This window comes from Armigeres subalbatus, chromosome 3, assembly GCF_024139115.2.
Source record: "Armigeres subalbatus isolate Guangzhou_Male chromosome 3, GZ_Asu_2, whole genome shotgun sequence".
Lineage (NCBI taxonomy): Eukaryota > Metazoa > Arthropoda > Insecta > Diptera > Culicidae > Armigeres > Armigeres subalbatus.
Genome location: NC_085141.1, coordinates 104,881,617 through 105,458,332, shown reverse-complemented (window position 1 = coordinate 105,458,332; position 576,716 = coordinate 104,881,617). Strand labels below are relative to the sequence as shown.

Sequence of the window (576,716 nt, the reverse complement as noted above, 5' to 3'; positions counted from 1 at the left end):
TAGTTTTCAAATTTCACTTTTACAGTAAATTGCCTACATTTCAGCTATATCCATCCGAAATGAACATACGTTAAATATTTGAATTTTGTATACGAAATTCTACGTTCAACTTGCGGTCGTGTCGTTAATACAACCTTATACTTTTTCTTCAAATATTCAATTTGTTTCTGCTGCTTCTTCAATTCTAAATATTTCCTGATCTCCAATTTTTGCAATTCCGTTTCTGCCTGAATTCTGTCTGTCTCTAAGGATGTCCTAAGCTACTAATCTTTTAACTGCTGACTTAATTCTAAGCCCCTCTAAGGCCTTCTAAGGCTCGGAGACCCATAGTGTTATATAACAATCGACTCATTATCCTAAATTGCTTCCTAAACAAATTTTTATACGTCCAAAATGTGTCGTTGGTTGATGATAGGTTGCTGAGCCTATATTTGGTGCTGTAGGCACTAAACACGTTGATAAATTTTCACTCAATATGGACATGAAAAAAGTTTTTATTAGAAAAACTTTTTTTTCCTCAAATATGTCACAGGAACATTATTTCCAGAAAAGTTAGATAATTAAAATACCTATCTACAGAAAAAATTTCATTGGTTTCTGAGATAAGGTGTTTTTGTAATATCGATTTAAATTTTTAAAACTATTTTTTTTTCAGTGTAGAAATCGGTTTTTTATTTTTTGGATATTTTTCCAAAAAAACTTCAGGGAATTTCACGACAGTCCGCCATACAACACTTTTTTGTAGGTCTCGTAATTTTAGAGTCAAATCGATTTTAAAAAAATCCATGAAAACAAATAGGCCCTCATCAAATGTTACTCTTGACAATTTTTGAAAAACTAAGTATACCACTCTGGCTTATAAATACCATATCTTTATGCCCTCCAAGTTTCATTCGATTCTGAGATGGTGCTGCCAGCCCCATAGAAGGGTTGGCGCGAAAATCGTCTTTAGCATTTCCTCAGTTATTAATTGAAAGCTTTTCTATGCTCGCCATTACATGGGTATGCATCTTGTGTGGCAAGTTCAATGGATACACTACGCCCAGGGGAGTCGATAATGTGTCCCACTCGAAAACATCATAGACCGAACCGAGAATCGAGCTCGTTATCTCCGGATTGGCAACCCTATGCCTTTTCTCGGAAGGATAACTGGAGTCATGTTCACATGCTTTCTTTGAAAAAATGTAGGCTGATTTTTTAGAAGTTGATGGTTAGATAAATAGGTAACATCTAGTTTTTGGCCAGACTACGCAGAGATTTGAGCAAAAGCCATGTTTTTAGACGGTAAGTCCAAATTGGTAACCGGATGTGTACATAGTTTAAATATAATAAATTTTTTTCTGAGATGAGTTGTTAGTAAACTATTTTCAAATACATACAGTTAATACAGTACATAAGTTTGATACCCATATTGATATAATTGGAAATGGTATAACTATGGCCATGGGGTACCACTTGGCGCAAGGACGCTGTCTACAAGAACAATAGCGTGCGAGCGACGAATGGTGGAACCGGTTTCATAGATTTCATTGAGGCGGCCATATCTCAGGTGTTTTATACGATCTGTGACATCAACATATAAATCAACTCAGGAAAAGCTCTAGTTTCTGTAAAACCCTGATTAATCCACCTAGCAGTGATAGTGCCTTTCTCGTACATTATAAAAATAGTATTTTGGCCATTACTCTTGACCGATCTGACCAATTTTCAATAGGAAACAATGGTAGAGTATCTTGCGTCGAATGCAACTTGTTGCGAGTAAATCGGTTGAGGATAAGTGCCTGAAAAATGAGTGACATTTTTTTTGGGCCGGTGCGCACAGACACACACACTTTGTTTTTGGAGCGATCATATAGCCTTTACCGTATACTTAGTATACGAGAAAGGCAAAAAGGGTCAACATTTCACCCAAGTAAAAAATACAAGCGCTCAAAAAATAGTATTTTTGACATGCTTTCAAATAATCTGGATTATCTTCGGTATCCAGCGGTCTGACCATGGATTTTAACTAGTTTTCCAAAACTTGATTTATTTTCCCGCCGAACGCTGTCAGAACCAAAGAAATCGGTTGATATTTCACGGAGTTATAGTCATTTGAATTTTGATAAAATTTCGCCTGTCCCGATCATTCTGTCCTACCCCTGAATGTTATTAATATAGCACTAATCAAAACATTGGAAACAGCATAAATTTAAATTTAAACGTTTAACTTATTTTTCTAGTCAACGTTGACCAACTGAGACTGCCTTCTTTGTTTACATATATGTTTCTTCCCTAAAACGTCTCATAATTATCATTATCTTTATCGGACCTCAGCTGGTTTCCTCTTTGGAAACATTTTTTCGATTCCTGTTTTGTAGCATTCCTGCTTCTTTTGCGTCTTACTTTTCTTCGATCATTGACTGGGCTTCGATATACACAGAGTTCATGAGCTATGTATTAAAAAGGCATACATTGGATTGTTATGTTGGAAGAGAAAGGTGAGCAAAACTCGGAAAACATGTAAACATTAATGATCATAAAATCCCCTTTCAAATCTCTCGGTCGCTTCTGGGGCACCGAAAGCAGCGGTTCCAATGCTATACTGCTGGCTGTTTGTTGACTCTATCCAGTCCATTTTTCTACGACGTCATCATCATCATCGGAATCATATGTTTTCCCTGCCCTGTACCAACCATGGGCGCACCCTTCAAAACAAAACTGTTCAAACCGGTTTTTAGCACACCAACCGCATGTGCTTCGGTGTTGTGACGAAGTTGGCCTTACCCAGTTTTTCCACTCCGCGTTTATTGTTGTTAAAGCTACTGATTGATGGTCTCCTTTTGTGCATACCAGCATAGATGCGTTGTTGGATCTATGTTGGTGTACGCCTCGAGTAGATGATGGCGATGATGGCTCATACATAGCAATTTAGAGGCCTCCAGCATGAGCTGCTGAAGTGTTGAATGTCTTGATAGCCTGGGGTATGGTTTGTTTTGCTTTTTTATTACTCAAATGTTCCATTTCTTCTCCAAGTAGTTATAGAGAAATGTTTACAAATAGATAGCACAGCTGGAAAATCCGGTACATAGAGGATAATGATGGTCTTCCATTACCTGGATGAACAGTAAGTCTAATTGCTATCGTACATGAACTGAATTGTAGATGTTTAATTTATGCTTGAACATGTTCGGATTGATTATCTTCTACTTGATTCGTTCCAATCATAGATTTTATGCACATGAGCGATTCCAAGCAACAGCATCAAAATTTAAGAAAATTTTTAATTCATGATTTTCTATTGAGTTGAAACTTTGCACAGTTTTTCAATTTCATCTAAATCGTCATTTTTCGATATCAAATCTTCATATTGAGTCACGACTAACTTTTCAAAAGGGTGTATGTGAAAATGGTTTAAAAATATTTAAAAGCTGCACAGCAAAAACGGAATGTTCGATTGTTATGATTTTTTCAGCAAAGTTAGACAACTAAATGGTGATTCTTAAGAAAATGTGCACAGTAAAAAAAAAATTTTTGCCTTTAAAAATATCATTTTGTCACAAAAACTCAAATATCTCAAAACCCTATCTTTTCGAACGTAATTTTTTTAGGGAAAACGGTCCATTATATTAGCTATCTACCATAAAAATTTGGTGATGGTAAACTAATAAACAAAAAAGTTATTACATTTCAAACATTTCACAATTTTCACATATAGTAAACAAAAAAAAATTTCCGTGTATTTTTTTTTTTCAAGAATCGCAGTTTGATGCTGATTTTATTGTTAAGGGCCTTGCGTGAGTTAAACAAGTTGTTTGTATGATATTCCATATTTATGTATTCATCGATATTATGTATATTATATGTATAAATAAAATAAAAATGAATTAATATTATCCTAAGTATTAAATTAAATGTGGCAGTTACACAATGTTGTTATAGAAACTCTAAGAGTTTTGGGTTTGAATTTTGGTATAGGTTATGATATCATGAAAACAGTTTATTAATACTTATTTTTTATTTATTTTTATTCAAATTTTTACAATATCGAACACTTTTGAATTATTATCAGCACAGTTTGAGTATAGTTTTGCTTTAATTTTATTTTCCGACAATGGAATGAAACAGTGAAATTTTTGGGTTCCTTGGATCGTTTTCGCGTTATTAAATTGCTCGCTGAGCTCTGAAGCCTTTATTTCGTACTCTTCAGTAGTAGTAAAACAAAATGATAATTTGGTTAAATCTTTTTCTTTTCTACGATTTGCCCAATCAAAAAGTTCTTTCGCAGTTTTAATTGGATGCTCACGTTCTTTGGCTAAACTTGCTCTTGTGGCCATGCGCTTTATTGTTCCTCCAATAGCATCACAAGGACCTTTGCCATGTGATGTAGCACAAAAATGCCATTCTGCATCAATTCCGTACATTGATTTAAATTGACATAGGCTCGAAAAATTCTTACGATTTTTGTACTGCGACGCTGCTCCATCAGACATGAAATATATCTTTTTGACTTCTTTATGCTTATCAACGCGTAAAAAGTTAATCATTTTTTCAATGAACAAGTTTACGGATACTGAATCGTGTCTTAAATCTTCGGAAATTATAATAAAACTTAAGTGTTCAATTTGCGTACTTCCATTAAAATAAATAACGAATGGATGAATTGTAGCTTGTTGTACGTTCCAGTGATGGGACTGCACTTCATCTTGCAATACAAAGCTGTAATTTTCAGAAAAATCACAAATGACTAAAAATTCACCATTTTGTAATGTATTTTTCGTATTTTTTAAAAAGCTGGATTGTTCTGTTTTAATGAAATCGTGAGGGATTAAACTTTCTAATTTCAAGCAAAAGTATGACACAAACTCATCTACAGGTTTTACAATAGTTTCTATGTCACACCTATCCGTGGTCACCCATTGCTCAAATGATAACTGATCAATATATTTTTCTTCAAACTCAGCGAATAAAGTATTTTCCAATGATGAAGAATCTGGACAATCCGAACAAGATCGTAGATAGCAATTTGATCTTGTATTTTCACACAAAAGACTACGAGTTAACATTTTAATATCCTTTGTTAAATTGATTCTTTTCAAACTATGTAAAATAAGATTAATATTCTCATGGGTTGTGCACACACACACATTATGTGTTCCTGAATTGGAAAGAAGCTTACATTGCCTTGGCCGAAGGCTTGCAAATGAGGAAAAACCTATTTTAATATTATCGTGAATTTCCTTGAAGCGTGTGTACGCTTCTTTCAAAGTCGTCATCATTAATCGTTTTTGGATTGCTTGACGCTTTCCATCTTTTATACATAATCTTTTTGACCAGGCATAGCTCGACTTACTTCATCATCTTCAAAATATTGAACTACTATTTCTTTTGTCTCATCTGTTAATGCAGTACTAGACCTAGTATTTTTGGTTGAAAGACAGTTATTCTTCAATTGTTTTGCCTCTTTTACTGTATTTCTATTGGTTTTGAACTCATCAATGGCATCCTGAATAGACCACGAACTTGGCAGCATCGACAAAATCAATAATTTTTCTTTCCTTGTCGTGGCTGCATTCGAGAACCTTTCCTTCATATTTATAATTACCTCATCGTAGTCTGTATTTTCCATCAGGTCCTAATTTGAAGAGGTTTTTTCGTACAGCTTCGTTTATTTCACGGTATTTTTCTCCGGGTAATAAACGTAGTCCATCTTACTCCATTTAATCGGAGTCACTTTATCCCAGCTATGCCCTCGTTAAAGCGTTCGATGTTGACCTTTTGGATACAATCATCTTCCGATTGATTTGTTGAAACAGATTTCGCTGATGGTACGGTGGCAAGGCTCTCAGCACTTAATACTTCTGGTAATTCCTCAGTTGTTGTCGATACATCTGGCAATTCCTCAGTTGCTGTCGTTTTCGAACTTCCTGCGCTCTGCTTAACCGATGATATACAGATTGCTCTTTTGTCAACGTTTAGACGGCAGGACGTGCAAATGCGTAAATTTGTATTCAATGTGGACATTGGAGCATAACCAGTCGCTTTCAGTTTATCTATGGTGCTTTCGGTGAGATTTCGTAACTCTTTTGAACACTTTTTCCATCAAACGGCCTACAACAGTTGAGAAAGCGGCTACTCATGTTGTTCGTAATATTTCAATAAACAAAATCACTTTTAAGTTTTACTGACTAGTTTGGTGTCATTTGCTTGACTGAAGAAAAAAATTACTATAAGATCTTTTAACAACCTTAGTAGTAGTAATTTTTTGCTTTTTCGTGAGCATTGTCATGGTATGTACCTATCATGCATTTGTTGTTGTTGAAGATACCCGTTTCCTCCCGATCATAAAGTCTATTCTCTAAGAGGTATATTTTTGCAGGTAAACTATAGACGTACACGTGTATATAAATCTTTGATTTTGCAGCTTTTGTCTTAAAAATAACATTTCTGATATGTTTCTATCAACGTTATTATCAACAGGTTTCAACACTATTAAAAGAATTTTTCGCCAGTCACGTGCAATGAAAATTATGACACTATCAATACTTTTGATCACAACACTGGATCGTGTCTAAGTTTCTTATAGATGCTATGAATAATTAAATCAAAATATCATGAAAACAACTTGTTTAAATCACGTCCCTTAACAATAAAATCTGCATCAAACTGCAATTCTCGAAATAACTTACACAGAAAAAAAAAATTTTTACTAAATGTGAAAATTGTGAAATGTTTGAAATGTCATAACTTTTTTGTTTATTAGTTTACCATCACCAAATTTTTATGGTAGATAGCTAATATAATGGACCGTTTTCCCTAAAAAAATTACGTTCGAAAAAAGATAGGGTTTTGAGATATTTGAGTTTTTGTGACAAAAATGATATTTTTAACCTTTTGTCTGTGCTCTGGGGTCAATATGACCCCAGGCCACTTTGAGTGGCTGCCATTTTTTTAGTTTTCAACCGATTCTCCTAATTTTTGGTAGTTTACTAAAACTCGCCGAGATCTGTCTCCTAGGTGCAAATTCGCTCGAAAAATCTTAAAAATATGCGCTACAGTGTACTTTTTTCAAAAAACTTACGTTGTCTGTGCTCTGGGGTCAAATTGACCCCAAATTAAAATTTCTATAACTTTATTAATCTTTGGCCAATTTTGAATTTTTGGGGCTATTTCGAAAGATAATTTAATCATCTTTCAGCTCGTTACCAGAAATTGACTATAGGTGAGCGGGTACATCGCGGGGAGGGGTTTTCGTAAAAAAGGGTACAAACACAGTGATTTTTTATGCTTATTTTACTTATATCTGAATATCCTACCCATTTTGAACTGCACCTTTTCAAAAAGGTTATGCAGGAAGGCGTGGGCTTTGACATGAGGCATTGATTAGTTTAGAGCTTGATCACTAGGTGGTGGTATATTTGAATTCATTATTTTAGACTACTCAAGTAATTCCGATATATGGAATTTTCCTCATTGTAAATATTCTTATCGCACAATTTTGAAATTTTCAAAGATGACGTCCTTAACAAAGTACGTCTGGTAGGAATGGACTGTCATGGGACGGAATAAATAATTAGGAAATTTTACAAATAGGCGGCGCTAGTGTACTTGCAATATTCTTGCATGTTTGAAATATTGCTTTAGCTTGAGATCCCTCATACCTACACCCAAGTTGTATTCGGCAACATTGTTCAGGATGTCCAGGACTACAAAGCGGTGCTCAATATAATGAACACTTCTTCTAAAATGCGGCACTAGTGAGCTGTTATATTTGAGTATATTGTTCCATGTGAGATCTGATGTATTTTGGTTTGTAGCATTTTTGACAAACATAAATGTTGTGGTAGAGTTAATCAAAACTTTTCTTTGTATTCAACCTGCTCCAGCGATGCTGCAAGTAATAGAATGTGTTCACATAATTTGTTTTAAGTCATCCAAGAAAACGCTGGAATTAAGGACTTTGGGTCTACATGCGTAACCAAAGATCAGCCAATTTTCCGCCTATTAGTAAAATTCTCAATTATTACTTCCGTCACAAGACAGTCCGTTCCCACTAGACGACCTTTGATCAAGACGCCATTTTAACAAATTTTAAATTTGTGCGATAAGAATATTTGCACTGAGGAGAATTCTATATATCGGAATTACTTGAGTAGTCTAAAATAATGAATTCAAATATACCACCACCTGGCGGCCAAGTTCTAAACTTATCAACGCCTCATGTCAAAGCACACGCCTTCCTGCATAACCTTTTTTAAAAAGGTGCAGTTCAAAGTGGGTAGGATTTTCGGATATAACTAAAATATCACTGTTTTTGTACCATTGTTCACTAAAACCCCTCCCCGCGATGTACCCGCCCACCAATTGTCAATCTTTGGTAACGACCTGAAAGATGATTAAATTATCTTTCGAAACAGCCCCATAAATCCAAAATCGGCCAAACATTAAAAAAGTTATAGCAATTTCAATTTGGGGTCAATTTGACCCCAGAGCACAGACAACGTAAGTTTTTTTGAGCACAGACAGAAGGTTAAAGGCAAAAAAAAATTTTTTTTTTACTGTGCACATTTTCTTAAGAATCACCATTTAGTTGTCTAACTTTGCTGAAACAATCATAACAATCGAACATTCCGTTTTTGCTGTGCAGCTTTTTAAATATTTTTGAACCATTTTCACATACACCCTTTTGAAAAGTTAGTCGTGACTCAATATGAAGATTTGATATCGAAAAATGACGATTTAGATGAAATTGAAAAACTGTGCAGAGTTTCAAATATTTTCGAAATGGTCGCTCAGGATCGACTGACATGCCCCCGTGGAATGCCTCACATGTCCTTATAATTGAGCACGTCCTGAATGTTCATGTCGGACACTTGCAGTGCGCATGACAATATTTAACACATTGTAAATTGCGTATCGGTGCAAAAAAACAAAGGTGGAATTGAATTTCTTTGCGGGAAACGCTTTTTTTGTAATTAAGCATTACCCGATTTACTCGCAACAAGTTGCATTCGACGGGAAATGCGATCCCATTGTTTGCTATTGAGAATTAGCTCAATCGGACATTGCATTTCGGAATTATTGAAAAATCATTGTTTTTTCCCAAGGGTCGCCCCCCCTTGGAAAATAAATTTCAAAATCGAAAAAAAATATTCCGAAACTTTTGGCAATGCATATTAATTAATGCAAAAACATTTTTTTTTGAGTCTTTATTAAGGAGACTTTCAGCCCGAGGCTGGCTCGTCTCCGTAGGAATGCAAAAACATGAAAATGTACACAAACATGAAACATTGTAGAAAAAATTCGATCTAGACCGCTCAAATGGTTTTTTGACCTATCTAATATGAATACATTTTATGATGCACGAGAAAGGCATCATCGCCACTAGGTAGATTAATCTGTTTTTTTACGTTTTAATAGGACAGGGCCAAAGGTGCTGGTTGAAAGAGATGGCGCCACAACATTTGTAGTAAAATGAATTTTCTTGTATGGACAAATCACCCGTTCTCACTAACTACACATCACAGCGATATGTGACGTAGGTAGAAAAGCTTCAAATTTTTTTCTGATTTTTTATATCCCTATTGCATTTTGCAACTTTAAATAATAAATGAGATCTGATTACTGCTCCATACTAAAATCAAGCGGTTTACTACAAATTTCTTTATGACTGCTCTCCACCTAGAGTGTACAAAAGTAACATTCAAAACTTACGCTATTCAACGACAGTTGTCACTGCTGTATATGTAAAATTACATTGATATAAAAACAAAGCATCGCCACCTCTCGCTTGGTAGTGTCAATATCGCAATTTATACCAGCAGGTGTACAAGTGTTGTTGAAATGATTTGAAAGGGCCTCAAGCGGAATTTTAGCTAGAATGCCACTGGTCTCGTCCTATTGATATCCTACATTTTTAGCTAATTTGGATATAATTTGATTGTGCACGCGTCATTCGAAGATTGTATGGAAATTGTTATGGAAATCGCCACTTATGCGTTGAATATAATCAATACGCCAGTTTTGAATGCTAACTTATTAATTTATAGAATGCTGAAAGTCAGTTGTTGTTGCGAAGTGATCTAGCTGTTGTAAGCAAAGTTATAATGAAAACAAAAATGATTATTATTCATATTATGTATTGATGTTATTCTTTTACGTGATAAATTGAATCTCCCACAATTCAGTATTTCCATAATAACTTTTCAAGCCAGCATCAAATCCTTTCGCAACAAAGACGATCTGTTTCCTTGCTAAATTTTCTATGTAATGTGTTCACGTATTTTGGTGCTTACTGAACAACGCTGCGGAACGGTTTTCCACAAAAGTTATTGTTTACAAAGTAATTTTCATCCAAACTTCAAACAGCAGCATAGGGCAGCGAAACATTCAAAATTTTATTCACTCTAATTTTCCTTACATCAGTTCATTTCAACTGAATTCAAAAGTATTCAACTGACGTTTTGTAACATCGGCGGTGTTCGTAGAGCCATTTGTACGTGAATTCCAGAAAGAATGACCAATGACATGAAAATGGTTTTAGAACTGAAATGTCAAGTCTAGAAGTCTGCTAGGAAGTGATGATGGATAGCAATATGCCACCTACGCTTCAGAAGGTTTCTGAGACCATGAAAATCTCTGAGAAAAAGCTACGTAGGGTAAGACGGTATAATGCGCCCCACCTGGCCAAAACGCCCCTCTTTGATTTCTAGAAAACTATAACTAACTAAGGGTCAAAATCAGTTGGTACCTATAAATATTTGTAAAACCATCGTACTATGTGAATGTGGAAGTAATTTTGTATTACATAATGAAACTTAATAACAAAATACAAAAAGTGACAGTTTTGATGTCGGTTAACATGTTTGTTATGTTGACTGGTAATTTAACCAAAATGATAACAATTCTAGTTATCAATATAACTGGATAATAAAGTTTGTTATCAATAAGTTATTCTGTTTTGCACTCTGTCCAGCCGACATTTATTTACATATCACGGTCATGGCATCGTGATTTAATTATAAATAGTCTTCAGTAAATGCAATATTGTAGAAAGCGTAGTGCTCTTCTCTTTTGCTTCTCAAGAAAGTGTAATTGGATGAGTGCTAAGAGACGATGCCGTACAATCACTCGATTCGAGTTCGAATCTCAATGAATGCCAATATTTTTTCCAATGCGTAATGAAGTCGGCAAAGAAGATTCAACTATTTTGGTCGATAAAACAGTGATGGCTGATAACTAAATGATAACTAAATAAGTTATTTTGAGTAAATAGCATGCATAACAAAATGTGTTATCAACTTGGTATCAGTGATAACTTAATTTGTTTTCATTTTAATATTTCACTCACAAAATTCTGGTATCATTTTTGTTATGTTGGCTGTTAATTCAGCCAAAATGATAACAAGTTCAGTTATCAAAATGTCCGATAACCGGATAATAGAATTTATTATCAATTAGTTATTCATCTTTGCTCGGGCAGCTAATCCAGTGAACGTAATTTTCACTCATTCTCACAAGAAGAAAATGCTCTTTCACGCAGATTTTTGCATAGAAATCATTTTTCGGAAAAGAAAAACGAATCTTATGAGTGATAACTATATTTCGCTCACTTCCAGTAGCGTAACAATTTGATGTGCTCGCAAGACTACTTATAGTTTCGAATAGTCCTGCTTTTGATAGATATTTAGTAAAATTTTCGTGGAATTAAAACAGAGGGCAATACAATTTTACTTAGTCACTGAGTAGATAAAAGTTTACGATTTACGTGTACGAGTTCGTTCTAAAGCAGACCCCAGACGACGGAAAATGTTTGACAATTGTTATTGATTCTTGAAGTAAAAGATTGATGGTGTGAGTGCCATGCCGGCTAATCAGTGAAAATATTGAAGAAAAGTTTGATGGTAAAAGTAGTTTTAATACATCTCTCGTCTGGGGTCTGCTTAAAAGAAAAGAGTGGTGAGTGAAAGATGTTTTCCGCCACAAATTACGAAAAAAAGATTCTCATTCGACCCAAAAACGCTTGATTTCGTCTCATCGAACTTGCAACTGAAACTGAAAGTCACTATTTCTCGGGTACTTATTCAAAAGGACGTATGTGATTTTGTAAACAAAGATTCATACGTCGATTTGTCCAATCTGATGGAGCTCCCACACAAACCAACACCATGAACAGGTAGCCGAAGCCTCGCCCTATCTGTTTGTGTCAATGGTTTGCGTGAGAGTGCTATCATATTGGAGAAATCAACGTTTGAATCTTTGTTTACAAAATCACTTACGTCCTTTTGAATAAGTACCCGAGATTTGGTCACTTTTTCTGCAACTGAAAGTCACTATTTGGTCCCTTTTTTCGTCAGCTTTGGTCACTAAAGTCACTATTTTGACCTGCATGGGTCGCTACCAGCCCTGACTGGTACTGCCCCACGAGCTCCCTTGCAATTGGTGCTAGTCGACGGCATAAAATTTGGGAGAGTACCTTGTAGGCGGCGTTCAGCAATGTGATTGCGCGGTAGTTGCTACAATCAAGCTTATCGTCACTATTTTGTAGATGGGACACACGGCACCTTCCATCCACTCCTCCGGCAAAACTTTCTCCTCCCAAATCTTGGTAATGACCCTGTGCAGCGCTCTAGCCAGTGCCTCATCATCATGTTTAAATAGCTCTCCTGGTAGTTGGTCAACCCCAGGGGCTTTGTCGTTCTTCAGACGACCTATCTCCTCCTTGATTTCCTGGAGATCTGGAGCCGGTAAAATTATGTCCTGCGCGCGTTCTCCCAGGTCCATCACCATACCACCATCTTCGTCTGCCACATCGCCATTCAGGTGCTCTTCGTAGTGCTGCCGCCACCTTTGGATCACCTCACGCTCGTTCGTAAGAAGGTTCCCGTTTATGTACTTACACATATCAGGCTGTGGCACGTGGCCCTTACGTGAACGGTTCAACTTCTCATAGAACTTTCGTGTGTTATTAGCGCGGTACAGTTGTTCCGTCTTTTCACGGTCGCGATCTTCCTGCTGGCGCTTTTCCCTCCGGAAAATCGAGTTTTGTCTGTTCCGCGCCCGTTTATATCGTGCCTCGATCGCCCTCGTGCGGTGTTGCAGTATGACTCAAGTATCCCAAAATAAAATATGTTTTCAGGGGATGTTGGAATGCGATTTTAGGTGAACAATAGAATACTTTCAATGCAGAATCAAGACCCATATGGGCGCCGGCAATGCGAAGCCGTACTCGCGGATGCACAACATGTTAGCTTTGGGGGAGTTGATAGTAACTATCAGCGCTCAACTGCGACTCATGGGGGGGCCGGCAGTGCGAAGCCGTACTCGCGGATGCACAACATGTTAGCTTTGGGGGAGTTGATAGTAACTATCAGCGCTCAACTGCGACTCATGGGGGCGCCAGCAGTGCGAAGCCGTACTCGTGGATGCACAACATGTAAACCGATTGGTTTACTATTTTTTGTACACACAGTTGATAGTAACTATCATACTGAGACCCATATAGGCGACTCTGAGTTTTAATGAGCTAAAATAGACCAACACAAATTTTTGCTTTAGGGGAAAGCTTCTTAGTTGTCGACTAAGCGTGGCTAAACAGGACGGCAGGGCTGATGACTCAAGTATCCCAAAATAAAATATGTTTTCATGGGATGTTGGAATGCGATTTTAGGTGAACAATAGAATACTTTCAATGCAGAATCAAGACCCATATGGGCGCCGGCAATGCGAAGCCGTACTCGCGGATGCACAACATGTTAGCCTTGGGGGAGTTGATAGTAACTATCAGCGGCCAAATGCGGCTCATGGGGGGGGCCGGCAGTGCGAAGCCGTACTCGCGGATGCACAACATGTTAGCTTTGGGGGAATTGATAGTAACTATCAGCGCTCAACTGCGACTCATGGGGGGGCCGGCAGTGCGAAGCCGTACTCGCGGATGCACAACATGTTAGCTTTGGGGGAGTTGATAGTAACTATCAGCGCTCAACTGCGACTCATGGGGGCGCCGGCAGTGCGAAGCCGTACTCGCGGATGCACAACATGTTAGCTTTGGGGGAGTTGATAGTAAATATTAGCGCTCAACTGCGACTCATAATGACTCAAGTATCCCAAAATAAAATATGTTTTCAGGGGATGTTGGAATGCGATTTTAGGTGAACAATAGAATACTTTCAATGCAGAATCAAGACCCATATGGGCGCCGGCAATGCGAAGCCATACTGCGGATGCACAACATGTTAGCTTTGGGGAGTTGATAGTAACTATCAGCGCTCAACTGCGACTCATGGGGGGCGGCAGTGCGAAGCCGTACTGCGGATGCACAACATGTTAGCTTTGGGGAGTTGATAGTAACTATCAGCGCTCAACTGCGACTCATGGGGGCGCCGGCAGTGCGAAGCCGTACTCGCGGATGCACAACATGTTAGCTTTGGGGGAGTTGATAGTAACTATCAGCGCTCAACTGCGACTCATGGGGGCGCCAGCAGTGCGAAGCCGTACTCGCGGATGCACAACATGTTAGCTTTGGGGGAGTTGATAGTAAATATTAGCGCTCAACTGCGACTCATGGGGGCGCCGGCAGTGCGAAGCCGTACTCGCGGATGCACAACATGTTAGCTTTGGGGGAGTTGATAGTAAATATTAGCGCTCAACTGCGACTCATGGGGGCGCCGGCAGTGCGAAGCCGTACTCGCGGATGCACAACATGTAAACCGATTGGTTTACTATTTTTTGTACACACAGTTGATAGTAACTATCATACTGAGACCCATATAGGCGACTCTGAGTTTTAATGAGCTAAAATAGACCAACACAAATTTTTGCTTTAGGGGAAAGCTTCTTAGTTGTCGACTAAGCGTGACTAAACAGGACGGCAGGGCTGTGTTGCACCATTCTGCTCACATTCGCCGTCATACCAGTCGTTTCTCTGATCCGGGGGCACCGTGCCAAGTGCAGCGGTTGCGGTGCTACCAATAATGACGGATCGAATATCTCTCCAGCCATCTTCGAGAGACGCTGCGCCTAGTTGTTCTTCCGTTGGGAGTGTCACTTTCAGCTGCTGCGCGTATCCTTGGGCTAGTCTACCGTCTTGTAGCCGTCAAATGTTAAGCCGCGGCGTCCAACTTCGATGCGTGTTGTACACCGTTGAGAATTTTGAGCGCAGCCATACTGCAACGAGGTAGTGATCGGATTCAACATTCGCACTGCGGTAAGTGCGGACGTTCGTGATGTCGGAGAAGAATTTACCGTCGATTAGAACGTGGTCGATTTGGTTTTCCGTTTCTTAGTGATCTCCATGTGGCCTTGTGGATATTTTTGCGGGGAAAGAAGGTGCTTCGGACTACCATTCCTCGGGAGGCTGCGAAGTTTATGCATCGTTGGCCGTTGTCGTTCGATACGGTGTGCAGACTATCCGGTCCGATGACCGGTCTATACATTTCCTCCCTTCCTACCTGTGCGTTCATGTCACCGACGACGATTTTGGCGTCCCGCAGTGGGCATCCGCCGTATGTCTGCTCCAACTGTGCGTAGAACGCTTCTTTCTCGTCGTCGGGTCTCCCTTCGTGTGGGCAGTGCACGTTGATGATGTTATAGTTGAAGAAACGGCCTTTAATCCTCAGCTTGCACATCCTTGCGTTGATTGGCTGCCACCCAATCACACGATGGCGCATTTTACCCAGTACTATGAAGCTGGTTCCCAGCTCGTTGGTGGTGTCACAGCTTTGGTAGAAGGTAGCCGCCCGATGCCCGCTTTTCCACACTTTCTGTCCTGTCCAGAAAATCTCCTGCAGCGCCACGACGTCGAAGTTGCGGGGATGTAATTCATCGTAGATCATCCTGTCGCAACCTGCGAAACCTAGCGACTTGCAGTTCCATGTTCCAAGCTTCCAATCGTGATCCTTTATTCGTCGCGTAGGTCTTTGCCGATTATATCGAGTCGCATTATCTCTTATATTGTTCGTAATCATTGGTTTTCCAGGCGGCTTATAGGATCTGCGCAAACCTCCTGTCTTGTCGGAGGCCTGTTTAGCGTCCCACCTAACACCAGGACTTGGGCTTGTGCGCTTTGAGCGGCACACGGTCGCTTTGGTGGGACCTACTTGCGGATGCATGCAGCTTTTTATAGAGGTTTAACAGGGCCCACTGTCAAACCCCACCACATCCTAGACAAGCCCCACAACTCGCTTGGGGAGGGATCGTAAAGACCTTGAACATAGTCCTTGTTGCCCGTCCGGGTCACCTTATGCATTATATATTTTGAAAGCGTATCAAATCGTCAATGAGATTTTTTATTTTTGAAAAATCACTTTAATAAAGCTTAAAAAAAAAAAAAAAAAAAAAAATGAGATTTTTCTCCTACCAACCTACAACATCCAGTATGATGCTAATCGCTTGATTTCATAGAAACAAATTCCCTAAAATCTTTGCGTTTTTTTTTTTTTTCAAATATATTTGAAATAAAAATTGATTTATTGTCTTCGCATGTTTCAAGCATAATGCTGTGTATTCGTGCATCTCACAATAATATCTAGTGTGAAAGTTGATTACATCTCTACGTTATACACTTGCAAGTGGCAATGCGCAGAATTGATAATTTCTGGTCGTGTTGCAACATGAGCTGTATGCTCAATCAAGCTATGCTACGAGTACAAGTGAACTCAGGAACAGGTAATGTAAGGTGTATACTTTCTTCTAATTGCTAGCTAATTTTGAACAGCCCGAAGAAAGGTGGAAAGAAAGCCAACTAATGATCGTGATAATGCAGAAGAAAAATAAAAACTCTACGAAACCTGAACCTGACTAGCGTGGAATGTTTGTCGATTGTGTTATCGACTTTGAAGCACAACATGTGAGTCAAACCACATACATATAGGCCAGGAACCAGTCCCCTGAGTCAGCATCAGAGAGGTTTCCTCCGCTCTATTGGGCACATAAGTTTCGAGACGAAGAAAACGCTACAATAATAATGGACCGTAGTGAATTGGGATGGAAAATGCGAGGCTGCGAGGAGGGAAGCAAACTTGTAGCGAGCGAGGCTGGTTTGAACCATCATCGGATACGATCATCGTCATTCCTATGTAATAATGCAGCCCATCATCAACGATGGTGGATGACTGCTGGGAAGATGATTTTCTAGGTTTTGTGTTTTGATTCGGTGTTTCATTGGTATCATCGCGTGCTGCTAGCTCGTCGATGACGCAGAATAGGAAGAGAATGGGGAGGGTATGCGTGTCACATCGGCAACAGTGCAGAGCGGAAATTTTCTATAAGGCTCAAGGCTCCATAACTCTGTTTTGAAAATTAATGACGTTATTGCTTGTTAGTATTGGTGAGGCAACTAGTACGAAAAAGTGACGAAAATTTGAGGTGGGTGGAAATGGGGTGGTAAAAGCTTGTCAGCTGCTACATAATGCTGCCAGATGCAACAAAATGTTTACTTTTGAGCATTTATGAAATATTTATTATATGGAAACTTATTTTAAAATTCTTCATACACCACTGGGCTTTCAACATACAGTGTTGGGGAAAGTACAGTAAAACACTTTGATTCTCCGAATATTTGCATTTTATCCGGTAAAATTTCGTGCACCGAGCACACTAAGACAGTTTCCCAAATTAATGTATGACGAAGTTATGTCTTTTTTATTCTTCATCCGCAGACTGTTTGTTTGCTGCTGCGTGAGTCTCGTGCCATCCATCCACACTTTCTTGTGCGCAGTCCAAATAGAACAGAATCGAGTTGAATTAGGCTGTGGCACACAGCCTTGAAAGAGTGCTAGCCACAGATAGCATAGCATAGCATAGCATATCTGACCGCACACTATCCTGGGTTGGCTGTCGATAGGGACGTTAGATGCGCCAGAAAAACAGCCTGGGGCTTGGCATGTTTTTCATTCAACGATCCCTTTGTTCAACACCTGGCCAGGTCCTTACGATCAGTGGGGATTTGGGTGGGAAGTGTTGATTAGATACCTACTTAAGAAGATGCGGAGAACTCGCGCGACCTTCATAGGTATCTGGAATTGGAATTTGGATGGGTTATTGAGGGGTGCTTTTCTTGGCGAAAAAGCTTGAATATTATATTTTTATTGGTATTGATATTGTAAAAAGTGATGTTTTGTTCTTGAATGTAATGAATGGATTTTGGCAAAACAATTCCATTGATTTTGCATTCTGCAGCATATTTCTGAAATAATAAATTGTAGTAATATTAGAGTGTGATGTAGTGTGATGCGTCTTCACAATCTACGTCAGCACCCAATGTTTCTGAAAGTGAAGATTATTGTCATTTGGTTAGGTAAATCGTTTATGACAAGATGATTGTTTATAAATGTTTATGCGAGATTAGTTAAAATATATGGAGCTCCATGGTAATTTGAGAAAATGTATGGGAATATTAAGAATAAGTGTATAAAAAACGTTAAAATTTATGAAAATCAGAGAAGAGCAAATTGATCCTTGGTGTGAAACAAACTTCACCAGCAACACTTGTTTCAGCTGAAAAGGAAATACAAATATTTAGATCGGGATTATTTGAAAAATAGTTTACAGTGTCCCTGACCGAAGGACCTCAGCTTCAAGAAATCAGCGTCACTAGATCGCCGTGTGTCAAAAATTATAAAAATACAAATGGTAGAAATTATTAAAATAAATATGTTTCTTCTGATAAGAAAATTATTTTGAGCTTTTTAGTGGAATGTCTTCACTTGTCATAAGACGAGTTAATACAATCCCACTGAATTCCACCACCCAACTGTATCCTGACAGATACGCACTTCGACCTCAAAAGCAAGGCCGTCTTCAGTGTCTCGTACTTGACTCGACAAGTCAAGTCGAGTCAAGTACAAGACACTGAAGACGGCCCCACCTTTGAGGTCGAAACACGTATCTGTCAAGATACAATTAAGTGGTGGAACTCAATGGGAATGTATTAACCCGTCTTATGACAAGTGATGTTTCTTCTATTGTATGGAAAATGTTACCTTTCCTTTGTATCTTGTCAGCTCCTCCCGTTTTTCTAAAGTTTGATCATCGAACGTATTAAAATTTTGTCAGATAATAACGTCTTAGGCAAATGATGCCCTCTCGATCTTCCCGTATTTTTAGTAAATTTTAATAAATATTTTAATGAAAATGTGGAAAAATAGATATTAGAAAATATGACAATATGAAGGGATTAAAATATGTATATATGAAAATATGAGAATATGAAAATATTAAAAAATAAATATGAACATTTGAAAATATAAATAATAATGAATATGATAGTAAATAAAAATATCAAAATATAACAATATGGATATATGAAAATATAAATCATGAATATATGGAAATATGTTATATAACTGAAATATGAAATATAAGAAGTAAACATTGAAACAAGCAAAATTATGAGAATATAACACGTGAAAGAGTGCTAGCCACAGATACTGATTTATTAGTTCTAATCTGTAAAATGAGTAAGAAATAAGTAATAAGTAAGGAATAATGAAATGTATATTTGCCACCAAAACCGATTATACGTTGAGGAATTATTCTACGAAAACATTGTGGGGGGAGAAAATAGTAAAAGTATGCGCTGTCGTCTTCTTGGTCGAGGCTGCTGCTGCGGCTGCCGTGGTTTTGTTTTTTTTTGACTGCAAGGTAGGATGAAAGGTACGGTTAAATTAAATGTCAACCATTCTCCACCCTGCCAACAGAAGCTTGCAGAATCTTTTCTTTTTTTCTGGTTGATTCGATTAATTCCACAAACCGCAATAATTATTTGATTAAATAAATCTGGCAACGATGAAATGATGATTCTTTTCTTGTATATGCATAAAGTTGTTTGCGTGTCGACTAGTATATTCGATGTATTGTTTTGATATTTCTAAGTTGCTTTGCCGAGATTTTGAGCGCACTATTTCACCTAATGCGGTAGTGAATTTGGGTGTTCCGAATTTTGCAACATTCACAATACGGCCTTCAAATTTGTCTCTCACTTCAAATTTTTTAAAGCAGTTTTTGTTGGTTTTTCGACATGAAGTGAAGAAATTGGTGTTCAACATCAAAGACAAAAGTGAAAGTTAGGTAGTGAATTATGTTTAGTTGTGATAAAATCAAGAAAACGGCGAGAAAAGAACAAGTGAAAAACTGAGTGCATGTTCAAAACAAGTGTATGGGTGTGTTTCGATCGTTCGGAGTTGGTGTGTGTACAATTAGTATACGAAAATTTGTCTAGGAAAAAAGCAGTTTTAAGCGCTTTTCAGTCAAATAATTTATAATTAATTAGCTAGGTGAGTGAAAAATTAATATAAAAATACCATGAATATACGTTGACAGAGGTAAGTTGGTGAATAGCAGTGAAATATTGAATTTTGGCTAAAATTGTATTAGTATTAGTGCGAATGAGAACAAAATCATCTTCATCATCAAATTGATTACGGTTTATAGAGCCATAAACAAAGTAAATGAAATTATCTATGCAGAAAGAAAAAAAAAGACGTACTTTCTAGACTTTGCAAAGTAGAAAACCGACAGGTATTCCTGGGCCCGGTCTATTGCTCTTAGGCACATCCGCCTAAAACGGCAACCCCATCATCCCCATATATTTACACATATTCCTAATGTCTAAGAAAGTGAGTTTAAGATCTAAAAATTATTCTTATTATTCTATACATGATAATTTATGCCCCCTAATCAGTGTGAATGATGTTAAAAATTGAAGAGAATGCTAACAAATATTGACCTTCATTTAATTTGCACCATTCATGGCCAGTTTTGCTAATTCTATTCGAGAAAACAAGCATCATGTGAAAAGTAATTTAGCTAATCTACTATTAGTATCTAATATACAATATAATAGAATTATAGAATAAAACTGACGGCATAAATTCTCACAATTTTTAAAAGTTTTTGAATCATAATCTAAATTTAGATCTTTATTTTAAAATTCATTATGGTTTGTTTTCATTAGTTTTATAAACATTACTCAATCTAAAACGGCATGACATTTTCGTTCAATCTAAAAAGGAAAACGATGCGCATTTAGATATGCAAATTTTTGTCGTGGTGCTATATCAGGCCTTGTTTGTCTAACATGCGAAAAAAAAAAAAAACAAATGCCAAATGCAAATATGTACGTAAAATTTTGTATTTTAATTCAACAATATTTAGAGCCATCTAAAAATACAAAAAGTAGCTCCGACCGACCAGCTGTAAAATATAAACATAAACACTGCTCGGAGCAGACGAGAGTAGCGGATTCTTCTTCTAATCGTAGCGCAAGTTTATCGCCGTCATAATCATCATCATCCTATACATGTTTCGTCCACCCTCTCGCCCATCGATTCGCCCCGAGAGGAAGGTGACTTGCTTTGTTTTCTCTGCCTCTCGCTCGGTCGCCTGTGATCACAGTGCAAGTGGAATCCGATTGGTAACCAGTGGATAGAGCGAGGCGGCACGAAAACAACACTGATGTAAATGCCCAGTAAATAAGGGGGGGTTCATCAGCGCTGCTGGCCTGGCTCAACTGCGGATGTATATAATGGTTTCTGATGGGGTGGTGTGGGGTGGTATGTTGGCAGTCGCCTGCGTAGAGGGTGGTGAACGAAGGTCGAGATATTGGCTGAATTCGATCTTTAGGGAGGAAGGTAAAATTTTTGCGTAGAATTTTGAATGCCTATTTAAATCATGGTTCAACACGCATAAAATCAGAAATGCAAGACATTTTGATTGTGTGGTTAATTAAGCTCTCGGGTGCACCTACACAGCAAAAGTAGTTCAGGTTTACAAACACAGATGATTCAGCGAGATCGAAAGAACAAGATTGTTATCGGAGAAGAGAGGTGCATATAATATAAACAAAGTTCGCTCTCAGGCGCATTCGTTTGTTGTGTATGATGGAGAATCGTAGCACAGTGGTTTGGTCTAAGTTGCGAATGAAGAAAAACTACTGACTAAACCTGAAAGTATGAACTGAAACTGCAACTGAAGTCTTTGTAGGGATTAAGACCGAAATGGTACAGGCCAACCTGAAACTACCCAGAATTATGTCAAAGTGACCCAGATACATCAAAACCGTGGTCACCATCATCATGACAATGGGTCTGGGGGTATCGGACATGGGATAGCAAAATCGTTCAAAACGGTCTTTTATAATTTAGTTTTCTTGCCCTCAGATACATATATACATTCAATCTATTCTACAATGATTCTAAGTAGTTTAAACAGTGACCCATTTTCACCCATATTTGACCCATTGTCACCCCCGCCGACGGTACTTTAATATGGGCAAGAGTACCTTTAATCAAATCTGACCCAGCTCTTTTCGCTTCAGAATATTGTTATTGTGTACAAAATGTTAAGTAAAAGAGTATTTGAAATGCATATCATTTAACGGCCTCCCGCGGAATGGTAGTCCGAAGCACCTTCTTCCCCCGCAAAAATATCCACAAGGCCACATGGAGATCACCTAACCAAGAAACGGAAAACCAAATCGACCACGTTCTAATCGACGGTAAATTCTTCTCCGACATCACGAACGTCCGCACTTACCGCAGTGCGAATATTGAATCCGACCACTACCTCGTTGCAGTATGCCTGCACTCAAAACTCTCGATGGTGTACAATACGCGTCGAAGTCGAACGCCGCGGCTTAACACTGGACGGCTACAAGACGGTAGACTAGCCCAAGAATACGCGCAGCGGCTGGAAGTGGCACTCCCAACGGAAGAGCAGCTAAGCGCAGCGTCTCTTGAAGATGGCTGGAGAGATATTCGATCCGCTATTGGTAGCACCGCTACCGCTGCACTTGGCACGATGCCCCCGGATGAGAGAAATGACTGGTATGACGGCGAATGTGAGCAGTTAGTGGAAGAGAAGAATGCAGCATGGGCGGGATTGCTGCAACACCTACGAGGGCGAATGAGGCACGATATAAACGGGCGCGGAACAGACAAAACTTGATCTTTCGGAGGAAAAAGTGCCAAAAAAGTGCCGAAACCGTAAAGAGACGGAGCAACTGTACCGCGCTAATAACACACGAAAGTTCTTTGAGAAGTTGAACCGTTCACGTAAGGGCCACTTCTTCCGGGAACCTTCTTACGAACAAGCGTGAGGTAATCCAAAGGTGGCGGCAGCACTACGAAGAACACCTGAATGGCGATGTGGCAGACGAAGATGGCGGTATGGTGATGGACATGGGAGAACGCACACAGGACATAATTTTACCGGCTTCGGATCTTCAGGAAATCTAGGAGGAGATTGGCCGGCTGAACAACAAAGCCCCTGAGGTTGACCAACTACCAGAAGAGCTATTTAAACACGGTGGTGAGGCACTGGCTAGAGCGCTGCATTGGGTCATTACCAAGGTTTGGGAGGAGGAAGTTTTGCCGCAGGAGTAGATGAAAGGTGTCGTGTGTCCCATCTACATAAAGGGCGATAAGCTGGATTGTAGCAACTACCGCGCAATCACACTGCTGAACAGCGGCTCTAAGGTACTCTCCCAAATTTTATGCCGTCGACTAGCACCAATTGCACGGGAGTTCGTGGGGCTGTACCAGGCGGGTTTTATGGGTGAACACTCCACCACGGACCAGGTGTTCGCCATTCGCCAAGTACTGCAGACATGCCGCGAATACAACGTGCTCACACATCATCTGTTTATCGACTTTAAATCCGCATATGATACAATCGATCGAGACCAGCTATGGCAACTAATGCATGAAAACGGATTTCCGGATAAACTGATACGGTTGATCAAGGCGACAATGGATCGGTGATGTGCATAGTTCGAGTTTCAGGGGAATTCTCGAGTCCCTTCGAAACGCGCAGAGGGCTACGGCATGGTGATGGTCTTTCGTGTCTGCTATTCAACATCGCTTTGGAGGGAAAGAAGGGCAGGGACTGACACGAGTGGTACGTCCAGTTATTTGGTTTCGCCGACGACATAGATATTATGGCACGTAACTTTGAGAAGATGGAGGAAGCCTACATCAGACTGAAAAGCGTTTTTTTTAAATGGTGACAATGCTCAGTACTTAATGCAAGAACATGCAAAATGATAGAAAAAATGCGATCTATTCCCCTAAAGTGCTTTTTTGATCTTTCTTATATGACTTTTTCAATACATTTTACGATGCACGAGAGAGGCATCATCGCACGCTAGGTGGTTGTATCTGGGTTTATTAAATGCTCCTTCTACCTGTAGCCTACTTCTTATATTTTTCAACTTAATCCCTTTTGCATTTTTCCTTCCTTCGAGTCGATCCATGCGGTTCACTTTCAATAAACTATTCATTTTTCGAAAAAAACACCCTCTTCGTTTTTCCAATGAAATTCTCGTTCCCTATAATCCTCTTCTTAGGATAGAGAACATATCTTTCAAATTCGGTTGAAATAGTTCAGGAAGTGTTGAGAAATGTACAGTAAAACACTTTGATTATGCGATTGTTTACATTTAAGTAAAGTTGGAGTCTTGTACTGTCGGTGTTGTCAGCATTTTTGTGAACTTTCTTGTCTCGGCTCGTGCGCATCGCAAACAGAACAGAATCGAGTTTAATTACCTGTGGCGCACAGTCTGGAAAGAGTACTAGCCATGGGCACTGATGTATTAGTTCTAATTTATAAACTGAGAAAGGAGAAACGGTTATACGTTGAGAAATTATTGTACGAAAACATTGATTGTGCGGAGAGAAAATAGTAAAAGCATGGGCTGACTGTCGTCTGCTTAGCGTGGCTGCTGCGGCTGCCGTGGTTTCGTTTTTCTGTGATTGCATGGTCGAATTAATGGTAAAAAGAAACTGAGAAACTGTCAACCATTCTCCTCCCTGTTCAGAAGTTACATTAAACTGTTCGTTATCTAAGCAATACCCTTTTCAACACACCCACCCGGTTTTCATAATGACTATTCCATTCTACCCCCTCTATAAACATCGCCATAGGATAGAGTGTACTAAATTTAGTTGAAATCGGTTTAAGGGCTTAGAAGTTACACTGAATTTTTCGTTTTCAAAAGAATATCCCTCTGTCTTGTCCGTCTTCCAACCTAGGAGCTCGAGTTCTTGATCGCTTTCGACAATATTGAACACCTCTTTCGCTTCTGATGATTATCTTCCCTCCTTCTTTTGATAGAACCGTATAATGATCTTTTGAAAACGTAGGATCCGTTTTAGTTTTCTTTGGAATTGCCATAACAACTTTAGCTCCAGGAACAATATTTGAACACTTTGCTCCTCTACGACTTTCCGCAAATTGATTACTTGATAATTTTGACAAAGCATCTTTCTCGCGTATATCTGATCGATCAACTTATTTTCTTGATTGCCAAAGACAAGGAAATGTGCCTCTATATTTCCACCCAACAAGAAGCTCAAACAGTGTAATTTCAAGTCTCGAATGCGGTTTTTCAGTGTTGTGCACATGAACATATGTGTGCAGTGCATCTTTCCAGTTTTCACCGTCTTGCTTAGCTGCAGAAATTGCCTTGATCAAACCTTGATTTTGACGTTCAACTCCGCCATTTGATTGCGGGCAGAACGGAATTGATTTTCTAATATTAACACCTTTGTCAAGCCAGAATTGAATGAATTCACTACTCTGGAAAGTTATCACTTTGTATTACGAGCGGTAAACCCCAAGTCATGAATATTTTTGATAAAGCTGAATTTGTAGTTTTGGCATCTTTAATTCTGATTTCAACAACGGACAAGTAACGGGAATAAACATCGACCGTTATTAAAAATTCTCTAGCGCCACACCCAGAAACAGAAAGAAAATCAATTTGAAGTACTTCCCACGGCCCGTCTGGGAGCTGACGACTTGATAAATGTATTGGTGGATTTTTTCTTGAAATTGTCAAACAAGTTTTACAGCTTTTAACAAATAACTCCACATCATTACTCAAACCTGGCCACCAGGAAAATTCTCGCCACACCCAATGTGGCCTCGATGAGCGGTCAACAAAACCTTCTGTCTTAATATTTTTGGTAGAATAATCCTTTCCTCTTTCAAAATTCTTGGTCCCATTATACGAAGCTCTTTTCGATGTGCTTCAAAACGATTGAGATATTTTGGCCATTTTCCTTGCTGCTTGAATTTCAATTAATTCTTCATCCTTTACCGCAGCTAGATCAATGCCTTTCCATGTAATGTCCATTGTCCCTGCGTCCAAAGCATACAACATATGTTTATCGTTATCTTCGTCGAAAGGTTCGTCTATTTGAGTATGTTTAATTAATCGTGAAAGAACGTCAGAAACATTCAAATGACCTATAATAGTTTGATTGGATCATGTTAATCTTATATATAAAAATGAAATGGTCTGTGTTCGTATCCGCATAACTCAAAAACGGCTGGATGGATTTTTTTCATTTCTTCTGCAGAAACATTCGTTATAGTTTCCGACGGGTTTATAGGGTATTCTCCCATGTGGAAACCAAGACTAAAGCTAAGAAAATTGTGAAAAACTAAAACTTGAGTTTCACATTTCACATGAGCACATTTCCGCCTACTATGCAGGACAACGTCTGCCGGGTCGACTAGTACACAGGATTTTGTTTTTACACGATTTTTTTTCGCTCGTATTTTTGATCGTGTGACTTCAATTTGCCACCAAACTCTTCGCAACATGTTTAAAAAAATCCAGAATAAATCAAAGAAAAATCACATGGTAATTAATATACGTTAAACATTTAGGATGAGTGGAAAATTGAGAAAATGTAAATCGCGTAAAAACAAAATCCAGTGTATAGAGTAGAGTGGGGCAAGAGTGCGCGTGGGGTAAGAGTACGTTTTCGATTTTTTGAAGTAATAAAAAAAGATAAACTAGCAGCACTGCATCAGTTTGACAGGTATTCTGGCCAACTATTATTATGTGTAATTGTAAACGATTTGAATAAACAACAAGGGAGATATGGAGTTAGATAACTTTTTGGTCATATTGCTAAAAATAATTTGGTTTCCGCAACTAGTATTTCATTACCATATATACGTTCAATCAGGTGAACACCATACCATTTCGATAACCTATTGTATAGGGTACTTTATGGTACAGAACACCAATCCGGTTGGTTTTCCAAGAAGTCAAAACCATTACTTGAATAATTTTTGGGGCTGTGGGGTAAAAGTACGCAGGAACGGGTGAGGCAAGAGTACGCATATGAATCTTCAAATTATGATGTCAAACCCGTATCTCCAGCCGAAATAAGACTTTTTCCAAAGCGTAAAGATCCACAACTAAGAAAAAAGGGACAGAATTCGAAATTATCACAAGTTTTTAGGATAAGATGAAGTAATCCGGTGTTAGAAAGGACTTAGCGAACAAAGCACTGAAGCGAAATAATGAAATTGTATTAGGACTTGATGTACACCTAAACATAGTTACGAAAACACAATTTCATCTAAATGATGATTTCATTTAATCAAAAGAAACATTCATAAATTACGCAACGTTTAGCTGGGAGGAGTTGCGTGATGTGTGGAGATTCATATCATTTATACAAACAGGATTTATACAAACAGTGTAAGATAGGGGGGAGGGGTGATGAAATAGCCAAATTTTACGTTACGTGATTGGTGGACTTTCTTTAAGGAAAATGCCTTTGTAACCTGATATATATTTTTACCTCTGTAGTTTTTTGTATATATAAAAACCAATGGTTTTTCGTATGAAAGTGCACATGTTTAGGACCCCTTTTCCTTTTGAGAGTTACGTAATCTTTAAACATTCCCTAATATATGCTCATTAAACATCAATTAAATGTTGTTAACTCTTATTCGTGTTAAAATATACTTAAAGCACATGATTGGATAAATGCGTACTCTTACCCCACCCGATGCGCACTTTTACCCCACCGGTGGGGTAAGAGTGCGTTTTTCACTTGTCTTGCAATAAGGGTTCTACTAAAACGAATCTCAATAATTTCAATATTTTTTCTACTGGGTAACATAAAGGAAGAGTATATGAATCATCGACACTGATTTGATATGCAGAAGCTTGCTTCATAAGGGCCACATGATCGATTGAAAACTAAGTGCGTACTCTTGCCCCACTCTACTCTAGTATAAAAATAAATGTAAAAAGAAATAAAACAACGTCGTCACCTGGAACACATTTAACAGCAAAATCAAAATTCAATGGATATAGCACGCGTTCCAATTTTAAAACCATCTCCGAAAATAACCTTATTTGCTTCGGAATCAGTAATGATGGTGAATGACTTGTTCAAAGGATATAAAAAAAAAGTTCTATGCCCCATACCATAGCTAATGCTTCGCGTTGGGTTTGTGGATATTTTCTTTCTATTTCAGAAAGAGCTTTTGAAGCACAAATTATTATGCGTGGAATATGTTTTTCGTTATACACTGGATTTTGTTTTTACACGATTAACATTTTCTCAATTTTCCACTCATCCTAAATGTTTAACGTATATTAATTGTCATGTGATTTTTCTTTGATTTATTCTGGATTTTTTGAAACATGTTGCGAAGAGATTGGTGGCAAATTGAAGTCACACAATTAAAAATACGAGCGAAAAAAAAATCCTGTGTATTGAATTAGTGCTGCCCTAATCCAATCGGAGAAGCATCAACATACAGCTCTGTTTCATCTTTGTATCTAAAGAATCCTAGTATCTTAATCATTTTCAACGCTTCTGTCTTCAAAAACATAAATTCTCTTTCTTCATTATGACTCCAATAAAATGTTTCAGCCTTTGCCAGATTTCTTAGGTAATTTGTTTTCTCGGCTCGGTGGTAAATAAAACGTTCTGTAAAGTTCATCAGACCAAGGAAACTTTTAACCTCCGATTGTGTTTCAGGTCTTCTAAAATCCTTGATTGCTTTCATTTTATCATCCTCAATCCTTAATCCATCTTTTGAAAAATTGAATCCCACAAATTTAACAGCTTGTTTCCCAATAACGCATTTCTTTTTATTCAAACTGACACCATGCTCATGTAATCGATTTAGAACTACCTTCAAGTTAGCATCATGCTCTTCTTTAGTTCTTCCACGAACCATTACATCATCCAAATAGTTCACTACTCCTACACATCCGGCTAACATGTGGAATCTCTAGAAAAATATCTGGTGCATTGCATAATCCAAAAGGCAATCTTTTGAATCTGTATGTAGCATTGCCAGCGAAAAAATCGTCAAATGTCTTGAATTTTCATGAAGAACAACATGAAAGAAAGCACTGGTAAGATCGATTTTGGAAAACCATGCTGCTCCATCTAAGTCAGCTACTTAGTATTGCTTCCAATGTTGGCATCAGAAAAGGTGGCCTGATTTTGCTTTTATTCGCTCCCCTCAAATCAACTACTAGACGAATATCATCTTTTCCTTTCGGAACGACTAATAAGGACGAACAGAAAGATTTATCCATTTCTTTTGTGACTTCTTCAATTATACCAGTTCTCAATAACTCCTTGATTCTCCGTTCAGTTTCATCTTTTAAAGCCGGTGGAATATTTGTGAACACGTTACGAGAAGGTGGTAAACTTCTATCATAAGCACGTTCAACGAGTGGTACATGAAATTTAGAAAATTCGTCAGAACTGATTGCAAAAATTTCACCAGGAAAATGTTTTATATCTGACTTGGAGTGGCATGGGTTGATTGCAACATTAAGACCAACTTGTAAAGCACTCTATCGAATGGCAGTACTTCTTCCCAACCATATCGTCCTATCTTCCCCAATGACCCTCGCAGCCACTATATGATCTTCCCCTTGGAATAAAGAATTTGTGTATCAAATTTGGGGGCCCTCCTTAGCCGTGCGGTAAGACGCGCGGCTACAAAGCAAGACCATGCTGAGGGTGGCTGGGTTCGATTCCCGGTGCCGGTCGGCTTGGAAATTGTCTCGACTTCCCTGGGCATAAAAGTATCATCGTGCTAGCCTCATGATATACGAATGCAAAAATGGTAACCTGGCTTAGAAACCTCGCAGTTAATAACTGTGGAAGTGCTTAATCAACACTAAGCTGCGAGGCGGCTCTGTCCCAGTGTGGGGATGTAATGCCAATAAGAAGAAGAAGTATCAAATTTGGTTGAAATCGTTCCTGAGGGTTGACAGTTACACTAAACTGCTTCTTTTATAAAGAGTGCTCTCCCCCGTACCCTCCCTCTTTTTCCAACGATACTTCCACTCCCTCAAGCAAGGATCTCAGTTGGAAAAATTCATGTACCCACGACCCCGTCTATTGGTAGCCGGTAGGTACAATATGCTTCCTAGACGGATTCTGTCGCACTCGGTCCACCAGCAACTTTTGTTGCCTAACGTTTCAGACGAAATAGATCTGCCAACCTTTTCAAATCTATGTATATAAAAATGAAATGGTCTGTGTTCGTATCCACATAACTCGAAAACGACTGGATGGATTGTCTTCATTCCTTCAGCAAATATGTTCGTTATCGTTTCCGACGGGTTTATATGATATTTCCTCATGTAAAAACTACGAGTAAGGTTGAGTAAATAGTGGAAAACTAAAATTAAGAATCGTAAGGAAATTTCGCATGGACAACAACACTTTCGCCTACTACGCAGGACAACGTCTGCCGGGTCGACTAGTGTTCTATAAATGTTTCATTCTCAGTTGAGTCAAGCTTATTAAACGGCATTCTATAGAATATATTCTCGAATGGAATACACTCTGCAGTTCAAAGCTAGAGAGGATTCAGCATGTCGGCTGTTGAACCACTGTGCGCGGATGAGGAAAACAGGTTCCTCTCTCGCTCGCAGAAGAATCGCCAGCCCATCAGCTCCCAACAACATCAGCGAAAGCCCTGGCACAGGCAGGCGGCCGCAGGAGAACAAAGAAAAATCATATTATTGAAATTTCGTGTGTCTGCATTATATAACACACATAAAACATATTGGAGCTAAGCGCATTGCGTAGTTACAAATTGTCACTTCGAAGATCAAGACGTGTTTTGTAGTTTGCTCCTGGCCCGTTTGGAGAGCTTTGGGGGTTTTGAGGAGAACAGCACTTTCATGGGTTGCTTTTGTTTGCTTTGGTGTGAGGATTAATCAACAGTCTGAGTAGGTCAGCTCGAATTTTTGTGAAAATCGAACAAAAATAAAGAAAGCAGATTGTGTGCAATAGTTTTTGTGGCTGGTGATAAAATAGAAGAAACAGTGCGTGAAATATCTATTTTTGGGGTGGTTTTGGAGTGAAAAAGTTGGAAGAATTTTCTTTGTTCTGACGGTTCGTTGAAATCTAGAAGCACAGCAATCGTTGAAAATAGAGAATCGGCAGTGTTCCGACGAGTGAGAAAGCTGGCTGACATTTTGAATTTTTATTAACTTCGTGCCAGTGACACTTTTATTTATTAGACTTTTGCGCACTGGTAGTGCTTGTGTTCTTATTCTAAGAAATCATATTAAAAGAGAAAAGCCCATTGGTGTGATTTGAAAATGGCAGATAGTTTAGTGGAAGCGCCAGCTCCCAGTTCAAGCCATTTGATGAATTTGGGGGCTCTAATTTCGGCAGATTTACAGCCGGGCTCTTCGTCCGGTCCTTCATCGATTCCCTCTTCCTCGGCTGCTTCGGTGGTCGCGTCCTCGTCCTCGTCGTCCTCTTCCGGTGGACAGCCCTCGACATTATTGATTTCTGTGGCCACCCAACCTGCACACGGTGGTCTAAATTTATCCGAGCAAATCATGACCAGTAGCCAAGAGTTGAATCTCAGTTTGGGCAACAGCAGTAGTAGCAATAGTAGCAGTGCGGTCAATCAACAGCAGGTTGGGGAATCGCAAAAGGTCACACGCCCATCCGAGCACACGGATGAGGATGAGCCGGAAACAAAACGAAAGAAAATCGATAAACCTGTGACCAAAATGATTGAAAAGCTGGAAGCCCGTCTCGGTGGCATTCTGTGTTGTGCTGTCTGTCTGGATCTGCCAAGGACTGCAATGTATCAGGTAAATTTATCGATCCCTCCCTTCGAGCTTTCCCTACAACAATTTTGCTCGTATTGTTGAAAATTAAAACAAAAAAAAACAAGTAGAGAGAACAAGGTACTTGAGGGAGTAAAATGGGTTCTCTAATGGCTCCTACTAGCTGTGGCGACCCCTCCCAACTCCTGCGAAATGGGTTTCAACGAGTAGAATGTTGAAGATTTGGGTCGTCGTAACACTTTTCTTTTGCTTTGCTCATTCGCCCAGGGAAGTGATGGGCCACGGTGGGCAACCTGTCCGTGTATGAGTGTTTTGCAAATTACTCTATCCATTGATGGGCTATTCAGTCTGGTGGGGGGACGTATGATTCGTTTCAAAGGTATTTGTGCATGTCTCCAGATTTTCTTAGGTCTTATGCAATTCGAGATTGTACTCTTTTTATCGTACGACGACAAGTGCCACGTGTACAACTACAACAAATCGCGTTTGATTAGGTCTGCCACTTGATCTAACGCCAGCCTTAGAACTGGTAGCTGTCTATGTAAAATGTTGGCCTTGGAATTTGCAACTTGCCGCTCGAACGAGTTTCCACTTCCAGTTAGGAATTGCGCGTAAACTAGACGTGCGCGCGGAGGAATTCGAATGGGCTAAATTTAAATTTTCAATTATGTGTCCCCGTCAGCTAGCATGTCAGGGTCGGAGCATCGTCAATACCCCACAACAATAGCAGCAAGTAAATCAGACGTACATTTTTGTACTCCCAGCAGCAACAATAACAACGAACGTTACACTCGTCGATACGGCCCGTCTACATTATGTTGTGAGTGAGGTAGAAAAAAAGAGAAATCCCTGTTTGCGACGGATCAAAATAATACACTGCGCAGAAGACACTGGTCCCCGCGGTAACTTGCCCCGCGCGAGAGGGAGAATAATGTAAACAAAATAAGAACAAACTCGCACACAAACACGTGCCACAGGCCCAGGGGTTTCTGACGAAAGCATGGCTGGAAGAGGATTCCCTTTTTCGTGAAGTCATGTTTAAGTTTACGTGATTAAAACAAATTTTGTTTATTGCTGAAATCGTTATAGCGGAATATTCTCTAATAGAATTATTTTCGTTATATGCTCAATCTTTAGTTTTTATATTTATCCAGACAATGTTTTCAAGAACATTGAAACATATGAATTAGCTTCTAACAATTTTCTGGCAACTTTTGAAAGAAAAGTCAAATAATAGAATTGTAATGCTATATTTAAATACACAAAACGTTCTTCTGCGTTTGTGATTTGCGGTTAAACAGATAGCAGCTTCCGGAGGAGTATTTTTTCGGAATCTTTGATCGCTACCAGCCCTGTGAACGGAACTATTGCGTTACATACCTACTTCATGTAAAAAAGTAAATGTCGACCACCATTTTGAATTAAATATCCTCCTGTTAGGCTGCCCGTGGTTTGACATCACCAGAATTGCGTTTATTTTCAAAGCAATATTGCAAAATAATTCATACATAACTGTTGAGAATTTTGAATTTTTCTAAAAGTACATCGATGCAATTTATAATGAACAATTGCATTACTTCTAATTTCATAAAATATGTGTCTTAAAGCGATTAAACATCAGCGGAAACGATTACGTCACCCGCGACTGTCACCAACATCGCATGTCTCCCACTCAGCTGATCTCAGCTGCGATGGTGCCCCATTCGTTTCATTGTCGCCTTGCCTTGGTCAATCATTACCAAACTTTGCGAGAACGATATTAGTGCGAAAAAAAATTCCACGACTAATCACCTTGCTTAGTATGAGAACGGGTTTTCGATTGGTTTGTGAAATGCAAGTAATGCAAGCCCAGTCACGTTGGCTGACGATGTGCATTCGAATGGAGGACAGTCGAGTGTAGTCAGCAGTTTGGCTTTGCATACATCTACCGAGCGAACCAATGAAAGCAATACAGTCAAAAGCAGAAAATGTAAGCAGAGAACTTTGCCCCCTGCTTTGCCATCATGATCAATAATAATCAAGTCACACGGAGGAAAACAACAACAAACCTCTCTCTCTTTCCCGTTGAGTTTTGTCCTCCTCCCCCCTTTGACCAGCACCCACTGAATACCCTCGAATGGGTTTGCGAATTTCAAGAGAACGAGAGTGGAAACTCGACTCGCTGCCTGCTGATGATGACTGATGGTCGATGGATAGTTCGCTCCCTCGGAACAGCTGACACGGATGTATGTTGATAGCTGGTGTGTGTGTATATGCGATTGAGAATGTAATCACTGTGAGACCAGAGTTTGCGTATGTTGATATGAGGTTGAGAAACATCGGAATTATTTTAGCCATGGACGCCACGGTCAGATTTAGTTTTTCTTAGAGCCTCGAAATGATTGCAAAATGATACGCCATTCCCATCAGTGTGTTTCAGATTAACTTATGGTTTCATTCAATATTCAATGCCCAGATCAAATAGGAGCCTAGCTAAACAATTGAAAAAATTGGACCAATAATAAATTATTTAGGTATTTATTCGACTACACCCCGGAAATAATTATAAGACATTCGCTGATTTTGATACAAAATGGTCCTGTTTGTGGACCAAAATCTCGATTTCTAGCTATTAGATTGAAGACATATTTGGCATCCCAGCCTAAAAAGACTTAAATTTTCAATTAATAATGGTTTTTAGTATGCATGTTTACTGAGGCACGTTTCAGTTGGAAATAATTATAAAGCTACTCCACTTATATGGAGCTTCATATAAAAGTGGTGGTTTTATAATTATTTCCAACTAAAACATGCCTTTTCGGTAATCGAGATTTTGGTCCTTAAACATGATCATTTTGTAGGAAAATTAGCAAATGTCTTTTGATTATTTCCGGGGGTGTATGAAATATTTCAAAAATTTTGGGCATTTTATGATTACTCATCAATCTTGATGTTGGATTTTATTTTACAACTTTCATAGTTTTCTTAATTAAAATACCTACTTATAGTAACAGAATGTTATCATGTAAGAATAAATAGACGCAGCGAATTGAAGAACAACGTTCTGCGCTGACTTGCCATTGAGCAACCATCTGACTGGAACGATTTCGATCGAGTTCGCCAATAATTGAGACGTAATAACAGCAACAAACTGAACCGAATCCAAGGCTGCTTCACGTGCTATGCCTTTTGGTTTTTGTTGGAGAATCTATGGATGGGTTATTTCAACTCCGCAGTGTGACGAAGGGCATATGCTGAGTGAGAGAACAAAATAATATGGCTGCGAAGAATTGATTTTTTTTTACAGTTGACTTTCCATGTGTCAATGCTCTCAATGAATTCATGGAAGCAATCGTTTCAATGGTCGATAATTCAGACGTTGCAGTTCGGTTCGAAATATCTTTGGATTCATAAAAAGTTGAGTGATTATCATTATTTATTATTATTCAGATATTTTTATCAAGAGATCATTTGAGCAATCGCCCCTAGGAATCTATCAAAAGATTGTTTCTGCAATTTGTTCGCGGGCGAGATTAATGTAATGGATGTCTACAAATACATCAGGAGTTTTGCCAGCAATTTCTCAGCAGTTAAGGCAGAAATTCCTTCAAGGACTATCGCGATATATTGTTTCTATATATTCCGTTAGAGATCTATTCCGAAACTCCTTCTCGATTTCGTCAGAAATATTGTCATGCATTGTTCAAGAACTCCTTCTTCAATGTCTACATTATGTTTTCTCATAACTTTCTCACGTCAGAAAATAGTTCTGAGAATCTGCCAGGATTCTCTTACAACAAGTATTTTGGAAATTCACGGATTGCATAAGGAATTCATCCGTTAATTCCTATATGGGTCCTCTAGAATCTCAAAATAAGTTAACCTTTTAAGAATTCCTTGTTGTAAGATGGCTAGTTCGATCTGTCTTGTATGTTTTCGGATGAGAAACATTCTCGACTCCCTAGCATCTCGACTGCAATGGCATTAAGAAAACCTTTCACTTGATTACTATGGAAATGCCACCAAGTACTTGAGATGAAGGCCATGTTCCAGAATGGAATGTAGAACCATAGAAGGATAAGAAAATTTCTCCAAGTATTTCTTCAAAAATTTCCTCAGGGGTCGGGGTCCTTGAGAAATCTAATAACTAAATACATTTATCTTTGAAATTAATTGAAGGAATGCTTTGAAGGCTTAAGAATTTTCTAACATATTCTATAAGGAAATTCACCAAACATTGCCCAAATAATTCTTAACATAATTTCTTCAGAAATACTTCACAATTTTCTCCAGAAATTCTCAATGAAGTTGATTCTGAGAGGAGGCATCGACATTTTCATATCAAACGGTATTTCAATTGGTGACTTTTTCTTAGTGTATTTATAATTGTCGGAACGGTCTATAGTGATCAATAATCAAGTGATATTTCTCAAAGGGTACCGAAGGAGAGCTCTCTCACTCCCCCCCCTCTCTCTCTTTCTATCTCTCTCTCTTTCTATCTCTTTCTCTCTCTCTCTCTCTCTCTCTCTCTCTCTCTCACTCGCTCTCTATCCTCCCTCTCTCCCCCCCTGTCTCTCTCTGTCTCACTCTCTCCCCCCTCGCTCGCTCACTCTCTCTCCCCCTCTCTCTCACTTTCTCACTCCCCTCTCGCTCACTCCCCCCTCTCTCTCTCTCGCTCTCTTTTCGACTTTTGAGTCCATTGGGACCATTACATTCAAGTATTGACTGAGTTAGAGTGAATGCTCGGAATAGCTTAAGAACCTACTCGGAGCACGAAAGCACCTTTTGTGGTGTGGGTTGATTCATAGCCGGACTGCCATCAGTACTTCCCAATAAAACCCTGATTAATCCACCTAGCGGTGATGGTGCCTTTCTCGTGCATTATAAAAATAGTATTTTGGCCATTACTCTTAAGCCCATAGGCCAATCCCGATCTGGCCAATTTCCAATAGGAAAAAATGGGAGAGTATTCTGCGTCGAATGCAACGAGTAAATCGGTTAAGGATAAGTACTTGAAAAATGATTGACGCTTTTTTTTGTTGGGTGCGCACAGACACACACACATACACACAGACATCACCTCAATTCGTCGAGCTGAGTTGATCGGTATATAACACTATGGGTCTCTTAGTATACGAGAATGGCAAAAAACAACTCTTTTGGTAATTATTAGACACTTCTAGACATCGCCAGGGGGGGGGGGGGGAAACCTTATTATGGGCCAATCTGCGTTTGAATATTATTTTGAGAATAGAAGAAAAATGTGTACTAAATACTGAAGACATTCTTAATGAACTTAATCTGTGAATTAAAAAACTCGTAAATGCTTCTAAAATGTAGGAATCGGAAATGTGGCGACCAAAGTGCTCTTTATGGATCACATGGAGTTTTTTTTGACTAAAACAGCCAAAATTATCTCAAATCTACACAAAATCCATACCACTACTTCCCGGAATCAATCATTGAACAAAAAGGGTTGTTGGGTTGGTAAACCGGATTGTAGTTCTTGAGGGATCCAAAGGGAAAAACTGAATAGTTTTATAGCAATAAATTTGAGAGCAAATTGTCCTCACTGCTGTAAAGCATTGTGGTTCAGCAAGCCCCGCGATTACCATAATAGTGGCTAATAATTAAGTAAGCTTATCCAGCTTCATGATTTTCAAATATTTTTTAAAACATGATACCGGATATCCCTCAGAAACCAGCGCATACGACAGGTTCAAGGGGAAATACAGACATATTCTTTGTTTGCTCTTGATAGCTAAAAGCATTTCTTAATAGACCTTTGGATTTTGCAGTCGGTTTGTTTTTTTAATTGGCATCTTAAGTAATCAAAATGTTGTATTTATCGTTGCTTAATTCTTGATTTTGGCGCCCTCCTAAGGCTGGCGCTCTTGGCGAGGGCCATCCCGTCAAACCGCACGTTACGGCGCAGCTCTCAATCAATCCTCAAAAACTTTTCTGCGACAAGTGCGCTACTCGGCAATCTCGGGACCATGGGGAAAAGTCAATGCACTCATTGGAAAGAGAGTGTCCTTCACCATCTATCTTTACATTCGATCCTCCCGATGCCCTTGGGAAATATTTTGCAACGTTAGTCTCTACGAACGGTAAGGTCGATTGCTTAAAGAAACCCAGCCATGGAGCACCTCCAGTTTCAATCGGATCGTCAAAACACTCATCAACTAACATTTTTCGTTTGCAGAGCTTTTGTTTGCTCTCTCTAGGAGCAATCGAAAATCCTCAGGGCCTGATGAGGTGGGTTACTCCGTGTTAAATCGTCGTCGTCTCACGTGTAGTGTAAAGTGATTTCGATCCCGAAAAATCAGGTCACAGGTTGAGATCCCTCCTACTTCAGACCCTTACCTCCTGCCCCCTAGTAGTCGAACAACTTGTCATCTGACATATTTAGAAGAAGTTGGAGGTTGATGGAAGATTCGATTTCTAACCACATGCGTTCCGTCTTGGCTATGGAACCAGCACTAACATTTTGCCGGTTTAAGGGACGTACTTCAGAACGCCCTTGATAAAGGCCGACTTGGCACTGGCACACTATGGGGGATCCCCATACAAGCGAGCGGTCAAAAATAAAATTGGACTTTTAAAGTGATTTTCCACTTAGTTTTAGCTGTGTATGGTCGAAATAGCATGAATATACAATTTCCAACCCCCTTTGGGATCGTCTATGAATTACGTAATTATTTTTTCATAGGTTCGATTAACGTGACAAAGCAAACCTATTTGGGAAGTTGAAATTTCGTGCGTTTTCTTAAGGAGAAGGAAGGGGCCTGTACAAAACTAAGTTCAGCAATTTATGGACATTATGGCGGCGATCATGTTAAATGACATTAATTTCATGACATTCCGTGATATTTTTTGTTCTCACTCTCATGCCTCACAATTTGTATTTAGAACAATTTGTTTGACAAAGTACTAGGATCTGAAGGATCATAAAGCATTAAATGTTAATCAAATAATCAGAATTGAAAATAACTTTTGAAAAAGAGTATTAACAAATTAGAAATCGCAATCCCATGACATTTTTACGTACAAGTTATTCAAAAATGAGATTAATATATTCTCAAAAATGTGGACATTCATTGTGGAATGTAAGAATGCTCCATTCTTCCGAAAAGCAAAATTCTTTTAATTTAAATAACAACACTATTTGAATTACTTTTGATTTGTTTTCATGATTTCTACAAGTTATATACAGCATCATTCTTTTTCTGAGTCAAGGTTTAAGTCTTCAATGATATTTTCTTCAATTCCATCAACGATGGAAGATGAGATAAATTCATCTAAAGTATTAGAAGATAAAGAACTTTGAAAATCTTCAAATATTACAAAATTACGTATGGCATAAGAATAACTAAGTGAAAATTTTTTTCCAACGTCTCCTCGTTATCCAAATCTTAAAATGGATCTGATTCATGTAAGGCACGAAGGAAAAATGTCAACATTGCCTCTCTTGATCATTTCTTGCATTATGAGTTCTAAATTTCTTCAACTGTTTATATTGACTTTCCGCTGGTTGTTCAGCCAGTGAACCTCAAAGTGTAGATGAGTGAATAAATATTTCCTACCATTAGCCAGACATTCATGAACACTAGCAGGAATTTCATACTTTGCTCCGTTCTAACTAAGATATTGTTCGTCTTTACTTTTGCAATAAACATGTCGGGAATTATTGATTCCAGGAGATTTATAAATATTTTACATATTATGAAATCTCATATTTAGTTCTCCATCAGTAGCTAATGAATAGCTCAGAAAATTAGGTTTAGAGAATGACTCAAAACCACTCAAGCCCCAAAACGCATTTCAGCGGAATGGCGACGGAAACGGTAAAATTTGACAGGAAATATGCGAGCGAACTGTTAAATCCTTCCGTTACCGTTGTGCTGCATTGCATTGGGGTTTTATTCATTTACTCCTTTGAAAAGTTAATTAAATGAGCTCAAATGGTTATAAATAAAGTCGAAGTTATTACCAATAAATGTATTTTGACCATACCCTTTGAGCGCATGGTTCAGTCTGACCCATTTTCAATAGGAGACGTTGGGACTAGATTTCCCGTCGAATAGAGCATGTTGCGAGAAAATCGGACACAAATAAGGTCTAAATGGCGATTGCGTTCTTTTGCGCTTTTATACATACAGACGCGCATGCACACACATACAGACATCACCTCAATTCTTCGCGCTGAGTTAGTTGATATATACCACTAGGGTCTCCGGCCTTCTATCAAACATTCGTTTTGGAATGAGCATTAACCTTGGAGTACAGAGAGAGGCAAAACACGGTAAAAAACAAATGAAAAAAATCAGAGTGACTTAACTCTGTTAATTGCAAATACTGGCAAGAAATTCTTTCAGGACATTTAGTCGAAGCTTTGTCCTTGATGTGTATCATAAAAGAACCTGGGGATTCCTGAGGAAAAAAAAGTTCTTCACTATCAAAGTTGAAAATAGCGTCGTTTTGGAAAAATATTGCTTCCTGCATTTTTCAATTTTTTTTTTTCACAGTGTAACCATTAGTTTTGCACACCATTTAAAAAGCTTATACAATAACCTTTGTAATGATGTATTAACATTGAAGAAAAACATTTAAAAATATTTCAATAAATAGTTGAAAATAAAATATTTTTTCAGAAAATTTGCTAACTTTTTTACCCATTTCTGACTTTGCCACCTTATATCTTTGGAACTAGTGCACCTAGAGACTTCAAATTCAGAATTTCTCTTAATTAGAGTATTGACAATGGAGAGAAAATATTTTAAAATAATTCGGAAGACATGACATTTTCGATTAATGACCGCCCGAAATCCTATAGTGTGGCAATATCATGGCAAATGAAGAACTGAAGTCATTTCAAAATTCAAGAAAAAAAAAACGCCAGCATAGTCCCATTGGATATTTCGCACACATTTCAATATACTTGGATCCCCTTAAAGGCTCCCCCAAACCTAAGCGATTTCATCGCCGCGACGGCGACAACTAGTCGCCGCGATTCTATCGTTGGGTCGCTGCAGGCAATACTCTATTTACGCTTCCATACCAACGGTGACAGAATCGCTGTCGCCAAGCGATAGAATCGCGTCGCGACTGTCGTATCGCGTGTGTTTGGGGGAACCTTAAGACTCAAATATTTGGGGGACTGGGGCTTCTTTGGGATTATTCTAGCATTCATCCACAAATTTCTCTCCCGCCGTTCATCCTAATAGGCAACTCTGCTTCCAGAACCTACCTGCAGTAAACTGAAGTCCCACAAGGTTTTCTTTCCCCCAAAGGTATTTATATCATTGTTTACGCTGACGATATCCTGCTTGGGGTCGTTGGAGATTCTCCCGGCAGAACGCGAATCTGAACCCAAGCAGCGGTTTGCTGCTATGACGGCTCCAACCGATTAAACTCATACCCAACCGGGGAATTCATTGATCGAGGACTCACCATCCTTCCTCATTTTAGAGCAGTGAAAACGGGTTGCTCTATGGTCTGGTCAACACCCTTTCAAAATCGCATGAACCACCAACAACAGGGCCAACCGAAACCGAGTCGGAGCGGCGCTGATCGATAGCAGACTGCTATACGGGTTAGAATCGACATTCCCAGCACATCGAAAGCTCACCAACATCCTCTCCACTATATTCAATCAGTACCTTCAAGTAGCATCCGGACCTTCAAGTAGCATCCGGACCTTCAAGTTCAAGACCTTCAACTTCCCTTCTACACCTGCTGAGGCCGCCTGCCATGAAGTAGACGTCACCCTTTTTTATACAAGTAAGACGATCGGATTTTGTGTCCAGTGTCCGGCGCCGGTCTCCCCCCCCCCACTGGTGAGCACGCAGCCGCCACGTCTAGGGAGGTAGAATGCAAAGGTTCTTCGAAGGCCTGTTCCGAAACCGCTTAATACCATCTTTGCCCGATTCGGGAACGTTATTACGTCGCAGCGAGGTATCGGTATAGGTCAAGAGTATCCAGGAACCGTGTATTTTCCGCTGAGGCCGCTGCTGTTTTCAATGCCGCCAGCCTCCCTTCAGATAAGCCTGTACTTATTCTGTCGGACTCTGCACACTGTCTGGGTCTGTAATGCGACCACCACCCCAAACACCTTTACATCCAAAGTATTCTCCAAAACAGATTCCCCAGCGCTGGACACCTCCCAATACCGGACACTTCTAAAAACGGCACTTGCAGAGATCCCTCCATCATCTTATGTAGTACAAAAGAAAGCTACTGTCCTTTACCTAAATGGAATATCAGATCCCCATGTTGTAAGCTTTGTACAAAATTTGAAATTAAACAAAAATATCAAAAATTTCCATGTTTCGTCTTATTTTAGAAGGTTTGAATCAACAATATTAAAACCCATCGAATGCATTCTGATTATGTAGAGATGGTCAATATTAGTCATATTTCAAATAGCGACCATGATTTGCTAGATATATAATGTATCTATGGTGCAAAATCAATTTCTGTATCCGGTAGCTGTCCCCCGGGTCCGGACAGTTTGTTTTTTCATGTGATCAAATAGCCATCCTTTACACCTGTTATGTTAAACTTACTTCAATTCAGATATTTTTTCTTCCTGAGGTATCAAAATTGAAGATGTCATTGAAAATGGAGGGAATTTTGAGTAGGATGTAAGAAATTGAGCTGGAGAGTCAAAAAAGCTCTACTAACATGTGTTAATATCTACAACGTGAAGCAAGTGAAAAATATTACTATTCTAAATTATTTCTATACTCATGTAATAGGAACTTAACAAGTATAATTACAGTCAAACCTCCATGAGTCGATATTGAAGGGACCATCGACTCATGGAAATATCGACATGTGGAATAGGAAATCTTTGGCAATCTGTTTGAAGGGACCATCACAGTAACCCAGAAAATATTTTTTAATATGGGATAATTTGCTTCCATGAGTCGATATCGAGTCATAGAACATCGACTCATGGAGGTTTGACTGTAATAGGAACTTGGTCATATTTGAACATGATGCAAAAGTGTCCAGTACTCGGGGACACTTTTCTGAACCGTGAAAATTTTCACTAAAATTCATCATCAAAATACATCGTCCAAAAACGTGTCCAAATCATCAAATATAGTTTGTATGAATCATCAATGATAATATATTGTGTACATATATGGTATACAAGTAAGCATAATCCGGATAATTAGAGAGTTTTTCGTTGAATGGCTTATGTGTCCGGCACTGGGGGATCTCCCCCTATCAAGAAAGTCATTCGTCGAATTTGGCAATCTCAGTGGTCCAGTTCGTCCTCAACTTAGAATAGGAAAGCTAAGGGCACCACACCGGCCTCTGATCAAAGTTGAACCGTAAGGAACAACAAGTGATCTCCAGGCTTTGGGTGGTGTTGCAGCAATCTCGTTCATGCTGCATGTTTCTCCTGCACTAAATGCTCACATTTGCCGTCATACCAGTCGTTATTTTGTGTTTTGGACCGCACAGCTGTGTAGAACAAGCTGAAATGCATCATCAGAACCAGTGCTCCCTGCATGTGGAGGTTTTTAAAAAAGTTTATCATGAGGTATAGCCTCCCGAATTAGTTCTTTATCATGATAGTGTACGAAAAAAGTCTCTCACGGTATACTAAATATCGTATACGTATACATACAGAGATGATAAGTCAGAGACTTTCTCATTCGCTTTTGGATTCAGTCCCTGCTTAAGAGATTGCTTCAGGAATTTAATCGATGATTGCTTTGTAAAATTGTTTTAAATTTAACAAAAAAAAATCAGAAGGGTTGAGTACAAGACACGACCGCAAGGTAGACGTTGGACTACGTAAGTATATTATTGTAACACAATACGCATTGGACATGATTATGGTTCTGATATTAGTGTTAGCTAAAGTATTAGAAATACAATCAAATACGCAGAGTTTCAATTTCGATTGAATTGCCCAGAGTAGTTCACAAAATGTGTGCAAAATTAAGCAAAACCCTTCGAATATGTGCATGGTTTTGCACAAATTTTGTGGACTTCACATACTCAACACAAAACAGCTTATCATAAACTCAGGGACGCCACATTCTCTCTTTCGTTTATATTTCTGGTGGCCCTGAAAAGGGCCGTTTGTTTGTGTTGGTGATTCTGCTGCCGAAGTCAATTTCCGCTGTGGCCAAGCGATGATGATTTGTCCTTGATGAAAATGTACTCTGCTCAACCTTTTCTTTTGGAAAATTGAGTTTCTGAAAAGAACCGATTGATTTACAATAATGAGCTCTCCCAACAAACTAAAACAAATCCAGATCCAGATGCTAGGACCGCTTGCCCATTTCCACGACATATCGAACGAAATGGCTCTCGCGCGCGGGAAAGCAACTTTCTTGTAATCAAGTAAGACGGCGCATTAGTCCCGCCTCTTTGTTAATCGGGATGAGCGTGAACACTCACCAAAGGGGCGGAGCTAGAGGGTTTACGTTATTGACTACAAGAAGGCTGCTTCTCCGCGCGCGAGACATTTCGTTCGTTCAGTATCTTGAAATAAAATTACACATTACTGATACTGAAGTCATCCATGCGGCAGCATCTTCCTCCGACGCGTGCTACGGACGGAAACTTTTTGCGATTGCCGAGCAAATCATTTTCACTTTGAACCAAATTCTTCCTTAACCTTCCCTTTTATAGAATGTTGGTTACTGAGAAGAACCGAATAACATAAATAATGCGCCTTCCGAATCACTAACAGCAACCACTCAACTGTCCGACGCGCGCTTGTGATTCTGATGCCGAAGTCAATTTCCGCTGTGGCCAAGCGATGATGATTTGTCCTTGATGAAAATGTATTCTGCTCAACCTTTTCTTTTGGGAAATTGAGGTTCTGACAAGAATCGATTAATTTCGAATAATGCGCCTTCCAAATTAACTGCAACAAATCCAGATTCCAAACCATGCGAGAAATTTTCACTGGAGTGCCGATGACGCCGACGATAGTCTGTTTGCCGCAGAGCCGTTACAGATGCAGCAAACACCGCCGTCACTGCCATCGTTCTGTCCGCTCTCTGTGGATCCTCGAACCGAAATGACGCGCGGGTGCGAAACACAGGTGACTTATATCATTATGATGTCCTTGTTGGGAATGCATGAACGGGATTGGTTGATTCTGATATTTTTACTGGGTAGGACAAGAATTGAAATTTCTAATAGCTAATCGTGAATAATCAAAAGTTTCAAAGAAATTGACAAATTGCTGGAGAGTTTCCGCGTCGATTGATATATAAATCTCAAAATCCATCGAAAGATAAAGGCTGTATCATCGTTCAAAATCTTACATGATTTCGTGACGGTCTCCAATTTTAGATTCTGATTTGACACCCAGTACCTTCGGGTAAGACGTTGTCCAACGTCAAAAAATGTTTCTAGAAGTTTTTTGGGGTTTTCCTCACGAATGCCTCAAGGTTGTTTCAAAGAAAAATCTTGCGAGTTTGTACGAGAATCGAGAGAAACTCTCTCTGTGAATTCTTCCAGAGATCGCTTCACAGTTTTATTTTGAGTTTCGCTGGACATTCCTCGAAAAATGTCTTGAGGATTCCTTCATCTTATCAGGAGTTTCAACATGGATTTTTACTAGACTTATTTCAAGGATTGTTTTAGATATTCTTCTAGGGATTTCAGAAAAGTCATTGAAACACCTTTTAGGTGTTAGATGAAGTGGGTTCTCCCTTGATTATAGTTAGCTACATTATCTCGAATATTTTGTAGACATTGGACATTTTCATCAATTTTTACTATGGATGAATTTCAGCACTTCTGTAATGGTAAGAAGTAGGCACACTTGGGCTCTTCCTGGTTTGTGTGTCGGTTTTGACTCGATGGCACTAGTCTATGGGTGTGACCGATCTGCACTGTAATGAATCCAAAAGACATTAGAATTCTCGTTACCTTCAAAAATATTTATATCTGCTACAACACCGGTTGAAAATTCAAGGTCCACAGTTTTCGTAAGTACATGCCAAATGATACATGATACTGGTCGGGATCATTGGCATTTGCTTCAAATTTGCTGTCGCTGTAACAGTGGATTTGCATCAAACCCTTGACATTCTTGAGGATTACTAAAAGTTTATTAAACCTCAAGGATTCTGTAAATATTCTAATAAGCTAATGAGGTGAAATATGTCGAGCTTTGAATTGTATTTTCAAAATTTATTTATCGACCGACTAACAGATTCCTTCTCCTCCCGTTACAAATGCCTGAACGGGTAAACCTTTCCATGTAACAGCATTTGCGTCACCGTGTGCTAAAAATATTTGTACGTCTGGTATTTATTGCGAGAAAAGAGAAAAATTCTAATTTTGCGGAGCAAAGAAGAAGAAGCAGACTGAGTGTCGGAAACTTCAAAATGACATGCACTGTACAAAAAGTGTTGATATTTCTTAATATCAGGAATATTCGAGAAATTTAAAATGTTTCAAAATCACATAAATATATGAGAAAATGCCTTCAAAGTATCATAAAACTTGTTTAAAAAAATAGCGGCATGTAACACTCGTTTAAAGTTGCATATTCCCGCTGATTTTAAAAATCAGCATTCACACCGGAAAAATAAACTAAAAATTTTTACCGTGCAACAAGTGATTTGACGTTTGCGGAACAGCTTTCCGAAAGTCGACCGTCGGACCCTGGTTCGAATTTTTCAATCTTCTCGCAATATGTACCAATAAAATGTGATAGACAACCACCATCTGTCAGCGGAGAACTCGCTCAGGGCTCTTTACTTTCCCTAGTCACACCCGACACAAAAACTCAAAATAGACGAAAATAAAAGCCATAAATAAAATCCGTTAATCGAACATGATGGTCCACTGAACTAGATACTGTTTCAACTAATCCATTGTCCGCCGTACACATCAGCTTGCACTGTAGCACAAAGTCTGCAATTATCGGCTGATTCAGATCGAAGCAGTTTTAACATGGCGGTTCGGTTCCATCATCAATCGCAGCCAATAATTGTGTATTCCGGGGCCCGGATTCGAACTCGAATTGAACGGAATCATTGATGGAAATAATTACGCCGACGATATTTATGGGTGTGATACAACTCGCTTTCTGTTGTTTGTTTGTACATATGTTGGATTGATGCGTGTGCGATTCGCTAGGGTAGATCATCATCAGAAGACAACGAACAACTGGCTCCACGCGCAAGGCCTTGGCGTGGCAGCATGGTATTTGGTTATTTACAGCGCCTTTGGTTGTGTCGTTCAACTGGCGAGAAGCAGAAGCACTCGGTACTTAGGTGGAACATTTTTGCTTCCCTTAGAGTCTGATAAATTTTCTAAAATTAGATCGTGTATTCGAGAACCAGCAGTTTGGTCCATGTTTCTTTACGGATGCTTAGGTTTAATGACCTTCTCTAAACTTATGGGCGAGTCTCGCTACCAAGAACATTAAACAACAACACAAAGTCGAAAGTAGGTAATTCATTCCATGCGATGTACTCATATGCAGTGAGGAAAAATGCGGGTGACGTAATTTGTCGTTCCGATACTATTCCACAAAACGTCAATCCGTTCATCATGAATTGTTCCCAAGAAAAAGAAAACATAATTATCATCGCAAGAATCGCACCGAAACTGCCACATGGCACTTGGAATTTGTGAAAATACTCTCCTATACGGTCAATAGCAACAGCTCGTTTTCCGTCGCCAGCGACGACGCCATCCATTCGTCTGCTTTCGATGCCTAGTGGATATTTTGTGAAAATAATGTTCGCCACACTGTCTACCGAATCGGCGCCAAGTGTGGGGGCTATCGAATATCTCTTGACTGTCTCGAGTTGGGTCACTTGAAATGCGAGAAATAAACCATTCGACTGGCGAGCGAAAATGCTGTTCGATAATTAGACAATATTGAATGTGAGGTTTGACGATAGGGATTGCATCTGGCGAGCAAATCACCCTCTCTGGGGACAGGTTTTCCCTTTTCGAGAGACTCTGGGGACGCCTTCACGTTCGTCGGCTGTTCTTGTGTAGGTTGTTTTAGAAACGTGTTTCCACATCTTTCAAGGACAGCCAGTTTTACGAGAAAATGTGACTTCTATTTCAATAATCATGTGCATTTTTAACTTTTTTTAGTGTGGCGATTGCATCATAGTTATTTTGCGAGATGTTGACGTGTTTTTGTATCATATACTGTCGAAAATCGGAGAATGACTTAAACACGTAAATTTTTGTATATTGCAGATCCTTCTGCTAATGAATAATTTACAAAGAAGTGGGGAATGTCTGGAAAGATAAAAAACACTGCCTTGAACAAAATCTTGTCTTACGACATTCACGATAAAAAGGTTTAATTATTTTGAATACACGTGCCTTTTATTAGCACTGCTATCGAATGCCGCATTTTGTCATTGAAGTTTCGTACTCGCTCATATCCTAGTCGGTTTATTCAAAGGGAACATGGTGTAACATGTATGCTTGTATAATATTCAATATTTTAACTTTTTCAATGTTACTTTTATTCCTCATCCTGATATCATGATTGTCTTATAAAAATAGAGTAATTTTGTAAGAGTTGTTTGCATCTAATTTGTGTTATTTAAGGCAATCTTATTGAAATATTGAACGGCTTATTAGAAAATGAAAAAATCTATCACATTCGTTTTACCTATCTACACTAACCAAAGCTAATTATTCCGGTCAGTTTAAATCAGTAGATTGAAACGTTTTAATCACAGTGACAAAACGTTGTAAAATTTAACAACAGATGCATTTTGCACCATTTTCCCCAGCGGCATGCGTGTGCTTGGTCTCGATATCGCCGTCATATGTTTACAGTAAGCTAACACGTGACAGCCATGTTATACGCTTGGTTCTACTGAATCTTGTTGTTTGGGTTAGAGCAGAGTTATGTGGCAGAGTCTTTGAAACTTTGGCTATGAGTATGAATGACTAAGTAGGGGGTGTAATTTAGTGGGGGTCAAATCCTTAAGAAAGTCTATTTAGAAGCAATCTAATCGAGCTCATTTGAATTTTCGGTCATTGCATTTATTACTATCAGATACTATTGTATGGAAATAAAAATTCCTATTGGGAAAATATCAATGAATGCATCCGATCAATGCGTATCGGTTCTAGCTTCTTCGGATTCGGATGGTGCTGATAAATCCAGAAAATAAGCCTGCTCAGTGTTCATAAAGCACCTTTGCAGTTTTTAAGTTTCATAAATATATCGAATAGAGAAATAAATAAATAACTGCGAGGTTTCTAAGACAAGTTACCATTTTTGGTTTGGTGTATCATGGCGTTAACACGATGATACTGTCATGCCCAGGGAAGTCGGGAATCAAACCCAGCCACTCTGAGCACGGTCTTACTTTGTAGATGCGCTCTAACCGCTAGGCTGAGGGGGCCTCAATTCGTCTATCAGAGCTGGCCTACATTATTAAAAAAAAAAGTTTGCTCTTTGTGTACCATTTCGATCTGTTAAAATACCACACAGGCTCGCGCTGATAATTTAGATTTTCTTTGCACAGTGTGTAGAACAACAGTCCTTATGGCATAGTATTGCGTGTTTCTCTGATTCTGCCCGGAAGAGTGTGTAATTGAGTGTCTGAAAAAGTGAATATAATCTAAATAATTTGAAATGTGTTAAATAAACGCATCGCGTTGGAATGTGTGGAAAAAACTTTTGATCGTTGCTTGACATGGGTAGGTGTGATGTGTGTGTTCTGTGTACCGCTCTGCTGCCATTCATTGTGGAACGTAAAAGGAAAATGGATGCTCGTTTATGGATGCAAGGAAGAATGTTTCTCCGGCGCTGGCTTTAATTGACTCACAGGCTTTGCATTCTACTCTCAGCACTTGTCTACACAGTCTATTAGCAGCCATTGTCAGTAGGAACTAGCAGACTGCAAATCCCGTGAATTGAAAGCCAGCGTCCATTTATATCAATTAGAAGACTTTTCATATTTCTGTCTTTGTTAGAAATGATCATTATTTGTCGTAGATTGACGCAAGAAAGATTGTAAAATATTTTCAACTGACATAGTTCCAGTATTATGTAAATTGGAAGATTTCAGCATTCAATATTGCTGTTTATGGAAGATATTATTTGTAGGATCAATTGAAAATATTTAAATAGAAAATACAATGTGAGATCATTATTCATTAGTCTTAAAGTTTCATAGGATCTAAAAAGTTAAAAAAAATACGCTCAGCAATAATAGTTATTCAACGCCAAAGTTTTAATGTTATTTAAATTGTACATCGCAATTTGTTTCATATCAGTGTGATCATGATTAATACAATTTTAAAAGGAATAAGAAGATTTACCTTAAAAAAAGTGTACAACGGAATAAAGCAAAGAAATAAACGTTCGAGGTAAATTGAAAACCGCTATCTTTTCATTTTCGTTCACTAATTACTAGTTAAGACAAGTTGAATTGTTCCTCCGCTTCGTTTCACCCCAGCATGTTAACTCAGTTAACACAGCAAGTCCTCCACCCTTCGTTCGTTGAAAGCCAGGAAGCCAGATATCACAACAAACAATGGGCAGAGCGCCAGGAAAGAAAAGAAAGATGAATCCACCCAGAAGAATCTGACGTGTTTTAATCGAAGCTATTTTTCCTTTTTCTTTCTTTTTCTTTCCCCTACAGGTTGGGTTGTTTTAGTAAGTTTTTCCCGAACTCACAATCTTCGTACTATGTTTGTTGTTTATGAGCAAAATTTTAAAAATTTGCCCTTTTTCGATAGAAAATATTTTTTTAATTTTTTGTACACTTTTCGGAATCGCTTTCAATATTGTACATACAAATTATGTATGCAAAGGACGTCACTGAACAGCAGGACTGAAAACTTCCCCAATCGTAACTAACCAATTGCGTTTCTTTCTTTTCTTCTCGCTTGTCCGACCAATAACGTCCCTCCCACTAGTGTACCATGGGACATCTGATGTGTGCCGGATGTTTCACTCACCTGCTGGCGGATGGCAGGTAAGTATCCGCCCGAGCCCGCAACGCTACCCGGCACCCAGCGTTCGCCACTATCCATCCTTGAATGTCTGGTTTTTCTTTTCTCCCTCTTGAAAAATAATCGACGCAGACTGCGTGATCAGAACGCGACCTGCCCGAATTGTCGCACCGAGATCAGCAAGAACACTTCTTCGCGCAACCTGGCCGTGGAGAAGGCAGTCTCCGAGCTGCCCAGTGAGTGCCAGTACTGTGGCAACGAGTTCCCCAATAAGTCGATCGAGTACCACGAGAGCAACGAGTGCGAAGAACGACCGACCGAGTGCAAGTTTGCCCGCATCGGATGCCAATGGCGCGGTCCGACGCACGAGGTCCCTTCCCACGAAGCCAACTGCACCCATCCGAAGAAATCGGGAGCTGAGGTTATGGTTGCCCTGCAAGCCCACGACGCCCGGGCGGCCGAGGAGAAAAAGCTCTTCCTCACGCTGATTGATCTCTTGAGCTACGAGAAAATTATCTTCAATGGTAGACCCCAGAGCGTCATTTTGATAATTTTTCGATTTGATCTAACTTGATGTTTGCTTTCTTGTTCTTTTTTGTGCGCATTTCATCATTACAGACCTCCAGATGAAGCCATACCGTACCGATGAGTACGTACACCGTCTGTACTACGAGACTTCCCGATTCTCCGCGTTCAACCACCAGTGGGTGGTCAAGTCGATCATCAACAAAAGCCAGCGTGACCCGCACCAGTCGTGTGAGCGGGATATCACCTATCAGGTAGGATACACAATTTCATGAAAGATTAAGAAAATTTGGCCAATGAACTAACGTATTTTTCAACGTTTTTAGCTCATTCTGAAGTCGAAAACCACCAGCCCCCTGCCGATGCACTTCTTTGTGCTGCGGGGTCCATTCTCGGACATCAAAGCGAACACGCAAATCTACAAGCATGACTTCACCGAAACTGAAACGGAGAGTCCGTTCAAGCTGCTGCCGTTGCCGGATACGGCCGAGTGCAATCGATTGTTGGCGGCGAAGGCGATCAATTTCAGGTACGTTCATTGTTCTTAGGGAAGATCCATAAAGTACGCCACGCAAAAATTGGCGATTTTCAAACCCCTCTCGTCAAGCTTTTTGTTACAAACCTCTAAAATTTTGGTATGGATTGTCACGGTGTCCTGAGCCCCTCTCCCTCCTAGAGGCGTGACGGACTTTGTGGATGGCTCCTTATTGCTTAGTTGTAATGATCTTCAAAGTGTATGTTTAATAATTTGACAGGTGTTCACATATTCAAGGTGAACCCTGATTAGGAAATTGTGGGAGTAGTGGGAATTCTAAATAAGAACGCAAATTTTTTTTAAATATAATTAGGGGGAATGACGGCTTTGGCAGGTTTTGTTCTATTATTGGCAGGGGGTTTTTTATGACTGAGTATGCTCAAATTCGGCCTAAACATTCTTTGCATATCAAAGTATATTGTGGCCAAATTTCATAAAGTTTGGTCGACAAAAACCCCCCTGCCAATAATAGAACAAAACCTGCCAAAGCCGTCTTTCCCCCTATATTAGAAAACACTTTCTTGAGCACTCTATCATAGACAGTGCGCAAATATTTTATAATGATACTGAAGGTACTCGTCAACCTTGTGTGAAGATCATCTCTATTCGATTCGTTTGAATTTCAGAGAAACCCCAAGAAAATGTGTTCTCCGAATTTCGCAGATCGCGTCGTTGTAGCAATGAACCATGTTCATGAACTCAAAAGTAAAAACAAAAACAGGGCTGCTAGCATGTCACTTTTTAGTGAGTTACTATTTTGAGTATAGTCACTAAAAAGTTACTATTCACATCCAAAAGTCACTAAAATTAGTATTTTTCGAAAAATGGTCACTAAAGTCACTATTTTCGCATCGCCGATTGTAACAAGTTAAAACAAATCACCTGTAGTTTTATCCAACATGTTTACACCACTCTACATTGAAAGCCTGAAAATTTCTCTCGTTTTGATTCGAAACTCACATTTTTCGCTTATTTTTATCAACTTATAAACAAACTCTACTAAATACAAATCATAAACTATATATTTTTTAGTTTGACGGTTTATTAGTGTTTTTGCGGTTCGAAAATATTGAGCAGAGTTTTCACGCATTCAGTGCTGTTATATGCACTGATAATCGGAAATCTTTTCTGGAAGAATAAGTTCAGTATGCAACATTTTATAAGCACTATTAATCACTGGAGGAGTTAAGCTGGGGCACGTGACCCACCAAATCGAATATTTTACTGAAATTTAATTACATACGTCAAAATTGTTTTGAGAAAAAAACTGATTTTCCGCCATTTTTTTAATATGGCCGTCTCGGCAGTTGAGCGCAGTCAAAAAGCGTAATATGTAATATAATAATTTTTCACTACTGCTACTACTTTTGTAAATTTTGTGTGCCTTTTGCTTGCGATTTCTTGAGTTCTTAATTTCTCGCTTATACCAAATCAGGTCTTCATTTTTGCTATGACGTCATTTTCGCTTTAATGGAGTTTTTTTTTTAATGTCAGATAATTATCTGTAAAAAGTGGAGATATATCAGCATCCACACTGATATTCTTCCCACTTCATACGGGAGTTTGGCAGAAGAAAGGTCGTGCGATATGTGCCATCACAAATATTGCCCTCCGCTCGCTTTCAAATCGACTTCTATAAAAACATTTTTCATGTCTGCCGTAACCTAACGGAACTATCAATTCTATACTTTCGCCTCTAATTCTATCATGAACATGTACGTCTGAGTTTAGAAGATGATATTCAAGACCAACATTTGAAACGGGCGTAACAGCCAAAAATTATTCCTTCTGATTCTTTGTCCACATATATATCTATATATGTAGACGAGGAATCAGCAGTAATAAATTAATAAGCATTTCCATATCACTGTAAAAAGTGTTAACAGCTGTTTCGACATTATCTTCTATTCACAATATATTAATATTAAGCGAATTTCCAAATTTGAAAACTAATTTGTTTGTATTAACACATGCACAAAAATATAGAAGTTTCTTTTTTGAGTCAAAAATTCAAATCGTTGTTCCTGAAAATATAAAATTTTGACTTTGATTTGTCAGTATTGCACGAATCCGTCGATAAAGTAGTATAATTAAACTTTAAAGATATGACAAATATTGCTTTTGGTTGTTGAAACATTTTGGTAAAAAAAGGCATAAAATATTTAGGTTAATTTTGGACAAAAAGGTTAATTTTGGATCAAAAATGGACAAATTTAGCCAACATTCCGAAGAGCATATGTTTTATCAAAAATTTCAAGATTTATTCATTATTATGAATGAAGTTATTATTATTATGAAGAAATTTTTGTTTTTCATTTGTATGGGAGCCCCCTTTCTAAAGGAGGGAAGGGGCTCGACCCATCTTAAGAACCTTCCCCGGCCTTATACAAATTTCACGCTAATCGGTTCAGTAGTTTCCGAGTACATAAGGATCAGACAAACAGAAATACATTTTTATGTAGGGTAGGATGGGACAAGATGGGTCGTCTAAGGCGAACCCTAAATGCCTCAAAACAGAAACATTTTTATACAACTTTTCAACGTGGATCTGTAAAAATAGCTTGTAATCTGTAAGCCAGGGCACTATGGGGAATTCTCATACAAATGGGTGGCCAAAATTGAATTTTCAATGAAAACTGTTTCTATACAACATATATTATGTGAATGGAAGGCCACCGTTAACCCTTCAAAAAATGTCACCAGCGAAAAAACAAAATTCGGTTTTTATAAAGTATATTCCCAATACAGCATGCATAAAATAGCATATTTCTAGTAATAATGTTGTTCATTTTCAAATTATTACGAGGTATAGAGAATAAAAACCACAATTTTCAAGAAAACGTTGATAGCAGCGTTCTCGTAAAAGCGCAAATATGTGCAAGCAAATCACTCACTAAAAGGTGGTACTAGGGTTATATTTCAATCCCTCATTTACAGATATGGGGAAATTTGGGGACATTAGGTTTGCGGGACCAACTTTATGATATTAATCTTCGCGTGCAAAACAAACCAAACTATCGGAAAGCTAAAGTTTTAAGCTTTAAAATGGTATATAAAACCTTATATTTGAAGAAAAATTGACTTCATAACTAGACCAACATTTGAAAAGGGCGTAACAGCCAAAATTTATTCCTTCTGATTCTTCGTCTACATATAAAGCTATATATGTGGACGAAGAATCAGATGGAATAAATTTTGGCTGTTACGCCCTTTTCAAATGTTGGTCTACATAACATCTAGACAAACATTTAAAAAGGGCGTAACAGCCAAAATTTATTCCTTCTGATTCTTCGTCTACATATAAAGCTAACAATCTAACAAGAGGCTGACTGCTGGACGTAACAACAGCGCTTCAATATTTTCCTATTCTCTTATCAAGTGTATATACTTTCATATGATATATAAATTGGACAAATTGGAGATAGTAAATTTTCCGATCAATGGCCACCCTTTCTCCCATAGTGCAGGGGTGTGAAATAACAAAAAAATAATGAGTTTCATTTTGAGCATGAGCATGAGATGACCGTACAATTCGTAGTTGCTACTCCGTGATTAACCAGAACTAGCGGAATTGCACAGGGAACCATCAGATGGGACTTGGGATTAGAACTCCATCCTCAATGTGCACGTTCCGAAAGCTCAACTTTTAATGGGTTAATAACGGCGCCGGCCACGTCCTTACGATCATCTAGGGAAGGGAAGGAATGTTAGTAAAACAACCGTTGTTTTAGAGACCGACGAATCGTCTGCATCTCTACGGTTATTACAGGAAGGAGTATTGTAAGTAGGGAAAAGAAGTGTCATTACTTAGATCAGGATTCTCCTTGGTAAGTGATGTAATCCAAGTAACTAGCATGTTAATGTTGACGCGAGAACAAAGCATAGATCTGTTACAACGTATTTTGTTGTGTTCTTGTTCACCCAACGTAAGGGCAGACAATCAATCGCTCCGGTAGCGCTATTGCTAATTAATCTTTTAACTGTCCGCGATAATCAGTTATCGTGATGGTTTTATATTCATCTAACGCGAGGAAAAATTATCAATATCTTAGCGATAATTAAATCTATACTAGAACAATCATTTTACGAAACTCGAACAATGTTTTATTTCGAGCGTCAAAAAATTTGCCTTTCGAGCCTCGGACGGTTTTTACATATTAACACGAACCATTTGCATTTCAGTACTTGAATATATTGATCTCGGAGTACGATCGAAACGCGGTCTTCTCGAAACGCGGAGAACACTTATAGGAACTTAGATAATTTGTACCTCGCAACTCGGATTGCAGTCTTTCAATTCTACAAAAATAAAAATAAATAATTACACGAAATCCAATAGACAAGATCATCTCGAAGAATGAAAGGGAAATTCTGATAAGATATTAAATGTATCCAGCTTTCCACGCTAGCCATAATGGCGACTGCTATAAATAATTCTGACAGTAACTGCTTCCGACGCCTAATTAATTTCGACGCTGAACGGTATCCCAGTAACCATTTGACTTTGTTTATTTACTTCGGGTAGAAAAAACGATCAGCAATTGGTGTAGGTGCCGTTCTATTTTATTAATTGCAAAATTTTATAATTTTAGGTCCCAGCGTTTAAACATTGAATATTTCAAGTACGGCAAGGAGTCACAGAGGGTTCACACAAAAAAGTTAAAAATACACCAATCTCGATTCTCAGCCATTGAATAGTTTACTGTGGAGTGTTTCTGAAGCACGGAACCATTTCGACTTGCAATTCGAATAGAATCATGAAAGTTTCTAAAGCCGAAAAGTCCCTACAAAGACGACACATTCTGTCAAAAATACGACAAAACCGCACAAGATCGGCTTGAAAAAACTTGTGCTAGTCCCCTTGTTGCGATCCAATTTCGAATCAATTAAAATGTCTCTAAGGCCGGATTTTAACGTTCGGTGCTTCTCCTGGTGTTGAAACCAATCTTTTACTGAAACTGCTGTAGTTTTCCAATATTCCCTGCTATTGAAACAAGGAAAAAAAAACCATTCCCTCAAGATCGCACCGTCAAGTCGAGATTTAGAGTAAACTGTCACTGCACAGGAAAATGGTTACGAGAATGAGAAAAAATGGGAATATTAATATAAGATCGATAACATAATAGAAAAAAATTAATTGCTATGACGAAACAATGAAATTTTTGAAGGTTGGGCTAAATAATGAAACAAAAAAAATAGAGCGATTATACCTCTTTAGTACACAGACTAGTTTCAATTAATAGAATAATTCAATATCGGAACAAATATTTTAATCAGATACACATTGCCTATTGAAATTTATTGAACTTGCTTATTTCTAATTTGATTTCTAATATAATTTCTTATACAAAGCTTTGAAGCATCTTCTCGGAGTTGTAAATGTTAAATTTATTTAAAGCAAGACTAATTAAAAATATGTGCATTTGTACACATGCAAAACAAATGTGCGAAGGTTGTGTAACAAACATACCAAGCCGTCCATGTTTATTACTACATTTATGTGAATAATGCGCTCATCCGGTCCACGTGGTACATCCGGAAAGTAATCGGCCGATCACAAAAACATCAATAGATCCCTCTGCGTTACAAGTTGCAGAATACTCAGGAATCTAGTGGGTGGGCCCTCCTTAGCCGTGCGGTAAGACGCGCGGCTACAAAGCAAGACCATGCTGAGGGTGGGTGGGTTCGATTCCCGGTGCCGGTCTAGGCAATTTTCGGATTGGAAATTGTCTCGACTGGGCATAAAAGTATCATCGTGTTAGCCTCATGATATACGAATGCAAAAATGGTAACTTGGCTTAGAAACCTCGCAGTTAATAACTGTGGAAGTGCTTAATGAACACTAAGCTGCGAGGCGGCTCTGTCCCCCAGTGTGGGGATGTAATGCCAATAAGAAGAAGAAGAAGAAGTGAGGCTGATTGCGAGAAAATCTTCAACTCGGTGTTAATATTCACGACAATCAGAACCAGCGACACACCTGGAATGTAATAGTCCTACAAATGAAGCCATTGTTGCTTTGACAAAATACGATGAGACCTAGTGGCGGTGACAGGCAGCACTGGGTCTTTCGGACTACCGTTAATTTCGATGTGGATCGTGTAACGCAAGCAAAATTATTCCGAAAATGAGGGCGCAATAAAGATCTTAACAAAATCCTTGTTATTTCCGCAACATGTATTAGCATCTTGATCTTGCACATTCGTCAAATGAAAATTTTCATGCATCCGTCCTAAAATATACGAATTTTCCTATTAGACAATAACCATTTTTTACCGTTTCAAATGCAAATTGTTGTTTCTGCTTTCATCAAATAAACAACGTGAAATTGTTGCTGTGATACCACTAAGCGTCGGTATCAATTCAGCGTCGGAAGCAGTAAACGTCAAAATGATTTATAGCAGCCGCCATTATGGCGAGCGTGGAAAGCTGGATAATACCAAACAAAGTAAAAAACGTGTACTCATGGCTTATGATCCTGCAGAAAAAAACAGAATCGGCAGTCATATAAATATCAAACTCATCAAAAAATATATGTATGAATTATAGAGATCTCAACATTTTCGCGTTCGTTCCTCGTTAGACAATCGGAAACAGTTGCAACACCGTACGATATCAGGGATGCCAGGTGATATTTTCGAATGTCTTCACAGTCGAGTAAAGCGAAAAATAGAACGAAATTTTCTTTGAGCCAAGATTTTCCAAAAATGCTATATAGCCATAATCGTTACACATAGATAAGCAGGGTGAATTATTCCGATGCCCAACACTGCAATAAAAAAGGTTTCACACAGAAGACAGTAAAGTATTCTCCTTTGACTAAAAACTACTCAATTATGACTCCAAAATACAGCCTTATGTGAAATAACGGCTTCACGCACAAAAAGGTACAAATATTATGTGCAAACATTATTCACAAATGATTAATTTATATGAATAGCAACGAGAAAAATGTGTAAAAAATTTTCTTTTATGCATCTAATTCTACTAGCCCTGTGTGCAGTCCCACACCCCCGCAAAAAACACATATGTCCCGGAAAGAGCACACTTTCAGTCTTCCGTCCATAATAATTGTGTTGGGAGAGGGCTTAAAAATGGGCCATTTCCAGTATTCTATAAGAAAATCAACTATAAAACAAATCAAATAAAAGTAATCACTTAGCTGGTAAATGCCAGTTCCCGGAGAGCAGTGGGTAGAACTTGTGGATCCGTTGTTGATTATAATGGAGATCCAACGTCGTACTTTGTCATGCTCCATCCTTTTCTTCATGATATTCTTCGTTTTTGTAGGTTTTCGTTATCTAGGATGTAGCATGAATCTCTTATTCTTGATCCACATCGTCGTCGGGTCTCTTGATAATAAAGGTCACACCAATCCATTGCTTCATTGCATTTCACCTGAAATCTACGATACTTGACATCGAATGTCAAAACTTTTGCTCCTTTAAAATTTAATGAAAAAACCCAGATTAATCCACCTACAGTGAGATTTTGACCCTTCCTTAGTTATAAGGATTTTTTTTCCAGACTCCAGTATTTAAACCGAGATAAAACTACTCAGCTTCCCACGGTGATTTACCGTGAAAATGACAAAATAATTGCCTACCCAAAGGCGGATGTCATGTGTTGAGTGACAACTCAACGAATGATAACGTACTGTACTTCATGCTGCCTATCTATAAGGCGCTCGTCGAATTGAATAACTATTGTGACATGGTTAGTAACTATCGTAACGCTGGTTGCATATATTGTACTCGTAATTTCCAGAGACCTCGATATTAATTAATCCAGAACTAACTAAATCAGTCATTAACATATATTTCGCCTTATGGATGCCTAATTTGGTAAAACTAAACTTGTTCAATACCTTAAAAATGAGCGAGATTTTTATGGTAGTAAATTTCAGAATTTGCTCACATACGCACACATACATGCATACAAGTGATCTATTAGTGTCTCAAAATATGCTCACATTTGCTATCTAGCTTCCACTGAAGAAATTTTTGAAATCCCTTTCAATTTTTACGTTTTTTGCTTTTCTGAGAAGATTTTTTTGTACATGCTTCTATATGTTCCTCAATTAAAATCATTTGTTTCTTTGAAACAAATCGGAAAAATAGGCATAATTCCATGTCATATCATTTGTTATAATTATATTTTCAATGTCAAAATGAATTTGTTTAAAATACCATACATTTTATTTAATAATTCACTATATTTATGGATAGATCAATACGTAACACACCTGCGTAACGCATACAAAGTGAAATTATATACACTTCCGAAGGAAGGGTCAAAACGACAGCACAACAAAAAAACACATCCAATGCTACCGACTACTATGTTCAAACTCCAAAAAAATGAGTTTCATTTTGAGTCATTAGTAGAAGTCTATGGGTCATCTTTAAATTCTGCAATTAATATTGTTTTTATTCCCAATATTAAATTTTACAAAGATAGATAGCTTTATTGTCAATGATTTTATTGAATAAAAAAGAATTTTCAAGCTTTGGATGATGAAATGGCTCTACATTTAAAAATGTCTGAAATTTCTTATGAAAACCAGGCGTTCGTGTATTGCTTTCTTATAATACATTATATTATACATGTATAATAAACAAATTATACCATTATGCTTAAAAGAAACCTTAAAATGCTTAAATCAGCAATGGAAAATATGTTTTGATTTCGATCTATGCCCTTCAGTATGTGCTTACCCATCTTGCCCATTTGCAAGTTCATGTTAGAATGGCTAATTTTTGATCAAATTTATTTATTTCAACGCAGTTAGAACAACATCACCTACATTACTTATGATACTTTCACTATATTACTAAAAATGCCGAAGTGTACTTCGCATAAGAAGCAATGTGGAAAAATATTTTACCTTGCCATACTCTACCGAAATGAAATTTTATCATCAAATCGAGTGACAATAAAGTAGAACCTTCTAGAATTCCTCCTACAAAGCCGTAATCTTCACATTTAAATGTATACGATGCACAAAAACGGCCCAGACCCATCTTACTCCGTGATCCATCTTGTCCCGCCTTACTCTATATAGATCTTCCGAATGAGCCGAAACGATCGCATATCGGACAGACTACAGAAATATAAGGGGGGAGATCCCCTAGCACCGTACACCTCCCAATGGTGGACACTTCCTAACTTTTAGAAGTCCACTACACTTTCGCTTTATAAACGGATGGTCATTCCCAGCCCCTCCATCAACCCCTTGTCAATTGCCAGAAGTGTAGGAGTAGTATAGCGGCGTAATGGGGAACGCATCTGACCGTGTTGACTACCTGACGGCAACTGACTCTGAACTGAACTCTGAACTGATCCTCTTATAGGAGGCATGCTTCCAACGGACTGGATTCATGGCAAACGATGCTCATCATGGATTCACGATATGGACAAACGATAAATAGATAATAAGTAATCTAAAAATAGATTCTGTGTGGATTCTATGAGACGAGAATACCACCACAGTAGATATCGGTACAGTAGCATTCGTCATTAATTGTCTATTTTTCGGGTATTGCACCACCCAACATGGACATTAATTTACAGTGTTCTTAAAACTCAGATGTAAAAATGTAAACTAAGTTGGTTAAAAGCACCAGTCTACCACTAATACACATCATTTAAAATTAATGTCCATGGACCATCAATACCCGAAAAATAGACAATTAACTTTGATTGAACTAACCCATATAGTTTAAGAATCATGCGTTAAATAGTTTAAGTCTTCTATGCAAAAAACTTTGTCATGTTTTTAGAGGGTTTTGTCTTGTCTTGTCTTGTCTTGCCTTAGGACATGTATAGCCAGTATTGAAAAGCATCCTGGAAATGTCGGTTGAATATCCGAGTATTTTCTTGTCAGTTATAACTTATAATATATGTAACATTTCATAAATATGACAAAATATTTATGCAGCCAGGCCCATCGTGCAGGCTTGAAATGGGGAGATAATTTTTAACTTACCGGCAATCAGATTATTCAGTATGTAATGAATAACATGATCAACAAAAAGTTTTAAATTTACGAAAGGAAGAAAGAAGGACAGCCGTGACCATCGTTTCACATTCAGGGGGTATACTGCTTGTAATCGCATAACTGTCCAATATGAATAGGAAACCCAGAAACCCAGATGGGACAATTATGTAGTTATAGGCAGTATATGGAGGGTGACGTTGAGAGTTACATTGGCAAGAAGATTAACGTCCCCCTTCTGAATTGATACCACAGGCGTTATGGTAGAAAATCATCAGATCATCTGTACCGAGATCGATCAATTGGATTGATGCAGTTGGCTAATAAAGGCCGTATCATGCAACGAATGTTGCAATGGTACTTGGGAGATTCCCAATCTACATCTAAACTCAAACTGTAATAGCGGTGAATAGTAGTTTCAAAGCTCAACAAGTAATTTGTTTCCTTCTTTCTTTTCTTTGATTACAGGTTGATCATGTTCTTGGCGTCCAAGTAATTCCCCGTTAAGAGAAATTATTCGTGATTCGTGATGGTAACAATATGTGTTGCATCAACATTTGCTACTATAATTAGTGTTATGGATTCTCTTACCTAGCAAACACACGCCGTATCAGCAGGCAGACGAAGAAAATAGGATGAGTGCTGGTATGGTTTCTCTTTTACAAGGTAACCTAATGTTTAAGGTGATTTTTCTCTAGTTTTTCCGTCGATTTTATTTACTCTAGTAGTCTTTGTCAGGCTCATGATGATACCTTCACAAATATCAGGAAACCAAATTTGTCAGTTAAGTGCTTATAATGTACACGCGATTACGATATTTTTTAACTCATTTAGATGTCAGTCACAGCAGAGCTGTGTACGGTCGACATAGATTTGTTTTTTTTTGTGGTTAATGTATCGCACAAAATTTTTATTTTTTACATGAAATCATGCATTTGGAATACGAATTACTGCTCATCGGAAACAGTTTTTTAACGAATAAAAATAGTAAGTAATATGCTAATCAAATGATCAACAGTTTTGGTTTTTACCGCTAAACATTCATACATACAGACACATACACACATACCACATTTCAAGTATCTCATTAATTTCTTAGATAAAGAAATGGCAGACACTAAGTTGATTGAATCGTTTATTCTCTGGAATGATTCCAGTTCTGAGGACGGTAAATCATTGTACAACAATAGAATCGATTTAGCTGAATTTTGTTTTACCACATATCATAATATTCTACATCATCCGTTGCCGAGGGGGCATCAATCTCAGTTGGAATAGGTACTTGCATCCCTTATCGATAAAAACCAAACCAAATGCCATTTTGTAAAAAAAGAGAATATTGCATGCAACCAAGAGCGCCATATGTATTATCCTTGTTTAATTTTACCTGCGTTGAGTAATAACTTTATTATGCAATCACTCTAACCACGTCTCCGCAATTGTACGCTAACCAAAATGTGTGATAATTCGAACGAAAAATTGGACTCGGAGTTTTCCATCGAATATAAAATGAAGCTCTTGTGGCATAATCGGAAAAATTGAGATATTCGAATCGTAAGGCGACGACTCAGTGTAGCAGAAATTCCGATTTTGTTTCCATTGTAGACTTAGCGAAGCGCGATGAAAAGTTCAATAAAACTCGTAAAAATATATTTATATTTAAATTTATTTTATAAGGTCTCACCATCGTGTAGTGATAATAACTTTAATACATAACAGATTGTGTATAAAAGATACAATGAATCGAATGTAAGTACCTACGTAGGGTAAGTCCTTTCTTTCCTTACCATTCGTGTACTGTTGATGGCGATCGGTCGTGTACCAGCAGCAGCGATAGCCAATGAGCACTATTATGCAATATCTACGTTTCATTTCAGATTGGCTAATCATTTATTTAAAAAAAAAAGCGAAGCTATGTTGTAAGAAATGCTTTCACCGTATATCTATTCTATGATTCGCCATTTCGAAGAGTGGCATATGCAACAGCTATAATATTACTAATAAATGAAAGGCAACATTTATACATTTTTGCTTCAGAGATATACATAATTATATTTATATAGATTGCTGTAATACTAGTGATAAGGACACACATGTCGTTTGTAAGATGTTTTCCCTGATTTTTATCCTTTTACCATCATCCTACCTACCGATAAGCTCGTTTTGTTTGTCTTCTGTAATAAACTTATCCCTTATTCTAGTTATTTGAAGACTTTTTCTTCTGTCGCTGGAGACAGAACACGGTATCCGAAATATCCTTGTTTGAAATCATAGGCTTTCAAACTCACTCGTATACAGATTTCATATTGTATATCATATTGCATATAACAAGGTCTATAACATTCAACGATTCGACCGTACGAACAATCAAGTTAATTTAAGTTAAGTTAATTTTTTAAACTAAACTTAACCTAAGAAGTCCTGAATATTTAGCTTTGCTAGACCAATTAATTGGAACCCCATTCATAGTAACAATATGTCTGCTAGAAGGTTTCGTCTTATGTGGGAAAATTATAAGCTGAGTTTTAGAAACATTCAGGGAAATTTTCCATTTTGGCAAGTAACTGGAGAAAATATCCAAACTCTTTTGCCATCTACTACAAATGACACGAAGGCTTCGCCCTTCGGCTGAAAGGCCCTTGTCATCTGCAAACAAAGATTGCTGACACCCTGAAGGTAAGTCAGGTAACACAGAAGTAAAAATATTATTAAATATGGGCTCCAGTATGCTGCCTTTGGGAACACCAGCTCTTACAGGTAATCTATCAGATTTAGAATTCTGATAGTTTACCTGAAGTGAGCGATCTGAAAATAATTTTGGATCAGTTTAATAATGTACAGAGGAAAACTGAAATTCTTCAATTTTACAATCAAACCTTCATGCCAAACACTGCCAAATGCTTTCTCTATATCAAGAAGAGCAACTCCAGTCGTTTATCCTTCAGATTTGTTAGATCGAATTAAATTCGTAACCCTTAACAACTGATGAGTGGTTGAATGTCTATGGCGAAAATCAAATTGCTCATCAGCAAAAGTGGAATTGTCATTAATATGAACAGGGCCGGATTGAGCCGGAAGGGGGCCCCAAAATGTACAAAAAAGATTTTTTTTCCTTGTTGGGTACATTTTCCACTGCGACCAGTTGGTTGATCACAAAAGATTGGTTTTGGTACATAAAATTTCCGCTAAATTCGGCCCTGAATATGAACCATCAATCTATTAAAAATAATCTTTTCAAGCAGTTTACTTATTGAAAAAAGCAAGCGTATTGGGCGATAACTACAAGTCTCACAAGACACCATGGTATCGTGCCAGCGCATTGCCGGCTTTCCAGGTGGCCTTACAACGCCCTATGTCGTCGGAAGATGGGAAGGGTCGACTTCGCGCCTGCTTCCCTCTGCACGACAGGTATCAAGAATGATGATGCCGCGTGTACCCCAAATTGACCTCTCTGCGATAGGGTCTATTCGCCAACACACAGAGGCGCGGTGCCTACGCCTGCCCCAGCCTTGACGAGGACCCCTTTCCGTCCTCGGGCTCGGAACCCGCCTGGTTGACCGACGTAGCGAAAGCGACGATACCATGTTGTTCTTCGCGCGGCCACTTGTTCGATAAAAGGATCGAGTTCGTCCACAGGGCACCGGTATGACCCATGAAGCCGACTCCGAACCCTTGGACCACCTCTCATTTGCGCCTGAACTAGCCCTCCTTGAGTACACGCGCCACCTTCTATGTAGCTTCGAGACGATTTGGACGATAGCCGATAAAACGGCGTTCCAGCCAACTTAATCTTTACACATCCTCCGGACTAGGTTGTCCGGGGTAGTGTCCAGACCACATGTGGCAAGCATGTGGTCACGCATTGCGCGAAAACGCGGGTACACGAACAACACGTGTTCCGCCGTTTCCTCTAAACCTACGCACACCAAACTGCAGATAGCCGAACCAATGCTTCCTGCGTCCCTGCCGGACCTTTCCGTAGCCGAACGGTTGCGGTGGGCGTCTCCACTTCACACTGTCGTCGCAGTGCGGTGGCGAGATCTTCAACTTCGGTGATCTCGTCCAGGTCTTTAACCCTTAGATTTACCTCCGTCGTGAGTGCCCTCACCTTGACCGTCTCGCCTAGGACTTCCTCCGCCAACTTCTTGTAGGCGGCGCCCTTTTGCGAGACGCCTCGCTTCAGCTCGAGGATCATCTCGCCCATCCGGGTACGTCTTATTCGACGTACGACGGCGCCGAGTTCGCCGAGCTTGACGTCACTCCTCATCGCCTTCAAGACGTCCGAGTACTTAGCTTCGTCCGTCTTAGCCGTGATGACTAGGGCATCGCGATTGGCGCCTACCCTAGACTTCTTGCTACCCTCATTCGCCTGGGCCTTCTTTTCGGCCCTTGACGTCTTCGGTTTCCTCTTGTTCTTGACCAGGGTCCAGGAGGCGTCATCCCCCTCTATTTCCCTGGTCTGGTGCGGCTGAGAGCTCTCAACTTGCCGTAACCCCTTATATTTATTTAATCAGACTAAGGCCGAAGTGGCCTGTGCGTCATAAGAGTCTTCTCCATTCGGCTCGGTCCATGGCTACACGTCGCCAACCACGCAGTCTACGGAGGGTCCGCAAGTCATCTTCCACCTGATCGATCCACCTTGCCCGCTGCGCACCTCGCCTTCTTGTGCCCGTCGGATCATTGTCGAGAACCATTTTCACCGGGTTACTGTCCGACATTCTGGCTACGTGCCCGGCCCATCGCAGTCGTCCGATTTTCGCGGTGTGAACGATGGATGGTTCTCCCAACAGCTGATGCAATTCGTGGTTCATTCGCCTCCTCCACGTACCGGCCGCCATCTGCACCCCACCATAGATGGTACGCAGCACTTTCCTTTCGAAAACTCCAAGTGCGCGTTGGTCCTCCACGAGCATCGTCCAGGTCTCGTGTCCGTAGAGGACTACCGGTCTAATTAGCGTTTTGTAGATTGTCAGTTTGGTACGGCGGCGAACTCTATTCGATCGGAGCGTCTTGCGGAGTCCAAAGTACGTACGATTTCCAGCCACTATGCGTCTCCGAATTTCTCTGCTGGTGTCATTTTCGGTAGTCACCAGTGAGCCCAAGTACACAAATTCTTCTACCACCTCGATTTCGTCACCACCGATGCAAACTCGCGGTGGGTGGCTCACATTGTCTTCTCTTGAACCTCTTCCTATCATGTACTTCGTCTTCGACGTGTTGATGTCTAGTCCGATCCGCTTAGCTTCCCTCTTCAGTCTGATGTAGACTTCCTCCATCTTCTCAAAGTTACGTGCCATAATATCTATGTCGTCGGCGAAACCAAATAGCTGAACGGACTTATTGAAAATTGTACCACTCGTGTTAATCCCTGCTCTTCGTATTACCCCTTCCAAAGCGATGCTGAATAGCAAACACGAAAGACCATCACCTTGCCGTAACCCTCTGCGGGTTTCGAAGGGACTCGAGAATGCCCCTGAAACTCGAACTACGCACATCACCCGATCCATCGTCGCTTTGATCAACCGTGTCAGTTTATCCGGAAAACCGTGTTCGTGCATTAGCAAGCCGTAACCCCTTACCACCGTTTTTCCTGGGTGGACGGACCTTTACACGTCCTTCCTCCCCCGGTTTTGGAGGTACCTGGCCGGGGTTCAGCTTCCCAGCCCCACTACCCTTGTTCGGGGTAGTAACCCTCCGCGTTTTGGAGCGGCCCCCAGGGAGCTCATCCCCTGGAGATTGTCTCCCCCGTTTTTGTGTCTGCTTCGTTTGGAGCAGTCACCCCCGACGTGCCCGCGAATACTTGAGCCTCAGTCTGGGTAGACTTTGGCACCACCGTCTTCGCTGGCACGCCCTCGGTCGATTCGACCTTGCCCGAGTCCGCGAATCCTTGCGCCTTAGTCTGGGTAGACCTCGACTCCACGGATTTCACGGGTTTACACTTGGCCGTCCCGATAGCTCTCTCCAGCTTGGCGTCCAACATCGACTTTCGAAGTTTCAGCAAGCTCATCTTGAGGTCCTTACTGATATTATGCTTCGATGACGCAAAGTCGATGATGGCGTCCAGCTGTTCCGTCGCCACCTCGAAGGCCGAAATCCCATCGCGTTTGCGGTTCATCGCCCCCACAAACCATGGGCCGTCCATAACCCCTACCGGCGTAGCCGAGGAGTAAGTTAAGTGACCCACGCTAGCGCTGCGCACCGATTAATTTGAATCTCTTTTGATGAAGATTCCAGGTTTTAAATACATTTCAGTTATAATGGCAATATGCACATTATTGACTGTTAGGAAGTTGAATAATTGCTCTTCCTTACTCTTTAAAGAGCGGGTACACCAATTTAAAATTTCCAAAAAATGTTTGGATTCATTAAAACGAAGTCCAATAACAATTGTTTAAGTAAATTTGATACCAACCTGAACAGCTTCTATTTTGGTGTTTGCTTTGAACATTGCACCAATCATGTGATGCAATTGTTCAGTTAGAAAATCAAAATCGGAGGCAGATATGCTACCTGAATCGTCAGTACGACCGTTATTTTCCATTGAAAAATGGGTATGAAAATCATCGTCGGTAAATTTTCAGAAACGAAATTTTGCCTGCCGATGCTTGTGTAGGTAGGTACGTTTGAAAAATTAGAATTGATTGTGGTGGTATGAATATTGCTCGACCGATTGCGGATTTAGATTATTTATTTATCATCAGACTAAGGCCGGAGTGGCCTGTGCTGCACATAAAAGACTTCTCCATTCAGCTCGGTTCAAGGCTGCACTTCGCCAACCACGCAGTCTGCGGAGGGTCCGCAAGTCGTCCTCCACCTGATCGATCCACCTTGCCCGCTGTGCACCTCGCCTTCTTGTTCCCGTCGGATCGTTGTCGAGAACCATTTTCACCGGATTACTGTCCGACATTCTGGCTACGTGCCCGGCCCACCGCAGTCTTCCGATTTTCGCGGTGTGAACGATGGATGGTTCTCCCAACAGCTGATGCAACTCGTGGTTCATTCGCCTCCTCCACGTACCGTCCGCCATCTGCACCCACCATAGATGGTACGCAACACTTTCCTTTCGAAAACTCCCAGTGCGCGTTGGTCCTCCACGAGCATCGTCCAGGTCTCGTGTCCGTAGAGAACTACCGGTCTTATAAGCGTTTTGTAGATAGTCAGTTTGGTACGGCGGCGAACTCTATTCGATCGGAGCGTCTTGCGGAGTCCAAAGTACGTACGATTTCCAGCCACTATGCGTCTCCGAATTTCTCTGCTGGTATCGTTATCGGCGGTCACCAGTGAGCCCAAGTACACGAATTCTTCAACCACCTAGATTTCGTCACCACGAAAAGAAACTCGTGGTGACCTCTGTTGACCTCTCTTGAGCCTCTTCCTATCATGCACTTTGTCTTCGACGTATTGATGACAAGTCCAATATGTTTAGCTTCGCTTTTCAGTCTGATGTAGGCTTCCTCCATCCTCTCAAAGTTACGTGCCATGATATCAATGTCGTCGGCGAAGCCAAATAACTGGACGGACTTCGTGAAAATCATACCACACGTGTCAATCCCTCCCCTTCGTATTACTCCCACCAAAGCGATGTTGAATAGCAGACACGAAAGACCATCACCTTGCCGTAACCCTCTACGGATTTCGAAGGGACTCGAGAATGCCCCTGAAACTCGAACTACGCACATCACCCGATCCATCGTCGCCTTGATCAACCGTATCAGTTTATCCGGAAATCCGTTTTCGTGCATTAGCTGCCATAGCTGGTCCCGATCGATTGTATCATATGCGGCTTTGAAGTCGATAAATAGATGATGTGTGGGCACGTTGTATTCGCGGCATTTCTGCAATACCTGACGTATGGCGAACACCTGGTCTGTGGTAGAGCATTCACCCATAAATCCCGCCTGGTACTGCCCCACGAACTCTCTTGCAATTGGTGTTAGTCGACGGCATAAAATTTGGGAGAGTACCTTGTAGGCGGCGTTCAGCAATGTGATTGCGCGGTAGTTGCTACAATCCAGCTTATCGCCCTTTTTGTAGATGGGACACACGACACCATCCATCCACTCCTTCGGCAGAACCTCATCCTCCCAAACCTTGGTAATCACCCAGTGCAGCGCTCTAGCCAGTGCTTCACCACCGCATTTAAACAGCTCTCCTGGAAGTTGGTCAACTCGAGGGGATTTGTTGTTTTCAGCCGGCTGATCTTCTCCTGGATTTCTTAGAGGTTCAAAGCTGGAAGTCGCATGTCCTGCGCGCGTGCTCCTAGGTTCATTACCATACCGCCACCGTTGTCTGCCATATCGCCATTCAGGTGCTCTTCGTAGTGCTGCCGCCACCTTTGGATCACCTCACGCTCGTTCGTAAGAAGGTTCCCGTTTATGTCCTTACACATATCGGGCTGCGGCACGTGGCCCTTACGTGAACGATTCAACTTCTCATAGAACTTTCGTGCGTTATTAGCGCGGTACAGTTCCTCCGTCTCTTCACGGTCTCGATCTTCCTGCTGGCGCTTTTTCCTCCGGAAAATCGAGTTTTGTCTGTTCCGCGCCCGTTTGTATCGTGCCTCGTTCGCCCTCGTGCGGTGTTGCAGCAATCTCGCCCATGCTGCATTCTTCTCCTCAACTAACTGCTCACATTCGCCGTCATACCAGTCGTTTCTCTGATCCGGAGCCACCGTGCCTAGTGCAGCGGTTGCGGTGCTTCCAATGGCGGATCGAATATCTCTCCAGCCATCTTCAAGAGATGCTGCGCCTAGCTGCTCTTCCGTTGGGAGTGCCACTTCCAGCTGCTGCGCGTAGTCTTGGGCTAGTCTACCGTCTTGTAGCCGCCCAATGTTAAGCCGCGGCGGACGACTCCGACGCGTGTTGATCACCGTCGAGAGTTTTGAGCGCAGACATACTGCGACGAGGTAGTGGTCGGATTCAATATTCGCACTGCGGTAAGTGCGTACGTTCGTGATGTCGGAAAAGAATTTACCGTCGATTAGAACGTGGTCGATTTGGTTTTCCGTTACTTGATTAGGTGATTTCCATGTGGCCTTGTGGATATTCTTACGGGGAAGAAAGTGCTTCGGACTACCATTCCGCGGGAGGCTGCAAAGTTTATGCATCGTTGGCCGTTGTCGTTCGATACGGTATGCAGACTATCCGGTCCGATGACCGGTCTATACATTTCCTCCCTTCCTACCTGAGCGTTCATGTCACCGATAACGATTTTGACGTCCCGCAGTGGGCATCCATCGTATGTCTGCTCCAGCTGCGCATAGAACGCTTCTTTCTCGTCGTCGGATCTCCCTTCGTGTGGGCAGTGCACGTTGATGATGCTATAGTTGAAGAAACGGCCTTTAATCCTCAGCTTGCACATCCTTGCGTTGATTGGCTGCCAACCAATCACGCGTTGGCGCATCTTTCCCAGCACTATGAAGCCGGTTCCCAGCTCGTTGGTGGTGCCACAGCTTTGGTAGAAGGTAGCCGCTCGATGCCCGCTTTTCCACACTTTCTGTCCTGTCCAGCAGATTTCCTGCAGCGCTACGACATCGAAGTTGCGGGGATGTAATTCATCGTAGATTATCCTGTCGCAACCTGCGAAGCCTAGCGACTTGCAGTTCCATGTTCCAAGCTTCCAATCGTGATCCTTTATTCGTCGCCTAGGTCGTTGCCGATTGTATCGAGTCGTATTATCTTCTATGTTGTTCGTAATGGTTGTTTTTATAGGCGGCTTATTGGGCCTGCGCAAACCTCCTGTCTCGTCGGAGGGCCGTCGTGTCAGGTCTGTTTAGCGTCCCACCTAACACCAGGACTTGGGCTTGTGCGCTTTGAGCGGCACACGGTCGCTTTGGCGGAGCCTACTTGCGGATTCATGCAGCTTTTTATAGAGGTTTAACAGGGCCCACTGTCAAACCCCACCACATCCTAGGCAGGCGCCACAACTCGCAGATGGCCTGGGGAGGGATCGTCAAGCCCTTGGACATAGTCCCTGCTGCCCTGGAATGCGGATTTAGAGCGTTTGTAATATTTTTACCCGGCGAATCTTGGATCCTATTAGAATTTCCCGTCATCAACTTTGCGCGGGAATTCAATACTTTTTTGCATGAAGGGCATTCCCAGAAATTGGATTTGTGATTGCCCCCACAATTGTCACATCGAAATTTATTGGAATCTTCTCTCACACGACAAGCGTCCTTGGCGTGAGAAGTTCCACCATAAATCATGCATTTAGCATCCATGTGGCACTTTTGGCATTGAGTGGGGTTTTGGAAATTTCCCCCAGGCCTGCGGAAATGTTCCCATGTAACACGGACATGGGACATAATGCAGGTCTTTTTCAAACTTTTCATATTATTTAGTTCACTTTTGTGAAAGTGAACTAAATAAATTTTTTGAGAACTATTCCTCTGGAAGTACCAGAGCGAGATTTCTTTTTCATCTTAATTATTTGGACTGGTAGAAATCCAAGTAATTGAGGAATTTCAATTTTAAACTCATCCAGTGATTTATCATCACTGGGGAGACCTTTCAAGACGACTTTGAAAAATCGCTCAGTTTTGTCGTCGTACGTGAAGAATTTTTGCCGCTTCTCAGTTAAATACTGAAGAAGACGTTTGCGATCGTCGTTACCCTACCCGGCAATCTGAAATGAAACTTTTATTCCCTGAAGGTTACCCAAAATCTCATTCCGAAAGCCAGAAAAATCAATAAAATCGCATGAATCGAATCACCTAGGCTAGAGGTAGATTCGATTTGCTCAGTTTCGTCATGAATCAAATCGAACGGATTGCTCAGTTCGATAAGAGAAAAATTATTTCCAATGTTAGAGTTAGAAGGAACATCTGAAGTCTCCAGCTTCCTTCTATTTTTCCGCGCTCTGGCAGGACGGTCTTGAAACCTTGCTTCTTAGAAGGAAGTGGAGAATTCAGAAACTCACCCTTCCTCTTGTTTTCATTAATGCTCATTTCTGAGCGTGGAGAATAATTGAATTTACTTACTTATGGATCCTGTACACCTACGGTGGGGCAAAAGGCCGACTTGAAAGATCTCCATCCTGAGCGTTGCCCGGCTATCGCTTTAACCTGTTGCCAGGTTAGATTTCGGTAGATTTCTTTTATTTCTTTATTGAGGCTTCGCCGCCATGAGCCTCTGAGTCTGCCTCTGCTGCGATGTCCCGCTGGGTTCCAATTTAATGCTTGTTTACAGATTTCGTTTCCACCCCTACGTAGAGTGTGGCCGACCCAGCCCCACTTCCGATCCCGAATTTCTGTTGCTATCGGCCTCTGGTGACAACGACGATGGAGCTCGTTGTTTGAGATCCAGTTGTGAGGCCACCAGGCCCGAATTATATACCGCAGGCATCCGTTAATGAACACCTGCAGCCGTTGAGTGTTCTCCACTGATACACACCATGTTTCGCTAGCGTATAACAGCACAGATTTCACGTTAGAGTTGAAAATTCGTATTTTGGTGCGTTCACTTATCTGCCTGTTTTTCCAGATATTCCTTAAACTCGCAAAGGCACCCCTTGCTTTCTTGATCCGTGCGCCTATGTCGATCTTGGTACCGCCGTCTGACGCTATTTGGCTACCAAGATATTGGAAGCTTTCAACATTCTCCACTGGTTGCCCGGCTACTGTGAAACTGGAAGGAGTCATCGTGTTTACATCCAACGATTTGGTTTTGTTGACGTTGATGACTAAACCTGCCGAGGAGGAGCTGCATATCAGAGCGCCGTTGCGCGAGGAGTGCAACGTCATCAGTCAATTCGAAGTCGTTTAAGTGCTCCATGGTTATAGGGTGCCATAACAGCCCGCGGTTTGGTTCATGGTCAATCGCATCTACCAGAATCTCATCGATTACGATGAGGAACAGTAACGGTGATAGAATACATCCTTGCCTCACACCAGCTACGACCCGGAAAGGGTCGGACAAAACCCCATTGTGCAGCACTCTACACGAAAAGGCCTCGTACTGTGCTTCGATGAGGTCGATGATTTTCTCAGGAACCCTCTTGCGTCTCAGGGCGCCCCGCATATTCTCGTGATTGAGACGGTCGAAAGCTTTTTCGTAGTCAATGAATACCAAGTAAAGGGACTCTTGGAATTCGTCGACCTGCTCCAGAATGATGCGGAGCGTGACAATATGGTCCACACAGGATCTTCCAGCACGGAATCCGGCTTGCTGCCGCCGGAGAGTCGCATCGATCTTCTCCTGAATCCGGGCTAGGATAATTTTGCACAGAACTTTGCGAACGGTACACAGCAACATAATGTCTCGCCAGTTATCGCATACAGTCAGGTCACCCTTTTTGGGCACCTTCACTAAGATACCTTGCATCCAGTCGACCGGGAAAGTTGCGGTGTCCCAGATATTACGAAATAAACGATGCAGTAGTTGAGCGGATGTCATGGGGTCAGCTTTGAGCATCTCAGCTGATATGCGGTCGACCCCTGGGGCTTTATTCGATTTCATGCTTTGGATGGCTGTTTGAATCTCTAGCAGTGACGGAGCTTCGGTATTGACGCGTGTTATACGTCGGATCCTAGGTAGATCATGCCGAGGTGGCGATGGCCTGGCTGGCACTTGAAAAAGTTGTTCGAAGTGCTCGAACCAGCGTTTCAGCTGGTCAGTTGGGTCGGTCAATAACTGATCATTCGCGTCTTTCACAGGCATCGTTGCATTCATCTCCCAAGTAACATTTTAAGATTTATCATGCTCTATAAGAGGTTTTCATAACCAGTTGCTAATAAAACTTATTACTCCACCAAAACCTCTTCATAACATCATTAAGATAGCCTTCCGGCCTAATGGACCAATCTAGAAGAAGTTATTAAAACCGTATTAAGAGTAGTAATAAAATTGCAATAAAACATTGTATTGAATTTGTTGATACTCTATAAGAGGTTGTCGTGACCATCATAAGAGTAACGATAAAACTGTTTAATTTTCATATTATAGGTTATATTTATTGTCATTCCATTGCTTTTGTTTTTATTTTCACTAGATAACAATGTCCCCTATGTAAAGCTGATGTTTGGAAAATAATGTTTCTGATTTGATGTTAAAAAAGGAGAATTATTTAAGTAGTTCTTACAACAGAATGACATGCGCAACCAAATTTATCGTGAATATTGAGTTTGTAGAAGCTTAAAATCAACGCGCCTTGAAATTATCGAATAATCACATGAAAACAGGAAATTAAATAATTTTCCAAAATGCTCAAAATATTTCAATTTCAATTAGTTTGTGATAAAGTAATCCTGCTTCTATCAAAAAACCTCAGAAATAATAGAATTCCACTATTGAATAGTTTATTTGATCGTAATTGATGTATTTTTTTCAATCACGACTATGACGTTGATCATTATTTCAACATGGCGACATTCCTTTTTATGAAAACAAAAATCTGGCGATAAATAGCTCAATGGCTTTTGTGATAACCTCAATAATTCTCCTTGGTTACTTCATGACCGTTTTAAACTTGCTATAAAACTTTGTCATGATTACACTTCCCTACAACAGATGGCCTTCGGATCGATAACATGCAACCTAGTGGCTGAGGCGGGAAGTACTTTTTCATCGTATGGGCAACGATGCCAAATCTGTGGAAATAAAAGCTCTCGGTGGATTTGCGGATCTGTATAAGAAATCCACGAATGCTAGTAATTTCCTGAAATTAGTGAATCTACGAATATATGGAATATTACCCATTCGTATTTTTGGTGTAATTTGCAGGAATTAAATATGTGTATGTTACAATGGCAAATTCTTTAACCAGGAGGACATGTGCTTAAGGAAAAATGCAAACATTATTTCCTCCTTCACTTTTTTAGAAACCGGAAACTCGAAACCATCGTGAATTAAAATGATATTTAACAGCATTTCATATTTATGTGTCTCATTTCTCAAATCAATATCAAAACATAAGAGTTACAGTTGAATAATTTTCAAATAACCCAGCCCATAGAACATAATTAATATTGACAGAAATCAAATTGTTTTTGACAAACCTTCATTGGTATTATTGAATTACACCGGAGATTCTTAAGACCAGGGGATTTTTTACCTGTCCCTTTTTAGTTACTTTTTTAATTTGGAAAATGAGAAGCATCTTAAGTTTATCAGAAACACATGTCACTAACACTATGTCGGTAAAAATATGCTAACCTCATTATGCGTCTTACTGCATTATTCACGTATAAGTTATACAGCAACACTGCTTTCCAAATTCAACATGGCGAATAGATCGAGTTACGTTGAGTTGTTTTAAAGCAGTGACCCAAACTGGTTTTATGACGCATTTGAAAGCAATAATAAAACTATTATTAAAACTTCAAAGCTAGCAAAAAGTTTAGTTTTAAAACATGGTTTATAAGAGTTTTATGGATATCTCAAGAGTGATATAAAACCTTTGTTCGTTAGCATTGTTTATGACCACCATAAAACAATAGGCTTTAATTATTCCCACAATAAAACCTTTTTAAAATTCATATAAAACCCAACAGTTACAGAATTGTTACTTGGGCTTCGCCCCGCTTAAGCGTCGCGAGATATCGTAGAGGAGGCGAATGTCCCCGGTTGCGACGGCTCTCTCTTCTTCGTTGGCCAAAGAGTCGGCCCACGTTCGCTTGTCCCGTTGACATGAGCGTTTTACTTCCTTCTCAAGAGCCGCGTATCGTTGACGGGCTAAGACTTTGGCTCCTCTGGTTTTCGATCGCTCTATCGCGGCTTTGGCTTTTCTTCGCTCCTCTATCTTCCTCCAGATTTCATCGGTGATAATTGAATAATTGAATCATATAATAGAATTGATTGCCTATTATTCGACAACTCGGCCGTACGAAAACCATTTTTTTGTCAAATATCTTGGAAGTGCATATGCACAACACATGTTTCGAAATGGACAAATTGATATGAAATTTGCGAAAAAGAATCCACGTGTCTTGGAGGGACTCGAACCCTCAACCTGCTACTCTCTAGATAGGCGTGATAACCCCTACACAACAAGACCACTTAAAGGTCACGTTTGCGGAAAAGCCATCAGAATCCGAGTGCCAACCTCCACCGCGGTTAGCTCTTTTGCAAATTGAATATCTTTCGGATGCTTGATTTGTCCAATCTTCACATGTGCTTTACTGTTATATACCCACAGTCAAGCGAGTGCACATTGTTTAGTAAACGAGAGGATCGCACTCTATGCCCCCCAACAACGGGTTGGGGGGATTTGTATAGAGTGCGAATCAATCACACTCTGCTGCGCCAAAGGCTTGCTTGGCTAAAGCATTTGATGAGTTTGATTGCCTTACGCATGCGGTCGCGTGTACTCAGACGACTAATGACGGTGGAAGACGGACACTTGAGTACGGGAGAGATTGCTCGGTCCCAGAAGGGAGCCCCAAGCCCCAAGCAGCTGGTCTTGAGCCAACGGCCGCTTCCGGGGTGGGTACCAAAGACCTCCTTTTGTCTCCCGGGTCCCAGGGCGATATTAAGTAGGGGAGAGTTTCGGATGTGGAGTCCTAGAACAAATAAGAGAAAATTTGAATTACTGTTTTATTGTAACGGCAATGGTTGGTGGACGGCAGGGCGGTTATCGTTGGAGTCGAAGCGTGGTGCGGTGGCGAAAAAGGCTTCAGACGGATATCTTCCTAGGATCTCGTTGAAGGTGACGAGGATCGGGTTTCTTGAAAGCGGCACCACCGACAGGTACAGCTGAGTGGCCGTTTATATCGGCCGGCAAGATGGCGGTAGTCGGCGTGCTTGCGAAGCAGGTGGCCCGGACCGGGTTTCTTGTAGTACGGACGCTCCGAACGAAAAGATAGCGTTTTACGCCGACGATGACGACGATTCTTGAAGACTGCACCGCCGACCGGGTGGGCAGCTATGTGGGCCAATTACGTCGACCGAAAAGATGGCGGGTGGTCGAGACAAGCTCGGCGTGTTAAACGACAAAGGCGATATGGAACGGATAGGCTTGTCCGAGCGCTCCGGAATAGAAAATCGCGGTTTAGGCCGATGATGTCTGGATCTCCCGATAACGGCCCCAACGACCGCGTCGGCTACCGGGTTTCACGTGGTACTGACGCTCCGGACGAAAAAATGGCGGGTTTTCACTTCTAGCTGAACAGTTCACCAAAATCGTACATCTGCCTGACTCGAGTCTCACGCCTACTCTCCATCGTTTGCCAAAATCCCCACCAACCGAACTCTTTTGGCACTCAATTTTTCATTCCGCATCTATCCGTATACGCGCATACGCCTTATCAGATCAGGTGTATGTACACCAGCCCCAACGCTAATATATGCGTTTGATGCGCCGCCCACGCCCCGAGAAGATGAATAGTAAAACAAATTCGCTTTTCTATAGATTTCCTCAGCGTTTCATGCCTGTGATTAGTATTATATTTAGGAGCAGCTGGCTGCTGCAATAGTTCAAACCATGGTACGAATTTAGTTCAAACCATGAACAGTGTAGTTCAAACCATGGTACGAATCAAGGTTGTGTAATTATTAAGTTTTTTCAATGAAACTTAGCATAAATATGTGCACCCAGACTGTTTTTAGAAAGATAATGAACTAAGCTTCCATACAAACTAGAAATCGCAGTTCTAACATGTCCCTTTAATGAAATAAATCAACTTTATTTTGACGGCTCATCTGAAACCCGCCATTTGGTTCAAACCATGATTGGATACCCTATATCACATTGATGACCTTGATGATATAGGTACATGTTGATATTTTTACAGCGATTATTATTCTCACAATTTCGAAAGCCAATTTATGTGCTACTAATTGTGGTTATTGTCGTATCAACTACCCACAGTCTGCCTAATTTAAAAGACAGGCTGTCAGTTAAGGTGCATGTGTTGTTTCCACGATGATTTTTGCAACGTACCTTGCAGCTGTTGATGAAGGCCACCGTACTCAAAAGACGGTTACAGGACTGCTCACGCACACAAGGCAACACACGCGGGTCTCCAGCTAGCCTTGCGAGCAAAGGCGTGGGATTGCCAATCCGGAGATGGCGAGTTCGATTTTCGGTCCGGTCTAGGACCGGTTTCGGGTGGGAAACATTCTCGACTCCCTGCGCATAGTGTATCCATTGTACTTGCCACACAAGTTACATACTCATGTAATGGCGGCGGGCATAGAAAAGCTTCCAATAAATAACCGAGGAAATGCTAATAGAACACTAAGTTGAAAAGCAAGCCAAGTTTCAGTTGGAATGTAGAGTTATAGAAGAAGAAAGGAACACAGGCAAAATCCATTTGTTTTCCTCCGCGCTTTTCTTTCTTGGTTCGCTATACAATCGGGAAGTACAATCACTCTTACCAAGTGAACTACCACTACTTCATTTAGAAATATCCTTACGAGGCGCCGCGTTGCTATACGAATACAAGGAAATCACGTCCACGGGCACCGCGACCGCCACGCCATCCGCCGAGCTGAATCAACGTCGCCACTGCGTCAGTTCGGAAGGTAAAGTTGTCAAAATTCGTCGCGTATTCGTGACTGCTTCGTCGTTTCTTGTGTTTGGTTTTCGCAGCTGACGGTGCGGTCGCGGGCTGAGCGCATCATCGATCAGAAAAGTGACTTTCTTCGTGAATAAAAGCGAGATTATTCGTTCCATGTTTGCTCCAAAACGGTTGTTTCTTTGTTGACTGTGAAGTGCATTTTTGCTTTCAAGTGGCACAAGGTCGAACTTTTCGGATAGTGATTTCTAGTTGGAATTCGTGCGTGTTTCACTGACTTGGTGAGAAGAAAAAGGCGAGGTATTTGGTGAAAATTGGTTATAGTGCGAAATTGAAACTGCGTGTGGTGGACAAACTGATTGTCAAGTGAATCTCATTGTCGTCGTATTAACATACTACTCAATCACAGGTACGTTGATAAATTGCTAAGGTTAAAGTTGATCGAATATTGTTTTTCCTTTATTGCTGTAGCTCGTTATGGAACATTGCTCACTGAGAAAAATCAAATTCGTTCACCTTATAAAATATGACGTAATTACAAAAATGACGATGAAAAGTTGCCAGAAATGTGTATACCTACTATTGTGCCCCGTTGTGGAATTTTCGTTTCACGTCACGGGAAAGCAGTCATTCGAATGTATGGAAATAAGGTCATCTGCTCTCTCCTGTCCTGATCGAAAGCCTATAACATTACAGCAGTCACATAAGACGAGTCATGATTTTTGTTCCGCTGTGGCGATGCATTCAACTGAATATTGGCAGAGATAGTGACTATGAGTCATTTTGCCCAATCCTTGAAAAGAACTATCGTTGTACAATCGCGCCACCCAATTGCTGGAAGACTGTTGGTGATGTAACAACTAATTTATTTAATTTATTGTATATAATACGGAAAAGAAGAAGGGTGGAATACTTCAAATAGCAAGCAATCTTTTATTTATATGTGCACATTGTTTACGGTGCATTGCATGCAGCCTCATATAAATGTATGTAGATCAGCATCACACAGATAGATATTTGTGCCATATAATTCGCCAAAATTTTGATTTTTCTAGACTTAATTAAAAACAATATTAGAAATGACAAGAATACTGACACAGTTTCACACTTCATTTTTATCAGTCAAAATTCGCAGATTGACAAATCGGAAAAATTAAAATATGAGAATATCTTTTGTCAGCCTAATTGAAGGAATATAACACTGTGCGATGCATTGCAGCAGTGCCATTGGTGGTGCCCTGTTTTTGCGTTTTCCTTTTTTGCTTCTGCGCTCGGGGTTGAAACGCATTTTTTCCGAAATCATGTGCAGCATTTTTCATAAAGGAATATACAAGAATGGCAAAAAAATGGGCAAACAATATTCAAACGCGTAAAAGTACACCGAAGAGAGTTCGGAAATGGCAGGATGCTATTCTTCTATAATAGCATATTGCGCAATGTCGTCGATCTGACGTAAACATTGAATTTCAGAATATACAGTCTTCAGTCAGCTTCCGTTTGTGTATATGTGTTATCATCAATACGCCTACAATTGACCGCGACGCGACTGCAATCGCAAGTCGATGGAGATGTCTCACGCACGTGATTTAAAGGAACGGCACTGAATAGAGCAACTTGAGCAACGTCTTTTTTGCCATTGGTGGAACGCCGACCTTGCTGGCACAGGTGAAACAGCGTGTCATTAGAATCATACGATTTGCTATTCGAATATGAAAACATTATGACGTAAAAGATTGATGTTGCGTGTGCGTGATATATATATATATATATATATATATGTGTTTACCATCGTAGCGTTCGAGATTTTTTGCAAAATTATTATTACAAAGTTGATTATTCCCGCAGTACGTCGTGAGAGTGGCGTCCAATAAGCTGGACAAGACCGATGTTCATGAAAATGGCCCACCAAGTGCTTCCTACGTAATTATTCGCCGAAACTACAGAGCATCCATTCGTGACTTAACCTTACATACCCCGGATACTAAGCGGCAGAAAACAGAAAGTGCGCATACTCGCCTGGAATGCCTCAGCTAACCAACAGCAAACATTCCACCAACTCAAAACGAATTTAGCATTTTGGATGTTAACATCGAAGTCATGTCGCCTGAGTTGCAAAGTAACACAGATAAATGTTGTTCACCCCAAGCAAAGAAGAGACTTCCCTCTTATTTCGATAGTAACCAAAGGCACAGATAACATATATTTAGGCTAGAAAATTTTTTATTGAAAATCCTGTGTAAACTTTTGAATTGATATACATTGGCCCACTACTGCCATCTACTCAACTGATTGCGGCAGTACACACGGATGCAGCTGATTAGCAACCGTCGAACGCAGCCGCTGCATTTGACAGCCGCATTCGGGCTGCGTTTTCAATAACAATGATCCTTGCGCCATCTCCAATCGGTTGCCAAACGCGGTCCCAATTTGAAATACATTTGAATTAACGGTTGCGGATCTTTACACACGTATCGGATGCCAGCCTCAATATCTGTTATCTGTGGTGGTAGTAAAATCGAAATTCCATCACTATAGAACTACTAATCAGTGCAAACTAAGTGCAGAAGATCATCTTTTCACCTCATACTTCATTTCTTATCATTACCACAGATAACAGATATTGAGGCTGGCATCCGATACGTGTGTAAACATCCGCAACCGTTAATTCAAATGTATTTCAACTTGGGACCGCGTTTGGCAATCGATTGGAGATGGCGCAAGGATCATTTTCATTGAAAACGCAGCCCGAATGCGGCTGTCAAATACATTGGCTGCGTTCGACGGTTGCTTATCAGCTGCGTTCGTATGTACTGCCGCAATCAGTTGAGTAGATGGCAGTAGTGGGCCAACGTATATCAATTCAAAAATTTACACAGGATTTTCAATAAAATTTGTTCTAGCCTAAATATCTGTTATCTGTGTCATTACTTTCTTCTAAAACACCACTATTTCCCATAAATTTGCGAAATACAACGTTTTCCCATACATTTTATCGATTTCCAACCACCATTCTTCCATGAGCTCATGGTGAAAATTTCAAAACTTAGGGTAGCAGGTTCAACAAAACAGATAGGAATGCCGATATCGCCACTCAGTGACGAGTGGCGTAAACATGGTGCACGGAAGGTTGTTGTTTACACTTGTAATGCTGCTGCCAGCTGGGAGTAAATTTCATCGAAGTAAATAGTCGGTCCCTCATTCGCAATGGAAAAACTAAGATCATGGGGAATATAAATCAATGGCATCGCTTCTCAAGGTGCTTATTGATCTTTCTACAGTATAGTGTTCTAGTCGTTGCAGTGTGCTTTAATAGCTGCGTGATTCCGGCAGCCCGTTCCAGTGGTAAAAGTCCGCCATACAGGTGACCCCTAATTTTCGGTGTAATGCGGTTTTATGTTCACCGTGCTTATGAATGAATGGTTAGGGGGTCTAATAAGAGCCTAACCGTTAAAGGAGCCTCTGAAGCACCAGAGTGCCCCTTACAATATTTAGCCTTTTACTGCATTAACCGGAGCTATGTCGTTGTTAATTTTTTGCTTTTCCGAGATAATCGGTTATCCTTATTCAATCTCAACTTAAGGTTAAATAAGGGTGAGATTATGAGTATGATATTATTTAGTTTATTAATTGTGTCCGCATTAGGCATGTACTTTCGTTTCGTCTTATTATATAACATGGATTTACACAACGGTTGTTCGACCAATTTTGGCCTCTGAGTATCTTGTCTTGTCTTGTATGGTAGCAAGATTGTAAAGTGAGGACTAGTCAGTCTACATTAGGCCATCTTCAAAGGAAGTACCTAGTAGCAATGGCTGATGCGGTCTTTTCGACTCATACGGCAGCTCTCGAAGTTCTCTTCGATGTTGCCCCAGTTCAAACACATATTAACAAGAATTTCTTATAGTTCTTCTTCTATAGCTCTCCATTTCACCTGGAACTTGGCCTGCCTTTCACCTTAGTATTCTATTCGCTTTTTATGTCCCTCATTGCATGAGTATGTATCTTGTGTGGCAATTACAATGGATACACTATGCCCTTGGAATCAAGAATATTTCCCACCGAAATCATCCTACACCGAACCAAGAATCGAACTCGTCATCTCTGGAATGGTAATCCTACGCCTTTGCTCTCTAGGCTAACTGGATGGATACCCCACATGGAGATTTCTTGTGCCTACCGAGGCAAAACTGCCCTTGTTTCAAGTAATCCCACACTTGTTTCCTTATCTATCTATCTATATAATAAAAATGAAATGGTCTGTGTTCGTATCCGCATAACTCGAAAACGGCTGGATGGATTTTCTCTATTTCTTCAGCAAATATGACCGTTGTTGTTTCCGACGGGTTTATATGATATTTCCTAATGCAAAAATTACGAGTAGAGTTGAGCAAATCGTGAAAAACTAAAATTGTGATTCCTATGCGAACTTTGTATGGGCAGTTCGGAACGCACATTCTCGCCTACTATGCAGGACAACGTCTGCCGGGTCAACTTCTTCTTCTTCTTATTGGCATTACATCCCCACACTGGGACAGAGCCGCCTCGCAGCTTAGTGTTCATTAAGCACTTCCACAGTTATTAACTGCGAGGTTTCTAAGCCAGGTTACCATTTTCGCATTCGTATATCATGAGGTTAGCACGATGATACTTTTATGCCCAGGGAAGTAGAGACAATTTCCAATCCGAAAATTGCCTAGACCGGCACCGGGAATCGAACCCAGCCACCCTCAGCATGGTCTTGCTTTGTAGCCGCGCGTCTTACCGCACGGCTAAGGAGGGCCCCGGGGCCCGGGTCAACTAGTTACTTATATATGGCGATTTCAACACGTTTCCCCTTGTCGAAATGTCGGCAGTATTGTGTATTACACTGACGGCTCTCTCTTCGAAGATAGACCATCTGGTGCAGGTGTATATTCACGTGAGCCGAGATTGGAAGCGAAAATAGTTGCTATAGTATCTATTGAGTCAAGATCGAAGTTAGTAATCGCATGTCGAACTCAAATTGAAGCACCTTAGCGTACACGTAACCATTTAAGCTTATGTAAGTCTCTGGAAAATACATATTGAATGCAAACAAAATGTGTTGATACATATGCACAATGGTTTCTATTTTAGAAGTGTCTCATACGCATTTCCGCATTATTCGTTAAAAACTACGAAAACCATGATAAAATATCACAAAGGCAATACATGCAGAATCGAAAACCGTCCACCATGAATTGATTTCGAATCAAAGGATCAAAATTCGTACAAAATTGACAAAATATTTTAATTAAGGTTGTTCGTGGAGAGCAGTTGACACTGACTTCACGTCAACTCTCAATGCAATGTGGCCAAACCGCAAAAAAAAAACAAGATTAGTAGTTTACATGTCATACAATTTATAGTTTTTGCCTTTCTCGTATAATACCAAGTATACGTAAAGGCTATATGATCACTCCAAAACTGAACTTTCAATAAAAGGCTCGGAGATCCATAGTGTTATATACCAATCGACTTGGCTCGACGAATTGAGGTGATGTCTGTATGTGTGTGTGTACAAAAACAAATGTGAAACACACGTTTTGGTGCCTTATCCGATTTGCTTGCAACAGTTTGCATATGACGCAGAATCCTATTGAAAATTGGCCATTGTTAATAATTCAGATTTCAATGTCAATCAAAAATGTCGCATGAAATAATTAAATCCACAGTGACACACTGGCTGCTCATATTGAAGGAGAAAGCCCAGATCTCCCTGCAGTGGGTTTGTCGATGTAGATTGACTGAGGCAAAAAAAACAACACACCCATCCATGACATGATCGGAAACACAGTCACACATGTTTGGTGATTCATCCAAGATTATAACTACATCTGATGATCCGATGCACGCGCTTTCAAAAATCATTGCAGTGCTTGACTCATCGCTGTAGCAAAACATGCTATCATCGGAACGATTTTAAACAAATAAGAAGCAGTACCATCTTTTTGGCATCAATGGATGACGTCATCGCGTATCGCAGAGCTTATCAACGACTGCTTACCAGAGTCCACGTTTTTAAAATTGATATACCTTCTGTTTAACGATTCGCATTTCATGATTGTGAGTTTTGATAACTACCTATTTATTGCATTTCCACATACCGAAATGGAACCATTCTGCCCATTGACGCCAATCGATGGAGACGATTGATTGGGCCAGGTGCACGAATGTGTGCAAGACGTTTTATTCACACCTTCTAGCAATTATTGCTACGCTAATATCAACGGCACCTGATGTAGCCTTATCTATAGAGGACTGTTGTTTATTCTGATAAATACTTAACTGTATTTAATTGCAGTCACGCTTTAACTGAACGTAAATTTTGAAACAAACGCGTCATACAGCGCCAGTGCTTTGCCGGTGCTACTGTCTGCCTCGTGGAAGGAAAAAAAAAAACTGGTTCCTCGATAACCACCATGGTGCCGTAATAATCCTGTTCTCGTGCTTATTACGGTCGTGTGACATTGACTGTGCGGCGACCACGTTGGCGTTAACCCGTTCAATCGGATATTTCTCTTGTAATTAATTACACTGTGTTGCAAATTGAGAAAAAAAAAATAACTACAAACAAATCTCTGAAGTGAATAAATAAAAAAAGCCTGATCAATTACTCCACAGACCCCATTTGATCTTGGCAACATTTATTTTTTTAGAATAATGCTTAGATTTCAAAATTCGCGTAAAAAAGTGTCACTGTCACAGTGTGTCCAGTACGGTGACTCAAAAAATACTTGGGTCGCCCTCTGATTCTTTTCTATTTGATGCCCTGCTGCTCTGGACAAAATTTCAGAAAAATCGGCCAAGATTAGAGTTTATTAGTCAAAGTTATTGGAATTTAACTGAAGTGTTGTATGGGCAGTAGGGTGTCCCAAAAAAATCGATGTTTGAAAAGTCAGGGTGTAGAACAAACCGTCTTTCTAAAAAATCGTTAAGAGGTCGCGCCAGATCGATTTTTGAAAAATGAGCATGCATTTTGTAGGTGAAAAATCAAATATTGGGTACTTTCACAATTTTGTTTAGGGGTCACCCATTCGTTTTATATTTTTTTTATTTTTCTGTGGATCTTTGCCTTTATTCTCCATGAATTAGTTTTTGGTATTATGCGTTTTTACAATCTGCAGAATTTTTTAAATAAAATAAATTTTATTAAATACTAATTTTCGAAGTTACTTGAACCTCATACAAAAAATATTTTTTCTCGTTCAGAACAACTTACGTACTACATTTGATCTCGTAGTTCAGAGCTCTTCTCGCTGTCTGGAACACCCGGCGTCTCTCGACCTTTTCAGCGTCTGTTCTGGCACGTCGCAGCCTTCTCTTTGCTCGAAAACAAGTTCTACGAAGGTCTGCAATTGTGTCAGTCCACCAGTACGCAGGGTGCCGATTTCCGGGAGGTTTGGTCTTCCTAGGCATCGTCACATCTCATGCACGAATTAGTACATCGATTAACTCATCGCCACTTAATCCCGTTGTTCGCCTCTCCCATCGTAATGATTCCTCCAAGAGTTCTGGGTTGAACTGCGAGGTGCGCCATCCTAGATCGGTCTTGCCGATCCGCCTTGTGGTTGCGACGGGGGTATACCGGATCATAAAACGAATTTCCTGATGATCGCTCCTCCCATTCTGGCTCCACCGTCCATCCCGCGCTGCAGAAGGTCACATCGATGCAAGAATCACCGCTCGGTCCCTTGAACATTGGCACTTGGCCTTCATTCAGCAGGACTACGTTCAATACCGCTAACGACTCTAGCAGGGTATGACCTCTAGCGTTTGTTGACCGGGATCCCCAGTCCACTGCCCACGCATTGAAGTCGCCTACTACAACTAATGGTTTTAAGCCAGTTAGTTTCGCTGCAAGAATGTCCACTACCCTAGTAAACTGCACTATACTCCACCTGGCAGGACATTAGCAGTTACAAAAGTAAACATCGTATACCTTTGCTATGACGAAACCCTCGTCATCAGGTGATGATAATATCTCCAGGATGGGGTATCGCCCGCAAGTCCAGGTGGCCACCATCTGAGACTTATCCGCAATCCAACTGCCGTTTCCAGCAGGGATGAGGTATGGATCGGATAGGTGCGAGCTTGGTGGCTTTCAGCCCTACACCTACGACATAGCTTACTGCGATCAGGTCCTTTACAGTCATAGGACTTATGACCGTTGCCAAGACACCTGAAGCAGGACTGAAGCGGTTGGCTTATACTTAGCGGACATACCGACCAACCCACTTTCAGTTTAGCCCTATCCATTACCTTTTTGGCCTCAGCCTGAGGTACTTGGAATGAGGCAACATGCATTCCCGCGTAGCTTTTGCGTAACCGAACCGCAGATTCCTGGATCTCGACATTGCACTGATCTCTCAGTGCGTCGACCAGGTCTCTGGCCTCGGTTACATCATCCAGGCCCCTGCGCTGGATGTTCGAAACTGGGCATAAGGCTCTTACTTGAACCCCATCACCCAGGACCTCCTCCGTCAACTTTTTGTACTCAGAACTTCGTCTCCGTTTCGCCTTTTTTTGGGCTCACGACCTCGGTCCACGGCAGGTTCTCCTCTCAGCAACCCACTGGTATCCTCTTTGGTGGAGGTACCGTTTTCCTCTCGGTCCTCTCCACTCGGGCCCTCTCGACTGTCCTCTCGGCCTTCTCCCGACGAGTAACCGTATCTTTGCTAGTAAGAGGTACCGCGTCTTTTTTAGCGTGACCTTACTAAGCTTAGGAGTTGCTCCTTTGCAGTTGCAGTTGCAGGAGTTGCAGCCTTTGTAGCTCTGCAGTCTGGCTCTCCGCCAGCTGCATCCCTTCTGTGAGGACGCGAATACTCGATTCGGCCTTCTTCGAGGTCTTCACCGCCAAATCCTTTTTTTAAGTAAGAAGGGGGATCTTGTGCTCCTCCTTCTTACTGGCCTCCAGCAGGGTCTTGCACTCCGACTTCGCCTTCACGACTAGAGCGCAGAGGGTCAGTACGGCCTGTTTCAGATCCTTGCAGTTTGACGCAGTTATCCAGAAAGGACATGATTACGTCCGATACGTCCGTAATCGCCTCCGCTGTCGTCGTGGTTGTTCATCACCGTGTTTATGACCTTGGTCAGAGTGGGGCCGTCCATGTTTACGTCGACCGGTACCTCTTCTGACACTCCACGACCTTCACCATCGCCTCCCTCCGGCGACCTTTGGGGTGACCGATTAAGGCCACTTCGTCTAGCAAAAGGGTCCTCCTTACCGCTAGACACCGCTCCACCGTCATTTTTTTTTTTGTTTATTCGAAGAGATCATTGCTGTTGGGTCCCCCTTGCGACTGCTGTCGAATCCTGCTGGTGTAGTCGCCTTATTGATCCCATGGTTATCTATGCTTACCTTGCGGCATGCAGGGAGGCCATGCGAGGGTTGACAGCCAGATCAGCGCTAGTCAGGAAGGAGCATCTGAGCCTACCCCACCATTAGCCTGACCATTAGCCCATTCGCCGTTTCAGGTCGGTGCCACACGGCCTTACTAAGAGAATAGAATGTCCAGACTACCAGCACTCGCTTCTCAGTGTGACAATATTCAAAACTTTTTCCAGTAAATTGCAGCAAGTATGCCATAATCAGGATCTTACTGGAATCGATCCTAATGTACCGATTGGCACTCCCTGGGCTTGTGTTTTTGAAGCGGCACACGGTCGCTTTGATAGAGTCTGCTTACGGACACTTGTGGTTTTTTGGGAGGGATTTAGCAGAGCCCACTGCTAAACCCCACCACACCCTAGGCAGTTCTCCTTGACTCGCAGACAGCTGGGGAGGGGTCGTCAAGCCCTTGGACATAATCCCTGCTGCCCCTAGGGATATGTAGCAAGTTAAGGTTAAGGATAAGTGCCTGAAAAATGAGTGACATTTTTTACGATTTTTTTTCTATAAAAAATGGCATTTTGACCATAACTTCCGGGCCCATAGTCCGATATGACCAATTTTTAAGGTCACTCCTAGCTGAATCCAAATTTCAAAGTGCTCGCGTTTTCGGGGGCACACAACTCGATACGGAAGCAACGCACAACTGTCATTTTTATTTTTTCACGCGTGCTTCGACGCAGCAAAGCTAAATCAACAAAAATGAGAGTTGTGCACCGCCTCCGTATCGAGTGGTGTGCCCCCGAAAACGCGAGCACTTTGAAACTTGGATTCAGTCAGTGACCTTAATAGAAAACAATGGGACAGGATTTCTAGTCGAATGCCGAATGCCAAAAAAGAGCTAGACTTTTCACGCCTTTGTTGTATGGAAAAAAACATGTATTTTGACCATAACTTCTGAGCCCATAATTCGATCTGGTCAATTTTCAATAGGAAACAATGGAACAAGATTGTCGAATGCAACCTGCTGCGAGTAGATCAGTTGAGAGTAAGTGCCAAAAAGTGAGCTAGAGTTTTTGTGCACAGACACACACACACACACATACACACACACAGACATCATTTGATTGATTCTCAGGAAATATATCCGAGCGCTCCACATACCATTCCTTGACTTAGAAGTTGAACCTCTGCTGTTCAGTACTCCATAGGAACGAACATCTGGGACCATCGCAATCGACTTATTCCTGCCAGCAACCGTTCCAGATTTAAGGCCTCAAACATGACAAGACCATCTTATATGAACATAATGCTTTTATTATATAGAATTGTTTAAGTCTGTGTCTCTTCAATGCCATTCTGTGTGACTGCAGATCATAAAACTTTCAGTTGAGATGTGTCAATGGATCTCAGTAGCTGGTTGATAATCCTCCTAAAATCTGGTGAAGGGTGTATTTCCACTGGCCAATAGTACCGAAAATCACCCTTCGCCCCAGCTTACTGAAATCTCCTCACACAATCTCGATCGTGCACGACCACCACACTCGAAGCGAGCAACCACATTGGTTGGGTATCAATACCGAATGCAATCGTCGTAACCGATAGCAATGCCACCGGCGGGATTCCGCTGGGCGTTCGTCTGTAATCTGTCGAACGGCTGTGCGCAGTCGTTGTTTCATATGTGCCTTTGAACGGACGTTGTTTCGTACAAAGTCGCGACGCGCGCGTTTGACTAATCATCATCTCTCGGGAGAATAACGATCTAAGCCATTATTTTGCTAGACGTGGCCTCGAGATCAATCGATTCACGTTCAGTCGGAGTGCTGTTGTGCAGTTCAGTGTTCCGCATCGCAGTCGTCGTTCCAAAGGCGATGCCTCCAGTTGTCGACTGACACAGACACGTCAATTGCCATTGCACGAGGCAGGCCGACTCCCCTGTAAGTGGAACGAAGTTCCGTGCCTAGATTTTAGAGAGTTGACATTCAACGAGAAGCTTGAACTCAATCAACCTCCGTTCAGACGGGGGAGCGAATTGCATGTCTTTAGGGAAACTTTCCCAATCGCCTTGGGAAGTACCTAAGTGGGCACGTGGAATCACCGTCCGCGGTCATGTGACAAACGGGGAACTACTTGCGCAAAATAACCTACAACGTAGTGCCCAATTACTCAATCAATTGTCGTTGATCAGTGCACGGTCTGTTTGTGCTTTCATTGTGGTGATTAGGAATGGTGCTACGACTACGACGGCCGACGGGTGCTTCTAGAACAGGAGATCTAGGAAGGCAGCTAGCAAACAAGTGATGCTGATGTGACGCTTCATTGCGGCAGTGGCGAACAATCAAACGCGTCAGGTTCTAAATGAGCTCTAATTGTATCATGCCACATGAATTCGTATATACCGATGTAGTGCTTTTTAAGTGACAAGTGGTCAGATGCATGGAAACAGAGCACGCTGATTCAATCGACATTGATTGGATTGTGCACTGACGAACGTCATTTTCACAACACAGCAGGAGCGGTGAGACGGGGATGTGAACAAATTTACAGCGCGCAGTGATAAGATAAATTTTGCACTTTGCAATTCGGTAGTAATACAACTCGTGTGGAAATGTTAAGACATTGAGGTATGGAAGCAAGCTTATCATGCCGTGGAATTCAAGTTCAATCAGCGTTAAGACTATTTACGACAGTGCGAGGCTAGGAGGACTCACTCAGTTGAGGAGCTGATCTGAGTATTTCTGTAATATGATAGTAATTCGATATCCAAGACAAATTATTATAGAACCCAACATCAACAAACCGAATAATTCTACATATCCTATAGAAGTACCCAAGAGGTACTACATTATATTCGGTTTGTAGTGCGCGAGGGAATGCATAATCACTTTCTTACGTTTCTCCATATTGACTGTATTTATGATGTGGCAGACACATGGGGATTGAGTTCACCAGTAGGGGAGAGCGGTCCAAATGTACCCTATAGGCTTTTTCGATGTTTACACCAATATAAACGAGAATACCGAACCATTTCAACGAGTAGATGCAAAGTTTTCAAAATCAGCTACATTTTAGAATGATCTCCTATTCAAAGCAATAAGGTTTTTTATGTCTTAATAACGTATTTAAAAAAAAAAAACGTTTTAAAAATAGGCCTAGGGCGATACGCCCTGGTGGTGTAAAATTACTCAACTGCATGTAAAATAATGGTGAACGCATGGTTGTTTGTTTTTTCATAATGGCTTTAACTAAAATCTTACGGATGAGGTGGAAGAATCGCAAATAGTTAAATTTGAGTGAATAAGAAGTGGTTTTGCTCATTTTTGCTCATTTTTTTCCAATGGAGTTCAATAATGGATAACTAATTATGAATTGTAAAGGTAATATTCGTGCATAAATGTCCTACAAAAGATTATATGAGTGAGGCCATTCTGCCCCGGGGGTGCGTTGTGCACTGTTCTCTCCTACTAGTGAATTGCAGATGTGGGCTAATTCAACGCAAGTAGATTCAGAGGGTTCTCAGTGAAGAAAAGGTGATCCGCACGTGATACTATTTATAGGGTTGTTTTCTCTGACATATTAGATTTATCAACATCCATGATTTTTTTACAATGTTATGGAAACTCATATGTGAATATGTACGTTATGTGGAAGATATTGATTTGAAAAATGTATTGGAGGTAACCACTTTCCCTTCGATGGGACTCGCACCCATGCCCCTACAGTACATCGAAGGAAAGTGGTTACCTCAACCATTTTTCAAATCAATATCTTCCTATTCACATATGAGTTCCATAACATTGTAAATTAACGTCCAAGTCGGGTGGTTTAATACCCGGAAATAGGCAATTTACTTTGATTGAACTGATCCATGATTTTGTTTTAACATCATGATTAACGAATGAAAAAATAGTTATTTAGAATCGCTTACACTGAGCTGTGAGGCTCTGAGTTCCAGAGGAAGATGTAAAGCCAACAAAGAATAAAGAAGAAGATTTTTTTGATCGCCATGATACACGGGCAATTGGTCTTTATTTTGGTTCTTTTGAAAGTCAACGGTTGACCTTAGCTTAAACCAGTGATTCAGTAAATTCCCATTAGTTCCGGTCCAATTAAAAGCTTAATTATGAATTCACTGTAGAATGTGATCACAACTGCGTAGAATACAAGTTTATACAATTGTATTGTAAAAGTCTTAGTCGAATCAATTGTGAGCTGCTGCACTGGGTACTAATTTGAAGCACGAATGCATCAAAATATTAGACACTGCACATACTTAACACGAGAACTCTTATGCTGTAAAAAGAGTAACAGTGCGGTTATTGAAATGAAATAATGAGACATTAAAAACTTCGCGAAAATAATTATAGGCTAAATATATACATGAGGGACATTATTTACTTGATTTTTGAGGGGCGTACACCTCATATTTGTGGGATTTTGTTGGGTTACCACCGAGTATTGTCTGAAGCACCTTGCGCTCAAATCGCTGAAAGCATGGTGGCGCTGGTGTATGGAACCAGCATGAAACTACCAGATGGGGGCTAAAGTGGGTGTGGTACAAAATGTCGACACTGTCAGAATTGGAACAAGATTTATCTGTCATTCCCATACAAAATCGTATTCCAAACGATAGGGAGACCTGGAATATGTGGCGCATGCCGGTACTTTTATTCACAGGACTCTAATGGGTGTAATCTGAGACGAGACTTGCGAAGTTTTCTGTCGTAATCTGAAAAAGTGACGTATACGCCATTTTCCGAAAATGGTGTTAACGAGTACTACTCATCGAGCTCTTTAACAGAAAATGGAAAACATGCATGTTGTAAAATGGCTGTTACGTCACTTTACCAGATTACGGCAGTTTGCCGTTTCTTCTTATTTACATCACAGTTGACCATCAATTTCAACGATTTCTCAATTTTAGACCAGTGTACTCTTCTTAGCACAATAAAATTATTTTAAATTGACCTTTCCTGCCAAAAAATGTATCTCGTTTTATTGTCTCAGTCGATTCTTTGGCTTATTTAAGGTCAACTTTTCAGAAGAACCCATATTTTTTGAAGCCTCTAACTGTTCTAAAAATTTAAAACAAAAACATAAAATTTAAAACAAAAACCGTAATGATTTTTTGCTTGTTTTGTTTGAATTTTTGACGGGAAATGTCAATTCGGAAATTTGTGAACATAGTTTCTTAATGATTTTTATATTGACAATAACACACATATTCATTGTTTAACATTGAGCCACCCGGCTATTTTAGATATTAGTCAATTCAAAATAGCCGGGTAGCTCAATCTATATATATATAAACATGAAATGGTCTGTGTTCGTATCAACATAACTCGAAAACGGCTGGATGGATTTTCTTCATCCCTTCAGCAAATATATTTGTTATTTTTTCCGACGGGTGTATATAATATTTGCCCAGGCGATAATCACAAGCAAGGTTGAGTAAATTGTGAAAAACTAAAATTTGATTGAAAATCATACGTCCATTTTCCTCAGTGCATAACCACAGAGAACAGACATGGAGGCTCGAACAAAATTTCTTGCAAAACATGTGTAAACGAACATACCGAACCTCAACGCCATCGACGTCGACTTTGCAACTCACAATTTCATTTTGACAACACGACGGCGCTGGTATGCTCTTGCGTGCATAACGACACTAGCGCACAGTGGCATTTTTTGATGACGCTAGCGCTGATTATGCACGGGATAACGGCGACATTCCAAAGTTATTCAAAATGAACAGTAAAAAGTTATCACAACATGACGAGTGCAGCTTCAACGTCTGTTCTCTGTGGCAAGGATGTTAACGATCATTCAGTAATTTGCGTTCGATCATTTAGTAGTTTGTCAATAACACATTCCAGAAGCTGAATTTCAAATTATATTGTATGGTGGACTTCAAGTGCGAAGGGTTTTCTATAAATCTTCCTAATGGTTCGTTGTTTGAATTCCACTAGTAACGGAGCTATAACTTTAGTTTCAGTAATTTAAACTAAATGATAACAAAATTCCAACCATTTAGCTTAAGTTACTTCAACTAGCGCTATAACTCCGTTACTAGTGGAATTCAAACAACGAACCATAAGGCAAAGTTGTAGAAAAACCTTCGCACTAGAAGTCCACCATACAACATATTTTGAAATTCAGCTTCTGGAATGTGTTATTGACAAACTACTAAATGATCGAACGAAAATTACTGAATGATCGTTAACATCCTTGCTCTGTGGTATAACATTTCGCCGAAAACCATTTCGCGGAATTCATTTTCGCGGTTAAACATTTCACGGTAGTATGTAACTTTTCGCGGTACGACATTTGGCGGATTGTACCTTTTCGCTGAATGATTTTTGGCGGATTGTACCATTTCGCGGAATATAATGACAATAGTTTAGTCTTCATTAAGCACTTATACAATTATTACCTGCGAGGTTTCTCAGCCAAGTACCAGGAAAACGCATCTATTTATAGAAAGCATTACCCTTCTTTTCGCCTTCTCCCGAGCAGACGCATCCATTTATAGAAGGCATTTTTTAAAAGAAGGCGTTATCATCTCCTTTCGCCTTATATCGTGCAGACGCATCTATTTAAAGAAGGCGTTATCCTTACTTTCGCCTTATACCGCGCAGAGGCGTTCTTTTAAGAAAGGCATTATCAACACCTTTCGCCTTATACCGGGCAGACGCATCCAGTCAAAGAAGGCATTTTCTTCCCCTTTTGCTTTTGCTTTATCACGGGCAGATGTATTAATTCATAGAAGGGATTACCTACTTTATTTTGTTTATACCGAGCAAACGTGTCTATATCAAAAAGGCATTCTTTTCTCACTTTGCCTCATACCGACCGGATGCGGTCATTTTAAGAAAGCATTACCTTCTTTCATTGTTTTAAATCGCAATCAAAAAAAATTAGTCAGGATTGCATGTAATTAGGCAGAATTTAGTAAATATTTCAATGATAATTATTCCAACTGAATTCCGCTGACTTTCGGTGAAAAGAAACACTCCGCGAAGTGTCTTTCGAAAAAAAGATGCATTCCGCGAAATGTGTTTCGGAGATTTGGTACATTTTTTTCATTTTCTGACCTTCAGTGGGCCTGACCGCTTGATGCTCGCGACCAATATGCTCTCCACCTTTTATCAATCTATTTATATTAGGGCGCCAATGAAAATCGACTTTTCGAATTTCTAAAACAGGTAGTGCTAGTTAGTTTCATCTCCTTGAAAAAAGTCCCTATGCAAAATTTCAGCTTAATCGGACTTCGTTAAGTGTTTTACCAAAGCGGTTAAAGTTTGACTGTTTTGAAACACGAAAAATTTCCCATAAGGGGGGCGGGGCGAGAGGTCGTAACGAATAATTTTGAAATCGATTTTTTTTCCGATGCCGAACGTATTAGAACTGCATGAAACGTCGAGATCTCGAAAATTTCTCTAGAAAACATCGTTCTCGTCATCCATGGTAACGAGACGGACTCATTTAACGAAAACTGAAGAGTCATACCGCACAAGGCTTATATATAAGAGAGCGTGAGAGTAAATCGTGGATTTCCCTTCTTGAGAAAAAATGTTGCAAAAGGCAGTTTTTTTTGAAAACTTAAGCGAAATACAACCAAATGAAGCATCCACCGGATATAATTATGTCTTCGCTATTGGATGATGTAGTTTTGAATCAAAAATACTTCCCCCATCCAGCTGGAGACTGCTTTTTCTCCTCGGTGGGTGGTTTTATTACTAGGGGTGGTACGAGCACGTGGCTGTCTTTCTCGTCAATGACTGGATGACGGTAATTTGAGCCTTAAAGGGACTATCGAGATATGGAAGAATTTGAAGAATGGAATCATTGAAATGGCTACTAGATCGAAAAAGGCTTGTTGCTACAAGAAAAAACCCAACAGAACAAATGTTATTTCTCGTTTTTGAATGCTTTGTTATTGGCCAAAGATGGATTATTAGCCTAAAAAGTTGAATATATCGACATAGGGAGAGTGATTTCCTAACAAATTTCTGACCAGAACACATCGAGATAGAGGGATAGCGAAATACGAAGGTTATCGAGACGCAGAAAGCAAACATGTGCGTGGATAGAAGGGACCGTGAATACTTTCGACATAGGGAGAGATATCGAGATATAGAACATCGAGTTTGCTGATTTGTTTGTGCTGTTAATCCTGCAAAAAAAAATGCTGATCAACCAGCAAATCTTTTATCCCAAAAATGACAGAAGGCTTCAAGAACGTTACCGCAAATGTCATTTGGCTGATAGACATACGGTATAAAAGGACATACGGCCGAAAGTGTGGTTCGGCCGAACTGGTAATATGGCTAAAAAAGTCGTTTGGTCGATCAGGTCATTTGGCCAAAAATGTCATCTGGCTGAACGGGTCATGCGACCGTAAATGTCGTTTGCCGAACAATAGTGGATATGAAAAAAGTTAAAAATGAAAAGCGAGATGTAAGACTTCTCACATATTACTTTTTTCAACCGAATGATGTGGCCCAATCATTGATCTTTTTCGACATATTATTTATTTTTTTGCCTATTTGTTCTCGCATTTCACTTCAAGCTTCTTTTTTTCACATCGTATTTCTCACTTTTCGCTTTTCATTTTTGTCGTTTGTCGCTTCTAACTTCTTGCATCTTATTTATCAAATCTTTATTTTCAATTTTCACTTAACATTTCTCAGTGATAAACTTAATATTTATAAAAAAATCACTCTAATAAAGATCTAAAAAAACTTGGCACTGCTACCCCTTATTTTAACTTTCCACTTACCTATCACTTCTCTTCAATCTTATATTACTTATCACTTGTCATTTCATATTTCTTACTTGTAATTTCTCACTTCTCATTTCTCATTTTAAATTTCTATATAATTACTCATCATTCTTTTCCCACTACAGATTTCTTACCACTTTTAAAATAAATCTCATTATTTTTTAAATATTTGACTTCCATTTCTCATTTCTCAATTCTCATTTCTTATTTAACTTTTGCCACTTAATAATACTATGTCCTCAACTTGGGGAATTGACTGATATCCCATCGTTATTAGCTGCTTATGGAACAACTTCTCGCAAGGGAAGCTGTTGTATAATTGGTAAAATACGTCCGTGTAGTAATGGAATAGTGTGGGTTCAAGTCCGGCAGCCGAATCTTTTTGGCAATATCTCATAAAAAACATCTTAAAATGGCAAACTGAACTATGTGTATCAAAATTAAACATCTTTTCCCAAAAAAAGTAAAAATCTGACTTCCTTCACAAGTCGTCAATCAAGCTAAAGGTGTAACGTTTACATTGACAGAAGTTTATCACAATCTGTTATGTGGTTATTCACGGTGTGTTTGTCCGAAGAGGCTTATTTTCAAAAAATCAGTATCTCTAAAACACCCACTACACGAAAGTATAGGTTTTCCTCTTTCACGTAGGTGCATTTTTAAAATGTTCTATCAGGGGTCATTTTTCATACATTTTTGGGGGTTAAATAGGCTATCATTTGAGATTCCTATGGTTTTGCACCAAAATAGTGAAAAAAAAAAAATTGTTCTAGATCCTCCGATAGAACATTTTAGTTTACCATTATATGAAAGAGGAGAGCCTATACTTTCGCGTGGTGGGTGTTTCAGAGATACTGATTTTTGAAAAATAATATCTCCCCATAGAGACACCGTGTATTGAGATGGCATCGAAACTAGAGCCACCCACCGCGAGTTTCAATCGGTGGTGACGAAATCGAGGTGGTTGAAGAATTCGTGTACTTGAGCTCACTGGTGACCGCCGAAAACGATACCAGCAGAGACATTCGGAGACGCATCATGGCAGGAAATCGTACGTACTTTGGACTTTGCAAAACGCTCCGATCGAATAGAGTTCGCCGCCGTACCAAACTGACAATCTACAAAACGCTTATTAGACCGGTAGTTCTCTACGGACACGAGACCTGATCGATGCTCGTGGAGGACCAACGCGCACTGGGAATTTTCGAAAGGAAAGTGCTGCATACCATCTATGGTGGGGTGCTTATGGCGGACGGTAGGTGGAGGAGGCGAATGAACCACGAGTTGCATCAGCTGTTGGAAGAACCATCCATCGTTCATACCGCGAAAATCGGAAGACTGCGGTGGGCGGGGCACATAGCCAGAATGTCGGACAGTAATCCGGTGAAAATGGTTCTCGATAACGATCCGACGGGAACAAGAAGGCGAGGTGCACAGCGGGCAAGGTGGATCGATCAGGTGGAGGACGATTTGCGGACCCTCCGTAGACTGCGTGGTTGGCGAAATGAAGCCATGGACCGGGTTGAATGGAGATGACTTTTATGTATTGCACAGGCCACTCTGGCGTTAGTCTGGTAATAATAATAATAGAAACTAGAGCAGATCCGTCTAAAACAGTAGTGCGCCGTCGTGGAAAGCCCGATAACGTCCCACAGATGGATCGGGAAACACCGTCTGGAAATCCATCATTCGTCGGTTTCACTGGTGGTGAAATCATTCAAGGAGACCCAAACGATCCAACGTCGGCCAGGCAGCGGAAACGAAGACAACTAATATGGAAATGCCAAGAAAGGTATCGAACCTGTTCAAGCGTTGACATAATGTTTCGTTCCGCGATGTGGCGAAGAAAGCGGAGGCTTCCATCTGGTGGTTTGTCGAAAAAACCATGAAACGTGCCGATTTCCACGTCTGCAAGGTCAGGAAAGCATCAAACCGGAACAATAAACAAAATACGGTAGCCAAAACCCGTGCCGGGAAGCTGGATCGAGAGTAGCTGACGAAACAGAAGTGCAGCGTGATGAAGACGAGACTTGCATCAAGGCGGACACAAAGCAATTACCGGGGCAATCACGGTTGGCCGTTCCTGAGGATGTAAGGAAGAAGAAAGCGGACAAATTCGCAGGCCATATGTGGGTGTGGCAAGATGAGCCAGCCGTACATCATACTGGCACGGCACCTGCTGCCTCTCCTGCGGTCTAGACTGGCACATAGATAACAATGTTGTTTTTGTACCAAAATACCTTAAGGTGACACGGGAAGCACAAACAATCATCAAATCGTCATCATTTCATCATTGAATGCTTAATTTTTTTCTACAACAAATATGATTTTGAAAAAGTATCACCAGCGCGTGCTTACTCGCAATCTACATGCTGATACTTTTACAGTTACATCAAACAACTGAAAACTGAAATACGCCGCTCCAAAATTACGAGGTGGCAATGCTAGAAAGAGACAAAAGATAGGAAAAATTACACGATGTATAGTGCCTCCCCGAGTCACCTTAACCCACCGAACTCTTCGGAGCTTCGTATAGTTGAAAATTTTTGAGCAATTATGAAAACCAAACTTCGTAAAACACCTAAGGTATTCGAGAACGAGCTGGATTTGCAGAAATAGTCGGTAAAAATATGAAAAGAAGTCGGCCCCAGCATCGCACAAAACCTCCTTTTCGAGACTTGGTCGCCACGAGCCCCGGTTTACAGATTTCGACTCCGCTGTTTCGTAATGTGCGGCCGAACTACCTCCTTTTACGTTCTGTTGTTATTTATGTTATTATAGGGCACTGCACGGACTGCTTTGTCTCTTTTACGCTGCAAAGAAATTAGAAAACAACAAGGCCAGTAAACGTCAAATTTCATGAAGAACGAAAGAGATTCGTCCGTGCAGTGCCCTATTGGTTTTCAATGACTTTGACGATGGAGCATGGCTTGCTGTGTGACAGTGAAATAGCACTTGCATTGCAGTTTGCTATATAAGCAAATACAGTCGCCTCAGAACACATCGAGATAGAGAGATATCGAGATAGAGAGGTTATCGAGATGTAGAATGCTCAAATGTATATAGATTGAAAGTACTGAGGAAACCATCGAGATAGGGAGTGATTTCGAGATATAGAACATCAAGATGTAAAGAGTCGACTGTATTTATTTAATATCTTTGACTGATAGTCAAAATCACGGTATACAGTCAACAAGGTAGGCTCGTAAGAAAAATGACATTTCAAAGGTGACGCATATTTTATCGCCACATGTTAGAGTACAAAAGTAAGCATGCTGAGACCGTAGAGCATCTTCTCAGTTCAACTTGTGTGAAGATAATAGTGACGACAAATCGACACTGTTGTTTCATAAGAGCCAATGTCGCAAACGTAAACAATGCCTTTTCCTGCAAATTCCTCAACAACTTGGACCGCTCCCAGCTAACCACCACATGGAACTGGTGGCGCTCCGCGCCCTCTATAGAACGGATGTAGAAAATACCGCCAGAAGTCTCTAATCTTCCTGAAATCAAAAGAAAAAGTCAATGTTTAGGTTTGCGACTTGCGCCCTTTTGACACAACAATGTCGACATGTTTACATTCAAACTGAATGTTTACATACGTGCTGAGCCTGCCTTGTTTTTTGCCTTTTTCGTACAACTAAGTTGTACCGAAAGGCTATCATTTCACTCCGAAAACTTTTATAGAAGCTTCTGAGACCCATAGTATTATATACCAATCGCCTCAGCTCGATGAGCTGAGCACATGTCTGTCTTTCCGTGTGTATGTATGTGTGTATGTGTGTGTGTATGTGTGTGCACAAAAGCTATAAAAAACATTAGACAACTTTTCGTATAGTAATCCTTAATCGATTTTCTCGCAGCAAGTTTCATTCGACAGGGGACAAAGCCTTGTTGATCACTATTGAATTTTATAACGATGGATCATTGCGTTCAAAAGTTATGAAGGAAATGGTACATCGGACCATGTAAGCCCCATATAAGGTTGGTGTCTTAACTAAATGCGAGAAAGGCACCACCAACGCCAGGTGGATTAATCTGGGTTTTTTGTATGCCGTGGTCAAAATAATAATAATTAAAGTAGCCTGGGTAATAGGTTGCCAATCACATGGGGCCATCAAAGGCGAAAGGTTTTCCTGTAGATTCCCGCTTGCCTATCAACAGAATAAGCTCCGCACATGTGATATCCGATTGTAAAGACAGGATCACCGTCTTTGACCAGAGAGAGGGCACACAGACATCATATTTAACATTTAGCAGCCTTAGCCTTTTTAATTCTTGCTCCTATGTTGATCTTAACACTAACCGATGCTATCAGGTTGTCAAGATATTGAAATTTTTGACCTTCTCCTCTACCGTTAAGTGGGAGGGTGTTCTTTTTGACACCCATCGATTAGGTCTTGGTGATGTCGATGGCAAGACCCATCAGGTCATTAAGCTCACTGCACGGCAGAGCTCCGTTGCTCTAATATAGCATATCATCATCATCATCAGCCAAATCGAAATCGTTTATCCATAGTAAATAATGAATTGTTTACGATTACAATGAGAAGCAGTAGTATATATTAGAATACATATACAATAGCATTTCCGAGGTAAATTTTCAGAAGCTTCGAGAAAAATTCTTCTGAACAACCAAAAATATTGTTTCTGGATTTCAGTCGAAAATTCGTATTTCTAAAGCAAATTATTCCGAATTTCTTAAAGATTTTCCTTTGAATTTTCAAGAGAATTCGAGTTTCCGTAATCCTTCTGAACTCCAAAGGCAATTCTCGCTTAACTTTTCAAAAGGACCTAAGTAACATTTTTTTCATGAATTAATTTGAATACTGCAATCAATAGCTTTCGTGTTGTTCTGTTTGTTGCGCGAGTTAAGCGAGATTATTCTCCGAAGTTTCAAGGAAAATTCTTCTGGCTTGCCAATTGTTTCAACAAGCCAAAGCAATATTTTGCACATGTTTATATTTTCATTAGTCTGTTTATATAATCAATTTTGTGTAAACAATGTAAAACTATTGAAGACAATCAAGTAACTATTAAATAACAATCCAAATATTTTTTTTATTTTCACTAATTTTTGCTATGACAAATAACTTTTGTTCTGGCATTTTTCTCAAAGGTGATTCTTTCCTATTGAAAACTTTGGAAAAAGTTGTGGGAAAGAAAGGGTTTTCTAACCATTTCTCGCTTAACTTTTTAAAAGGACCTAAGTAACATTTTTTCATGAAATAATTTGAATAGCGCAATCAACAGAACAACATGAAATCTATTGATTGCAGTATTCAAATTAATTCATGAAAAAAAATGTTACTTAGGTCCTTTTGAAAAGTTAAGCGAGATTTCTTACTGTTATATTGATTGTTGTACGAAAAAATAAGATACCTCCGATAATAAATTTCTTTGCAAGATAATAAATTATGATTATTAAACTGTCTGTTATAGAACGATTATTACAAAACTAGTAACATGGCACCAGTAGAACTCGAATTACAAAATAGACCTCTTTAACATTCCAACCAATTTGTCCTTATTATGCCCAACATTGACCGAAATTACCCTTTTCTCTTCCAATAAACAACCCACAGGTCACCGCGCGGCTCCAACCTCGAGTAAACGAATGATTTGTGGTGCATTCTGAATTGCGTCGTAGTTTTGTACTCGTTATCACACAATCGCCATCGTGATATCGCATTATCCAGAGGGGGAGCAAAACCTTCCTCTCAGTCAACAAGCAGTCCCAAATCAAACAATCAAGCTGGCTTCTGTATCGCTGCCAATGGAGGAACAGGATCAGCAAACCGCCACGAACGGCACCGGTAGTGGAAGAGTATCTCGAAAAAGGCCGCGCGAGGCGACAATCGTTCCCATCGAACGTCCCACTGAATCCATCTCGATCGATATTCCGTCGGATGAGCCACTAACGAATGGAACCGATAATGGTGATATTGCACCCACCGCTAGCACCAGCACCAGCAACAGCAACGGCGTGACACAGAAGCGTTTCAGCAGCATCCGCATCGACGACGATGGGATGGAGACGGGCAGCGGTGATAATTGTTGGCCACCCAATCAGGACAGCGTCCGGAATGGGCACGTGAACTTTGGTAAGTGTTACGGATTGCTCGATTCGTGAGCTTTTGGACACAGTCCAGTGATGTTTGTTTAGATAAATTGGGGCTAATTTTAAGAACGTGTTTTCTATGTTTATCTTCTCTAACAGACATAGCGTCTTCTTCGTCATCAGCGGAATTGAAACCATTGAATGGGCCCGCCGTGTCGCTATCTAACTATTCCAAACAGTTGGGAAGTGGAGTTGAACATAGTCCACCAGTTGTAAGTACTCATTTTTGTGCATTTGCTTAATCTTTATAAACTATATAAATCTATATAAAGAATGAAAAACCTATTTGAAAAATTAATATCAATTTAGAACCTTTCTACATGAGTTCCAAATAACATTCTATTTGACCCAACTATAGTATGAACAACCTCTAAAAAGCATGAACTGATTAAATCATAAACGGATCGTGTCCGGGAGAAGATAGAACTCACATGATTTGAAATATCGCACCATTTCTTTATTCCTAGAGTTCACCAATTTCATTCGCTTACGTCTAGCACATGTGATTTGGCGTCTCATTTGCGTGTTCTTCCATTGCCCAAGGGCTGCTCCAACAGGTTGTCACTCAACGATGATTAGAGTTAATTCGAGTATGGCTGATGGTTCTCCTCGCTACAAATTAGACAGTGCTGTCCTCTCGTACGATGAAGCCACGTCCACGTGTCTCACATGTCGGCGCTAAGAATAGCCCGCGCCGCGATGATGCTATTTCCCAAGAAATCCCAGTGAGTAGCGTCAGTCCAGTGACCATCCGGCTTATCGCATTCGTTTGCGGCGACTTATTTACGATGAATGTTGATAACAACATCACTTTTGACCTTGGCTGCCTCGGTCCAAAATATTTTTTTCCTAACAATCCACAAAATTCATTCTCAATTGAAACTTCCCGTCCGGTCCATCACGCCACCCCGTCCGGGTGTGACGTAATTCGTCGCAGGGTTGGCGCACAGTTTTTTTTTCTACGTTTTCAATTGTAATTCCTGAGTTTCTATTTGTTGAGCTGTGCGATAAGATTGTTTCACATTTCTCCGTTCCATGATTGTGTAGTATTCTGATTCACGCGTTTTGGAAGGATTAAAACGAATATTATTTCATCACAAAAAAATGTGCGTCCATGGAGAGATTATGGTTCAGATTATTTGTTGTCTTTGCAATATGTTTTAATGACACAAAATCAATCTTATGAATTAGTAAGTTGGAATTCGTTGCATCATTTCGTCAATCAATTTACTGTACCGATGCAAGCCGGAACAAATGCTACCGACATGGCTTGCGAATGCCTATTTTTAAAAACGTTATCGTCACCAAATGTCGCCTCGGTGAATGTTTCATCTTGAAACGAAAATAACCGGCCGCGCGTCTATTATTATTATTACCCGCGGTCAGTCCTGTGCAATATTCGATGCCGCTTCTGATGAAAGCACCGGCCGGCGGCTGGTCTTCGACGGAATAATTAGAGCAGTGTGTTACCAGAGTACCCACCATTACAGTTCGCCGGGGTTGAGCCTGTGTGTCACTTATTGTTACACGATAATTGTGAATAATTAGCACTAGTAACTGGTCGTTTAGAAACAACGCGGTTGGCGTTGCCGTTGGAATAACTCGTTGGCTTGAACTCGATTTCACTCGCTTCTGGCGAGTCTGCGTGGATTTGTGTCCACATCAGTTCGACATCGTTGGTGTAATTGAAGGTCAGGGGTTCAAAGACTTGGTTTAGACTTAAGATGTTGATCAACTCAGATGGTTAACATTTCAATGAAGTTTTTACCTTAACTTCAAGTTTACCCTGAATAGCTTTTAGTTAGAAGCAGGTTAGAAGTACATATGTGCGACCGTCGCCACACCCCAGCACTGTTAGTTTTTGGCCTGTCGCCACCGCTGACATTTATGCTGCTCAGTTAGTTTATTTGTCACGCTGCTGATCTATAATTTCATTTTCCTTATGATTAATCCACATTAGTGATCGTGTATTTCTGAGCAGTTAGTTGTAGTATCATTCTATTGGAAAACAAAAGTAATGATAGGGTGAGGTAATTTTCATTAAAAGAAATTTTTATCAGTTTCGAAGTATTTTCTTATGCATTAAGGCTGTTACAAATATTTAATTAAAATTATGTCTTACTGGTCTCGGAAAGGTCAAGGTCCTAGAAAAGAGCAACTTTTTCAAATCTTGCTCTAATCGTACTCTGAAGAAGACATGAAAAATGGAATCTACATTCTAATCTTATATCAGCCACCAATCACGAGTCATTATTTTTCATGAATCGAGTGCTTTATGAATGTTCCCCATGTTCTTTTATTTTAAATCTAATTTCAAAGGCTCAGATGCGGAGAAACAAAACGGAGCCGAAATTGTTAAATTCAACATTTGGCTAGCAAACATTACGCTCCGCAAGGGTTAAACACACTGGTATTTTTTAACAGCAACCTCTGATCAATTGACTTTAATTTTTTGATACACTTTTTGGATTTAAATGTAAATTAGCAAACAATCGTAGTGATTAATCCAGAGAAAAGGGAATTCACAAATTGTTTGTTTGAACTCGAATAACGATGGGATTCTGACATTCAAGACATAAATATTTCGGAAAACCTAACGATATTTTGTTGCATTTCCAATGATATTATTATCTAACCATTTTACATACCTACCAATTGGTGGTGGGGATTCTCATCGATTTGTTTTCGGCGAAAAATGACAAAACAAAACTTTGCCAGACTATCCGGACGTTTCGGTCGAATTACTAGCCTTCGATCATCTTCTGCGGACACTAAAAATCACATATATTGTTTAAAAGCACATTAAATTTTACAAAATAAAAACATACAATCTTCCAGTCACTTATTTTCTAACAGACAGCCATTACTATTAACTATTGACACACACAAACAAAAGTACAATCTTTACATTCTAACTGCTATTGGTATTAATTCTAAGTTTGCTAATAATAAAGTTGTACGCATTTTTAAAATTTGCTGAGTCTTTTGCTTATTTACTACATTTTCGTCTCCTTTAATCTTAATGTAAATGTTTCTGCAGTCAGTCTTGTGTTGTTTTTGCTTATTTTGTCAAGTATTCTGGTTTTTCAAAGTCAAAAATGTGTCCCTCTTCTATAGTGTGCTGTGATAAACCTGTACCGGAAATGTTTTTGTTTTCACATTGTATTTATGCTGGTCCAGACGTTTATATAAAACTGGCTTGTTTCACCGATGTACGATTTTGCACATGCACCGCACGGTATATCATACATTAAATTTGTATTTTTCTTCTTTTTGGGAATAACGTCTTTTGTTTTCGAAAATAGAGAATCTTTGATTTGGTCAACTGGTTTGTAAGTTACTTTAAAGCCATGGTGTCTTAAATACCTCGATAGATTCTCTCCTAGTCATTTATGTAATATAGTTGTTTATTGTATTCTCTCCGTTACGTTTTTATAATGAATTAAACATATTGTGTAACCTTTCCTAATTACTTTTCCACGAGAAAACACGGGTAGTTATGTTTTCTCGGTACTTAGCGTGTGTCAATTTTAATGCTCTATCAACTAAAGCTACACCGATGCGTAATCCAAATATCTACCATTCACATCTTTTGGGAACCACTCTGTTGTTATTACATTATTCTCTCGTCGCAAAACCATATCAAGGAATTTCAGTTTGCCATCGCATTCATTTTCTACCGTAAACTGAAATCTCTGATTAAAACTATGAATTCATTCAAGACCGTTTCCACGTTCTCCGCTTTCGCTCCTAGCAGGCAGTCATCCACATATCGTTTGAAAAACAAAGGAACGATTCCCCGGTCGTGTAGTTTTTCTAGAGCTGCTCTCTCGATTCTCTCCAATACAATGTTTGCTACAACAGGGGAAAGGGGAGAGCCCATCGGGATGCCAAATTTTTGTTTGTAAAATTTCCCATTGTACTGAAAGAAAGTCGATTCCAGTACAATCTGCAGAATCTAAATAATAATGAATGTCGAGTGAAAATAATCGTTTCTGTATAGCGATCAGTAAATTAAAGCCAATTGAATCCTGCCTTCTAAAACCAGCACGTGAAGGGCTGCGGGACAAAAGGTCAACAGGATAAAATGTCGAATGAACAATTCTAAATAATCTACTACTTGATCGAAAAATATGCTTCTGAACTAAAATCTAGAGTTCAAAGGTTCTGAAGCCACCATTTGAGAGGCATGAAGGCTTTTTTTCAGTTGCTTTATTATTTATTGAGGATTGTTAGCCTCCTTCTAAGCTTCTAGGAAGCCTCCATGCAAGCGGCTTGAAAGCCTCCTTTTCAAATACTTCCTTTCAAAAGGCTCAGAAGCCTCCCTTCAAGAGGCTCGGAAGCCTCCCTTCAAGAGGCTCGGAAGCCTCCCTTCAAGAGGCTCGGAAGCCTCCCTTCAAGAGGCTCAGGAAGCCTCCCTTCAAGAGGCTCAGAGCCTCCTTCAAGGAGGGCTCAGAGCCTCCCTTCAAGAGGCTCAGGCCTCCCTTCAAGAGGCTCAGGCCTCCTTCAAGAGGCTCAGAGCCTCCTTTCAAGAGGCTCAGAAGCCTCCTTTCAAGAGGCTCAGAAGCCTCCTTTCAAGAGGCTCAGGCCTCCTTTCAAGAGGCTCAGGCTTCCTTTCAAGAGGCTCAGCCTCCTTTCAAGAGGCTCAAGCCTCCTTTCAAGAGGCTCAAGGCCTCCTTTCAAGAGGCACAGCCTCCTTTCAAGAGGCACAGAAGCCTCCTTTCAAGAGCACGAGAGCCTCCTTTCAGAGGCTCAGAAGCCTTCTTTCAAGAGGCTCAGGCCTCCTTTCAAGAGGCCTCAAGCCTCCTTTCAAGAGGCTCAGGCCTCCTTTCAAGAGGCTCAGAAGCCTCCTTTCCAAGAGCTCAGAAGCCTCCTTTCAAGAGGCTCGGAAGCCTCCTTTCAAGAGGCTCGGAAGCCTCCCAAGCAGCACGCGCAACATCTTTCAAATGGGTGTTTGTTCCTAATAAATTGCATTGAAGACACTGGCAATACATCGAGTCACATTAAAGCCACTTCCCAGTTTCAGAAAAACACAATGTTTCATTTCCGTTTAAGTGGGGTCGCTATATTCTACCCATCTGACTTCTTGGGTGGTTTAAAATTCGACGTGTTTCATATCAGAAACAAAACAGATAAGTTGCAGAGTTAATAACACTTCGGTTCATTGATGTTACGACAATGTTTCTGATATGTTGCAAAACACTTTGAGCTCAGCTGAGCAGTATTTTATTTTTGACAGTTCCCTGCATGTTCCGTATAAGGTACAATAAAGTTACAAATGACTTTGTTGTTTATGTAGTGCACTTGTAGCAGAATCTCCAAATGGAATTGATGGTGTGATGGTTATAGTAGAAGGTTGCAAATCTCAAGGTCCATGGTTCCATTCCCGGTTGGTTTTTGTGTTTTTATTTTCATTGTAGCCGCAAGATGTTGCAAATAGGCTCCACCTCTTGCGCTTTTTGTGTCACAAAGGAGTTCCAAATACGACGCATTGTGCATAAGTCAGACCTTTAGTAAGTCACACCACAGTTGTTGTTACTCACTGAGAAACAAGAGGTGTTGCTTGGGCTCCTTTCAAGAGGCTCGGAAGCCTCCTTTCAAGAGGCTCAGGAAGCCTCCTTTCAAAGAAGGCTCAAAGCCTCCTTTCAAGAGGCTCAGAAGCCTCCTTTCAAGAAAGGCTCAGAAGCCTCCTTTCAAGAGGCTCAGAAGCCTCCTTTCAAGAGGCTCAAGCTTCCTTTCAAGAGGCTCAGAGCCTCCTTTCAAGAGGCTCAAGCCTCCTTTCAAGAAGGCTCAGAGCCTCCTTTCAAAGAGGCTCAGGCCTCCTTTCAAGAGGCTCAGAAGCCTCCTTTCAAGAGGCACAGAAGCCTCCTTTCAAGAGGCTCAGAAGCCTCCTTTCAAGAGCTCAAAGCCTCCTTTCACAGAGAGCTCAGAAGCCTCCTTTCAAGGCTCAGAGCCTCCTTTCAAGAGGCTCAGGAAGCCTCCTTTCAAGAAACTCAGAAGCCTCCCTTTCAAAACTCAGAAGCCTCCTTTCCAAGGCTCAGAAGCCTCCTTTCAAGAGCTCAGAGCCTCCTTTCAAGAGAGCTCAAGCCTCCTTTCAAGAGGCTCAAGCCTCCTTTCAAGAGGCTCAAGCCTCCTTTCAAGAGGCTCAGAAGCCTCCTTTCAAGAGGCTCAGAAGCCTCCTTTCAAGAAACTCAAGCCTCCTTTCAAGAGGCTCAGAGCCTCCTTTCAAGAGGCTCTCAGGAAGCCTCCTTTCAAGAGGCTCAGGCCTCCTTTCAAGAGAGCTCAGGCCTCCTTTCAAAGAGGCTCAGGCCTCCTTTCAAGAGGCTCAGAAGCTTCCTTTCAAGAGGCTCAGAGCTTCCTTTCAAGAGGCTCAGGCCTCCTTTCCAAGAGGCTCAGAGCCTCCTTTCAAGAGGCTCAGAGCCTCCTTTCAAGAGGCTCAGGAAGCCTCCTTTCAAGAGGCACAGAAGCCTCCTTTCAAGAGGCACAGAAGCCTCCTTTCAAGAGGCACAGAGCCTCCTTTCAAGAGGCACAGGCCTCCTTTCAAGAGGCACAGAGCCTCCTTTCAAGAGGCACAGAGCCTCCTTTCAAGAGGCTCAGAAGCCTCCTTTCAAGAGGCTCAGAGCCTCCTTTCAAGAGGCTCAGAAGCCTCCTTTCAAGAGGCTCAGAGCCTCCTTTCAAGAGGCTCAGAAGCCTCCTTTCAAGAGGCTCAGAGCCTCCTTTCAAGAGGCTCAGGAAGCCTCCTTTCAAGAGGCTCAAGCCTCCTTTCAAGAGGCTCAGAAGCCTCCTTTCAAGAGCTCAGAAGCCTCCTTTCAAGAGGCTCAGAGCCTCCTTTCAAGAGGCTCAGAGCCTCCTTTCAAGGCTCAGGCCTCCTTTCAAGAGGCTCAGAGCCTCCTTTCAAGAGGCTCAGGCCTCCTTTCAAGAGGCTCAGGCCTCCTTTCAAGAGGCTCAGGAAGCCTCCTTTCAAGAGAGCTCAGGAAGCCTCCTTTCAAGAGGCTCAGGAAGCCTCCTTTCAAGAGGCTCAGGAAGCCTCCTTTCAAGAGGCTCAAGCCTCCTTTCAAGAGGCTCAGAGCCTCCTTTCAAGAGGCTCAGAGCCTCCTTTCAAGAGGCTCAGAAGCCTCCTTTCAAGAGGCTCAGAAGCCTCCTTTCAAGAGGCTCAGAGCCTCCTTTCAAGAGGCTCAAGCCTCCTTTCAGAGGCTCAGAGCCTCCTTTCAAGAGGCTCAGAGCCTCCTTTCAAGAGGCTCAGAAGCCTCCTTTCAAGAGGCTCAGAAGCCTCCTTCAAGAGGCTCAGAAGCCTCCTTTCAAGAGGCTCAGGCCTCCTTTCAAGAGGCTCAGAGCCTCCTTTCAAGAGGCTCAGGCCTCCTTTCAAGAGGCTCAGGAAGCCTCCTTTCAAGAGGCTCAGGCCTCCTTTCAAGAGGCTCAGAAGCCTCCTTTCAAGAGGCTCAGGCCTCCCCTTTCAAGAGCTCAGGCCTCCTTTCAAGAGGCTCAGAAGCCTCCTTTCAAGAGGCTCAGAGCCTCCTTTCAAGAGGCCTCAGAGCCTCCTTTCAAGAGGCTCAGGAAGCCTCCTTTCAAGAGGCTCAGGAAGCCTCCTTTCAAGAGGCTCAGAGCCTCCTTTCAAGAGGCTCAGAAGCCTCCTTTCAAGAGGCTCAGGCCTCCTTTCAAGAGGCTCAGGAAGCCTCCTTTCAAGAGGCTCAGAGCCTCCTTTCAAGAGAGGCTCAGAGCCTCCTTTCAGAGGCTCAGAGCCTCCTTTCAAGAGGCTCAGAGCCTCCTTTCAAGAGGCTCAGAAGCCTCCTTTCAAGAGGCTCAGGCCTCCTTTCAAGAGGCTCAGAGCCTCCTTTCAAGAGGCTCAGAAGCCTCCTTTCAAGAGGCTCAGGCCTCCTTTCAAGAGGCTCAGGCCTCCTTTCAAGAGGCTCAGAAGCCTCCTTTCAAGAGGCTCAGGAAGCCTCCTTTCAAGAGGCTCAGAGCCTCCTTTCAAGAGGCTCAGAGCCTCCCTTTCAAGAGGCTCAGAGCCTCCTTTCAAGAGGCTCAGCCTCCTTTCAAGAGGCTCGGAAGCCTCCTTTCAAGAGCTCAGGCCTCCTTTCAAGAGGCTCAGGAAGCCTCCTTTCAAGAGGCTCAGGCCTCCTTTCAAGAGGCCTCAGAAGCCTCCTTTCAAGAGGCTCAGGCCTCCTTTCAGAGGCTCAGAAGCCTCCTTTCAAGAGCTCAGAAGCCTCCTTTCAAGAGGCCCGGCTCAGAAGCCTCCTTTCAAGAGGCTCAGGCCTCCTTTCAAGAGGCTCAGGCCTCCTTTCAAGAGGCTCAGGCCTCCTTTCAAGAGGCTCAGGCCTCCTTTCAAGAGGCTCAGAAGCCTCCTTTCAAGAGGCTCAGGCCTCCTTTCAAGAGGCCTCAGAGCCTCCTTTCAAGAGGCTCAAGCCTCCTTTCAAGAGGCTCAGAAGCCTCCTTTCAAGAGGCTCAAGCCTCCTTTCAAGAGGCTCAGGAAGCCTCCTTTCAAGAGGCTCAGAAGCCTCCTTTCAAGAGGCCTCAGGCCTCCTTTCAAGAGGCTCAGAAGCCTCCTTCAAGAGGCTCAGGAAGCCTCCTTTCAAGAGCTCCAGGAAGCCTCCTTTCAAGAGGCTCAGAGCCTCCTTTCAAGAGGCTCCAGAAGCCTCCTTTCAAGAGGCTCAGAGCCTCCTTTCAAGAGAGCTCAGAAGCCTCCTTTCAAGAGGCTCAGAGCCTCCTTTCAAGAGGCTCAGGCCTCCTTTCAGAGGCTCAGAAGCCTCCTTCAAGAGGCTCAGAAGCCTCCTTTCAAGAGGCTCAGGCCTCCTTTCAAGAGGCTCAGGAAGCCTCCTTTCAAGAGGCTCAAGCCTCCTTTCAAGAGGCTCAGAGCCTCCTTTCAAGAGGCTCAGAAGCCTCCTTTCAAGAGGCTCAGGAAGCCTCCTTTCAAGAGGCTCAGAGCCTCCTTTCAAGAGGCCTCAGAAGCCTCCTTTCAAGGCTCAGAGCCTCCTTTCAAGAGGCTCAGGAAGCCTCCTTTCAAGAGGCTCAGGCCTCCTTTCAAGAGGCTCAGAAGCCTCCTTTCAAGAGGCTCAGAGCCTCCTTTCAAGAGGCTCAGAAGCCTCCTTTCAGAGGCTCAGAGCCTCCTTTCAAGAGGCTCAGAGCCTCCTTTCAAGAGGCTCAGAAGCCTCCTTTCAAGAGGCTCAGAGCCTCCTTTCAAGAGGCTCAGGAAGCCTCCTTTCAAGAGGCTCAGAAGCCTCCTTTCAAGAGGCTCAGGAAGCCTCCTTTCAAGAAAGCTCAGAAGCCTCCTTTCAAGAGGCTCAGAAGCCTCCTTTCAAGAGGCTCAGAAGCCTCCTTTCAAGAGGCTCAGAAGCCTCCTTTCAAGAGGCTCAGAAGCCTCCTTTCAAGAGGCTCAGAGCCTCCTTTCAAGAGGCTCAGAAGCCTCCTTTCAAGAGGCTCAGAAGCCTCCTTTCAAGAGGCCTCAAGCCTCCTTTCAAGAGCTCAGGAAGCCTCCTTTCAAAGAGCTCAAGCCTCCTTTCAAGAGGCTCAGAAGCCTCCTTTCAAGAGGCTCAGCCTCCTTTCAAGAGGCTCCAGAAGCCTCCTTTCAAGAGGCTCAGAAGCCTCCTTTCAAGAGGCCTCAGAAGCCTCCTTTCAAGAGGCCTCGGAAGCCTCCTTTCAAGAGGCTCAGGAAGCCTCCTTTCAAGAGCTCAGAGCCTCCTTTCAAGAGGCTCAGGCCTCCTTTCAAGAGGCTCAGAAGCCTCCTTTCAAGAGGCTCAGGCCTCCTTTCCAAGAGAGCTCCAGGCCTCCTTTCAAGAGCTCAGAAGCCTCCTTTCAAGAGGCTCAGAGCCTCCTTTCAAGAGGCTCAGGAAGCCTCCTTTCAAGAGGCTCAGAGCCTCCTTTCAAGAGGCTCAGGCCTCCTTTCAAGAGGCTCAGGCCTCCTTTCAAGAGCTCAGAAGCCTCCTTTCAAGAGGCTCAGGCCTCCTTCAAGAGGCCTGGCCTCCTTTCAAGAGGCCCAGCCTCCTCAAGAGGGAAGCCTCCCTTTCAAGAGGCCCAGCCTCCTTTCAAGAGGCTCTGAAGCCTCCTTCAAGAGGCTCAGAAGCCTCCTTTCAAGAGGCTCAGAAGCCTCCTTTCAAGAGGCTCAGGAAGCCTCCTTTCAAGAGGCTCAGAAGCCTCCTTTCAAGAGGCTCAGGCCTCCTTTCAAGAGGCCTCAGAAGCCTCCTTTCAAGAGGCTCAAGCCTCCTTTCAAGAGGCCTCAGCCTCCTTTCAAGAGGCTCAGAAGCCTCCTTTCAAGAGGCTCAGGAAGCCTCCTTTCAAGAGGCTCAGGCCTCCTTTCAAGAGAGCTCAGAGGCCTCCTTTCAAAAGGGCTCAGGAAGCATCATTTTCAAGAGGGTAGGAAGCCTCCTTTCCAAGAGGCTCAAAGCCTCCTTTCAGAGGCTCAGAAGCCTCCTTTCAAGAGGTTCAGTAGCCTTCTTTCAAGATGTTCAGTAGCCTTCTTTCAAGAGGCTCAGAAGCCTCCTTTCAAGAGGCCCGAAGCCTCCTTTCAAGAGGCTCAGAAGCCTCCTTTCAATAGGCTCCAGCCTCCTTTCAATAGGCTTGGAAGCCTCCTTTCAAGAGGCCTGGAAGCCTTCTTTCAAGAGGCTCAGAAGCCTTCTTTCAAGAGGCTCGGCCTCCTTTCAAGAGGCTCAGAAGCATCATTTCAAAGGGTAGGAAGCCTCCTTTCAAGAGGCTCCAGAAGCCTCCTTCCAGAGGCCTCAGGAAGCCTCCTTTCAAGAGGTTCTGCAGCCTTCTTTCAAGAGGTTCAGTAGCCTTCTTTCAAGAGGCTCAGAGCCTTATTTCAAGAGGCCCGAAGCCTCCTTTCAAGAGGCCTCGAAGCCTCCTTTCAAGAGGCTCGAAGCCTCCTTTCAAGAGGCTCAGAAGCCTCCTTTCAAGAGGCTCAGAAGCCTCATTTCAAGAGGCTCAGGAAGCCTCATTTCAAGAAGGCCGGAAGCCTCATTTCAAGAGGGCCAGGCCTCATTTCAAGAGGGCCGGAAGCCTCCTTTCAAGAGGCTCAGGAAGCCTCCTTTCAAGAGGCTCAGAAGCCTCCTTCAAGAGGCTCGGAAGCCTCCTTTCAAGAGGCCTCAAGCCTCCTTTCAAGAGGCTCAGAAGCCTCCTTTCAAGAGGCTCAGGCCTCCTTTCAAAGGCTCAGAAGCCTCCTTTCAAGAGGGCTCGGAAGCCTCCTTTCAAGAGGCTCAGAAGCCTCCTTTCAAGAGGCTCAGAAGCCTCCTTTCAAGAGGCTCAGGCCTCCTTCAAGAGGCTCAGGCCTCCTTTCAAGAGGCTCGGAAGCCTCCTTTCAAGAGGCTCGGAGCCCTCCTTTCAAGAGGCTCGGAAGCCTCCTTTCAAGAGGCTCGGAAGCCTCCTTTCAAGAGGCTCGGAAGCCTCCTTTCAAGAGGCTCGGAAGCCTCCTTTCAAGAGGCTCGGAAGCCTCCTTTCGAGAGGCTCGGAAGCCGTCAATAATCATGAACGTCTTGTAGGAAGCTGTTAGCCTTCTTCTACGTTTCTCTTTTGTGTTTCGGTACCCTCCTTTTAAGAGGCTTGCAATCCTCCTTTGAAGTGGCTCGGAACCCTCCTTTCAAGAGGCTCAGAGGACTCCTTCCAGAGGGTCGTAAGCATCTTTTGATTAGTTTCGGAAGCCTTCTTTCAAAAGGCTCGGAAGCCTCCTTTCGAGAAGTTAGAAAGCCTTCTTCATCATGTACTGGTCTATTGAATGGTTTGGTTTGAATGGAAAGGTCAGCTCAGTATATTCTACATGGTAGTCATTTCTTGATTATTGCTTTGAACGGCGTTCAAAACCTGGGCGTAATTTCTTAGAAAACAGACTTTTATGTAACTACTAGTCGGTACCAAGAGCCAGTGCTCGTTCAAGTTATATTTTGAACGGATTTGCATTCTGTCTCGTCGCAGCCGCCGCCCGCTTGAGCAGTTTCTGTCATCCAAGGACGATCCTAAATTTAAACGTACCACGAACGGTTTTTCTTCTGATGTCATGCGGAGTGAACGAAAAAAAAAGTAGCCGAGTCAAACTACGATAAAACCGGATTACGTAAACCCATTCGCATTCCGTCGTCATCTGTTGGGTGGATAATGAACAGCACGTTATTGTGTCTGTTGTGTGTTCTAGCAACACGTGACAAATGGGTACCAAAATGTCTAGAACTTCACACGCACATTTACGAAACACGATTGGCACACTTCTCCGCAACACATCTTTAGTAAGCAGCATATGAGCAGCATATCATTTTTGCCAGTGATCGTGATCGTGACGCATTGCGCCTCAACTTCGAACCGGATTCATTCTGTTGTGATGGCAGACCAACAACACTGATGTTATTTCACTTACGATAGTGTGGTGTGGTGATTGTACTTTGAACCCGCTTACTAAGTCCGTGCCAACTGCGTTGATGTTGATCGAAATTATGGTTTGTTTACCATTTTGGTTCCGCTGAGTAGCAACTTGAATCAAGCAAACATGCACCACACCGTGTTTATCTTTTGGAGGGGAAATCACCTGATCGCTACCAGCAGACGTTTGTTTACTTGCCTAGAAATGCGCGCTGCTGAGTCTTGCATTCGTTGGTTGGTTTATCTTCCCGAGAAATGATAAAGATGCAGTGTTTGCCAAGCTGTGGATCAAGGTCCACCGGAAGAGAATTGTTTGGTTGGTGATAATTACGATCACTTCTTCACTGCAAGCTTTTATTCTGATGATGTCAGATGAGGTTATTTCTTCTTCTTCTTATTGGCATTACATTCCCCACTGGGACATTGCCGCCTCGCTGCTTAGTGTTCAACACTTTGACAGTTATTGACCGCGAGGTTTCCTAAGCCTTGTTACCATTTTTGCATTCGTATATCATGAGGCTAACATGATGATACTTGTATGCCCAGGGAAGTCTAGACCAGCGGTTCTCAACCTTTTTCTTGAGAGGTACCCCTTCGAACTTTTGCATTAATGGAGGTACCCCCTTTCAAAATTAGGCTTCCAATCCTCTTGAAAGAATAACTCCGAGCCCTTTGAAAAGAAGCTCCTTTCAGCTTTTGAATCCCTTTAAAGTAGGTTTCCGCGCCTCTTGATTCTGTAGAGAGGTTTCCGATCCTCTTAAAAGGAGTCTTCCTTTGCATCTTAAAAGGGCGCTTCCAAGCCTCTTGAAAGAAGAATTTCGAGCCTCTTGAAAGTAGACTTCCGAGCCTCTTGAAAGGAAGCTTCCGAGCCTCTTAAAAGGAGGCTTACGAGCCTCTTGAAAGAAGGCAACCTAACCACTTGAAAGGAGGCTTCAGAACCTCTTGAAAAGAGGCTTCCGAGACTCACAAAAGAAGCCTCCCTAACCTATTTCCGGGGATTAAACCACCCGACTTGGACGTTAATTTACAATGTTATGAAAACTCATATGTGAATATGTACGTTATGTGGAAGCTATTGATTTGGAAAATGTATTGGAGGTAACCACTTTCCCTTCGATGGGACTCGAACCCATGACCCTACAGTACGCTAGTCTGGTGCTTTAACCAACTAAGCTACGAAGGACCTCCGTCGGCCTTCGCAACCTAGCGGCTACTGAACGAGCTCGAGATTCCCAAATTGGACGCATAGTCAAATCACTCGCAATCCATTTATCAAGCCAATACTTCCACATGTGTATTGTACACGTCCACATTAGAGGAGCGTGAGTATTTAGAATGTCTGGCGGCTATACACATTCTTCATCAGCAACGGTACTGATCAAGTGAGGTTGTGTAAGCTATATGCCAGTCGGTCGTCAAGCTCAGACCCGACCGCATTGCGTAGGCAAGAGCACGCAACTCAAGTTCAGTTCAATCAAAGGTAATTGCCTATTTCCGGGGATTAAACCACCCGACTTGGACGTTAATTTACAATGTTATGAAAACTCATATGTGAATATGTACGTTATGTGGAAGCTATTGATTTGGAAAATGTATTGGGTAACCACTTTCCCTTCGATGGGACTCGAACCCATGACCCTACAGTACGCTAGACTGGTGCTTTAACCAACTAAGCTACGAAGGACCTCCGTCGGCCTTCGCAACCTAGCGGCTACTGAACGAGCTCGAGATTCCCAAATTGGACGCATAGTCAAATCACTCGCAATCCATTTATCAAGCCAATACTTCCACATGTGTATTGTACACGTCCACATTAGAGGAGCGTGAGTATTTAGAATGTCTGGCGGCTTACACAACCTCACTTGATCAGTACCGTTGCTGATGAAGAATGTGTATAGCCGCCAGACATTCTAAATACTCACGCTCCTCTAATGTGGACGTGTACAATACACATGTGGAAGTATTGGCTTGATAAATGGATTGCGAGTGATTTGACTATGCGTCCAATTTGGGAATCTCGAGCTCGTTCAGTAGCCGCTAGGTTGCGAAGGCCGACGGAGGTCCTTCGTAGCTTAGTTGGTTAAAGCACCAGTCTAGCGTACTGTAGGGTCATGGGTTCGAGTCCCATCGAAGGGAAAGTGGTTACCTCCAATACATTTTCCAAATCAATAGCTTCCACATAACGTACATATTCACATATGAGTTTTCATAACATTGTAAATTAACGTCCAAGTCGGGTGGTTTAATCCTCGGAAATAGGCAATTACCTTTGATTGAACTGAACTTGAGTTGCGTGCTCTGTCACGCAATGCGGTCGGGTCTGAGCTTGACGACCGACTGGCATACAGCTCACACAACCTCACTTGATCAGTACCGTTGCTGATGAAGAATGTATAGCCGCCAGACATTCTAAATACCACGCCTCTAATGTGGACGTGTACAATACACATGTGGAAGTATTGGCTTGATAAATGGATTGCGAGTGATTTGACTATGCGTCCAATTTGGGAATCTTGAGCTCGTTCAGTAGCCGCTAGGTTGCGAAGGCCGACGGAGGTCCTTCGTAGCTTAGTTGGTTAAAGCACCAGTCTAGCGTACTGTAGGGTCATGGGTTCGAGTCCCATCGAAGGGAAAGTGGTTACCTCCAATACATTTTCCAAATCAATAGCTTCCACATAACGTACATATTCACATATGAGTTTTCATAACATTGTAAACTCCCTAACCTATTGAAAGGAGGCTTCTGAGCCTTTTGAAAGGGGGCTTCCGAGCCTTTAGAAGGAGGCTTTTGAGCCTCTTGAAAGGATGCTTTTGAGTCTCTTGAAAGGAGGTTTCCGAGCCTCTTGAAAGGAGCCTTCCGAATCTCTTGAAAGGAGGCTTTTGAGCCTCTTGAAAAGAGGCTTCTGAGCCTGGGAGGAGATTTTTGAGCCAATTAAAAGGAGTCTTCCTTTGCATCTTAAAAGGAGGCTTTTGAGTCTCTAGAAGAGAAGGCTTTCGAGCTACTTGCAAGGAGGCTTCCGAGCCTCTTGAAAGGAGGCTTCCGTGCCTCTTGAAAGAAGGCTTTCGAGCCTTTTAGAAGGAGGCTTTTGAGCCTCTTGAAAGGATGTTTCAAATATCTTGAAAGGAGGCTTCCGAGCCTCTTGAAAGGGGTTTTCCGAGCCTCTTAAAAGCAGGCTTTTGATCCTCTTGAAAAGAGGCTTCTGAGCCTGGGAGGACGTTTTTGAGCCACTTAAAAGGAGTCTTCCTTTGCATTTTAAAAGGAGGCTTTTGAGCCTCTATATTTGAAAGCTTTAGAGCTCCTTGAATGGAGGCTTCCGAGCTTCTTGAAAGGAGGCTTCCGAGCCTCTTGAAAGGACGCTTTTGAGCCTTCTAGAAGGTTTTTGAGTCACTTAAAAAGAGTCTTCCTTTGCATCTTAAAAGGAAGCTTCCAAGCCTCTTGAAAGAAAACTCCCAGCCGCTTGAAAGGAGGCTTCCGAACCTCTTGAAAGGGGGCTTTCGAGCCTTTTCAAAGAAGGCTTTCCGAGCCTATCGGAAAGAGGCTTTTCAGCCTCTTAAAAGGAGGCTTCTGAGCCTCTTGAAAAGTGGCTTCCGAACCTCTTGAAAGGATCTTGAAAGGAGGCTTCCGAGCATCTTAAAAGGAGGCTTCCGAGCCTCTTAAAAGGAGGCTTCCGAGCCTCTTAAAAGGAGACTTCCGAGCTTCTTGAAAGAAGGCTTACGAGCCTCTTGAAAGGAGGTTTACGAGCCTCTTGAAAGGAGGCTTACGAGCCTCTTGAAAGGAGGCTACGAGCCTCTTGAAAGGAGGCTACGAGCCTCTTGAAAGGAGGCTACGAGCCTCTTGAAAGGAGGCTACGAGCCTCTTGAAAGGAGGCTACGAGCCTCTTGAAAGGAGGCTACGAGCCTCTTGAAAGGAGGCTACGAGCCTCTTGAAAGGAGGCTACGAGCCTCTTGAAAGGAGGCTACGAGCCTCTTGAAAGGAGGCTTACGAGCCTCTTGGAAGGAGGCTTATGAAGTGCCCATGAGGCTTCCGAGCCTCTTGAAAGAAGGCCTTTGAGCTGCTTGGAAGAAGGCTTCCGAGATGCGTAGAAGGATGCCTAATCCTCTTGTAACGAAGCAACCGAGCATTAGTAAAAAAAAATCATTTTGTTCATTCGACATTTTGCACGTTCGATCTTGTTTGAAATGTTTGATCATTGTGTTTGTAAGCCCAATGTACATATTCTGTATTAGTATTTGTGTCAGCGTTAGCGGTATATATACGCTATCGGATGTGTGTAGTGTTGACATTCTGTCACTTGTTGTTTGTTTATTACGCGCGTTGAAAATGGATTGGGGCATCATAAATAGCCGTTTTTGAAGATCAAAATCACTGCGGCGCACTTCAAAACTAAGGTTTTGGGGACGATTGATGCCCCCAGTGGCCCGGTGATAAGACGAAGGTCAGCCATACGTGTTACCCTTTATACACGGAAAATGCGATTTAAGCCTTATATGGGGACAATTTCATCGACTTTTTGGACAAAACTTGGCGACCTCCCAGCTTCCCGGATTAGAACCCTCTTAATTTACTTGTTTGGTCCTTTATTATATTAAAGCTGTACGAATACAAGGTTAGTAACTTGGACCAGTTCAAGAAGTAATTCTCAAAATCTGGAACGAAATGCCCATGCAGACCGTGCGTTCCGCTCACGATGGGTTTTAGAAACGTTTGAAGCTCGTGAAGAAGTATAAAATAGAGGTCATTCCAAAAGAAATGTTACTAACGTTCCTTATAAACAATACTTTCAATGAAATGCAACCGGGAGAAGAAGTACAATATAAATTAAAAAAAAAAAAGTACACTGCTATCAAAACTGTATCAATGAGTTTTGATTGGAATTGTAATACGTCCGCCATTACGCATTTTTGTCCGAGGTACCCCCTAGGGCCAGCGAAGGTACCCCCAGGGGTACATGTACCCCAGGTTGAGAACCGCTGGTCTAGACAATTTCCAAACCGGAAAATGCCTAGACCGCCACCGGGAATCGAACCCAGCCACCCTCAGCATTGTCTTGCTTTGTAGCCGCGCATCTTACCGCTAGGCTAAGGAGGGCCCCTAGGTTATTTAGCAATGCTAAATATGCAGCAGACACGAATGCTCATCGTCCTCTGATGCGTCCCTGAAACCTGAGCTCAACAGCACGAACATTTCGTCCTATTCTGTCGTCGTTTTCATTTAACGTATCAGTGTGTCCGGAAGTATTCGTGCATAATTTTCCATAACTGGTCTTGATCTTGATTTACCGTATAATCGATTGTTGAACTATGCTATATAAACTAAAGATTAATCAAACTTTTATGACGTTGCCTTGTTCGTGACTAATAAACGGCAAAAAAATACGACATTACATAAATTTATTTATTAATTTAGTTTAGGATAAGAACAAAAGATATTTTTTGCAATGTTTCTACTTTTGGATGATAAAGTCCGTCGAAGCTACATTCGTAGAATAGTACAATTTCGTATTTCGAATGTCAAACGACACATTGCATCACCATCACCGTTAGTTTAGGAACGACTGTCCTTAGGACTACAGATTTCACCGTTCCCGCCACATGCCATTATCAGTTCATTCAAAACTTCAAAAGTGTATTTTCCAATCGAAATCATTATGCTACTTTGTACTGCACACAAATACGACGCTCTAGTGAACGACCACATGGCTTGCGAACGTGTGTATTGGTGGTACTCATTAGCCTATCTATCAGCATGTGCCTGCCGTACACGAAGACTTCCACGTAGCGGCCGTCGCCAGCGTCGACCGACGTCGCGACGGAATTCCACGAAAGCGCGAGTCTGACGTCACTGAATGCCATGTGCGCGCGCTGCGTCTGCCCAGAACCGGTTGTGCCACATTCTCCGGTAATTCCTTGTCGTTCGTTACAGATAGACCGAGGAGTCGCCATATGTGTGTCTTCGAACCAGTCAGAGTGAGTGGGTGTGTGATCTGACTTGAAGGTGATGGTCATCGATTATCTAGCGTTGCGCAGTCCGCATCGCTCAGCCAGCCGCCGCCCGCCCGTTCTCTCGTGTGGTGACGTCAAGCAGCTCTAGTTGCGAACACCGTGCGCGCGATTATGAAATTCGGCATGCGCGATGCACTTTTCTCCTTCAGCTAGTTCGACTTCGACCACAGGCAGCGGCAGCAGCGGTGGCAACGCTGGAGGTTCAGCAGTGTGTTTATTTCGCCAAAATCGTACGATGTTGCCCGCTGCGCTGTCACGCGGAGCAAAACGAGTGCAATTGCGTTGAGCAAGCGCTTTCAGCAATGCGGCCCTCGAGCAGCACTCGGTGGATGGACGGCGATCAGGCGGGGTTTGGCTGACTGGGTGGGTCAAATATCAAATGAAAAAACATCGGGCTTAATTACTGAGTCGTTGACGTCGTCATCATGCCGTGCCTGTAGATTCGCTTCGGAGTGAGCTGGCAGGGAAAGCGCAAAAAATTGCGATAACTCAACGATGCTGCTGCCACCACGGCCACGGGGCGGTGGACGACGACGTTAAATACGCTGACGTATGATGTACGATGTACAGCGTGGAGGTTTTGATTTGTCTTTTACTCAGTTCGTTTGAGAGATAGTGAAAGGTTATATGTTCCACCATGTTGAGTGCAGCTTTAAACAATTTAACATTGGTACAACCGTTCTTCAGTTGAATAGAAAATTATTTTTAGAGCTTTTTCAGTGTTTTATCTTGAAAAGATCCTCGGTAAAACATGGGCATTTTACCACGTTGATTTAAATACAATCTTCATTTTTCTAATAGTTTAACAAATATTATTACTATAGAAAATTCGAATAACTCAATTCATTTCACTTTATTCTACACAATGTTCCGAGTATTGATAAAAATTTTCCAGAATAGGTAGAAAAGACGCAATCACCGCTAGGTGGATTGTTTTTTTATTTTTTTTTGCTACATTGTTGATTTCTTCGAATTTTTCGGCATTTCAGTAAACGTAAACGCGCTACCTTATCTGGGAGAAGCCTACCACCAGTAAAATGAGACAGCGAATGTCATCACGTACGATAAATGTTTGTTGAGTAATTCTGTTGAATGATGACAATATGACTTGACAATTTAGTGAATGTGCTTTTTCCGGCTATCTTGGGCATTTGATCTGGCAGTTTTATTTCCTACTGCCAACATTTGTATTGATGTTACATCAGCTGTTACATAGGCTTACAATGTGTCAATTACACACTCTTTACGAAGTTGTAGTGAAACGTTTATTAGTGTCCCCTAGTACCGGTGTATAGCGCACTTTTACTTCACTGTTCAGTGAAAAATTACCTTCCTTAATGATGCTTTTTCAAGGCAAATAGAGACCTCAATTCATGAGTAAGCGAAACTCATTGCTGTTCGTGACAACCTGCACAAGGCTGCAATTTTATTGCTCAGACTAAAAAGGCATTACAAGGCGTCAACTCGAATTAAAAAAAATACAAATTTCGGAACAAACAAGTTCTTTGAAAAAGCTTGAATTAGCTTCAGAATCAACTTGTCATAAGACGAGTTTGTACAATCCCAAATAATTCCACCACTTAATTGTACCTTGACAGATACGTATTTCGACCTCAACAGTAGGGTCGTCTTCAGTGGCTTTCGAGCCTTTTGAAAGGAAGCATCCGAGCCTATTGAAAGGAGGCTTCCGAGCCTTTTGAAAGGTGGCTTTCGAGCCTTTTGAAAGGAGACTTCCGAGCCTCTTGAAAGGAGGCTTTCGAGCCTTTTGCAAGGAGGCTTCCGAGCCTCTTGCAAAAAGGCTTCCGAGCCTCTTGCAAGAGGGCTTCCGACCCTATTGAAAGGAGGCTTCCGATTCTATTGAAAGGAGGCTTTCGAGCCTCTTAAAAGGACGCTTAAGAACCTTTTCAAAGGAGGCTGCAAAGCCTCTTGAAAGGAGGCTTCCGAGCCTCTTGAAAGGAGGCTTCCGAGCCTCTTGAAAGGAGGCTTCCGAGCCTCTTGAAAGGCGGCTTCCGAGCCTCTTGAAAGGAGGCTTCCGAGCCGCTTGAACGGAGGCTTCCGAGCCTCTTGAAAGGAGGCTCTGAGCCTCTTGAAAGGAGGCTTCCTGAGCCTCTTGAAAGGACGCTTCCTGAGCCTCTTGAATGGACGCTTCCTGAGCCTCTGGGAGGGGGGCTTGTGAGCCTCTTGGAAGAGGGCTTCTGACCCTATTGAAAGGAGGCTTCCGATTCTATTGAAAGGAGGCTTTGAGCCTCTTAAAAGGACGCTTAAGAACCTTTTCAAAGGAGGCTGCAAAGCCTCTTGAAAGGAGGCTTCCTGAGCCTCTTGAAAGGAGGCTTCCAGCCTCTTGAAAGGAGACTTCGAGCCTCTTGAAAGGAGGCTTCTGAGCCTCTTGAAAGGAGGCTTCTGAGCCTCTTGAAAGGAGGCTTCCAGGCCTCTTGAAAGGAGGCTTCCAGGCCTCTTGAAAGGACGCTTCCAGAGCCTCTTGAAAGGACGCTTCCTGAGCCTCTTGAATGGACGCTTCCAGGCCTCTCGGAAGGAGGCTTCTGAGCCTCTTGAAAGGAGGCTTCCGAGCCTCTTGAAAGGAGGCTTCCGAGCCTCTTGAAAGGAGGCTTCCGAGCCTCTTGAAAGGAGGCTTCCGAGCCTCTTGAAAGGAGGCTTCCGAGCCTCTTGAAAGGAGGCTTCCGAGCCTCTTGAAAGGAGGCTTCCGAGCCTCTTGAAAGGAGACTTTCGAGCCTCTTGAAAGGAGACTTTCGAGCCTCTTGAAAGGAGACTTTCGAGCCTCTTGAAAGGAGGCTTCCGAGCCTCTTGAAAGGAGGCTTCCGAGCCTCTTGAAAGGAGGCTTCCGAGCCTCTTGAAAGGAGGCTTTCGAGCCTCTTGAAAGGAGGCTTCCAAGCCTCTTGAAAGGAGGCTTCCAAGCCTCTTGAAAGGAGGCTTCCGAGCCTCTTGAAAGGAAGCTTCCGAGCCTCTTGAAAGGAGGCTTCCGAGCCTCGTGAAAGGAGAATTCCGAGCCTCTTGAAAGAAGGCTTTCGAGCCTCTTGAAAGAAGGCTTTCGAGCCTCTTGAAGAAAGGCTTCCGAGTCTATTGGAAGGAGGCTTCCGAGTCTATTGAAAGGAGGCTTCCGAGCATTTTTAAAAGGAGGCTTTCGAGCCTCTTGAAGGAAGGCTTTCGAGCCTTTTGAAAGGAAGCATCCGAGCCTATTGAAAGGAGGCTTCCGAGCCTTTTGAAAGGAGACTTCCGAGCCTCTTGAAAGGAGGCTTTCGAGCCTTTTCCAAGGAGGCTTCCGAGCTTCTTGCAAAAAGGCTTCCGACCCTATTGAAAGGAGGCTTCCGATTCTATTGAAAGGAGGCTTTCGAGCCTCTTAAAAGGACGCTTAGGAACCTTTTCAAAGGATGCTGCAAAGCCTTTTGAAATGAGGCTGCAGAGCCTTTTGAAAGGAGGCTTCCGAGCCTTCTGAAAGGAGGCTTGCGAGCCTCGTGGAAGGAGGCTTGCGAGCCTCTTGGAAGGAGGCTTCCTAGCCTCTTGAAAGGAGGCTTCCAAGCCTCTTGAAAGGAATCTTCCGAGCCTCTTGAAAGGAGGCTTCCGAGCCTCTTGAAAGGAGGCTTCCGAGCCTCTTGAAAGGAGGCTTCCGAGCCTCTTGAAAGGAGACTTCCGAGCCTCTTGAAAGGAGACTTTCGAGCCTCTTGAAAGGAGGCTTCCGAGCCTCTTGAAAGGAGGTTTTCGAGCCTCTTGAAAGGAGGCTTTCGAGCGTCTTGAAGAAAGGCTTCCGAGTCTATTGAAAGGAGGCAATGCTAAGAAGCCTTGTGGAAGGAGGCTCGCGAGCCTATTGAAAGGAGGCTTCCGAGCCTTTTGAAAGGAGGCTTCCGAGCCTCTTGAAAGGAAGCTTCCGAGCCTCTTGAAAGGAGGCCTCCGAGTCTATTGAAGAAAGGCTTCCGAGTCTTTTGAAAGGAGGCTTCCGAGCCTCTTGAAAGGAGGCTTCCGAGCCTCTTGAAAGGAGGCTTTCGAGCCTCTTGAAAGGAGGATTTCGAGCCTCTTGAAAGGAGGCTTTCGAGCGTCTTGAAGAAAGGCTTCCGAGTCTATTGAAAGGAGGCTTGCAAAGAAGCTTCCGAGCTTCTTGCAAGGAGTCTTCCGAGTCTTTTGCAAGGAGGCTTCCGAGCCTCTTGCAAAAAGGCTTCCGAGCCTCTTGCAAGTAGACTTCCGAGCCTATTGAAAGGAGGCTTCCGAATCTATTGAATGGAGGCTTTCGAGCCTCTTGAAAGGACGCTTAAGAAACTTTTCAAAGGAGGCTGCAGGGCTTTTTGAAATGAGGCTGCAGAGCCTTTTGAAATGAGGCTGCAGAGCCTTTTTAAAGGAGGCTTGCGAGCCTTTTGAAAGAAGGCTACCGAGCCTCTTGAAAGAAGGCTTCCGAGCTTCTTGGAAGGAGGCTTCCTAGCCTCTTGAAAAGAGGCTTCCAAGCCTCTTGAAAGGAGACTTCCAAGCCTCTTGAAAGGAGGCTTCCAAGCCTCTTAAAAGAAGGCTTCCTAGCCTCTTGGAAGGAGGCTTCCTAGCCTCTTGAAAGAAGGCTTTCAAGCCTCTTGAAAGGAGGCTTCCGAGCCTCTTGAAAGGAGGCTTCCAAGCCTCTTGAAAAGAGGCTTCCAAGCCTCTTGAAAGCAGGCTTCCAAGCCTCTTGAAAGGAGGCTTCCAAGCCTCTTGAAAGGAGGCTTCCGAGCCTCTTGAAGGAAGACTTTCGGGTCTTTTGAAAGGAGGCTTTCGAGCCTCTTGAAAAGAAGGCTTTCGAGCCTCTTGAAAGGAGGCTTTCGAGCCTCTTGAAAGGAGGCTTTCGAACCTCTTGAAAGGAAGCTTTCAAGCCTCTTGAAAGGAAGCTTTCAAGCCTCTTGAAAGGAAGCTTTCAAGCCTCTTGAAAGGAAGCTTTCAAGCCTCTTGAAAGGACGCTTTCAAGCCTCTTGTAAGGAAGCTTTCAATCCTCTTGAAAGCAAGTTTTCTATCCTCTTGAAAGGAGGCTTTCAAGCCTCTTGAAAGGAGGCTTTCAAGCCTCTTGGAAGGAAGCTTTCAAGCCTCTTGAAAGGAAGCTTTCATGCCTCTTGAAAGGAAGCTTTCAAGCCTCTTGAAAGGAGGTTTTCGAGCCTCTTGAAAGGAGGCTTTCGAGCCTCTTGAAAGAGGCTTTCGAGCCTCTTGAAAGCAGGCTTTCGAGCCTCTTGAAAGCAGGCTTTCGAGCCTCTTGAAAGCAGGCTTTCGAGCCTCTTGAAAGCAGGCTTTCGAGCCTCTTGAAAGCAGGCTTTCGAGCCTCTTGAAAGCAGGCTTTCGGGCCTCTTGAAATCAGGCTTTGAGCCTCTTGAAAGCAGGCTTTGAGCCTCTTGAAAGTAGGCTTTCGAGCCTCTTGAAAGCAGGTTTTCAGGCCTTTTTAAAGCAGGCTTTCGAGCCTCTTGCAAAAAGGCTTCCGAGCCTCTTGCAAGGAGGCTTCCGATTGAAAGGAGGCTTCCGAATCTATTGAAAGCAGGCTTTCGAGCCTCTTGAAAGGACCTTTTGAAATGAGGCTGCAGAGCCTTTTGAAATGAGGCTGCAGAGCTTTTTTAAAGGAGGCTTCCGAGCCTTCCGAGAGGAGGCTTCCAAGCCTTTTGAAAGAAGGCTACCGAGCCTCTTGAAAGAAGGCTTCCGAGCCTCTTGGAAGGAGGCTTCCTAGCCTCTTGAAAGGAGGCTTCCTAGCCTCGTGAAAGGAGGCTTCCAAGCCTCTTGAAAGGAGGCTTCCAAGCCTCTTGAAAGCAGGCTTCCAAGCCTCTTGAAAGGAGGCTTTCGAGCCTCTTGAAGGAAGACTTTCGGGCCTTTTGAAAGGAGGCTTTCGAGCCTCTTTAAAGCAGGCTTTCGAGCCTCTTGAAAGGAGGCTTTCGAGGCTCTTGAAAGGAGGCTTTCGAGCCTCTTGAAAGGAGGCTTTCGAGCCTCTTGAAAGAAGGCTTTCAAGCCTCTTGAAAGGAGGCTTTCGAGCCTCTTGAAAGGAGGCTTTCGAGCCTCTTGAAAGGAGGCTTTCGAGCCTCTTGAAAGGAGGCTTCCGAGCCTCTTGAAAGGAGGCTTTCGAGCCTCTTGAAAGGGGGCTTGCGAGCGTCTTGGAAGGAGGCTTCCGGGCCTCTTGAAAGGAGGCTTTCGAGCCTCTTGAAAGAAGGCTTTCGAGCCTCTTGAAAGAAGGCTTTCGAGCCTCTTGAAAGGAGGCTTCCAAGCCTCTTGTAAGGAGGCTTCCGAGCCTCTTGTAAGGAGGCTTCCGAGCCTCGTGAAAGGAAGCTTCTTAGCCTCTTGAAAGGAGGCTTTCGAGCCTTTTGAAAAGAGGCTTTTGAAGCTCTTAAAGGATGCTTCCGGTCTTCTTGAAATGAGGCTTCCGAGCCTCTTGAAATGAGGCATCCAAGGTTCTTGAAATGAGGCATCCAAGGCTCATGAAATGAGGCTTACGAGCCTTTTGAAATGAGGCTTCCAAGCCTTTTGAAAGGAGGCTTCCGAGCATCTTGGAAGAAGGCTTACGAGCCTCTTGAAAGAAGGCTTTCTAGCCTTTTGAAAGAAGGCTTTTGAGCCCTTTGAAAGGAGGCTTCCGAGCCTCTTGAAAGGAGGCTTCCGAGCCTCTTGGAAGGAGGCTTCCGAGCCTCTTGAAAGGAGGTTTTCGAGCCTCTTGCAACGAAGCTACTGAGTTTTTCGGAAACAGACTTCATGTTTCTGAAATGGAAGTTTCCGAACCTTTAGATTCTAGATTTTAGTCACTCGACGTTTTGTCCTTTAGATATTTTGTCCCACAGAGCACATAACTCCGAAAGCAAACGACAGGCAAGAACGAGAAGCAGATTTCAGATGTGCTAGTTGCCTACAATTTGACATTTGTGCGAGCAAAATCGCCAAGTGAGAGCTAGGACGGCCATTGTGGCAGACATTTTTGAACTCACATAGCTGCGACAATCCTTAATACCCATTTTGTCTTGAAGGTTTTTTCTCCGTTCTTATTCGAAGCGAAAAGCTTCAAAGACCTTTTCGTCTTCAAGTGCCTTTCGCAAATAAAAATCTTTTCATTTTACAGGCTATCTGTTATAAAGTTTAATCTAAATTCAGCGCAGTATGTCACTCAAAAAGTCTCTTGTTCTAAAGGCCTTTCGTTTTCGTTTGTCTTTCAATTTTAAGTGCAAAACGATTTTCAGTACGCAAAAGATAAAAAGTCGTTCAAGACATTTTGCTATTTTCGATCTCCTAGAATTAATGTTTGTGCGGTTTCGACCTAACATTTTTCCCCATATAGACCTATTCAATCATACGCTATTAACGCCGTAAATTCGAGAAACCCTAAATCCTATATTTTCTAACGTAAAATCATTTACATTTATTTACATTCAATATTCTCAGTTATATGGATTTCCGATATACCGACAACTGATATAATCCACTGTGAATAATGTTGTGTTCACTTTCCTCTAAAGGTACCATTATCGATTATCCTAATCGCAAAAGGGGTTTCTCAGTTGTAGCTTTCTGCTATCAGAATAGCCCTACTTCGTGGTAAATTGATAATGGATGGCGTCAGTCGTATCAGTGCTCATTCTGATTGCATAAGATATCTACATAATATGTATATCGAAATATGATAACTTTTACTGCTAATTGCATATTATTCGGCAACTCGGCCGTACGAAAATCATTGTTTTTGTTGAATATTACTGATAAAAATCAATGGATTAGCCACATATGATTTCCCAGTCGATCGAATACTCAAAATAAATTCTTTTAAATCACGTTTGCTTTATTTGAAGCAGTGAAAAACCCCTAAGGAATTGCAACTTTCAATGTATTACATCCAAATTTTTAATGTTATGTAGATGAGATTTATTTTCTTTGAAGGAAACTCACATATTCTATCACTTTGCTTTTGTGCTATTTGGTCTAAACATCCTTATTGAATCTAAGAATTTATCATTTTTGCTTTCGTATATCATGAGTCCAGAAAATGCCCAGTTCGAGAGTTTCCTAGACCGGACCAGAAATCAAACCCAGCCACATTCCACGTGGTCTTGTTTTGTAGCTGCGTATTTTACCGCTAGGCTAATAAAGCCCCTTTTCTTTGCTTTACGGATACTAATAAATCTGTTAAAGTGAAACTATTTGGTATTACTAAATGTAAAGTCGGAAATTGATCAAGTTCAAGTATTGATCGCCAACTAAAAATTTCAAGATCAATTACTAAGCAAGAATTTCTCGACGCCAGCTATTTTTCGGTTCTAAAAAATGTGTGTCCTTAAATGTGCCTTTCATGCACCATTCCAAAGCTTTCCCCCGAAAACACCGAGTTGATCGATTTGTGATCACGCCACTTTCTGGCACATACACTTAAAGTTTATGTGTAGGTAATGGGAAGTCGGTGAGAGGAAAGAACAAAACCGGACTTCTGCTGGCGAAGATTCGATGCATTCGATAAGTCAAGCTCTATCTGGAATAAGGGCGAATGTCGCAAGAGAGAATTCTCTTCACCGACTTCCCCTCTTTTAAATAGAAGTGACAAGCAGCTATTTTCATCACGATTTATTACCTCAGAACGAAAGAAAACAATGAAAACTTGCATTCTGAGGTGTTAAACCGAGAAGAAATCCTCTGCTTGTCACTTTTATTTAAAAGAGGGGAAGTCGACGAAGAGAATCCTCTCTTGCGACATTCGCCCTTTTACCAGATAGAGCTTGAAGTACCGAATATTGCGAAGAAATTTTGCCGAGTCAGTTGACGACTCAGGGAGGCAAGCAGTACCTTCTAATTATACATATTCAGCTGCATACAATGCACATTTGGTCGCCAGCATAACTACCGGTAATTGATCTCGTGGTATGAGGTTTGATGTAGGTAATTACTTGTTGTTGACTGACTTTCCAAGAAAAGGGTCGACATATGTAAGTGCATACCTCTTTTGGAAGTCTGAAGTGGCCATATACCATAATTATGTTCGCGCTAAAACGGCCAACCAAGGTCTGGGTCTTCGCATTGACCATTGACCACTTCCCTATTCTACTTTGCACTTCTTCTGTACCTGTTTGCTGTCGTCGCGAAATGGGAACCAGTCGGTGCATTAAACTTGTTTGCCAAACTGGAAATACGACAACGTGTGGTCTACAGAAGGAGGTACGACTGGCACAAAAATATACAAACTCCGCTGGAATGCATGAATAATGGACACGGTGTCGATGCCGGTCGCTGTCTGCTGGTGATCCTCAAAATTTTGTCGGATTCCATTCACTTTTGCATAAAAAATTGCTTAGTGGTTGTCTATAATATTATTACAGCAGCTATAGAATAACAAATTACCGAACAAATTTGTTGTTTAATAGTAAACAAATTTGCTTACTTTTGGGATAAATGGTAGAAAAAAAAAAATGCGCAAGAAAGAAACAGCTGAATTGACTATTATTGTGAGTCGGATTTCTTTAAAATGAAAATCGTTTATTGAAGTATTTGAAAAATATCTTCTGATGGGTTGTCGAGTGGAGTTCCAATTTGAGAAGAAGACTGTCTTATGACATATTTCAAGCACATTTCGTCATCATGACTCTCCAATTAAGGAAATTCAATAATGCTTGAGGCGTTCCATCGTTTGAGTTCATCAATCGAAGACGACTAGTGAAAACAGGATTAGGTCTGATTGGTTCTGTAGACTGTAGCTACAAAATTGGAGACGGAATTGATTCCCGACTGGATATAGAACTTTCTTGACTTCTCATGCTCTTTATGTACAATAATAAATTTTAAGTACAGGATGGAATTGAGCTCTCAATTATTAAATGGGAAAGTGTGGGTAACACACTTAGTTGAGAATAAGCTCATTTCCATAGCTAGTAATAAGTCTTTATCAAGAAGTTTATTTATTTTAAAATGGGCTCCACCCCACTATCCCGAATGCCATTACCCCAAAGGCCACTACCCCTAATGAGACAGTACCCCGAAAACAATTACCTCGAATGGGACACTACTCAGAAACCCATTACTTTTCGAAACTTCACCAACATATATCGATGAATCGCAAAATGAAAATATTTTGTTAAAGAAACGCACTAAAGATTCTGATTTTTTGATTGTTGGTCTAATTAACTTAAACTGTCATTCTACCCCATTGAAAAGTACTATTCTATGGAATGGAGTAAGAGAGCCTTCTTTAAATGAATGCGTCTGCTCGGTAGAAGGCAGACAGAGGAAACAATGCCTTTTTAAAAGTTTAAAAGCGTCGACCCGATATAAGGCGAACAGAGATGTCGCTTTCTTTAAGCGACTTCTCGAAGACAAGAGATCTCCCTCCCTCTTTCTCTCTCATACACACCACCTTACTCACTCACTTCCTCTGTCTCCCTTATTATTACTCACTCACCCACTCTTATTCATTCATCCACTCTTACTCATTCTCCCACTCTTACTCACTGATCCACTTTCACTCACTCATTTATTCTCAATCACTCTTTCTCGCTCACTCACTCACTCTTTCTCGCTCATTTACTCATTCATTCAGTCACTTTTACTCATGCACTCCCTGTTACTCCTTTACTCACTTTTACTAACTCATTTACTCTTACTCACTCACTTCCTATTTCTCACTCGCTTACTCTTGCTTACTCTTGCTCAGTGACAATTTAGGCCGATTTCGTTGCAGCAATATATATGACTGGTTTAGGTCACAGTAAATCTTGTGCTGCTAGGGCACTCGCTTATTCATACCACTCACTTACTTTTACTCGCTCATTCTTACTCGTACTCACACACTCACTCTTGCTCATTCTTGCGGAGGGACTTACTCCTAATTACTCGCTCATTCGTACCACTCACTCACTTTTACTCGCTCACATACTCTCACTCGCTTATTATATCTTACTCGAATTTTCTCATGCACTCACTTTTACTTACTTTTACAAGAGGGAGCTTATTCACGCACTCACTCAATTTTACTACCTCATTCACTCTAGCTCACTCACTCATTTTTGCTCACTCACTCACTCTTGCTCACTCACTCACTCTTACTCACTCACTCACTCTTACTCACCTTTACTCATTCGCTCATTCACTTTTACTCACTCATGCATTCTCCATTACTCTATTACGCTCATTCTCATTCAACAACTCTTACTCACCCACCCGTCGTTGATTCAGAGACTTAGATCCCGTTTCATTTAGAATCGGTTGCTTTTACTACAGCGACCAAAGAACAACTTGGACTTTTGGTCGTTCTTAGAAGACATCTCAACAAAAACGCATAACTTTGCCCTCAATGGAAGTTCTTTCGAATGTCCAGCCTCCCGTATATCAATCAACACTAGATATAACTTAATGTTACTGTGCTTCAATTTGGTCTCTGCAAAATAAAATTGGTCAATTAATGTTAAGGGTGTAACATGACTGCTTACTTACATGGAGAACTTATTGACCAGGGCTGGGATACAACTTACAGAAAACGGAAATATATATCACACTCTGGTTATGCAAAATTACTTATATTCTTTACGGACGACCAAAACTATACATTAGGGTGCTAATGAAAATGTCATTTTCGAATTTCAAAAAAAAACGACACAAGCTCACAAGTTTCATTACCCTAAAATAATATCCCATGCAAAATTTGAGCTCAATCGGACATCATTTAGGGTTGCCTAAAATTGATCAAGGTTTTGAAATTCTTACCCCAAAGGAATTCTTATCCCAAAGGAATAGTCGAAAATCTAATTTTTGTTTTTGATGCCAAATGACTTAAAAATGCATGAAACGTCGAGATCTGATGCCATTAAAAAAATGAAAAGAATCGATTTTTTCTCTTAGAACATTTTTGTAATTTTTTTCAGATGATGAAAATTTTAACTCCGGACGATACGCAAACGTTTTCGTAGCCAAAAATATCCCCCTATGCAAAATTTGAGCTGAATCGGACATGATTTAGAGGTGCTCAAAATTATTCAAAAGTCAAAACTTTTTTTTTTTTTCTCACGAGGGGGAAAATATTTTTTTTGTTTATTGATGCCAAAGGACTCAAAATGCATGAAACTTTGAGAACTTTTTTTTTTGAAAAAAAAAAACTCAGCTGTTTTGTGACTTCGAAAAAATTACTTATGGCGAAAACAATTTTTCATCGAATTTAAAAACCGGACGTTACGCAAACATTTCCTTATCCCTAAAATATGCCCCTATGCTAAATTTGAGCTCCATCGGACTTGATTTAGGGGTGCTCAAAATCTTGTTATCGAACTTTTGAAATCAGATTTACGGAGAAAATTATCAGATTGCTAGGCAATGTTTATTACACTGAGGTTTTTTTTACGCGGTACCGCATGAATTCAAAACACAACGTGTAAAGATCAATAAAACTGATAATGTAAATACACGATTCATGTCATTGCGGAACTTTTTTTTAACGGATTTTTTTATTCGGATTTTTGAAATAGGACGATTTTTCACGTCGGTTTTTTAACAACGCCCTGAGAAAAATCTAATTAGAAACTAAAAAGCGATTACGAAAACAATATTATGTTCTATCTATGACGTTTGCATGAAATCAATATTGTTTACAATATAGCAAAGCATACTTTGTCTCATTCACAAATAAAATCTAGACCAACATTTGAAAAGGGCGTAACAGCCAAAGTTTATTCCTTTACATATAAAGCTATATATGTGGATAAAGAATCAGAAAGAATAAATTTTGACTGTTACGCCCTTTTCAAATGTTGGTCTAGAAATAATAGTGGACACCTTGACTGTTTCACATAAGCCCCGGGTGGACTCTTCTGAGCACAATGAAATCCAATTCACGAATAAGTAAATTCATTTTCATAAGGATTTTTCTACCAGGAACAAAATACACGTTTATGGCTGATTATTAATAAGCTAAACGGATGATTTAGAATACTCGGTAAAGTGAAAAAGTCTTCGTAAATCAAAAATCATGCGGAAAAATTATTTGGGATACCAATACTTTCACACAAAAAGCTGCTGGCTGCATTTGACAGTTCGTGACGAGTCCCGTCCCAGGTCAAGAGGGGTGATCCAAATTTTATGACCAGCGTAAAAAGGGGTAGGGACTCTAATATTAATATTTATTTATTTCACTTTGTGACTGTGACTGTACCGATTGAATAAAACATACATATCTAGTTGTTCTAATATCAAACATTTAAAAGAAACTCTACTCACATTGCAACCAAAGCCTTCAACGCCGTTCAGAAGCGCGAAACATCTCTCAAGCGGGTTGTAATGGCGTGCAGTCCAAAACAGCTCATTCGGGATAGCGTTCGGGATAGTGGCATTCGGGGTTATGGCATTATGGGTAATGGAATTATGGGTAGTGTCGTCACTGAGGATAATCCGCACATATTTATCGGCGAAAAATTTTAATTTTAAGATTTATAAGTGCGCACATAACCATCGCACTTAAAACATATTAGTGTAATATATATCATTAGCAGCTGCACATATATTTCATTAGCGCAAAATGACAGGGTTGTTACGACTACGCGGATTTCGCGATTTTCGCGGATTTGGCGCGGATTTACATAACGATTTTAGGGCTTCGCGCGGATTTGGCGCGGATTCAGTTTTAGGTAAAAATTTAACAAATATAATGCTAGATCTAAGGATGTTTATTCAAAAATTAGTTCTATGTCTATATCAGAGTTTTAAATATTCGAATATTTTTTATGAAGCCCATCGGCCTTCTTTGTCACAATTAATTTTCGGAATGAATATGGGTCAGTGAGTATTTATTTGAATTTCACAAATTATCAAATTATCGCAAAACTGAGCACATGTTTGATAATTTAAATAAATACATGCATAGATCTAATCCTGATGTTCGATTGAGGGGCATTTTTAGCGACAAATCTCAGTACAATCAAGGCTAATTATGTTTTTTTGCGCGCAGTTACCATATTCAGTGATAATCAATTGAATGAATCTATATAGAAGTAAACTGAATAATCAAAACACGATTGTCAAAAGTCGGAACGAATATGCTTCATGAAAGTGAATATTTCATGATCTGGTCTATATATCTAGATGGGCTTTATTCTCGTTAGAAAATGTCGTTGAGGACAAAATTTACGTTTAAAGCCAATTACTCACATCATATTGCGCTCATCTAAAACGAATAAGGGTTTATATAACAATTGAAAAAACAAAAATGTTCCTGAATTTGATGTAGATGCCTCATTAAAATAAGTACTGCAACAGAAATTCGTTCTAACATTGGAATGTAATTTTCAAAAGGTATTTCTGAAAAAACGCGATGATTCTAAAAGTGTTTTTTGCGATTTTTTCGCACGAATACTCATCGAAAAATTACGGAACCTCCTGAAGAATTTTCAAGGAATTCTATGAGGAATTTAATAAATATATTTACGCAGCCTGAAGAGGATTTCTGCATCATTTTAAAACTAAAAATTATAAAGAAACTTGTGGAGGAGTTTCCGCGGAAATTATTGGAGCACTGACCACAGCAATTATTGTAAAAAATTCCGCTGCAATGCCACCTTGAATTTTCAAAGCAATTCTCGGAAGATTATTCACAGGAATTCACCAAAGAATGTCTGCAGAAATTTCCAACGCGATTTCCACAGGATTTCATGAATGGAATTCCGAATGTATTTTCGGAAGAATTTTTACAGATTCCGAGAGAAATTTCCGCACGTTGCGATTTTCTCAGAAATTCCTGTAGCGGTGATTACAGGAATTTCTTTAAACAATCCTCAAATATTGCGTCTTCTAGATTTCAACGAAAGATTTTCCGGGAGTTTTTCCGCAGGAAGTCACCAATCAATTTCTGCATGAATGACCAAAGCGACTTCCACATGAATTAATGGAGGAATTTTGTTGTCTTTGAAAATGTTCCAAAAGTTTTTTTACGAGTTCTCTTGAATTTATGACAATATTCCCGAATGAATCGCCTCTCGGGGGAACTTTTGCAAGAATATCCGAGGAATTTCCACGATGTTCTCAGAAAAATTTCCTGGACAATTTTGGAACGACTTCTGCAGAAGAGCAGATGGGTTTCTGCAAAAAAAATTAGGATAATTTCCGCGAAAAATCCCAGAGTAGTCATCGTAGAAATTTTCGGAATAATGTGTGCACGAATGATGAAATTCTGCAGATATACTCGTATATTTTAGTTGAAATTCTAGTTAAAAACGACGCAGGAATTCTTGCTGGAAAATTACGAAAAAATGATCGTTAAAAATGTATATTGGTGGAATTTCCTGCATGAAATCCTAGATAAACTTGTCACAAGAATTGACTTACCGCACAAATTCCGGAGTAATGTTTGCTGGAGTTTGCGTTATTTATTCTACAAAATTCCCAAAGAAATTTCTGTTGATTTTTTTTACTATTTGATTCCCGATACGAATATAAAAAAATGAGAATATGTTCAATTAGTAACCTAAATTGTTATAACGGGCTTGGTGGTCATATGGCTACCGCTTCTGCCTCATACGCAGGAGGTCGTGGGTTCAATCCCAGGCCCGTTTCATTCCTCCTACTTTGTATCTTTTCATATATTTCTCATGTTCTAGCAATCGCTAGAACTGGAAATGGGCTTTCATACCGTTTCCATCTTCTATCCCTATACCTACAACTTGATTAGTTCTATCAGGTTACTGTTAGAATTCGAAATGAGCGAAAAAGTTCGTTTCGGCATCCAATTAGAATACTACACCACCCTTTCATAACTATCACATTGTGGCAACCCGTTAACCAAGACGAACGTCTGCCAATGAAACCTTAACCCCAAGATCCCAATAAAATTCCGCAGGAGCTCGTGGCGAGTGCAGAGGTGTTCTCGGCTTGCAGTGGGCGAGTGACTGCATCATCAATTCCTTCCCATCCCCGATGACCGTGAGGACGTGGCCAGCGCCGTTATCGACTATCCAAAATACCAGAGCTCTCGGACTGTGCACATTGAGGTTGGAGAGCAAATCCCATGCTTCCATCCATTGGTTCCCTGTGCAATTGCGATTGTTCTGGTCGATCACGGAGTTGCAACTACGAAATGCACGGTCATCATGCTCATGCTCATGCTCAATTAGTAACCTAAATTGATATTTCACGTATACACTGGATTCTGTTTTCAAACGATTTACATTTTCTTAATTTTGCGCTCTTCCAAAATGTTTAACGCATATCAATTACCATGTGATTTTTCTTTGAATTATTTAGGATTGTTTGAAACATGTTGCAAAGACTTTGGTGGCAAATTGAAGTCACACGAATTGTGAATCAAAAAATTGTGTTAAAACAGAATCCTGTGTATTTGAAAAGTCAGTTCTGGGTCGCGCGGATTTGGCGCGGAATAGATTTCATATCGCGCGGAAATGGTGCGGATTTGATTTTAGTCGGCGCGGATTTGGCGCGGAAAATATTTCAGGATCTCTGCAACAACCCTGCATGAATGGTATTAGTCGAACAAATGAAACACAAGTGTGTAGTTAGCTGATCACAATATCACATATATATTACGTGCAGATTATTCTGGGTGTAGAGTCTTTAAAATGCGCTTTGTTTCTAATACACCTTTGAGATAAGCGGACCAAGCTACATTGTATAGTAATTGTCCAGCTGGGCAGATCAATTCTATTCTATATTTTAAGAAAATTGTAGGATCAAATATTTATTAATATAAATCACAATTATACCGTTTTCTGGATATACAAAAAACTTGCAATCAGTGCTGGTAAATCGTTCACAAATCTCAATTATCGAGCTCTCTCACGTGAGCGAACTTGTCTGCAAATATGTAGGAATGCATCACGCCTGTGTTTTTCATGCCAAACGCATCATTTAACTCATATGCCAAAATCATTTTGCTCCAAAAAGCGTTTCATATCAATTTGGGGGCAATTTATTGTTTACACACGCAAGAGTATCCAATGTTCTATGCGACGAACGTTTTTAACGAAGGAGAACAGAACCTACGATGATTCAACTCAGCCATGAGTGTTTAGTTACTGAGTTGGGTGCGATTGATTCGAATCGTTCATGAGTTTTGAGATTTTGAGTAGTTCCCAACACCACAGTGGCAACTATATGTAGCAAACACAATATTTATAGAGATTCGAATGTTTTTCTGGTAATTCTCGTTCTGATTGTTTTATTTTTTATTAACTGTTTCTTGTTATAATTTATTTCTAAATTATTGTCTGTATTCGTGAAAATTAACGTGGATCGCAAGATTGATATGGAACCAGAATTTCTGACAATAATGCCATCGTTCTATGCACCGTTGCATAATCTCTAAGTAGCTTGCACGTTCCATCCCACAACAATCATAACGGCGCGTCCTTCCGTCGGTCGTTGGTTATCAATCAAAACATTTCCCCTATCTTATCAGCCCGTGCTTCGAAATTTCTAATAGTTCGCAATTCCTTAGGAATCTCACTCGAAACAACATCCGCTTTGCACAAAATTCTCTGATGCTTCAATCGAATTCAGTTTCGGACCGCGTCTGTTCCTTTTTCAGCTACCCGAACACATGCAATGCTCTTGTATGCACGGTGGTGTGGTATGTACATTGGCCTCGGTCTGGCTTGCATTTTTTTTCTCGTTCAGTGGAAATGCCGCTATCGAAAACATCTTTTCCCATTAAATATAATATGACTGAAGTCTCAAACTGCGAAAAAAAAAGGCAAGTCGATGATTTACAATTTCGCTGTCCGAACCGGAGCGCACTGACGATGACGAATATCATTCGACCAGTGTTGTCGCTCTCAAACTTCAAAACTCTCATTTGAACTTGAAATTCGCGCGCGCGGGAGAAAGAGAGCGCCGAAACTATACGCGCGTGTCGCGTGACTTGGACTTGGACTCGCATAGCGGATCCTTCTGCTCGGTTTGCATTTTCCTCGGCATTAGAAGCGAAGAGTGCGCACCTTTGGCATCGTTGGCCACCGCATCATCAGGCGGCTCCGGTTCTCTTGCAGAAGCAGAGCAGAGCTCTTTTCAGTTCTTGCCTCGCAGTGGCCCGGTTCGGTTGTGAAAACTAATCCTCAGGACAAGCCAGCAGTAGTTGGTGTTGGCAGTTTTATTTTTTTGGGGTTGAATTCAGGCCGTTGTCCGTTCCGTTTCTTCCGATCGGGGGTGGTTGGAAGTTGATTGGAGTGTGAGCTAGTGAAGTTACGTGAACGTGTCGGGTGGCACAACTATTCCACGAGCGACACGTGGCGGACACGAAGGGACAATTTGAGGATCAATTTCGAAGAATCGAAACACTGAATAACTCATGATCTGAGTGTGCCGTGGCGATACTTAGCTTAGCGGCTGACATTGATTCGGGGTGTCATTTTCGTGCCGAACCAATTAGTGCAACTGGATCGAAAACAATCGCTTCAAAACGGTCGAACGATCTACTCGTTTTAGAGGAATTTCCTGGTTATATTTTCATAACGGTTCGTGGCTGCGCTCTGTTGACGTGAGAGTGAGAAGTACCAGCGTTTGCAAAAATTCGAAATACAGGTGAAGCCGCAGCGAAGCAGAAAAGTATGGCTCCAAACATTGTTGAAACCAGCCAGTTGATTCCGGCTCCACTTGGCGATATGGATGTAAGTAGTTTCACTTTAGGATAAGTTTCGTTAAAATCACATTTTGACCCAATTGTACTATGGGTTGTTTTTTCTTGGAACGGGTCCAATCTGGCGGAATGGATCGTCCTATTGTGGATCGATATTTTCGCGCCATGGCGCCACGGTAATTGGCAATTCAATTATGCATCACATCAACATCAGTAAGGATTCGGACTAACGTGCCTTGCGTTTGCTATTTCATGGCGAAAAGTGAAAACACTGTGTCCCCTAAAAGTTTGAATTATTCATCGGTGGTGTGTTCTGATCTTTCTCACATACCGTCACTACTAAGCTTGGCTTGGACCGACTTTCTGACTGTTCGCTATTTACTCCGTGATTCAACCGCTCACTAGGATTAGTCAATTGTTCACGTTGCAGTAACGCAATGATTCTTCTTTTTCTTATTGGCATTACATCGCCACACTGGTACAGAGCCGCCTCGCAGCTTAGTGTTCATTAAGCAATTCCACAGTTATTAACTGCGAGGCTTTTTAGCCAAGCTACCATTTCTGCATTCGTATATCATGAGGCTAACACGATGATTCTTTTATGCCCAGGGAAGTCGAGACAATTTCCAAATCGAAAATTACCTAGACCGGCACCGGGAATCGAACCCAGCCACCCTCAGCATGGTTTTGGAGTGATTACAAAGTTCAATAACGGTGCCCGAAACGTCATAATAGTCAGTAAGAATGCAGAAGAGACCATGTGAAGCTCTGTCTCTCCACGTAGGTCACATGAGGAGACATTTTTAACAGCGAATGCAAAACTGAAACAATGTCAATGACGATAATATTGTCCTCTCTTGTTAATCTCAGCGCATAAACTCATAAGCATAAGCAAGGCATAAATATAGCCATCTGTTGATATGGTTTGAATTGTGTTGAAAGTGTTGAAGAGATTTCAATAAAGTATACTGAGACATCGGTAATCATTACCTAGAACACGGTAATGAAATCCTTATGCCGAAATTCGTTTCAATAATAACGAAGCTTTGGCAAAACAATGACTCGGTCATTTTTACTCATATCTCAGCTGTTCGATTCTATGTGAAAATTTAACAAAATATGGTCTAAATTTAACCAGTTACATTACTTTTTTTCAATATTTGAAAAAAAAAAACTTCGAGCTAGTCTCATTTTCCATTTACATAGAACTCTCCTTTACTCGATAGTGAATGAATCATCGAGTAATGGATGATCTCATGCGAGGTAACATTTTCAACTGAGTATGGAGAAACAGATCAGAAAATTCGGATTTACATCGAGTTACAGAGCAGCGAATAAAGGGTGTACCGTTTCAAATCCGCACACACAGAATTCATTCTCAGGCAAAAGGTTCTGCACGAGGCACGCGCACGACCTCAGAATCGAAAGTTTTTATTCGCAGATTACCCCTGCTTTTTTAAATTTCTACATTCTTCACCACTCATAATGGCAGAGTATTTTTCTATTGGGCGCAGGTCCGAAGTGTTTAGGCGCAGTTCTGGAGGTTTAGGGGTAGTTGCATGATGCCAAATTCGGCCAGAAGATCGTCGTGGTGAGGAAGAAGCTGCTTTTAGGGATACTGTTCAAATATACCTGTCCGGTACTTGCGATAACGAAAGGGTACTCCGCTTTCCGCAAGTACAAATTGCTTTCCAAATTGAGAACTTCTTTGCGAACTTCGACATCTTCTGTGTCCGGAGGTTCTCGGCAGTCACATACAGGTTTTCATGAATCTGGTTGAAGACCGCATTCACAAATGTCTTGTCATCCATTGTGCAGCAGTGCGGTTTCGTTAAGTTGTGGTCGTACAACTTCCGGACACGGCCTTTTGCGAGAGTTTTCTGTTTCTCGTCGTGGTTTGGAGACTTCTGAACCTTAAACGTACGTAGTCCAGCTCAATTTTCGGTATTCTGTACGAAAGTCTTGCTGGCATGCAACTTTTTCACCACATCGCTAACTGAGGCGTTCAGTTTTCGTTTAAAGACCCCAACCACGCGTTTATGATTGTTTATGTTGACCTGACGCTTTTCTTAGATCAACAGTCCAAGATTCTATCACGAACTGGCTGTGTATGTGTAGACTAGCCTAGACTAGACCAGAGACCGTGGAATTGGCCATACTCAACTTTTTGCGTTTATTTTCATGTTCCAAATATGTGCATCAAAATAAAAGGCATTTACAAAATATTTCTGGCTGTGTACGTGTGAGTTGGAAAATTGGATCTTCCGAATTCTCGCTACAAGCAAGTATCATATTTTTCCGACCACTTTGTCTCCCCATCCATTCGTCGTACAAAGGCTCCAAATCTTGACGAACGGTAAAATACGGTGGGAAAGTCACGGACCCGGAACCAGACCCGGTCTTATCATGGATGATTAGACTTATGGCAATGCGCACCTCCGGCAGCTCCTGGGGCTGGTGTGCTTCACCGCCCAGCACAAGTTTGATGTTCTGGAGGAAGTAAGGAAGCAGAAACTTTCAAAGTTTGCCAAGAAATTGGGGCCCTACGATCTTCTTGCAGGATCTAGCTTCGTGTTCAAATGTTGTCCTGGAGAGCTACGAAGCCAACGGGGTCACTTTAGTACCCCAGGACATGAAAACCTCAGCCACAGGACGGAACTGGCCGGATAGAAGAAAATAGCAAAATAATAATGCCTTTTACCAATAATATAGGAATAACAAAACAGCAGAATCTGATCAGATATAGTTGCTAAAATACCAAAAAATAATAACAGACATTGTTCGAGCAAATAGCTCAACCATTATAAGAGCAAACCATTAGCAAATATTATTGCAAAATGTTTGATTTGTTGTTCTGCTCTTCCTTACAATAACATAAACTACTAATTAAACTAGTATAACAAAAGTTGTTGCTGGGATGCTATTTCATGTTATTCTTTAATACGATAAGCATAACAAAATTTGTTAATATTATGTTATTTGTTGGTTATTTCCCTCTACTCGGGTAAGGCCATCGTCAAATAATGGACTATTATGAAGTAGGCACTACGGAAGTATCTCAACGAGGTCAAATCTCATGAAGACATAAAGAAAAAGTGGGTAAGAAGCTGCAGCCAGATGTTGTACAAAATCTTAAGTTAGTTAAGTGTAGAGTGCGAGCGTACGGTTATGGTATTCAAGTCGAATGAAATAAAAGTGCCAAAAGCATACTAATGGGTTATATTTTATTGTCTGAAAGTTTGGAAAGGTTCGGGCAACTAGGTAAATTTCTACAGGGTTTTTTTGTGATGCAATTTTACATGGGACTGGCACACCCTTTATTGGGAATATTCTTATGTCAAGCAAGTTGAGTATGAATTATAGCAAATGTGTATCGGTAGAAGACGATACGTCCAGTCGGTAGAAGATGCGGAACTATATCAGTTCCTGGTAGTAGTTGAGTGGTTTTGAGTATTGGAAAATTTGCGGAAAAGCCATTGTCGATGACAATGCCGATAGAATTTTCAAAATATATTGTTGAAGCATTGCATCCATCAGTGGTGGACTGTGAGTTTAATTCCTACTCCAGTGAAGGGGCAATATTAGAAGTGTGCGCCGGCCCAAATCAGCGTGGGGATTTTTATACTACGTTTGTTTTGCCTTTCTTGTATATTTTTTATAGAAGGCCTGGTAGCCCTATAGTGTTGTATTCCATTTGACTCAGCTCGAAAAACTGAGTTGCTGTCTTGCAAAAAGTCCCAAAAAGTATTGCTCATTTTTATGGTACTTCGTAAATTGTTTGTATTGTCCATAAGAAATTCCTTGAATATTCTACGAAAAAATTTTCAAGGGGGAGGGGGTCATTTGACTGAAAATCATTCGGCGGAAAACAACTTGGATAACTTTTTTAGCTTTATTTGAGTGATTTTTCAATTGGCCGAATGCCACTTGGCCGAATATGACATTGAGGCGAATTTCATTTGGCCGAACTGAACGTTCGGCTGAAATTCTCATTAGGTTGGAAATGGTTAATGTTACTTCAGTCGGTCGGGCACTCAGGATGGCTCCGAGCTTGAACAGGGATACTGCCGGGGGAGAAGGGCCAATGTTACTTCTGTCGGTCGGGCACTCAGGATGGCTCCGAGCTTGAATAGGGTCACTGCCGGGGGAGAAGGGTCGGGGGTTACTTCAGTCGGTCGGGCACTCATGATGGCTCCGAGCTTGAACAGGGACACTGCCGGGGGAGAAGGAACAATTTATTAAGTCCAATCAGGGAACTCAGGATGGCGGCTTGACGCAACACTGCCTTGTTTCTTCACTACACAAAAACCGTAGAACTTTGGAAACCACTATCTGATAATTCAGTTCGCAACTGGATGTGTTCGTATTAGGACGCGAAATCTGGGTTTGTGCCGTGTGTGGTCGGTGAGTAAATAAATCAGTGCGTGTGGGTTCAATCCCAGGTTCGCGCTTATTCAAAAACAAAAATGTTGCATGGACTATATCACCTCTCTTGGTGAATCCTCGATCTATACTTCAGTTTATCGATCCTACCCAATTAACAAATATTATGGCAACAATAACTACACACTAACATTCCCCTCCTTTCCCAACTGACTGTAAGGACTTGGCCGGCGCCGTCATTTATCTAGATTTGTGAGCTGCTCGAACGTGTACTTCAAGAATGGGTGGTAAATCTCAACCTATTCACTTGGATCGTAGTGCAATTCACACCAGTTCTGATCAATCACGGAGTAACCACCATTGACATGTAATTTCAGTCTAAGCTAAGCGAGCTAAGCTAAATGACCAGGCCTTGGAAAATTCGTTCAAAAACGAATAAATGCTTCGTTTTTAGCCCACAGCGAGGTTTTAATTTCGGTGCACCGATTGAAGTTTGCTCGATGACGTGCTGCTTTCGGTACGAACAAGGGAAGAGGCAAATACAAAGCATTCGTTTCGGAATTTTGAACGTGGCATCTTCACAAGCCGGCTAGTGCCGAGGATGCATCGTTCGTAGGGCAGCGTGAATTGAGGATGCTTCCTTCGTTCATCGGCAGTGTTTCAGATGCGAGTGAGTGTTGTGTAAATACAAAACCGTATTAGCGAGAAAGAGAGAGCCTGCATTATATACCTCTCTTTCACACATTCATTCCAACAGATATGCGCAACTCAGTATAAATGACGCAAGAGAGTTAAATATTCTCTGCACTAGCGGGTGCTTGATTTCACTCTCCAACTGTTTCATACAACAGTGTCATATGGAGCGAGGAAGCATTCTTCACTTTGAAACTGTTCTCTAATGAAGCTACCTTCCTCGGGAGTATATCTGGTGCTGAAGCATTGGTCATCATCTTCATTGCTTCATTCATCCAAGCCCTAATGACCTATTTGGCCTAACGACTTTTTTGGCCAAATGACCTTTTCGGCCAGATAAATTTAGGCTTAATGATTAGTTTGGCCAAATGGCATATTTGGTCAAATGGTTTTCTGCCGAAGACTTCCTGTCGTTTAGCCGAAAGGCAGACAGTCATTTATTCGAAGCCGTTATGCCGAAAGTCATTTAACCGAAAATGTCCTTTGGTTGTAAGCGACATTCGGCCGAAATGGCAGAAATATGCAGTTTGGTCGTTTGGCCGAACAGGCCATTTGACTGAAAAAGACGTTTGGCAGAAAGTCATTTGGTCGGAGCCGTTCGGCCGAATGGAGTTTCAACGGAATAGTTTAGAACAGCCAAGTGCTGCAAGACATATAAAAATGTTTTAGAAATATCAATCGCAATATATATGGAAATTTCACTGGTTCTTTAGAATTTTCACGAAAAATGTTGTGGTCTTCTCCAAACTCGAATCGGAGTGGGAAATTGTAGATCAGCGGCGTGACAGTTTTTAAACAGCGGACTAAAATAGTGCCCGGTCTATCGAGATTTCTCTCGTTAATCCGACTGTTAAATCCATACAAATTAATCAAAACAAAATCACAGCACAAATTTGAAAACTGACAGCATAGTGTGTTTAAAAGGATGTTGATACTTTTCAATCCGGAAAATTCTGAATTCGCTGGATCCGGACTAACAAGTCGTCGAATTGGCGAGATCCGGATGAGCTGTCTATCTTAGTTCCATCATTATTTGGTTTTTTGAACTTAAAATATACTGCACTAAAGTTCAAAATCCTATGAATAAATTATGTTATGTGCCTATGCATATTTATAACACAGTTCCTCATTGTAAGAACAGTAAACCATAGACTAGACAGTTTCAAAAACCCCATTCGGTGGAGTCCATCAAATTCACACAAACATGATGATTCATGCCCAACTGTCGATGGTCGCCCATCCGTCTATAGTCCGTACGTACAGGGTAGGTATGTCATCAATATTCTGGTGAAACCATGAACTAATAGTCGGGGTGGCCTGACGGGCTGTTGTTGGTATGTCGTCCGAAACACTTTTATTAGTTGTTATAAAGCTCGTAGGGTAGTGCGTTAATCGCCTGTTGTCAGGTGTTTTGTCTGGCAAACGTTCTTCGGTTTGTTTTCTCTTCTGAACCCCAACGAAGTGCCACGATTTCATCATCCAATTCGCCGAACGGCTCGATAGTTGGTACTGTTAAGTTGCGAAAAAAAACTCGCGTATGCTCCAGTTTGTGTTGTAGGTGCCCGATACCGAGCAGATGGGTTGAAGCAAACAACGACCAAGCAACTATCTGTTTAGAAACCAGAGCTTTGCGTTTACATAACGGCAATGAGTGTGTGTGGTATGATCAAAAATGGTGTGACTATCAGGCGAGCTTTGACGTCGTATCCGCTTAGATAGTGAAATTCCCCTCTATGGGAAAAAGAAAAGGGATGGGAAAAATCGATTTTAATCTCGGATGTTTTTCTCCCGCCCGTCCGCTGGAGGGAGAGAACGTCTTTGGTCGTTATTCGTTCGTTTGGAATGTAGGTCGATGCTCTTGCTCGGAAAAGCCCTTGCTTTCTTGGTGTTTTGACCGGTGAGGAATGACGTTGCAGATTCAAACCGTTTAGCTTTAAGGTGCAAATTTATAGTTGATGAATGAACTACCGTAACTTATATTCATCAAGATGTAGATCGTGTTCTCGTGATCACGACCGATCTGATAATACTTGGTTTGCAAAATAGAACGATTTTAATTGGCTTATGCTTAAGCAATTTAGGATGTAGGAAATACAATACAGAGTAGAGTAGTGCTATTAAGAAGACTCGTTATATCGTTCTATAGCAATTATTCTACGCCGCAATGCATGTCGATAATGATTTGGTATTGAGTTCCTTGATACTCGATAATCATGACTAGATCCATCAACCGCAACTTGGCGCATCCGTTCGGATCGCTGCTCCACTGTTAAAGTTTAATGACTTCGTCATACCAATCTTCTAAACCATCGCGATGCTAATGAAGTCGTTCCACCCAATGCCCGCGGTACCTTATTTCCCAGAACAACTTAGATAGAGGATGACTGGCGGGGCAACGAATTTGCGAAATAAAAGACGAAACCTTCTCGAAATCTCCATGAGTCAGCGATCTCTTGCATTAGGAACTATATTCGCCCGGTAACAAGGTTTAACAAACAGCATTCGAGATCCTCATCCGATGACTTCCCGTGTACGTCATACCACGGCTGGCTGACGGAGAACGCACACGAGATGGTGTTTTTTTGTGGCATCCAATTCGATGGTTTGTTCCAAACCGTTCGCGCTACACCGCCTCATCTGAAACCATTGACTACGACGCGGCGGGCGGAGGTGCGAATTTTGGGCAGAAAATTCGCTCACGTTGGCACTGTTTCGTCATCCTTGCGCTCATCGAAGTTGATTTCTGTTCGCGTGTTGATGGTCAAGGACACTTGTCATTCAAAGAATTATATTTGTTAAAAAAACGACATTGAAAACGACAGTCTACGACTTTCACTTTTTCTGACGTAATTTCACGCGCAATTTGTCATTAGATAGAATAATAAATATGTACCTAGGTGTATGTACCTGAATCGACTTCCTTACTCGAGTTTCGCGGTTGATTACCAACAGTCAGCCGATCTTTCGATTCGGTAGGTGAGCACCTAAGCAGTCAGAGTAGGTTGCAAATGGCACCGACAGATATTTATACTTGTCCGTAATTGCGATTGTCTCGCATACCAACTTGCCGAAAAATCAGCAGATCGTAACGGACGTGATCGATTCGATGTTCGGCAGCAGATGCACTATTTTTAAATTCGATCGATGCAGTCACTTCTGGCGGGTTGATGCGTTAATTAGAATTTAAAGGGCGTTTCCGATTGGTGGTGCTTCGAAGAACCATAGATTTGCACGTGGCTTGTGATAAAAGTGAAAATGGACAATTTGGTAAGAGCAGTTCTTATCGTACTATTCTATGAAAAATATGGCTTCAGAATTGAAACAAATGTATTAACTCAACGATAAAAATAGTAAATGTAAAAGAACCTGTACACATAGCACCTAGCATCTTATTTGGTAGGCTTTCGTCAGTTTTATGATTCATGCAAAGATGGGCTGTCAGCCTCGTTTCATCAGCGCAATTTCTTATCAGTGTTTACGGTTCAAACATCACGAGGCAAAAATCATGCTTAAGAGATTAGTTCTGTTCAGCGTTTCTCAAACTTCCATTTGTCATGAGATTTGGTGAAACTGCATGCACGATGTTGATGCATTACAATAATGTGTCATCTATCAGACTCAAGAGGGTTTCCTCAGAGGGTTCGCACTACCAGTAAGTTATAGTCCTATGTGCGAACGTTCTATAGAAGGTTCTATAAATTCCCCAAGATTTTCTCAAGCGATTTTATTAAGTAGTATCAGAACGTATCTATCGTTCCTCGGGTTTGTTGTTAAATTCCGATTTTATTAAGTAGTATCAGAACGTATCTATCGTTCCTCGGGTTTGTTGTTAAATTCCAGATCCAGGATATTATTTTATGTGTTTTTTGCGACGCCGCACTCAATTTTCGTGAGGTCGCATAACTCAACGTATTATTGCATTTTAATGATTTTGCAACTTCCCGTCTCGTCTTCTCGTCTAAATTGGCAAACTCTTTGTATATATCAACATAGCTGATCTTAAAACGAATCGATGAGTGAGAAATTTTTGCTAATCGTTTCATCCGTTCATGAGTAATGAGGACGTGCACCGAATGAACACAATGACGTATCAGCGGTGCGCTGTTTACTAAAAATGAACACTTTTTCATACATCGAGTTCATACCAAATGAATTTCGGCACCGCTCAAACGTCACATAATGAACCTATGCACTGTCCCAAGGAAAGGAAATGCAAATCCTTTTTCATATAGATCAACGCAAAATTAACTCCCCGAAGAAATAATGACGTTGGAGAGGGTCGTATAATGAACGCAGAATGAACTTTCGTGCGAGTGAATACCCCGCTCAAATGTCAAAATCCGTTGGCTGAGTGAATTATATGAACCCTCTACAGACAATGGTCCAATGCACCGAGTTCATCATTGACGTTTGAGCGGTGTGCTGTTTACATAGAATGAATACTTTTTCATTCATCGAGTTCATGCAAGTGTTCATTTTTAGTAAACAGCGCCCGGCTCAAACGTCATTGTGTTTATTCGGTGCATTGGACCATGGGGGGCAGTGCATACAGGGAACATCCATAAATTACGTAACGCTTAGAGCAGCTGTTCTCAATCTTTTCTTAAGAGGTACTTCTTCGCACCTTTGCATTAATTGAGGTACCCCCTATATTTTTTTACTGTAAATGTAAATTACTGTAAAATAACTCATAAGATATATGAAAAATGGAACTCAAAATTTACAGGATATATGGCTCTGAATAAAGTTGGCTGAAATTTTCATTATTCCGAGCTCTTGAAAGGGGATTCCGAGCCTCTTTGTCGCCTTTCGAACCACTTAAAGGAAGGCTTCTAAGTATCTTGAAAGGAGGCTTTTTTTTGTTGGGGCGTAGAACCACTGCGTCCATTGAGTTGAACTTTTGTGGTATTAAGGAGGCTTCCATGCCTCTAGAAAGAGAAATTTGGAGCCCCTTGAAGAGAGGCTTCCAGGCCTCTTGAAAGGAGGCTTCTGCGCATTTTGTAAGGAGGTCTACGGGCCTATCAAAAGAAAGCTTCCGGGCTTCTCAAAAGAAGGCTTCTGTGCCTCTTGAAACGAGGCTTCCGGGCTTCTTAAAAAAGGCTTCCGGGCCTTTTAAAAAAGGCTTCCGGGCCTTTTGAAAGAGGCTTCCTGGCCTCTTGAAACGAGGCTTCCGGGCTTCTTGAAACGAAGTTTACGAGCCTCTTGAAACGAGACTTCCGAGCCTTTTGCAATGAGGCTTCCGAGCCTCTTGAAAGTAGGTTTCTCGACATTTTGAAAGGAGGTCTCCGGGCCTCTCAAAAGAAAGCTTCCGGGCCTCTCCAAAGAAGGCTTCCGGACCTCGTGAAAGGAGGCTTCCGGGCCTCTTAAAATTAGGCTGCCGGGCCTCTTAAAAGTAGGCTTCCGAGCTTCTTGAAACGAGGCTTCCCGGCCTATTGAAAGGAGGCTTCCGGGCCTCTTGAAAGGAGGCTTCCGGGTCTCTTGAAAGGAGGCTTTCGAGCATTTTGAAAGGAGGCTTCCGGGCATTTTGAAAGGAGGTCTCCGGGCCTCTCAAAAGAAAGCTTTCGGGCCTCTCCAAATCAGGCTTCCGGGCCTCTTAAAAGTAGGTTTCCGGGCCTCTTAAAAGTAGGCTTCCGGGCCTCTTAAAAGTAGACTTCCGGGCTTCTTGAAACGAGTCTTCCGGGCCTCTTGAAAGGAGGCTTCTGGGCCTCTTGAAATGAGGCTTCCGGGCATCTTGAATGGAGGCCTTTTAACCCCTTAAAAGTAGGTTTCCGAACATTTTGAAAGAAGGTTTCCAAACCTCTTGAAAGGAGTCCTCCGAGCTGCTTGGAAAGGGGCTTCCGAGAAGCGTAGAATCCAACGAATTCGGAAGGCAACAGAGCTTTCCATGTCTCTCAAATGGAGTCGAAAGCCTGTAGACTTTAAATTTTAGTTCAGAAGTATATTCTCAGCATGTCATTCAACACATTGTTTCGATCAGGTAGTTTGCATAGAAGATTCAAGGTACCCCCTGGCTCCGACGAAGGAACCCCCAGGGGTACACGTACCCCAGGTTGAGAATCGCTGGCTTAGTGGAAAGAGGAGGAGGGGTTGAGTGCTACATTCAAAAAGCGTGTCATAGAGGGGGAGGGGGGTTGAAAATAGTCGATTTTTGCGTTACGTCTTTAATGGATGTTCCCATAGGTTCATTATTTGACGTTTGAGCGGTGCCGAAATTCATTCTGATTGAATTCGATGTATAAACATGTGTTCATTTTTAGTAAACAGCGCGACCGCTCAAACGTAATTAGGTTCTGCAGCATGACGTCACGAATGAATTCGGTCCTCGTCGAATGAACTTTTTTGACAGTTCAGTAGTACTTTCCACTGACTCCGACAAGGATCGAGTTCGCGATTGGTTGGCTGCCCCCGAATCCAACGCGAAGTACTACTAATCAGTCATCAGTTTGAGGTTAGATACAGACGCTGCAGAACCTAATTATGTTCATTCCATGCACGTCCCCATATGGGACAGTGCATCAAATAAATTGAACGAAGGTTTTGACGTTTGAATGGTTTTTTGACTCTGGCGCAAGCGTATACATGATGCTGAATCAAAACTTTCTGGAGAGCATCAAGCCTTCTTGCGGCCCAGTTGTAGCAGCAAATGGAGGAAACATGACGGTGAAAGCAAAAGGTTTAACGATGCTCAAACCAGAGTATCAGAGCGAAGCAATCTCGGTGAGGGAGGTTCAACTGTAACTTGAGCTCAGTGTAAATTTTTAGTCTGTTAGTTAGTCTGTGATTTTCACGAACAACAGATTCTAAGTGATGTGAATGACGATCGCGATCGATTTCTGCAAGTAGGGGAAACTGGGGTAATATGCACCCCCGGGGCAAAACGACGTTTTTGAGGGCATTTTCAGCAATTTTTCGAGCATATTTGCTACAGCGCATGTAGTTCGGATCTCGAACTACCAGTCCAGCAGTAAACATTCCTGAAAATATGTCTGAAACACCGCCAAAAATGCCAAAAGGCCATTTTGCCCTGGGGTGCGTTTACCCCAGTTTACCCTAATAATATCCATGTTAACAATCGTTTCGCACTGGAACAGCATCAACAGGGTTCGAAAAGCGTGTTAGCTTTTTCGACATTTGGATTCGAAGAGTGGGTCACTTCATTCTTATGAAAACGTATGGTTTAAAGGCCGCCGGCTACGTAAACAGTTGGAAGCAGACGGAAGAAATGGAATGCGTCTTACGTGCTTAGTATGGGAAAGGTTCATATTTCCCCGGGCTAGGGGACGTTTTCCATGACCCCTTCGACTATGGTAAGAACGATAAGCTGCACCGAACCAGCGGATGGCAGATTTTAATACAGTTCTGCATAAGAACCTTGCAGAAACTGTATAATAATTGGGCATATACAAAATCTGTATTATTTCAATACAATTATTGTATTGAAATAATACAGATTTGTGATTATTTTGATACAATATTTGTATAAAAAGCTTACAGAATTGTATTTGCCCAGATTTTATACAATAATTGTCAGATTTGTTTTTTGGGTGTGGTCTCCCTAGAAATCTCCAAGGCACTCAACCGCACTTGGACACCCTCAGTGCTACAGCAGCGATTCGCCGGGAACCTACCCGCCTTCGTCCAGAATTTCTTCGTCGGTCGTCTTCATATACACCAACGACATTCTGTTCGTTATTGTTGGTGACACGCCAGGGCGTACGCAAATCTGGACCCAAGCTGCTGTTAACGCAGTCCTTCGCTGGCTACATCTGTAAGAGTTACCTTGACAGCGAGCAAATGTGTTCGTGGGCACGTATGCCAACGGAAGCACCAGCTGACAGGTCCCCGAATCAGGCTACGTGAGTAAATAATTCCCAACCGGAAGATCGTCGAGGTTCTTGGGTTATCGATCTATCTACCGGGATCTGACGTTCCTGTCCCATTTTCGGTCCGTGAAGGTTGACAGCCATGCAAGGGTCCTTTTGGTCCAGACACTCTCCTGGCCCCACAGGGCCCTGCATTGGCATTGGAGCAGCGACCAGGAGACAAGCTGAAGATTCAACTCGTCAAGTTAAAGTTGTTGTTGGAAGCAGAAAAATGTCAAGAGCGCATTGGATGCATTACACCGAAGAGCGGACATACGTTGTGGGTAGATCACCGTCGTCGTTGCGGTGGAGGAAAAGTCGCCAGTGGTGGAAGTAAACAATCGAAGACGCGTGCTTGCTTCCAATGTAAACAACCGGGACACCTGAAGAAAGATTGCCCAATTGCTGCAGCTGACAAATCAACAATGAAGCCGAACAGTGTTGTCCTACACTTATTTAGTTAAGTCATTTAGATGAAGTAAAATCAAAGAGCAGAATTGTTTGCAATGGGTGTAGGACAACACTGCTCGGCAGCAAACAGGAGAATGACCGGACCTGGCGACGTCGCATGAATAACGACTTGTACCAGGTTTATAAAGGGCTGGATATTGTTAAATTTATACATCAAGACAGACTCCGGTGGACTGGATACGTTGTTCGTATGTCGGAAGAGTGCTAAGCGAAGATAATATTATTAGTACCGTCGCGCGGGGCTTCTTTTGACTCCGGGGGCTACTTTGGATTTTTGATTTTTTGAAAAAATTAAACGGGAAAAATATCAAATTTGAAACATCCAACTATCAACAAGACACCCGATTGGTGATAATGGCAATTTTATGGTAATTTTCGTTGTAATTCTTGTTTTAAAATGTCCAAAGTAGCCATTGATTTGTCAAAAGAAGCCTCGCCCGACGGTATTAGCTTTTCGGCATTCGGAAGCTTTGAGGATTGCATTTCATTTGCTCCAGATTTTTCTCATTTTTTTTTAAATTAGTCTGGTTCCGTCCGTGGATTGTCCACCCATAGGTTATGGGCCCTAGCTATTTCGGGATGGTAAACGGATGGAAATGGTAAACGGCGCAGACTCATGAACCACGAGTCGTACCAAGTTTACAAAAATGCAAACATTAGCAGGATGATAAAATATCTGAAAGAGGACGCGGCTCCGGGGTAGACTCCACCCCAGCTGGCTGCGTGTAATCGAAGAAGATGCGCGTGCGACCGGTGTGTAGGACGATTGATCAGAGAACGAGCGACGATATTGCATTACATTCGGTTTTGCGCCGGACAACACGGAGTGTACGATTGATCCGAGAGGAGACTTCCAGTCTCCAGTGAACCCAGTAAGAGATGAGTAAAAGAAAGCAAATGCCAAAGCTCGACGATAATCGGGCTGTGCATTGAAGACGACCAAACAAACTTGGAGCGCAATTGTGCGATAGCGAAGGCAGTTCGGGATGCCTTAAAAAATATAACGGAGTTGGAGCAAGGCAACGATATGAAACATCATTTGCAAACGTTTTCGGATGTGATGCAGCGCATAGCGGATGTCGGCGATCCAAACCCGGAGAAGCTACAAGTAGTGATGTTGTTGTGTAGCTTGCCGGAATCGCATGACTATGACCTAGCGTATGATTTAGTGATAGCATCGGAACGATAGCATTGGAACTGGTCAAGTCAAAGTTGTTGCCGTATGCAGAAAAACGTCGGGAGCGTAACATCGAACAGCTGACACACATTGCGGGTGGACTATCGTTGTCGTCGCGGTGGAGGAAAAGCCGTCTGTGGTAAACAATCGAAGACGCGTTCTTGCTTCCAATGTGAACAACCTGGACAACTGAACTAAGATTGTCCGATTTGAAAAGCTTCAGGTAACAAATCAATAATGAAGCCGAAGATGAAAAGGATGGATGAACTGAAAGCCAAGTAACAGCAAGATAAGCAGTCTCAGAGAGACCGTTTGCATGAGGATGGTGGGACATGTTGAGCCATAATCGAGTTTGTTTGTCGACAGTGGGGCTTCTCGCAAGGTACATTCCTTGATACATTTTGAAGATAAAGTCGAGGGAGATAAGTGAAATTGCGCTCTACCATGAGAGAGCATTCCTTAAACCTTAATTATTCAAGTAGTACATCCGCTCGAACCCCTTTCAAAAAATTCCAATGGCAACCTCAGCAACAACGAATCTCACCAAACTGTTCCAGTTTACTGTGTTACGACCATTCCAGTTACTTACGATTTATTACTACAGAATGAAATTTCTACAGAAGGAACATCATCTGCTTTATTCTGCCATAAATCTGCCGACAGCTTAATCTGCTGTGCGTTATCGTTGTCATCGCAAATTGCCCGCAAACATCTTGATTGAGATAAATTACTTTGGGACAGATTTCATCTCACTTTGTTGTTCAACTATGCACACCCGGTAGCGCACAGAACACCCCGGATACTCATATCCTTTTTTCTTTTCTCTTGAACTTTTTCAGACAATCTGCAAACCGGCCCCCTTCTCCGACGAACTGGATGCCGTGGCCGAGCGGGACCGATGCGACTACACCCAGAAAGTTACCTACCAGATGGCCAGATCCGATACCGCACCGCGGAGGATTCGTGTCTACGCCGACGGTATCTACGATCTGTTCCACCAGGGCCACGCCCGGCAGTTGATGCAGGTGAGTCGTCCACTACCACGCACCGTCCACCCCTTCCATTAATTACCGCACAACCTCTCACATAACCGAGCTCGGGCTTATAAATATTGATTCTCGTTCTGTGTGGTTTTTTTTTTCAGGCCAAGAATGTGTTTCGCAACGTGTATCTAATTGTTGGCGTGTGCAGCGATGAGCTAACCCACAGCCGGAAGGGCCGCACCGTCATGAACGACGACGAACGCTACGAAGCGGTCCGGCACTGTCGCTACGTGGATGAGGTGAGTTTCCGTGTTGCGTCTCGCGGCTCGCCTTGTAACTTGTTGCGTGGCGTTTGGTTTATCTTCTGCTACGTGTTGTAGACATTTTGCAGTTTCTACTGTGCAAGTAAGATTGGTTATTGCGGAGTTGGAATGTAAATGGGTAACATTGCCAAGAAAATGGATTAGTTCGGAAATAATCCGGATTCAAGTACCGAAGAAGCTTTCATGTACCATAGTGACTCGATCGGTAACTGATTATTTTTAAATGGAATGTTTTTATTGCCATGGATGAAAACTGTTAGTGCAATTTATTTTCATGATTGCATAAAGTTGGAGACCATCGTGTACTTGGTTATAAAGCACGTTGTTTCCGTGCTGTCATATTTATGTCAGCGGATTATGTTTTCCTCTTTTGTTTCTCATATTTTAATGAACAGCGTTTCTTCGGAAAATATGTTGAACGTTCATTTTTTACTGTTGCATTTTTCAAATGTTACGCATTACTAAAATGTTGCATTCTTTATTCTGAGTTAGTTGCTATGCTATTGGAAAGCTTATTAGATAAATACAAATAGAGGGGAAAACAACCACAACAACTGTGATATTGTTCTTTCAATAAAGTCTCTTATCGCTACTAAAGGATTAACCAACAGTCTCTCGGCTTTGTAACCTTCCACTTAATAATAAATAAATAGGCAAACTTGATCCTTACTAGTCACATTAAAAATAATGGAAGGTCATTTAAAATTCGGCGTAAAGGTCAGGCTAAGCATGCATTAACACAAATCCTAACCCATTCCAAATGCAAATCCAATACTTATCCAATTTAAATCCAATCCAATCAAAGTCCTTCAAATCCAATCAAAGTCCTTCAAATCCAACCAAAATCCTTCAAATCCAACCAAAATCGAACCTAAATCCAATTCAAATCCAATCCAAATCCAATCCAAATCCAATCAAATCCAATCCAAATCCAATCCAAATCCAATCCAAACCAACCAAACCAACCAATCCAAACCAATCCAAACCAATCCAAACCAATCCAAACCAATCCAAACCAATCCAAACCAATCCAAACCAATCCAAACCAATCCAAATCCAATCCAAACCAATCCAAACCAATCCAAACCAACCAAACCAATCCAAACCAATCCAAACCAATCCAAACCAACCAAACCAATCCAAACCAATCCAAACCAATCCAAACCAATCCAAACCAATCCAAACCAATCCAAACCAACCAAACCAATCCAAACCAATCCAAACCAATCCAAACCAATCCAAATCCAATCCAAACCAATCCAAACCAATCAAATCAACCAAATCAATCCAAACCAATCCAAACCAATCCAAACCAACCAATCAATCCAACCAATCCAATCCAATCCAAACCAATCCAAACCAATCCAAACCAATCCAAACCAACCAAACCAATCCAAACCAACCAAATCCAAACCAATCCAACCAAACCAATCCAAACCAATCCAAACCAATCCAAACCAATCCAAACCAATCCAAACCAACCAAACCAATCCAAACCAATCCAAACCAACCAAACCAATCCAAACCAATCCAAACCAATCCAAACCAATCCAACCAACCAAACCAATCCAAACCAATCCAAACCAATCCAAACCAATCCAAACCAATCCAAACCAACCAAACCAATCCAAACCAATCCAAACCAACCAAACCAATCCAAACCAACCAAACCAATCCAAACCAATCCAAACCAATCCAAACCAATCCAAACCAATCCAAACCAATCCAAACCAACCAAACCAATCCAAACCAATCCAAACCAACCAAACCAATCCAAACCAATCCAAACCAATCCAAACCAATCCAAACCAACCAAACCAATCCAAACCAACCAAACCAATCCAACCAATCCAAACCAATCCAAACCAATCCAACCAATCCAAACCAATCCAAACCAATCCAAACCAATCCAAACCAAACCAAATCCAATCCAAACCAATCCAAACCAATCCAAACCAATCCAAACCAATCCAACCAAATCCAAACCAATTCAAATCCAATCCAAATCCAATCCAAATCCAATCCAAATCCAATTCAAATCCAATCCAAATCCAATCCAAATCCAATCCAATCCAAATCCAATCCAAATCTAGTCCAATCCACACTAAATTCAATCCAAATCCAATCCAAATCAAATCGAAATCCAATCCAATCCAAATCCAATCCAAATCTAATCCAATCCACACTAAATTCAATCCATATCCAATCGAAAGTTTAAAATAAGTTAGTCAAAAAGTTCTTTAGACTTGCTGATTTTCAAAACTAAACTAACAAATATGTTTTATCTATATTTGCAGATTGTTCGCGACGCGCCCTGGGAGCTAGACGACGAGTTCCTCGAGAAGCACAAAATCGATTTCGTGGCCCACGACGAGATCCCGTACAGCTCGGACGATTGCAACGATGTGTACGCCAACATCAAAGCTCGCGGAATGTTCGTGGCGACCGAGCGAACGGAAGGCGTCAGCACATCGGACATTGTGGCCCGGATCGTTAAGGACTACGATATGTACGTGCGCCGGAACCTGGCCCGCGGGTACACCGCCAAAGAGCTGAACGTGTCGTTCCTGTCCGAGAAGAAGTTCCGTTTCCAGAACAAAATGGACGAACTGAAGGACAAGGTCAAGAAGGGCAAAGGTGACATCATCAGCAAGTGGGAGGAAAAATCAACGGACATCATCCGGACGTTCCTGCTGATGTTCGGTAAGGACAGTCGAATCTCAACCTTCTTGTCCGATTCGCGGAAGAAGCTCACATCGGCATTGAGCCCGCCCGGAAGTCCGCACGGTGGCAGCACATGCAGTTTAAACGAGTACGGAGATGAGGACGGCGATAGTCCTGACTCAGTGCTCGATTCGCCACCTATGAAGCGCTCGAACCTGCTGAGATCTGGATTCAACTTGGAGAGGAATGCCCTCTCGGAGACCGAGGACGATGAGGAAGAGGAGGACGAGTTTGTGGATTCACGTTCGCGACCCGCATCCAACTACAGCTTGGCGGCGATAGCTAACGGTCAGCACTAGAGGCATTAAGGGTGTGTGCAAATGACTGAGACGAGACTTTTTTGGGCTGTTTGGGACGTTCGCTTTTGGCCTCAGCGCAAATCTCAGTGTTGGCGTTGCTTTATGTGAGTGAAACCAGACTCGATATGTAACCGATTAGGTAAAGAATGCAGACGTGGAAGTTTTAGCAGGAACGACTGTACTGCAGAAGGCTTGTGTGAATGGGTGCAAGTATGCGTAGCTAAATTTCCTGCATATTTTATTACATATTTATTTAGTTATAATCGATAAATTAGAGAAGGTTTTGTTTCTCCTATTCAATAGTATGTGCAGATTTTCTTAAGTTGCAATCATTTACTGTTACACCATTTTTATTTTCCCTCAATCATTGATTCATCCGAGCTTCTAGAGTTAAATTATTTAAAAGTAAACGAATATTTGGCTTACTTTTCGGAGAGTGGTCTATTTATCACAGTGTCAGAGAGTGATTAATTTATCACAGTAAGGCTACTGAATGGTTTGAATGACTCCTTTTCTACGTTAGCTAGCTCAGAAACGTTACAGTGCCGATTTGATTCCGACGAAAGGCTGTTTTGTCTGATGAGTATATTACACGAAAAATTGTTTGCCGAACAAGAAATGGTATGCGACTTGGTGGCAACGGAACAACAGCAGGCGAATATTTTCCAAAACGACTTTGAGCATTACATTCCAGTGAAGTTTTGATCGTGAATCTGTAATCCTAGAACAAAATGACATTCAAATTAAACTTTCTTCTCGTAAGCAATCTAATGTTATTAAAACTCAAAGAACAATGCCTAGAAACTAGCCTTTTCTCTATCTACAGCATTGCAAATACATATTTCATTCATCTACTGATGCTTATCAATGTACATTTTCCAATTTTCCGGTTGATAGCTTTTTGTGAGAGTTGCCTTTTGAACTATTAGGACGAGTACCATTACCTACAATCTAGTTTAGAGCATATGGACAATACTGCTTCGAGCATCCAACCGGATTTCCAAAGATCGTCAAAGATTTTCATGAAAAGAAAGCGTAGTTTGGGCACAGACAACAGAGCGCAATATATTGCATACCTACTAATAGTTAACGCGCACTTAGTGCTATTTATTGGAATGGTCAATACTTTTTCGGTAGTGCTGCTGGGGAATGCTTGTCGGCTATCTGAGGATATGATTTGTAATAGTTATCTAAAGTTAGTATGTAAGTGAGCTTGCGTTTGGATGTTCCAGCCGACGGGACAAATGAGAGACAGATTTACCTAAATGCGTATGATGGAACCTACCTAATTGTATTGTATTGGCGCAACATGATTCGCCGGTGTTTAGACGCTACCAGTAGACAGTAGTGGATTGTTTGCATTGGAACCATTTATTAACGAATTCACCAAATTAAAACAGAAGAAAACAAAAATGCAAAGATAACCTTTGAATAAATCATTGATAGTAAACATGTTATACACAGTTGCCGTTGGTTTGTTGTCCGTGAAAATGGTTTTGAAGAATACATCCATGATATCAATAAATGTGTTAGTTCGTAAGATACCGCTCTCCAACGATAAGTAATAATGCTAGTCTACAAAGAACGGAATAATTTCACTTTTTTTTACTGATAACGAAAACAAGCTTATCGAAATCTGAGTATAATGAGAGATACTTTTCCAGGTGATTTAGCATCGCTGTTACTTTTGTTAGCAAATGCTTCCACCACTTGCCGAAGCGCAAAATGTTGAAGCTTGTACATATATGACTTTGCATTTGATAACAATTTGGAATACGTTTGTCTGTCCACTAACAGTGCTTAAATAAGCATTGTCACTAAAATAAAAGTGCAATACAAATAAGCAAAACACATAAACTAGATTACTTCTACTCGCGAAAGTAAAACAAATAGTTTATTCGATGAAACTTTTCTTAAAATCTATTTGATATCAATCTCAATACCTCTCAATCTGCAACAATAACAACGTTCATTTGGCTCACGTTTTGACAGTTCTCAATGCTCGATTGGCTCACAATGGCCGGTTCCGCATATCTCTTATTATAGGATCCCTAATCAGTACATTGACCTGATTGTGGATCACTTCACGTTTTACTTTGAGAACTGTACTGCCGGTACTCGCATATCAGTCCCATTCCGAAAATGAAGGCATTAGGAAAACTAAGTTTGTATTTAATCATATAATATGTTTGATTATCGCTTCAAACAGCAGTAAAAATCGACGATATCCTTCAGAAACTTTCCTTTACAATATATATTTATCGTCTAAAATTAAAATATTAATAGATAACTTGTTTTTCAATTACCAAAATGAGATAAAACTAAATGGGACTGCTTATTCGGGTACTTTATTTAAATGTACCAAAAGTACTCGCATACTAGTCCTATTATTCGCTTACTTTGATTTTCCACCATGATGACACATTGTATTTTGAAAGCACAAGGTTGACATTCATTACATATCGTGAAAAATGTCTGCTCTCGATGCAATTAAACTCTACGGTAGTGAACTGAGTAGTGATAGTGATAGTTCGGAAGGTGATTTTTATGGGTTCGATTCAAATAATCAGAACGGAAAGTACCTGGAAGTGTCTCGCACGTGGGCGTTATATCTCGATTCTTCATACACGGAGATAGAATCTTTTAGTCGGATTGATGACTTGAATATGACTGATAACCAGTCCGTGGAGAATGTAAGCATGTAATACCCACTATCGGCGGGAACATGCACCAAACAGACGTTACTTACCATCAGATATTACGCAGAGGAAAATGTATGAGCAGTATCAGGAGACGCATCCTGATTTGAAAGTCAGCTATACCTTTTTCTGTAGAGTTGTAAAAAAGCTCAATATATCTATCGTCAAGCTCGGTCATGAGCAATGCGAAACGTGTGTTGCTGCTGAAGAACATCAAAATTCTTTGGGACATAAAGATGAAGAATCTGAGTATGGATGCTCTATTTGTGATAGGTACAATGACCACAAGCTTCTACAAAATGAATCTCGCGAAGAGTATAGGAAAGATGGTGATCTTGCTGAGACAAACGAAATAGTTCTAGCTGTTGATTTACAAAAGGTAAACATTTCTTCAAATTACCTAAAAGCTAGAACAAAAAACTCTTTCTTCCTTTAGGTGATTCAGCTACCTCGTTTGGATGGTTTCAAGACGATCATGTTTCTGCAACGTCTTCTGGCTTTTAATGAGACTTTTGCGCCAGTTGGGGACTACGCCAAATCCAACTCAGTTATAGCTTGCCTATGGAATGAAGCTGTCGCAGGCAGGTCAGCAAGCGACATTATTAGCTGCTTCCATCGGGTTATTAAACACGTAGGAAACGATCGCATACTAACGTTCTGGCTAGATAATTGTGCCGCCCAAAATAAAAATTGGGCGCTTTTCCTTCACTTGATATTGTTGGTTAATTCTCCAGGTGATGCAGGTGAAGGAAATCACCCTTAAATTTTTTGAATCAGGGCACACCTTTATGGCTGCGGATTCATTTCACGCTCCCGTTGAAAAATCCATACGTCAAAAGCTACCAGTTACATTCCCGGAGTTCACTGATGCTGTATTGCGAGAAAAAAGAATGTTGTTGTGTTGAACATGGAACCTTCTAAATTTATTCAAACTGCCTTCAGCGTTAGCCAGTACACTCTCAATAAGTTACAGAATTAAAAGAATTGTTGTGGAGAAAGGAAGTTTCGAACTGAAGTACAGTCGCTCTGTACTTTGTGACCAACCAATCCATCGTTGCACATTGTTTTCCTGGATTCGATTTGGCAAGCACTTTGAAAATACAAGAACACCCTGTTGGATTGGAGATCAATCGCAAAAACACGCTACTGAAAGCTATTTTTCCGCTTATCGGAGAGGATCAAAAGTTATTTTGGCAAAGCTTACCGATCAACCAAGAGTGTTCTTAATTCTATTGAATTTTTAGGTTAGTTTTTGTATATAATGAAATATACGTTATTTAACAGAGGTGCTTGGTGGCCTTGTGTCACTGCTTCTGCCTCATAAGCAGGAGATTAAGGGTTTGATCCCTGGCCCTTTCTAATTTCCTATTAGATAATTTCATTAATCATATAACTCAATCTCTTTGCAAATCAAATTCTCATTGCTAGCAAGTATGATTCTAAATATAGAATTGTTATAAAAAGCATCCTGTTACTTAGTAGCAGTAAATAAAATGTAGAAACGCTCGTGCAGGCCTCATACAAGTAAGAATGTGTGAGGTTGATGTGCGGGTAGCGATGGTGTGGTAGACGTGTGCGTGGTATTAGAATCCAATAGCATTCAAATTCTAATTGTAAAAAATGAATCCCATTAGAATTCACTTTAATACTTTCTCATTACTCTAGTACTTCTAATTCTCATTCATATATTCCTACCCCATAGATCGCATCACTTACCAAAGTGAATCCAGATAATATATCCCTTCATACTAACACAATATCCTATCCTAAGACTATCGTGGAGATGCAGAGGTATACTCGGTCTCTAGTAGCAACGAGAGTTGAACTAATAATCCTTCCTTCCCTTGATGACCGTAAGGACGAGGCCGGCGCCGTAATTGACTTAGTAAAATGCATTGAATTTCCGAAATTTGCACATTGAGAATGATAGCTAAACCCAAGCTCCATTCAATTGGTTCCCTGTGCAATTTCGCAAGTTCTAGTCAATCGCGGAGTAGCAACTACGAATTGTACGGTTATCCTGCTCATGCTCATGCTCATAATGAAATATACGTTATTTAACAATTCTCGGCTGTAATTATTTTTCTATATTGTACTGCCATGATTACATTTTAATACCAGTGCAATGGGACTGATATGCGAGTACTTTTAATATGGGACACGCACTGTTTGATTTTTTTTTTGCACTTCGTCAGAACAAAGTATCAATTTTACAACTTTTTTCGTAAGTGTTTAAGGAGTCGACTGTGATTGAGGTTATGTAGACAGTTCTTGGCTTTCAGTCTGAATAGGGATCATAGGTTTAGAACGGATATCCGTTTATGATCCTTTTTTTGTAAGTACATGTTAAATATGCACTAATCCTGAGGTCAGTGGCGTAGCCAGAAAATTGGTTGGGGGGGGGTCGGATTTCTGAACATTTTTTTTAATCGAGGTGGTTCAAAAATTTTTTTTTTCTAGAAATTTTGTCTCTGGGTGGGGGGGTTTATGCCCAAAACCACTCCCGTGGCTACGATGCCTGAGGTTAACACAAAAGTGATAAAAAATGAAATGGGACTGATATGCGAGTACCGGCAGTGTACACAGAAACATAAAGTCTCGACCGTTAACGTATATAGTCAGGTCACCCTTTTTAGGCACATTCACTTACTTAGCTATTAAAGTCAAACCTCCATGAGTCGATGTTCTATGACTAGATATCGACTCATGGAAGCAAATTATTCCATACTAAAAAATATTTTCTGGGTTACTGTGATGGTCCCTCCAAAGAGCTTTCCAAGGATTTTCTATTCTACATCTCGATATTTCTATGAGTCGATGGTCCCTTCCATATCGACTCATGGAGGTTTGACTGTATAATATAAATGATGCGGAACGTGGTGGGGTGTTCTATAGAGAACGAAAATTCTATCTGTTTTAGAGTACGGTTCTTTCTGCTTCTTTTCAGCAGCCGATTTCCACCTTATAAAATTGGGACGAATTCAATGTCGTTGTTTGCATATATTGCCCTTGCTTGCCTGCATTCAACGCATGACATGAGGCTGAAGGTTCTTGCCTAAGTCACTTGTCGTATCCAAACTCCTTTCACCAGCCAAAACACTTTTCTTCCAACCGATGCCACTCGAACAGATGTCTGTCCGTCAGAAAATTCGCCAAAAGACTGAAGCAGCAAAACGTTTCAACCGTTTCAACACCCTCTATGGCAATCTCTCTCTTTCGTACATAGAGTAGAGTGGGGCAAGAGTGCGCGTGGGGTAAGAGTACGTTTTCGATTTTTTGAAGTAATAAAAAAAGATAAACTAGCAGCACTGCATCAGTTTGACAGGTATTCTGGCCAACTATTATCATGTGTAATTGTAAACGATTTGAATAAACAACAAGGAGATATGGAGTTAGATAACTTTTGGTCATTTTGCTAAAATAATTTGATTTCCGCAATTAGTATTTCATTACCATATATACGTTCAATCAGGTGAACATTATACCATTTCAATAACCTATTGTATAGAGTACTTTATGGTACAAAACACCAATCCGATTAGTTTTCCAAGAAGTCAAAACCATTACTTGAATAATTTTTGGGACTGTGGGGTAAAAGTACGCAGGAACCGGTGGGGCAAGAGTATGCATATGAATCTTCAAGTTATGATGTCAAACCCGTATCTCCGGCTAAAATAAGACTTCTTCCAAAGCGTAAAGATCCACAACTAAGAAAAAAGGGACAGAATTCGAATTTATCACAAGTTTTTAGGATAAGTTGAAGTAATTCGGTGTTAGAAAGGAATTAGCGAACAAAGCACTGAAGCGAAATAATGAAATTTTATTAGGACTTGTTGTACACCTAAACATAGTACGAAAACACAATTTCATCTAAATGATAATTTCATTTAATCAAAAGAAACATTCATAAATTACGCAACGTTTAGCTGGGAGGGGTTGCGAGATATGTGATGATCCATATAATTTTTAGAGGATTCATACAACTAGTGTAAGATAGGGGGGGGGGGGATGAAATAGCCATATTTTACGTTACGTGATTGGTGGACTTTCTTTAAGGAAAATGCCTTTGTATACGCCACGCGAAACCTGATAAATATTTTTACCTCTGTAGTTTTTTGTATATATAAAAAACAATGGTTGTTCGAATGAAAGTGCACATTTTTAGGACCCCCTCCCCCTTTAAGAGTTACGTAATCTTTAAACATTCCGTAATATATGCTCATTAAACATCAATTAAATGTTATTAACTTTTATTTGTGTTAATATATACTTAAATCACATGATTGGATAAATGCGTACTCTTACCCCATCCGATGCGCACTTTTACCCCACCGGTGGGGTAAGAGTGCGTTTTTCACTTGTCTTACAATAAGGGTTCTACTAAAGCGAATCTCAATAATTTCAATATTTTTTCCACTGGGTAACATAAAGGAAGAGTATATGCATCATCGACACTGATTTGATATGCAGAAGCTTGCTTCATAAGGGCCACATGATCGATTGAAAACTAAGTGCGTACTCTTGCCCCACTCTACTCTACAGTTCATGCGTAAAGTCAAAGTTCGGACAAATTCCCGTCTGAAGTCTGATGTGTTCGCGTTGCTCAGATGAGAGCCGAATTAAATATCGCCTTCTCTTTTCTTCTCACTGAGTATGTACCGTATTTTCGTGCCATTATTTCAGCACGTAACGCAATCTCACACACACATATCATTCGATGAGACTTCATACTCATGAACGTACCTTTTGTTATCTCTTTTGCATATCCGTTCGTGTAATGCGAAAACATTTGCTATTTTCATTTTTTTTTTCTTCTTCAACCTTGTGGGTTGATTTCGCAAGCAGGGCTGATCTGCTTTCGCACACCAATTCAATGCAATGATGTTTTATATTTCATACGTGCAGAAACATTTATAATTACTAGAACCAGTCATATCTACCACATTCGTCTCCTTCTCTACTATTGAATAGGAAAGCACAATTACGACAACAAACCTGATTTAAAACTACAACAAGTCAAATAATATTAAAAAAAATTAAAAAAACGAACATTTCAAAATATTATGATTATTTAATTAACAGTTTATCTCAACTCTATCCAAATTTAACCAATCAAATTGAACCTAGATCCAATTGAAATCAAAGACATATCAAATACAAATGCTTCTCAATCCAATTCAAATAAAACTTATTGCGAATCAAATTCTAATCCATATCTAATTTAAATAATTATGTACAGAAAAGCCCATGCCAAGCCTGAAAAAAAATTCCAATCCAAATCAAATTCTGTTTTTACATTTGGATAAAATCCAATCCATATCTTGTTCCACTCCACATCCTATTAAAATCCAAATCCAATAGAATCCAAGATCAGTTATAATCCATTCAAAATCCCAACTAAATCCAATCTAAGTCCAATCCGACTCACATCCAATCTAAATCCAATCCAAACATAATCCAAATCCATCCGAATTGAAATCCATTCCAAATTCTTATCCAAATACAACACAAGTCCAGTCTAAATGCAATTCACATGTAATCCAATTCCTATCAAAATGAAATATAAGTATGTATAAACCAAATATAAATCAAAACCAAATCATATCCAAATACAAATAAATCTAATCCAAATCCTATTGAAATCCAATCAAAATCTAACCCAAAAAAATCAAAATCCAATCAGAATCAAATAATAAATATATAAAGTCCAAATACAATGAACATCAAATTTAAATCCAATCCAAATCTAATCACAATCCGATCGAAATCGAATTCAAATCCAGCCAATTATAGTTCAAATCGTATCAAATTCAGACTCAATCCAAATCCAAATTCAATCCATATCCAATCAATGTCCAATCCATATTCTTGTCAATTTCCAATTGAAATCCAATCCAAATCTTTCCATAATCCAAAATCTATGAAAATCGAATCCATATCAATCCCTAATTCAATCAAAATCAAATCCTATATAAATTAAATCCAAATCCAATTGAAATCAAGTCTGAATCATATCAAACTCGAATCAAATCCCTCACAATCCAAATGCAATCGAATTCTCATCCTAACCCAATCAAAATACGTCCAATACGAATCCTACTGAAATACCAAATCTAATTCAAATCCAACAAGAATCTCATTCAAATTCATAAAAAATCCAAATCCAATATATTCGAAATTCAAACCCAAATGCATTCTATATCCAACCAGTCCAATCCTATTTTAATTAATATTCAATCTAAATCCAAATCCTATCAATATAAATCAAATTCAAATTCAAACAAAAACTAATCCAAATTCAATTCAAATTAAATCCACATCAATTCCCAATCCAATTGAAATCAAATAATATATACATGAAATATGAATAAAATCAACATCAAAAATAAATCTAATCTAAATATATTGCCAGTCCAATCATAATTTAATTGAAATCTAATCCAATCCAACCGATATAAATTCAAATCTAATCAAATCCAATTCAAGAAAATCGAAATTTAATACAATCCTAATTCAATCCATATCCAATCAATATTCAATTCAATTGAACTGAATCCTATACAATCCAAATTCAATCAAAATACCTTTCAATTCCAATCCAAATTTAATCTAAAACTAATTTAAATCCAATCTAAACGAATTCAAATACGGATCGAATACTAGACCAACACAAATGCAATTCAGAATCATTCCAACTGAAATCCAATCCGAATCCTATCGAAATCTGATCCAAATCTAATTCAAATCCAATCCATGTTCAAACTAAATTCAAATTCGATAAAATTCGAAATCAAATCCAATTCACATTAGAGCCAAATTAAAACTTTATTTAAGACCAATCCAAATCTAACCCATACTCAATCAAAATCAAATCCAAATCCGATCCCAATTGAAATCCAATCATATCGAAATCCAATCTAAGTCTAACATGAATCCATTTGCAATTCAAATTCGAATCAAATACAATAGAAATCCATTCCAAGTTCAATCTAATTCCAATCCATATATAATCTAAAATGCAATCCAAATTTAAATCCAAAAGAATCCAAATTCAGTCCAAATCTAATCTATACAAATCCAGATCCTATCCAAACTCCTATCAAATCAAAATACAATTAAAATCAAATTCAATCAAATTCCCATCGAAATCGAATCAAAATTCAAACCTTATAAAAATCAAATCTAAATTCAATGCCAAATCCAAATCCAAACCACATCTAACAAAAGTCGAATCATTTAAAAAGTCAAAATAAAAATAAACCTAAATAGAATCAACATTAAATATAAATCCAATCCAAGTTTTAATTCCAATCCTATCGAAATCTGATCCAAATCCAACCTATTAAAACTCAAAGCCAATCAAATCCAATTCAATCAGATCGAAATTCAATACAATCTTAATTCAATCTAAATCCAAACTCGATCCATATCTAATCAATATCCAATCCAAGTTCATATCAAAATCCTAATGAAATTCAGTCTGAATCACATTAAAATCCAGTCTTAGTTTAATCTAATAAAACTCTTATCAGTCCAAATCCATTTTAAAACAAATCCAATCAATTTCTAATTGAAATACAATTAAAATCTTTTAAATTTCACACCGAATTAAAATCAAATACAAATTTAATGCAAATCCAAACCACATCAATCGCCAATCTAATCAATATCGAATCTTATATCAATGAAACCCAAATCAAATTGAATCTGAATAAGATCAACATCAAATACAAATCTACTCCCAATCTATTCATAATCCAATAGAAATCTAATTAAAATCCAACCAATTGAAATTCAAATCTAATCAAATCCTATTCAATCAAATCGAAGTTCAATACAATCCTTATTCAATCGAAATCCAATCCACATCCAAATTTAAATTCAGTCTAAAGCACATCAAAATTCAATCTAAGTCTAATATGAATTCAAATTCGAATCGAAAGCAAAACAAACCAGATCCATTCCAAATACAATTAAAATTTAATCTAATTTCAATCCAATGACAATTTACAATACAATTCGAATCGAAATCCAATAAAATCAAAATTCAAACCAGATCCAATCTATACCCAATTTAAATCCATTTCAAATTTGATCCAAATTCCTATCACATGCAAATCCATTTAAAACCACATTTAATCCAATTCCGATCAAAATCCAATCCCAATCCTTTCAAAATTCGATCCTGATTAATCAAATCCAATCCCCAATCCAATCAAAATCAAATCTCTCATAAATTAAGTTCATATCCAATCTGAATAATCAAATCCAATCCAAGTCTATCTGAATTCAATCACAATACAGTCCAAATTTAATCCCAATCCATAGCAAATCTAATCCAAAAGCAATCCAAATCCAATTCACATTAAAATTTAAAACCCTCATCAAATCCAAATCCAATATACATCAATACCAATCTAAATACCTACTATGCAATTTCGCTTCAAATCTTTTCTATATCAATCCAATCCAAATCGGATCCAAATAAATTTCAGCTTCCAAACAGTATCCAAACCCATTCAAAATGCCACAAAATATAATCCAAATCCGACTCTGATGTTATTCAAATCAAAACAAATGCCATGTCCAATCAAAAGCTAGTCAATACCATCCAAATGCAGACTAGACTTGTAGTCCAAATCATTTTTTTTTAGAAATCATCTAAATTTGTTTTACAATGTTATCATCACAAATATTGAATGATTTTTTTTTAAATGTTGACACTCGTGCTGAATTCCGTTTTACCATACAAAATGTTCAGTTTTGTACAAATAAATCGAAAAACAGTGAATAGGTTGTCTCCAATTTCAACAAATTCAAATAAAATCACAATCCAAGTTAATATAAAAAAGACGTAAGTAAAGTCTAACTTTAATGCAATACATTTCCAATTTAAATTCACTCGTATATAATTGAATCCATTGAATAAAATCTATTTCCATTCCAAATACTGTCGAAGCCAAAATACATTTCGAATCCAAACCAAATGCAATTTAAATCCAATTCAAATTTAAATGAAATTTATTTTAGAATTTAGTGTCATCTGAATCAGCTTTATGCAGAGAATTGATTAATTTTTATGATATTTTATTGCAAATCCATGTTTCATTACCGTTTTACTTTTTTTTTACTCATCAGTTACTATAATAATTTGCCAGATTACATCAACGTCACAAATATGTTTCTTTACTTCAAACTGTTCTGAATTTAGATTTGTCATGCAAAATGTTCAGTTTTGCATTATTGAATCTAACTCAGAAATAAATGAAAATTTGATAATCTCAGCCAATTCTCAAAATTCGATTCAACCTAAGCAAACTTCAAAATATTCGAATCTATCAGTGCCGGGACCCACTCGTCCGCACGCTATTTTTTTATCTTCATTTTGATTCCGTTCTACTCGTTTCAGGTACCCACTCGTCCTGAATCATTGGTTTCATTTTTTCATTCAGGTACCCACGCGTCCTGAACCATACTTTTAGTTTTAATATGATTACTTTTTTTTTGTTCAGGTACCCACTCGTCCTGAATTTGTTTGTGCGTGTCGGAACCTACTCGTCCGCACGTCTGATATAAACCACCTTCTTTTTTGTATTTTTTTTGTTGCAACATTAATCCATCTCGTTCGCGTTTTAATCGAGGTTTCAATATATATCCCATTCAAATCCAAATAACCTACCGCCTGCACCATGTCGTATCCAAACTCCTTTCACCAGCCAAAACACTTTTCTTCCAACCGATGCCACTCGAACAGATGTCTGTCCGTCAGAAAATTCGCCAAAAGACTGAAGCAGCAAAACGTTTCAACCGTTTCAACCAGGGGGAGAAGGTGGAGCACTGAATCCCTACCCCAACATGTGCGACATCTGGATTTGGTTCTAAACTGTAAACAACAGTGTTAATTCTCTACCACCTTTTTGTTATGGCGAGGCAATTTTTATGCACACTTTTGTTTTCGATATTTTATCAAAATTAAACACTGAATCATGCAGCAATATAACGATGTGGTATGCTTGAGATACCTGCTTGATTATAGGGACTCGAAAAAGAATTTATTTGCTGTAACTAACCGAATATAAAAATGTTCACATTAACGATTGCGCCCTAACACCGGTTCTAAGCTTCGATGCAGAGTACACGAGCTTTGTTCGCCAGTGACAGGCGTATGAGGCCCTTGGTTTCAACACCCTCTATGGCAATCTCTCTCTTTCGTACATACAGTTCATCCGTAAAGTCAAAGTTCGGACAAATTCCCGTCTGAAGTCTGATGTGTTCGCGTTGCTCAGATGAGAGCCGAATTAAATATCGCCTTCTCTTTTCTTCTCACTGAGTATGTACCGTATTTTCGTGCCATTATTTCAGCACGTAACGCAATCTCACACACACATATCATTCGATGAGACTTCATAATCATGAACGTACCATTTGTTATCTCTTTTGCATATCCGTTCGTGTAATGCGAAAACATTTGCTATTTTCATTTTTTTTTCTTCTTCAACCTTGTGGGTTGATTTCGCAAGCAGGGCTGATCTGCTTTCGCACACCAATTCAATGCAATGATGTTTTATATTTCATACGTGCAGACACATTTATAATTACTAGAACCAGTCATATCTACCACATCACTCATCTGAGGAACCGTTTCTGAAAGCTGTCACTTAGAATACTGATGAAATGTGGAACAAGTAACACACTTGTTTTAGAAAACTTCGATAAAAAGCTTGAACTGTAGTACCTGTAACGCTGGGTAGACACCTTTACGTGGTGTGTTACGGGATAAGATCTACCACGGATACATTGCCAGCTAAGGGCAAATCTTGACCAAACGAATACCTTTCTCATTATCCAACTCCGTGGTTTGGGGGTGTCGCTAAGTCGGTGGCCTCTCGCTAAGTAAGTACCACATTAAGGTCACTCCTGACGGAATCCAAGATTAAAAGTGCTCGCGTTTTCGGGGGCACACCATTCGATTCAGAGGAGGCGCACAACTGTCATTTTTGTTGATTTAGCTTTGCTGCGTCGCAGCATGCGTAAAATAATTAAAATGACAGTTGTGCGTTGTTGCTTCCGTATCGAGTGGTGTGCCCCCGAAAACGCGAGCACTTTTAATCTTGGATTCCGTCAGGAGTGACCTTAACACTTTCTTGTTCCCCCTAGTTATGGTGAAGATGGGCGTGGCGAGGAGTAGTAATCCTCGTGCTTTTTTTTATTTTTGTCTAAGACTAGAATCAAGGACCACTCCCTTTTCTTGATTTCTGATAGCATTCTAGATAAGTGTAGGAGATTGCGACTGGTAGAATGGATATTTTGACGTTGGCTTTCTCAGTCTAATTTAATTAAGACGGCTAGTTTGGCATAGCCCGACGTTTCGGTCCCGTGTATTGGACCGTTTAGTACCGTCAAGTTGTGTATGCGTTGTGTCTATGTGCAGTGAATATTGTCTTTTAATTAATTTTTAATATCAAATGTGTAATGCAACTACAAGAAGCTCCAACTACCCAGTTAAGACATTCATTCCGTATGTAACGAGAGTCGGCCGACAGCTTATCCCTTGAAAAAGGTCCAATACACGGGACCGAAACGTCGGGCTATGCCAAACTAGCCGTCTTAATTAAATTAGAGTGAGAAAGCCAACGTCAAAATATTCTAGATAAGAATCTCAAAAGTAAAACATGAGTAGTTCTAGTGTCCGAATTATACCGTAACAATGCTAATGCTACTTCGATAAAATGCTTGAACTAATTCGTTGGTCCTGATTTCTGAGAGTCTGTCTCAACTACATATCTTTTGATCTTTGTCTTTCATGTATAATTCATCCCGAGTCAAATTCATCAACGACGGTTTCTCCATTTGATAGGATCAGTCCATGAGTACGTTATGCAGTTTAGCTCACATCTTACTTTTATGCAATAATAAGAGAGCAGATGCGTTTTTGATTCATTCAAGATTACCTTTGTATGGGCTCCTACTCAATCTGCTGTAGTAGCTCTCCTAATATTGGGTTATAGTAAGGTTTCGAATATTTGCTTTGAATTTGGCAACTAAAAAGCAATTCTTATTCAACTACCGAATGCCAGACGATGTTTGAGTCGCACTTTTTTGGTGAACATACGCTTAATCATTCGTGTCAGGAGTATTTTGGATTCCATCCCATCCCACAGATGATTGGGCTAGTGCGCTTTGAACGGCATCACGTCGTAGATACACGCACAAAACCACTGAGATATAGCCATTTGAAAATTTAGTTGCAACGATTTTTTGAACGAATGAATCCTAGTGTTAATCATATAGGTTGATCTGCGTTCTTGGTACAAATGTGAGATTCACGGGTGTTCCTACTAGTAATCTATCAAGATGTGCAATTTTACTGACATTTTGTCTTGTCTTAGCACATGCACAGCCAGTACTAAAAAGCATCCTGGAAGTGTTGGTTGTGTTTCCGAGCATTCGCTTGCCAGCATTAATATTTGCATCATATCATAAATATGACACAAGTATTAAAACGGCCAGGCCCACCGTACAGGCTTGAAGTTGGGAGATAATTCATAAGTCCCCTATAATCATATTAATCGGTAATGAATAACATGATCAACGAAGAGTTTTGAATTCACAAAAGGAAGAAACGGAAACAACCGTACCAACCGTTCCACATTCAGGGGGTATATGCAAAGATAACGCTGGGAGTGACGTTGCTGAGAAGATTAGTGCCGCTCCTTGCTGATCCAATTATTGTCAGGGATGGGACACAGACATTTTACTCTGCCCTGGCTTTTCCCAAGCAACCAAAAGTGCAGATTTTACTTAAATTTGTTCCTAACCGAACCACCTCAACCTTACACAACCTCACTTGATCAGTACAGTACAGTACAGTTGAAGAATGTGTATAGCCGCCAGACATTCTAAATACTCACGCTCCTCTAATGTGGACGTGTACTATACACATGTGGAAGTATTGGCTTGAGAAATGGATTGCGAGTGATTTGACTATGCGTCCAATTTGGGAATCTCGAGCTCGTTCAGTAGCCTCTAGGTTGCGAAGGCCAACGGAGGTCCTTCGTAGCTTAGTTGGTTAAAGCACCAGTCTAGCGTACTGTAGGGTCATGGGTTCGAGTCCCATCGAAGGGAAAGTGGTTACCTCCAATACATTTTCCAAATCAATATCTTCCACATAACGTACATATTCACATATGAGTTTTCAAGACATTATGAAAATTATTTTCGGCGCAAAAAATCAGATGTCAAGAAAAAAACACGTCTGTTCGTGGAGAAACTCGGAGACTTTTTATGGTAAGAAACTGTGTTTACTTTGCACTCTGCAAGGCACTTCTACTTGCTTGTGCTTGTTCCGGACTTTACAGGGTGCGGCAGAAAATAATGCGAAAATGTTTAAGCTTGAATATTGGGTTAATTTGAGTAGCTAGTGACTAATTTCTGTTGAAAGTATATTTATTTATGTTTACTTTCAAATGCTGCACCGAGAAATTGTAATTGTTTTATGACAAATTTCTAAAAATGTACGCAAAAGAATTGGTTACTAGTTTGTTGCTCGAGCAGAAGACGCCGAATGAGATTATGTACTATGGTGGTAGGATGTCTTTTGACCACAGTTTATCCCCTTAAAACGTCTCTGCAGGATGAGTTTAAGCAGCGGAAGCGGGATGTGGACGTCCATGCTTCGAACGCATGCCAAACGTGATCAAATCGGCTAGTGGAAAGATTGCTCGCAACCTGGTGCGTTCCATAAAAAAAATTGCCAAGGAAGTCTAAATTTCTGAGAAATCCATGCGAGATCCATCAAAGAAGACTTGCATGTACCTTCTAGAGCTTGAGTGAAACGCCACTTGTTCACGGACCGGGTATAGGAACTACGAGTGACTCATTCAAAAAGATTTTTTTCTTTGTTGAAGAAGGAAACAAATATATTCCTGTTCTCCGACGCGAAAAGCTTTTCAGCATCGATGCTGACGCCAACGGCCGCACGGACCGGTTCATTTCACCGAAGAAAATTGTGGATGTTCTGGAGAAAATGAAGTTTATTTTCCAAACCAATACGGCTGATGTCATGATTTTTGGCTTGGTGGCCACAAGGATTTGAAACTGCCTCCTGTTTTCATTTATGTTGGGTTTAAAATCAATACCGAATTATTTATCGGTATTTTAAAGGACCGAGTGCTTCCCTGGGTGAAGGCCAAATTCTCCAATGATCATAACGTTGTCCTACGGCATGATGGAGCGCCATGTCACACGTCGTCACAATCGACCCAACAATGGCAGAAGAACAAAAGTAAATTTTGGTCGATAGATTTGCGGCCTCCTAGCAGTCCGTATCTTAATCCGTTGGGTTATACGATTGGGGCGTATGTTGAAGTTCGAGCCTGCAAATCATCGCACCCTTGTGTGAAGACCCTAACGTTAACCCTAACATGCACATGGCAGTTGATGTCGGAGGACTAGGTTCGAAAGGGGTGTTTTAGCTCCGGCGTCGTCTGGAAGATATTATTAATAAAAATAGAGCACACATTCAGTAAATTTGTTTGAAAGGGCTTTATAATGATAACTGAACTCGAAAATCTTGATATTTTTGCTTGGATCAGTTCAAATGGGTTCAGACGGTTGAATACATTCCACTAAAAGAGCTTTATATATTTTTCCGCCAAATTATTGACAAACTACTAAATGGTCAAACCCAGATTACTAAATAATCAAAAATATCCTTGGCCTTAAAGTTTTCCAGAGGTAAAAACAGTTGTTGAAATCAGCAAATGCGAATAATTAAAAAAAATCAAGATTAAGCTAAATAAAGTATGTTTAATTGGATTATTAGAAGCCAACGGAAAAAAGTTTCCTACAAACCTCGAAAGATTAAATAAAATCTTAAAAACCACAAACATCTTAAAGCCCGCTCCAAAACAGATTCTTTGACAATCATACGATATCTTGGAAGTTCGCTTTAAATCGGTAGATCCATAATTATTTCTGAACGTTAATATAAAACAAATCATAGCAGTTTGCAATAATTGATTGAAACCATTGGGGCCGTACACTAATTACGTGAGCATTTTTTCTGGGTTTTTAAATATTTGTATCAGTCTAAATTAAAAAAAAAAACTGCATTTGGTAACTTGTCAGAACACGAGTTTGTACAATTCCATTTAATTCCACTACTTTATTGTACCTTTGACAAATACGTATTTCGACCTCAACAGTAAGGTCGATATACGTATCTATCGAAGCTACAATAAAGTTGTGGAATTAAATGGGAATTGTACAAACTCGTCTTATGACAAGTAAATATATTCCACTAAAAGCTTAAAATAATTTTCGTATGTATTTGGTAAAATAAGTGTAGCAATGTTTGATTGAAATCCAATCAACGTTTTCATACAGTCTATCGATGGACTCAAAAAAAGTTTACAATATTGCATGCTTCATCTTGAACACAATATCTTCTATTGAAGTCACACAACCACTTTTATACAATTTCATTCGCAACTGAGATAGCTTGTGCTATTTGTGATCAGCATACAGCGGGCATGATTTTTATATATTTCCTTGTGACCGTTATTGCACTTTTTTATCTGATGTGTTGGATAACTGGGATCAATTAACCTATAATATTGCTCCTCTTCGCATGTCCGTTCCATGTAGATTTTTAATGTTTTTTCTCTTATTTACTTATAAAAACTAGATTTTGTTCCTGCAATATAGTACACAGGATTTTGTTTTTACACGATTTTTTTCGCTCGTATTTTTTATCGTGTGACTTCAATTTACCTCCAAAATCTTCGCAACATGTTTCATAAAATCCAGAATAAATCAAAGAAAAATTACACGATTATTAATATGCGTTAAACATTTAGGATGAGTAGAAAATTGAGAAAATGTAAATCGTGTAAAAACAGAATCCAGTGTAAATCAGAACTCGTTTGTTTTGTCTGCAATTGGGCCATTCGGCATGAAGACGTTTGGCATAAGGACATTTGGCTTAATAATTTGTTGTTTTGTTGTTGTTTTTCATAATTTGTTTTTTTGTTCTTTCATTTGGAAGTATTTACGCTGTATGGTGGATATATCACCTGTCGGTAAAAGAATAATAAAGTCTCATGATCCTTTCAAGGAAAGCTGGAATGATATTTTGAGCCTGGAAAACTCAACCCAAGAAGGCATAACCAAGATCAGCGATTGCTAATTGGGTCGAGAAAATCCAACTCTGGAGGAATCGCCTTCGGACCTATTCGGGTCGAGGAAATCCAACTCTGGAGTGGGCTGGAATTGCCGTCGCAAAAATTGAAAAAAAATCCAACTCTGGAGTGAGTTGGTTGATTGCCGGAATCGCCTTCGGACCTAGTACCAAGTCAACACAAACTCGTATATAATGCCACATAATATGCTAAAGTGGAGGCAATATACGTAAGTTGTATAGAGAAGTACGTATCGCCTCCACTTCAACATCTTATACGAGGTAATTTACGATCCTGTGTTGACTGGGTAGGGTCGAAGAAATGGGAGTGGGTTGGTTGATGACCGGAATTGCGTTCGGACCTAGCCGGGTCGAAGAAATCCAAATTTGGAGCGGGTTGGTTGATGACCGGAATCGCCGTCGAATACAGTTATGTTGGAAAAAATCCAACTCTGAAGTAGGTTGGTCTATGACCGGAATCGCATTCGGACCTAGTCGGGTCGAAGAAATCCAAATCTGGAGTGAGTTGGTCGATGGCCGGAAGCGCCGTCAGATCTAGTCGGGTCGAAAAAAATTCAACTCTGGAGTGGACAGGTCGATGGCCGCAATCGCCTTTGAACCTAGTCTGGTCGAGGAAATCCAACTCTGGAGAAGGTTGGTCAATGGCTGGAATCGCTTTCAGACCTAGGCGGGTCGAGAAAATCCAACTCTGGAGGAATCGCCTTTTGGACCTAGTCGGGTCGAGGAAATCCAAATCCGGAGTGAGTTGGATCTAGTTGGGTCGGAGAAAAATCCAACTCTGGAGTGAGTTAGTCGATGGCCGGAATCGCCTTCGGACCAAGTAAGGTCGAGAAAGGCCAACTCTGGTCAGACCTAGTCGGGTCGAGAAAATCCAATTCTGGAGGAATCGCATTCGGACCTAGTCCGGTCGATGAATTCCAACTCTGCAATAAGTTTTTCGATGGCCGGAATTGCAGTCGGATCCAGTAGAGTCGGAAAAAAACCAATTCTGGAGTGAGTTGGTAGAAGGCCGGGATCGCCTTCGGACCTAGTCGGGTTGAAGAAATCTAACTCTGGAGTGGGTTGGTTGATGACCGGAATCACCTTCGGACCTAGTCGGGTCCAGTTTGGTTGAAAAAAAAAATCCAACTCTGGAGTAGGTAGGGATACAATATCTTACCACTACCGTCATCGGGGGTGACAATGGGTCAAATGGGGGTGAGAATGGGTCACTGTTTCAACTACATAGAATGCATGTAGAATAGATTTAATGTAACTGAGGGCAAAAATACTAAATTATAAGAGACCTTTTTGAACGATTTTGTTATCCGACCTCCACACTGTTGATGAGGGCGATGACCCATTCTCACCCCCTAGACCCATTGTCAACTCCGATGACGGTACTACAAAACATTATAGGGTAAATCACTACTTGGGCCTATGGACCCCATTCCCGGCTCACTGCACAGAAAGCTAATGATTTATACTGTTTAGTAGCCGTAGGTTTATGATTGATCATTTTAAAAAAATCTCCTATTTATCTCGCACAATACTCAATATTTTTCAACCATTTATTTCACTCCTAATCGATCCAATTATAGAAAATAAAATGTAGATTTCAAACTTTTGCTCTTCGTTGCAACACCACTGAGCCGGAGTGATTCTTTCCACTTTTACAAAACGGTATCATCAAATAAACACCTACCTGAAAATCGTCACAGTGCTCGATACAACCATTGCTTCAGGCTGTTTATCACCACACAATAATGCTAAACTCACGCACTTCAATCTTTTGTAATTGTTCGTATCACTAGATTTTATATAAACATATTGGAATACATTTAAAATGTATCCTCAAACCGAACAAAAATCACCTCGGCCCAAGAACTTCTAGCTGTACAGTGCTGCCAAAAGGCCATAAGACTTATTTTAGTATGAAGATAATCCTTCATCGTTAATAGGAAAACTGTCTAATACGTTGACGCTATCATGTTATTTATAATTCTCTTGATTTCAAAAGGTGGAAAAGATATTGTTTTTAAGTGTTTGGAAGAAATTTGGATGAGTAAATATATCTTCTCAACCAAATAAAAATGATTATGAATAATACCATCTGGCATCTTGTTGTCGTGGAACGTGCATATTTTTGTTCACGTCGCATTTTCTACCGTCCCGAGAGAGAGAATGAGAGTAGGATGTTGAGAGATTGAGTAAAATATTGCGTATGCCGAGGAGATTTGGGGTATGCCGGATAAGCAATCGCCTATGACTGAAATGAGTGCTGCACCATGTTAATTTAAATCAAATAAAAGCTTTTTCAAGCGGTGTTTAGCAAGAATAATTATTTTTGAAGCAGAGGTGAACCCCATCGCAATATTACACGGCCCACAAAATTCAGAAAAGTTGTCCCTAGTCATAAATCAAGCTCTATCTGGAATAAGGGCGAATGTCGCAAGAGAGAATTCTCTTCGCCGACTTCCCCTCTTTTAAATTAAAGTGACAAGCAGATGATTACGTTGCGGTTTTTCCCCTCAGAACGAAAGAAAACAATAAAAACTTGCATTATGAGGTGATAAACCGCGATGAAATCCTCTGCTTGTCACTTTTATTTAAAAGAGGGGAAGTCGACGAAGAGAATCCTCTCTTGCGACATTCGCCCTTTTACCAGATAGAGCTTGAAATATCAATTAAATAATGCAGTCGTGCGCATGTTAGGCCGGGAATGGGGTGAGAAACCCTATGTTCTGACGTGTCATGATCCATGTTACAGAACGATTAGGATATTAATTTACAAATAAAACATTACTCTAAATAAATAGTAATATGATAATAAATAAATGATATTAAAAACATGTAATAAATACAATTAAATGGAAGTAATTTCAAGCATTGTTAGCATTTTAGTTGTGTAGCTTGAATTCATCGTGTGCCGTATTGCAGCTTGAGAGATAATTAACCGGGAGAGAGCCCGTCGTCCTCTCACGCACGTGTTCTGTTCGAGAGACGCCAGCTGATTTTTCGCATTTTCCTCTCCCACTTACTTCGCCGTATGGTGATGCATGGAAAATGTGTTGTCGTTTTTCCGGAAACTGGCGGTTTGTTGTTGCCGGCATAGTTCGCTCTCATTCCGGTCGGCGGTGGGTGCACGTTTTGGCTGGGAGAATCTTTTGTATAGAACCGCGCGCGTGATGGGAATCGCCAAAACTGAGCTGGAGAGAAAGTGCACATGTTTGGTTGTTCCGAGGGAGCTGCTCCGAATCACGGCGCGGCGGTCTGGATGGCTACCTACTTATCGGGAACCGCACCGGGAAGCACTGCAGCAGTTCGCAGTTGTCGATAGTCTTCAGCGATTGTTGCTACCGGTGAGCTTTCCGTGGCTGTCGGTTGGCCGGCTGGTTCGCTTAAGCAAAAAAAAAAACTTTCCATCGAGCTCGCGTTGACTTGATACATACCAGTGCAGAGGTTCTGCCAGTAGGACTTTGTCATCGGCTTCGGCGGCGATGCTTGGAAGAATTTTGAATCAGTTTGTTGGAGGCGCGTGTGGAGTTCGGACGTGACTTGCTTGGTTCTGGTGTGTTTTGGGTTTTTTGGTGCCACTGAGTACCAGTTGGTGATGGTTTCAACAAGCTCAAGTGGTTGGCGATAAAGAGAACAGTGTGGTTGTGCGGTTTGCGTTTGGATAGTGCTTTGGCCGCGTTCTTCCGTCACCGGTACCGCAACGGCTGGTGTCCTCTGCCACGGCCCGCTGAGCAAAGTGATCAATTTGCGTTTCCACACTTTGGCCGACGGCGGCGGTAGGCTATTGTAATCGTAGACGGCTGTTGTTGTGCTATTTTGACCGGTCCGGTGGCAGGACCATTATTTCTCGGTGGGTTTGGCAGAAACACAGCTGGAAATCGAAAGTGCTCGAGCGAAAGGATTTTGCCGCAGAGATAAAACGTTGGAAAAGCCGTTTGGTGTTTGCACGAATATCCAGTTGGTGTGCATCTGCAATATTTGTACGTTTATTGCAACTACAGTGGTTTTTGTGTTCTTGCTCATATTTGTTTAATTTCTAAACGGTTAAAAACACAATGATAATGAAATGTGAATTTCGTCAACACTCAACGCACATAAGTTAAACATTGAAATTTGGCTAATAAACGATCAGTGCCGTTTTGAAAGTGTTTAATACATATTAAAAGCATCATTAGTATTAGAAAGTGAACTGTGTATTAGACCAAATTAAAAATAAGGTTTGTAAATAAATCTGTGTTGTTTGTTCACAATAGGGATTTGATAATGACGTTAAACCAGTTTAATAGTTTATTATAGCAGCTACCGTGGGGAACCGAAATCCGTCCACATTATGAGATATCATTAAATTAAAGGGAATTAAAGGAAATTCATTTACACATAATTTATCTTATCCTGTTCATATACTTGACAGTAAGCTTTTAGGCCGTTGAGGCGAAAAGTAGGCTTTGAAATTAAAACAATACAAATCAAGTATCATCAAACTGCTACCCACAAAAAATGCGGAGTTTCTGGCGCCATTTGTTTGCGTATAGAACATAATTGCACCTAAATTAACTGTGTTTTAGTTGCAAATTGCGATTAATAAATCAAGTTAAGCAGAATACAAATAAAAAGGGATCGCTTTTCAAGGTGCGTATTTAACTATATTTAGTGGTGGTTTAGTAATTTGATCTGCTTGAATTTAAATATTTAGCTGTGCGGATTTTGATATTTCGATTCGAAATCCGTCCACGGTGGACGGATTCTGGTCTTACAAGAGGTGTTGATTTAGAATTTAGAAAATCAAAAGGTCGAAGGTCAAAAGAATTCCAAAAGAATTTAACACCGAAGGAATTCTTGGAGTAATGTACAGAGAAATTAAATAAATTCAGAAATCCCTTCATAAGTTCCTTTGGAAATTCCTTAAGAAATTCGTTCGGAAATTCCTGAAAGAAGTTCCTGTAGAATTACAGGAGACGAGGGAATGGAGCACTTCCAAGAATTTTTGGAAATTTGCCAAAGAAATTGCTGAAGGAGTTTATCCGAAGGAGGAATCCGAAGGAGTTTAAAAATAAATGACTCAATTTCTTAAATAAATTTTCAAAAGAATTCCTAAAGGAATTTCTAGAGGTATTTCTAGATTTATTTGCGGAGGATCTTTGAAGAAATTCCCTGAGCAATTTAGTAATGAATCACTGGTGTAATTTCCGTTATATTACTTGGAGGAATTTACTATGAAATTTCTGTAGGGTCTTTTAAAGGTACGCTTGAAAGAACTTCTGGATGACTAACCGAATTATTTCATGGGGGTATTTCTTAGGAAAAAATGTGTGAAGGTCTTTCCGAACGAACTTTTGGATAAATTCATGATATATCACCTGGATGAATATTGGAGAAATTTCCGGAGCAACTCCTGAAGTAAATTCCTAAGAAATTCTTGAGAATATTCGTAGAAGTATGGTGGTGGATCGACTGCAATCCCGGTATTTTTGGTCCTAATTCCTAATTCAAAACAGTGTTTTGTCTTACTACTAAAACTTTCAAAGGAATTCCTGGATAAATTCCTAGAAGACTTCCCAAAGGGATTCCTTCAGATATTACCGAAGGATTGCTTACAGGAGTTTCTGAAGTAATATCCAAATGAATTCCTGTAGAAATTTAAAAAATTATATGAAAATTCCAATAGGTATTTGCTTGAAAATTTCATTTGATTTTTTTGTGGAGTTCTTTAATCGTTATTCAGGAAATTTATTCAATAATTCATTCAGAAATTTGTGAATAAATTATTTTCGAAAACCTATTCAGATTGTTCTTTGGAAATTCCTTTGAGAATTAATTCGGAAATTCCTCCTGAAATACATTTTGAAATTACTCCAAGAATTTCTTCTAACATTTCTCCAGGAAATCCTCCAATTATTTTTTCGAGAACTCCTCCAGGGATAATTTATGACATCTCCCGATTGTTTCGTAGATCATCCCAAAAGGTATTTGTAAATTTCTTCCAAAAATCCTTTAGTAAAACAATGTAATAACCCTTTCAAAATTCCTGCAGAAAATATTCCAGAAATAAGGAATAGGAAATTCTAAAGGAATTTCCGGAGGAGTTTCTAAGGCATTAACTCTGCCAGTATTTATAAAAATTGGTGGAACATCAGTTATCTTCCACAGGACAATTTTGGCGTATGTAAATAAATTTTAGAGTAATATCGTGCCCACCCAAGTAACAATTTCCATGCTTGTTGTATTCATTTAATTCTTATAGTGGTTTTATGACAGCAACCGCCATGGCTAGTTTCTCAGTTTTATTGGCGCTCTTATTACTATCATTTAACCATTCATAAATCTGCTGGAAAAGCTTCAAACGTCAAATTCCGATTGATCTTATGAGCAACTCTACGGTTGTGCTCAAGAGCTTAAAAGCCATATTTTAAAAGCTCGATCAATGCCACAATATTTAGTCGTAATGTGGTCAAATGAATAACCCCAATAAGAATATTTACATTGCAAAGAGTTTATAACTGTGTAAAATAAGAGCAACATTTTTCTGCTCGGAATGCATGATGGCCATATTGGAAAAGGAGAAGTATTTTCAGGTCGGTGAAATTTATCGCAGAAATTCATAAATAAATTATATGTTCATCGCGTAGAACACTTTTCTTGCTAAATGATTGCAATTGGGTGAAACATCAACAGATTAGGTGGATATTTACGATGTTGATGTTCTAGTTATTATCAATTTAAAGCGCTAAACTACATTATTTTGCCGGCGTGTGGTATGCAGTCTTATTTTTTACCTAGCTTTCACCATAAAATCTAAAGCGCAGCTTATTTCAAATAAAGTATATTGAAAAACAAACCTGATAAATATTATTTTATTGACATCCTCATCATGAATTTCATCATCAGTCCATTTTGTTATTATTTCCCGCAATATTTTTTCCCCTTTTTAAAGCCGCAGCCAAATTCCCTTTTTTTGCGGGTTGTTCAATAGGGTTTTTCAAATACTCTTATAAGAGGTTCATAGTGGTTATCTAGAGAGGGCCACTTGGCCATATTTTACTCTTATAGTGGTCATCAGAAGGTTGTCGTGTAGTTATGATTTTTATTGTTAGTTCTTATGATTTGATCTTGAAAACCATTCCAAGAGTGAAATAAAACTTAAAATGTTACTTGGGGCATGCTTCACTCCGACAGTGATAAAGATGCCTTCATTGAGGTCCCTGCGTAGCAAAGCGGTCTTGACATCCATTTGATGATAATTAAGCATTCGATATGGACTTTAGCCGCAAGATTTGTTCTTATTATCGGATGTTTGGTAACAGGAACATCTTCTTCTTCTTCTTAAATAGCTCTACATTCCAACTGAAGCTTGCCCTGCTTTAACGTTTCCATTGCATGAGTATGCATCTTTTGTGGCAAGTACAATAGATACACTATGCCTAGGGTGTCGAGAAAGTTTCCATCCCGAAAACATCCTAGACCGGACCGAGAATTGAACTCGCCATCTTCAGATTGGCAATCCTACGCCTTTGCACGCAAGGTTAACTGGAGACTGGAGTTGAAAAGCAGGCCAAATTCCAGTTGGAATGTAGAGCCATTGAAGAAGAAGAAAAAGAAGAACCAAGAAAAATTAGTTATTAGTTTCATTTTTCTCTTAATATAATTGACCATACAAGTGTGCAATTGTTAATTTATTTAATATATGAAATTTGCGTAAAAAGGTTAGTCGCAAGTTCATTGCCCAAAAGTACCATGCGTCTACATATGTGTTTATGCTCATATGCTGCTGAACTGTTTGTAAAATCCCTACCTATCGTTTTCAGAGTTTTCGCCCTTAGTGATGGGTAATACCTGATTCTAATGAACGAAAATAAAAAAAAACTTTAGCAATCACTTTCACTTCAATTTACTTCTTAGATACAATATATTTAAGAACTTTTAGGCTAAGATATATTTTAAATGTCACCTTGAATTATAACTTTATAAAAACTGAGATCACCGGACTAACTTCTACTCTACGACCGACTTAGATTGGAAATGACGGCAATTTCAGAAGTCCTTAAATCCTTCGTCATCGTTTTGGCGGTTACTAATATATTTTTACATGTTTTAGACGACTTGAACAGTTGACTTCTATTATACATTTTGTTGGCCATCTATCAATAATCCGTGAATTATTTTAGTACATCTAGCTTAATTACAAATGGTTCTTAAAACAATTATATATATATATATATATATATATATATATATATATATATATATATATATATATATATATATATATATATATTTTTTCAAATTTACTCGTTTGCGACTAAATATAGTAATTGTATTTTTATTATTATTATATTTTACTTTGAAGCATGAAATTGAGCGGAAAATAGCAGACAGTTACAAAGTCTCATGCAAATGGGCGGCCAAAAATATTTTTTCAGTGAAAACTGAATCTATGCAACACATATTATGTGAAGGAATATTTAGGAACCCTTTTTAACCCTTTCAGGATTATCGTTAACCCTTTAACCGCGAAAAAAAAAATCGGATTTCTTTAGGAATTTGTTTTGCTTTCAATACAGCATGCATAAAATAATAAACAACCATATTTCTAGTAATAATGTTGTTCATTTTCTAATCATTACAAGGTATAGAGGATAAAAACCAAAATTTTCAAGAGAACTTTGATTGCAGCGTTCCGTAAAAGCGCAAATATGTGCAAGCAAATCATTCACTTAAAGGCGGTACTAGGGTTATATTTCATTCCCCCATTTGCAGATGAGGGGACATTTGAGGACATTAGGTTTGCGGGACCATTTTACTGCGAAGCAATATTATAATGAAAGTTTTTCTTCAACTTTTCTATATTAATCTTCGCGTGCAAAACAAACCAAACTATTGAAAAGCTAAGGTTTAAAGCTTTGAAATGGCATATAAAAACCTTATGTTTGTAGAAAAATTGACTTCATAACATTCATTTATTTAGTTTACATCTAAACAAATAACACTGAATCAACAATTTGACGCCACAATACAGGTTTGAGGCCGTATCTCTCCATCCTGGCCTGCCCATCTCGCTCGCTGCGCGCCACGCCGTCTCGTACCTGCCGGATCGGAAGCGAACACCATATTTGCAGGGTTGCTGTCCGGCATTCTTGCAACATGCCCTGCCCATCGTACCCTTCCGGCTTTAGCTACCTTCTGGATACTGGGTTCACCGTAGAGTTGGGCGAGCTCATGGTTCATTCTTCGCCGCCACACACCGTCTTCTTGCACACCGCCAAAGATGGTCCTAAGCACCCGTCTCTCGAATACTCCGAGTGCTTGCAAGTCCTCCTCGAGCATTGACCATGTTTCGTGTCCGTAGAGAACTACCGGTCTTATCAGCGTCTTGTACATGACACATTTGGTGCGGAGGTGAATCTTTTTTGACCGCAGTTTCTTCTGGAGCCCGTATTTCATGACTAACATTGTTATCAGCCGTTAGCAAGGATCCAAGGTAGATGAATTCCTCGATCACCTTGAAGGTATCCTCATCTATCGTAACACTGCTTCCCAGGCGGGCCCTGTTGCGCTCGATTCCGCCCACAAGCATGTACTTTGTCTTAGACGCATTCACCACCAGTCCAAATTTTGTTGCTTCACGTTTCAGGCAGGTGTACAGTACTGCCACCTTTGCAAATGTTCAGCCGACAATGTCCATGTCATCCGCGAAACAGATAAATTGACTGGATCTGTTGAAAATTGTACCCCGGCTGTTACACCCGGCTCTCCGCATGACACCTTCTAGCGCAATGTTGAACAACAGGCACGAAAGTCCATCACCTTGTCTTAGTCCCCGGCACGATTCAAACGAACTGGAGTGTTCGCCCGAAATCTTCACACAGTTTTGCACACCATCTACCGTTGCTTTGATCAGTCTGGTAGGCTTCCCAAGGAAGCTATTCTCGTCCATAAGTTTTCATAGCTTTACGCGGTCTATAGTGTCGGATGCCGCATTGAAATCAATGAACAGATGGTGTGTTGGAACCTGGTATTCACGACATTTTCCGTACAGTGAAGATCTGATCCTTTCCACGAACTCATCCACTAATGGTGACAGACGACGGAAGATGATCTGGGATATCATTTTGTAGGGGGCATTAAGGATGGTGATCGCTTGAAAGTTTTCACACTCCAGCTTCTCGCCTTTCTTGTAGATGGGGCATATAACCCCTTCCTTCCACTCCTCCGGTGTTCAGTTTCCCAGATTCTGACTATCAGTTTGCGCAGGCAAGTGGCTAGCTTTTCCGGGCTCATCTTGATGAGCTTAGCTCAGATACCATCCTTACCAGTTGCTAATTGGTCTTTAGCTGTTGGATCGCATCCTTATCTTCCCTCAAGGTGGGGGCTGGTTGTCTTCCACCGTCCGCTGAATTGACGTAGTAATTTCCTCAGCTGCCTTGACTTTCACTGCCTGGATTCTCAGCGCCATTTAAATGTTGCTTCCACCTTTCGATCACCACACGTTCGTCCGTCAAGATGCTCCCATCCTTATCCCGGCACATTTCGGCTCGCAGCACGAAGCCTTTGCGGGATGCGTTGAGCTTCTGATAGAACTTGCGTGTTTCTTGAGAACGGCACCGCTGTCCCATCTCCTCGCACTCCGCTTCTTCCAGGCGGCGTTTCTTCTCCTGGAAAAGGTGGATCTGTTCTCTCCGCTTCCGTCTATAACGTTCCACGTTCTGCCGGGGACCTTGCTGCAGCGCAACCGCCCGCGTCCTCCTCCTCCAGAATCTGTCTGCACTCTTCGTCGAACCAATCGTTCCGTCGACTTCGACCCATATACCCGACGTTGTTCTCCGCTGCGTCGTTAATGGCTGCTTTAACTGTACTCCAGCAGTCCTCAAGAGGGGCCCCATCGAGCTCACCCTCTTCCGGCAACGCTGCCTCGAGATGCTGCGCGTATGCAGTGGCGACATCAGGTTGCTTCAGTCGCTCTAGGTCGTACCGCGGCGGTCGTCGGTACCGAACATTGTTGATGACGGATAGTTTTGGGCGCAGTTTAACCATCACCAGATAGTGGTCACAGTCGATTTTTGCGCCACGATATGTCCTAACGTCAATTTGTGATTCTGTCTGCAGTGGTGATCTCCAGGCATACCGATACGAAAGGCTGTGTTGGAAGCAGGTGCTGCGAATGGCCATATTCTTCGAGGCGGCGAAATCAATTAGTTGTAGGCCGTTTTCGTTCGTCAGCCGGTGAGCGCTGAACTTCCCAATAGTCGGTCTAAACTCCCCCTCTTGGCCAACCTGAGCGTTCAAATCTCCTATGATGATTTTGACGTCGTGGCTTGGACAGCTGTCGTACTCACGTTTCAGCTGCGCGTAGAATGCGTCCTTATCATCATCAGTGCTTCCGGAGTGTGGGTTATGGACGTTGATTATGCTGAAGTTGAAGAACCGGCCTTTGATCCTCAACCTGCACATTCTCTCATTGATAGGCCACCACCCGATCACGCGCCTTTGCATATCGCCCACCACTATGAAAGCTGTTCCCAGCTCGTGTGTGTTGCCGCAGCTCTGGTAGATAGAATGATTACCTCTAAACGTTCGCACCATTGATCCCTTCCAACAAACCTCCTGCAGCGCTACGATGCCGAATCCACGGTGCTTGAGCACATCGGCGAGTATGCGTGTGCTCCCGATGAAGTTGAGAGATTTTCAGTTCCACGAACCGAGATTCCAATCGCTAGTCCCTTTTCGTCACAGTGGTCTTCGCCGATGGTTCCGGTTCGTACTCTCTTGTTGATTATTCGTTGCGTGAGTTTTTTTTTGGCTGGTTTGCAGGGCCTGACACCAAACCCCTCAAATTTCCGGAAGACCATGGTGCACAGTTTCACAAAGAGTCCCTCGCTGACGCTCGGACGATAATCAGCCGCCCCTAACATGGAGAACAGGCGCTCAGTAAGATTTGCACCTCCGGAGAGCAGAGAACAATATAGTTATATTTGTAATTTCGTGTAAACACAAGCTTCAACCGCAAGATAAGAGTAAACATACAGCAGTTTCAGTGTACTAAAAAGTTGTGTGCGACATTTTTTCAAATAACTTTTCAGTTTTAAGAGATAGAGCTTCGCAATGTTCTACAAAAACGTGTATTTTCTGTAAGCCAAACAACATTTTAGAAGGTTGTAAAAATGCCTGAAACGTAGAAAAAATTTATGTTAAAAAAACTGATATCAGGAACCTTCTACAGAAAATGTCACTATCTCGTACTACATATATAACCCAAGTAACATTTTAAGTTTTATATCACGTTTGTAGTCCATAATTTACTCTTCAAGAGTGTTATAAAACCAGCATAAAACCAAAATGTTACTAGGGAAGTCATAGGTATGGCTTGTCTTTAGCAAAGTGGCTTGAAATACCATCCGCATTAACTTTCCTGAAGACACTAGGCTAATATCTGGTTTCGATGGTCAAGCAAAATGTTTATCTCACTTTTAGGTAAATTAACCATTTTACAGATTTTCTCAAAAAAGCCCTTTTCATGTCTAATGTCTTCTCCAAACAAACTACAGCGAAAAACGTTGCTATTAAAAAAGCGCACGAAATCGGCAAAAAGCTACACTGTGGAATGGTACGCTTTACCCTACATTTGCCGTGCCAACATGATTCATAACATACAAATCAAAGTAAATAATGATTTTTTACATTCATCAGCTTTTTTTAACTTCGCCAGTCCATATCTTTTGACTGAATAAACATAGCGCTTCAATATTTTCCGATTCCCTTATATAGGGTATATACTTTCGTATGATATTTAAATTAGACAAATTGAAGATAGTAAATTTTTCGATTAATGGCCACCCTTTTCCCCATAGCGCAATGGTTGTTCGTCAACTATGAAATCATGGGCAGTTCAGGTATAGCAATAACTTTAATTATCGTAATAACTTAGTATTTTAACTTATATGAGCATGTAATAATATAAACATGCAAATAACTTCAACGCCGTTAAAGCGATGAACGTTCCCCTGATAATCTCGTATTTTTTGCAATCAATCAACTAACGCCAGTAATTAGTCAATCTTAAAGGTCGAGAACTACAAATGCAACACATGAGCATACCGAATATAAACTTTTTTTTTCTGGTTTTGTCGTCTAGTGTTATCTTAACTTTTTTGATTATTTCGATTCCTGTGGTAATTCTGCACCTCTGGACCAATTTTTAAAAAAATCCCTAGGAGGAATCTTGAGAAATCTTGATTTGAAGCTTTTAATTAAGAAATTTGAAAAGAATCTATATTTTAATTCAATAATATCCCCAAAATACCTTCAAAGCCGTCCAAAGTGGTCCAAGTTGTTTTCAACCAGTTTGCATTTGTTGCCTTTATTACAATTATAAATTTTTACAACTGATTAAGCTCACCAAACTGACTTAGGTATGTTTTTTGTATGGCTTGAAGCCGTCTATCTTCAAGAATGCTACCTCTCGTTCAGAACCATTCATGAATTCACGTGCAGGCTGCAGATTCTTTGTTGAATGCCATTCTTCATACGCAAGATACAGCTCTTTGAAACTCGAGCATAGTTTTGAGGAAGCAATTGATGCCTTTGCTAGCAGCTGGAAAAAGCCGCAGCTTCCATTCACGTCAAAGTACCATATCTTGAATTATCATGTTTCCGAGTTCTGTAGAGGTACCGGAACATGCTTTTTCTAGTCCGTTGATTATAACTTTAACGAGATTTGGCAGCAAAGATCGGTTAATAAGTGCTGTGGTCGAGTATAACAGCTTCTAACTACTGTAATTCTACACGAACTCTGGGTTTACTTCTATCCATTATGAACATAAACACTAAATTAAAATTAATTTTTACCTTTCATTCTATTAAACATTTAAAGCAACACTTATACTAAACTCGAGCAAGTTAGCCATACAAAAACATACTTAAGTTTGGTAAGATAAATCAGTTGTAAATATTTATAGTTCTAATAACGGCAACGCGTGCTTAGGGCCATCTTTGGCTTTGTGCAAGAGAATGGAGTGTGGCGGCGAAGGTTGAAACAAGAGCTCGCCCAGCTCTACGGCGAACCCAGTACCCAGTAGGCAGCTAAAGCTGGAAGGGTACGATGGGCAGGGCATATTTCAAGAATGCTGGACAGCAACCTTGCAAAGCTGGGGGTTACTTCCGACTGGCAGGTTCAAAAAGAATTGAAGGACATCTATCTTGGATTGATTAATCAGGGTTTTTGGTGATATTTTTGGATTCTTATATGGATTCTTTTGAAATTTCTTAACTAAAAACTTCAAATCAAGATTTCTCGAGATTCCTCCTAAAAAAATTAAAAATTGGTCCAGAGGTGCAGAATTACCACAGGAATCGAGCCCTGTACTTGGTTTTGATAAACATTTTTATTTTATAATAACGGTCTATCGGGGCACCGTGGAATCATCATCATTAGGACCTTTGCATCTGTTGATATCAAACAATAAACAATATATAGTATGCGGTTCCACAGCTTGTCTATCACCGCTCATGTTTATTCTGTTAACTTACTTATGCCATTCTCTAAGTGTTCCTTTCTCTATGGCAACCAGTTTTGTTTTATTTTGAAGCAAAATCGATACTTCTCGGGTACTTATTCAAAAGGACGTATGTGAATTTGTAAACAAAGATTAAAACGTCGATTTGTCCAATCTGATGGCACTCCCACGCAAACCAACACCACCAACAGGTAGCCAAAGGCTTCTCATACCTGTCTGTGGTAATGGTTTGCAAGGGAGTGCTATCAGATTGGTTCACTCGACGTTTGAATCTTTGTTTACAAAATCACATACATCCTTTTGAATAAGTACCCGAGACTTGATTGTTGCTCATGACGGGTGATGACGCTGCTTTTCTCCGCACGCCATTAATAGTCTCTTAAATCCTCCGCATATCGTTCGAGTTGCGTTTCTGTAATCCCTCGTTCTTCGTACTATCACGTTGATGTCACTAATCCGTTCTTTGAGGCTTGGCGGTAGTCAGTTGACGATCACTTAAAAGCATTGCACAATGGGGAAATCCGATTTCAAAGGTGGAAGAAATTGATAACTTTCTTCACGAACAACTTACAGAAAAGATCAAGAGCTTATTCGAAAGGGAATTTTGCAAAGAATTCAGTCAGTGCTGTTTCATGGACATGGAACGCTTCTGTATATAGTTATTGAGCTCGTTTTGCCCTAATGCCCCATATATCGCGAGTTTCCAAACTATTTGTCATTTTATCTTTATGACATTGTTCTAAAATTGTGTTTATCTCTTCACTGTGGATCCACAGAAGGGCACATAATATATTTTGTTGGTAAAAGTTGGTAATTTAAGGGATTTTGGGGTCAAATAAGCATCAAAGTGCATTTTATGTGCAATTTTCATGTATTCTGTAAAAAATAGTAATATTTACAGATTAGTGTTAATATTATTGTCTCAAAGTGTTAAACAGATATTGACAAATGTTTGCCGAACAAAAATTAATGAAATAAATCGTTTCACAAATGTTTTATTTGGTTATTTATTGAGTAAAAAACGATTTTTGAAAACTATTGAATAGCACCAATGCCAAACATTTCCAAACCATACCCGATAGCACAACTAGACAAAAATAGTCATATGTTATGAGTCTTGATGTGGTCATAGATAGGAGGTGATGGGAGATACTCTTTTTTCTTACATTTTTGCCCAAGTTCCCCTATGGAATAATATAGTTCAATGATTCTGAGCAAGGAAATGATGTAGTAATGTTATTTTAATTGATATTTTCTAATGATGTAATGAAAATAACATATAATCATTTAATTTATGAAAAATATTGAGTTATAGGGGATTTAGGGGTATTGAATGTAACTTTTTATACAAAATGGGATAACTTTTCTCACGAGCGACTCACAGATAAGGTTAAGGGCTTATTCGAAAGCGAATTGTCCAAGAAATTCAGTGAGTGACGTTTTATAGACATGAGACACTTCTATATGTAGTTATTGAGCTGGTTTTGCCCCAATGTCCCATACATCATAGTTTATCATATTTTTCGTGCTTTTATCTTCCAAGTATTGTACTAAAGATGTGTTCTCCTCTTCATTATAGATCCATAGAAAAGCACTATACATGCTTTGTTGGTAAAAGTTGGAAATTTAAGGGATTTTGGGGTCAAATAAGTATTACATTGCACTTCACGTGAATTTTTCATACATTCTGTAAAAATCAATAAAAATATTTTTATTCTCCCAGAATGTAATGTTTGCGAAACAATTACTAATAAAGTAAATCATTTCGCAATTGTTTTGTTTTGTGATTTATTGGACAAAACCCGATTTTTTAAATGCTTCTGAAAAGTGCCGATGCCAATCATTCCCAAACCATACCTGTTTGCACAACTAGGTAAGAGTAAATATATTAGTCGATGTGATAATAGATAGGAATAGATAGGAAATATTCTTTTCAAAATTAATGATTTTTTTCACTTATCCATTTTTAATGTAATATATGGATATTTGTTTTTTTTTATGGTAAGAATTTCTGTTAAAAAAAAATATGACAATAATATCAACTATTATCTGTAAATATCTGAATAATCAATAGACTGTAGATTTCGCCAAAATTGACCATATGCAGAGCTACATCAATGCTTACAAGTTTTTAAATCACTATATATTTTTATTGATTTTTACAGAATACATGAAAAATTCACGTGAAATGCAATTTAATACTTATTTGACCCCAAAATCCCTTAAATTTCCAACTTTTACCAACAAAGCATGTATAGTGCTTTTTTATGAATCTATAATGAAGAGGAGAACACATCTTTAGTACAATACTTGGAAGATAAAAGTACCAAAATATGAAAATTTTTGATGTATGGGACATTGGGGCAAAACCAGCTCAATAACTACATATAGAAGTGTCTCATGTCTATAAAACGTCACTCACTGAATTTCTTGGACAATTCGCTTTCGAATAAGCCCTTAACCTTATCTGTGAGTCGCTCGTGAGAAAAGTTATCCTATTTTGTATAAAAAGTTACATTAAATGAGCTGTATGACCCCTAAATCCCCTATAATTCAATATTTTTCATAAATCATATGATTATTTGTTATTTTCATTATATCATTAGAAAATGTCAATTAAATTAACAATACTACATCATTTCCTTGCTCAGAATCATTGAACTATATTATTCTATAGGGGAACTTTGGCAAAAAGGTAAGAAAAAAGAGTATCTCCCATCACCTCCTATCTATGATCACATCAAGACTCATAACATATGACTATTCTTGTCTAGTTGTGCTATCGGGTATGGTTTGGAAATGTTTGGCATCGGTGCTATTCAAAAGTTTTTAAAAATCATTTTTTACTCAATAAATAAACAAATAAAACATTTGTGAAACGATTTATTTCATTAATTTTTGTTCGGCAAACATTTGCCAATATCTATTCAACACTTTGAGACAATAATATCAACACATATCTGTAAATATTACTATTTTTTACACAATACATGAAAATTGCACATAAAATACCCTTTGATGCTTATTTGACCCCAAAATCCCTTAAATTCCCAACTTTCGCGAACAAAATATATTTAGTGCCCTTCTGTGGATTCACAGTGAAGAGATAAATGCAATTTTAGAACAATATCTTAAAGATAAAATGAAAAATAGTTTGGAAACTCGCGATATATGGGGCATTAGGGCAAAACGAGCTCAATAACTACATACAGAAGCGTTCCACGTCCATGAAACAGCACTCACCGAATTTTTTGCAAAATTCCCTTTTCTAATGAGCTCTTGATCTCTTCTGTAAGTTGTTCGTGAAGAAAGTTATCAATTTTTTCCACCTTTGAAATCGGATTTCCCCATTGTGCATTGTTTGTGCTGATCTATTATTCGATACAGTTGCTCAAATTGTATTGACAACGAGGTCGAAGTCAATGTTTGGACCTCTGAATGTGCGCACATCGATAATATCCAATAAATGCTGCCTATCTATCTCGTTGTAAGTCTCATACTTTTGGTGTCCCCAGATGTGCTTGCGAATATTTATGCATGCACAGTAGGGTGCTAATGAAAATGACATTTTAGAATTTCAAAAAACGACATTGCTCACAAGTTTCATTACCCCAAAATATGACCCCATGCAAAATTTGAGCTGAATTGGACATGATTTAGGAATGCCTAAAATTCATAAAAGTTTTGAAATTTTTACCCATGAAAATTTTCCCGAAGAAAAGTCGAAAATCGAATCTTTTTACTTTTATTTTTTTATTTTTTTTTATTAGCGAGTCTGCCCAAGGCTGACTCGTCTCGTCTTAATCGAATTTTTGTTTTTGATGCCAACTTAGAAATGCATGAAACGGCGAGATCTGATGTTATTTCAGAGAGATTTTTTTTTGAAAAAAATCGTTTTTTTTTCTTAGAACATTTTTGGAACATTTTTTTTCAGATGATGAAAAATCTATTCATCGAATTTTAACACCGGTCGATACGCAAACTTTGAGCTAAATCAGACATGGTTTAGGGGTGTTGAAAATCAATCAAAACTTTATTTTTTCCCCACAAGGGGAAATAGTTTTTTTGTTTTTTGATCCCAAAAGACTCAAAATGCATGAAACTTTGAGAATTATTTTTTTTGAAAAAAAATTACTGTTTTGGGACTCAAATTTTGCATAGGGGAACATTTTTGACTACGAAAACGTTCGCGTGTCGTCCGGTGTTAAAATTCTATGAAAAATTTTTTCATCATCTGAAAAAAATGTTCTAAGAGAAAAAAAACGAGTTTTGCCAAGTCCCAAAAATGTTCTAAGAGAAAAAATCGAATTTTTTCAATTTTTTTTTAATAACGTCAGACTCCGACGTTTCATGCATTTTTAAGTCATTTGGCATCAAAACCAAAAATTCGATTTTCAACTTTTTCGGAAAATTTTCATGTGTAAAAAATTCAAAACTTTGATGAATTTTAGGCACCCCTAAATCATGTCCGATTGAGCTCAAATTTTGCATGGGGTCATATTTTGGGGGAATGAATCTTGTGAGCAATGTCGTTTTTTGAAATTCGATGACAATTTTTTCCCATATATTCCATTGGCACCCTTGCACAGTTGATGATGGCTATCTCTCTGGTAGCAATAAAATTTAATAGCCGAAGTTCGTTGCTATTGGTAGCGGTGTGAAGGCTCCCCCTGCCACTTTCCAGAAATGTTTTTTGGCATCATGGGACTAATTCACTCATAAGTTATAATGTTTAAAACTAATAATCCAGCAAATTAAATTTCTAGTTCATGAAGCAAAAAATTTCAATCAAAGATCGGATTTGTAAACTTCATAACCTGACGATTATTTTAACAACTTAAACATTTGACTGAGATGAGGTTGAGTCAAGACCCGACAACATTAATGAAAAATCTTTAATGAGATATTTTTTGTACACTGTAGACTGTAGGGTGATTGAACGATCTTTATTTTACTAGTGAAACCTATTGAACCAAAACATCACACCAAACGGCAAACCAGTTCCGCGTTATATTTAGCTCATGCTACATTATTGTATCTTTGTCAGGTTGAAGTGATTAAATTTAGTTATTATTATTATTAGGGAATAAATAACCACGATACAGAAGAGTGCTATTCGACGAAATTGAATATTATCCATGAAGAATAAAGAAGATAGATTCCAAAACCAGCAATTAAGCCAACCGACTGTGTGTTTAGTGCAAAGAGTGAAACAAATCGGGGTCCCGTATTAGCAAATGTTGTGCCACAAAGTGAGGAGGCCGGATTTTGAGTAATGATTCCACTGTTTGTCGTCATCGCCGTTGAACATATGAATGGACTGATGGACATATGTACTGTTCGTACATACATCTCCAGCGCGCTTTTCGGATGGTGGTCGCAGTATCGTTCGGTTTGATAAGTGCAAATAGCCAACAAACAGAAAAAGACGTCCGGGTGCGAATGCGAAGTTAAACTAATACTGGATGAATGTAGTTGGTGCCGCAGCAGCAGGTGAATGAGATTTTAGTTTGATTTTTTTTGTGCTATCTCACGACGACGTTGCGACGGAAAGGCAGTTTGTTGCCAGTTAATTGCGACTTTGAACAAAAAACGTGTAGCTGAGCGGAACATTGATATAGAAGGTAAGTAAGGCTACATAAAGTTGTTAATGACCATTTATATGTGAATAGGTTTTTGGTCGATTCACATAAAAGTCCCATCCGCCAAATCGGTCAAACAGCACGAATGAGCCGGCATGCGTGACTCAGGAGTCATGACCGCGCGCGTTCTGAAAGGGTAATAAACTTTAAGAGAAACTGGCAGATAAGTTAACACACTGAAATCCGAATTTTAAATACGAATGTGAAATCTGTGCTGCTATACGTTCGATTGCTATAGGTGTTCATCAACAGCTGCTTGCGATACATAATTCTTGCCTGGTGTCCTCAATCTTGGATTTCAAACACCGAATTGCACAGTTGGTGACACCAACCGAAATTCGGGAAATAAAGTGCGGCTGGACCTTGTATTGAAAAACATTAGAACGTCGCAGCAGAGGCAGACCCATAGGCTCATGGTAGCGTAGCCTTCACAAAGAAATAAAATATGTTGACAGGTTACGGCGACAGCGGGCTATTGCCCAGTATAGTATAGTCGGCCCTTTACACCACCCTGAGTGGGCAGTACCCAGTTTTACTCCTAGATGAAACTACATATGTACATTTTGTCGACTTCTTATGATATTATAAATAATTTGAGAAGTCGGACTTATGCCATTTGAGATTGTCAAAGCTTGTCTCTTCAGGTTTTAGGTTAGAAAGTTTCGTTCCATCGAAATAATTGAAAAAGTCGTGGGCGGGAAGGAGTTATTAATGAATCTATTCCATTGATTTGAAAGGTCTAGTCATTCAAAAGTATAACAATTTCATATTATAATTAACAGTCAGTAAGAATGGGTCAAGGTCCAAGAGATTCGTGGTGGCTCAATATAATAAATTTACCTAATTTTAAAGATGGACGGGTATTGCAATTGCTCAACCGGGCGTTTGACGTCAAAAACGGTATCCTGCAGCGTCATGTTCCAGTTGTGGTTTGGCGTGGTTCGGCATTATTCGGATTTTCACTTACCGAAATTTATTCTAGTTCATTGAAGGTGTACATTACTTACTTATGAAAGGCCGAAAGAATGAATGATATAATCGACGTCTGATAAATCAGAAATTGTGTCTCCAATGGAGAAATGTCTGTTAACGTGCTTTTTAAACATTGACGGTATGACTCGAATCAATTAAGTAGGTACCTAGACGCTCTTGGTAATTAGCTAACAAGTTTTTACCCCCACTTCAATATTAAAATTCTTCAAACAAATTTTTTTCCTGTAACTGAGTGATTGAATTCCATGTTTTTTCCGCTCTCTACGGAATAGAGTTCTTTGCAAATTCGTATACGAACACAGCCAGCCACAACCAACCCAGAGCGACGGCGACGAGTGCGCCGTCGAAGAGTTCCTAATTAAAATTCTTTCCACAAACTCTTATTTAATGGACTTTGGAACGTTACTTTCTGTTTCGTGCGCTATTTGTGATGACTCTCTTCTGCTGGCGTTGTTGTTTTGCCGGGTGGCCACCGTATGATGGAGAAAAACAACTCGTCGGCAACCCCTTTGCTTCTTGCATCGTATGCACGGATTGGGGTTGACTTCATATTTTCCTCCGGCCTGCCGGTAGGGTACACCTACACCGGTTGGCACGAGTTTTACGTACGCGAAAGGGAATCTGGAAAATTATTGAACCTGGCAAACCACCCGGAACGGGGTAACAAGGGGTCCAGAGTGGACGATGTTGTGTTTTCTGTTTTCGAGTCATCAGAATAGTGCCGATCCGAGAATAATAACCTCTTGAGGTTTTTTTTTATGATTCTGCGTTGTTTGATATTCTTGATCATTAAATATCTAATAAGGATTGATTGGTATGACATAATTTGTGTTATTGGTGATTCAGTTTTCTGGATGAACAACAAAATAACCTTCGGTGCCTCAATACATTTTTTTTTCAATGGACAGGCATCGTTGTGATTTACAAGCCTGGATACTTCTTCAAAGGAAGGAGGATCAACATTTATCACACTCCGAGCCCACATAATGTGTTCTATATTGCTCAACATGTTGAATAAGGTCGTCTTTCATCGTGCTTCCAATAATTGGATCAAAATTATGCATGAATGGTTTTGATACTGTTTTTTGTGACCTTTTCATCTAGGGGACACGAAATGAATTCTCCTCGAATGTCCCTTTATGTGGCAATGGCTACCCTAAACACTGCATCGTTATTCTACGTGTCGAGTTATCTGAAACCGATGTAACATGATTAGTAACATTTCGTGAGAAAGGTGTTACTTGTTTCAATTTGATGATTTGACGGTGGAGGACCCTCCTTAGCCTAGTGGTTAGATACGCGGCAACAATGCAGACCATGCTGAGTTCGATTATCGGTCCGGTCCAGACAGTTTTGGGGTTGGAAATTGTCTCGACTTCCCTGGTGAAGAAATTATCATCGTGTTAGCCTCATTATATAAGCATACAAAAATGGTAAATTGAGTTAGAAACCTCGCAGGAAATAACTGCGGGAGTGCTAAGTGAACAGAAGCTGTTCCAGTGAGGGATGTTATGACTGATATGACAGCAATGAAGATTAGACGATTAGACGGCTCATTGAAATCATCCTTTTATTTATTCGAGATATTACAAAAAGCGACCCGAAAAATAGCGAATTCAACGAATTCGACGAGACACAGAAGACGGCCTTACGGCCTTACGGCCTTAAATACGTATCTGTCAATGTACAATCAAGTACGAACGTCTTATGACAAGTGAAGACATTCCACTAAAAAGCTCAACATAATTTTCTTAATACATCTCGGGTACTCATTAGGGCAGTTCAAATTTCAAAAATGTTCGAAAATTCCAACTCCCATGTGTCTATTAGCATCATTTTGATAATATAGGAGCCCTGGCAAAATTTCAGGCAATTCGGTGACCATTTAGGGGTGGCGCGAAGTCAATTTATGTTTATATGGAAATTTGTATGGGAAAAACTTTAAATTTATTCAAGTCTCCCTACAACTATCTAATTGTGATGAATTTAAATAAACATCCCCAACCTCCCTTTTTGGAAACTTTATAAATGAGACCTCCGGATAACACATTAGTTATGAGTGGATTGAACGGTTCTATTGACAGTGTGAATATGAGATAAATGGCTAAAATGGTGTAATTAGCCTCAACGCAGGAGTGGAAATATAAATCAAAATTTATGAGTTGGATGTTGAGCTCAAATAGATTCCAAAAATGGAGGTTGGGATGTTTATTTGAATTCATCACGATTTAAGAGTTGTAGGGGGATTAAATTTTTTTTTCAGTTTTTCCCATACAAATTTCCATATAAACATAAATTGACTTCGCGCCACCCCTAAATGGCCACCGAATTGCCCGAAATTTTGCTAGGACTTCTATATCATCAAAATGATGCTAATAGACATATGGGAGTTGGAATTTTCGAACATTTTTGAAATGTGAACTGCCCTAGTACTCATTCAAAAGGAAGTATGTGATTTTGTAAACAAAGATTCAAACGTGGATTTGTCCAATCTGATAGCACTCTCACGCAAACTATCACACACACACACACTGGTTACACACACTGTGAGGATGAGATTATAGATAGTGGAATATATAGATGAGCGAAGATAAATCCTCTGTCTCCGAACAAACTGTCAAACGTGTCTCCAAACGAGCATGACGTCACGATTTCAATGGAAATGTTAAGGACTGTGACGTCATATGCGCGCGTGCACGGTCAAAAAAATCGACTCAGCCATGCTTTCGCTCATCTATAGATTCTACTATCTATAGATGAGATATATTAAGAGTTGGGCAATCTACTTTTAGAGTGCATTTATGACAAATATGCAAATATCATATCACGGTTTGGTTGCCAACCGATGTGCTTTACTACAAGTGTGGTCCAAACCCTAAAGTAGTATTTGTTCAACGAAAATTCGCTCTTTTGAGAGAGAAACTCTCAGCTGGGTTGCCGAAGATGGCCGAAGGCGACCGAATGTGACGTCACGTCTGGCATACTCAGTACAATTCGGTTTGACGAAGCCGCGCTGGTGCCATCTAGTGGAGACGGACGTGTGCGTGAAATCACTGTATTTCAACATGGTGAAGATAGGAAATATATTTTAAAATGCTTATAAAATGTTTTAAAAACTGATTTACTAAAAGATTTTAAATACGTAGCATTAGAATTTTGGAAAACTACATGTTTGGCTACTTATCAATACATGTTTTTTTAATCAAAATAATTCAGCTTTAGTATTGCTAATCTGAAAGTAAATGAAATTTCTAACTCGAAAAATCTAACTATTTCCGGATAAAACGCGTTTCAACGGTTTAACAAGAATTTTAAAATTCACGTCCTATATGCCTTGCCGGGTGAAATAAAAAAGCATCACCCAACCCCCATTTTGTTTTCTCACTGCCGTCAAGGCGAATTTTTATAACAGACGTGACGTTTCACTCCGTCCACCCACTGTGGGTGGCGACATTTTTTTTCGAATAATACAGATTTAGAGGACTTTGGTCCACACCTTTACTGAAGCACATCGGTTGCCAACACTAACTAGTAAATAGCAGGCCATGACTTTGTCTCTTTCCTCGTGGGACAACGAACGGAGTCGCACGCGCGATTAGACAGCACACCCCGTGATAGCTCGTTCGACAGAACTAGGCCGCTCACACACACACACACTACCCAGTGCATACTTCGCCGGCGAGTGCGTCGATCTGACCATCTAACAGAGAAGTAAGAAGTAAGGAGTGAGATGTGAGATTTGAGAAGTGAAAAGTGGGAAGCGAGATGTGAGAAGTGAGAAATTTGAAGTTAGATATGAGAAGTAAAAAAGAATAAATGAGAAATGAGTGTGAAGTGAGAAAAGAGAAATAAAACGTGAAAAGCGAAAAGTGAGATATAAATAGTGAGAAAAGAGATATGAGATATGAGAAGTGAGGAGTAAGAGTGAGTAGTGAGAAGCGATAAAATTGAAAAGAGAAATGAGATATGAGACATGAAAAGTGAGTAGAAAGTAAGTGAGGAATGTCAAGGAAAGAATGAGAAGAATGTCGAGTGAAGTAGGAAGGAAGAAGGAAGATGAAAAAAGAACAAAGAAGGAAGAATGAAGGAAAAAGAAAGAAAGAAGCAAGTAGGAAGGCGAAAGAAGCAAGAAGGCAGGAGAAAGAGGGAAGAAGAGATATAGAAGAAGGAAGATGGAAGAAGGAAGAAGGAAGAAGAAAGAAGGAAGTAGGAAGCAGGAAGAGGGAAGAAGGAAGGAGGGAAAAAGGAAAAAGAAAGAAGGAAGAAGAAAAAGGGAGAATGATGGAGAAGAATGAAGGAGGAGCATGAGCATGAGCATGAGCATGATTGACCGCCCACGGTTGCTACTCCGTTATTGCCAGGTCAGCTGTAATTACACAGAGAACCAACAGATGAAGTTTGGGACTAACATCATCTTCAATGTGTAAGAACTGGTGACCCAAAAATTAGCAATACCAGCGCCGGCCGTGTCCGAATGCAGGTCAATTAAGGAATGGGTAGGAAAATGTTGACGTGATACTCGCTTTGATAGAAGCCGACGAGTCATCTGCACTTCCACGAGAAATCACTGGGATGTTGGATATATGGGGTAGGTATTGTGGCAGGGTTCGTTTTGGTAAACGGTATGCCGTGTATAGCGTGTAGTTTGAAGAATTCAAAACATAATCGAACGAACACTAATTATTTTAATTACCGACCGCACTAAGCAGAACAAAATTGTCGATGACCAGCCGATCTCTCTGCTAACCGCACAAAGCAGAACAACTTTTTCGATGACCGACCGATCGTTCTGCTTACTGTCGCGAACTGAATCTTCACTTTCTAATTAATTAACTCACCCGCACAAAGCAGAACAACATTTCGATGATCGGGCGATCGTTCTGCTAACCGTACAAAGCAGAACAAATTATGTGATGACCGGCCGACTGTTCTGCCTACTAAATAAATCACGACTGTACGTGACCTATCAATGCTGTACATTTGTCTTTCAAGCAACAAACAAACATGATTTCCTTTTTTTCTCCCAATTCCTACAGAAAATTTGATACTCCTAAATAAACGTCTCTGAGGCATGTTTTCAAATACAGCATTGCGATTAATTAAATCTATTCACATATCGACCGCACAAGCAGATCAAAAGCTTCTGATTCTCGCGAATAATCTGCATATCTAATAAAAACGCACTCTGATCTATTTTCTTACCAACCTAATAAGTACTAGCATTTCTACCACTCTTCAATGAATCAGCTATGTTTTAGGCTTTAATGTATTTTCTACTAACAAAATGGAAAGCGAGGTAGATAGTTGACAAAAGAGATATATTTGAAATAGGCATTGAGAAGAAAGATTTGAATATAGTCAAAATAGAATGCAAGCAAAGGCCAGAATAAACACATATGTATTGTGAAATTTACCTTCGTAAATCGGATTTGTCTTACTCCAATTCACCTTCAATAATCCACTACATTCCGGCACTATATTTTTCTCGAATTGGGAAATATCATGTGAAGGTAACTGTTTGCAGAGTGCAAAAACAGAATACACAACTTGGGTAAAAATGGATTTAAAATTACTACCAGGCCAATCGTTTTATATTAGTTTTAAATTGCGGTAATTACTTATAGTTTAAGTTCGCTTTTTGTGCAGAAGGTTATTTAGCAATGGATATTAAGTTTTGAAGGGAACTGACAGTGACACAGAAGTTGTACATGGATGGAACGCTTAAAGATACGAGTTTTGATAAATATTCATTGGAACAGGAGTAAGGTTTTGTTAGGACTTGATTTAGTTAACCGTCACTACTCGATATTTGTGCTAGAGTGTTAAGCCTTCATATTAGACCTACATTAGGAAAAAGACAAGCCTTGGATTCAACCCAAGATTTGTTGTAGCTCATTAACCGTCTGGAGCTTTTTACTAAGGAAACAGACGACTGAAAGCAATAGATACACTTAGATAGTGATGAATTTTAAGTTATTTTAAAAACGCATTAATAGAGATAAAAACACGTAATAGATAGAAAAATATTAAAGAACTGGTTTGACCTCACCGAAATCGTTCCGTGATGCGATGATAATCGTTGATTTATGAGTTTTCCAAGAATCGATAAAGGTACTCCATTTGTGATCGTTGTTACATCTAAACGACCCAGGCGCAAATTTAAAAAACCACCATGGCACCAAGGACACCATCGAAGTCTTGAATCCATCAGCGGAAACGAAAATTCCGAACCTAATTCCCGATATCTGGTTTCCGGGTAGAAGCATGTTTGGACACAGCGCGATTCAATGCAGTATTCAGTTTTGAATTGAACCATCACAATCACTTTCCAATCCTCGTATAATATAACTATTATTTTACAATGATGAATAAGATGGAAACGACAAAATTGACAGCACAAATTTTTCACGTCCGATTCTTGGATCAGCACACTACGATCTCAGATGGAGGAAGAATGAAGGAGGAAGAAAGAAAAACGGAGGAAGAAAGAAGAAGGAGGTAAATGAGAAATGGGAAGGCAAAAGTGAGAAGAAAGTCGAGTGAAGTAAGCCGGAAGGAGGAAGATGGAAAAGTAAGAATGTAGGAAGGAAGAAGAAAGAAGAAAGGAAGAAGAAGAAACAAAGAAGAAGGAAGGAAGACAGAAGAAGGGAAATTAAAAAAAATGTGGAATGAAAGAAGAACGAAGAAGGGAAAAGGAACAAAGAAGAAGGAAAAAAATAAGTTTGAAGGAAGAAGAAAGGATAAAAAATAAAGAAGAAGGAAGAAACAAGAATGATGCAGGTAGAAGGGAGAAGGGAGAAGGAAAAAGAGGGAAAAGGTGAGTGAGAAATGGGAAGAAAAAAGTGAGAAGAAAGTCTAGTGAAGTAAGGAGGAAGAATAAGGAAAAGGAAGAAATAAGGAAGAAAGAAAGATAAAGGCAAAAAGAAGAAGAAAGAAAGAAGTAGAAAAAAGGAAAAAGTAGGAAAGAAGAAGGAAGAAGAAAGAAGGAAGAAGGAAGAAAGAAGAAGAAATGAGGAAGAAGGAAGAGGAAAAAAGAAGAAGGAAGAGGGAAGAAGGAATATGGAAGGAGAATGAATGAAGAAGAAAAAAAGCCGGAAGATGAAGGAAGAAAACTAAAAAAAGAAAGAGTAGAGGAAAAAGTAAAGAAAAAGTAAGAAAAAATGCAGAAGGAATTCAGGAAAAATTAATCGTGAACAAGAAAGAGTAAGTAAAAGTTAAGAAGAAGAAGGAAAAATTAAATATGAAAAAGGAAGAAAGAAGAAGAAAAAAGTAGAAGGATAATGAAAATTGAAAAAGGATGGAGTCAAAACAAGATCTAATTACCTTCGGCCTAATGACTTGATACCACATTAAGCACCATAAGGCTGTTACATATATGAATTTAGTAAAAAATATGCCCTACTGGTCTCCAAACGGTCAAGAGAGAGAGGGTAATAAAAAGTAATATTAAAATAAAAAAAATCTTCGGATTTGTTAAAGAATCCTCAACATTTTTTTTTGTACCGGGAAAAATGTAAGTTAAATCCAAAATTCTTCCAAGCTTTTAATGAACTTGATATAAAGAAAAGATTAACTCTTTAATGTGTATTACTCTGTCGCATTCTAATTGAATTATTTGATTTTAGTACATGGTATGTGTGAGGTATCTACTTATCTTTTTTTCGTAATTTTTGCGGTAAATCCGATTTGTATTGTCCCTAGATCGTGCTAGAACATTTTGATATCAATTTCGAGTGGTGACGTATATAATAAATATTGTGTTATGAGGCAAGCATAGAATCGAATATCGGAATATTCAATCTTCTGAATGAATGTATTCAAGGAATATGTCCACCACTTGATTGTACCTTAGACAGCTACCTACGGAGATTGTGAGTTCGATTCTCGGTCCGACCTTCGGTAGAAAACATTCTCGGCTTTTTGAGCATAGCGAATCCATTGTACTTACGACATAAGATATATGGGTTAGGGACAAAACGCCGAGAGACAAAAGGTCGAAAGTCGAAAGGTCGAAGGGACAAATGGTCGAAAAGGACAAAAGTTCGAAAAAAAAAACAAAAAATCTATATAGACAAGAAACTAAAACGGAGAGAATCAATCTCGCTCACTACAAGTTTTATTAATTTCTTAAACCACCATTATTTTTATCTCTAACAGAACTATTTAGATCAGTGGTGTTCAACATTTGAGGCTTTTTTCCTTTAATTTATTTGTCACACTGATCAAGTTTTCAAATATATCTATCAGCTGAGGATATTAAAACGAATATTGGTGTTAAAATCACTCCGTACACTTGATCAAAGTAAAATTACAGTGCGGCCCGCGGGCCGCAGTTTTGTTTGCTTCGATCGTTTCGTACTGAGCAAATGTAGAATCAATATCCGTTTAATTACCCACAGCAGATAGATACTTTTAAAAGCTTTCGACTAAGTGCTAAATTGCATGGCCAAAGCTCATTTTTATTGTGTGAGAAACAAATTAAGGAAAAGTGCTGAGTACCACTGATCTAGATATTCATAATATTGTTTCATAGTAATTACTCCTTCTTTGAAAATTGCTCATTCTTCGGTTTTGCTTGATGAGATGAGATGAAGCTTAATGCATTTTATAAATTCCTTTGGAATACACCCAAGTTATTATCAACTTGTTCTTTTGTCGACCTCGAAAGTCGAAAGGGACCTTTTATTTCTTTCGACTTTTTGTCCCATTTGACCTTTGTCCCTTTCGACTTTTTGTCCTTTCGAGATTTTGTCATAGATGCATGCAACTGGCGAACATAGGGAAGCCTTCAATGAATAACTGTGGAAATGCTGATAAAACATTAAGGTAAAAAGCAGACCAAGTTCTAGTTGGCATGTAGAGCCATTGAAGATGAATAATGCGAAGCGATGGAAGAAGGCAATGCTTTCTTTGAATGAACGCATCTGGCTGGTATCCCGAGTAGGCGAAAATAGCTCAAAAACATCAAATGTTGATAAGATAGTAAAATGAGATATGGACATGATTGATATAAGAGATAGAAGATCAGACGACAATAACAATATTTTGCACTAAAATATCGTGAGGAAATCAAGTTAAGCTATTTGTAAGAAGTGATCAATAGCATGTGCCATTAGTTTTTTCTTATCCATAGCATATTTTGATATTTAAATAATATTTCGGTGCAAATTTTTGATATTGTTGCCTGTTCTTTTATCTCATATATCAATCCAGTCCATATCATGTTTTGTTGTTCTGTTTATGGCTTCTGCCCGGGATATGGCAAAGTGAGGAGATATTGCTTTCTTTGGATGATAGTATCGCCCGGTATTAGGTGATAATGCATTTTTCAAATGAAAATATTTGCCCGGTATAAAACAAAGAGGGTAGATAGTCCCTTATTTGAATGAACTTGTTTACCTGGAATAAAGCAAAAGAAGGAGACAATGCCTTCTTAAATGATCGCGTCTATCCGGTGCAATGCGAAAGGAAGAGATAATAGATTATTTAAAAAAAAGCCTTTCCGTAATAAGGGAAGAAGAAGATAATCCCTTCACTAAAGGAGCGCGTTTGCCAGGTATAATAAAGGGTTGATAAGGGGCATTTTTTCTTCCAAACCGCTGCTATTGTACACTACACTTATCTGAGAGAATTTCCAATTTGCCAAACGAAATGTTCTGCTAAACGGCATTTCGCCAAACAGCATTTTGAAAAAGGTATAGGTAATTTGTTTAAAAAGGATTCACGTTTTACGAGACGAGCCAGCCAAGGGATCTTAGGGATCTTCAGCTAATAATATCCAAAAAGACATACAGTCGATCCCAAAGATGTGTTTGCAGGAGACACTACATTTTAGGGGAATTGTTCCATTCGGGGAAATGTCATTCAGGAAAATTGCATTAGGAGAATTGTTTTTCGGAGAATTATCGTATAATCCATGGTCACGAAGTACACACTTCCAGTGTGCCTGTTGATTAAAGCATTCCACATAATAGGTTGTTGGTAATTTAATGTATCCATTTCAAAGGTTCGTTACAAATTATCAGTTGCTTCGAAATAAAACTGACGTAATCCGGTTTGATCAAAAAATAAAAAATCTATAATTAAAGTACAACAATTCTTACTCTGATTTTTTTCAAGTTGAACGAATACCGGGAAAAGTTAACAAAATGTATCGGGAATAGCGGGAAAACCGAGAATTTGAAAATTGATTTTTTTAAATTTTTGTATCGGCCTAAATAAATCATGACTTCTTCGGAACCGGTAATCCTTACAATACGGTTTACGCCCATGAAAGCTTTCATTCGTTCATTTCAGCGATTTATTTTCCGTTCCGCTTCCCCTAGAAACGATAGTATTTTGGACTTTATTTTGTTTATTTTGTTACATAAATATAGCTCGACATGTGATTATGAATGAGGCTAAAAACAGTTATTTATTGTATCCAAAACTGTATTGATTAAAATTATAATTCACTGAATTAAGATTGCAATTCACTTAAATTCAATCTTATTTGTTAGTGAATTGAGAGGGGTGATTAGTACGATTTTGTATAACCTTGGTTTTATCACTATTTCGATACGATTTTATTACGTTTTTGATTGGATATAGTCAACCCGAAAAATTTTTAAATTTTAGTCGTTGTTTCTATTTTCGTAAATGATACCGCTAACAACAATGATTTTCATTAAATAACTTTTACTAACTATGTGTTTGTCATGTTTGTAAACGACTGAATTTCAATGAACTGGAAGGGTTTATTTTCGGCTTGCAGTCTTTATGATGAGCTGAATGATTTTTATGTTATCATCGCCGACGTTTCGGTGTTTGGTTCACACCTTCTTCAGGGCCTATTTATTTAGAGGAAATGCATAGGTTACGTAATTTAAATTGAAGTCTAACTACAGACTCACTTGACTAAAATCTTCGTTGTCGGAAATCGTCGATCTGACGGTAATTGTCGGTAAATGATGTATGCACTTGTGTAACACGTACTATAAATTAAATGGGTGGAACATTAACACAAATTCAAAAAAGATGCTAATTATGTATGTCTTACGGTTTAACATTAAGTATGTGAGAAAAACGTTGATTGAAAATTCCCTCAAAATGTTAAACCGGGTGGATTTTTGTATGGCACATCTTAGAGATGTGTCACATCACAACCACTCCAGATACTGTCAATAGACGTACTGATACCGACGGACTAAGCCGTGCATACGCACATCTACTTCTGTGTGTATCGGATACTAAAATCACAACAGCCGCCACCACCCAACAATATTTCAACACCACTGACCACCGCATCAACCCACCGTCTTCGCAACCACCAGCTCCACCCCACCCACCATCAAGGCCTCCACTCGACCAGCTGAACCCACCACCACGATAGTCAACCCATTAGCAATTAACCCAACTGTAGTGAACACACTCAATAGTGACCTGTGCCATACAAAAATCCACCCGGTTTAACATTTTGAGGGAATTTTCAATCAACGTTTTTCTCACATACTTAATGTTAAACCGTAAGACATACATAATTAGCATCTTTTTTGAATTTGTGTTAATGTTCCACCCATTTAATTTATAGTACGTGTTACACAAGTGCATACATCATTTACCGACAATTACCGTCAGATCGACGATTTCCGACAACGAAGATTTTAGTCAAGTGAGTCTGTAGTTAGACTTCAATTTAAATTACGTAACCTATGCATTTCCTCTAAATAAATAGGCCCTGAAGAAGGTGTGAACCAAACACCGAAACGTCGGCGATGATAACATAAAAATCATTCAGCTCATCATAAAGACTGCAAGCCGAAAATAAACCCTTCCAGTTCCGAGTCCAGTTCTATGTGTTTGTTAATTCTTTTGTGAGTGACGCATTTTGCCATTTCAAGGCATACACAGATTCATATTTGTGAAATTAATTCAAAAATTGAAAATAAAAACAAACCGGTTTTGCCGCATCCTCTTCTTTTTCTTCTTCTTCTTCTTCTTCTTCTATGGCTCTACATTCCAACTGTAACTTGGCCTGCTTTTCAACTTAGTATTCTATGGCCATTTCCTCAGTTATTAATTGAAAGCTTTTCTATGCCCGCCATTGCATGAGTATGTATCTTGAGTGGCAAGTACAATGGATACACTGCTGTCGAGAAAGGTTCCAACCCGAAAACATCATATACCGGACCGAGAGTCGAACTCGCCATCTCCGGATTGGCGATCCTACGCTTTTGCTCGCAAGGCTATTGGAGACCGCCGCATTCCCTATTTCATCAACTCAACTCAACATTTAAGTTCTACAGTGATACAAGATGGAAAATAACAGGATATCTTTTTATATAACTGTGAAAATGTGAAGTGAAAATTATGTTGAGTGTTGTCAATCTTTGATATTTTTCCCACCAACATGAATAACACGGGAAATATAGTCAATATACGCCCCCTAATAAAACCTCTTAATTTAATGGTGATCCTTTTCAGAAATAAATATTTTTTTTCGCAGTGTATCAATAATCCTACATATTAGTCATTATATGGTTAAACAATGTTCATGAAAAACCAAAAATTATTGCAAGAAAACGATTTTATCCTAAAATCTTGTATTTCCATCTGAAATGAACGTTGCTGAGTAATGTGTGGCACCAAGAGTTGATAATCAAAATACGCCAATATATTTCACCAACATTTTCACATTCTTCTGCACAAAAAGAGTCAATTTTCCAAATTGATCTAATAAGGAGGATTTGTGTATATTTAACCCTCTAAGACCCGGGACGAACGGATTTTTTTCAAATGGCTCGCATTCAGCACCTGATCGTCGGAATTCCTCGCGGTTTCGTTTGTGCTCAATGGGAATAGCTATATTTTTGCTCTGATACATTTTCAAATAAAAATTTTTGTTCAGGTCCGAATTATTGCTAAAAATAAGTGTGCGCGGGGGTGTTTTTTCTATAATTCAAACATCTTTTCAATATTCTGGACGTGTTCATGCCCAAAATTTATCAAATCACCCATCAAACCAACCCAAAAAGATATTTGTAAAGATTTTTAGTCGATTCCGATGTTTTCACCATTTGAGTAGGGCAGGATTGACTGAATTCAGGGCCGCATTCAGGGGTTACAATGGTAGAGTATGAGCTAAAAATTCAATTACAATAAAATTTGCATGAGCATGCGGCTGCACAAATTTAAAAATCAGGAGTTTTGAATATTTAATTTTCAATTGAAAATGAGATTCTGAAATTCTTATCAGGGCCGGATTTAGGGGTCGAAATGGGGGTGACCAGGGGCCATATCATCAATTGCAATGAAACTGGGCATGCGACTGCTCAAACTTCATGAAAACACATCAGGAGGTCAAAGAACTCTGTTTGAATTCGAAATTGACCTTCTGTACTTTTGACCAGGGCCGGCTTCAGGGGTCCAAATGGGGAGGGCAAGGGCCATATCAACAAAAGCAATGAAACTGGGCATGCGACTGCTCAAACACCATGGAAACACATCAGGAGCTCAAAGAAATCTGTTTCAAATGGAAGTTGATCTTCTCAAATTTCAACCAGGGCCGGATTTAGGAGTGAAAATGGGGAGGGCAGGAGTCATATCACCAATTGCAATGAAACAGGGCATGCGACTGCTCAAACTTCATGAAAACACATCAGGTGCTCAAAGAACTCTGTTTGAATTTGAAATTGACCTTCTGAAATTTTGACCAGGGCCGGATTCAGGGGTCTAAATGGGGAGAGCAAGGGCCATATCACCAATTGCAATGAAACTGGGCATGCGACTGCTCAAACTTCTTGAAAACACATCAGGAGCACAAAGAACTCTGTTTGAATTTGAAATTGACCTTCTGTAATTTTGACCAGGGCCGGCTTCATGGGTCCAAATGGGGAGGGCAAGGGCCATATCACCAAAAGCAATGAAACAGGGCATGCGACTGCTCAAACTTCATGAAAACACATCAGGTGCTCAAAGAACTCTGTTTGAATTATAAATTGACCTTCTGAAATTTTGACCAGGGCCGGATTCAGGGGTCTAAATGGGGAGAGCAAGGGCCATATCACCAATTGCAATGAAACTGGGCATGCGACTGCTCAAACTTCTTGAAAACACATCAGGAGCACAAAGAACTCTGTTTGAATTTGAAATTGACCTTCTGTAATTTTGACCAGGGCCGGCTTCATGGGTCCAAATGGGGAGGGCAAGGGCCATATCACCAAAAGCAATAAAACTGGGCATGCGACTGCTCAAACACCATGGAAACACATCAGGAGCTCAAAGAAATCTGTTCAAATGGAAATTGATCTTCTGAAATTTCAACCAGGGCCGGATTTAGGAGTGAAAATGGGGAGGGCAGGGGCCATATCACCAATTGCAATGAAACAGGGCATGTGACTGCTCAAACTTCATGAAAACACATCAGGAGCTCAAAGAACTCTGTTTGAATTTGAAATTGACCTTCTGAAATTTTGACCCGGGCCGGATTCGGGGTCTCAATGGGGGTGACCATAGGGCCATATCACCAATTGTAATGAAACTGGGCATGCGACTGCTCAAACTTCTTGAAAACACATCAGGAGCACAAAGAACTCTGTTTGAATTTGAAATTGACCTTCTGTAATTTTGACCAGGGCCGGCTTCATGGGTCCAAATGGGGAGGGCAAGGGCCATATCACCAAAAGCAATAAAACTGGGCATGCAACTGCTCAAACACCATGAAAACACATCAGGAGCTCAAAGAAATCTGTTTCAAATGGAAATTGATCTTCTGAAATTTCAACCAGGGTCGGATTTAGGAGTGAAAATGGGGAAGGCAGTGCCATATCACTAATTGCAATGAAACAGGGCATGCGACTGCTCAAACTTCATGAAAACACATCAGGAGCTCAAAGAATTCTGCTCGAACTTCAAATTGTCTTTCCGAAATTTTGACCAGGACCGGCTTCAGGGGTCCAAATGGGAGAGCAAAGGCCATATCACCAATAGAAATAAAACTGGGCAGTGGGCATGCGACTGCTCAAACTTCATGAAAACACATCAGGATCTCAAAGAACTATGTTTGAATTTGAAATTGACCTTCTGAAATTTGAACCAGGGCCGGATTCAGGGGTGAAAATATGGAGAGCGGGCTGCTCAAACATCATGAAAACACATCAGGAGCTCAAAGTATTCTGATTGAACTTGAAACTGCTCTGATACAAATTTCAGGAATTTCTCCGGAAAATACTCCAGGAATTCCTCTAGAAGTTCCTCCAGGAATTCCTCTAGAAGTTCCTCCGGGAATCCCTCCAAAAGTTCCTCCAGGAATTTCTCCGGAAGTTCCTCCAGTAATTCCTCCGGAAGTTCCTCCAGGAATTCCTCCGGAAGTTCCTCCAGGAATTCCTCCGGAAGCTCCTCCAGGAATTCCTCCGGAAGTTCCTCCGGGAATTCCTCCGGAAGTTCCTCCAGGAATTCCTCCGGAAGTTCCTCCAGGAATTCCTCCGGAAGTTCCTCCAGCAACTCCTCCGGAAGTTCTTTCAGGAATTCCTCCGGAAAATCCTCCAAGAATTTCTGCCGAAGTTCCTCCGGAAGTTCCTTCAGAAATTCCTTCGGAAATCCCTCCAGGAATTCATTCGGAAATTCCTCCAGGAATTCATTCGGAAGTTCCTCCAGGAAATCTTATAGAAGTTCCTCCGGGAATTCCTCCGGAAGTTCCTCCAGGAATTCCTCCGGAAGATCTTTCAGGAAATCCTCCGGAAAATCCTCCAAGAATTTCTGCCGAAGTTCCTCCGGGAATTCCTCCGGAAGTTCTTTCAGGAATTCATTCGGAAATTCCTCCAGCAATTCTTTCGGAAATTCCTCCAGGAATTCATTCGGAAGTTCCTCCAGGAAATACTATAGAAATTCCTCCAGGAATTCATCTGGAAGTTTTTCCGGGAAACCCTATGGAAGTTCCTCCAGGAATTCCTCCATGAATTCCTCCATGAATTCCTCCGGAAGTTCTTCCATGAATTCCTCCAGAAGTTCTTCCATGAATTCCTCCGGAAGTTCCTTCATAAATCCCTCGGGAAGTTCCGCCATGAATTCTTCCGGAAGTTCCTCCAGGAATTCATCCAGATGTTCCCACAAGAATTTCCCTCAAAGTTCCTTCAGGAATTTCCCGGAAGTTCCTTCAGGAATTCCTTCGGATGTTTCTCCAGGAATTCCTCCGGTAGTTCCTCCATAAATACTTTCGAAAGTACCTCCAGGAATTCCCTGGAAGTTCCCCCAGGAATTCATCCGGATGTTCCTAAAAGAATTTCCCTCGAAGTTCCTCCAGGAATTTCCCAGAAGTTCCTTCAGGAATTCCTTCGGAAGTTTCTCCAGGAATTCCTCCGGAAGTTCCTCCATAAATACTTCCGAAAGTTCCTCCAGGAATTCGCCGGAAGTTCCTCCAGGAAGTTCCTCCATGAATTCCTCCGGAAGTTCCTCCTGGAAGTTCCTCCAGGAATTCCTCCGGAAGTTCCTCCAGGAATTCCTCCGGAAGTTCCTCCAGGAATTCCTCCGGAAGTTCCTCCAGGAATTCCTCCGGAAGTTCCTCCAGGAATTCCTCCGGAAGTTCCTCCAGGAATTCCTCCGGAAGTTCCTCCAGGAATTCCTCCGGAAGTTCCTCCAGGAATTCCTCCGGAAGTTCCTCCAGGCACTCCTCCCTAAGCTCCTCCACGAATTCCTGCGGAAGTTCCTCCTGAAATTCCTCCAGGAATTCCTCCGGAAGTTCCTCCAGGAATTCCTCCGAAGTTCCTCCAGGAATTCCTCCGAAGTTCCTCCAGGAATTCCTCCGGAAGTTCCTCCAGGAATTCCTCCGGAAGTTCCTCCAGGAATTCCTCCGAAGTTCCTCCAGGAATTCCTCCGGAAGTTCCTCCAACAATTTCTCCGGAAGTTCCTCCAGGAATTCCTCCGGAAGTTCCTCCAGGAATTCCTCCGAAGTTCCTCCAGGAATTCCTCCGGAAGTTCCTCCAGGAATTCCTCCGAAGTTCCTCCAGGAATTCCTCCGGAAGTTCCTCCAGGAATTCCTCCGGAAGTTCCTCCAGGAATTCCTCCGGAAGTTCCTCCAGGAATTCCTCCGGAAGTTCCTCCAGGAATTCCTCCGAAGTTCCTCCAGGAATTCCTCCGAAGTTCCTCCAGGAATTCCTCCGAAGTTCCTCCAGGAATTCCTCCGGAAGTTCCTCCAGGAATTCCTCCGGAAGTTCCTCCAGGAATTCCTCCGGAAGTTCCTCCAGGAATTCCTCCGAAGTTCCTCCAGGAATTCCTCCGGAAGTTCCTCCAGGAATTCCTCCGGAAGTTCCTCCAGGAATTCCTCCGGAAGTTCCTCCAGGAATTCCTCCGGAAGTTCCTCCAGGAAGTTCCTCCAGGAATTCCTCCGGAAGTTCCTCCAGGAATTCCTCCGGAAGTTCCTTCAGAAATTCCTCCGGAAGTTCCTCCAGGAATTTCTTCGAAAGTTCCTCCAGGAATTTCTCCGGAGCCTCCAGGAATTCCTCCGGAAGTTCCTCCAGGAATTCCTCCGAAAATTCCTCCAGGAATTTCTCCAGAAGTTCCTCCAGGAATTGCTCCGGAAGTTCCTCCAGGAATTGCTCCGGAAGCTCCTCCAGGAATTCCTCCGGAAGTTCCTCCAGAAACTCCTCCGGAATTTCCTCCAGGATTTCCTCCGGAAGTTCCTCCAGGAATTCCTCCGAAGTTCCTCCAGGAATTCCTCCAGAAGTTCCTCCAGGAATTCCTCCGGAAGTTCCTCCGGGAATTCCTCCGGAAGTTCCTCCGGGAATTCCTCCGGAAGTTCCTCCGGGAATTCCTCCGGAAGTTCCTCCAGGAATTCCTCCGAAAGTTCCTCCAGGAATTCCTCCGGAAGTTCCTCCAGGAATTCCTCCGAAGTTCCTCCAGGAATTCCTCCGGAAGTTCCTCCAGGAATTCCTCCGGAAGTTCCTCCAGGAATTCCTCCGAAGTTCCTCCAGGAATTCCTCCGGAAGTTCCTCCAGGAATTCCTCCGAAGTTCCTCCAGGAATTCCTCCGGAAGTTCCTCCAGGAATTCCTCCGAAGTTCCTCCAGGAATTCCTCCGGAAGTTCCTCCAGGAATTCCTCCGGAAGTTCCTCCAGGAATTCCTCCGAAGTTCCTCCAGGAATTCCTCCGAAGTTCCTCCAGGAATTCCTCCGAAGTTCCTCCAGGAATTCCTCCGGAAGTTCCTCCAGGAATTCCTCCGGAAGTTCCTCCAGGAATTCCTCCGGAAGTTCCTCCAGGAATTCCTCCGAAGTTCCTCCAGGAATTCCTCCGGAAGTTCCTCCAGGAATTCCTCCGGAAGTTCCTCCAGGAATTCCTCCGGAAGTTCCTCCAGGAATTCCTCCGGAAGTTCCTCCAGGAATTCCTCCGAAGTTCCTCCAGGAATTCCTCCGAAGTTCCTCCAGGAATTCCTCCGAAGTTCCTCCAGGAATTCCTCCGGAAGTTCCTCCAGGAATTCCTCCGGAAGTTCCTCCAGGAATTCCTCCGAAGTTCCTCCAGGAATTCCTCCGGAAGTTCCTCCAGGAATTCCTCCGGAAGTTCCTCCAGGAATTCCTCCGGAAGTTCCTCCCGGAATTCCTCCGGAAGTTCCTCCAGGAATACCTCCGGAAGATCCCCCAGGAATTCCCCCGAAGTTCCTCTAGGAATTCCCCCGAAGTTCCTCTAGGAATTCCCCCGAAGTTCCTCCAGGAATTCCTCCGGAAGTTCCTCCAAGAATTCCTCCGGAAGTTCCTCCAGGAATTCCTCCGGAAGTTCCTCCAGGAATTCCTCCGGAAGTTCCTCCAGGCATTCCTCCGGAAGTTCCTCCAGGAATTCCTCCGGAAGTTCCTCCAGGAATTCCTCCGGAAGTTCCACCAGGAATTTCTCCGGGAGTTCCTCCAGGAATTCCATTGGAAGTTCCTCCAGGAATTCCATCGGAAGTTCCTTCAGGAATTCCTTCGGAAGTTCCTTCAGGAATTCCTTCGGAAGTTCCTTCAGGAATTCTCTCGGAAATTCCTTCAGGTATTCTCTCGGAAATTCCTCCAGGAATTTCTTCGGAAGTTCTTTCAAGAATTTTTCCAGAAGGTGCTCAAGGAAGTTCCACCAGGAATTCCTTCCTAAGTTCCACCAGGAATTCCTTCGGAAGTTTCTCCTGGAATTCCTCCAGAAGTTCATGCAGGAATTCCTGCAGAAGTTACTTCACGAATTCAGGAATTCTTTCGGAACTTTCAGAGATCCTCCAGGAATTTTTGACTTCCGGAGGAATTCCTGGAGGAACTTCCGGAGGAATTCCTGAAGGAACTTCCGGAGGAATTCCTGGAGGAACTTCCGGAGGAATTCCTGGAGGAACTTCCGTAGGAATTCCTGGATGAACTTCCGGAGGAATTCCTGGAGGAACTTCCGGAGGAATTCCTGGAGGAACTTCCGGAGGAATTCCTGGAGGAACTTCCGGAGGAATTCCTGGAGGAACTTCCGGAGGAATTCCTGGAGGAACTTCCGGAGGAATTCCTGGAGGAACTTCCGGAGGAATTCCTGAGGAACTTCCGGAGGAATTCCTGGAGGAACTTCCGGAGGAATTCCTGGAGGAACTTCTGGAGGAATTCCTGGAGGAACTTCCGGAGGAATTCCTGAGGAACTTCCGAGGAATTCCTGGAGGAACTTCCGAGGAATTCCTGAGGAACTTCCGGAGGAACTTCCGAGGAACTTCCGGAGGAATTCCTGGAGGAACTTCCGAGGAATTCCTGGAGGAACTTCCGGAGGAATTCCTGGAGGAACTTGGAGGAATTCCTGGAGGAACTTCCGGAGGAATTCCTGGAGGAACTTCCGGAGGAATTCCTGGAGGAACTTCCGGAGGAATTCCTGGAGGAACTTCCGGAGGAATTCCTGGAGGAACTTCCGGAGGAATTCCTGGAGGAACTTCCGGAGGAATTCCTGGAGGAACTTCCGGAGGAATTCCTGGAGGAACTTCCAGAGGAATACCTGGAGGAACTTCCGGAGGAATTCCTGAAGGAACTTCCGGAGGAATTCCTGAAGGAACTTCCGGAGGAATTCCTGAAGGAACTTCCGGAGGAATTCCTGGAGGAACTTCTATAAGATTTCCTGGAGGAACTTCCGGATGAATCCCTGGAGGAATTTCCGAATGAATTCCTGGAGGGATTTCCGAAGGAACTTCTGAAGGAACTTCCGGAGGAACTTCGGCAGAAATTCTTGGAGGATTTTCCAGAGGATTTCCTCAAAGAACTTCCGGAGGAATTGCTGGAGGAACTTCCGGAGGAATTCCTGGAGGAACTTCCGGAGGAATTCCAGGAGGAACTTCCGAGGAATTCAAGAGGAACTTCATGAGGAATTCCCGGAGGAACTTCCGGAGGAATTCCTGGAGGAACTTCCGGATGAATTCCTGGAGGAATTTCCGAGGATTTCCTGGAGGAACTTCCGAGAAATTCCTGGAGGAACTTCCGGGAAATTCCTGGAGGAACTTCCGGAGAAATTCCTGGAGGAACTTTTGGAGGATTTCCTGGAGGAACTTCTGGACGAATTCCGGGAGTATTTTCCGGAGAAATTCTGAAATTTGTATCAGAGCAGTTTCAAGTTCAATCAGAATACTTTGAGCTCCTGATGTTTTCATGATGTTTAAGCAGTCCGCTCTTTATATTTTCACCCCTGAATCCGGCCCTGGTTGAAATTTCAGAAGGTCAATTTCAAATTCAAACAGAGTTCTTTGAGATCCTGATGTGTTTTCATGAAGTTTGAGCAGTCGCATGCCCACTGCCCAGTTTTATTTCTATTGGTGATATGGCCTTTGTTTCCCCAGTTGGACCCCTGAAGCTGGTCCTGGTCAAAATTTCGGAAAGACAATTTGAAGTTCGAGCAGAATTCTTTGAGCTCCTGATGTGTTTTCATGAAGTTTGAGCAGTCGCATGCACTGTTTCATTGCAATTGGTGATATGGCCCCTGCCCTCCCCATTTTCACTCCTAAATCCGGCCCTGGTTGAAATTTCAGAAGATCAATTTCCATTTGAAACAGATTTCTTTTAGCTCCTGATGTGTTTCCATGGTGTTTGAGCAGTCGCATGCCCAGTTCCATTGCTTTTGATGATATGGCCCTTCCTCTTTGGACCCCTCAAGCCGGCCCTGGTCAAAATTACAGAAGGTCAATTTCAAATTCAAACAGAATTCTTTGAGCTCCTGATGTGTTTTCATGAAGTTTGAACAGTCGCATGCCCTGTTTCATTGCAATTGGTGATATGGCTCCTGGTCACCCCCATTTCGACCCCTAAATCCGGCCCTGATAAGAATTTCAGAATCTCATTTTCAATTGAAAATTAAATATTTAAAACTCCTGATTTTTAAATTTGTGCAGCCGCATGCTCATGCAAATTTCATTGTAATTGAATTTTTAGCCCATACTCTACCATTGTAACCCCTGAATGCGGCCCTGAATTCAGTCAATCCTGCCCTACTCAAATGGTGAAAACATCGGAATCGACTAAAAATCTTTACAAATATCTTTTTGGGTTGGTTTGATGGGTGATTTGATAAATTTTGGGCATGAACACGTCCAGAATATTGAAGAGATGTTTGAATTATAGAAAAAACACCCCCGCGCACACTTATTTTTAGCAATAACTCGGACCTAAACAAAAAATTTTATTTGAAAATGTATCAGAGCAAAAATATAGCTATTCCCATTGAGCACAAACGAAACCGCGAGGAATTCCGACGATCAGGTGCTGAATGCGAGCCATTTGAAAAAAATCCGTTCGTCCCGGGTCTTAGAGGGTTAAAAAAGCATTGAGAAGGTAGGTAAGAGGTGGTGAAATTAAACGCTATTCATGAATTCCGAGAATTTCCACTTCAATTGTAATTTGCGGAAAACAGAACATCGATTGCTACTATATAAGTACTCGCCACTAATTGCCTTGGTCTATAACCCATCTTGAAAGTATGTTTATCACCTGGATGCGAGAACTGCAAATAGATATTATAAAAGTTTCTCTTGGTAATATCGTTTACGTTGCCATAAATTATCTACCCTTTATGATGCCATAGTACCGGCCAACTGTCTGCTACTTGGTGGCAATTTCACACCTCTGACATTAAAGTTCCCACTTATAGCTATTTATCAAACATTGTATGCACTAAAGCAGGTCTGAGCCAGAGCTTTCCCGCATTTATTTGAAATGAAGTGGTCCAATATTTAAAGTATTCAACTATTTGGCATGGCTTATGTTCATCATACTCATTATACCCGCATTGATCGCCTATGAACCTGCAAAACTATAACTTCCGGTATAGAACATCAACAATTTCGACACGCTTGGTACGTACATATTAGGTCCGCCACCTTAGATGCACTTTATCGCACCGCCGAGAGGAACACGTTTCATTACTCTTCTGACAAGACAAATAAGTCCAACCACGCCGTTTGTAGTCAGACATCGTTATTGCCATATGCACTTGACTTCAGCAATCCATCGATGTGGATCATAGCTGGTGGCAGACTCCGTCCATTTACTCGACTCCGTCCAACCATATGCCCTCCGTCGCAATGCAGTGTGTGCTAGGAAAATGCGAAAATATGCTGTTTGGGGAATATCTTGTTTTGTTCAATCCCGGATCATAACAACTGTTGACTTATTGACCAGCGAGTTCGCTGGTTAGTGTCAATAACAGGAATGTTTGTTGCTGACCAGATGTTTTGACATCCTTATTTATGATCTCTGCTCATTTTTATCTACGGGTACAGAAAGTCGAATTCTGTTATTTAATTCCTTTTATTCATAGATGGTTAATATTTAGGAATAGAGGGCAATAAACCATAGAGGAAGGTTGTCGCTGCGGTTCCCTTTGTTCTCGTTCCCAAACATGTTGGGTACACAACTGTCAAAACGTACTGATTTTACCTTCGTTGACATTTGGCGCCCAATCCTCACCATCAAAAGATGTTCCGCCAGTGCCAACAGCGAAAATCTTACTCTATAGTTTCTTACCCTTATTTAGGCTTTAAATAGAAGATTTTATTTTTTTATTGTCTTTATTAATGAGGTTTTCGGCCCTTGACCGGTTCACCTCATATAAGTGAAAAACTTGAATTTAATGATTTATAAGGTACACTCATTACTAAGAATGTTAATTTTGATTTTTTAATTTAATTTTTTAAAATGTGACCTCTGACTCCATGCAATGTGACATGTCAGTTCTTCATCCTCCCATGTTTTCTGGATAATGTGGTGGATCGATTGATGCAGCTGCTCACTTCCCTGTTTGAGAAGCTCGACCGGGATCTTGGTGGTTCTGTGGAGCGTTGGTGGTTCCACAGCTTGACCGTCGCCGATTATGTCCATCCTGCTCCTTAATACACCTTCATTTTCACCGTTCAACAAATCTTCGAAGTGCTCCTTCCACCTGACTGCCACCATAGTCTTGTCTGTTAGCAAAATCCCCTCTCGGTCATTCCACATGGCGGGCACTGGCGCAGTCTTATGCCGCACGCCATTGACAGTTGCGTAAAACCTCCGCATATCGTTTCTATCCATGTTCACCTGCACTTCAGCTATCACACTTTCTTCGTGTTGCCTTTTTCTTCTGCGGTGGATTTATTTTTCTTCTGCTATTGCTACACTGTACCGCTCTCTGTTGGAGCGAGTACGAGCCAATAGCATTCGAATCCTAGAAGCATTTTTCTCGTCCGTCACTCGCTGGCACTCCTCATCAAACCAACCATTTCGTTTGCGTCGCTGTGCAGTGCCCAATACTTCCTACGCTGTTGTAGTCACAGTTTTGTGGATATTTTCCCACAACCTGTTGACGTCGCCAGATCCGGTGGCATCTCCTATACGCTCGTCCAGCTTCTGGTGATTCTGTTCAGCAACTGCTTCAACTAACAAGCGTTGGATATTGAAATGCAACGTTCTGTTGTTTGGTGAATTCGTGACGCTGAAAAGTCGCGCCCGAATTTTTGCAACTACAAGGTAGTGATGCGAGTCAATGTTCGGACCTCTGAAGGACCTTACATCTATAACATCCGAGAAATGTCGTCCGTTGATCAGCACGTGGGCTATCTGCGAGCAAGTGCCTCCACTCGGATGTTGCCAGGCGTCTTTGCGGATATTCTTACGTGCGAAGTAGTTACTGCTGATTGCCATCCCTCTAGCAGCAGTAAAGGTTACAAGACGCAGACTATTATCGTTGATATAGCGGAATGAAGGCTTTCTGTACCAATAACAGGGCGAAAGAAACTTTCTCTTCCGATCTGGGCATTTGCATCCCCGATGACAATCTTTACATTGTGTGTTGGACACTCTCCGTAGGCCTTATCAAGGCTCTCATAGAACTCATCCTTAACGTCATCAGGCTTATCGTTCGTTGGGGCACAAATGCTAATCAGGCTATAGTTGAAGAATTTGCCCTTTATTCTCAACACGCAAATGCGGTCGCTTATCGGCTTTCACTGGATAACACGCTTCATTTGCTTTCCGATCACCATGAAGCCAACTCCTCGTTCTGCTCTGTCTCCGCCGCTATATTAGATGTGGTACTTGAATGAAGTGTTCGCTATGGGATCCACCGCCCGGAATTCACGTTCTCCAGTTCCAGGCCACCGTATTTCCAGAATTGCTGCCACACTCACGCCGACCTTCTGCAGGTCACGAGCCAGGAGCTAAACACGTGCGAGCTCATTCAAAGTTTTTACGTTCCAAGATGCGACTTTCCAATCGTTGCCGGGTCTGTTGCCGTTGAATCAATCCGTTTGCTCTACTTTTGCCTTGGTAACTGTAGAATCTTCGGTAGGCTACCTTACCAGGGTTCCGCTACCTATATTACGTTGAAGGGGCTGCCTTATCGATGCTGACACGATGCAGCATGATGTGTACTGTTTTACTTAGAGTCCCTCGCTGGCATTCGGACGATAATCAGCCGCCCCTAACATGGGGAACAGACGCTCGATCAGATTTGCACCTCCCAAGAGGAGTAAATCTCCCCTTCCCTGACAGCATACGACCATAGTTCCCATCGGGGTTGTTTACCCGATCTTCCCTAAAGCTGCTCGTATCCCGGCCAGCGCTACAAGGAGGTAGGGATAGGAGTTGTTGGGTAAGAAGCTAAGGACCGCGAAAAGGGGTCTATTTGATTCCTTCAGGTACGCATTACCCAGCATTTGCCATGCCATGTTGTACGAGAAAGGCAAAAAATGAGAAGTGGAAAATTAGAAATAAAGTGTACGAAGTGGAAAGTGAGTAATGGATATTCAGAAATGAGCAATGGGAGACCCATTCGGCCGAAAGCCATTTGGCCGAATGCTACTAGGCCGAAAGTTGTTTGGCCGAATATACCATTTGGCCGAACACACCATTAGGCCGAAAGTCATTTGGCCGAATAGATCATTTGGCCGAAAGGGTCATTCGGCCGAAAGGGTCATTTGGCCGAAAGGGTCATTAGACCAAAAGGGTCGTTTGGCCGAAAGGGTCATTTGGCCGAGGGGGTCATTTGGCCGAAAGGATCGTTTGGTCGAAAGGGTCATTTTGCCGAAAGGGTCATTAGGCCAAACTTTTTTTTTGTGTCTTTATTATCGAGACTTTCAGCCCAAGGCTGGCTCGTCTCGATTAGGCCAAAAGTGTCGTTTGTCCGAAAGGGTCATTTGGCCGAAAGCGTCATTTGGCAGGATAGGACATTTGGCCGAAAAGGTCATTTGGCCGAATAGGACATTTTGCCGAATGGGTCATTTGGCCGAATAGTTTATTTGAAAAGTAAGAAATTAGGAATGAGAAGAGAGACGTTTCACTTCTCACTCTTCATTTTTCTCTTCTGACTGTAAAAAAGTGAGAAGCGTGAAATGAATAGTGAGACGTCTCACTACCCATTTCACACTACTCACTTTTCCCAGTGAGAAGTGAGAAATGAGGAGTGAGAAGTGAGACGTCACCCTTCTCACTCCTTATTTCTCACTTCTCGCTGTAAAAAGTGAGAAGCGCAAAGTAAGTAGTGAGATGTCTCACTACTCACTTTCTGCTTCTCTTTTTTACAGTAAGAAGGAGAAGTGAGAAATTAGGAATGAGAAGAGATTCGTCTCACTTCTCACTCATCATTAATCACTTTTCACTGTAAAAGGTGAGAAGCGCGAAGTGAGTAGTGAGACGTCTCACAACTCACTTCGCACTCAAATGTCTCACTTCTCACTCTTCATTTTTCTCTTCTCCCTGTGAAAAGTGAGTCGTGCGAAGGGGTTGTGAGACGTCTCACTAATTTCGCGCTTCTCACTTTTTACAGAGAGAAGAGAAAAATGAAGAGTGAGAAGTGATACGTCTCTCTTCTCATTCCTAATTTCTCACTTTTCAAATGAGCTTTTCGGCTAATTGACCTATTCGACCAAATGTCCTATTCGGCCAAATGACCCTTTCGGCTAAATGATCCTTTTGGCCTAATGACCCTTTTGGCCAAATGGCCCTGAAATGGTAATGAAACAAAACATGCACTACAACATTATGCATAACAAACCGACAAGTTAGGCTTGTGGAAGCATATTTTGGCAAAATACTTTTAATGACTACAGCGCCACTAGCGTTCTAATACTTATGCTTCTACTACTCACCCTCACACTACATTCCTGGTTCGACCTCTGATGAAGACAATGCTCCTACAGTGATAATATCATCACCACTATCCGCCCAACAACAATCGATCTGCTGCCGGTCCACGAATGTTCTACGAATCACCATCCGTAGAACATCATCTCCATCCATGTATGCATTGCATAGGCACCGGCAACTAGATAGATAGGTAACCGAACTAATGTCGGAGATAAGAGAGTGAGTCCCTTGCTCTTTTGTAAGCATTTCGCGGCTCTTCACAAGCCGAATCTTGACCTCGACTCTGAAGGATGCGAGATCGAGTTAGTGGGATCTGGATTACCGGGCTCATTTGTGCAATTAAAATTTGTTCAGCTCGTAAGCAGTGTTGGTAGAATCATACTCTAATCTCGACCATCCACGAGCTAACTCGCTTGCGATTCTGTAGGAAGAGCATCGCGCTTGAGTTTCTCCGACAGAATCGCATCGCTTCGCTCACTCGCCGAAAAATGATTTCGCTCTAAAAAGCGTCAAAACGCAATCGAGGCGTGTGTTTTGTTTACATATAGATTTTTTAGCTAATGTTTTGAGCAAAACAAGTGTATTCAATGCGTTCAACAATGAAGAACAGATCTAAATCATGCAATGATGCAAATCGCGATTCGAACCATTAGCGATGCTCTAGGCCATGGTTCGGATGGGGTTTGACTCACGCATGATTTGAATCGCTGATGAGATTTGAGAATTTGAGATTTTACCAACACTGCTCGTAAGATCAAATTATGTATAAGTATATGTATAAAATTGCTCATTGGAAATTTGGATATTACTGCACCTATAAAGGAGCTGAAATCCGTAGATTACTTGATCTTAGCATTAATTTCGTCTGAATACTCAACTTCACTCTTACATAATCGGTCGATGTTGCCCTGAGTACCCACTGACTGCTTCTCGCTATCGGAATTTGAAGTTAGAAGCCAGATTCCTTCAATCACTTACTTCTCACCTCTCGCTTCTTGTTTCTCACTTCTCATTTCTCATTGCTCAAAACTATTTGAGATGGACATAAATTCCTTTTTATTCCTATTTTCGCCTTTCTCGGACAGCAACAAACTACACATATCTATGATGATTGATAAACTACACATATCTATGGTGAATTGCACAATGAATGGCTGGTCAAACACTCTAAGTGCAAATTTCAGTCACTCAAAAGTTCTAATGATCAATATCGGCACCGGATATGTCCTTGTAGTCAGTTAGAAAGATGGAAAGAATATTAGTAGGTGACTTTTGCTGTTTACCTCTGCGTCTCCACAAAAATCACAGGAAGGATTAAAACTTAGTTGATATTTATTGTTTCACTCTGACAAGTGAACGAACAACGTTGAATCCGTGTCGGAAAATTATATTATGATTTGCCAGATAACGATTGCAAAAAGGGGAGGATCGCGTTTCTAAATACCAGAGCGACGCACAATACAAATTCTCGATCCTTCCAGCACAAATTCATTATCTTCATGATCCTATTGAGTAAAAACTCTCATCATGCATATCTGATGGCATTTGTACTGGAGGACTATAACTTCCTTCGAAAACGAACTTTTTTCGATCGTATTTTAAAGGCATAAATGATTGATTTCAAGGATCGGTAATGCATTTTGAAGTTATAGCGGAATAAATGGATTGTTCCTTTAATAAATAAATGAATAATCCAATAAAAACGAAAAAGGAAGCATTTTTGCCTTTTTTACAAAAAAAAACGCATGATAATGAAAATAATTCTTAAGCTGTTGGAGGCTTAATGGAATTTATCATCTTCTGGTAGAATGGATCAACAAATAATTAAAACCTTATACACAATTTTTTTTTCATATTTAAATTCACGTATTTTTCAAGACGATCGTGGGTTATTATTTGATTAGCCATGTTGTTGAATCATTATCATTTTGTTTAAATATTTGAAAACTCTTTCCAATAAATATTCATTATGTTCCTAAATGTGGAACTTGTGGAAGATAATCATCGATTCTGGTTGCACTTTTCGTAGAAATTTTGACCAGAAACTCGCACGTTTTGTCCGAAGAAAGTATTGAATGTTCTGCGTTCAAATCACAGACATTAGGAAAACATGAATATCGAATGGTAAGTCAAAACTACCGAATGAGTTTGCAAAATTAGTTGTTCTTTATGCATCCGAATACCAAATGCAAGTGCAAGTCATCCCATTAAATCATCCAAAATAGTGCGAAAGTGTGGTGGCTTTTACATCATTTGTGTAATCTTATCATGGGCAGAACATTCATAACATTGGAAGAATGAAGCCACTCTAAACGATTCGCCATGGTTTCGATGCATGTGGACTTAAGCCCGAAAATAATCAGGATGTAACTCATCCCACGAACAAATGTGAATGGATGGATGGAGCATACCTCAAGTGTGTAAACTATGGAAAACAATATCGAGTCACCCCCAGGAAGGAACTGAGCTCAACACCCACCCCAGGAAGTGTCTAAACTAACCTGAAGTCACGAAGATTCGAAGAAGAGCATCCAGTTGAAGTCAGTCAAAACCAGTGCCATATATCCTCAGCTTCCACTGAGCGGAGCTTTACCTTCATCTTAAACAACTCAACTCAAATTAGAATTTGAACACATAAAAGTTAATTTGTTTGGTTTTTGAAACATATATAGCATCGTCCTAGAATCTAAAATTTATTTCGTTTTGTTCGACACATCCTGTTCATAAATTGACTGCTCTGCCCAATCGTTATTGGTTTAGTTGTGCGACTGCACAGCAGAACAAAAACTAACAAATTCCTACCACCACCCTTTCGCTGACTGTGGCTCTGCTGTCGAGGACGTTCGATCGGGTTTTGGGACGTTGTTGTAAATAAATAAACGTGGCAGCAAAATATAGTTGTTATAAACAGCTCACTATTTTTAGCGAGTGCGTTGTTTGAAATCCGTCAAAATCGACAGGTTTGAACTATCGAGGCAAGAGCACCCCGCAGATTTGGAATGGTACGAATTGCACATTTATTTTTAATGATATTACGAACTAATGCCACTTTACACGGTGCAGCTGTTGCCGGTTGGTAGAAGGAACTCTGGATTTGCTGTGCGGATGGGGCTTTGGTATGACAAAGCTGGATTATATCGAAACTGTTGAGTAGAGTTGATGGATAAAATATGAGTATTATATGCGCTACCAATATGACATATGTTTCAATTCGGACATCAGGTCCTGAGACATAGATGGATAGAATAATGACATGTTAATTCTGTTTAAAATTGATTCCTTTCTTCCTTTCTTTGCTAGTTTTGTCCCGATGTTGACGGGAAGTCCATCAAACTTTATGAAACTAGGTCGCTAATCGTTTTAGTTGACATATAAATTGTTGATCTTGTCTTGCCATTTGTGTCTATAAAATAGGGAGTGAGTGTTAGTGATGGACTCCGAGCGTATAATGCAATATGGTGTATATATAGCATATTGGCTGGAATCAACGTTTTCTTGCAAACTTCCGTCGGATGATGGTGCTTCATATATCAGGACAGCAGTTCCATACAATTGTTATGGACTGGGAAACAGGAATTCAGTTATAATGAACATTGTCACGAAAATAAAAGTGCAATATTAAAAATCGAAATACGGTGCATAAACCAGATTACTTCTACTCGCGAAGGTAAAACAAATATGTTTCTGCTCACGACTGGTTAAAGTGTTAAAGTATGAGATGCGTACGCCACATGACCATTATCCTGCAGGAATACACTAATAAATTTTCTAGATGTGCAGATTTATCTATGTTCATCCAACCCTAATCTGGACAGTATAGCTGAGCTGATTAATTCTGATCTAAGTAAAGTACATCGATGATATTTTGACAATTTGCTTCTAATTATATGGTGGCCTTCGGCTGTGACTTTATGTGAATGAAACCTTAGACGATCTCGGTGGTCTAGTGGCTACCGCTTCTGCCTTATAAGCAGGAGGTCGTGGGTTCAATTCCAGGCTCGTCCCTTTCCTACTTTGTATTTCTATCATAAACCGTGACACCTATGAGAGGTCGTAGAGTTCTCTGCATCTTTCTTAAGTAGGTGTACGACTAACCTTACTTCCCCTTCCCCAGCATTCGCAAGGACGTGGCCAGGACAGATCTGGACTATTGGAGAGTGCATTGTTTCCATCTAAGAGATAGTGATTAGTCCCAAATCAATATCTGTGGTAACGGATGAATGTGATGCTACTCTCATACAATAGTCCAGGCTTGTACCTCCTACGAATTTGTGCAAATTGCTCAATGCTAATGCTAATGCTAATGAATCCTTAGAATTGTCGCATACACACTTTCACTCCAACATTGCTTATAAAATGCCGTCGAAGCAGGAAGTTTTGCTACGCGTATTGTAATTTTTTTCAAGCAAACAAAGATCATGGGAAATGGACATACACGGTCAAACATTTTAAGCGTGAAAATATTTCGAAAAGTGTTTTTTTGGTCTACTGAGCTCCATTGTATACAAAGGTGTCTGTAAGGCTAAAGACACGGAGCATCTCATAACCAGGATCAGAAGTAGCATACCGAAAACCGATGTGGCAGAACCGTACAGCGGTCACGTCATACCAGCAGGACTAAGCTGCACCGCACGGCGAACCACGAATCATATGCTAATATCCATTAGTCTAAGTTTGAAGGCTGAGGACAACTGTTTGTATAACATATATCAGGTTGAACTGTACTTCTTTGTAGTTTTTTCCCCCGAGCCATTCTTTTCATTCCAGTTTTTTAGTTGCTACCCGTTAGTATTAAATGCAACCGTCATGATCGTTTAAGGATTGCCTTAAATTATGGCTGCCAAATGTGGCCCATGGAATGGGGAAAATACTTCTTAATCGGTCCGAAAGCTTTTCTATCTGACCGAGAAGTTCCTTCCTATTATGTATACAATTTTTTTTTTTAGTTTTATTTACGTGGCTTTAAAAGCTAAGCCACATCAATATGTATTGAATAATAATTACTGTAGGTTATTGCTGATAATAAAATCAAAACTGGGCAAGCACGGAGTTGAATAGTGCAGACGTTTTGCTGTTAATGAGATTTTGACAATACGGATAAAACCTTTCTATGACGGAGAATTTGTTAAGGATTGCATATTTGCTAATGGTAATATCGTGTGCTCTAAACAAAGCCTCCTTGAGTAGTATTAGTTTGTCGTACAGCACGTTGCAGAGTTAAAGTTGTCACAGAAGATTTAAAAAACTACGTTACGTGAAAAAGTCGTTTACTTCTTATTCTGCTGCTCGCATGAAAATACTGAATGTAAAACTGATTTATTAGGAGCTGAATTGTGAATTTTTGGATTTATTGATCGAATCGTATCGGCCGAAACCTACATAAAAGTTCATTTAATCATCATACAATGTTCTTTGAAATTGTTCTGTAGCATATCAACTGCCGTTTTTGCAATTCTGAGGTCAATCGAGCAATCAGAACCAATTTCCAGATCGAATGTGTGACGTAGGTGTACTTTCCTATATATTTTGGCTGAAATCCCCATACAAACTTTAAATCAAATGCGCCAGCTTATGCAACAAGCGATTGAGCTAAAATTTTCAGAGATTGATTTTCTCCCCCAAAGACACAATCCTGGGGGGTGCTCCGTGGAATTCGACAACTTTTTGTTTCCTGCGCCAGTCTAATGCGGCCCTCAGCTTATTTTTTGTGGCACATGAAATGGGGGAAAAAACTTCATAATCGGCCCGAAAGCTTTTCTATCTGGCTGGGAAGCTCATTCTTATTGTGTATTTATTAATTATTACTGTTGTAGGTTATTACTGATAATAAAATTAAAACTACTGGGCAAGGACAAAGTTGAATAATGCAGTACGGGAAAGTTTTGCTGTTAACGAGATTTGAACAACACGGATAACACCTTTCCATGACGGAGAACTTGTTAAGGAATGCATTTTGGCTAATGGAGTTATCGTGTGCTTTAAAAAAGAAGCCTCCTTCAGTAGTATTAGTAGTATTAGTCGTAAAGTAAAGTTGTCACAGAAGATTTGAAAACTACGTTACGTGAAAAAGCCGTTTACTTCTTATTCTACCTGCTCGCAATCGATGAAAATACTGAATGTAAAAAACAAGGTGGGTAGCTGTCTTCATAAGGGAAGCTACCCCTCCACTAGCGGTGATCAGAGCCTAAAATATTCATCTTCATGAAGCAACTTCAGTCCGAATTTTGACAAATATCGCATGATTATTCAAAACATAGAATGAAATAGTCAAATCTCGCTTAACTTTTCAAAAGGACCTAAGTAACATTTTTTTCATGAATTAATTTGAATACTGCAATCAAAAGCTTTCATGTTGTTCTGTTGATTGCGCTATTCAAATTAATTCATGAAAAAAATGTTACTTAGGTCCTTTTGAAAAGTTAAGCGAGAAATGCCTACCCCACGAACTCATTCATTCGACTGTCACTGAGTGTGCTTGTATGTGCAGAAAAAAACATAATTAGCATTGTTTATATTGATGTTTGCCACGGATGCAAATCGGATTCAGTTCTATGTGATAAATTACTTCACTCATTTAAATCGTGTTTAGATTTCTGATAATTTATCAATTATTAGAATGTGCATAAATATTCAATGACTAATATTCAATCGAATATTGACAGTCCAGAGCCGACTATGAATGCGTCTGAAAGTTAGCTGACAAGTGAAAAGAGGTGGACTTCGCCAAAAAATTTCGATTATTTTACACTCTGGCGGTGATGATGTCTTTCTCGAAACAATCGATGCACATCGCTTCAGCGGAAGAGATCCCAACTAGAATTGTCTACCTTGGCGTTTGCATACGCTTTCTCTATAGATAAATGATTGATCAAAGTTACCCCAAATTGCAAAATAAAAAAACTCGACGAAAAACATTTTTAAAACAAGTTTAAAATTATCAAATAATTAAGAACAGCAGCCTTATACGTTCTACATGTGGCAGTACTCGTTTTAAAAATATGAAAAAAAAGTACTTTCCACTTATGGGGGAAATATTTAAAAAACAATTAAAAAATGATCAATGTTCCCCCGGATTATGGTACCAAAATGTTGACTAGGACTCCCCCTAAGTGCTTTTTTGACCTTTCTAATGATTTTTTAAAAATACATTTTATGATGCACGAGAAAGGCATCATCGCCACTAGGTGGATTAATCTGGGTTTTTTTTTATTTCATTTGGCAAATCTTGCCAAATAACTATCAACGCGGGATCGCGAGTTCTTTGGTATTGCCTTCGCGTCACATTTTTAAGACGATTCAGTAGCTGAAAAGAAACGATAATTCTTTTGTAAACTTTTCCAAAACAGAAATTAGAGATTAGAATCAATTGGATATTATTCAAGTATGTCACAAAACTTTTGATTAAATTCTTATAGAGGTTTTGAGCAATTCTCTGTGAAATCGAAGGTCGATTTTTTTTTGTATTTTTTTATTTTTTCTGAAATTGTGTATATATGTACATTCTTTATGATCAAAAACTATAATTTGCATCATTGGTTTGCCACTTTGACTCTAGCCTAACTTTTGACAAGGGCCTAAGCAAAAACACCTTGAACACTTTAAAAAAAAATAACTTGAAAACGGCTTGTCCGATCGTTTTGATGTCTTCGGCAAAGTTTTAGGTAATCATTGGGGCTATGTGAAAAAAAAATACACCGCGAAAAAAAATTGTTCAAACATTGAAAATAAAACTTTGAAATCGATTTTCCCAAAAACGAATTTTTCAATATTTTTATTTTTTGATATGTTGTAGCAGATAATATATGTATTTTTTGCACTATTAGTCATAATGGAGAAACTATGGACAAAAAAGTTATAATTTTTTTTAAATTAGTTGGTTTTTCAAAAATGGTCGAAATACTTTTTTTACGTTTTTATCGACCCAATTTTATGAAAGTGCGTTAAATTTTCAATGGAAAAGTTATACAGTATTTTTTTCTAAGTGCTATCGTTTCTGAGATACAGCAATTATAAGATAAAATATACCGATTTTTTTAAATTTTCGGTCATCTAAGATTTATTTTCGATTCTATTCAACCTAGAATCAAATTTTACTGAACCGTTGAAATTTATTGACAAATGCTAGTAATGGAGTAGTGGTATGACCATTTGGAGAAACAATTCTTAACTTAGAATAAATCAATTCCGAATCTTTCAACCTTACTAATGTTTGGTATATCATTTAGCCAAAGATTTCTATTCAATATTGAATAATCAGTGTAGGGTACAGGATAAGCGTATAGAGAATATTATTAATTATTGGTTTAATACACAAAGGAAAATATTATAGATAACACGTCGTAGCATCCGTGATGCAAATAGTAATTAATTTATATTGAAAGTGTTTGCCAATTCATCAGCGTGTTGAGCGCCGAGAGGCATCATGTGAGAAAAAAAAACATTGGATACGAGAGCGGAGACTGGTTGAGAGGCAGAAGAAGGAAGTTAGTTTTGTGACAGATGTGGTAGAATGTGGATCGTTTGAAAATGTGTAAAAAAAAAAAGAAAATAGTTTGAAAAAAATATAAGCAATATTGATTTTGATGTTAATTTGTGCTTTAGTGACTTTATTGATAACTGGAGAAAACCCGACAATCAGGATGGACAAGTGATAGACAAATCTTCTTCTTCTTATTGGCATTTCATTCCCATACTGGGACAGAGTCGCCTCGGAGCTTAGTGTTATTTGTTATTTGTTTGTTTATTATCCAACTGACAATGATTGTCTCAATGAATATGACTTATTCTATTCTAAATCTATTTGGTAACGTCCGGTGATACGAAAAACTTCTAGTAGTCTTTGTCGAAACACGTCAGCAGAAACATTGTATTCAAAGTATGAAAAAAAAATGATTCAATTTGATGGCAGATTGCACGGACGGGCTCGTTCAAAGCATAAATGCTTTTCCTCGACTCCAGAAAAAGAATGTTACGATGACGAAGCGGTCTTTCTGGTGCGTATATTTGAATTTGGGCCAGCAATGCTGGACAAGCAATTTTCCTGCAAACGTTGCTTGAGCGAATCTTCTTCTCACGTCAAGTGGTTCGATTCTCAAAAGACGACAGCGCTCCTCGTACGGTGGCAAATTCCATTGGTCACGCCAACCAATAAAGCGTAGTGCATACAGCACAATATTTTTTTTGAACGGCTTCTATTCGAGCAATCCAATTGGCTTGAAAAGGACACCACACAACAGCATTCGATTCCAATAAAGATCTCACAATGGAGCAATAGAGAGACCTGAGGCACATCGGATCCCTGAACTCATCAGCGATTTTGAACATAAAGCCAAGTTGACGATTAGCTCTGGTCACGATATCGTTATAGTGGACACGGAATGTGAGGGCACTGTCCAGGATAACACCAAGGTCCTTAACTTGCTGAACCCGAAGAAGAGTCTGTCCGTTGAGGACGTAGTCGAATGTGAATGGCTGATTTTTTCCGATGAAACGAGATAATGTTGCATTTTTCGATACTTAGTCTTAGCAAGTTTCTTGAGCACCACTCAGCAAAGATGTTTATCATGTTTTGTAAATAATAGCAGTCGGAGTAACATTTTACTATTTTGACTATTTTTGTGTCGTCTGCGAATAAGTAGCGGCATTCAGGAGGTAGCAACAGCGAGGCGTCATTTATGAAAATAGAAAATAGAAGTGGCCCAAGATTGCTGGCTTGCGGGACTCCAGAATTTTTGACAAATGGTTGGGATTCCAAACGATCTATTTTTACGCTGACTGAACGGTTTCGCAAGTAGGATCTAAACCAGTCTACGCTCCCTGAGGATGCTGCGAGTCTCTCCAGTTTGGCAGGCAGAATTCCATGGTCAACTGTGTCGAACGCCGCCTTCAAATCCATGTATGCAGCATCAACCTGCCAACCTAAGTTCATGCTCCGTAAGCAGGAGGAAGTAAACTGTATCAAATTCGTGGATACAGAACGCTTCGGGTAGAATCCGTGCTGATCTTTGTCGATGTAGTTTTTGCATTACCTAAACAGACAATCATCCACTATTACTTCAAAAAAAAAAAGCTTGGAGCAAGAGCACAAGGAAGTAATTCCCCGATAGTTTGCAATATCGCGTTTGTCTCCTTTTTTGTGAATCGGAAACATGAAGAAAAATTTCCAGTGTGTCGGGAACTCACTACGCTGAACTGACAGGTTAAATAGCATTGCTAATGGTTGGCTCAAAACGTCTTTGCATAGCTTTAGCACGGATGCGGGTATTCAAAAGATATTTTAGTTACTAGATAAAGATTGTCGCTTCGGTTCCCTTTGTTCTGCTGTCCGAAACATGTGTGGTACATACCTGTCAAATCGTATGGATTTTCCTGCTTTGACATTTAGCTCCCCTATCCTCGCCAGCAAAAGATGTTCCGGACAGCGACGACAGCGACAATCTTTATCTAGTAACTAAAATATCTTTTGGGTATTCCGTCGGGACCTGGAGCGAACGATAGCTTCAATTTCTGCGTTGCTATCACCATGTCAGCTGTAATGCGGGGAAGTTCGAAGTTGAAGACATCGCCTGGCATATCAACGATTGCATCGTCCACTTGCACTTCAGATGCGGAAAATGCGTTGAAAACGCGTTGGAAATGACGTGCAAATAGATTGCATTTCTCGCGTTCATTGTTGGCCGTCGTGTCTCCTAGAAATATTGAGCATGGCAGTCCTGATTCTTTTCTCTTCTCGTTCACGAATGACCAGAATCTCTTGGGATTAGCACGAAGACTAGCTTTCGTACGCTTCACGTACCGATTGTACAGGGAGTGGTTATAGTTACGGTAGCACTGGCTAGCAACATTGAATAGTCGTTTGTAATAAGTTGATCGTGAATTACTGTATTTTCGGAGAGCAGCTGATCGTTCTCACTTTAGTGTCCGTAAACGGGAGTTAGACCATGGCGGTGGGGAGGTCTGCGAGCTGGTGCAACAAGGAAAATTGCCTCTTCTACCTTGTTACAGAAGTAATCCACAGCGTCGTTGATATGACTGGATGTTTCAATAATTTGCCAATCGATTTCAGAAAGCGCGATGCTCAGTGCACTGTAGTCGGTCCGCCGAAAATCCAATGAATAGTTTTCGGGAGACTGTTCAAACACTATAGGCGAAGGCAAATTTAATGACGAAGTAAGGGCGGGGTGGTCAGCGTCAAGATCAACCAACGACTCAAGTGGCAAGGAAACAGTTGAGCTCGGCAAAGCGTAGTCGTTCACTAAGACGAGATCCAGTAAGCGATCGTTGCGATTCAAGTTGATATTGATTTGGAAGAACCCGTGCAAGTTGAATCCGTCAAGAAGTGCACAGCAGGCTGTGGGCATGTGCGATAGCATTGGGTCGATGAAAGGTGTACCATTGCCTAGACCGACACTGGGAATCGAACTCAGCCACTCTCAGCATGGTCTTGCTTTGTAGCCGCGCATCTTGCCGCACGGCTAAGGAGGGCCCCACTTCCACATGTGTATAGTACACGTTCACATTAGTACTGTACTATACACATGTGGAAGTGTTGGCTTGACACATGGATTGCGAGTGATTTGACTATGCGTCCAATTTGGGAATCTCGAGCTCATTCAGTAGCCGCTAGGTTGCGAAGGCCGACGGAGGTCCTTCGTAGCTTAGTTGGTTAAAGCACCTGTCTAGCGTACTGAGGGTCGTGGGTTCGAGTCCCATCGAAGGGAAAGTGGTTACCTCCAATACATTTTTCAAATCATTATCTTCCACATAATGTACATATTCACATATGAGTTTTTAGAACATTGTAAATTATTTGTTATTTTTTTCTACGTAAGGTATTTTTTCCACAACCTCATACCATGAAAATAACCAACCACTGCTCCAATACTAGCATTTTTCAATAAATATTAATGAATCCGTAAAAATTGTTTCTAGGTATAGGAAAAGAAACGAAAAATATTCGAAAACGACTGACAATTTAAAAAATCGGTATATTTTATCTTATAACCGCTGTATCTCAGAAACGGTAGCACTTAGAAAGAAAAAAAATTTAACGCACTTTCATAAAATCGGGTCGATAAAAACGTAAAAAAATATTTCCACCATTTTTGAAAAACCAACTAGTTTTAAAAAATTATAACTTTTTTGTTCATTATTTCTCCATTATGACTTATAGTGCAAAAAAATACATATCTGCTACAACATATAAAAAAAATAATGAAAAATTCGTTTTTGAGAAAATCGACTTTTAAGTTTCATTTTCAATGTTTGAACAATTTTTTTTCACGGTGTATATTGTCAAAATGGCAAACCAATGATGCAAAATATTTCTTTTTATCACAAAGAATGTATATTCAAAACTTCAGTGAAATTAAAATATACAAAATTGAAATCTTAAAAAAAATCATGATTTCACAGAGAATTGCTCTTTTAAGTATAATATCTTACAAGTCCAGATGTCTAGATTTCACTGCTCTCACTACTCACTGCTCAACTCCGCATCTTGAAATTTAACAGATATGCCTTTTCCAGTCTTACTGTGGAGATATGCAGAACGTAGAATAAGGAAAACTAATTGTTTCTATAGACTAGTGGAATGAATAGTAACAAACTTATAAAATAACAAAAAAACTAAAATTCAAAAAATAGTTGAATGATTCCCACTAGCTATGCGTAATTACATAAATTTAAAATTGTGACGAAAAAATTACAAGAATTTCTCACGTAATATCGTAGTTCCTGTTGAAAACCGAAGTGAGCTCGTGCGTCCTTCAATCAATATTTCAATAACACCTTCCAGATCTCAATGAATTTTACAAAAATCCTTAAAATATTTCCAGAATTATAAAATCAATTGACAAAAAAATCACACAGTCTCAAAAATTAGAACGAACATTAGGATTTTTCTACTAGTTTTTTTCAATTGGTAGGCTCCATCGTGTACGACGCTTTGCGGAGCCGCAATTCTTTAGTATGAAAATATTACGATTATTAAACTCTCACAATGATTGAGATTGCATTAAATTGTTTATGTTCCCAACGATATCAACAAATCATCTTTGTTTCCACCTTCATTAAGTGAGGGATTTTCATGGTTCACCACGTATTTTTTTTTCTTTCAAAATATGTTCTTTTATTTATATGAAGCAGGACGAGACGAGTCAGCCTCTGGCTGAAAGTCTCGGTAATCTTCTTATATACATAAAAATGAATTTCTGTCTGTCGTTATAATTTGTATGCAGAGGTTTCTGGGCCTGGGAAAGGTTTTGAAGATGGTTCGAGATCCCTCCCCGCTTTGGAAAGGGGGGGCTCACATACAAATGAAACTGAAGTTTCTGCATAACTCGAGAACTAATCAGAGAATAAATTAATTTTAGGCGAAACGAAGTTCGTCGAGTCTGCTAGTAAAGGTTAAAAAAAAAACCCAGATTAATCCACCTAGCGGTGATGGTGCCTTTCTCGTTTCTTTCGAGTGAGTAATTTCTACGCACTGTTGGTGAAAAAAAAGTATTTTGACCATAACTTCTGAGCCTATAGTCCGATCCGGCCAATTTTCAACAGGAAACAATGGGACCGGATTCTGCATCGAATGCAACTTCTTGCGAGCAAATCGGCTGAGGGCACATATGTGACTAAAATGAGTGAGATTTTGAAAAATGTATTTTGGCCATAACTCCATAGTCCGATTCCGCCAATTTTCAATACGAAACAATGGGACAAGATTCCGCGTCGAATGCAACTTGTTGCGAGAAAATCCGTTAAAGATAAGTACCTGAAAAATGAGTGAGAATTTTGTACGTGTTCTTATGTAAAAAAATGGATTTTGGCCATAACTTCGAAACCCATAGTCCGATTGGGCCAATTTTCAATACGAAACAATTGGGCAAGATTCTACGTCGAATGAAACTTGTTGCGAGTAAATCAGCTAAGAGTAAGTGCCTAAAAAGTGAGTGAGAATTTTTCTTATACATAAATATATTTTGGCCATAATTCCGAAGCCCATAGTCCGATTGGGCCAATTTTCAATACGAAACAATGGGACAAGATTCTACGTCGAATGAAACTTGTTGCAAGCAAATCGGTTAAGGATAAGTGCCTGAAAAATGAGTGAGATTATTTTGCGCACACGCATACACACACACATACACACACACATACACACACACATACACACACACATACACACACACGCACACACAGACATCACTTCAATTCGTCGAGCTGAGTCGATCGGTATATAACACTATGGGTCTCCGGGACTACTATCAAAAGTTCGTTTTTGGAGCGAACATATAGCCTTTACGTATACTTTGTATACGAGAAAGGCAAAAAGGCAAAAAAATAAACTTTGGCCATATCTGTTTAATACCGATCTGTTTAATTTTCAATACGAAACAATGGAACAAGATTCTGCGTCGAATGCAACTTGTTGCAGGCGAATCGGCTAAAAGTAAGTGCCTAAAAAATGAGTGAGCATTTTTCTTGTCAACAAATGTATTTTGGCCATTACTTCGAATCCCTATAGTTCGATTCGACCAATTTTCAATACGAAACAATGGGACAGGATTTCGCGTCGAACGAAACTTATTTGCGAGCAAATCGGTTAAGGATAAGTGCCCGAAAAATGAATGACATTTTTTACGTGTTTATCATGTGAAAAAGTGGATTTTGGCCATAACTTCGAAACCCATAGTCCAATCTGTCCAATTTTCAACACGAAACAATGGGACAAGATTCTGCGTTGAATGAAACTTGTTGCGAGTAAATCAGCTAAGAGTAAAAGTATAAAAGTGAGTGAGATTTTTTGTTGTAAAAAAATATATTTTGGCCATAACTCCGAAGCCCATAGTCCGATTCGGCCAATTTTCAATACGAAACAATGGGACAAGATTCCGCGTCGAATGCAACTTGTTGCGAGCAAATCGGTTAATGATAAGTGCCTGAAAAATGAGTGAGATTATTTTGCGCACACACATACACACACACATACACACACACATACACACACATACACACACACATACACACACACATACACACAGACATCACTTCAATTCGTCGAGCTGAGTCGATCGGTATATAACACTATGGGTCTCCGGGACTCCTATAAAAAGTTCGTTTTTGGAGCGAACATATAGCCTTTACGTATACTTTGTATACGAGAAAGGCAAAATATACATGAAGAGATCTAAAAACTTCAAAGCTGATTTAGAAAATTGGAAATGAAAATTAGACACGTATTGACTGTATCACACCATTACTAGAAATCAGTTTAATTTTTCGCATATTGAGTCAAGTTAACAAGACAAATGGGCAGCAAAGCCATGCCAAGCGTGCACTGCTCTATATTGCCTTAGAATATTATCTCTCACCAGCTAGGGCCATGCCCCCCCTAGACCGGGACTCTAGTTAGACTATGGGTGCGCATCCGCGGGCCGGCAATTCAGTGGTAGCAGAATATTTGAAAAATAATCGAGCTGATGATGGATCGATCGCTCTTTCTAACATAGGAGGACGACCTTCACTATATGGACATGTGGATCTGCAGGGTCATCCACAAAGAAATGTCTATCCATAGACGATATGATGCTCATCAAAGACATATGTGATTTGGGCACCAGGAAAAGTTTGAGACTTAGCAAGAAATTCAGGAGAATGGACATTGAAGAGCCATTGCATTTACCCCAAAAGCTAACAGACGCCAATCAAAAGTTCAAAGATTTTTCTCTTTGGAGCACATATCTTTTAATGTTGAAAAGGAATCTGAATTACGAGTGGTGATGAAAATGAAACCCGTCGTATATTGTACTGATGTGAAAGGCCTTATCGAGTTTGTGCTAAAGGATAGGCAGATTTCGAAGGCTAACGTTTTCTACAAGATTGTTGCTGATGGGAGAGGAGGATCATTCAAAGTAACCTTATCTATTGTCGAAAAGCTGCGGAGCATTTGTAAAGGTGAAAAGGATATGGGAGCTAGGAAACTATTTCTGCTTGCAGCTGTTTCCAACATTCCGGAAAAGTATATAAATATTGCGAAATTTGTCAAATCTGTTGAAGTTAAACAACTCGGAACTGCGGCGAGCGATCTCAAAATAATTAATCTTTTACTCGGATAGATGGGTCATAGTGCAACATTTCCTTGCGCATATTGTCACACTAGTAAGCCTCTGCTTTCTCAATCATGCAAGGAACCACAAACGTTGGGTTTCATCAACGATAACTGCGACAAGTGGAAAGAGGATGGTTCTGACGACAAACGAGCGAAATATTTTTACAATTATGTACAAAATCCCTTATTATATGGCGTCCACAGTCATAAAACTCCGGTGTTGAGCTTAATTTAAAACTAAAAAACACCTTAATAAAGTTAAAAACAAAAGTCGGAAAACTGTTTTAATTTGCCCACCTCCCGTTCTCCATTTCGAACTCGGCATTGTAAACACCATCTACAAAGGAGTTAATCCCAATCAACCAAAAGTTCGGGTAACAGTACATTTCTGGCTTAATCAGCTCCAAGAGGGACCCTGAATAGAATTCTATTCAGCTTACTTTTTAAGTAGTTAACCGAACCATCAAGATCACATTACGCAGTTTTCAAGCTTCTAAAGTGGGCAAGAGTTCACAAAAAGGTCGGTGAGAGTCCTGTATAACATGCTATTCAGCTAGACAATGAACTTGAAGTGTACTTTACAAAATAAAATAAAAACCACAAGGTGATGTGCTGTAAGACCAAATTCAATTTTTCTCAATGATTGTTCGCTAGAACGTAGATACTATTTTTATTTAGGATGCAAGACTCCACGTGACGATGCGCCTACCACAAGTATTGAACTCCAGTCCTCCTCTTATAATCCGGGATGCGTACCACTGCTCCATACGACCGACATGTAAAGTGGCAAAATTTTACTTCATGAGTTGATTTCATATATGACACTTGTGTCAAAGTTCATCGTAAGTTCAATCAGGATAAAATATGAACTAGAAAGTTCGTATAATGGCACTGAATGTGTCACAAAAAGTTCATACCGAACTGATTCTGAATTTGGGAGCGGGCCATTTGGCATAAAGTCATTTGGCATAACGCCATTTGGCATAACGCCATTTGGCATAAAGGCCATTTGGCATAACGGTCATTCGGCATAACGGTCATTTGGCATAACGGACATTTGGCATAATTGTGACCAGCGTCAAAAGTGAGGGTCTTTTGGCATAACGGACATTTGGCATAATTTCGTTAAATGGTGACTAAGTGGATTCGAAATAGTAAATATAACACCCGTCGATAATAATATTGAAAAGACATTATCCTCTCGTGGAAAGAATGCATTTGCAGCATGCCCGGATTAGAGCAATGGTGGATGTAATCCCTTCTTTAAAAGTAGGCGTGTGGCCGTATTATGACAATGAAGGATGTGAAGCCCTTCTTTAAAAGTAGGCGCTTGCCCGGAGTATGACTATGGTGGATGTGATCCCTTCTTTAAAAGTAGGCGCATGCCCGGATTAAGGCCACGGTGGATGCAATCCCTTCTTTAAATGTAGACGCTTGCATGGATTATGGCAATGGAGGATGTGATCCCTTCTTTAAAAGTAGGCGCTTGCCCGGATTATGACAATGAATGGTGGATATGATTCCTTCTTTAAACGAAGTTCTTTAAAAGAAGGCGCTTGCCCGGATTAAGGTCATGGTGGATGCGATCCCTTCTTTAAAAGTAGGCGCTTGCCCGGAGTATGACAATGGTGGATGTGATTCCTTCTTTAAAAGAAGGCGCTTGCTCGGATTGAGGCAAAGCTGGATGTGATCCCTTCTTTAGAAGTAGACGCATGCCCGGATTAAGACCATGGTGGATGCGATCCCTTTTTTAAATGTAGACACTTGCATGGATTATGGAAATAGTGGATGTGATTCCTTCTTTAAAAGTACGCGCTTGCCCGGATTATGGCAATGGTGAAGCGATCCCTTCTTTAAAAATAGTCACTTGCATGGATTATGGCAATATGATCCCTTCTTTAAAAGTAGGCGCTTGCCCGGAGTATGACGATGGTGGATGTGATTCCTTCTATAAAAGAAGGCGCTTGCTCGGATTGAGGCAATGGTGGATGTGATCCCTTTTTTAATGTAGACGTTCGTTCTTTAAAAGTAGGCGCTTCCCGTATTAGAGCGATGATGGATGTTATCCCTTCTTTAAAAGTAGGTGTGTGGCCCGAATTGTGGCAAAGGTGGATGTGATCCCTTCTTTAAAAGTATGCCCTGCCCGGATTATTGCAATGGTAAATGTGCCTCCTTCTTTATAAGTAGGTGCTTGCCGGGAATAAAACAATGGTAGATGTGAGTTCTTCCCCGAGTAGCACAATTCAGATTGATTTGGTTGCAGTAACTCATATGTGACTTGATTGGTTTTAATAACTCGTCTACGACAAGTGTATTGCTTGAGTTTTTAAAGTTAGGCGCTTGCAGGGTTTTGCACATGCCCGGATTGAAACAATGCAATGGTGGAAGTAATCCCTATTTTAAAAGTAGGCATGTCTCCGGAATAAGTCAATGACAGATGTGATCCCTCCCTCGGAAGTAATTCTACCGTTTTGTTATTTCGTTCTTCCGGAAAATATCTACCATCAGTCTAAATTTATCAGAAAACAGCCTCGACCTACTTTTTCTACGCTAAGCAATACATGAAATATCTCTTTCTCTTTTACAGTTCGGAATTATGCCAAATGTCCGTTATGCCAAATGACCCACTCTTTTCTTGCAGTTCAAAATTATGCCAAATGTCCGTTATGCCAAATGACCATTATACCAAATGGCCTTTATGCCAAATGATCTTATGCCAAACGTCGTTATGCCAAATGACTTTATGCCAAATGACCCAGATCCTCTGAATTTAAAAGTTCACAAAAAGCTCGTATGGAGCTTGATGCTAAACTTTAAAGTTTATCAAAAGCTAATGTGGACCCGATTGGCAGTTTTGAACAGTTTGACGTTTTACTTTGTTTTGTTTTTGTAGCAGTGTGCCTATATGCTCAAGTTCGTACAAAGTATTATTCACAACTTTTTTGTACTTGTGAAGTGAAAAAAATATTTTGTGAACTTTTGTGTTGACAACAAGTTCGGTTTGTGCTATCGTGGAACTTGATATTAGAAGTTCGGAACAAGTTCCAAGGTAGCGTGGTGTGAGTTCGGAATAATATTGATTCTTCAAGCTGATTAGAAGTTCGGTTAGTACTTGTACCGAACTTTTTGTTAGAAGTTCGGAACAATAATTTAAGTAGCATGACGTGAACTTCAAAGTTCAGATGAAGAGGAAAAGCCGGACAGACTCTTCGATGGTTCTGACTAAATTGCCTTCCACAGCTGCAGCAACGATAGCGTGTCACTGCGACGGCAGTTTTTACTTCCGAAACGACGTTTTCCTTCTTCGAAACCAGCTGCACTTAACTTCTGCACTTGCTTCTGAGATGGCAGGGGGATCATCTCGACCGTCCAATAGTTTCAATTGTAGCTTTTTATCCTGGATTCCAATTATAAACCTATTACGCAGCATACGTTCACTATACGGCGTCTGACAGGTAGCACAACTAAACTCGCAGTACTGAACTTGCGTTCTCAGTTCAGTCTCGAATTCGGCAAACGTTTGCTTCTCTTTCTGCGAAATGTAATTAAATTTGAAGGCCTCCATAGCGATATATGTCGCTATTTTTACGAGGAAGACAATAGTCATCGAAGGCCGTGACAACCTGTACCAGAGTACGTGTAGCGGTTCCATCCTGTGCGTCTTCATCATATCTTTTTCTTCGTCTCCTGCTTCTTCTTCCTGTTCCGGATCGCCGAACTTACCCTCCAAGGTACTATTGCTCGGGAATAGAGAGTGGAAAATTTCTATTCAACGCGGCCCAATCAACCACAAGAAAGTGGCGATTTCGTTCATCTATCTTTTTAAGGATCCCGCTTCAAGCACTAGAGATCTAAATAGTTGCTGCGGTGTTTCATCTTTCGAATTGTTTTTATCCCTAATAGCTTTTTAGTACGAATACATCTTCATTAGGCTTTTTCACCGTTGACCTCAATGACAGAAAACAAAAATACTTTATCAACCTCAGGATTCAAACATTCACAAATGTCGGAGGAAGGAAATAGAAAGCAAAACAGAAACCTAGAAGTCGTTCATTCTTCCTTTCAATCCATCTCAAGTTAACTGCGGACTGCTCCTGATAAAGCGTAGCTCGGCGAATGTCTCCATCAATTGTAACGAAACACTGCTCCACATATATCTTGGTGGCGTCTTGTTGAATTTGATGACGAGTGAAACACCAACCAGGCCATTATTTGGCACAGGATCTGGAAATATGTAGGGCACCGAATTGAATGAGACCGAGACGACATTAAAGAAAGGCAAAGAAAATTTCCTTTCCATCGGGTACTTCCGTGACGATCGCATTGGGTACGAGAGAATGGGGAAATACATGCTGCCCCATCAATAAGTAATGGATTCACATTGCAATTCGTGTATAACGCCGTGCAGTCAAAAGCACGGCACAAGTTGTTACAAGCTAAGGATTTTTGAGAACTATTTCAAACGATGTTCTATCAGTAAAAAAATATTGAGTAGTAATTACACGTAATTACGACAAGAAACGACAAAACGCCAAGATACACTTGTGCTTCAATCCAAGGCATCAGATTTGTAGTTTGAAATTTCAATTCGTAACAGCTTTGCTCGTCGCTCGGATGTTTTCAACAATTTGCGGCATGAATTAAATTCCTCTTGTCAAAGTCGTTGTAACTTGAATGGTAAGTTAGGTCGTATCACCCTATCATTCCCTCGCATCCGGTTCCCGCAGAGTTCTTTCGGAGGAAATGCGTTTGCTTTTTCTTTTCTGTCGCATATTGCTGGGTGGGCCGGAACAAACGATGGGCTGTACAATCAATGACGAGAAGCTTTGCTATCGGCTGGGAGTGTATTTTAGGATGTCTGTTCTGCTCGTGTAGTTACATTCGCTATCGGTTTGCATTCGAACTGCGAAAAATACCATTTGGTTGACACTGTAACATTAAATTTTTTGATTAATTTTCGCTAAGTCTGTGAGTTTTGTTTATGTCGTTTATGTTTATGTACACCAAGGCGTGTCGGAAAGTTACGTCTAGAAATATAATGAATAAATAAATTATAAAAAAACATAAACGACGATCTTCCGGTATTAGTAAAAATAACGTGTGACATTGATTTTCATATAAAAAGGGCTTGAGGATCAACTCTCAATACATAGCTATTAGACTTAGTTAAAATTTTGCCTCCGGATTTTGGTTGGAAATTAATAAAACACAATCTAATAATTCTAAATAGCAGGCAGGCACCAATATGAAATGCAAGTGAACATGAAGTATCTGCTTTCATTTTCATTTCTCAAGGTGAAATGTCGATAGAAAAAAATGTAACGTTTGCCCTAACTATTATTAGATCAGACCCTTGACGTGACCGCTTCAGTTTCGTTTCGGGTTGCAAATTAGGCAAGGCGACTCGCGCCAGCACGCAAGACTCCAACTTCCGGATGCTCGTAAACGAAAGCATGCTGTCGTCATCAGATCGTCATGCTTTAATGTGATTAGAACCCGTGTTTGTGGTTAACTAAAGTCAGGGCCGGAAGGATTTTTCCTAAATTTATGTTGTCCCCAATAAAGTTTTCATCACACCACCACTAACGTAAGTCTTTCTCTGAGAACCCCAAACTTTAGTGGGGAATCATTTTCCATATCCTTTGTTTCACAGTTGCTGCAATAATCCCTTTTACGCCATCATATTTTGTCCTTCGCACTACAATACATTTGGGTGATAGACTTATATGACAATCCAATTTGACACCTCGGAATTATCGTATTTCCAGCGCAGTATACGTTCGCATATCGTCGTTCCTCAGCCGGTTACGGCGGAGGAAGGCAGATATCCATCGTGTTGGACAACAGTTTCCAGCTTGGCTATAATTACAAGGTTCTCGATTGCCTGCTAACGGATGCTGAAATTCGTTCGTTCCTTTATTGCGTGACGGGCATATTTATACCGACCTAATAGTTTTATTACAGGCAGGGATCCGGGCTGGTGGCGTGTGGCGTCAATAAATTTAATACCGTTTAAGCTTGCGTTGTTGCTGCGTTGAACGGCCTGCCGGCATACGCAAACAAAATATACAGATAGTTGATCTCGCTGCTGTGTTATAAAATGTCAGCCAAACTAAGTGTCCATAATAAATAATAATTAATTTTAAATTGATTATTAGAAAATGCACATAAAATAAATAGGGGATAGAAATTACTGGTTATAAGACTTCAATAAACTATCTTAAAATTTTCAGCAAGCATCGATACTTTTCTCTAAAATAAAAAAAAAGATTGTAGACAAGGGGCAATTAACTCTAAACTTTCGAAAGTATCCAAAAATACTAACAAATTCTTGAGCTTGAGCTTGAGCTTGAGCTTGATTGACTGCTCGTAGTTGCTACTCCATTATGACCAGATCAGCTGTTCTTGCACAGGGAACCAACAGATGTTTGCTTGGGACTAACACACATCTTCAATGTACAAGTACTGGTGATCTCATTTGCTAGGCCATACTGGCGCCTGCCACGTCAGAATGCAAGTCAATGTAGGGAAGGGGGAGGAAATGATGATGCAATCACTCGCCCACTACAAGCCGAATATACCTCTGCACTTGCCACGAGTTCATGCGGAATTTGTTGGAATTTTTGGGTTAGGTTCGAGAGGCAGAGGTCCGTCTTGGTTGACGAGCTTCCAATGTGATAGATAGGAGAAAGCATCTGATAGAATTTCTAATTGGATGTAGGAAACGAGCTTTATAGCTCATTTCCAATTCTAGCAGAGTACTGCTAGAATATTCAAGTTGAAGGTATAGGAATAGAAATGGAAACGGTATGGAAGTCCATTTCCAGTTCTAGCGATTGCTAGAACATGTGAAATATAGAGAAAGATACACAGTAGGAGAATGGAACGGACCTGGGATTGAACCCACGACCTCCTGCGTATGAGGCAGAAGCAGTAGCCATATGACTACCAAGCCCGCTATATCCAAAAATACTAACAAATTCTAGCGAAAAACTTCGTCGTATCTACGGTAAATTGATCGAAAAGCCCTGGTTGGGAAGGCATGAAACACAACGCCACCCAGTCGATACAGTCCACCCAGTTTTAGGCAACACACGATTTCAGTCTCCTTTAAATTCTTAAAAAATCACTGAAAAACTATTTCTACTACTACAGTCGACTCTCTACATCTCGATGTTCTATATCTCGATATCTCTCCCCATGTCGATGATTTTCTCAGTCCCTTCAATCTACATACACTTGGGCTCTCTACATCTCGATAACCTCCCTATCTGGATATCTCTCTATCTCGATGGGTTCTGATCATATTTTGTTCAGAATTCACTCTCCCTATGTCCACGGTATACAGAAAACAAGGTAGGCTCGTTAGAAAAATGACACTTCGAATGTGACGCATGTTTTATCGCCACATGTTGGAGTACAAAAGTAAGCATGCTGCGACCGTAGAGCATCGTCTCGGTCCAGCTTGTGCGAAGATAGCAGTGACGTCACATGTTTATATTCAAACTGATTGTTTACATACGTGATGAGCCTGCCTTGTTTTTTTGTATGCCATGCCTATGTCGATATGTTCAAAATTTTAGGCTACTAGACCATCTTTGGACAATAACAAACACATCAACAACAGGAAACGATATTTGTTTTGTTGTCGTTTTTCATAGCAACGAGCATTTTCGAATCTAGTACCAATTTCAATTTTCCTTCCATTCCTCGATCTCTCCCTATCTCGTCCCTTCAATATCGAGATGTAGAGAGGCGACTGTATTACGGAGAAAAAGAAAAATTTGGATAGCTCCGCGGAAATAACGCGCAGAGGGAAATCCCCGCACAGAACAAATCATGCATAGTATGCGTTGCATTAAGCTTAATCAGCTAACATGGAGAGTTTTAATAATTATTGAAAATCATTTTACCACAATTGTGTCGAATGCAGCAGTACTGCTTTATTGTCCTGTAAAAACCTCATATCTCATCGAGGGATGAGGGCGTCGTATCATGTCTAATCGTACTTCCTCCATGGTCGATTTGGTAGGACTGCTTGCGGATACATGCAGCTTTTAAAGAAGTTTAATGAAGCCCACCACATCCTTGACAAGCCCCACATTCACGGGGGCCAGGGGAGAGGTCACTAATTCCTTGAACATTATTATTATTTGTCTTTATTAACGAGATTTTCGGCCCTACATCCTTGAACATAGTCTACCCCATGAACTTCCAAACTAAGTTTAATAAAAAATTTCCGGTCGGTAAGGCTTTTTTTCTTTTGTGCTTTAATTTTACGATTATTCATTCCCCGCCGAGAGTTCGTATATAATTTTCAACTTATGTTGCCTCTTATTTGGAAAACGGTGAGCAAGTTTGATTAATAGCAAAAGAAGTAGGTATTTTTTTAATTAGCAGAGATTTGCCAAATGATGTGAGTATTGATTCTCAATTTATTAATTTATGTTTTGTTTCCTACCTCCTTCATCACTCAAAGCTCAGGCCTAAATTCCATAAAATACCCCAACTAATTCTATCATTCTTCAGGTGGATTTGAATATAGAAATGCCATAAATATAAATATAAACAATACATAACATTAGGTTCCTTTGATCAATGGCTTGGAAAATATTCATTAGAGACGCTTTGAATTTTCCAGGATTCCAAATTTTTCTTGCAATGCGTAATATTACTTTTTGAGCAACCTTTGGGGTCCACGTTTTGGTTTGATGGTACCGTGCGGGACCGAAATCCGTACAGCACCGAAATCCGTCCACCTCATTAATTAATGTAGAAATAATTGATCTTATCCTGTTCAGGTACTTGGCAGTGAGCTTTTAGGGCATAAAAATGGAAAGAAGGCTTTAAAATTAAAACAACAAAAATGAAAAACGAATCCCCATCCACAAAACGCGGTGGTTTTGCCGTCATTTTGTTTTTGAGTAGAGCATAATTGCTCCAAAAGTAACTGTGTTTTAATTGCTAATTGCAAATCATTACATAAGATAAGCGGAATACAAATCGAAGGGATCGTTTCTCAAGGTGCGTATCGAACTATTTACAGTGGATAGTTTCGTCAAACTGACTGCTTCAATTTAAATATTTAGTTAAAAAATAGCTGTACGGATTTTGATCCTTTGATTCGAAATCCGTTCACGGTGGACGGATTTTGAGTCAGGAGTAGTTGATTTTATTCATTATTTTATCATGTTTTTCGTAGTTTTTAATAAGTAAATGTGAAACACTTGAAAAAAAAATGTAAAAAACTTCAAACTCATGAGTCAATGACAAACGTTTTATTTACATTCGATTCCTATTTTCTAATGATTTCCTCATCTCATATTCTAAGGTGCTTAAGTGTACGGATTTCGATGTTTGAAAGTTTGAAAGTTTTCTAGTATCTGTGGAAGGTATAAATCAGGTGTTTCTATACGGGGGAGCACTGTGTTTCATCAAGTAACTGACAAACGCCATAACAACCGAATTAACAACCGTTTCATTGTTTGACGAAAATCGTGAATACTAGAAATATCACAAAATACTATTGCGAGACAATGAGTGATATTATTGCAAAGTTTAGAGTTACTTGCCCCTTGATTATGGATAATGTCAATATTCGAATTTTTTTTTTTATAACGCAAAACACAACTAAAACTCATTTTGTTATTTGCAGTTCAACCCCAACGATGGCATCGAAAGCGGTGCCACCCAGCAGTTTTTGTCAGTGCCAACAAACACATTTCAAAATTAAATATTTTACACTTTACATACGCAATCCTATATCCAAATTGCGGTCGTGTCTCTGATGCAATCTTTACTTTTCCTTTTTGACGAAAATTTGTCTCGAATTATCTTTTTATGTTTAGTGTATATGGTGGTGGTACTAAAAAGGTACGATTTATTTTCAATAATATGCCTATCCAATCAATAACAGCAGCCTAATATTAATCAGAATGCGAGAAATTTATGATCACTCGATGATATTCCACTGATTCTGATGACCCTGATGCCACCGATGCGAATTGAAGATCGATTATTTCATGCATTGGAAAAGAAGCCTTGACTATTGCTAGATTGAATCCCAAGTAACATTTTAGGTTTTATAACGCTCTTGAAGACCATAATTTACTCTTCAAGTGTGTTCTAAAACCATCATAAAACCAAAATGTTACTAGGGAATGGTCCATTCCATTAATCGAGAATCGGTTGAGATATAAACGTTCGTATATTGTATTTTAGCGACGGTTGTCGATTTTTCCGCAATCGCAAAGTGTACCCAGGTATAGATAACAAAGACTAGAGTCCTATACGTAAGAGTACCGACATGTGTTTCGCATTTGACACGTCTCCTGCTCGTTTAGATCACGGTTTTGTATGGGAATAACAGATGAATATTGCTCCAATTTTGACTGTGTCGACACTATGTATTACACACACATTAACATAGACCTAGTGCTGTGCCAAAAGGCCACAGATTTTTTCTTCATCTGTTTGTGGACTTTAACTTTTCCGTCCCAGACGTCTGTTTTTAAGGGCTTTCAAAAATTAAAACTGTTTTAAAAACACTTTTTGACCGATTCCTTAGCAACAAGTAGCATTTAATCCAGATGGATCCCAATTCGATTTCAATCCGGGTCGAAGCTCATTATGGTTGCAGAATTATTCCAGAATCCGTTGGGGTCAGTTGGCCCCGGAAATAGTGGCCATTTACAAATTCAAATCAAGATATTGCGATCCGTGAAACTCAAGGAAAACTTGTTCAATTGAATCAAAAGAGGTTATCAAAATCAAGCCTTAGTTTAGTCGGATTGAACCCAAGTCGCCAAGGAATCCTGAAAATATCATTCCCATAGTTGCTTTGTAAATTCATGAAGTGGTGTCTCAAGCACTGTATTGACTCAATTTAGAACCATTCCGTAGCTTCTTCAGATTGAAGCAGATGTGACCGGAATGACCCCAAGAGGCCCAGGAATGCTGGAAATTTTAATCCCATCGTTGCATTGTGAAATCATGAAGTTTGAGGTGTTACCCGACGTCTTCTTCTTCTTCTTCTTCTTATTGGCATTGCATCCCCACACTGGGATAGAGCCGCCTCGCAGCTTTGTGTTCATTAAGCACTTCCACAGTTATTAACTGCGAGGTTTCCAAGCCAAATTACCATTTTTGCATTCGTATATCATGAGGGCCCTCCTTAGCCGTGCGGTAAGACGCGCGGCTACAAAGCAAGACCATGCTGAGGGTGGCTGGGTTCGATTCCCGGTGCCGGTTTAGACAATTTTCGGATTGGAAATTGTCTCGACTTCCCTGGGCATAAAAGTATCATCGTGTTAGCCTCATGATATATGTACGAATGCAAAAATGGTAACTTGGCTTAGAAACCTCGCAGTTAATAACTGTGGAAGTGCTCAATGAACACTAAGCTGCGAGGCGGCTCTGTCCCAGTGTGGGGATGTAATGCCAATAAGAAGAAGAAGAAGATATCATGAGGCTAACACGATGATACTTTTATGCCCAGGGAAGTCGAGACAATTTCCAATCCGAAAATTGCCTAGACCGGCACCGGGAATCGAGCCCAGCCACACTCAGCATGGGTTTGCTTTGTAGCCGCGCGTCTTACCGCACGGCTAAGGAGGGCCCGTCACACAAAGTACTTTGACTCAATTTAGAAAATGGCCATTCCACAGATTCTTCGGAATGTGGCCGATGTAATTGGATTTAACACAAATTGCTCAAGAGACCTAAAATGTAATTTCCAGCATTGGTTTGTAAAATCATGTCTGATTGAGCTGGAAAATAGCCATTCCGTAGGTGAGCCTTCTTCGATGCGGCAGGATTGGATCCAAAAGGCCCAGGGACCCTAAGAGTCTTATTGCCAAAAAAAATTCTAATGAAACTATAAAGTGTGAAGTATCAAACGACATATTTTGTTTCAATTTTAATTTTTCCGTCACTGACGTCTGTTTTTAAGGGCTTTCAAAAATTAAAACTGCAGTCGAAATCCGAAGATCTGGGTTGTGGCCGATGTTACCGGGTTGAACCCAAGTTGCCAAGACACCCTTAGAATATTTTTTTCTGTAACATCATAATGTGTGACATGATCTGGTTTGACTCAATTGATGAAATGGTTATTCTGTGAGTACTTTGGTTTGTGCCACTTTTGTTCCGGATGGAACACAAGGAAGCCAGGAACCCCTTAACATATCTTTCTCATCATTGCATTGTGAAATCATGATATTTAAGGTGTTACACGACCTATTTTGGTTCAATTTAGGAAATGTTCATTCCAGAGGTCCTCCGGATTGTAGCCGGATTGAACCCGAGTGGCCTAAGAACCCCAACAATATCATTCCCATCATTGCTTAGTGAAATCAAGAAGTTTGAGGTGTCGCACGACCTATTTTGATTCAATTTAGAAAATGATTATTCGGAGGTCCCCCGAATTGTAGTCGGATTGAACCCGAGTGGCTCAGCAGCCCTGATAATATCATTCCCATTATTATTTTGTGAAATCATGATGTTTAAGGTGTCTTACTATTTATATCGACTCAATTTGGGAAATGGCCACTCCAAAGGTTTTGGGATTATGGCCGATGTGGACAGATTGAACCCATTTTAGTGGAATGTATTCAACCGTCTAAGAAGAGTTTAGTTCGTTTTATTTAATTCCCCTACGTTTTGTTATCTTTACAGATACGTATTTCGACCTCAACTGTGAGGCCGTCATCAGTGTTCCGAGCCTATTGAAGTTGCTTCCGAGCCTATTGAAAGGTGGCTCCCGAGGCTCTTGGAAGGACGCTTTCGAGAATCTTGAAAAAAGGCTTCCGAGTTTCTTAAAAACAGGCCTTCAAGCCTCTTGAATGGATGTTTCCGAGCCTCTTGGAAAACGGCTTACGAGCAGCTTGAAGGGGGCTTCCAAGCCTATTGAAAGGAAGTTTTCGAGCCTCTTGAAGGGTGGCCTTCGAGCCTTTTAAAAAAATGCATCCGAGCCTTTTGAAAGAGGCTTCCGAGCGTCTTAAAAGGAGGCTTCCGAGCATCTTGAAAGGAGACTTTCGATCCTCTTGAAAGGACGCTTCCGAGCATCATGAAAGAAGGCTTCCAAGCCTCTTATAAGGAGGTTTCCGAGCCTCTTGAAAGGTGGTTTCCGAGCCTTCTGCAAGGAGGCTTCCGAGCCATTTGAAAGGAGGCTTCCGAACCTCTTGAAAAGAGACTTCCGACCCTCATGAAAGGAGGCTTCCGCCGAGCCTCACGCTTCCGAGCCTCTTGAAAGAAGGCTTCCAAGCCTCTTATAAAGAGGTTTCCGAGCCTCTTAACAGGACGCTTTCGAGCCTCTTGAAAGGAGGCTTCCGAGCTTCTTGAAAAGTGGCTTCCGAGCCTCTTGAAAGGAGGCTTCTGAGCCTCGTGAAAGAAAACTTTCGAGCCTCTTGAGAGAAGTCTTGCAAGCCTCTTGAAAGGAGGCTCCCGAGCCTTTTGGAAGGAGGCTTCCGAACCTCATGAAATGAGACTTTCGAGCTCCTTAAAAATAGGCTTCCGAGCTTCTTAACAGGACGCTTTCGAGCCTCTTGAAAGGAGCCTTCCGAGCCTCTTGAAAAGTGGCTTCCGAGCCTCTTGAAAGGAAGCTTCCGAGCCACTTGAAAGGAGGCTTCTGAGCCTCGTGAAAAATAAACTTTCGAGCCTCTTGAGAGAAGTTTTCCAAGCCTCTTGAAAGGAGACTTCCCAGCCCCTTGAAAAGACGCTTCCGAGTTGCTTGAAACAAGGCTTCCAAGCCTCATGAAAGGAGACTTCCGAGCTTCCTGAAAGGAAGAAGCCTTGAAAGGAGGCTTCCGTGCCTCTTGTTACAAAGCTACTGAGCATCCGAGCCTCTTGAAAGGACGCCTCCGAGCCTCTTGAAAGGACGCTTTTATGCCTCTTGAAAGGACGCTTTCAAGCCTCTTGAAAGGAGGCTTCCGAGATTTTTGAAAGAAGGCTTCCGAGCTTCTTAAAATGAGGCTTCCAAGCTTTTTGAAGAGAAGTTTTCGAGTCTCTTGAAAGGTGGTTTCGAGTCTTTTGGAAAGATGTATCCGAGCTTCTTGAAAGTAGGCTCCCGAGCCTCTTAAAATGAGGCTTCCGAGCCTCTTGGAAGGACGCTTCTTTGCCTCTTGAAACGACGCTTCCAAGCCTCTTGAAAGAAGGCTTCTAAGCCTCTTGAAAGGAGTCTTCTAAAGCAGACTTCCAAGCCTCTTGAAAGGACGCTTCCGAACCTCTTGAAATGACGCTTCCGAGCCTCTTGAAAAGTGACTTCCGAGCCTCTTGAAAAGTAGCTTCCGAGCCTCTTTAAAGGAGGCTTCTGAGCCTCTTCAAAGGAAACTTTCGAGCCTTCTGAGAGAAGTCTTCCGCCTTTTGAAGGAGATTTCCGAGCCCCTTGAGAAGACGCTTCCGAGCGGCTTGAAACAAGGCTTCCATTCTTCATGAAAGGAGACTTCCGAGCTTCGTGAAAGGAAGCTTCCGAGTGCCTTGAAAGGAGGCCTCCGTGCCTCTTGTTACAAAGCTACTGAGCATCCAAGCCTCTTGAAGGGAATGCTTCTGAGCCTTTTGAAGGGAAGTTTTCGAGCGTCTTGAAAGGTGGCTTGCGAGTCTTTTGGAAAGATGTATCCTAGCTTCTTGAAAGGAGGCTTCCGAGCCTCTTGAAAGGAGGCTTCCGAGCCTCTTGAAAGGATGTTTCCGAGCCCCTTAAATATAGTCTTCCGTGCCTCTTGTTACAAAGCTACTGAGCTTTTCGGGAAAATTCGTCATGCCTATGTTCTGGCCTCTTAAATGGGTTCTTCTGAACTAGGGATGTTAAAAAAAATCAAATTAGGGAGTATCCACAAATTACTTAACGCTTAGAGGGGGAGGGGAGTTGCCAGGAGTGTGACATTCCATACAAATTTGTTTAATAATTCATACAAAAAGTGTGACATAGGGGGAGGGGGTCGACGATTTCCCATTTTTGAGTTACGTAATCTTCCCTTATCAAACAATCTGATTTGATCCATACTCACACGCGTGTTTTTAATTTTCCATTGACAAAAATTCGCCAGCGAGTAAGATACGTTAAAAATTGTATCTTGATTTGAAGCATGGACCTTTACTTTTTGAACTCCTATTCCTCCATACCACGAAAGCATAACGCTTAATAGAAGATTTGACGGAGCTGTTGACATGTAGCTGATATTCTTCAGATCTGGGCCATCGGACTTCTTGAATAGCGGTCATGTTCACTTCAACCTTCTACAGTTCACGAGCCAGGCTCATTTAGGGTCCTGACATTAGGTACCGAATTCCCAATCGTAGTCCTTATTTCGTTGCCAAAAATAACGTTCTCTTTTTATTATATCGCCATTGTTCGTGGTATTTGACGGAGTAGCAATCATTGATATGTGGCAGCAAAATAAAATTTCCATTGAAAATAAGAAATTTTTCCATAAACTATTAGGAAATTACCAATAAAGAAATCAGGGTATGAGCAATGAATAAATATGAAATTTCCACAAATAAAACAAAATTTCTAAAAACAATTAAAAATTTTCCACAAAACAAAAATAAATAAGCACTTTTTAAAGCAAAAATAGCAATTATAAAAGAAGAATTCATAAAGAAATTAAAATGTTCGACGGAAAAGTACAAAATTTCCATAAATAAATCAATATAACAATTACAAAATTTTCCACAAAATAAATATTTTTTTTCCATAAAAAATTGAAAATTTTCCACAAAATAATCAATAAAGAGCAATAAAAAAATAAGAATATTTCCGTAAAAAAATACAAGAAAGCAATAAAGCTGATGAAATTTTACATAAACTTTAAACGCTTTTAAAGAAGGGGTCATCTATGGGAAAAGCTCAGTTTGATTGCTTTTTTATATTTCTTAATGGAAATTCTCTTATTTTTGATTGCTCTTTATTTATCGTTTTGTGGAAAATTCTTATTTTTTTATGGAAAAATATATTTATTTTGTGGAAAATTTTGTAATGTTCTATTGTAATTATTGATTTATTTATGGAAATTTTGTATTTTTTTTCGTGGAACATTTTATTTTTTTTTATAAAAAATTCTTATTTTATAATTGCAAATTTTGCTTTTAAAAGTGCTTATTTATTTTTGTTTTGTGGAAACATTTTAAGGTCACTCCTGACGGAATCCAAGATTAAAAGTGCTCGCGTTTTCGGGGGCACATCACTCGATACGGAAGCAACGCACAACTGTCATTTTTATTATTTCTCGCATGCTGCGACGCAGCAAAACTAATTCAACAAAAATGACAGTTGTGCGCCGCCTCTGAATCGAGTGGTGTGCCTCCGAAAACGCGAGCACTTTTAATCTTGGATTCCGTAAGGAGTGACTTTAAATGTTTATGGAAATTTTGTTTTATTTGTGGAAATTTTATATTTATTTATTGCTCATACCCTGATTTCTTTATTGTCAATTTTCAATTTTTTTACGGGAATTTTCTAATCGTTTAGGGGGAGTATTTATTTTAGTCATTGATATGTACAGTCAGTTTAAGTTAAGTCTAAGCTAAGCTCCTAAGAGGCCCTCCTTAGGATATTGTTGCCTGTTCTTTTATCTCTTATATCAATATAAGTCCATATCATGTTTTGTTATTCTGTTCATGGCTTCTGCCAGGGATAGGAACTTGTGGCGCTCCTCCTTGATGTCAACCCACCATTTTGCAGCACTGGTATTAGTAAAGTTTATATTTAAATGATTATTCTATGTTTATTATCGTTTAAGTCCAAAACTTGAGAAGTTATCGCCAGCGACAACACGGCACCTGTTCTCTTTTAAAAATTGCTTAAATGGAAAACGGAAACCATATCAATTTATAAGTACATTTGTTGTACGATAACCCTAGCTATGGGGTTGAGAGATATCCGATACGAGTTTGTTTATCTATCAAATCTGCTAAATGAAAGTTTGGGAAGAAAAACGGGTAATTTTTTGTTGGTGCTTTGTGCGATTTGGCAGCACTCCGGCCAAATGAAAATTGCAATCAATATCGACTGAGAATGATTAAGCACAACACTGTTCCGAACTTTTAGATTCAAGATTATAGTCACTCGACGTTTTGTCCTTTTGATCTTTTGTCCCACAGCCCTTCATACACTGCACTGTACTGATTGTTGTGGGCAGGATTCAATAGGTTTTGATTTACTGATCGCCATGCGTATTATGTACAATACAATGTTTTGAAATAATAAATTACACAATTATCAAAACTGAATAAATAAGCTTTTTATTGAAATTGTAATACATCAGCCATTACCCATTTTTGTCAGCGGTACCCCCGCGGTATATGTACCCCAGGCTGAGAACCACTGGTATAGGACATGGAATCGAAGTCCGAGTTATTTTTTACTGTGTTTGGTAAGCAGAATGTGCGATTGGACAGTATTGCTTTACAAATGAGATCATTTTTGTACATACATTGAGAATGAATTTTAATTCCAAGTAATCATCTGTTGGCTGTACAAAGTTGGCAATAACGGAGTAGCAACTACGGGCGATAAACCAAGCTCAAGATCATATATTTGTAGACTTTAAAATATGCTTGAACATGGTTTTCCGACAAAGTTGAATAGGTTGATTTGCGCGACGTTGGATAGGTCCAAATCGAGCGTCCGAATACCCGGTGAGAAATCCGATACATTCGTGACGTTAGAAGGATTGAAGCAAGGCGATGCGCTATTCAATATAGAAAATCATCCACCAGTTTGTCAGACCGCATCGTGCTTTCGTGCTGTGCGGTTCTTTCTCTCTTTGCGGAAGGAAGTTTTTAATACTACCCGAAGCTATTTTAATTTCAACGGTGCTTCTTAGCGCTATTTGTACCCACTGATCCCGTTACGATCTTTGCAAGGACCCGTGCCTTCGTTTTACGTTGGACCCGTTTGCGGAAGTAAAATTCCGACAAGCGGTGGTAATCCTGCAGGGACACCGTTCTGGGAAAAAACCTCTTAGAAGGTCACGTCTCCACGCTCAGCAATGAGTATTAACAAAACAAGAGGAAGGAGTCTCTGAATTCTCCACTTCCTTCAAAGAAACAAGGTTTCAAGACCGTCCTGCCCAAGCGCGAAAAATAGAAGGAAGCTGGAGAATTCAGATATTCCTTCTAACTCTAATATCGGAAATAATTTTCTCCTATCGAACGGAGCAATCAGTTCGATTTGATTAATGACGAAATTGAGCAAATCGAATCTATTTCTAGCCCAGGTGATTCGATTCATGCGAAAAAGCAAAGGCTTCCGCCAATTGTGGTATCTGTTGTCGAGTTTTCTGGCTTCCGGAATGAGATTTTGAGTAACCTTCAGGGATCAAGGTTTCATTTCAGATTGCTAGGAAGGGCGACTGCCGCGTTTTGCCGGGATCCTTTGACGATCGCAAACGTCTTCTTCACTATTTAACTGAGAAGCGCCATAAATTCTTCACATACGACGACAAAACTGAGCGATTGTTCAAAGTCGTCTTGAAAGGTCTCCCCAGTGATGACAAATCACTGGATGAGATTAAAATTGAAATTTCTCAATTACTTGGATTTTCACCAGTCCAAGTAATTAAGATGAAAAAGAAATCCCATTCTGGTACTTCCCAGAGGGGCATTTCTCAAGAATTTTATTTAGTTCATTTTAACAAAAGTGAACTAAATAATATGAAAAGTTTGGAAAAGGCCTGTATTATGTCTCATGTCCGTGTTACATGGGAACATTTCCGCAGGCCTGGGGAAATTTCCAAAACCCTACCCAGTGCCGTAAGTGCCAAAAGTGGGGTCATGGAACCAAACATTGTCACATGGATGCTAAATGCATGATTTGTGGTGGAACCTCTCACGCCAAGGACGCATGTCCTGTGAGAGAAGATTCCAATAAATTTAAGTGCGCAAACTGTGGGGGCAATCATAAATCCAATTTCTGGGAATGTCCTTCACGCAAAAAGGTTTTGAATTCCCGTGCAAAATTGATGACGGGAAATTCCAATCGGATCCCAGATTCGACGGGTAGAAATTTTTCAAACGCTCAAATTTCGAAACCGGTTACCGGTCGAGCAATTCATACCCACCACAATTCACAAACAAATTTTGCCGCTCGTCAACGGGTAGCAAGCACTTCAGTAAATTCCAATTTTTCCAATGTACCTACGTATGCAAATATCGCTGCTGGTAGACAAAATTTCTTCTCAAAATGAGGTTTATACCCATGTCCTGACGGAAAATAACGGTCATGTTGTTGATTTAGGTAGCATGACTGCTTCCGATTTTGATTTTTAACTGAACAATTGCATCACATGATTGATGCAATGTTCAAAGCAAATACCATTCCTGAAGCTGTTCAGGTTGGTATAAAGTACACACAAAAATTGTTATCGGACTCCGTTTCAATGGATCCAAATAATTGTGTGAAAGTTCTAAATTGGAATGCCTGCTCTCTAAAGGGTAAGGAAGATGAATTATTCAACTTCCTTTCAGTTAATAATGTGCATATTGCCATTATAACTGAAACGTATTTAAACCCAGGACTCTCCATTAAAAGAGATCCAAACTATTTCATCTACAGAAATGATCGTCTTGACAGCGCCTGTGGTGGGGTCGCCATTGTCATTAATAGACGTACACTGGTAGGCAAAATAAAGTGCCCACTTGCTCATTTTATGGATTTTTCTTATTTATTTGGTTCAAATTAATATAAACACACTGATTTATTTTCTAATAAGTTATTTTTTATATTCTTTTTAAGTTTCACTTACAGAATTCTGGTAAAACGAGTTTTTCTGAACAAAAAACAAAAACAATTCAAATTGATTAGAAAAACAGTGACAAAAAAAGTGCCCACTTCATATTGGCCCCAGAAAAAAAGGTTAAAGTAAAATAAATGCACTTTAATAATTAATGTGTCCTCCTTAGGCCTTCAGGACCTGCTGCAGGCGCTTCAGCATGCTCTCCACCAGGTTCTTTAGGTGCTGTGGATTCAGCTCCTTCCAGGCACCCTCCAGGGCTTGGAAATAATTATCTTTATTGGTAACACCAGTTTTGTCAACCTTACTATCGAGAATCGCCCACAAATTCTCGATAGGGTTAAGGTCCGCTTTGTGGTGGCCATTCCAATGGTTTGATCCTACAAGACCGGAAGTAAGACTTGCTCTTCTTAGCAGTATGCTTCGGGTCATTGTCCTGTTGAAATGTAAATTTTCTTTCAAGGCCCATTTGAATCAGGGAAACCTTTGAATTTTCTCGCAGGATGTTGATGTAGGAATCAGCTGTCATTATGCCGTCGATTTTTACGAGGCGTCCCACTCCACTCCACGAAAAACACCCCCACACCATAATATTTCCTCCTCCATGCTTCACCGTTCCTTGGATGTGGCGCTCCTGAAGCTCCTCTCCCGGCCTGCACCACACACGAACTCGCCGCTTTCGGTTAAACAGCTCGAATTTTGATTCGTCTGTCCATAGAACAGTTTTCCAGAACTCTAGTGGCTTATCAGCATGCTCCTTAGCAAATTTAAGCCGCTTAGCTTTGTTTGCCTTGCTGATAAATGGGCGCTTCCGGGCAATTTTGTTTTTCAACCCCTGTGCCACGAGACGGCGACGAACAGTTCGACTTGAAACTGGTAGTTGAAGGGATTCCTGGATCTCGCGGACAGTTATCTTCGGGTTCTTCTTTACTTCACGCATGATCTTGGCGTCCGTTCTTGCATCCGTTTTGCACTTTCTGCCTCTACCAGGACGATCCACCACTGATCCGAAAGTTTTTTGCTTCTCTAGAACTTTTCCAACCGCTGCTTTGCTTATATTGTGCTTCTTAGCGACAAAACGGTGAGAATGACCATTTTGCACATCACAAACCACCAATTTTCGGATGTACAATGGAATTGCTTTCGAAAACACTCTGTTCTCCATTTTTTCAACTTAATCACAATCGATCACGGTAACAAATGCACCAAGTCAAGCCTTTTGCTTCAAATCATGTCAAAATATTAAACCATAAACAATCGAGGGGTTCTCCGATGTAAACTTAACGAAAACATATCGATTTTTGAAGTGGGCACTTTTTTTTGTCACTGTTTTTTTTAACCAATTCAAATTGTATTTGCTTTTTGTTTAGAAAAACTCATTTTTAATAATATTCTGTGAATGAAACTCAAAAAGCATATACAAAACAAGATATTAAAAAAGACCGCAGTGTGTTTACTTCAATTTGATCCAAATAATGGAGGGAGATTTAAAAAAATATGAAGTGGGCACTTTATTTTGCCTACCAGTGTATCAAACATAAATTATTTTCTTCGTTTGAAACCAAAGTTTTTGAAACCTTGGGAGTTTCTGTTGAAACAAATTTTGGACAATTTTCCTTCATTGCAGCCTACTTGCCTTTTCAATGCAATGGGCAGCAAAAGAATTTGTTGAAAGCTGATCTTCAAATTCTGACTCGCAACAAATCAAAATTCTTCGTAATTGGTGACTTCAATGCCAAACACCGTTCATGGAATAATGCTCAAAGCAATTCCAATGGTAAAATTTTATTTGAAGATTGTTCTGCGGATATTATACTAATCAATATCCCAAAGGACCAACTTGTTTTTCTTCCAGTCGAAATCCTTTTACAATTGATTTAGTTTTAACGGATTCAAGTCAGCTGTGTGGCCAATTGGTAACTCATGCTGACTTTGACTCTGATCACCTTCCTGCAACATTTGAAATCTCACAAGAAGCTGATTTATAATCCAATCAGCTCTACTTTTAATTATCATAGAGCTGATTGGGATTTGTATAAAACGTATATCGATAGGAATTTTGATGTTGATATTCCTTTCGATACCAAAAGTGATATTGATAATGCTCTCGTATCTTTGACAAATTTAATTGTCGAAGCCAGAGGCATTGCAATTCCGAAATGTGAAGTTAAATTCAACTCCATTATTATTGACGACGATCTTCAGCTACTGATCCGTCTTAAAAATGTGAGAAGAAGGCAATACCAAAGAACTCGCGATCCCGCGTTGAAAGTTATTTGGCGAGATTTGCAAATGAAATTAAAAAACGTTTCGCTATTCTGAGAAATACCAACTTTGAGAATAATGTCTCGAAGTTGGATCCCAGTTCGAAACCCTTTTGGAAATTAACAAAATTCTTAAAAACCTCAAAAGCCAATTCCAGCGCTTAAAGAGGGAAATAAAATTTTATTAACATATGGCGAAAAGGCTCAAAAACTTGCTCAGCAGTTCGAGAGTGCCCATAATTTTAGTCTAGGTCTCACTAGTCCAATTGAGGATCAGGTTACACGGAGCTTCGAAGACATTCTCAACCAAGAGAATGTTTTTGACCCTTCATTGGGAACTAATTTGGATGAAGTGAGATCTATTACTAGAAAATTTAAAAATATGAAAGCACCGGGTGATGATGGTATTTTCTACATACTTATCAAAAAACTTCCTGAGAGCTCTTTATCCTTTTTGGTTAATTTATTTAACAAATGTTTTCAATTGGCATACTTTCCAGATAAATAAAAAAAAACGACAAAGTTGTTCCAATTTTTAAGCCGGGCAAAAATCCAGCTGAGGCTTCTAGTTATTGCCCAATCAGTTTGCTTCCTTTAATAAGCAAACTGTTTGAAAAGATTATTTTCAATAGAATAATGGTTCATATTAATGACAATTCTATTTTTGCTGATGAGCAATTTGGTTTTCGCCATGGGCATTCAACCACTCATCAGTTATTAAGAGTTACGAACTTAATTCCGCTCAACAAATCTGAAGGATATTCGACTGGAGTTGCTCTTCTTGATATAGAGAAAGCATTTGACAGTGTTTGGCATGAAGGTTTGATTGTAAAATTGATGAATTTTAATTTTCCTCTGTACATCATTAAACTGATCCAAAATTATTTATCAGATCGTTTCACTGCAGGTAAACTATCAGAATACTAAATCTGATAGATTACCTGTAAGAGCTGGTATTCCCCAAGGCAGCATACTGGGGCCTATATTGTATAACATTTTTATTTCTGATTTACCTGATTTACCACCAGGGTGTCAACAATCTTTGTTTGCAGATGACTCGGGCCTTTCAGCCAAAGCATCAAGCATTCGTCTCATTTGTAGTAGATTGCAAAACACTTTGGACCTCTTCTCCACTTCCTTGACCAAATGGAAAATTTCCCCGAACGCTTCCAAAACTCAGCTTATAATTTTCCCACATAAGCCGAGAGCTTCTTATTTGAAACCTTCTAGCAGACATATTGTCACTATGAATGGGGTTCCATTAATTGGTCTAGCGAAGCTAAATATTTAGGACTTCTGCTAGATCAAAATTAACTTTTAAAAATCACATTGAAGGCCTTCAAGCCAAATGTAACAAATATATTAAGTGCCTATATCCACTTATAAACAGAAAATCAAAACTTTGTCTTAAGAACAAACTTTTGATTTACAAACAAATTCTTTTAGACCTGCCATGTTGTATGCTGTGCCAATATGGGCTAGTTGCTGCAATACCAGAAAGAAGGCACTCCAGAGGATTCAAAATAAAATTTTGAAAATGATTCTGAAGTTGCCTCCGTGGTATAGTACCAATGAACTTCATAGAATTTCTAATATTGAGACATTGCAACAAATGTCCATTAAAATAATTTCAATTTTAGATAAAAATCGTTGCAATCTTCTATTGCAACGATTAACTCCTTGTACCCTTAGTATAAAATAGGTTAAGTTTAGTTTAAGTAGAAAACATTGTAATTCCTACATGGTTCAATTCAACCAGAGGAAAAAATTCTAACTGCTAGAGGCAATTGAAATGTATTAATAATAACTTAAAGCGTAACATAGCAAATAAGGATGATAGTGTTAAGAAAACACGGAATACCTAGTCTAAGAGATGAATGCATGTATTAGATAATTAGCAAATAAAATTAGTTAAAAAAAAAGAAAAAAAAAAAAAAAAAATCCACCAGTTTGTCATACTATTTACCTTTGCGGATGGCTTCAACAACATTGATGTAGATTACGGAGCAGTTGAAGAGGATTTCGTGTTTTTAAAAGTGCCAAAAATGTTTTTGATTTTTTTCTATTGGATTTTCATGTATGGAATATCTCTTGTTTTTCAAGGAGCTTTTTAATTTTAGTCATAGTGCGGTTGTGGCCATTTTAATCGTTTTACGGTTTCGCAATGATCGGTTGTCCAAGATTGCAGCTTGTCATTGAATCAAAACATTTATTCTCAGTTATTATAATGCAGGCAGGGATGTTCAAAGGATTTCCAATGCAAACGTCCATTACCAGATGACGTTTTTCCTACATTATCTCAAGCAGTGAAGTATTTCAAATTTTAATTGCGCGGAAGGGTAACGAAAAAAGGTTTGGTCGGTTATAATCGGCAATTTTAATAAATTCATTTAGAAATCACTGCTTGATGATTAACACAATCGTATTAACTTTCCCATATATGCATGGCGAAACGTGGCACGCATTTAATTACGCTCTAATAGCTTTGATTATAATTCCTCACACCCATCCAAATGCAAATAAGAAGCAAATTCTCACTCCTCCGAGCGTAATGAATCCCAATGATTAGAGACGTGTCTAATACAGCATTGAGGTTACGAAAGAATCCACTTTTCCGGGGAAATCCCAAATCAAGCTCGTCCGTTTCTGCGGAAAGCCGACTTCTTAGATGAAGCCATTACTGAAGCTGATGCACGGGGAAAAGGAAACCATCGAACTGGCACGAGCTGCCGGATCCCCAACCGTAGTTGAAGACCTTCAAGAGCTGATCAAAAGGTAGAATTCAAAGTATGATTAAATAATTAGGTTGATAAGCGTGGTGTGAATGGGAAGGCGAACCATCCCCCCAGTTGATGGTTTGATTTGAAGGGTTTTGTGTGGTACAATTTCCGGCGATGAAGGACCGAAAGCAAATGAATGGCGCGGATTTGTGGCATGGGCGGTCTTTATGTTTTATGGTTGATGATGAGAGGATCATCGACGAATAGGCGGAATTCTTTTATGGCCTATTATTGTTGTAGAATAGAAGTGGTAATAAATTAAATAGATTGATTTATATGCCTCCTGTTCAGACTTCAGATGTTCACTATTGTATAATATGAAGCGTGCTTTGTGAAAACGCAACTTAACTGTTGATTAATAAATGACCATTTCATTTTAGCTCACGATTCTTTAAAATTTAATTTGATAATCTGATTTTAGTTATGACTACTTGTCAGTCTTTTACAATTGACATCTATTGACTGCCGTTAAAATTTGTGTTCAACAGGCATCCCCCATCGTATCAATTCTAGATAAACACGACATCCACGTTCGCAATATCATTACCGATTTTCCATGCGCCGCTGGCAATGAGCTTCCTAACAACCCACTTCAAACATTGAACTGAAGCGCTCCAGCGCAATATGTTTCTCACTCGTGTGCGTCGTTGTCAATTGTTGATTGCTGGAGCTGGACAGCAGAATTCGAGCTGCACTGTAGTTAGGACAACTCGAGCTTCACTACGCAGCAGCAGAGCCTCAATACTGTGTTGGGTTCCCGGTACGATGCCGGCTTGTGTCATTAAGTGCTTACGATTGAGCACCGAAATAATAACATAGGGTAACCGGCGGTAATGTTGGCCCTGGATGTAACATTGGCTCTTCACGCAAATTAATCAATATTTCAGCGATAATACGTCGATTTGTAGGGAGATATTAATCACTGCTTCTATAGAAAAGTGTATCAAACATATATTTGCTTCATAACTCTAGATTTATACACTTCTTAAACTATTACAAGCATTTATCTTGCGTGAAAATCACTCGACTCGGTTTTTAGCAGCCATGTTTCGTTGACTTATGTAGGCTGGCTGTACTAGAGTTTTTCTTTTGCCCAATAAAAAGTTTTATGAATGAACATACCTGCTTTCGCACATCAGATGAATGGATAACAACCACACTATGTCAGATATCATTTTTATTTCACAATTTCCATTAGTGTAGCGACATAATTAACCAAAACGTTTTTGGACAATACTGGGGGCACCCGTAGCCAAATGGTGGCATGCGCTTTCGATTTGTAGCACTACGTTAGTATAGGTGAAACTCTAAAGTCAAAACATCCTCACCAATAACCCGTACTGGAGAAAATAACCAAAAGCTGCAGATAGAATATCCGATGCTTGCGATTAGGTTGCTAAGAATTTTTGTTAAAACAGGTTAATTCACTCAGCGGTTAAGTTTCATTCGCAAATTACATAACGCTAAACTCAACCCACACCAAGCCTCTAGTAATGCTTCATATGAATGGTAGGATTCTGAAATTTATAAAGTCCTTAACGCTCAGACAAGTACCCTCCCACAGCCTGAAACATCATGTAGTTTGTAAATGGGCCCTCATGATGCTTTTCTCGAATCACGATATAATCGCTTTCATTCGCAGAAGATACCAAAAATAATTGCCTACCTTACGGCTTCCAAACACGATTCAATCAAAAGCGATTCAAGCATCAACCTTTCGTGGTTCGACACAACATTTTCTTCATAATTTGATTGAATAAATAAAATGATTGAATTAGTGTAAGAATATTTAGTTTTATCATCTTTCGCACGAATCCTACAAACATTTTCTCAAATCATAATGGAAAGATACAATGGATCGTATGTTTCATTAGATAAACTTTCAACGTCATTTCATGTGACTAATTTCAAGTCAAATTACTTGACAAATACCTTCATCATAATTTAGATTTATTATTGCTTGCAAAAAGTATTTTGATCTGTAAAATGATACCGAAAAGTATTCTTTCAACTCGGGAAGTTGAAACACGAGAGAGTTTTGAGAGGATTCACAACAGCTGATCGATATAGAGAGGAGTGGAATCAAACGCACGTACCAATCATAAAACTTCAATGCATGCAGAGTTAAAAACAAGCATCCAATAATTTTATTTATGAATAATTGTGTAATAATATCAGGTAGTTGGCACAGTTATAACTGTTTATGCACAGTACAAAGCAAGGAATTGCCTAGAATAAGTTTTACAATTGGCTTTCTTTAGTAGTGCGTTATGCACCATCCCCACCTAAAGCGTTGTTTACGTTTTGGAAAAAAAAATTCTTGGAGAGTATCGCAAGAGCGAGAGCAACACAACTGCCATGGTTTCAACTAGCAGTAAATCTCAAAATTATGCGGCAGTCAATAATTAACGTATGCAATTTGTTTGAAGGTAAAACATGAGGGCTAGAACATGTAGCCTTTTTGAAAATGCAGTTTTTAATACAGTTTTCATTTTTTTAACTTCTACACTTGCAAATATGGTAAATATTTGGGAAATAAACGATTCATATAATAGTATTTTCGTTAGCATGTCCTTGGTAAGCGTGCTATTGGGGGAATCTGAAACCTCTGAAACGCGCTCTACAGTCAGTGTGGTAGTATTTTACATGCAACCAATTAGAATTGACGCTCAATAAGATGATTTGATTTTCTCTATTTGTTTGCATGCTGCCTTTATTTAACGCAAGCAAAATGACTGGTACTATAAACATCTTCCATCTTTATCTCTCGTATGTTCGAAATCAACACTCACTCGTCCCAAGTGGGCTGAAAAATTATCCACATGATAGGGACAAGGATGCCGACCTTTTGTCCATTTCTCTCGAGACTTTCGCTGGTTTAAATGAGATATAGCGGACATTTATCGTCGTCTTTTGCTATTTGGTATCAAAACCAAATGTAAGCAAGCTGGCTGGTGGAATAATTCTGGTTGGAAATGCAATATATGAAAATTTATAACGATAAATGTGCTCAACCGTAGCATAATGGGCCAAGGTTTGAGCCGTTACCCCTAGTTACGGAAAAAAAACAACACTCACAGCCCATATTGGGTGCCTCTGGTGCACAAAACTGTTGACGTTGAGTTGGTTGTCCGTTATGTATGACATTTGATCTAAAGGGATTGCTGCTCATTTTGCGAGTTGCTGCTCCTGATGAAGGGAAGCTGTGCTCTGCAGTAGTCATTTATTTTGTGTCGAGGATGGTGGTTTTAATAATGAAATATTCAGCACTTGCACATGTCGAGAGCTTTTTCGAAATTTGGAAAATACGTTGGTGGACAGGGTGCAATTGAATCTTATATTTTGTGGATTTATCAAACTGAATGCAAATGGTTCGATACTAAAGTAATCTTCTCTTACATTATATATTATTTTTGTTACACGTACGTCCTATTGGGTTGTCCTAATTAGAATGGAAATAGCACTGCTTTCATGCCTGAAGTTTCAATATTAAAAAAAAATTTTGGCACTCTATAAAATAGTATTATTGGGGAAAATACCAATTGTTGGCAACCTAAGCCTTTTGCTAAATTGAAAGATAAAAGTAATGAATATCTACTCTATGACACAGATATAGCCTAACTGGTATACTTTTGTTTGCTCTTCCTTGATGATTGGTCTAACAGGTATTACCACAAACTCAGTAAATTTTATATTGAAGTAACTGGTGAACCTTTCTTTTATTAGCATAGCAATTTCTATTATTAGCAATGAATTTGTTTCATTTGCGGACCAGACATCGCAGGATACCTACCTGGATACCTGGTTGGCTACAGCGTCGATAAACCTATGCCTGGCGTATTGTAGTGCTCTTGGGCGATGTTCCTACAGTTTCCCCGAACTTTCAGGGTCCCTAGGTCCGATTCCACCGCGTGCAGCCAGCTTCCACGGAGTCGCCGGCCCCTATCTGGTTCTCTGTTGAATATTGTTTTTGCTATTCTTTCTTCCGACATTCGCACTAAGTGACCAGCCCACTGAAGTCTGCCGTATTTTATACGGTTCACAATATTTTCTTCTTTGTAGCACCAACACCACTAGGTCTTCCTCTATCTCTAGCTGGCACCATGTACTTTGTTTTGGTAAAGTTAATGGGTAAACCTATCCTCGCTGTCTCCCTCTTCAGTAGGATAAAAGCCTCCACTACTGCTCTGCGGTCAATTCTAATGAGGTCGATGGCGTCCGCAAAGCCCGGGAGCATATGCGACCGTGTGATGATAGTGCCGTTCCTCTGCACGTCAGATCTCCTAATAGCGCCTTCGAGTGCAATGTTGAATTATAAATTCGAAAGTGCATCACCCAGCTTCAATCCATCTAAGGTCACAAACGAGGTTGATACTTCGTCTGCAATCCGAATACTTGATTTCAAGCCATCCAGCGTTGCATGTATCAGTGTAATCAGTTTCGCCGGAAAACCATGTTCGGACATTAATTTCTTCCACAGCTCATTTATTTTCAATGAATCGTACGCTGCTTTGAAAAAAATGAACAGAAGTTGAGTCTGCAAGTTGTACTCCCGGAATTTATCAAGAATCATCCGCAGGCTAAACATCTGATCCATTGTTGATCGGCCCTCACGAAAACCTGCCTGGTATTCGCCGACGAAGGACTCCTCAAGCGGTCTCGTCGCCAACTATGTCCATCCTGCTCCTTAATACACCTTTGTTTTCACCGTTCTACAAATCATCGAAATTTGAAGTGCTCCTGCCACCTGGCTGCCACCATAGGCTTGTCTGTCAGCAAACTTCCCTCTCGGTCATTGCACATGGCGGGCACTAGCGCATTCTTATGCCGCGCGCCATTGACAGTTGCGTAAAACCTTCGCATATCGTTTCTATCCATGTTCTCCTGCGCTTCAGCTATCACACTCTTTTCGTGTTGTCTTTTTTTTCTGCGGTGGATTCGTTTATCTTCTGACCTTGCTACACTGTACCGCTCTCTGTTGGAACGGGTACGAGCCACTAGCATTCGACTCCTAGTAACATTTTTCTTGTCCGTCACTCGCTAGCACTCCTCATCAAACCAACCATTTCATTGGCGTCGTTGTGCAGTGCCTAACACTTCTTGCGCTGTTGTAGTCACAGCTTCGTGGATATGTTCCCACAATCTGTTGACGTCACCAGATCTGGTGGCATCTCCTATCCGCTCGTCTAGCTTCTGGTGGTACTGTTCAACAACTCCTTCAACTGACAAGCGTTGGCTATTGAAATGCATCGTTCTGTTGTTTCGTGAATTCGTGACGCAGGAAAGTCGCGCCTGAATTTTTGCAACTACAAGGTAGTGATACGAGTCAATGTTCGGACCTCTGAAGGACCTTACATCTATAACATGTCGTCCGTCGACCCCCGATGACAATCTTTTCATCGTGTGTTGGGCACTCTCCGTAGGCCTTATCAAGGCTCTCATAGAACTCATCCTTCACGTTATCAGGCTATCAGGCTCGTTCGTTGGGGCATAGAAGCTGTTTAGGCTATAGTTGAGGAATTTGCCCTTCATTCTCAACACGCAAATACGGTCGCTTATCGGCTTCCACTATACGCTTCATCTGCTTCCCGATCACCATGAAGCCAACTCCTTGTTCTGCTCTGCACCGCCGCTATAGTAGATATGGTACTTGAATGAAGTGTTCGCTATGGGATCCACCGCCCGGAATTCAAGTTCTCCAGTTCTGGGCCACCGTATTTCCTAGATTGCTGCCACACTCACGCCGACCTTCTGCAGCTCACGAGCCAGGAGTCCAACACGTGCGGGTTAATTTAAAGTTTTCACGTTCCAAGATCCGACTTTCCAACCGTTGTCCTTTATTCGTTGCCGTGTCTGTTGCCGTTGAATCAATCCGTTTGCAAAAGTATGCCTTTCTTGGTAACTCTTGGTAGAAGGCTTCCGTGCCTCTTGAAAGGAGGCTTCCGAGCCTCTTGAAAGGAGGCTTCCGAGCCTCTTGAAAGGAGGCTTCCGAGCCTCTTGAAAGGAGGCTTCCGAGCCTCTTGAAAGGAGGCTTCCGAGCCTCTTGAAAGGAGGCTTCCGAGCCTCTTGAAAGGAGGCTTCCGAGCCTCTTGAAAGGAGGCTTTTGACCCTCCTGAAAGGAGGCTTTTGACCCTCCTGAAAGGAGGCTTCTGAGCCTCTTGAAAGGAGGCTTCCGAGCCTTTTGAAATAAGGCTTCCAAGCCTCTTAAAAGGAGGCTTCCGGGCCCGGAGACGAGCCAGCCTCGGGCTGAAAGTCTCCTTAATAAAGACACAAAAAAAAAAAAAAGGCTTCCGAGCCTCTTGAAAGGAGGCTTCCGAGCCTCTTGAAAGGAGGCTTCCGAGCCTCTTGAAAGGAGACTTCCAAGCCTCTTGAAAGGAGACTTCCGAGCCTCTTGAAAGGAGACTTCCGAGCCTCTTGAAAGGAGGCTTCCGAGCCTCTTGTAAGGAGGCTTCCGAGCCTCTTGAAAGGAGGCTTCCTGAGCCTCTTGAAAGGAGGCCTGAGCCTCTTGAAAGGAGGCCTGAGCCTCTTGAAAGGAGGCCTGATCCTCTTGGAAGGAGGCTTCCGAGGCTCTTGAAAGGAGGCTTCCGAGCCTCTTAAAAGGAGGCTTCCGAGGCTCTTGAAAGGAGATTTCCGAGCCTCTTGAAAGGAGGCTTCCTGAGCCTCTTGTAAGGAGGCTCCTGAGCCTCTTGAAAGGAGGCCTGAGCCTCTTGAAAGGAGGCTTCTGAGCCTCTTGAAAGGAGGCCTGAGCCTCTTGAAAGGAGGCTTCCGAGCCTCTTGAAAGGAGGCTTCCGAGCCTCTTGAAAGGAGGCTTCCGAGCCTCTTGAAAGGAGGCTTCCGAGCCTCTTGAAAGGAGGCTTCCAAGCCTCTTGAAAGGAGGCTTCCAAGCCTCTTGAAAGGAGGCTTCAAAGCCTCTTGAAAGGAGGCTTCCAAGCCTCTTGAAAGGAGGCATCCGAGCCCCTTGAAAGGAGGCATTCGAGCCTCTTGAAAGGAGGCATTCGAGCCTCTTGAAAGGAGGCTTCCGAGCCTCTTGAAAGGAGGCTTCCGAGCCTCTTGAAAGGAGGCTTCCGAGCCTTTTGAAAGGAGGCTTCCGAGCCTCTTAAAAGGAGGCTTCCGAGCCTCTTGAAAGGAGGATTCTGATCCTCCTAAAAGGAGACTTCCGAGCCTCTTGAAAGGAGACTTCCAGGCCTCTTGAAAGGAGGCTTCTGAGTCTCTTGAAAGGAGGCTTCCGAGCCTCTTGAAAGGGGCCTTCGAGCTGTTCGGCAGAAGGCTTCCGAGCGGCGTAGAAGGATGCTTCTAATCCTCTTGCAGCTCTCCCAGGCCGGTATGCAATATTCGATCACAGGGAAGATGATTTGCTTGTAGACAGCAATCTTATCAAAGATCGATTGGCGGTTGCATGTGATCTTTCAGATTGGCCGAAAAACAACAAATATGCACATCTCAGGGGCTGTCCATATACCACGTGGACAGGTTTTGGTCTGTTTAAAATACTCCCCTCCCCCAGCGTGGACAACTGCTCATATACATTTTCATAAACTTGTATGAGCCGTGGATTTTTGCCATACACCCCTCCCCCCTGAACTATCCACGTGATATCGATATTTATGCTTTCGATATCGATATACTGAATCAGAACAAAGTAGCACAAACATAACAATTTCATTGTATTTTTTGAAAGAAAATACTTCTAAATGGATCTGAAAGGCCGTATTTTTAATGGTAAAGATGATTTTTCTCGGTAGCGCGGAGGTGTGGTGTGGGCTGCCATCACAAATAGTTTTGGCAACTCGACACTTAGCATCGACACGCTATTGTACAACATGGTCCTTGAATCCTTACACAAATGCAATTCTATACCTATCGTGTTCATATGGTAAATAAGATAAATTAACTTTAGAAATTAGGGAGAGATTTGAGGAAATAAGGATTTTGAAGAATTGGAAAAAATATAAAAAATGTCCTTCCGAAATTAAAAATAATTTCGTTAAAACAATTTCTAGGGGTTTTCTAATAAAAATTGTGAACTTTTGTTTTAAGAATTCCCGTGAAAATCGAAGAGAATTTCCTGCCGAAAATCCAGGGAATTCCATGCGAGACAAAATGAAAAAAATTCTCGTGAAAATTTAAGAGAATTTCCTTTTTTAGAACATTCCAATGGGTTTTTTTTTCACGCCGCCGCCAATGACTGTTGGACTGGTAGAGTGTGAAGCAGATTGGATTAAGTAATAGAAAAAAAACCCAGATTAATCCACCTACAGTGAGATTTTGACCCTTCCTTAAGCCCCAAAACGCAATACAACGGAACGGCGACGGAAACGGCAAATTTGACAGAAAATATATGGGCTAACTGTCAAATTTTCCGTTTCCGTCGCCGTTCCGTTGTATTACGTTTGGGGCTTTAGTTATAAGGATTTTTTCCAGACTCCAGTATTTAAACCGAGATAAAAATACTCAGCTTCCCACGGTGATTTACCGTGAAGCTGAAAAAATAATTGCCTACCCAAAGGCTGTCATGGGTTGAATGACAACTTAACGAATGATAACGTACTGTGCTTCATGCTGCCTATCTATAAGGCGCAATAACTATTGTGACATGGTTAGTGACTATCGTAACGGAGGTTTAATATTGTACTCGTAATTTCCAGAGACCTCGATATTAATTAATCCAGAACTAACTAAATCAGTCATTGATCTGAGCGAAACTCAATAGCGTTCAATAATAACATATATTTCGCCTTATGGATGCCTAATTTGGTAAAACTAAACTTGTTCAATACCTAAAAATGAGCGAGATTTTTATGGTAGTAAATTTCAGAATTTGCACACATACGCACACATACATGCATACAAATGATCTATTAGTGTCTAAAAACATGCTCACATTTGCTATCTAGCTTCCACTGAAGAAATTTTTGAAATCCCTTTCAATTTTTACGTTTTTTGCTTTTCTGAGAAGATTTTCTTATACATGCTTCTATATGTTCCTAAATTAAAATCATTTGTTTCTTTGAAACAAATCAGAAAAATAGGCATAATTCCATGTCATATTATTTGTTATAATTATATTTTCAATGTCAAAGTGTATTTGTTTAAAATACCATACATTTTATTTAATAATTCACGAGATTTCTTGATAGATCAATACGTTAACACACCTGCGTAACGCATACAAAGTGAAATTATAGACACTTCCGAAGGAAGGGTCAAAAAGTAATTTCCAATCATTATTGTAGAGGGGTAATACGGTAATACGATAGTAATTGAATAATTACAACAAATATATTCTAAACATTATCATTTCTGAAATATCATATGATTTTCCGATATGTCGATATTTTTATTCCAATATATCGGTGATATCGATACTTGGATTCGATTATCGTATCGAATCAAATATCGATATTTTGAAGTATGGGAACGTCCCTATTCAAGACCAATAACGATGCCGGCCACGTCCTCACAGTCAATTAGGATAAGGGGAGGAAAATTAGTTCGATATTCATTGCTACAACAGTACGAGGAATCCTCTGCATCTCCATGAGCACACTGGAAAGGAAAGTATGTTAGTTAGGAAGGAAATCTATTGGAAATCGCCTTGGTAAGCGACTACTATATTCATGAAGACGCGTGTCTAACGTGTTTTCCCGAAGACTGATTCGATATCTTAACTACTTCGCGACGACTAAAGCACGCACTGTACTTACTTGCTCGATGGCTACTGCAAGCTCAATAGCCAAGATAGTCAGCCTCACTGACCCATTTCACTGCTGTGTCATTGAGGGTGATTTTTCAGTCCTCAGGCGAAATAAGTTTAACAATCCTTTGAGTCATTGTTGTCTATAGCAGAGATTCCCAAACTTTTTGAATATGCGAACACCCTAGCAGAATCCCATGTTGCTTGCGACCCACCAGGTATAAAATGCATTGATTTTTAGAAATTGGATAAAAATGAATTCGCGTTTGATTAAATAAATCATAAGAAATTGCTTCATACCTCACCATTGTATTTACTAAAATCACATCATTTTTTTATTTTATTTGGATTGGATTTGGAGGATTTGGATTGGATTCGGATTGATTTTAGATTAGATTTGGATTGGAATAGAATTTGGATTGCATTTGGATTAGTTCTAGATTAGATTTGAATTGGATTTGGATGGGATTTTTATAAAATTTGGATTGGATTTGGATTGCATTTCGATTGGGTGTGGATTAGATTTGATCGAATTTGGATTAGATTTGGATTGGATCTGAATTAGATTTTTTATTTGATTTTTTATTGAATTTTGATTGGATTTGGATTAGATTGAATTGGATTTTAGTTTGAATTGAAATTTTAATTGGAATTGATTTGGATTAAGATTAGGATTTGGATCAGACTTAAATCGTATTGTACTTCATTGTATTTGCAAGAATCTCGGATAACAGCTTCGTTAAATTTGTTGTTATCTAATGGATCACTCATTACTTAGATCCTTACAGCTGGTAAAAAATTGTGGAACAAAATATAGACAAAAGTATGAATTAAGGTTTGTCATTCGTGACCCACTTTGCGTCTGCCCACGACTCCCCTGGGGATCGCGAGCCACAGTTTGGGAAACCAAGGTCTAAAGGAATGAAAGGTTGAATGGGACGAGACGTGGATTTTGGAATTTTGGTCAATTTCCAGAATGGCCTTAATGATTTTTGTCAATCGATTGCAACGTGTCTTGTCGGACCCGAAGTGAGCATGGAGCCAACAAAAGATTAACATTGATATCTATATACATCTATATATAAAAAACCAATCTATGTAAAGCCTGTCCACGTTAAATTTCGGACACTGAGACAATGTCCAATTGTTTTTTTTTTGTTATTTTATCTCTCTCGACAGAAATGAAAACCCGCTGAAAGAATAACATAAAGTGGAGAGATTCAACTGTCATGTAAATTGATCTCCTCAGTGGTTTGTGAAAATTAAAAAAACGCAAAGGATGATGGGTGTCCGAAATTTAACGAGGACAGACTTTATGTATGTTTGTATGTACATTTGTATCTATGTTAGTATGTATGTTCCAGCATAACTTCTAAACCCCCTGACCGATTTCAACAAAAATTAGGACACACATTCTTTACCTTAAAGAGACGACGATAGAGGGGGTGGGGTGCACTGTGGAAAAGGAAGAAACGAGCAATTTAGTTTGACTTTAGAACCCTTTGACCGATTTCCACTAAATTCGGTACACATAATCTTTGTTTTAAGGAGACGACGATAGGGAGTACGGGATGCTCTTTTGAAAAGTGGGAGGGTGTGGGGGAGGAGTATTGTTTAGGAATCGATCAACTCAGTGTAACTTCTGAACCCCTTGACCGATTTCAATAAAATTTGGAACACACATTCTTTTTCTTAAGAAGACGACGATAGGAGGGGGCTAGGGATGATATTTGGAAAACGGGGAAGGTTGTGGAGGGACTGGTATTGTTCAGCTATCAATCACCTCAGTGTAACTTCTGATCTCCCCTTAGCCGATTTCAGCCAAATTTGGAACACACATTCTTTATATTAAGGAGACGACGATAGTGGGTTAGGTATGGAAAAGGGGAGAGTGTAGGAGAGAAGTATTGTTTTTTTATCGATCAACTCAACCCTTTATCGAAGTCATGGTGTGCCCAGTGAAAGCAATGATTAATGTGTTTCTTTTCGGATGGTGAATGAGATCCCTTTTTTTTTAATAGACGGTTGCCCGGAATAAATAGACGGTTGCCCGGAATAAGGCAATTATGGGTTTGATTCCTTCTTCAAAATCAGTCAATGTTTTCAAATAAAATCTGCCTTCTTTCAATCAAATAATGAAGTATCAATAAGAAATCACACATATCCTGTTGACCAATTAGTTTATTCATTTTCCGATTGTAAAAACAGCTAGTTATGCATAGAAGGGGTGGAACTTCGGAAGGAGTTGCTCCGTGGTAATAACAATGCGCAAGTCCAGTTACTATCTGAAATTAGTGTCGACTGGCCGGCATATGATCAACAACGAACGATCATCCAGCGACAGCACCGTAGCGTGGACCTAGCGCCCTTGGCGAAATCTTTCGGTGCCTCTTAGTTATAAGTAAAATTAAATGTACTATAATTTATATTTCTTCTTCTTCTTATTGGCATTACATCCCCACACTGGGACAGAGTCGCCTCGCAGCTTAGTGTTCATTAAGCACTTTCACAGTTATTAACTGCGAGGTTTTTAAGCCAGATTACCATTTGTGCATTCGTATATCATGAGGCTAACATGATGTTACTTTTATGCCCAGGGAAGTCAAGACAATTTCCAATCCGAAAATTGCCGAAAAAAACCGGCGCCGGGCATCGGAGCCCAGCCACCCTCAGCATGGTCTTACCGCACGGCTATTTAAAACAATTTAAATCCTACTTAAAAGAAGGTAGATTAAATGTTGAAGACTGTGGTTGAAACACAGGAAAAATATTTCCACAAGAACTTGGAACCTGAAAAGCTATGTAGGTTATAGAGAATACCCTTTATTAAAGGAATTTTGTGATATTTTTTTGTTACCGTCGTGCGGGGCTTCTTTTGAAAAATCAGGGGCTACTTTGGACATTTTAAAACAAGAATTATAACGAAAATTACTATAAAATTGTCATTATCACCAATCGTGTGTCTTGTTGATAGTTGGATGGCAACTTTCTGTTTCAAATTTGGTATTTTTTCCGTTTATTTTTTTCAAAAAATCAAAAATCCAAAGTAGCCCCCGGAATCAAAAGAAGCCCCGCACGACGGTATTTGCAAAATTTGTAAGGAACCTCACAACTGGACTGAAAGCTGGTCTGAAAGTGATTGATTGTCGCTTGAAATACATCAGTAAAGTACGCTTAAGAAATGACAAATAAAAAAAATAGAAGAAGCGTGCCAGCAGTAAGAGTTGCTAAATATCCATAAAATACCTAGGAAAATTTTGAATTTTTTAAGCAATTTCTTAAAAAAATCATAAAATTTACGCAAATATAAAAACGTTTCTTTTTTACATGGACACATGCACACTATATCTATTTTGGTTAATAAAATCCAACTTTTAAACATGTTGATCTACTACTAGATTTAGTTGGGTCAATAAAATCCAATTCTCGAGTAAGATGATTGACGGTTAGAAACGATATCAGACATAGTCAAATCAAGGAAAACTCTAGTTTGGAGTGGGTAGATTGATGGCCGAAATCGTCAATATCAAGATAAAACAAAATCCAAAGCTGGTGTAGCTTGGTCGGTGGTTTGAAGTAACTTCTGGACTTTGTTGGTTCAATAAAATCCAACCCGAAAGGAATTAACCTTTCCCATCAAACATTTTTATTCGCTCAAGCGATTCTTTTTCTTATTTAAGGTCAACTTTCCCAAACAACCCATATTTTTAAAAAAATTAAACAAAAAATCGAAAAAGTGCAGTTTTTCAAGATTGGCCTAACATTTGCCCGATTTTAAACGAACATCGGATGAATTTTTCAGACCGGTCCACACGTGCAGCACTTTTTCAGGTTTTGTTTTCGATTTTTAAATAGTTAAAGGCTTTAAAAAATATGGGTTAAATAAGCAAAAGAATCGACTGAGACAATAAAACGATATTCAATTTTTTGACGGGAAAGGCCAATTGGTCGATTGTCGAAATCGCTATAGGGCCTAGTCAGAGCAAGCGAAGCCCAGCACTAAAGTGAGTTTGTTGGTGACCGAAATCGCTATCGGACCTTTTTACTGCCCCTATTCGTACTGCGGCCCGCTTCAACAGCTCAAAACTTCTATGCGGCCCTCGATAGTAAGCATGTTGGCTAAACGTCACTCTCCCAAAATTCAAAGAATTCACCTGCTTAGTTCAATATGACCAAGCTTTCTATGAATGTCATATTATTGAACTACCAAACATTGGGCACAGCTTTGCACAGATAAAAATATGAAAATGATAAAAATGTAAAGTCATGTAAGCGCTCAGATCCAAATTATTTAATTTCTATTTAATAACCGTTATTCAACCGTAAATTCATTACCGGTACAAAGCACGTAATTCGTTTAAATACAGCCCCTTCGGAATCCGCAACCTTCCCCGGTTCTCCGTCCATCCTACCCCATTTTTCATTTGCTTATCGCTGCAACATTAAATCAAATTATCCTGAATACTTTCGTACACGACGACGAAGCTCGTGCGTCAATTCATTGAACCCCATGTTCGCAGTGACGAGGATGACGACGGAAGAGACGACGCCGACGACAACGACGTCACGCCTTTTGAAAAGGACTCAATGGACCCACAATTCGCCACATTTCCTATAGCCGTTGATGCTTGGGTTCACCTGAATGGTTCAAGGGGTTCCCGGTGGTATTTATTGTTTAATCTCGGTTTGGTCTTTTTCTGGAGTGGAGCAGAGAATACGTGCCGCAAAGGTACAATGCAAAAGGAAGGTTGTTTTTGTCAATTTTCGTAATGTGATGCCTAATCGTTTCCATTCAACACTAATGTAGCTCAATCTTTCTGACAAGAGAGTCTTGGAAATTTGACCTGCATGCGTGTGATGGAATGGAATTTTAAATAGAAATCTATCATTTGCTTCTTTGAAAGTTTTTCGATTGGTTAGGTCTTTTTCTATTTCAATGGCTTTACATTCCAATTAGAACTTGCTTTTCAACTATGAGTATTCTATTAGCATTTCCTAAGCTGAGGAAGTCCTATAACCAGCGAGTTAAGACTAAAGTCACTAGATATAAAGTCTGGCGGAGTGAAAACAGTGAGATTTTCCAATCAGAAAAAATCTTGTTAGATTTTGGCATCCCTTAAAAAAGTTCAAGCTCTCGCACGATTATTAGCTTTTATAAGTTGCTTCCACAAAGCAAAAACACTTTTTCCACATTTTATTCGTGAAAAATCAAATAAAATGTTGCTCAACTAGGAAATCTCAGAGCAAATTCCTTTATCTTTTTCTTTGAACTTAAGCATTTTATATTTTTGGTATAGTTTTTCAATATATTTATCAGCACTATCTCAATACTCTTCATTGATTCAAGCCCATTTGAAGCGTCATGTTCGATTGGATCCCGCCAATGACAGTTCGATTGGTGACCTGTCAGTGTCTTCGCCAAACTTTATATCTAGTGACTTTAGTTCAGACTAGAAATACTAGAATAAGAGATCGGCGAAGACGCCATCTTGTTTCCAATCGAACCGTCAAAAGCGGTTCCATTTCGACTTGTTTACTTTTTGCATCCATAAGAACCAAGCAAAAAGTTCAAGTGCTGCCAGTATCATTTTCACGATTTCATGCATTTTCATACGTTGCCATTTCGACAGTTTTTCACTCCGCCGGTCTCTGGTTATAGGGTTGCTAGTTCAGACCGATTTCTTTTCTACTTAGTATTAGAATTTTTCACAGTTATTAATTGAAAGCATTCTCATGTCTGTCATTGCATTACACTAGCAACCCTATAACCAGAGACCGGCGGAGTGAAAAACTGTCGAAATGGCAACGTATGAAAATGCATGAAATCTTGAAAATAATACTGGCAGCACTTGAACTTTTTGCTTGCTTCTTATGGATGCAAAAAGTAAACAAGTCGAAATGGAACCGCTTTTGACGGTTCGATTGGAAACAAGATGGCGTCTTCGCCGATCTCTTATTCTAGTATTTCTACATTACACAAAAAAAAATTGAATAGTACAGGTGGCGTAATTGAAATATTTGATCAAAATTTCATTAACGATATTTTGGTATCGACGTAGGTAGTATGAATTAAGATGTATTTTTCAGTCAACTTGGATGCACACGAAAGTTTCAGTCCAATCATCACCGTTTTAATGAAAAAGAACTTAATTTTACATTGCTCGAAGGTAAAACACAGCAAGCAGTGCGCTGAGCGATCTCTTAGAAAAAAGGCACCGTTGTATATCCTGGCCACATTCATAATTTGGGATTTATGCGAAAGTGGTCCACCGGAGACGGATTCCGGATGCTCTAGGACCATGCCAATGTGGTCAGGTGAAAACTGGCCATGGGAAAACCGTCATAACGCACGCAAACGTATTCATTGTTGCTTGGCCCATTACCCGAGCAGAAGCTATGAACAGAATAACAAAACATGATGTGGATTTGATGGATATCTATATTAATAAAAATGAAATGGTCTGTGTTCGTATCCGCATAACTCGAAAACGGCTGGATGGATTTTCTTCATCCCTTCAGCAAATATGTTCGTTATCGTTTCCGACGGGTTTATATGATATTTCCTCATGCAAAAGTCACGAGTAAGGTTGAAGAGATCGTGAAAAACTAAAATTAAGAATCGTATGGAAACTTTGTTGCCAGAAGTTTAATTAATAACATAGCCAACTATCGTGCGCTCCTAGAAAAATCTGAACTTGGTGTTTTTGCTGTCGTTGAATCGTGGCTTAAATCAACTCATACAAACAAAATTGTTGAGATAAGTGGATATAACATCATCAGATCTGATCGACACACGAAGAAAAAAGTTCGAGGAGGGGGAATTGCCCTTTATTTGAAGAAGAATTTAAAGTTTACTGTCATCTCTAAATCAGGAAACGAGAGCGATATCGATTACCTTTTCGTTAAACTTAAACAAGCCAATCTAGTCTGTGGAATAATATATAAGCCACCCGACATAAACCTATCTAAATTACATGTCGTATTCGATCTTATTTCTGAAATCTCTGCTACTGAACCTAATATCTTGGTTGCAGGAGATTTAAATGTTAACATGATGCTAGAAAGCAATTTGAAAACAAGAAACATGTGTGATCAACTTTCCCTACCTGCCACAAGGTTGGCTGCACATCCTCTACAATCGATCTATTTACAGGAAACTGCACCAGTTTTATCAATAATGTATATCAATCATCTATTGGAGGTATTAGTGACCACGACTTCGTGTGTATTGATTTCAAATTCAGGCATCCTAAAACATGCTCTGAGGTGTATTGGGCTCGCGATTACCATGAAATTGATAGTGAATCATTCATCTCAAGCTTACGCAATTCTAATTTTGACATGATGTACCAACACAATGATGTTAATGAGAAACTTAATTATTTTAACAAGCTGTTTGTATCGATAATCAATCAACATGCTCCTTTGAAAAAGAAAGTTGGAAAATACCCTAATTACCCTTGGTTGAATAATCATATTAAAAAAGTTTTTAAGAACCGTTCTGAGGCCTATGAGTGCTGGAAACGAGATAAAAATGATGATCGCAGGTGGAATAACTTTAAACGATTAAGAAATCTTGCAAACCGAGAAGTCATACGTGCGAAAAGAGAGTATTTTACAATCAATCTCAGTGCGGACCTTCCAGCCAAACAACTCTGGCGTAACATAAAAAGACTTGGACTGAAAAATTCCAATTCTAAAATGGGTGGCGGCGATGTTACTGCTGAAACCCTTAATAACTATTTCATTTCACATGCTTTGCCGTTTCCATTCAATGAACATATCAATGATTCAGCATCTCAAAACAATTTTTCATTTAAAGGAGTCACTAATGATGAAGTTCTGTGTCAGTTTGTCGCAGCTTCAAGTGGTTCTATAGGTGTCGACCAAATTCCATTAAAAATGTTAAAAATGTCGTTAAATGTTATTTTGCCTCATCTAACAGATCTGTTTAATTCATGCATCACTTTATCTGTGTTTCCGAACACTGGAAAACAGCAAAAGTTATTCCTATTGAAAAAAGTGATAGTCCTTCTACTGAGAAAGATTATCGACCCATCAGTATACTTTGCGCATTGTCCAAAATTTTTGAATCAATTCTTTCCAAACAGCTGAACGAACACCTCAATCAACATGATCTTATTTGTGAATCACAATCAGGGTATCGTAAAAAATGTAGTACGATAACAGCTTTGATTAAAATCGAAAATGATATTAGAGAAGCTATGGACAAAAAACTAATTACTTTGATGTCATTGTTGGATTTTAGTAAGGCATTTGACTCCATCGATCATAAACTGCTCTACAATAAACTTTCAAGTAATTTTCTTCTTGATTCACCTTCAGTTAAGCTGGTGTTTTCTTATTTGTCAAACAGATTTCAATATGTTGAATTTGACAATAAACAATCAAATAAAAAGAGTCTCTCGTGTGGTGTACCTCAAGGTTCAATACTAGGTCCATTGCTTTTCTCAAACAATTTACCACTTGTATGTATTGTCTTTTTGCAAATTTCATTTATATGCCGATGATTGTCAATTGTACCTTTCCGCGCCACCAAGTTGTGTGTCAGATATGGTTAGAAAAATGAACGAGGATATTTGCAATATTGTTAGGTGGTGTGAGCTAAATGGTCTTGTACTAAATACAAGAAAAACTCAAACAATTATCTTTAGAACAAAGCGTATGTCTAAAATGAATGCACCGTTAGTGAAAGTTGGGGACGATTTTATACAATATTCTGAAACAGTTAAAAATCTTGGTATTGTTATGGACTATTCTTTGGATTGGAATGCCCAAGTTAATTTAGTAAGTAGGAAAATTCATAATGCTCTACATTCACTATTTACTTTAAGGCAATGTACACCACAACGTATGAAAAAAAATTGGCCATATCGCAACTGATACCTATTTTCGACTACGATGATGTTCTTTTTGGACTTTTTTCACAGAGGAACTTAAAAAAACTGAAAAAGCATGATCATATATCGAATTATGTAGACTTGCTGTAAGGTTGTACGTATAATCTTCACCTTAAGCTGCGTACCTGTACCCAAACTTACAAAATTCCAAATAATCCCCTAAAATACCTTGAGAACTTTTTTACGTATGGGCGATCAACAAGAGCACCCATACTGATTGTTTCACGATGCATGACTAATTATTTGAAAGATTCTTATCGTCATAGAGCCGTCAACATTTGGAATAATTTGCCAACTAATTGCCGACTTCAGCGCAGTCTTCATCTGTTCACAGAGAGTGTGTCTAATTTTATAAGAAATAGGTAGAATACATTGGCACTTGTGAAATAGTTATAGTTCCATATACTTTGAAAACCAATAGAGGTTACTTATGTGGCTATGTAGATTATTAATAAATAAATAAAATAAATAAATCTATATATATAAAAACCAATCTATGTATGTATGTTCGCTAACTACTTCTGAACCACTTGGCCGATTTCAACCAAATTTGGTACACACATTCTATATCCTCAGGGGAAGTTAACAAAGGGGTGGGATGGTCATTTAGAAAAGGGGGAGGGGTGGTGAGACGGGTTTCGTTCAGAAAACGAACAATTCTGTGTAACTTTCAACTCCCAGAACCGATTTCAACCAAATTTTGTACACATATTCACTACGAGGAGGCGATCATATGGGATTTGGGAAAGGGGGAGGGGTCTGGAGGGAGGGGTTTTGTTCAAAAAACGGGCAATTCAAAGTAAATTATGAACCCCTGGACCAATTTGAACCAAATTTGGTACACACATTCTCTATTCTAAGGAAAAAATAACAAAGATGGTGGGATGGTCATTGGAAAAAGGGGAGGGTATGAAGGGAGGCGTTGTCTTTGGAAATCGAGCAATTAAGTGCAACATCCAACCCCCAGGACCGATTTCAACCAAATTTTGTACACATAATTTTCAGGATTTTCAGCTTTCAGTCACATGAAAATGTTGATAATTTCAAATCATTGCCAACGTTTCGGTCCGGGGGTTTGGATCTTCATCAACGTTGGCAATGATTTGAAATTATCAACATTTTCATGTGACTGAAAGCTGAAAATCCTGAAAATTTGTACACATATTCACTACGAGGAGATACACATATTCACTACGATCACTACGAGGAGACGATCATATGGGAGGGTAAATTGGGAAAGGGGAGGGTCTGGAGGTGGGGTATGGTTCAGAAACCGGGCAATTCATTGTAACTTCTAAACCCCTGTACCGAGTTCAACCAAATTTGGTACACCCATTCTCTATCCTAAGGAGAAGAAGACAAAGGGGTGGAATGGTCATTGGGGAAAGAAGGAGAGTAAGGGGAAGGGTTATCTTTAAAAACGAGCAATTCAGTGTAACTCCCAACCTCCAAGACCAATTCCAACCTGATTTGGTATACATATTCTCTATTTTTGAAAGATGTTTATTGAAAAGGTAGAAGGGCCAAGGTGACAATGGGTCAAATGGGGGTGAGAATGGGTCACTGTTTCAACTACTTAGAATGATTGTAGAATGGATTCAATGTATCTAAGGGCAAGAAGACTAAAATATAGAAAACCTTTTTGAACGATTTTGCTATCCGACCTCCAGGCTGCCGGTGAGAGCGATGACCCATTGTCACCCCCCAGACCCATTGTCACCCCCGATGGCGGTAATATATGGTTATATTTTATATAACTCAATGTTTGTATGCATGTGTGTATATTCCAGCATAACTTCTGAACCTCTTAGCCGATTTCAGCCAAATTTGGAACACACATTTTTCAAATTAATGAGACGACGATAGAAGTTTTGGGAATGCTCTTTAGAAAAGAGGGAGGATGTGTGGGAAGGAGTATTGTTCAGTTATCGATCAACTCAGTGTAACTTCTGTACCCATTGGCCGATTTCAACCAAATTTGGAACACACATTCTTTTTCTCGAGAAGACGAAGATATGGGTTAGGGATGGTATTTAGAAAACAAGCAGGTTGTGGAGGGACAAAAGTTCAGCTCTCAATAACCTCAGTGTAACTTCTGGTCTTAGCCGATTTCAGCCAAATTTGGAACACACATTCTTCATATTAAGGAAACGACGATAGTGGGTCAAAGAGGGAAAAGGGGAGGGTGTGGGGGAGTGGTATTGTTTAGTTATCGATCAACTTAACCCTTCATCGAAATCATGGTTTGCCCAGTGAAAAGCAATGATTAATGTGTTTCCTTCTGGATGGTGAATGTGATCCCTTCTTTAAAAATATACGTTTGCCCGGAATAAAACACCGGTGGTTGTTTTTCCTTCTTTAGAAATAGACGTTTATCCGGAATAAGACGAGTTTGAGTTTAAACCCCCTTTTTCAAAATCAGTCAATGTTTTCACATAAAATCTGCCTTCTTTTAAAAATGATGAAGTATCAATAAAAAAACACAGTTCTCCTGTTGACCAATTGGTTTATTCATTTTCCGATTGTGAAAAAACTGCGAATCAAACTGGCAACTCCGAGCAAGGCCGGGTACATACTGCTAGTAAATAAATAAAATAAAGGTTAAGCATGGCTATACAGACCCCATTCGATTTTGGCAACACGTTCAGAACATTTATGTTGCCAAAATCGAATGTTGCCAACATGCCACCGCCGACGATTTTCAAACTGGCGCACACTTCTAACCATGAGATTTACGAGATTTATGAGCAATATGAACTATTCCGCCTGTAACTGACGACGATAGCGGCTAAACTGAATTAATTGATTTCATGACAAGCACAAATCAATACCAAATTTTGGTTGTAGGACAAAAGGTCGAAGGTCAATAGGTCGAAGGATAAAAGGTCGAAGGGTCAGAAGGTCGAAGGGACAAAAGGTCGAAACAAAAAAACTGCGTCAAAAGGTCGAAGGACAAAAGGTCGGAAAGACGAAAGGTCTTTCTTTTTTCTTCCTTCTTTCTTATTTCTTCTTCCTTTTTCATTCTATTCTCTTCCTTCTTACTTGATATGTTTCCTTCCTTCAATTCTTTTTCCTCCTTTCTTATTTCTTACTTCTTTCTGCCCTCTTCCTTTCATATTTCATCTTCTTTGTTTTTAACTTCTTTCTATTTTTCGTTTTTTCTTTCTTCCTCCTCTCCAGCTTTTTTCTACCTTATTTCTTCCTTCTTTTTTCCTTCTTTCTTCCTACATTGTTTCTATTTTCTTTCTTCTTTTTGTTCTTATTTTTTCCTCATTTCTTCCTAATTTCTTCTCTCTTTCTTCTTTCTCTTTCTCCCTTTTTTCTTCCTTTTTGTTTCCTGTTTTTTTCCTTCTTTCTTTTTACTTTCTTACTTTTTTCCTTCTTTTTTGCTTCTCTCTTATTTTTTTCTTTTTTCTTCCTTCTTTCATCCTCCTTTCTTCCTTTCGTCTTCCTTGCTTCTTCCTTCCCTACGTTTTTCTTCTTTCTATTTTCCCATTTTATTTTTTCCTACTTTCTTTTCTCCTTCTTTCTTTGTTTCTTTTTTTCTTTTTTCTCCCTTCATTCCTTCTTTCTTTCTTCTTTTTTTATTCTTACGTTTTTCTTGTTTCTCTCTTTCGTCTTTAATCCTTTTAACCACCTTCTTTCTTCCTCCTTTTTTCGTTCTTTTTTCCTTTTTTCTTCCTACTTTCTTTCTTCTTTTTTCCCCCTTTTTTTCCTTCTTTCTTCTGTCTTCCTTCTCTCTTTCTCCCTTCTTTCCTCCTTCTTCCTTCTTGTTTCCTGTTTTTCTTCCTACTTTCTTTTTTTTTCTTCTTTCTTCTTTATTTCGCTCTCATTTGTTCCTTATTTCTTCCATCTTTCGTCTTTGTTTCTTCTTTCTTCCTTCTTTCTCCTTTCTTTCTTCCTTCTTTCTTTCTTCTTTCTTCCTTCTTTATTTCTTCTTTCTTTCTTCTTTCTTTCTTCTTTCTTACTTATTTCTCTATTCTTTGTTCCTCATTTATTCCATCTTTCTTCACTTTTCCTGTAACTTGCTTCCTCCTTCTTTCTTTTGTTTTGCTTCATTGTGTCTTCTCTCCTTCTTCTTCCTTTCTTCTTCTTCCTTCCTTCTTTCTTCCTTCTTCTGTTTTCCTTTTTTCTTCCTATTTTCTTTGGATGATCTTTCTTTTTTCCTTCTTCCATCTTCCTTCTTCCATCCTCCTTCTTCTTTATTTCTTTATTCTTGTTTCCTCTTCTATTATTTTCTTTTTTTACTATATATGTTTCCTCCTTTCCTCTTTCTTCCTTTTCACTTCTTATTTACATTTCACTTCTTACTTCTCCATTCCATACTCACATCACATTTCTCACTTGTCACTTTTACTTCTTATTTCTTCCTTTCCACTTCTTACTTCTTTTCACTTTTCACTTCTCACTTCTTATGAATCCATGCTCACAACTCCCATCTCATTTCTCGACTTTTTGTTCTTCGACCTTTTGCCCTTCGACCATTTGACCTTCGACGTTATGACCTTCGACCTTTTGACACAGATTCCCAAATTTTCAATACAACTTGTCTGCTTTTGTTGAGAGATGGGTGAAGGACGAGCTCGCCCAGCTCTACTGCGAACCCAGCATCCAGAAGGAACCTGTGTCAAAAGGTCGAAGGTCAAAAGGTCGAAGGACAAAAGGTCGAAAGGACAAAAGGTTGAAATGACAAAAATGACGAGAGGACAAAAGGTCGAAAGGACAAAAGGTCGAAAGGATAAAAGTTCGAAAGGACAAAAGGTCGAAAGGACAAAAGGTCGAAAGGATAAAAAGCCGAAAGGATAAAACGTCGAAAGGACAAAAGGTCGAAAGTCAAAAAATTGAAAGGATAAAAGGTCGAAGGAAAATATGGACGAAAAAATAACAGAAGGTTTAATGAAAAACAGTTTGAAAAAAACAATTTTGAAATCTGAACAATTAAAAATCACTAAAAAAATATTAAAGTTTAAAGGCGGTCTTAGGCGTTAGAGGGTTACTAGGTGACTTCAAAATAAAATATAAACGTTTACAAATCACGTAAGGGAGCGTCCATAACGCTTAGAGGGGAAAGTGGGGGTGAGTGAAGTGTGACGATCCATACAATTTTTTTAATGTTTCTTACAAAAAGTGTGATATAGGGGAGAGGGTTGAAAATTCCCAATTTTTGCGTTACGTAATTAATGGATCTTCCCTAGCGCAAGTTTTAGCCATGCCACACCCCTCCCTACTTTACAGCTTAACGTAAAGGTTTCTAATAATAAAAATAAATGTATTATATTCGTTTATAGTTACCTAAAAACAAATTTTGTGAACAAAAATGTATCATCTTTTGAGCACATAAAAATAAAGTTACTGTCATTAGGAGATGGTACGTTAAGCTAGAATGAGTGAAGAATTATTTTCAGGAATTACAATTAAAGTAATAAAGCCTAGCAATACTTTGATGAAAATATTGATTTGACAATATACCTCTGAAGACTACCCTATGTTTTAACAAAAAAAATGCTAGAATGAAAAGATATCATGTATTCAGAGCCGTAGCGTGGACTCTCAGCGCCCTTGGCGAAACCTTTTTGGGCGCCCCTTTCTTACTAAGTGAAATAAGAGATTTATAATTCCCAATGTTTAAGTAAACGAAAAGCTCTTGGAGCTCACTAAAAGAGCTTATTGCATATTTACTTGCCTTACAGCCGGATACTGGCCGAGTAGATATCATTTGAAAAATATTGGCCAGGTTCAGAATGATATATTTCGTTTCTGTAACATGGGACGTGGAGCCTCCGAACATCTGTTCTGCTAAATTTCTAAAAAAAATGGCTTCATGCAATCAGGAGAAATTTCGACTGATAACCCTGAAGGCAGGGGGTTTTATTATTTCAATTTTGCCGGACTGGCATAACACGGATCTTAGGTTGTTTACAAGATGCGAAGTCATTGGCGTAAATAAGAGAAGGCTAAGGGGGGGGGGGGGTTTAGCAACCCTAGAAAAAAATAGCCCCCCTGGGATTAGTTAGCAGTGATATCAATTTTAAAGATATAGCATAATAAATTACTGAAAAAAATTGAAGACAAAAGAGTTATCTCCCATATTCACCCTATCATAATGAAATGAGTGGAAACAAATAAGCTTGTTTCTCATTTCTAAGAAAGATTCCTGTGTGGCAGTGAATTTGCACTTGGCGTAATTATTAAAAGTCAATATCTAATTGATTTGATAGCATCAAAGCAAGCTTGATATGAACAACAACGGAGAGCCACCAACATATCAATCAAACAATCATGGTACTTTGCCAGCAGTCAAAGACATGTGGTCAACCATCACGGACTGGAGGGGCAGTTTTACAGCAGACTTCCGCTTGCCTAGCAGATTGTTAATCTCCACAATTGCCATCAGCATCCGAGAATATTTCTCATTGGAATCTCTAAAGTATTCTTTTCAGATTCATCGAAGTATTCCAACCGGAATCTAGATGAATTCACATTGGATTTCTTTCGGTATAGTTGAGGGATACCCTTGAGAATTTGTGGGGGTTACCCTCCATAATCCATGGAGGATTTGTCTCAGAATCTCTCGTAAATTTGCTTCGAAATTCCTCCGGAGTCGTTCGAAAATTTATTCCGAAATCGTTGAGAGATTTGCTTCGGAATTCCTTGACGATTTGTTTCAGAGTAGTTCGACGATTTGGTTCAGAACCCTTGAATATTTATTTCGGAGTCTCACGACGTTTTGCCTCAGAGTCCCTCAATGATTTTCTTCGAAATCACTCGACGAATTGCTTCGAAATCATTCGACAATTCGCTCCGGAGATACATCGACGGTTTGCTTCGGAATTCCTCGAAGATTAAGTTCGGACCCCCTCGACGATTTACTTCGGAATCCCTTGATGAATTGCTTTTGAATCATTCGATGATTTGCTTCGAAATCCTTCAATGATTTGCTTCGGGATCCCTCGAAGATTTGCTTCAACATCCCCTGAGGATTTCCTTCGGAATGGCTGGATGATTCTTCAAGGAATACCTGAAGGATTGGATTATCTGGTACATTCCCAACGGAATCCCTGGTGGATTGCATTCAGAATTCCTGGAGACAAGCCAATTGAATTCAACTAAGTTGTTCAACTCAATTGCTCTGTCAAAGCGCAGCATTTGACGCAATAGCTAGACGCTATTAATTTGAGTCGTAATGGCAATCATCGGCTGGTAAACAAACACACTTCGATACTGTGGGCTACGCCAGAAATCACGTGCTTGAGAAAATAGAATGTGATTGATCCGCAATCGCTTTAGGTGGTTAGACCATATTTGACACATTACCACTTAGACAGCTAAATTAGGTGGTAAAATGTTCGAGATTTTGTTTTAAATAAGCTCAAAATAGAGAAAATAGATAAAGGAGCGATATGAGCTATTGATAGAACATGAGAAATATATAGAAAAAAATAAAGTAGAAACGGACCTGTGATTGAACCCACGACCTCCTGCGTATGAGGCAGAAGTGGTAGCCGTATGACCACCAAGCCCGTTTGGGATATGTCAAATTATTACTATTCACCAAATATTCAACGACTTCGTTTTGTTTATTCACATATATGAACTCGTATAAGTTTTTGGTCTATTTGAATCCGAAATGCAATTGGATTAAATTCGGCCATAATGGCCATTTTTCTAAACTCAAATAAATAGTTTGTCTGAATAAAATGCCTTCCGGGATTATTATGGCTGTAGCCTCTGAGGGAATCGCTTGAATCTAAATAACTTTAAACTAGTAAACGGAGGACTCTCAGTGACCGGAAAAGCCATTTGACATGTTGATGTATAAAATATTTTCTATTTAATATCTTTACCACTTTAGGTTTTGTAGTCGGTTTGTTATTGATTGCCTCTTAACTTATAAATCTGATCTCGGCACCCCTGAGGCCTGGCGCCCTTGGCGGGGGGCAACCTAACCTCACGCTACGGCGCTGCATGTATTATTGATACTTCATATGCGGTATAAAAATGCGAAACAAGAAAAAAGGTTATGAATAGAAGAAAGAAAAAAATCAACAATGAAAATAAGGTTAAACACAAATAAATATAAATGTGCGAAACCCGAAAGACGAAGCTTTGATTAAAAGAAGGAAAAATTGGACAATAAAATATAGGGGAAAAAAATTGAATTTGGTTGAATAAAATATAGTCATGTGAAACACAAATAAATATAAATATGCGAATCTCGAAAGAACGGCCTATGACTAAAAGAAGGAAAAATTCAACAATGAAATATTATCAGGTAAAACATAAATATACATAAATCACCGACGAACCGACGTGTCACTGGCGCTCTCTGATTGTCTCACACTTTTCAACCCTTTATAAGGCAGACGATTCTAAACAATAAATTAACAAAAACAACAATAGAACACAATGTTGACATGGTATTAAACTCAAATGTATGTTTGTTATACATTAAACAGTTCAGAAACATTGAAAAATTGGTGGCAATATAGTTGCCACTGCCCGGCAAGCGGGAAAACAGGCAACAACAAAAATAAATAAAAGATTTTTAAAAATTTGGTTTTACGTAAAATCAGTCAAATCAAGGCACGTTTAATTTGTTTTTGAAAAGTCCTAGTCGGAAAACGCATTATAAGAGAAAAAAAAATTTTTTTGCCCTTTTGTTCCCAAGGGGGGACCCTTGGGAAAAAATACAATTTCGTCCACAAATCCTAAAGCCAAATATACAGAAAAGCAAAGAATTTTTCACGCTAATCACGCTATCTAACAAAGGAGATTAAAAATAATTAATACCAACGGGAAAAAATATATCTTTGTCGTTTTTTGACGAATCATAACTGAAAATCCTTGTTCCACTAGAAACTTACGATCTGTTCGTAAAAAAATTGTTCTGGAATTGACATTTCAATTTTTCATATGGCTTAAGTTCATCTGGGGTGTTGCTATAGGTAGCAAATATAGACACTACATGGGAAATAATAAGTAGAGCTCTTGTTAATAAATAGAAAAACATATATTTTGTTGGTGGCAATATAGTTGCCACTGCCTTATAAAGGGTTAACGGTCATTCGCTTTTGCGGGCGATCGCTCGCGAGCCATTATGGGGGTGGCGGTGGTGTTCGATGATTTGGCGTCGTGGGCAGCACATTTGAATTATTTTCTATGGGGTGACACGTCGGTTCGTCGGTGCATAAATGTGCAAAATAATGGTTGATTAACACTCGGCGTTTTGCCTAATTTTTTGACCTTTGACCTTTTGACTTTCCAGTTTTTGATCTTCGACTTTTTGTCCAACAACCGTAATTTCTATCTTTTGTTCTTTCGACCTTTTGTCTTTTGACCTTTTGCCCTTTGACCTTTTTACTTTCGACCTTTTGTTCTTCAACGTTTTTACTTTCGACCTTTTGACCTTCGACCTTTTGACTCAGATTTTTTGTTTCGACCTTTTGTCCCTTCGACCTTTTGTCCTTTAGACCTTTTGACCTTCGACCTTTTGTCCTACAACCATCCAGAAGATATTGTCGCGCTTATCTTTTTTTAGAATGCTGCGGCGGTCTTACACTCGCAGGCTCGACTGCGAAGGTAAACGTCAAGATAGTCGCTGTGTTAAAAGATAGGCACAATTTTCCCGCTCAAAACAAAACCACGTGCCTTTCGCGAAATTACAGCAGTGTTCGATTGTGGAGATTGTTTATCATGGCAAGTGCATACGGTAGGTGAGATTTTCATTGACACTGTTGTGTTTAGTGGCCGTTGCGATTACCTGAGAAGCAACCAGCAGGAAGCCGCAGTATTCTATTTTATCTCGAGGTGCATAATAGCTAAGGCCGGAGAGGTACGATGGGCAGAACATGTTGCAAGAATGCCGGACAGCAACCCTGCCAAAATTGTTCTCACTTCCCATCCGGCAGGTACGAGACGGCGTAACGCGCAGCGAGCGAGGTGGGCTGACCAGGTACAGAACGACTATGCGAGCGTGGGGTGCATTCCATGATGGAGAGATGTTGCCTCGAACCGTGTATTATGGCGTCAAATTGTTATTTCAGTGATATCTGTTTAGATGTAATAATAAATGAATGAAATGTCTGCTTTTGTAAACAAAGATTCCAACGTCGATTTGACGAATCTCATAGCACTCAAAAGCAAACCAACATCATCAATGCGTAGGCAAATGCTTCTGCTACATGTTAAGCATATAAGTAATTTTTAAAATTTGGTATTGCAGTGATATACTTTGCGAAGGGAATCAAAAATCTTTACCGAATTCTCCGGTAGGTAAGGTACTCCTTGCTCACAGAGCTAATCGGAGACACTTATATCGTGAAGCATAAACTGCTTAATTTGAAAAGTTTTAAATTGAAAACATATGCAGACAACCGCTCTGACAACCACACCATGGCAACAGATTGTCGGTGTTTGGAGCTCATTTCCACTAATAGTCTAAAAGTGACTCTAAACTGCTTGGGCAATTAGCAGTATGGATATCGTCTTACTGGCAACGTAATGGGAAAGTTTATGTATGACAACGTTGCACTTATTTGCGCAGATCGTTGGTTGCATTACTGATGCACTTTTGATTCTTTCCAACGTATGCTTTGACTATGCACTCGTCCTCAAACTAGAACCTAGTTACTAGGTAATGCCTGTTGTTAATCATTCGAAGAGCACAAGGACATTTTTTAAAAATACTTGAAAAGTCCCTATTGCTCTTCTTGGGTCTCTAGTTAGACTAAGTTGAAAAGATATCGACTTTAACTCGGTGGTTATAGGATTTCCTGAGTTATTATTGCAAAGTTTTTTTTTATGTGTCATTGTCTAATTGTAGAACAATTTCTTAGAAGTACTGCTTTGATTTGACAAAAGAAAAACTTATTTTTTGTTCATTAAATGTCAGACAAATTAGGATGAGTCATTAGGTAAGCAACCAAGTTTCGATGTGTTCGAACATTTGTTGCAGCACTGCTCATATCAAGACGAAGCCGTCGGATAATAATAATGTGGTATTTGTTATTGTTTGTAATTTCAGCGCTTGTAAAAGTTTGCGTTTTGTTGTGGTTAAAATTTAATTTTATGTTTACTTTTCTTTTTCGGGTGCCCTGCTTTTGTTCCACACGTGGCCTTCCTATCGAGGTGGGGTACTAAAAGTAGAAGTGCAAGATTTCCATTTTACTATTTCCGGGTTTTCCCACGAACAGTCAGGAGGAGTAAAGTTTCTTTCGGTTTGGTGTAGAATTTCAACAGCGGGAGCTACAAACTTGTATCACGGGAACAGAGCTCCTCTAGATTCCACATGAACGGAAGCATTATAAAATTATAAAATTGCAATGTTCATTGAAGCGTACGCCACGGCCCGACCGGCTGCTTCCAGTTGATGGGAACGGGCTAACCGCAAAATAAAGAGAAGCGTCAATTGTGCATGAAATTTATGGCGAACAAACACGATTGGATGTAGGCCGCTTTTGAACTGAAAGAGCTTCGTAGATGGATCTACAGAATATTCATTACACTAGATGGAGAGTGTTATTTTTGCTGCGGTATGTTATAATCATGTAGTATTTAGATTAATAATTAGCTCTTCTTGGCGAGCGGGCTTGGTAGTCATATGGCTACTGCTTCTGCCTCATACGCAGGAGGTCGTGGGTTCAATCCCAGGTCCGTTCCATTCTCCTACTTTGTATCTTTCTCTTTATTTCTCATGTTCTAGCAATCGCTAGAACTGGAAATGGACTTCCATACCGTTTCCATTACTATTCCTATACCTTCAACTTGAGTATTCTAACAGTAATCTGCTAGAATTGGAAATGAACTATAGAGCTCGTTTCCTACATCCAATTAGAAATTCCATCAGTTACCTTCTCCTATCTATCACATTGTGGCAGCTCGTTAACCAAGACGGACCTCTGCCTCTCCAACCTAACCCAGAAATTCCAACAAATTCCGCATGAACTCGTGGCAAGTGCAGAGGTATATTCGGCTTGCAGTGGGCGAGTGATTGCATCATCATTTCCTCCCCCTTCCCTACATTGACTTGCATTCTGACGTGGCAGGCGCCAGTATGACCTAACAAATGAGATCACCAGTACTTGTACATTGAAGATGTGCGCTAGTCCCAAGCAAACATCTGTTGGTTCCCTGTGCAAGAACAGCTGATCTGGTCATAATGGAGTAGCAACTACGAGCAGTCAATCAAGCTCAAGCTCAAGCTCAATAATTAGCTCTTCTTGGCGATGTCTTCATTCTAGTTTTCCAACTCCTAAAATGAAATTTCTCTAGCAAGCTTGGAGACCCATGTTTGAATTACGAAATTTCCAGAGAAGCTCATTCTAGCGACAGTGACGCTCTTGCGGACAACACTTCCAGTTCTGCAGCCCTCATCTCTTTCCTTAACAGATGGTTTGAAGTCCCAGTGTTCTATACTATATATGAAGTGTTTCAAGTTTAGAATTTGTCGCGTCGGGTGAAACATCAAATATATTTGTCCCGACTGATCAAGCGTCTGTTTACCAATGATGTACGGCTCCAACAGCGTCTGTTCTCAAGCATCCAGCCGCTGAATGAGAAATGTTATTCCCCGAAAGCTATATCTGAGATGACAGTCCCATCATAATGGGTAGGGAGCCTTTGGCCGACAACCTATTGTTCTCGAAACATCGATTTGTTCAAGAATCCACCAATGAAAGAATACGGATTGATTTTGCTGGAACGACTCTTACAGTACAAGATATCGTAGATATGAACAGTTTCTTCACATTTTCGTTCCTCCACGTGACGTCTTTCCTCTTTCTGGATAAGGCTTCTGGAATCATGAGTTTATGGTGATGATTTCATGAACTGGTAAATTTTATGATGTTATGATTTTATATTCATGATTATGGGAACGGATTTGTTTCCGTGGTGGGAAAAAGAGTTTGATCTGCGACATTCGAATACCAAATAAATTGGCTAAAATCATAGGAGTTGATCAAACTGAATCAACTATATTTAAGGCTGCTTTTCCAAATCCAAAGATAGATTCGTAACCTAGGCTTCGGATATTAATCCAATGCATAAACAGACCTTTTTTATGCCAACGAATGCGGCAGACGGTGAATAATTCGTCTGTTTCAAACCCACAACGCAACGGTGGAACGTTCTCGTAGCAACTCCCCCTATTCCACTCACCCCAACAACCAGCAAGAGGAGTAACCTGGACAGTCGTCGTCAGCTACAATGTTTCTGTGCAACAGAATCTGTCGTCTAGTCAAAACAATGTTAATGATCAGACCAATTACTTCTATGTAAACACGTCAGGCGAGCTGAATTTTAGCTCCAGGAGTCAACAACAGTTTCTTTCTTCCCAATTCAGTTCGTGGAAAGATTTCTCCGAACCAACGCGCTGCATCTGGGGTGTATTTGAAATTCCTAGAATACTCAACAGCAGCTGTTGCTATGAAGTCTAGCTTTATTGAGTAAAATAAAAATGTGAAAATTGCAATTATAAAAGAAAATAGTATACGAGAAAGGCAAAACATCTACATACCAATATCAAAATTTTCCGTTAAAAAAACCCATTTTAATTCCCCTAGTGGTATAGTTGCATTTATCATGCATTAAACAATATTAGGAAAGTACATAAGAGAATTCGAAATAGCACTATATAGAGTTAGATCCCATTATTTCTATTGATTCCCATTTATCCATAATGCAACGTACACACCATTCAAGCAGTTTGACGAACATTGACTCCGCCCCCAAGAAAACGCTTCGGTTGCTGCTTTGTTTGAACGTGTGTGAAGTTGTTCGACCAACCATTTGACAGTTGGCGGCTCGGTTGAAAAAAATTAAAACGGTTTGACTTTGGTTTGAGTTGTCGGGGGTGGAGTCAAGGTTTGCCGAACATGTTTGATCATTTGTAGTGAAGTTGCACAAACTACCATATATTTTTGATGGTTGGTGCTCAAGTTGGCGCTTCAGTCGTTCGTGTGTGATATTATTGGTCGAATAAATTGATTGTTCGTGCCGCTGTTGGTAAAACTTGATGGATGTTTGAATAAACGAGAAATGGAGTCAATGTTGGTTAAACTGCTTGACCGTGTGTACGTTCCATAAGGCACTGTTAACAAGTTGTCAAGTTGTGTGTTGTAATTTATAAACAAACCCTTAGCAATTGGGGTTAGAAAGTTTAAGAATATACATGACATCTATCAGTATGCAAACTGTGAAATAATCCGTTACAACGCAGCGCTTCAATCTATTATGAGATTAGGTAGAGACCCTGATTAATTCTCCTAGCGGTGTTAGTGCCATTATCTTACGATATTAAAGGGTGATTGCACATAAGAAAAGTTCAAGATAGAACTGTTAGGTGGACAGGCACATTATACACAATGGACCTTTCCCGCCAAACATTTTTATTCACTCAATCGATAATTTGGCTTATTTATGGTCAACTTTCCCAAAGAACCCCTAATTTTTTAAGCCTTTAACTATTTTTAAAATCGAAAACAAAAACCAAAAAAGTGCTGCACGTGTGAACCGGCTGAAAAATTTACCCGATGTTCATTTAAAATTGGGTCAATAAAAAAAACAGCACTTTTTCGATTTTTGTTTTTGATTTTAAAAATAATTAGAGATTTAAAAAAATATGGGTTCTTTGGGAAAGTTGACCCTAAATAAGCCAACGAATCGACTGAGACAATAAAACGAGATACAATTTTTGACGGAAAAGGTCAATTATTGACCTTTCCCATTTGAAATGTTAATTTACATAACCCAAAGAACCTATATTTTATTTGAGCCTCGAACTATTTCAACCTTCTGTTTGTGCTAAAAAAAACTTACGTTGTCTGTGCTCGGGGTCAAATTGACCCCAAATTGAAATTGCTATAACTTTTTTAATGTTTGGCCGATTTCTGATTTTTGGGGCTGTTTCGAAAGATAATTTAAGCATCTTTTAGATTAACTACTGGTGGGCGGGTACATCGTGGGGAGGGGTTTTAGTGAACAAGTGTACAAAACAGTGATTTTTCATGATTATTTTACTTATATCCGAAACCCAAGTAGGGTAACGGTACCAATAGTGGAGGTATTAGTAGATCCACAAAAGAAAATATTTAAAAAAAATGATAATTATGGGAAATTTACTGCTTTATTATCTTAGTCAATAGATATACTAATAAGTTTGCTAACAAAAATGAGATAGATGTCATTTAATATCAACAATTACCAAATATTGCTTGCACCACTATGGGTACACCGTTCCTTTAGAGGCGGTAAAAAATAATTTTGGTTCCTATAGTGGTGATATCCATTGGTTTCTTATGAGACTCGCCACTATTGGTACAGTTGCACCACTATAGGTGCAAGGGAGTCAATTTTGTTAAGGAAAATCATTGTTTTCAATAGTTTATCAAGCGAAATTTTAAGGTAAGTTGCATTCAACAGGATGTTTAAAGCACGATGCATCAACTGAAATCATCGTAAAGTGTATAAAAATGATAAATCTCATTAAAACCCCACACCCAACCAGAGATTGCAACATTTTATTGCAATCTCGCATTAGTTTCGCGTACAGTTTGCCATAATTTGCGACATATGCACAGATTGTATTAAGCAAACGGCAGGCCCTTGCATTGTGTCTACATTGAATCTAAATTTACACTCCCCCATCGACGAGTGAAATGCTGTAAGCTTCGACAACCTCAGCAGCTATACAAAAAAATGCGGTCAAAGACGGGAATTGAATCCGGACCCTCCACACTTAGCACATCTAGACTGACGCGCTAACCATCTGGACTATTTACCAGATGAGGAACGACGCGACCAAAGGCAATCATAATCCACGTTTCATGCTATGCGGATGTGACAAGTGGAAGGGTAACAGGGATAGCAATGAGTGATACGAGTGGAATAAGCACCATGCATATTTGTGTCCTTTTCCGTTTTCAAGCTAAATGGAATCGGGAAGATTGTGTGGGTTAAAGTTATATTGCTGTACACGATTCATATACTTGTTCTAGGAGGAGCCAACGAGATTTGTTTGGATGTATTGATCGAAACCAAATAAACCGACTTAATGCAATGAGCTGTATTAACAAGCATGACTTTCTCTGATCGGTTTGAATGCGATATTTGATACAAAAAGCTTAATACAAAGAATGTCACACAGAATTTTTTTGAGTGCACTACCTCCACTATTGGTGCTACCTACACTAAGGGTACGGTTACCCTAACATTTGGAGTTTTATCATACTCTATTAGCAGTTTTGGAGAGCAAAGACTAGCAATAAAACTCTAATCTACATGACAACCGCTACAAGATTATGTTATGACTAAGTGGACCACTCTTGAGATCGTCTTTAAAGCAAGTTTAAGGTTATTCATAAGAGTTCCATTAAACCGCTGTCAAAAAAGGGAATTTCTTTTCCGTGGAGCTTTTTGTTATTGTTTTGAAGAAAAAGGATAATCATTGATATGGAAGAATGAAATTAAAAACAACATCACGGACATGGATGAAAATAATATTCAATTATTGGAAATTGGATGCCTAGAATTCGTTCACGTGCTTGCGAATTTTTCTGCGCGTTCGAATTTCTGGTGAAAACAGGTAAGAAAGTCAGTTTTTTCAAGTGTGCCGTCGTAATACTGTGATTAACGGCTAATGAATTAGTGTAGATAATAAATCGATATGCTGCCTTTTCCTCTGGTGGCATTCCGATTTGCAAGGAAACATTTCTCGTGCTTCAAATTTTGAAAATCATCCTGAAGTGCAGCGATTATTACTAATTGTCATTAGTAATAATCGCTACATTTAGGCCCGATTCCCACGTAGCGTCTTTTCAACGCTGCGTGCACACGGCGTTAAAAGGACGCATGTGTGCATCGGGAAAAAACGGTAACGCAGCGTCGCCGCACCGATGCATACCTTCGTTTTTTCAACGCCACGTGCACGCAGCGTTGAAAAAACGCTACGTGGGCATCGGCCCTTAAGGAGCTTTTGCAAAAGATTTACGCCGATATAAAATTATTTTTTCCTACCAGCATGGCTGCTACTACACTATGGGCAATTTTGACGGCCAAAATAACATTTTGCATAACTTTCAAATACAATAAGTATTTTGCTGAAAGTTGCTGCAATCGATTCCTTACGATCAGTTCTTTTCATGATCGTTCTATATTCAACGGAAACTTGCTTTTCAACTTTGTGGTCAATTTCCATTTCCACAGTTATTTTATTACAGTTATGCATATTTCATATTATTGAAAGCTTTTCTATATCGAATCGTAGTCATTGCACCATTCGTTGTGTATTCGCATTTATACCATTTTAATTTACCGGAAGTAAAAGGATATAGATTGCTTGATTTTTATTATCTGTTTCATTTTCAGAAGGGGAATTTGACCAATAAACAACAAAATCTTAAATATGCGAATGCTCAGTTAGGAAAATTTATGTATTTTTTATGTTCTTTGTTTAAAATAGTTGGGGAACATGGAACAGAAACATCTGTTTTTAGCCATTCAATTGACCATAATTCACGATGTTCAACATAAACATTATGTTCTTGTACAATACCATTATAAACCTAATTAAAACTACTAAGTTTTATTTAGGCTATGCGTAAGACAAGTCTTAGACCAATATATTCGGCTTTATGACAGTTTTCAAAATTGGTTTTATTAGAGTCCTCAAGATAATCATTAGGCCCCTAATAAGCTCATAAAGCACTTGACATTTGTGGTTTTATTGAACGTTTTATTATGATTTTGAAGATAGCTACAAGTCTTCCAATAAGGCTAATCTCGCGGTATTGAGCAAAGCAGCGATAAAGCCGTTAAAAAACTTAAAGAAATCTATGAAGTCTTGAAATTGTTACTTGGGAAATCCTACCCATTTTGAACTGCACCTTTTTAAAAAAAGGTTATGTAGGTAGGCGTGTGCTTTGGCATGAGGCGTTGATAAGTTTAGAACTTGGCCGCCAGGTGGTGGTATATTTGAATTCATTATTTTAGACTACTCAAGATATTCCGATATATAGAATTCTCCTCAGTGTAAATATTCTTATCGCACAAATTTAAAATTTGTTAAAATAGCGTCTTGATCAAAGGTCGTCTAGTGGGAATGGACTGTCTTGTGATGGAAGTTATAATTGGGAATTTTGGCTGATCTTTCGTTACGCATGTAGACCCAAAGACCTTAATTCCAGGGTTTTCTTGGATGACCTAAAACATAATATGTGAATACATGTTATTATTTGCAGCATCGCTCAATAATCAATGCCTCATGTCAAAGCACACGCCTTCCTGCATAACCTTTTTGGAAAGGTGCAGTTCAAAATGGGTAGGATTTTCTAATATAAGTAAAATAAGCATGAAAAACCACTGTTTTTGCCTTTCTCGTATACTAAGTATACGGTAAAGGCTATATGATCGCTCCAAAAACAAACTTTTTATAGAAGGCCCGGAGACCCATAGTGTTATATACCAATCGACTCAGTTCGACGAATTGAGGTGATGTCTGTGTGTGTGTGTGTGTGTGTGTGTGTGTGTGTGTGTGTGTGTGTGTGTGTGTATGTGTGTGTGTGTGTGCGCACAAAACGACGCAAAAAATGTCACTCATTTTTCGGGCACTTATCCTCAACCGGTTCGCTCGCAACAAATTGCATTCGACGCAGAATCCTTTCCCATTGTTTCCTATTGAAAATTGGCCAGGTCGAACTATGGGATCGGAAGTTATGGCCAAAATACAAATTTATACGTAAAAATGTCACTCATTTTTCGGGCACTTATCCTCAACCGATTTGCTCGTAACAAATTGCAATCGACGCAGAATCCTTTCCCATTGTTTCCTATTGAAAATTGGCCAGGGATTGGGATCGGAAATTATAGCCAAAATACAAATTTATACGTAAAAATCGCGTAAAAAATGTCACTCATTTTTCGGGCACTTATCCTCAACCGATTTGCTTGCAACAAGTTGCATTCGACGCAGAACCCTTTCCCATTGTTTCCTATTGAAAATTGACCAGGTCGGACTATGGGATCGGAAGTTATGGCCAAACTACCTTTTTGCCTTTCTCGTATACTAAGTATACGGTAAAGGCTATATGATCGCTCCAAAAACAAACTTTTTATAGAAGGCCCGGAGACCCATAGTGTTATATACCAATCGACTCAGTTCGACGAATTGAGGTGATGTCTGTGTGTGTGTGTGTGTGTGTATGTGTGTGTGTGCGCACAAAACGACGCAAAAAATGTCACTCATTTTTCGGGCACTTATCCTCAACCAATTTGCTTGCAATAAATTGCATTCGACGCAGAATCCTTTCCCATTGTTTCCTATTGAAAATTGGCCAGGTCGGACTATGGGATCGGAAGTTATGGCCAAAATACAAATTTATACGTAAAAATCGCGTAAAAAATGTCACTCATTTTTCGGGCACTTATCCTCAACCGATTTGCTCGCAACAAATTGCATTCGATGCAGAATCCTTTCCCATTGGTTTCTATTGAAAATTGGCTAGGTCGGACTATGGGATCGGAAGTTATGGCCAAAATACAAATTTATACGTAAAAATCGCGTAAAAATGTCACTCATTTTTCGGGCACTTATCTTCAACCGATTTGCTCGCAACAAATTGCATTCGACGCAGAATCCTTTCCCATTGTTTCCTATTGAAAATTGGCCAGGTCGGACTATGGGATCGCAAGTTATGGCCAAAATACAAATTTATACGTAAAAATCGCGTAAAAAATGTCACTCATTTTTCGAGCACTTATCTTCAACCGATTTGCTCGCAACAAATTGCAATCGACGCAGAATCCTTTCCCATTGTTTCCTATTGAAAATTGGCCAGGTCGAACTATGGGATCGGAAGTTATGGTCAAAATACAAATTTATACGTAAAAATCGCGTAAAAAATGTCACTCATTTTTCGGGTACTTATCCTCAACCGGTTCGCTCGCAACAAATTGCATTCGACGCAGAATCCTTTCCCATTGTTTCCTATTGAAAATTGGCCAGGTCGAACTATGGGATCGGAAGTTATGGCCAAAATACAAATTTATACGTAAAAATGTCACTCATTTTTCGGGCACTTATCCTCAACCGATTTGCTCGTAACAAATTGCAATCGACGCAGAATCCTTTCCCATTGTTTCCTATTGAAAATTGGCCAGGTCGGACTATGGGATCGGAAATTATAGCCAAAATACAAATTTATACGTAAAAATCGCGTAAAAAATGTCACTCATTTTTCGGGCACTTATCCTCAACCGATTTGCTTGCAACAAGTTGCATTCGACGCAGAACCCTTTCCCATTGTTTCCTATTGAAAATTGACCAGGTCGGACTATGGGATCGGAAGTTATGGCCAAACTACCTTTTTTTAATAGAAAAATCACAAAAAAAATGTCACCTATTTTTCGGACACCTAACCTTGATCGATTTACACGCAACAAGTTGCATTCGACGCAGATTCCTGTCCCATTGCTTCCTATTGAAAATTGGCCAGATCGAAATATGGGATCGAAAGTTATGGCCGAAACACCATTTTTGCCTTTTGTCTACAAAGTATACGAAAAGGCTATATGTTCGCTCCAAAACCAAACTTTTACAGAAAGCCTGGAGACCCGTAGTGTTATATACCAATCGACTCAGCTCGATGAACTGAGATGATGTCTCTGTGTGTGTATGCATGTGTGTGCGGTGCGCAAAGTTTAGCTCACTTTTTTTGGTACTTATTCTCAACCGATTTACTTGCAACAAATTCCATTCGACGCGGGATCCTGTCGTATTGTTTTCTATTGAAAATTTGGAAGATCGGACTATGGGCACAACAATTATGGCCAAAATGCTTTATGTTATAAAAAAGCGAGTAAAAAAGTCTAGATCATTTTTAATGCACTTACTCTCAATCGATTGATGGACGCGGAATCCTATTCTATTATTTTCTATTGAAAATTGGCCAGTAAGGTAATAGTCCAACCTTAGATATTATGGCCAAAATACTTTTTGCCTTTCTTGTGCTACAAAGTTGTACCGAAAGGCTATTATTTCTCTCCGAAAACGAACTATCGGATGCTTCCATATCATATCATAACAAATATTGCCCTCCGCTCGCTTGATGGGAATGACATTTTCGTTTTCTTTTTGTGTAGTCAGAGCTTCAGTTTAACAAACATCCAAACATCCTTAAAATATATAACTGGGTAACATAAAACAGGGGTATGTACATCAAAAAGATTGGGAAAGGAAAAAAATTGTAGAAATTCTTATTAGCATATTGTAGATCAAGTTGAAAAACGAACCGAGATCTCGCGTTTTCAACTGGATCTACAATATCTTTGCTTGAAATAATCCGATTTTCATAGAACGGACAAAGAAGTCTTTCTTTTTTACTCCTAGCTACTAGCTCATCTACTTTCAAGCAAACACATTTTACAAAGGTCGAGAAAGGCACCATCACCGCTAGGTGGATTAATCTGGGTTTTGTATTAAAAAAACACTTTAATAAAGAATTAAAAAAACTGTTTTTGTTCCCTTTTTTACGAAAACCCTTCCTCGCGATGTACCCGCCCACCTATAATCAATCTTTGATAACGACCTAAAAGATGATTAAATTATCTTTCAAAACAGCCCCAAAAATTCAAAATTGGCCAAACATTAGAAAGTTATAGCAATTTCAATTTGGGGTCAATTTGACCTCAGAGCAGAGAAAACGTAAGTTTATTGAAAAAAGTACACTGTAGCGCATATTTTTAAGATTTTTAATACGAATTTGCGCCTAGGAGACATCTTCTAGGTCTTCAGGACAGATCTCGGCGAGTTTTACCAAACTACCAAAAATTAGGAGAATCGGTTGAAAAATGGCAGCCACTCAAAGTGGCCTGGGGTCATATTGACCCCAGAGCACAGACAGAAGGTTAAATACGAAATTAAAACCCGGAAAAAATGCTGCACGTGTAAACAGGCCTGATGATGGTTCAAAATCGGACGAATGTTGGGCCAATCTTGACAAACAGCATTTTTTAAATTTTTTGTTTTGAGATTTAAAAATAGTTGAAGGCGTCGAAAAAAATGAGTTCTTTGGGAAAGTTACCCTTAAATAAAGTTGAAATATGAGGTTCTTCACATTTTGAACATTTGGGTTTGATCGAACAAAAGTTAGCAGTATGTCCAAATAAAAGAGAATGGCTACAATGCATAAGTTTTGTAAAATAAAGTCTTACGCGAAACAACACATTGTCAATTTTCACAAAATCAGGAAGAACAGAACCAGCAAAAGTAATTTTGATTCAATTGGAATGGAGATATTTAGTTTTTTTTCGTTAAATAATTGTTTTGATAAACGATAATCTAAAACCTGAACTGAAGAAATTGCTTGGTTCTGAAAAGCTTCCGTACCGCGAGTTCTGATGTCATCGCAATACAATGACTCATCATAAATTATAGGGGAAGTGCACCGGTTTTGGCCAACTTAGCGCCTATTTTGGCCAACCTTGGAAAATACATATTTTCCAAAATAATCGATCAGTTGAAAGCAGCGTTGAACCGTGAGGGATATATCTTTTGATAGAACTAATAAAACCCTCGCGAATTGCTTTATTTTTGGAGTTATTCGCAAAATTGGCCAAATTAGAAACATGGTCAAAACCGGTACAGTTCCCCTACCATTAATCTAACATTTTTTTCTTCCTAAGCGGAGGGAAGGGGGAATCTGCTCAACAGACATCCTGGGTTGTCCAGGAAGTGCGGGGCTAGGGACCACCTCCGACAGCAAACGAGGGACGCAGGACTACATCCCCGACCCGCTAAACCGTTTCCATTGCCGCCAAGCCCATAGTCCCTTCGGTACAACCAGAAAGTAATGCTTCAAAGGGGGGACAGTGCACGACGCACCCTCGAGGTTAGCTGCGTGTCCTTGCAGCATCGAACATCGTGACTCGCTTTTTTAGAAGAACACCATGGTATCGTGCCAGCGCATTGCCGGCTTTCCAGGTGGCCTTACCACGCCCTATGTCCTCGGAAGGTGGGAAGGGTAGACTTTGCGCCTGCTTCCCTCTGCACGACTGGTATCAAGAATGATGATGCCGCGTGCACCCCAAATTGACCTCTCTGCGATAGGGTCTGTTCGCCAACACACAGAGGGACTTGCCGACGCGGTGCCTACGCCTACCCCAGCCTTGACGAGGACCCCTTTCCGTCCTCGGGCTCGGAACCCGCCCGGTTGATCGACGCCGCGAAAGCGACGATACCATGTTATTCTTCGCGTGGCCACTTGTTCGATAAAAGGATCGAGTTCGACCACAGGGCATGACCACCGGTATGACCCATGAAGCCGACTCCGAACCCTTGGACCACCTCTTGTTTGCGCCTGAACTAGCCATCCTTGAGTCCACGCGCCCCCTTCTGTGTAGCTCCGAGACGATTTGGGCGATAGCCCATAAAACGGAGTTCCAGCCAACTTTATCTTTACACATCCTCGTAGCTAGGTTGTTCGGGGTAGTGTCCAGACCACATGTGGCAAGCATGTGGTCACGCATTGCGCGAAAACGTGGGCACACGAACAACACGTGTTCCACCGTTTCCTCTAAACCTGCGCACACCAAACACTCGGGCGAGGCCGAGCAAGCCAGCTGCGTTACCTGCACTGTGAATTTGCAGCACGCCTTAACGCCGGGCACTTCGAACCTCCCATGGGATGCTTGCTGCTCACAACTTTGCTGGAATAAATCAAACAATTGGGAGGGTTCGTGCAGCATTGTGCCTTATGTCCCTCCAATCCGCAGCGTCGACAGAGCTTGCTTCAAGCTCACTTGAAGCAAACTTCGGGTTGCTCGTATATGCCCACAGGGCACACCGACCATCCCACCTTGACGCTCCCTAACTTGACTATCTGGATTCATCCGCTGCCGAACCAATGCTACATGTGTCCCTGTCGGACCTTTCCGTAGCCGAACGGCTGCGGTGGGCGTCTCCACTTCACACTGTCGCCGCAGTGCCGTGACGAGCTCTTCGACTTCGGTGATCTCGTCCAGGTCTTTAACCCTTTGATTCACCTCCGTCGTGAGTGCCCTCACCTTGACCGTCTCGCCTAGGACTTCCTCCGCCAATTTCTTGTAGGTGGCGCTCTTTTGCGAGACGCCCCGCTTCAGCTCGAGGATCATCTCGCCCATCCGGGTACGTCTTATTCGACGTACGTCGGCGCAGAGTTCACCGAGCTTGACGTCACTCCTCATCGCCTTCAAGACGTCCGAGTACTAAGCCTCGTCCGTCTTGATGACTAGGGCATCGCCCCTGGAGCGATTGGCGCCTACCCGAGACTTCTTGCTACCCTCGTTCGCCTGGGCCTTCTTTGCGGCCCTTGACGTCTTCGGTTTCCTCTTGTTCTTGACCAGGATCCAGGAGGCGTCATCCCCCTCTATTTCCCTGGTCTGGGGCGGCTGAGAGTTCTCAGCCTGCCGTAACCCGTACCACCGTCTTTCCTGGGTGGACGGATCATTCCAGGTCCTTCCTCCCCCGGTTTGGGAGGTACCTGGCCGGGGTTCAGCTTCCCAGCCCTACTACGCTTGTTCGGGGTAGTAACCCTCCGCGTTTTGGAGCGGCCCCCAGGGAGCTCATCCCCTGGAGACTGTCTCCCCCGTTTTTGTGTCTACTCCATTGGAGCAGTGACACCATTTATCTAACGGTGCGTACACCTGATATAAAATAATTTTGATTCCAGAAGGGAATTAGCATTTTTAAGAGAACCGAAAACAACTCTTAGTTTATCTGAGGAAATTTTTTAAATCGCTTTTACAGATTTATAAAGTTTGTGCACTTCGCAGAAATGAGTAAAACATTAATAGGTGTATGTTTTTCCGGACGTATACAACATAAGGTCCAAGAAAAGTGGATGAGTATAATTTAATGCGACAAGAATTAGAAGATGTAGATGGGGTTAAAGAAGGGTAAATAGAATCCTCACCTCAATTCATCGAACTAAGCCGATCCGGTATTTATATGAAAAGTTTGCTTTTTGGAGCAACCATATAGTCTTTACGTATACTTAGTATAGTATACGTCTGAAAGTTGGATCCCAGTTTAAAACCATTTAAAATTTACAAAAAATCTTATAAAATTCCAGCGCTTGAAGAGTGAAATAAGATATTATAAACATTTTTTTTTAATATTTTCTTTCACTCTTCACATCTGAGTTGGACTTATTTTAGGGAGCGTCCACAAATTACGTAACGCTTAGAGGGGGAGGGGAGGGTTAGCAAAGTGTGACGATCCATACAAAATTTTCAGATGTTTCATACAAATAGTGTGACATGGGGAGGAGGGGGTTGACCCATACACAATTAAAACATTATATATTGCTTATGTAAGGTCGATACTGGAATATTGCAGCATTGTATGGTCTCCATTTTCAATAACACACGAAGAAAGATTAGAATCAGTACGAAAACAATTCCTATTATTTGCTCTTCGTAAATTAGGTTGGACAACATTCCCTCTTCCATCACATGAGGCACGCTGCAAGCTTATAAACATTCAATCTTTGAAAGAACGTCGTGAAACTGCAATGGTTTCATTTATTAACGATATAGTTTCGCAGCGTATTGATTCAACAAACATTTTATCGAAATTAAATTTCTACATACCATCTCGACAACGTCATCGACATACATTTTTAATTAATCACTGCCGTACAAATCATACAAAATTCGGATCTCTCAATCAGATGATGGCCATCTACAATGTCTCGGCAGAACCTAAAAAAATATTTTGTCACAATTCGAAACCTATACATCTAAATTTACATTTAATCGCAAAATTAAACACTACTTAACCAAACTATTTTTATTTTTATACACTATAATAACGTATTTATAACATTAAGAAAATAAAAATAAAGAAAAACATGTATATTGTATATGTACTAGTCTACGTCGGTTGACGAAATAAATAAATGAAATAAATGAAAATGCCCAATTTTTGCGTTACGTAAATAATGGATCTTCCCTTTATGGTGAAGCATTCACAAGGGCTCTAGGGACTCATATGAACATGTTTTATTACTATAGGTTTATGTTATTCTAACTTGAAAAACGACAGTATCATCTGAATGAGTTTGAAATAAGTCTCACAAAAATCGAAACGACACGTGGGTTTAGTTTTCTACGTTTCGGTTCTTGGTCTTGGCCTTCTTCAGAGATTTGCCCATGCACCGTCTATCGTAAAGCGCATATGATATCAAGAAATGCATTGTCATTTGTATTTTAGATTTTGAACATAAAGGATGTTCACAGTGGAACAGGAGTCAGAAGAAACATTGCCACAACGAAAAAAGAGTTTAGTTTACCGCTGAACACGGTCGAGCCTTTTTCTAACCTTCAAAACTAAACACGGCGTGTGTATGGGGGACCTTCATGACAAAAAAATGAGCATCGCCAAAACTTTCACTACGTGAAAATATAGCTGTTAAGCTTTCATTTCGTGACTATTTGAAAAAAATCTACCGAGGGGTCTCGAACAACTTTTTTTTCTCCCTGAAACGGATCTTTGTAGTTGGAAAACCAACGATTATTATTTATTGCGTCTCATTTAAAATGAGATTCCTGGATTTTTTTATTCCAATAATCGTATATAAACTCAGGGGTACCGAAATTACCAAGTTACAGTCAAAATTAATAGTTTGTTGGAGCTCAAGCGCCAAAGTGCATAACGAAGCCGAACTCGATATATTTATGTTATCCCCTGCAAACAGCTAAGAAAGGCTTGGATGGAGATTATCCTCTGGATCGTCATCTTATGCACATATACACCCAATTCTTTCCCAAATATATACCAAAATTGAAACTTTGGTGGTAAATTTGAAGGTAAAAAAATGGTAACTTGGCTTAGAAACCTCGCAGTTAATAACTGTGGAAGTGCTGATTGAACACTCAACTGTGAGGCGGCAATGTCTTAGTGGGGAATGTAATGCCAAAACGAAGAAGGAGAAGTATTTTTTTTTATTATCTTTATTAATAAGGCTTTCGGCCCTTGACCGGTTCACCTCATACAGAAGGAGAAGTAATGTAGATACACATAATTCACTTTTTACACTTTTTTTCTGTCGTATTTTTGATTGTGTAACTTCAATTTATCACTAAAAACTATCCAACATGCTCATAGAAATCCTTAATACCTCATTCAAATAGAAATCAGATTTCAATTGATATACGGTAAACAGATGAGCGCAAAAATGAGTCATGCTAAGTGCACAATAAAGGCAAAAATGGAAGTAAATATCTAGCTTTTAGTTTAAAATAAAATCTCTTCTGATTTCAACAAAAAGTGACATGGGTATAAAAAAACTTAAAAATATGTACTCCTAGAGATCATATCGCTGCGATGCATAGTTGATGAGAACGAGTGATTCATTCAGACAAGCAAATTCATTTTACTACAAATGTTGTGGCAAAAATGCAACTTTCTTTGATATTGCACTGCGTGAGCTTGGAGAAATACTCATTCGAAACGATTATTTTCACTCGAAATTCATTACCAATTTAAAAATTAGTCCACTTTTCATTGTGTTGTCGCATTATTGCTATTTTGCTTTTGGCAATCACTTTCAATAACGTTCAATTATTTGGTCAAGCCGAATACCACCAACATAAAACGCAAACACAAAACCTGGACGATCAGAACCAGGGTAGTTTTAGAAGTTTTTTAGAAGAGTTTGAATTTTTAGACACAAAATCGTGCTGAAGGGATGACTCTAATAAAATCTTAATTGCCTAAGAGTTCAGAAAAGTTAACCAGTAAACGAAAATCAATCTCCTGTCCTATGCATCAAATGCATCTTCTTCTAAAAAGACACTTATTTTCATGACTCTTGGTACAACCACCAGACTTTGAAGTAATCGATGAGCTTTACTTTTATTCATCTATCTAGTTGAAAAATCCAGCTTAACAATGATCAGAAGCGTAATTTAGACAAGCTTTACTAATTATTAAGCCCCGTTAATATTTATAAAAACTCCATAGAATAAAATGTATTCCTTACTTTCAAAACCAAAAATATCTTTATAAAAACATCCCACATAGAAATGCCGAGGAAATGTCCAACCTAAACATTTCCTAGACCGAACCAGAAATTCAACTCTGCCACCTGCAACATGGTCTTGGCATGCTTATCTCAGTAAGTTAAAATAGTTTTATATTATCTTGGAAATGTTATAAAAAATCATTAGGTTTTCAGAAATCGTTATGTCTTGAATGTCGGAATCCTGTCGTTTTATGAGCTCAAACAATCAATTTGAAATTTCTCAATTATCTGGAATAATTTCTACTAATTTCGCTAATTTTCATTTAAATCTAAAAGTATAAAATTGAAACTAAACAAACACTGTTAAAAATATTAGTGGGTTCAACCCTTGCGAAGCAGTATGTTTGCTAGCCAAATGTTGAACTATATATAATAATTTTGGCTCCGTCATGCTTTTCCATATTTGAGCCTTTTAAATTAGGTTCAAAATAAAAGAACATGAAGAATATTCATTCCTTGCATTTAATTCATGAAAAAAAGTTAAAAAAATAAATGACGAGTCAACTCGTGAGGGACTCGTGACTGGCAGTTGGTATTAGATTAGAATGCAGGTTCCATTTGGAAAAGAAAAAAAAGTTGTTCGGGACCCACCGGTAGATTTTTTTTAAAATACCCGGGAAATGAAAGATAAGAAGCTATATTTTCACGTAGTTAAAATTTTAGCCATGCTCATTTTTTTGTGATAATATTGTTCTACTGAACACGCCGTGTAAACTTAAATTTAGACGATCAAAATGTGTGTTAGACCTAAGAGAAAAAGGTGTGTGTGTCCATTTTAACCCCCACTGACTGGTGATGTTATGGAAAAAAGCTGACTGTATTACAATCAGATTTAGTCCGGGATTAAGAAGGTGCTAGCTCTACTGCAGCTCGAGTGACCCATTTCAGACTGCCTGGTATTTCATGACCAGTTTGAGGTCACTTTTGCTTACAATAAGCCCCGCCTGTTCAATTGGCTAATGAACCCATGAACAAACTTCCGGACAAGACTACAAACAAATCGAAACAATCTCACCAAATTACTGTATATCCGGAGGACTGGGACTTCATGGCGAATATATTAACCTCAAATATAATTCCAAACAGATGGCGGCGCGGTTTTTCACATTTCGACACTACTTTAGATGGAATCCTTTCGTCCAAAGCCACAATAAATTCGGAAAATATATAACCCGTCACGGAATATAAATTACAATTTATCACACACTATCCACTAATAGCAATAGCAACAAAACACAACTCAAAACGCGAGCACGCGGGACACAAAATCAGAATTCAAAACAATACTAAGGAATTTTTCAGTAATGTCAAAATTTGGCGAGCGTGAAAAAATCCGTCATAACCTATGCGCGGCACACTTCGATCCTCCTGTTAGACCAAAGAACAAATGTGTTCCCAAAAATTAATAAATGTGTCTTGTATAAAAGAAAAAGTATTTTCAAATCGGGAATTTTGGTGGTGCATTGAGTTTGTGGAAGGCACAACCCTGTAATGGTCAACGAATAAAATCAATCAAGCTACACGATAGATTTTAAGCCAAGGTCAGAAATTACTACCCAACAAGTATAAAAATGAAAGAGAGGGTTTGGTTGCCCTTAATGTTTGTACAAGGCATATAAGTGATATTAATCTGCATTTGGGTGGGAGTTATTTTTGTCAAGCTTCATAATCTCGAGAAACTGGGTGGATAGTTCTGTAACTTTAATCGCTTGAAAAATGAGCTTTTTTCGAACACATGAAATGAAAGTGAAGAATGTACAATTTATTCTAAAAACGAAAAACCACACGCGGATACCATGTAAGAGTAAACGATGGCAAAGAGTGTGAAGGTGAAGAGAATGTTAAATAAATCACATTCCTATGTCGGTTGAAAAACACTAATGCGGTTCGGTTCGAAGCTGCCTCTGACAGTTGGAAAGCTGCACATAGGGTAACGGGCGGTAATGTTAGCCTAGGATGTAACGTAGGATCGTCACGCAAATTAATTAACGATTCAGCGATTATACAACCGTTTTATAGAGAGATATTAATCATTGCTTTTTCTTTAAATGTATCAAGCATATTTTATAAATCACTTCGATTGGTTTTGTGGCAGCCACTTAAGCAGGCAGGCTGTGCAAGAGCTTTTTTTTTTTCTTTTGCCCAATAAAGTAGTTTTCTGGATAGACTTAACTATTTTCAAACATAACATTAACGGATGACAATCACACTATTTTGCATTCATATCAAATTTACAATTTCTATTAATAGAGCGACACGTTCACCAAAACTTTTTGAGACAATATTTGGAGCATTGGTTGCCAAATTACGATATTCATTTGAAGCAGCACATTGCCTACCTTGCGGCTTTTAATAAGACGTTGTGCATACTTGTTGTTGTTTTTGACTACTTGACGTGATAACCAAAAGTAAGCAAGCCGTCTGGTTGTATAATTTTGGTTCGAGCTTCAATAAATAAAGATTTACAACGATAAATGTACTCAACCACAGCATAATTGGCTAACGTTTGAGTCATATACCCTGCCTAAGAATTTCGCAATTTCATTTGTTCAACCTTATATTGTTACTGTGGAGCGGTTTGTGATTATAAGAAATCGTATGTCGCCAAAAAGATGCAATGTGGTAGAGCTGGCGCTAACTGTAGAGCTGTAGAATCATATCAAGGTTCAACATGATGGGTGTGAACCCATGTTAACCGTTCTTAAGCGACAATCACATTGGTACTAGGATTTGTTAGCCAAAAATTTGGTTTTAATTCCACTTCGGTTTAGACAGTGGTACGTTTTGTCCACTTCCCCGTATACTACAATTTTACCATTCTTGGCGTAAGATGATCATAATATACTATGCTATCTCTTCCGAATTTGCATAGATTTTTTTTTCTAAATTTCGGCAGGAAATTCCTCAGGATTTTCCCTGAGAAACTTCTTCAAATTTCTACGAGGATTTTTTACAATGGGAAATGCTTCCAAAACTTCCATGGGAAATTGTTTCGGAATTTTCACGAGAAAATTTTGCGAATTTTGTAGGAAATTCTTCTGATTTCCACACAGAATTCTTCCGAATTTAGATAGAAATTTCTCCCCATTTTCCACAGAAAATGCTTTTGAATTTCCACAAGGAAATTTGACAAGTGAATAAGGTGCTTATTTTGTTCGAGTTTATGAGGCTCATTCAGCGGTTCTTCATGTACATCCTCAAATGCGGTCTAAAAGTGAAATTATTTATTTTTAAAATGCCAAACAAACTATTTGAGCTGCTTTGTGTATAGATTGAAATTGAAAAGGCATCAATTCACAGCATAAAAATCAGTTTTTCCTCATCAGAATCAATCCATATTCTAATTCCGAATAAATCAATTGAAAGTAATACACTTCCTACAATCACGGTTTGCTTTTCGCTTTGAAGTATCGTATGTTAAATACCGTACCATTATATGCTCGAAAGGCGGTGGGCCAGCCGCCAGATATATAAAGTATACAAATTTATTCAAGCAAAATAGTACATGTCGCCGGTCGGTCGTAATAAAGGAATCCCTAAGCGAACAGCACACTGATTTATGTGTGCGCTCCACATGAGCAAAAACCGAATTTCCAATTCGATGGATTTTGTGAAGTGAGTTTGAACGAAGGAGAAACGCAACGATGCTGCTTGCTAGGGCGTACATTGAGTATGCTGGGACATGTTTTATAAGCTTTTTTTTTACTCGGGTGGGCTCTTTTGGGACCCCGGTTTATGAAGAATGGAACCACGTGAAAGTAGTTTGGTGTTGATCGAAATTATCTTGCCGTTTCTAGATTTTTTTTAGAGATGACAAAAGAAAACCCCTGACTATTCCACCATATGGTGTTTATGTTTTTATCAAGCGTTATGCAACGTACACACCAGTCAAACAGTTTGACGAATATTGACTCCACCCCCAAGAAAACGCTTCGGTTGCTGCTTTGCTTGAACGTGTGTGAAGTTGTTCGAACAACCATTTGACAGTTGGCGGCTCGGTTGGAAAAAATTAAAACGGTTTGATTTTGGTTTGAGTTGTCGGGGGTGGACTCAAGGTTTGCCGAACAGGTTTGAGCATTTGTAGTGAAGTTGCACAAACCCCCATATATTGTTTGATAGTTGGTGCTCAAGTTGTCGCTTCGGTCGTTCGTGTGTGATATTGTTGGTCGAATAAATTGATTGTTCGTGCCGCTGTTGGTAAAACTTGATGGATGTTTGAATAGACGAGAGGTGGAGTCAATGTTGGTCAAACTGCTTGACCGTGTGTACGTTCCATTAAGGCTCCCCCAGACCTAAACGATTTCATCGCCACGACGGCGACAACTAGTCGCCGCGATTCTATCGTTCGGTCGCTGCAGGCAATGTTCTATTTACGCTTCCATACCAATGGCGACAGAATCGCTGTCGCCAAGCGATAGAATCGCGTCGCGACTGTCGCATCGCGTGTGTTTGAGGGAACCTTTATAAATAATGGTAAAGCATGTAAGAAAAGTCTTCAATAGTGAACAAAAGTCTTGTAGCTTGTAGCGATTAAATCGGATGGTTCTGCAAATTGACCGACCATTATTATTTTTAGTAGAAAACAATAGCGCAAAATACTATCGAACGCATTTTGTGGTGAACAAATTGGGTTAGAATAAGTATTTAAAAAATAAATGCTTTACTTATTTTTGGCGAGAGATTCTAAGCAGTGATGGGAGATTTCAATAAAATGTCATTGGATGGGAACAGATCTTCTTTATCTTCTTCTTCTTCTTCTTTTTCTTCTTCTCTTTCTTCTCACTTTTCTATGGCTCTACATTCCAACTGGAACTTGGACTGCTTTTCAACTTAGTATTCTATTAGCATTTCCTCATTTATTAATTGGCAGAAGCCATGAACAGAATAACAAAACATGATATGGACTTGATTGATATAAGAGATAAAATAACAGGCAACAATATTCAAAATTTGCACCGAAATATCATTTAAACATCAAGATATGCAATGGATAAGAACAAACTAATGGCACATGATATTGATCACTTCTTACAAATAGCATAACCTGATCTTCTCATGATATGTTAGTGTAAAATATTGATATTGTCGTTTGATCTTTTATCTCTTATATCAATCATGTTCATATCACATTTTGCTTGTGGACCCTCCTTAGCCGTGCGGTAAGACCGCGCGGCTACAAAGCAAGACCATGCTGAGGGTGGCTGGGTTCGATTCCCGGTGCCGGTCAAGGCAATTTTTGGATTGGAATTGGTCTTGACTTCCCTGGGCATAAAAGTATCATCGTGTTAGCCTCATGATATACGACTGCAAAAATGGTAACCTGGCTTAGAAACCACGCAGTTAATAACTGCGGAAGTGCTTAACACTGGCGGAGACAGAGGTGGGGCACCACGCGATGCAATCACACCATTGTTCTCGAAGGCTATTGTTCTTGCGCTTAGTGGTGCCCCACCAAAAAACAATAGCTGACTCCGCCAGTGGTGCTTAATGAACACTAAGCTGTGAGACGGCTTTGTCCCAGTGTGGGGATGTAATGCCAATAAGAAGAAAAAGAAGATCACATTTTGCTATCTAATCAACTTTTGATATAATTGAGCTTTTTTCGTCTACTCGGGTTTCTATGCCCGCCATTGCAAGGGTATGTATCTTGTGTGGCAAGATACACTATGCCCAGGGTGAAGAGAATGTTTCCAACCCGAAAACATCCTAGATGAAAACGAAAATAAAAAAAAATGTCACGGAATGTTATGACGTTAAAGCCATTTGATACTAATTCGGCTCTCACGCCGCCAATGTTAGATTTGGAGCAATGGCCTATTTGAAAAGTATTGTATTAGGATTCTTTAAGCGCTACATGTTTATATGAAAAACACAATTGTAAATAACTTGTGAAAAAAGTTATTTAAATATTAGCCATGACACCGAAATGACATTTCCAAGTGAGTGAACTATGCTTTTTTACAATTTGGTGCACGAGAAATGCAAAAAAAAAAAGCTTTTCATTGCAGCTGAGAACATGATTTTCGCTACTCAATTATTTTCAATTATTCTGCTTTCGATTCAAATGATTGGTTACCAATATGATTCGATTTAGCTTTGCTTTCGGCAGCGAATGACGTCTGAATGCCTTCGGAAAGGACATATTTTTAGAACCCCTGAGTACAGAAACATCAGAAACTGAAAAGGAAATTTAAAATCAGAATTCAATAATTGTTTCGCCAACCATGTCGGAGTTGCAATCTAACACTGGAGCTAAAGCTCACATTCAACTCGTGAGACATTCCATAGATTTCTCATTCGATGATGAAGGGGGTGGCTGTTAAATTGGGCACACATGCATGCCATCTGCAAATACTATCTCTTTGCGATTTTGCATACATTCAACTATGTACTGACTCACAAAATATATGCGGATTTTCCCGAGTTTACTTCGAGGGAAGTTATACGCTGCCAAGCAATTCGATTTGCACCCTTCTTCCGATCGGGCGGGGAATCGTCTTTGTCATCGTTGCATTGCACGGCCATCGTCAGCTGTCGAGTGGCTAGTAGAACTTCATTTCCTTCACCCACAAATGACATGCAGAGGTGTCATCTTGGTTTTGCCTTTCGCGAGGTTATCCTTCATTGAAATCATTCGTCATGTTTGGGGTCGAATACCTTTGGAAAGCTTCCCTTCTATTTGCGCTAACGCCAATCATTCGGAATGGGATGGGCTGTTTCTAGCATTCCGGATGATGTGTCTTTCGGATTTTGTGCCATCAAAGAAATTGAAATTCGTTCAATAGTCGATCATAACATCTGCACATGTCTTTGGTAATGGAGTACAGAATCGACATCATTATTTCAGCTTATGTCAGCCAAACTCGATTGAAATTTAAACATTTCATCAGTGGGACGATGAATTAAGCGTGACTACAATTCAATGAATTGTCACACATATTGCAGTTTAAGTGCTGCGATGGAACGTGGCTACATAACTCCACTGAAAAAATCTGTCGAAAAATTACTATTTCATATTTTAATCCACTTACAAATTTCAGAAAAATTCACCACTGATTCAGATCATGTGATGTGAGAACATTTCATGTGAACCACAGTAGATTTTCAGAACGTTCCAGAAAACGTGACTGAGTTCCCGAATCCGTGGCTGTTGTTCACGAAAAAATACACCGTGAACTTGTTAGTGCACGAATTCATGAACGCTTTTTTTTGCGTGTATGGTTATCGTTATGGGTCAAACACAGTGTATACGTTGCGTGCGTTTTGACAATTTTCCCATGGGAAAACTATCAAAACGCACGCAAACGTATACATTGTGTTTGGCCCATTAGGACATCTCGTTTGCGACGTCTTTGGTTCGAAGCTGGTCTGAGCTATTTCATGTTTTTAGTTTCTGGTATCCTGAAGGCAGTTCTCGAGATTTCGGAATTCTATCTTTCCGGAAGTTTACAGTATTTATGTAAGACTATAATAAAGATTCTTGGAGTTCTGATTTTTGTTAAGATTAATTTGCAACATAGTGGTATTTGGTTGAATTTAAAATGAAATTTTGATTTATAACTAGTGCGGTAATAATTCATTCGACTCGACTTAGTAGAATGTCACTTTCAGTCTGCATTTTCTGGAGCGGTTTTGAAGATTTTTCACTTTTTCAACTATTTAGAATGCCTGTATAATATATTAAAAGTATATGAAGGCGAGATAACCAAATTACATGAAACCTTTTTCAATGATTTGATTATCCAACCTCCAGGCTGTCGTTAAGATCAATGACCCATCCTCACCCCGATGAAGATAGGTATACAGTGATAATCTGGTGTCAGTAGCAAGGGCCTCATACGCCTGTCACTGGCGAACAAAGCTCGTGTACACTGCATCGAAGCTTAGAACCAGTGCACTATGGGGAACAGGGTGGCCATTAATCGAAAAATTTACTATCTTCAATTTGTCTAATTTATATATCATATGAAAGTATATACCCTAGATAATAAAATCGGGAAATATTGAAGCGCTGTGTCTATTCAGTCAGAAGATATGGGCTGGCGAAGGGAAAAAACCAGATGAAAATAAAAAATCATTCCTTACTTTGTTTTGTATGTTATGAAGTCAATATTTATCAAAATATAAGCTTTTATATAGCATTTCAAAGCTTAAAACCTTAGCTTTGAGATAGTTTGGTTTGTTTTACACGCAATGATTAATATCAAAAAGTTGTAGAAGAAAAACTTTAGTTATCATAATTCTTTGCTATAAAATGGTCCTGCAAACCTAATGTCCCCAAATGTCCCCTCATCTGTAAATGGGGGATTGAAATATAACCCTAGTACCACCTTTTTGTGAGTGATTTGCTTGCGCATATTTGCGCGTTTACGAGAACGCAGCAATCAAAGTTTTCTTGAAAATTGTGGTTTTTATTCTCTATACCTGGTAATGATTAGAAAATGAGCAACATTATCACTAGAAATATGATTGTTTGCTATTTTATGCATGCTGTATTGAAAACAAAAAAAAAAAAAATTGCCAAAAAAAAAATATTTTTTTTATGGGTGACATTTTTTGAAGGGTTAACGATGGCCCTTAAAGGGCTTGAAAAGGTTCTTAAATATTCCTTCACATAATATATGTTGCATAGAAACAGTTTTAATTGGAAAACTATTTTTGGCCGCCCATTTGTTTGAGAATTCTCCATAGTGCAGTGTTAGGGCGAACATTTTTATATTCGATTAGTTACTGCAAATAAATTCTTTTTCGAGTCCATATAATCAAGTAGGTATCTCAAGCGTACCACATCGTTATATTGCTGCATGAGTGTTAAATTTTGATAAAATATCGAAAACAAAAGTGTGCATAAAAATTGCCTCGCCATAACAAAAAGATGGTCGAGAATTAACACTGTTGTTTACATTTTAGAACCAAATCCAGATGTCGCACATGTCGGGGTAGGGATTCAGTGCTCCGCCTTCTCCCCCTAAAACTGGTTATTTGCGAGAGACATGATAAATACGTTTGAACAATGTATTGACTTCAGTGTTGGTAAAAACTCAAAATCTCAAAACTCATGGACGATTAAAATCAAGCGTGATTTGAAACGCCCCAACTCAGCACCTAAGAACTCATGGATATGTTGAATCATTCATTTGAATCATCGTAGGTTTTCTTTTGTTCTCCTTCGTTAAAAATAGTGAAATTACGTTTGTCGCATAAAATAATAGATGCTCTTCCATGTATAAGCAATAATTGCCCCTAAAATGATTTCAAATGTGTATTTGAACCAAAACGATTTTTTGGCTATTGAGTGAAATGATGCGTTTTAGCATGAAAAACTCAAGCCTGATGCATTCTTTTAAAATCGCAAACGATTTCGTTCGCACGTGAGCGCTCATTGATTGATATTTATGAGTGATTTTACCAACACTGATTGACTTGACAATTATTCTGAAATGATAAACGATTTGATTCGGGAATTCGTCCAGCAACTCAATGGGATATTCTTCCAAGACTTTTATTTTGGGAAATTTCTTCGGATATTCCATTTAGAATTTTTTTTCCAATTTTCTTCGTGATTTCTTCCAGAAATTCTTATGAAACTTGCTCCATGTCAATTTTTTCGGGCCCTTTCCGGGAATTCGAAGAGAGATACTTTCAAGAATTCGAAATAGAATTCCTGTGGGAGTTCGAAGGATCATTCCTCGTGGAATTTAGAGAACAATTCCTGAAGAAAAATTTGAAGGAATTCTGCGAGAATTCCTTCAGGTATTCGGAGGAAATTTCCTCTGAAAATTTGAAGCTGTTTTCTGTAACTAACCTCGTCGTCGCTTTCTCTGGCCGTTTGCTTGGAAAAAGCTCACAATAAAATAAAAAGGCCCTTGCCTCAGACCTAACCACACATTAGACCCCTGTGACCACTAACACTTGTTCCACAATTTTCACAATATTACAATTAATTTTTACCTATTTCTTATAGTTTTCGTCTTATTTGTCGATGAACAATCAGCGATGATACAATTAGCGGTTTTTACTAACTGACTAACACCTAATTAAAGAAACAAAAACACGAAGTTAAAACAATTACACCACATGAGGATTTACTTTCTAACATCTATTTGATAAAAAGCTACACACGCGTGCACTTCTGGACCGTTCAGATTCCCTAGCCAAAAGAGAACGATTCTGGGATTTATTTCCTATTTATAGAAAACCCAGAATCTAAATAAAATAAATTTATGCTTTTTACATTTCCGCAGCCTGTATTTGCGTTACTAACGCTCCCACTGTGGGTGGAATATTTATTTTGATTAAGGCGTATATTGTTTTAGTGATTGGAGTATTTTGGAACTGTGGTGGAGCCACAAGCTAATAATGGAACCGACGGTTACATTTCAGAGAAGAATTTTTCCAGGAATTCGGTGGGAAATTCTTTCAGGATTTTGGAGAGAACTTCTGCGGGAGTTTGAACGAAATTCAAGAATGTAGAAGGAAATTCCTCCGGGAATTCTGAGAGGAAATCGATGAAACAAGGAAATCATTCATTATTTTGGATTAATTATCAAAGTCAAGCCAAAGCGAACTTTTTTTACCGACGGGGTATGATGGCAGATGAAGTTTTTTTTGAGGAATTTCCAACGTAATTTCCGGAATTTCTGGATGAATTTCTGAGGCAAATCCTAAAGTAAGGAATTTTTGACAGAACTCTTGAAGATATTCCGAAAGAAATGTTTGAAACAATTTTGAATGAGTTTCTTGAGAAGCTTCTAAAGGAATTTTTAGAAGAGTTTAAAAAGTATCTCCTTAAGAAACTACTTGAAGAATTCCTAGAGGAATTTCCCTGGTAATTCATGTGGGTGAAAAATATTCACTACCAGGAGATATTTCTGATGAGATTATTGAAGAAATTTTCGAAGTAATGCCAAGAGTATTGTCCAACAGAATATCCAAATAAATTTCTGTAAGACTTTAGGAAGGAGTGCTTGGATGAGTTTCTAAGGAAATTCTAGGAGGCATTTTTCTAGAAATATCTTAAGGAATTTCCAAAAGAATTACTTGAAGAATATTCGATGAAATTTCCGAAGTAATTCCTTGTGGAACTTCCAAAAGAATTTTGGAGTGATTTCTAGACTATTCCTGAAGAAAGTTCATAACCAAAATTTTTTGAGAATTTCCGAATAAATTGCTGTGGGAATTTTTGAGAAAAAAATTGTAGGAATTTCTGAAGAAATTCCTGGAGAAACTTTTGAAGAAGCTTTCTGTGGATCTTCTGAAAGGATTCCTGGAGAAATCTCTGAGGCAATCCACGAGATAGCAAAAATTTAAGATCTTTTTAAAGGAACTGGAATGTTTCCACTATCACTGTCATTGTCTCTCGACTCAGTCGAGTCAAGTACGAGACACTGAAGACGGGCTTACAGTTAAGGTCGAAACACGTATCAGAAAACAGATGTGGTCATTTTGACATTTGCCATACGTGTGCTATGTAAGCACGATCTAGTTGTGCCTATTTACGAAGCATATAGAAGCTTTTATTTCGTTTTACAGAGAAATCACTTTTTTGTCAAGTGAAAACTCACTCCAAAGTTTATTTTGGTTATTTGCTTAGTGCTATAAATCATAGTAAAACGATCGAAATGGTGAGCGCATTACGTATTTACACAGGAAATTTACTCTATTTTGCGATTCAATATTGAATGCCATCGTAGCCGTCACAATTTAACTATAATTTTCATTTTTCAAAAGGGTTATTTATTTCGGTTTTCGGCACCCAGGTGATTATCGAGGGAAATCATCAGTTTGTTGCCTAATTTTTGGCTATAAGCAAAACTAACAATTTCAATTTTAATTTTCATAAACGAAAGGAATTTGAGAAAGATTTCAGAAAGAATTTTCAAAGAGAGGAATTTCAGAAATAATTCGTAAACGAATTTTTGGAAGGCATAGTGTCCTGGGCCCTCTGGAAGTTCCTCCAGGAATTTCTCAGGAAGTTCCTCCAAGGTTTCCTCCGGAAGCTCCTGCAGGAATTCCTCCGGGAGTTTCTCCAGGAATTCCTCCGGAAGTGCCTCCAGGCAATCCCCCGGAAATACTTTCAGGAAATTCTTCGAAAGTTCTTCCAGGAACTCCTCCAGATGCTCCTCCAGGAATGCCGCTGGAAGCTTCTCTAGGAATTTCTCTGGAAGCTCCGCCAATAATTCCTTTAGGAATTTCTCTAGAAGCCTCAAGAAATTTCTCCGGAAGTTCCTCCAGGAACTTTTCCGGAAGTTTCTCCAGGAATTTCTCCAGAAATTTATCTAGAAGTTCCTACAGGATTTTTTTCCGAAAGTTTCTTCAGGAACTTCTCCGGAAGTTTCTCTAGGAATTTATCCGGAAGTTTCTCTCCTACAGGAATTCCTCCGGAAGTTCATCCAGGAATGCCTTTGGATGTATCTCCAGGAGTTTCTTCGGAAACTCTTCCAGTGAAGCCAACGGATTTTTTCCATGAGTTTCTCTGGAAGTTTCTATATGAATGCATCAGAAAGTTTCTCCGGCTCAGGATCAGGGAATCCCCGGGAGGTCCTGAAACTTTTAAAATAATTACCCATGGAATTTGTACTGAAATTCTCTCCGGAGTTCCACCAAAAAATCCTTCAAGTACACTTCATAAATTAACTTACAAACACTATAGAAATTACCACGAGGTTTTTCCAGATATTTCTTCTGAATTCCTTCCAAAATTCACATAGAATTTCACTTAACTCACCTCCCACGAATTTTTCCGGAAAATTGCCCAGGAATTCTTGAAGAACTTTGCATGAAAGTTCAATTGTTAAATCTTGATCTTACAAATCTTACGCGCAATTCTTCCAGAAACTAACCCGAAAATTTCTACCCAAAAATTCCTCCAAGGATTCTCCCAGAACGTCGTTCTCAAATAAATTCTTCTGGAAATTATTTCTACGGAAATTTCTTAAGGAATTCTTCCGAAATTTCCTCCAAGAATCTCCCTAGAAATTCTTCTGGAAATCATTTAAGTAATTCTTCCGGAAATTCGTGGGAAACTTCTCCAGAATTTCTCCAAGAATTCGCCTAGAAAACACTACAGGATTTTTCCGGGAAATTCCGTTGAAAACTCCTCCGTCATATCGTAAGAAAATTACTCCGGAGATTCTCCCGCTTTTTCTTCAGAGACATCTTTGAAAATTCTCCAAAAATTCTTACTTACAAGAATATCCGCGAAAATTCTTTGAAGAACTCTTCCAGAAATACCTCTATATGTGCCCCTGGAACTTGCTTTAGAAAATTCCTCAAGGAACATTCCTCTTTCATGAAAAAATCACTTCGGAATATTTGTTGGCATATCCGAACTAGTTCATTAAAGATTATGATGTCCAATGAATGAAATGTTTCCCAAAGAAGTTCGCAAAGGAATTCTTGATTTGAATTTCATAAGAAATTTTAGTATAATTCTAATTTCCTGATGGAATTACAGTTTCTAAAGAAATTCTAGAAGTAGACGTTTCAAAAAGTAGACGTTTAAAAAAAAGATCAGTTTCCAATCAAATCTTAAATTAAATTCTTTGAATAATAATATTTATAAATATTTGAATCCCAGAGGATGATTCCCGCATTTTCTTAATGATTAAATGTCAGGTGAATTCTGTTTGAACAAATATTGTTGGCTTGAGAAATGGATTGCGAGTGATTCGACTATGCGTCCAATTTGGGAATCTCGAGCTCGTTCAGTTGCCGCTAGGTTGCGAAGGCCGACGGAGGTCCTTCGTAGCTTAGTTGGTTAAAGCAGCAGTCTAGCGTACTGTAGGGTCATGGGTTCGAGTCCCATCGAAAGGAAAGTGGTTACCTCCAATACATTTTCCAAATAAATATCTTCCACATAGCGTACATATTTGCATATGAGTTTTCACAACATTGTTAATAATGTCCAAGTTGGGTGGTCCCCGGAAATAGGCAATTGACTTTGATTGAACCGAAATATTGTTTTCCTATTAATGATATGGGTGTATTACTTCTACGTGAAGTTAAACGATTTACATTGATATGGAAATGCTGATGTCATCTTCCCAATTTAAGCGCATTTTACACCTCCCGTGAACGTGAACGTGAACAAACTGTTTTTCGATAATAACTTCTTGATACATACTCAAATCGTGAGGGAATCATGTTCAAATGAAAGGCAGATGCTGCATTTAGTAGTGAGATGCATAAAAACATGAAAAACATCAATAATATCAGATTTATGAGCATTCCACGGTCATGCCTGTGAAATCATCGTGAAATCGTATCTGCGGTGAACTCATCGCAAGTGTAAACGCGACGGTGAACATGAACGTGGAGCTGTGGTGAATTCAAAAATACAAAGAGAATAGATTGATTTGGATTGGGAGTTCACACCGACCGAGAGTGTTTACTGTTCTCGTTGAATCGGTTTCGGTGGGTTCCTGCTTTGTGTGTCACTGTCGCTCATTTTAATACTCGTATCGGTTTGGTCGGAAGGAAACTAACTCAGTAGTTTCTCATAAATGAATTGTGTTTCTTTTTTATTATTTGGTAATATTATTTTTTCTTTTTAAATATTTATTTTAATACTTCAATCATTCGTATATTCAATCGAAAAATTTATATTTTTATAGATAGATTACTTCATTCATAAAAAAATTAATTCATTCTTTTTCTTCTTCCTCTTCAATGGCTCTATATTACCACTGAATCTTGACCTGCTTCTTTACTCAATATTCCATTAACATTTCCACAGTTATTTTTTGATGTTTCTATTCTGCACCCGTCCATCGCATGGATATGTGTCTTATGTTGCAAGTACAAAGATACGCTATGGCCAGTGAGTCGAGATTGCCGAAAACCTGAAAAAAATCTTTTAGACCGCAACGAAAATCGAGAATACTCCGCCTTTGCTGGCAAGGCTAACTACCATTGTATTTATTCATAATTTTTATTTTTTTTATTTTATGATTTATATTTGATGTAATAGTTAATTTATATACAAAAGAAATACGACTGGAAGATTTGTTTTTTTTTGGTGTTTTATTTTTATTAAATTATATTAATTTATACGGGTCTCCAGTTAGCCTTGCGAGCAAAGGCGTAGGATTCCCAACACAAATTCCAACGAGTTTTCATATTTTTTCTATATTTTATCTTTAGGAAATTTCTCTAAAATTGTGTTCATCTCTTCACTGTGGATCCATAGAGGTGCACTAAATATGGTAATAGTTAGAAATTTAAGGGATTTAGGGGTCAAATAGGCATCAAAGTGCATTTTATGTGAATTTTTCATGTATTCTGTAAAAATAAATAATATTTACAGATAATTGTTGATATTATTGTCCAAAAATGTTGTACAGACATTGATAAATGTTTGTGAAACAATAACTAATGAAGTAAATCATTTCGCAAATGTTTTGTTTTGTGATTTATTGGATAAAATACGATTTTTAAATACTTCTTGATAGAGCCGATGCCGAGCATTTCCAAACCATATCCGATCGCACAACTAGACAAAAGTTATCATATTATTTGAGAGTCGATGTGACAATAGATAGGATGAGAATGGAAATATTCTTTTCTCATGCCTTTTCGCCCAAATTCCTCTATGCAATTATATAGCTCAATAATTGTGAGTTAATGGAGTAATATTAATTTAATGATAATTTGTCAATTATTCTATGAAAATAACAAATACTCGTTTTGCATTGAAAAAATTGATTCGAGGGCTTATTTTATATTAAAAATAAATTCACAAAAATGCGCTTTGATGATTATTTTACCCCAAAAACACTTTAATTTTCAACTTTTGCCAACAAAATATGTATAGTGCTTTTTGAGGATCCACAATGAAGAGGAAAACACAATTTTAGTACAATATTTTAAAGATAAAAGGACGAAAAATATGAAAAAAATTGATTTATGGGACATTGGAGTAAAACGAGCTCAATAACTACATACAGTAGTATCCCGCGTCTATAAAAATCACTCACTGAATTTCTTTGAAAATTTTCTTTTGAATAAGCTCTCATTCTCCTCTGTCGTCCGTGAAAAAAGTTATCCTATTTTGTAAAAAAAAATATATTTAATGAGCTTTTAGACTTGTATGACCCCAAAGTCCCCTATAATTCAATACATTCAATAAAATATATGATTATTTGTTATTTTCATTATATCATTGGAAAATATCATTTAAATTAATAGTATTTTCAGTTTCGCTGGTAACAAATTGCGTCGATCACTTTTTATGCACCTTTAAAATCATCGCCAATATCTTTAATTTAAATCTGTGTTAATGCAAAGACAAATCATTAAAAAATGCAAAAAAAAAGTACTCAACTTCTGGAAATAATCTGATTATTGAAATCAAACAATTTTGTTCGTAGTTGATCTGACAGATCTTATGGCCATGTTTGCTGGCGACAATTTGCTTTGCGATGATTTCAAATTGACGCGGCCGGAAAATTCAAATAAAATGCATTTTGACGCTTATTAAACACCAAAATCCCTGAAATTTTCAACTTTTTCCAGCAAAATATATGTAGTGCCCTTCTGTCGATCCACAGTGAAGAGATAAACACAATTTTAGAGCAATGTCCTAAAGATAAAATGACAAAAAAATATGTAAACTCGTGATGTATGGGACATTGGGGCAAAACGAACCTCATAACTACATATAGAAGTGTTCCACGTCCTTGATTCTTAAATTTTTGGAAAATTCCTTTTGAATAAGCCCTTAATCTCTTCTGTAAGTTGTCCGTGAAGAAAGTTATTATATTTTCCTGTTTTGAAAGCGGATTACCTAATGTGCAATGAAGGAAAAAATATCATTTTTTGTGTATTTTTTACAACACCATCATTATTGTTCATTAATTATAATTTGTTCATTTCCTTATTTATTGAGTCACTGATTTACTAGGTTTCAAAATTAATTTATTGATTTATTATTTTTTGTTGTTGATATATTAGATTTTTGATTTATTAGTTCATTAATTTCTCTTTAATTTATTAATTTACTGTTCATAAAAGCAAAACTATTCCATATAGATAGCAAATCAAGTAAATATTGGACAGTTATGCTTGCAGCGGCAGTTTAGTTATTTATTAATTATTAATTGATTAATTTATCTTTTTTTTTATTCATCAATTTATTAATTTATTATTTCATTGATTTATAAATTTATAAAATTGTTTATTTATCAATTTGGTAATTTAATAATTTATTAACATACCTTTATAAACTTATTATGAAATATTTTTTATTATTTTACTATTTTATTTTTGATTATTTTATTATATTTTTTTTCATTCATTTCTGAACTTATTAATCTAAAAAATTATCCATTTATTAGTTTTTCAAATCAATAATTTTGTAATTTAATCGATTGTTCATTTTTTAATTTATCAACCCATTAATTTGAAGTCATTTATTTATTTATTAATTCTTTTGTTTATTCAAAGTCTTAGCTATATTAGTTATAAATGCTTGGCATACTTTTTCTGCTTTGCTACTACTGAATCATTTGATATGCTTCCGATATGCTTGTGCATCGTCTCTGTCGTTCACGGTGAACAGATTTTCAGAATGCGCCATTCGAACGTGAACGAGCTCCGTGGAATTTTTTTACCTGATTTACCAGAGAAAGCTTCTCTCCTCTCTGATATATACACCATATACGCCATATATCCACCACAGCAATACAGGGAGAATGAAGAATCTAACAAGATGTGTAGATTGTAGTATTTGAAACAGTTTATGTGAGTAATTTACATAATTTGGATAATGACTATCAACAAAATCTTAGCACAGCAAAAAATATTGAATACATATTAAGACTTTCAAAAGTAAACACAACAATTAAATACGGTACGGATATACGATACGTGATCAATTGAATTTTATACACGAAAACTTGAGCAAAAATTGGAATTTTTTATTGGCGAACTGGTCAAATATTCAAACATTAATTAACACTATTCGAACAAATGAATAATAAATTAAAAAAAAATGAGATGAAGAAAAGTATTAAACAAATGTAAGCCAAAATATAAAGTCAAAAATGATATCTTGCCAAAGTAAAAAAAAAAATAAAAACTCCTCATCAAATTAAACTTGTTACTACATGTCAAAATCAATCGTTCAAATGGGATAGAAGTCACTAGATAGAAAATTAGAAGAAATTACTTCTCTTTTCGTAAATTCGTATTTTCTTAACTATAATTGCATATTTGAACATTATTGTATTAATGTATGGAACAGAATGAATCATGTGAATTACATGCTTCGTGGGTAGTTTTGCCAGAACTCCTTTGATGCGAACCAATCGAAAGATAATATTTGGATTCAGGTCAATTGATCACCGGAACTTGTTAATTCAGCTTTGAACGGTGCAAAATGTATACATTTGGTAGCACAGTTGAAAATTTGCCATTCAGAAATCATTAAGTATATGTACCTACTGGCTTTTCATAACAAAATTCCCGAACATTTAAACGAAAAGATGATTAAAATTAATCAACTTGATCAATATCGTTCCATAGATTACCCACTCAAATAATTCTTATACATATATGTTTCATTTTTATTTTCTTCGTTTACTACTGCACACTTACTTGCTGCCTGCATTCGTGGGCAATAATTCAACACTTCCAACTAGACTCGATTGTCCACGACGATGTTCACTGTGAAATTATCGCTCTTTCTCACCTCTTGTTCATGTTCATGTTCACGGGAGGTGTACAGAGGGTTTTAGACGTAAAAGTTCATAATACAATTAGAGGTGAAAGTATAGATTTGATAATTCCGTTAGGATACGGCAGGCATGAAGAATGTTTTTGTCCGTATGACCGTCGGTCTATCTAGGCTTTATCGGAAATAATGATAAATGCTTCATAATTGTGAAGAAGATAATTATCATATGGACTTGGCTGAAAATATGTATTTCCAACAGGAGCTAGATAAGTAAGAAAACCATGTACGGGGAAGGGCCATTTTGTCGAAGGTCACTAGGCCGAAAGTTGTTGGGCCTGAATAAGTCATTTGACCGAACAAACCATTAGTCCAAAGTCCTCATTACTAGATCTTTCTTTCTTACTGTAATAAGGGAGAAATAAGAAATGAGAAGTGAGAAAAGAGTTGTGAGGCGTGAAAAGTGAGACGTCTCTTTTCACTCCTTGTTTCTCATTTCTCACTGTGAAAAGTGTGTTTAGTGAAAAGCGAGAAATAAGAAATATAGAGTAAGTAGTGAGAAGCAAAAAGTGAGATGTGGTACATAACACTTCTCACTTCTTATTACTCATTTATTGCCTCATACTCTCCACTTACTCAATAAAATATCTTACTTCTCACTTTCATACCTCATACCTCCAGTTCTCGTTTTTCACATTCACTATTGTTCGATCAAGGGCTGCAAAACGGTGGGTTGACATCAAGAAATAAGCGTCCAATACAGCTCTGGTCTCTAGTGCAGACTGTTGTCCTTCTGACATCAGCTAGAGTGAGAAGGTACGTCTCGTGAACCTTCGGTCTGACGATTTTTTCGGTCTAATAACGGTTACGTACAAACGTTTAATTTGACCAAATGGAATTCGGTTAGATGTCTTTCGGTCTAACGTGTTATTCGGCCGAGTGGCACTTGGTCAGATGTCTTTCAACCGAAATGACTTCCGGCCGAACTACCCTTCCTCCTTTGCAAAAATAAAAGGATTCAATATTTCATCGAACACAACATAAAAATCCTAAAATTTCAGGGACTAGAAATGCATAATACCTCCTATACAAAGGCTCACGTTTTCCTGGAAATCAAAGGTCGATTTTTATTGCAACTCTCGGGATGAAAGAATTTAATGTTCATAAAAAACACTCAAATCGAACCAATGCTATGATGTTCCTTCGAAAAGTGGAATCAGACGTAATACGTACCGTTACTGAAAATACCTGAAAAGACGGTCAGAATAGTGAGAACAAAGCAGATTTTTTACTTCAGGCAATGATAAGCGTAAAATTGGTAGAAACGCGATGACCCGGAAAAGAACGCTGTTTCAAATCCGCGCAGAAATAAAGCTTCCGGGGACTGCAGAGTGAGTTCAACCAATTCTCACAAGTAACGAGCAGTCTGTGGAGAACGTAAAAGGTTTTGAAATCCCAAACTTACTGAATCGGATGAAAGAAAATTTAATTTGGATCTTCCGAATCAGCAATATTGCCACTGGGACTGGCACAAGTTCCGGTTGTTAAAACACCAGAAATAGCTTTGATGCCGGAACGTTGATGGCTTGGTGTTTTGCTTTCTTCTGCGGAATAATAGCGTGCTGCCCAGGTAGTGAACATTGGGCAAGGGTTCGTTGAACCTAAGGAAAAAAGAGCTTATACGATGTCGACAAGCATCTGATTGTATTGTGTCGCTAATATGATACGATATGATGGTCTCATTATGAGCTTATTTCAAGTGATGTGTGAATGTAGGGGTCGATGGCTGCATATTTCTGAATGAGATACAAAACTATTGTTAGTAGTACCCAATGGCCTACTGACTGTTGTGGAACTTGCACAATCGTGCTGCAAGTTCGTGCATTTTACTCCTCCTTTCTTTTCATTGTACAGGAACGTAATTCTAAAATATTGAACCTCATTATGCCACCTACTTATATATATGCGACTGTCGACTGGTTTTTTCAGTGGTAACCAAAAAGTAAATTGGGAAGGAAAGGACATAATGTTGTAAAAAAAAAAATCTAGTGGAACGCCAACGACCGTCGCTTTCTGGTTTTAATTCTAGTGATAGAGTCTTTAAGACTGATGTGCTGCTTAAGCAGATTTTCCCTTGCAGTTTTCTAAAATGTTTCGAAAGGTTCTCAAACCACAACTATGCGCGAATAAAACCTAGATTTTTGAAATTACGAATTGTTGGCTTAAGGCCTAAGATATAAAATCGTGAAAAAAATGTTTCGACTTTCGAGGCAATTAACTGATGAGAAAAAATTAACGAATGCATTGTATTACACGTTCCCCTGTGACTGCTACTACTAGGATTCCATTGCATCGTTCGCTCGCTAGCAGTGAAGCTTCTGAAGCGGAAGCAAGCTCGAAAATGAACAGCGCGTGGTGTAGGATTCGGAGAAAGACTACACCACAAAATAGACATAATTTATTGCTACATTAAGCACACAAACACACCCATACTCATGGAAGGAACCGAATAGGTACTCCTGTCACCTTAGCAATAACTTTAAGATTACCGGTTTTTCGTATTTCCGCTTTTCCGTTTCGAACAAAAAATAGGCATTTCGCCAAAGCACTCTCGAAAGCCAACAAAGAGGTGAATAACAGCTTTTGCTTACTTTATATGCAGCAACCGTCTTGCGAGTAGGGAATTGTCGTCGTTGTCGCGCGAAAATGGGAAATGGAAAATTGTCGGATGCCGCACCGTGACTTATATTTCGGAAAATGCTGTTTTACCCTAGCAGGATTGCATTGGATTTGTATGTTCGTTAGTGATATGATAACGTTTATTTTTACTATTCTCATATCCTAGGAGTTTGCAATGCGATTTTGTTAGAAAGAGTGTTCGCCATGAATATGGGATGTTTAATTCACAAGGTTATATTTTCTCAGGGTCTATATTTTAGATTTGACTGATTTCGTGAATTAGTCTCACTAATTAGAGTAAAACGTTGTTCAGGATTAAAGTAGCGTCTTGTTTTGTATCTTTTTTCTGTATGGGTACAAAAACTTATGATAGTAAATAATATTATTTTGGAACTAAAACTTCACTGTAATATTTTTTGCTCTTTCGAGAATTAACGAGCAGTAAGTTGAAACTGAAAATAATTGTTAAAATGCCAATTGAAAGTGTTGTTCCAAAGGTCAATAGTCTGCCAGAAATACCTGTCGATTACCCACTTCAATCGGATTACTCGGTTTGCCTTCTCGACTGTCAAAGCTCCAATCTGCCCCAATCGAATACGCATTAGCTTCGTATAAACAGCGTTAAAACTGGTCAATTCTAGTCACGCGTGTCAGATTGTTATCGGATCACGTTCATGTAACGATTACTACTTTCACCACATCCTCCACTAGACCCCGCAGCCTCCTATTTTGGTGGAGCATTCCTCCGAAATTGGAACTAATATACATTGGTTCTGCCGTCCTAATATCACACATATGACTCCATGATGTAGGAACGTGCCGATGATGGTTAAATACTGTAAGGCTGAAGTACATTTATTTTTCCTTTCTTCACAGTTTATCCCTACGCTAGTTAGGAGACAATGAAAAAAATCCGCACAGATCGCGTCGCGTCTGGGAAAAAGGGACACTTCACGCTTCAATTTGTGCAGCAGACTATAGTATTAGCAGTGTCATATTGAGTAATTCCAGCTCGAAAGCTCTTCATCAAATCGAAAAGAATACAGGGGAGACAATGAAGCGAAAAATTCTTAGTTTTTTTCAATGCATAGGGAGTGATAATTTATCCATTCTCGGATTTCCATTTATATTCTCTGTGCAGTCGAGACGGATGGCGAAAAAAATCCAAATCCATGCCATCATCTCTTGTATCCATGCCGGACTAGAGACAGCGTTTCCGAATCTAATGGTCGCGTCACGTGCGTCGGCGACCAAAACTACGAAGAGCACGATTCCTAGCCATTTAATGTTATTCGTGATGGTAGGGATCCGCGACATATTACTGCTATTAAATTTATTGTGACGCCCTCCAAAATGTACGACGAATGTTCAAGACACACCAAATTATCAGGATGTGAAAGTCAGAAGTCAGACTTGCCTACTTACTTATGGGTCTTAAATGGTGGAAGGGGTCGATTTGAAGGATCTTGAAAGCCGACTTGATCCTGAGAAATGGCCAGATACCGTCTTAACCTGTTGTCAAATTAGACTTCGGTCGACTTCTTTTATTGCTTTATGGAAGCTGTGTCGTCATTAGCCTACTTCTGCTGCGATGTCCATATGGATTCCAGTCTAATGCTTGTTTACCCATTTCGTTTCCAAACCTACCAAGGTGCCGATCCAGTCCAACTGCCATTGTTGAATTTTAGCCTCTGGCTAAAACGATGATGGAGCTCGGTGTTTGAGATCCAGTTGTGAGGCCGACACGCACGAAGTCAGAGGCTTCAATTAACTGATAGTTCAGTACCAAGAGAAACTAACCGTCCAGGTTAAAACATTAAACTGGCTCAACTGAATCCTTCATTATTTTACTTGAATTTTCTAAAAAACTCATTTCTGGCACTACATACTGGATATATACCTGGATATTAATTTTCAGGATTTTCGGCTTTCAGTCACATGGAAATGTTGATAATTTCAAATCATTGCCAACGTTTCGATCCGGGGGTTTGGATCTTCATCAGGGTTCGAGATTAATCAACCTGTCTATTGAAGTGTGGGTCACACGATGGACTGTCAGGTGGGTTGGGGTAAACTGCACTAGGTTCATTTGTCCCAGCACCATAAACAAGATGGGTGGGTGGTGAAGAACAGGATGGGCACTACACAGTAAGTCACTACGATACACTTCTACCATGACCAGCTGTTGCCAGTTGCTGAACTATAAACTGGATATTGTTAACAAAAAAATAAAATAGTAAATTTCTTCGACGCCTCGCGAATCGGAAGATTCGGCCAACGCTAGAACAGATTCAACAATTGCCGGAATATTATTGGTGTGGTTGCCGAAGTATTTTCGGAGTAATTACCAAAGGTATTCCGCGAGGAAATCCTTTAGGATTTCCTATAGGAATTGATAAAGTATTCTAGAGTAACTCTAATAGGTACTTTTAGTGCAACTCGTGAAGGAAGTTTTAGAAGGTTTTTTGCAGAACTTCTGGAAAAATTCTGGAGCAACTTCCAGGGGAATCCTTGATGCAAGTTCTACGGAAAATCAAAGCAACTCTGGGAGGAACCCTAGTCGCAACTTTGAGAGATTTTCCTAGAGCAAATGCCTTTGGTATTCTTGGAGGAACTTCCGGAAGAATCAATTGAGCAGTTTCCGGGAAAATTCTTTGAACAACTTTCGGAGGAATTTGTGGAGGAACTTTTGGTGTAATTCCTGGAGGTTCTTCTGAAGGAATTCCTGGAGGTATTTCCAGAGGAATTCCTGAAGGACTTCCGGAGGAATTCCTGTAGAAATTTCCGAAGAAATTCCTAGAAGAACTTCCGGAAGAATTCCTGAAGGAGCTTCCAGGAGGAACTTCCAGAAGAACTTTCTGGAGGAACTTCCTAGAGGAACTTCCGTAGGAGCTTCCTGGAGGAACTTCCTGGAGGAACTTCCGGAGGAACTTCCTGGAGGAACTTCCGGAGGAACTTCCTGGAGGAACTTCCGGAGGAACTTCCTGGAGGAACTTCCGGAGGAACTTCCTGGAGGAACTTCCGGAGGAACTTCCTGGAGGAACTTCCGGAGGAATTTCCTGGAGGAACTTCCGGAGGAATTTCCTGGAGGAACTTCCGGAGGAACTTCCTGGAGGAACTTCCGGAGGAACTTCCTGGAGGAACTTCCGGAGGAACTTCCTGGAGGAACTTCCGGAGGAACTTCCTGGAGGAACTTCCGGAGGAACTTCCTGGAGGAACTCCCGGAGGAACTTCCTGGAGGAACTTCCGGAGGAACTTCCTGGAGGAACTTCCGGAGGAACTTCCTGGAGGAACTTCCGGAGGAACTTCCTGGAGGAACTTCCGGAGGAACTTCCTGGAGGAACTTCCGGAGGAACTTCCTGGAGGAACTTCCGGAGGAACTTCCTGGAGGAACTTCCGGAGGAACTTCCTGGAGGAACTTCCGGAGGAACTTCCTGGAGGAACTTCCGGAGGAACTTCCTGGAGGAACTTCCGGAGGAACTTCCTGGAGGAACTTCCGGAGGAACTTCCTGGAGGAACTTCCTGGAGGAACTTCCTGGAGGAACTTCCGGAGGAACTTCCTGGAGGAACTTCCGGAGGAACTTCCTGGAGGAACTTCCGGAGGAACTTCCTGGAGGAACTTCCGGAGGAACTTCCTGGAGGAACTTCCGGAGGAACTTCCTGGAGGAACTTCCCGAGGAACTTCCTGGAGGAACTTCCGGAGGAACTTCCTGGAGGAACTTCCGGAGGAACTTCCTGGAGGAACTTCCGGAGGAACTTCCTGGAGGAACTTCCGGAGGAACTTCCTGGCGGAACTTCCGGAGGAGATTACTGGAGGAACTTCCGGGGAATTCCTGGAGGAATTTCCGGGGAATACCTGGAGGAACTTCCGGAGGAACTTCCTGGAGGAACTTTCGGAGGAACTTCCTGGAGGAACTTCCGGAGGAACTTCCTGGAGGAACTTCCTGGAGGAACTTCCGGAGGAACTTCCTGGAGGAACTTCCGGAGGAACTTCCTGGAGAAACTTCCTGGAGGAACTTCCGGAGGAACTTCCTGGAGGAACTTCCGGAGGAACTTCCTGGAGGAACTTCCGGAGGAACTTCCTGGAGGAACTTCCGGAGGAACTTCCTGGAGGAACTTTCGGAGGAACTTCCTGGAGGAACTTCCGAAGAAACTTTCAGGAGGAACTTCCGGAGGAACTTCCTGGATGAACTTCCGGAGGAACTTCCTGGAGGAACCTCCTTCCTGAAGGAACTTCCGGAGGAACTTCCCGGAGGAATTCCTGGAGGAATTCCTGGAGGAACTTCCTGGAGGAACTTCCGGAGGAACATGCTGGAGGAACTTCCGGAAGAACTTCGTGGAGGTACTTCCGGATGAACTTCCTGCAGGAACTTCCGGATTAACTTCCTGCAGGAACTTCCGGAGGAACTTCCAGGAGGAACTTCCGGAGGAACTTCCTGGAGGAACTTCCGGAGGAACTTCCTGGAGGAACTTCCGGAGGAACTTCCTGGAGGAACTTCCGGAGGAACTTCCTGGAGGAACTTCCGGAGGAACTTCCTGGAGGAACTTCCGGAGGAACTTCCTGGAGGAATTTCCGGAGGAACTTCCTGGAGGAACTTCCGGAGGAACTTCCTGGAGGAACTTCCGGAGGAACTTCCGGAGGAACTTCCTGGAGGAACTTCCGGAGGAACTTCCTGGAGGAACTTCCGGAGGAACTTCCTGGAGGAACTTCCAGGACGAACTTCCGGAGGAATTCCAGGATGAACTTTTGGAGGAATTCCTGGAGGAACTCCCGGAGGAATTTCTGTAGGAACGCCCGGAGGAATTCCTGGATAAATTCCTGGAGAAACTTCTGGAGGAACTCCCGGAGGAATTCCTGGAGGAACTCCCGGAGGAATTCCTGGAAGAGTTCCAGGAGGTATTCCTGGAAGAGTTCCAGGAGGTATTTCTGGAGGATTTCCCGGAGGAATTCCTGGAAGAACTCCAGAAGGTATTCCTAGCTGAACTCCCGGAGGAACTCCTGTAGGAACCTTGGAAGGAATTCCGGGACGAACTTCCGGAGGAATTTCGGGATGAACTCTTCGAGGAATTCCTGGAAGAACCCCCGGAGAAATAACTGGAGAAACACCCGGAGGAATTCCTGGAAGAGCTTCAGGAGGAATTTCTGGAAAAACTCCAGGAGGTATTCCTGGAGTAACTCCACGAGAAATTCCTGGGGGAATTTCAGGATGAACTTTTGGAGGAATTCCTGAAGAAACTCTCTCTTGGAGGAATTTTTGGAGGAACTCCCGTAGGAATTCCTGGAGAAACTTCCGGAGGAATTCCGGGAGGAAGTCCTGGAGAAACTTCCTGGAGAAACTTCCTGGAGGAAGCCCTGAAGAAACTTCCTGGAAAAACTTCCTGAGGAACTCTTTGATGATCTTCCGTAGGAATTCCTGGAGGAACTCCCTGAAGAATTTCTGGAGGAACTTCCGGAGGAATTCCTGGAGAAACTTTCGGAGGAACCCCTGGAGGAACTTTGGAAGGAATTCCTGGAGGAACTTCCGAAAAAACTCTTGTAGGAACGCTCGAAGGAATTCGTGGAGGAGCTTCTAGAGGAATTCCTGGAGGAAATTGCGGAGAAACTCCTGGAGCAACTTCCGTAGGAATTCATTCTGTCCAATGCTGCTGAGTAATGCCAATATCAACGTTTCTGCGAGATCAACCTGTTGCACAGATTTCTTACGTCTGTCTACGTACGTCCTACGTCTACGTACACCGCACCGGTTTGGACAAACTAATCTAATGTTTGTTGTCAGCGTTTTAATAAAATGTTTGTTTATTTTCACTATTATACATATGGCCAAGTGTATGTTTAAAAATTGTAGTATTTGTCTGTACAATTTGTTTGAAGCCAAGTAAATAAATCAATAAACATGTGGAGGAATCTCTAAAAGATCTTCCGAGGGAATACCTGGAGGAACTTGCGGAGCATTTTTCGGAGGAAGTTCCAGAGGATCTTCCAAAGGAATTCTCGGAGGAATTCCTGGAGGCACTTGTGGAGGATTTCCTGGTGGGAGTTTCGGAGAAATTCCTGAAGCAATATACGGAGGATTGCATGGAATGAAGTCCAGAGGATACTCTGGAATAACCTCCTGACGAATTCCTGGAGGAGCTTATGGCCGAAAACACTCGGAGGAACTTGCGGTGAAATTCCTGGAAAAACCTTTCGAGAAAATCCTGCAGCTTTTGGAAGATTTTTTAGAGGAACTATCTGAGGAATTCTCAGAGAAACTTCCAGTGGAATACCTGGAAGTACTTCTGTACAAACTTTTGGAGGAATTTCCGAAGGAATTCCTGGAGGACTTTCTTCTGGGTGTACTTCCAAGAGGAATTTCGGGAGGAGCTTCCGGAGGAATTCTTTGGGGAAAGTTTGGCCGAATTCCTGAAGGATTTCTGGTGGAATTCTTGGAGAACATCGGGCGGAATTTCTGGAGGAATTTCCAACGGATTTCCTGGTGGAGTTTTGCGAGGAATTACCGGAGAAATTTTCTGGGATATTCATGTTGGAGCTGCGGGAGGATTATTATTATTTTTTTTTCAAGCTGTTTTGCTCGTTAGGCATCACTGAGCTGACATCTTTACATTACTATTCCAATTCAATTAGAACAGCGTATTGTATTATTTCTATTGATACCTCTGATACATTGATGCTGAATGATTCACATCTACTTTATCGACATCGTAGAAGTAAACATATTGCTTACGCTGCGCCATTGTGAAAGCCATGTTTTGGTTGCCGTTGTTCGTATCTGTAGATGAATAACATCTGAGGAGGGTCACGTATCGCAGCTACTGGGTTTTTGGGTTATGAAGAATTCTGAGAAATAGAATCTTCGATACCTTCACAGTCTCTGTGTTAAGGTTTTTGAAATGGATTGAGCACTCGCCTGAGTCCATGAGACTGACGCAGTATATTCAGAGCTACTTTTCTTTTCTTCATTTGAAGGGAAGTAGCCAGGAAATTATTTTTGAAAGATTGACTTGAAAACAAAATCAACCCGAAACAGCTATGTGGGGTATCGAAACTAATCAAAACAAGTCCACGTGGCATATGGACGGACAGCCTCTTAGCAGTCTTAGACAAAATATTTAAATCCTATCGTCCTGGCAGCTGTTCCATGACTTGAACACCCCTGCCCATGGTGGTGACTACTTCTTTGTTGATTATTCTAACTTATTAGCACCTTAACATACAACGTAGATATAGAAGCGCTGCATCGTTCCACGATGGTGCAAGCGTTCCGGTGGCAACGTGGAAGATGTCCTTTTTGCCGCTGCATCATCATCGCCTTCGGCCGAGTCCTGTGCTGTCGCCCTCCTCTATTATTAGAGCGGACGCTTGGTCGTGTGCAATGGGGTGTAAAATATTCCGGTGCCCGTGAACGTGGAATAATACCAGGGTTGAAGCGATTGATGTGATGTTGCCACTTAAGATCGGTCGTCTGATGAAACCCAACTCGGATTTTCAAATGTTTGCAAATATTTGAAACAGAAAACGACTCACATTCGAATTTACATCTACTCAGCAACTGAGTAAATATGATTAACATCTCTTTATTTTTAACAAAAATTGAGTGGAACTTCCTTGAGAAAAAGAGAGGCAGTACAATGCTATTCGGCTAGTCGGCGAGTAAATGAAAGTTTGCGTGTAGTCTTTCAAGGGGGGAGTTAATGTGTAGCGAGATAATGTATGCGAGTGAAATAATCTTGTTTTGCATGCAGTATTCCAAAATAATATTGGTAGCACCTAATCCCGATTCATCTTCTATTAAATTGCTTTTGAACATTACAAACTTGTTCAGCATAGTGTCAATCTAAAACACGTGTTTGACATATGAAAGATTCCAATTATTTAATTTAATTGTGGATAGGTTATAGTAGCGATAATAATAATATAGAGTACATCTTCCATTTTGATTATCTTCAATTTGTACAACAAGTAAACTTATCTAATACATCTATTGTTTCTTTTTTTCCAGCTCATCAGTCGGTTCATGCATGACGAGTTCAATATAACAGGTAAGAATTAGCATTGTGATCATTGAGATGAATGATCAATTTTAATACTACGATTCTGATTACTTTCATTTCTACCATTTGACTCTAAGCATTTAAGTTGAAATAGTTTATAACAGCCCATAATTTTACCTTGTATAAGTTACCAAACCAAAACACAGATTCTGCTGTGCTTTGGCTGAATAAAGCATGACAAATGTTGCTGTCTGGCGACACTCAGACTATCATTGTCAAATATTTGGGGCGAATGCAAATCTTTCTTCATGTGCCGAAAAACGAAGCTAGGATCTTCTTCAATGCACTACATTCTAACTGAACTTAGCCTGCTTTTTAACTTAGTGTTTTATAAGCATTTCCACAGTTATTAATAGAAAGCTTTTATATGCTCGCCAATCGCCTGCATATGTACCTTGGATGGCAAGTGTGGTAAGTACAATGTCGGCGGGCTGGCTATTGCACTTTGGCACACCGCTTCAAAGCCGTAATTGCATCTTTAAGTTTAATTTCAGTATGGAGGAATTTTGACAAAATAACGTTTCTATCTTTGTTTTATGAGCCTGTGCCGGGAATTGTTCCCTGCCGGGAGTACCATCCCTAACCCTGCATACGTTTATTTCAAAGTCTAAATAAAGCTTCTCAATTTACCGACCGTCATCCGCAGCTTTCATCACGGTAAGGCTTGCTGTTTTATTCACTTCTATGATTGCTCATGGAACATAGAAAAGATCTTTTCAGCATACCTACATAGCTATATTTTTCCCACGTCTCTCATCCAAACAACAAACAATGTCAAACATACTTAACTCCTGCCCGGAAGAAGCGTAAAAAACAGAATCGCTCAGGAAAATACTACATCAGAACAGTATTTACTCGTTGGCTCAGGTGAGATTATGTTGCAGTTGAATTGCACTCTGAGCTGATTGGCGCATTTTTTTCCCCCACAATGCAGCCAATCAGAATGAATAGAGGCAAAGATAAAAGTGCCACCTATGGCCCAGCAGCAGGAACATTGGTCTAACTGAGGCAAAGCTTGTACGGAAGATTCAAGTTTATGCATTTGAAATGACGTCGCTTGCAGTGGAGAATACGCGAGATACGAACGCCACTGTTTGCGTTTTAAACCGAGTTTTCTCTTCATTAACGATGAAATTGCAATTTAACACACAAGAGCACGCGAAAAGTTTTGCTGGAGGCTGAACCTCATGACTACCGCTGAAGCCAGCAAAATAGAGTTTGCAAATTAATCTGAAATGAGATTCTTGGCGCCCGGAATGCTGCTGCTATTGACATTGGGGAACCACACTTCATTTAGATGCTCCGTGAAGCGGAACTATTTTGTTTCTACAATGTATTCTTTGTCTTCCTTTTGTCCTTGAAGACAAAGAAGACAAAGAAGACAAAGAAGACAAAGAAGACAAAGAAGACAAAGAAGACAAAGAAGACAAAGAAGACAAAGAAGACAAAGAAGACAAAGAAGACAAAGAAGACAAAGAAGACAAAGAAGACAAAGAAGACAAAGAAGACAAAGAAGACAAAGAAGACAAAGAAGACAAAGAAGACAAAGAATACAAAGAAGACAAAGAAGACAAAGAAGACAAAGAAGACAAAGAAGACAAAGAAGACAAAGAAGACAAAGAAGACAAGAAGACAAAGAAGACAAAGAAGACAAAGAAGACAAAGAAGACAAAGAAGACAAAGAAGACAAAGAAGACAAAGAAGACAAAGAAGACAAAGAAGACAAAGAAGACAAAGAAGACAAAGAAGACAAAGAAGACAAAGAAGACAAAGAAGACAAAGAAGACAAAGAAGACAAAGAAGACAAAGAAGACAAAGAATACAAAGAAGACAAATAGACAATCGATATGAAAGACGAGCAAAGCAATCTAGATGAAAGACGAACAAAGCAAGCGAGAAAAAATTAGACCTGTGCGCCGATTGAAAATTTATCGGCGGCGGCGTGATAGATCATTTTTAACCAGCGGTGTTGGCGTGGCTGCGTCACACCGTTGGTAATCGGCGGTGGCGGCGCGGCGGCGTCGGTCGATGTGAGCTTATTTCATGCAATAGAAATTCTCCAACAAATTCCTCCGTAAATTCCACCAAGAAGTGATCAACAAGCTGCTTCAGGAATTGCTCCGAAAGTTCCTCCAAGAATTTCTCCGGAAATTGCTGCAGGAAATGCTCCAGGAATTCCTCCGAAAGTGGCTCCAGGAATTCCTCCGGAAATATCTCCGGAAGTTTCTCCAGAAATTTCTTCTGAAATTCTTTTAAGAATTTCTCAGGAAGCTCTCTAGGAATTTCTGCGGTAGTTCCTCCAGGAATTTCTCCGGAATTTCCTCCAGGAGTTTCTTCGGAAGTTCCTCTAGGAATTCTTCCAAAAGATCCTCTAAGAATTCCTCCGGGAATTCCTCTGGAAGTACCTCCAGCAATTCCTCCAAAAGCTCCTCCAGGAATTCCTTCGGAAGTTCCTACAAGAGCTCCTCTCGAATATCGCCCAGCAATTTCTCTGAAAGTTCTTCGAGGAATTTCTCTGGAAGTTCCACCAGGAGTTTCTCCGGTAGTTTCTCTAGGAATTCCTCTAGAAATTCCTCCAGGAGTTCAACCAGGGATTCCTCCGGAAGTTCATCCAGGAATTCTTCCGGAAGTACCTGCAGGAATTCCTCCGAAAGTTTCTCCTGAATTTCTCTCTGGAGTTCTAAAACTCGAAACACTTCTCCAAGAGCACTTAATAAAGTCCTTCGCAAACTCTACAGAAATTAACACGAGAACTCTTCAGATATTTATTTTAAATTCCTTCGCATGAAATTTCACTTAACCCACCTCACGAAGATTTTTTGGGAAAATTGTCCAGGAACTCTTGAAGAACTTCTTATGAAAATTAAATATGCTAAATCTAGATATAGAAAATCTTATGCTCATTCCTCTGGGAATTCTTTTTTCGATTAACCCAGAAATTCCTACCCTATAATTTCTCCAAGGATTCTCCCGGAAAGTCATTGACAAATAAAATCTTCTGGACATTGATTCTTTCGTAATTTGTTTAAGAACTCTTCCGATAAATTTTCCAAGAACCCCTTCACAAATTCCTCCAAAATTCTCCCCGGCAATTCCCACAGAAACTTCTCCAGTATTTCTCCAAGAATTCGCCCAGGAAACTCTCCAAAATTTAATCAATTTCAAGAGGACCTTTTGGAAGAATTTCAGAAGCAATTTTTGTAGGAATATTAGGAGGAATTTCAAATGGAATTCCTGGAAGAATGTTGAAACTTTCTTGGCAATTCCCGAGGAAAGTTTATAAGCAACATCTGGAGCAAATTTCTTGAGAATTTTTGGAGCAAGTCTGGATGAAAATAAGAAAAGAAAGTTTAAAGCAAAATATCTCTAGGAATTTCCCTGGAGAAAAATTACACGGAGTTGCTAGAGTAGTTTCCGATTCAAATCGTTCATTATTTCAGAGTAATTATCAAATCAAGACATTGTCCAAATGACGTTGTTAATTAGAGGCCTCAGTCAAGACCTCGGTTCTAGGAGTGCTTCGTTATGCGATATGCTAAATATGCGCTTAACATGTTGCTGTTTTTCAATCACACCTTCATTGGAATTTGATTAAATTTCTTCAAGTCCCTTTTTCTTCTTACTATCCTGTTCACGGTTGATTGGCTGTCATCAATAGAGTGTAAAATAATCGGAATTTTTTGGTGAAGTCCACCTCTCTTTACTTGTCAGCTCACTTCCAGACACATTCATAGTTGGCTCTGGACTGTCAATATTCGGTTGAATATTATTGAATGTTTTTTGGGGCCCTCCTTAGCCGTGCGGTAAGACGCGCGGCTACAAAGCAAGACCATGCTGAGGGTGGCTGGGTTCGATCCCCGGTGCCGGTCTAGGCAATTTTCGGATTGGAAATTGTCTCGACTTCTCTGGGCATAAAAGTATCATCGTGTTAGCCTCATGATATACGAATGCAAAAATGGTAACCTGGCTTAGAAACCTCGCAGTTAAGAACTGTGGAAGTGCTTAATGAACTCTAAGCTGCGAGGCGGCTCTGTTCCAGTGTGGGGATGTTATGCCAATAAGAAGAAGAAGAATTATTGAATATTTATGCACATTTTACAAATTGATAAATTATCTGAAATCTGAACATGTTTCAAATGAGTAAAGTAATTTATCACATAAAACTGAATCCGATTTTTATCCGCGAGGCACTTTCAACGATAAACATCAATATAAACAATGCTAATTATGTATTTTCTGCACCTAGTAAGCACACTCAGTGACAGTCGAATGATTGAATCCTACTCTACACAGATAGAAAAATCCACTGAAATTTACGCTAAATATCATGCACATAAATGGAACGCCATTATTAGCGTTTCAAACACGGGATACAGCCTAAATGTATACAATATTTGACGTGAATCGTCAATATTGCACACAAGTTCTAAGCAATCTTGTTAGAAAGAGGACCATTTCAGCGAAGAATAGCGAAAATTTCCACATGTCAAGTTTTACGCGCTGTATATTTTTCATTATTTTTTTCTGTGTACTTCAACGATGTTCACCATGTAATCGATGGACCTCGGCTATCCTTTGCGGACAATCTGAAGATTATTCTTCGTATCTGCTCAATAGCCGATTGCCAATCCCAGATCACTGTGTTTGCCAACTGGTGTACTCTGAACCGACTTGTGGTCAATCCGGCGAAATGTTCGGTAATTACTTTTTCACGAAAGAAGGAGCGGATTCGGTTTAGTTACTCTCTTCTCGAGGCGACCATCAATCGAGTGCATTGCGTGAAAGATTTGGGAGTTCTTCTGGATTCGCAACTTACATTTACCCAGCACATATCCTTTGTCGTCGATAAAGCGGCCAGAACGCTTGGCTTTGTGTTCAGCGACGTACATTGCTTGAAGGCACTCTACTGCTCTCTCGTCCGGTCGACATTGGAGTACTGCTCGGCGGTCTGGCGTCCTTACTACAACAACGGATCGGAGCACATCGAATCTATACAACGCCGCTTTGTTTGTTTTGCATTGCGCAAACTACCATGGAGAGATCCATTTCGCCTCCCTAGTTACGATGACCGCTGCTAGCTGATCGACCTTCTTCCGTTGCATATCCGTAGGGACTTAAGCAGAGCACTGACCGTCGCTGATATTATACAAGGAAGGATCGATTGTCCAGACATTCTGCAACAAATTACAACATCGGCTATTGCGGAATAGCATAATGTTGAGAGTTTTGTAAATGATTTTCGTCGCAGTAGCTGACCCGCATATGCTAGATAAGTGTATTTAAGTCCCATTACAATTTTATTTTTCGTTGTGATTTTACTGTTTTGTTAATTAGTTATTATTGTAGTGACCATACTAGTTTTAAATCATCATTAGGATTACGAACAATCTGTTGATGTACATCATAAATAAACAAATAAACTGGACACAAGCGCGACGAGCTTGCAGCAGTTGCTTCCAAATTATATGGAAACTATTGAAATGTATTTCAAACCTGCTTAAATGGACTTTGCTTGGTTTTTAATGTCAAGCACATAAGGATTTGTAACCCCCTTTTTATTATGGGATTGATAAAATACTAATGAAGGGCTATGAAACGTCTTTAGTAAAGGTGGGGCATATTGCCCAGGAACTTTTTGGAATCACTTTTTTTCACTATTTTTCAAAAAAGTGTTTAAAAAAGTTATTACATGTTATCTGTAATATTACTTCATGGACTAGCAAATAGCACAAAGTTTGCATAAATTGCGTTGAAAAGTAAGAAGTTATCACGGAGTTGCCTTAGGGGGGGCATATTATACCGTCTTACCCTATAAGGCAAGATAATCCTCAACATAAACAACAAAAAAAGATTCTCCATTGCCCCGAAAAACGCTTGCTTTGGTCTCATTGAAACGAAAAGTCAAAACCCTGAAAACTAGTATGTTGTAATTTGGCACGTCACTTTTTCAGATTACGGCGGTATGCATCATGTATTAACCTTCCGGGACTCGCACCGTTGTAAAAAGTACAACACCTTCGAAAAAAGTTCGCTTATCGTTCACAAGAGAGGCGGGACTGCATGAGTGATCCAGGATCATGCGAGTCCCGGAAGGTTAAATGCATGTACGTACATTGTACAATGCTTGTGTATGTAACAATGTTTGTAGAACAACGCGCACATGGAGTATTTAAAAGAAAAGTACTGCGAACCATCTCTTGTGGGGTACATATGGAAAACGGTACGTGGAGTAGGCGAATCAACTAAGGGTATGCGATAGCACAATTTTTCCTGACGAAACGAAACGAAACGAATTTAGAAATGCAACTGTTGGATCGGAACGAAACGAAACGAAATTCAAATTTTCTTCCGGAACTTCGAAACGAAACGAAATCCGGGTCCATTTGATTCGAAAATTTACGGAACGAAACGAAATTTAATTTTTTTTCCGCGAAATTTTTATCAAATAGTTTTTAAATAATGCAAAAAACGAATAAAAAAAAAATCCGCGGTGAAAGTAATTTTGTTTAATATTTTTAGAGTCAAGGTCGTAGATTTTTTTTCTCTAAAATAAAATTATGATGCGAATGAAATGCGAATGGAATGGAACTGAATCTCTACTGATTTCACTCTTAGGGCAAAATCAGCAATGCTAATTTTGAATATGAATTTGAAACATTTATTTGCCCAGCAACTGTTCTAGATTCATTTACCAGTCATTACCAGTCAACTGTCAAAAACTTAAAACTGGCATAACGCTCAGTTCTATTTTCTGCAGATTTGAACCACAAATGAATCACGAGTTTCAAATATTTTGGTGTATGAATGCGTCATTTTATCTACGGATCAATCCACTTTGCAATTACGGCGCCTTTCTTGGCAGCAACATAATGATTTCATTCAATTGAAAATTTTAAAAACATATGTTGGAGAAACCAGTAATATCCGTGGGATGCGCTGACTCTAGCAACACTTATCTGCATGTAGGCCTTAGCATACAGTGGCTAAACGTCCCGGATTATGTGGAACAGTCTATTTTCCTCGCATTTCATGGTGCCCCAGGAACGTTCCGAATTCCATGATGAATCTGTAAAGCCGTTATTTCTGTAGCTCAGCAAAATAAAGAACAAATTTCTGTAATAAAATACGAGTATTTGCTGAGTTTAGCAATAAAATGAAGGCTAGGACATGATATAACAATTTAATTGGGAATCTTCCAAATATAGGTCTCGATTATCCGGAGTATCGATTTTATTTTCACTCCGGATAATCAAATCCTCCGGATAATCGAATCACCATAAAAAAAATAAATCTGCAATTAAAAAACCTATGTTTTATTTCACTTGCAGTGATGTAGTCAAAAATTCTTTAGGAAAAAAAACCCTGAATAATCCACCTGCGGCATCGGTGACTTTCTGGTGTATTATGGAAAAATAGTATTTTTGCCATAACAATTTTCAATATGAAATGATAAGACAGGATTTCCATTTGAATGCAACTTATTGGTTGAGAATACGTGCAAAAAAAATGGCTGGACTATTTACGCGCTTTTTGTACACAAAATAGTACAGGTAATCTTCGATATAACGTACCCCCGATATAACGTACACTCGATATAACGTCACTCGATATAGCGTACATTTTTCCCCGTTATAACGTACACTTTGAAAAATATTTTTAATTTGGGTAGTTATTACAAAATAATTTACTAAATTGTTATGATCATTCATGTAGGGATGACATTATTGTATGGAGTTCATCCCCAGTTTGCACTATGCTCAGAATTCTCTTCAGGTATTGGATGATATTGAGTTAATGAGGTTTTAGGCATATTATATGGACAAATGTCTAGTTGATATTAGTCAAAGTCAGAATTGATGTCAATTTCCTGGAGGAGCTCCCAAAATAATTTCTGGCGAATTTTGTGGAGGAATTTCTGTAGGAAATTCTTAAAAAGTTAAAAAAAATCCGAATTAATTCTTGAAAAAAAAAATCCGATTAAATTCATGGAAAATTAAAAAAAACTGAAGAAATTTTCGAAACGAATGCGTAAAGTAATTCCTGAAAGAATATTTAAAAACATTTCTAATTGATTTTTTTTTTAAAGACTTTAAGAAGGAACTTCAAACAGAATTTGCGAAGAAATTCCTAGATTTCTACAGGAATTTCGTCGTAAATTCCTTCTGGGCTCCTTCCAGAATTGAATTTCTCCTGGATGATTTTCGAAAATAGCCCCAGGTAGTTGTTCTTTTAGTAATTATCAGTAATTTATTCTAAAATTCATCTAAAAAATCCTTTGCAAATTACTCCAGGAATTTCTTCGGCTATTCCCTGAGGGATTTCTTCAAAACATCTTCCAGTAATGAATCCAGTAATTCATTCGAAAATTTTCCTTGGACATAAGGTCAATACTTCCGCACCAAATTCTTTCTTTAACTTCTTTCAAGGAAATTCTAAGACCTCCGGACATTCCTGCAAGAATTCCTTCGGAAACTCCTTGAGCAATACTTTTAGAAATTATCCTAGGAATTTCTCAAAAAAATCTAGAATAAAATTCAAAGAAACTCCTGGGGAATTTCTAATCGAATTTGTTATGTGATGAGTGTTGCCTAGAAATTCATGAAGATGTAGTATAATGTGTGAATTGTTTGTGAATGGCAGGTAAAACTCGTCTTTATGTGTAGGTTTTGCCAGTGCTTCACCAACTGCAGTAGAGCAGGGCATGATTAGCCTTCACCACCCTATAAGACCCAACCCAACCCAACACCAGAGGGCCAGAAGCACCTTCGTTAAGTAGCCATTGAATAGTTCGCCTAATTGGGTCGATACTATGAGATGAGGTGACTGACCTGGAAAAGGAGGTCATGACCCTGGGATGCGGTCACTATTTCAGAGTATTTTGAAGCGAACGGATGTTACAAAGTTACAAAGTTACCAAAGTTGGAAGTTGAAGAGTAGAGAAGAAAGTATGTGGAACAAGAGAAGACGTTGAGGACAACCTGTTTTTGGGTTGAAACCCCCAGAAATAACCGCCGTCATTCCTTGGTTCCGTAGTCGGCATAATCCGGCATTGCTTCCGTTGATAGTTGATCGGCCTTCTTATTGGTCGAGTTGCAACGCAGCAAGGAGCGAGGAAGATCCTAAAGCCACCCCGGCGCTAACACCGGTAAGCCCGCAGCGAACAGGAAGGAAAGAGTAGAGTGGTGTAGTCCAACCAGGTAGAGGGGCTTTAGAGACAGGTTTACTACCTTTAAGGTCACTCCTGACGGAATCCAAGTTCCAAAGTGCTCGCGTTTTCGGGGACACACCACTCCACTATGGGGAAAGGGGTGGCCAATAATCGAAAAATTTACTATCTACAGTTTGTCTAATTTATATATCCTATGAAAGTATATACCCAAGATAAGAGAATCGGGAAATATTGAAGCGCTATGTTTATTCTGTCAAAAGATATGGGCTGGTGAAGTGAAACAAGTTGATAAAAATAAAAAACCGTTCCTTACTTTGAAATGTATGTTAAGTCAAATTTTTTACAAATATAAAGTTTTATATACCATTTCAGCTTAGCTTTTTGATAGTTTGGTTTGTTTTGCACGCGAATATTAATATTAAAAAGTTGTAGAAGAAAAACTTTAATTATCATAATACTTCGCGATAATATGGTCCCGCAAACCTAATGACCCCAATTGTCCCCGCATCTGTACATGGGGGATTGAAATATAACCCTAGTACTACCTTTTAGTGAGTGATTTGCTTACGCATATTTGCGCTTTTACGAGAACGCTGCAATCAAAGTTTTCTTGAAAATTGTGGTTTTTATTCTTCACACCTCGTAATGATTAGAAAATGAACAACATTATTTCTAGAAATATGTTTGTTTGCTATTTTATGCATGCTGTATTAGAAAAAAACAAAAAAAAAATGCCCGGAAAAATAAAAAATTTCTTCGTGTTTGACAATTTTTGAAGGGTTAACGATGGCCCTTAAAGGGTTAAAAAAGGTCTTAAATATTTCTTCACATAATATATGTTGCATAGAAACAGTTTTCATTGGAAAAATATTTTTGGTCGCCCATTTGTATGAGAATTCCCCATAGTGCACCCGATACAGAGGCGGCGCACAACTGTCATTTTTGTGGATTTAACTTTGCTGCGTCGCAGCATGCGTGAAACAATATAAATGACAGTTGTGCGTTGCATCCGTATTAAATGGTGTGCCCCCGAAAACGCGAGCACTTTTAAACTTGGATTCCGTCAGGAGTGACCTTAAGAGGGAGTGAAGACAGAAGTGAATAAAGCATCGCAAAGTTAAGCTCTGTGGTTTTCCGTGCATTTGATTGCGAGAGTTCCCTGTCCGCGAGTTGGTTGAGAAGAGCGTGCCGATCCTGAGGCCATTGGTTCAGGGAGTCTCAGCATAGCGCTGGGCATACTTACCCGATAATTACAAATTCCTAAAAGATTTTTTAAATTGAACTCCTGAAGCAACTTCCGACATTCTTAGATTTCTGCAAGAATTTCTTTGGGCATTGCTTCAAGATTTATTTCAGAAATTTAAACCTTTTAAACATTTTCCGGAAATATCTTTCGAAACTCCTTAAGAAATATCTACGGAAAATTCCTTTTCTTTTTGAAATTTGAATTCTTTTGAATTTTGAATTCTTTCAGAAATTCCTGTTAGCGTTGACTTTATTTTTCTAAGACGGTAATAAAAATAAAAAAAAACAGGATTTTCTAAAAAGTCCTCCAGAAATTCCTTTAGAACTTTCTCCAACAAATCTTTCAAAACTTTCTGCAGAAAATTATTTAGGATATTCCTCAGCTTTTTAGCAACTTTTCCAGAAATTTCTTGAATTTTCTTCAGAATTTCCAGAATTTCTTGAAACCTTTCTGAGAAAATTCCTTTAGATTTTTTTCCCGGTAATACGAGCGGAAAATCCTTCGAAGAATTTCTTCGATTTTTTAGGAATTCGTTTGGAAATAGAATTTGGAATTTCTAAGGAAATCCCTTTGGGAAATCTTCGAAAATTCGTTGAAAATTCCTTCAAACATTCTGTTGGAAACACCTTCAAGGAAGTATTAAAATTTCTGGAAGAATGCATGCAATAAAATATCGGATAGAATTCAAGTATTTTCCTGAAAAAAACCTCTGAAAAAATTATCAAAATACGTATTTGCAAAGATATCGAAATAATTGGAGGAATTAAATGGAGTTACTAAATCAGGAAAACTTCTGAAACGTCACCATCTCCATTTCATTGTTTTCAAACAATGATTGTTTAATCTGAATACTTTCCAAAGACAACGGAAAACGGAATACTCAGTCCAGTGAGGATTATTGCGCTTATCGAAGAGTTTCCGCAATTAGAAGAGCACAAATCAAACAAACGCCTCATAATACATAACATATTTCATACACAAATCAGTTATTATTCAAATAAAAATATAGCATACCAAAACGATGAGATCTACAAATTATTTTACTTTACTGAACAATATTATTTAAATTAACAAATTGAAAGCTAAATGCGTTTCTGTTGAAGATACAGAATTGTATTACATAATGAGATTTAGTGAAAGAATTTATATGTATAAAATATTGAGTAGAATCTGAATGGCTACATCCGATTTTTTTTTATTATATGGAAATTGGAATAATTAATTTCGAAATTCCGTTTAATTTCGTTAAAAGAACGATTTTTCAGTCGAAATTTTTGAAATTTAACGATACGAAACGAAATCAGAAAAACAGATTTCGCCATACTCAAATTCCGCGGAATTTCGTTTCGAATGCCCTAAAACGAAATTTTTCGAAATACCGCATATGCTTAGAATCAACCACGAGTTGCGTCAGCGAAAATGGAACAACAGTGGGCTTGGTTTGATCTGGTGGAAGATTATTTGCGAACCCTTCATACACATGTGACTTGTAGCCCTAGACCAAGCGCAATGAAGAAATATTATTTAATAAATAGTAATAAAAAACAGGGGGAGCTGGGAGACGGCAACGTCCCAGTAAGGGGAGACATACCAATAAAATCAACTTCATATGCCACATACGACCAACAATAACCGCCAAACTAACCAACCGTTTGATGGGAGCGATAAAGTTTGTAAAAGCGATTGTCGATTATACTCGTTCGCCCGAAGAGGAGAGCCACCAGGACTGAATAGCGCTGAAGTGGATATCTACATCCTACCTACCTCGGAGAACGATGATAACAGCACAGATGAGTGTACCTGGCAACCAGCTCGGTGCAGAACCAGGCACACCCAGATCAGTTTCCCACCCCGATTAGTACCGGCTGATGGGGTGGCGGCGGAGGTCGCGAAAGGCGAAATGTGTTGAAAGGAAATTGACCTAATTTCTGGCCAAATTTCCATTTTTAGCTCCGCGATACAACGATAGCCGCTGAGCTACAATGAAACAACCATCACCGTGCAAGAATGCTGGAATGAGTGTCATCGCTTAGCGATGGGGAGGGGAAACGGAAACCAAAGAAGAAGAGTGACTCAGAAGGTTTCCTCACCATCGATTACTATCGTCCTGGCGTGGAACAAGCGTAGCGTGTCTGGTTTGGTTTTTGATCCAGATCAAGAGTAACACATCCTGAAGTGGACTCGATGGGGTTTTGAGTTGATTCGCCCATTGAAATTGTAATGTTCTTCGTTTGATAAGGCCAAGTGAAAACTTCATAAAATCTTATGCTCGTAAGCAACCCAACATTATTAAGTTCATATTGTTTTTGTTTCAACACGTAAATATAATAAAGTTTCATTGTAGCAAGTTTTTAAAGGTAGATTTAATTCTTTTTTTAATGTGGTCGATGCATGAAACCGCACGGTTCTCAATTTTCGGTATTTTATCCACAACTTAAATGAGTTACGTTCTAACATTTTCTTTCGCCTTGTAATTTTCTTTCTTATATTCTTAACACGGATGATCATTATCTTGAAACATTTTGTCATGGCCATAATTTCAATTTTCTCTATTTTCTCTTTGAGAAAACTGAGATTTTATTACAAATCAACGAACTACTTGCCGGGATGGCCCATTGGTCCATTGTCTATCACCGAAAAACGACGCAAAAATAATTTAAGCAAAGTGTATGAACCCAACACCAGCACCAGACACAAATGAAATGGAAACCTCAAGCATTATCGCTAACATCTTATAGAAGATCAATTTCATTTTCGCCGAACGACTCTATTCACTTTCTTTCTCTATAGAGAATGCTTCAGCAAACGATTGATTGGAATCAATCCGCTTCGTCAAAACCAACCGTGCTCCGTTATCGTCGTTGTCATTTTCCAGACGGAGGCAAACTTTTTTCTCGATTTGACATTCAACTTAGATAAACTGGCGCCCTCGGCAGCTTTGTTCCTATTGCTATGAGGAGGTACTCCAAGACCACTTGGCATCAGATTTGTCATGCACATTTTGTGACAAAGTTCACAAATTTTGATTGACGATGGTTTCGTCAATAATAAAAATAATCCTGCCGAAATCGTCATTTGTTGCAAGTAGATGGAAAGACACTATGGCCGAAATCCGACGGTTTACCTCTACTCACCACTATTGGCACCTTGGGGACCTTAAATAGAAAGCAAAGATTAATCAAAGTTCTAGTTGGAAGGAACAGACGTGGCAAACTTTTGTGCTGTTATTGATTTAATATCATCTAGCGCGAGAAAAAAATCACTCCCCCATGGACTGCCAATCGGGTGCCAATATCTGATCCGTTCGCGCAACATGAGGCCTGATAAATTCATTAGCGGTTATTAGTTTTTCGCAGTTTTCGCTGGTTCTTGCCAAGCGTACCATAGATGGCAAAGGCAGACCCATGGCAACGCTAAAAGCATTTTCATTTTTATTTAGCACATATTCGTCGGAAGTATCATGATTTAACCCGAGAGGTTTATCACGGTTTGATTTTGACTGGTGGTCCGCTAGTCAGTGATGATGGGTTAATGGGTCTCTTGGTCGCGAACAGTGGTGAGTGTATGAAAACAGCAGGACATTAATATCAACTACGTTTCGGTTTATGATGGGTGATAATTTTGAGTATTTTTTTAAATGTAATAGCTGGAGTTAACGAACAAATAGCTCAATCCGAACAAAAATTCAGATAATAAACGTTCACAGTATCTGGTTCCATATTTCTTCGATGCTCTAACGAGCAGTGTTATAAATTATTGCTTTCTGGATTTAAAACTAAAATATCTCGGAAATCAATGAAAGCATAATTAATAAACAATCAGCTATTTGGTCGGAAACTATTGATGTTAGAATTATGAACTGTATTTTTACTAGGGTTTTTTCATAAATGTGAATTAAAAGGCTCTGGGTCATTTGGCATGACGCTATTTCAAAGAAGGGATCACATCCACCATTGCCTTTATCCGGGTAAGTGCTTACTTCCAACGCTCAAGTAGCTGGACCCCAATTTCATGGAAAATTAAATTTTTAAAATTATGGTTCTTCGCAGTTTCGCATCGGAATTAGATTATGTTTTCGGAAATCGATCACAAAATTCCCATAGTTTTAGGGACTTTTTGGCATGGCAAATGCTGGGTAAAGCGTACCATTGGTACTTCACGGTCCTTAGCCTCTTACCCAGCAACTCCTATCCCTACCTCCCCGTGGTGCTGGCTGGGATACGAGCAACCTTAGGGGAGATCGGATAACCAACCCCGGTGGGAACTATGGTCGTATGCTGACAGGGAAGGGGGGGTTTGCTCCTCTCCGGAGGTGCAAATCTTGCTGAGCGTCTGTTCTCAGGATCGGCTCACAACAGTGTCTGTTCTCCATGTTAGGGGCGGCTGATCATCGTTCGAGTGCCAGCGAGGGACTCTAAGCAGGCTTCCAAAAATCTCACGCATACACGAATGTGACCGTGAGCGATGCGACAACTCGGCTCATTTTTGTTTTGTTTTGGAGAGGCGCAACAACAGAGCATACACAATTTTACTTATACGAATGTGCCTTGTCGCATGCACTTCGTTTTACGATGTGCCACATAGAAGCAAATCTCATCGCATCTCCTGCTCACCGTGCTTGTTTTTGAGATAGCTGTGAGACAAGCTCATGTGCAACAGCGCATTGAGATATCTCATGTGCTTCTCTAATTTGCTTTGCCATCTTCGTTATGAACTACCTACTAGGATACTACATCGATGAATGGGAGAATGTTGGAGTAGCTTGCACACAATTCGTTCCGTCGCACTTTCGTTCGGATGAAGTCCTGATTTGCAATATTGGTAATTGGTATTTTGAAAAACAATTCCACAGAACATTGTACATACCTACTATGATTAAATGAACATTTTTTTAGTTTTCGGCTGATTTATTTGAAGCTGGATTATGTACTTTTAAATTCATTGCTTTGATTTCGCGCGCGTTTTAATATATGAGACCCCGTCGGGGAACGGGGTTTTCCGCAAAACCGCATCAAGCGCCTTTTTGACCATATCAATTCAAGCGCACATTATTGATGTAAAGGGTGATCACTAAAAAACGGGAATTTCAATACATCAATACTTATTTATGAGAACATCAATGCTTTCTGAAAAAAATGATCATATGTGAACGAATTCTTAGAATACCCAGAAAGTTGTCGCCCACAAACTTTTACTCCAGCGTGTTCAGTTGTTTACAACATGCCGTCGAAAGAGGCATGAGGCAAGTACTGAAGCGCAGATTGTACATTTTTTAGAAGCGAACAGCATTGTGGAAAAAGTAAACGGTGGATAATTTTAAGCGTGGAACTGTTTCGAAAACTACTAAAGGATTTTTGGTCTACTGAGCTTCATTGTATAGGCCAGAGACATGAAGCAACTCATCAATAGGATCAGAAGCATCATCCGGAAATTGCATCCGTCCAACGATCATTTGATACATGTAAGATTAAAACAACGCCGCACGGCGGACCACGGACCACATGATATTATTGATTAATCTAAGTTTAAAGACTAAGCACAACGCTTCATATAACGTATACCAGATTGAACTGTACTGCTTTGTAGTTTTCTTCGCGAGCCATTCTCTCCATTCCCACTGTTTAGTGGCCACCCGTTAGGATATTATCAGTTATGGGGTTGAGGGATATCCGATACGATTTGTGATCATTTGGATTAGCTATGTACTTGGAAGAAAAAAATAGGAAATTTGTCATAGGTGCGATTTAGCAGAACCCCGGCCAGATCACATATTGCAACCACCTTTGCTATCATGCGCATGTTTTTAATGGCAATCAACAAATTCCAAGGTTCACAATCCAACTTCTAATAAATCAAACGAAAATTACAAAAAAAAAATGATCATTTAATTAACGTACAATGTTCTGAGAAATTGTTCTTCAATATGCAAGCTTTTTTTTGTAACTCTAGGCTCAATTAGACTTCCCGAGCCAGTTTCCAGAACGAAAGAGTGATAGAGGTGTGTTTTCTTATATTTTTCGGTTAAAAACCCCATATAAAAATCAAATCAAATGCGCTACCTTATGCAACAACCGATTACGCTAAACTTTTCTGAGATTGATTTTCTCAACCAACGACAAAATTCTGGGGGGTGCCGTAGAATTCTAAAACTTTTTGTATCCTTGCCTGATCATGTTTCAGGTTAAAATTTGGATTCAAAGTGATAACATTGGGTTTAAATTTCGAGTAGAGTCGATAACAAAACACCGAAAAAGTTTTCAAGTAGAAAACGAAATACGTATCTGTTGCTACAAACAAAGTGATAATATTGGAAGAAAATTGAAGAAATCTCGCTTAACTTTTCAAAAGGACCTAAGTAACATTTTTTTCATGAATTATTTAATTTGAGTACTGCAATCAAAAGCTTTCATGTTTTTCTGTTGATTGCGCTATTCAAATTAATTCATGAAAAAAATGTTACTTAGGTCCTTTTGAAAAGTTAAGCGAGAAATGTAAAGTTTTTTTTTGCAAATCCGGATCATAATACCTGGTTTACAGTTTGTGTTTAATTGGCGGCCTACAAGCTTCGTTGGATAAATGTACAACTCGTGCTGAAAAAATAATCTTTTTGCAACGAGTTGCACAAACTACTATTAATTGAGAAACAGACGCTCTAATCAATCATTTTAATTTCAGTTTTAAATCTTCTGAAGTTGTTGTTGTTGTTGTTGATTTTTATTTAGGACCTTCTAACTATATTGGTTATTCGGGTCGCATTATAAGATTACAGAGTTTTAGTGTTGAATTGTTGAATTTAATTTGTATAATGTATAATGTGTAGCTGTGGTTGTTGACATCGGGCTAGGTCGTCCTGGTAAAATGTGAGCATTGTGTGTATAGATTTACTTATAGTTATTTCCTCCTGAAATGAGCAAGAGCGATCAAAATGCATACAAATTACTTCCCAAGGAACACAACTTGTCGTTGTTCAGTAGCTGCAATTTATTCATAACTTTATAAAGAGGCACAATATTGTTGTCAACATCATATATCCGACTACAATTGAACGAAAAAAGCGCAAGAGGTGGAGTCATTATGTAACATCTTCTATGTTTCATTCGATCTGATACTGAAGCAAAAAAAATGAACGTCTTCAAAACACCTGATTTAGCTAATAGAAATATAGTTGTCAATATTAATTTCAGTTTATTTATCTTTTTTCTCCATAAAATATGTTCATGAAAACACCGTGAAGATTCTATGGTGGAAGTAATTAAAGAAAATACTTTTTTTTCTCATTAAAGGTGACCATCACTAGCTTCATAATGCTCCTCGACATGCCATTCTGGATTTATGGTGAAACTTATATTACTACTTCTTGAAATTCCATACGCCATGAAAATACGGTGAAATTGAAAACAAGTTCATCAAAAATTTAAAATTGAAATCATAAATTTTGTAGCTCGAGATTACAATTTTACCTATATAGTTTATTACCTCTGTTGGAAAAGCCACATGTCCAAAAACATGTGAACATTAAACCACATCCTAGATTTTTTTAGGTTCCACTCGGGATGTGTGGTATATACGACGTCGACGTAAAATATCCCGATTACTCACATTTTGCGCCTAATGGAAATGTTGGCCACGAAACCAATCAGTATATGGGTCTATCAAAACGACCAAAACGTGTTCTGAGGACATTGATGATGTTAAATAAAATAAAAATTGACAATTGTAGTCCTATGTTAAGCAATTATGTTGATTCATCAATAATATTCAGTGATTTTACACTTTTAAAATACTGTACGATAAAATACATAAACATAATAATATGCTAATAAACGTAATATATATTGATGTTGATAATATTTTAAATCGAAATGAGTTCAAACTGTGCTAGTCTGTAAAATCCAAGCTCATCCAATTGACAATCGAATGCTTATTTCTTTGTATTCTCAGTTGTTTATATATGTTCATTAGAGTGATTCAAATTTTGAATTCTTTGCCCCCCGATGCTTAACTGATTGCATTTGACGTTTTATTAACCCACCTAAATTTTTAGCTAATTTGGACGTGAATTGAGTGAGCACGCCCAGTTTGAAGTTTGTATGAAAATTACTATGAAAACAGTAACTTTCATGGAAAACCGTTCCCCAACGCTTCCCTTTAAGCTCTAAAAACATATGGGTACATCGATAACATGAGAAATTTTATAAGGAAACAGACCGTCTTTGTTGCGAAACGATTTGATGCTGGCAAGAAAAGTTATTATGGAAATACTGAATCGTGGGAAATTCAATTTAACACGTAAAAGAATAACATCAATATCAATAATGAACATTTTTGTTTTCTTCATAACTTTGCTTCCAAACGAGAAATCGCTTCGCAACAACAACTGCCTTTCAACTTGAGAAATATTCTGTGTAGGTAATGTGTTGATTATATTTAAATAGTTCATGGGCCACCTCACGGAACGGTCTTCCTATGTGGACAGTTTTCACAGTAATTTCCATACAAACTTCAAATGGCGTGTGCACAGTCAAATTACATCCAAAATTGCTAAAAATTTAGGAGGATTATTAAAATGGTAAATGCAATCGTTTAAGCATCGGGGGGGCAAAAAAGTCAAAACTTGAATCACTCTAATGTTCATGTTGCTAAATTTCCAATACTTTTTGCTGTGTATCATAGTTTGATCCATTTTGAAGTCAGTCAAAATTCGTAAGTATCTTTTTGATAGAGAATAACCCAAAAACAGTATGAATAGCAAATTCAGAAACACAGGAAGCGATAAGGTTCTTTTAAACATTTCATTTTAATCATAGATGTGAATCTGTTTTCCTAAACAGAACTTTGAAAAAGTACCACGCGTACCAAAAGTGCCATTTACAGAGTTACATAAAAAAAACAGAAAACCGAAATTCTCAGTTCCAGAATTACGAGGTGAAAAGTTAGAATGAGACGAAAAATAGGAAAAATAACTCGGTCACGCGGTCCCCGAGTCACCTTAAACTTTATTGCTTAAATAGTAAAGTTAAGTGAACCAATCACGTACTGAATTTGCACCAGTCCCCAGTATCCCTCCGCAAATGGCACAATTTCAAAAGGCTAGTAAGGGAACGTCCAAAAATTACGTAGCGCTTAGAGGGGGGAGGGGGAGTGAAGTGTGACGAACCATAAACAAATTTCAGATGCTTCATATATAAAGTGCGACATAAGGGGGATGGGGGCTCGAAAATGCTCATTTTTGCGTTACGTAATTAATGGATCTTCCCTAATGGTCGAAATCATAACACAGGAGTAAATTCAGTATATCAGAAGAAAGCCATTTTTATCTCGAATCGATTGACCTAATCGTAGAGTCGAAAAATAATTTATAAAAGAGTCAAACTGTAACTTTTATGCAAGGAGGAAACTGATCATGAGTTGAACTAAAATATACTAAAAATATATATATCGATAATTAGGGCTATTTTCACACATTTCGAGTTACTAATCCAATGCAATATGATGCACAGGTAACCAAATTTGATCCTTATTGATTTTTACATTTTTTCATACATGAACTTAGTTAAATAATTATTAGGTTTTTTCAAAGAGATTAATCATAATAGAGTAATTCTAAGATGTTTTCTGGTTTGCTGTAATAAAATGTTTCTACGCATAATTATAATAATTATAACTAGGGGTGATAGAAATTCACGGAAGCCGCGAAACCCGCGAAATTTAATGTCAACCGCGACATTTTCGCGAAAAACCGCGAAATTAACCTTCCCGTCAATAATTTTCTTCCATTCTATTGCCTCAGTCGATTGCTTGACGTAGTCAATACTAATCCGACAAACAACGCATTTTTTGGCGTCTCGATTTTTTTTTCAAGTGGATAGTCCGAAGTTGGTCGAATGTTAAGCCAAAATTAAATTGAAGAACAATTTTGTTTTTCTGTCAAATTTTAAAAATAGTTGGAGACGTAAAAAATATGGATTCCTCAGGAAAGTTTATTATAGTATTTAATAAGAGAATTAATCGATTGCCCCAATACAAATGTTTGATGCGAAAAGTCAATTTGGCCTCAAAGAATATACACCCAGGTTTTTTACACGGTTTGGTTTTAGTCGTTTAAGACCTTCAGCGTCAATGAAACAATGAGTTAACCCCACGAAAAAATTCACAAAAATCAAAGAAAATTCAGGGAGTATTTAAAAAGCTGTGAAAGTTCAGGTTAACCAGGAAATTAATGAATTCCAACCGTGTAAAAAAAACCTGGGTGTACAATTATTCGGAATGTGCGCGCCAAACTGCCAACCGAACGCTGTTTGGGCTGTTGGTTCGAAGCACACAAAACTAACAACACGAATTAATAGAAGCTACACACGATACTCTGCTTTGCGTGTACTTCCGGTTCAACTAAGTGCTTTTGACCAGAATGCAAAGAAACAATAAAAAACTGAAATTAATAAACGCAACAATTTAAAAAAATATGGAATCTACATTGTCTGTTTTAATTTTTTGTACCGAAATTAATTTACCGCGATTTTCAGATTTTCTAAATTGGCTGCCCGCAAAATTTTGAAAATTTTGCCGCGAATTTCTACCACCCCTAATTATAACCAACAACACGCCAAGCGCCTATATTTTGGTTCAAAACATGGTTGGATAGCCTACACTCACCATATTCCACCTCGCTCGCGTTCAGTTCTCTTCCAGATCCGTTCACTTCAACACGAATTGAGTAGGTAGGAATAAACAAAGCTGGTCGACAGTTGTACGGCTCAAGGCAGCACATGTGACTGCCTCAAGAGCTGGGTCTCATGATATGTCGCATATGAAACGGTAGCATGATGCACACTCTTCGTAGAATGCGATGCGTAAATCAATCGCATAGCATTCATTCTGCAGAATGTCATGTACGTGAGATGCGACGGAGAGAATTACAGAGAGACCGCAAAAATCTCATCTCACCTACACGAACTAACTGTGATCGTGCAACAAATTTTGATGTGGCTCACGATGCGCAATGTGCGCTCTGGAAGCCTGACTCTAAGTGAAACTGTGCACCATGGTCCACCGGGAATAAGAAGGAATGGTCCTCCGGAAATTTAGGGGGTTTGGTGTCAGGCCCTGCAAGCCAGCCTTTAAAAAACATAAGCAACGAACAATCAACATGAGAGTACGAACTGGAACCATCGGCGGAGACCACTGCGACGAAAAGGGAATAGCGATTGGAAATTCGGTTCGTGGAACTGCAAATCTCTCAGCTTCATCGGGAGCACACGCATACTCGCCGATGTGCTTAAGGACCGTGGATTTGGCATCGTAGCGCTGCAGGAGGTTTGTTGGAAGGGATCAATGGTGCGAACGTTTAGAGGTAATCATACCATCTACCAGAGTTTCGGCAACACACATGAGCTGGGAACAGCTTTCATAGTGATGGGCGATATGCAAAGGCGCGTGATCGGGTGGCGGCCGATCAATGAATGTGCAGGTTGAGGATCATAGACCGGTTCTTCAACTTCAGCATAATCAACGTCCATAGCCCACACTTTGAAAGCACTGATGATGATAAGGACGCATTCTATGCGCAGCTGGAACGTGAGCCACGACGTCAAAATCATCATAGGAGATTAGAACGCTCAGGTTGGCCAAGAGGAGAAGTTTATACCGACTATTGGGAAGTTCAGCGCTTACCGGCTAACAAACGAAAACGGCCTACGACTAATTGATTTCGCCGCCTCCAAGAATATAGCCATTCGCAGCACCTACTTCTAACACAGCCTCCCGTATCGGTACACCTGGAGATCACCACTGCAGACAGAATCACAAATCGACATATCGTGGCGCTAACATCGACTCTGACCACTATCTGGTGATGGCGAAACTGCGCCCAAAACTATCCGTCATCAACAATGTTCGGTACCGACGACCGCCGAGGTACGACCTAGAGCGACTGAAGCAACCTGATGTCGCAACTGCATACGCGCAGTATCTCGAGGCAGCGTTGCCGGAAGAGGGTGAGCTCGATGGGGACTGCTGGAATACAGTCAAAGCAGCCATTAACGACGCAGCGGAGAACCACGTCGGGTATATGGGACGAAGTTGACAGAACGATTGATTCGACGAATAGTGCTACTTGCTTTCTTCTTTCCTTCTTCTTTTCTCCTCCTTTCTTCCTTCTTTCTTCCTTTTTTTTCTCTCTTTTTTCTTTCTCTCCTCCCCTTTTTTTTCTTCCTTTTTGTTTCCAGTTTTTCTTCCTTCTTTCTTTTTACTTTATTTTTCTCTTTACTTTTCGTTTTTGCTTCTCTCTTCCTTTTTTCTTTTTTCTTCCTTCTTTCATCTTTTTTCTTCCTTCTTTCATCATTTTCTTCTTCCTTTCTTCCGTATTTCTTCTTTCTTTTTTCCTACTTTTTTTCCTTCTTTCTTTTCTCTTTCTTCCTTCTTTTTTCTCTCTTCCTTTCTTCTTTCTCCCTTCTTTCTTTCTTCTTCCTTTTTGTTTCCTGTTTTTATTCCTACTTTCTTTTTCTTTGTTTCTTTTTTTCTTCTTTCTTCCTTCTTTCATCCTTCTTTCTTCCTTTTTTCTTCCTTCTTCCTTCTTTAATCCTTCTTTCCTTATTTCTTCTTTCTTCCTTATTTATCTCTCCTTTATTCCTTATTTATTTCTTCTTTCTTCCTTATTTCTCTCTTCTTTTTTCCTCATTTCGTCCATCTTTCTTCTCTTTTCCTGTTACTTCTTCCTCCTTCTTTCTTTTGTTTTGCTTCATTGTGTCTTCTCTCTTTCTTCTTCCTTTCTTCTTTCCTGCTTTTCTTCTTTTTTCCTTTTCACTTCTTATTTACCTCTCACTTCTTACTTCTCCATTCCTCACTTCTCACATTAAATTTTTCACTTGCCACTTTGTACTTTTTATTTCTTCCTTTCCACTTCTCACTTTTCACTTCTCATTTATCTATGCTCACTACTTCCATCTTGCATCTCACTCACAACTCCCATCTCATTTCTTGTCTTTTTGTTCTTTCGACCTTTTGACCTTCGACGTTATGACACATATTCGACCTTTTGACCCTTCGATCTTTTGACCTTCGACCTTTTGTCCTTTCGACCTTTTGACCCTTCGACCTTTTGTCCTTTCGACTTTTTGTCCTTCGACCTTTTGTCCTTCGACCTTTTGACCTTCGACCTTTTGACACAGATTCGCAGAAACTATGATAGCATAAAATCAAAATTTTCTCTACAAATAATGCAAAATAACGGGATGAAAAGTTAGCAAACAAGATTGTCTTTTTTTTGTTGCTTACAAAAATTCTCGGATCTTTGTCATTATTATCTCCGACAAAAACAAAGCTTTGTCGTTGGTTCTCTTTTGTCGCTTGTTTCGCACGCGCTTTCCAGAAAAATTGAATCCCTGGTCATAGGTGAATGGGAACTGCGAATGAACTCCGCTCGAAATGGTATAGATAAAAATGCGCTGCTCTAGGACAAACTTTCCAAAATTATCATTTCTAAGGATGTTCCAGATTATCCGGAAAGCCGTCTGGTAGCCACATGCGGTCATAGCAGAGTAAAAATTGTGTATTAACTCTAAGATCACCGTCAGAAATTGCTTAGAAAAAAATGCGCTGCTGTAGGAAGAACTTTCCAAAATGACCATTTATACAATCGTTCCGGGTTTTCCGGAAGGCTGCCTGGTTGGCACATACGGTCATAGGTGAGTGAGAACTGCGATTTAACTTTATAATGAATTGTTGATGAAATAAATAAATAATTCATTACTGGTCACTTTTCCCAGTGCACCCAATTTGATGAAGAACTATTTTTTAAAGGAATACATGGCGGTTTGGTGCAAATTGTCAACTGACTATTAAGATATCTCATTTTTACTGAATGTGTTGTACTTTTTACAACAATGCGAGATGCCACATCTTTTTAAAAATCGATATTTCTTCCAAACAAACCGTTAAATTGAATATCTAATTAGTGTTTCTGATAGTTTACGACATAGTGTAGAAGTCATTTGCAAAACAAAAATAATCGAACTGTACTATACACAGTACAAAAAAAGTCAAATCCGGGTGAGATACCACACCTCAGGGGAGATGCCGCGCTTGGGAAATGTTGGATACATGGGATTATATTTTTTTCTTTTGGCGATAAACGATATGTTTCTGAGAAGCATAATCATTTATATTTGTATTTCAACCCAAAAACAAACAAATTTATCCCGTGAACAACTTCTTATTTCTAATGTGTAACAATACACTGTCATTACTAGTAATTGGTAGGCTTTTATTTTATTGTTTTTATCTAACAATCAATTACACAAATCATTAAAAATTACATATGTTGCCTTTTTCTATATCCAAAAAGTTTTTCAAACCTGTCTAACATGCTAAGATGGCATGTTCTTCCATTCCGGGGTTTCTTCCGTAGTGTATCTGCTGTTCTATTTCATAACATGTAATCATATTGATAACAACCGAAAACGCAAATTGATCTGTTTCTTATTATTGTGATGTTTGCAGTAGTGAGAGCGTATGATAATAAATAATTACGACAGTGATTAAGTCGAAATCGTTCCTTGTTCAAATATCATTAATTTTGAAGCATGTTATTAAGAAACAAATAAGGGACAAATATCCTAGGACGTCTACATTTTCTGGGCAGAATTCTCCTCCTAATCCCTTGCAATATCTTGGTCTTCTTATTTCACATGATTTTTCCACTTAAAAAAATATCTTATTAAAGTAATGATAGTAAATAGGTGCGGCATATCACCCTGATTTTTTGCGGCGTCTATTTCTATATCGATTGTAAGGGACAGACGCCACATCACTATAATTTTTACTCAAAACGTAAATTGCTTACAAACATAACCTGCAAGCTTTTTAGAAGATTCACGTAATGAAATAAACATGTAGGTTCGAAAGGATTTTTGCAAAACCGAACGAATAATCTTTTTTTTTAATAGTGTTAGAAACTTTACAGCCTCTGCCGCATAAATAAAAATGTAAAACCATTATATTACTTTTTGGACTGATAAGAATGAGCAATTACTACTTACGTTATTGTTTTCGTCTCAAAAGACACACTCTCACGTACATTTGTGGCAATGAATCAAGTCCGTTCTATCAGATCTCTGAAGTGCGTCATCTATACCGCCATGGCATGTCACCCGGATCTCAACCGGAAATAAAACCTTGCGAGAACATAATTATGTTAGAGTCTATTTCGAATATGTACCTTTTAGCTGTCACAATCGTCGTTGAGGCAGCACCCATCGGATAAATTTTGACTCTAGCAGAAGTTTTGTTCCAGTGCTTCACTTTCATGGATTTAGTTAAAACTTTCAAAACTGTTGTCAAATAATGGCTGTTGTTTAACATTTCGATTACAGGTAGCAATAACTGCGCTATAAACGTTACACATTTGCAACATTACTGTGTAAGGGATTACGGTATCAAACGCTTTCTCTGAACTCATAATACATTCTTCGGGGTTCAAATATGACATATGTTGTGCAATCGCTTATCAGTTACCATTTCATCGCATGCAAATTACAAGATTTTTTAAAATAAATTTTAAGTTTTTTTGAAAATATTTTATGAATTTTAATGAGACTGCACGATAAAAATAACTGTCGAAAACGAACGTTTCTATTTTTTTAAATGTATTCAAATCTCAAGGTGTGAACCTTTGTTGTGAAGCAATGTAATAATTAATCAAAATGATATGGGCGGCAATATCTTCTTCACTTCTTTTATCTTTTTGAACTAAAATATTTAACTGAAGATAAACTGTGATTTGATGGCAAGATATCCATACCCTTAATTCTGAGTACAGGTACTACCAATTATCTACACGCAATAAAAACTTTCCCGAATTCGTAAACTAGCAAAAATACACCGTGATCTAAGTCACGGATTTGGGAACACCAGTCACGTTTGCCAGAACATTCCCGAAAGCATGATTCAAAATACTACACCGTGATCTTATTTTATTAGTTCACTTATTCGTGAACGCTTCGATTCTACGAAAGCAGCTGGAAAACCCTGAAATGTAACTTTTTATCAAAAGTGAATATTACTCTCACCTTATCGACACTTGGGTACGTCATGGTGCACATCCCCCATTCAACGACGAGCCTCCGTAAATGTTGTTATTCGAAATCCGTGTCCTTTTGACTGAATGGATTTAATTTTCCACTCGAAGAAAATAAGCGGGGAATAAGCCGAGGCTTCCGTTTGATGTTTGCCGTTCCAGCTTCCTTTCAGGGTCTTCCCTAGCATGGCTGCTACGCAGCAAAGCCATACTGCAGTAGATGATTGGGTTCGAATCCTGGTTCGAGTATTGTCTCAACTAATGTTTCATTTTCCATAAAGCATTTCGAACTATTTATGCTAACCGCGTCATGTACTACATGGCTCAAAAACCTTTGTTTTATAGCTTAGGAAGTGCCTAATGTTGACAATGTCTCAGTTGGGGAATGTAATACAAAATAAAACAGGAAGAAGGAATGTTCCAACCGTTGTTGTTGCCCCTACGTGCCATGTTTTCCAAGGAACGAGTTGCGGTAATATTTATTGTGGGATTGAAGCTACGGATACTGTCGTTGTCATGGCGAAGCACCGATCCGATTGTCAGTCGATAGGATTAGATGCGCTTGTTTTGAAAGTGATTCCAACCAGGAATGAGTGTGGCGCTTTCGAACCGTCTGCTATTCGTGGAGCCATTTATGGTGGGTTGAAGTAAGTATGGGTTTTCTTAACACAGATTTAATAACCCTTACCGATATGTAGCCAAAGTGTTTTTAATGTGTACATGACAATAAGAACTTGGGTGTCTCTCCATAATCAGAAGAAACATTTTATCTTGCATTTGAAGGAATGTTGGAAAAAATTGTCCTCACTAATGTTTAAAAACAGAAGAAAAATGATCGTATTTCAAAGTTATGCATCTAAGCCGACGATTACAAAGAAATAAAAGATACAATATCCTTAATTCAATGGCCTCAAAACAGATTCACCACCACCGGGAATTATCTGTTGACAGCCGGTGCAGTAGTAAAACAGACCCTTTCGGCAAAGATAATCTTATTTAACGAGAGAAGGATAAATTCGGATCTCCGGTGACCATTTGTGTTCACGGCTCCCGTGCGAAGCGTGTCCTTGACACTTAATACCGCACGACTGTTAGAAAAGGAAATTGAGCCTATACAATGGGGGCCTCTCTGGCACTCCGCGCCGGAACCCACTTGATACAATATGTACAGATACGTACAGTCAGTGTCAGAATAAGATAAACTTATCTAAAATGTGAATTAGCTAACTTTTGTGTCTTCTGTAGAAAGTTTTTTTTTTTCTCAATTTCGCGCCATGGTCTATTTCTATCTTCTGGCATTAGGTATTCTATTTTACACAGCAGCATTGAAAGCTTTGCTAAGAGTTTCTTAGCAATACTACCCTGCCTATGATCGCATATTTGAAACAATCGACAAAAGTAGGCATGGGAGAAATGGAACGATGAAGTTTGTGATACGCATAAGTATTGCACAAGCACTTTATCCAGTTGAAATCTTCGGTAAAAACATTTCCATTAGGGTAAAAGACCCAATAGTGGAGGAACTAAGCACGTTCTCCCACTATTTGTCGGTTTACACCAAGCCTATACTTCATTTCACCTACCTCAAATATGCAAACGAATAGTCACTAATTATGCTTCAAGAGAAAAGTTTCGCAATTGCAGCACCATCCATCGTTGTTGCCTAAAATGATACCTCCAATTATTGGTGCAGTGTTCCAATAGTTGCGATATTTTTTAATTCATGTTCCTATAGTTGCGAATCCCATTGCTTTTATATGGGACTCGCAACTATGGGAACACTACCGCAACTATTGGAGCAAAGACGAGAAAAAGATAATGTATTTCAGTGATAATTTACCGATTTTAAGGGAAATCCAAATCGTTTTCCGTTATTTCATCTAATGACAGGACAACAGTTTGATTAACTATATGGGTTGCTGCGTTAAATACGTAGATTTTGTGAAAACAACACTACCGCAACTATAGGAACACCCACGACTATCGGATCATTTGCCCTACTTGGTATTTGAATGCAAACTAATTGCGAAAATTTTTGTACATAGCGCATGGCGTACCGACAATAAAGTTTTACAGTGTTACGGTTATGCTGTCACTTTGCTTAATGTTACAAAACAACTTGGTAGTTTTTTCGAGTTTTTTGGAACAAACTTTCTTATTTCACCTGGTCAACTGGAAGAATCATCAATTTGGAGATGATGCATGAGCTTATCTCAAAATAGACAAAAATGCAAATGTTACAAATATGCGATCATGGGCAGTACCGCTTTTTACAAAATCTGATACAAACTTCAGTAAAGTCGGCTTCACTTAGAATACAGTCCGGAATTGATTAGTCGTTTTAAAAATGTAATTTGGGCAAAATGAAGACATAAATATTGACCTTTTGAATCTTTAACCCTATTCATCACATCGGTGGTGTACGCTCAATCCCGACACTGACTGTATCTGCCGGAGTGTCATGACCGTTGCCGATTACTTCTTGTGCTTTTTATTTGCCGTCCGCCATAATCCCACGTGGCGGCGGCAACTGTTTTCATGTCTCTCATCTTATTTTCTTTTACGACAACCGTCAAAAGGCGATGCGATCTTGGCGACCGACATGGGAAAGGATTTTGCTCGACCGACTCGCTTCACTACAGTGTAATGTGGCTATTGCATGGCACCAGTGAGTAAGTTGTGAGTTGTGATGATGTTTTATGAAAGTTGGCGTTCTTGCTTATTGCGGTGTCTTGAATACATAGCACCGGTATTACTGGCAGACAGCCCATTCGAAAACGCCGAATGTTGTCAAGGGGCTGAACGTAAAAAACGTAGAACAGAAGGACGTTTGTCCCGTTCACACTGAGGTATCCATTTTTGATCTTGGCTAAATCGGCACCAACTAAGTAAATTTCGAAACTAAGCTTCAGTGAAAATGTAGATTTTTACGGATTATCTGCAATAAAAACTTGAATATGGTTTAAAAAAATGTCTAGACTTTACACAAATCCTATAAGATCTACGCTACAAATTCGTAGAAGAAAACATGGGCGTCGCCAGGATTTCGAATAGGGGAGGGAGCAACTTTTTTAAGTCTTCTGAATGGTAGTTTTATAAAAACACATGACTATTTATTAGTGCTTGGCACTATTTCCTTCTAAGTCCCTGAAAATTTCGCGAAAATCTTCGAATTTCTTGTGTAAATTCCATAAAATTTTCCAAAAAAGTTTCGAATTATTTCTTGTGAAATTTTCAAAGAATTTCTCCAGGAATTCCACCGAAAATTTAAACTGAAAATTAAATCAAAAATGGAATTTTCGGAGGAATTCCTAGATTGGTTCCCAAAGAAATTCTGAAAGAATTCCGGTGGAAGCTTCAATATTCCCACTGGGAGATCCTCCAGGAGTTTTCTGGAATTCTTCCAGGAGTTCCACTGGCAGTTCTTCCAAGAATTTGTAATTGCCGGTCTAGCCAACCGGGAGCACTTCCGAGACTCCCCGAATCAACCGCCTCAGGGTCGGCACACTCTCGTAAGTTTACCGCGGGACAGGGAATTTTCGCACTTGAATAAAGGAAAACCTACCAGCACTTTTCAACTAATTTCACGCTTTTATTGGCTACACTTCTTCTAACTTTCCTCCCACTTCCTTATCCACTAGCTAACCTTACAATGCGGGGCCCCTTCCTTCACTCCACAACCACTTCCTCTCCTTTTCTGCGTTTCTGCTCTCTCTGTCTCTACGGATGGCTTCGACCACGTCTGGTCACGTTCCGCGTCGTGGGTGGCACCAAGGGTTCGTCGGCGGATAGTTGACAATCCAGCTGCGCGTCCTAGACTACCGATATGTTGACGGATCGGTCTTCGGCAAATAACGGTGCCGGAATCTACCCGGCAAAGCGGTTCTAGGACGACACAAGAACTCCCCGGGAACTGGGGCCGTATCGCAGATACAACGGTCGAAATAGAGACACCACGGTAGAACAACGGGGCCTTATTTGATTGAAACGGAAATCACGTATCACAAAAACGATCACAATACAGGCATTCCGCAAGTTTCCTGGAGATGGGGTTGGGCGGTTACCTGATTTTCCTCCTTCTGCTCACAATCTGGTAACTTAAAACTGTTTGTATTTAGACTTCTAATTAGCGCATCGCACATCTAGTCTTGTTCACAACTGCCGGGTAAGTGAACGACTTGTTCCAGACCAATCAGCCCCAAGGTTTATGGCCCCATCTCCGGTCATAGACTTTTCATAGTCTCCATCCCTTTTTCGTGCCACCCAATTGTGTAACCCATCATGGCCGCTCCCAACTCCGTATCCTGCGGCTCCTGGTGGTGGGTTGAAGAAGTTTGGTGTGTGGTTGGTAGCAGTTAAGGTGGTTGCTCCTAGTGGCTATCTTCTTGTATGCCAAGTGGGCCTCTGCGGGGAAAAACCTTCAAACTCACACAAATACATCCTGTCATACACATTTACGATTATCAAAATACAAAATCTCTTCGATACACACAATTAACAAAACCAAACACTTACACTCTCCCCAGCTCGGGTAAAAATATTTACAAAGTAAATATTTTTTATCTACAATTCACACTTGCATCACTGATCACACGGCTAGCTCAGTCGGTAGAGCATGAGACTCTTAATCGGTTCGTGCCCCACGTTGGGCGCCAAAGTGTAATTGCCGGTATAGCCAACCGGGAGCACTTCCGAGACTCCCCGAATCAACCGCCTCAGGGTCGGCATGCTTATCAACTTGATTTTGTACCACCGAATGGCGGCGCACTCTAGAGTTCCGGAATTTTCTATTTCGTTCGGTAGATTCAGGAGGACGATCCTCTACCTTTCGCCATCACCGTGTTACTCCTCGTTTTTCCATCTTTTTTCTCTTTCAAGAAACGATAATCATGGCGTCCTCTTTGCTACCAAGCTGAAGTCGGGAGCGAACTCTGGTGGTGGGGTTTTAAACCCGTCAGGTGTCGTTGGCTGCGTACTGCAAAGGGGGGGGGGGTGGGTCAAAACACCATAATACGGAGAAAACTGGACTACATATACGGACACTACTTGTTCTGTTAAATATTTCACGACTTAAAGTTCACAAAGTATCAAAAACACTCAACACTCTACCAGCAGTTCCTTCAGGGGTTTCTCTGAAAATTCTTCCAGGAAATTCTCCAGAATTTTCTCCGGGAATTCATTCAGGCTTTCTTTCTGGAATTAATTTAGGCTTCTTCAGGATTTTTTATAGAAATTCGTCCAGAAGCTCCTCCGTGAATTTCTCTGAGAGTTCCTCAGGGAATTCTCCGGGAGGCCCTCTGATATTGATGATGGTCCAGTATCATACCACTGCAGAGGTTTCAGCTACACAAAATTTGTCTATAAGTTGAATACTCCAAATTTTTTTTCCGAGAATTCTTCTGATAGTTTCACTGTCATTTTCTTCCGGGGGTTCCTTTGTAAATGCTCCCGGGAGTTTCTTCAGAACTTCCTCCAGAAGTTCCTTCGAGAATTTAACCGAGAGCTCCTCCGAGACTTCCACAGGCAATTCATCCGGGAGTTTCTCCGGGAATTCCTCAGGGAGTTCCACCAGTAGCTCTTTCAGGAAATCATTTAGGCTTTTTTCAGAAATTTAGCTGGAAATTCCTCCCGAAGTTCTTCAGATAGTTTCTCTGGGAGTTCCTCTGGGAGGAGCTCCTCCGGTAATCCCTTTGGAAATTCCTCCGGAAGATCCACCGACAGTTTCTACGAGGATTCCTCCAGGAGTTGTACGAGGAGGAACTCCCGGAGAAACTCCCAGAGTAATTTCCGAAGGAACTCCCAGAGGAATTTCTGGAGGAATCCCTAGAGAATTTATCAGAGGAATTCTCGGAGGAACTACCGGTGGAACTTCTGGAGGAATTTCTCGAAGAACTACAGGAAGAATTTCCGGAGGAATTCCGGCAGGAATTTCTGGAGGAATTCTCGTAAGAACTCCCAAATGAACTTCAGTAAGAATTCCAAGGACTTCTAAGGGAATTTGTAAATAAAGGAAGAAGAGGAATTCGCGGAGGAACTACTGGTGGAACTTTGGGGGAATTTTCAGAGAAATAGCCGGTGAAATATCCGGAGTTGAATTTCTAGAGAAACTTCCGAAATCCCATTTCCCGTGAAATTCCTGCCAAATATCCTCCAGGAATTCCCTGTGAAGGAGGATTCCCGTCATAACTTTCTGAAGAAACTTCTGGTGGAATTTTGGGAGGAAATTCCGTATGTATTCTTGAAGGAAGTCTCGAATGCATTCCTAAAGGAATGCCGGAGATTTTTCTGGCAGAATAGCCGAAGAAATGTCTAGAAGTAAAACTTGGAGAGAAGAAAAGAAATTTCCTCATGAATTTCCAAAAAAAATAGTGAGGAATTTTCTAGATAAGGAGGAATTACAATTATACGAGAAGAATTTTGAATGATTTTCAAAGGGATTTTTGGATAACTTTCCGGAGGAATTAAGAAGTTCCCAGGGGGAATCTTTGGAATTTCAACCATCTATTTCTGAATTTGATTGGATTGTAAAGTGCACATGCTTAAGGGAATTCATTTCAGTACCCGTTCAATTTTCCCACTATATAGGGGGATCGTTTTGATGAAAATGAATATGTATTCTGACTTTTGTTTTTACCATTTTTTTATATCGTGGTAATCAGAAAATATATGAACGTGATAATAACAAAACAACTTTATTTAGAACTGTCTGTAGTGTGCCGGTTATCTAACAAAAAGGGACAATAACTCTGCAATGATCTAATTGGTGCAAAAAGAAATGATGCACATTGCATCTGAGATACATTCCCGACTAGAAGAGCATAACAAAAACTGGACACAATTTTAACACATGGTGATATTTATAACATTTTGATAGAATTTTGTTCTTAGTCGCCATTATCTTTCAAATGGTGCAACAAGATTATATCATAATACTATTTAAACAAAATGCTCTACACGAAATTACCCAAAAGTAGGCAGTAAAACTGGATGTAGCCAAGTCTTCCAGCCATATAGATCACCATACGCTGATGTAATTTGAAAATATTGCCTAACTTGCAATGGGCTTAGTTTCATGTGTGTGTGCGTCATTCTCTATCCGTCTATTGATTAAGTAGTACTACGAATAATTTTCGGATTGGAAATTGTCTCGACTTCCCTGGGCATAAAAGTATCATCGCGTTATCCTCATGATACACGAATGCAAAAATGATAACTTGGCTTAGAAACCTCGCAGTTAATAACTATGGAAGTGCTCAATTAGCACTAAGCTGCGAGGCCGCACTGTCCCAGTGTGGGAATGTAATGACAGTAATAAGAAGAAGAAGAACTCAGGGAGTAAAAAGTCAAAAAGAGCCACCGATGCTAACTAAAACATTTGGAGGGGAGGTGCTGTAGCCAATGTAATGAAAGGTTTATTTTTCCATACTAGTATTCATACAAACTTGAATCGTCTTGTGCTCAACCAGTTTTTGTTAAAATCGGTTTTTGGAGAACACTTGGTGCATGGGACGGAATCGAGTGAGCGTGGTGGAGCTGGGTCGTTTTTTAAACCACTCTACTAATATTCTTTGTTTTTTATTAACACGACACCAATACTACTTTAGTATATGACAGTTTTTATTGTACCAATACTTTCAAAGCTTTGTTTTGGTACTCAACCCACCTTCACCTTAATGCGTACTTTTATAGATTGATGAAGCAATGATTGAAAGAAAAGTAAAGAACTGGAACCAATTTAGTTCGTCCAGAAGAGTTCCAATTTTGAATAGCAAGAACCAACGATTTCCAAAAAGACCACATAATTTCCATAATAAATTGTTTTGCACTTGTTATCCTTGTTTACTTCCATTAAAAACGGGGTACTGACTCTTGACGTTTGGAATTCGAAACACACATGTTAATTGAAATAAACCGAGATATGTTGAATTGAAATGCACTACGAATCGTTTCAATCTTTTCATACTTGATGGGGAATAGATTTTGAATCACTTAGTTTTCTTTTCACTGATTTTTGCTGGACAATTGTACGGTAGCTATTACATCTTGACCGCGACGTCAGATTGTAACACTAATACACACATTGGCACTGGATCAACTCGCGGAACATACCGGGCAGCTGGTGCCGGTGCACTATCGAGGAAAGTAGATTACTTCTCAAATGGATAATTTTTTGGCCACATAATAAATATACGTATTCACAAAATATAGAGACTTGAAATTGTTGAATTTTTCTGACGGAAGAAAAAAATCACGTCCTTCCGCAATGGGTTTGGTTCCAAGTGCTAGAAAAATAATCTTGTTCAGACAAAAACAAAAAAATATATAATTGTTGGTCACATCTGGAGACCTGTTAAAATTTCAATATCTGATTGTAATAAAATATGTTATTTTTGTGCTAAAATTGTAACATAATTTGAAAGCTTTTAGTTTCAAGTAGTGTTATTTTTTATACAAATTTAGATATTTTAACAACATCCTGCACCAAGTGTATAACAAATTGTGTTATAGAAAATTAGTATAACATAATAACATATGTTTATATAAATTTCATATGACCTTCTAGTCGAGTTCGTCTCTACACATGTTTTTTACATACAAGGGTTAGACAAAAAGGTTGGGATAGGTAAAATTTTGTCCAAATTCCAATCAGGATAACTTTGCGTAGAATAATCCGATTTTGATTAAATTAAGACACAGAACACAGAACACATAACAGAATCGGACACTCTTCTAGTATACTGTGCCAAAACCTCAGATTCGCCCTTGGCCACCGGGGATGTTCCGGATTTTCCGAGGATATGTAACATTCATGTTTTCCCATGACGGTGAAAATAAATTCTATATTGAAGATACATTTTGAGGCCCGTAGGACACACTGGCCAATTTGTAACAGGTTCCGGGTGTTCTGCGAAAGTGAGATTTGTTCAGGGTGTATGCCCAAATCCTTACCATTTTCACGGAAGTGGCCATATCACCATTAAAGCTACAAACCCGGGATTTAGCTCTATCTACAAGACCATTTCAATCTAGAGAAGTTGTTCAGTAACAAGAATTTCCGTGTGTTCCTCGAACTACCATTGTTTACCAGTTCATGAAGAGTTAGTACATCCATAGAACCCTAACTCGAACTTTTTCCAGCAGTTAGTTCAGCCTAGGTCGATGGGCCCTGGTTTTATAACTAATTGCTAGAAAATATGTTTCCGCTGCATACAATTTAGCCTCAAACGAGAGGAATTTGAGTCTTTCAACCATGTGCAGGGTAAAGTTAATTTTGTTATAATTTAAAACTTGCAATTGGTAGAGAAGACTAAAAACGATAAATCCTTGAAATACCACAACTTATTGCCCTAGCTTGAAGAATGGATTAAGCTAGGGCTCGGTTTGGTAGATCTTACACCGTAAAACACTATGTAAAAGTGATCTACCAGCTTTACGGGCCAAAAAAAGATTAATAAGCTATTTATTGTTTTGTATAAAATTTCTATTTAAATGTTTTTTCTAATATTTGGTTAAGTTGTACAAGAAAAAGTTGTAATATTAGATTAAATGTACAACTTTCATTCGAAGCCACTCAGATTGATGAATATTTTTATCAGGATGGTAGAACAGGTGCAGCAAAAGCCCACGAGACGCCCCTGCATATTTTTACCTCTGTATTTTTTTGTATATATAAAAACAATGGTTTTCGTATGAAAGTGCACATTTTTAGGACCCTCCCTTTAAGAGTTACGTAATCTTTTAAACATTCCTAAAATATGTTCATTAAACATGAATTACATGTTATTATCTCTTATTTGTATTAATATATATTTAAAGCACATGACTGGATAAATGCGTACTGTTACCCCACCGGTGGGGTAAGAGTGCGTTTTTCACTTGTCTTGCAATAAGGGTTCTACTAAAACGAATCTCAATAATTTCAATATTTTTTCCACTGGGTAACATAAAGGAAGAGTATATGAATCATCGACACTGATTTGATATGCAGAAACTTGCTTCATAAGGGCCACATGATCGATTGAAAACTAAGTGCGTACTCTTGCCCCACTCTACTCTATACTAAAAGAGTTTCCGCGTTCGATGGTCCCGGTTTTATTAAAGCGAAGTCAAGTTCCTATGGGAATAGCTACCCGAATAAGATTGAAATGGCCATTTAAATGCGAGTGTAGAGATGTGCGCCAGTCCAAACATTGGCAGCGGCGGCGTTTGTTGTTCGTTTTTTAATACTAAGTAAATATCCTAAGGCGGCGTACGATTCAGTGAAACGGAATGAATTATGGCAAATTATGCTTGAACATGGTTTTCCGGCGAAACTGATACGGCTGATTCGTATAACGTTGGACAGATCGAAATCAAGTGTAAGGGTTGCGGATGAAATATCGACGTCATTTGTTACCTTAGATGGATTAAAGCAGGGTGATGCACTTTCGAATCTACTGTTCAATATAGCGCTCGAAGGAGCGATTAGGAGAGCTGGTGTGCAAAGAAGCGGTACCATTATCACAAGATCGCATATGCTCCTGGAATTTTCGGACGATATCGATATTGACGGGATTGATCGCCGTGCCGTGGAAGAAGTTTTTGTGCCTTTTAAAAGGGATACAGGGAGGATTGGATTCACGATCAATAACAGAAAAACGAAGTACATGGTCGCTATCAATCAACGTGGGTTCATTAGTGGTGGTGGTAGCGAAATGGTGCTGGATGGTGAAAAATTTGAAGTGGTAGAAGAATTTGTGTATCTTGGAACATTAGTGACGTGCGATAATGATGTTACCCGCGAGGTGAAAATGCGTATTGCAGCTGCAAATAGGGCTTATTACGGACTTCGTAACCAGCTTAAGTCCCGTATTCTGCAAACGAAAACAAAACTCGCGCTGAATACTACTCTGATTCTTCCGGTGGCTTTATACGGCCATGAGACGTGAACGTTAAAGGAGGCTGATCGGAGAGCGCTCGGAGTGTTTGAGCGTAAGGTGCTGCGGACAATACTCGGCGGTAAACAGGAGAACGGTATCTGGCGGCGTCGCATGAATCACGAATTGTACCACATGTATAAAGGGCTGGATATTATTAAACTTATACAACACGGCAGACTACGGTGGGCTGGTTACGTTGTTCGTATGCCGGAAGAACGTCAAGCGAAGATAATATTTAGTAGAGAACCCGGATGAGGCCACAGGCTTCGTGGAAGGCCGCGTAGACGATGGCCTTTTGCAGTTGAAGAGGACCTGAGGGCGCTCAATGTTCAGGGCGACTGGAAGAGATTGGCCCAGGATAGAGTCCAGTGGAGAAGGATACTCCATTCGGCGTAGGGTCAACGAAGAGCTGTAGCCCATCAAGTATCAAGTAAGTAAATATCCTATAAAAGCTTCTGAGTAGGTTTCCACTGGATAAAAAAATGTTTTCTATGTTAAATGAAACATAGGCATCTGTTTGGATCGGCAGTCGGCATTGAAATAGCGCCTGCATGACATGTGTCAAAATTTCCATTTATGTTACCTGTCAAAAATTACGTTGGGGAGCCGACACCCGACCAGTGCCGGCAACCGATTATTTTCCCCTTTGTTATAAAATGGCGCATACGTCAGAATACGGCAGTATTGTCCATGAGAAATTCTATGTATATTTTTTTTTAAAAAGAGAAAGGGTCGTTTGGTCGCAAATCATTTATCAGGAAGCCATTTGGCGAAAGAAGCACTCTTCCCTAGTACGTCGTTTGGGTGAATAGGTTATGAGCCTGAAAATGTCGTTTGGCCGGAATTGTTGTTTGACATACAGGACCATTTGACAGAAAATATAATTTGGACTTACGGCAAAATCTTGATTATCTATGATCAAAATTATTCATGTGATTGGCTAAATAACATTCTCGGCCAAATAGCTTTTCTGTCAAACAACCATTTCGACAAAACATCCTTTTCGGCCAAACGACTTTTTCGACCAAACGGCCAGTAAGACAAACGACATTTTCGTTCGTATGTTCATTTCGGCTAAATAAAATTGTGGGTCAGATAGATTTCGGCCTAAAGGTTTGTTCGGTTTAATGGCATATTCGACCAAACACCTTTCGGCCAAATGGCCCTACTTGTTGTGTGACCGAAAGCCATTCGACATTTATTCGAATGCCACTAGGTTGAATAGCATGTTGGGCTGAAAGTCAGCTAACCAAATTCCATTAGGCCGAGTTAAACGTTTGATCAAAGCGGTATTAGATTTGCGAAAACGGTTTGACTGAAAACTACATTTGGCCGAAAGCGATAAACAGCCGAAAGGCACATTCGGTCAAACTGGTAATTTGACCGAGAAGTTGTTTGTCCTAACTGTTCATTTGGCTGAAAATGTCATTTGGCCGAAATGGTCGTTTGGCCGAAAAAGTCTTTTGACCGAATAGATCATTTGGCCGAAAATACCGTTTAGTGGAAATCATCGTTTGGGAGAAAGAGCCAAACAACCATTTCGGCTAAACGGCATTTTCTGCCAAATGGCCTATTCGGCTAAACGGCAAATTTGGCAAAATGACCAATTCAGCAGAACGACACTTTCGACCGAATGCCCATCTCGGCCAAATGACCTTTTCTGCCACACGACTATTTCAGCCAATTGTGCTATTCGGCTAACTATTTTTTTCAACCAAAGGAACTGTTCGACCAAATGACATTTACGGCAAAATAATTTCAGACTAGATGGGCTTCAGCCAAATAGTTTGTTTGGTCAAACAACATATTAGGCCAAACAACTTTCAGCCTTACCAGCAAACAGTTTTGTTTTAGCTATATAAGCTATAGAGGACTATTTTTATTCATATAAGCGCTTCATTCATCTCTAATGTTTGTAGGGTTGTGGATTGTTGTTTTCGGCAAAATGGGTTTCTCCAAAAGACTCTTCTCCGTTCAAAAATTTCATTTTTTCGATTTCAATGGAAAACCTTTAGAAATTTAGTTCACACAAAGTTTTCTAACGGGAAATTTTATTGAATTTTAAAGGAAATCATTGGCATTTCCACGAAAAAATTGGCGTATAAAACAATAGACCACCGGCGTAACAGATTTTAAACGGCGGCAGGGGGATTTTTGATAAAAAAAAAATAAAAAGAAAAAAAAACAAACCTACACAGATAGAAAAAATCACTAAAATGTACGCTAAAAATCATGTACATAAATGGAAAGCCATTAATAGCATAATCCCACACGGGATATTGCCTAAATGTATACAGTAGTGACGTGCTCGTCAATATTGCATACAAGTTGTAAATAATCTTGTTAGCAAGAGGATCATTTCAGCGTAGAATAGCGTAAATTTCTCCATTTCAGGCTTTACGCGCTGTTTATTTTTCATTATTTTTTTTTCTGTGTAAAACAGGGAGTTACCATCCAACTATCAACAAGACACCCGAATGGTGATAACCCTAGTAACATTTCGGTTTTATGCTGGTTTTATAACACTCTTGTAGAGTAAATTATGGTCTTCAAGAGCGTTATAAAACTTAAAATGTTACTTGGGAATGGAAATCGGATAGTAAATTACGTTATAATTCTTGTTTCTAAAAGTCCAAAGTAGCCCCCAATTTGTCAAAAAAAAGCCCCACACGACGGTATAGATATTGATGGAAAAAGAACAGAATGCACTTTTTTGCGTAAGGGCTGAGATGAGATGTGACAACTAGCTTCTTATTTTCCTTCTTCATTCTAGCTTTGTACCCAGCTGTGCTTTTTAGCCACTATCGTCACCCGGCCAGTGTTGTCAGAAAGGTTGATTTGTTTTGTTTAATTTTTTTTAGATCCCTATGAGAACTCTCCCGCTCTGGCTACAATTCACATTAAATGGCTTTGTTGAATCATCATTTTACTTGTGTACTCTTGCATGCGTCGTGAAATGACGGAAATTACTTTATGAAAATATATTATTTCAAAATCAAACGCTCAACGTCACTTTGACACTTGTTATCAAGCAAGAAAATTTCGTTTGCTCTTAGTTTAAGATGAAGTACAATTCGTAACAAACTATTTGTTATTTGGTATAACTCTTAAAAACTAGGCTTCGTAGATCCGCTATTAATTCCAACACCTTCCATTGGCAATTTGAATGATTCTTACAATTTATATAGCACTATTCTAAAAAAGTTGAAACGGGCAACAATAAAATTTGAATTTTTGTAGATAATTTCCCCCAAGTTTTTACCGTGCAAAAACTGTAATCATTCTTGACAGCCAATCCAGCTCACTGGGCTCCACTTTTTTACATACTGTACATTTAACAGAGCCAAATCATCTGACTTGCTTCTGATAGAATGTTATCAGTATCCAATTATTTTATTTATGGTCGGCTTATTCCCGAACTTATGTGTGCTTATATGTAAGAAAAGAGCGGCCCTCAATCTCAATGCATCGCATAATGGAGACGCATGGTCGACGAGTGAAATTTCACTTTCACCAGACGAGTTGCCAAATGATGCATGTTGAGTTAAAACACTTGTAATAAAGTTTTTGCTGAACGAAGAGCACGGTAAGACGCCGTCGGTGACACGGCAGTAAAACTTGTGGAACATTGCTGGGCAATGAATTTTTAACTGCTCCCAAAACTACGCTCCAGCAATAAATCATGTTACGACTATCCTGCTCTGCTTACGTGTTGCTGCTTCTGCAATGGTACCTAAGTTGTTCTTTGCGCTTCAGTACATGTACAGACAAGTTATGGCAATAAAATACTTCAATTTAAAGGTAGCGTTTGACCATAGATCTGTCGAATCAGTTGAAAGTATGAATAAAATTTTGAATCTGAGTGTTTATCTGAGTGCATTGGTTGTGTATCACAAATTTATGCCTCAAATCATGGGGCCAAAGCAGACGTTGCTTACTTGTGTTATTTATACAGCATAGGAACTGATACTTCTCCCTCTGCCCTCAACAGTGTAACTGCTTCGTAACATCTTAATTTACCAGCTTATGCGACTGTAAAATACCACCCTTCTCTGTTCAAACATTGGATTTTGTCCAGTATCCTTAAGTTCACTTGAAACTTATATAAATTTTATGACCACCCATCTAACAAGTCGCCTGCTAACTACCACCTATGTATCATCATTATCGCACAACTTTTGGGATGGTTCACCTAGATTCCAGTGTGAAATTAACCTGCCGCGTGGCACTGATTGTATTACTCTGTCACAAACTCGGTCGTCCCAAAAATCCTTCGCCTTCGATGGGAACAGTGGCTGATAGCCAACTTTTTCTATCCTTCCTTCGAAGCCATAAATCATAAACACGATCCGACGCGACGCCGTGGACAAGCACAATTTATGAAATTAAGCCTTCGGCGGCAAATGCCTCTGTTGGAGTTTCCGTTCCGGTTCTGTTTGGGTTCGACCATCCGGGGTGCTAGAGCGGCCAACCAACCCAATCCAAACTTGCCAGTCATTTTGAGGTCGTGTGGAGAGCAAGAGGGTTAATGCTGTTGTTTTTTTTTTCAATTCGCACCATATAGGGAGAACATGGAACAAAATGCAGATCAGTTCACAATGAATTCCATGCTTTAGGTGTGTTTAGAACGATGTACTAGGTGATACCTTTCAGAATTAGTATGGAAAAAGGCATCTGTGCAAAAGCATCTATTGTTTTGATTCAAATCCAGAACATGACTCGTATTCCAAACATTCGCTTTTAAATGGCCATTTAAACTGTATTCGTGTAATTGCATGAGACCTTGAATTCGTTTGTTATATTGATCATCCGTACGAAAGATCAATTAAAGTTTTAGTTTAAGCGTGTTAAAATAACAGTGGCCGGAGTCAGAACGGTATGATTGAATAGCTCTTTACAGGCTTAGTAGCGTACACATTCCTGCATAGTTGGTATTGAATAATTAAAAAAAAAAGTTCCTAATTTTGAGAACATCCGCGTTCGATGCTTTTCGCCAAACAAATTTTGGACGAGAAACTTCATGTAACATACTACTATTTGTTTTTATTTCCACTAAAACCTGATTACTTTTATTTAGTCGTATATCGCCGCATTGGAGCCAGTAACAATAAGTATTGTGCGACTTAGTGTTGCACTACCAGAAAATTAATTAATTTTTGCCATTTTCTCAAACGTAGAACTCTTGAGAAGTCCAGCGTTCTGATCCGACCTCCCTCGCATTGTGATGGTCGATGAACGAAAGCTTCACTAAAACCTAATTGCAATTGCCCCGTTGTTAGCACCCCATTCTTCCGATCGTCACTTATATCCCTTTTCCTTTGTTTAGTCAGCTGGGAGGGAAAAGTTTTTCCATTAATCAGATCATTATAGAGAAAAGACAGCGAGAGAGAAAGAAACGTAGAAAACTGCAAATCATGGGACATACAAGCTTTTATGCTGAACGAACCATGCCGTCGTCGGGTATGGTGGGATAAGTTCAAGTCCTTCCATTTGTCACTTGAGCGGTCGATGGCGGTAGAATCATAATGGAGAAACAATAGTACAAAGGATTGGAGTATTGTTTCCCGCTTAGTAAAGCATTAGGTGCGACTCATTTTCCGTGAACTGGGAGTTCAAGTAGGTATGTAGTTGGTGGCAGGAAGTGTACTACAATAGAAGATAGTACATAAAGCGTACGATATAATGCTGTGTCTGCGTGCACATTGTTCGTCGAATCCACTACACCCAACCAGTGAATGAAGGATTTTCTTACAGGTCTGTATGATTCTTGAACAACCCGTTTGTAACAGCCCAAGGTATTGTAAGAAAAGTTCATAGAATTGTAAAGTTTCTACCATATTTGGATTTATTTTGGTTCTATGAATAAAAGCTCAAGCCCCAAAGCTACATAAAAAGATATCAGTAAGCTATGTCCATACATTGAAGGAAGTGCGTCTCAAATGAATGTTCTAATGTTTCTCCGCCAGCAAAGGTGTAGTCGTCTTTTAGCTGGCAAGGTTCACTCAACTTACAAACATTCACATGGAGGTTTTTCCAGCCCGATCTTTTAGAAGATTATATAACTTGGAAGTGAGCAGCTGCATCTATTAATGCACCACATTATTATGAAAATTTGGGAGGATTAAGAACGGCCTAGCGGTTCGATGGATGGCCTCATACACCCGATCTAAAAGAAAGTGCACGCCTGTTTGTCTGTAATTACAGCAGGATCACCCTTCTGAACTCGAAAACGCCGTTTGGCCCTAATGGTCCTTTGGAAAAAAGTACCACTGGTAATAGTGAGAAGTGAGAAATAAGATGAGAAAAATAAAGAGCGAGTGTGAGGTCTCTCACTTCTAACTTGGAACTTTTGACTTTTCACAATATGTTTACAATGGATCAATCGCCGCGAAATTACCGGTGGAGTTTCTCATCGATTTGTTTTCGGCGAAAAATGACAAAACAAAACTTTGCCAGTTGGTCCGGACATTTCGGTCGATTTACTGGCCTTCGAACATCTTCTGCGGCCAAATCTTACAGTCACTTATTTTCTAACAGAGTAGTAATGGCTGTCTGTTACAAAATAAGTGACAGGAAGATTTGTCCGCAGAAGATGGTCGAAGGCCAGTAAATCGACCGAAACGTCCGGACAGTCTGGCAAAGTTTTGTTTTGTCATTTTTCGCCGAAAACAAATCGATGAGAATCTCCACCACCTTTTCACAATATGAAGTGAGTAATCAGGAGTGAGAAGTTAGAAATGAGGCGTCTCACTTCTCACTGAGAAAACGGAGAAGTGCGGAATGAAATTCAAGTAAAAGGAAGTGGGAAATTATGAATATGCCTCACATTTCTTACTTCTCATTTATATTTGCGAAAACGGAGAAGTGTGAAATGAGATGTGAGAAATGAAAAAAAAGTGAGAAGTGCAACGTTTCACTTCTCAATTCTCACAAATCATTTCTCACTCTCCACTGTGAAAAGTGAGTAGTGCGAAGTGAGAAGTGAGACGTCTCACTACTCTCATCGCACTTCTTACTTTTCATGGTGAGAAGTGAGAAATGTGTAGTGCGAAGAAAGAAGTGAAACGTCTCACTTCTTACTTCTCGCAAATCATTTCATTGTTAAAGCAAGAAGTACGAAGTGAGTAGTTAGACGTCTCACTTCTCACTTCGCACTACTCACTTTTCGCAACGAGAAGTGAGAAATAGTGTGTGAGAAGTTAGACGTGTCACTTCTCATTATTAAATGTAAAAAGTGAGAATAGTGATGTGAGAAGGGAGACGCCTTTCTTCTTATTCATCATTTCTATCTTCTCATTGCTCGCTTTTCACAGTAGGAGTAAGAAATAGGATTGAGAAGAGATAAGTTCAACGTAACATGATTTATTGGGCCAAGCGACCTACTCAGCCAATTGACCTATTTGGAAAAATAACGTATTCGGCCAAATTTCAACAAGTGGCCTTTTCGGCCAAATGATCTATTTGGCCGTATGACCCGTTTAGCCAAATGACTTCCAGCCAGATGAGTTTCCGCCTAATGGTTTGTTCTGCCAAGTGGATTTCGGCCAAACAAACCTTCCCCGTGGCCAATAATGTTTGAACATGGGTTTCTGGTGAAACTGTGATATGTGAGATGTGACAAATACGAAGTGAGAAGTGAGAAATGAGAAGTGTGAAATGAGAAATCTGAAATGAGAAGTTAGCAGTGATTAGTTAAAAGTGTGAAGTGCGCAGTTAAAAATGCTTCTTTCTTCTTCCCCTTCTTTCTTCCATCTTTTTTTACTTGTTGCTTCTTACTCCTCTCTTATGTCGCATATTTCACCACTCACTTCTCTACATCAAGTTTCTCACTTTCCCTCTAACATCCCTCATTTATCATCTCTTGCTTCCATCTTTCTATCTATTCGCTTCCGGTTATCACATCTCATTCAACACTAACTTCTCAATTCTTATTTTTCGCTTTTCACAACATTTACTTATCTTTGCATCTCATTTCTCACTTCGTAATATTTTATTTTCAATCCTCACTTGTTATTAGAAACAGTTCGCTACTCAGTACAATCAGTACCCACTTCTCACTACTCTTTGCTCACCTCGAACATAGAATTTCTCTCTTTTCACTTCTTATTTTTCACTTGGAGCATTTCACTTGACACACTTAAAATTTCAACTATTCCGCTAAACGGTATTCGAACAAATGACCCTATCGGTCAAAAGGCAGTCGCTCATACGGCATTCGGCCAAATGACCCCAAACCATCCTTACCAGCTGATTTATTGTTCTTAGGCTATTGGATTGCAACTTCCCTCAAAGTGGAGACTGGCTGGTTGGTTTCCGTCGTCTGCTGAACTGACGTCGGCATCACTTGTGTGACCCTTACTTTATGAACTCTCCACCAATGACGGGAAATGTCATTTCGATGTCATGGGACTCATTTGTAAATAACTTAAATCACACGTAATTTACAATTGTGTTTCTTAAGAAACATGTAGCTCTTAAAGGATACTAAAAGTATTCCTCCTTCCAAGAGGCTCGGAAGCCTCCTTCCAAGAGGCTCGGAAGCCTCCTTCCAAGAGGCTTGGAAGCCTCCTTCCAAGAGGCTCGGAAGCCTCCTTCCAAGAGGCTCGGAAGCCTCCTTCCAAGAGGCTCAAGCCTCCTTCCAAGAGGCTCAGAAGCCTCCTTCAAGAGGCTCAGAAGCCTCCTTCCAAGAGGCTCAGGCCTCCTTCCAAGAGGCTCAGAAGCCTCCTTCCAAGAGGCTCAGGCCTCCTTCCAAGAGGCTCAGGAAGCCTCCTTCCAAGAGGCTCAGGCCTCCTTCCAAGAGGCTCAGGCCTCCTTCCAAGAGGCTCAGAAGCCTCCTTCCAAGAGGCTCAGAAGCCTCCTTCCAAGAGGCTCAGGCCTCCTTCCAAGAGGCTCAGAGCCTCCTTCAAGAGGCTCAGAGCCTCCTTCCAAGAGGCTCCAGCCTCCTTCCAAGAGGCTCAGGCCTCCTTTCAAGAGGCTCAGAGCCTCCTTCCAAGAGGCTCAGAAGCCTCCTTTCAAGAGGCTCAGAGCCTCCTTCCAAGAGGCTCAGAGCCTCCTTCCAAGAGGCTCAGAAGCCTCCTTCCAAGAGGCTCAGGCCTCCTTCCAAGAGGCTCAGAAGCCTCCTTTCAAGAGGCTCAGAGCCTCCTTTCAAGAGGCTCAGAAGCCTCCTTTCAAGAGAGCTCAAGCCTCCTTTCAAGAGGCTCGGAAGCCTCCTTTCAAGAGGCTCGGAAGCCTCCTTCCAAGAGGCTCGGAAGCCTCCTTCCAAGAGGCTCGGAAGCCTCCTTCTAAGAGGCTAGGAAGCCTCCTTCCAAGAGGCTCGGAAGCCTCCTTCCAAGAAGCTCGGAAGCCTCCTTCCAAGAGGCTCGGAAGCCTCCTTTCAAGAGCCTCGGAAGGCTCCTTTCAAGAGCCTCGGACGGCTCATTTTAAGAGCCTCGGAAGGCTCATTTTAAGAGCCTCGGAAGGCTCATTTTAAGAGCCTCGGAAGGCTCCTTTCAAGAGCCTCGGAAGGCTCCTTTCAAGAGCCTTGGAAGGCTCCTTTCAAGTGCCTTGGAAGGCTCCTTTCAAGTGCCTCGGAAGGCTCCTTTCAAGAGCCTCGGAAGGCTCCTTTCAAGAGCCTCGGAAGGCTCCTTTCAAGAGCCCTCAGAAGGCTCCTTTCAAGAGCCTCAGGAAGGCTCCTTTCAAGAGCCTCGGAAGGCTCCTTTCAAGAAACCTCAGAAGGCTCCTTTCAAAACCTCAGAAGGCTCCTTTCAAAACCTCAAGGCTCCTTTCAAAAAACCTCAGAGCTCCTTTCAAGAACCTCAGAAGGCTACTTTCAAGAGCCTCGGAAGGCTCCTTTCAAGAGCCTCGGAAAGGCTCCTTTCAAGACCTCGGAAGGCTCCTTTCAAACCTCAGAAGGCTCCTTTCAAAAACCTCGGAAGGCTCCTTTCAAGAGCCTCAGAGCTCCTTTCAAGAAACCTCAGAAGGCTCCTTTCAAAACCTCAGAGCTCCTTTCAAAACCTCAGGCTCCTTTCAAAACCTCAAAGGCTCCTTTCAAGAGCCCTCAAGGCTCCTTTCAAAACCTCGAAAGGCTCCTTTCAAGAGCCCTCAGAGGCTCCTTTCAAGAGCCTCGGAAGGCTCCTTTCAAAACCTCAGAAGGCTCATTTCAAGAGCCCTCAGAGGCTCGTTTCAAGAGCCTCGGAAGGCTCCTTTCAAGAGCCTCGGAAGGCTCCTTTCAAGAGCCTCGGAAGGCTCCTTTTAAGAGCCTCGGAAGGCTCTTTTCAAGAGGCTCGGAAGGCTCTTTTCAAGAGAAATCTTTTTTTTTCAGTTCAATCGAAGTTAATTGCCTATTTCCGGGGATTAAACCACCCGACTTGGAGGTTAATTTACAATGGTTTGAAACTCATATGTGAATATGTACGTTATGTGGAAAATATTGATTTGAAAATGTATTGGAGGTAACCACTTTCCCTTCGATGGGACTCGAACCCATGACCCTACAGTACGCTAGACCGGTGCTTTAATCAACTAAGCTACGAAGGACCTCCGTAGGCCTTCACAACCTTGCCTTGCGGTCGGGTCTGAGCTTGACGACCGACTGGGAAATAGCTTCACAACCTCACTTGATCAGTACAGTTGCTGATGAAGAATGTGTTTAGCCGCCAGACATTCTAAATACTCACGCTCCTGTAATGTGGACGTGTACTATACTCATGTGGAAGTATTGGCTTGAGAAATGGATTGCGAGTGATTTGACTATGCGTCCAATATGGGAATCTCGAGCTCGTTCAGTAGCCGCTAGGTTGCGAAGGCCGACGGAGGTCCTTCGTAGCTTAGTTGGTTAAAGCACCAGTCAAGCGTACTGTAGGGTTATGCGTTCGAGGCCCATCGAAGGGAAAGTGGTTACCTCCAATACATTTTCCAAATCAATATCTTCCACATAACGTACATATTCACATCTGAGTCCTTTTTCTCAAGAGTCTCGGAGGCTTCTCTGCTACTGCTTCATTAAAAAAGTGTATCAAGCGAATTTTAGTTACCTGGGCCTGGTTCCTGCTAAATTTTTGCGTTTTTTGGATCTTTAACTTGAATATCGTATGTAAGCGTTTTAAATGAACATTCAATGCTTTTTGTTTTTTTACTTCAGAACAGCGTGAAAAACTTTGTTTTAATTTTTGAAATATTCGAAGCCGTACAAATACGAGTTTTAATCAAGCAGCCAACCCTTTAAGAGTTCACATAATTTACTTCAATATTTGATTCTGTTTACATCATCCCTCCATGTCACTAAACGAACAATAAAATCATAACAAAGTCTCCCGCAAAGTGAAAAGTGCATTTCCATTTGCGACAAACATTGCATTCCCATTACAAGCCAGACAGAGGGGAGAAATAAACAATGCGAAAGTCAATTATTTTAACGGCAAAAAACATGAAAACCAGTCGTCAAACACGGTATGGAAACGGAACAAAAACTCCATATCCTGCCAAGGATGTTGGTCCAATGTTCATTATTCTTTTCTGCTCTGGCTCTTCCGTTCAGTACCGGGGCACATTGCTTTGTACTGGGCGAATAAAGTGTATATATCGCTTTATTGCATTTGCGTTCCGTTTCAATTTATGTATGTATGATAATCGGGCTGGCCACTGTGGAATTTACTTGCCATTTCACAATTCAAGTCTCATTTCTTATTCATTTATCGTCAATATTGCAGTTTGATAAGCTCGTCAAAGGATTCTCCAAGAGTTTTTCAAGCTTCCGATTGGACTCTTCTTCCCTCTAAGTGCAAACATGGTATGCTAAAAGTCGTTCTAATTCTCTTTGATCCGTCCGACTCAATCAATCTGTTCAAATAAAGTTTCTTCGCTTCGTATCAAAGTCGGCACCTTCGTTGTGTTGGCAGTTTCGCACCATCAGCATGGTAACCGTCATCAACGGACTCGGTTGACGGACAGAAACCCTGCCACCAACACCACCAGTTGGATGAAGCTGGATTAACTCAACAAGCGTGGCACGCTGTTTGCATCCTGTACTTTTTTTTCTATGGCAATGGACGGGAGAAGAAATCACTTTCTCAGAAGGATATTCGATTTTCTTGCGCCATCAATACATAATGGTGGGAAAATGGTTTGCTACAGGACCAAGAAATAATCCGTTCTGTACTGATTCCTGTACAAGTTGATCCCGAAGTCAAGGGGAACGCGTCCAGCAGGGTTGACTCATGAAATGCAGAAATATTCAAATGTATGCAAGTACGTGTCGCCACAAAGATGCTTTTCGTTTGCCTTCCTCACTGATGGTACTCTGCTGTGTCAATGTACTGTGATTGTCTTCTACCAATAAACAATCGCAAAAATGTGTATGAAATATCTGAAAATTTTCTTACATGATTTTGGTTTTCCGAATCTGTTATATAAGACGCGAAAAGGAGACATAACTTTTCTTCTACTGGCGAAAAAAATTAAATTGTACTAATCATAATTTGAACGGAAATATGCTGAAAAATGGGATGCTCAGCCCTTCAATGACCTTTTATACAAAAATATATTCAGCTCTTTTATATATTAGACCTTTTATTGTTTTTTTCAATTAAAATCACTTATTTACTTTCTAAAATAAATATAGTCACGTTATAAATATGCTGCCCAGCGTTATGTCTAATGCTTTAAAAGCCACTTTTAGCTATAGGATTTGTCTAGGGTATGGTGGGGTTTGACAGTGGACTCTGTTAAACTTCTATAAATAAAACAGCATATGCCTGTTCACCAAGGAAATAAAGTTTATTACTGCTCCCCATGTTTGCTGATAATACAAAGACTCATGATCGGGTGGTGGCCGATCAATGAGAGAATGTGCAGGTTAAGGCCGGTTCTGCAACTTTAGCATAATAAACGTCCATAACCCACACTCGGGAAGCGCTGATAATGATGATAAGGACGCATTTTACACGCAGATCGAACGTGAGTGTAAAAGCTTCCCGAGGATCGACGTCAAAAAGGTTTGAAAGGTTTAACGCCCACCGACTGAACGAACGAAAACGGCCTACGAGTAATTGATTTCACCGTCTCCAAGAATATATCCATTCGCAGTACTTACTTCCAACACAGTCCTCTAAATCGGAACACCTGGAGTTCATCACTTCAGTGAGAATCACAAATCGACCCAGTCTTATTGAAGTAATATCACGTAATACACTTCTCCGACATTATCAATGACAGGACCCATCGACATTATAGCTGCGGCCGAAACTATCCGTTATCAACAATGTTTGGTGCGGGAGTGATTTCGATTGAGGGCCTAGTTGCGGTTTTTGCTCACATTTACACTTCAACTTCAATATTATGTAGTAATATGAACTCCAATAGAAAGCAAGAGATCTTTGCTAAAAAAAAGTGAGGTAAAATAACTATGAATTGGTTTAAGGCCGCAAACGGTGTGATTCAGAATGGCTACCTTGCGGCTCACCAATACACTCTTACAATTACCCACCTCATCACTCTGATTAGCAATTTATTATTGATAGAAAAACCACACCTGACTATCCTTTTACTTCAAAAAGTATGAGAACTAAGCTTAAATTTCAATCTACACATTGATAAATTTTCGAATCATATAACGCTCATTTGACGCCGATTCTTCAACAACAAAACGTCATGGTGTACGTCATAGATCAACACGTGCCGGAGAAAGTCTGCAATAAGGTAGTCAGTCCTTCATGGTACTCGAGCTCGCTGCGTCGTTTGAAAACTACTAAAAGAGCTGCTTTGAGGCAGTTTACCAAGCATCGTTTGGTCTCATTTCGGAACTATTATGTTAGGCAAAACTTTGAGTACAAGCGAGCCAATAAGGAGTGTTATTCTCAACATCAGCTTTAATATCCAACGCAACCTCAAGTCGCATCCTAAACGCTTCTGGCAATATGTCAACGAGCAACGCAAGGAATCAGGATTACCTTCATCCATGACGCTCAACGACAACACGGCATCTACGACCCAGGACATCTGTTCGTTCTTCTCCGAAAAGTTCTCGAGCGTGTTCTCAAATGAGTTATTATCAGCCGTAGAAACTAATAACGCTGTGAACACTGCTCCGATCGTCAACCAAACACTTGAAACCATTGTCATTGATGCAACGATGGTTATCAGCGCTTCTTCCCGACTCAAACGTAGCTTTTCTCCGGGACCCGATGGATTTCCCTCGGTTCTTCTGAAAAGACATATGGATGTTCTGGTGACCCCGATACTTCTTATCTTTCAAGCATCTATCAACAGTGGTACATTTCCTGCTTGCTGGAAAACTGCGAACATGTTTCCGGTACACAAGAAAGGCAACAAACGTGACATTAATAACTACCGTGGTATCACTTCTTTAAATGCAGTTTAAAAATTATTCGAGCTGGTGATTTTGAAGTCACTTGAGGCCTATTGCAAACCATTTCTCAGTAACGACCAACATGGCCAACCCGGGCGATCGATAGCTACTAACTTGCTCTGCTTGACTAAAAAAAAATACTGACATCTATTGCCTAAAAGTGTTATACTGCTCCTTATCGCGTTCTATCTTACAATATTGTTCTGAGGTATGGACCCCTCAACGTTGTCCCTTGGAGAAATAACTCCTTATTCCGTTTACCATTTCAACGTACCATTTACATCATGTATAGTGCAATGACTAGACTGCAAAGAATATTTAATAGAGTCGCTTCAGCGTTCGGCTTTAGTGCTAGTCACCTAAACCAAATATATTATATTAACAATACGGTTCACTTCGATCTTGTCCATACAAAGAAATGGCGAACCATTTGCCGATGATAACAACATCATCTAGCGAGCGAAGAGGAATCTAAATGTGTTTTCTTCTTGTTTATTCTAGCAAATCTTCCTGCTAATTTACAGTGACAGTCAAGCTGTAAAAAGTTGTCATACGACAGTGCAGGGATGTCCATACTTTTCTGAATAAATCGATCATCAACAGATCGATTTTTTTATTTTACACATATTTCGATGATATATTAATAATAATAGATAATTGTGATCCGAAATGCTTGCGGTCCGTTAGAAAATATTGATTCAATTTCTTTCGGGTCAAAAATAATTGAAGGCATTAGTTAGTTTTTCGCAAGATTTTTTATCCACAGTTGCTAGCATCCAGGTTCTAGCATATATCACACGCGGATCACAGACAAACAGACGTAACACTTCTCATTTCAACATCGTTCACGTGTTCAACGGTTGATTTGAAATACATCTGTGCTACGCGATTGTGCCAAGAGAGGCACTAGTGTTCAATCGCTTTGACATTTGATTAGTGTATATGCTGCTGAATGTTTTCTGTGTTGATGACGATGATGATGATGATTGATAAAAATGTATGCGTTAGGAGCAAACGTAAAATGGGAAATAATCATGGCCGACTGTGTTTCTCGCGATTCTGATAACAGATGGCAGTAGTGGTTTCTGAAAAGCGAATGACGATAATTATTCGAACAGTTTGTATGAAGAGTTACGTCTGTTTGTCTGTGCGCGGATGCTCTCAACAGTTCGTACTTTTCTTGAAAAAAATATTTGATGTTAGTTAAGCAGGAAGGTATTCGCAACTTCACCTACCAAATATCTTTTGATAAATTTGTTTGATTTTAATAATGTAATTAATTTGTTTTATCGTAACATTGATTCCAGAACAAATATTTCTAGTGCCTTTCATTTAAATGCATCAATATTCTTCTTGAGTTAGAATTTCATTTTTATATCGATGGGTTTGTATCCATGCTTTCACCGAAGGCAAAATTAATAAAAATTATATAATTATATAATAATCTGCTGGCAGTGATTTGACCGATTTGCAAGGTTGTTCGCGATTAATTTGTCACAGGTCTAGCGGCTTCCTAATCATCAATTAGTGATATGCACCGGTCTGAAAATCATCGGAATTTCAAATTCACAACTTGTTTTATACCCAATTGCCTGTCCCGATCATTCTGTCTAACCCATAATGAAGTGCAGATTTTTTTTTGCACTGGTTGAACAAGAATTGGTATCTTTTGAAAACACATGGGCTCGATGGCCAAAATTATTTTCATTTATTGCATTATTTAATGAAGAATATAACTTCTGTTGTAAAATTTTCGACGAAGCAAAATAAATACTAATATTCAAATTATGTAAACATTTGCAAAAACGCAGTCCCAACCAGATTTATTTGTTATATAAAAGCACTTCTCATAGCTTTCCTCTACATGCCTTTCATATATGACGAAAATACATTTCAATTTGATAAGGAATATTATTATTTGAAAATTGAGTTAATATGGGCAATATTTTGTCGAATTCGTTTTTAAACCTGGGTCAGTGCCAACCCGAACCCTGAATAAAAACAACATTTTCAGTTCCATCTGTCATTGGATATGTTGGTGTGCGAAGCATCGTGTTTGTTTTGATTCGAAACATATGATCCAGGGCATCCAGTGCACTGGCAGTGCGTTGACGTTGACAAATCAGATCATGATAAATAAATATGTTTAAATGCGTGAACTGATTTTTGCGGATAGTGGAAATTACTTTTGGGTGGATATAAACAGGGAAACTGCTCCTGGAATTCATCTCATGGCTCCGATATTCATCCCATCAAAAACAAAGCAATGAAAAGGAATTTGGATTGTTTATTATTTTTGTGATTTTTCTCAGCAGTGAGCACGCATGTTGACAAAAAGAGGCGACGAAATTGGTGCTGCATTTCTTTGTTTCCCGATGAGATGAATATATGTTCAGTGAGATGGAGATCGGAACAGTTCCCCTATTTAATTATATTCAATAATCCCGTGCACATTTTTATACCAAGAATTCCGTATAGAATTCATGTAAAAGAGATTTTCTATTCTACAAAAATTCATCTATTTCTGCAAAAGTTTTTTTTCGGAGAACACTCAGAAGCATGTAATGAAAATTCTCCAAGATTCGCTAATTTTTTTCCTCGCTACCTCTCCTGATAAAGGTAGCCTCACACCTCACGAAAATTTTCCGCTGGATTTTGGGCCCCGTGCATTTTCAATTTTCAAGAATCTCCCGGAGGAATTGCTCAAGGTACTTTCGGGGGAATTCATGTACGAAACATGCGGAGCAATTCCTGAAGGATACTTCGAGTAAGTTCCTATATTCTAGAAGGATTTCCTGAAGGAATTATATTGTAGGAATTTCCAAATTATTTCCTGGAGCAACTTCCAGAGAAAGTCCTGGAACAGTATTCAAAGATATTCTTAGAAGAATTTCCAAAGGAATTCATCTCGAAAGGATCCCTTGGTAAAAATATGGAGGAATGCCTGAAAGATATCGCCAAAAATTCAAGAAAGAATTACTGAAGTAATTTCTGGCAGAATTCCCGAAGAAAATTCTGAAACGCATGAAAGAGTTTTTGGAAGAATTTTAAAAGAAATTCTGCATAAGAAATAATTCTATTCGGTATTCCTCAAATATATTTTTCTGATAATTCTTAGTGGATTTTGTGAACGGGTTTCAAGGGGAATTCTCAAACTACATAATTCCATCCACCGACCTAATTTAGGACACCATCAGATTCTGTGAGGAAAAACTGAATGAACTTATGAATACATAACTTCCCTAACAATTACAGTACCGGATTAATTTAATTTTAAGCATTTTATTTTAATAAACAGACAGTTTCGTTTCTCCCTTCTGCTTGTTTATTCCGCCCAGTCCCACCCACCCACGTGGTTTTGACAGTTGTAGTACAGTTGTATTGGTGAACCCGGTGCGAACCCGACAGCTTTGGGGTTAGAACTAGTGCGAACCTAGTTCTAACCTGAGCGAATAAAAAAACACTTTGACAGCACTTAGGTTGGAACTGGTTCCAACCTAGGTTGGAACTTTTCAAAAACGAATTCGACATTAGTGTGATATCCTACAATGATGTACAGGGGTTGGACAGAATGATCGGGACAGGCAAAAATTTATCGAAATTCAAATAACCATAACTCTGTGAAAAATCAATCGATTTCTATGATTCTTACAGTGTTCGACTGGAAAATAATCAAGTTTTGGAAAACTGGTTCAAATCCATGTTCAGACCACTGGACACCGGAGATAATCCGGATTATTTGAGGGCATGTCAAAAATGCTATTTTTCGAGCGCTTATGTTTTTTGCTTGTGCGAAACGTTGACTCTTTTCATATGTTTTACATAAACTAGAGCTCTTCCTGAGCTGATTGATATTGATGTCACAGATCGGACAACAAAAACCTGAGATATGGCCGTTTCCGTAAAACCCGTGAAACCGGTTCCACCCATTGTCGCATGCACGCTATTGTTCTAGTAGGCAGCGTACTTGCACCAAGTGGTGTCCTGTGGTTCTGAGCAAATATTTAAATCACAATTCTCCTAGACTATCATCATACGCATATTTGTCCCATGGTTAATTAGATTTCCTACACAGAAAAAAATGTTGCGGTGTAAACTACCATTCCGAGGGTTATTTTAAGAATATGCACTGACGATTTTCAGCAGATAACAAACCCGTTTGATTTTACCATGCGCGCAGTAAAAATCAACTGTGGTTCTTGCGAATGTTGTTACCTGAACTGAATCAGTGGTGAATTTCTCTGAAAACATGGTTAATTTAACTGAAATTTCATAGTCGTTTCAAAAACAAGGCGTGTTTTACGAAATAGTAACTTTTACCATGGAATTTTTTTCTGTGTATGTACATAGGACAATTATGCGTAGAACGACAGTAGAGGTGTATGCCGGTCCGAAAATCGTTGGTGGCGACGGCGCATAATAATCGGATTCGTCAAATTTCACGACATAATTCGATAACACGGAAACCATCAGTGCCAGAGTTTTTACGCCTTCAGACGAAATTATCTACAAGAAAAGATCTATTTTTGGTGTAAGTTGTCATTAAGGTGGCCCTTTTGTGACAAATTTTGTAAAATGTATTTTCTTAATCTTTCAAATTAGAGGGTTGTACTGTTCTACAAAGTTGTAGAAAATTTTATTCTAAGCATTTTTGCCGAAATAATATAAATTTTATCTCATACAGGTAATGTTTTACGGCAAAATTACTAAATTTAGATAGGGTGGTCCCGAGAAAAAAAAAACAATTTTTAGCTTCTACTTTTTTCAATTCAAATTGTTTTCAAAAACTGTCAAAACATCCCTTCACGGTCTTTGCGCATCTTTTGATTATAGAATATGACTGCTAGCTTCATTTTCAAATATGTTATTTATTTTTGGGTTTAGTCTACCAAGTTATTGCGAAAATCCGGTGGGTAATAAATGTGTTCCGGAATTTTCATACAAAAACTAATACGATCAGCAAACAAAAGTGGACAAAGATGGACAAATGAGATGTCATAAATTTCATTGGCCTGAATGTATAGTTTCAGAAGACGATTGATTTAGATAGAATTAGCCCAATATAGGATGAAAACCGTCAAACAGTAAAAAAATGTGAAAACAAAGAACGAGTATGAGGCGAGATGTGAATGAAGAATATTAACTTCAAAAGCAACCTCTTAGCCTTCCAAATGTTTCACCGTGTGTCATTTTTGATATGGTGGTTCAACACGAGGTAATTTATATTCGATACGCCTATACCCTTTGTCGTCAACAGAGTTTGTTACTGACAAACGCATCTCGCAAAAAGCCTTTGTCAGAACCCAAAAACAATATGACAAGAATCATTTGGCTTGCATGCTCTGATATTTTCGAGAATACGATGATAATTTGTAATCATAGTTAGATTCTCGAATATTTCCATAAAAGCAGAAACTATGATAGCTTAAACCCGAGATTTGCTGTAGAGATAATGCAAAATAACGGGATGAAAAGTTAGCAACAAAATTGTCTTCTGTTTTGTTGCTGACAAAAAAAATCGGATCTTTGCCATTATTATCTCCGACAAAAACAAAGTTTTGTCGTTGGTTCTCTTTTGTCGCTTGTTTCGCAAGCGCATCCAAGAAAACCCTGATTATACATATTAGCAAAAACATGTCTACTAAAATTTTGCTGAACATTTCTCGCTTAACTTTTCAAAAGGACCTAAGTAACATTTTTTTCATGAATTAATTTGAATGCTGCAATCAATAGCTTGCATGTTGTTCTGTTGATTGCGCTATTCAAATTAATTTATAAAATAAATGTTACTTAGGTCCTTTTGAAAAATTAAGCGAGATTTGATTTTCCGTTGGCATTCGATTAACTTTAATCGATTATGTGCACGAAAAAACATCAGGCATCCCTAGTTTTTTTTATGATGACATTTTGAAGTGTGTGTGTTTAACGATCCCCATATTTTGGGTAGTTTCGTTTCAGTGTGTATCGATCCTTTTGGGCACGGATGGCGCCACATGTGGTGTCGCCAAAATTTCGTGAGAGTGAATCATATTGTTAATATACTATATTTGCCTAAACCTAAGACGTCGATTTCCAGTTTGTTTGCTTCTCGTGCATAGTTCTGTTTGATTCTGTTTATTTTTGTAACATGTTAAACCGCTTTAGTATTAGTATTATCGTAGCCTTATTTAACATCATTTGGGCTGTAGGATGCCTGTTGATATAAATATAATTAAATATAAATATGGGTGTATCCCCTATAGCAGCAGACACTGAAACTTGTCCAAAGAGCCTATGGGTGTAACTTATACCTGATACCTCTATCAGGTGTCCTAAGTTCTCCAAACTGTTCCGGAGTTCATATCAATTGGTCTACCAGGTCGTCTACGTTCTGTATCACGATGTCAACCTATCAAGCCCACATGTTCATAGGGCCTTTGGGTATAACTTGCAATCCAATCATGCCTCTATCAGGTTCACCAAACTGTTGTGGAGTTCAGATCAATTGGTTGCCAGGTCAACGACGTCTATTTAAAGATACGATTATTGATCTACGGGGATCAACTCTGGGTCCATTGTTGTAGAACGATGTCGTGCTGAGGTTAAAGCCAGGAGTCAAGCTAGTGGGATTCGACGATGACGTAACCATGAAGAGTCCATAGAGGAGGTCGAATTAACTGCAGCCCATTTGATCAGTCTAGTTGAGGAATGGTTGCACAGCAAGAAGCCATAGTTAGCGCATCATAAAACGGAGATAACAGTCGTCAACAATCTGAGATCGGTGCAGAAGGCGACAATTAGAGTCAGTGGCTGAGACATTTCCTCCAAGAGATCTCTTAAACAAATGGGGGGTGATGCTCGACGATATTTTGGGCTTCAAAAGTTATGTCAACTACGCCTGCAAGCGCGCGGCGACGGCATTAGCGGTACTATCGAGGATGACGGCGAACAGCTCTAGGGTATGCTCCAGCAAGAGCAGGCTGTTGGCAAGCTTCGCGGTATCAATACTGTGGTACGTAGGTCCAGTTTGGGTTTCGGCGTTGAGCGCAAACTGCAACGCCCGAAAGCTGGAGATTACTCATAGGCTAATGTGCCTGAATATCATCAGTGCGTATCGTACCGTATCTCGCGAGGCAGCATGCGTACTCGCGGGCACTTTGCCTGTCAAACTGAAGGAAGACGAAAAATGCACCAGTAATGACTGAGGGAATATCGTGACAGCAACGTTTGCCACATGGTAGAAGTAGTGGGACAACTCAACTAAGGGCAGGTTGACCCATCCCCTAGTCCCATGTGTGTCGGCATGGATTAGCAGATCATTCCATGCGTATATAAGCAAGAACTGATATTTAAAAAAAAATTGTTACTTAAAAACGGCTTAGTGGACCTTTCCATTTTTTTGACTGTATGCGTAAAAACGTTTGAATTTTTATTCAAAAATATAAAAAAGTACAGTCATTGAGGTCCAAAAGGTTGAAAATCAGAAAAATTAGATATTTTGATTATTTAAACTTCTTAAAGCTTTCTATGTGGAATTTCGCGCCGACTCTTCTATGGGGCTGGCAGCACCATCTCAGAATCGAATGAAACTTGGTAGGCATAAAGATATGGTATTTTTAAGCCACTCTGCATACTTAGTTTTTCAAAAATTGTCAAGAGTAACATTTGATAAGGGCCTAATTTTTTTTCATTGATTTTTAAAAAATCGATGTAACTCTAAAATGACAAGACCTACAAAAAAGTGTTGTATAGCGGACTGTCGTGAAATTCCCTTAAGTTTTTTGGAAAAATATCCAAAAAATAATAAACCGATTTCTACACTGAAAAAAAAAAATAGAAAAAAAAAATTAAAATCGATATTACAAAAAAACCTCATCTCAGAAATCGATGAAATTTTTTCTACAGATAGGTATTTCAATTATCTAACTTTTCTGGGAATAATGTTCCTGTGACATATTTAAGGAAAAAAAGTTTTTCTAACAAAAACTTTTTCGTGTCCATATTGAGTAAAAATTTATCAGCGTGTTTTATGCCTACAGCGCCAAATATAGGTTCAGCAGCCTATCATAAACCAACGAAACATTTTGGACGTATAAAAATTTGTTTAGGGAGCAATTCAGCAAAATCTAACATATTTGTCGACCAACATTTGAAAAGGGTTTATATTTTCTTTGACTTTTTGTATCGAAGTAACTTAAAAACAACAGAGTTTACAAAAAAAAAAACAAATAATTGCTTTGAAAATGGGCAAATGTTGCCGAAATGAAATAGAAGTGATATTTAATTGTAATACAGGTCGGACACGATTATCCGGAGTATCGATTTTATTTTCACTCCGGATAATCGAATCACCACAAAAAAATCAAATAACAAAAAACTTATGTTTTATTTTATTTGCAGTGGTGTAGTCAGAATTTATTTGAGAAAAACATTGATTAATCCACCTAGCGGTATCGGTAACTTTCTGGTGTAATATGGAAAAATAGTATTTTTGCCAAAACTTTTGAGTCTATAGTCCGATTCAGTCTTGATGCATTGCAGTCTGATGGTTGAGAATAGGTGCCAATAAAATAGCTAGACTATTTAAATGTAAAATAGTAGGTTTGACTTTATTTCTTTTGAGTCCATTGTCCGATAAATGAAATTATCAATACAAAACAATATGCTTCAATAGGAAACAGGATTTCCCACTAAATGCAACCAGTTGGAAGCAAATAAGGATAAGGATAAGTACCGCAAAATGGGTTAGATTTTGTGCACTCAAAAACATAGACATCACCTCAATTCGCCGATCATAGACGGTCGGTATGTAATATTATGGATCTCCGAGCCATCTAAAATAATGTAAAAAATATTAAAAATTTAAAATTATTTGAATGTTAAAAATTTAAAGATAATTTGGGAGATTTCCTCTGAAAGCTAGAAGGGGACGCCGTGGTCACTACTAACAATTTGGTTTTGCTAAATCTAAACTCTGCTTACCTAAATGAACATCCATGAATTACATAAGTGTGACAATCAATACACAATTTTAAAATGATTGATATAAAAAGTTTGAAGGAGGGTTGGAGGAGAGGGTTGAAAATGGTCGATTTTTGCGTTACGAAATTATTGTGTAATTTCAATTCAAAACATGGCTTAGAAGCAGAATGGCACTTTTTTGCAACATCGCACGGAAAAGGCCCTTGCGAAGCTATTGGTGGCTCTCTCAAACGAATGGCAAAACGAGCAAGTCTTGCCAAAGATTATAGAAATACTATTATATTAAATACTATTAATGGGCATTTACACAATCAGACAAAAATATCTCTATAAATTACATTTCTGTTATATCTCGAATGAGCAATACTCAACAATGGCAGAAGAGTTTGATGAACTATTCAAAAAAGTAAAAACTATAACTGGCACACAAAAGTTTCATTATTTTATACCAATCGCTCATAATAAAATCCTGGCTAAAAATGTTCCAACTCAGATGAAGACCCAAATGTCTTCAAATTGTTCGACAGAATTTACAAATTAATGAGTTTTTTTTAGCTAAACCAATTTTAATCTTTACATTCATTGATTTATTTTCTCGGTGAACGAAACGCTCTTTTATGTTTCAGATTTTACAGTTCAGACAAATTTGCAATAGTCCATCAAACATCACAATTTTGTAAATCTGGTAATTTGTGTGTAACATTGATATAAGAAATCTAGGAAAATATACGCCCTTTTCAAATGTTGGTCCACATTAATGTTATAGAAATTGCTTCCTAAACAAATTTTTATACGTCCAAAATGTGTCGTTGGTTGATTAAAGGCTGCTGAACCTATATTTGGCGCTGTAGGCATAAGACACGCAGATAAATTTTCACTCAATATGGTCATGAAAAAAGTTTTTGTTAGAAAAACTTTTTTTTTCCTTAAATATGTCACAGGAACATTATTCCCAGAAAAGTAAGATAATTAAAATAGAGTGAAAAAAAAAATCTCGTGTCAAAATCGCGCGATTGCAAATCATCGGCGAAATAATATGATTCGGCCGGTTGTGGTTCTGAAGATTGTGGTGGCGAAGTGACAATCAGGGGCTATCAGTTTAAACTTTTTATGTCGTTTAAGAAAAAGTGACAATTTTGGGGGTATTTTAGTTCCCGGAATCCTTGGTTCATCGAGGTTATGCTGTTACTACCATGAACGCTACCACATGATCGTGTACATTATTCGGGCTCAAGGAAAATGCATTTATAAATGGATTTAAAAAACTGCAAAGTGAAAAATTTAAAAAAAATGTTTCCGAAATCAAATTGAATGATTCCTTTGCTTTCTACTGGTGCCGTCGATGTATGTGTTGTGTATGTTTGGAAAAAGAGCGAAGTTGCTTGGCTTTTTCTTCTGTTTCATGTGTGATAGTTGTTGAGACAGTGCTGATCCGCAAAAAAAAGAATTCCATTTCAAGCTATGTGTACCCACACTAGGATTATTTTCCTCGATCCAGAAAACCTCTGTGGCGAATAGTGGAAAGACCTGAAGTCTCTTGGAAAATTTGGTGAGATCTATCCTTGTAGCCTTATTATCTTTCAGTTGAATGAACTATGTGTTGTTTTCATGTCTCTTCATTAGCCTGTTGTAGGACAGTCATAATTATCTTTCTTAATAAAATATCTCTGGTTAGTTTTATCAATGCTAGCAGTATTTATTCCCGTCATGATAATGGATCATCGCTCTCACCGACAGTCTGTAGGTCGAAAAAAAAAGTTCAAATGGCCTCTTATAATTTATTTTTTTGTCATTCAATCTATTCTTTATTAAAATAAATAGAATATTCCATATATTTCATACAATAAACTTTTACTCTATATTCTGTAGTTTGATATATTCTCTGACACTCTTATTACATTCATAGTGAACATTGTATTCTTCAATTTTATTAAGTGTTTGTATTTGTTGTATTCCCTATGTTACTTCTTTATCGTAATATTTGCATGAATGAATGAACCTTTAATTAAATTCTTGCAGATCTGACTGTATTCATTATATTTCTATTATTTTTAAACGAATTTATGCGTTTATTTTTTTTTAGAAAACTTCCCATTATATTCATAACTAATTCAATTTGCCTTTATTGATAGTGGACCATCTAAATTGTAGCACGTTTTAGCTCTTTATCTTTCCTACCTTCATCACTTTATAAATTTATATATTCATAAAAATTACCATTAAATACGTACAGGGCATCGTTTGCTGCTATTGCCCCGGATATTGTGGGAGTCCCAGGTATCCGGTTCTCGCTTCAGTAAGCAACGGTGGCTCTTCTCGGCCTTCTACTCCCTTAGTAGTTAGTACGAATAAGGGCGTCCTTGTGAAGTTTTGCTGTACCTGTTATGATCAACTAGTACATCCCGTTCCCAACACTTTCTGAAGAAATCTTTTTTGCTTCAGAAGTGAATCCTTTTTAAAGTACTAGTCTTCGTAACAAAAAGGGCACCATTACGGAGCATGAGATCTGATCAAATTATTCGTAGTACTACTTGATCAACACTCCCAGTTGGGTGAGGGATAGAGGATGACAAACACACACAAACACAAAAGTAAGATAATTGAAATACCTATCCGCAGAAAAAATTTCATCGATTTCTGAGATGAGGTTTTTTTGTAATATCGATTTTAATTTTTAAAACTAATTTCTTTCAATGTAGAAATCGGTTATTTATTTTTTGGACATTTTTCCAAAAAACTACAGAGAATTTCACAACAGTCCGCCATACAACACTTTTTTGTAAGTCTTGTCATTTAAGAGTTACATCGATTTTTTAAAAAATAATGAAAAAAACTAGGCCCTCATCAAATGTTACTCTTGACAATTTTTGAAAAACTAAGTATGCAGAGTGGCTTAGAAATACCATATCTTTATGCCCACCAAGTTTCATTCGATTCTGAGATGGTGCTGCCAACCGCTGGTCGAGTTGGCGCAAAATTCGTCCTATTTTCCTTGAGCGAATTTTTTCTAAAATCTATAATTGAAAATCTATTTATTCGTGCCAAAAGATTTCCAACAGAAACGTTAATGAGAAGTGGAAAGGAGGAGTTTTAATATAGAGCCACTGAAAAAGAAAATGGGTTATTCAATGTAGTTTTCTAGACGAGCCAAAAGCGAGAGTTCCATGAAACAAACTTAAAAATATACAATTTCACACCAGATGTTGCTGTGTGAATCCCTGACACTGATAATTAGTATGTGCTTCTGTGTCCAGCTATCCAAACGTGTCGCAAGCCTATCAGAGCCCTACTAAATAATAGCATACCTCATAGTTTGTGCCGCGCATCGAACTGTAATCAAGATTGGCAAGTGAAGCACCCACTGAAATCCTAATAGGCTTAGTTAGGATCGCACTATAAATTACCGTAATTTATTTTACAACTACCAACTTCCTTTTTATGCAGGACTCTAACTAGTTTCAGTAGGGTAGCCAATCATATTTCTAACACTTTTATTGTCATTCTGGTTCGATTTTACCCTATGCCAAAAAATGCGTTCAACGCATTATATTTTTACACGATCCGCTAATATTCACGTTGATTGGCGCCCAACTGGACGGTATGTCTGAACTAAATTGGTCACCCTAGCAAGACAGACATGTTTGTCAGCCACTCGCATCCCTCTAGGCTTCGGTACAACCTTATTTGAATAATTTACTATTTACGTTGGTGAAATGGGTAAGCAACGGTTTGCTCTTGTTTAGGAAACGACCGTGACTATCGAGACGGTACGAATGAACCACGCGTAGTAAATTTTTCGCCTAAAGAGCGTCCCACTGGCTGACTGCATGATTGTGGTTGGGAGCGTAGATATTCTAGCCGAGAGGAGGTGGGGTATCCGCCTACAAGTGGGCACCATCCAGGAGAATTTTCCATAGTCTAGAGTGGTATGCACTCTTCCGTTTTATCGGAGCCACGCCGAGCCGGTGGTCAGCATTTGAAGGCTCGTGTTTGTCCCTCGGTCAGGTAAGCCGCTCCGAAGAAGGCTGCAGCAGCTGTCATAAACGGCAGGATACGAGCGCAGTAATAGGCTTGTTTACCAAACTCAATTCGAATAGCAAGTCGATCGATTGGATGTAATTATTTGATGTAGGTAGAGTTTGGACCCGTTTTCTATCATACGCTGCCGAATTTTTTTTGGACATTTAGAATAATTTCCTGAGGATATTTAAAAGAATTTTCCGTGAAACTGCAGAAGAATTGGAGGTAAATTTTGAGTAAAATTTGAATTAAGGATTATCCTCGGAATTTCCAAAAGAAATTCTGATGGAAATTCAGAAGAATTTCCCGTCATCCGGAAACTTAGAAATATTTCCCCTATCTATGCAAACATAATCATATGTACGGCATGCTATCCCGAGCATGAGCGACGACCACGATAACAGAAGTTGGTATGATCTTGCCTTTCAGAAGAGGTAAAATTCCAAAAATAATATGAAACATTAATATGCAAAATACCTCACGCATGACATGCGTAAATATTTTAATAACAAACGATAACAATCTGTTATGCGTTTGGTATTGCAATGACAGAGTATTTTATGCCCGAAATATTTTGCATATTGATTTTTAGTTTTACTCCTTCGGTATGTTACCTCTTAAGGCTAGTTCATAACAGAGTAATGGTATTAATAACAGAATGAGGTATTATTTCGTTAATTTCTCCTGCTCGGGAAAGTAATCAATAACAGAATAAGTTATTATTGTGTTATTCTCTTCTGCTTGGGATTGGAATCGGGCTATAAATCGAGCAGCTGACCATTGCATCACGCGATGACTAGTATGTGGTTCGGAATCAAATATTCATAACAGTTGGTAATGAATGCGTCGTAATAGGAAACCAACACTGAATAGGTGGGGTTTCTGATTGATGTTCGTCATCCGTCAAGAATCATGATCTGGGCAAATCCAAGGATGGTGATTCCGACCGGAGGCATAACTCTTGATGGCATGGGTTATGACATGGCTACTATCGGAATCGCGTATTTCGCTTGCTCCTGAATTTGATCTCAGTACGTTAAGCCATGTCGAAATGATTATCACCACTGGTCATACACAATTATCCGAAATGAACGATAGTGGCCGAAAGTGGCAGTAGAACGATGACTGGCTGTAAGCTGGCTTTTTCATCTCCGATTTTCACCATAGGCGAGTGCTTGTTTTTTTTTCTGTTGAGCTCGTTCGCACATCTATCCCCGACCAGAAGGAAATAACTCAATATTACTTCATTCTGTTGTTGACATGCTACACTGTTATGAACATGTCGTAATGAATATGAGGTAAAATACCAGAAAATAATACCAAAAACTACTTCAGGCATAACATACTCTGTTGTTACAATACCAAACGCATAACAATTTATTATTCGTCGGTTTCAAAATATCTTAGCATGTTATTATACGCTCAAGGTATCTTGAATGTTAATTTTAGGTATTTTACATCTTATGCACACCAAGTTCATACCAACTGCTGTTATCGAGGTCATCGCTTCTGCTCGGGTCCTTGTGAATCAATTCGAAGAGAGACACAGATTTCCGTCTGGACGAAAAACGAGACGGGAAGTGAGAATGTTTATCTTTTCATCATCACCATCATTCGCCCCACTTAATGTTGAAGGACTTGTGTATTTCGTATACAGATTGATGGAATATCATCGATTGCTTTCCTATTAGGAAATGAGAAAATTACGTTTTACTGGTGTTATACAACGTATTTTTTAACCTTAACTGGCTGGATATACCCGGCCTTTCCAGTTTGATCCACATAAATTGTTGTTGAATGATAAATTGTTTTTTGTTATTGATACTTCATAATTTTATTAAAAGAAGGCAGACTTCAAATCAGATAGACTTCAAAGTAGATTATTCAAAACATTGACTCCGCTAAATAAATTTTTCTGATTTTTTTTCTGAAGTCTTGATTAGGGAAAATAATATTTTCGGGAAAATGTCATTTTCCAGATGGTTTGGGTCATTTGGCATAATGCCTTTTGGCATCATTTGGAACCGTGAGATATAGAAAGTTCATTTTCCGGCACTTTTTCTTGACCCGGGATTAGGGATGAAAATTGTACCATATCCAGGGAAATCTCTGGATTCTTCCGTAATATAAAAATAAATCCTGATCACGGTACCATTCCAAGTCAAATCTATATTCTGCTCTTCAATGGCTATACAGTCCATCTGGAACTTGGCCTGTTTTTCATCTTAGTATTCTATAAGCATTTCCTCAGTTATTAATTGTCTGGCAAGTACAAAGGATATACTTTGCCCAGGGAGTCAAGAACGTTTCACACCCGAAAACATTCTAGACCGGATCGAGAATCGAACTCGCTATCTCCGGATTGGCAATCAAACGCCTTTGCTCGCAAGGCTAACTGGAGACCGAAAACTTTATATTGAAATCAAACTATCCAACGCATTGACTTTGTGCGGATGTAAGCTCCGTGTTGATTTAAATTCAGTTGATAGTAAATCCAATCTGAAAATCAGAAAGGTTTTATACAAAATACGACCGCATGACGTTTGCGGTGCCCTTAGTTAACTACAAGTTTTGGTTAATTACAATCCTCTCGAAATTATTTCCAGAATTCATTCAAAAACTTCTACAGTGATTCAAACAAGGAATTTCTCCAGAAATTTCTTCAACAACTCCTTCAAATTTTTTTTGGGGAATCCTCTAGGAAATCCAATGGGAAATGAATCGAAAACTTCATTAAAAATTTCCTCATGAATTCACCTCAGAATTTCTATAAGAATATCAACCAAAAATTTCTTCGCGAATTTCTTCAGAAACCTCGTCAAGAAATCCTTCAGGACTTGTTACATGATATCTTTTAAGAACTCCTTCGAATATTCTCACGGTAATTCCATCATGAATTTTGTCTGCAGGAATATACCGAAACAGTTCCTGGAAGACTTTTTTGCAGTTTAACTTAAGGAATTCCTGAGAAAGGTTGCAAATAAATTTCAGAAGCAAGTTTCTGAGAAATTTCTTGGGAAATCTTTGGAGGCATTTACGGAGATCCATTAATTACGTAACGAAAATTACGCCATTTGCAAACCCCCCTTTTGTCACACTTTTTGTATGAATCATTGATTTTTTTGTATGGATTGTCACACTCCGGTCAACCCCCTTCCCCCCTCTGAGCGTTACGTAATTTATGGATGCCCAAAAAACACACGCAACATCTTCCAAAACGCACCTTGTTTCTATTCAAATTCATTGAAGGCATTAGAAAAACATTTAAGCACGAAAAAGTTGCATCAAGATGCCAAAAACGTTCAAGTTATGATCAATGTTTCATTAACATTGCAATGCAGTACGTGTTTGACATTTGGAGACAAACAACCAAAGAATACTGCACTTTCTGTTGCAAACACGAAACAAAATCATCAAGTTGCATATTTTTGGTTATGTAACTTCAATGCGTCTTTCAAAATTTATTTGTTTGTTTAAATTAAGTTGCAGATAAGTTGAGTGTGTCTTCATGTTTAATTTAGCATCGTTCAACGTTTTGACAATTCACATTTTTTTCCGGTGATGGTGCAAACAAGTAACAGAAAACCCGAGTACACAACTTCATAATCGTATGGTTTTTATGGTCAACATGCAGTCCCTTCGAAGTGTTGAATGGTGCTGTGGTAGAGTGAAAGACTATCAATCACAAGATCCATAAATCAATTTCAGTTTTATATTTTTATTTTATAATATCAATCACAAGATCCATAAATCAAATCCAGTTTTATATTTTTATTTTTTTTTGCTGTAGTATTTGGCAACATTATTGCAATTTTACTGCAATCGAAGGATGTTTCCGTAGGCTCCACCTCTTGCGCTTTTTATATTGCAAGCAGAGCTTTAAATAATCGAATATTTTTGGTGAGGTCCATCGGGCTTCTTTGTCACCCTCACTTTGTACATATTCATATTCGGCTGAACATTGACAACTTCCGCTCAAATATCAGTCAGTGAGTATTTATTTAGATTTCGTAAACTAATAAATTCACGATCGAGAGCTGGATGAATGGAGTTAAGCTACAAATAGCTCACCACAAAACGGAGGTGCTATTAGTCAGCAACTGCAAGACTATCCAGTGGATGCAAATCGTCGTCAGAGGCCATGCGATTGCTTCGAGGCGATCGCTGAAGCACTTGGGAGTGATGATCGACGATTGGCTAAATTTCAACTGCCACATTGACTACGCCTGTGAAAAGTCGGCGAAGGCAATGAACGCAATAGCAAGGATCATGCCAAATGTAGGCGGACCAAGAAGCAACACGAGGCGTCTGCTAGCTAGTGTCTCGTCATCAATACTGCGGTATGGGGTTCCTGCTTGGGGCAATGCACTGCAAACCAAGCGGCACCGGGAAAAGCTGAAAAGTGTGTCCCGGCTGATGGTCATTCGAGTCGCGAGCGCATATAGAACGATACCGTCGTGCGGGGCTTCTTTTGAAAAATAAGGGGCTACTTTGGACATTTTAAAACAAGAATTATAACGAAAATTACTATAAATTTGTCATTATCACCAATCGGGTGTCTTGTTGATAGTTGGACGGCAACTTTCTGTTACAAATTTGGTATTTTTTCCATTTAGTTTTTTCAAAAAATTAAAAATCCAAAGTAGCCCCCGGAATCAAAAGAAGGCCCGCACGACGGTATTGTAGATCCAGTTGAAAACCGAACTGAGCTCTCGCGACAATCGCATTTTCTCCCATTTCTGGATGTCGCAACTGCATCGCGAGTAGTGCGCATCTATGCCATAGCCGTGCGCCATCCTGCGCACCACCCGCGATGCAGTTGCGACACTTGGAAATAGGAGAAAATGCGATTGTCGCGAGAGCTCAGTTCGGTTTTCAACTGGATCTACAATACCGTCAGAGGCAGTATGCGTTATTGCTGGGATGCTACCCATCTGCATCACCCTGGAGGAAGACATCGAGTGTTATCGGCGAAGAGACACCAGAAACGTAAGAAAGGAGGTGAGAATCCGATTGATGGCGAGATGGCAACTAGAGTGGGACAGTACGGAGAAAGGGAGGTGGACCCACCGGCTCATCCCAAACCTGTCGGTGTGGATGAACAGAAAGCATGGTGAAGTGAACTTTCACCTGACGCAGTTTCTGTCGGGTCACGGATGCTTCCGGAAGTACTTACATCGGTTTGGACATACTATTTCACCGTTATGTTTTGAGTGTGAGACTCCAGAACACGTGGTATTCCATTTCCCAAGGTTTGCGGAAGTACGTAAAAGAATGCCTGCCCTACGGGCGGACAACATCGCAGAGCGAATGTGTCACGAAGAAGGCACGTCGAATGTGGTCAGCAGAGTCGTCACGCAAATACTGTCAGAGCTGCAGCGTAGATGGAGAAGTGACCAGCGAATAAGCGTAGTCTCGGGGGAAAACCCAGTGTGAGTCCAGTGAGCAGTGTTTGGCCTCGGGTCGTCGAGGCGCCGGCGAACCGGAAGTCTTCTGCCAACCGGAATCGTCGGACCGACCTTGGCACTCGAACAGCCAACCTGCTGAAGAAAGAAGAAGAAAGCGCTTCGGGTATGTAGGGCACCACCAGTGCGGACGTCATCCACCACCGGAACTGTCGGACTACCTCTGCAACCCGAAGACGAAGTAGGCGCAATGCGCGAAAGCGTCCCTTGCGATAGCCGCCGGTAGTCGGGACACCATCACACTATGGGGAAAGGGGTGGCCATTAATCGAAAAATTTACTATCTCCAATTTGTATAATTTATATATCATATGAAAGTTTATACCCTAGATAAGAGAATCGGAAAATATTGAAGCGCTGTGTTTATTCAGTCAAAAGATATGGGCTGGGGAAGTGAAAAAAGCTGATAAAAATAAAAAAATATTATTAATTTTAATGATTAATTATTTTAGAGCGTCTTAGGGGAAATGCTACAAGGTTAAAAGACTATTATTCTTCCATTTACTTCCACTATTAACTTTTTTATGTATCAACAAGCAGATACGCATTTCGTTTCCTACTTGGAAACTTCTTCAAACACAAAACAAACACACAAGAAAAAACTGAAGACAAAGTTAATAGTGGAAGTAAATGGAAGAATAATAGTCTTTTAACCATTATTAACTTTGATTTGTATGTTATGAAGTCATTTTTTCTCCAAATATAATGTTTTATATACCTACCGTTTGCACCATGGCACGTCAAATGCTGGGTAAAGCGTACCATTGGTACTTCGCGTACCTGAAGGAATAAAATAGACCCCATCTCGCGGTCCTTAGCCTCTTACCCAGCAGCTCCTATCCCTACCTCCCCGCGGTGCTGGCCGGGATACGAGCAACCTTAGGGAAGATCGGGTAACCAACCCCGGTGGGAACTATGGTCGTATGCTGACAGGGAAGGGGGGGTTTGCTCCTCTCCGGAGGTACAAATCTTATTGAGCGTCTGTTCTTCATGTCAGGATCGGCTCACAACAGCGTCTGTTCTCCATGTTAGGGGCGGCTGATCATCGTCCGAGTGCCAGCGAGGGACTCTAAGTGAAACTGTGCACCATGGTCCACCGGAAATAAAGAGGAATGGTCCTCCGGAAATTTAGGGGGTTTGGTGTCAGGCCCTGCAAGCCAGCCAAAAAAAAACTCACGCGACGAACAATCAACAAGAGAGTACGGACCGGAACCATCGGCGAAGACCACTGCGATGAAAAGGGACTAGCGATTGGAAACTCGGTTCGTGGAACTGCAAATCTCTCAACTTCATCGGGAGCACACGCATACTCGCCGATGTGCTCAAGGACCGTGGACTCGGCATCGTAGCGCTGCAGGAGGTTTGTTGGAAGGGATCAATGGTGCGAACGTTTAGAGGTAATCATACCATCTACCAGAGCTGCGGCTACACACACGAGCTGGGAACAGCTTTCATAGTGATGGGCGATATGCAAAGGCGCGTGATCGGGTGGTGGCCGATCAATGAAAGAGTGTGCAGGTTGAGGATCAAAGGCCGGTTCTTCAACTTCAGCATAATCAACGTCCATAGCTCACACTCCGGAAGCACTGATGATGATAAGGACGCATTCTACGCGCAGCTGGAACGTGAGTACATCAGCTGCCCAAGCCACGACGTCAAAATCATCATAGGAGATTTGAACGCTCAGGTTGGCCAAGAGGAGGAGTTTAGACCGACTATTGGAAAGTTCAGCGCTCATCGGCTAACGAACGATAACGGCCTACGACTAATAGATTTCGCCGCCTCCAAGAATATGGCCATTCGTAGCACCTACTTCCAACACAGCCTCCCGTATCGGTACACCTGGAGATCACCACTGCAGACAGAATGCCAAATGGACCACGTTCTGATTGATGCACGGCACTTCTCCGACATTATCGACGTCAGGACATATCGTGGCGCTAACATCGACTCTGACCACTATCTGGTGATGGTTAAACTGCGCCCAAAACTATCCGTCATCAACAATGTTCGGTACCGACGACCGCCGCGGTACGACCTAGAGCGACTGAAGCAACCTGATGTCGCCACTGCATACGCGCAGCATCTCGAGGCAGCGTTGCCGGAAGAGAGTGAGCTCGATGGGGCCCCTCTTGAGGACTGCTGGAATACAGTCAAAGCAGCCATTGACGACGCAGTGGAGAACATCGTCGGGTATATGGGTCGAAGTCGCAGAACGATTGGTTCGACGAAGAGTGCAGACAGATTCTGGAGGAGAAGGACGCAGCGCGGGCGGTCGCGCTGCAGCAAGGTACCCGGCAGAACGTGGAACGTTATAGACGGAAGCGGAGACAGCAGACCCACCTTTTTCAGGAGAAGAAACGCCGCCTGGAAGAAGCAGAGTGCGAGGAGATGGAACAGCTGTGCCGTTCTCAAGATACACGTAAGTTCTATCAGAAGCTCAACGCATCCCGCAAAGGCTTCGTGCCGCGAGCCGAAATGTGCCGGGATAAGGATGGGAGCATCTTGACGGACGAACGTGTGGTGATCGAAAGGTGGAAGCAGCACTACGAGGAACATCTGAATGGCGCTGAGAGTACAGGCAGTGAAAGTCAAGGCAGCGGAGGAGATGACTACGTCAGTTCAGCGGACTATGGAAGCCAACCAGCCCCCACCTTGAGGGAAGTTAAGGATGCCATCCAACAGCTAAAGACCAATAAAGCAGCTGGTAAGGATGGTATCGCGGCTGAACTCATCAAGCTGGCCGCTTGCCTGCACAAACTGATAGTCAGAATCTAGAAAACTGAACAGCTACCGGAGGAGTGGAAGGAAGGGGTTATATGCCCCATCTACAACCCAACAAACAATTTAAGCTGAATAAGCTAATTTTATAGCTGAAGAAGACTGTTTTTGGATGAATAAGCGCTCTATTAGCTTCTAATGTTTGTTGGGAAGAAAGGCGACAAACTGGAGTGTGAGAACTTTCGAGCGATCTACATCCTTAATGCCGCCTACAAAGTGATATCCCAGATCATCTTCCGTCGTCTGTCACCATTAGTGAACGAGTTCGTGGGAAGTTGTCAAGCCGGCTTCGTTGACGGCCGCTCGACGACGGACCAGATCTTTACTGTACGGCAAATCCTTCAAAAATGCCGTGAATACCAGGTCCCAACGCACCATCTGTTCGTTGATTTCAAGGCGGCATACGACAGTATAGACCGCGTAGAGCTATGGAAAATTATGGACGAGAACAGCTGGGAAGCTTACCAGACTGATCAAAGCAACGGTGGATGGTGTGCAAAACTGTGTGAAGATTTCGGGCGAACACTCCAGTTCGTTCGAATCGCGCCGGGGACTAAGACAAGGTGATGGACTTTCGTGCCTGTTGTTCAACATTGCGCTAGAAGGTGTCATGCGGAGAGCCGGGTGTAACAGCCGGGGTACGATTTTCAACAGATCCAGTCAATTTATTTGCTTTGCGGATGACATGGACATTGTCGGCCGAACATTTGCAAAGGTGGCAGAACTGTACACCCGCCTGAAACGTGAAGCAACAAAAGTTGGACTGGTGGCGAATGCGTCAAAGACAAAGTACATGCTTGTGGGCGGAACCGAGCGCGACAGGGCCCGCCTGGGAAGCAGTGTTACGATAGAAGGGGATACCTTCGAGGTGGTCGAGGAATTCGTCTACCTCGGATCCTTGCTAACGGCTGACAACAACGTTAGTCGTGAAAAACGAAGGCGCATCATCTGTGGAAGTCGGGCCTACTACAGGCTCCAGAAGAAACTGCGGTCGAAAAAGATTCGCCACCGCACCAAATGTGTCATGTACAAGACGCTTATAAGACCGGTTGTCCTCTACGGACATAAAACATGGACAATGCTCGAGGAGGACTTGCAAGCACTCGGAGTATTCGAGAGACGGGTGCTTAGGACCATCTTTGGCGGTGTGCCAGAAGACGGTGTGTGGCGGCGAAGAATGAACCATGAGCTCGCCCAACTCTACGGCGAACCCAGTATCCAGAAGGTAGCTAAAGCCGGAAGGGTACGATGGGCAGGACATGTTGCAAGAATGCCGGACAGCAACCCTGCAAAGATGGTGTTCGCTTCCGATCCGGCAGGTACGAGACGGCATGGAGCGCAGCGAGCGAGATGGGCAGACCAGGTGCAAAACGACTTGGCGAGCGTGGGGCGTATCCGAGGATGGAGAGATGCGGCCTCGAACCGTGTATTGTGGCGTCAAATTGTTGATTCAGTGTTATCTGTTTAGATGTTAACTAAATATAAATGAATGAATATACCATTTCAAAGCTTAAAACTTTAGCTTTCCGATAGATTGGTTTGTTTTGCACGCGAAGTTTAATATCAAAAAGTTGTAGAAGAAAAACTTTAATTATCATAATTCTTTGCTATAAAATGGTCCCGCAAACCTAATGTCCCCAAATGTCCCCTGATCTGTAAATGGGGGATTGAAATATAACCCTAGTACCACCTTCTAGTGAGTGATTTGCTTGCGCATATTTGCGCGTTTACGAGAACGCTGGTTTTTATTCTCTATACCTCGTTATGATTAGAAAATGAACAACATTATTACTAGAAATATAGTTGTTTGCTATTTTATGCATGCTGTATTGGAAAAAACAGAAAAAAAATACAGAAAAAAATTCAAAAAATTTTTTTTTCGCGGGTTACATTTTTTGAAGGGTTAACGATGGACCTTAATAGGTTAAAAAAAGGTTCTTAAATATTGCTGCACATGAAATATGTTGCATAGAAACAGTTTTCATTGAAAACATATTTTTGGCCGCCCATTTGTATGAGAATTCCCCATAGTGCATCAGTGCGGAAGTTTCCTTCACCGGAATTGGTGGACCACCCTCGACGTCGGGGGAGTCAGGAGGATTCCAGATAGGAAAATTGTGGCATGGCCGCCGAGGGATCGATTAGTAGTGGATTAGCCAGCCAGTCGGCGAACTAGCATAAGCTATGGGCCGGAATTTGAGAAGAAGTGCATGACCACAGACTGCACCCCCCCAAGTATTCGCAGCATCCCGTGGTCCCGGGAGGATCGAGGGAAGGAGGATAAGGGACCCGGGAGGCACATTTTTAGCAGGTCGGGAGGAGCCCAGCCCTGTGCGCTTTTAAGGTGTCTGTTGCGCAGATTTGTTATGGCCTTTAACCCTTGTAAAAAAAAAGATAGATAGATAGATAGATTGATAGATAGATAGATAGATAGATAGATAGATAGATAGATAGATAGATAGATAGTAATATGAGTATGTAATGTGCAAAACTGTAGAATGCAATTCAATCAAACTTTGTTATTAGAATTTAAAGCAGATTTTCTTTAACCTTACCTGGATGGCTAGTGAAAATGTAACAGCTTCTATTGGATTCGTAACCTAAATTTCATAATCCTGACTACAATGGCTGCTTACTTTGAATCTCATATGAAACACTAAGGACGCTTAGGCGTTACTGTTGCAGTCGATAAACGTATCTGTAAAGTAATAATCAAGTGATGTAATAAAATGTTTTAGTACTTGCTCCTCTTATAACAACTGAAGTTTTCTACTAGAAAAGTTCTACAAATAATTTTCAATTCATGGTAGAAAAGTGTGGAAAATTTTTTACCAGTATTCTAATTCACATAGACCCCCCTCTTCATTACTTCAATTAGACCATAACAATCAAGTATAATGACATTTATGTCATTAAATTACAATTTTGTTACACATTTGTTTCATATCTGTCGACATCTAATTTGTTTGCATGAATAAATAAAGCCGGATATACATCGTCCACCATTGATTCCGGCGATTTACTTTTAGTTGAACCACCAGACGAATATCGACGATTCGACAGGATTCGACACGCAGAGCGTTACAGCAGAATGCTAAACTGCAGAATTTTACTAACCGTGCTGGCCTTTTCGGCAACAGCTTGGAGTGCGGATTCCGCTACAGATGTTTCAATAAGGCAAACATATTACCACAATATGGCGCTTCTTGACAAATCTGTGCCTGTGGCTGTATCTCCTGTCGTGGTAGCCCACCAGGAGGGTGGGGTAGCAGAATCGTCGACATTGGACGCCAAAAATGTAGATTCGCCGGTTAGTGCGGTCGAAAGTACGGATTTGCCAATATTCGGCATCAGAACAAGTGTAACACCAATAAAAAAGGTCAAACCCACTTTACCATATAAAGACAACACAGCAAATATGATCATTCCTGATCGAGCATGTACGATGTTGCTGATGTTTGGTATATGCATGGCTGTTTTCAGAACAGCTTGAATGCCCTAAATTGAAACACTGAGCTAAGAAGTGTAGTTTGTCATTGTGATCTAAAAAAAAAACAGATGTGGATGTGAAGGTGCGAAGAACAAGTTTGTGTTTTATTTCAATCAACGTGTGAACAACGCACATATTTTGACTAACCACCGTGTGCAACAAATTTTTTGATGAACGCTGAACTGCGTTTCGTGGATTGAATTATCTGTGATTTGTAATAATCTTGTGTTTGCAAAATAAAATGAATAATTCGGTAGAGTGTCTAAAACAACTAGAGTCCAGTTTTATTTATTATGCCAATACAAATGTTAAATTGGTTTAACGTCCGAAATCTCTTGGCAGGTATGAAGTGTGTGGAAGCGAAAGCTATTTTAAGGTTTTAAGGGCAGCAGGGACTCCCGACGACCCCTCCCCATGGCCACTGCGACCATGGGGCCTACCTAGGATGTGATGGGGTTAAACCTCTACTAAAAACTGCATGTATCCGCAAGCAGCTCCTATTCAAGCTACCGTACGACTCGCAAAGCACACTAGCCCAGTCCAGAGTGGAAATCGAAATGGATATAATGTAAAGTGACCAGATGTCCCGCATTTTCATGATTTGTCCCGTGAAACGTCCCGTATTTTACTTATTTCCTGATAATGTGGGACACAGATAATTTGAAAGAAAATCTGTCACTTAGTTATTTATAAAGAATTTTTATTATAAAGATCATTACATGAATGAAAGGCATGTGTTTTGTAAGACTATCTTCTGAATTAGAAGCAGATACTTTGAGATTAGGAGACATGTCTTCGCCTTATTGGCAAAATCAAGGCTATCTCAAGTCCTTAAGGAGGAACGAGGAAAGGTGTTTAATTGGAAACCCACTGTAAGATAATAAGTGAAATAGAAAGTTTGAGTATAAAATTGAGAAAGGTTCGTTATTGATCCGATAGTTACTTTAAATTTCTTGATACAAATGAGTTGAAAGGGCTGCGAAATGGTGAGTTGACATCCGGGAAGGGGCGAATGACATAGCTCTGGTCTTCACAAGTTCCAATACTCACGCTTCCACGGGTCTTCCGATGACAATTGACCGCCAGCTAAGGGTTGCGTACTTAGCTGGTAGTGCAGCCTTCTGACATCAGCTAGAGTGAGAGGGTGCGTCCTGTGGGGTCTGCCAAGGATGTGGTGGGGTTCGACAGTGGGCTCTGTTGAACTTCTATAAAAAGCTGCATGTGTTCCCAAGCAGGCCCTATCAAAGCGACCGTGTGCCGCTCAAAGCGCACTAGCCTAGTCCTGGTGTTAGATGGGACTTTAAACAAATTTGACCCGACTGACCGAGCGTCTGTTCACCAAGGAGGTGCGGCTCCAACAGCGTCTGTTCTGGCATCCAGCGGCTGAGAATGAAATGCTATTCCCCGGAAGCTATACCTAAGATGGCAGCTCCATCCCGGTGGATAGGGAACCTTGGGCCAACAACCTACTGTTCCCGAAACATCAATTTGTTCGAGAATCCGATAATGAAAGAATACGGACTGATATAACGACGACGACTCTTAGCGCGAAACAACGGACACGAATAGGAACATGGAACGTTTTAACCCTAGCCCAGCAGGGTAAATTGGCACAACTTGCCAATGAGGCACGCCGCATGAAGCTTGAGATCCTGGGACTAAGTGAAGTCCGTTGGCCAAACTTTGGAGAACACAGAACGCCGTCGGGACAAGTTCCGCTATACTCTGGTTTACGAGGTGAACACGTTCCCCAGCATCGCAGAGTTGGCTTCCTACTAAGCACTCAGGCACACCCTGCGCTTATGAAGTGGGAACCTATAAGTGAAAGGATAATCGTTGCCAGATTTAGAACACGGGTCCGAAACCTTACTATAATCCAATGTTATGCGCCAACCAATGCTGCCGATCTGCAAGACAAAGAGAACTTCTACAGTCAACTCAATGCCGTCGTAGATAGAATTCCGAAGGGTGATATCAAGATCTGTTTGGGCGACTTCAATACGTAGATCGGATCCAACAACTCGAACCATGAGCGCATTATGGGACGCAATGGTCTTGGAGAAATGAGCGAAAACGGAGAGCTGTTCGCAGAATTTTGTGGTAATAACGACATGGTGATCGGGGGATTGCTCTTCCCTCGACCGCATATCAGCCGAGATGCTCAAAGCTGACGCCATGACATCCGCTCAACTACTGCATCGTTTATTTCGTAATATCTGGGACACCGCAACTTTCCCGGTCGACTGGATGCAAGGTATCTTAGTGAAGGTGCCCAAAAGGTTGACCTGACTGTATGCGATAACTGGCGAGGCATTATGTTGCTGTGTACCGTTCCCAAACTTATGTGCAAAATTATCCCAGCCCGGATTCAGGAGAAGATCGATGCGACTCTCCGGCGGCAGCAAGCCGGATTCCGTGCCGGAAGATCCTGTGTGGACCATATTGTCACGCTCCGCATCATTCTGGAGCAGGTCAACGAATTCCAAGAGTCCCATTGACTACGAAAAAGCTTTCGACCGTCTCAATCACGAGAATATGTGGGGCGCCCTGAGACGCAAGGGAGTTCCTGAGAAAATCATCGGCCTCATCGAGGCACAGTACGAGACCTTCTCGTGTAGAGTGCTGCACAATGGGGTCTTGTCCGACCCTATCCGGGTCGTAGGTGGTGCGAGGCAAGGATGTATTCTATCACCCTTACTGTTCCTCATCGTAATCGACGAGATTCTGGTAGATGCAATTGGTCGTGAACCAAACCGCGGGCTGTTATGGCAGCCTACAACCATGGAGCACCTAAATGACTTCGAATTGGCGGATGATGTTGCACTCCTCGCGCAACGGCGCTCTGATATGCAGAGTAAGCTCAACGACCTTGGCAAGCGCTCCTCTTCGGCAGGTTTAGTCATCAACGTCAACAAAACCAAATCGTTGGATGTAAACACGGTGACTCCTTCCAGTTTCACAGTAGCCGGGCAACCAGTGGAGAATGTTGAAAGCTTTCAATATCTTGGTAGCCAAATGGCGTCAGACGGCGGTACCAAGATATAGGCACATGGAACAAGAAAGCAAGGGCTGCCTTTGCGAGTTTAAAAAATAACTGAAAAACAGGCAGATAAGTGAACGCACCAAAATACGAATTTTTAACTCTAACGTGAAATCTGTGCTGTTATACGCTAGCGAAACATGGTGTGTATCAGTGGAGAACACTCAACGACTGCAGGTGTTCATCAACAGATGTCTGCGGTATATAATTCGGGCCTGGTGGCCTCACAACTGGATCTCAAACAACGAGCTCCATCGTCGTTGTCACCAGAGGCCGATAGCAACAGAAATTCGGGATCGGAAGTGGGGCTGGGTCGGCCACACTCTACGTAGGGGCGGAAACGAAATCTGTAAACAAGCATTAGACTGGAACCCAGCGGGACATCGCAGCAGAGGCAGACCCAGAGGCTCATGGCGGCGAAGCCTCAATAAAGAAATAAAAGAAGTCGACCGAAATCTAACCTGGCAACAGGTTAAAGCGATAGCCGGGCAACGCTGAGGATGGAGATCTTTCGAGTCGGCCCTTTGCACCACGGGAGGTGTACAGGATCCATAAGTAAGTAAAGTAAGGGGATGGTGGGTTGAAAATCTTCAAAAATATGACCACGTGGTTTCTGGATGGCCCCTACTGGGTGTTCAGTATCTTCTAGTTCACTGAATATTTCAGTCTTCCTCCTACTCTAATCATTCCTTCTTTACAGATGTGTGGATGAAACAACCTCAGCGGTGACGTTCTCGACACGAAATCTCCTTTCTCAAGCACCTTCAAATCATCTTCAAAGACTTCTCGCTACACACTACGAATTATAGCTTGCTCTGCTGCCTTCATTTCTGCACACTCCAAGAAACCGTTTTCAGATCGCTATTCTCTTGGAACTCGTAAAAGCTTGATCAACCGCAACCAGTATGCCGTTCGACGAATCAGGTCTGTGTACGAACCAAACTTGCTGAGGTACATTTCGTTGAAATCCGCTTCGGATGGCATGGTGCACGCAACGACAGTCTGTCGTCTTTTTTATCCTCTTCCTTCAAGATCTTCTGTAGTTCCACCAGGCCACATTTATGAAGAATTCTGCAACCAACCTGGACCATTCCGCCAAAGTTCGTTTTTGACAATGTCTTCAGGTGACAATCCTCGAGGTCGGCAGAATTGTTTATTCCGGGTACGTGTCTCCAAATACATCCATCTGTTATGGATTGGATCTTCGCCACACGATTGGCAACGGATGTGGTCCATGTCGTGGGTGGCGCAGCAATCCAACGTAGCACACACGTTGAATCTGTCCAAAAGTGTGCTGGAACTGACAATCTTGTTGAGGTTTGACCTCTGAGGTAGATACAACCACCGTAAGCCTTCTCAGAAGCGTCGGAGAAACAATGCAGTTCCACCAAAACTGCATTTGGAATAACAGCACAGCGGTCGACACGAATGTTGTTAAGGAGTGGGAGTTTTATCTGAAATTTACGCCAGATCTCACCCACCATTGAAGGAATTGGTTCGTCCCAGTCCAAGCGATCACCATTCGTGTCTTGCAGTGTCCACAGTTGCTGCATTATGATCTTTGCGGCCACCATCGTGGCACCAATAAGAGCGAGGGAGTCGAAGAGTGTGGCGATGAGCGATAGGATACGACGTTTTGTATGTCCGAATCTAGCGGGGGAATCCAAGGGTGTCGGTAGCAGGCATCCACGTTAAGCCCAACGTTTTCATGTATTGATCCGGATCTAAATCAACGCCATAGCTGTCCTGAATAACCAAATTCTCTGTTGGAATGCCTTTCAAAACTGCGGGTTCATTGCAGGACCACTTTCTAAGCTTGAAACCTCCGCCTTCCATGATCTCTGTCAGTTGAGTTCTGAGGGAAATAGCCGTGCTCACGTCGTTCGTACCAGTGATGACGTCATCCATGTAGACGTCTTCGAGAATTACTCTTGCTGCGAACGGACAATGGGATTCTTCATCAGTAGCCAACTGCTGAAGCGTGCGAGTTGCTAGGGAGCTGGTTTTGTCCCATAAGTCACGGTGTTTAGACCGTAACTTCATCCTGGGGTGTGAATCGGTAGAGTATCGACTGCAAAGGCGTAGTTGGCGTAGTCAGAATTTGTCGGAACATTTTATCTACGTCCGATACGAGGAGAATCTGTTTCGTCCGACTCCGTAGGATAATAGACCTCAAGTCTTCCTGCACAACTGGTTCCACCAGAAGTACAGCATTCAACCTTGACCTTCTTGACTCCTTGGCCTCCTTGACCACCGGATAGTGGGTTTTTTTTTTTTTTTTTTTTTTACCAGGGAGAATGCATTTACACACTAACCCAGTACACGTGCATTGTAGTTGCCAAACTACCACACGGAAGTGTACTGGAGTGTCGGACTCGACCATACCGGTAATACCGACTAAACTCCTTGGGCTCCACCATCGTTTCCCCAGGAACTACCTCTCAGTACTACTTCTGGGGATGGCAGTACTAAACGTACTCGCTCGTTCTCGCTCACACAGGCACCCGTCCCGTGCGAGACTGACTTGTGTGCTCGCTCTATCGCACCCTCAAACACACCCTACATACTCTGTTGCACCTCTGTCATGCCGTGCAAGTCTAACTTGTGTGCCCACCCTTCTCATGCCATGTGGGTCTAACTTGTATGCCCACCCAAACCCTTGATTCATGCTCATACACTCCATGCTTGCACACACGCTAACGCTCCTATGGGTCTGACTTGTGTGCCCACCCTTCTCATGCCGTGCGGGACTAACTTTTGTGCCCACCCTTCTCATGCCGTGTGGGACTAATTCTATGCCCACCTTTATCGTACCATGTGAGACTGCTCACCTCTTTCATTCGGTTCGCGCTGACACATACTACTCGAGTCATTCGACCTAACACTCCCTCTGGCATCCCTTGTGGGACTCTTCGCTTAGGTTCCCACTTCTGACATACCATGTGAGTCTGACTCACCTCATTCATGCCATATGAGACTAGCTCAACACGACTCAACTAATTCCTTTCGTACCATGTGAGACTGACTTGGATGCTCCCCCACACTCCTCTGCCACGCCGCGGGGTATCAGTAGTCGTAGGAACTAACATTCCTGCGCTACTCCCATCGCGGCGTGTGCAGTCCATACATACACCTATTCATTCACCCTTCTGCCATGCTTCGAGGTGACGATCTCGGTTGCCACCCGCTGCGCCATTACCTCTGCATGGGCAGACCATTCACACACTTCTTCGCGTTCGGCACTTTCGCTCTAACTTACCAATCACAAGTTAGTCATGCTTGTCGATTGTTGCTCGGCGCGCCAGATTCTCTGCAAGCTGCAGGCATTAGTGTTGAGAATCTCACTCATATGAGTAAAAATTCCTCACTCATTTCTCATTTTTTCGGTGAGTACTCACGCGTGAGTTACTCACGAACTGTGAGTACTCACGTCTGAGCAAACATGGTTTTGCTCACTCACGAGTGAGGAAATTTTGCTCATATGAGTAATTAAATATGATTCATTTTTCTTTCTTTCGTAATGTTTTGGGGAATTCTTGTAGGTTTCAATAAAAATTTACCTAGATAATAAGTTCAGGATTTAATAAATCAAATGAACGAATTTGTCTAACAATAATAAAAAGAAATTGCTAATAACATTGCTAATAACATAAATTAATAGAAAGTTATTAAATTTCTGGAATGTGTCTGTGTGTGCAAGTATGTGTATGTGTGTGTTCGTGTGTCTGCGTGTGCGTGCGTGTTAGACATTTTTATGTATTAAGTATTAATAGATTTGCCGGATGGCGTTCTGAATTGATATATTCCGACCATTTGTAATTAATCAAATACTGCAATGTATTTTATGGAAATATTTAGGCTAGATGTACCAGTTGTGGCTATAGCACCAGTTGTCGCACTAGTGCTTTATATGTCAAATGGCCAATCAAATCACCGCAAACCAAGTTCATATCGATAAAGCATATTCATATGATACGATAACACCTTTGATCTCCTCCAAAACAAGCAAAGCCTAATTGTAAAAAATGATTTTGCTTAATTTTTGACGTCCTTTGCACCAGTTATCGCACTAGTGGTCTCTATTTGGCCAATCCCATAAGAACACAATGGGATTTGCCAAATAAGGAACCAAAATTAAGAATAGTGCCACAACTGGTGCATGCGTTCTTATTATGGATTAATCAATTTTGAGGATTATAACAAATTTTATTGTGGTTTTCACAGTTGTTCTAAGGAGCAGGAAGTAAAACCTTTTGCTTGATATATAAAGACCACCCACATGCCTTTTACTTATTTTCTAAAAAATAGTTGTTCTTAAGTATGGCGACAATTGGTACACCCACCCTATACATTTTTTGCAAAACTGATCCATTCTGCATGATTTGTAAGAAATTAGCTTAGCCTTCAAACTATGTCCTTGCCGCCTTATATCATGGTACGAATACCATATTTCGGTCCTTAGTATATCGTCATAAAACCAACAGTATTATCTTTCCTATATTCAATTGCATTAAACCCTTTATAAGGCAGACGAATGTAAACAATAAATTAACAAAAACAACATTAGGTCACAATGTTAACATGGTATTCTCAAATGTATGTTTGTTATACATTCAGAAACATTGAAAAATTGGTGGCAATATAATTGCCACTGCCCGGCAAGCGGGAAAACAGGCAGCAACAAAAATAAATAAAAGATTTTTAAAAATAAGGTTTTACGTAAAACAAGTCAAATCAAGGCATGTTACATTTTTTGGTGAAGAGTCCTAGTCGGGAAACGCATTACTTCGCATTAATTTCGCGCTTTTTTTCGAAAAAAAAATACAATTTCGTCAAAAATCCAAAAACCAAACATACAGAAAGGCAAAGCTTTTTTCGTAAGGCAAAGTTTATCACGTAATAATCTAACACAGGAGATTCAAAATAATTAATACCAACGGAAAAGTCGTTTTTTTAACGAATTATAACTGAAAATCCTTCTTCCACTAAAAACTTACGATCTGTTCTTAAAAAAAACTGTTCTCATATTGACATTTCAATTTTTTATAGCTCAAATTCATCTGGGGTATTAAAATTCCTAGTATACTAGGAAGCAAATAAAGCCACTACATGGGAAATAATAAGCAGAGCTCTTGTTAATAAATAGAAAAAAAAAATTTGTTAGTGGCAATATAGTTGCCACTGCCTTATAAAGGGTTAAGCCGCTACACTACGTAATGCTCCGAATATACGTTTGCGTCATAGAAAATTCATAGGTTAATATTGGCGAGAAGCCTTTGTGCTTCAGAAATTCTACCATTACATTTCAATTCAATTATTTGCACCATTCATTTTTGAGTAACCGACAGATTTTCCGGTGGAGATTTCGCTGAATAATAAAGCAATACAGCATCGACCCGATTTTATCACGTTTTCGACTCGTTTTAGTCACCCCAAAAGAAAACATGAAAATTTTAGTCGTTCTTCTTATTTTTGTAAATAATACAGCAAACAATGATTTTCAGGATATTACTTTCACCGCCTGTGGTTTATTATGAATCATTTCTTAGTACCTGTCAAGAATTTTGTAAGCCTTCTCGACAAGAAACATACAAAAATTCATCAGGGGGTGCTAAAATCGGGATATTACTGTACTATGAAAAATTAATGTATGGGAATGGAAACACCGCCGGAAATGCCCAATGTTTTGTTGATTTGCAAAAAAAAAAGATGAAACTCATCTGCTAGTAGATATTTAAGATACAAAAAACTGTATCTCATATACAAATTGAAGGTAATAGGCATTATATAGGTGTCTGAAATTTATGGATCGGTCTTGACAGGTATCCACAGTCTCTGGTAAGTGGTATATTCAAACAAGATAATATTGTTTTTCGAACAAAGTTTCGGTTCTTTTAAAAATGAGCTTAACTTACCACAAACTGGATCCTTGTAGAAACATGAAAATCAGGTAAAAACGATAAAAACTGCTCAAGCTAATAAATAAAATGCTATCAGGTGCTTGAAGCAAATAAAAATATGAGGATATGTACTTCAGTTATCCGCATATTCTAATTTGCTTCACGCACATTCTGATTGCAATGAGTGTTTGCCATAGTAAAAGTATTTAGGACTTTATAGAGGATTGCACGGGTAAAAAATGGTAAACATTGTCCTCATGAGAAGTCTTTCGTATTTAAACAGGAGAGAAAAATGTAAACAGTGCCCTCATACGGTGTCAAATGACGTCATGATGCAATCGCGGACATCAAGATCATTCAAGACGTCTTATGTTACAGTGGCACCATTTGTATTGCGGATTTGAACATTGGTCGGATTTATTCGGCATGGTTTTGAGGAACAATAACAAGAATCAATATGTGTGTTGTGTATGAAGTTTATAGCCTATTAAATACACATTTTTATTTATGTTACATGCGATAAACATATATATTCTTTTTGCCACGCGTGTTACATTTTGAAAAATGTCAATCAATGTCAAAATGGCCTTCCCATGTGACACTGTCGAGACTGAACTTGTTTACAACCGCCAAAAGATATTTTAGTTACAAGATAAAGATTGTCGTCGTCGCTGTCTGGAACACATTTTGGTAACGCGGATAGAGCGCTAAATGTCAATGAAGGAAAAATCCATACGAGTTGACAATTATGTATCCAACATGTTTCGGAGAGCAGAACCAAGGAAACCGAAGCGATAATCTTTATCTTGTAACTAAAATATCTTTTCAACCGCCGAACATACCGTTAAACCCCCGTTAAACTCCGAAGCTGTCACTTCCATAGAAGAAATGTCAATTGACTATCAAATCAGCTGATAAGCCTATTCACAAGACGTTTAAAATCAGCTGAATTTACCGTCAAATGACAGTTCGTATATTAAAATAAGAGCTTCAGGGTTGAACGATCTGTTAAGCGATTGTAAACTATAGACACTATAGGTTCCATAGACGAGCGCAGAACGATTAAGTGTATTTTTCCACTTTTCACAGTGTTGACACAATTTGACGTCACACGTTCAGTTGCTTGGATTGCAATCGTGACGTCATGCTCGTTTGGCTACACTAACTGACAGTTCGTTTGGCTACACTCGCCTTCGCCTCAGCTCGTCTATGGAACCTATGGTCCAATGCACCGAATGAACACAATGACGTTTGAGACGGGCGCTGTTTACTAAAAATGAACACTTGCATGAACTCGATGAATGAAAAAGTATTCATTATAAGTAAACAGCGCACCGCTCAAACGTCAATGATGAACTCGGTGCATTGGACCATAGTGTCTATATTGTAAACCAGTTCCGGCTCAGCAATGTCACATGAAAAGGCCTATTTTAAACGTCTTGTGAAAAGGCCCGCAGTTCGCAATATAAAAGTTTCTCTGTTACATACGACGTTCTGTTTATCAAAAAACTCAAACGTCTGAATGTCATAACAGACCATATCAAATTTAGTTTTTATAGAGTTTTTAGATACTATCCTTCGTTCCGAGATTTTGACCGAGATTCGTGAATAATTTAAAATTTCAAATAGAAAAGGAAAGTAAATAATTTATTTCACGTAAGTCTGTTGTTTTAACCACTGTTTGAATACTGGCGAATCCTCGCTGCTAACCGGAACATCCAAAATCGGGAACATACATGTTTCACGGTGAGTACAAGAAATCAGATGTTTTTCTCATGTTATAATTGCAATACTTAGTCGAAATTCTTACCTAGCCTTTTAATTTAAAATTATTCGATTCTATAGTTATCTTCCTCTACTCCGCTTTCCAATTTGGCTGTACTTTGACCTTATTGTAGAGTTTAGAGCTTTAACTTAAACGAAAAGACACGATACCTTCTCAAACGAACAGGTGGTTGAGTTTGATTCTTGCTACGGTACAGGTAATTTGCGTAATTTGCGAATTGAAAAATATACTAGACTCCGCTGAGCATTCGCTTTGACGAAGCTGCGCTGTTGCCATCTAGCGGAGACGGACGTGTGCGTGAAATCACTGTATTTCAACATGGTTAAAATGCTTCTAAAATGTTATTAACAGGGATATATTGAAAACTTCTAAATAAGTAGGATTAGAAATTTGAAAAACTACATGTTAGACTAATCATCTACACATGTTTTTTCAATCAAAATAATTCAATTCTCGTGTTGCTTATTTTAAAGGAAAATAAATTTCTAGCCCGAAAAATCGAACTATTTTCAGCTTTAATGTGTTTTTATGTTTTAATAAGCATTTTAAAATTGACGTCCTATATCCATTGCCGGGTGAAATAGAAACGCATCATCCGGCCCCCGTTTTGTTTTCTCGCTTTCGTCAGGGCCAATTGGAGTGCCATAGTGTTAGCACATCTATATATATACAAATGAATTTCTGTCTGTTGAACCTTATAGACTCCGAAACTACTGAACCGATCGGCATGAAAATGTGTATGCAGAGGCCGGGTAAGGTTCCTAAGATGGTTCGAGACTCCTCCCTTGTTTGGTAAGGAGGGCTCCCAAACAAATGAAACAGAAATTTCTGCATAACTCGAGAACTAAGCAGAGAATAAATCAATCTTAGGCGAAACAAAGTTCGTCGGGTCTGCTAGTAATAAATAAAGACAAAGAAATCAGTAAAACTCGCAGTTGGTAATAAAAATTCCGATTTGAAACGAAACCTTCACTGAAAAAAAAAATTAGACAATTCAAATCACAAATCTCTACTTAATATTAGACATAACCCGAAAGTTTTCAAGAAGCTGTATTTCTAATCTGTCTTGCAAGTAGTACAAATTTTATAAATGGTCTAAGTTCTACCAAACCGCATCAAACGGCTTTGTGACTGACTTGTGACAATTTTTCGGTAAAAGTAAAACGGAAATCATTTCATATCAACTCATACGTACATTTGCTGTAGGATATCTTTAGTTATGTTGCTAATAAAAGATATTTTAGTTACCAGATAAAGATTGTCACTTCGGTTCCTTTTGTTCTGCTGTCCGAAACATGTGTGGTATCTAACTGTCAAATCGTATGTATTTTTCCTTCATTGACATTTAGATCCCCTATCCCCGCCAGCAAAGGATGTTCCGGACAGCGACAATGTTTATCTTGTAACTAAAATATCTTTTTTGCTAATTTCCTATTCATATTACGCCATTTATCACAATAAATATTGAGATAAAGTGGAGGAAAAAATTTAATATATAGGAGTTGGCATCAAGTTAATATTTATCATTAAATTTATTACCATAAATGGCGTAATCTGAATAAGGGATGTCCGATACGATCAACTAAATCTGTTCAACGAAAGCTTTGGCAGAAAAATGGGATATTGTTGGCGCTTGGTTTGATTTGGCAGAACCCCGGCCAAACATAAGTCGAAAATGCTTTGATAAGTGATACAGTTCGTATTCTGAATAGACTTGAGCCTATCTCTAGAATTAGGCTTTGTCCTATATAGATGTTTTACTTATGTTGATTTGTTTAGGTACTCAAGCCATTTCGATCATCTACTAACCGAATGTCCAAAGTCACAAAACTTCAGCTCTCATTTAGACATTGGATGTTTTATTATTTTTTGAATATCCCAGCCAATAACTCATGTTTTTGGGACCCGGGGAGATTTTTAAGATGGTCTGTGATCCCTCCCGCACGTATAAAATGTGTGTAGGTAGGTGTTATAATCAGCGATAATTTCAATTTGTCATCAATCAAAATGTTATCATTTTATTAATTCGACATACACGAGCGCACACACGCACACACACCTACACACGCGCATTTTTAGTTATTGCTAGTTGAAGAAAACAAAATATATTTTCAATAAAACTGTTACTCACTTACTCACCAAAAAAATCGAATGAGTAGTTTTACTCACTCAGGCGTGAGTTTCTTCACGCGTGAGTACTCACCGTCCTGTGAGTACTCACATGTGAGTAGAACCGGTTTTACTCATATGAGTGAGTGAGTGAGGATGAAACGAATCATGCTCACTCATTTCCCAACACTGGCAGGCAATCTGAGTGGTTGCAGTCGAGACTGCGTTCCACTTCTCCACCGCTTGACACATCCTTTGGATAAGATTATCCGGAGTTGTGTCCCGGCCGCAAACGTCTAGCATTGCTCTTCTTTCGACGTCGAAACGAGGACATACGAACAGTATGTGCTCTGCAGTTTCGTCGACACCTGGGCAGTCAGGGCAGACGGAGACCTCCGCGTGCCCAAACCTGTGGTGGTACTGTCGGAAACAGCCATGGCCTGACAGGAATTGTGTCAGATGGAAGTGAACCTCCCCATGGGGTCTCCCCACCCAGCTTGATATGTTAGGAATCAGCCGGTGGGTCCACCTACCTTTCGAGGAGTTATCCCACTCGCGCTGCCATCTGGCAACCGAAGTCACCCTGGTACGCTCGCGGGCTCCTCTGGTGCCACGTAGGTCAAAACACTCCTCGTCCTCCCGGATGACCAGCCCGACTGGCATCATACTCGCTATCACGCAGGATGCGTCGCGCGATACCGTGCGGTAGGCCGATATCACCCTGAGACACATCAAGCGGTAGGTGCTCTCCAGTTTCTGCAGGTAACTGGACGGGCCGCCGTACCTAAGAATAGATGCGGCAACGCCTGCCAGTAGCCTACGTCTACTGGCGCACACCTTGGAGCTGTTGGACATCATCCTCGATAATGCCGCCACAGCAGTCGAAGCCTTCTTGCACGCATATTCGACATGGCTACCGAAGGTAAGCTTGTCGTCTATGATGACCCCAAGAATCTTCAGACTCCGCTTTGAAGTGATCGCGACGTCTCTTACGTGTACAACTGCATGTTGTGCCGACTTACGGTTGCTGACGATAACCACCTCCGTCTTATGTTGAGCGAGCTCAAGGCCTCTCGCACTCATCCAGTCCGCCACAGTGCTGATCGCGTGTTCTGCGGTTAGCTCTACTTCGGGGATTGACTCCCCGTAGACCTCTAGGGTTACATCGTCAGCAAAGCCGACGATCTTCACACCAGGAGGGAACTTTAGCTTCAGAACCCCGTCATACATCAGGTTCCATAGTACCGGACCCAGGATTGACCCTTGCGGGACTCCTGCGGTAATAGGAACACTTTTCTGACCGGCATCGGTCTCGTATAGCAGCACACGGTTCTGGAAGTAGCATTCCAAGATCCGGTACAGTCCCACCGGCAGGCTAAGCCGGTGTAACGAGAGCGCGATGGCATCCCAGCTTGCGCTGTTGAATGCGTTCTTCACGTCCAGTGTCACCAACGCACAGTATCGAATTCCTCGCCTTTTCCGTTGGATCGCTACCTCTGCAGTCTTGAGGACTGAATTGATAGCGTCCACCGTGGACTTACCCTTCCGAAAACCAAACTGGTTACTCGACAGGCCATCCGTACCCTCTGCGTACGGGGTGAGCCTGTTGAGGATGATCCTCTCGAGCAGTTTACCCGTCGTGTCGATCAGTCCTCTTCTGCCTTTTCCATCTCTCAGGGAAACAACACTCATCCAGGCATCTCTGCATAGCTAGCCTGAACATGTTCGGGTTCGCTATGATCGCTGCCTTAAGTGCACTGTTTGGAACTCCATCGGGGCCTGGAGCTTTGTTCATCGCAAGGGTGTTAGCCACTGCGAGTAACTCTTCGTTCGTCACCGGAGCCACCATTTCGGCCACACTCCCAGCGCCTTGCAGCGCAGGAGGAGGCCAGGGACTTGTGGCTCGGGACGGGAAGAGTACTTCGATAACACTAGTCAACAGTGTTTTACTCCCTTCAACCATTCTCAGTGTACTTGAATGATTTTTCTTCGCTGAATTCGGTCATGTATTCAGATTTTTTGTAACACGTCCAGTTTTTGAGAAAAACGGGTTTAAATTCACAAAACTACGTATTCTGATGGGAATTTGGTTTCTCTGTTCTGTAAAGCTGGTTTTCGGTTTATAGCTTTGAGAAAGAGGTTTGAATTATATAGAAGAAATTGTACAAGATCTATGTAAGTTGTTGAATCTTATTTGACACGTTCATATGTTGTGAAAAACGGAATTTATTTCACAAACGTATGTATTTTCAAAGAAATTTGGTTTCTCTCTTCTGCAAAATGGAATTTCGGCTCCTTTCTTTTAGAATAAAGTTTGAATTTGGTTAAATGGGTCTTTTAGAATGCATGTGGGTTGTTGGATTTCATTCGGCACGTTCAATTGTTGTGTAAAACGGAATAAAATTCACAAAAGTACGTCTTTTTATAGAAATTGGGTTCTCTCCTCTGCAAAATTGAATTTCGGCTCCTCAATTTCAGAATAAAGCTTGAATTTTGTAGAATGGGCCTTGTAGAATGCATGTGGGTTGTTGTATTTCATTTGGCACGTTCATTTGTTGTGAAAACAATTTCATTCACAAAAGTACGTATTTTCATAGAAATTTGGTATCTCTCCTCTGCAAAACGGAATTTCGGTTCCTCACTTTCAGAATAAAGTTTGAATTTTGTAGAATGGGCCTTGTAGAATACATGTGGGTTGTTGGATTTCATTTGGCACGTTCATTTTATTGTGAAAAACGGAATAAAATTCACAAAAGTACGTATTTTTATAGAAATTTGGTTTCTCTCCTCTGCAAAACGGAATTTCGGCTCCTCACTTTCAGAATAAAGCTTGAATTTTGTAGAATGGGCTTTGTAGAATACGTGTGGGTTGTTGGATTTCATTTGGAACGTTCAATTATTGTGAAAAACGGAATTGAATTCACAAAAGTACGTCTTTTCATAGAAATTTGTTTTCTCTCCTCTACAAAGCTGAATTTCGGCTCCTCACTTTTAGAATAAAGTTTGAATTTTGTAGAATGGGCCTTGTAGAATACATGTGGATTGTTGGATTTCATTTGGCACGTTCATTTGTTGTGAAATTCACAAAAGTACGTCTTTTCATAGAAATTTGGTTTCTCTCCTCTGCAAAACGGAATTTCGGCTCCTCACTTTCAGAATAAAGCTTGAATTTTGTAGAATGGGCTCTGTAGAATACATGTGGGTTGTTGGATTTCATTTGGCACGTTCAATTATTGTGAAAAACGGAATTGAATTCACAAAAGTACGTCTTTTCATAGGAATTTGGTATCTCTCCTATGCAAAGTTGAATTTCGGTCCTCACTTTTAGAATAAAGTTTGAATTTTGTAGAATGGGCCTTGTAGAATGCATGTGGGTTGTTGGATTTCATTTGGCACGTTCATTTGTTGTGAAAAACGGAATTTAATTAACAAAAGTACGTATTTTCATAGAAATTCGGCTTCTCAATGCGCCAAATGTCATCCAATCAACCATATGCATTCTGCAAGGCCCATTCTACAAAATTCAAACTTTATTCCCAACGCGAGGAGCCGAAATTCAGCTTTGCAGAGCACAGAATCCAAATTTCATTGAAAATACGTATATTTGTGAATTAAATTCCGTTTTTCACAACAAATGTACGTCCCAAATAAAATCCAACAACCCACATGTATTCTACAAGGCCCATTCTACAAAATTCAAACTTTATTCTAAAAGTGAGGAGTCGAAATTCAGCTTTGCAGAGGAGAGAAACCAAATTTATATGAAAAGACGTACTTTTGTGAATGAAATTCCGTTTTTCACAACAAATGTACGTGCCAAATGAAATCCAACAACCCACATGCAGTCTACAAGGCCCATTCTACAAAATTCAAACTTTGTTCTAAAAGTAAGGAGCCGAAATTCAGCTTTGCAGAGGAGAGGAAGCAAATTCCTTTGAAAAGACGTACTTTTGTGAATGAAATTCCGTTTTTCACAACAAATGTGCGTGCCAAATGAAATCCAACAACCCACATGCAGTCTACAAGGCCCATTCTACAAAATTCAAACTTTGTTCTAAAAGTAAGGAGCCGAAATTCAGCTTTGCAGAGGAGAGAAACCAAATTTCTATGAAAAGACGTACTTTCGTGAATGAAATTCCGTTTTTCACAACAAATGTACGTGCCAAATGAAATCCAACAACCCGCACGCATTCTACAAGGCCTAGCTTTCAAAATTCAAACTTTATTCTAAAAGTGAGGAGCCGAAATTCAGCTTTGCAGAGGAGAGGAAACAAATGTCTATGAAAATACGTACTTTTGTGAATTAAATTCCGTTTTCACAACAACAAATGTACGTGCCAAATGAAATCCAACAACCCGCATGCATTCTACAAGGCCCATTCTACAAAATCCAAATTTTTTTCTAAAAGTGAGGAGCCGAAATTCAGCTTTGCAGAGGAGAGGAAGCAAATTCCTTTGAAAAGACGTACTTTTGTGAATGAAAGTCCGTTTTTCACAACAAATGTACGTGTCAAATAAAATCCAATAACCCACATGTATTCTACAAGGCCCATTCTACAAAATTCAAATTTTTTTCTAAAAGTGAGGAGCCGAAATTCAGCTTTGCAGAGGAGAGAAACCAAATTTCTATGAAAAGACGTACTTTCGTGAATGAAATTCCGTTTTTCACAACAAATGTACGTGCCAAATGAAATCCAACAACCCGCATGCATTCTACAAGGCCCATTCTACAAAATTCAAACTTTATTCTAAAAGTGAGGAGCCGAAATTCAGCTTTGCAGAGGAGAGGAAGCAAATTCCTTTGAAAAGACGTACTTTTGTGAATGAAATTCCGTTTTTCACAACAAATGTACGTGCCAAATGAAATCCAACAACCCGCATGCATTCTACAAGGCCCATTCTACAAAATCCAAATTTTTTTCTAAAAGTGAGGAGCCGAAATTCAGCTTTGCAGAGGAGAGAAACCAAATTTCTATGAAAAGACGTACTTTCGTGAATGAAATTCCGTTTTTCACAACAAATGTACGTGTCAAATAAAATCCAATAACCCACATGCATTCTACAAGGACCATTCTACAAAATTCAAACTTTATTCTAAAAGTGAGGAGCCGAAATTCAGCTTTGCAGAGGAGAGAAACCAAATTTCTATGAAAAGACGTACTTTTGTGAATGAAATTCCGTTTTTCACAACAAATGTACGTGCCAAATGAAATCCAACAACCCGCATGCATTCTACAAGGCCCATTCTACAAAATTCAAACTTTATTCTAAAAGTGAGGAGCCGAAATTCAGCTTTGCAGAGGAGAGGAAGCAAATTCCTTTAAAAAGACGTACTTTTGTGAATGAAATTCCGTTTTTCACAACAAATGTACGTGCCAAATGAAATCCAACAACCCGCATGCATTCTACAAGGCCCATTCTACAAAATCCAAATTTTTTTCTAAAAGTGAGGAGCCGAAATTCAGCTTTGCAGAGGAGAGGAAGCAAATTCCTTTGAAAAGACGTACTTTTGTGAATGAAATTCCGTTTTTCACAACAAATGTACGTGCCAAATGAAATTCAACAACCCGCATGCATTCTACAAGGCCCATTCTACAAAATCCAAATTTTTTTCTAAAAGTGAGGAGCCGAAATTCAGCTTTGCAGAGGAGAGAAACCAAATTTCTATGAAAAGACGTACTTTCGTGAATGAAATTCCGTTTTTCACAACAAATGTACGTGTCAAATAAAATCCAATAACCCACATGCATTCTACAAGGACCATTCTACAAAATTCAAACTTTATTCTAAAAGTGAGGAGCCGAAATTCAGCTTTGCAGAGGAGAGAAACCAAATTTCTATGAAAAGACGTACTTTCGTGAATGAAATTCCGTTTTTCACAACAAATGTACGTGCCAAATGAAATCCAACAACCCGCATGCATTCTACAAGGCCCATTCTACAAAATTCAAACTTTATTCTAAAAGTGAGGAGCCGAAATTCAGCTTTGCAGAGGAGAGGAAGCAAATTCCTTTGAAAAGACGTACTTTTGTGAATGAAATTCCGTTTTTCACAACAAATGTACGTGCCAAATGAAATCCAACAACCCGCATGCATTCTACAAGGCCCATTCTACAAAATCCAAATTTTTTTCTAAAAGTGAGGAGCCGAAATTCAGCTTTGCAGAGGAGAGGAAGCAAATTCCTTTGAAAAGACGTACTTTTGTGAATGAAAGTCCGTTTTTCACAACAAATGTACGTGTCAAATAAAATCCAATAACCCACATGTATTCTACAAGGCCCATTCTACAAAATTCAAACTTTGTTCTAAAAGTGAGGAGCCGAAATTCAGCTTTGCAGAGGAGAGAAACCAAATTTCTATGAAAAGACGTACTTTCGTGAATGAAATTCCGTTTTTCACAACAAATGTACGAGCCAAATGAAATCCAACAACCCACATACATTCTACAAGGACCATTCTACAAAATTCAAACTTTATTCTAAAAGTGAGGAGCCGAAATTCAGCTTTGCAGAGGAGAGAAACCAAATTTCTATGAAAAAACGTACTTTCGTGAATGAAATTCCGTTTTTCACAACAAATGTACGTGCCAAATGAAATCCAACATCCGCATGCATTCTACAAGGACCATTCTACAAAATTCAAACTTTATTCTAAAAGTGAGGAGCCGAAATTCAGCTTTGCAGAGGAGAGAAACCAAATTTCTATGAAAAGACGTACTTTTGTGAATGAAATTCCGTTTTTCACAACAAATGTACGTGCCAAATGAAATCCAACAACCCGCATGCATTCTACAAGGCCCATTCTACAAAATTCAAACTTTATTCTAAAAGTGAGGAGCCAAAATTCAGCTTTGCAGAGGAGAGAAACCAAATTTCTATGAAAATACGTACTTTCGTGAATGAAAATGTATTTTTCTCAAAAACTGGACGTGTTACAGAAAATCTGAATACGTACCTGAATTCAGCGTAAAAAAATCTATTGAGTACATTAAAAATGGTTGGAGAGAGCGAAAAAAAGCTCAATTTTGTTGGATAGTGTAATCCTCGCCAACCGGTCCGGTGACCGTTCGGGGGGTGAAGAGCCCCCTTTGGTCTTGGCCATCACGATCCTATAGGCGTCACCCCACGGATTCGCATTGGCACCCTCGCACAGGTTGTCGAAGCACGCTCTCTTGCTGCTCTTGATGGCCTTGTTAAGGGCCAGTCTCGCAGCTTGAAACACTTCCCGGCGGACCGCTCTTTCCTCCTCGGTGCGGGCTCGTTGCGTCCTACGTCTAGCCTTGAGGCAGGCTGATCGTAGGGCTGCAATTTCGGCACTCCACCAGTATACCGGGCGTCTGCCATTTCTTGGCAGGGCTTTCCTCGGCATAGTAGCGTCGCACGCGCGTGATAGGACAGCTATCAGCGCATCCCCGCTTAGACTGTCGGTGTTGGCCTCCAGTCCCAGGGCCGCGGTGAAAACTTCGCTGTCGAAGTGAGTGGTCTTCCACCCACGGACCTGACAGGGATCACCCGCCCTCGGACGCTGCACACCATAATTGATCTTGAAGCGAATTGCTGGGTGATCACGATGGGTGTAGCCCTCGTCTACCCTCCAGTCCAGGTCCGAGACCAGACTAGGGCTGACAAACGTTACATCTATCCATGACTCGACCCCATTCCTACGGAATGTGCTACTGGCTCCGTCATTGACAAGCACTGCGTCGAGTTTTGCAAGTGCCTCGAGTAACGTTTGTCCCTCTGATTGGTGCAGCGGCTGCCCCATTCCGCTGCCCAAGCATTAAAGGCTCCCGCTATTACGAGCGGGCACCGACCTACTAGGTCGGCCGATAGCCTGTCGGTCATCTGGTTGAACTGTTCCATTGGCCACCTTGGTGGGGCGTAGCAGCTACAATAGAACACCCTGTTGATCTTGGCTATCGCGACACCCTCCGCGGAGGAGTGTACAACCTCTTGAACGGGAACCTTCCCGTTGTGCAAATTGCCGCCGACCTAGACCCGTCCGCCACCCAGTTGCCGTTGCCGGCAGGGACGTTGTACGGGTCGGACAGGAGGGCGACATCGATCCTCGACTCCGAGACCGCCTGCCACAGCAGCTGCTGGGCAGGTGCACAGTGATTTAGATTCAGCTGTGTTACTTGCACGACTTTTTCCGATTGGCTTCTCCGAAGGACACGCAGGCCCGCCCATAGCATGGTTCCGGGCCTGCTTCTTACTGGCGCAGATAAGGCACCTAGGTGCCTTGTCGCATTCCTGTGCTTTGTGTCCCTCCTCGCCGCAGCGACGACACATCTAGCTTCGGTCTGGGCCCTTGCAGTCATAAGACTTGTGCCCGGACTCAAGGCACCGGTAGCACCTGTCCACTGAAGGTGGCTGGAGCACGCTTACTGGGCATACTGACCAGCCGATCTTCAGCTTCCCTTTCTCGATGACCTTTTTGGCGTCAGCCACCGGTAGTCTGAGATAGGCTACCTGCGTACCAAAGAATCCCCCTCTTAGACGTACAGAGGACCGCTCAACCTCTGTGCCGCACTGCTCTTTGACGGCAGAGACGACGTCTTCCGCGGTCGTGACCTCATCCAGCTGCTTACACTGGAGGGTCACTTCCGCACCCAACGACCTAACCTGAGCGCCGTCACCCAAGACCTCCTGGGCAAGCTTTTACCGGATAGTGGGGTAGATAACACCTTTTGACTGGCTCCTTGGTATCATCTTCGACTTTCCGCATGTGCCCTATCTTCAAGTATTCGTCCATAAATGTGACGTACTGGTTACGCAAATTGGCATCCCTTGCCAGTCTGCGTTCGGTTCCAAGAAGACGTCGGAATGCGATGTCTCGTGACTCGCCCAATTTGGAAAGCACGTCTTCGTTTTTGGGTAGAGGAACAGTGTAGCGACCATCTGTACCTCTTCAGACTCCTTTCTTGAACAAAACTTCACACATTTTTTCCTCCGGAGAATGGGAGTTTGGGAATTCATGCGAAGGACCAGAACCGCTCAATTAGTTTTTCGAGCCTGGATGTGGCTGAGAAATGGCAGCCTATTTGAAGGGATTTGGTAGAAGACGAGCCACCACAAACTACCCAATCGAATACGGATTCAGTGAGACCGATCGATAGTCTTCGTCCGGTCTCGAAGAACTCGAAGAAAGTCTCTATGCCCAGTGTTACGCGCGCGAATTGCCTCCCTGTGCGAAGGTCCAGGCTGAACGAGACTTTTCTCCACGCGCAACGGGGTATTAGCAAAGACTTGTGTCGAAGCGGACCAACTCTAATAGATTTCACTCGGGATTCTCGATCCTTGCTAGTTTTTTGGTATTGCCGTTCAGCCCGCGCCCATCGAGCCACCGTATGGACTCGATGCGCGCGTTCAGAACGTGGTGCTGCTGAGTCTAGCACAAACAAAACGAACTGACCTATGCTATGCTGGTAGTGCTCTGCACTGAGGCGCACTCGTAATCAATTATGTGCGGACGCGTCACTGTATGAATCATTTTCATTGTTTTGGGTACATCGGCGGTACATTTCTGTTGTGGTTATCGCGTCGGTAACACCCAGGACAATATCAACTTCCTTGGATTGAAAAAACTTCGGGCGGAAGTTGAATATCGTCTGGTATAGTCCACCGTTCCGTGCTAATTGTGGTTTTGTGTAGATTTCCAGTGACCTTAGTGTGTGGCCCCAAATGGCCGGAACGAATTGTTATGACAGCAGCTCTCTGTGGGTGCGTGTGCACGCCACGGAGGTCTGACCAGAAGAGGCCGAGTCATGGCTTGCTGCGCACTGATCGACACGCTGAGGTGTTTGTGTGTAAACGCACGCTGATGGTAACTTACTCAAACCCCACACTTAGGTAACACAAGAAACTCCATCTCCCGCGAGAAATCCGAGACTCGCGAGCGCACCACCATTTGGATTGTTTGCTTGACCTTGGCTGTTCCTTATCCTATTCCGCGAATCGTTCCAACACAAAATTGCTCACCGAGCCTGAATCCAAGAGTGCCCGTGCGCTGGATCTTGCACCGATGTCATCCTCGACGACGATCACCGTTGTCGCAAGCAAAATTCTCGATGAAACCTCTTGGGTAACGTTGCATATCGAAACGTCCGTGGCCGCCATGTTGGCCACATGGAACCTTGGGAATCCTTGGAGTTAGAAGGACGACTGCTTTCAGCAACCGCTACAACCGTTGCAGCGTTTTCCTTCTCCGATTTGAAGCAGATTTGGGTATGGTGCCGCTTCTTGCAAATCCTGTCGCTTAGTTATTTATAAAGAAATTTTATTAGATGCGTTCTGTAAGACTATCTCATGGATTAGAAGCAGAGACGTTGAGATTAGGAGACATGTTTCCGCCTTATTGGCAAAATCAACGCGAGAAACGAGAAAAAGTTATTTAATTGGATACTCACTACGGAGACGAGCCAGCCTCGGGCTGAAAGTCTCCTTAATAAAGACACAAAAAAAAAAAAAAGATACTCACTATGAGATCTATAATAAGTGAAATAGAAATTTTGAACATGCTATTGTCAGTGTTAGGTGTGGTTAAAATATCTATGATTTTTTTCAGTTGTTTATAGGTTAAATAAAATATTAAAATAACAAAGATGATGATCAACCAACGCAACCCATTGTTCGAAAGTGCTGTATTTCTAATAATTTTGGGAATCAGTACAAATAATGTCGGGATTTCAGATCTAACACAACTGTCCTAACTGATCAAATTTGATTATTTTTACAAGTCCTAATAGCGGCGTTGGTGATAATATCCAAGACAATTTAGCAATGGTTTCGGGAATCATCCAGAATAGAATTGCTTTAAAGTTATATTGTTGAACTGTTTTTAGCTGGACTTATTTTATAAGATTTTCATTGCAATAAATATTGGGTACAAAATATATTATGTTCAGTCAGTGCTTCAGTAAATGATTTTCAATTACATTCGAAAAACGTATAATATTAATCCATATGTTGTTCAATATTTTCATTTCAGATCACCAATAATGGAACTTCTAGTTTCGCGAGACGCTGACCAGTCAGTGCCCGGTCAGCAAATGTCAATCGCTGTTCGACGACCAAGCAGCAATAGCGGAATCGTCAACCCGGCAGTGGCTCTAGATTTAGACGACACCATCAGTATTATCAGTGACATCTCGAAAATCCCTCGCGTCCCTGGCGACGGTGCCCAGGCGGAAGATGTGGACCAGTGCAGTGCGGCTAATTTGGAACTGCGAAAGCAGGAGCGGCTACCAACGTTGGCCTTCCAGCAGCAGCAATATCACCACGACGACCGAAGTCAGGCTCACCCGAGGATTAGCAACGGAGATCTGTGTCAGTCGGCGGAAGCTCGAAGTAAGTCCCATTATGCATACAAACGCACAACCACAAATGCCACCAGTCAGTGTAGTATGGGTAGCGACGATAATCGCCCACGGGAGTTACATTGTACTTAATCACTTCCGGTCGGTACATGCCCAACCCCTGTCGTGCTGCTCGCTCAAGGCACAATCAAAATTGGTATCATCAGCTAGTCAACCGATCCCATTTCCATCATACAGAGGATGGTCTCACGAGCAATCGGGAACATCCAATAGTGGGTAGGGTAAATTGAAAATAAGTGGATCTCCTAGCAATTGAAACGATTGTATTATTCCAAACGAAAATATTCGTTTTCTGCTCTATAATTTAAACGTTGAATTGTCAATATTAGAAGACAGGATTGCAAAGAACATTACAAAAAGTATGTTATCTATTTCTAATGAACCGTTCAACCATTTAATTACTATGGACATTACCATGTGTTATTTTAAAAGTATACAATTTTAGGTTAGTGTCCCCCAACCTAGTAATATGCTGTCATCATCCTGCTTTTAGTCGACAATTTCATTGCGACCTGCCAGCGCGCAAGCGAGGAAAATGCGATAAAGTGATGATAACACGGCTTGTCATTATTCCAGTCAACTTTTTTTTCATGCTCGAGTTTGATCTGATATGTCGCTGCAGACGGTGACCTACACCTTTCAACATATCTGCTATTGATGCTATCATACACATACATATATCACATCAGTGAATATCGTCCGCACATGAGCTTTTCCAGTTGCGGCTTCACTCCGACTTTTTTTTTATCCATATCCTAGGTTGCCTTTTTTACGCTTGAACTATCCCATCATCAGCCACCGTTCTCATTTGCATTGGTTTTCAAACTATTAGTGGTTGCCTCATTCACACATTGTATGTTGCATAAAAAAATGGAGAAATTTTTAATAGAATTCGCCGAAGTTTTATGAATTGATTGCACTGACAGATTCAGTTTTAGTTTAACTTTTTTCCTATATATTTACAAAATATTTTCACAGGGAACTGAACTACCTCCATATCCTACTCAACACGCAATATTTTTCAGAATACCTTCTGTTCCTCAAGGATTAGAGGTGAAATCATACTCAGAAATGTGTTCTTACAAACAGCATCTGGTCCAACAGGGTTCTTTTGGTCTTCGGAGTGTTTTCCAATTTGAATCTTTCTGCGGTGAGCTGAGGCTGCTATTTTTTTTTGTTGAGAACAATGGTCAATTTGAGTTTTGCTTTCGTCAACAACCATTGGCGGAGTTAACCTGGGGCACGATGGGGCTCGTGAATAATTTCCCTGAAATTTAAGTATCAACGTCAAAATAAAAATTGTTCTGAAAAAGCTGAATTTTCGCCAATTTTTAATTTGAATTCTTCAGAAAGATAGACCCCTCGATAGTTATACACGAAATCATTTTAATGAACCCCTCGATTTTTGTCAATTCTTGACTCACCAAAACTGTCATAACTCCAATATTTCTCAACCGATCTTAGAGATCAGCATGTCGTTGTAAAGAGGAAGAGTTTATTCTCAATTTGCAATAATAAAAATAGAAGCAGCCATATTGAATTTAACCGCCATCTTGGATTTCTTTTTAACAACTATTTTTCCGCCAGGTTCGCAACCACCGATTTTGAATATTACTACATTGATGGAAAGCTTAGCTTATATTGTGCATTGAGTCGAAAAATCTCAGGTGTATGTTTTTCTATTAAAAGATATGTACGATATGTACGATTTGAATACGGCTTCGTTATGATCAAAACTTTTGTGCCCTTAAATAAAATACTATTGTTGATATGCTTTTCACTTTTGAAACATATTTGGCATAGAATCGTGTATGAAATTAAGGAACTGACGTTGTAGTATCATATTAACCATAAAAGTAATGTTCGTTGGTCAGATGAGCCTTCAAAAAATAATTTGGTAATCGCACATAACTTTTGGTAGAAAAAACATACACCTGAGACTTCTGGACACAATGCACAATATAAGCTAAGCTTTCCGTCGATGTATTAATATTCAAAATCGGTGGTTGTCAACCAGGCGGAAAAATAGTTAAAAAATCCAAGATGGCGGCCAAATTCAATATAGCTGCCTCTATTTTTGTTATTGAAAACTGAGGATACACTCTTCCTTTTTCCAATGATATACTGATCTCTATGATCAGTTGAGAAATGTTGGAGTTATGACAGTTTTGGTGAGTCAAGAATTGAAAAATCGAGGAGTTCATTAAAATGATTTCGTGTATAACTATCGACGGTCTGTATTCCTGAAGAATTTAACTCGAATCCTTAATATACTCGCCAAAAGCTTTCAAATGAACATAAATTTAGGAATTTTTAAGAACCTTGTGCAAATAGTGGCCCGGTCTCAGCGAGAATTACTCTTGCTTTCACAAATGTGCCTTTGCCAAAGCACAAAAAGTTTTTTTTTGTCTTTATTAAGGAGACTTTCAGCCCTAGGCTGGCTCGTCTCCGAGCACAAAAGGTTATAATAGGAATTTCCTGGGAATGATTTAGAGAATCCATCTTCTTGAGTACGGATTCGACTCTTTTTGCTTTGTACCAGATTACCGTGTCCATCGCGCGATACACTGATATCAAAACCGGCCAAAATAGTACTGGGTTATGATACTTTAGGATAATGTCCAGTGACCGCGGTTACAAAAATTTCTAAAAGTACATATCAACTGTTATTGAATCGATCAATGCAAATGAATTTGAGCGAATTCCACACTAACAATTTGCTTACAAAATCATTACTTTTTTACAGAATTTTACTGAATAAACTTGCTTGTCAAAATCGTCAATACTTTACCAGCACGGATTATGTTGAACTAGCCCCGCGGAAGCATCTTATAACCGAATTTCACTCATGGTTTATCATCATCATCACCTTACAAAACGATCTTCCACACAAAAGTTTATCATTTAACTTATGGGCCCATGTTCTGATATATGCAGCATGTTATTCACTTCTTTTTTTTCTTCTTCTGCTCCCTGAAAATCCGTATTTCATTTTGTGTCTTGTTTGGTCAACATTATTCAGATTTTTCTAAATCTTGAACAGAAGTATCATTTTTACAGGAAAAGATTGAACGATTTTTCGATCGAGCATATGGCTCATAGAAACCGATTTACGTACAGATTTTTTCATGCCCTTAAATGAAAACTCCTCACCATACTTCCGAATCGCATTACAAACTTCTCCGATGATAGGCTGACCAGATATCTTCGGTGAAAAAACGGGACAAACACGCTTGCAAAACGGGACATGTCAAAAAACCATGTGATAAAATTAAAGAGTTGTGGAAATTTCAAAATCCATTTTGATCGAAACTAATTTAAATGACGCTAAAAGTAGCCTCACACTTCGGGAATCTTGTCCATTGATTTTGTTCCCATATGCTCCCAAAAAAAGCGGTAGGGGGAAAGACGATTTTGACAGGTTTTGTTTTATTATTGTCACGGTTTTTGTCGACCAAATTTTATGAAATTTGGCCACAATATTCTTTGATATGCAAAGAATGTTTAGGCTAAATTTGAGCATAATCAGTCATAAAAACCCCCCTGACAATAACAGAACAAAACCTGCCAAAGCCCTCATTCCCCCTACTAGTGCAATTTTGTCGTGAAAAGTTAAAAAATCCTGGGTTAAAAGACTATTATTCTTCCATTTACTTCCACTATTCACTTTTTATGTATCAACAAACAGATACGTATTTTGTTTCCTACTTGGAAACTTCTTCAGTGTTTTGTTATCGTTCAGTGTATTCAGACCTTGTAGCATTTCCTCTAAGACGCTCTAAAATAATTAATCATAAAAAATCCTGGCCAATTCAATGTCTCGTTTACAGCTCGGACTCTCGTAAATTTCCGCAGGATTGTATTTTAAATTGAGCCGTTTTTTTAATTTTTCATAACGGAATCCCATAAATCTCGTCCACACACATGGAAGCGAAATTTACAGACTCCTGATGTGTGAACTAGCCCTAAAGTACGTAAGGACTAAAGTGATTCAAATCTTGACCAATTTGAAGTTTGTATGAAAATTCCTATGAAAACAGTAACTTTTGTTAAAAACTGTTTCGCAACGTAGCTCATAAAGCTCTAAAAATACATGAACACGTGAGCAACATAGGAAAGTTATTGAGGGAACTCTTTGATGCGAAACGATTTGATGCTGGCCAGAAAAGTTATTTAGAAAATACTGAATTGTGAAAAATTCAATTCAACCCGTAAAATATTTTGTATACGAGAAAGGCAAAAATAACATCAATATCAATAATGAGGATTATGGTTTTCTTTATAACTGTGGTTACAAAAGTCAGATCACTTCGCAACAGCAACCTGCCTTTTAGCTTGGGAAGTATTTTATAAAGTTAACGCATTGATTATACATAAACAGCTTTTGGTCCACCTCATGAAACGGTCTTCCACATAACGGTCTTCCACACATTCAAATTACAACCAAATTAGTTAAAAATTTCAAGGGACTATTAGAATGGTAAATACAATCGTTTAAACATAGGGGAGTGACAAAGTGAAAATTGTAATCACTCTAGTGGGGACCTTAAGGTGAAGGTGGGTTGAGTACAAAAACAAAGGTTTGAAAGTATTGGTACAGAGTCTATTATATAGAGTTGCGCAAAGAGGATCTTCTTACACTTAATCTGATCCTCTTGTTATTGTGTTTGCGACTTCACGGGAGTGTTCACTTCTAAAGCTTTTTAATTCGATAACCAAGTCACCCACAGAGTGCAAACACGTGACTTTCTTGTTGCTACTCTATTGGGGAGTATATTGAAGTTTTTTGAAGCTGTTTCTAGAGCAAATCTAATACATTTCAATTCATGCGTTTTAATTCGCCATAATAATCATTAGGCGATAACAATACTTCTGCCTTTTCAACAAGTATTTGTTTACTTTGCTCGATAGGTAGACGGTTTGACAGTTCAATAGCTAGATTTTGTTCTGGGGGCAGCAGGGACTTTGTCCAAGGGCTTGACGACCCCTCCCCATGGCCACTGCGAGTTAGACCGGGACCGTCGTCCCTAACCCCTAATCCCAAGGCGTCAAGCGACCCGTGCCGAGGGGATGCATGGCCAGGGGGTGAAATAATAAGCTAGGCCTTGAACGGAGCCTGTGGGGTACCTGGGCACCCTCCACAGTAATTGTCCCTTACCGCGTTATGCTGGGCTCTGGCGTGGTGGACCTCTTTTTCCCGAGCAACTCGTGGGACCAAAATGGAAAACCAAGTCAATTCTTCAATTAGTGGTAGTAGTGTAGGCGACAACACCTTCGCAAGAGGTGGGTTGTTCAGGTCTCCGCCTAGGAGGCCAGAGGCAATAGTCGGCAGCTCAGTGCGCAGCGCCAGCGTGGGTCACTCAACCTTCCTCTCGGCTATAAAAACGCCGGAAGGGGTTATTGACGGCCCATGGCTTGTGAAGGCGATGAACCGCAAACGCGATGGGCTTTCGGCCTTCGAGGTGGCGACGGAACAGCTGGACGCCATCATCGACTTTGCGTCATCGAAGCATAATATCAGCAAGGACCTCAAGAGGAGCTTGCAGAAACTTCGAAAGTCGATGCTGGACGCCAAGCTGGAGAGGGCGGTCAGGACGGCCAAGTGTAAACCCGTGAAATCGGTGGAGTCGAGGTCTACCCAGACTGAGGCCCAAGGATTCGCGGACTCAGGCAAGGTCGAGTCGACCGAAGGCGTGCCAGCTAAGACGGTGGTGCCAAAGTCTACCCAGACTGAGGCTCAAGTATTTGCAGGTACGTCGGGGTGACTACTCCAACGGAGCAGACACAAAACGGGGGAGACAGTCTCCAGGGATGAGCTCCCTGGGGCCGCTCCAAAACGCGGAGGGTTACTACCCCGAACAAGGGTAGTGAGGCTGGGAAGCTGAACCGCGGTCAGGTACCTCCAAAACCGGGGAGGAAGGACCTGGAAAGGTCCGTCCACTCAGGCAAGACGGTGGTAAGGGGTTACGGCAGGCTGAAAGTTCTCAGCCGCACCAGACCAGGAAATAGAGGGAATGACGCCTCCTGGACCCTGGTCAAGAACAAGAGGAAACCGAAGACGTCAAGGGCCGAAAAGAAGGCCCAGGCGAATGAGGGTAGCAAGAAGTCTAGGGTAGGCGCCAATCGCTCCAGGGCGATGCCCTAGTCATCACGGCGGACGAGGCTAAGTACTCGGATGTTTTGAAGGCGATGAGGAGTGACGTCAAGCTCGGTGAACTCGGCGCCGACGTACGTCGAATAAGACGTACCCGGATGGGCGAGATGATACTCGAGCTGAAGCGGGGCGTCTCGCAAAAGGGCGCCGCCTACAAGAAGTTGGCGGAGGAGGTCCTAGGCGAGACGGTCAAGGTGAGGGCACTCACGACGGAGGTGAATCTAAGGGTTAAAGACCTGGACGAGATCACTGAAGTCGAAGAGCTCGTCACGGCACTGCGGCGACAGTGTGAAGTGGAGACGCCCACCGCAGCCGTTCGGCTACGGAAAGGTCCGGCAGGGACGCAGGTAGCATTGGTTCGGCTATCTGCAGCGGACGCCTCAAGGTAGTCAAGTTAGGGAGCGTCAAGGTGGGATGGTCGGTATGCCCTGTGCGCATATACGAGCAACCCGAAGTTTGCTTCAAGTGCCTGGAACCGGGGCACAAGCAATGGGACTGCAAAGGCCCTGACAGAAGCAATCTCTGCCGACGCTGCGGATTGGAGGGACATAAGGCACAATGCTGCACGAACCCTCCCAATTGTTTGATTTGTTCCAGCAAAGCTGTGAACAGCAAGCACCCATGGGGGCTCGATGTGCTCGGCGTTTAAGCGTGCTGCAAAATCAAAGTGCAGGTAAAGCAGCTGGCTTGCTCGGCTTCGCCCGAGTGTTTGGTGTGCGCAGGTTTAGAGGAAACGGCGGAACACGTGTTGTTCGTGTGCTCACGTTTTCGCGCAATGCGTGACCACATGCTTGCCACATGTGGTCTGGACACTACCCGGACAACCTAGTTCGGAGGATGTGTAAAGACGAAGTTGGCTGGAACGCCGTTTTATCGGCTATCGCCCAAATCGTCTCGGAGCTACACAGAAGGTGGCGCGTGGACTCAAGGATGGCTAGTTCAGGCGCAAATAAGAGGTGGTCCAAGGGATCGGAGTCGGCTCCATAGGCCATACCGGTGGTCATGCTCTGTGGTCGAACTCGATCCTTTTATCAGGAACAAGTGGCCGCGCGAAGAACAACATGGTATCGTCGCTTTCGCGGCGTCGGTCAACCGGGCGGGTTCCGAGCCCGAGGACGGAAAGGGGTCCTCGTCAAGGCTGGGACAGGCGTAGGCCTCGCGTCGGCAAGTCCCTCTGTGTGCTGGCGAATAGGCCCTATCGCAGAAAGGTCAATTTGGGGTGCACGCGGCATCATCATTCTTGATACCAGTCGTGCAGAGGGAAGCAGGCGCGAAGTCGACCCTGCCCACCTTCCGAGGACATAGGGCGTGGTAAGGCCACCTGGAAAGCCGGCAATGCGCTGGCACGATACCATGGTGTTCTTCTAAAAAAGCGAGTCACGATGTTCGATGCTGCAAGGACACGCAGCTAACCTCGAGGGTGCGTCATGCACTGGCCCCCCTTTGAAGCATTACTTTCTGGTTGTACCGAAGGGACGATGGGCTTGGCGGCAATGGAAACGGTTTAGCTGGTCGGGGATGCAGCCCTGCCTCCCTCATTGGAGGTGGCCCCTGACCCAGCACTTCCTGGTCAACCCAGGATGTCTGTTGAGCAGATTCCCCCTCCATTGTTTAGGAAGAAAAAAAAATAGGTAGATTTGGCTTCACCCTTTGCGTAACTCCATATATAATAGACTCTGTATTGGTACAATAAAAACTGTCATATACTGTAGTAGTGGTGTCGTATTTATTTAAAAAAAACTAAGAATATTAGTAGGGTGGCTCAAAAACGACCTAGCTCTACCATGATCACTAGGGCAGTTCACATTTCAAAAATGTTCGAAAATTCCAACTCCCATATGTCTATTAGCATCATTTTGATAATAAAGGAGTCCTGGCAAAATTTCAGGCAATTCGGTGGCCATTTAGGGGTGGCGCGAAGTCAATTTACGTTTATATGGAAATATGTATGGGAAAAACGTAAAATTTATTCAAATCCCCCTACAACTGTTAAATCTTGATGAATTCAAATAAACATCCCCAACCTCCATTTTATTTATTTATTCATCACCGTCTTCGACACTACATCGTAAAGACTGTACTTATCTTCTAATATAACCTATCTTATAACTAAACAATTCTGTTCATCCGGTTTTTGAAAACATTTTTGGAGATATTGAAATCGAAAACATCAGAAACAAAGTTGAATGACCGAATGCAGGAGTCTAGCGAATTATTGTAACCGTAATACGCACGGTGATACGGAGCGGCCAGTAAGTTAGAGTTCCGGAACCGCCTGGGGGGGACATTAAACGGTATCTGCCCAAGGATCTCAGAACAGTCGATGTTCCCTTCGATTACGTCGAAGATAAATAAGCGTTGCAGTTTTATTCGTCTGGTGGATAGCGGCTCCAAGCCTATCAATTGACAACGTTCTGAATATGCAGGAAGATTGTTTCGATCATTCCAGGGTAGCAGCCGCAGTGCAAATCTTCTGGACTTTTTCTGGACGCGTTCGATGGAAAGCATGTGTGAGACATGGTACAGAGTCCAAACTGGAGCAGCATACTCTAGAACGCTACGTACCAACGTGCAATAAAGCGATTTCAATGCGAATACGTCAGTGAACTCGGAGGCGTGACGGCAAATGAACCCTAAAGTTAACAGAGCCTTGGCAGTCGTTATCCCCACATGCTCCTTAAACTGAAGCTTACTGTCGATGATGACTCCAAGATCGCAAATAGAAGATACTCGTTGCAATATTTCCGTTCCTAAAATGTATTGATGATGTACTGGGTTGTTGGAGCGACTGAACGATATGATCTTGCACTTATTGTTGTTAACACGCATGCCATTATCGATGCACCAGATCATCATGTTGTTGATATCTTCTTGTAGAGCGATGCAGTCATCAGGGGATTCTATGACGCGAAAAAACTTCAAATCATCGGCGAATGAAAGCTTAGAAGACGACAGCATACCGCACAGGTCATTCACAAAAATGTTGAATAGCAGTGGACCCATTACACTGCCTTGTGGCACTCCGGATGTAATACGGAATGATAGGGAACTTGCTGAGTTGACAACTACGTACGAGGAGCGATCGGAAAGATACGAAGAAATCCATTCCGTAATCCAGTTCGGGAAGCCTATTTGCTTCAATTTTTCGACAACTAGGGTGTGAGGTACGGTATCGAATGCTTTCGCAAAGTCAACGTACACCGAATCGATTTGTTTTCTCATTTCCATTTCTCTTGAAAGCGTGTACACGTAGCACATCAGGTTAGTTGTGGTCGAGCGCTTCCTCATGAATCCATGTTGACTATTCGAGATAATTGGTGAGGCAATGGTATAAATAATGTTGTGTATCAGCTTCTCGAATACTTTGCTCAAACAGCATAGTATAGAAATACCCCGATAATTCTCCACATTTCTGATGTTGCCAGATTTATGAATTGGAATGATGTAAGCAGTTTTCCAAAATGCTGGTAATGTCCTATCGCACAGCGAACGGTTGAACAAAACCGTAATCGGAGTTGCTAGTTCAGTGGAGCACTTTTTCAGGAACAGTGGAGGAAATCCGTCCGTACCTGACCCTTTCTTAACGTCTAGCTCTTCAATGGCCAACAACACTTCATCTATAGAGAATTGTGTGACGGGAAGGTTGATATTAGGCGAGGAAATATGGGCGAAGCAATCTTGATGAAGAACTGGAGAAACCTTGCTGAATAGACTCTCGAAAAACAAAGAGAAGAGATTGGCAGCTTCATCATTTGAGCAAGCTTGCGTATTGTTGTAGCTGACATTACAAGGAATTCTTGCTGATGATTTCCGTTCCTTTACAAAATCCCAGAAACGTGATGGATTCTGTTTTACGTTGGTCTCGATCACGGATATATAGTTTTCATAGGTGGATTGCAGAGCAGATTTGTACGTTACTTCCCTCTCGCGGAGAACATGCCGAGCATCCTCGGATTTCGTGACAAAAAATCGCAGTCTTGCTTTTCTGAGTGTGTTTCGGAGATTACGGAGCTCAGAGGTCCACCAGGGTTTGTTGGATGCAGAGTTAAACGAACGTCTTCTTCGGGGCACCGTGCCTTCGCAAATCGAATTGAGTTTGCTGTAGAAAGCGGAAAGCGCTTCATCAATAGAGCCAAACCGCAACAGAGTATCCCAATCTGTTTCAGCGAGAGCTGCTTTTAAGAGGATGTAATCGCACGATATTAAATCGTAATCGAAGTGATCGATGCCGTTTTCAGGAGACATTAAATTGTAGTCACTAACATCAAATAGTATTCCGATTGGAGGATGATGACTGTCCACGGGTAGCATCGGCGCAAACGTGTCCATTAGCTCAGGCAGACTAACGAAAACAAGATCGAGGAGTTTACCGTTGACGTTCGCAAAACTATTAATTTGACGTAGGCCCGTTGCAAACATAGATTCGATGAGATTCTGTTCGTTATCGGAAACGGTATTGGAGGGTATGTAGCCATTGATTTCGTCATCTAATTGCCAACGCAAGTTTGGGAGGTTGAAGTCGCCCAGAGACAAAATCACATCTGAGTCGGAAGCTTGGTTAGCGACATGATGAACTGCATTAGCATGAGCAGCATACAAGTCAGCGTTCGAGTTAGGTGGAAGATATATAGCGACAATGTAAATCGAACGCGTTTTAGACTTCACACAAACAGCAGTTTGCTCAAGATGTTCACTGTTTGGCAATTGAATGGCTCACATCGAATGTGAGTTTTCACTGCAATCAGCACACCACCACCGCGCGAATGCTTGCTAGTTAATATGCTTTGATCGCAACGAAACAGCACGTACTCAGAAGAAATTTCAGTACTATTGATATCCTCTCGTAGCCAAGTTTCCGTGAAAGCCAGCACATCTTAATCACAGCTGAATGGAAGCAACCGCAACTGAGCAATTTTGGTGCGCAGGCCTCTTACATTCTGGTAGTATAGCGAGAAATATGAGTTTCGTTCGGTGCTCGACCTCGAAGTGGATGAGTTGCTGGAATAGGCCAATGTTATCGGAAGTGATATGTCCTTATTGCATGCGTACTTGCCTGCAATGGGTGGTTGGAAGACCCCTTCACCAGACTCGTACACAGGACCGGGATGACTGCTGGACGCTGGCAGGAGTGGCTCGACTGTGACGAGAGGTTTAGGGGCTTCCACAAGGCTAGCAGGCGTGCATCCCGATGACGTTGAGTGTGCTGAGGTAAGCTTGTCTGATGATGATGGGCTGATGGTGAAATAGGTATGTGTGTTCACGACGTGCTGTGATGAGCTTGAACAGGAAACAGTCGATGCCGGGCTGTTAGAAGTAGTCGAAATTGGTGGGCGGATATTATTCTTATTGCAGGTATACTTGCCTGCGAGGGTAGTTTGGGAGACCCCCTCTCCGATCTCATACACAGGGCCGGGATGTCTGCAGGGCGCTGGCTGGAATGGCTCGACTGTGACAAGGGGATTAGGGGCTCCCAGAGAACTTGCAGGCGTGCATCCCGGGGTTGTTGATGATATGTTGGTTGAACGTGCTTTGCTTAATGATGCTGGTTGCTTACGGTCCATAAACGTGTTGGCGAGGGTTTGCGACGAGCTCGGGAATTTGCTGTTGGATGTAGTAGACTTTACCGGAAGGGAGATGAACTTATTGCTTATGTACTTGCCTGCGAGGACAGTTTGGGAGACCCCCTTTCCGAACTCGAACACAGGACCGGGATGACTGCTGGTCGCTGGCTGGAAGGGCTCGACTGTGACGAGAGGATTGGGGCCTCCCAGAGGACTTTCAGGCATGCATCCCGGAGCGTATAGTGATGAATGTTGAAAGTGGAGCAGCTTCACATTTCTTGTGGTGTCGGAAGCCTTACCGCAGGTACGTTTTTTGTATTTGGTTCAAAGGGACGAACGGAGATACCGTCTGGCCAGTACCAAGGATCACCCACGACACTTGACGCAGTTTTGCAAACGGTAATTTTGAAGGAGACAAAGGAAAGATCTGCGATCTGCTTCCCGCGAGGTACTAACTTCGTGACTTTCACAAGAGACGAGTGTACGTTTGATATTTCCATGACGTGTTTCTTGACATCCTCCTCGTCCTGATCAGGTTCGAAAGGGGTTACGTAGTATGATTCGACGTCATTAGCTACAATGCAGTAGCTACTTTCAGTGATGTGCGTTGAGATTCAGAAGAGCTTCGAAGATTAAAGCTAGGATTGGGAATCTATTTGGGATTTGGGATCTATTTGAGCTCAACCAGTGGGCAACTCATTAATTTTGATTTATATTTTCACTGCTACGTTGAGGCTAATTACACAATTTTAGTCATTTATCTCATATTCACACTATCAATAGAACCGTTCATAACTAAAATGTTATCCGGAGGCCTCATTTATATAGATTCCAAAAAGGGAGGCTGGGGATGTTCATTTGAATTCATCACGATTTGACAGTTGTAGGGAGACTTGAATAAATTTCAAGGTTCTCCCATACAAATTTCCATTTAAACATAAATTGACTTCGCGCCACCCCTAAATGGCCACATAATTGCCTAAAATTTTGCAAGGACTCCTATATTATAAAAATGATGCCAACAGACATATGGGAGTTGGAATGTTCGAACATTTTTAAAATTTGAACTGCCCTAATGCTCACTCGATTCCGTCTTATGATCCGAGTGTCCTCCAAAAGCCGATTTGAACAAAAATTGACTGAGCACAAGCCGTTTCAAGTTTGTATGAAAACTAAAGCCTGTCCACGTTAAATATCGGACACCTATCTTCCACTGCGATTTTTTAAAATAATTACAAATCACTGAGACGATCAATTTACATGGCAGCTGAATCTCTTCGCTTTTTCAGCATGTTTTCGTTGTCGTCTAAATTGATAAAATGGCAATAAATCATTTGGACATTATCTAATTGTCCGAAATATAACGTGTACAGGCTTTAGTATGGGGAACTGATCCTTTCAGTACACTGGCTACAGCTCCTCTCTTCCAAACGCTGGCGAAAAGAGAACCTACATAGCTGAAAGCAACATATCTCGGGTACTTTTTCAAAACGGCGTATGTCGCAAATTGTAAACAAACCCGTTTTCAACAGCATATGGCATCAAATTCATCTAAAAATATGTATATCTTCAAAGCTACTTGAAAATGTGTTATTAAAAATGTAAATCATTTTTTTACAAAACGGTGTAACATCATTGTTGAAAATATTGCACATACACCGCACCGCTTAGCAGAAAATGTACTTTAAAAAGTTTTTTCGAACAACTAAATAGGTTAAAACGTGCGTCTGATTATACTTTTTCATCACTGATTTCAAAATTAAGCATGTTGCTTGAATATTCTGATTTTCGTTAAGAAAAACATTTTACGTTGTTTTTCTGCAGCATATGTTGTTACGTCGTGTTGTAAGTGTTGCAATTTTTTTGTCGCATGTGCGTGAAACGTTTCAACTTGACTTAACATTTCGACGTATCAACAATGCAGCGTAACATTTCGACGAAAGTAGCGTGACCTCGGTCGTGCTGACTTATCAAAACGACGTATGTGATTAATCTGTTGCAGAACGTTGTAACATATATGTTTATCAAAATAACTGAAATGTTCACACGCAGTGCAGATTTCAGAGGTGAATATCGTTGAGGTGAATTCAATTGCAATAAAAATGTTTAGTTTCTAAATAGAAATAAAAATAAAATCTGAAAATTTCCAAGCCCATTTTCTCAGCTTGATCAAAATGTTACATACGCCGATTTGAAAAAGTTCCCGAGATATCAGAGACTTCACTGAACGAAAACTGCACTTTAGGAAAGATCCATTGATTATACAACGCGAAAAAATAGCATTTTATACCCCGCTCACCCCCATGTCACACTTTTTGTATGAAGTATCTGCTCCTGGGGCGATTTCTTAGATGCGCATGCGAAACAAGCGACCAAACAGAATCAACGACAAAGTTTTGTTTGTGTCGAAGATAATAATGACAAAGGTCCGATTTTTTTGTCAGCAACAAAAAAGAAAAAAAAATGTTGTTAACTTTTCCTCCCGATATTTTACATTATCTCTACAGCTCTCTCTATCATAGTTTTTGCTTTTATGATAATATTCGAGAATCTAACTATGATTACAAAATTAGCATCGTATTTTCGGAAATATCAGAGCCTGCAAGGCAAATGATTCATGCCATATTGTGTTTGGGTTCTGATAAAGGCTTGTTGCGAGGTGCGTTTGTCAGTAACAAAATCTGTTGACGACAAAAGGTATATTGTTGGGCGTTGCTCGAATATTGATTACCTGATCAAGGTGATGAACAGGGCTCAGCTTCAAAAATTAAGGCAAAGGTCAGCAGTTATGATTCATTCCATGGTTTTTAATTCAAAGCGATTTGAGGAAGGATAAAAGAAACATTATCGTTACACACCTTACAAATTTGCCAGCATGTCGAGTCCTTCTGCGATGTAGGCTGCTTGTAGACCGGAACAGCGGGCGGTGGAGAACGATCCACTGCGCAACGTCATGTATTCTTCAGGAAAAAGAAGGCGTCTAATGAACACTGCCTGGATAATAGCTGTCGATTATTGGAAAATCGCTGAGTGTTAAAAACAGCCTGTAAAATATTCCGCTGGGAAAATATGACGTGTAACGAAAACCGCAAAGGGGAAAAGGGTGAATATAAAAATAGCCATAAAGAAAATGGTGGGTAATGTAAACCGCCGGCGCTAGTTAAAAGAATCAGCGTGTGAAGTACACGCAGGGAAAATAAGGCGTGTAATGAAGACCGTCTATTTTTAAAGAAAAAATCACAATCACCATCCAGAAAGAAACACATTAATCATTGCTTTTCACTGGTCGAACCTTCCTTTTCCATTTTTTTTTTTTTTTTTTTTTACTAATTTTTTTTGCTAATTATCTAATACATGCATTCATCTCTTAGACTAGGTGTTCCGTGTTTTCTTAACACTATCATCCTTATTTGCTATGTTACGCTTTTAGTTATTATTAATACATTTCAATTGCCTCTGGCAGTTAGAATTTTTCCTCTGGTTGAATTGAACCATGTAGGAATTACAATGTTTTCAACTTAAACTAATCTTAACCTATTTTATACTAAGGGTACAAGGGGTTAATCGTTGCAATAGAAGATTGCAACGATTTTTGTCTAAAATTGGAAATTATTTTGTTGGACATTTGTTGCAATGTCTCAATATTAGAAATTCTATGAAGTTCATTGGTACTATACCACGGAGGCAACTTCAGAATCATTTTCAAAATTTTATTTTGAATCCTCTGGAGTGCCTTCTTTCTGGTATTGCAGCAACTAGCCCATATTGGCACAGCATACAACATGGCAGGTCTAAAAATTTGTTTGTAAATCAAAAGTTTGTTCTTAAGACAAAGTTTTGATTTTCTGTTTATAAGTGGATATAGGCACTTAATATATTTGTTACATTTGGCTTGAAGGCCTTCAATGTGATTTTTAAAAGTTAATTGTTGATCTAGCAGAAGTCCTAAATATTTAGCTTCGCTAGACCAATTAATTGGAACCCCATTCATAGTGACAATATGTCTGCTAGAAGGTTTCAAATAAGAAGCTCTCGGCTTATGTGGGAAAATTATAAGCTGAGTTTTGGAAGCATTCGGCGAAATTTTCCATTTTTGCAAGTCCACTACAAATGACACGAAGGCTTCGCCCTTTGGCTGAAAGGCCCGTGTCATCTGCAAACAAAGATTTTTGACACCCTGGTGGTAAATCAGGTAAGTCAGAAGTAAAAATGTTATACAATATGGGCCCCAGTATGCTGCCTTGGGGGACACCAGCCCTTACAGGTAATCTATCAGATTTAGTATTCTGATAGTTTACCTGCAGCGAGCGATCTGATAAATAATTTTGGATCAGTTTAATGATGTACAGAGGAAAATTAAAATTCATCAATTGTAGACCGGAACAGCGGGCATTGTAGAAGGATTTCGACTGGAAGAAAAACAAGTTGGTCCATTGGGATATTGAATAGTATAATATCCCGCAGAACAATCTTCAAATAAAATTTTACCATTGGAATTGCTTTGAGCATTATTCCATGAACGGTGTTTGGCATTGAAGTCACCAATTACGAAGAATTTTGATTTGTTGCGAGTCAGAATTTGAAGATCAGCTTTCAACAAATTCTTTTGCTGCCCATTGCATTGAAAAGGCAAGTAGGCTGCAATGAAGGAAAATTGTCCAAAATTTGTTTCAACAGAAACTCCCAAGGTTTCAAAAACTTTGGTTTCAAACGAAGAAAATAATTTATGTTTGATACGTCTATTAATGACAATGGCGACCCCACCACAGGCGCTGTCAAGACGATCATTTCTGTAGATAAAATAGTTTGGATCTCTTTTAATGGAGAGTCCTGGTTTTAAATACGTTTCAGTTATAATGGCAATATGCACATTATGAACTGAAAGGAAGTTGAATAATTCATCTTCCTTACCCTTTAGAGAGCAGGCATTCCAATTTAGAACTTTCACACAATTATTTGGATCCATTGAAACGGAGTCCGATAACAATTTTTGTGTGTACTTTATACCAACCTGAACAGCTTCAGGAATTAGATTTGCTTTGAACATTGCATCAATCATGTGATGCAATTGTTCAGTTAAAAATCAATCGGAAGCAGTCATGCTACCTGAATCGGCAACATGACCGTTATTTTCCGTTGGGACATGGGTATAAACCTCATTTTGAGAAGAGAAATTTGGTCTACCAGCAGCGATGTTTGCATACGTAGGTTGACGAGCGGCAAAATTTGTTTGTGAATTGTGGTGGGTATGAATTGCTCGACCGGTAACCGGTTTCGAAATTTGAGCGTTTGAAAATTTTCTACCCGTCGAATCTGGGATCCGATTGGAATTTCCCGTCATCAATTTTGCACGGGAATTCAAAACTTTTTTGCGTGAAGGGCATTCCCAGAAATTGGATTTATGATTGCCCCCACAATTTGCACATTTAAATTTATTGGAATCTTCTCTCACAGGACATGCGTCCTTGGCGTGAGAGGTTCCACCACAAATCATGCATTTAGCATCCATGTGACAATGTTTGGTTCCATGACCCCACTTTTGGCACTTACGGCACTGGGTAGGGTTTTGGAAATTTCCCCCAGGCCTGCGGAAATGTTCCCATGTAACACGGACATGAGACATAATACAGGCCTTTTCCAAACTTTTCATATTATTCAGTTCACTTTTGTTAAAATGAACTAAATAAAATTCTTGAGAAATGCCCCTCTGGGAAGTACCAGAGTGGGATTTTTTTTCATCTTAATTACTTGGACTGGTAAAAATCCAAGTAATTGAGAAATTTCAATTTTAATCTCATCCAGTGATTTATCATCACTGGGGAGACCTTTCAAGACGACTTTGAACAATCGCTCAGTTTTGTCGTCGTATGTGAAGAATTTATGGCGCTTCTCAGTTAAATACTGAAGAAGACGTTTGCGATCGTCAAAGGATCCCGGCAAAACGCGGCAGTCACCCTTCCTGGCAATCTGAAATTAAACCCTGAAGGTTACTCAAAATCTCATTCCGGAAGCCAGAAAACTCGGCAACAGATACCACAATTGGCGAAATCCTTTGCTTTTTCGCATGAATCGAATCACCTGGGCTAGAGGTAGATTCGATTTGCTCAATTTCATCATTAATCAAATCGAACTGATTGCTCAGTTCGATTGGAGAAGAATTATTTCCGATATTAGAGTTAGAAGGAATATCTGAATCCTCCAGCTTCCTTCTATTTTTTCCGCGCTTGGGCAGGACGGTCTTGAAACCTTGTTTCTTTGAAGGAAGTGGAGAATTCAGAGACTCCCCCTTCCTCTTGTTTTTATTAATGCTCATGGTTGAGCGTGGAGACGTGACCTTCTAAGAGGTTTTTTCCCAGAACGGTGTCCCTGCAGGATTACCACCGCTTGTCGGAATTTTACTTCCGCAAACGGGTCCAACGTAAAACGAAGGCACGGGTCCTTGCAAAGATCGTAACGGGATCAGTGGGTACAAATAGCGCTAAGAAGCACCGTTGAAATTAAAATAGCTTCGGGTAGTATTAAAAACTTCCTTCCGCAAAGAGAGAAAGAACCGCACAGCACGAAAGCACGATGCGGTCTGATTCCTTTTCCATTCTTTACCCACTATCGTTGTCTTCTTAATATGAAGAATGTGTGTTTCAAATTTGGTTGAAATCAGCCAAGGGGAACAGAATTTATGCTGGAACATACACACAAATATACAAACATTGAGTTATATATATATATATATATATATATATATATATATATATATATATATATATATCAGAGCATTAGTGATTAATCATAGATTTAATCATGATAATGGGCCCTCCTTAGCCGTGCGGTAAGACGCGCGGCTACAAAGCAAGACCATGCTGAGGGTGGCTGGGTTCGATTCCTGGTGCCGGTCTAGGCAATTTTCGGATTGGAAATTGTCTCGACTTCCCTGGGCATAAAAGTATCATCGTGTTAGCCTCATGATATACGAATGCAAAAATGGTAACCTGGCTTTGAAACCTCGCAGTTAATAACTGTGGAAGTGCTTAATGAACACTAAGCTGCGAGGCGGCTCTGTCCCAGTGTGGGGATGTAATGCCAATAAGAAGAAGAAATCATGATAATGAATTATTTAATCATTGATCACAGTCATAGAATTATACATTTAAACATTAATCACTAATCATATTCATCATTGTTTTGAGTTTATTCATTAATCATCAATTTTAATCATTGTATACCTCACTTTTATTCATTAATCTTTAATCATAATCATATAATTTTTATACCTTTTAATAACCCAATTTGGAATAAGGTTGCTTGATTATTGATCACTATGCAAATCATTAAATTTGATAATCCATAATCATTTATCATTAATCATATCGATCGTTAATTATTAACCATACACATAGTGTGTCAACATTTAATCACGATCGGTAATCTTTAATCATACTCCAACGTTTTTTTCATTATTCATAATCGTTCATCATTATCAAAACGAATTTAATCGTTAATCATTATCAATCATCATTGTCAAAACTAAATAAATCATTAACCATAATCTTTAATCATAGAGTTGAAAGATTTAATCATAACAAATTTAATCATTTGTTGGAAGCTTTATTCATTGGGTATACCCCGTTAGGCATAAGTACGTTAGGCATAAGTACGTTAGGCATAAGTACGTTAAGCATAAGTACGTTAGCCATTAGTACGTTAGACATAAGTTCGTTAGGCATAATGGACGTTAGGCATAAAATGACCCAAAGAACAGCCTATGACATAAAGAAGGCAGAATTATGCCAAACGTCAATTATGCCTAACGTACATTATGCCTAACGTCGCTGGCCCTTATTAATTAACGCTCTGATATATAGATTTCTATGGCCCTTCTACCTTTTCAAAAACATTTTTCAAAAATAGAGAATTTGTGTACCAAATCTGGTTGGAATTGGTCCTGAGGGTTGGGAGTTACACTGAATTGCTTTCTAAAAACAACTCCTCCCCCCCTCAACCTTCCTCTTTTCCCAATGACCATTCCACCCCCTTTGTTATCTTCTCCTTAGGATAGAGAATGTATGTACTAAATTTGGTTGAAATCGGTCCAGGGTTTCGTAATTTACTTACGTTTTCTGAACAATGCCCCTCCCTCCAGACCCCTACCCCATTTCCCAAATGACCCACTCTCTATGATCGTCTCTTCATAGTGAATATGTGTACAAAATTTGGTCGTTTACTAAACAAAACATCTTCCACCACCCCTCCCCCTCCAAATGACCATCCCACCCCTTTGTTAACTTTCGCTGGGATAGAGAATGTGTGTACCAAATTTGGTTGGAACCGGCCACGTGGTTCTGAAGTAGTTAGCGAACATACATACATACATAGATTGGTTTATATATATATATATATATATATATATATATATATATATATATATATATATATATATATATATATAGAAGATCTATATATATACAGACGAAGATTATATTATACTTGTAATGGTATGACAAACAAAACCGGCTTCGATTAGCCTAAACATTTGTTCTGAAAGAATTTATTTTTCAACTTTCCACACAATCGAGTCCGCCCTGCATTAGTCCTTTACAGATGGTCTATTAGCATTAGTATTGTACTAGCCCTTTAGAGATGGAAGGTGTTGATCAGTTGGCGAAAAATCCGCCCTCCAGAACATTTGCACAGTCCTCGAAAATCGAATTGAGAAACACCGCCCTTCTGGAGTTGCAGAAAAGCTGGTAGCTAATGGAGGGAAGCGGACTTGCTGACTAAATTTAGCGCGCATCACATATCCGTGAACCAGCTGCTGTTGCTGTTGTTGCTGCTCCGAGCCGCGCGGAGGAAATTTATCGATTATTTAATTGAACGAGCATGGGTGAGTCCGTCTGTGTGGCAACGACTAAGTCACGGCTTCGAGGCTTTAACCAGCGATAACAACGGCGGCGACAACGACGACAAGAACGGCCGGAAGTATTGGGGCACCCGGTGTGTGTGCGGCAGGACGGTCATCAAACATTGTTGAAGTGCGACCCAACCGATGTTCTCTCGTCTGACAGATTGGTTCACTGGAGAAGCCAACACGACACCTCGATATGACTATATCAAACATGGGTCCTATAGTTTGGCTTAGCTGTTGCTACTAACTGATGAACGTTTGAATTTTATTTATGAGTCTCTTGTTTCGTCCTCTGTTGAGTTGTGTATATCTGCGCTGGATTCATTGTTTTTGTCGTGGTTGTTGGACACTTTTATGAGCCTTAAGATACATAGGGGTCGTGTATCAATTTCCGCATTTAATAGGTTGAACGTTGTCTCATATGGAGCTACCCTCAAGCGAATTTATTGTTTCTATTCGAATAAACTTAGTCACATATAGGTTACTTTTATTGGTGTCATGGTCAGAAGATGAGAAGAGAGTCTGTTCGCACAACTCATCGAGAACTTTCATCTCTAATTTGGTTTAAGGAATTTGCTTTCTGCTTCCTGTACTTCTAGCACGCAGCAAATGCAATTAATGGCTGGAAATGATTTATTTTTTTCATAATACAGTTAACATCAGTTGATGAGAAAATTCTTAAAATTCGAATAAATTTGCTTTCATGAGTTATCCGCATAATTACCGAGTTCAAAGGTTTTAATTGCTTGAATTATTCATTGATGCTCTACCGCGTGTCAATCTCGTTCCCGACAACTGGTGATCGATTTTAATACGGTTGATTTAATTGTGTAAAACAATGCTTTTGAAATTTGTAGCATTTACAGATAACCCCTAGGTAGATGACCACTTATTTCGATAAAATTCCACCCCCAACGAACTAATGATCTGTAAAACCAGCAGCTCAACAAATATTTTATCAAAATATGTACCACATTTCACCATCGTACAATGGTTAACTTACGCGAATGAGGCTATTCTCGTGCACCACAATATAACAAAGCGACTCTAATTAAATTGATATTCAACTACAATATTTCCAGCACCTCGTTTAGCCTCATCGATGGGAGGAGTGCTACCATCTACTCACTGTGACACTAATTTCCGCAATGTTGTGTACGTTTTTTTTTCGCAGTATCCTCATCGCCAGTGGACCAGCAGAAACCGGTAAACGGCATAACCACACCCGTCACAACGACAATGACGGCAGGCGACGATAGCAACGGAAAATGTGGCCCCCCACCGGGTGGAGGACACGGCGGTGATGATGAAGGCGGTGGCGGTGGTTGTGGCGAGGCCAACCCAACCAACAACAGCTCCGCTCTGCCACCCCTCAGCAGTAACACCTACTCGGCCTTCAAACGGGGCAACGTTATCAAGGGCATTCTGTGTCCCTCGATGACCAACTCGTTTCGGGCACCATCCCTCGAGCGATCCTATCTGACCTACTCCCATCGGCAGCGGCAAAAGTCGCTCATCCTCGTCAACGTTGTCGATCTGGTGCTCAAGATAGTGCTGGCTTCCGTCTGGATCGGATTCAACCATCCGCAGGTAAATGATTCCCCGCCAAGGAACTGGGCCGAGCCAATTAGTGAGTTTATGTTCTTTCCGAACCGTTTTATTGCAGTCAATCAAGCCCCACGAAATCACCTGGTCGGTGTGTTGTGTCATCTCGAACTTTTTGATCTGCGTGTTGGGCAGCTGGCGGCTGTTCGCCAACAACTATCTCCACTGGGCGGCCGTTTGCACGTGGCTGCTGCTCAACCTGCAGGGATTCATCGGCGAAGGGCTGGGTTTCGCCGAGCGGGAGTATCTAATTTGGTACGTCCTGTTCATCATCTTTGTGCCGTACGCCATGCTTCCGCTGCCGCTCAAATGGTGCATGATCGCCGGGTCGGTGTCGGCCATTTGCCATCTGATTGTTACGACAATCAACAAGTTCCTGCACGAATCGGTAAGTGGGATTCATGTCCTGTGACAAGTATCTGGTTGGGTGAAAGTTGTTTTTAATAGAAATTATAATTTTATTTTAAGGATTTTTGTAATATTATTAAGGGCCTTCCTTAGCAGTGGCTACAAAGCAAGAACATACTGAATGTGGCTGGATTTGATTCCGGGCCGGTGTAGGAAATTTTTGGGTTGAAGATTGTCTCAACTTTCTTGGGAATTAAAGTATCATCGTATGATGTCAACTTCATGATGTACGAATGTAAAAATGATAGCTTTGCTTAGAAAAACTCGCAGTTAATAACTGTGAACACTAATCTGCGATGCGGCAATGTCCCAGTGGGGGTTGTAATGCCAATAAGAAAATAATATTTACATATAAAGAGAATTATTTAGAGCTTTTTGGTAGAATGTTTTCATTTGTCATTAGAGTGTTAGTACTATCCCATTAAATTCCACAACTTGATTGTAACTTTACAGATACGTACTACGACCTCAACGGCTTTACTGTTAGGGTCGAAATACGTATCTGTATAAGGAAGATCCTTTGATTATATAACGCATTAATAAGCAATTTTTTAACCCCTACGTCTATCGTCTATAATTGAAAAGGCCACTGGGAGTATTTTACCAAAAACTTTCAAATCATTCGAGATAATGTTTGCGACAATTTAAGGGGTTTTCTAGCAAGCAATTTAAGAGTCAAAACCAAGATAAATCCATAAATTCCTTTGAAAATTTCTCAAGGGATCCCTTTGAAAATTCAAAGAAGGAAAATTAGAAAATTTCAAAAATTTCTTCGTTGATTCCTTTACGGGTTCTTATAGGAATTTCTTCAGAAATTCTTTTAGAAATTTTTTAGATACATCTTTAAGAATTCCTTTCAAATTTCTTTGAAATTTCATTTAAAATTTCTACTTATATCTAAGGAAAATCCTACGGATATTCTTCCACGATTTATTGAAATTGTTTTAGGAATAGTTTCGAAAATTAATTTAGTAGAAATCCTTCCGAAATTTCATTAGAAAATTCTTTGGGAACTGCGGAGACGAGCCAGCCTCGGGCTGAAAGTCTCCCTAATAAAGACAATAATAATAATAATAATAATAATAATAATAATAATAATAATAATAATAGTAGTGTAGGTGGGAGTAGGTAGGAGTAGGAGTAGGTGGGAGCTGAAGGCCCAATTCCTAAGCACCAATGAAAAACCACCCTCGGGCGAGCACTGGCGCTTGAACCTAGCTATTTAGCACTGTGAAGAATCAAATAACTTTACAGAACCCGTAGCTTCCGGGAATGAAAGCATACCTAGAGATCGGAGTTACGCTCAAGAAGAATACCACCCATGCGATTGCCCCAGGAGGGAGCCCCTACTGGAGCTGGTCCTGGGACAAGGGACAGAGCGAGCGGCCAGCGGCTAGAGGAAGGAGAGGTGCAACAGCGACCCTCTAGTCATCGGGCTCAGCCCGTGCCGACAAGGCAAAACAGAAACGGCAGCAGAAGAAATCACCAAGGCAATGCTGCACCTGCTGATGTTGCTGTGGTTGATCGACGTCAATCACTCACGTTAGCGGGCCGCCGACGGCAACGGATCATGTGGACAAGGGAGATGAATCAGTACGTGATCCGTTGCTACTACGTTTGCACCAGGATGGAGACGGATATGTCCGGCAGACCGGCGATGCTGGAGATGTTCAATGAGAGGTTCCTCGGTTTGCACCCCAGCTTGACCAGAACAAGTTGTACACACGCCAGAGAGCTATTATGTCACATAATATGCTGACTCCAGAAGACGTAGAGTACATCAAGCGGGAAGTGCAGAGGGAATTAGGAGTGGAGGAGGAGGCAAGATCGAGCGATACGTCGAGAAGGAGTTCTGTTGGGTTGGATGCATCAATCGCAAGTAACCGTCGCGATTCGATTGCACCCGCCGCTCCAGGACCAACAGTGGAATTGCAACGACAGCAATTGAAGGACGAACTAGCTAATCATATGGGCACAGCAGTTACACAGTTCCGTGTGACAGACCCGACACCGGATACCCAAGTTGCAGTACTCCTATCGGTTGACGAGTACAGTAAGCATCCTTAACCAGGATATTTTGCCACAGTACTTGGAAACCGTGGAGAACCTTGAGGAGCTGCAATTTATCGTGTATTCGGCTGCAGTGGCTGTTGTAAGAACGTTGGGATTGCGAACGCGCCCACAAGGTGAGAGTGATGGACGCGCACGCCCCAAAGCACGAAAACCCGCGTGGATGCGACGTCTGGAGACCCGCATCGCCACACTGCGGTCAAAGGTTGGTCGATTAACACAGTACAAGAAGGGAATCGATCAACCAGGCTAGTTCGGAATGTTGCTGAAATTGTGAAACCCACAGAACTCCGTGATCTCACTGAGGCGAACATAACTGAGATCCTCGACACCCATGTACAGCGGTTGAGTGCTCTTGCTAAGCGACTGCGACGTTATGGAGAATGTTCGAAGAGGAAGGAACAAAATCGAATGTTCAACATCAACGAAAGGGAGTTCTACAACCACATCCGAAACGACAAAGCCGACTTTGGCGAGGGCCTTCCGGAGATTGGAGAAGTCACGCAGTTTTGGTCCAATCTATGGGAGAACCCCGTCATACACAACGGCGACGGGGTGTGGATGGCAGAAGAAGAGCAATATTGTGGTGGAATTGGAGACATGACCGCTATCAACGTGACCGCCCAAGACATACGTGAGGCTACTCGGTATACCAGGAATTGGGCTGCACCAGGACCCGATTTTGTGCATAATTTCTGGTATAAAAACTCACAACGGTCCACGGGCGGATGGCGGAATGCTTCAACACGGTACTAGATAACCCCGGGCAGCTACCGGAATTCATCACTAGGGGTGTCACTTATCTTCTGCCGAAGGATCGGAACACTTTGAACCCAGCCAAGTACAGACCAATAACGTGCCTTTCGAGTCTGTACAAAGTGCTGTCATCGGTAATAGCGAGGAGGGTGCAGAACCATTGCGACGTCAACAACCTGATGACCGAGGAACAAAAGGTTGTCGACGTAACACACGAGGCTGCAAGGATCAGGTCATCATTGATGCAGTCGTTGTTGGGCAGGCCACCCACAAGCAAAGAAACCTGAGCATGGCGTATATCGACTATAAAAAGGCATACGACTCAGTACCTCACTCGTACCTTCTTAAGGTACTGCAGTTGTATAAGATAGACGGTAACGTCATCAGGCTAATGCAGCACGCTATGGGGATGTGGAGCACATCCCTACACATTACCGACGGAGAAAAGGTGTTACGGTCCAGGACTCTCAGCATCAGGAGGGGCATATTCCAAGGCGATACCTTTAGTCCTCTATGGTTTTGCCTTGCCATGAACCCTCTTAGCAGAGTACTCAACCAACACAACTATGGCTATCATTTGAAGAGTGGGGAAAGGAGTACAAACATTACCCACACCTTCTTTATGGACGACTTGAAGCTGTTTGCGGAATCTGTGGAGAAGCTGCACCAATTTCTGCGGCTTGTAACGGTATTCAGCAACGACATCCGGATGGAGTTTGGTATCGATAAATGTCGATCCATACATCTACACCGGGGTCACCTGGTGGATGCCGACAGTTTCCGCGTCAATGAACAGGAGGAGATTCGAAACATGGTTGAAGGCGAAACGTACAAGTTCCTAGGTTTCCTGCAACTGAAAGGAATTCGCCATACGACGATCAAGAAAGAGCTGCAGGAAAAGTTCTTGCATCGTGTCAACGGTATTTTGAAGAGCCTCTTGTCGGCCGGCAACAAGGTGAAGGCGATAAACACGTTTGCTGTGCCCTTGTTGACATACAGTTTCGGGGTGGTGAAGTGGACCAAGACTGACTTGGAGGCGTTAGAACGAGCAGTACGAGTGGCGTTCACTAAGCATCGCATGCGCCATCCAAAATCGTCCATTGAGAGAGTCACCCTGCCACGTACAGTAGGAGGAAGAGGCGTCACCGATATACAAACACTATGTGTTTCCCAGATCCAGCAGTTGCGAAGATACTTCGTGGAAAGCCAGAACCGCCACGAAATCTATCGCGCTGTGTGTGAAGCTGACCACGGATTCAGTGCCCTGCATCTGGCGCAGGAGGACTATCAGCTGAATTGCGACATCAAATCTGTCGACGAGATGATCGCATCGTGGAAGCAGAAGGAGTTGCATGGGACGCACCCCCATCAACTGGAGCTGGAATATATCGACAAAGCGGCGTCGAATACGTGGCTGGTGCGGGGTGAACTCTTCTCGGAAACAGAAGGATTCATGGTAGCCATCCAGGACCGGGTAATTGCGACGAAGAACTATCGGCACTATATATTGCACGAAAACGTGGAGGACCGCTGCAGGAAGTGCAATTCAGTAGGAGAGACGATCGAACATATCGTGTCCGGGTGTTCAGCCTTAGCTGATTCAGCCTATCTCGGTCGTCATAACGAAGTAGCCAAGATTGTGCACCAACAGCTTGCTTTAAAGCACAACTTGGTTAACCAGTTTGTCGCCTACTACAAATATGTGCCTGTCCCGGTTCTGGAAAATAGTTTCGTGAAGCTGTACTGGGATCGCGAGATCATAACGGATGTCCTCATTCGTGCCAATCGGCCCGATATTGTGGTCTACGACAAAAGGATGAAGCGGGTAACCCTCATCGACATTGCTGTACCGCTAGACCATAATGTCCAAACAACATTCTCTAACAAGATAACGAAGTACCACGACTTGGCGGAGGAGTTGAAGCAGATGTGGCACCTGGAGGACGTGCGTATAATCGTGCGGAATCGTCCCGAAATCTCTTCTGAGATCCTTAGGAGAGCTGGAACTATCTCATAACCTCCATAGCATCCAAAAGACAGTGGTTCTTGGAACTTGCAGCATCGTAAGAAGATTCCTGAACCACCATAACTAATACATCCGGTGCAAACGTTTATTATAGGATTTTAAGTCAACCGGCGAATGAGATCCACAGAGCCTAATCCCCTTTGGCATTCAGATTGCCCGGGGTAGGTGAAAATTCCCAGCACGCTTGCTGAGGAAGTGCCAAAACTCTATAATAATAATAATAAGCTGCACCAATTTCTGCGGCTTGTAACGGTATTCAGCAACGACATCCGGATGGAGTTTGGTATCGATAAATGTCGATCCATACATCTACACCGGGGTCACCTGGTGGATGCCGACAGTTTCCGCGTCAACGAACAGGAGGAGATTCGAAACATGGTTGAAGGCGAAACGTACAAGTTCCTAGGTTTCCTGCAACTGAAAGGAATTCGCCATACGACGATCAAGAAAGAGCTGCAGGAAAAGTTCTTGCATCGTGTCAACGGTATTTTGAAGAGCCTCTTGGCGGCCGGCAACAAGGTGAAGGCGATAAACACGTTTGCTGTGCCCTTGTTGACATACAGTTTCGGGGTGGTGAAGTGGACCAAGACTGACTTGGAGGCGTTAGAACGAGCAGTACGAGTGGCGTTCACTAAGCATCGCATGCGCCATCCAAAATCGTCCATTGAGAGAGTCACCCTGCCACGTACAGTAGGAGGAAGAGGCGTCACTGATATACAAACACTATGTGTTTCCCAGATCCAGCAGTTGCGAAGATACTTCGTGGAAAGCCAGAACCGCCACGAAATCTATCGCGCTGTGTGTGAAGCTGACCACGGATTCAGTGCCCTGCATCTGGCGCAGGAGGACTATCAGCTGAATTGCGACATCAAATCTGTCGACGAGATGATCGCATCGTGGAAGCAGAAGGAGTTACATGGGACGCACCCCATCAACTGGAGCTGGAATATATCGACAAAGCGGCGTCGAATACGTGGCTGGTGCGGGTGAACTCTTCTCGGAAACAGAAGGATTCATGGTAGCCATCCAGGACCGGGTAATTGCGACGAAGAACTATCGGCACTATATATTGCACGAAAACGTGGAGGACCGCTGCAGGAAGTGCAATTCAGTAGGAGAGACGATCGAACATATCGTGTCCGGGTGTTCAGCCTTAGCTGATTCAGCCTATCTCGGTCGTCATAACGAAGTAGCCAAGATTGTGCACCAACAGCTTGCTATAAAGCACAACTTGGTTAACCAGTTTGTCGCCTACTACAAATATGTGCCTGTCCCGGTTCTGGAAAATAGTTTCATGAAGCTGTACTGGGATCGCGAGATCATAACGGATGTCCTCATTCGTGCCAATCGGCCCGATATTGTGGTCTACGACAAAAGGATGAAGCGGGTAACCCTCATCGACATTGCTGTACCGCTAGACCATAATGTCCAAACAACATTCTCCAACAAGATAACGAAGTACCACGACTTGGCGGAGGAGTTGAAGCAGATGTGGCACCTGGAGGACGTGCGTATAATTCCGGTTGTTATCTCAGCAACCGGAATCGTCCCGAAATCTCTTCTGAGATCCTTAGGAGAGCTGGAACTATCTCATAACCTCCATAGCATCCAAAAGACAGTGGTTCTTGGAACTTGCAGCATCGTAAGAAGATTCCTGAACCACCATAACTAATACATCCGGTGCAAACGTTTATTATAGGATTTTAAGTCAACCGGCGAATGAGATCCACAGAGCCTAATCCCCTTTGGCATTCAGATTGCCCGGGGTAGGTGAAAATTCCCAGCACGCTTGCTGAGGAAGTGCCAAAACTCTATAATAATAATAATTCTTTGGGAATTCCTTCAGGAATCCTTTCGGAAATTGATTTAAGAATTCCTTCGGGATGGGTTTTTTGGAAATCCTTCAGAAATTCTTCTAAGAACTCCTCCAGAAGTTATTTCCAGGTATAAATAAAAAATTACGCCAGGAATTTCTTTTGAAATTCGTCCAGGAATTCCTTCAAAAAATTCTCTGGAAATGTTTTCATAGATTTCTCCGCAAATTCCTTAGAAACCTTCTTCCAAGAATTCCTGCGGAATTCATTTTTGTAAAACCATATGGAATTTCTTCCGAAATTTCTGCAGGAATTATTCCAGCAATTTTGTTGGAAGATTTTTTCTGAAAATTTATTAAAGAATGAAATAGTAAATACTAAAGGAATTTACCTAAGAGTTTCTAAAGGAATTTTCCAATGAATTTCCATATAATATTTCGAAAAGCACTCTTTAAGTAATTTCCAAATGACTCCTGAAAGATTTTCTGAGGAAATAACTCAAAGGAATTTACGGAGGTCCCAAGGAATATCTAACTATATTTCCGGAGGAATGTCTCTTAAGGAATCACTATCAGAACATCTTTAGGAAATTCCTGAAATAATTGCTGAAGCAATTTCTTAAAAAGGTTCTAAGGAAATCCTATACCGATTTCCTCAGGAATTCCTGAAGCAATTTAAAAAAAATACGAAGGAATTCTACTATGGGAATTTAGGGAGATTTCTCTCATACAATTTCCGTAGGTATTTTCGAAGAATTTTCCGTAGGAATTTCGACCAAATTTTCGAAAAAATCTCGGAATAAATTGCCAAAGAAGTTCTCAAGGCATAAATGTTCTTTAAAGTAAAGTTCTTAAAAGTTTTTTTTTAAGATTATTCTGTAGGGATTGACACGGGTATAATAAATACATATAAACTAAAGTGACCAGACGTCCCGGATTATGCGGGACAGTCCCGAATTTAGCCTACCTGTCCCGCATTGCTAGACGTCCCGAAAAACGTCCCGGTTTCTATTATGAATCTGTTAAGTCTGGAAAATCTGTGAAATCCGTAGAAAATAGGATATCTAGAAAATTTGTAACAGGTTCGAACAATTAATTGAAAAAATGATCTTAAGAGGGTCTTTGAACCTGGAAAATAAAGTTTTGATTATTTTAAAGAATCTAACCAGTTTCCGTAAGGGGCGGTCAATATACCACGTGGACAGTTTAGGGGTGAGGGAGTGTATGGCAAATGGCGTATACGATTTTCATAGGACTGCACTGATCAAATGAGTGGAAAGGGTCGTTTGGCCGAAAGTCATTCAACCAAAAGCCATTTGTCCAAATGCCACTTGGTTGAATATCGCGTTTGGCTGAAAATCATCTGGCCGAATTCCATTTGGCCGAAACGGTTTGGCTGAAAAGGCCATATGGCCAAAGGGAATACAGTGTTGACCCGATTTCATCATGTTTTCGACCCGATTTCATCACGTTTTCGACCCGATTTTGCCACCCCAAAAAATTGTGTCATTTTTTTTTATTTTTGTAAATAATACCACAAACTACATTGATTTTCATGAAATAACTTTCACCGCCTGTAGTTCATTAGGAACAACTTTTGAGTACCTGGGAAATATTCTGTAAGCAATTTCGACAAAAAATAACGGGTACCATTCACGCATTTGGCCTTTCCAAGGCATAAAATGATTCATATTTGTGGAATGAATTTAAAAATTGGAATTTTTTTTTCAATTTTGTCACATACCCTGTGTTATTTCCCCTTAAAATTCACCAGGGGTTTGATAAAATCGGGATATTACTGTATACGGCCGAAAGGGAAACAACAATTCTGACCAAATGGCCATTTCTGCTAAACATCCTTTTCGGCCAAATGTCATGTTTGGCCTACTGCAAATTTCGGTCAAATGGCCCCTTTTTCAAACGGCATTGTCGACCAATTGATCTGTCCGGCGAAAACGACTTTTGGTATAACGGCCTTCGGCTAAATGGTTTCAACCGTAAGACTTTGGAAAAGAACAACTTTTCCCCGGCTATCCAACAAGATGATTTTTTTGAAACATCTATATGGCAGGGCTGCCCAACGTACGGCCCGCAGGTCGGATGCGACCGTCGGCTACATTTTTTGTGGCCCGCGCTCTATGGGAGAAAATATTTCAAAACCGGCCCACAAGCTTCTCTATGTGGCTCGGGAAGCTTTTTTTTCATAATTTATTATTAAATGCTGTAGGATATTACTGGTTTTAAAACATAATAAGGTCTGTTAATCGAGTGCTTTACTTTTATTGTGTTCCAATAATTCCTTTTATTTGAATTTGAAGCAAAAAATAATATTTACATAACGGAGACGAGCCAACCTCGGGCTGAAAGTCTCCTTAAAAAAGACAATAAAAAAATATTTACATATTTTGAAATGGCGTTTTCACGTTGAACAAAGGAAAGCTGGTTTGCTTAATTTGTTCGGAAAGTGTTGCTGTGTTGAAGGAATATGATCCGATGCGACATTACGAAAACAAGCATACAAAATACGAAATTTAGACTGAATTAGGAAAAAAAACGAATGTTAGAAAGTCTTCAAAGATAGGGGAAAATACCTATTCTTGGCAGTCTAAGACGTTCGCCAAATTGAATGATAAAAATAATGAATAATTACACTAAAACACAGGTACAGTTTAACTGGTATATATTTGCATGGTCTTTCTTTGATGATTGGTGTTCACTATATATAACAGCTTTCACCACAAACTCAGTAAATTTAACATAATGTAACAGGTCAATGTTTCTTCTATTGGCATAGCAATTTCTTTTATCAGCAATGAGTTTGCTCTTTTCAGCAACTAGACATGGAGGTAGAAAACTGGTAATGTATTGGTGCCAAATGCTGGTTGTTTATATCCTCCAGTAGTAAAATTCATTCATATTAATCGGCCGCACGCTCATCTCGCTTCACTCAATTTTGGAACAAACTTTATTGTTTTTTTTATTGGCTTAAAACAAAACATGAATTTTTAGCCTTGGCATCAATTTTATGTCATGTAGACAGATAGGCAAAAGCATTTAAACACATTGTAAAACAAATTTAACCCTTATGCGGCCATAAAAAACAGACGTGAATGGCAGATAGGGTACCTGTGTACCCAGATATTGACCTTTTATAACTTTTACCATTTTCAACCTATTTGAATAATGTTGGCCATTTTGGAGAAGGGAACTTGTGCTTTTTGTCCGCTGCTAAGATTTACATCTCTTGTCTTTTGTAATGCCTTAGAGTCGTAAGCAAAAGTCTATCAACTAGTTTCAAATATACAACTAGCTCTTTGCGGTCCTTAGATGATATGTTTGTTTCATCAAAAAAAATCATGGCTCGACGTAAAACCAAATCTATACACAAAAGAATTAATTTGTGTCTGTCTACCCTTATATACTAGGAAACGGCATGAACATTTGTATGCAGAGGTTTTTGGGAACGATGAAGATTCTTATGATGGTATTAGAACCCTCCTCTTCTGGAAGGGGGACTCCCAAATTAATCTAAACAATGGAATCCAAATTTGCAAATTTCGAATGCTTATCCGTCTTTTGAATAATGTAAAAAATATATAATTAATCAATTTTAGGTGAAACGAAGCTCGTCGGTTCTGGTAGTCTTCAGATGTTGAATAATGGACAGCATTGTCCTATCCAGCCGCTGGAGCCACCCCATTCTTACACTACGTTTCACAGTTGAATAATAGATAATACCCTAAAAGTAGGCAATTATTTATGGTTGAAATGCGCTATGTAGGAACGGGAATGGTTATGATTTTTTTAATGAGCTTGGAAAGTATTGAAGTTGCAAAAAGAAAACGGTCCTGTCAGCCACATAAGAGTTAAAATACTACGGTGTTGCTATCACTTTTGATATAATTCATGGCCTGCGTAAAAATATGAATAGAAGCATTTATATTTTAACACTTTTTTTTAAATAAATGCCATCGCCAGATATTTTGTTCGTATTTTTGCTAAAATCATATCACATAGAATTGTGCTTGGTATTTTTTAGCGTGTGTTTGATAAGCTCACAAACACATTCTCTCGCACTATAGACCAATGCAAGATCTTGATCTAACCTCACTTATTTGACAGTTCACAGAGCTTGTTTACAAGGTGTTAGAAGAAAAATCGATGAGGAGAAAATTAAAATTCATATTTTTAGTTTAAAATTGCTGCGATCCGAATATTTCAATGATATTCTTTGCATTCAGCATGAAATCAATCGCAAAGGCCATCTACATGCGAATAAAATGACGAAACAATTTTAGTCCCGGTCCCGGTGAAAAAGCTCTGTGAACTGTCAACCTACGTCATCATGCACTGGTCTATTCCGAAGTGTGCTGCTGTCAAAGAAAACGAACAGTCCCGATTTTATTTAGTGAAACATAGAGCAAATACAGTGAACGTTCGCTAATTGGGGTTTTTTTTAGTTGGGGCGCTTTTTAGTTGGGGGTTCGCTAATTGGGGCGAAACCCAATTAAAAAGCAGTCAAACGTCAGAATGTGATGTCAAAATGCGTTGACGTTTTGTTTCCGTGTTTGGCGGGATCGATATTTTCTGGCGCGTAAAATTTTCCTTTGTTCAACGCAAAAAGTAAACAACATTGACGCTTGTCAAAACGCCCCAATTAACGAACGGCATTCGCTAGTTGGGGTGAGGTCGTGCCCCAATTAGCGAACGATCACTGTATTGCATAAATTTGCTTTTTGTGGTGATAATCAAGTGTAAAAAGTAGTTTACGTACTTGATTTGCGTGTCATACGCAATAAAGAGGAAAAACAGGCGATCCAAAAAAGTAAGTAACAGTTTGCTTTTCGAGACTTGAAATTGTGTGATTGAATCAAAATTATGTTTATAAATAGTTTATGTTTGCTGGAAAACGCAAATATTGTTGAGGGTGCCAACAACTGTCGCACCCTGCCAATGCCGTATTCTACCCTATGTTGCTCATTTAATTTAAATTTAGATTATTAATTCAAATTATTGGTGGAACAGTGAATTAACGAAGCAACAAACTCTCTTCACTCTGACAAATACATAGCCGGGAGATGCATTCCGTCCAGTTTTGCTGTTAGTGAGATTTTAGCAAAACGAATGAAACTATTCTAGGACGGAGAACTTGTTAACCCTCAAATGCGCAATGTTGTTTTAAAACAACAAACCGAAAATACGTTTAATGTTAATGATTTTAATGGTTGTTTACGTTAAAAAATATTTTCGACGATTTCTAAAAAAAATGAGGAATTGGCAGCTTTGATCACAATGAGTGGAACGACCGGAAAAGACCCGAGGGAACTATTAAGACCTGTATGAAGGAGCTTGGACACTCCTTTAAAAAGTTAAGCAGCCTTACAACTGATGGAGCCGGCATCGACAATAACGGGAAAGGACGCTGGCTTCGTGACACTTCCAAGAAAGGAAACACAATCATAGTGACATTCTCTGCACATTGCATTATTCACTAAGAAAATCTATGTGCGAAAACGATCAATATTCTTGAAATACTGACGTTCGACATTAAGCCAATAAACTATATCAACGTGAGCAATCGACCACCACCAATTCTAAATAATGACGACAGAAATAGAGACAGAATACGGAGATTTGCTGTGTTATTGCTTTTCGCTGACTAAGCCGTGGTACCAGGCTTGAGAGGTTTTATTCTCTTCGAAATCGAAATCGCAATATTTTTGCACGAGAAAGAAAAACCAATGCCAACTGATATATCCTGAATGGGTGAGTGGCTCAGCTTTTTTGGATTGACTTTTATAACGAAATTATCACGAAACATTTTGAAACAGTTGGTTGCTGAAAACTGGTACATTTACTTTTCTTGTTGAAAACAGTAGTAAATCTGGTAAATATGCTGACAAAATACAAGGTTTCCCTAATAAAAAATTCCAAAACAATGACAATAGAAATTATTGTAACATTACGATGAAATTAATAGTAATTACGGTAAACTCTATTGTGGCTCACAGTAGAATAACATTGAAGAATATTATTTTCCACCATAACGGCTATCGTAAATGGCAGTTTTACAAGTTTAGGGGTTGTTATGTATCTTTACAATAAAAAATCGATTTTTTCTCGAACAAATTTTTGCCATTACAATTGAATTTATTGTGATTCTATTGCCAACTTTTTACTGGCAATTGAATCTATTGTACGTCTATTGGAACAACAATATGGGACTTTTATTGGTATAATATAAAAACAATAGAATTTAATGTTCATAAATAAAATGTATTGTGATTTAATGATATTTTATTGCAACTCAATTGTATTTTTTATCCGGGTTATTTAACACAGTAACGAAATATCCATTTTCTCAACTTAAGGACAATAACGACAGAGTCCAAAAATGGCTGCCACAATGGCCGTCCTAGCCCTCACTTCACGTTTGTCCTTCTAAAAATGTAAATTTATAGGCGAATAGCACATGCTGCTTTTCGCTGTTGCCTGTCGTTTGCTTTTGGAGTTATGTGCCCCAGAAAATGCTATGTGGTTTCGAAGAATATTCCAAGAAAATCCCGACAAATTTGTTGGATTCCAACGCGATTCACCTTAATGATTATTCGAAAAGAAGAAAGCAAATCATGTATCATCGATCTGTGTGCTCTTCGTCAAATGTGTGTGTACCCTCGTCTAAAGCATCGAGTTCGACTCCACTGACAGCCGACGACAGAAAACCCTTCGGAAACGGCAAGATGGAGAACGAATGACTTCCGACCCCTGGAGAATAAAAGGCATCGGCAACCGTCATCATGGCGGCTATTCAATACTTGCTTCGACGGGTACAACCATCATCGATCATCAACCGTTTAATTGGACTGTTAACCGTAGAGTGAAATTGTGAATTATGAACTAGATCTAAAGTGAATTTTAATAAATCAAATGAAACAATGATATGGAAATGCTAATATCATCTTCCAAACTTGGACGTACATGATCATGATAGCATTAGAGGCGAAAGTATAGAATTGATAGTTCCGTTAGGATACGGCAGGCATGAAGAATGTTTTTATAGAAGTCGATTTGAAAGCGAGCGGAGGGCAATATTTGTGATGGCACATATCGCACGACCTTCCTTCTGCCAAGCTCCCGTATGAAGGGGGAGGGAAGAATATCAGTGTGGAAGCTGATATATCTCCACTGGCAAAAGGAAGGTGGTTTGACTTGCTCATATGCCATCGCGTGCGGAAGGATTTGCTATCGACGAGTATTGTCTTCAAATTTCTAATATGACATCAGCATTTAGTCGAATAGGATTTTTATTGCACAGTTCTGTTTTCTCATTGCGTCATTGCGTTTAACTTCACGTAGAAGTAACACACACGAAATCATTAATTGAGTGAATCAAATGAAATTAATTAAGATCAAATCAAATTAATAAGGATCTAATGAAGTGGCTAATAAAGTGATTAAGAACACACATCAGAAATCTGTTCTGATTCTGGCATTCCGTCACCGACACCCACCAGGTCTTCACAGTGGTTCTCAAGTCGCTGTCCACCGCTCATCTGTGCTGCCGACAATGATGTTATGACACAATGTACCTGAAATGTTTCAAATGGAGATTGTCGACATCCAATACGACGACCAGCTCAAATCTAAATCGCAGAAAGAAAACAGGTCAAATAATATATTTCTCTCTTCAGTCGGAGGCATTTAACAAAAATTTGAAATCCTGTTGGCAAATTTTGATTACTTGAACGAAAACAATATGAATCGATTATTGGAGAGTATATAGGCAACAATTTCATGTTTCTTATTAAATTTTCAACCATGAGACCTGTTACACGAAAAAAAAGTTATTTTTGAATGCAATACAATCGTGTTTAGTTTTTCTCCACAATTTTTTTTGACCGTTAATTTTTTTTTTTTTTGGCATCCGGGGATTTAGATGTTTTTATGAAATCGAGTAATTAGCATCATGCTGGATGTTTTGGTTGAGACGAGAATAATCCGTTCTAAAATGATTTGTTACGCATAGTGATGAACACTTGAATATGTTGAAAAATCACTCAAATGCAGAATAAAAAAAAATATTTGTTACGGTTTCAAAATTTATAGTGAAGGTTAGAAAAAGATTACCGGTGGTGAATATAAGCCGTTTGGCAGCGCAGTATCATAACTTGACACTTTACCGGTCGCTGCTAAACCAGTAGCGCAACTAACAGGTGACAGGTAAGAGCGCTACTATTTGATGAACTGTCAAATGTCAAACGGAACGGAATACAGCAATTAAATTGATAGCCGAAAACAGTGACCGGTACGAAAAAGAGTGACGAAACTAAAATGACAGCGCAGTGCAGGTGATCAAAATACTCGCGCCCGGTTAAGATGCTTTTAAACTTAAGGTGTCCCGGATTGGCCCAAGAAAGTTCTGGTCACTAAACTAAATAACAGGGCATATCCATTGGTCATTCAGCTTTGTGATGTATTTCGCTGGAAGTAGTTGGGCCTTCGAGCTGCTGTGGATCGAGCAGCAGCTGGAGATGGCTGATTCGGATGCAGCCTTCTCCACCTGACACGACAATGGCCAAGTCGGTACGTTGTGATCAGTTGCGCTCCCGAAATTACAAGCTCGGTCGCAAAAAAGTGTGAAGAAACAAAAAAATCGGATGCGGGTGCTTGTTTTGTTTGAAAAAAAAAAAAAAAACACGGAACAAACAAAATTTTGAAAGTTTTGTTTGTGACATTTGTGACACTGGAAAAAAATTTATGCTAAAATGAATCATTTGTTTGAGAAACTGCATAAGTTCATTTTACACAATTTCAAAAAACAACAAAAAACTGTTTTTGAACAAATTGGCACCGAACCTTTCAATTTCTTCGATACAGATCAATAGTTTTTGGCAAAACTGAACAACCTGGTGCACTTCCAGAGCAAAAACTGTAAGCAGTACTCCATAATTGCTCTTTAAAGTGCGTGCACATATGTTTCTCAAAAAACGAAAAAAAAAATCATTTATTCCTGAACAAAAAAAAAATTTCGTATTTTTTGCCAGAATACGTATTTTTGGAAGAGGATTCAGAATATATGAAAATCTCATTTTGGCCAAAAATGTTACATATGCAGTTTCTCAAACAAACGGTTCAAATAATTTTTTTTTTCTTGAAAATGTAAATGTAAATTTCTTATTCGAGACAAACAGAAAATTTATTTAAATATAGATATTATTTGTTTATCGCAAGGAGAATATTTATGCGTGCGCTGATAAACTTAGTTGATTGCATTTTTAGATTTCACGTCTAATAAATTGTGGATTATTAGTAGTGTGAACTAGACAATAATTTTCCGAAGGGTAATCCCAGATAGGGTGAACAATCATTCCCCCGAGAGGGTACACAATCATTCCCCCGAGAGAGTATCACTGAGATCAGCGGTTGACATGAATTCAGAGTAAGAACATGTAAACAAAGAGATGCGTATTTATGATTAGATGACAAGACTGCATTCCGATATAAGTGTTTGATTTGAGTTCAGTGTTAGAAAATGTAAACAAAGTATTGCAAAGAGTTGCGTAGAATGTTGTTAATGATTTTTAGGAGATTTTGATGCAACATTGATGTTCAAGAGCCCGGTAAGCTCTATGCATGGCTGCATTCCAAGATCATTGTTTTACTTGAGTTCAGTGTTAAAAATGTAAACAAAGAGTAAGAATAAGTGAGCAAAGAGTAGCGTAGAATTTTGTAAATGTTTTTTCCCCCACTACCACCGTGACCTGCCACCATGTATGTTTAATACAACCATCACCCAACACATGGAGCAGTATGGAAAAGTAATCTCCATACAAAACGAAGTTTGGATGAATTTCTTTCCTGGGGTACCGGACGGTGTCAGAGTGATACGGATGAAGATGGAAGTGCAAATACCATCGCGTATGGTGATAGACAATGAATTTACACTAGTAACAATTCTAGGCAAAAAACAAGTGACATCGAGCGGAGGAACTCAGTAAGAAAAACGAACAGCTTCTAACATAGCCGAACAACAGAGCAAAGACGTGGACGGGAACGAGTATCGCACCGATACAATTGAAGCTACCCCGCATGCGGCAGATCACAACATCAGCGACAACGATTCTAACGATGCGAACGACGACGACGCACACAACAACCCACAATCCGGAACCACGGCAAAGAGACGGCTGTCGACTGGAACAAGCGAATCGATCGAGGCTAGATACGATTATTATTATTTATTCAGACTAAGGCCGAAATGGCGTGTGCGCTATATAAGAGTCTTCTCCATTCGGCTCGGTCCATGGCTACACGTCGCCAACCACGCAGTCTATGGAGGGTCCGCAAGCCATCTTCCACCTGATCGATCCACCTTGCCCGCTGCGCACCTCGCCTTCTTGTGCCCGTCGGATCGTTGTCGAGAACCATTTTCACCTGGTTACTATCCGACATTCTGGCTACGTGCCCGGCCCATCGCAGTCGTCCGATTTTCGCGGTGTGAACGATGGATGCTTCTCCCAACAGTGATTCATTCGCCTCCTTCACGTAGATGGTACGAAACATTTTCCTTTCGAAAACTCCCAGTGCGCGTTGGTCCTCCACGAGCATCGTCCAGGTCTCGTGTCCGTAGAGAACTACCGGTCTAATTAGCGTTTTGTTGATAGTCAGTTTGTTACGGTGGCGAACTCTATTTGATCGCAGCGTCTTGCGGAGTCCAAAGTACGAACGATTTCCCGCCACTATGCGTCTCCGAATTTCTCTGCTGGTATCATTTTCGGCGGTCACCAGTGAGCCCAAATACACAAATTCTTCTACCACCTCGATTTCGTCACCACCGATGCAAACTCGCGGTGGGTGGCTCACATTGTCTTCTTTTGAACCTCTTCCTATCATGTACTTTGTCTTCGACGTGTTAATGACTAGACCGATCCACTTGGCTTCAGTCTGATGTAGGCTTCCTCCATCTTCTCAAAGTTACGTGCCATAATATCTATGTCGTCGGCGAAGCCAAATAGCTGGACGGACTTATTGAAAATTGTACCACTCGTGTTGATCCCTGCTCTTCGTATTACCCCTCCAAAGCGATGTTGAATAGCAGACACGAAAGACCATCACCTTGCCGTAACCCTCTGCGGGTTTCGAAGGGACTCGAGAATGCCCCTGAAGCTCGAACTACGTACATCACCTGATCCATCGTCGCTTTGATCAACCGTGTCAGTTTATCCGGAAAACCGTGTTAGTGCATTAGCTGCCATAGCTGGTCCCAATCGATTGTATCATATGCGGCTTTGAAGTCGATGAATAGATGATGTGTGGGCACGTTGTATTCGCGGCATTTCTGCAGTACTTGGCGAATGGCGAACACCAGGTCCGTGGTGGAGCGTTCGCCCATAAAACCCGCCTGGTACTGCCCCACGAACTCCCTTGCAGTTGGTGCTAGTCGACGACATAAAATTTGGGAGAGTACCTTGTAGGCGGCATTCAGCAATGTGATTGCGCGGTAGTTGCTACAATTCAGCTTATCGCCCTTTTTGTAGATGGGACACACGACACCTTCCATCCACTCCTGCGGCAAAACTTCCTCCTCCCAAATCTTGGTAATGACCCAGTGCAGCGCTCTAGCCAGTGCCTCACCACCGTGTTTTAATAGCTCTCCTGGTAGTTGGTCAACCCCAGGGGCTTTGTTGTTTTTCAGCCGGCCAATCTCCTCCTGGATTTCCTGGAGATCCGGAGCCGGTAGAATTATGTCCTGCGCGCGTTCTCCAAGGTCCATCACCATACCGCCATCTTCGTCTGCCACATCGCCATTCAGGTGTTCTTCGTAGTGCTGCCGCCACCTTTGGATCACCTCACGCTCGTTCGTAAGAAGGTTCCCGTTTATGTCCTTACACATATCAGGCTGTGGCACGTGGCCCTTGCGTGAACGGTTCAACTTTCGTGTGTTATTAGCGTGGTGCAGTTGCTCCGTCTCTTCACGGTCTCGATCTTCCTGCTGGCGCTTTTTCCTCCGGAATATCGAGTTTTGTCTGTTCCTCGCCCGTTTGTATCGTGCCTCGTTCGCCCTCGTGCAGTGTTGTAGAAACCTCGTCCATGCTGCATTCTTCTCTTCAACTAACTGCTCACATTCGCCTTCATACCAGTCGTTTCTCTGTTCCGGCGCCGCCGTGCCTAGTGCAGCAGTTGCGGTGCTTCCAATGGCGGATCGAATATCTCTCCAGCCATCTTCAAGAGATGCTGCGTCTAGCTGCTCTTCCGTTGGGAGTGCAACTTCCAGCTGCTGCGCGTATTCTTTGGCTAGTCTACCGTCTTGTAGCCGCCCAATGTTAAGCTGTACCGTCGAGAGTTTTGAGCGTAGGCTTACTGCAACGAGGTAGTGGTCGGATTCAATATTCGCACTGCGGTAAGTGCGGACGTTCTTGATGTCGGAGAAGAATTTACCGTCGATTAGAACGTGGTCGATTTGGTTTTCCGTTTCTTGGTTAGGTGATCTCCATGTGGCCTTGTGGATATTTTTGCGGGGAAAGAAGGTGCTTCGGACTACCATTCCGCGGGAGGCTGCGAAGTTTATGCATCGTTGGCCGTTGTCATTCGATACGGTGTGCAGACTATCTGGTCCGATGAAACGGTCTATACATTTCTTCCCTTCCTACCTGTGCGTTCATGTCACCGATGACGATTGTGAAGTCCCGCAGTGGGCATCCATCGTATGTCTGCTCCAGCTGCGCATAGAACGCTTCTTTCTCGTCGTCGGATCTCCCTTCGTGTGGGCAGTGCACGTTGATGATGCTATAGTTGAAGAAACGGCCTTTTATCCTCAGCTTGCACATCCTTGCGTTGATTGGCTGCCACCCAATCACGCATTGGCGCATCTTTCCCAGCACTATGAAGCCGGTTCCCAGCTCGTTGGTGGTGCCACAGCTTTGGTAGAAGGTGGCGCTCGATGCCCGCTTTTCCACACTGTTTGTCCTGTCAAGCAGATTTCCTGCAGCGCTACGACTTCGAAGTTGCGGGGATGTAATTTATCGTAGATTATCCTGTCGCAACCTGCGAAGCCTAGCGACTTGCAGTTCCATGTTCCAAGCTTCCAATCGTGATCCTTTATTCGTCGCTTAGGTCGTTGCCGATTGTATCGAGTCGTATTATCTTCTATGCCGTTCGTAATAGTTGTTTTTAAAGACGGCTTATTTGGCCTGCGCAAACCTCCTGTCTCGTCGGAGGGCCGTCGTGTCAGGGCTGTTTAGCGTCCCACCTAAAACCAGGACTTGGGCTTGTGCGCTTTGAGCGGCACACGGTCGCTTTGGCGGAGCCTTCTTGCGGATTCATGCAGCTTTTTATAGAAGTTTAACAGGGCCCACTGTCAATCTGCACCACACCCTAGGCAGGCGCCACAACTCGCAGATGGCCTGGGGAGGGATCGTCAAGCCCTTGGACATAGTCCCTGCTGCCCGCATACGCTAGGCTAGATACGAACAAGATCGGAAAAGATCGAGTGATAATGAGCGCTGCCAAGAAGAGTTGCAGTACAGTGGAGTGTACAACACTAGGTCGAAGAAGAAATGAAATGTTATATTGTAATGGAATGGGTAATGGGAGGGATATTTTTGGATACGGCATGAATGCACTCCAGCAGTGTGAAATGCCGCTAATAAAAACAAACAAACAAACCTAATAGAAAGTTCAAAAGCAGGCCAAGTTTCAGTTGAAATTAAGAGCCATTAAAGAAGAATAAGAAGATCTTCGCATTGCAGTCGCCCATACTGACCTTTTTCTTTTTTCCTTCTTTCCTGTTTCTTTTATCCTATTTCTTTTTTGTTTTTTCTTCTTCTTTCTTTTTCTTTCTTCTTCTTTCATCCGTCTTCCTTCTTCATTTTCCCTTCTTCCTTTTTCATTCCTCCTTCTTCCTTTCTTATCCTTCTTTCTTCTTTTCCCCTTCATCTTTTCTTTTTTGTCGTTTCGACCTTTAGTCTCTTTTGACCTTGAATGAATTCCAAAGCATTCAACCCAACTTCTATTAACTCAGTCGAAAACTATATAAAGGTTCCCCCAAACATATGCGACACGACAATCGTGACGTGGTCTAATGCTTGACCATTGCGATTCACGGTGTAAAAAAATGGATTATTATCGAAGTTTCATGTACCTCTGATTTTTTTTCACAGAAAGTTAGGCAAGGTCATTAGAAATGAGGTACGGGGTGTTTTAAAATATTTCATCGGCGATTTTTTGAAAAAAGTGGTTTTTATTGTTTTCTTCTCTAATATACCGTACAAAAAGTCAATTAATAAGCCAATAAAGGATCATTGTAATTAATCCTCAAAATTGAAAATGTACACGTTTGTAGACTTTTTTGAGTAGAAAATCTATCTTGAAATAGATCTAAATATTTGAAAAATATCAATTTCTGTAATTCAAGCCTTCCTAAACTAAGGGAACAGACGGCTTTGGCTGGTTTTGTTCTATTATTGGCAGGGGGTTTTTGTCGACCGAATTTTATGGAATTTGGCCACAATATTCTTTGATATGCAAAGAATATTTGGGCCAAATTTGAGCATAATCAGTCATGAAAAACCCCCTGACAATAATAGAACTAAACCTGCCAAAGCCGTCGTTACCCCTATGTTTTTATTTTTATTTTTTATTTTTGCATTATTTCCATTTTTTAGCAATTATCATCTTTTTCCAGCCCAAATATGCTTCTCTATTGAATGTTGTAGCCACATTTCTTTCATCCAACATTCGCACTATGAGACCAGCCTATTGTCAGTCTGCCATATTTTAAAGGGTTAATATTTTCCTCTAGATACAGTGTCTCATCATTTGTTGGGTACATATCATGTACATTGTACAATAACCTTACCAAATATTGTTCGCAGCACATTTTGCTTGAAAGCCCTAAAACCTTACTGGCCTGCTTCTTATAATTACCACGCTTCATGTCCGAAATAGGCTATTGGATGGAGTTATACAGAGCAAAATCCATTTCCGGTTGCATGTTACGAAAGCTATATTGTTGCTACTTGTTGTTGTTGTTGTTGATTGATTCCATATTTGTGTGGGTCATTCATACTTTTATGAGCAGTAATCTGGTAAGCTGTAAAAAATCCTTCTTGCACCCAAGTAATAATTATGATTTTGTAATGAAGATAGCGATTTACTCTTTATGTGTGCTATGAAACCGTTATACTTAAGTAGCTACAACAATGTTACTAGGGATCATTATCCCATTTCACAAGCATTCCGATTTGAACTATTTCTTCAACGCTTCCAATCATCTCCTGTACTGGTAGTGTGAGTGGATATGTCCTTTCTCACCATCTCTATCTTCAGTGAGACAAAAGTCTCCACCACTACTCTGCGATCGTTTCATAAGGAGCTTAGTTTCATCTGCAAAACCTAAGGGGTCGTTCAAAAATGATGTCACATGTTTTAGGGGGGGAGGGGGTCTAAGATTTTGTGACAGTACATGTACTAGGTATACAAAAAAGCGTGACAGAGGGGGGGAGAGGGGGTCTAGAAATCCCAAAAAGTAGTGGACGTCATATTTGAATCGCCCCTAAGAGCATATGCATAAGCTCTACTCTCTTGAAGATGTATAAACAAAATTAACCTTTGAAATGCTGACAAACACTAACAATGCTGTAAACACTGGCAATGACGTTTCCTATGAAGAATGTCTGCTTTAAATAGGGTTACCTCTGGCGTACATAACCAGTTTTAAGACTAAGTTAGGTCTCATACAATACAGGTGGAGAAAAATAATTCAGATGGAAACGAAATCCGCTTTTTATAATTTCTCAATTCTCCGTGTGGGCAATTACGGACATGAAACGTTGAATGCAGCCTAGGATACTTCCAGATTTTTCTAGCGAAAGATGCAGCGTGCAATACTCGGCGAAAGGCCAAAAAAAGATATGTGGCTCATACGCATGAATTACAAGCAAAATCCATCATCAAAGGAGAAAACATTCTGAACATAATAAAATACGGCGCACTTCAGTGGGCAGGTCATCTAATAAAAATGTCAGAAGATAGAATTACAAAACCAATATTCATCAGAGAACAATATAGATGCCAGAGCTGGATTAGTGTTTCAGCAAAGATTTCAAAACATAAAAAATAACACTAAAAATACTTTAGGAACGCTTGAACATTAAAAATGTTTTCCAATATTTTATACCCGTGTAACCTATCTTGACTATATGGATACGAGAAAGGCAAAAAGGCTTCAAATGTGTATATAATCAATTTTGAGGGGTAAATTACAATGATTGATCCAATGTTGAGTTATCAATTGACTTTTTGTACGGTATATTAGAGAAGAAAACAATAAAAATCACTTTTTTCAAAAAATCGCCGATGAAATATTTTAAAACACCCCGTACCTCATTTCTAATGACCTTGCCTAACTTTCTGTGAAAAAAAAATCAGAGGTACATGAAACTTCGATAATAATCCATTTTTTTACACCGTGCGATTCTGTCGCCGTTGCTTTGGAAGCGCAAAATGAAACATTGCTTGCAGCGACCCAACGATAGAATCGCGGCGATGAAATCGCGGCGATGAAATCGCTCAGGTCTGGGGAGCCTTAAAAGTTCATTCAATCATCATCGTTATAGTACATAATTGAATCATTTGTTTGAGAAACTGCATATATCCATTTTATACGCACCTTCGAGACAACAACAAAAAACTGTTTTCGAACAAATTGGCACCGAATCTTTCGATTTCTTCAATACAGAGGAATAGTTTTTTTAGGCGAGACTCAACCCTGGGGCACTTCCAGTGCAAAAACTGCAAGCAGTACTCCATAATTGCTCTTCAAAGTGCGTACACATATGTAGTTTCTCAAACAAACGAAAAAAAAAAATCATACATTCCTGAACCATTTTTTTTGTATTTTTTGCCAGAATACGTATTTTTGGACGAGGGTTCAGAATATGTAAAAATCTAATTTTGACCAAAAACGTCAAATATACAGTTTCTCAAACAAATGGTTCAATTGTTGGATGGCTATGTCTTATAAGAATATGGAGTTTTCGTATTCTGATAGTCTGAACATCTTGAGATTACAGAGCTTTAGATTGTATTCTGGAGAAAACTCTTGAATTATTTGTATGCAAATAAAATATAGTGCTATAGAGTTTGCCTTTACCTAAATAAAAAATCAGCCCATAATAAACTAATGATTTTGTGTATAAAATTCGAAAATTTACAATAATAAATCTTTTTGGATGCAACAACTAAATATAATATGTTGGCAAAAGTATTGATCCCTGTCTGTGACATTAATCTGATATTATATAACTATAAAATATGGTCGAAGCCAAACTAATGTTCATGGTTAAGTCTATAATCGACAAAACATAGTTCCAGGCGTCTTATTTCCTCTCATCTTTCCAATCCAGGACACCACCTGCATCGTGCGCCAGATGATTGCCAACTCCCTGCTCTATCTGGCGATCAACTTTGCCGGCATGTACACCAAGTATCTAACCGACCGTGGTCAGCGGTTGGCCTTCATCGAAACGCACAAAGCCATGGAGCACAAGCGGGAATCGGAAAAGGAGTACCAAAGGACGCAACGGCTGCTCGACTCCAGTGAGTATATCCTTCACCTTCATTATCACCCAATTAAGTATCATTCTTAGTACGCTCTTAGCCCGAGCGGTAGCAAATTGATTCAGGCTAAACTTGCCCCAATAAATAAGACCCCCGTTGCTCCGACTTCGTTTTCCCTCGTCTCTGCTCCACAACATGTTTCGCCAAGGAACGTCCCCGGCTGGGAGTTATAAGTCCTGGATACAGCGTAACCTTTTTGATTACTGGTGCTTATCATCTGCAGACAACGTGCAAAAGTGTGACGCGGCTCGGGATAGAACATGGCTCTGTTAACCTTCTATCGATTTTCAAATAATAGACCCGATAATTTCCACCCGATTGACTTTTCCGGCCGGTGCTAAACTGAGCAAGTTTATTTGTAGCATATTCATCGTACAAGCATATGTCATCGTCGTCGTTCAGCTGACGGTGCCAAATCATTTTTTCGACATATTTGTTTTTCTTATTGCTGAGATGCCTTATCAATCAGTGCCGTTCCAATTTCTTACAATCGGAGGAAAAACCACGTATTCTGTACTTTTTCAGCATTCAATATTGCGTCCATTATAAACGCAGTTTATATAAACTTTTAGCTTGGCATCACTGATAGTATGTGAGATAAACCATTATGTAGATGTCTTCCTCTAGAACGAAGCAACAATGATTCTATTTCAGTGCGGCATGTGACTTGTGTCCCAAACTGATTCGATTGGATTTGGGTTTTGAGAAAGTTTTCTAGAATTATCAAAGTTTTGTCCCTGGATTTAACGGCTGTACCATTGGGCCCTTGGCGGTTTCACATCGATTCATGTGGATCACGTCAAATGGACACCGTCATAGAAAAAGAAACACTACTGATAATAAACACCGTCCGGAGCAAATTCAAAATATCCATACTAGTTAGAAAAAATGCCGCAGATAAACAAGAAACACTTTGTTTGCACATTGCAAATAAAGTATACCTAGAATAACATTTTTCATGCGTTGTATCCGTAAAGGTTGAACACGAAAAAAAATCAAACCCTGGAATTTGGTATTGGTTGTTTTTATTTAATTTTAAGCGAGTTTCTTATATAATAATAATTCAAAAAAATTAAGTTTTCTTATTCGATTAGCTAATCATCGGGGCTGACAATGGGTCAAATGCGGGTGAGAATGGGTCACTGTTTCAACTAGTTAATATGCTTGTAGAATATATTCAATGTATCTCAACGAAAAAAAAACTAAATTACAAGAGACCTTTTTGAAGGTTTTTGCTATCCGACGTCCAGACTGTCGGTGAGAGCGATGACCCATTCTCACCCCCTAGACCCATTGTCACCCTCGATGACGGTACACATAATTTGTTTCCACTTATAAACATTTTCCAAAAAAAAAAATCATTTGATATATCACCTTATCTACCAAACTGGGTCAACCTACCCCAGCTGTGGGGATTTTTACGCCGCATTTGTTTGTTTATAACTATTTCCTTTTTCTATGATATTTTTTCATCGATCAAATGCACATTTGTGTTTATGGCTGGTTTATTTATGACAGGGCAAATCGTTTTTCCAAGAATTTTAACACAATGAGTACAGAAATTCCGGAAGCAAAACTCGGCCAACCATGCCCTTGTAGGCGGTGCATGAGTGTGTATCTTTTGTGGCAAGTGCAATGGATACACCATGGATACACCAATGGATACGATCATGTTTCCCACCCGAAAACATCCTAGATCCGACCAAGAATCGAACTCGCCATCTACGGATTGGCAATCCTACGCCTTTGCTTGCACGGCTACTGGATACAAGAACAAAAACTAAATCGGATGAATTAAATCTTGATGAAAAAAACACACATAATAGTTAATCATAGCATATTTCTTGTGGCCAATTTTTTTCGTGCTCAACTTTCGGGTTCATCGTTTGAAGTGCCCAACAAAGTAGAAACTATTACATACCGACATATCGTTATGACCACAGTCAGACTTTGTGGCATACCAACTCCGAGCCTGGAAATGGATGTAAGCAAACATAGCACAGCCAAACGCAGTCGTCTGTTTTGCGTTGTTGCACTGACGATCAGCGGCTAGGTAGTGTGTATCTTTAAAGGACCTGTCTCATGTAGGAGCGATAGAGGCTACTACGGTGGCATGCGATAAGCTTTGAACTGTACAACAAACGACTTTTTCATACTGACTGCACTTGCTTTGTTTATCCACTTTTTAGATGTTGGTATCCATGCTGCAGCTAAATATTACGGTTCATAAGCAAAACATTAACCAAGCGAGTAAAACCCAAAAGTATTTTCTGTGTCCTCGTGAACTTACTCTACTATCTCCTCAATATATTGTGTCATGCTATGCTTTTATGATTTTCAATGTATCCAAATTGTAGAAAAGAATGGCTAAATATTTTCCCATAAACTTAACCAAAAATGATGGCGACGAGCCCGGTGGTCTAGTGGCTACCGCTTCTGCCTTATAAGCAGGAGGACGTTGGTTCAATTCCAGGCTTCCCCCTTTCATACTTTGTATTTCTATTTTAGTTCTTTCCGTGTTTCACGTTGTACCAAAACGATTCCTACTGTTATAACCTTCCATACTAACCCAAGCAGCACACATGTTCCACATAAGTTACCGCAACATATATATGACCAGATTTAGTCACAATCAAGTTACTGCAACCATTTTTGTCTGACTTGTGCTGCTCGGGTAAGAATCCCAAAACATTCCGTGGCACCTATGAGAGGTCGTAGAGTTTTCTGCATCTTTCTTAAGTAGGTGTCCAACTAACCATCCTTCCCTTTCCTCAGAATTCGCAAGGACTTGGCCAAGACAGATCTCGACTATTGGAGAGTGCATTGCTCCCTTCTAAGCATTGGCGTAACTAGCTTCAATGCTTAGGAGGGGCTATAGCCCCTTCATCTATTTTCTCTATTTGGAACTTCTTTTCAAAAATGCTCGAACATTTTACAACCTCATTAAGGTCACTCCTGACGGAATGCAATTTTCAAAGTACTCGCGTTTTCAAGGGCACACCATTCGATACGGAAGCAACGCACAACTGTCATTTTTATTTTTTAGCTTTGCTGCGTCGCAGCATGCGTGAAAAAATAAAATGACAGTTGTGCGTTGCTTCCATATCAATGATGTGCCCTTGAAAACGCGAGTACTTTGAAAATTGGATTCCGTCAGGAGTGACCTTAAGCTGTCTTAGTGGTTATGTGATAGATACGGTCCAACTACCTAAGGCAATTACGGATCAATCACACTCATCCATATATATTTTCTTTGCTCAAGCATGTGCTTTCTGTTGTGTCCCACAGTATAAATAAAAATGCAACATTCCTGCAGTGATTTCGACGGAAATCATCCAAGGATTTCAATGAGAATGTTCCAGTTCCATCCTTCAGGGATTCTGACGGGAATATTTCAGGGATTCCAATGAGAATCTTCTAGAGATTCCAAATAGAATTCTCCAGGAATTCCGACGGGAATGTTCCAGAGATTCCATCGGAAATCCCCCAGGAATTCCGACGTGAATGTTCAGGGATTTCGTAGGCAATATTCCAGGGATGTAGAAGCAAATCGTCGAAGGATTCCGAAGCAATCTGTTAAGCAAATCTTCGAAAGGCTCCGAATTAACCCTCCAGGGATTCCTTTAAGAATCCTCCAGCGATTCCGTAGGGAATCCTCTAGGGATTCCAAAGTAAATCGTCGAGGGAGTCCGAACTGAATCTTCGAAGAATTCCAAAGCGAATCGTCGATGTATTCCGAAGCAAATCTTCGAATGATTCCGAAGCAATTCGTCGAGGGATTTCGAAGCAAATCGTCAGAGGGATTCCGATCTTCAAGGGATTCCGAGGCAAATCATTGAGGGTTTCCGAGGCAAAACGTCAAGAGACTTCGATTTAAATCTTCAAGATGTTCTGAAGCATATCGTCGAAGTATTCTGAAATAAATAGTCAACAAATTCCGAAGCAAATCTCTGAACGATTCCGAAACAAATCTTCAAATGACTTCGGAGGAATTCCGAAGCAAATTAACGAGAGATTCTGAAGCAAATCCTCCATGGATTATGAAGGATATCCCCCACAGATTCCCAAGGGTATCCCTCAAAGATATCGAAAGGATTCCTGTGTGAATTCTTCTGGATTTCAAATGGAATACCTCGATGATTCTGAAAGAAATTCTTCAGAGATTCCAATAAAAAATTTTCTCGAATTCTGAGGGGAATTCATCTCATATTCTGATGAGAATCCTTCTTGGATGCTGATGGGAATTGAGGAGATTATCATGCTGCTAGGCAAGCAGAAGTTTGCTGGAAAACTACCACTCCAGTCCGTGATGGTTGACCACATGCCTGTGACTGCTGACAAAGTACCACGATTACTTTGATTGATGTTTTGGTAGCTCTCCGTTGTTCATATCAAGCTTATTTTGAGGCCTTCAAATCAATTAGATATTGCCTTTTCATAATTAACACAAATGCAATTTCACTGCCACACAGAAATCTTTCTTAGAAATGAGAAACAAATTCATTTGTCTTCCACTCATTTCATTATGATAGGATGAATATGGGAGATAATTCATTTACTTTATGTTGAAAATTGATATCACTGCTAACTAACTTTTCAAATCCTAGGGGAGGCTATTTTTTTTCTAGGGAGGGCTAAGCCTCACCTAGCCCCCCCCCCCCTTATTCACGCCAATGCTTCTAAGAGATAGTGATTAGTCCCAAATCAATAACTGTGGTAACGAATGAAAGTGATTCTACCCTCATACAATAGCCCAGGCTTGTACCAGGCGAATTTGTGCGAATTGCTCAATGCTAGTGCTAATAAGCTTAACCAAAAATGATGGGGATTTTTCATTACCTATCGTTTGAATAATCACTTTACTTATCTTTATGTATATTTGAAGCACATCTTTAAGGTCACTCATCACGGAATCTAAGTTTCAAAGTGCTCGCGTTTTCGGGGGCACACCAATCGATACCAGGAGAGCTGTTTAAACACGGTGGTGAAGCACTGGCTAGAGCGCTGCATTGGGTGATTACCAAGGTTTGGGAGGATGAGGTTCTGCCGCAGGAGTGGATGGAAGGTGTCGTGTGTCCCATCTACAAAAAGGGCGATAAGCTGGATTGTAGCAACTACCGCGCAATCACATTGCTGAACGCCGCCTACAAGGTACTCTCCCAAATTTCACGCCGTCGACTAACACCAATTGCAAAGGGAGTTCGTGGGTCAGTACCAGGCGGGATTTATGGGTGAATGCTCTACCACAGACCAGATGTTCGCTATACGTCAGGTATTGCAGAAATGCCGCGAATACAACGTGCCCACACATCATCTATTTATCGACTTCCAAGCCGCATATGATACAATCGATCGGGACCAGCTATGGCAGCTAATGCACGAAAACGGATTTCCGGATAAACTGATACGGTTGATCAAGGCGACGATGGATCGGGTGATGTGCGTAGTTCGAGTTTCAGGGGCATTCTCGAGTCCCTTCGAAGCCCGTAGAGGGTTACGGCAAGGTGATGGTCTTTCGTGTCTGCTATTCAACATCGCTTTGGATGGAGTAATACAAAGGGCAGGGATTGACACGAGTGGTACGATTTTCACGAAGTCCGTCCAGTTATTTGGTTTCGCCGACGACATTGATATCATGGCACGTAACTTTGAGAGGATGGAGGAAGCCTACATCAGACTGAAAAGCGAAGCTAAACGGATTGGACTAGTCATCAACACGTCGAAGACGAAGTACATGATAGGAAGAGGCTCAAGAGAGGTCAATGTGAGCCACCCACCACGAGTTTCTATCGGTGGTGACGAAATCGAGGTGGTTGAAGAATTCGTGTACTTGGGCTCACTGGTGATCGCCGATAACGATACCAGCAGAGAAATTCAGAGGCGCATAGTGGCTGGAAATCGTACGTACTTTGGACTCCGCAAGACGCTCCGATCGAATAGAGTTCGCCGCCGTACCAAACTGACTATCTACAAAACGCTTATAAGACCGGTAGTTCTCTACGGACACGAGACCTGGACGATGCTCGTGGAGGACCAACGCGCACTGGGAGTTTTCGAAAGGAAAGTGTTGCGTACCATCTATGGTGGGTTGCAGATGGCGGACGGTACGTGGAGAAGGCAAATGAACCACGAGTTGCATCAGCTGTTGGGAGAACCATCCATCGTACACACCGCGAAAATCGGAAGCTTGCGATGGGCCGGGCACGTAGCCAGAATGTCGGACAGTAATCCGGTGAAAATGGTTCTCGACAACGATCCGACGGGAACAAGAAGGCGAGGTGCACAGCGGGCAAGGTGGATCGATCAGGTGGAGGACGACTTGCGGACCCTCCGCAGACTGCGTGGTTGGCGACGTGTAGCCATGGACCGAGCCGAATGGAGAATACTCTTATATACCGCACAAGCCACTTCGGCCTTAGTCTGAATAAATAATAATAATATTGCGCTGCACAATCACATGCTCTTTTATTGAATCTGACGTCGATTAACAACCGTTTGACGTCTAAATACGTTGCAGTTATCGAACGACATTCGCTAACTGAATAGTAAATATGTTGCAGTTATCGAATGGCTACTGTATATCAAACATCGACCTGTTAGGCAGAGATGTAGAAAACCTAAAAGTTCACCATACAACACATTTTAAAATTTAGCCTCTGGAATGAGTTATTGACAATCTACTAAATGATCGAACGCAGATTACTAAATGATCGATAACATCCTTGTTTCGCTGAAATGGTCGTTTGACAGAATGGGCCATTTGGCCGAAAATGTTGTTTGGCCCAACGGCCAAATGTCAATTACTGAACGAATAGTGTGGTCAAAAATGTCCACCCGTTTGGCCAAATTACATTTACGGCGAAATGGTCTTATTGTCAATTGAACAAAATTTCGTGGCCTCTCTGGTTTGTTCGCAAATGTATTTAGGCCGAAAGCGATATTTGACCGAATTGGTAATTTGGCCGACAAAATCGTTAAACCGAATAGTCCATTTGGCCTAAAATGCCGTTTGGTAGGTGGTCATTTGGCAGAAAGAGCCATTTGACCCGAAAATGTCCTTTCTGCAAAACAACCTTTTCAGCCAAACGGCATTTTCTGGCAAATTACCTACTCGGCTAAAGGACTTCTTACCGAAATGATCAATTCAGCCGAACGACACTTTGCGCAAAAAATACCTTTTGGCTGAAATGATTGTTTGGCAGAAAGGACATTTTTTGGGCCAAGTGGCTCTTTCTGCTAAACGACCATTCTTACTAAATTGCATTTTCAGTCAAAAGACTTGTTAGGGAAAACAACGTTTTCGGTCAAATGACCAGTTCCGCCGAATGTGCCTTTTGGCTCGGCAAAATGGAATTTGGCTACACACTCAGTTCAGTTCGGCATTTTTTAATTCTTTTGCCGAGATTCGCACAGCCGAGTGGTCGGTTCCTGAGTTTCTGCTGATATCTGATATCTGCTGAAAAAGTAATTTGTTGACTGTGGCACTCGTAGAAGCCGCCGTAATCATACTCCCATTCAACTGATATTTCAGCCAAAGAGCTTAAACCGAGAATCGCACAGCCGAGATCGGTGAAAAAAATTAAGTGTGTAGATGACTTTCGGCTTAAAGGCCAGTATCGACTTAACTATTAGACTTATTAGAGCAAAAGGCTATTTCGGCAAAATTACCAGTTATACTAAAATTACTAGGTATTACTACGTCGACTAGTAGTTTTTATTAATTACGTTGAAAAAGTCAACGTTGAAGCATCTTTTCTTCCAGTCACAACTGTGTAAATTTTGAAGAGTACTCAACAGAAACTCAACAGGAACTTTCCGCGGATATTCCGAATATTTTCCTGTGGAAATTTGGAACAACTTCCCGTCAATATTCTGATGAGATTCTCAAGTAAAATCCGAAGAAGTTTTCACTGAAATTCCAAACAATTTCCTTTGGGAAATCCAAAGAGCTCCACTTGGTAATTCCAAAGAATTCTCGAAACTTCAAAATATTCTGGATAAATTTAAGGTATTAAGGAACTCAAAAGATTCTTCTGTTAATGTCTTAAAAATATCCGAGAGAGACTATCGGCTGAATGTCCATTTCAGCCAAATGGTTCTTTCTGTCAAGCGACCATTTCGGCCAAAGGGCATATTCATTTGGGTATTTGAGCTTCTACCACCAAATGATCTATACGGTCAAACGATATATTCGGCCAAACAACTTTCAGCCTTGTGGTCTTCGGCCAAATGACGAACGACACTTTTTCGTTCAAAAATTCAATTTCAACGAGAAATTCTTTGGATTTCAACGGGAAATCCTTCGCAATTTCCACACGAGTTTTTTCTTAGTTTTTACGGAGAGTAATTTTTTGAAAGAAGAGGGCTTGGTAGTCATATGGCTACTGCTTCTGCCTCATACGCAGGAGGTCGTGGGTTCAATCCCAGGTCCGTTCCATTCTCCTACTTTGTATCTTTCTCTGTATTTCTCATGTTCTAGCAATCGCTAGAACTGGAAATGGACTTCCATACCGTTTCCATTACTATTCCTATATACCTTCAACTTGAGTATTCTAACAGTAATCTGCTAGAATTGGAAATGAACTATAGAGCTCGTTTCCTACATCCAATTAGAAATTCCATCAGTTACCTTCTCCTATCTATCACATTGGCAGCTCGTTAACCAAGACGGACCTCTGCCTCTCCAACCTAACCCAAAAATTCCAACAAATTCCGCATGAACTCGTGGCAAGTGCAGAGGTATATTCGGCTTGCAGTGGGCGAGTGATTGCATCATCATTTCCTCCCCCTTCCCTACATTGACTTGCATTCTGACGTGGCAGGCGCCAGTATGACCTATCAAATGAGATCACCAGTACTTGCACATTGAAGATGTGTGCTAGTCCCAAGCAAACATCTGTTGGTTCCTTGTGCAAGAACAGCTGATCTGGTCATAATGGAGTAGCAACTACGAGCAGTCAATCAAGCTCAAGTTTTTACGGAGAGTAATTTTTTGAAATTTTAATAATTGTATGGAATTTTAAAGAAAATCATTGGTATTTTCACCAAAATATTTTTGGAGTTCAATCAGAAATTCAACAGATTTCTTCAAATTTGAATCGGCGTGACAAATTTTAAACGGTGGCGTGCCGATGCAAAAATGTCGGCGGCGGCGGCTTGGCACGTCGGCGATTTTTTCTATTGCGTTTGTTACCTAAAGTTTTTTTCAGAATATTTTTAAGACATTAACAGGAGATTTTTTTATTTTTGCCGGAAAAATATAATCTCTAGGAAATTATTTCAAGCTTTTCGGATTTTTACAGGAAAAACTCTGAAGTTTCCACGGAGATTTCTTTGAAATTTTCACGAGAAATTCTTTCGAGTATTTTTTTTTTCTAAAAGCAGATTTTATAGAATTTCATATCAAAATTGGTACCGTCATATGGGGGGAAGATGATCATTGAGGCGAAGATGATCATTTGATGTGTCAGTCAAAAGTGCCTAATTTTTTTTTTATGAAACGGTTTATCCGTTCATTCCGTGCCGATAGTTCGAACGAGCCAGACGTGTGTGCTGTGTCTCATCGCGGATTGTGTTCGGTAGTGCGAGTCTATTGTGTGGTGCCTACCTACGGATCCAAGGCGATCGCTGTCGGCGAGTGAAGTAGCTGCTTCTGGCGACGCCAGTGAAGCAGGCTATTGTTACTGCTGCTACCTACAGCAGCAGGGGCAGATAAGTAGAAACGTTTTTATTGTTCTCCCATCTGCTTGATTCGGAGTGGGACTGATAGAATAAATAAAATTAGTTTTTTTTTAAGTTTTTTTTTTCTGATTAGCTATTAGTCTTAAGTTAGTAGTAACATAAGCAAAATCATCCTTCCACCTTGCGGGGTGAGAATGGAGACAGAGACTGTGGAAGGCAATGGGCCTCCAAAAGATGCAGGGCGCACACGATTGTACCATGCGGCTTCGCCTGGGCCTTGGGTTGTTTACTTTCGGGAGAAAGTGAAGAGCCTAGATTTTCTGGGCATAAAACGAGATTTGATGCGTCGTTTTACGAAGCTTGAATTCAGCCAAATCAACAGGAACAAACTACGCATCACCGCATCTACATACCAGGTGGCGAAAGAAATTGCTGGCGACAGGGCGTACAATGTTGAATATTTGGTTTATATGTGCCCTCGCGGGAGGTCGAGATAGAAGGCGTAATCAACGCAGCGAGCTTGACTTGCAAGGATGTGCTTGCAGGGAAAGGTCGCCTAAAGAACGCCCTGCAATCTACCGTGGATATTCTGGACTGCAAGGAATTGCATTCAGCAGCCACGGTAGATGGCAAAAGGTTTATTCCAAGTCAGGCTCGCTTCGGGTGACATTCGCCGGTTCGATGCTTCCAAAGTATGTCGATATAGAAAATATGTTGTTTCGGTGCGTCTTTTTGTGCCAAGGGTAGTTAATTGTACCAACTGCAAACGACTGGGTCACACTGCCGAGTTTTGTGGCAAAGGACCACGTTGTGGCAAATGCTCAGAAGACATCAGGAGGAGTTCTGCCAGCAACAAGCAACAAAATGTGCTTATTGCGGTTTGAACCCTCCCCATGGTTTGCAAGAATGCCCGGTGTACAAAAGCGCACCTAAAAGTGAAGCGCTCGTTGGTACAGCGCTCCAAGCAGTCGTATGCGGAAATGGTTGGGTCGCAAGACACATCCGCCACAGCCACAGCATCGACTGCTATTTCAGCCACCGTTCGTGTAAGTGATTATTATGATTCCATATCAATTGACGAATTGGACTCTGACGCAGCCGATATGGATGATTCTGCGGAGGTACACGTGCCCGAAAGAGGAAGCAACCGTCTTCCCTGGATCGCGCCGTAAGAGAACAAAAGTCATCCATAAAAGCTTGCCAAAATCAGAAGGTAATGGGGGTTTATTTAAAATCCCGAAGCAATCTGTCCCTACTGCTTCTTTTGATCCTAGTTGCAGTAAGACATTCCCGCCATTGCCCTAAATCCGATGTTTCGAAGAAACATCCGGCTAGGAGAATCAACGAAAGAAAAACAAATTCGCACTTCTAGAAAAAGTATTCCGTCCAAGCGAGGATTGATCTCCTTAAGGACCTTGTGGACCGTTTTTGAACTTGTTCAATATTCCGAATTCATTGAGGCCAATCATTGACCTCTTTATTCCAACAGTTGAAAGTTATCTGAAGCAATTGACTGTTTCATGGCCCCTTCTTGCAGAAATTGTATCTTTCGATGGATAATACGGCCAACACCGAAGATACAATCACTGTGCTGCAGTGGAACTGTCACAGTCTGAAAAATAAATTAGACGTGTTCAAGTTTTTGATTCGCAATTCCGATTGCGATATATTTGCACTCTGTGAAACATGGCTTTCTTCTGAAGATGAAATCAACTTCCACGATTTTAACATTATTCGCCATGATCGGGATGATCATTATGGTGGCGTTCTTTTGGGGATCAAAAAATGCTACTCCTTCTACAGAATTCCCATTCCGACTGTTCCCGGCTTAGAAATCGTCGCATGCCAAGTAAATGTGAAGAATAAAGATCTTTGCATAGCTTCAGTGTACATTCCTCCAAATGCCTCTATTAATCGTCGACATTTTGGAGCGCAGTCTCCTCCTATCATCTCCAGTATTGATATTGGGTGTTATGAACGCACAGGGTATTGGGTGGGGCGAAACGTATGACGATTATAGAGCGCCTATTTTCTATGATTTGTGTGACGATTTCAATTTGAATATTTTGAACACTGGTGAAGTAACTCGAATAGGACCAAATAGTCAAAAAAGCCGTATTGATCTGTCTTTATGTTCAAATTCACTATCATTAGATTGCACGTGGAAGGTAATTCAAGATCCCCATGGTAGTGATCATATGCCGATAGTTACCACAATTAAAAGTAGCTATCAACAATCTGAGCCAGTTAATGTTCCTTTCGACCTCACGAAAAACATTGACTGGCCAAAATTTGCATCGGCGGTAAAAATTGGTATTGAATCAACTGATACTCTTCCACCTTTGGATGAATATCGATTCCTTACTGAGTTGATTCAAAAAAGCGCACTAGAAGCTCAGAAACGACGCGTTCCAAGTACATCTGTCATAAGAAGACCAGCCACTCCTGGATGGGATGATGAATGTACTAAGTTGTATTCTGAGAAATCTGATGCCTTCAAGGCCTTCCGTAAACACGGAAGGTCCGAGCTTTGAAGAGTATTTGAGGCTCGAAAGAAAGCTCAAAAAATCTTCTCAAGGCAAAAAACGTAGCTACTGGCGACGTTTTGTCGAGGACTATCACGAGAAACCTCAATGACAACACTTTGGAAAACGGCCCGCAACATGCGGAACCGTATTTCCACCAACGAGAGTGAAGAATACTCCAATCGATGGATATTCAACTTCGCAAAAAGGTCTGTCCAGATTCCGTACCAGCAGAACCGCTATTTCGAGAATCAGTCACTGATCCCGGTTCTTTGGGTGGACCATTCTCAATGCTGGAACTTTCTATGTCTCTTCTTTCATCGAATAACTCTGCTCCGGGATGCGATAACATCAAATTCAATCTTCTTAAAACCTCCCAGATATCGCAAAGACGATTACTTGTCCTGGACAACTGCTTCATGGAGTACAACATTGTGCCACCTGAATGGCGACAGGTCAAAGTAATAGCTATTCAAAAGCCTGGGAAACCAGCGTCTAATCACAATTCATACCGACCGATTGCCATGCTATCATGCATGAGAAAATTATTAGAGAAAATGATCCTTTCAAGAGTCGACCATTGGGTCGAAGAAAATGCATTGCTTTCAAATACTCAGTTTGGATTTCGAAAAGGGAAAGGAACAAACGATTGTCTAGCGTTGCTTTCTTCAGATATACAACTGGCCTTTGCGCACAAGGAGCAATTGGCTTCAGTATTCTTGGATATTAAGGGCGCTTTTGATTCAGTTTCCATAGAAGTACTGTCAGACAATCTGCACAGTAGTGGATTACCCGTTATTTTGAACAATTTCTTGTATAATTTGTTGTCAGAAAAACAAATGAACTTTACACTCGGCACTCTGACAACTTCCAGAAATAGCTACATGGGCCTTCCCCAAGGATCATGTTTAAGTCCCTTGCTTTATAATTTCTATGTTAAAGATATTGACAATTGTTTGGAAGGACAATGCACGCTCAGACAACTTGCAGATGATGCCGTGGTCTCTCTAAGAGGTCCATGTGCAGCTGTCTTGCAAGGACCATTACAAAGTACCTTAGATAATCTGACTGTTTGGGCCAGACATCTTGGGATCGAGTTTTCACCGCAAAAAACTCAGTTGGTTGTGTTTACTAGGAAGCGGTACCCAGCTCAACTGAAACTAAAACTGTTGAATGATGACATCAACCAATCTTTATCTTCTAAATACCTTGGGGTCGTGTTTGATTCTAAATGTACTTGGAAACTCCATTTTGAGTATTTGATACAAAAATGCCGGAAAAGGATCCATTTTCTACGTTCTATCTCCGGAACCTGGTGGGGTGCTCAGCCGGAAGACCTCATCAAACTCTATAGAACGACAATTCTCTCTGTTTTAGAGTATGGCTCTTTCTGCTTCCTCTCAGCAGCTGATTGCCACCTGATCAAATTGGAACGAATTCAGTATCGTTGTTTGCGTATTGCCCTTGGCTGCATGCATTCGACGCATAACATGAGCCTGGAGGTGCTTGCTGGAGTCACTCTTTTAAAGCACCGTTACTGGGAGCTCTCACTTAGAATACTCGTCAAATGTGGAACAAGTAACACACTTGTCTTAGATAACTTCGATAAAATGCTTGAACTGACTTGTCGTTCAAGATTCCTTAGAGTCTATCTCAACTACATTTCTTCAGATCTTTGTCTTCCGTGTTATAATCCACCTCGAGTTTACTTCACCAACGACAGTTCCTCAATTGAATACGATCTGTCCATGAAATGCGCTATTCAAGGAATACCAGATCATCTTCGACAAATATCTATTCCCTCACTTTTTTCTGAAAAATATGAACATGTCAATTGCAACAACAGATATTTCACTGATGGTTCTCGCATCAACGGATCCACTGGCTTCGGTGTTTTCAATGTAACTTCAACCACCTTCCAAAAACTTCAGGAACCGTGTTCGGTTTATGTTGCTGAGCTGGCAGCAATTAACTTCGCTTTGGGGATAATTTCCAATCAGCCCGTAGACCATTATTTCATCTTCTCGGATAGTCTTAGTTCTATCGAGGCACTCCGGTCGATGAAACCTGTTAAGCACGCATCTTACTTTCTTACAACTGTAAGAGAGCAGATGCGTGTTTTGGTCGAAAGATCATTCAAGATTACCTTTGTTTGGGTCCCATCTCACTGCTCAATCTACGGCAATGAGAAGGCAGACTCGCTGGCAAAGGTGGGCGCACAGGAAGGTGAAGTTTATGATAGACAATACTCGAGCAACGAGTTTTTCCCATTAGTCCGTCAGAGTACTCTTCAAAGTTGGCAAAGAAATTGGACACACAACGAACTTGGACGGTGGCTATTTTCCATAGTTCCAAAAGTTTCTGGGCGAGCGTGGTTCAGAGGTGAGGACTTAAGTCGAGGCTTCATTCGCGTGATGTCGAGACTTATGTCTAATCACTATTCACTAAACGCACATCTGTACAGAATAAACCTTGTCGATAGCAACTTATGTAGGTGCGGAGCCGGTTATGATGACATCGATCACGTAGTTTGGTCCTGCTCGGAAAATGACGCCTCCAGAGAGCAATTATTGGATACCCTTGTGGCCCGAGGTAAACAACCCTTCAGGGAAGTTCGCGGTGTTTTGGGAGATCGTGATGTTGTCTATATGCAGGCCATTTATAGTTTTCTTTGTGCTTCTGACATCAAAATCTAACATTTTGTTTTTTTTTTCTTTCTTTAAAGTTTTTTTTTGTTCTGTCTCTGCCTTTTTTGTTCCGTAGAGCTCCATAGCTCTTGCCATCCGGAAGATGCTCCCAGTCGAACCATTCCTCGAGCACGACGACACGCCACATCGTCACTGACGCCAAATGCCCGGATGAGAAGCTGAAATTTCCTGATCCCAAATCCTAAGCCCCGTCCATCCTTAAACATTGTAAACTAACCTCGAGTCACCACGAGTACGCTGGCTTCTACCCCCCTCTTACTAACCGTATAATAAAATGATATTGATTGTATATATCACAAAGAACAATGGCTCCGTAAAGTGTTATACACGCCTGAGCCTACCAAATAAACGAAATTGGAAAAAAACCCAGATTAATCCACCTAGCGGTGATGGCGCCTTTCTCGCGCAAAAGGTAATAAATGTAGCCTTTACGCTTACACCTCGATGATGTACAAGAAAGGCAAAACAGTTACACCGTCTAATGTTATGATAGAAAATTTACACTAGTAGACGACAGATGGCGTTGCCAAAAGTTTCTCGAATTTCCTATGTTCGAATTTTGACTTTCGGACAATTTCATAGTACTATGAAACTGAACGAAGAGCATACTTACGCCTAAATGCGTGCAACACGAGCATCTTTATAGTACGATGAAACTCTTAATGGGAAGCCACGGATAAAATATTCATAGATGCAAGGCATTTTCATAACACATTATTGTTCTATGTGACTATGTCTCATCACTATTTTAATATTATCTATTTTTGCAATTTGCAATTATTATGAAATTCAATAGTGATCAACAGCGTTTTAGTCTCTGTCGGATGCAACTTGTTGCCAAGAAAATCAGTTAAGAGTTTCTATGTGAAAATTTGGCTAATGTTTTTTGTGGCATTTTGTGCACACACACACGCACACACATACACACACACACACGCACACACGGACAGACAGACATTTGTTCAGCTAATCGAGCTGAGTCGAATGGTATATAACACTATGGGTCTCCGGGACTTCTATCAAAAGTTCGATTTTGGAGTGAAATGATAGCCTTTCGGTACAACTTAGTTGTACGAGAAAGGCAAAAACACTAACAATGCTGTAAGCAGTGGCAATGACGTTTCCAATGAAGATTATCTGCTTCAAATAGGTTTACCTCTGGCGTACATAACCAGTTTTAGGCCTAAGTTAAGTCTCGTACAATACATGTGAAGAAAAAGAACTCAGATGGAAACGAAATTCACTTTTTATATTTACTCAATTCTTCGGGTGGACGATTACGGACATGAAACGTTAGAAGCAGCCTAGGATACTTTTTTCTAGTGGAAGATGCTGCGTACAATACCAAGAGGCCTAAAAAGACATGTGGCTCATACTCATGAATTACAAGCAAAATCCATCATCAAAGGAGAAAACATTCAGAATCTCATAAAATACGGCGCACTTCGGTGGGCAGGTCATCTGGAAAAAATGTCAGAAGATAGAAATGCAAAAACAATATTCACCAGAGAACAATATAGATGCCAGAGATAAATTATTGTTTTAGCCAAAATTTCAAAACATAAAAAATAACTCTAAAAATACTTTAGAAGCGCTTGAACTTTAAAAATGTTTTTCAAAATTTGATTCCCGTGTCAAGATAGGTTATCTACCCAAGTAACATTTTAAGTTTTATAACGCTCTTGAAGACCATAATTTGCTCTTCAAGTGTGTTATAAAACCACCTTAAAGCCAAAATGTTACTAGGGTATATAGATACGATGAAATATTTTAAAACACCCCGTACCTCATTTCTAATGACCTTGCCCAACTTTCTGTGAAAAAAAATCAGAGGTACATGAAACTTCGATAATAATCCATTTTTTACACCGTGTGACGCTATTTTCGTTTCAAATATTGACTTCGAAGACTTTTTTACGTAGTAAATTCAACATTCATACAAATAACCTAGTGTATTTTAAAGGCTAGGTCATAATGATTTAGTAGAGCTGTCTTGATCAACTTCACACCAAACCAGATTACTCAAAAAATGTGTGATAATTTAATTTATTTTAATAAATGTGAACGCATTTCAGAAAACTAAAGTTGTTGATTATTGCTACGTGAAGCAGTACATGTTTTGAAAATATTTGTTTCGATTTTAAATGTAAACACCCATTGTTATTTCATGTTTTGTCTTAAAAATGATCATCTCACCCTCCCCAGTTGACGGTATTTGTAATGGACTTTTTTTTTTATTTTCACGGAAAATTGTTTCAAATTTTTAAGGGAAATGATTCAGATATTCTTCGGAATTTCCACAGAAGATGTCACTTGCTGAACAAATCTTCTTCTTCTTCGATGGCTCTACATTCCAACTGAAACTTGGCCTATTTTTCAACATAGTATTCTATTAGCATTTCCTCAGTTATAATAATTAAAAGCTTTTAAATGCACGCCATTGCATAAGTATGTTTATTGTGTGGCAAGTACAATGGATACACTATGCCTAGGGTGTTGAGAATGTTTCCAACCTGAAAACATCCTAGACGAAAGGCATTCGGTGGAAATCTTTTTTTCAAATGCCATTTGACCGAATAACATGCTAAGGCAAGAGTTATCTAGCCAACTTCCATTAGGGTGAAACGGTTATAAGGTCGAAAACGGAGCTGCCGAAAAAATCATTTGGCTGAAAGCGACATTCGGGCGAAGTGGTCATACACACCACGAACTGATAATTTGGCTGAAAAAGTTGTTTTCCCCAACAGATCATTTGTCTGAAAATGGCGTTTGGCCGAAAATGTCGTTAGGCCGAACGGACCAAAAGGCTGAAAATGTCATTTGCCATATCGTCATATGGACAAAAATATAACCTCATTCGGCTAAATGGCCTTTTCGACCAAGAGATATTTTTGGGCCAGATAAACTATTCGGCCAAACGAATTTTTCGGCAATATGAGCAGTTCGGCCAAACAACACTTTCGCATTTTCGGCCAGATGGCCCTTTTTGCCAAAGGACCATTTCGTCCAAAACGTCATTTTGTGCTACTTTTTCGGCCTAATGCCAAACGACATTATTGGCCATATGCCTATCTCTCCCAAATGATTTCCAAAGGGAATTCTTTAGCCTTTCCACAAGAAATTATTCAAAACTTGTACGGATATTTTTTTTAATGGTCATGGGAAATTGTTCGGAATTTTCTGGAATTTGCACCTCATTTTCTGGAAAGAGTACCTAAATTATACATAAATTCTACGGTAAACTTTTCCAAATTATTAACGGAAATTTAGTCAGGATTTAAACTGCAGTATTTTCGGCTTTTCTTCGAAAAAAATCTTCGGAATTTCCACTGAAAGTTCTTCTTAGTTTTTATGGAAAGCTTTTTCGAACGGAAAAATTGTATGGAATTTTCGAGAGAAATCCTCTGGAATTTCAATTTCGTTCTGGGAATATAAACCTTTCCCGGTTTATATTCACCAAAACGAAATTGAAATTCCAGAGGACAGAGGACAGAAAATTTTAATCGGCGTGTAAAACTGTAGATCAGTGACGTTTTACTTTTCAAACGGCGACCCATTACAAAAATGTCGGCGGCGGCATGATGCCATAAACTGCCCAACAAACATTCACTAGTTGAACTAACATCAGTGTGATGATTTAATTCAGCGCTGTGTTGAATAATGTCTGTACTATTTCTTATCACAACTTCTGTTCAAGCTTTGTTCACACAATTTTGGCGAAGTTATACAACTACAACATCTCATTTTGAAAAACAACTTTATTAACTGATTCGTTAAACCTTTAATAAGCATTTTACTAAGCCTCAATTCAGCTACATGTGAATTCTTCGAAAATAATAACGCATAGAAGGTAACATCAGTAAGATCTCCAATGAACGTATTTTGAAGCAATTGCTATTTTCATATATGTATCCCATATTTTAAAATTTTCCTAAATCGGGTCTCGAACTGCTGTCATTTGATCATCCGCCGGTAACGTTGTCATCCGCGCCATCCTTGATTTGTTAGATATGGCTCACTCAGTGCATAACATAAATAATCTTATTGCTGAATATGAATCATAATTGGACTCTTATTCAATAAGTCGATCTGTCAAACTACAGTTTGTTAATAACTGTACAAGATTTTTATTTCAACCATTGTTCAGCCAGTCATAACCATCGCACACTATAGGAAAAATACGTAAAAATAATGTCGATAAACGATAAAATAAAATCCGTCCCTAATGCTATTTATGGATTTATGAAAATAAAATCAATGTACAGTGATCGTTCGCTAATTGGGGCACGACCTCACCCCAGCTAGCGAATGCCGTTCGCTAATTGGGGCGGTTTGACAAGCGTCAATGTTGTTTACTTTTGGCATTGAACAAAAGAAAATTTAACGCGCCAGAAAATATCGATCCTGTCAAACACGGAAACAAAACGTCAACGCGTTTTTGACATCACATTCTGACGTTCAGCTGCTTTTTAGTTGGGTTTCGCCCCAATTAGCGAACCCCCAACTAAAAAGCGCCCCAACTAGAAAAACCCCAATTAGCGAACGTTCACTGTATATTCGGCCTTCCTCAGAATCTCTTGATAATCGTTTGCGAATTGATTGTCAAATGCTAAGATTATTCCAATTTCGCAGCAATAAAGATCAACAACCATGCGATAATATTGGGATTCCACATATCAAAGATTCAATAATTTTCCGATGTTATTCAACGGCGTTTAGTAAATTTAGTTTCGCATGAATGTATGATTTTTTTTTTATTGCTCCAGAAGTTTCATTCGTTATAATCTCCGACAGTTTAATAAATCACGAAAATAAAAAGCATGTCTTGAAAATAAATCATTATTTTTCTATAAATTGAAAGATCTAGAATTCAGATTTTCTCTCAAACTGAAAAAGCATGTTTTTTCCCACTGTGCGATAGATCAGATAAATGTGAAATCCAATGGTTAAGAAGGACAAAGGTAAAGAAGGATGTCTAATGTCTGCTTATTAACTTACTATTCAAACTCAATTCGACCACCCTTTCAGAGCATCACATCATAGTCGAACAGAGAACTTTAAAAATCATTAGTTCAGTACATTGTTAAACTTCCCCAATGTGCTGAAATGTGATAAAACGAAAACGTAAGTTCGACTTCAAATAAAGGTAGTAAACAAATAAATAGGCCATGTCGAATATTAGTTAGATTAAATACTGAAATGAAATCTGTCTAGAAAATTATTCAGCATCCATTTTATTCAGCTACAAAGATCACAAATAAACAATAATTCAACCTAGATGCTTATTTGTAGCTTGTCGTTGTTTGTTGGGTGTTGCTGTTGGTGGTGGTGGCGCACACCTCTAACCACCGTGCGCTCCTCCGGAAGATCTGGAAAATCCCACAAAAAGGCAAATCTGCGAATTTAATCGAAAAAGCATCAGGATTTTATAAATGCATTTGTTTTCATATTCTGAGTATGGATTTGATGTTGTGGCCTAAGCATGTTTACTATGACCCTCGGGAAGATCTGGAACATGCGGAAAATGCCAAAAAAAATGCAAATCACGGAACGAAAAATGGATTTACTTCCCAGACTTCGAAACGATACGAAATCAAGGTCCTTTTAATTCGAAATTTCACGAAACGAAACGAAATTTATTTTTTTTTTCCGCGGAATTTTGTATATACCTACGCAATTCTGATTTCATCTTTAAAATCAAATAACTGCTTTGCGACCAATAGAGTTATACCTAGTAACACAAGAAGCAGTCTGTGACAAATTGCCGCGATCCCGGTTTTACACCATTGGCGAAAAGGCAATACCCCAGCATCTGTGCCGCTTTCAAAGGAATTCATCGTGGAGTGTGTGCACCCGAATCTGATCAATTTTATGTCAGTTCAGCTTTATATCAGTAAGTATATAACAATATAGAATTTGTAGGATTTTTTGGTATTCGGATTCAAATTCTGTTAAAAACCTTATTTCACTTAAGAATTATTAGATTATGCTGAAGCATACTTCATATTGACTTATCAGCGTGGTTTTACAGTAGGGTAAGGTGGGTAGACTTGATCCCCGGGGAGCCTTGATCACCCCCTGTTTTATCGAGAACTAAAGTAGTTTTGTTCTAGAGTATTTTTAGTATAGATCCTCTAGGCAAATGACCTTTATGTGGTGAGTTATTTTTTGGATTGACAACCTTATTTATTCTGCAGGGCGGTTTGTATGTTTTGACCTTCCTGAAGATTTTTTTATTGGCCACACAAAATTCGAATAACTTTTCATAGCAATGACCAAATGCTTTCGTTTTTTCACAGCACAAAGCCATAAATGTGCTTAATGATTCGTACTGATGAAAATGTCAATATTCCATCAAAGTTTAAGGATATTTGAATTTGAAGTTATTGCCTCAATATGGGGACATTTGATCCCCCATTAGTCACCCATACAAAATTTTGAAAAAAAAAATCAGAAAATATAAATCTGTTCTCAGGCTTCTAATTTTTTGTAGATTCGACAGATTTGATAAAGGGTTGGCAGGAAAAATTATTTATTGCGTAGATATCATAGAAAGGGGATCAAGTCTCCCCAAATTTTAAAATTGCATGTGCTGTCGAATCCAATAACAAATATCGTTCATGTATACGCACAGCAATTCGAAAATTGCGCGTATTTTGAAGGAAAAATATTTAAAAAATCTGAGGGCACCTTCTAATTTTATCATAGCAAGTTCTTGGAGAGGGATCAATTTCCCCCGAATATTTTAAAAGTAGATTTTTGACAGCACTCTGAAAAATCGATTGCGTATCAATATCAACAATAATTTAAGGACTGTCATACATTAGTAAAGTTAAATACTATATTTCTTAGAGAGTCTGTGTGAAAATCGCGTGTGTTTATTTATTTTTGACTGTGATACATCGGAAATCAGAAAAGGGGATCAAGTCTACTCAGTCTCCCCTATTGAGCTAACTCAAAACCAGAAAATTAATGCATAGATTTAATTTTTTTATCCAGTGGTTTTATCCATTTCATTAACATCTGCCAGGCGTATATGCAAATAGAGAATTTTTAATAGTCTACATTTGCTCGCTGGACGAATCCTCTGCACCTTTCTAAAATGCCCAAAGATATGTATTTCAGAAATGTGATTATAAAGTTTTTACGGCAGCAGTTTGCCCGGTATGAGGAAACAATTTTTCATTTCTCATACAAAAACTTGTAATAATAGGATATCATTTCCTACCAAATTCAACCTTTTTATAGGAAGCTCGGAGACCCATAATCTTATATACAATCAACTCGGTGAACCAAGCTATTGTCTGTTTGTCATTGTGTAAGTTATTTTGAAAACTCGAAGACGAAAACCGTGTTTTAAATTAATCCAACGCAACATCAATGTGCTTAGTTTAATAATAATGTTTTCCTTAGGGCCTTCTTAACTTTTAAGCGGTGCTTAGTTATGCGTTTGTACCAGGTTTGAGGCCTAAGAGGTGAAGTTCAGCCTTTTATGAGAAAGAGGCGCTCTAAAAATACTTCACAAGGGCCCTACGAATCTACGCCACGGATTTTCTCCTTTGACAAAGGTGTAATGATCTGATTCATATCATTTGCACTCTGAGCCTGATGTCTTTCTTAAATTGAATCACTTTCGAAAAAATAGGATAGAATAGTTAAGAATATTTTTCGTTTTCCGCTGGTTGTTTCAAAACACTGAAGACGTTTTATTAAAAACTAAATACGTATTTGTCTACTCAGAATGGGATTATGTAGTAGCGTTAATAGAAAAATATGTATAACATTAAGTTTGAAAACAGCTTCAAGATTTAGTTCAGCGGCGCAGCCAAAATTGTGATAATACACGACCACTTTGAGACAGTATGGTTTAAGTCTATTTTTTTTTTTCGAAATTCCGCGAAATTCCGTTAAATTTCGTTAAAAGCTTGATTTTTGTAGCGAAATTTTTGTAATTTTACGAAACGAAACGAAATCAAGAAATCAGATTTCGCCATGCTCAGATTCCGCGAAATTCCGCTCAATGGTTCGTTGTTTGAATTCCACTAGTGACGGAGTTGTAGCTATAGTTTTAGTGACTTAGACTAAATGAAAACAAAATAAAGTCATTTAGTTGGAGTTACTGCAACTAGCGCTCTAACTCCGTTGATAGTTGAATTCTAATAACAAGCCATTGGGCAGAGTTGTAGAGGGGCCTTCGCATTGGAGGTCCACCATTCAACATATTTTGAAATTCAGTCTCTGGAATGTGTTATTGACGGACTACTAAATTATCGAGCGCAAGTTGTTGAATGATTGTTAACATCCTTGTTGAAGGTAACCACGTTCCCTTCGACCCTCAGTGGGTTCGAGTCCCAATACATTTTTCAAATCAAAATTTCCCACATAATGTACATATTTCCATCTGAGTTTTCAGAACATTGTAAATTAATGTCCAAGTCGGGTGGTTTAATATTCGGTTATTTGTGCGTATTTTAGAGAAGTACGCAGAACGATCGCGTGACCATCCGATATATTTTGTTCTGCTTTATGCGGACGGTAAATAAATTAAGTTGTGCGCGCTTGGTCGTATTTGAGGTTAGGTTAGGTTCGATAGAAAGGAAAGTGAGGAATATTTGGAATGTGCATAATTATACCCCATCCCGTAGATCGCATCGATTACCGAAGTGAATCCAGATAAATTATCCTTTGTGACTAACACATTGTCCTATTCCAAGTCCCATTCATTTGGTTCTCTGTACAATTTCGCAGGTTCTACTCAATCACGGAGTAGCAACTACGAATTGTACCGTCATGCTGCTTAGTGTTAGGTGATTTGACGGAATGCCGTTTGGTTTATTACTTCGAATATGTTAAAGAATATAGTTCTGGAGTGAATATTACATGCATTCTTTCTTCAATTTGCTTTCTTTTTTTTTTCTATTTCTTACTTATCTATCCTTTCTTCCACTTTCAACTTTCTTTTCCTTTAACAAACTTTCTTCTTTCTAATTTCTTTTTTCTCTTTTTTTCCATCTCCGTTCTTTCTACTCAGTTTTCTTTTTCTTTCGTCTTCTTTTTTCGTTTTTATTTCTTTTTCTTTCTTTAATCTTTCTCCCTTCTAATTTTTCCTCTTTTTTTATCTTTTTTCTGAATATTTATTACTCCAAGCTTTCTTTTTCTTTCTTCTTATTTATTCACATTTACTTTACTTTGAGAATAACAGCTTTTCAGTCTCACAATAAAATCATATTTACCTTACTTTTTCTCCTTTTGTTACTCATTCCTCTTCTTCTTTTATATATTTTTTAATCTTTCTTCTGATGTGTAACAGAGATCAATTTTGTAAAAAAACACGTCTCCCCCTTTTTTCGATGGCACTTCCACTCTCAATAATCGTCTCCATGGATAGAAAATATTCGTACTAAACAATTTGGTTGAAATCGGTCCACGTGTTCAGAATTTACTCATTTTTTTCATTTTTTAAACAATACCTCTCCCCCACATCCTCCCCGTTTTCCCAGTGATCCTCCCTGCCTCATATAATCGACGCCTTAGTATGGAGACTATTTGCACCAAATTCAATTGAAATCGGTCCTGGGGGTTGGAAGTTACACTGAATTGCTCGTTCTTTTACCTATGACATTTTTCTTTTACCTATGACTGACCCCTATAAGTGGAGTTTTACTTCTTAAAAGTCTCATTTTGAGAAGTTGGTAGCCTTTCTTCTTACTGTCGCAATATCATTACTAAATTTCCCATTTCTTGCTACTGATTCAAATGAATCACATCCAATCCTAGATTCCTGCCCAATCATCACATATACAGCGCAGTCATAATTTCATGTGACTGTGTTGATGGCCCACAATGTACACCTGTCAACATTATTTGACGCGTTCTGCCTCTGTGTTAACTAAGGAGTAATCCATCGAACACTTATTGACGAGTTCACACAAAATATACAACAGCCTACCAGCAGATAAGATAACCCATCGATTCCCATCCGTCGGTACGGATGGTACGGATAGCTGCGCGCACTATATCGATTTTCTATCCATTATTTTGAACGAGATAATCTCGAATGCGAATGTATTTTAGATCAGAGCAAAGGGGAGATATAACTGTCAATCCGTCCGCTGCAGCACAACACCATCTTTGACATGCTAATCCACGGCGTATATATTTCTGATCATCCACAAGGCTTTCGAAAGACGTCGGTACTTCACACATTCCGAGTTCAATTTGATTATTTGAATCTGCCACAGTTGGAGTTCGTTGAAACAGACAACAAGTTGATGAGGCGGCGAGGAGCTAAAATTGTGAAATGTGCATCGCATAGTGTTCTTTCGTCTAACAGCTTCCTAGTTGACAAGATGCCAAGTTGATGCGAATGTAACTTGCTGTTATTTCAGTTGAAGGTTGCCTGATTGGATTTATTTTCTTCCTCCAAGATTTTGGAAGGTAAACATCGAATCGACCAAGTTTCACTTGCAGTGGTCTTGTCTTCAATATTGTTCTACTTACGCCTGTGAAAGTGATTTGTTAATTCATTACAATTTTATGTAAAAATTCAAAATAATTTCTCGTGAAAATTCACAATTCCATCCGGACAATTTGAAAGAATTTTCCTCTAAAATTCATAATTTCCTGAACAAATTCAGAAGAATGGGACATCGAAATTCGGGAAAATTCTCCACATACATCTCACATGGAAATTCAGAGAAAAAAAATTGCCCGTGATAATTCGAAATAGTTCTCCACGGAGACTCAGAAAAAAATCCAGCGGAAACTAAAATGATTTACCTGTAAAAATTAGGAAGAATATGCTCTGGAAATTCGGAAAAACTTCATGTGAAAAGTAAATACAGAACCGACCATGCTACGGTTCCAGTAACTTTATCCTCAATATTGTTAACTGCTTACTTTCGCCAGTGAAAGTGATTTGTCATCACTTTATAAGTCGTAAAAGCGCATCATAACTGCAACCGTGTCCGGTATTTTCAAGCGCTGCTGCTTGATGATGAAATTGTGCGACATGGTCGATAATGCATTTAGCTAAAACGGCCATTAATAATGCACAAGCTTTTCCGCTGGAGTACACATGACGTTCACGGCTCACGTTCTAGAGCCGTATTGTTACCGGTCAAAAGAGTGAGAAGACATCAAGATAAGGGCAGAAGTATTTAACGCTATACTGAAGTTTTAATTGATGGCATGAACATTTGTAATTATGACATGAGCTTGGTTAAACGATTCGATTACACATCGACGATAATCACCATGTTCCAAATTTGCTAACGAATCACCGTCGCAGCCAAAGCATCATAATCAAAAAAGTTATGGAACTGTTCTATGTTATTCGGATTCAAACATTCTAACAACAATAATGGGTCAATCTGATCAAGCTCAAGAAATATTCAGAATCAGTCAACATTTTGAACCATACTAGATTATCTCCATTGAAGCCTTTTAAGTTAACTGTTTTTAATTTGTGCTAAATGCCAAAGCTGATCTCAACCATCAATTTGATTCATATTACGACCACTTGAGCACATTTTTTACTTTGAAGGTCTCTAAGCTATTTATACCCATTGATCCCGTTATGATCTATCCTCGTACCCTCGTTTTACGTTTGAGTCATTTTTGGAAGTAAAATTTAGGTGGTAATCCTGCAAAGACACAAGGTTTCAAGACCGTCCTGCCTAAGCGCGGAAAATAGAACCGAGCGAAATACTCAATACAATAATTATAAAGAGGTTACCATAAGCTTTGAGAGCCTCTTATGCAGTTAATTGGTAAGAATAATGACTTAAACATCTTCTACGCAAACACACAAAATCCTCGAAAAACTTTGTAGACGGCTTCTCCCTAAATTTCACATATCCGGAGATGTCTAACTAGAATAGTAGTCATATATACTAGCGCTGCCCTGCAAATGAAATCTATACTAACCAGATTCTTAACACATTTGATATCAAATCCTCAGACAACTTTGTAAATTACAGCAACTCTCTAAATCCCGATACATATATCCAACCAGACCGATCATATACACTAGCGCCGGTCCCCCACGAGCATCGTCCAGGTCTCGTGTCCGTAGAGGACTATATCGGTCTAATGAGCGTTTTGTAGATTGTCAGTTTGGTACGGCGGCGAACTCTATTCGATCGCTCCGTCTTGCGGAGTCCAAAGTACGTTCGATTTCCAGCCACTATGCGTCTCCGAATTTCTCTGCTGGTATCATTTTCGGCAGTCACCAGTGAGCTCAAGTACACAAATTCTTCTACCACCTCGATTTCGTCATCACCGATGCAAACTCGCGGTGGGTGGCCAACATTGTCTTCTCTTGAACCTCTTCCTATCATGTACTTCGTTTTTGACGTGTTTATGGCTAGTCCGATCTGCTTAGCATTCCCCTTCAGTCTGATTTAGGCTTCCTCCATTTTCTCAAAGTTACGTGCCACAATATCTATGTCGTCGGCGCAGTTAAATAGCTGGACCTTCTATCCACTTCAGCGGCATAACTACCTCCTCCCAAATGTTGGTAATGACCCAGTGCAGCGCTCTAGTCAGTGCCTCACCACCGTGTTTTTTTTCCAATTTGTTTAGTTAATAGGCTCAGTTATTTTAATGTAAACTTTACGGTGCCGAAAGCAAAAAATATTATGAATATTACTTTGAATATAATATTTTATTAATAATATGATCTCCGGACGCACTTCTTTTTCGGCCACGTTGTCGAACTGGTACTTGAACCAGACCCGGAAGCTGACAGTTGAGCCCGTCGCTGATCCGCAGGTGGATGGGATATAGCTTCCTTAATCGCGATTGCAACCTCTTCCAGTGTTACGTCGTCTTTTTTATGAAGGTTTTTTTTTATCCGACTGTGTCCAGCTTTCTGACTTCGGACTTTCCTCTAAAACCTCGATGAAGTCATCATCCGAGGTTTCCGATGATACTCGTTCTTCTTCCTTTCCAGCTACGACGCCAGCATACGTGGTACCTTTCTCTTGCTTTCCTGGTTTGTTCCGCGTATGTTGAGGACAGGAATCCCGTCGATGACCAAATGCTTGACATCGAAAGCATGTATCCTTCAGTCCGTCGTAAAAAATCGTCCTTTTAAACCGGAGACATCTATGGATGGTGGAATACCTTTTTCGACTTCCATGTGTATACCACGGACACCTGTGAATGTCCCAGGCCCAAATCCGAGGGAAATTTTTCTCTCACAATACGATCCACTTTGCCAAATATTCCGAGCACCAGCGATAAATTTTCATCTTTTAATTTCCGGCGGCAGATCAAATACGCGGACATACCGCAAATTGATACCTGCGATTTCCATCTGAATTTCAACCGACGTCCAACTTGAGTAAACAAACTTTAGCGGTTCCGTATTCTTCCATCGCATCATGGAAAACGAATTTGATGAACAGCGAGCGATCGTATGCTGTTTTGTGTCCATGAGCAATAAATCAGTCTCCATCTGCTTCAAAAAGCTGGCTGGATTTCTGCCCAAGAAGGACGCGGACTTCCAACTGGGAACCGAAACTGAACGGTATTAGCAAATACGCTGTTACTCATTTCGGTTTCTAGTGCGATTTCTACGACTGATGACACCACCGGCGAACGAAAAACAATGGAAACAATGGATATCAAACGCGCGTGATGGCTACTGAAGGCACCGAAAATACGAAGGCTGTCCAGAGCATAACTTTTCCGTCGGTACCTGATAACGCCAGCGACTAAACTGGGCCTCACAACCGTGTTTAAATAGCTCTCCTGGAAGTTGGTCAACCCCAGGGGATTTGTTGTTCTTCAGTCGGCCAGTCTGTTCCTGGACTTCCTGGAGATCCGGAGCCGGTAAAATCATGTCCCAGGCGCGTTCTGCCAGGTCCATCACCATACCGCCATCTTCGTCTGCCACATCGCCATTCAGGTGTTCTTCATAGTGCAGCCGCCACCTTTGGATCACTTACACATATGAGGCTGGGGCACGTGGCTCTTACGTAAACGGTTCAACTTCTCATACAACATTCGTGTGTTATTGTCGCGGTACGGTTGCTCCGTCTTTTCTCGGTCTCGATCTTCCTGCTGGCGCTTTTTCCTCCGTTCCGCGCCCGTTTGTATTGTGCCTCGTTGGCCCTCGTGCGGTGTTGCAGCAATCTCGCCCATGCTGCATTCTTCTCCTCATAAACTGCTCACAGTCGCCGTCGTACCAATCGTTTCTCTAATCCTGTGGCCAGTGTTGGTAAAATCACTCATAAATCTCAATCAACGAGCGCTCCCGTGCGAACGAAATCATCTGCGATTTTAAAGGAATGCATCACGCTTGAATTTTTCATGCCAAAACGCATCATTTCACTCATTTGCCAAAAAAATCATTTTGGTTTAAAAACGCATTTGGAATCAATTTGGGGGCAATTTAATGCTTATCATAAAAGAGTGTATAATATTTTATGCGACAAACGTCAATTCATTGTTTTTAGCGAAGGACAACAAAAGAAAACCAACGATGATTCAAATGGATGATTCAACTCATCCATGAGTTTTTAGGTGCTGAGTTGGGTGCGTTTCAACTCACGCTTGATTTGAATCATCCATGAGTTTTGAGATTTTGAGTTTTTACCAACACTGCCTGTGGCACCGTGTGAAGTGCAGCGGTGCTTCAAATGGCGGATTAAATATCTCTTCAGCCATCTTCAAGAGACGCTGCGCCCAGCTGCTTTTCAGTTGGGAGTGTCACTTCCAGCTGCTGCGCGTTGTTTTGGGCTAGTCTACCGTCTTGTGGCCGCCCAATGTTTAGCCGCGGCAGACGACTCCGACGCGTGTTGTACACCGTCGAGAGTTTTGAGCGCAGACATACTGCAACGAAGTAGTGGTCGGATTCAATATTCGCACAGCGGTAAGTGCGTACATTCGTGATGTCGGAGAAGAATTTATCGTCGATTAGAACGTGGTCGATTTGGTTTTCCGTTTCTTGGTTAGGTGATCTCGATGTGACCTTGTGGATATTTTTGCGGGGAAAGAAGGTGCTTCATACTACAATTCCGCGGGAGGCTGCGAAGTTTAGGCATCGTTGGCCGTTATCATTTGATACGGTGTCTAGACTATCGGGTCCGATGACCGGTCTATACATTTCCTCCCTTCCTACCTGTGCGTTCATGTCGCAGATGACGATTTTGACGTCCCGCAGTGAGCATCCGTCATATATCTGTTCCAGCGGTGCGTAGAACGCTTCTTTCTCGTCGTCGGGTGGGCTGTGCACGTTGATGATGCTATAGTACTCTATACTATGTATGTATTCGTATAACACTTCATGACTCATAAAGATATATGCATATATGGTATATAAATTTGTGTTATACCCATAGACTAGACTATGCATATTGCAAACAGCTCACCCTGGTTCGAAAAATGCATTTAAATTCGATGGTTCATGTTCCTGTTGAATATTATTTTGTTCGGTAGTTGAAACTTCTTTATTACTTTGAAGACATTAAACACTGTTTTTTTTTGTAATTCTGTCTGTAAGTCGCGTCGCATCGCTCGTCGCGTTTACTCTGGCTTGCCCCTAAATATCCGAAGCGCACTTGCACCACCGTAATTGTAGCACGTAAGGCACATTAGGGGGCAGCAGGGACTTTGTCCAAGGGCTTGACGATCCCTCCCCAGGCCATCTGCGAGTTGTGGCGCCTGCCTAGGATGTGGTGGGGTTTGACAGTGGGCCCTGTTAAACCTCTATAAAAAGCTGCATGTATCCGCAAGTAGGCTCCGCCAAAGCGACCGTGTGCCGCTCAAAGCGCACAAGCCCAAGTCCTGGTGTTAGGTGGGACGCTAAACAGCCCTGACACGACGAGACAGGAGGTTTGCGCAGGCCCAATAAGCCGCCTGGAAAACCAATAATTACGAACAATATAAGAGATAATGCGACTCGATATAATCGGCAAAGACCTAGGCGACGAATAAAGGATCACGATTGGAAGCTTGGAACATGGAACTGCAAGTCGCTAGGTTTCGCAGGTTGCGACAGGATGATCTACGATGAATTACATCCCCGCAACTTCGACGTCGTGGCGCTGCAGGAGATTTGCTGGACAGGACAGAAAGTGTGGAAAAGCGGGCATCGGGCGGCTACCTTCTACCAAAGCTGTGGCACCACCAACGAGCTGGGAACCGGCTTCATAGTGCTGGGAAAGATGCGCCAACGCGTGATTGGGTGGCAGCCAATCAACGCAAGGATGTGCAAGCTGAGGATTAAAGGCCGTTTCTTCAACTATGGCATCATCAACGTGCACTGCCCACACGAAGGGAGACCCGACGACGAGAAAGAAGCGTTCTACGCACAGCTGGAGCAGACATACGATGGATGCCCACTGCGGGACGTCAAAATCGTCATCGGTGACATGAACGCTCAGGTATGAAGGGAGGAAATGTATAGACCGGTCATCGGATCGGATAGTCTGCATACCGTATCGAACGACAATGGCCAACGATGCATAACAATTGCAGCCTCCCGCGGAATGGTAGTCCGAAGTACTTTCTTCCCCCGCAAGAATATGCACAAGGCCACATGAAGATCACCTAACCAAGAAAAAAAAACCAAATCGACCACGTTCTAATCGACGATAAATTCTTCTCCGACATCACGAACGTCCGCACTTACCGCAGTGCGAATATTGAATCCGACCACTACCTCGTTGCAGTTTGCCTGCGCTCAAAACTCTCGACGGTGTACAACACGCGTCGAAGTCGGACGCCGCGGCTTAATATTGGGCGGCTACAAGACGGTAGGCTAGCCCAAGTATACGCGCAGCAGCTGGAAGTGGCACTCCCAACGGAAGAGCAGCTAGGCGCAGCGTCTCTTGAAGATGGCTGGAGAGATATTCGATCCGCCATTGGTAGCACCGCAACCGCTGCACTTGGCACGGTGCCCCGAATCGGAGAAACGACTGGTATGACAGCGAATGTGAGCAGTTAGTAGAAGAAGATTGCAGCATGGGCGAGATTGCTGCAACACCTCACGACGGCGAATGAGGCACGATATAAACAGGCGCGGAACAGACAAAACTCAATTTTCCGGAGGAAAAAGCGTCAGCAGGAAGATCGAGACCGTGAAGAGACGGAGCAACTGTACCGCACTAATAACACACGAAAGTTCTATGAGAAGTTGAACCGTTCACGTAAGGGCCACGTGCCACAGCCTGATATGTGCAAGGACATAAACGGGAACCTTCTTACGAACGAGCGTGAGGTGATCCAAAGGTGGCAGCAGCACTACGAAGAGCACCTGAATGGCGATGTGGCAGACGAAGATGGCGGTATGGTGATGGACCTGGGAGAACGCGCGCAGGACATAATTCTACCGGCCCCGGATCTCCAGGAAATCCAGAAGGAGATTGGCCGGCTGAAGAACAACAAAGCCCCTGGGGTTGACCAACTACCATGAGAGCTATTTAAACACGGTGGTGAGGCACTGGCTAAAGCGCTGCACTGGGTCATTACCAAGATTTGGGAGGAGGAAGTATTGCCGCAGGAGTGGATGGAAGGTGTCGTGTGTCCCATCTACAAAAAGGGCGATAAGCTGGATTGTAGCAACTACCGCGCAATCACATTGCTGAACGCCGCCTACAAGGTACTCTCCCAAATTTTATGCCGTCGACTAGCACCAATTGCAAGGGAGTTCGTGGGGCAGTACCAGGCGGGTTTTATGGGAGAACGCTCCACCACGGACCAGGTGTTCGCCATTCGCCAAGTACTGCAGAAGTGCCGCGAATACAACGTGCCCACACATCATCTATTCATCGACTTCAAAGCCGCATATGATACAATCGATCGGGACCAGCTATGGCAGCTAATGCACGAACACGGATTTCCGGATAAACTGACACGGTTGATCAAAGCGACGATGGATCGGGTGATGTGCGTAGTTCGAGTTTCAGGGGCATTTTCGAGTCCCTTCGAAACCCGCAGAGGGTTACGGCAAGGTGATGGTCTTTCGTGTCTGCTATTCAACATCGCTTTGGAAGGGGTAATACGAAAAGCAAGGATTAACACGAGTGGTACAATTTTCAATAAGTCCGTCCAGCTATTTGGCTTCGCCGACGACATAGATATTATGGCACGTAACTTTGAGAAGATGGAGGAAGCCTACATCAGACTGAAGAGGGAAGCCAAGCGGATCGGACTAGTCATCAACACGTCGAAGACGAAGTACATGATAGGAAGAGGTTCAAGAGAAGACAATGTGAGCCACCCACCGCGAGTTGGCATCGGTGGTGATGAAATCGAGGTGGTAGAAGAAATTGTGTACTTGGGCTCACTGGTGACTGCCGAAAATGATACCAGCAGAGAAATTCGGAGGCGTATAGTGGCTGGAAATCGTGCATACTTTGGACTCCGCAAGACGCTTCGATCGAATAGAGTTCGCCGCCGTACCAAACTGACCATCTACAAAACGCTCATTAGACCGGTAGTCCTCTACGGACACGAGACCTGGACGATGCTCGTGGAGGACCAACGCGCACTCGGAGTTTTCGAAAGGAAAGTGCTGCGTACCATCTGTGAATTTGGGGTGCAGATGGCGGACGGTACATGGAGGAGGCGAATGAACCACGAGTTGCATCAGCTGTTGGGAGAACCATCCATCGTTCACACCGCGAAAATCGGACGACTGCGGTGGGCCGAGCACGTAGCCAGAATGTCGGACAATAACCCGGTGAAAATGGTTCTCGACAACGATCCGACGGGCACAAGAAGGCGAGGTGCGCAGCGGGCAAGGTGGATCGATCAGGTGGAAGATGACTTGCGGACCCTCCGTAGACTGCGTGGCTGGCGACGTGTTGCCATGGACCGAGCCGAATGGAGAAGACTCTTACATACCGCACAGGCCACTTCGGCCGGTCTGAATAAATAAATAAATAAGACACATTAGAGGTCGTAGCACATCCAGCCGAAACATTTAAATTGAAAAAAACAAATGCTCGAGAAGCAGAAAAGTGTGACAGAAAATTTTAAATGCGTCTTTCCGCGAGCACAGCCTACTCCGTTTTTTATATTATCATTAGCATCCTAATAATTTCATAAGACAAGTTCGTACAAAATGCAATTCCTTCGCGAAGGTTGTGTATGCACGAGTATCAAGTGACGCTTGAAGTTACTTTTCTTGGCACATGATAGCAGTTTTCGACAGTGCTTACATCTAATGGTTAAATCCTGGAGATGTTCAAATTGAGCATTTATGATTGCCAGAGGCGCATCCACGTTCCAAATCGTGGGTAGGACAGTGGAGGCCCAAATCATTAATGTCATAAAATATGTTTTAAATTCCATCAGTATAACCAATGTATATGACTTATATGAGCATTATATAACATACTATAACAAGTAAAGTAATAAAAACGTTTATGAAATGCTTTTATAATACATGCATATATGTTGTATATTAGTTATTATTTACATTTTTAAAACTATTAAGTTGTTTTTGAGTTATAAAAATGTTTTGAATAACGCAAGCAAATTTTTGACCACGCCATAATTATGACAAAAGAAAAATGACATTTTATTCCATTTATATATTTATAATTCGATTTCTTAATGATCACCCATAATGCGCATAAAGTTGATTTTCAACAAATTCAGTTAAATTATTGACTGCAAAATGAGTGTGTTAAATGTATTTTTCCTTGCCATTCGAGATTTATTGTGTAACTTTCGATTGCACTTGGTGTAAATTCTTGCGCCACCTGCAAAATTAAAGAAAGCATTCATCGTTTTTATTTATTGACACATATCCTAAAAAATATCCGAAACCATTGCAATGGACGAGGCAATGAAGTCTTTCTGGGTGACATCACAGTGTCAATCAAAATGTTTGTTACCGACCGCAAAAAAAATTGACTTCTCAAAAAAATTAAAACCTTTTTAATAATTTTGAGTTCTATGTACATCTCGATGTTTCCCTTTTAAATTCATAGACTCATATTAGAGAGTCAACTGAAATGGAGAAGTACATATAGAAGAGATGCACTGATATAGTTCCTTTGGGAATTCTATTCCGTGTAAATGTTTGTATTCATTCATATACATTACTACTCTTTTGGTAAAACAAAACTAAATATTTTTCAAGGGGACTTGTGATTGCGTTCATTATTCCGGAGCGCAAGAATCACGATGCAAATCTCTATTTCGACAACAGATATAACTTGTTTGTAGCGCTGAATTGATTGCCAAAACAGCACTACATAAAAAGTTCTTTTTTGAAATAATCCTATTGTGCGAACAAAATGTTAAACAATTGGAATACTTTTTGGTCATGTGTTACTATTGTTCAGCCAACACTGTATTTTTTACTTCGAATTCGAATCATTGCTTTGTTATACAAGGATGCTGTAACTGCGTTCAAAACTAAACTCGGATGCAGCTTCATAACATATTTAAAACTTGTTGCATATTTGTTACGAGTAAGTTATTTTAACATAGAAATAACTGTTTTCAGTAACTTCAGAATGTAGAAGGAAGTCACATCATAAACATTGACGAACCTTGCCATTAGTTCCCAGTTAGTTTCGAACTGCCAAGAAGGAGAGATCATGCGATGAGTAATTGCAGATATGAAATATGCCTGGCATCCGTCGCCGAAGAACTGCTCAAACGGTCTCAGTCTGTTAAACAGGATTTTGAACGCCGAGCTCAGGAGCGTAATTCATTTGTGATTGGTACATTCTAGTCTTTGTCCTTTCTTATATATCGAGCATAATGAATCTAAAAATCATTTTCAAATGATTGAATACTAATTTCATCTAATCATATTTTTGCAGACATGACATTTTTCTCATATAAATCGACGAGTCAAGTACGGGACACTGTTTAGGCCGAAATACGTATCTGTCAAAGGTGTAAGGTGTAATTGTAAGAACTAGTCTTAAGACAAGTAAAGACATTCCACTAAAACTTCAAAATTATTTTCTTACCCATATAAATGTTTTTAGTTTTCTTCGTCTTTTTATTATTGCAGAAATAAATGCGATAATTAACTTGTTATATATTCGTCAAAAAATGCATATCATGTATACAACCGCATTTATATAACATCAATAAAACATTCACAATGGGGCCCTCCTTAGCCGTGCGGTAAGATGCGCGGCTACAAAGCAAGACCATGCTGAGGGTGGCTGGGTTCGATTCCCGGTGCCGGTCTAGACAATTTTCGGATTGGAAATTGTCTCGACTTCCCTGGGCATAAAAGTATCATCGTGTTAGCCTCATGATATACGAATGCAGAAATGGTAACTTGGCTTAGAAATCTCGTAGTTAATAACTGTGGAAGTTCTTAATGAACACTAAGCTGCGAGGCGGCAATGTCCCAGTGGGGGATGTAATGCCAACGAAGAAGAAGAAGAAAACATTCACAATGTTAGTTTCGATGAATGCTATAATGAAGTCATATTTACTTCTTGTTGACAAAGATGTAACAAAGAATAATTTCGCTTGAAAATGTTTACTTCAAACACTTTTAAACCTTTTATATAACAAAGAAGTTTATCCTTGTCACTATTACAACTTAAATACAACAAGTTTTTTATTTTTCTACGAAAGTAGATGTTTTTAGTGTTACTTGGGGGTCTAAGATTTTGTGACAGTTCATGTACTAGGTATACAAAAAAGCGTGACAGAGGGGGGGGAGGAGGTCTAGAAATCCCAAAAAGTAGTGGACGTCATATTTAAATCGCCCCTAAGCACGCGTCGCTGATACTTTTTCAAAATCATATTTGTTGTAGAAAAAAAAAGCATTCAATGATGAAAATGATGACGATTTGATGATTGTTTGTGCTTCCCGTATCCCCTTAAGAATGCACTATGGTCCAGGATACAGATTTACGCGGAAAGATGCATTTTACTCCAAAACTATATTTTTTAGAAAAAACTGTTGTTCTACAAATTTGTTCGAAATAGTAAGGCCATCATTATGGTTCTACCGAAAAATAGGGTGGCCTATCATTAAAAAAAAATAGAAAATATTTTTTTTATTTCTCGGAATACTGACATGTTATGTTCTACAAAGTTGTAGCGCAGCTTATTCCAATCAATTTCGCTAAAAAAAATTTTCTGTGGCTCTTAAGTTGGCTGATTTAGAGCAATTTTACCTAATTGGATTAGGGTGTACCTTGAAAAAACAGTATTTTTGATCTACTATTTTTGTTTTGGATTTCTCGAAAAAGTCGTGTTCAGGTGACTTTTAGAGCTCAGAAAAATGCAACTTTTGATGGGTAAATATGCTCAATATCTTTTTCCGATCAAAAGTTATAATCGTTTTTCTGTCAAAATTACATTTTTTCATAAATTGATATCTCCGGTTAGGGCAGACCAAAAAAATATGTTTACACGGCATTTGAAAGAGAAATTAATATTCTTTATTATGTCAAAAAATTGGGGATATGTTATTTTTTTATCTCAAGTTTTATCAATTTTACTAAAATCATGTTTTTTCAAATAAATTATTATAACTCGACAACGGAAGAAGATACAGACGATATTCTTATAGCAAATAGCAGAACACGCGTTTTGAAAAGCCCCAAAAGTCTTTGGAACTTGTTATTCGTGAGAAATGAAAACTAAAAAATCTACAGCTTCAACACTTTTTATAAGTTTTATCATTATCATCGTATTGCAAGATTTACGAGAAAAGATGCATTTTCGGTCTGAAGCATACTTTTAAGAAACAAAGTTTGTTCTACAAAGTTGTTCTGGATACTTGGGCCCTTATTATAGAGTTACCGAAAAATAGGGTGGGCCATTTTATCAAAATGTGAAATTTTTATTTTTTTTATTTTGCGGAATATTGACATAAAATGGTCTACAAAGTTGTAGCGCACCTTTTTCCAGTCAACTTTGCTATATAAACTTTTCATGTAGCTCTCAAGCTCACTTGTTTAGAGTAATTTTACTTACCAGGATTAGGGTGTCCCTTAAAAAACAATATTTATGATCTGCTCATTTCATTTTTTATTTTTCACGGATGTCACCTTCTGAAGACTTTTGGGGCTTTTTAAAACGCGTGTTTTGTTATAAGAATATCGTCTGTATCTTCTTCTGTTGTCGAGTTAAATCAATTTATTTGAAAAAAACATGATTTTAGTAAAATTGGTTAAACTTAAGATAAAAAAATAACATATCCCCAATTTTTTGACACAATAAAGAATATGAGTTCCTCTTTCAGATGCCGTGTGAATATATTTTTTTGGTCTGCCCTAACCGGAGATATCAACTTATGAAAAAAATGTAATTTTGACAGAAAAACGATTATAACTTTTTATCGGAAAAAGATATTGACCATATTTACCAATAAAAAGTTGCATTTTTTTGAGCTCTAAAAGTCACCTGAAGACGACTTTTTCGAGAAATCTAAAACAAAAAAAGTAGATAAATAATACTGTTTTTTTTAGGTACACCCTAATCCAATTAGGTAAAATTGCTCTAAATCAACCAACTCAAGAGCTACAGAAAAAGTTTTTTTAAGCAAAATTGATTGAAATAAGCTGCGCTACAACTTTGTCGAACATAACATGTCAATATTCTGAGAAATAAAAAAAAATATTTTCTAATTTTTTTTTATGATGGGCCACCCTATTTTTCGGTAGAACCATAATGATGGCCTTACTATTTCGAACAATTTTGTAGAACAACATTTTTTTCTAAAAAATATAGTTTTGGCGTAAACTTCATCTTTCCGCGTAAATCTGTATCCTGGACCATAGTGCAATGTTTAGCCGCGGCAGACGACTCCGACGCGTGTTGTACACCGTCGAGAGTTTTGAGCGCAGACATACTGCAACGAAGTAGTGGTCGGATTCAATATTCGCACAGCGGTAAGTGCGTACATTCGTGATGTCGGAGAAGAATTTATCGTCGATTAGAACGTGGTCGATTTGGTTTTCCGTTTCTTGGTTAGGTGATCTCCATGTGACCTTGTGGATATTTTTGCGGGGAAAGAAGGTGCTTCAGACTACAATTCCGCTGGAGGCTGTGAAGTTTAGGCATCGTTGGCCGTTATAATTCGACACGGTGTCCAGACCGGTCTATACGTTTCTTCCCTTGCTACCTGTGCGTTCATGTCGCCGATGACGATTTTGACGTCCCGCAGTGGGCATCTGTCATATATCTGTTCAGAGGCGCGGTCACGTTCCAAGACGTGGGTAGGACAAAAACTGAATTTCAGGGACTTTCGGATTTCAAGAGATTTTTCCGGACATCCTCGGATAAGTTATTAAACTCGCTATGACTAATCATTACACTTCCAGAGTTCGTAGATCATTTCCAAGAAGCATGTCTTACGAATTTTCAGAAGTGGTTATGGATTCTGTGATTTAAAAAAAATGGTTTCAATCAATTATCATTAGCTTCTAGGAATTCGAACCTTTAGTAATCTTCAGAAACATCGTTATGGTCTTATGAGAGCTTATGATCGTCCAAGAATCTTTCAGGGTGTTCAGTACTATTCACGGGTTTTCAGAATTCTCAAGAATAACGATACTCCGAATCTCCTCATAGGCTTGCTATCACACATCCGGATGTACTACAATTATTATAAACTACTTCATATTTGCATTGTTCTTGTTTAGTTTATCTTTAGGAGATGAGCTTGGCAGTCTAGTGACTGCTGGAGAATACATCACATAATGTGGCATTGACAACATCACTTTTCCAAGTGAATCCTTGATCTATACTCCTGTTGTAGAGGTATTCTCGATCTCTAATAGCATAAAAAACTACACACTACACGCGCCGTAATTGATTTAAATTTGAGCGTTATAAATCGCGTATATCCAGAATAGATGGTAAATCCCAACTTTTATTCACGGAGAAGCAACCATTGACAAGTACAGGCAGTCTAAGCTAAATTAAGCTAAGCTGTATATCATCGTTTAGATATTCAACTTTTGTGTTTAGATATTCAACACCGACATGTGTGTATTAGACCGACATGTCAGTTATTATAAAATTTCAGAAAATTATCTGAGCCTCCCTGAACTAACAGAAATGATTACGAGCTTCCAGAAAAATTTCAACAATTGTATGGAAGAGCAGAAACTATTAGGAAATTCAAGACTTTTTGGAAAATCTCAATACATAATTGAAACTTTTTAGCTTGTCAGTTTAACCTCTGATAAACTTTCAAACATCTGATTAAGTTAGGTATGGTATTTTCTTACAATAGTGCCATAATCATGGGTAGAACAATGCTTCGACTGTCCTACCCAGGAATTTTCATGCGTAGGACATGTCCTACTTGTCCCACCCACTCCCGGCGCCACTGTATCTGTTCCAGCTATGCGTAGAACGCTTCTTTCTCGTCGTCGGGTGGGCTGTGCACGTTTATGATGCTATAGTATACTCTATAATATGCATGTATTCGTATAACACTTCATGACTCATAAAGATATATGGTATATAAATTTGTGTAATACCCATAGACTAGACTATGCATATTGAAAACAGCTCACCCTGGTTCGAAAAATGCATTTAAATTCGATGTTTCATGTTCCTGTTGAAAATTATTTTGTTCGGTAATTGAAACTTCTTTATAACTTTGACGAAATTAAACACTGAAATTTTTTGAATTATGTCTGTAAGTCGCGTCGCATCGCTCGTCGCGTTTACTCTGGCTTGCCCCTAAATATACGAAGCGCACTTGCACCACCGTAATTGTTACACGTAAGACACATTAGTGGGCGTAGGACATCCAGCCGAAACATTTAAATTGAAAGAAAAAAAATACTCGAGGAAGGAGCAGAAAACTGTGACAGAAAATGAAAAACGCGTTTTTCCGCGAGCACAGCCTACTCCGTTTTCTTGACAATGTGGCATCCTAAATCTAGATTGCTTTGAGAATAGGTCGTATGTGCAAAAGAGAGGCTCTCTTTGTTCACGCTCTTTTTCGCTTGTACATAAGCTAATTTTGCATATTTTGCCACATTTTCACTTCAGAACGTTAGACAAAGCTATAATCTTTAGATATCTGCCAAGAAATCTGAAGTAAACTTTATTATAGATCTGTAATAATCGAAAGAGAATGGAGGCAAAGAGAGACTCTCTTTTGCACATACGACCTATTCTCAAAGCACTCTAGAAATAACAAATATTAAGGCTTTGGTCCGATTCGTGAATTAAAATTAAATTAAACTTAAAAGTGACAGTTCAGAAATTATGAAATCCCCCGCTCATAAGAATGGCTGGTGCTACCCAGCAAGACCGACAAAACATCTATCAAAAATGATTCGATATCTGTCAAAAATTATCTTGCTCTGTGAGCAGGGTTATTTGCAAATTGTTGAACTGTCATTTTTTAGTTTAAATTGATTTTAATTCTCGAATCGGACCGAAGCCTAAAACTTGGCAATTGGCAACTCGTACAATTCCATTTAATTCCACCATTTGATTGTACCTGTGACGCTTGGTGCGATTTGGCAGAACCCCGGTTATTTTATCTCTGAACTAATCTTCTACGCAATACAATTTCTTGAGAATATTGTTCCGATTGATATGCTCTATTTTCAATCCATTCTGTAGTAGGCAAAAAATATTTTCAATAGCAGATTTTTCCTGCAGTTATCATCTTGACACAAGTGGTTTTGAAAGAAAGTAGAAGGTTGTATTGAAGACACGACCGCAAATCGAACGTAAAATTACGTGTAGTGAGATAGTAGATGCAAAATTCGATCATCAACATTTTGTGCATGTTCATACCGAATGAGTAATAGCAAAAGATATAGACAATTTACTAAAAAAGTAAAATTCCAAAACTGCCTGACGAAATTGAATTTTTCAATGGTTGAATACATTAAATTAATTGTTTAGAATAGTTGTATGAAATCTTAGAGAGTTTACTGATCGATTCATACCAAAACCTCCAGAATCCGTTGCAAAACGGTTGAGTTATTGGCTTTTACTTCCTGACATCTTTTCGTGTCCCAAATTTGAAACTTTGGAATGACCCCCTTATCTTACCGAAGGACGTAATTCTACGCCAAAAATTCTATCTATTTCAATGAAGATTTTCGGCATGGTTGAGGTACCCGTACCTTTAAAAAATTCAATTCTTTCGCGAAGGTTGTGTATGCACGAATATCAAGTGACGCTTCAAGTTACTTTTCTTGGCACATGATAGCAGTTTTCGACAGTGCTTACATCTAATGGTTAAATCCTGGAGATGTTCAAATTGAGCATTTATGATTGCCAGAGGCGTTCCAAATCGTGGGTAGGACAAATAGGGAATGCCGTTTTGCACAACCAGTTCTGGTATTAGAATTAAGCGATTCTTCACAAGTCACAATAGATCTAAATACTTCTCGCAGTGGTAATAATGTCCCAACAAATAAGTGATTATCGCGTGCATTCATAGGTGTTACAAGCCCAAACTATTGAATGATAGGACTAATAACTAAACTCTTAGCAAGAGACTCTCCCACAGTCGAGATCTGCCCTGTCCACTGCCTTCTTAATGCTGGAGCAGAGAGGATTATTAGTTGGACACCTGTACTTAAGAATGGAGCAGAGAATTTTGACCTCTAACATGTGCCACATGAAGTTTTAGAACTGTTAGTGTGGGAGCTGTAATAGTAGAAATTATCTTAAAGAAATCTTACAGGGGAAGGGAGGTTGAAAAACCCAGAAAAATTGCTTACGTAATTACTGTATGACCTCCTGCTTATAGGCAGAAACGATAGCCACTAGACCACCAAGCTTGTCTCTGATTTGAGCAACAGTGCTTTTGTTGAGGAATCGAAAACAATCAGCGCTCGAGAAGTGCTTGTGGCCAGGATACTCACATAATTTGAGATTTTTCTTGATTTTTATGAAATTTGAATTTTTTAAAATTTTATGACAAAAGCAAATTTCAAGATTGTTCAAGGTTTTCCAAGAGGCATAACATACATCTTGGAGTTCTTGCAACTATCGAATATCTTTACAAGCTTCCAGAAGAAACCAAGGATCCCAGAAATTCGAAAAAATATTCAATGGTTTCAATCAATTATTGCTTACTTTTAGGATTTCATACTAACATTCAGAAATGGTTATGGATCTAGCGATTCAAAGCAAACAACCAAAAAAATCGTATGAGAATGCTCAAAGAATGCTTCCTTTACGGACTAGATTTAGAGCGGGCCTTGGGATATTTCTGGTTCCACAGATTCCAAAAAAAACTTTTAGAAGTTTGCAGAAAACTTTTTTTCTGTGGGCTTTTAATTATCCTATATTAAACGTGCTTCACTTATTATAACAAAAATTTGCTTCACTTATTATGCTTCACTTATTATAACAATTGCATTTGTAGATTTCATCAACTTCTAAAAAACCTCTGGAAAAGCCTTAGAGTGTAAAAAGTAAAGTTTAGACATCTTCGAGCGCTTTCGGGATTATGAATTGTCTGAATTCCTAAAGAATAATCAGTAGTTTATTGCTTTGAAATAGAATAGAATTGCATAACACACAAATTCTTGCCAACCAATGACTTCTTACCTAGTGTTACCAGATCCATTTCATATAAAAAGAGTACAAATTTCTCAATTTAAAAAAAAGAGTGCAAGTAAGAGTACAAACGCAAGGATTAAACAAGGCATGATGGACATATTTATTACTTGTATTTATTATTGCTTCAAAAACCATTGTGAAAAGTTAATTGTGCTATTGTTATATTAATTAATGACGCACAAATTATTCGAACAAATTAAATATATTTGTTGTTGTTCCTGACTTCCAGCAGTAGCGCTTTATCATGCAGGACTGAGTCAAGAAACTCCTGGCATTTAACCATTATTAACGCTTGTAACGACTCTGGTAGCAAACGATTTCGAGTATCTGACCAAAATAAATTCATAAAACTAAAAAGCCGCTGTACACTAGTTTTGTGACTCGGTAAAGCGTAAAAATATTGACAGAACTTTTGCAGTTCAGACCTGGCTTACGGTATGTACCGAATGTTGCTCGATGAACTTCTTGTCTGATCCCTTTTCATCGATGAACTTGCTTAGGTTGGTCAACTGGCCGAAAAGAGCTGATTCATCGATCTCAATTCCTTTTCCTTGGAGAAATTCAACAGATACCTCGGCTTCATTCCATTTTGGAGCTTTCTTCAATGACATCCAATCGAAGACTTCAAGTTCGGTGAAATGGTACATCCATTTGTCCAAATACTCAACGCAGTTAGTGTAGACATCCAGAAATGATTTTCTGATCTTTGCAACATGTTCAGGTCGGTTCAAGTCTCTGAAGATTTTTTTACCTTTTGAAATTGTAAGATTGTATATTTCTATGAATCTATATTTTCAGAGATACAAACTTTTCGTAAAAAATGCGATACACAGTTTTTTTTAGAAAATGTGAACTTTTTATGAAATAAATATCGAGTAATATAAAAATCTTATAAATTAGAAAAAAATAAGTCCATAGCTGCTAGTTGCAGCTTTTAATAACATAAAAAATATGACAAATGCGCGGCATTCTTCTTTACAGTTGAAATAGTTGTGCTATTGTAATTATAATAATTATAAAAATAAAATAAAAATATTTCTTACCTGAATTGGTAAAAACTGTTGCTTCTTGCGTTCCAATAGTTGCTGGCGAATAGAATTCAATGTAGAAATTATCTCCAGTAAACTTTTATCAGCTGCTTCTATTTGTTCGATATTTTAATGGAACATCACAGGACATCACAGAGTAGACAAACCATAAGCATGATTCGTTGATGTCGTCTTCAAAAAACCTTTCAAGTAATTTGGATGGACTTGGAATCGATGCGAAGTAACTTTTCAGAGCAGGATGTAGATGAATTATTCTTTCGACTGTGGGCATCAAAGAGAGCCATCTTGTCTTTGTATGTTTCAGGACCCTTTTGTACTCTGTGTCCACGAACTCGCAGAAACTCTTCAATTGCTCCGTACGTACGGTGTAAATCGAGAAAAAACTGTAAATCTTTTGAATAAGCACTTCTATGTCAATATCCAACCGATCTAGACCATGCCGATCAGAGTTATGGAAAATATGAGCAGGGTAGCCAATGATTGTATGACATTTGCCAGAAAACCATTTGCCAGAATCAATTTGCCAGAAGGATTTTTGCCAGAAACCCATTTGCTAGAATGGACCATATGCCAGAAAGCCATTCCCCAGAATAGACCATTTGCCAGAATGTAATTTGCCAGAATGTACATTCCCCAGAAATAGTAAGTATTCCCCACAAAAGTAATTATATTAAGAAGGAAATTTTGCATAACGGGAATTTGGCATTGTTTACTAATGAAGGGATTTTCGGTATAACTAATTTTCATAAAAGAGATTATTTAACACATTAGACAGTTTTCAGAAAGATGTATACTATTTGTCAAAAAATTACAATAATGTTTGTCTAAAACCAAACAAACTGCTTACGAATGGATATCATTTCTTCGCCTTATTCCAGACACAGACTTCATTTTAAAAATTGAGTCATACCTACAATTGGATAATATTATTTTAAATAATACTGGACGGCTATTGAAGAAGTTATATCTACAAGTCTAGGCAAAATGTCTACTTCTAAAGAAGGAATCATATCCACAATTGCCATATTCAAACACGGGCATGGGCAAACACCCACTTTTAAAGAAGGGATAACATCTACCCTTGCCTTAATCGGAGCAAGCGCGTTCTTCCCAACCACCATTGCTTTAGCAAACGCCTATTTTCAAAGAATGGATCACATCCACCATTGCCTTAATCCGGACAAGCGCCTATTTTTAAAGAAGGAATAACATCCACCATTGCCTTAATCCGGGCAAGCGGCTACTTTCAATGAAGAAATCACATCTTCCATTTAATTAATCCCGGCAAAGGCCTTTTTTAAAGAAGGAATCACATCCACCATAGCCTTAGTCCGGTAAAGCAGCTGCTTTAAAAGAAGGTATCGCATTCACCATTGCCTGAATCCGGGCAAGCTCCTTTGTTTTAAGAAGGGATCGCATAGTCTATTTCATTAATGCCGGCAAACGCCTGCTTTTAAAGAAGGGATCACATTCACCATTGCCGGAATCCGGGGAAGCGCCTTCTTTAAAGAAGGGTTCATATGCACCATTGCCTTAATCCGGCCAAGCGCCTATTTTTAAAGAAGGAATTACATCCACCATTGCCTTAATCCGCGCAAGCGCCTATTTTAAAGAAAGGATCACATTCACCATTGCCTTAATCCGGGCAAGCGCCTTTTTTTTAAGAAGGTATCATACCCACCTGTATGGTGCGAATAGACTCGATTTGGTTATCAAACTGAAGCCAAAATTTTCTATTGTGCCGGAGCCAAACATTGAAGATTGGGGTTATGTTCATTTAAGATCTTATATTGAAAAGTATTGTTATTATTATGGGAAGAAAATTTAAAAAAAAAACTTAGTTTGAGTTTTGTTTGGAAAAAATGGAAAATTAGTAGGAATACAACTAAAAAGCACTCGTTACGAAATTTCACGAGATTCAGCAGCTAGTTGGAGCAGGATGTATGTAAACCATCGTAAAGTCATGTAAAGTCTCGCGCATTTATGCGCCCTTATGGAGCATGAAAAGAGAAATTCGAAGAGCGGGAAATGTTTGACAGCCAAGTAACTGCAAAATAATTTGGCTTATGGGAGTGATTTCAAAATATCCCTCTACTCGCTTGAGAACAAAAAAGCGACTCTATCCACAGCATCCAGATACCCACCATTGCTTTAATCCTGGCAAACGTCTATTTTTAAAGAAAATTTCACATCCACCATTTCCTTGATCCGGGCAAGCGCCTATTTTTTAAGAAGGGATCATATCCATCATGGCAATCCGGACAAACACTTATTTGAAAGAAAGAATCGCATCCACCATTGCCGCAGGGCATCACATCCGGGCAAGTGGCTTTACCCGGCTTATGTATGCTTTCTTCGAAAGAATTACGTCTTTTCAGTTCTATTATCGACCGGTGCGATGTTATATTCCTCACTAACATGTTTTCTAAAAACAACAAAATTATGAAAAATGTCCCTTATGCTAAATGACCCTCTCTTTTGACGCTGCTCACAGTTATGCCAAAAGTTCATGGCGTTATGAATTATTGCGCATACTGGGCAAACGCGTGAATGGCAAATAGAAGATATGCCACAAACTCGTCTTATGACAAGTGAAGACATTCCACTAAAAAGCTCAAAATAATTTTCTTAACCAAATAGAAGATGACCAATTCTGGGGAATGGTGCATTCTGGCAAACGGCTTTCTGGGGAATGGTCCATTCTGGCAAATTGATTCTGGCAAAATGCCTTCTGGCAAATGACTTTCTGGCGAATGTCATACAACCTAGCCAATACCAACAATATCACGAGTTGTCGCATTATTCAGATGATAAAACACGTTTTCTTTTCCCGTGTGCTTGACGCCACCAAAGTTTGTATTGCAATTGTCATCAGAAAATGCAATACATTTGTCTAGCAAATCATACTTTTTAAAAGTTGTAATTAATAGCTCGGTTATCCGAGCAGCAATTTCATTTTAAAGCGATTCGAAAGCAATCAAATATTGCCGAATTCCTTTGAGAGGATCAAAAAACTGTTTTAACACTGGAAACATTTATGTTGCCCCGTGATTGCTGCCATCTGTACTAACACCGATGAATGGTGACGAGCTTTCCTCCAGTTCCCGCAAGCATATTTTGACCGAATGCGGGGCAAGAACCTTATTCACCACAGCTTCGGTCTTTGTTCTAGCACAAGCAAATTTTGAAGCAATCTCTGAATCCGGGAATAGTTTCGCGAGCAGCTTATTCGAGCAGTCACTGCTGAGATAGCTTTGGTTGTGCTGAACGACGTGGTAAGTCATTGATGCCTCGGCAGCAAGTACTTTCAGTTCGAACGAAGAGTTTTGTTTCACGAACAACTTATCCATTTTGTTGGAAAACCCAATTGCCTGAATATTCGACTGGTGTTTTTTGGATTCTCGATGTTGTAAAATATCAGCTCTGCCTTTGTTTGCAATGGAAATCGTTTTGTTGTTACATACCGAGCAGCTTACTTCCGATTCGACAGGTGTGGTATTAAACTCCGGAAATTCCTTCTGCAACGCTTCCGTGAATTTGTTCTTGCGCCTGGACATGTCGAACTAATGAAATAAATGCTATTATAACTTTTATATACGTATATTAGTAACATTTACCGTGGTTTATTATCATAAAAAAACAAAATAATTCGTGATCGGAGACTGTTTGCATGAACTGGCGTTAGAACTACACACAAAAGATTGACATACGCTAGCAGAAGAATGAATTCTGTCATCAAAAGAAAAAGTAGAATCATGAAAATAATTTCACAGCGAGGTATGGGATGCAGCTTTCAAAATAATTTTCCAAATTTCAAAATGAAATTTATTTACAAATAATGATTATCAACTTAATACATAAATTAATTTGGTTGTTAATGACAATGAAGTTTTTTCTTGAAATGATTCCAGAGATGGTACTACTTTTAATCTTTATTAAATTTCTAATCCCGCCTAATAAATCATTTTCAAAAAAATCTCTGTTTGTAATTTTTAAAATTATTTTCAATTCTATTGCCTATACCTTGCTGTGTTAAATTTCAGTGATTCTACTTTTCCTCTGATAACAGCGTTCATCCACTTCTCCTCGCGTATTTGAATTTGTGCGTTGTTGCATAGTAGATCTGCAATAACGAAATTGTCGCTGTTCATGATACTGTCGGTTTTCAATTTTCATCAGGGAAGTGAATGTAGTGTTGTATATTTGATAATTAAAAGAGTCGTTATTTAAACAACAGTTAGTCAGGTTTTCACCAAACTCATAAATTAGAAATTGTGTTTGAAGCCAAAGTGACACATTTTTTAAAATATTTCTTTGATGTTGAAATGCCAAAAGAGTACATATTATCTTATTTATCCGAAAAGAAGAGTACACATTTTTTTGTCTCAAAAAGAGTACATGTACTCTAAAAAGAGTACGTCTGGTAACACTATCTTACCATAATCATGGGTGGGACAATGCTTTGATTGTCCCACCCAGGAAAATCCATGTGTAGGACATGTCCTACTTGTCCCACCCACCCCGGCACCACTGATGATTGCTGAGGACGCTTCGCGCTCTTCGCATCTCATCCTTTTTTTTGTTGCCAGACATTTCCGCATGTTTATCAAACTGCGAATAAATCCGGGTTTATATCTTACCGCACTTTTACTTGCTAAAAACTGATTTATTTTATTTTGCATTAGCAAATAACAGCAACTGGCTTTCCAAATGCAACAGATGACAGAGAAAACTGCTTCGCGCAAAACAGTGTACTGTGATCAAACAATCCCATAATTTTGAACATGAACACTGTGCTCGTGTTCAAACATTTTGAACAGAACACGAGTAGCTCATGTTCAAATGCATCTCTGGTTACTAATAGAACCAATTCGATAAATTGGGACGATGTCTGTGTATGCATGTGTGTATTTATATTGTGTTAAACTGATTTAGCGCCTTTTCCTTTAATTCCAACTAAATAAATGTTTGTCTCTCCCTAGCCTAATTCAGAAGAATTTTCAGTACAAAATGAGAAGAATTTCCCGATACTAAGATGTGTACTTTTTTTTGCGATTTATGCGATCAATGAAGATAAATTGTTCAAACGCATCACAGAGGTAACAAATTTGAGATACAGCAAATCAAGCGAGTATTCCGTTTATCGTTTGAAAAAGAAGGATAGCACCATTACCTTGCAAGCTTGTACATGACTCTTCTTTGAGCTTGCATGCGACTACAACTTGTATTATACTTCCGAATGTTTCATCAAATGTTCCTTACAATTTGTCGCGTCTGCGTATCAACACGAATGCTACCAGTTAGCCATTATTGGGTATTGTCAAACCCATTTTTGAAAATCATGTGATTTGAATAAAATGTAGGTATCTAACAACTTTAAATCCCTCTCGTTCATTGCAGTCCTTCCGATGTTCGTCAACAATGACATCCGCAAGGAAATGTACAAATCTCCGGAGCAGCCCCAGGTGGACACACAGTTCAAGAAGCTCTACATCTACCACATGGACAACGTGAGTATTCTGTTCGCCGATATCAAGGGGTTCACCGAGCTGGCCAGCAAAACATCGGCCCAGCAGTTGGTGAAGGTGTTGAACGATCTGTTCGCGCGGTTCGACAAGATCGCCGAGGATAATCACTGTTTAAGGATCAAACTATTGGGGGATTGCTACTATTGCGTGTCGATGTTCGATAGCCAAAGTTGGAAAAGCCGTCCGGACCACGCGGTTTGTAGCGTGGAGACGGGACTGCACATGATCAAGGCGATCAAGGACGTTCGGGTTCAAACGAATGTGGTAAGTTAGTTGCGATTGAAGTTTTGTTTCCAATATGGAAGTTAATTATCCGTGATTTTATTCTTCAGGTTGACCTAGATATGCGAATTGGAATTCACAGCGGCTCGGTAATGTGTGGTGTGCTGGGTGAAAAGAAGTGGCATTTTGATGTGTGGTCCAACGATGTGATAATTGCCAACCATATGGAATCTGGAGGAGTTCCTGGACGGGTACACATATCGGAAGCCACACTGAATTGTTTGAACGATACGTATGAGGTTGAGCCGGGAAATGGAGCAAGTCGTGACGGCCATCTTAAGATGATGAACATCAAGACATATCTAATTAAGCGGACCGAACCGCTACGGCCGAGGAAAAGACTGATGAACCGTATGAGTACGCTGCAGTTTGAAAAGGAAACTATAAATAGGATTAACGACGCGAGAAATCGAAAGGATTCAAAGACGCCGAGTGTTGCTTCTAGCGGAACCACTAACAATAATCATATCGCAAAACGTTGCTCCAAATCGACAATACACGAGGACGAAACAACCACGGACTGGACGCCGGAGATTCCGTTCGGTAATTTGAACCATGTTGGGGTCAACGCAGTCGAAAGCTTCCGGGACAAACAAATCTACGACACGGAGGACACGATTCCTTCGACAGAAGAAGTGGACGATATCATCGATCAAAATATTCAGATCAACTCTAACAAACAAATGCGGGAGGAATATCTTTACACGTGGACGCTCAAATTTAAGGATTCGTCACAAGAGGGAACATTCTGCCAACTCCGAGAAGATATGTTTCGCTCTAACATGCTATGCGTATTCGTTGTTTGGATTTTCATCGTACTTTGCCAAGCTGTGATTATCCCCAAATGCACCGTACTCATCGTTTCCCTTTCAATTACGACTTTTATACTGACGATTGGCTGTGTTTTGGTTATGGCTGAAGAGTTTTCTACGCTTCCTACATTTTTGCAGAAAAGTTCTTCCTCATTGGTGCATGATCGCAAACGGCGAACAATATTCGTTTGCATAACGATCATCCTTATGTCCGGAGCTAGTTCGATGGGGTTGGTCATGTGCGATCTTGATGAATCGACCATCACTTCATCGGAAACCATACATAAAGAGCCGGCCGTTGCATATCTTCAGATACCAGGTGCCAAACAGGAGCTCCAACTCAATCTCACCGTAACGGCAGCAATCAACCAAAATGTGATTCTCAACTCACACAAAACCGTCAACCTTGATCTGGACACTTTGCTCGCTGAACAGAACAAAACGCTTAAGGATCTTGATGAGCAAGAGCTGAAATCCCTCGGCCTTACTCCCATCTACATCGAGCTTCCCCAAAATTACAAAATTACTTCGATCAATACCTCCGATGATCCTATTCCTGATATGATTTCCAATCACATTTACACGACATTCACAGCAGTCGATAGTGTCGGCCACCAAGTTTGTGTCCATCCGGACTACGTGGTTTTCACCTGGGTTCTCTGCCTCATTTCCCTTGCCACAGCCCTCAAACTCTACTACCTCGTCAAAACCTTCATGGCCCTCACCATGGTCGCGTGTTACTCGATTCTCATCCTTCTCGTGTTCAACGAAGTATTCCAGCGGTACGACGTCCAGTACATGCAAGCCAGTGAAATGCCCCTGGCCGCCCAGATGATGATTCTGCTGGTCGTGTTCCTAACCATGGTCACCTACCACGCCCGCCTGGTGGAGGTCACATCTCGATTGGACTTCATCTGGAAGGAACAGGCAGAAAAGGAACTGTCCAACATGAAGTCGAATCGCCACCTGAATGACCTCCTGATCAAAAACATTCTGCCGGATCACGTGGCGTTGTATTATCTTTCGGAGGAACGGGCTGACGAACTGTACGCTCAGATGCACGAACTGTGCGGTGTCATGTTTGCGTCGATTCCAAACTTTCAGGATTTCTACTCGGAGGACATTGAGAATGGGAAGGCCTGCATACGAATTTTGAACGAGATTATTTCGGACTTCGACTCACTGCTGGAGGAGGAGCGATTCAAAACGGTCGAGAAGATAAAAACGGTGGGGGCGACCTACATGGCGGCGTCCAATTTGCGCTCGGGAAACAAGGTAAGGAATTTTATTCATGTACACAAAAGAGTTCCCATTTTGTATCGCTTAAATGTCAAACGATGCATGCATCCGTTGTGGTTTTTTAGTGACACCTCGATTTTGTCACAACAAATACAAACTCGTGGTGGCTTCAACCTGAATCTAATCTAATTCAAATCCAATTCAAATCCAACCCTAATTCAATCCAAATCTAACCCAAATCCAATCCAAATCCAATCCCATTCCAATCCAATTCCAATCCAAATCCAATCCAAATCCAATCCAAATCCAATCCAAATCCAATCCAAATCAATCAAATCCAAACCAATCCAAATCAATCCAAATCAATCAAATCCAATCCAAATCAATCCAAACCAATCCAAATCAATCCAAACCAATCCAAACCAATCCAAATCAATCCAAATCAATCCAAATCAATCCAAATCAATCCAAATCAATCCAAATCCAATCCAAATCAATCCAAATCCAATCAAATCAATCCAAACCAATCCAAATCAATCCAAATCAATCCAAATCAATCCAAATCAATCCAAATCCAATCCAAATCCAATCCAAATCAATCAAACCAATCAAATCAATCCAAACCAATCCAAATCAATCCAAACCAATCCAAATCAATCAAACCAATCCAAATCAATCCAAACCAATCCAAATCAATCCAAATCAATCAAATCCAATCCAAACCAATCCAAATCCAATAAAATCAATCCAAATCAACCAAACCAATCCAAATCAATCCAAACCAATCCAAACCAATCCAAATCAATCCAAACCAATCCAAACCAATCAAATCCAATCCAAATCAATCCAAATCCAATCCAAATCCAATCCAAACCAATCCAAATCCAATCCAAACCAATCCAAACCAATCCAAACCAATCCAAACCAATCCAAATCAATCAAATCAAACCAATCCAAATCCAATCCAAATCCAATCCAAACCAATCCAAACCAATCCAAACCAATCCAAACCAATCCAAACCAATCCAAACCAATCCAAACCAATCCAAACCAATCCAAACCAATCCAATCAAATCCAATCCAAATCCAATCCAAATCCAATCCAATCCAAATCCAATCCAATTCCAATCCAATCCAAATCCAATCCAAATCCAATCCAAATCCAATCCAAATCCAATCCAAATCCAATTCAATCCAAATCCAATCGAAATCCAATCCAAATCCAATCAAATCCAATCAAATCCAATCCCAATCCTATCCAAATCCAATCCAAATCCAAATCCAATTCAAATCCAATCAAAATCCGATCCAAATCCAATCAAAATCCAATCAAAATCCATTCAAAATCCAATCCAAATCCAATCCAAATCCAATCCAAATCCAATCCAAATCCAATCCATATCCAATCCAAATACTATCCAAATCCAATCCAAATCTAATCAAATCTAATTCAAATCCAATCCAAATCCAATCCAACCAATCCAATCCAAATCCAATCCAAACCAATCAAATCAATCCAAATCAATCCAAACCAATCCAAATCAAATCAAATCCAATCCAAATCCAATCCAAACCAATCCAAACCAATCCAAATCCAATCCAAACCAATCAAATCAAATCCAAACCAATCCAAACCAACCAAATCCAATCCAAATCCAATCCAAACCAATCCAAACCAATCCAAACCAATCCAAACCAATCCAAACCAATCCAAACCAATCAAACCAATCCAAACCAATCCAAACCAATCCAAACCAATCCAAATCAATCCAAATCCAATCCAAACCAATCCAAACCAATCCAAATCCAATCCAACCAATCCAAACCAATCCAAATCCAATCCAAACCAATCCAAATCCAATCCAAACCAATCAAACCAATCCAAACCAATCCAAATCCAATCCAAACCAATCCAAACCAATCCAAACCAATCCAAATCCAATCCAAACCAATCCAAACCAATCCAAATCCAACCAAACCAATCCAAACCAATCAAACCAATCCAAACCAATCCAAACCAATCCAAACCAATCCAAACCAACCAAACCAATCCAAACCAATCAAACCAATCCAAACCAATCCAAATCCAATCCAAACCAATCCAAACCAATCCAAACCAATCCAAACCAATCCAAATCAATCAAACCAATCCAAACCAATCCAAACCAATCCAAATCCAATCAAACCAATCCAAACCAATCCAAACCAATCAAATCAATCCAAACCAATCCAAATCAATCCAAATCCAATCAAATCAATCCAAATCAATCAAATCCAATCCAAACCAATCCAAACCAATCCAAACCAATCCAAACCAATCAAATCCAATCCAAATCCAATCCAAATCCAATCCAAATCAACCAAATCCAATCCAAACCAATCCAAATCCAAACCAATCCAAACCAATCCAAACCAATCCAAATCCAAACCAATCCAAATCAAATCAAACCAATCCAAACCAATCCAAATCCAATCCAAATCCAATCAAATCCAATCCAAACCAACCAAACCAATCCAAATCCAATCCAAACCAATCCAAACCAATCCAAACCAATCCAAACCAATCCAAACCAATCCAAACCAATCCAAACCAATCCAAACCAATCCAAACCAATCCAAACCAATCAAACCAATCCAAATCCAATCCAAACCAATCCAAACCAATCAAACCAATCCAAACCAATCCAAACCAATCAAATCCAACCAATCCAAACCAATCAAATCCAATCCAAATCCAATCCAAATCCAATCCAAAACCAATCCAAACCAATCCAAATCCAATCCAAATCCAATCCAAATCCAATCCAAATCCAATCCAAATCCAATCCAAATCCAATTCAAATCCAATCCAAATCCAATCCAAATCCAATCCCAATCCAATCCCAATCCAATCCCAATCCAATCCAAATCCTGATCCAATCCAATCCAAATCCAATCCAAATCCAATCCAATTCCAATCCTAATTCAATTCAAATTCTGTCCAAATCCAATTTAAATCCTATTTGGACTCAAAGACCTAATTTAGTCCTAATTTGTATATCAACTGGAGACTCGATCAAAATTTATTATTTTCTTAAGGAGTCCTTCTTTTCTTTTATTCATCTCATATCTGGCCCTTTTTTTCACTTGTCATAATACGACTATGTACAATCCCATTGAATTCCACCACTTAATTGTATCTTGACAGATACGTATTTCGACCTCAACAGTAAGGCCGACTCGACTTAGTCGAGTCAAGTACGAGACACTGAAGACGGCCTTACTGTTGAGGTCGAAATACATATCTGTCAAGATACAATTAAGTGGTGGAATTCAATGGGATTGTACAAACTCGTCTTATGACAAGTGAAGACATTCCACTAAAAAGCTCAAAATAATTTTCTTAACTAATATCTGGCATATCTTAATTTGCAGACAAAGGTGGATGAGAAAGACGAAGAAGCGGTTTGCGATTTAGTGGAGTTCGCTTTGGCCATGCGACAGAAGCTGCAAGAAGTCAACAAGGACGCTTTCAACACGTTCCAGTTGAGGGTCGGCATCAGCAGTGGTCCCCTGGTGAGTGGAGTCATTGGGGCGAGGAAGCCCGTCTACGATATCTGGGGTAACACCGTCAACGTAGCGTCCCGGATGGATTCTACCGGGGAGAACTGGAAGGTCCAGGTTCCGGACTATACGGCAGCGTTGCTGCAAACGAAAGGGTACACGTGTGTAGTAAGTTCTTGTGTGCTTCTTCAGATTCGGAACATGTAATTGTGTAACTTTATTTTCTTTCCGCAGCAACGTGGAGAGGTCAACGTCAAGGGAAAAGGTCTCATGCTGACCTATTGGGTGCTGGGCATGAATATTTCAGCCAGTCAATTAACATCTCCGGCACTAATGCCCGCCGGGGTGCCTCAGGTTCAGACTCCGTCGTTACAGAGACAGACTTCTCAGCACAGCTCTCTGGCCGCTGTAGTGTTTGGTATGATGCAAGCGTCCAAAAGAAGCAATCATAACACAACTCGTAAGTGTCCAGTATTGCCGTTTAACCCTTAATGTTCCTATTAGGATCAGCTAAAAATGTCAGATGTTAAGTGTTTCTCTCTCTCTACCCGGTTTTCCTTCAGAATATAATCACAATAATATTCGATGTGCTCACATAGTATCGATGGTTTCTTATAGGCATTACTTTTGTTGCTGTCTGATATTTTTAGCTGGTTTCTCTTCATTTTATCACGAAACTACCACTGTCTCTTTCTAAATATACTTTTATGTGTTATACGAAAATCACTTGCATAAAAATACAAATCGCACACTTGAATCGCAATGTGCAGACAAATGTGGCTGGAGTCGTGCTAAAAACTTGACCGTCAATAAGATGCGTTTGCTGGCACCGTATGTATAAGCTTCGAATGCTTTTTGCAGAGAATTTCTCAAGCCCTGTTAACCCAGTTGTTACTAACCATGGACCTGTGTCGGTTGCTCTAATTCTTTGTTGACCAACAGTATTTCTGCCCTTGGAGTTGCCATTTGGTGAAACACAATTCTTACCTTCCACTGTATGATTGCTACCAATGTACCAGTAGCGCTCGCCATTGCCGGCATGTTCTGTATAAATTTTGATCGTTTGTATGCTTGCCGAATTTGATTCTCATCCATTACGACAAACGAGCATTTGAAATTTCAATTCATTCTAACGTTTACTAATTTTCCCTCTAGCAACCGCAACGCCGTCGCCGAAAACCCGGTTCGGGCGACGGGGAAGCACATTCAGCTCAGTGAGATTGAGTCAGAAAGTGCCGTCTAACAATCCGATCCGACGGAACACAACTCGGGTGCGAGGACGCAGCTACACAATGAAAAAGGTATTACCTTGGATTGATATATGAAACTTGAGCAAACGGATTGATTTTTGCCGAAATTTCAGCCAACCATCCCCCATTCGCCGTCGATACCGATTCCGACTTGTACCACACCGGAAAACAATGTGATACCATCCTTTCTACAGCTGCACCAGAACGTCAAAGAGGAACAGACTGGAGTGTAATCGAAAAACTGAGAGTTGATTTTGTGTTATTTTACAGAATTCTACAAACAATTTGCTAGATGTCAGCAGCTTTCTGTGTAAGGAAACAATTGGGAAAGCATTTGCGCTCCGAAAAGTGTGCTGAAAAAAAGACAGTAGCCAAATATTGTATTCTAGTCATGAAACAGAACAAATAGAAAAACCACTAACTTTATACTAACTGCACAAACTTTTCCAATGTCACATGTATTCTGTTTCTAACGGATATGCATTACAAAACAAACTAAATTAAAAATCGAGTTTTCGAAATTGAAATCAAAAACGACAATTCAAAGTATTGCACTATCTATGAATAGCAGTAGCATTACAAAAGCAGTGACAAGACACCTAAATGTGATTCTAAATGTATAATCTTTCAGTTTGAGGACTGTACTCGCTGTAAGTACTTATAAAGTATGATCAAAATTAAATAAGCTATAAAAGAAAAATGCAAAGAAAAGGAAATAAGATGTTGTAAATGAAATGTATTCCAATGATATATTTCGAATTCTGCGTTGAAGAGTCCTTGAGGATGCACAGCCATAATGAGCACAACAAGCAGATGTCTGTTCTATGACAGTTAGAAAGAAATATTTTTAATGTTCATCATTTCATCAACTAAGTTAAAAAAAACTAAGGAAACATTTCCTACTGCATCACATGGTACAGTGACAGTCGACTCTCTACATCTCGATGTTCTATGTCTCGATCCCTTCGATCTACATACATTTAGGCTTTCTACATCTCGCTAACCTCTCTATCTCGATGTGTTCTGATCATATTTTGTGCAGGACTCACTCTCCTTATGTCGATATGTTCAAATTTTTGGGATACTAGACCATATTTGGACAAAAACAAACACATCAACATCAGGAAACGACATTTGATTTGTTGGTGTTTTTCATAGCAACGAGCTTTTTTGGATCTAGTACCCATTTCAATTTTGCTTCTATTCCTCGATCTCTCCCTATCTCGATGATCCCTTCAATATCGAGATGTGGAGAGGCGACTGTAGAATGATTCTGTTCTCCGACTTAAATTTCTGTTATATACGAGAATTCGCGGTACCGTGGGACATCGAAATCCGTACACTTAATCAGTTTAGTATACTAGAAAATAGGAATCGAATGCAAATGAAACGTACATTGACACAGGAGCATGGAGGCTTCTATTTTTGAGACACTTCAAAAGTAGAAGCCTACATGCTCCTGTGTCAATGTACGTTTCATTTGCATTCGATTTCTATTTTCTAGTATACTAAGCTGGTAATACATCTACACATTAAAAACTTCGAAAAACATGGCGGCAGAAACTCAGCGTTTGGTGGGTGGCGATTTGTTATTGAATTTTGTTGTTTTAATTTCAAAGCCTATCTCCATTTCTATGTCCTAACAGCTTACTGTCAGATATCAGAGCAGGATAAGATAAATTATATCTAAATTAATTACCTTTAATCCCTGATATCTCATGAGGTGGACGAATTTCGGTGCTGTACGGAGTTCGATCCCCCACGGTAGGAAATTGAGACTATTTTATGTTCCTTATTTCGCTCGTTGGAACAGATGTGTTTTTTTTAATTTCACGCCAAAGATCATAACTCATAACAAAAATGTTTCTTTCTGCAATAAGCAACATTAGTCGGTACGTGAAACTGGTCGGTGGTAGGTCATTTGGCATAACGCCGTTTGGCATAAAGGTCGTTTGGCATGATGGTTGTTTGGCATATTGGTCATTTGGCATAATAATTGTAAAATCACCCATTTCGGAACTTAAGTAGAATATGTTCAATAATTTATAATCATTGTCGTTTTTACATCAAAGGAGAGATGTTGTGTATTGCGGCTCCACTCCACTACCCCGAATGCCAGTACCCTGAATGGCATTACCCCGAAGGTCACTTCCCCGAAATTCACAACCCCGAATGGGACACTTCCCCGAAAAAAAATACTATTATATGAAAAGGAGTGTGAGAGCCTTTATTTAAAAGAACGAATTTTCCCGGTATAAGGCAGACAGATGAGATGGTGCATTCTTCAAACGGACGTGTTTGCCCGGTATAAAGCACGCCGAGGTAATTATGCCTAACGCGTCTGCCCGATATAAGACGAACAGAGATGATGCTTTCTTTAACCTTTTATTTGTGCTCTGGGGTCAATACTCGTTCACTCACTCACTCTAACATACTTAATCACTCACTTTTACTCACGCACTCACGCACTGTTACTCGCTTTCTCACTTTTTCACTCTTGCTCATTCTATCTTACTCATTCACTCACTCTTACTCACACAATTTTACTCATGCACTCATTCTTACTCACTTATTCACTCGCTCCCTTTTACTCACTCACTCACTTTTACTCACTCGCTCACTCTTGCTCACTCACTCTTATTACCTCACGCTTAATCCATTGCTTTTACAACAGCGGCTCTCTGCATTGCACGATGGGCCACGCCGGGAAATTAGGAGAAAAAAATTAGTTTCACCTTGAAAATGTATGCAGCAAAGTCTAAGCTTAGTTTTATAGGGTGGTCCCACTACATTTTGAGATAAAATTGTTAACTTCTTTATTTCTTTGTTTTACTAATTTTATTTGCTAATTATCTAATACATGCATTCATCTCTAAGACTAGGTGTTCCGTGTTTTCTTAACACTATCATCCTTATTTTCTATGTTACATTGTTAGTTATTGTTAGTACATTTCAATTGCCTCTGGCAGTTAGGATATTTCCTCTGGTTGAATTGAACCATGTAGGAATTACAATGTTTTTAACTTAAACTAAACGTAACCTAATTTATACTAAGGGTACAAGGAGCTTATCGTTGCAATAGAAGATTGCAACGATTTTTGTCTAAGGGTTTGTTCACAAACTACATAACGCAAAAAATCGAGTTTTTGAACCCCTCCCTCCCCCTCGTAACAAAAAGTAACATATTTTTTATACCCCATGTAACGCGTAACTGTGAAAATTTTAAAGGCAGATTTTTTTTCCTTCTCTGAAGCATTTGGGTTTTGGTATTTTTTGAACACTGTTAGAATAGGGACTGCACTTGATCAAAAATCAAGGATATCAAGCATGCAGCTAGTAGAAACGAAAATAGAATTTGCGATCATAACCATTTACATAGTTTCGCGGTGGTGTCGAGAAATACAATATTCGCTTGATATTTTACGCATAACAGTCCCGCTATGTCAGAATGCTTGAGCAATTTGGGAAGATCCATAAAGTACGTCACGCAAAAATTGGCAATTTTCAACCCCCCCTCCCCTCTTCGTCACACATTTTGTATTAAAACTCTAAAAATTTTATATGAGTGGTCACGCTGCTCGGAACCCCCCCCCCTCCCCCCTAGGAGCGTGACGTACTTTGTGGATGGACCCTTTGTACTTCAATCAGTAATTAAAAAAGGACATTCAAATAAATTGTTATTCGCGTTATGCGTAACATTTGGTAGTAACCACCCCCCCTTTTAGTGTAACAAAGTATAACCCAAGTTGGACCTCCTCCTCCCCCAAAAAGCGTTACGTAATTTGTGAGCAGACCCTAAAATTGGAAATTATTTTGTTGGACATTTGTTGCAATGTTTCAATATTAGAAATTCTATGAAGTTCATTGGTACTATATCACGGAGGCAACTTCAGAATCATTTTCAATATTTTATTTTGAATCCTCTGAAGTGCCTTCTTTCTGGTATTGCAGCAACTAGTCTATATTGGCACTTGTATGCTGTGGCAGGTCTAAAAATTTGTTTGTAAATCAAAAGTTTGTTCTTAAGACAAAGTTTTGATTTTGTATTTAAAAGTGGATATAGACACTTAATATATTTGTTACATTTGGCTTGAAGGCCTTCAATGTGATTTTTAAAAGGTAATTTTTGATCTAGCAGAAGTCCTAAATATTTAGCTTCGCTAGACCAATTAATTGGAACCCCATTCATAGTGACAATATGTCTGCTAGAAGGTTTCAAATAAGAAGCTCTCGGCTTATGTGGGAAAATTATAAGCTGAGTTTTGGAAGCATTCGGGGAAATTTTCCATTATTGCAAGTAAGTGGAGAAAATATTCACTTTTTTGCAATCTACTACAAATGACACGAAGGCTTCGCCCTTTGACTGAGAGACCTGTGTCATCTGCAACCAAAGATTTTTGACACCCTGGTGGTAAATCAGGTAAGTCAGAAGTAAAAATGTTATACAATATGGGCCCCAGTATGCTGCCTTGGGGAACACCAGCTCTTACAGGTAATCTATCAGATTTCGAATTCTGATAGTTTACCTGCAGTGAGCGATCTGATAAATAAATGTGCAATATGCACATTATGAACTGTTAGGAAGTTGAATAATTCATCTTCCTCACCCTTTAGAGAGCGGGCAATCCAATTTAGAACTTACACACAATTATTTGTAACCATTGAAACGGAGTCCGATAACAATGTTTTGTGTGGGGCCCCACACATGCTCCAACGTGTTGTACAACTTTGACTCCGCCCCCAGGAGATTTGGTTCGGCCGGAGCCAAGTCGGACCGTCTGTGGGCAAGTTGCGCGACTGTCGTACGGACGGTTTCAAAGTTGCAAAGTTGGTCGGATGTCGCCCAGACTTGTGGTGGGCGGAGTCAAATGTTGCACAGTGTGTGGTGTTGTTGTACAACACTGTTGCTTTCAATTCTTCTGGTATTCTTCTTCTATCCAGGAACAGAAAGTGATTTTTGCGATAATACAGAAAATAAGATAATTTGCTATAATATTAATAATAATAATATTATTATAATAGAATAATAGAATAATATATAATATTAGACCTGTGTGCCGTCGCGCCACTCTGCCGGTATTTTTTTTGCGCCGCTGCCGTATGAAAATTTACCATGCCGCTTGGCCACTACGCCCCTTGTTATACAGCGTATGCTCAATTCAATACAACGATACATTTCAACCGAAATCCCTTTAAGAGTTTATATAACGCTTTCAGTGATTTATTTGAGTATTCTTCCTGGAATTCCATAGGAAAGTCTACAGAAATTGCATTGGTAATTCATTCAAAAATTTATCTGAAAGTTTCTTAAGGAACTCATGCGAAAAATTCCTTCGTGAATATCTTCAAGAAATTATCCAATAGCTGTACCAGGATTTTTTTTATTCCTTCAGACATTGCACAAAAAATCTGAAATTTTGAATCAAATTTCGAAAGGAAAAAAAAAATGAATTGCTGAATGTATTTATCGGATAATTTGTGGGCCCTCCTTAGCCGTGCGGTAATACGCGCGGCTACAAAGCAAGACCATGCTGAGGGTGGCTGGGTTCGATTCCCGGTGCCGGTCTAGACAATTTTCGGTTTGGAAATTATCTCGACTTCCCTGGGCATAAAAGTATCATCGTGTTAGCCTCATGATATACGAATGCTAAAATGGTAACCTGGCTTAGAAACTTCGCAGTTGATAACTGTGGAAGTGCTTAATGAACACCAAGCTGCGAGGCGGCGCTGTCCCAGTGTGGGGATGTAATGCCAATAAGATGAAGAATTTATCGGATAAAAACTTAAGAACTTTTCTAGTGAACTCTTGGAGAAATTTTGGAGGAACTCGCTGTAGATTTCTTTTTTTGAGATTTTCGGCAGGAAATTCTGGGAATGAGCAAGTAATGTTTGTTGAGCTGGAGAAGTAATTTAAAAAGAGTTTAAGGGGATTTTAAGGAGGAACTCCAGAGAGAACTTGTGAATAACTTCTCAGAGGAATTGATTTCGAAATTACTGATAGAATTTCCGAGGGACCATATCTAAAAAAAAAATCCGGGAAAATTTTTGGAAGAATTCACGCCTGAACTTTTGAAGCAACTTCTAGTGGAATTCATTGACAGATTCTCAGAAAAATTTCTAAAGAAATTTTGAAGTATTTCCTATGGAAAATCCACAGAATGAAAGTGTAAAAGCTTTCCGGAAGAATTCCAAGAGGAATACATGGAGGAACTTCCGGGGCAACCCCTGAAGAACTTCAGGAAGAATTCCTGTAGGAACTTCCAGAAAAAATCTTTTAGGAACTTTCGGAAGAAATACTTAGATAACTTCTGGAGAAATTCCTAGAGGAACTCCCAGAGAAAATCCTGGAGTAACTTTCAGAAGATTTCCTGCCAGAATCTCCGTAGTTACTCCGGAAGGAATTTTACTCGGAGAACTTCCGGAGGAATTCCAGGAGGAACTTCGGCATTCCTGGAGTAACTTCGGAATTCCGGGAGGAACTTCCGCAGAGACCCGTAAGGGAACTTCCGGAAGAATTCCTGGAGGAACTTCTAGAGGTCTTCCTGGAGGAGTTTCCGGAGGAACTCCGGGAGGAATGCCTGGAAGAACTCCGGGAGGAATTTCCGGAAGAACTCCGGGAGGAACATCCAGAGGAATTCCAGGAAAAATTTTCGGAGAAAATCTGGGAGAAACATCCAGAGGAATTCCGGGAGGAACTTCCGGAGAAATTTCGGGAGGAACATCCGGAAGAATTCCAGGGGAAATTTCCGGAGGAATTCCGAGAGAAACTTCCGGAGGCATTCTGGGAGGAACTACTGGAGGCATTCCAGGAGGAACTTCTGGAGGAATCCTGGGAGGAATCCGAAAAAACCTCCGGTGAAGGCATTCCTGGAGGAACTTTCGGAGGTATTCCTGGAGGAACAATCTAATTCTATTTTCCGGAGGAACTTCCGGAGCAATTACGGGAGGAGCTTCCAGAGGAATTCTGGGAGAAGCTTCCTGAGGAATTCAGGGAGGAAGTTCCGAATTCACCCAAAAGTTCCTCCTTGGAATCCTCCGGAAGCTCCTCCCGGAACTTCTAGAACTAGGAGGAACTTAGGGAGGAATTCATGGAGGAGCTTCGGGAAGATTTTTCGATGGAACTTCGGGACAAAACTTCCGGAGATATTCCGGTAGGAACTTCCGGACAAATTTCGAAAGGAACTTCTGGAGGATTTTCAGAATGAACTTCCGGAGGAACTCCGGGAGAATCTTCCGGAGGGATTCCGGCAGGAATTCTGAGAGAAACTTCTGTAAGAACTTCGAGAGAAATTTCGGGAGGAGCATCCGGAGGAATTCCTGTATGGACTGTAAAAATTTGATTTCAATGCAATTAAAAGACAGGAGCGCCGTTTTTGACCAGAAGTCGTACAGACTGAACACTTAACACCTAGACAACGGACAGGACACCATTCACGTTCCAGTAGAATAAAATTCAATCCCCAACCAATCACACAAAGAAAATGACGAAATATTACGTTTGTTGAAGTTTTGGTTGTACCAACTGTTCGTCAGACGGTTGTACAAACTTGGGGGTGGAGTCAAAGTTGTACAACATGTCGGAGCGTGTGTGGGGCCCTTTATACCAACCTGAACAGGTTGAACCTCATTTTGAGAAAAGAAATTTTGTCTACCAGGAGCAATGTTTGCATACATAGGTACATTCGAAAAATTGGAATTTACTGTAGTGCTTGCTACCCGTTGAGGAGCAGCAAAATGTGTTTGTATTGTGATGGGTATGAATTGCTCGACCGGTAACTGGTTTCGAATTTGAGCGTTTGAAAAATTTCTACCCGTCGAATCTGGGATCCGATTGGAATTTCCCGTCATCAATTTTGCATTTTTTCATCACAAAGCTTTAAAATCAAATTATGCTAAATGACCAATGACCATTATGACTAACGACTATTATGCCAAACGACTTTATACTAAACGGGGTACAATCAAACTGGGCACACATCAAGACAAAATTTTCAAAACGACTTTCTGCTTTTGTAAACAAAGATTCAAACGACGACTTGACGAAACTGATAGCTCTCCCACGCAAACTAACACCATCAAGAGGTAGCGGAAACCGGGAAATCTTCACCTACCTTTTGGTGGTGTTAGTTTGTGTGGGAGAGCTGTCAGATTCGTCAAATCCTAGAATACTTTAGCAGGGTTTGAATCCAAAGAAGAATGAAAAAATCTCTCACTTATCATGTCTGTATACACTCTCGATAGGTAGCATACCGTGAGAGATGTTTTTCGGTAGTTGTTATGATATAGAACTGATTTGGGGGGCTACAATCCATGATAAAATTGTGTTAATAAGCCCCAATTGCGGAGGGCACCGGTTCTGATGATGCATTTACACTTGTTTTACACAGCTGTGCGAAAAAAAATGATCCCCAGTATTTTTTTAATTACTTTATTATCGTAGTTTTTTATATTGATTTATAAGTATAGCACCCCAGCATAAAATGAGCGACAAAAACCCCCGCAGTGGGGGCCGCCTATCCGAAACAGTTTTTTCCAACTTGTGTACAATTGTGATAGTTTTGTTTTCATGGCTTGTTATGATTCGAAGAGGTTTTTGCCTCTCCTTTATCGTTGTTGGTTATCTATCGAGTCGAGAGCACGGGGGCTACGCCATCTTTGTCACATCTTTTCAGAAACACCAATACGAGTGCACTGCGAATGCAACATAAAAAATTGCGAGGGTGAAAATGATATAAAACGAACAAAGGCATAGACAGTACCTTGTGCAACTAGCATTCTAAATAATTGAGCAAATAAGTTGAACATTCTTAAGTTTGAAGCATGGAATCAAGTGTAAAATTGTTTTAATTGATAATTCGTTAATTTTTTCTCTATTTTCTCATGATTGTATCATGTTGCATTATTGAGTGGTATGGGCGTTTTGCATCATATTCTCCTGTAAAAACGTAAACATTCAAAATTCACGCACATACTATTGCAAAATAAATCAGTATTGGGGTAATTTGACACTGGGGGATAAATTTATCCCCCAAAAAAGAACGAACAGGCAAACCTGTCAAAATCCATAGTAAAAAAATGGATGTCGCTCCTCTGGTCGAGAGCGATTTCTGCAAACCCTTCTCTTCAGTCAGATTCAACACTTTAACCTTTCCGGCCTTATGTTTGCTGTAATTCTTCTTCTGCACTTATGTCTTGTTAAAGTTATGCTTTCATGTTTAGGATGGGTAGGATGAGGCAAGATGGGTCGCCTAAGGCGAACCCTCAATGCTTCAGAACAAAAACATTTTAACCTAACTTTTTAGCATGGATATAGCTAAACAGCTCTTAGAACAGTACGTGTGTTTTTCGTCGCGGAGGGAACAAAAAGCCTTAGTCAGTTCTGCTTCGTGCGGCCGAATCATGGTTAGTTAAAATCATTTGATATAAATAATGGCACGGTCATATCGCGTGAGTCCAGATCCAACGATGCCTACCAATTAACTGTTAATCCTTCCTATGGTATTTCTGGAGACGCAGAGTTAAACACGGCCTTCAAATCGCAAAAAACACCTACTAATATTCCTTCCCTCTTCCTAACTGACTACAAGTACGTGGCCGGCGCCGTTATTGATCATTTGAATATTTGAGTCAGTGAAACTTACACACTTAGAACACTTGAACAATCGCAGTAAATCATTCAGTTGATTCTTTGTGCAAATAGATATTAGTATTGAAAACTCATATGTGAATATATACGTTATGTGGAAGATACTGATTTGGAAAATGTAGGTAGGCGAATTAGGGGCATAATGAACACCTTAAGGGAAAATACATTTTATGAGTGTAAAATACCCGTAATTGTCGGAGATAAATAGTCAAACCTCAAATAATATCCATATACTATACACTCCAATCGTTTTCAGCAATAAAATAGTGAATTTAAGTCTGTAAAAACAATTTGAAAACTTCTTTGTAAACCGGGTTGGTGGATGGGGTACGGGGCGAAATGAACACCCTTATGGGGCATAATGGACACCTTGCTAAAAACTGGATTAGACTCAGAAATTTACTATAACATATGTACATACCTACGCGAACATGTCCCCATTCCTCCCACATACATACAACCCTCACACACATTGATACATACAAAAACGAAAACATAGGGGAGACATTTCTTAAGCTTTATAGGTCAATAAGCAACTCCAAAAGAGTATGTAGAGTAAGTTCAATTGGGGGTCTAATGGAAAATCCTCATGATTAACTACCTTAACGAGAGGTGCTTACATACCGAAAAGTGCCCTGGAAAGTAAGTAGTTATTGAATCACGGCAATTGATTGACATGATGAGAGCCCGATTCTAAAACTATTTTTGAAACTATGATTGACAGTAGGGTCAGTTTAGTAAGTTTTTAAGTAAAACTAATCAGATTTCAACCAAAACAGTAACAGATTTTTATTTAATTCAATTCAATTTCATTGGCGAACACACCTCTGGTGATGTTACCGAAATAAAAAAAATGAAACCAATTCATGAACAATTACATAATGAAGATTAGCTACAAATTGATGCCTTATTGAAAGGCACACGAAGGGCAGCGAGAGTCCTGGCATTCATGGAATCACAAGCAGCACTTGGAACATTTGATCCAATCCTGTCCTTTGTCAGAAGAACTAAAACAACAGCCACATACTTCGCAGAGCGTATCTTGAGCAAGCACCGTTTTAGTTTGATTGCTCTTTCCTTTCGGACGTCCTCGTTTGCGTTTGGGTGTTTCGGTATCACTGTTAGAAATGTGTCTTGTTTTAGCTTTGATCACCTTCTTTAGCTGATCAATGCCTGCGATGACTTCAACTCATTTCGGCTGGGGCTTGACGTTATGTTTCGAGCTTTCTCCCTCTTTCGTCCACCGCCAACTTTTCTGGTAACTGTTTTTGGTAGCGGTAGGATTTCCGCAGGAGACACTTTGAAGATGCTTCGGGCAGACAAACCGGCTGGAACATTCGAATCCAACGGCGCCAAAGTAGCTTTCGGAGTCAGCATGTTGTTAGCATCCACATTTACTATCCCTTTTGGAGCGATATTTTCGTTTGACAGTGAATCGTTGATATCTCCTACCTCATTGTGCATTCGCGAAGGTCCTGCTTCAGTATCGGCTGCGTTGGATTCAAGAGCTTCGTCACCAAGTTCATTGTTTGAACGATCGGTTTCTGGGTCTGCTGGAAGAACGTCTGTTACGTCAGCCGGCGCAAAATCATTATCGTTGAAGATAAACCGGTTCAGCGGAAAAATTCCTGCCTTACGGAATCCGTTGACACCAAGAGAAGCGTTAGAAGTCTTCATGAAAGCCGAACCGAAAAGCCGGCTGATTTCGTTTAGGGTGACAACCCTCACACTTAAAATAAATCGCAGATTTCTGTGAAATTTCACCGAAATCTCATCAGCAGAACTGTTCGATAAAAAATTTACAGATTTTTTGGTGGTTTTGAACAAAGGAAAATACCGCAGAAAATCGGTGAAATAATTACCGAACAAATCTGCTGTTGAGATTTCGGTGAATTGAAGCAAAATTCACCAAAATCTGTGAAATGATTTAAGTGTGCTACCAGGATTGCATTTGAGGAAACTCTCCACTTCCTTCGAGAAAGCCGTCTTGAGCGGCCCCATGTAGCTTATGTCGAGAGGCTGTAGTTTGTGGCTGCAATGGGGGGGGGGGGGAGAGAAGAGTTGCAGACAAATACCGTGTCTGGTGGAGCACCTTCCATAAGACTGGTAGTCAAACGGGCCCTAGGGAATATCATCATAGGTGGCAGTATTTGTCCCGTTGCTGACATGCAAATGCTTGCAGTAGAAAGTAGCCCTCTTTCCGCCGATGTCACAGCTCCTACCTGTCGTCGGCCTTTCAAGGCAAATACTTTGGAACGTTTCGTTTGCACCTAAGAATACAAAATGAGTCAAAACATGCATTTTATTTGAAAACGTGTACAACTTACGGTGAGCACAGAGGTTTCATCAACGTTGAAAATTCTGCTGGCACTGAATTTGCCTCCGTCCATTTCACGATGCAGCACATCGAAGAAGTTGTCGACCGCTATCTTGTTGAATGCTTGCAACCTTGCAGCTGAGGTAGCCTCAGGAATACGGAGCGAGAGTTTGGGATGACGCTTCCGAAAACGATGAAGCCAATCCCAACCAGCCAGCTGTGTCTTCGTATTGAAAACATGTGTTTTCCCGTTGCGTTCGGCCAGTTGGAAGGCAAGGCTCCGGATGTCGTGGGTGGTAATTCCGTAGCATCGAACCTCAAAGTCCAAAATATGGGCCATTAAAACAGCTTCCTCGGCAGGTGTGAAAACTGTTTTGAATGAGCCGATTTGCTTCACCTCCTGGCCCAGTACTTTTGCAGTTTTCAGATAACGTAGGTCTTGGAATTCAATGGTCCTTGGCTGCTCGTTTGATGGACGTTCCACTCCGGCGGACAGAATCTATGGCCGCTTCCATGGCCGTTTTGGACCACTGCTGCCTTCCCGATTGTTTTTTTGACCCGTAATGCTGGGTAGACACCTTTAAGTGGTGTGTTACGGGGTAAGATCTACCACGGTTACATTGCTAGCTACAGGCAAATCCTAACCCAACGATTACCTTCCTCATTATCCAACTCCGTGGTACTTATGAGAGTGTCGCTAAGTCGGTGGCCTCTCGTTAAGTAAGTACTACATCAACACTTCCTTCCTCTCCCTAGTTACGGTGAAGATGGGCGTGGCCAGGAGTAGTAATCCTCATGCTTTTGTTATTTTTGTTTAAGACTGGAATCAAGGACCACTCCCCTTCTTGACTTCTGATAGCATTCTAGATAAGGATCTCAAAAGTAAAACATGAGTATCACTAGTGTCCAATCTACGAATTACACCGTAAAAATGCGAATGCTAATGCTACTGCTGCCTTCCCGATTGCTTTTTGTACGTTCGTACAATCACTGCCACCAAAACACTGCGTAGGTAAACAATGTAAACAAGTCAGGTTAGAGTGGGCGTTGAGGATAGATTGCAGAAACAAGTGGTGTTTATTTTGCCCCTAATCGACTATATTAATCTGAATGCATTTTTTTAAAATAAATTATTGCAAAAAAAAAACAATATTGTGATTAATGTCAACTTTCAGCAGCGATACAAAGAACGTGTTTGGGACAAATAATTGATAATAAATATTCTGAAACGTTCGTAAAACCTTATTTTGCTCTGGTTAGAAATTATAATATTTCAAACCCTTGGGTTATGATTTCTATTTTTTCATATATTTCGGTGGTTAAAAGAGGATATCAACTGTTCTATTGAAAAATTATATATTTGATAGTGATAAAAATGATTAACAACTTACATTTCCGTTTAAATTTCAAAGATTTTGTTATTTTGAGGGTGTCCATTTCGCCCCGTGTGTTCATTATGCCCCTAATCCCCCTAACCACTTTCCCTTCGATGGGACTCGAACCCATGACCCTACAGTGGTTCGAGTCCCATCGAAGGAAAGTGGTTACCTCCAATACATTTTCCAAATCAATATCTTCCACATAACGTACATATTCACATATGAGTTTTCATAAGATTGTAAATTAACGCCCAAGTCGGGTGGTTTAATCCCCGGAAATAGGCAACTAACTTTTATTGAACTGAGATATTTGTAGTCAGCAAAAGTTAAGCTAAGCTAAGCTTACCTGGATATAGCAAAATAGCTTATAATCTGTATGCCAAGGGTATGAAATAACGAAAATTCCACTTTCGATTTCATTTTGAGTCACTAAAGTAAAGTCTATTTTTCTGTCAATCAAAAAAATGACGGGGTAAGAGGGGTTAAACAACGGGGCAAAATGGGTTCCCTTTGAATTCTACAATGGTTTTTATTCACGATATTAAATTACAGACAAATGGGTAGGTTTATTTACAATGATTTTATTGAATAAACCAGGATTTTTAGGCTTTGATAAAAAATCGGCCCTACGAGTAAAAAAAGTCTGCATTTTTTTTATAGAAAACAAGCCGTCCGTGTATTATTTTCTTAAGGACAAAAATTATACATTTTGTATAAACAAATTAATACCATTATGCTCGAAGACAACCTCAAAATGATTAAGTCAGCAATGATTTTTTTTTTGTAATACAAACTAAGCAGTTAGTAAAACATTATTTACATTACATATATGATACTTCCACTATATTACTAAAAACATTTATTTTTTACATTGTTCAACGAGATCACACGTTTTATGGGAAGTGTGTTGCGCACAGGAAACATAGCTGAAAAATATTTTATCTTGCCATACTCTATATAAATGAATCAAATTATTCTTTTTACAAAGGCATAATCTCTGCATTAAAATGTATGTACTCCGTAACCCATATTGCGCCTCACCTTACCCTATCCGATTTCAGCACTATATTTTTTACCGCGACGGGACGTTTACTGAGTTTTTACTAAGGTTCAAGGAGGAGTCTTTAGAGGTAGGCTAGATGTACCAGTTGTGGCTATAGCATCAGTTGTCGCACTAGTGCTTTATATGTCAAATGGCCAATCAAATCATCGCAAACCAAGTTCATATCGATGAAAACATATTCATATGATACGATAAACATCTTTGATTTCCTCCAAAACAAGCAAAGCATAATTGTAAAAATTGAGTTTCCTTAATTTTTGTCGTCCTTTGCATCAGTTATCGCACTAGTGGTCCCAATTTGGCCAATCCCAGAAGAAAACAATGGACCAAATAAGGAACCAAAATTAAGAATAGTGCCACAACTGGTGCATGCGTTCCCATTATGGATTAATCAATTTTGAGGATAATAACAAATTTTATTGTGGTTTTTACAGCTGTTCTAAGGAGCAGGAAGTAAAACCTTTCGCTTGATATATGAAATCCACCCACATGCTTTTTACTTATTTTTTGAAATAGTTGTTCTTATGTATGGCGACAATTGGTACACCCACCTATTTATTTATTTTACGAAATCCGTTTACTTCAGCCGTAGTCGTTTTTTTGGATCTTCATGCAGGCCATTTTATGCAAGCATTTTTTGTGATTTCATACTTACTTTTTTAACCTTGAAAAAACCTCTGTCAGTAATAGGTCAAAACCTACCAAAGCAGTCATTCCCCCTAGATGGAATCTTCCAATCTTGAACACTATCGGGCATATTGAAACCATCTATATCAACTTTCTCTACTTCGATTTTATTTCAACCATAAAACAACTTTTTGATAGGGTTAAGGGTTGGGCATCGTCAGATAATTGTACTAAACGACGCAATGCCGCGCGATAATCTCGTCCAGAATTTCGACGACGCTGGCTGACGAGCCAAAAGGTCAACGAGCCTCAATCTGCTTGCTCCATTTAACTGCCATTATCAACACACAGATTAGGTGGTCGGTTAGTCGATCAGGCAGGGGCCTTCCTTCCGAATGCAACCGGTTCTCTACTTCGGGGGCTCATCTAATTGGCTGTCCCGATGAATGCAGCACATCTGTTTTGAAGTTAACAAGTTGCAAACGAACACATTTGGCCCGGCTTATGTTTGACTTTCGTCCCTTGTAATGAAGTTGGATAACAGGTGCGTTCGAAAACTCAATTGAAGTACCTACAACATAATGGAAGCTTCAGAAGTTCGAACCATCAGTCGACAGTGGTCGTGCAACAAAAGCGATTTCTTGTTTAATTTCAACCGTCCAACCATATCCGTATAGTGACTCATCGGAGCACGTTCTGTTCTGGGTTGAAACTTTCTGCGCAACTGACGCGCCATATGACACATGCAGTTTAATTCGGATACTTTCGTTCACACATTTTCTCTTAATCTACCCTTCGGTTCGTCCGAAATGTGTTGTAGATCATTATTTTGTTGTGAAACTTGCAACGTTGGCAAGCAACGTTGGTTTGTTGGTTTTATGATGGTCTTAAAGGCTATTTTGAGTTTCACACCTCAATTCATGTTGTCTGTTTAATTATGATGGCTCTTCCAATAGAGAGCATAGTTTGGCGGCAAGGACCCAGTTGTGAGATGCAGTCCTTATCCGGATGTTAGAAATTTCTTCGAAAAACGCTAGGGAATTTCATTGGAAAACGCTTTTTTACAAGAAATTCATTGGAAACGCATTGAAATTTCTTCGGGATGCACTGCAAAATTTCTTTTGGAAACTATTTGAAATTTTCTCGGAAAATGCTTCGGAAAACTCTTCGAAATTTCCTCATAAAACGCTTTGAAATCACCTCAGGAAACGCTTTAAAATTTCATCACAAAACGATTCAAAACGCTTCGAAATTTTCTCATGAAACGCTTTGTAATTTCTTCGAAAAACTATTTGGAATTTCCTCCGAAAACCCTTCAAAATTTCATCGGAAAACGTTTTAAATTTTTTTCAGGACACGTTTCGAAATTTCCTCGGGAAACGCTTTGGAATTTCTTCAAAAAACGCTTTGAAATTTCCTCAGAAGACACTTCGAAAGTTCCTGGGGAAACAATTTTTCCGGGAAGCACACCAAAATTTCTCAGAAAACGCTTCGGTAGTTCCTCAAAAAGCTCTTCGGAATTTCCACGGGAAACGCTTGAAAATTTACTTGTGAAACGCTTCGAAACTTCAACAGGAAACGCCTAATAATTTCTTTGAGAATGCTTCTAATTTTCCTTGGGAAACTCTTAAGAATTTCCTCGGGAAATATTTCGGCGTCCACCAGTCCAACTATTGTTGCTTCACGTTTCAGGCGGGTGTACAGTTCTGCCACCTTTGCAAATGTTCGGCCGATAATGTCCATATCATCCGCGAAACAAATAAATTGACTGGATCTGTTGAAAATCGTACCCCGGCTGTTACACACAGCTCTCCGCATGACACCTTCTAGCGCAATGTTGAACAACAGGCACGAAAGTCCATCGCCTTGTCTTAGTCCCCGGCGCGATTCGAACGAACTGGAGTGTTCGCCCGAAATCTTCACACAGTTTTGCACACCATCCACCGTTGCTTTGATCAGTCTGGTAAGCTTCCCAGGGAAGCTGTTCTCGTCCATAATTTTCCATAGCTCTACGCGGTCTATACTGTCGTATGCCGCCTTGAAATCAACGAACAGATGGTGCGTTGGGACCTGGTATTCACGGTATTTTTGAAGGATTTGCCGTACAGTAAAGATCTGGTCCGTTGTCGAGCGGCCGTCAACGAAGCCGGCTTGATAACTTCCCACGAACTCGTTCACTAATGGTAACAGACGACGGAAGATGATCTGGGATATCACTTTATAGGCGGCATTAAGGATGGTGATCGCTCGAAAGTTCTCACACTGCAGCTTGTCGCCTTTCTTGTAGATGGGGCATATAACCCCTTCCTTCCACTCCTCTGGTAGCTGTTCAGTTTCCCAGATTCTGACTATCAATTTCTGCAGACAAGTGGCTAGCTTTGCCGGACCCATCTTGATGAGCTCAGCTCCGATACCATCCTTACCAGCTGCTTTATTGGTCTTTAGCTGTTGGATGGCATCCTTAACTTCCCTCAAGGTGGGGGCTGGTTGGCTTCCATCGTCCGCTGAACTGACGTAGTCATCTCCTCCACTGCCTTGACTTTCACTGCCTGTACTCTCAGCGCCATTCAGATGTTCCTCGTACTGCTGCTTCCACCTTTCGATCACCACACGTTCGTCCGTCAAGATGCTCCCATCCTTATCCTGACACATTTAGGCGCGCAGCACGAAGCCTTTGCGGGATGCGTTGAGCTTCTGATAGAACTTGCGTGTTTCTTGAGAACGGCACAGCTGTTCCATCTCCTCGCACTCCACTTCTTCCAGGCGGCGTTTCTTCTCCTGAAAAAGGCGGGTCTGCTGTCTCCGCTTCCGTCTATAACGTTCCACGTTCTGCCGGGTACCTTGCTGCAGCGCGACCGCCCGCGCTGCGTCCTTCTCCTCCAGAATCTGTCTGCACTCTTCATCGAACCAATCTTTCCGTCGACTTCGTCCCATATACCCGACGTTGTTCTCCGCTGTGTCGTTAATGGCTGCTTTGACTGTATTTCAGCAGTCTTCAAGAGGGGCCCCATCGAGCTCACCCTCTTCCGGCAACGCTGCCTTCAGGTTGCTTCAGTCGCTCTAGGTCATACCGCGGCGGTCGTCGGTACCGAACATTGTTGATGACGGATAGTTTTGGGCGCAGTTTAACCATCACCAGATAGTGGTCAGAGTCGATGTTAGCGCCACGATATGTCCTGACGTCGATAATGTCGGAGAAGTGCCGTCCATCAATCAGAACGTGGTCGATTTGTGATTCTGTCTGCAGTGGTGATCTCCAGGTGTACCGATACGGGAGGCTGTGTTGGAAGTAGGTGCTGCGAATGGCCATATTCATGGAGGCGGCGAAATCAATTAGTCGTAGGCCGTTTTCGTTCGTCAGCCGGTGAGCGCTGAACTTTCCAATAGTTGGTCTAAACTCCTCCTCTTGGCCAACGTGAGCGTTCAAATCTCCTATGATGATTTTGACGTCGTGGCTTGGGCAGCTGTCATACTCACGTTCCAGCTGCGCGTAGAATGCGTCCTTATCATCATCAGTGCTTCCGGAGTGTGGGCTATGGACGTTGCTTATGCTGAAGTTGAAGAACCGGCCATTAATCCTCAACCTGCACATTCTCTCGTTGATCGGCCACCACCCGATCACGCGCCTTTGCATATCGCCCATCACTATGAAAGCTGTTCCCAGCTCGTGTGTGTTGCCGCAGCTCTGGTAGATGGTATGATTACCTCTAAACTTTCGCATCATTGATCCCTTCCAACAAACCTCCTGCAGCGCTACGATGCCGAATCCACGGTCTATGAGCACATCGGCGAGTATGCGTGTGCTCCCGATGAAGTTGAGAGATTTGCAGTTCCTCGAACCGAGTTTCCAATCGCTAGTCCCTTTTCGTCGCAGTGGTCTTCGCCGATGGTTCCGGTCCGTACTCTCTTGTTGATTGTTCGTTGCGTATGTTTTTTTAAAGGCTGGCTTGCAGGGCCTGACACCAAACCCCCTAAATTTCCGGAGGACCATTCCTCCTTATTCCCGGTGGACCATGGTTCACAGAGTCCCTCGCTGGCACTCGGACGATGATCAGCGGCCCCTAACATGGGGAACAGACGCTGTTGTGAGCCGATCCTGACGTGGAGAACAGACGCTTAGTAAGATTTGCACCTCCGGAGAGGAGCAAACCCCCCTTCCCTTTCAGCATACGACCATAGTTCCCACCGGGGTTGGTTACCCAATCTTCCCTAAGGTTACTCGTATCCCGGCCAGCACCACGGGGAGGTAGGGATAGAAGTTGCTGAGTAAGAGGCTAAGGACCGCAAGATGGGGTCTATTTTATTCCTTCAGGTACACGAAGTACCAATGGTACGGTTTACCCAGCATTTTCTGTAAAATTTACTCAATGTAAAATGTACCACTTTCGCTGGCACAGGTTAATATACGAATGCAAATATGGTAACTTGGCTGAGAAACCTCGCAGTTAATAACTGTGGAAGTGCTTAATGAACACTAAGCTGCGAGGCGCCAATGTCCCAGTGAGGGATATAATGCCAATGAAGAAAAAGAAGACTAAGAAGAAGCAAGTCAAGAATTCTTTTGTGTATATTTGTGAAAGCTGGAAAATGATCAGGCAACGATTGTTTGCTTTACTACTTTTACTTATATTAAATGAAACAGAAATGGTATTTGAAATTCTAGGCAATTTTTCATAGATGTCAAGTTGAATAAGCCTCTTTGCTTGCTATGAATAGCTCGATCAATAAATAGTGCAAACAACAAGACTACGACAAAAATAAGAAGACAACACGACAAACAAAGCCATCTACCGTGTAACTCATTGCCAATCTCGATTTCATTCACAAATCGACTACCACACATAGCACAGACTTTGTGTTTTTTTACCCAACCCACAATGAGGGAATTCGTATTATGTCAGTTTAGTACAGCAAACAGCTACCTCTATCTCAACATCAGAAGCAGCGAATCGCCGCCGGCAGCTGCCGGTTGTCCAACCGCTGGCTACTTCCTCTGCTGCAACCCATTTCCTTTTCTCCATCCGGTCAGCTTGCGGCAGAATTCGCTCTCGCATAGAACCGCGTATCCCGGACAAAACCTTGTCAAATCAGCCCCTGGAGGGTTGCCTGACCTCTATCCGGTGTGACGACCAGAAGGCGACGTGCGCTTTTCCATTTGCACAACCACCCACAACCCCAACGAAGACAGCGACACACACTTTGAAGCGAAGCAACTACCCTCCATCGCCACCAGTCAGTGCCCCCGCATGCATATTATTGAGTCACCCAGCGTCCGTAATTCACCCTTGCGTTCGCTAAGCGTCCTGACTGGTTGGTTCCCTCATGGCTGGCTGGCTGGGGTGTAACCCTTCCCACTCGCCTGGCTTGCTGACCCACCTTCCAAGCAACATCCTTCATCCCCTGGCCGCACCACGCAGCACGAAGCGCAGGCAAGCAAGCCACCGAGCAAGCCGAGGTAATCAAATATGTATTGTGCTCGCTTTTGGTAAAAACCTATGAATGAATTTACATGAATGAATGGTTCGTCGACGTCCAGCGAGGGCGTCTTTCGTCGTAGTTGTTGTCGGGTGACGACGTCGCGTTTCTTCGCCACCTAAGGTTCGTGTTTAATTTCTTCGTGAATGGTTCATAGTTGCACGTCAGCGAAGCAATATGGCCAAATTTTGAAACGAAATACAAAAATTGAACATTGGTAATCTGGTTGATCCGGTCACGAAAGGTTGGTCCGGTTTTCAAATTTTTTTAATGATAGATTTGTCTTGGGATCAGCTGTATCAGATTTGATCAATTTGACGAGGTAAATTGGAAAATTGTCGAAATGCAAAAGTTTCATGAGTTCTGAAGAGAGCCATCCAGCTCGAGCTGAAATCGATCTAGACTGCGACGCTGTAATCAACTAAAATATGATTAACAGATCGAAAATAAAACCCGAGGGAGATCGGGCAGGTTTGCCTAGTCGGCAACTACAATATATCTGAAGCACAGGTTTGTCAATTGTTACATACAGCCCACTTAACACTTAATAAGGCAGAAATAAATAAATAAGAAATGTGCACAAACTGCAATAAAGTACAACGTTTAGTTGGCACATAATTCAAATTTATTTATGTTTGAAAGAAAAACAGCTCAGAACCATTGATAAATTGGTGGCAGTATAGTTGCTACTGCCGGTGAGACGCGAGAACGTTGGAGTTAAGGTGTTTACCACTGCCTTACAAAAATACAGCAAGGTTACAATTATACTAATAGGGTTACGGGAGGTAATATTGGCATAGGATAAAATGTTGGCAAATCACGCAAATAAATCAATCATTTAGCGATAACACGTCGTTTTGTAGGGAAATATTGAATATCCCTGCTTTAGAAAAGTGTATTCAGCACATATACTACGCTAGATTTCTGCACTTTTCACAATAAACTTGTACACAATAAACTTGCTTATAAACTTGCTTGATAAATCACTTTCTCCAGACTGTTCTTTCCCGAAAAATGATTGCTAACTTTCCACCAATTTGTTAAATGTATTAAAACTATTGATTATCAACGTCAAACTATTGACAATTTTAATTCTTTCACGCCCGGTAAAAAATCAGAATCAACCAATCCTGTTCACGCATCCCTACCGCGGGCATCGGATTTATATAAGGTACGCTTCTTTTGGACCACCACTTCTTTTTGTTTGTACGCTCGCGTCATTTTCGTTCGAGATTTCATGGCAAGCGGATCGCTCCGCTGCTGGATCGTGGACCGCCTGGAAGTGGTCCCAGTAACAACGGCTCGGAGGCGTTGGCGGAAGAAAAACTTTCGCTTCGGTGGCGTCTATGGCGGTCGTGGCAGCAGCAGCAGCAGCGCGTCATTGACGGTGGATATTTCACAAAGCGTGCACCAGCCGGCCTTCGAAGCAACGAATCATTATAGGTTCTGCAGCACGACGTCACGAATGAATTCGGTCCTCGTCGAATGAACTTTTTTGACAGTTCAGTAGTACTTTCCACTGACTCCGACAAGGATCGAGCTTGTGATTGGTTGGCTGCCCCCGAGTCCAACGCGAAGTAGGTACTACTAATCAGTCATCAGTTTGAGGTTAGATACAGACGCTGCAGAACCTTATAGAATGGCGATGTCAGGACCACCATTATACACTGAAGAGAAAATGTTTTACCGAAAATGTTCAACAAAGTGAAAGTAAAAATGCATCCACTATGGCACTATGGCGGCCGTCGGCGGTGGTTGCTGCAGAAAACTCGTCGTCAGTACGAACAGCACTCAAGTGAAATCGATTGAAAATTATTGGCATGCTGTTTGTAATTTTGAAGGCGCACAACTTTTTAAAATCAGTCCTTTGTCAGGACCATTACTATACAAATAAGAGGGTTTGATTGGCCGTATTTGAATGTGATGCTTGAATTCGTGAAAAGATTTCTCTATATACTGCTGAATGGCTACAGACGACAGCGCAGCAACTTTTTTGCGGCAACTACCGCCGACGGACAGCTCTGATGCTGCTGGGATCGCTTCCGCCATTTTATATTATATTCGCCATTTTATATTTGAAGAAAATTCATCTCAAATCAACTATCTTTCGTTCAATACGGGGGTCATGAAAGATGGCGATATACGCGTCTTGATGCGCCTTCACAACTGTGGGGCTTGAGTAAAATACCTTCAGCGTGTGTTTATAGATCGTGTCAATTGGCGAACAGCAAGCCATGGCTATGCCTCTTGTGGTCAGATTCCCAAAGCGCGCGTGCAAAGGATATTTTAGTTACAAGATAAAGATTGTCGCTGTTCGGAACATCCTTTGCTGACGAGGATAGGGTACTAAATGTCAATGAAGCAAAAATACATACGATTTGACAGTTCGGTACTCAACATGTCTAGGACAGCAGAACAAAGGGTACCGAAGCGACAATCTTTATCTTGTAACTAAAATATTTTTTGCGCGTGCTCCCTCATGCACGGAGAGTCCCTGTCATAATAGGGGAAGTGTACCGGTTTTGGTCACCTTAGTGCCTAATTTGGCCAACCCTAAAAAATGCATATTTTACAAAAACTATCGATCACTTTCCACAGCGAAGAAGCGTAAGGGATGTATCTCCCGTTACAGCTAATAAAACCCTTGGTAATTGCTTTATTTTCGGAGTTATGCGAGAAACTAGCCAAAACTGTTACAGTTACCCTAATCGTTCCGGCCATTTAGGGCCATACATTTTGGCAATCCTGCCAGTCTATTTTTTAGATCCTGTCGCTGATTTCATGAGGTGAGTTGATTAAATAAGGATGTTAAATTGGGGCCCTCCTTAGCCGTGCGGTAAGACGCGCACCTTCAAAGCAAGACCATGCTGAGGGTGGCTGGGTTCGATTCCCGGCGCATAAAAGTATCATCGTGTTAGCCTCATGATATACGAATGCTCAAATGGTAACCTGGCTTAGAAACCTCGCAGTTAATAACTGTAGAAGTGCTTAATGAACACTAAGCTGCGAGGCGGCTCTGTCCCAGTGTGGGGATGTAATGCCAATAAGAAGAAGAAGAAAAAGAAGAAATTGTGAAGAGTAATATATACTTTAGTTTGAAAAATCACAAGTCGCGTCTGGAAGACCGACGATTAGGTTTGTGGTTTGCAAAATCACAAGGCGCGTCTCGAAGGCCGTCGGATAATGATTTGTGGTGATGCGTCTGAAAGACCGATGGAAAAAATGTTTGTGATATGATGAACCACTAAGCTGGAAGATCTTAGGAATTTGGTTTGTGATTGGCAAAATCACAATGCCAATGCACGTCTGGAAGACCGGTGGAAAAGGGTTTGTGGTTTGAGAAACTATAAGGCATGTCTGCAAGGTGGCCGAAAAATATATTGAAGTTTGGATTTGGTTTGGATTTGGTTTGGATTTGGATTGGATTTGGTTTGGATTTGGTTTGGATTTGGTTTGGATTTGGATTGGATTTGGATTGGATTTGGATTGGATTTGGATTGGATTTGGATTGGATTTGGATTGGATTTGGATTGGATTTGGATTGGATTTGGATTGGATTTGGATTTGGATTGGATTTGGATTGGATTGGTTTGGATTTTGATTTGGATTGGGTTTGATTTGATTGATTTGGATTGATTTGATTGATTTGGATTGATTTGGTTTGGATTGATTTGGATTGGATTTGATTGGTTTGGATTGGATTTGATTGATTTGGATTGGTTTGGATTGATTTGGTTTGATTTGGATTGGATTTGGATTTAATTTGGATTTGATTTGGATTGATTTGGATTGGTTTAGATTGGTTTGGATTGGTTTGATTGGTTTGGATTGGTTTGGATTGGTTTGGATTGGTTTGGATTGGATTTGGATTGGTTTGGATTGGATTTGGATTGGTTTGGATTGGATTTGGATTGATTTGGTTTGGTTTGGATTGGTTTGGATTGATTGGATTTGATTGATTTGGATTGGATTGGTTTGGATTGGTTTGGATTGATTTGGATTGGTTTGATTGATTTGGATTGGATTGATTTCGATTGGATTTGGATTGGATTTGGATTGGTTTGGATTGGTTTGGATTTGGATTGATTTGGATTGATTTGGATTGGATTTGGATTGATTTGGATTGGTTTTGATTGGATTTGGATTGGGTTTGGATTGGGTTTGATTGGTTTGGATTGGATTGATTTGGATTGGATTTGATTGGATTTGGATTGGATTTGATTGATTTGGATTGGTTTGGGTTGGATTTGATTGGTTTGGATTGGTTTGGATTGATTTAAATTAGATTTGATTGGTTTGGATTGGATTTGGATTGGTTTAGATTGGTTTGGATTGATTTGGATTAGATTTGGATTGATTTGGATTGATTTGGATTGGTTTGGATTGGATTTAGATTCGATTTGGATTGGTTTGGAATGGATTTGGAATGGATTTGGATTGGATTTGATTGGATTTGGAATGGTTTGGATTGGTTTGGATTGGATTTGGATTGATTTGGATTGATTTGGATTGATTTGGATTGATTTGGATTGATTTGGATTGGATTTGAATTGATTTGGGTTGGATTTGGTTGGATTTTGATTGGATTTTGATTGGATTTTGATTGGTTTGAATTGGTTTGGATTGGTTTGGATTGATTTGGATTGGTTTGAATTGGATTGATTTTGATTGGATTTGAATTGGATTTGATTGGATTTGAATTGGCTTTGGATTTGATTGGATTTGGATTGGATTTGGATTGGATTTGGATTGGATTTGGATTGGATAGGATTTGGATTGGATTTGAATTGGATTTAAATTGGATTTGAATTGGATTTGGATTGGATTCTGATTGGATTTGGATTGAATTGGATTTTGATTGGATTTGAATTGGATTTGGATTGGATTTGGATTGGATTGAATATGGATTGGATTCGGATTGGATTTAGATTGGATTTGGATTGGATTTGGATTATAATTGAGTTGGATTTGGATTTGATTTGAATTGGATTTGAATTGGATTTGGATTGGATTAGGATTGGATTTGGATTGGATTTGGATTGGATTTGGATTGGATTTGGATTGGATTTGGATTGGATTTGGATTGGATTTGGATTGGATTTGGATTTGATTGGATTTGGATTGATTTGGATTGGATTTGATTGGTTTGGATTGGATATGGATTGGATTTGGATTGATTTGGATTGATTTGATTGGTTTGGATTGGTTTGATTGATTTGGATTGGATTTGGGTTGGATTGGGATTGGATTTGGATTAGATTTGGATTGGGATTGGATTGCATTTGTACTGGATTTGGATTTGGATTGGATTGCATTTGAATTGGATTTGAATTGGATTTGGATTGGATTTGGTTTAGATTTGGATTGTATTTGGATTTGATTTGGATTGGATTTGGGTTGGATGTGAATTGGATTTGGATTGGGTTTGGATTGGATTTGGATTTGGATTGGATTTGGATTGAATTTGTATTGGATTTGTATTGGATTTGTATTGGATTTGGATTGGATTTGGATTGGATTTGGATTGGATTTGGATTGGATTTGGATTGGATTTGGATTGGATTTGGATTGGATTTGGATTGGATTTGGATTGGTTTGGATTGATTTGGATTGATTTGGATTGATTTGGATTGGTTGGATTGGATTTGATTGAATTTGATTGGTTTGATTGGTTTGATTGGTTTGGTTGATTTGGATTGGTTTGGGTTGGTTTGGATTGGATTTGGATTGGTTTGGATTGGTTTGATTGGATCTGGATTGGTTTGGATTGATTTGGATTGATTTGATTGGATTTGGATTGATTTGGATTGGTTTGGATTGGTTTGGATTGATTTGGATTAGATTTGGATTGGTTTGGATTGGTTTGGATTGATTTGGATTGATTTGGATTGATTTGGATTGGTTTGGATTGATTTGGATTGATTTGGATTGATTTGGATTGATTTGGATTGGTTTGGATTGGTTTGGGTTGGATTTGGATTGATTTGGATTGATTTGGATTGAATTTGGATTGGATTTGGATTGGATTTGAATTGGACTTGGATTGGATTTGGATTAGATTTGGATTGGTTTGGATTGATTTGGATAGGATTTGGATTGATTTGGATTGGTTTGGATTGATTTGGATTGGATTTGGATTGATTTGGATTGATTTGGATTGATTTGGATGGGATTTGATTGGAATTGGATTGGTTTGGATTGATTTGGATTGATTTGGATTGGTTTGGATTGCATTTGGATTGGATTTTGATTGATTTTTTTATTTGGATTGGCTTTGGATTGTATTTGAATTGGATATGAATTGAATTTGGATTGGATTTGAATTAGATATGGATTAGATTTGGACTGGATTTGGATTTAGATCCGATTTGGATTGGCTTTGGATTGCATTTGGATTGGATTTGGATTAGATTTGGATTGGATTTTGATTGGATTTGGATTGAATTTGGATTGGATGTGGATTGCATTTGGACTGAATTTGTATTGAATTTGGATTGGATTTAGATTGGATTTGGATTGGATTTGGATTTGATTTGGATTGGATTTGGATTGGATTTGGATTGGATTTGGATTTGAATTGGATTTGAATTGGATTTGAATTGGAATTGGATTGCATTTGGATTGGATTTGGATTGCATTTGGATTTTTAAAGGATTCGGATTGGATTTGAATTTGGATTCGGACTGGATTTGGATTGGATTTGGATTGGATTTGGATTGGATTTGGATTTGAATTGGATTTGAATTGGAATTGGATTGCATTTGGATTGGATTTGGATTGCATTTGGATTTGGATTGGATTTGGATTTGGATTCGGACTAGATTGGATTTGGAATGGATTGAATTTGGAATGGATTTGAATTGGATCTGGAATTGATTCGGATCCAATTTGGATTGGTTTTGGATTGGATTTGAATTGGATTTGATTTGGATTTGGATTGAATGAATTGGATTTGATTTGGATTGAGTTTGGATTAGCATGCATTTTCTTATCTTTATTAGGTTGTTTTCAAATCTTTTTAGTAATGAAGTCTTTCGCGACCCACAGTTTTGGAACCCATGTCAAATGTTCACCTTCGTCTTATTTCAATAACACAGGAGAAAAACAAGTATTGTATCCTATGCTAGAAGATAGAAGAAGAGGAATGTGGGGTTTTAATAAAATGCCTTCAGCGAGAATGCTTTGTTTGGGACAGTTTTGGGAGTTTGGACAAGCGTGGGGCTGATGAAGGAGGTTATTTCGTCCCGGTACATATCGGCATCCAGGCTGATGCCAAATAGCAGAGTCGAGCTTCGCGGATGAAATGCAGTCGTGAAACATCCTCTAAAGACGAGTTTTAACGTTTATTTCTGACGATCTAGTACAAAAAAAAACAGTTCAAATGAGTATCAACATATTTCACAGTAATGCTCAGTTTCTAACCTCTTTGTCGTCCTCAGATGCTGTTGTGTTAAATAACCAAATAATTTAAAATAGTCCTTAGAATAGATTCACCATGTGTTAGAAGGAAAAATAAAATTCTGCTAAAAATAGAATGCAAAGAAACGCATATTTCCACGTTAATCCCGTTTAGTTTAAATTATAATGATAGATAGTTTACATTTTTTACCTAAGCTATAGTTTAATTCTCAGAAAATAAAAAGGTTTATTTATATTATTTTTTTGGATTAATTATATTTCTGAGTGTACCTATTGGAACATTTGCAGGTTATAGAGGCTTAAGGAATTTATAAAGCAAACATTTGACAATGTGACGATTCAAACTGTGATCAAAAGTGTGACGGTATCGATTAGAATGGGTTGTAGGACGAAAGGTCGAAGGTCAAAAGGTCGAAGGACAAAAGGTCGAAGGTCAAAAGGTCGTAAGGACAAAAGGTCGAAGGGTCAAAAGGTCGAAGGGACAAAAAATCGAAACAAAAAAACGAAGGACAAAAGGTCGAAATGAAGAAATACAATTCTTTTTTCTTCTTTCTTTATTATTTTGTCTCCCTTTCAACCTCTGTTTTCTTTCTTCTTTTTTTTCCTTCTTCTTTCTTCCTTCTTACTTCATATGCTTCTTTCCTTCCATTCTTCTTCCTTCATTCTTCTTTCTTACTTCTTTCTTCCCTCCATATTTCATCTTCCCTATTTCTAACTTCTTTCTTCTCTCTTTCTTCCTTCTTCCTCCCTTCTTTATTTCTGTTTTTCAGGTTTTCAGGAAACAGTTTTTCTTCCTTCTTTCTGTCTTCATTCTTTTTGGCTTCATTCTTTCTTCTGTCTTTCTTCCTTCTTTCTTCTTTCTACCTTCTTTTTTTTCCTTTTTCTTCCTATTTTCTTTTCTCTTTCTTTTCTTCCTTCCTTCTTTCTTCCTTTTTACTTCCTTATTTCTCCCTTCTTTGTTTTTTATTTCCCCCCATGTTTCTTTCGTCCTTCCCTGTTACTTGCTTCTTCTGTCTACTATATTTTTTTGTTTCCTTGTGTCTTCCTTCCTTCTTCTTTCCTTTTCTACTTTCCTTCTAACTTCTTTCTTCATTCTAACTTCTTTCTTCCTTCTTTTTTTCTTCTTCCTTTCTTCCGCCTTTTTATTTTTGTTTCTTTTTTTCTACCTTCCTTCTTACTTATTTCTTTCTTCATTCTTTCTTCCTCCGTTTTT

At 40.1% G+C, this 576,716-nt stretch overlaps 3 protein-coding genes across 14 annotated transcripts; all 3 read left to right on the top strand.

The window, feature by feature from the left end:
* Positions 1–30,848: 30,848 nt before the first annotated feature.
* Positions 30,849–64,037, top strand: LOC134220265 (zinc finger TRAF-type-containing protein 1 homolog). Of its 2 annotated transcripts, XM_062699269.1 has the most exons (7): positions 30,849–31,882; positions 50,744–50,802; positions 50,912–51,303; positions 51,398–51,558; positions 51,631–51,833; positions 62,302–62,365; positions 62,429–64,037. In XM_062699269.1, the coding sequence occupies exons 1-6, from the start codon at positions 31,376–31,378 to the stop codon at positions 62,327–62,329; spliced, it is 1,350 nt and encodes a 449-aa protein (XP_062555253.1). In that variant the 5' UTR covers positions 30,849–31,375; the 3' UTR covers positions 62,330–62,365; positions 62,429–64,037. The 2 variants fall into 2 exon arrangements, with proteins under 2 accessions (XP_062555253.1, XP_062555252.1); XM_062699268.1 differs by having other exon boundaries at positions 62,302–64,037.
* Positions 64,038–79,239: 15,202 nt separating this feature from the next.
* On the top strand, positions 79,240–160,783 carry LOC134224851 (choline-phosphate cytidylyltransferase B-like). 3 transcript variants are annotated; one of them, XM_062704486.1, is made up of 6 exons: positions 79,240–79,697; positions 103,008–103,526; positions 103,643–103,755; positions 155,831–156,016; positions 156,136–156,273; positions 158,595–160,783. In XM_062704486.1, exons 2-6 carry the CDS (start codon positions 103,199–103,201, stop codon positions 159,318–159,320), a joined length of 1,491 nt encoding a protein of 496 aa, XP_062560470.1. In that variant the 5' UTR covers positions 79,240–79,697; positions 103,008–103,198; the 3' UTR covers positions 159,321–160,783. The 3 variants fall into 3 exon arrangements, with proteins under 3 accessions (XP_062560470.1, XP_062560471.1, XP_062560472.1); XM_062704487.1 differs by lacking the exon at positions 79,240–79,697 and adding an exon at positions 90,334–90,574; XM_062704488.1 differs by lacking the exons at positions 79,240–79,697; positions 103,008–103,526; positions 103,643–103,755 and adding an exon at positions 139,841–140,436.
* A 20,842-nt stretch (positions 160,784–181,625) lies between these two features.
* On the top strand, positions 181,626–548,316 carry LOC134226589 (adenylyl cyclase 78C). 9 transcript variants are annotated; one of them, XR_009983514.1, is made up of 14 exons: positions 181,626–182,067; positions 197,808–198,348; positions 342,814–342,853; positions 443,156–443,514; positions 465,332–465,747; positions 465,824–466,150; positions 490,241–490,433; positions 540,324–540,715; positions 540,784–542,820; positions 546,199–546,495; positions 546,562–546,787; positions 547,098–547,158; positions 547,483–547,628; positions 547,691–547,826. XR_009983514.1 is itself a non-coding variant. In XM_062707455.1 (13 exons), the coding sequence occupies exons 4-13, from the start codon at positions 443,166–443,168 to the stop codon at positions 547,808–547,810; spliced, it is 4,503 nt and encodes a 1,500-aa protein (XP_062563439.1). In that variant the 5' UTR covers positions 181,628–181,993; positions 197,808–198,348; positions 342,814–342,853; positions 443,156–443,165; the 3' UTR covers positions 547,811–548,316. The 9 variants fall into 9 exon arrangements, 8 of the variants coding, with proteins under 8 accessions (XP_062563439.1, XP_062563434.1, XP_062563437.1 ...); XM_062707455.1 differs by lacking the exon at positions 547,098–547,158 and having other exon boundaries at positions 181,628–181,993; positions 547,691–548,316; XM_062707450.1 differs by lacking the exon at positions 547,098–547,158 and having other exon boundaries at positions 181,628–182,067; positions 547,691–548,316.
* The last annotated feature ends 28,400 nt before the right edge of the window (positions 548,317–576,716 follow it).

Bases quoted from the DNA above. Each gene is read 5' to 3' on its own strand.
- LOC134220265 (XM_062699269.1), top strand. From the start codon at position 31,376: ATGGCAGATAGTTTAGTGGAAGCGCCAGCTCCCAGTTCAAGCCATTTG. The intron at 51,304-51,397 runs GTAGACCCCAGA...TCATCATTACAG, and splicing joins CGAGAAAATTATCTTCAATG to ACCTCCAGATGAAGCCATAC. The intron at 51,559-51,630 runs GTAGGATACACA...CAACGTTTTTAG, and splicing joins AGCGGGATATCACCTATCAG to CTCATTCTGAAGTCGAAAAC.
- LOC134224851 (XM_062704486.1), top strand. From the start codon at position 103,199: ATGGAGGAACAGGATCAGCAAACCGCCACGAACGGCACCGGTAGTGGA. The intron at 156,017-156,135 runs GTGAGTCGTCCA...TTTTTTTTTCAG, and splicing joins ACGCCCGGCAGTTGATGCAG to GCCAAGAATGTGTTTCGCAA. The intron at 156,274-158,594 runs GTGAGTTTCCGT...CTATATTTGCAG, and splicing joins ACTGTCGCTACGTGGATGAG to ATTGTTCGCGACGCGCCCTG.
- LOC134226589 (XM_062707455.1), top strand. From the start codon at position 443,166: ATGGAACTTCTAGTTTCGCGAGACGCTGACCAGTCAGTGCCCGGTCAG. The intron at 465,748-465,823 runs GTAAATGATTCC...GTTTTATTGCAG, and splicing joins TCGGATTCAACCATCCGCAG to TCAATCAAGCCCCACGAAAT. The intron at 546,788-547,482 runs GTAAGTGTCCAG...TTTTCCCTCTAG, and splicing joins AAGCAATCATAACACAACTC to CAACCGCAACGCCGTCGCCG.